The 576,716-nt window shown below is 41.6% G+C and overlaps 9 protein-coding genes across 12 annotated transcripts; 7 read left to right on the forward strand and 2 right to left on the reverse strand.

Moving 5' to 3' along the window:
- The first annotated feature begins 116,850 nt into the window (after positions 1 to 116,850).
- On the forward strand, positions 116,851 to 119,255 carry LOC104350987 (uncharacterized). The gene is given in 7 exon segments (XM_086480058.1): positions 116,851 to 117,042; positions 118,175 to 118,390; positions 118,392 to 118,525; positions 118,527 to 118,650; positions 118,652 to 118,862; positions 118,865 to 118,971; positions 119,022 to 119,255. Coding segments are annotated over 7 exon segments (1,218 nt in total).
- Positions 119,256 to 189,267: 70,012 nt separating this feature from the next.
- Positions 189,268 to 223,264, reverse strand: YTHDC2 (YTH N6-methyladenosine RNA binding protein C2). Its single transcript, XM_086480061.1, has 30 exons — positions 223,012 to 223,264; positions 222,508 to 222,598; positions 218,040 to 218,236; positions 216,174 to 216,373; positions 215,402 to 215,568; positions 212,577 to 212,679; positions 211,149 to 211,305; positions 209,105 to 209,212; positions 207,909 to 208,057; positions 207,395 to 207,530; positions 206,909 to 207,035; positions 205,775 to 205,840; positions 204,648 to 204,826; positions 204,417 to 204,513; positions 204,250 to 204,337; positions 204,065 to 204,145; positions 203,039 to 203,121; positions 201,857 to 201,962; positions 201,598 to 201,717; positions 200,954 to 201,226; positions 200,301 to 200,427; positions 199,589 to 199,794; positions 198,833 to 199,028; positions 198,251 to 198,360; positions 196,431 to 196,720; positions 195,812 to 195,989; positions 194,577 to 194,780; positions 192,321 to 192,503; positions 191,047 to 191,150; positions 189,268 to 190,890 (listed from the first exon to the last, which is right to left on the reverse strand). Exons 1-29 carry the CDS (start codon positions 223,262 to 223,264, stop codon positions 191,070 to 191,072), a joined length of 4,356 nt encoding a protein of 1,451 aa, XP_086336187.1. The 3' UTR covers positions 189,268 to 190,890; positions 191,047 to 191,069.
- A 10,918-nt stretch (positions 223,265 to 234,182) lies between these two features.
- Positions 234,183 to 445,927, forward strand: MCC (MCC regulator of Wnt signaling pathway). 2 transcript variants are annotated; one of them, XM_086479759.1, is made up of 19 exons: positions 234,183 to 234,319; positions 256,633 to 256,880; positions 270,857 to 271,068; positions 378,180 to 378,293; positions 384,992 to 385,134; positions 392,540 to 392,676; positions 395,946 to 396,109; positions 401,293 to 401,499; positions 412,086 to 412,232; positions 412,559 to 412,648; positions 413,316 to 413,464; positions 415,224 to 415,364; positions 416,053 to 416,153; positions 418,747 to 418,930; positions 425,970 to 426,204; positions 432,159 to 432,365; positions 433,338 to 433,435; positions 444,552 to 444,674; positions 445,716 to 445,927. In XM_086479759.1, exons 1-19 carry the CDS (start codon positions 234,183 to 234,185, stop codon positions 445,894 to 445,896), a joined length of 3,018 nt encoding a protein of 1,005 aa, XP_086335885.1. In that variant the 3' UTR covers positions 445,897 to 445,927. The 2 variants fall into 2 exon arrangements, with proteins under 2 accessions (XP_086335885.1, XP_086335886.1); XM_086479760.1 differs by lacking the exons at positions 234,183 to 234,319; positions 256,633 to 256,880; positions 270,857 to 271,068 and adding an exon at positions 290,544 to 290,600.
- Positions 445,928 to 455,423: 9,496 nt separating this feature from the next.
- On the reverse strand, positions 455,424 to 474,318 carry DCP2 (decapping mRNA 2). 3 transcript variants are annotated; one of them, XM_086479805.1, is made up of 11 exons: positions 474,266 to 474,318; positions 467,202 to 467,353; positions 464,465 to 464,592; positions 463,969 to 464,067; positions 461,232 to 461,384; positions 459,580 to 459,692; positions 459,365 to 459,472; positions 458,587 to 458,710; positions 457,948 to 458,055; positions 456,220 to 456,271; positions 455,424 to 455,587 (listed from the first exon to the last, which is right to left on the reverse strand). In XM_086479805.1, exons 1-11 carry the CDS (start codon positions 474,316 to 474,318, stop codon positions 455,424 to 455,426), a joined length of 1,254 nt encoding a protein of 417 aa, XP_086335931.1. The 3 variants fall into 3 exon arrangements, with proteins under 3 accessions (XP_086335931.1, XP_086335930.1, XP_086335932.1); XM_086479804.1 differs by having other exon boundaries at positions 455,424 to 455,590; XM_086479806.1 differs by lacking the exon at positions 457,948 to 458,055.
- A 17,319-nt stretch (positions 474,319 to 491,637) lies between these two features.
- Positions 491,638 to 513,375, forward strand: REEP5 (receptor accessory protein 5). Its single transcript, XM_086479841.1, has 5 exons — positions 491,638 to 491,755; positions 491,989 to 492,082; positions 506,949 to 507,087; positions 511,526 to 511,694; positions 513,250 to 513,375. The coding sequence occupies exons 1-5, from the start codon at positions 491,638 to 491,640 to the stop codon at positions 513,297 to 513,299; spliced, it is 570 nt and encodes a 189-aa protein (XP_086335967.1). The 3' UTR covers positions 513,300 to 513,375.
- Positions 513,376 to 541,504: 28,129 nt separating this feature from the next.
- LOC147413248 (uncharacterized) lies at positions 541,505 to 548,062 on the forward strand. Its single transcript, XM_086480062.1, has 16 exons — positions 541,505 to 541,519; positions 542,067 to 542,129; positions 542,375 to 542,446; positions 542,531 to 542,741; positions 543,355 to 543,579; positions 544,043 to 544,104; positions 544,262 to 544,415; positions 544,804 to 545,060; positions 545,368 to 545,453; positions 545,926 to 546,020; positions 546,127 to 546,232; positions 546,492 to 546,594; positions 546,746 to 546,883; positions 547,248 to 547,423; positions 547,673 to 547,769; positions 547,829 to 548,062. Exons 1-16 carry the CDS (start codon positions 541,505 to 541,507, stop codon positions 548,060 to 548,062), a joined length of 2,094 nt encoding a protein of 697 aa, XP_086336188.1.
- A 745-nt stretch (positions 548,063 to 548,807) lies between these two features.
- On the forward strand, positions 548,808 to 555,116 carry LOC147413249 (uncharacterized). Its single transcript, XM_086480063.1, has 14 exons — positions 548,808 to 548,877; positions 549,341 to 549,402; positions 549,560 to 549,713; positions 550,102 to 550,358; positions 550,666 to 550,751; positions 551,224 to 551,318; positions 551,425 to 551,530; positions 551,790 to 551,901; positions 552,053 to 552,190; positions 552,555 to 552,730; positions 552,984 to 553,051; positions 553,421 to 553,493; positions 554,760 to 554,892; positions 554,967 to 555,116. The coding sequence occupies exons 1-14, from the start codon at positions 548,808 to 548,810 to the stop codon at positions 555,114 to 555,116; spliced, it is 1,680 nt and encodes a 559-aa protein (XP_086336189.1).
- Positions 555,117 to 563,402: 8,286 nt separating this feature from the next.
- LOC147413250 (uncharacterized) lies at positions 563,403 to 567,961 on the forward strand. The gene is made up of 12 exons (XM_086480064.1): positions 563,403 to 563,472; positions 563,936 to 563,997; positions 564,152 to 564,305; positions 564,694 to 564,950; positions 565,258 to 565,343; positions 565,816 to 565,915; positions 566,021 to 566,121; positions 566,384 to 566,495; positions 566,647 to 566,784; positions 567,147 to 567,322; positions 567,572 to 567,668; positions 567,728 to 567,961. The coding sequence occupies exons 1-12, from the start codon at positions 563,403 to 563,405 to the stop codon at positions 567,959 to 567,961; spliced, it is 1,587 nt and encodes a 528-aa protein (XP_086336190.1).
- A 745-nt stretch (positions 567,962 to 568,706) lies between these two features.
- On the forward strand, positions 568,707 to 573,268 carry LOC147413251 (uncharacterized). The gene is made up of 12 exons (XM_086480065.1): positions 568,707 to 568,776; positions 569,240 to 569,301; positions 569,456 to 569,609; positions 569,998 to 570,254; positions 570,562 to 570,647; positions 571,120 to 571,214; positions 571,321 to 571,426; positions 571,689 to 571,800; positions 571,952 to 572,089; positions 572,454 to 572,629; positions 572,879 to 572,975; positions 573,035 to 573,268. The coding sequence occupies exons 1-12, from the start codon at positions 568,707 to 568,709 to the stop codon at positions 573,266 to 573,268; spliced, it is 1,587 nt and encodes a 528-aa protein (XP_086336191.1).
- Positions 573,269 to 576,716: the final 3,448 nt, after the last annotated feature.

The following is a 576,716-nucleotide window of genomic DNA, read 5'->3' on the forward strand; positions in this document are numbered from 1 at the left end:
CTGAACATTATTGGGCAGACTTGTGCCCATGTTCCCTACCCCACAATACACTAGCTAGAATATAAATCAGCTTTATAAAAACAAAGCATTTGAGAGCATGCAGAAGTATGGTTCATTCACAGCGTCATTTCTCATATTTTATAGCTAAAACAAAATGCAGCATTACTTATTTTCCGTAAGACTCAGCTTATATATTTGCATATTACAGGTGCGTAAGTTATTAATTCATTTCTGAAAATCATAAAATCTTTTAACTGGATGACAGAATAAGACAGCAATCAGTATCCCTAGACCAGATACATGTATTTGAAAAAGACAAATTTAAAAAATCAAGTTTCTGGTGTGCAATAACAACTTACTTGATGGCAGACTGCAATTGTGGGTTAACAATAAGCTGTGTTTTAGCTTAGCCACAAATTCAACCATTCTGCAAGAGGGACACTGGCAAGCCCACTCCACTGCTGGTAGTCTTCCAATACATTTCCCATAGTTCATATCAAGAGAAAGAGAAAGTTCAACCAATCACTTGGGAAAAAGTATATGGACCTCTTCTTTCAGAAGCCAAAGGGTATGCTGCCATGGACAAATACAGAAGCAAGACAGCAGCAACATGGTGGGATGTGTTTGAATGCACTCCAGCTTTGGCTAACCTGAAGAACCATACTCAGCATCTGCTCCAGGGCTAGTGGTGCAGTTTAAACCTGCTCTAGTACCTGAGCTGGTTCTCAAGCTACTGAGAACCAAAGCAGTACTACTTATTCCAAGCGGATGCAGTTACCCCACACTATGTGCTCCCTCACTCCCTAGCAAGCACAAGTGAGTTCAAGGCAGCAAAGGCCCCTTAGCTCTGCTCCCTTCATAAATCCATGCCTAAGCATTATACAGAATCATATATACACAAGTTTTTTTGAGAATTGAGTTAAAATAATTCAAAACACTAAATTAACTTCTTCACCAAGTTAGGGCCAGAGCACCCAGAAATTTGCTGAATATAACCTTCACTTAAGTTTGCAAGTTCATGGAGAATAACATCTTAAAATATTCAAGGAATGGCAAAGCTGTAAAATTCGTACATAAATACCATCCAGGAGCCTCTAAAACTGGGACAAGATCCCAGGCTAGGGCAGCAAGCCAGCATCACCAACATGAAACAGCAGTAACTTATTCAGCAACAGTTAAATTTGTAAGTCACAGTGACATACAAGCACAGATGGAAAAGAAAAATACATGCTACCTTCCCTTCCAATCTTGGTAGGTGCAATAGATTTAACGCATAGCTCCTAAAAAGCTCATAAGCAGGAGGTGGTCTCAACCTATCAATGAGCAGAGTAATTAATCACACTGCCTAGTACTTTAGCACAGACTTGTTAACTTGTATACAGTGCATAACATGATCAATCAATCAAATGGGATCGTACATACAACATGCCTTCACATATATATACAATGAAGTAACAGTAACAAGAAAGAGATTTATGACTCCAAACAGATGTAAAATCCCTTCTGTAAATGTGGCAGAAATAATCCCCACAAGTCTATTAATGTCGATATGTAATTAAATTATCAAGTTTTCATAATATGCAGAATTAAGACTTAAAAGGGAATGTCAGTACAATCTGGTGCCAGCAATGAGATTGTTGGCTCTTTGGGAAAAAAATTATGATCTTATAAAAGAAAGACTTTGTGGAAAGAGTATCACTTGAAGAATATCATGGCCTGTGTTGAATCATGTTACATTCGATGATGTTCTCTTCATATTTACTGCATGGATTTAGTGTCTTATTTATGTGAATGTCCTTTAATATGCTAATTAAATTTTAAATTCTCTGTGATACATAGGGTTTTCTACCTTCCAGAGCAAAGAAGAGATGAAGAGAGAAAACTGTAAAACAGATGAGTAGATATAAGAGATCCCCACCCGGCTAAAGAAAAAAGTGAGGGAAGAAAATGAGGAAAATGATTGACTGAAGGTAGAAGCTTCACTCTCTGAATAATTGTTACAAATGTTTTCCTGACATGTTTTTTCTAAACCTCCTACATCTAAAGTAGATGAAAGTGCCCTTCCCAATTCTGATAATGCCCAAATTATCAAACATTAATATGTTACTTGACTACTAATGACTATCATTGGAAGAAAGTTTCTTCTGATGTTCTTGCTTCATCTTAATTGTTCTTACTAGCATTTGCAGATATACGGTTTACCTGCCAGCAGAGTAGGATGAATTTTGTATTGAGACAACAATCTTGGGTATTTCCAAATGAACATCCAAAAGCAGCAAGAAAGAATAGTAAGGTTACAAAGGTACTGAATAAAAATCAAACGGGAAAAAAATTAATGATAAAAAAAATCGATGAGCTTCAGACCAGGGAGCCAATCATTGACAGAAATGCACTGAACATTACACAGATGTATTAAGAGAGAAACTGGAAAGTTATACATGAAGCACAAAGGAAACATCTGTTGAGAAGTGAATAAATGTAAACAAAAACATATTGACATAACACTAAGAACAGACTCAACTACTTTTATAAATTAAACACTCACAGACCTTTAAGAATGAAAAACACCGAAATACCTTCATCCTGCTCTTTCTTATATTTCTCTCCTATATCAAAGAGGAGCTCACTTTCTCCTGAGCTAAGGCATAAAATCCTGTACCTCCTCTATTTCTTAAAAGCCTCAAAATTTCACAGTAGTCACGCTTTCTACACCCTTTAAATATTCCCTTTTTGTGTGTACCTGGTATATTTAACTGTTCTTAGCAACAAAACACTGCTTTCAGAGCCAGCCACACTGTTTTTCCCAGCTAGGTGCATCCCACTATGGCAAGAAAGCCTCTACACAGCTGTAACCATTAGCAGAAATTTAATATTCTCCCATTAAACAAACCATGAGGCCGAGGCCATAAAAAGTTTGTGAGTCCAAATATGAGTCCTTTTGATTCATTGTATTTCTTGTTTCCCTAAACAATTTTGCTAGCAAAAGGCTTTTTGAAATACCATCTGCCTCTAATCTTTGATTCTTCATGCAAACCTGGCTAAAGGACTGTAGCCATAACACTCACTTTCCAAATTCTAGACTCCTCTGCAAAAGTATCTTCAGAGGTCTCATGAAGAATAGGCCTTGAAGAAGAGTATCTATCTGTCTACCTACACCTTACACTGCTTTGCTCTGTACTGCTGATAAATTAATGGTAAAATAAGGAGGTTAGAGGCTTCACAGAGAAAGTAAATTGTCTAACTGTAAAACATGCACAACACAAATTTTCTCCCACTTGTTTGCTTTAAAACAAGTACATTTAAAACAGTGACAATAAGATTTGGGCTATAATCAAGGAGTAATCATATGTATATAGACCCAGTTCTGGTTAAATCTGTACTACAGTAATTTGAAATAGAAACTCAAAGGAGAAACAAACATTGCAAATGGTTACACACATGTTAAACTTACAAACTATGAGTGGTCTCATTAAATTCACAGACAATAAAACACATGAGTATTCGCAGAGTACGAATCTGGAGTTGGGACTCACTGACTGAAGTGAAATCTTACAAAAAAGTGTATAAAAAAATACTTCCACGTTTTTTGAATTCTAACTCATCTGTCAAGATCTGAATTCAAAAGTATTTATTTCTTCCATATCCCTGAAGATCTCAATTAGTACAAGAAATACGGCCCTCTTCCTGAAGTCAGGCAGTGGTATCCATATTATGAACTTCTATATTTAATAAACCATATTGAGTGAATTTGCTGATACAGAAATTTTGCATTACAAATATCTTATATCATCTTTACCTAAAGCTTATATAAGGAAACAAAAGTCTTAGACAAATAAATCCCTGGTTCCTGTTGTATTATCCAGAAGAAAACAAACTTCATAAAGCTGTTTACTCTAAAGAAGAGGAACGTGGAAAGATTCCGCTCTATCAAAGCACCGCTGCTTCAAAGTCTCCTTTTGATCAATAGAAAACTCCAAGCAAGAAAATTCACTTTTAAAGGGATTTACTAGCAATGCTTATGAAATTATAGAACAGAAGACTGAGAAAAGAGCATTAGGTCACTTTAGTTTTGGCTACCACATATTTTTTCTAACTATCTAAGGCTGTTTTCAAAATCAGTTCCAGTCTTCCCAACTGTGTAGATCAAAGTGAGTTTTTCTACCCAATGGGTCATGAAACAAAGAGGTGGCCTGTAAAACAAAGTTTGCCAAAAACCGGGAGAAGAGGGACAAGGATGCCTTTAGGGAGGGACCCTCCCAGCAGCTACTGTCAGTTGCCAGAAGCAATCCTGCAGGAGCTGCCACCTGAGATTTTCCAGCTCCACCGCAGGCAATCTAGGCTATGGAAGATGAATATCTCGTTGTCCCCAGCAGTTTGTTTAGTTTGGCAACAGTCTATTCTGCTTGTATCTAGAATCAGCTCTGCTTGTGGCGAAATAACTCTGCAAGGAGAGCAGTGACTGAAAACCTGCATGCACATACCAAGCTACCCACCCAAAAACCACTCACAGTGTCACTGCAGCGCAGCTCACCTCAGCTGTCCTGCCAGGGAGACATGCCCCAAATGGCATCAGAAACAAGCTAAAGCCAGGTTCCAGATGTTGACACCCACTGCTAGCAAACTGCCCTTGTACAGCCTCCCTGCTCCCCCTGAAAAGCTTATCCCACACTTCTGTTATGTGATTCTCAATGCTGCATGCACGCTGGGTTTCCAGAGCTCTGTATTAACCATGGAAAGAGAGCAACCAACGTCACCCACTGCACTTACAAATTCAGACCCTGGCCATCTGGACCCTGTGGAATAACCTTTGCTTTAGCAACTGATAAAATACTTCCAGAAATGAAAAGGCTGGATGCCTTGTACCCTAGGGTAATTAGTGTCAAATGGGGAACCATGCAGAAGACCATCTGAAATGGGTTTTTGAAAGTGCTAGATGAGAATCTGGCCACTTGTGGGTAAGACAAGAAGGAGCTGCTTCATCTGCACTTGTGGCGCTGTTGAGCAAACGTGTCCAGAAAAAAAAAGACAATGAGAAAGCTGAAGATTATTTCTGATGTATACTCTGCAATATATTAAAGTTGGGTACAATTTAAGGCTTATAAATCTTCAGCATTTGAAAAAGTTCTCTCATGTGTAAGTTCTAAACATTGTGTTCAACTGCTAACATGCTGAAACTAACCTTCCTGTGAATCAGATAGGAAAGCAAAGCAGTGAGTAATATAATTTCTTATCGCAAGAAGGAAAGCTAAGACCCACTCAGTGCAACAAGGAAAGCTAAGGCCCACGTGGAGTTAAATCTATCCAAGGACGTCAAAAATGACAAGGGCTTCTTCAAATACATTGGTAGTAAAAGAAAGACCAGGGAAACTGTGGGCCCATTGCTGAATGAGGCAGGTACCCAGGTGGCAGAGGATATGAAGAAGGCGGAGTTGTTGAATCCCACCTTTGCCTCAGTCTTTACTACTAAACCTGGCCCTCAGGAATCCCTGATTCTGGCAGTAGGGAAAGCAGTCAGAAGAAAGGAAGACTGCCACTTGGTCAAGGAGGACTGGATTAGAGATCTCTTAGCTGGAATGGACACACACAAATCCATGGGCCCTGATGGGATGCACCCACGAATGTTGAGGGAGCTGGCGGATGCCATTGCAAAGCTGCTCTCCATCATCTTCGAAAGGTTGTGGAGGACAGGAGAGGTGCCCGAGAATTGGAGGATAGCCAATGTAGCTCCAATCTTCAAGAAGGGCAAGAGGGAAGACCCGGCAAACTACTGACCGCTCAGCCTCACCTCCATTCCTGGGAAGGTGACGGAACAGCTCATTCTGGCTGTTATCTCCAAGCACATGGAGGAAAAGAAGATTATCAGGAGTAGTCATCATGGAGTTCACTAAGGGGAAATCATGCTTGACCAATCTGTTAGCATTCTGTGATAAAATGGCTGCCTGCGTGGATGAAGGTAGGGCAGTGGATGTTGTCTACCCTGTCCTTAGTAAGGATTTTTACACTGTCTCCCATCACATCCTCATAGGTAAGTGTGGGTTGGGTGAGCAGACAGTGAGGTGGGTTGAGAACTGGCTGAAAGACAGAGCTCAGAGAGTTGTGATCAGGGGTACTGAGTCCAGCTGGAGGCCTGTAACTAGCGGTGTTCTCCAGGGGTCAGTATTATGTCCTGTCTTATTCAATATATTCATCAACAATCTAGATGAAGGGATGGAGTGTATCCTCAGCAAATTTGCTGACGATACAAAGCTGGGAGGAGTGGCAGATACAGTGGAAGGCTGGGCTGCCATTCAGTGAGATCTGGACAGGCTGGAGAGCTGGGCAGAGACAAACCCAATGAAGTTCAACAGGGTCAAGTGTAGGGTCCTGCAGCTGTGGAGGAATAACCCCACACACCAGTACAGCTTGGGGGTCGACCTGCTTGACAGTAGCTCTGCAGGGAGGGACCTGGGAGTTTTGGTGGATAACAGGATGACCATGAGCCAGCAACCTGCCCTTGTGTCCAAGAAGGCCAATGGCATCCTGGGTTGCATTAAGAAGAGTGTGGCCAGCAGGCTGAGGGAGGTCATCCTCCCACTCTAATCTGTGAGGCCACCTCTGGAGTACTGTATCCAGTTCCAGGCCCCCCAGTTCAAGAGAGACAGGGAGTTACTGGACAGAGTCCAGCGGAGGACTACTAAGACAATTAGGTGGCTGGAGCATATCTCCTATGAGGAAAGGCTAAGAGATGGGGGACATTTTAGCCTGGAGAAGACTGAGAGGGGACCTTATTAACACTTACAAACATCTAAAGGGCGGGTGCCAAGAGGATGGGGCCAGGCTCTTCTCAGTGGTGCCCAGTGACAGGACAAGGGGCAATGGGCACAAATTGGAGCACAGGAAGTTCTGCCTCAATATGAGGAGGAACTTCTTTACTCTGAGGATGGCAGAGCACTGGAACAGGCTGCCCAGGGAGGTTATGGTGTCTCCTTCTCTGGAGATATTTAAAACCCGCCTGGACACGTTCTTGTGTGACCTGCTCTAGGCTAATCTGCTTTGGCAGGGGAATTGGACTAGATGATCTCCAGAGGTCCCTTCCAACTACTACCATTCTGTGATTCTGTGATTCTTCCACTGTTTCCCAAGTCCTAGCAGATCCAGAAGCAGTGTGAGTGATTTACTGAGACTGCGTTTATTCAGGGCAGCACCTTTTTTATTGGAAGACACTTTCTGATACATGTTTATGAGACCAATACAGCTGTAAGATGCTGTACATATATACTATGAGAAATGATCCCCTCAGAGGCCAGAGAGCTAGTCAGAAAATGAAAACAAGTTTTGGAATTATACTTTGAGTAAATGAATAGAGCTGACTCTTTCCCTTTATTATTAAAATAAATCCAAAGTGCCACATTCTCCCAGTGTCACCATAATGGAGAACATTTTGGCATTCCTAAGAGTAATTCCTTACAGATGAGATACATTTCTGAATTTATTGCCTGTGAGTACCCAACCAACACGGGACCATCAAGACATTTGTTTCAGGATGATCTCCAAATGTTTTCAGGAGCTACTCGAGGTTCTTAGAGTATCATTAGCATAACTGTAAATTAATACAGCTAGAGCCAACTCACAAACAGTGGGGGAAGATGTAAGTAAATTTTGCCTCAGCAAGCCTCTACACTGCCTTGTGATGCACATGGGTATATATTAAATATAACCAGATGAGGTTTTGGATTTGTGGTGAGTGCTTGAAAAAGAGAGATTGTACCTGCTTTGTCGATGAATCAATGACAGCCTAGTTTATGTTTGTGAGTTTCTCTGAGGATTCCTTTCTTCCTCTCTCATCACAGGTTTCAGCATCCCTCTTCTACTGCAGGCAGCAACCTCCTGACTTGTCCTGGAACTATGCCATGTCTTTCCATCCGTAGAGGAAGGAAGACCCTCTAAAGGAAGTAGTCCTCTAAGGCCTGCTCTCTGCTGTCTGGAATGCTTTTCCTTAACAGGAATGGAAAAAAAAAGTCACTGAAATGAATGAGCTGGTGTAGACCTATTACTTGTCATACATCAACACAAAAGTGTGCTGCCTGCTTCTGCCAAAAGAAGAAACCTGTTTCATGTGAATTCTCATCCACTTGTTTCCATTAATTTCCATTTCATTTCCACCATTTCCAGGTGCCTCGTGTCTGCATGTTTCATCCACCTCCAGTGAAATAAAGTTTAATTTATGAATTTCAGAGCTTTACAGGAATTCAGACATTTAGTTTTGCAAATGAGGGTTCTGTGGGGATGAGGAAAGGGAAGGAACACGAACAGTCACTTCAAGCTGTTCTCAAACCAAGGGAGTGAAGCCTTGTTTTTATGTAAGACTTTAGAAAAGCATAGTCTTGAAGTGCCATGATTATAAAGTATGCTTCGTGTCAAGGTCTGACACCTCTTTGGTGGGCGCTGTGAATTTTCCTAACCATTCCAAGGAAAATAAAAGCTGTCATTTGACTAGTTTTTCTTTCTCATGGTTGCAAAAGGATAATGGCATTGCTCTGCCTGAATTCTCAAAATACCTAATCACTATTCAGAATATAAATGTGCTGCTTCTAGGTTTCACTCGTTATGTTAATTCACTTGAACCACAATTCATAGCCTCCCCAAGTTTTTATTCACAGAACTGAGCATTTCTTTCTGCTTGCCTTCTGCTATATAAAGCCATCTGTTTGTCTTTGAAGCAACACAGATTCATTACTTGTGAATGACTCTTACTAAGAACTAACAGAGACAGAATTAAGAATAACAGGAGAAAACTGGAGTAACATGGATGCTAAATGTGCTCAGATGTTTAGGGGAGAAACCAGCAATATCTGTCAGACACTCCATCTGATAGAATAATTTAGGCATAAAGAAATATTTCTGGTTTGCATATCTTTCACTAGACAGGCAGTAACATTATCACTTATCATCTCTGGTTCCTCTCCATGTAAAATTAACCACCCAAGGCCACGTGAATTCAGATAAGGCAAGCCTTTCAAGTCAAAACTATGGCTCATCTCCATTGCTGTAGGTATTCAAACACAAATTATACAAGTCAGCAGGACAAATAAAGTTGTCAGGAATCTGATAGAGCATAGAGGTTGTACCAGGTCGCACTGCAGCTAAACTTCAACCTCGACACTTCTTCAACAATGGTCAGCTCCATTTAGTTCAAGAATATTACTGTTGCTGAAACTGAGGAATCAGGCACTGTAATATCTCACATATTTATGTCAGAAAGAGTAAAGGAGTCGCATAGTAAGAACACAAAAGGCTTCTAAACTGATGTAGGTAAGGACAGTTTTAAGTTCACTCTTTTGAGTTAAAAGACTGAAGTCTTTCTATTCCTTGAGAAATGACAGAGGAAGTCAAGAATGAACTCACTCAGCTAAGCAGTTTTGCAAACATCATGTTAACTCATGACAAAATTCAACTTTACAGACTTAAACCTTTTTGCAGCTTCAAATTTGGCATGTAAGAATTTCAGCTGGAAATTTCCCATACTACATTTTGCAACCAGTTTTACACCACTGACATGAAGGCCAGCTAGCAACTGGAAACCACTGTTCACTTTTAGCTTCACACTAAAAGAACTATGTGGTTTTGTGTATACTGGCCAACCCTGCTGAGAACACCAGTGAAGCAAACATTTTACTCTACTACATCAGTAGTAACATGCTGTGTTTAGGATAACTTACTGGCAACATTTCTCTTTGCTTGTATATTTTTTAACATTTTTAAGCAGAAATTTCCATCTGCCTGTGTCAAAAGCTTGTCTGTGCTTTAAAGTAATGCCTGTTGTACAAGTGAGGTCACTTGTCATGGAAAAATCAGTTAATTTTATAAATTCATTAATTCACAGTTCACACATCTTATTAAAAAGAGAAAGTGCAAAATTGTTTTAAAACACTATTCTGTTTTTATTATAATTTTATGCTTGTGGCAAAAAAAGATTCCAGTTTTTCTGCTGGTGCTGTAGCCAATGTCTCATTTTTTGAATCAATAAATGACGTGATATTAATGCAACCCTGGGCATTTTTTTCCAGGATGATGATCAACAGTTTTCTCAAGAATCAGTAAAAACCTTGACTTGGAAGAATTAATCACACATGTGTTGTTGGATTGGACAATACCTGGTCTGGAGGGCTTTTCAAAATCCAGTTGCCAAAGATCTAGGATCTGATTTTTCTCCACTAACAACAAACAGATATTGCTGATTCTGGGATATTCTAATTTATATTCTGGGGTATTTCTTTCTCACTGATGTATTTCTTTCATTTCAATAGCATAATTCATTTGACTATGATTACTGCAAAAAATACTATAAAATAATCTGAAGTATTTTTTCAAGTGGTTAGTTTTTATTTCCACTATTTAAGCTTCTTGACCTTTTGTCCACTATGTAGTCTAAATATTCTGTCTTTTTTTACATTTTGTGAAACTTTTTCTTCCGCAGTGACTTGAGATCCATTTCTAGGACCATTCTTTACTATCAAAAGAACATATTTGGCTTGATAAATATGGATTTACTTTCTGCAATTATCAGCCGAAGCTATTTGGGAAGAGCAACTGACCCCATCTACCTGGGCTTGTGCAAAGCATTTGAAACTGTCTCACATGCCATTCTTGTCTCTAAATTGGAGAGACACGGATTTGACAGATGGACCACTTGGTGGATCAGGAATCGGCTGGACAGTCATACTCACAGAGTCACAGTCAGCTCAATGTTTGAGTGGAGACCAGTGATGAGTGGCACTCCTCAAAGATCGGTATTGGGACCAGTGCTATTTAACATCTTTGCTGGTGACATGGACAGTGAGATTGAGCGCACCCTCATCAAGTTTATCAACACCAAGCTGCGTGGTGCGGTCGACACGCTGAAGAGAAGTGATGCCATCCAGAGGGACATAGACAGGCCGGAAGGGTGGGCCTGTGCAGGTCTCCTGAAGTTCAACAAGGCCAAGTGCAAGGTCCTGCACCTGGGTCGGGGCAATCCCAAGCACAGATACAGGCTGGGCAATGAGTGGATTGAGAGCAGCCCTGGGGAGAAGGACTTGGGGATGCTGGTGGAAAGACTGAATATGAGCCAGCAACGTGCACTCGCAGCCCAGAAAGCCAATTGCATCCTGGGCTGCACCACAAGAAGCATGGCCAGCAGGCTGAAGGAGGTGATTCTCCCTCTCTGCTCTGCTCTGGTGAGACCCCACCTGCAGTGCTGTGTTCAGCTCTGGGGCCAAGTCTTCTGAAAGACGTGGACCTACTTGAGCAGGACAAGAAGAGGACCACAAAGATGATCAAGGGGCTGCAGCACCTCCGCTGTGAAGACGGGCTGAGAGAGTTGGGGTTGTTCAGACTGAAGAAGAGAAGGCTCTGGGGAGACCTTATAGAGGCCTTCCAATACTTAAAGGGGGCCTACAGGACTCTTTACCAAGGAGTGTAGTGATAGGACGAGGGGTAACTGTTTCAAACTGAAAGAGGGTAGATTTAGATTAGATGTAAGGAAAAAGTTCTTTGCTGTGAGAATGGTGAGACCCTGGCACAGGTTGCCCAGAGAAGCTGTGGCTCCCCCTTCCCTGGAATTGTTCAAGGCCAGGTTGGACGGGGCTTTGAGCAACCTGGTCTAGTGGGAGGTGTCACTGCCTATGGCAGGGGGTTGGAACTGGATGGTCCTTAAGGTCCCTTCCAACCGAAACCAGTCTGTGATTCTATGATCTCTGGCAATACCTAGTAAATTTATGACTCTGTGTAGTTCATATTTTCTCAGGAACAGTGGCATTATTCGTTATGCCAGAAATGTCAAGAAGTTATTTGTATAAGAATATTTACTGGATTTTTTTTAATAGAATAATTATATTGCTAGAGGAATACCAGTACAATTACCGATGTTGTGCGCTTTCATTCAAAACTGAAATGTCTATATTAGGTGTTACAGTGCCAAAGTTATACTAGTATAATTACACTATTATGAGTATACTAGTGACTGGTCTTAAGGAACTTGCTTAGGATGGCTGTTATTAATAAAATAATTGACTTTATTAACCTCAGCAGAAAGGCTAAAATTAGTTTCATATGTATGTACCAATACTATTATTCTCTAGTATTAAAAATATCACACTAATAAATTAATTTTCACATAAACATGCGACAGATGCCAATAAACTGCTGACACGCCAAATTCAACAAGATTGAGAAAACTCCTTTCTATCATTGTTCTACCAGTGTCACTCCCAAACTAGTAACCAGCCACTTGCTTACGAGTGATGAGATACCTCCAACCTGGGACTGGATAAGCGAATTCCTGCCATGAAGGGCAGATTCATTCCCAGTACTCTCTAAGAATAAATAGTCATTAAAAATTGAATGCCAAAAATTGTGTTTGTGATGCTATCCAGCATTTAAGGGTGCCAGAGCTGGCCTATAACAACTGATGGAACCGGCAGATTGTTGGCTGTGCCTTTCTCATATTTTGAAGGATACAGTCAGCATACACTACCTAGAGCTGCCACTTTGTGGGAGAAGGATGTTGGGAGGAGTCTAACCCCATGTTCAGCACAAAGCCAGCTCAGGACCTGCGCACAAAGACTTAGGCAGTGGTCTGTTTCTAAATGCTATCCTCAAGGAGAAACTCAGCCAGCACACTGTAAAACACTTTGAGGCCTTTTGCAGTACCGATGTGCTGATTTTTCCTCAATTGCATCCTGTCTGTAAATCAGAAAATAGTGTAACATGCAGATCATTGAGAATTATGGGTTGGTTTACATGACACCAGGACTGCAGACAGGGCACACCTGTCCAAAAAGGGGAAAGGCTTTAGGAGGGCTCGTTGACAGGGCTTTAAACTAGATTTGAAGGGGGAAGGAGATAAAACTAGGCTTGCTAGAGATAAGCCTGGGAGTGGCACACTAATGTTTGGGTGACAGCACGTTAGCGAGGTCCTTCAGTCTGATGTCTCGGTAGAGGTAAGGGATGGAGACACATGGGTTATTCATGTGTTAGAAACCGCACAAGTGCCTGAGAATGTTCACATAGGTGTTAGGGCTTCTCCGTCCCAAAAGGCATTGGGATCAACAGCTCAGCAGAAGTGTATCTGTTGTCCTAAAAGCGGATTCTTTACCCAGTGTGCGATAAGCCAGTTCCACAAACTCAGGAGAGATATTGCTTTTATTCAAGCCTGGGTGCTTGGTAGAATCAATCAACAAATTAAGCACATCTGGGCATACCTGCTGGTCACATTTGTGTTCCAAAACATACATTATTCATTAAAACATACATTATTCATCATCTAGCTAATACATATTCAAAAGTAATTTACATTAAGCTGAGTTATGGTCAGGGCTTCATGTGAGCATGCTTGGGCATCTCATACAGTCTGTGGTGGTCATTTGGGGTCCTGACCACTCCTCAAACTGACGACGTATAGCCAAGAGTCTTTTAAGGACACTGTGGGTATGGCCCAGCCTATCGTGTTCCCAACAATTTCCCCTTATCTTAGGATATCTTCCAGAACTTCATCAACTCCTTTCTTTCTTTTCTTTGTTTCTTGCTTTGGTCCTTGAACAGGGGGTTGTGGTTTAATGGACATAATAAACTGTACTTATTTTTAGGTATAGTCAGCCAAGCCTCTGTCACCTGTGTACTAACAATACATGATTTAAATATTCGAGCTAAATCCCTTTAACTAAGCTAAATCTCTTTAACCATATCTCTGCCTGCAAACTAAATTTCCAACACAACACATCTAAATGAATGCACACAGCATGGGCAACAAACAGGAGGAGCTGGAAGCCATTGTGCAGCAGGAAAAACATGGCCTATTGCCATCACAGAAACGTGGTGGGATGACTCACAGAACTGATGTGCTGCAATGGATGGCTATAAGCTCTTCAGAAAGGAAAGGCAAGGAAGGAGAGGCTATGGGGTAGCCCTGTATATTAGGGAGTGTTTTGACTGTCTAGAGCAGTGACAACCGGTTTGAGTGTTTATGGGTAAGAATCAGGGGGAAGGCCAACAAGGCAGATATTATGCTGGGAGGCTGTTATAGACTGCCCAACCAGGATGAAGAGGCAGGTGAAATATTCTATAAGTAGCTGGGAGAAGTCTCACAAACGCTAGCCATTGTTCTTGGGGAGGAATTCAACTTACCAGATGTATGCTGGAAATACCAGAGGAGAGAAAATGCAGAGGAGAGGAAACAGTCAGGAAGTTCCTGGAGTATGTGGAAGATAACTTCATGACACAGTTGGTAAGGGAGCCAAGTAGGGAAGGCACCCTGCTGGACCTGTTGTTTGTGAAGAAAGACTTGTGGGTGATGTGATAGTTGGAGGCTGTCTTGGGCATAGAGATCACGAAATTATAGAGTATTTGATTCTCAGAGAAGTAAGGAGAGGGGGTAAACAGGACTGTTAACCGGACTTCTGGGGGGCAGCATGCCTAGGGGCCTGGTTGACAGAGCCCCTTGGGAGGCAGTCCTGAAGGGTAAAGGACAGGAAAGGAAGGCTGGACATTCTTCAGGAAGGGAATCTTGAAGGTACAGGAGCAGACCATCCCCGTGTGCTGAAAGACAAGCTGATGGGGAAGAAGGCTGGCCTGGCTGAACAGAGACCTTTGGCTGGAACTCAGAACAAAAGAGGAGAGTTTATGACCTTTGGAAGAAGGGGCAGGCCACGCAGAGGGGCTACAAAGATGTCATGAGGTTATGCAGGGAGAAAATTAGAAGGGCCAAAGACCAACTAGAACATAATCTGGCTACCGCCAAAAAAAAAAACCAACAAAACCCAAACCCAACAACCAAAATGTTTCTATAAATACATCAGTAACAAAAGGAGGGCTAAGGAGAATCTCCATCCACTATTGGAGGCAGAGAAAAACATAATGACATAATGACAAAACATAAGAAAAAGGCTGAGGCGCTTAATGCCTTCTTTGCCTCAGTATTTAACAGTAAGACCAGTTGTACCCAGGTACCCAGCCCCCTAAACTGGAACACAGGGATAGGGAGCAGAATGAAGCCCCCATGATCCAAGAGGAAATAATTAGTGATCTTTTACAACACTTAGACATACAAAAGTCTATAGGGCCAGATAGGATTCATCCAAGTGTACTGAGGGAGCTGGCGGAAGTGCTCACTAAGCCACTTTCTGTCGTTTACCAGCAGTCCTGGCTAACCGGGAAGGTCCCAATTGACTGAAAGTTAGCAAATGTGTCAACCAAACATGACTACAAGAAGCGCCAGAAGGAGGATTCGGGGAACTACAGGCCTGTCAGTCTGACCTTGGTGCCGGGGAAGGTTATGGAGCAGATTGTCTTGAGCGCCATCATGCAGCACATACAAGACAACCAGGTGATCAGGCCCAGACAGCATGGGTTTATTAAAGGCAGGTCCTGGTTGACTAACCTGATTTCCCTCTATGACAAGATGACCTGCTTAGTGGACAAGGGAAATGCTGTGGATGTTGTCTACCTAGACTTTAGTAAAGCCTTTGATACGATTTCCCACAGCATTCTCCTGGAGATATTGGCTGCTCGTGGCTTGAATGGGCATACACTTTGCTGGGTGAAAATCTGGCTGGATGGCCGAGCCCAAAGAGTTGGTGGAATGGATCAAAATCCAGTTGGTGGCCGGTCACAAGTGGTGTTCCCCAGGGCTCAGTATTGGGGTCAGTACTGTTTAATATCTTTATCAATGATCTGGATGAGAGGATCAGGTGCTCCCTCAGTAAGTTTGCAGATGACACTAAATTGGATGGGAATGTTCATCTGCTCAAGGGTAGAAAGGCTCTACAGAGGGATCTGGACAGGCTGGATCAATGGGCTGAGGCCAGTGCTATGAGGTTTAAGAAGGCCAAATGTTGGGTCCTGCGCTTGGGTCACAACAATCCCATGGGGTTTGGGGACGAGTGGCTGGAAAGCTGCCCAGCAGAAAAGGACCTGAGAGTGCTGGTTGACAGCCGGCTGAACGTGAGCCAGCAGTGTGCCCAGATGGCCAAGAAGGCCAACAGCATCCAGGCCTGTATCAACAGTAGTGTGGCCAGCAGAAGCAGGGAAGTGATTGTCCCCCTGTACTCGGCACTAGTGAGGCTGCACCTCGAATCCTGTGTGTACTTTTGGGCCCCCCACTATAAGAAAGACATTGAGGTGCTGGAGCCTGTCCAGAGAAGGGCAACAAAGCTGGTGAAGGGTCTGGAGAACAGGTCTTATGAGAAGCGGCTGAGGGAACTGGGGTTGTTTAGTCTGGAGTAGAGGAGGCTGAGGGGAGACCTTACTGCTCTCTACAACTACCTGAAAGGAGGTTGTAGCAAGGCGGGTGTTGGATTTTCTCCCAAATAATAAGCAATAGGACAAGAGGAAATGTTGCACCAGGGCAAGTTTAAATTGGATGTTAGGAAAATATTCTTCACCAAAAATGTTGTCAAGCATTGGAACAGGCTGCCCAGGGAAGTGGTTGAGCACCATCCCTGGAGGTATCTAAAACACGGCACTTATTGACATGGTTTAGTGGTGGACTTGACAGTGCTACATTAACAGTTGGACTCAATGATGTTAAAGGTCTTTTCCAACCTAAACAACTCTATGATTTTATGATTCTATGCTAGGCAGAAATGGACAGTTTCAGAAAAAAAATGCATTCTGAACAGAATTTCCATTTCTGATCTATTTGCATCTTCCTAGGGCATGTTTGCTGAAGAAAAATGAACTTATATAGAACACAGCAAAATCATCACATCATCTGAGCAGAGGCTATATATGCTTTTAAAAAAAACTGTTTAGGAGAAGCCAATTTATTTCCATAGAGATTCAGAAATTCTTGAACCTCTCAGAACCTAATGGAAAAGAGCAAGCGATGAACTGCTGTGACAATTTCCCTCCTCCTTGCACTGTCCAGTTTTTGTTCATTACCTGAGGATTTACGTTTGTGCTACAGTAGAAGCCTGCTAAATATATAACCTTGTCACTTGAATAAATTCACTCATTTAGAATGTCTCTGTCTACCGCAGAGGATTGCTTATTGGGCTTTATTACATGAAATAGTTATGCTTTGGTGCATATCAAAGTTTGTAGCCAACCAACGCACTGGTTTATAATGGAGGTTAATTTTTCCATGTGTTTATTTTACTTGGAAAACAGGAATCAGTCAGTCTTATGCAGTGAAACTTTGGTGAAGATTTACACTGGAGCCAAACGAAGCACCTACACCCCTTGCAAAGAGAATGGTATGTGATTCTCTCTTAATAGGAGGCCCTTTTGAGAAATCAAGGTCTTCACAGCAGAAGCTATTACAGCAGCTTTCCACAATGGAATATCAGACAAATTCAGATGCCTGAGTCACATAGATTACACTGCTTACACAGCAGTGGACATTTTTCCTTGCAGAAGCCTATGCACCTGCTCTGACATTACTGCCAGAAACAATATTATGCTGTTCTTCCCTACGTGTCTGGTTTTGAAGTTTTAGATTAGGCAGAAAAGACTGCCAAGATACTGGGGAAACATGGCAACATGGCAATATAAAGAAGATTGTATTAATTCTCAAACTCAAAGTAAGAAGGCACAGCTTTACTTTTGAATAACTTCGTAAAAGCTGACTAAGTAACTCAAAACCTTCACAGTGGTCTTCTTTTAATTTCCCATCGTTATAATTAAGAGACCCTTTACATGTTCAGTCTTTTGTAAACCTTAGAAATCTATCTAGAGATTACCTTAGAAATTCTCCTAGATATTTTAGGCTAATGGGTAGAATGTTAAACAGCTACAACAGTTACTACTGCCCCTTTAACAATGAGCCAAAACCCATACATCAGACTCTTTCCTTTTACACTGTCACAGTTATCTATTTTGATTGGCAATTGACTTTTCCACAGTTCAGGGCTTTATTTTTTTCTTTCCAGACTTTGATTAAACATTTCCAAGCAACTCTTTGGGAGTGCAATGAGGAATATACAAAGGCAGCAGGAACAGAAATCCTATCATTAAAGGCAATGAGAGTCAATGAGCCCCAAAACCAGCTGTTCATACATGTTGTACTCTATGTTGTCAAGTATGTCTAATATGCAGCTATCTGAGAGAATAGTGAGCTACCAGTTAAACTTTAAAAAGAAGAATTTGAAAGACCACTGAGCTGGTAGCCTCTTAGGTAGGATACTCAAGAAAGTGTGAAGTAAAATTGAATATGGAAAGATGGCTGAATAAGAAAAAATGGGGAAAATGGTGTGTTATGAAGAAACTGAATTAACAAGGGAGGCTTAAATGTCTTATAAAGGATGATAATTTGTGCTAATCTTCAAAGTTTTTTAACACAAACCTTCAGAATTGTAATTTTACAAGGTGAACTGGACTGTTGATCTTTCTACCTCTTGTTTATATTTGATACTCTTTCAGTATCAGGGCTTGTTTCATTGTGATGTCCAGGTAATGCATTTGAGATCTGAGTAGCAATGTTTGTATCTGGCATTAACAGATGGAAACACTTACTAAATACACTTTGTAATCTCTGTCCTTCAACTTAGGCTTTCCAAGCCGTGTGCTGTCATCATTAATTATGCTAACAAATAAATGTGTATGTTTTGACACAATAAAATACTGTACATATCAAATAACTGCCTGATTATAATCACCTTATTACTCATCAATCATTATTTTTACCTCTCTTCTAAAGAGGATAAACTCTGCCTGACAAATGGCTACTGTCAAAATCAGCAGAAAATAACTTGCTTTCAGGCTTCTAAGAGGAAGAGTACTTTAGATGTAACTTTGTTAAAAGTACAATCTGTTGAAAAGATCTGGCATTGTCCTTTAGCATTTACTTCCCTCTTTATCAAATCACTGAATTAATGCAAACAGGAAGCACATTTTCAGTTAATGCCCTGAAGAATTTTAACCTTAAAAGATTCAGAAAACATAATGGCATAGAGATGCTGACAGACAGCCCAATCTCTTTCCACAGGAGGACAGGATAAACAAGAAGAATAGGAAGCTCTCTAAATACTGGAGTACTTCTGCAAGTGATAGGTGCACAGTTTTGGTATCAAACATGAAAATTGGTAGCTTTCCCAATTTCTTTATTCCATGCTCTGAAAAATGTTTGGAAAAGGTGAGTTTGCCAGCAGGAAGCAAAAGTGCCATAAAAGATATTTGTGTTGTTGAGTGTGTCAGGAATATCTTTGCACTCCACTTGAACACTCTTCTGGCAGTTGCACTGCACTCTCTCTGCTAAGGGCTGAACTCTTAGAAGTTTCCCCAAACAACTTCTGTGCCATGCACCTAAATATCTCTAAATATATGCAAGCCACATATAGCCTAGATAACTTACTGTAATACAAAATAGCAGTTAGCTAGTAGAACTGATTTTCAAATTCCTGTTAAAATTTCACATGAATGAATTTTGTTTCCTGATCAGATTAATTCCAAATAATAGTTTAGGGCAAATATTTACTCTAATTTAGAATACTACAGCAAGGTCTAGATACTTTATTGTTTAAGACTTTCCCTCTACAATTCTCCTTCCCTTCTTCCTGTTTCTGTCCTAATGCTAAAAGTAAAAAATTCCACCTAATTCTTTACACTGACCTGTTTCAGGCCTTCAGCAGCAGCCTGAGAAAGAGTTTTCTGTGGGTCTACTGTACCCAGTACACGTGCCTTTGATGATATTATCCACATAAATAAATAAATACATTATTGCCATCATAAGAGGGAGTTAAACATCACTTAGATCTTGTTGTAGCGCTTTGCAAAAGAGGAAGTCTCAAATAGCAAAAATCGAATACAACCCATAAGTAGAGAGGTGTTTTCACTAACATTTCAAGGAGCGAACACCCTACTAAAGTCAAAGTAAGCTCAATGATATTGTGTGAACAAAGAATGGAGTTTACCTTCATCACAGAACTTGTTGTGAAGAGCTAATACATGAGCATTTAAAACTTCAGTTTCAATTCTCTGAGGCTTGGAAGCTTTCTATTGATTTCAGCTTGCACTGTTCCTGCTTTTAATATGGTTGTGCTTAAATGGAGAGGGACAGGGAAGTAACAAAGGTTATCTAGAGACCAGACAAAATGTCTTTAGGGAAAGAAGCAGACACGATGTCATGAATCCATCGAGTTTGCATTTATCAGCTAGAGACTGGAAGAGGGAACCTTGTGGTTCCTGGGGAAGTGAAGGGTTTCCCAGCTGCCTAGTGTTATAGTCTGAACGAGTAGATAGCAGACTGAAGAGAAATAATGTCTCTGACATTCAGCAGTTCCTGAGCTGATCACTAGGCTGGGAAATAAACACTGTAATACAGCAGCTAACTGTGGGTAAAGATAATGGCGAGGAAGAACAAAAGCCACTGGAGTAAAACTCATATTTTTGATAAACAAGTGGACACAAAGACCTGCAGAAGACTATGGACACATATAGTGTGATTCCTAGTGAGACCTGAGTGCTTTAAATGTGTGGGCAAGGGACACAACACAATGCAGAAACATCAGTTCCTGAAGGACAAGTTGTCCCTCTGTGGAGCCGAGTTTCCCTTCCCTGGAGCTCTCAGGTTAACTTAGCTGTCTTACATCTTTCAAGCCTACCACCTTCTGGGACATTTCCCAGAAATAAATTTCATGGGAAACTTAAGGGTTCATTGTCACTTCCCTTGTTGTGCTATGGGTTCCACAATAGGAAAGCATGGCCCAGCTCATTGTATTTTCGTACATATTGTGTGCTGTTCTGCTTTATTAGTAGAAGCTGGTGCGTTAAAACAGTCTTTTTGCTGTTCACATTTGCAATCCCTAGATACGAGGTAGTACTTAAATAACAAAGGCTGATCTATATGCTGGTCATGGTTAGATTTTGCACAGACATTACCAAACGTGACACCTCTCACATCCTTACAAGGCATCCCACAGTTGTTATCATTCTCCTAGTCTCTCAGGACCAGATGCTGCATGTAACTGCACTTCTCAGCCTCTAAGCAGCTGATCTTGGCTGCTCCAACAGATCTTTTCAGAAATTAACAGGTTTCGGTAAAAATGTTCAGTAAACATTGGTCCAACTACTTAGATGACCTTGGTAAAACATGGATCCTCTTTAAACAATGGAAATAACTGTTTCATCTCCTGTTTCTCATGAACTGGCATGATGATTCAACCACTATGTAACAGTTGAAACCAAGTTACTCAAACAAATGAAATAAAATGTCTTAACTTTTTCTCCACTAAACTTAAGGGTCATAACAATAATGCTGCTTAGATATGCTGCTTTATAGAGCTCAAACAAAAATATTAAAAACTGTGCCAAAGCCAATGACATCTGTCTGAGATCACAGATATCAGCCTGCTCAGACTTAAATGTCAGAGACTTTTGATCTGGAAATTACTTGTCCATCCAAAAATCTTCGAACGTTTCAACACAGACAGAATAAGAAAATTAAACCAAAAAAAACCACAGCACCTGCAAGAGTTAAGAGAGAGTGGCCTAAGCACTGCAAAGAAATGAAGGCAGTGGAGAATAACTTTTTGATAACTCATTTGTTTGCAGAATTGCGCTTACAAAAATAGTCTAATAATATTGTACATCTTCAGAGACAGACAAACTAATGGCGTTGATTTTAACATATTCTCATTGGAGTGTATTAGCACTGTCTCAATCACCAGAGAAAGATTTAACAGAATGTGATGTTTCTATTTGTATTATCCCTTTTTACTTCCTTTGCATTATGGACTTTGAATATGCAGCTTACAAGCCATTTGTGGCAGACAGTCCTACAATTCAAGAAATGAAGAGAAGATCTACCAAGTCAAATAGAATTCAAATAGTGGCCCTAGACCCACTTGCTTACTCTGTACTGGAAAGGTAGCTGGTGTCAAGGGGCAGCTGGGATCTTCACCTAACAGAGACTGAAATCTCCCTAACTGCAAAGCTGTCACAGCTGATTAAAATATCCAGCTCAGCATGAGATGAAGAGGCAAGTGGAGTGAATGGACAGAAATCTTTGGCCAGCACAGTCTTTAGCCTATTTAAGTTTATGCAGTAAACCACACAGTCAGTTTAGAGGTGAATAAACACTATCTTCCCTTCTTGACCTTTCCACCCAAGCTCCAAACCATTTGCAACTTAGGCCAGACCAGGGATCTAGCTCATGACATCTTGCTGTCCTTCACAGCATTTTGGAGACTGAGGTCAAAAGAGACAACCTGATCATTTAGCCTGAAGTTCTATGACACATATTGATTATAAAACCTTATATCAGGCCCAAAGGTTGCAGAGCAAATAATTTATTGTTAAAACACAGAGAGAAAACAAGGTAAGATGAAGAGGGTACCAGTGTCAGAGTCTCCAAGAAACAGACAGTCAGAAAGGCAGAGGAAGCTAAAACCTTTGGAAGAAAAAAAATTATTAACTCTAACTAGAACATGGAAGTATTAATGTTTAACTTTGCTGTACTCTCATAGGATGCATTTTGTGATATTTGGAATTTTCTGCGAGAAAGGCAGCACTTTTTAGAGGTCTGATACGATGTTTGGGCATACACATTAAATTAAATATTGTTCTCTCTTGAGGAATTATGGCTTTTATCTCTAAGAAAAACAAACTAAGATAATAAATATGCTACTTTTGATTACAAGTTATCAAAACTTCTCTGTTGCAAATGTTCTCTGTGCTCCAGCCTGTGGAACAGTGAATGCTCTCAACTGCAGGTTCAGCCCCTGACCCTCACAGGATCGAGACTGAAGCCAGATAAAATCCTAGCTTTTTTCAGCTAAGCCCGTCTTAAAAGCAGTGGGAGAAGTGCTGTATTGGATAGCATGATGTGCTACGTGGCAAGAATGACAAAAAAATGGTCTTATATTTCTGTCACATAAGGAGTCATTCTGCCCAAACAATCAAAAAAAAAAAAAGTCCTTAGTCAGCTCTCAATCTGTAAACTAGGTGCTCAAAGATACATTTTGAAGATGTTTTCCAGTCTAACTTTCAAAGTGACATGAGGATTTTCACTGTGTTACACATTTAATTCAGATAACACATGCTGCTTTAGTAGCAATACTAATCTGATTAGAAAGCTCTTCCAGTACGTAAATGTCTGCCTTGAGATCTAAGTGTTGGCAGGTCTTCTTCTAGCTCTTGTCAGTGAAATAAGAGCTCTGACAATAAACAACCATCTGCTACAGGATGATATAACAAATACTAAGCGAGTTACACTGACCTATCTCCAGCACAAATTCTTTTCTATCCCTTGCACTATCCTGCAGATCATAGAATCACAGAATCGTAGAATGGGTTGGGTTGGAAGGGACCTTAAAGACCAGCTAGTTCCAATCCCCCTGCCATGGGCAGGGACACCTGCCACTGGACCAGATTGCTCAAAGCCCCATCCAACCTGGCCTTGAACATTGTCAGGGAAGGGACAGCCACAGCTTCTCTGGGCAGCCTGTGCCAGTGTCTCATCACTCTCACAGCAAGGAATTTCCTCCTTACATCTAATCTAAATCTATGCTCTTTCAGTCTAAAACTGCTACCCCTTGTCCTGTCACTACACTTCCTGATGAAGAGTCCCTCCTCACCTTTCCTGTAGGCCCCCTTGAAGTACTGGAAGGCCACTATAAGGTCTCCCCGAAGTCATCTCTTCTGCAGGCTGAAAAACCCCAACGTTCTCAGCTTGTCCTCATAGGAGAGGTGCTCCAGCCCCCTGAGCATCTTTGTGGCCTTATAGCCTGGGCTGTAAGTGCACGTTGCTGGTTTGTATTCAGTTTTTAATTTACCAGCACCCCTAAGTCCTTTCCTGCAGGGCTGCTCTCAATCCACTCATCACCCAGCCTGTATCTGTGCTTGGGATTGTCCCAATCCAGGTGCAGGACCTTGCACTTCGCCTTGTTAAACTTCATGAGTTTTGCATGGGCCCACCTCTCCAGCCTGTCAACGTCCCTCTGGATGGCATCCCATTCCTCTGGCATATGGACTGCACCACACAGCTTGGTGTCATTGGCAAACTTGCTGAGGGTGCACTCAATCCCACTGTCCATGTCACCGACAAAGATGTTAAATAGCACCGGTCTCAATACTGACGCCTGGGGAACACCACTCATCACTAGTCTTCACTTGGACATCTAGGTGTTGACTGTGACTCTTGGAGAGCAACCATCCAGCCAATTCCTGATCCACCGAGTGGTCCATCTGTCAAATCCATGTCTCTCCAGTTTAGAGACAAACTAGAGTGCCAAACACCTTACACAAATCCAGGTAGATTATGTCAGTTCCCTTTCCCTTATCCTCCGTTGTTGTAAACCCATCATAGAAGGCTATCAAATTTGTCAGGCACAATTTGCCCTTGGTGAAGCCATGCTGGCTGTCACCAATCACTTCCTTATTTTCCATGTGCTCCAGCATAATTTCCAGGAGGATCCGCTCCATGATCTAGCCAGGCACAGAGGTGAGACTGACTGGCTGTAATTCCCCGGGTCTTCCTTTTCTCCCTTTTTAAACTTCCAGTCATTGGGAACTTCATCCGACAGTCACAACCTCATCTCCTCGTACACACAGGAAATGTTTTAAGAATAAGTATTTAGTTAAAAACCATTAGTTTTACCTGCCATACTGTTACCAACAGTACCACACAAATGAAACTGTTTGTACCTCAAAATCCTCTTATTATGATATTCACGAGAAGTTTCAAGAAATGGTGAACCAGATTCCCTGCTCTTGCCAGTGGAAGGGCTCTGACTCATTCTTGCCAGCCAGGGTCTCCTCCCTGGTTGCAGAACCACAGCAGGGGGGACCAGAATAAAGAAGGCTCCAATTAAACCTTCCTCAGACATAGGTGGTGAGAAATTCAGCTGCTATTGCTGCAACTGACTATTTGTTGACATACAGAAGGCATATTAAATGGATACAACTAAACACCTCCAGTGGCTTAAACAATCTCTTTGAAAGCATTCAACTTGTGGTGTTGCAATTCAGACTGAATAACTTAATTTGGAAATTATCATTTTATTATTTAGCTATCTGTGCATGGAAATAGGTATATTGTTCTGAGGAGAGCAGAAAACATTAGTTCTCCTTACATTTATTATGCAGTAAAATGTTGAGATTACAGAAATTATTGTCTTACTCAGAAGGGAATTCCCTTAAAGTGTACATGCAAAATAGGAAATGAGAAAGATAATTTATAATTCTTGTGGCAGACTTGAGATGAAAAAGTGATTCATAGAAAACTGCTTGAAAGTACGTATCATTGAAAATGAACTGTGATATCTGCAGAGATTTTTCTGAGTTGTCACTGGCATGTCTTTAAGGTAGTACAGAAAAGGGTCATTATGTCATTTTACATGACCTAGGAGCTTTTTGGTATGTATGTTCACATGTTCCTTGTGCCACAACAGAACACCGTCATTCTGATACTCACGTTTAAGCATTTTAAAGGATTTGACTTGAACATAGTTCTAGGAGAGACCATCTGGTCTGCTGATTTAATCTTCTGCTACCCACATACATTCGTATCACATATCACTTTTCTATAATTTGATTAAAGTTTGACATGCCCACCTCATTACATGCCCTGTTAATGCAGATATTTCAAACTATCTTGCATTTATTTGTAGGAAAGGAACATGCATGGAAGCAGGATTGTTCACAGCTCTACTGCTGCACTCTACCTTTAAATATTCCCATACCACCACTACAGCCTGAGGTAAGTGAACTAGATCATTCCTATTCCACCCTGTGTGTCAACAGTTAAGGTTGCTCAGACACAGAGATAAGCAGAAGCTGTCCCATGCAATATCTGCACTGGTGAGAAAGGTGCAGAAAGCAGGTGGATCTCAGCAGGACCTCAGTGTTCAGGCTGTGGTTGAGAAGCCAGCCATTAAGGCATGAAAAACATTATCATAAATTCAGCAAGTGCTATAGAACTAATAAATCACTGAATCCCAGAATGTCATGCGTTTAGTGACCTTTCAGAAGGTATCAGTGCTATGATAGCTGCAAAGTGTTTCAACACACACAGAAAAAATTCAGTATGTACAGCTTAAGATATCAGCAGAAGGACTATGCTCTCAACAAGTTCCCAGAGTGTGGGACTGATTCCTAATCCTCACACTGAAACAGTCCCCAAAGTATCCAGTGAATTTAGGTCATGCCAGCTATTCCACTGCATATTCTGCAGTCACTGGACAAGGTCCAGAACACATGTCCCTAGGGTCACATTTCCATTTGGGGCATGTGCAACCTGCCCTGCTTTTCCTACACAGCTCAGTAAGAGGCTTTCCCCACCACTCCTATAATCCCCTCCTATCTGTAATTCCTCCCTGACTTTTTTCAAACCATAATTATTTTCCTAATTTTGAATCAGTAACAAGACAGTCACCTCCACAATGAGTGCATTGTTCCCTGTTTTAATTTTGCTGTGGAAGGGAAAAAATGCACATGTACTTTCTATGGTTTTTAGTAGTCTTTAAAGCAAACAATACAATACTGCCTGTTCTGTAGGGCCCAAATTCAGTTTACAGCCTACATCTTGAGTCAAACTGGGACAGTAGCAACTTTTATTCACCTTGACCTTTGGTGTTGCGCAAGTGGCCCAGATGAGAAGGAGATGAGGGACTCTGTGTAGAAATAGGGTCCACAGTTTTCCCCATTCCTTGTTTACAGAAAACTGAGAAAAATCAGTAAACACATCAATGTAATAAATGTAGACCACTCTTTTTGGAAGGAGATGAGGGGGCAGGCATAGGAGAAGGGTGTTATTTTAAAGAATCAAACAGAATCAAATAACTGATTAAAAGATCGTATGCTGTCCTTCCAGATGTCCCACCTTTGTCTCCACAGTGCTCTCTTCAATATCTATAAAGGCATTTCTAAGTTACTCATCTCAGCACTACCCAGGCATCAGCTTGAGAGCATTCATTTTCCACTATCTCTTTGTCTGTGCTATACAATTAAGCAGTAATTTTTTCTTTACCGTTGAATGCTTCCTCTCCTTGTCTGAAAAATTCAGCTAATTCCTCTTTCATTGTTAATGCTGTAGACTTCATTTCTTTTAGAGTCTGAGCATAGAAACTGAAAGAATTTATTTATTCTATTATAGATTACTACTTCCATCAGATTTTTCCAGGGCTTCACTTGTCAGGAATTATTTCACTACACAGCTGTGTTCATGCTGCCACTCCGTGGCAATGAAGAGGTAAATAAATCAGTAATGTCCGTGTTTATGTTGCCCTCAAAAATCTCTCAGAATTATTCCTAAGTTAAATGAAATATCATGCACAAATTTTTTGACTGCAGAACAGGAATTCACTCACACAGCTCAGCTGCTCGAGTTCACACTAGGCATGTACAATCAGTGGCTCCAATGAAAGTCATTGATATTACTCCAGATATCCCAAATGTTACAGATGTACTCAGGAGTAGAATTTAGTTCTTGTTAATTCTTCTGGAGCTTTTAAGATTATTGCGTACAATACACAGAATAGCTTTATAGTCTTCTTCCCAAGTCCACTGGAGGTATTTGAACTGGAGTTTTCTCTTTGCTTTGCTGGTATAAATTCTGAGTTAGGCAGATGACTCTGTATTCTGCCGCAAGTGCAACAGAACAAACTTTGTTTTTCAGACCCAGGCAGCCAGTCAAAGGACACTTAGCTTTCTACTGTCTCTGAACCCCTTTTATATCTGTCAGTGCCAAAACATCTTCAGTCCCAACAGCTGCTTTATTGCAGTAGAATGTAGAGAACTTCAAAAGATGCAACAGAAAGTGTTGATCTCAAGCAGAGAGGCAGCTGGCAGGCCTCTGTAATTAAATTCCTGGCACTCTTTGCATGTTTTTATAATTTTCCCTCAGTCAGCAGATAAAATTAAATGTGTTGACTCCCAGAACCCATTGCATATTCTTTTAAATGTCACTACACATTTGCAGGTCACTGCTCAGTTAGACTCCCACTGTTTTCCATTTACAGATCTAATTCCTTAACTGTTTCTGAAGTATGAAACCACATATGATTTCAGGTCTTCAGTGATTTCAGGTCCACCCAATCCCTTCCAGACATGGCATACTAGCTGATCCTCTATACAGCCAAGGCCCTCCTGTTTGGATCATGACTTGAGAAGATCTCATACAACTCTGTACTTTAAAAATTATACTTATCAACAAAGTTTTCAATTAAAAAGAACCAAGCAAAATCTACAGTGAAATGAAACAATTGTATTTTCCTAGCAGTTTAATTGAAGAGTCTGTTCCTGTCTTACAACATAGCTAATCTCCAACAAAGTCTCTCTGCAACTTTGAATCTCTACATGGTTACGTGAATTAAATGGCAATGTGATTCCTTACGTCTTCCCCCACAGTCCCTTGATTCCCTGTTACTTCAGGTAACTACTGAACACTTTTTGTTTTTCTGTACCATGTTATGGGACTCTCTGTGCTTGTTCCTAGCATTTTCCAATGCTTTTAGAACATACAATATTATTCTAAAATTATTTAGGATAAAAAAAATCAGTCCATATTTAATCTCCTCTGTCTTGCTGATTTTTATAAATTCATTGAAAGAACAGTTAAATTAAAATAGAGGTATAAAGTGAAGCATAAACTAAGGTAGCTGGTGTTCCTTCATTTGGCACTGTGCAACACCATTTTTTTAGAAATTAAAAAAAAAATAATCTACAAAGACACCTTCAAGAAAACAAAACTCACATCTGGTATAAGGATACCAAACTCTAAAGATAGAGGCCCTCAACCTGCACAGAGGCATGGAAAGCTGATCCCAGGCAAATGAGCAACAGCAAAGATCTCAAGTTCCCGCATTTTCTATTTCAGCTCAGCTTTGTACACCCATTTAGTGCACCAGAGTCAAAGCAGGGCAGCTGTATTTTTTTTAGCTTCATGCTGATGAAGGATCTTCAAGGCACTGAACCTCAGCTATGATCACATTACTCTATCATGCAGTTTATCATCTCATGGGATCACACGGCTAAGCCTCTTAACCTTATAGGAAAATCTGTCTCAACATCCCAACTTTTCCTCCATAGCAATGGTAATCAGGTAAGATCCTTTTGTTCCCACAAGTCTAGAGACAAGATTTTTTTACTTTTGGATGGTAGTAACCATCCCCTGCTAATTAAAAAAAAATCTGTTCTTGTGCTGTAAGATACTACTTATATTGATGCCTTCATTTGCTTTATCTAACAACCCTTCGTTCAAAGATAAAACACCTTTTGCATCCAAGCAGAAGCTGGAATTAGCCAGATTGTTGCTTTATTTAAAGCATAATTGTTTTCTTCAAATCTATCACCCATCAGACATCTCCCTTTTATACACTGGTTCCTTTCTCACATATTTGCTTACAGCTTCATAAAGAGTACAGGAGACATCTACTTATTTTCCAGTATGTACTTCAATCATAGAGAAAGGAAATAGATTGTCAGTAATTCTGTTGATACTTGAAAACACTAGGTCTGCATTTGCTCTGCTGTATGCCAGGTAGCACAGGGCTAAAAGATCAGCAGAAATTCTGGCAGAATAGCCTACCGCAGGTACAAGAGGAAAAGCACTTCTCTGCCACAGAGAATGACTGAGAACCAAGCATTACTGGTGTCAACAGTTGTGCAGGAGGCTCAGGGCAGATCATGCTCTGTAAACATTGCCAAATCACCTGCCCAACCTGCTACAACAGCAACTCTGTGCTCGCTCTCATAAAGTTTTCTGCCAATGTGTACACTAATAAGGATTTGTTGCTCAAAATACAGTTTCTGAGGCTTTTGTCTATTCTATATAATTGTGCTTCCTGTTCTTGTAGCACTAAAACTATTTAGAGATTTAAAAGCAAACACTGCCACATTTGTAAGTATAAGTCATTTGAAGCAGTCTACAGGTGTGCTTTTTGTAACAGAATGAAGTGCAAGTGATTATAAGCTAATTCTACCTAAAGGAATTACATTGTTTTCCAGCAATCTGTGTAACAGAAGAGTGACTCATGATATGTTGTAACAATAGATTTGAAAACTGAATAAAATTAACTATCTTTACATTAGAGTGACAAAGGTTCAACTTTCCCTTGGGTTTGAAAAAGTACTCATTGTGTGTGATGTATCTCAAAGCACCCTCCAACATGCAGAATTTAACCCAAACCTGTTTCCTGGCTTGTACACAGTTTGAGCTGATATTTATATTAGGTTGTGCAAAAGTGTATCAATGATGTTACTTTCAAATCAAGAGCAGACTCATTGTTAAAACAAGATGCTTTGTAACTTCAAAAAGCTTCACCTTTTTTGAAAGATTTCACTTAAAATACAAAAAAAAACCCAACCAAACAAAAAAACACAAGAGAGTAAAAACCATTGTCACACTGTTTACTGCAGGCTTAATTTCAGCCACGATATTATTCACGTATGAATCACTAAAGGGTAATGTGTGAGTTTCAGGTGACTTTTTCATCTACAGTGATGTGAACTGAAAAAGATGATGCAGAAGCCAGAAGAACTGCTCTTTAGAAGTTCACAGTTCAATGCTGGGATATTTATAATTCTAAGAACAGCATGTTATGGCTGCTTTTGCCATTTGACAGAGAGGAAGGTTAAGAAGGCTTAAGAGCAGAATGTCAAATACAAACAAGGTAAAAGCACAGAACTGGGACCTACAATCTGTACATTTTTTTCACCACTATTTTATTATGTGACTATTTAATTTTCATCTCTCAGTTTACCCAGTTAAAAATAGTAGTATCTTTCAGACATGTAATGAAGATTCACTTACTTGCTGATATTCTTGTTTTTAAAAATCATTTACGGTATCAGAAATTTTAGCAATCTCAAAGAAGTTCACGAACAAGGCTCTTTTATAACTTTTTTCTGATCATCCTAGTTTCAAAAATCAAGTAGGAATTCAGACTTTACAAACACCTAGTCAGAAATTCCATGTCCAGCAAAAAACTTCCTTCCAGTCTGCTTACGTGACAAATGCCTTTCCTGTTTCTTATTTATAAGTAATTTAACCAGCTTAGAAAACACAAGGCCAACACAGAGCACCAGTGTGACTTATTTGTTTACTTATGTCTTATTCTCCAAAGTGACCGGGAAGATGTAGTGATTCTAATTATCAGGTCAGGATACAGGCAGCCGCAACATTTATGAAAGCTTCCTAGCAGAGGGCTGGAGGCCAGGCAAATGCTGCAGTGTATTGCTGCAAATGAGCAAACCTAAAGCTGTTGCTTGATAGCCCCTTTTTCACAAGGTAATTAATGAAGACAGCAGGCAGTTTTCAATACAGCCCCTAGTTGTAAGCTAAACATAGCAGAGTGCTGTAAAAGTCTTTAAGCATGGACCATATAAATGTTAAGCGACATCATTATTTTAATTGAAAAAAAGATGTCACTTAATTTCATTTTTCTTTGCCATGGGCAGCTACAGTAGACCTGCTTTCTGTAAAACAATATGAACGGATGTGAGTTATGAGCTCAAAACTGTAACATGGTGAACAAGTGGAGCTGTAATTTTCTGTTCATAGCACATAGTTCATGTCTGGAACTCTCTGCCACAAGACATTGCAGAAACAAAAAATAGATTAAAAAAAAAATTAGATTACATACTTTTAACCTTTTTTTTTCGAAATTAACTAATATGACAGTCCTCAAAATTACACCAACTTAGAGACTCCTTAAAAGAATTGTATTCTCGGAAAAGAGAGAATCAGCATTTCTGTACTTCACAGGACCGTGTCAAGTATTTTAAAATGCCCCCCAGCAACCAAGACCTTCAAAATTACTTCCTAATATGGAAAATAAGTCTTCATAAAAATCAGGAACTGTGGTAGCTGGCTGAAGATAATAAAAATAGATAAGCCTTCACCACAGTTCTTCATAATTTAAGACCACCAGTTGCCCAGAATCAAATCAAACTTCCTTTTTAAGGGAAAACCACTGCAAAACTCTGGAGATTTTGTTTCTTCCTCGTAGCCTGACGGGGAAGAATTAATAAAAGATATTGTCAGAGTGCTGGTCTGAGCCACTACTGAAGTTAGGTACAGTATCTTTCATGTTGTAAATCTCTTAGCATTAAGACACATCAGCAAAGGAAACACTCTGCTCAACAACTTGATAGTTCAGCTCAATGGGGCTGCCAGAACTGACACAGGGAGTAGGGTGCTGCGTCAGCTTTTCCCACTAGAGTAGCAGGGCAGAAAGCCTAACTACTTTTAAGCTCAGACTTCGCAAATTTGTGGCAGGACTATGTAATGTGATCCATAATTCTTCCTATTTTACCAGCTGAGTAAAAAACTGATATATTTAATACTAAATAATACTCTAATGGAGTTACCTCCATTCGAGCAGGCATCATCTTTGTCATCGTAGCTTCCAAACAGGTGAAATCTTAATGCAAAACTGAACCCTAGTCTAGTGAACCTAAACTAGGATTTGTTACAGTACTCTGTTGACTTCTCTGTTTTAGGAATGACTAAATGTGACAGAGGTCCTCAGAGCCCTCATGAAAGAATCCCATCCAACAATCCACATACACCACAGAGAAAGCCATTTAGGACAATCATTACTATAACCAGTAGAGAAACCTATACATTTATTTCTCAGTCTAAAGTTAGCTAAAATAATTTTACTTTACTATCACATTAATTTTAGAATACAAGTTTCCAGCAACAACAGACTGTTATTGAAACGGCTTCTATCCTGTTACGTTTAAGTATCCCTCTCATTAAAGTGAATTGTTATTATAGTGCTTTTATATTCCTAACATGAGCAAGTACTTTAATATTCTCTACCTCAGCCAGGCACTTGAAATCACACTTCCTTTGCTTCACGTATGATTTTGTTAATGTCTTTAGCCATGCTTACTCCACAGATTCTGTAATCCACAGGCACAGGCTTTTTGTGAATTGGCTGTATAATAGACCTGTCTCAAAACCAAGAGAATAATGCTTCTAAGGGGCAGCACTGCTCCAGTTGCTATTGCCAGCATCAAGTTCACCTATCAACAATTACATGCCATTAACAAAAAACTTAACAGAGTCACATAGAATTTCCTGATGTCTAGAGGAAAGAATGCACAAGCAAAGGGATTTGAATAAGTACTATCAGAGAGAAGGAAGGAAGAAACCATAAGAAGATACTGTTCTATGATACAATGGGAAATACTGCAAAGAGAACACTCCTTTTTCTTACTTTATTCCCTAAAGGCATCATGATGAGCCAATGCAGTGGGAAGACCCTCAGTAGACTTCAGCTCCAGCCACAAGCTACTTGCTGGAAGACCCTGAGCAAGACAGTTTTTTCAAGAAATTGTAGTCTGGTGTTTAACTACCCCTGGTTTGTTTCCACAGCCATAGCTCCATCTTTTATAACTAAGTAATCACAATATGGGGGTTGTTCCTGTGGTCCCAGTTCCACCGCACGGGAACACATACCACAAAGAGGAATACAAAATACTTTTACAGAAGTATTGTAAAAAGCTTTCTCAGAACATACAAATTTACCCCTGGGGGCTATGCTCTGTCCAGAGGAAAGGGGTTTAATTATTTTGTTCTGACTTTAAATCAAAATCAGAGAATAAATTAGAATAAATACTAAAAGGAAAAAAAAATCACCTTGATTGAACATTTTGAAATGTAAATTCATTCATTCTAAATTTAGAAGGAATTCAGATACCATTAATTAAAGGGAAAAGGAAGACAAGAACAAGTATTATCCTTTTAGTCCCATGGATAGATCACGCTCCCACTAACAATAAATCTGAGACCAAGCCTCGTCTCTGTTTCATTCAAAGCCAGACTCTAAACTTCCAGGCAAATGTCCTAGTTGCCAGTTTATAATGATGCTGCCACCAGTTTCTCTTCCTCTCTGGTTATGTGAAAGACTCCTAAGTGCCCTCGTGTCTGAAAGCCCAGCTTCATTAAAAATAAATAAATTAGAACCCTAACTAGAAACTGAAAGGTTTTTTTGGACTGAGGAACTCATTCTTGAGAAAGTACCCACAAGTAGATTTTTTATCACTTTTAAAGACAAATTTTTTTTAAGTTTTTTTACATCAGCAGCTGACCTGAAAAAAGTCACTAGTGACATGAAATCTCTTTAAGAGTTCAGTTTGAGATATAGAAAAGTGGTGCTGATCTAGGACATAAGCTGTATAAATTCTTTTGTTCAAAGAATTTATTCTTCTGTTCAAAATATGTACCAGCATTTTTAAAAGCATTCAATTTCTAATATATTTTAAGAAGAAAAAAAATTTGGTTTATGTTTTTTAACACACATTTTCTTCAAATTAAATTTTTTTTAAGTTTGCTTCTCTAATAAAATCAAAGAATTTTTTAAATGAAAAAATAAATTTTAAATTTTAGAAGTTTCTTTTTGGAAGGCTGAGATGACCTGGAAGAACTGATAAATTTTGCACTAATTTTGGCTAACAGTTTCAGAAAATAGCAGTTAAATTCATAATTTTTTAGTGAAAGAAATTGAGCTGGAAAATATAGTCTTTTATCACACATCCCAGGTGATTTTAAAGATCGCCTCTGAGGGACAGAAGGGAAAAGAGGGAATATTTCTGTGGCAGATTGATGTTTGCCAAAATGGCAACAACTTTAAAGGGTTTTGAGAGTGGAATGAACTCAAGAAATCCAGATTAGAAAGGAGGAATACAGTAGAAGGCATGAAAGTTTTCCACATGTGTAACTCCCCCATGCATCTGGTATATACATCAACATACAGCTGGAAAACTAATCTACCTATGTAATTCTGGCCTCAGGAACTACCTTTACAGTTTGTACTGTTTCACTAAGGGGAAGTGCTCCTTTATTTTCAGTTTTTTAGAGGTTCATAACGTTTCTTTGGCCTCACCAACAAGTCACATTTCCTTCTAATTTCATATGAACACTTAGATGTTGACACTTTTGCCACAAATTGGACTTCGGTTCCATCTTTACACTTGCAAAGCTGAACAGGCAGCAGATCTGGACATGAGTCATCACTGAAGCACAAGAATCAAGTGGGTTAAAGCCAAAGGCTGTACACAGTTTCTCTGAGAAAGGAGCAAGGAAAAAATTGATGGGGTGGATTACAAACATTCAGCCTGAAATCAGAGAACCCTGAAGTATATTCACAGACTTTGGATACAAAGCTCAGCAGAATTTACAAAAAGCCATGTTTAAATTTAATTTTTAAGGTAACAAACACTTTGGCAACTTATGAGGGAAGAGAAAGGAGGGTTAATGTGCAACAGAAATTTTTAATCTTATTTTCCAACACTTTCTGAAGTCATCTCCCATACCAAGGAAAGGATTACTCACATGGAGTGCAAAAATACAGCTTCTGGTAGGAGCCAATACTCTCTGATCTCAGTTAAGCCATATTGGTGGCTTCCCTTGTACAGAGCAAAAGGTAGAGTTCAACACATAACAAAGAAATAAATGAGACTTTACTTTCTCTGCTGTCTTTAGTATAGTATTTAATGACTTATATTACACTTGCAACTGTTACAGTAACTGAAGAATAGGACCTCATTGATACGGGTGGTACAGGAGAAAGAAATGACAGCAGTGTGCATTCCAAGTTGCTGTAGGCCTGACTCTAAGTTATAAGATGGCTTGATTAATTATATTGGATCATCATAAAAAGCTAAAAATAAAACACAGGACGCAATCCAAGCTACCTCTGCTGTTAAATTAATCTTTCTGTTTCTGCCAAATGGAAGGAGCCTATTTATCAAAGTGAAACCTCAACCTCATTTACTGTAATAAAAAATCAGCTTTCAATGAAATTTAATGAGATTTCAAAATGCATCAGGTATCAGTACACTCTCCTACTTCGGAATAACAGTGTTTTTAAAAGTCATTCTTTCCCAGGCAATTTGAGCTCTGACTGAATGACAAGAATGTGACTATTAGTCTTCATAGGCACCATAATGATTGGGCTTTCCTTGTTCTCCTTTACATTCTCTGTATTGATTGAAAAATAAGGCAAAATAATCTTCTCATTTCTAACTATTAGGGAAACTTTGTTGCATGGGGGGTTTTGTCCATTTGTTTAGCTGGTGAAAGGCTGATCAGGAAGTGCAGAGTTTAAAATTCTTTTTTTTTGTGAATACCTGAGATCTTCAGCAAATATGCAACTGAGTTGACATGATCTTCTGAGAGGCTGTACACAAATTTGAACTGTAAGTTCAAACTGCCAGTGTCACCTGACACTTTGCAACTCTGACAGGGCTCCCCTATTCCTTTATTCTTCCACAAAAACAGTGGAATTCATAGTAAACATTAAAGTTGGATTACTTATCCCTCATAAATTCGTACTGGTTATTCAACACAAAGGATTCTGTCATCAAGGTTTGTCTTTCAGATTTCTCACCATGAAAATAACCACCAAAACTCCAATTTTACTCCAGTGTTTACTATCCCAGATGCACCTAAAGCCATAGGAGGAGTGAGGGAAGTAGCCTGCTAGACTTACCCCTTTTGCCTACAAAGGAGCAGCCTAGAGCAAGAAGTATGCATCCTGAGTTTACTCACACCTCCACTCTTCTGGCTTCAACTTTGGATTGCAGGAGCAGAGCATCTAACAGACATTTTGCTAGTTGCCCTCAAGCCACACAAAAACTCCAGAAATAAGCAAAGGCATTTACCTATGCGTCTGCCTGGCTACCATGGGTCAGTACCAAGTCTACCAAGACTATGGTTGCCTGAACTGGTCACTTCCTTTAAAATTATCATTTTAGATCCAGATACAAATGCACAATTACGGTGTCCTGAAGAGAAATTCAACACCCATGGTCAGCACCCATCTGAGATCTGGAGCCACTCCGTATAAAACAGGTACATTAGTTCCTTACCACAGTGTGACTATGGGGAGGAAGAGTAACAGAGGGTCTACAACACTACAGGTTCTCAACAAATCTACTTATCCCACCCACCCCCAGCAGTTGTCTAAGCCTAAGTACTTTCATAACACCAACTCTTTCCATTAACTTCAGTGGGAGAGCTTTTTATTGTTTTCACCTCATCTGCTTAATATTTCGTCCCTGGAATTTACTAAAGAAAAAGCAGCACTTACACCTCAAAGCAAAAAGGTAGGCAAACAAACTGAAGAGGAAATACACCAGAGAAGGCAGGTCATAGGCCTTTAGCACTTAATTCAGTTCCACTTCAGTGTTTCCAGATGCTTGACAAAGGCTAATAAAAGATATTGTTTTCTCAAAAGTAAGTAACCATTACTGGTCATACATACAACTCATTTCTAAGTAGGTTACTTTGAGCTACTAACATCAGTCCAGTGATTCATTGATGGAGAAATCATTATTTAACTGCTGTGTGAATGACAAACTACAATCCAGCAAACCGTGGAGTAAATCAGTTCCTGAAGTCCCACTGATTTGCTTTTACCAAGAGGAAATTTCTACTTTCAGTGCTATTTGGGATATAATTGCCCCCACAAATACATGCATCACCCTTTCCACCTGGCTGCTACCCTGGCTTGCAATGTTACAGGCAGATGCTTTCCCTGGAGAAGAGAGAAACTTGTGAAAACCTCCTTTGTGCAGCCCTGGCTGTGAGGAGACAGAAGAGCAGGGGAGGGTCTTCCTGCTCTCCAAGCACTCTCAATCAGCTCTTCCTTCTGGGGACAGGGATCCTGATGCCTGTTCACATCAGTTTTGGCACTGAAAAGTTTACACATGCATCACTACTGTGAAAATCATCACCTCTGAAAATCTTGTAAAGTTTCCAGCAGGCTCAGAATAACAATCAAGATCCTCCCTGCACTCTGCACATTTGGCACTGTGTATCTAACCTAGAGCAAAACACTTCCAAACAGGAATATTCTTTCTTCCCTTCAGGTGAACAGGAAACTGCTCCCACATCTTTCCCTTAATAAGAGACAGTGTGTAAACAGAAATGGATTTTCTCATTCTCTCTCGTCCTAAATCACATCTTCTTACAAAAGTTAGGTATTTATTGCAAGGTAACTTCTAATTCTTGACATTTTACAGCAAATAAATATTCATAAGATTTAGTACTCAAAAAATCCATTGCCTTGAAAAGTCGTGAAGTATGACTTTAGCATCACAGAGTCCCACACATCAAAATATTCTCCCTAGGAAATCAATACCTTAACGTGGCTAGATTACAGATTTATTGTCAGTAAAGCAATATTAGGAACAATACCACATGGCTTTTTTTTCATAAAACTGCAAAACAGTGCAAAGATTAAGAAACTGGAGTGAGTTTTCAATTCAGAAAAACACAGAAGACAACATATCCTGTTACTTTAATGAAAAAGAAAAAAACAAATTTCATATCTTCCATTTCCCAGTTCATGTATATTTATGTGGAGTTGGAACAAATATCATATATGTACAAGCACCAACCTTTTTGCTACTCATTCAGATTGACAGATACTTTGTCCAATAAATGAAACAGTTGTTTACTGATAGGTGTTTGCAGATATTGAATATGCTGCACAAAGACTCCTCTATTTTTTCACTAAATGAGATGTTCGGAACTAACCTAATTATACTCCTTTAGCACGACCAGTGTAAGAAACAGGTTTCAGACAAAACCCTTCACCTAATTCATAGCAGTGTCTCTATAAACACAGACTAAACAGTACATAATATATATCTGGGGTGTTCTTTATCACACCTATTACTAGCTGCGATTCTTTGCATAATTCAGACACCTATTCTCTTTTGGTTTTTTGCCTGACTTTTGTAATGACTGTTACTTTTACACAAAGACTAGTATAGCATCTTTGACATTATTAAGATCTATTTCAAATATTCCACGGAATTCTTACATTGAAGTGCAAGGCTGTTTTCCTCATACAATTTAGGTTGAACAACAGCAAACATTTTACTAGTCTATGACTCAATTCTTCGTTGCCCTGTGCAAGTCAAGGAAAATCAGGTTTTAAGAGAAATTTGTCATTGTAGTCATAATACTGTCGCATTTGTGACAGTCTAATGATATAAACAAGTCCAGGTTTGCAAGGAGAGGTATTATGTGTCTCAGACTAATCTGACAGAGCTGAAAAAAAAATACAACAAGTCCCCTCTTTGGGTCACGTTTTTCTGTTAATGTTTTCTCTGGCCTTTATTCCCTATTTGCACAGGTGCACTGACTTCTGGAAGCATTGCTAGTTTGAGATAAGCTCTAGGCAATTCATCTTAGGGAAAGCAGATTTGTGAAGAAGCTATGTTGTGGATTAATAATATGAAGAAGGAAGTGAAGAAAATAAAAGGAGTTTTATTTATATTTTATCTATAGCAGGATCAACCATAGGATACGGAAATGTGTAAGGAATCCAGAATTGGAACAATGTGTCTGAATTGCCCAATCACCACATTAAGTCAGGAATTAATCAAATCAAGTTTGAGATAGTCAGACTACTCTTGTCCAATTCTCAAACCTTTCTCTGTTCATTATCTGCACTCTCTGTCCTGAGGAAAGAGGCACAAAACACCAATCACTGCTGAGGGTGGGGAAAAGATGAGAGGTTTTTTTCTCAGTCATATTTGTGAGGGCCGTAGAAGTAACAAATAAGGATCATAGGACACAGGAAAGCCATCTTCCAGTGAGTCCTAAGCCCATTTAGTGTTACAACATTGATAAAACTCTCCTCCAAGGTTATACAGCTGACCTAGCAAATCTTTCACCACCTCATCCCTCTGAATAATCTGTTCTCTAAGACAGAGCTTAACAGTCAGACCTATTACATGAATATGCAGCTTTCAGTGAGATACAAATGGGCTTTTGCTGTATAGAAGAAAAGATTTAACTATACACAAGGATGCAATGTCTCCCTATTGAATATATAGAAAAAAATAACTAAATGAAGTTAATTATCGTTTGACTGTGCAGGACTTCTTCACACCCGCCATCTATTCTGCTCTGGCTTTAAGATCATTACTGGGAATAAAACCAGGGATCACTGCTCCCAAACACTGCTTCCTATGGCTTGGATTAAACAAAAATCTCCGTTAGCAACCCCTCTACTACTGCCTCTGAGCTCAAGAGCTGAGAAGGGTTAGGTCCTCTCTGCTGTCTTCAAAACCAAAAGGAACCCAGCTAACAAATCAAGCAAGACAGAGTACCTTTACCAAAAGAGTTGTATGCCTGCTGTCAGCACGCTGCCTTGTTGTTTGGTAGTACCTCTGCAGACAATAACCACAGCATCTCTCGTATGTGATACTTACAGTCTTTTCTGCGTTATACACTCTTAAATATCTTGGCCTTGGATTTGTAGAAAAAGGAACACAGGCACCCATACCTCTTTCACACAATGGAGAATGAGGGGATTAACACAGGGCTCTGTCACAAAGAAAGCTGATGCTTGTTTTCATTGCTTCCTCAGTATTACGTAAGGGAGGAATAGTATAAAAACATTTTGCACACTTGCCAGACAGGCAAGCACTGGAGGAGCTTGTTTAAACTCTTATTTTCTTGCTCAGGATCACTAAGCCTTGCTACAATTAATGAACAAATATGACAACTTAACACCTTCTCTCCCTCCTTCCCCCACCACCCCAAATATCATCTCCCTCCCTCAGCAGGATGGTGCACAGTTCTTCCACCTGCAAAAGCAGCTAACCATACTCCTCGGCATAACTGAGGACTGTGCACGGGATAAGTAGTTCTCACCGTGGCTGATACAGAGCAGGACATCACCTAGAACAGTCATCTTAAACCCTTTTTCTTCTCCCTCAGTCACTGTAGCATAAACAAAAGTTATTTTCCACTTATCTAGCAACTCCCACCCAAAGATCTCTAATGTTATTCCCATAAGTCTCTAAAATCCACTCCCCACCCCCACCTCCCTAGATGAAGTATTCTGCCGATACCAGTGGACACCAAAGCTGACTGAAAGCACACTAGGGTTTTAAAAACTCCTAAGTTACATGGGGAGAAAAGGTCCATGGAAACCCTTGTCATACTGGAAATTTTCTGTAGAAATCACCTGTCTTCCTTCCCACATGATACATTAACCATTGTTATCTTTTTTATTTGTTTATCTTTTCTATTTATTTCACTTTTTTTCATTATTGCCATCCAGAGGGACCTTGACAGGCTGGAGAGGTGGGCCCATGCCAACTTCATGAAGTTTAACAAGGCCAAGTGTAAGTCCCTGCACCTGGGTCAAGGTGCACAGGTACAGGCTGGGCAATGAGTAGTTTGAGCAGTCCTGGGGAGAAGGACTTGAGGGTCCTGGTGGATGAAAAGCTGAACATGAGCCAGCAGTGTGTGCTCGCAGCCCAGAAAGCCAATCGCATCCTGGGCTGCATTGAGAGAAGTGTGGCCAGCAGGTTGAGGGAGGGAATTCTCGCCCTCTATTCTGCTCTGGTGAGACCCCATCTGGAGTGCTGCATCCAGCTGTGGAGCTCCCAACACAGGAAAGACATGGAGCTGTTGGAGCTGTTGGAGCGACTACCAAGATGGTCAGAGGGTTGGAATACCTTTCCTACAAGGACAGGCTGAGAGAGTTGGGCTTGTTCAGCCTGGAGAAGAGAAGGCTCCAGGGACACCTCATAGCAGCCTACCAGTACCTGGAGGGGGCCTACAAGAAGGCTGGGGAGGGACGTTTTACAAGGGCCTGCAGTGACAGGACAAGGGGTAATGGTTGGAAGCTGGGAGAGGGCAGGTTTAGACTGGATACAAGGAAGAAGTTCTTCATCCTGAGGGTGGTGAGACACTGGAACAGGTTGCCTAAGGAAGTTGTGGATGCTCCATCCCTGGAAGTGTTCAAGGCCAAGTTGGATGGAGCCTTGAGCAACTTGGTTTAGTGGGAGGTGTGCCTGCCCATGGTGGGGGGTTTGGAGTTAAATGATCTTTGGGGTCCCTTCCAACCCAAACCATTCTGTGATTCTATGGTCTTTTCTTCATTTCCCAAGAAGTAACATTGGTCTTGTGTACCCAGCAAAGATTTAGAAGACAAGTGAAATAAATTTCCATCAATAAATCAGAAAAGAAGAACAGAAAAAGACAGTTAAGCTACTTGTTTCTATCTATTATGATCGCTTTCTTTTTATTCTCTCTTTAGTCTGTGCTCCCGCTCGGACTGGGTACACATATGCAGTGAATGACAAGTAATACACTAGCAATGCATAGGGAAAAGACTGAAAGAACACAATTGCGGCTATGAATACATGTGTCTTTGTGAAAATTTTCATTCATAAAGGACATAAGGACAAAAATAACAAACTGTAATTGACATAAAACTAAACTGGTCTCTGCATACATTCATTTAAAAATAAATATTTATGCAATATCTGTCTGAATGAGAAATTCCCAGTCAACAAAACAGTTTTGCTTTTCCAGTGGATTATTTCAGAATATATTATTGTAATGAATTACAACGCTGTCTCTCTATTTTTACCTTTATATAGGCTTGGCTATTCCCTCTGTTCATGAAGAAACTCTATTAATTTCTGTGGAGAAATAGGAACATTCTTAATCTTTAATACTTATCTTAAGCTTCAGTGAGCAGTGTAAAAAACCAGTAATTTCTGAGTATGTTAAAATTATTAAATTTTGTTTCTATTTTCATGCCACAGATCATGACTAATTAGATAAAGCAACAAATTAAATTACAAATAAAAATCTTGATTATATGAGTGTTAAATATAGTTGTTTATTAGGAGCTCAGAATAATCAGATTGCAGCTTAATGTATGACAATCAAAAATAAAATGTGACATACAATTTAACACAAAATACAAATAATCAGACAAAAACATTTTATTCTCTCAAGAACCTCCGCAAAATACATGTATCTAAATTATGCTTTAGTTTAGACATTTTTCAGTATGGACAACTGAAAGAAATGGAAGTTCATGACTGACCACTTGCAAACCTTATGTCTCCTTCCGTGGCCATTTTGTGGGACAGAAACACTTACGTATGAGTGTTGATTTATTCATGCATAGGTGCAATGATGGAAGTAGGTGTCTGAAAAGCAGAAGCATCACTATTCTGCAGATTAGTGCTTGATTTTGAGATTGGTTCTGAAATAAGGTGTACATAAATACCAGGAAAGACCAATCACTGCATCTTTTCCATGTTAATACACTTAATTTTATTTTCACCTATTAACCCGGTAGTAAACACTCTGTCATGACGCTTTGTCACTACAGTACTATTTCTTTTTGATGACTGAATAATTTATAATATAAAAAATTCAGTCAAGATTAATAACCAAAGGGCGCTTTGATCATGTGTAGCCAGCCATTTCAAATAAACATTTTGCCCAGAGGTTGTGCTGATTGTATACACTGGAACTGTATTTAAAACCTGGGGGAACATATTAAGAAGATGAGCTGCACTAGGGAGTGATGCCTCTGCTTTCTGAGCACAGAGATGTGCAGCTGGTGAGCACAGGCTCCCTCAGAAGATGTCACAGCTGTCAGTAAGAATCAGCGCTGCGGCTTCAGGCGCACAAAGGAAATAATGCAGCCTCTAAATGACCAAAGACTACTTTTTAACGTTGCAGCTGCTCCCTAACAGATAGTGCCCTGCAAGTTCCTGTTTTGAAGGGCCAAAATTCTTTACTGTTTACATTAATTTTCACTGTGTTCAAAGCTGGCTGCAAACCTTTGGTAAGGCAAAAAGGAGATCTCCTCTACTCAGCAATTTTCAGTTCATATGCATTAACATATATAAATGTTAAAGACACATGAAATAGCCTATTCTGTTTGTTTTCCCCACACATGTGAAACTCATCTTAAAAATAGGAGTGCCTCACCATCTGAGAGTCTGTTTGAGTTTAGGATGTGTAACTGCTAAAGTATTAAGATTCAGTTCCGCTTTCTGAATATCACCATCTTTTTCAAATGTATAAATTAGCAAGGTACGCAGCAAATACAGAATATAGCACCAAACCTTTAGCTTTTTTACTATCCCCCATACTTACTCTGTTAATTTGTAACATATTATTTTGCAAGCAAAATACAGCGGTGCACAAAATCAAGCAGAATAATACTTATATTTATTATATTAGAGCTTCATATAGGCATAACAGATTGGAAACTGTGTTCTCTCAAAATAGTTTCACTTCATGTTTCATGTTTTGTCATTACTATATTATTCCCTCAAGATCAGTAATACCTGTGAATAAACTCCATTCCTAACTTGTAGCCCAGGACTGCAACTGCAGCAGAAACCATGGCAAAAGCTGTGAAGTTGGGACAGGGAAGTGCTTGGTGCATGAGTGCATGTGAAAGATGACCATGTACCCTCCAAACAACAAAGACTGTCCATCAGGAGATGGCCAAGTTGGAGCTGCTCAGTGCACCCATGTCTGTTTACATCCACTGACAAAGCCCCTAAGTCCCCACATGCATGTGGATGACAGCCCACTACAGACCAGATGCTGCAGTTCTGGCTGCAATGAGGAGGTAAAGTCCATCCCTCTCTAACTGATACAGGCTCTCCCTCTGCAAATTTTGCATCTAGCTTAGTGGTGACACACCTATAGCTCATAGATGTGCAGCTTATTGTTGACATACCTATAGCTAATAAAAGTGCTGGGTTTGTATCATACTGCTGAGCGGAGGGATCAGGGTAGTGAGCTGTAACATTGATATAGTAAAGATATCCCAAAACCTAACTGTGGGCCTCACTTGACACCAACTCATCATGAAGCTGTGGGACTCTGAGTAGATATTGTCATCACCTGTCCTAATATTCCTTGAGTTTTACCTTGCTTTAACAGGTATCTGGTTAATGTTTTAACGCTGTAAGCCATATGAAGTTTGGGGTACACAGTTTGTAAATCAGGAATGCTAGTCAACCTAGTTTAATTTACCAGTGTTTATCAGAGGGCAGATGTGCTAGGCAAGCAAACAGAAATAGGAATGGGATCCAAAATATATTAAAAAAAAAAAAAAAAAAAAAAAAAACAGAACAAAATAAAACAGTAAAAATTGAAAAGCAGGAGTTTGATCGTGGAACATTGTGAGTAATACTGGACATTAAAGAGTACAAATTGGAAGATGCTCTTTGTTTTGCACACACACACATTGTTGCCTCACTTGTGCTGACTTCCAGACACAGAGCTGGATTTTGCTGCCTACATAAGAACGTGATGTAACATAAGAAGCATTTCATACAGCTAGACAAATGTACAAGTGTGGAAAAGTGCACTTCATAACAAAGATTGCATGCCTGATTTTGCATTCCCTCCCTTTACACTGAGCTACGGAAATGATAAACTATACCGGGCATGCTCCCATCTATCCATTGTCAATCCTCTACAAGTATTGGTAGCTGTGATATGAGTCACGCTAGGTACCAAATGAAAAGATTTTCACTTTGACAACAGGGTAAATAATTGTCAGCAGACAGAATGGGAACAAAAGATGACAAAGGAACACTGCAGTATCACAGGCAGTAGAAACAACGAGTTATTCATAACCTCCAATACTGGAATGACAGGAAGCATCTGATTTTGCCGCAAAAGACCAAACATGCTCTTTTATAATGAAATCCCTCTTACACAGACCCTTTTCTGCTTTATACATCCCACAGGCTGCTTGCATTAGAAACAGTAGTAGGCATACTTTGGAAGGAAAATGCCACAAGTCATCCTCTTTGTCACAGAGTTACACAAATAAGTCATCTTCTAAAAAACAGTTTCTATTATTTTCCTCTTGTTCAGTGTTGGGAAAAGTGTGCCTAAATGAACTAATATGCACACAGCATCTCTGTAATCTGGTAAATGAGCAATCTGCAGCCATTTTTCTTTGTTTCTTTCCTCCTTCCCCCACCCTTTGTCCTTATTAGCATGCAAAGCAAGTGGAAGAAGGGAATTTCTTGTTCTGTGGTTCACTAGCTGGAGGGTTATTCCATTGCTGTTCTGTTTACAGATTTGCTTTCAACTGCAGTGGGGAACTCAGCATTTGCTGTTCAGCATTTTATGCTCAGCTAGCCTCCAGGGAACATATTTTCATAAATTCTATGAATGGCACCAAGACTGCCTCTAATACTTCATCTCCCTATCTATTTCACAGGTTAAATCTTATCCTACCACCATTTTCTAAGTTAAAAGGATGTTCTCATTAATTTCATAATAGAAATGCAAAGGAGGCAAAGGAGCTTGCTTCTGTGGAAAGATTTTTGTACAGGTTTTTTGGTAACACTACCTATTACAGCCTCATAGAAAAACTGAAATGTTGCAAGCGTGAGTTAAGGAATGTGATACTAAATTCATTCATGAAAAAAGATGACCCACTTGATATGATATCATCACCTGGCATAGTATCACCATACAGAAAAAGATACGTAGATCCATTTGTGTTATAAATGGCAAGCTTAGTTAGACGCAGCTGCTCATTTGATGCTGCTGCAGTAAATCCCAGGCACATTGTGCTACTACAGTGAACATATCCAGTTATTTGCCTCTCTCTTCCCTGTCCAACTACTACTCCAGCAACACAGAGGGATCTGAACTGGACACTTAGAGGCTAAGGTTGACTTTCCTCAGAGCAACCAATTCAGGCTGCCATAAACAAGATGCACAAAACCCAGCACAGCAGGGAAAATGCTAGGTATGGAAAAGACTGGGGACAATACTTCCACAGTGTCTCTATAACAATGGGGATCTGGGACTGCAGAGTAACCCGTCAACCATCAACCAGTCTGTGGAAAACGTCCCCAGGTAGAGCTGATTTCAACTTGCCTCAGCTCTTGTGGCATCGGTTTTCCCTTTGCTGTTTCTGCTCCTCCACAGGCCTTTCTGTCCACTGCATGCTGCATCACAGAAGAGGATGGTGGATGGTGCCAGCTACAAAGTGCTGGGCAACAGCACTTGCAAGGGTAACAGACATGAGACTCCACTGCTCCTGTGTGTGGCAAACAAAATGTAAAATCACACGTTCAAAGGACAGATAGAGGATCCCCACAAACTGTCTTACGTCTTCGGGGGAATTTTTATTGTACCTCTGGAGGTGAATTAAACACTTTTTTACATTTATGGGGGTTTTGTTTGTGCTTAAATACACAACAATTAGTGGACTATGTGTTGGGCAGAGTCCTATCGTCGTAAGCGGTTTTACAAGGCGCCTACATAGATGTATCACAAGATAATTTCTTACATACACTTGCACTAGCACTAATCCTCAGCCTGGTCTTGGGACCATCTCTTAGCCCAGCTCTGCTGCCCAGAAGTGGCCCCTGAGCACTCCCATTCCCGGAGGGCTACAAGACAACGCTGGGGCTGCTTTTTATCACCAAGGGAAACTTCACTCCTTTACAAGGAGTCCTTTTGTCTCTGGCACCCCTTCCTCCAGCCAGTTTAACCCCTTCTGCAGCTGTGCCTTCCTGTCGTCCATGCCAGGTCATTTCTTGGTCATAAATCACCACTGATGGGCAGTTACAATTTGAATTTCCCTTTCACATCTTTTAGGATACACATCATCCTCTCTTTTATCCTGCTGTGGGCATTAGACCTGTAGCTTGCTCTTGCTGAAGAGACCAGCAGCATTTGCAGGGTATGAGCACAAGCTCTGGGAGGCATGTGGCAGCAAACACAGCCCAGAGGAGCCAAGCAACTTGCAATCGGGGCTCCTCTGTTGAAAATAAACTCGCCGTGGGGCACCAGAGGAAGCGCTAGAGGGAAATCTTTCATGACCACACCACCTCCACCTTTTAGAGAAGAGCCACGTTCAGCCTTTCATGCTGATACACAGAATATCACTGTGGGAGGATACACTGAGGGAAGATATTTCCCACATTGAAAATCAGTGTGCCTTGAAGTGTGAAAGGTTTCCATTTAAAAGAAAAATATTGATAAAGAAGGTTTAATTTTCATGCCAGCAAAACACGTCACTTTACTGCATGCTAATAAGCACACAGAGCATTTGCTTGTTTCCTGGCATAGCTGAAGTAAAAATTACACAGTAGTTACCTGGCCCTTCCATTTGTCTTTCTACTTGTCTAATCTACAGGGGAAAAAGCAAGGCATGCTTAAAATCTGAGCAATTTTTTTCACCATAATGACAAGGAGCAATATTTAAAATTATGTTTCTGCCCCGCTCACTTCTATCTGTAAGCAACACAGGTGTTACCAATGCTTGCATCTCTGAATTACCAGAGAGAAAAGAATTGTAATTCTAGCCCAATATACACTCTGCATTCCTGTTTTCCAATTTCAGTCCAGTCCAGCATTTGGACCACTGGGTCAAGAATCCAGCTGTGTTTCCACTGGGAGCAGAAGCTTTTTCCTCGAAATCCAATCTCATTTTTTCAACACAAGCTACCATCCACAAGCACTAAAAAGTAAATCAAACCCTCATTATCAAAACCAAAACAACAACAACCACAACAAACTCCAAAGCCAAAACAAAAATATGTATTTAGAAATAAGAAATTAAAAAAATATTGCTACAATTTTATAAGATCTATAAATTGTGTATGTTACCATTGCTTCTTTTTTGCTTTCTGGAACAGAACATAAAAATGTTTCAGTTTTGAAACAAGTGATACATCCCAAGGAAGGAACAGTAATGAAACCACAAGTGTACCATTGTCTAATGCAAAGAATCATTACCCCAGTGTCTTTGATGAACTCATTTACAGGGAAATGAAATTTAACTATTGTTTCTAGTTATTGGTACCAGTGGAAAATTTAGCCTTTGTATCTGACATGATATCATTACAGTTACCACAAAAAAGGGGTAAATCAAGTGAGGGTGGGTGTGCCAGAACAACTCCAAAATGTATCCAAATATTAACAATATGAACAACATAGACCACAAAAAAAAACCAGTAAGTGATGATGTCATCACATCCCAGCATTGTGTCATGTTTAATTCATGATATTTCATACACCAAGAGTTTTATGTCCATAAGCATCCAATAAGCGGCAGAGTAGCTTTCAATTTCATGTGCTCTTTTTCTTCTATTTGAATTTGAAAGATAAAGCCAAGACGTAAGTGGTAATTTATGGGGTTTAACTAGGATTTCAAGTAGTAAAAAAATATCCCCTTATACGTTCACCAGTGTCATCCTTCTCTTTGTCACTCCATGCTGAAGTTTGCATTTGGCTTCAGCAAACAATCATGCCATGCTGGAAAATGGAAGAAAGCACAGTACAACAACTATAGGGTCAGCAAAAGACTTGGGGACCATGTCCTCACACTATACATAATTCCAGTATGTCCCTGGCCTTTAGCTTTTCTGATAATATTGTCATGTAGTCTCAGCTTTGTAAACAAACTCACAGGTTACCTATAGCACCTATTGCATGGGTCTCCCTCTGCCTGCAGTACAGAACACGCTGCCATATCCAGATTATCTGATGACCTGCTCAGACAAAGCCTGCAGGAGGTAACCTGGAGCCCTCTGATAATGCTGTGAACTTGTATCTCCATTCACAGAAGGGTCAGCCTTAGCCCCAGGTGAGCAGTACCAGATCTACAACTGCTGAGGCTGTGGATGCTCGTTCCTGGCCAAGGTCCTTGCTCTGCTAACTACTAACAACACATAGATGAAGGGGAGAGTGAAAGTCTGAGCCTGACAGGCTCAAGGTGGGCTCTCCATTTCTAGGCAAATGCTTCTAGCATGGGGTATCAAAGATAGAAACTGCTCTGCCTTGTCAGAGTGACTCAGGAGGAAGGCACCAAGGATCATCAGCAGATGAAATGGAAAGCAAGACAAAATACTATATTCCTGTGCTGAAAGGGATGAGTAACACCAAAAAGATGGAGGAAGAGTGAAAATTCAAATACCCTGTCTCCTACCCCAATCATTTCCACATTTAAAGACAATTGTAATGCATGGTTAGTGAAAGCATTCATGCTGGCACTGACTCAGGAATCCAGATGATTTACCGTCCTACAGTGTTCCATTTAATAGTGTGAGGAAAAGGGCAGGTGTCTTCAGTGAGTAATGGCTCTGCATTTTCTTACCCTTTCAATTTCACCATTGCAAATATTTTGGCTCCTAGATCTATTTAAAAGTGTAATTGGATGCATTCTCTCACTGCCGCTATTTGATTTAAATATTTTCTTCTTTGTCCACCCACAGGAAAATACTAAGAGAGGGGGCAGCGGTGAATTGTCCATGCAGTATTAGAGAAGAAATTGAACAATATTTTTTTGGAAGCTTAGGATTTTAAGAAATCTGTTCAGACTTTCCATATCACTAATAGCAGCTAGGAACTGGAAGCACACCACTTAATTTGTAAAAATAATTATGAACTAATTAACACAGCTTGAGTTAACAAATACAAACCTGAAATACTATCTACAGTACTTAAGTCATGGTTAAGGACTGGAAAAGTTTGCCCAGAGATGTACTGGCATATCCATCCTCGGAGATTTTCAAAACTCAGCTGGGCCAGACATTGTGCAAGCTGAGACGGCTTTAAAGTTAGGTCTCTTCTGAACAGAGGGTCAGACTATGCAACTAGCATCTAACCCAATTTTCCTATGATTGCATTTTAATAATATTTAAATTATAATGTATTTATGCATAGAACCAAGACAGAAAGCCAAAGCAACAGATTATTTTCTCCCAGAAGAAGTCTTTGTTCACATCATAAAAGTAGAAAAAAGAAATTAATTCATGTGAAGTATACAGCGGTGTCAACTATTTATGTTGCAAAATGAATGATGATTGATAAACACAGGAAAACTGATCGAGAATTTTGTATTAATTTGTACAGAGCATTACTTACATTGACATGTAAATATGTATCAGCAGCATGTACACAAATGGTACAGAATCATGTACTGACAGCATTTCTTTTGTACTATTTCACATTATGCTAGTGTGAAAATTTTAGTAAAACAAAACAAGTTTGGAAGTAAACTCATTCCTTTCCACACTGTCCCTCCCTACTTTTGACAGCAGTGCAGTTCCACTGACACTTAAAAAACTGATTTCTGGTTTATACTTGAGTAAAAAGATTGAAAATCCAAATTATCATGGACAACTGGAAGAAATAGGCTTCAAGAGTATGATATAATACAAAAGGATGAATGCAAAATTTTGAATGCAGGCATGAATAAATTACTATGTAGTTACACGAAATACAGGTTCAGCACTGCAGGGGAAAAAAAAAAAAAGCCACCAAAGTTGCACAGGCATCAAAAAAACATTCTGGGAGGTGGGAGGTATAAAGAGAGTCAAATCTGCATGACATATGTTGAAATCCTTTTGCTTGGTGTTGGTAAGGCCTCTTTTGATAGGTTTTGCATTAACAGAGAAACTCTGGAAAACAATGAAACTAGTATAAAAATCTAGCAAATACGATCCCTGAGAAAGATCAAGTTAATTGGAGTTGCTCAGTTGGACAGAAATAGATAAAGAACATGTTGTTAACTGATAATTGTTGTCCTTTTATCAGTTGTCCTTTTATCAGTGTAATTATGGTAATTAGTTTACAATAGCGAAAGAAATTGTTGAACGTTTCTACAAGCGAGGAATATTCTCAAGCACAAAGAGGCTCACAAGGCACATGGGGTTTTTTTGAGACAGGTGGTAACAAAAGTAATGTGAGATATATTGTTTCAAATGTTACAGAAATGTTAATTGTTATTTATGTTATTGGTGGTCCAAAATTGGAATGATAGCAGTAAAAATCTGCAGATGTGCATTTATTATATACCTAATGCCGGAAATGAACTTAAAAGTTAGAACGAAAATATGTGGGTGCCAAAAGGAGAGGTAAAGATCTGTGGTAGGTTCTTTCTTCACATTCTTAAGGGCTGCACAGTTAATTTTGCATAGCCTAAGGTGACCTTAACATTGAACTGAAGGCATTTTTTGTAGTCCTTCAAAGCAAATGTGAATAAAAATTAAGTTCTCACAAAGAAAAAATTCTATAAACATGTCTTTTTCTAATGAAGCCTTTTTTAAGAGCATAAAGAACAGAACTGTAGCAAGGAGTGTTTTCAGACTTACGGTTTAATAAGAGGTGGTGCAAGAGTGCAAAGAAAATTAGCTTTGGTACAGAAAACACATGCATCCTGATTTATACATAGTAGAGCAACACTAATAGTCTTATAAAGTCTGGCTTTATGGCTTATGTATTCATAAGTTTAGTTTGCTCTTTCAATCTGCATTGTGTAAGAAAGGAAAAACACCCTTAAATAATCTTCTCCTCTGTATAGGACAAATAATTTAGAAACTAGTATATTAAGCTGTCAGATTGTCTGGTGACCACAAATGTATCAGGAGGAGAAATAATTGAAGTAATATTTTCTTGATGGTGTAATTTCTGCGGTTATTCTTTGACACTAAACTAAGCACTTATCAAATAAACCGAAATCAAAAAACTTAGGGGAATCAGCCAGACTCTGAGTACATTCATCTTTAAGCTTATTTCCTCTCTACTTCTCAAATTTCAGTGCTATACAGCAAAAATGTTGTGGCATATTTTAATTACAGATCATAACTAGAATTCTAAACTTTTCCATACAAAAAGAGGATTGTTTGGATTGGGTCCTTGGTTCCTTAACAACTTGTTCAGTATTAGCACAAATATTGGTGGTTTTCAAATGGCAGACAGCACTTGTAACTACTGTATCTAGTGATTTCTTATGCAGCGGTCTCTAATCGTAACACTGTCTTTAATTAATATATACACTTCAACTGAGATTTGTGGGAATTACTTCACACAGGCTTAAGAAAAAAGTATTTTCTCATTTGAAATGTGATATCAATGAAATATAGCTCAGGTTAAAATTAAAACCAAGTATTTCAGCCCTTTGAAACAGAATGGATATAGTAAAATGAGCAAAGGTCATGACTAAACCACTATAGTTAATCTCCACATTTTACACAATATGCTGCATGGAGCTTTGTTAGAAATTCAGTGTTAGGTCAACAGTAAAGTTCTCCTGACTTACATGGAGTCGGGATTTAACCCTGACTTTTACAACGGATCCAGAGAACTATTTTATTCTCAAACATTCAACTTCTATTTGACCTTCAAAAGTTACTTGATTTTCTTCATGAACCAAAGGAAAGAGCACAAAAACAGATCATAGAGAACAGCTGCTTCTTAACCAGTTCTTTCCTAAAGGTTTGCAGGGAACTAACTGTAGCAAAAGATCATCCAAAATAAAGGAACGGATAGAAGGAATAAAAGTGACTCAAAGCTCCCAAAAGCAGTGACCTACCTTTAAAGAAGATTAAGTGTGAGAAGTTTTTCAGAGACTAAATACATATCACAGAAATTGAAATTGTTCTCACACATCCTACATTGGCTCTTTCAGTTCTTTCCCTCTAATGGAAACAGATTAACAGGTTGATACTACAAACCATGAGAGTTTGCTGAATGCCTATGGAGGACTGCCTTCTATGAAAGTTTTGAACAAACACTACATTTAGAGAATTCTGATACTTTACTTCAAGCCTAACTCTAGAAGCGATAGGGAAGAGGACAAAGGCCAATTTGATCCGAACTCACGCTTCCAATTTATTTCCACTGGGCTCTAAAAGCCAGAACAGATTCAATCCCAGCACTCCACTCTCAACCACAGTACTTGCACAAAGACACGGACCCAACCTGTTTGGTTCTGCCTTTACACAAGCAAATGAAAAGTGAGTCTGCACACCTAATTGTTTCGTCTGAAGTGTGGAAGGTACCATTACAGACATTGTACACACAGGCTTACTTTTTTCCGAAATGTCCTTACAGCAGTATTACAGAAATATTTGCGTTAAAGATTCCCATAAAGGTGTTGAAATCAATACTGTTAAAACCACTCCATCATGGCCTTCACTACCTGAAAACATCAAAATTCTACCAAAAGCTCAGAGCAGAAAACCAGCACCAAACAGAACAACACAGAAAGCTCTCACTGTTGTTATACAGGAAAAAAAAATCCTGTTTTTTCTGAGACAATAAGAAGGGGAATGTTGTTAAATGAAAATGGCATTTGTTACACGTATCCTGCTGTGGAAAATTTTAAATTTCAGTGAAGCTGAACAGCAAGTATGTATGAAAGTCATACATGCTTTTTTTCCAAGCCAAATTCAGTGGGTACTAAGGATGCTACTGTTTGGAGTTCAACACATTTCAAAAGTCACAATGCAGTTTCAGATCCATATTTTAGTTCATTATGCACGTGACTGTCAGACAGGACAGATCCGAGATGACATCAGAGCACATGAATGGCTAAAAAGTCACAAACTCTGGACTCTGAAGATGCACAGGACCAGAAATAGATTGTTTTGCTCAAGTCTCTCTCAGTCTGTTCTTGCAAAAAACCAGCAGAACCACCCTGGATATCACTACCATTTGCCTTGAAACATAACTTGAGAAGTCTCATTTTTCACTTTCACACAGAAAAGCCTCTGGGCTTCACAATGCTGGGTTGCAGACGGAGGTATTTGGAAAACTACATGCAGAGGAAATTGTAAGGCATGAAACCTTACACTTGGAGGAAATTTACTCTTGGAAAGTATCACTAAACTGCACAAACAATACACTAGTCTCTAGCACACAAGCCCACCAGAGAAGCCCATGAATGTGTTGTGTACTTAAGGACACTGGAGTGTTGACCCAATTCTCCTTCTCTAGGAACACCATTTTGCCTAGGGATCACAGTCCAGCAAACATCTGCCAAGAACTTTAGCAAGTCCCAGCCACCCGAATATATTTTGCATTCCCAAGTGTTCAGGACAGCCCCAGTTTAAATAGACTTTTTCAGGCAAGCATCTCAAATGCTTTGCAGCTATCTGTTCGGCCTCATGCTACTCTTAAAGCATACTATGTACTTAAGAGAGTGAATTGCAGTCAGAGAAACACAACAGCACAGAAGTCCTCATCTGCCTGCAGAGCTGCGCATGCTGTCCTCTGTGAGTGCGACATGGAAGTGAGGCATTAAGAACCAGGACAGGCTACCCTTGATGCTACTCTAAATCCTGAACAGAACTGAACTTGTCCTAGAGCAGCTCTGGAAGGAACAAAGAAAGCACACAAAGACACTGGTTTCATATCTGCTGGATACTCTGCTTTCTGTTAACACAAGTAGCTGCTTGTGTTAAGTGTTTTTCTGTAAATTTAATCTCGAGCTTGTCAACTAAAGGCATCCATGTTAATAAACTGAAAGCAGCAATTTTTTTGTCAAAAGGGAACAAAAAGGTATTTCAACCTTCCAGAGCCTTTGGTCTTATCAGTAGATTCACCTTCTTCCTGTCAGATACCTAAGGCCAGAATTTCATTATGTCAATACTGTGATTTCAGTCTGTTTCTTGTGGAAATGTGGAATAAACTCAAATATCTTGATACTCAACAGTGGCAAGAAGTCAAATATGCAAATTACAACTTCAGTGAAAAGTGAAGTAACATTTATTTGGTTCTGTAAGCTTTATAATCACTTAAATAGAAGCAGAATGTAAATAATCAGAGATGATTGATAGAGTATGCAGGAGCTTTTTGTTCCACGCAGTTGTTTTATGGCCAAAAAAAATACAGATCCTGTCACTGATGGCTTTTGTCTTCAGCAACACTGGGAATTGTGATTAACTTGTTGGTAGTGCAACTCAGTAGTATTTTTATTTGTTCTGCAAGATTATGAACAGAATAAACCTTCAAAGGAAATACCTTTTCTAATCATTTACAAAGACAAGTTGTGCAAACAGATGCTTTGCACTTCATACAGTGCTCTAGTCGCTGGAGCTTTCTTCTTTGCCACTATCCTCTGTTAATACAGTCTTGGCTTCGTGCTTTCTAAGGCACAAAAATTGTATCCCTGGCAGAAGCTTCAGTCTTTAGAGAATCGTAGAATCATAGAATGGTTTGGGTTGGAAAGGACCTTCAAAGATCACCTACCATGGGCAGGGACATACATATACATACAGAGAGAAACACAACTGTGTATGAGTTCATGGTTATGATAGAAGTATGAAAAGACAGGTGATACAGTGATGTCATATAAATATTAACATAAATATACCAGAATTCATTCTAGAGTAAAACTGTATAACATTTATGAAAGATATTTTAAGTTCTGATTTCTGCATTCCTACAATATCAAGAATGGATTTTTGATACTTGCTTTTGGCTAATCGTGATGGATATTATTTGTTACTCTGTTGTCTTCACAACCTTTTGGCCAAGAACAGTGAATGATAATGGCTTATATTTTATTTCCACAGTGAAAAGAGAATTAGAAGCTTCCTGTAGCTGGAGGTTATGCTAATGATCTCCTAGACACGCCGTAGTTCACAAGCCACAGGCTTATTCATCATACAGAAACCTTTTCATAGCAGAGCCTCTTTTGACGGAGGTGCAATTAGTTAACACAAGACTACGCAGGAAAGACTTCCTTGTGAAAAAAAAATTTGAGTTCTTGGAACCAGAAAGTGAAAGACATTTTCTTGCTATAAATACTATTCAAACTCATTGTAGCACATACCTGTTGCCACTTACCAACAAGAATGGAAACATAACAGTAACAATGAAGAAGTGATGCTAATATTCCTACCACTGCAAGAGAAAGGTCCCAAAGAAGCTCTAATGTTTGCCAACTCTCTTTACTTTCCTCACAACAAAACATAGTGAAAGGGCCTTCCTTCAAACTACTCTCAGATGACCTTTCTGGACCCCTGCAAAACCACAGTTTGGGTTATTTGCTGCTGTATAGTGTACTGTGTGTGTGCGCATACGTACATATACACACATTCAGTAAATCCAGACACAGACCTAGTTGTGATGTCACTTTTAAGTATTCCTATTTCACAGTTAAAAGACCAATACAGGATTTTTTTCCTAAACTCCCAGACTTGTGAAGAGATTTTGTATATTTAACCACTGTTGTCATAATTAACATTTAATTACGTCAGCATGTAAGATAACTCACTTAAGAATGAGATTGCATTGTTTAAGGTATATATCAAATAAGTAATATCAGGAACTTGCAATAGATTTCAGAAAAAGTGACTGATGAATGATGTAAAAAAAAAAAAAGCTCATTCAACAGGGATCATAAACAAGAAAGCTATGAAAGATTAAAAAAAAAAAAAAACGGAAGTCTTGGCCTTCTTTTCACCTGACCAGTATCACATGGAATAACAGCTAGACATAAGAGAAAGGTCATGTTTAAGGAGAGATTTTAAAGATTTTTTTTTACAAGATTTTTATAATTGTCATAAGCATTCCAAATTCTTCAGTGAAAGTTAGACAAAAATGCAATACAATAATTTCTAATAATATACAGAAGGGAATAGTGAATGAATGGTAACTGATATTAAGTGAAAACATTATTGTATCTGGTGTGACATGAATAAGAAAAACTCACCATGCAGCACTGGAAGGATTTTGAGAAAACTTAGGAACAGACACAAATACTGCTAATCTGTCCTACTGTGGTAGATTGCACTGCCTTGTCACCACTGTTTAGAAGGGTTTAAGCTCTTTTGGTCAGTAGTGACCAAGTGATAAGTCTTAGTCACTACTTGTATTTCAGTTTCAGCAGTGTAAAAAAAAGGTGACTTGTAACCTTCCCTTATAATCCATTCAGACAAACCACTGGTCTGTGCTGCTGGCACATGCAGGCATTTTGGAAGCAATCATTAAAGAATTCACTTTACAAGGTGACTAGTGGTGCACAGCACAAACAGAAAGTGACCTGAGAAACTAACTTTTTTTTTTCCCCTCCAAATGATAACGCATACTGGTTTTCACAATTAGCACTTCATTGCTTGAGGCATGCACTGCCCAGCACCAAGGAAACAGCATGCTGGCTACAAGTCAGACCAATGGTACTCTGACAAAGTGTATGTCTCAATAGTGTGCTTGTTCATTAGGCACAAGAAGGTCACAATGTCAAATCACATACCGAAAAATCATTGTGTAAACAGCTATAAAGCAAGAAAACATTTGCTTTTCTATAAAAACCCAAGAGCACATGCAGGTCTTCTTTCAGGTCTCTGATGTTACTGTGAGCAGAGCCAGATTTAAGTGTGTGTGAAGTAAACAGCCACCTACCCTTAACAGTAAAGCAAACTTGGAAATAGTAGGAGTTCAAAATATAATAATAAATATTAGTTTCCTGTTAAAACTGGGAAATTGACAGATTGCACAATGAAATTCACTTTGTGCTTTATTATTATGTAGGGAAGTCAATTGCAAAAAAAAACCAACAACAACAGTAAAAAAAAACCCAACTTTTGCCTGGTAAAGTTGAAGCAAATGGGTGTGCAGATTTGATTCCAATGTTAAAATGGTTTAAGAGTACAGAAAAGTTCTCTGAAAGACACTTGAATTTAAACAAGTGTATAAAATTGCTAGATTAAATGTCTGCCAATGCTGAACGGAATTATACTAGCTTTATGATCACATATGCAATGATGAGAAATAAATCAGCTGGGAAGAAAACTTGTCACCTAGATCTCATGCTGGGCATCTGCACAGAGATGAATTTCATCTTCTTGAAAGTATCCCTAGAGGTGAGCCCACTGTCATAAGCAGTACTGGAAACAATATTTTTTAAGAAAATGTTGGGTATGATTAACAGAATGTAGGTTTTGATTTTATACAGTACAATCCAGGCAGAGAAAATAAAATTACTTGCCAAAATACTAACAGATGGTTCAAAAGAATTTGGAGTCAGCAGATCAAAATCCTTCAATAATTCCTGCCCATCCTGGTTCTTTATTGGCAATCAGATGTCCACCTCCACTTTTCAGAAAGCAGCAACATTACATCCAGCTACCACATTCAATTTCTTCCTCTTGCTATCTTTTGGAAGCAAGGGACAAGCATTAAAAGCGTAATAGAAGAAAGCAGGATGGCGTACAATACTGTGAAAAAAAAAAAAAAAGTAAGCTTAAAAATCACAAATGGGCAGACAAAGCAGAAGGTACAAAAGCTTTTTGACAGGTCAGCAAGAGAAAGGAGTGTTCTGGGGCACCCATCTCTTAAGTGCTTCAATTAGTAATCATTGCATGCTTCAGGAACCAAAAGTATTTTGAGTCCAACTGTGAATCCAAATGCAAAAGGGAAATTGCTGTTGTACTGACCAGAGGACCATCTGTCCTACAGGACTCTGTTTGGATAGTCTTAAGAAAGCTTAAACCCAGCTTCCCTTCACTGGGACAGTAACTGATTAACAATTCTGGCAGACTTCTAAGCAGTTTGATTATGAACTAAAAGAAGGCAATTTAAACTAGCTGTGTTTTGTTCGAGTCCATCAGTAATTCAATGCCAGCACAGTTCTACTTAAGAGATTTTAAGCAATCCAATTGCTGCGCTTAGAAAGCACTCAATCCAAAGCTGTGTCAGATAAAATCAGTACAAAGAAATTCCACACATGGATAAGTTCATGTATCAGTTTACATGTTAATTTTGTTTGCAAAATGGATAATTTTTCAAAGAATTTCACAGATAATGTATCTCACTTTATTTCTGTCATCTGGAGTAATATGTAATATTTTATTTAAGAGTATGTCGTGTCTCTGGCCTTTTAAATAATAGCAATAAGAGGCAATTATAAGCAAAGCCTGGAAAATCACTTCCATATAATGCATTGGCTGTCTCTGCATCCTGGGAAAAAAAGCTTCTTTGGCATGGTCCTTCACCACTTGCATTAGAGAGGTTAAATTGAGGAAATCAGAGTGTGCCTATATTGGAAGTTTTGTAAGTATTTTTCTACCCCAGTGTAGTTCTGAGGAATCTGCAATACAGAAGAGGCACGACACAAATAAAGCCACCACCTGGTGGCTTCAAGCCACATGTGACTTTACCCTCCAAGCTTTATAGCACTGCTGGAACTAAACTGGTTTACCAGTGTCTCAGGACATCTGTAGTCTAAGACACTTTTCTTAGCGTTAGATCTGGCTCTGCTCATGGTAACATTAGAAACCTGAAGGAAGACCTGCATGTGCTCTTGGGTTTTTATATAAGACACTTATCTTAATGTTTAAGATAGAAAACAGCCAGCAGAAGGGGAGCATGTTAACAGTCCTTCAGCATTTGGAAAGACAGAGGAACAAACCATTTTAAGTCTCAGAACAAGTAAACACTTCTCTTGAGCACATTAAAGCCTGGAGTAATTTTCAAGTGGTAGAGAAGATCCAGGAGAACAGAAGACAGGCAAGGAACATACAATTGCAAATGCAGGTTAGAAAAGTAAAGGTGATACAAAATCAATACTTTTTACCATCATCTCCTGAAGAACACACAGAATTCAGGTAATAACATAGCTCTTTTGCTCTGCAGAAGCCCCAGTTGAAACGTTAGCTCCCTGAGCAACATCTTCCCTGCTAGTACCTCTGGACATAGTCAAAGAAGTCCTGCTTATTTACTCTGGCTAATGATTGGATCCAGTCTTCCTTAAAGTATGAATAATAAAAGGCTTTCTGTTATTTAATCCTGCCTGCACCTACTTTGCAACTGCTTAAAATACCAGAAAATAGAGATTTCCTGATAAATAACCAGTGCTGCTTGTCAACTGCTGATGTCTCCATGTGTATGAAGACACGTCAGTCAGACCAGAGCAAAGTCAGTACTGAGTTGTATCAATCACACCCCAAACATCTGGAGGTAAATAGTGAGACAAATGTGTCAGAGTTCAAGCACCTTCTCACTTTCTGGACCCTGCCTGTCCTATTTCTGAATGAAAATCTTTGCCTGACAAGATGCTGGAGGAAATCATCCCCTAAAGGATATAGATGAGGATAGGAAGTGAAGACAAGACTACAAAGAAGTCCTCTTAAACAGGGCCGTCTATGGCACATCTGAGCGTTCAGTCCCTGTTCTCACAGCCCATGGAGAAATTCTCACATTTGCTCTCTTGATTCCGTATTTTAGTGGAATAACAAAGCTGTAAAAGAAACACTTTCTCAAGCAATGCTGGATTGCTGGTGTACTCTGTGGAACTACATACACCAAATGGGACATGACTAAAATTTCTACATATCCCACAATCAGGGACATCCAGGAAAACCAAATAAATGTTCCATATTCTCAAATGCCACAAAGAAATATTTTTCAGGTGGAAAAGAAGATATGTTTACAGAAAACCAAAGATGTGTCCTTGTATTTGAAAGTAATAAAACTCTAATATTTGAAAGACAACTTCTTTTTCTTCAACAAAATTTCTGAATTCAATTTTATTAATTTGGGTTGGAGTTTATTTCTCCCCCAAGAAAACATTAAAGACCATTAATCTGACAGGGTTTTTTTAGTGAACATTATATTTTTGGAATCTAGGTTTTGCCTGCAACCCTCTGTAAAACAAAACTCTTTAATATTTGGAAAGTATTTTCCAATTGTTTTATTTTTTGCATGCCTAGATACTCATGTGCAAGAATATTTATTTATATGAGTTAAAATCACTCTCTTACAACTGCAAATTCAAATTAGAAAATGACTGGCATTAAAAGTTTATAATACCTTAATTAAGCAAACTTCAACATTTGCAAGAAATTGACTTTGGTTAATTCCTTAGTGCAATTTAGGCACTATTTTTGCATGTGTAAAAGATTACAATACATATACTTTTGTACATGGAGAGAGATCATTACCAAGAAAAGTATTAGACAAGGCATCGCCCTTTGTAGAGAGACACAGACCAACTTCATCCAACCCCAAACCACTAGGCTATGAATGTGCTCTGTGGTGGTGTTAGCTCCAGCTAATAAAATCCTGCTCCTTAGTTGGAGAAAAAAAAGAGATCTTCCAAAAAAAGAAGTACTGGGAGGCTGGTGTTGGGCTTGCTGTGGCATGTTCTGGTTATTCCTTTAGCACCCATCACAAAATGCACAAAGTAATAGCATGTATTTTCTCAACAAGCCCTAGATTTTGAGATCCAAAGACAGTACCTCAGTTCCTAAACGCAAGCCTACAGGGTTTAACTGAGTGTGCCCAAAGTTTGTAGCTTTGACCCCTAACATATTAGCACAGTAGTTTAAATGCAGTGAAAGAAACACATTTCCCAAGAAGAAATTCTTCTCCATTTCAGGAAGCTACCTTTGCTTACATAGCACTGCCGAACAAAAACTTCTAAAAAAACTTAACAACTTTAGCTTTTGTTCTTTCCAACGGTAAGTCAAATCAATAGTCCTTCTGAGGAATTATCTTAGTTTGTATTCAGGTAGACAAAATTGAAAATTTAATCAATACAAAAAAAAACCTTGTTTGACACATCCTGAGTGATATTGACCAATGGTTTTGCTTTCCTGCCTTTTTTTTTTTTTCCTGCAGAATTGTTATTTTGTGCTTGAGGAGTTGTAACAATAATATTAATAATATATATAAAACTGTCCTATCTGTACTAGAGTCACACGTGCAGGCACAGTTCAGTGGCAGAGCAGGATTCTAAAACAAAAGGAAAGAGAAAATAAAGGATTGAAAGATCTCAGACTACAGCTTGCCTGTGAGCACTCTTCAGATAAAATGTTATTTGATTACATTCCAATAATAAAGAGACACTTGTTTAGGAGCTAATGGCACCCTATCGTTTACTGGAAGGTACCCATAATGGTTCTGCAAGCATTAAAAGAAAAAAAAAAAGCAAATATTTGGACAAAGACAATCCAAATTTGCCATGCTCACTCAGCCAGTCAATTTCAGATCTACTTTAAGATGAACATCTCTTCAAATTTAAGTTCTTCTTCATTCCAGGAATCTGCACTCAACCCTATCTTAAAAGCCCTAACAATGAAAAAGCTTCTGTGTCGTGGGCAATCATCATATTTGGGTTACTATATGCCAACAAACTGGTCCATAATCCTCTGGTGCTCATGAAGAATGCCCTGTTAGCAACATCTTTTCCACACAAAAGTGAGGATTTAGTTAAAAGACTGTGGGGCAATTGCTATGGTACTATGTCACAAGGAAGAAGGCAATCTCACAGGCAAGTTTATGATTCAGCAGGAAGACAGAACAAGAGGTTACATATCTATAAGATTGGCATCTATTAACATCTTCATCACCGAAGAAGGAAAAGTATAATGAGAAAATAAACATTTAAGTATTTTGCAGGCAATATAACTTTTCTTGAAAGGCGTGACAGCTGCAGTTGAAAATGACACCTCATTTTAATCAGACATCTTTAATAGCATAGGACTTATTCATCATATAAATGTACATGTATATCCTATGTATAAGTAATCATTACTAATTACTCAACTTGTATTCTCTCTATGTAATAAACATATAGAACATATACACATTGAATGTATATAATATACGTGTATCATGTATAAGTACACATAATATATGTGTGTATCATGTAAACGTATGTAGCACTGTCAGATTTTAGGATGTATGGACCTACCCCGTCTAATCTCAGATATCTATGAAATAGACATCCACAACTGAGCTATATTGTTGTCCCCCTGTATAGTCAACACAGCAAAAGAACAACTGTTAGCACACAAGTCACCTGCATCTAATTCCACTTCACACAGGTGTGTACCTGGAGTAACGGCACTTCCACAATTAGAGTGGAGGAATATGAAGTCACACCACTAACCATCGCTCCTCCATGACTTCCCACACCAGCCCTTGGTTTCCAACATATTCCAGCTGCCACAAGGCATTTAAGGCAGAATTAAATGCAGCATAATAGGAAATTCATGAGTGTGACATCAGCCCTATTTTGTCTATGCAGCTCTAGCAAACAGCAAGGTCTCTCTTCCATTTGGGAAGTGTGAAAATAGTTAAGCACAAAACCATTGACTGGATTCAGTACCTTAACTGACAAATAGTACCACTGGAAGTGACAACACGAATTATTTTCGCTTATTTCTTTGCTGCACTGTATTTTTATGACCTGAGCAGAATTCATATGCTTCTTGACCTTAACTTTAAAAAGTGTGTGGTCATTTTACCACTATTTTCTTTTGAATAAAATTTTCCAGTTACTGCAGTCAGAAAGTCTCAAAGAGACTTCTAATTCGTCTTCACAAACCTCTCACAAGCCATTATATCTTTCTCAGAGTAATTTGTAGAAGGACAGCAAGCCCCTGTGAAACTACTGTTTTGAAGATCATAGTAACTAGTGCATCATTATGGAGGATTTTACTTCCCAGAATGTTGATTCTCTAAGATGATCAATAGCTTGTTCCTCCTACACCTTATGATTATTTTCTTCAATAAACAATCCGCCTGGTTTTAGCATTTTATCATTTCTTCTTTCCTTTTTTTTTTTTTTTTTTGCATCTGTAAAGCTCTCAGAATATTCCTTAATCCAGCCAAAAGTCTAAAAAATGTTAGATAGGAGAGGCACTTGCTCCAGTGACTTGAAATTTACTCTGTCATCAGAAAGTCTGGAGTATTTAAACTCTGTGTGATTACCCTGCTGAAGCACACTCCCACAACCCCAGACCCAGAGATACCCAGGCTCACTACCTCATGCCAACTGGGAATCTCCTCAGTGCACTAAATACTCTCCTCTTCCTGGTACGGACTATACACTCTGAAAGACCTGGGAAGTACATGCTGGGAAGTGGCACTATCCTTGTGATCTCTTGGCAAGGTCCTAGTTCCTGTGAAGTCCTGCACTGGAGTAGGAAACTTCCTGTCCTTAGGGAGAATTCAGTTTTCAGTGCGAAAAACAATGCTTTAAGAGATTTGTATTTGAATAAAACTCATACATTCACATAGTGGGAGGACTATTACTCAGAGGAGCTCAGCTTGCCGCAAAGTAGCCTGCAAATTAAAATATAAGTAAAGATTTTCTGTCATATGCCTATGCTCTGTGGAGCTGGATGCCCAGAAAGGAAACTACTTAATGTATAAGCAGAACCTCTTATAGAATTGTTGAATGGCCATCTGGAATAGCCACTGAGTGATTACACACCAATGGAGATCTGGAATTATTATGTAAAAAAATCAATCAGAGCCATGATGATGGAGGATGAACAGCACTTCTTTGATTAACAGACACAGCAGGGGACAAAATGGAAAATCAGTGCCGCTAATATAAAAAAAAATATATGAACAGCCAACACAAAGGAGCCTACATGAGTCTATCGTTAAAAAATCTATAGTGGTTTTGTAGTGCTTCCATTAATTTCATGGAGGAGAGTTGCTCCATAAGAGCAGCCTCTCCTTGCTTCTTCAAGAAGCATCAAGGTATACCTGTGGGAAGAAGCTCTCATCATTGAGATTGCTACATCAGAGAGAGATCAGGAAACATATCCTCACACAGAGGTACTGGCATAATCCTTTCAAGTCCCCTAATTTGAGATCCTTCAAAAAAAGTAAAGTTACAGTAATACCAGCAGCTTTCTCTCACCATCTTATAAAAATTTCCCAAAAGACAACTCTAAAGAAGCATTCATCCTATTTTGGTAACACCCAGGAACCCTCATCTCATCCCCTGATGGAGAGCATGCAAATCACTGTATGCTCTTTATTCTTACTCTTTACTCCAACGTAACACTTTTATTCCAGTATTTTATTCTAGGTAGCATGAGTGTTCAAGAAAAATGAGATTTTGCTCAAATATTCACTCAATATTATGGAAAGCAAACCATTTTAAAAATGTGTGAGTTCCCATGGAAAAGAACTTGGAACCCCCAAAATCGTTAGAGAAGTCATTCTACAATACTACTGTTCCCGAAAAAATGTAAGAAAGGTTTCTAACTCTGCAGACTGATTCTGAAGGCTCTAAGACTCTAAGGTACAAAATAAAGATATATAAGATAACAAAATAAAAAGTACAGGAAAATTGATTTACCTTGTTTTATTTACATAATCACTCATAAATCTAGCTCACAGCAAACAAAAAATTGCGGAAAGTTTCTAATGAGTGAAGAGCTACTCTATTATACGGAGGAACACATGGTTCAGAAAAAACGGAACAGAAAAATTCTGACTACCCGAACAGCAGGGTTATTAACACAATTGTCATTGAAACTCCCTGGCACTTCCCTTTCTTCAATTTCTTAAGACCTTGCCAAGTGTTAACCATTTTCACTGCAACACAGATAGAGACCTCCAGAGGACCACTGATCTGTGGTAACTACCAGATCATCCTTTCTCTTCCTGCTATTTCCTGACTTGTCAGTTACACATCTTCCAGATTGTGTAATAAATGAGACAGCAGTTTGACACGCAACAGCCTTTTTTGGGAAAGAATCCTCATCAAGCCCCAGAGCAGCCTTTTTTCTGCACAGAAAGAAACAACTGTTCTGTGGAAAAATAGCAATCAACCATATAATCAAGGACTTAACAACATCTCCTAAAAAGTAGTGCATGCTTTCCAACATCACTTTTAAGTATAATTACTCACATCTTACTGAGAGTACCATTTTGCAGACAAAATGGGCATCACTACTTTGAAAAAGGAAGATGAAAAATGCTTTCAATATGCAGCTGCAGAAAACAAATGTATCTTAAGTACACAGTGATCAATAACCTTTGTTTAGCTCTACTCCTATCCATCACCTCACCAAAGCCTCACTAAAACTCATTTGCTTGGGAGACTTTGTCTGTTCCCATTGGTACTCTGAGGATTTTCCAACATTCCCCTCTTTGCTTTCTCAGGGACAAAAGGTTTATAAGAAATTACAGCTTTGCAGCAGATTTTTCCCTATACCCTAATTATTCTGGTGCTACAGCACCAGCAGCCTAGGATGATATTAGGTGCACATTCTATGCTCAGAGATTCTAGCATGTGGTTCAGAGTCAGGGAAGTTGGCCACCTTCTCGTTAAACTATGATTAAATGATTTCTAAACTGCCAGGGTGTTATTACATGTCCATGTCCAAATTACATCCCATCCAGGAGGCCATTTATATTTCCAATGTCTGTGCTATACATTTTGATATTTCTGGTGCTCACAGTCACCTGGAGCACCTCCTGCCCCACCTTCTTCATTGACCTTGGTGCCTGCAGAAATATTTCTCTCACATATTCTCGTTCCTCCCTCTGGCAGTAATTGCTGCTGCACAATAACTTTTTCCCTTTCTTAAATACATTAGTCCAGAGGCGCTACTACCATCACTGATGGGCTCGGCCTTGGCCAGCAGTGGGTCCATCTTGGACCTGGCTGGCATTGGCTGTGTCAGACATAGGTGAAACTTCCAGTAGCTTCTCACAGAAGCCACCCCTGTAACACCCCTGGTACCAAAACTTTGCCATGCAAACCCACAACATTGAGTTACATCTATCAGTAAGTAGTCACGGAATCACAGAATCACAGAATAGTTTGGATTGGAAGGGACCTTTAAAGTTCCTCTTAGTCCAACCTTCTTGCTATGGGCAGGGACATTACAAATAGTCATTCCTATTGCTCAGTATAGGCTTTTTTTTTTTTTCCCTTTCTTTGAACCGAGTATTTTCCAATATGAATAACCAATAACAAAATACGTTGTTCTATTTCATCTCACAAGTAGCAAACTGAAGAATTTAACCCACGTTACAGCTTCACTTAGGCTCTTACATGCTCCCCAGGCAAATTGTCATCATGGTCAAAACAGAGTAAAATATACCTGCTGACCACTGTATCAGAGTAGCTGAATGGGGGCTATGCATCAATAATGCTCTGCTACAATGTCCATTCCCGTGGAAAGTGTTTACTGAAATAACAGTGCCTACTGTAGCAAAAGATTTTTAATATCACAACACAGAATACATTTTAAGTCTGGGTTCAGCAAAGCAACCAAAAATATGGGGAGAGGAGGAAGTAAGTAAAACTTGACTTCAGACATTATTATCTTACAAAAATATAGCTAAGCTGTATGGTCACATCCTTGTTATGTTCTGGGGACTGATTTTCATCTGCAATTTTTTTTCACCATTGTCAACAGCAATTGCATTTCTCCTCTAAAAAGTTTGACGTATAGCCTCAACATAAATTACGAGCTTTACTGTTAAATTCATTGGCAAACGCTTTTATTATATAGAGAAAAGAAGGAAGTTATGTATGATACGAAATTGAATTGCAAATTCTTCATCACCTTTGCAACTTCTGGAAATTGTCTGTGGGTATAGGAATTATGCCCAGCTGCACCCTGACATACTTTCCCATTTAATGTCTTAGGTTTCAGAACACACTTAGGTTTAAGAACAGATTGCTACTCAGCATTTCTTACAAATTTATTAATCTAAAGGTGGATTTTTAGCTCCTGCTTCCAGAAATGATGGAACAGTTCATAGCTCCAAAGAGGGGAGATCAGTGTCCCTGTGCTCTATCTCTGCCAGGAAGGCAGTTAGGGGAGACAGCAGGTTTTTGAGGAGTGGCAGATGTGACAGACCAAACAATGTCACAGTTCAGTCTCTGTCTTTGTGAACTGTACAGTTTTTCCACTGTCGTGTCAGAACAAACGGCCTGGCATGTCATTTCTGGTGACAGGCATTGGTTTGGAAAAAACTAAGAGAGAAATAAACAACACATATCTCCCAGGCCAAGCCTACACACACATCAGTGTCGACTAATTGCATTTCACTTTCTATGGACTGACATGCATTCAGGAACTCTTGCCATACCCCTGACTCAACAAGGTGCTCTGCAAAGTGTATCTATGCCAGGGACCTCCACAGACCTCCTCAAAGCACTTGTGACATATGTAGATCACACCATGGACATGATATGCAATGAAGAACACCTTCGCTAACAACAGAGCATCCCCTGAGGAAGAGTTTGCTGCAAGGCATTCCCACCTTTTGCCAGGGGAATCAAAGAAAAAGGCCTTGTGCCTCTGCTCCTCCCTGGATTTGAGCCTCACATGATCTTCTGTCGTGGCTGCCTTGCCCCATGAGCTCTCAGTAGCCCCAGTGGGGTGCACCTGCACCCCAGCTTTTGAGTCTTGCAACCCAGGAACACGGCACTGCCATTGCTAGCAGGACACAGGCTCTGTACTGTGTTTGTGGGACTGACTAAAAACACAAGAGATTTTTGGCTGATGGTGTCTTTTCACACCTGGCAAGGGAAACGGAGACTCAGTGGAAGGAAAGCTTTGGCATGGTCAGCAAAAATGCACTAACATCAACACTCCATACTCCACCTTTGCAACTCCTGCTGGATGTTTACATCTAATATTATGTTAGAGAAAGGACTTCATTTTCACCCACAGTTCTCTTTACGCACTCTTATACAGCACTCTGGACTTGTAGAGGAATAAAACCCACTCGCAACTAAGGAAATACTCATCTTCTTAGAACTACATTTTTGAACAGGAGGCAGAATATGATTGTTGAGGAACTTGCTCTGCTTGCTCAGCAGGGTCTGCTGCATTTTAAAAGAAGAAACTACTTGCCTGTACTGGAGTAAGACAGTCAGATGCCCAAATATTGCTCACTTGTTACAGTGGTATTTGGCTCAGAAATGCTTATGAAAACAATGTCAGTATGTAAGCAGCACAGCATTTTCTGATTCCTAAAGAAACTGGAGAAAGGGTTTCAAGAAATTTCAAGGAAGCAACATGAAAGAAAGAAAAAGAAACATCAAAGGAAAGGAAACATACCTAGGAAATGGGAATGGAAAAGGATTCCACACAGAAAAGAGAAATGGAAAAGAGGAACCCTACAGAAGTGAAATTAATCTCACTTCGTTTCATGAGTTTACCATGTACATGTCAACACCTGGGTTGTCCATCTTCCTGTAGAGTCAAGGGGCAGGTGGTGATAAACTCAGCAATGCAGCCTAGGGTGTGGTTTACCTGGCCAATGTGGGAGTCCACTAGGATGAGATGAACCACACAAAAATTTCACTCCCAGCGCTGGCCACCTCTCCACTGTTGAGAAAGTACTGCCTGTTCAGATGTCAACACAGCATCTTATTGCTCATTCTAATGCAAAGGTTAATTCTGAAATTCTTTTTGTCTCCTTCAAGAACATAGAAATAGAAATTAGACCATGCCCACTGAATTAATCACTGACTAAAATCACACTACGTAATCAATTTTCCTTTAAATATTCTCTGAAAAAAAAATTCAAAATATATCTACTATTTTTGATAATTTCTCAGATGATTCAAGCATCATTTTTTTTTGTCGTGTCAGAGTGGACTGAACTGAAAAGAATGAAAAAATATAATTAATTACAATCCTAATCTCATTTAAATAAGATGCTCTAAATGACCTTGACAATTTTCTTTCATATCTAAGAATGTGTCTATGTTGTGCAATGCAGCATTGTGCAAAAATATTTGGATTAGGTATAAATCTGTATGCCCATGCAGCATAGAGCAGCACAATGGCAAGATTCTGGAAGCAGGAAATGTGCGCTCCTGCTGCACTCTGCCTGGGATAATTTCTCAGTAAGATTTATCAGTCATGTCAAACAGAGCATTGTCTTGAGCAGCTAAATTGCTTCAGGCTCCAGATGAAGTGGTTTGGAGTCAACTTGTGTGCATCTACATATGATGCATTGGGTACAGAACCTCACTTTCAACAAAGAAAGACGGATTGATCAATCTTATTCTAACCAATGTTGCTTCTTAATATTGTCATCTTGAAGTCTTTCCATATTTGACTTGATGCTGCTCTTGCTGTAGTGTTTGAAGGATAACTGTGTGACTATTCTCCAGACTGGAGAAACACATAACCTTGCATTGTTACTCTACTAAAAAAACCTTGCATTGTTACTCTACTAAAAGAGCTCTCCTTCACCCAAGGAGTTCTCCATCATCCATTTACTGCCAGATTATTATCACCAAGAGGGCCCTGGAGGGCAGTATCTTAGTTAATAACCTGCTTAGTGCAACATGGCAGTCTCTACACAGAATTTTCAATGTGAAAAGCTAGGTGAAATTTAAGACTTCAAGACTTTCCTCTCTGGAAAATCACATTGTCTAAAACAATATTTTTTGTTGACCATGTCAATGAAATTATTGATTTTTCTTTCCAGCTCCAGAGAACCAAACCAAAAAAGTAATATTTTTTTTTAAATGAAACTTCCCATTTCGAACAACTGTTTCTAAACGCATTGTTCTGAAATAGCCTGCTTTGCTTGAAATAAAGTCTGAATTATGGATTTAGACATTCTTTATTCAAAACAGTTTTTTATTCCCTGAAGCATTCTGATACTCTGAGTTTTCCATTACAATTCAAGAGGGAGATGAAATGTCAGCATTTCCCAAATGGTGAAAACATTGTTTTCCTAATCCACTGAGTTTAGCACAGTTAACCAAATTGACTTCTCTCCATACCAAGATCAGGTCTTTTAAACAATAAGAATGATGATCTCCCCGCTTTTAGTTCCAAAGAAACCGGGACAGGAAAATTACTGTAAGCAGTTTTTGATAATGTACAGACAGCAGGCAATTCAGCCAAAACCAGAATGCCAAACGGCTTACTCTCATTTTATCTGTGTTAGCCAAGACCAAGAAATGTCTCCCTGCAAGCTGCTGGGACAAATGTAAACCTGCACCTGTACTGGTACTTGTACCACTGAATCACACAGTAGATGGTGTCATTATTCACGTATAGAATGAACAAAAAAAGCAGGAGAGGAAAGCTACAGTTATTTCTGTTCCATCTGTGCCAAAAGCCGAATACCAATGTTGCAGTCTGATGGATCCAACTGAGTATTTTATTAGCAAAAATAAAATTTGCTGTTATATATATACCCAGAAGGGACTGCTAGGGTCTTTGAGTTGAGTCCACCATGGTCACAGACAAGCATGCCACAGATAAGGTTCAGAAGAATCAGAACATTCTACACATTATACACATTTTTCTTTTTTGGAAAAAAAAAAAAAAAAAAAAAAAAAAAAAAAAAAAAAAAAAGAAGCCCAAAGCCAAATAAGAGATGTTTCACCAATACCTTTGGTTACACACTTACTCAGAAGAAATCGTGCATTTCTCATACAGACAATTACTTTCTGAAAGAGAAACGAAAATTCCACTGGAATTCAAATTGTTTCTGGGCTGGTATATTTTGCATTTATTTTTACATCTTTGTGTCATGTTCCATTAAGCCTGAAAAATTACCTGAGTTAATTTTTAATTACAGAAGAATCTCAGACACTTATCTTGGTAAAACTCAAAATGTTCAGCTGCTTCAGGATAATCCTGTAGCCTACAAACTTCTTCTGAAAGCCCGTATTATTTCCAGGAGGTCCTAAATGTACCCTAAGAACTTTTCTTGGGAAAACATAAAACTTCCCTTTCTGAGTCCCACAAGCCAAGAGAAACACTCAGCCCTCAATAAAAGGAGATTAAAAGGATTTGATAATTATTTTTCTTCATCTACATTAAATCAGATTGCCTTAGAGACTGTTGTGCACCACAAAGCTATTTCTGGAGCATCACATACAGCTTGTGCTGCCCTCCCACTGCTAGACAGCTTGTAGAAAATGTTTGCTGACCAAGATCCTAAACAACAATCTATAAAACAACTGCTGTCCTTAAGAGCTGGTCTCTCCCTTTTGGACTTTTCAGACAGCACTGGCAATAGCATACAGAGTAAGATCACTTATGTTCTGCACTGCTGATGCACATTATGAAGGGAGAAGAAGGAAAAGAAAGAACACAGTTACAAATTCACCAGCCACTGCTGTTCCTTGCTGTTCTCCATCTGCCCTGGGCTGTGAAAGTTGTGCTGAAGTGCCAGCCTCATGCACAAGGTACAAAACACAGGTTGCTCCTACAAGCTAGGCAGTCTTCAAATCTTAGGAACCCCACTGTAAGATGGAAAGTGGACCTCATCAGCTTTAAAAATTTTTAAAAAAAAAAAGATATCTTCATAGGAAGATGTTCTATGAATATGTGTTTTAAAATGTCACTGCGAAGAAGCGCTACACAGTGCATTTCAACTGCACATGCAGCAACAGTGAAAAAAAACCTAGCATCAAATTGGAAATGCAGTAAAGCAAATTGATCCGTGTGACAATAGTTTCAGAACGTCACACCAGACTATGAATCATTCAATGCATCTTTGCAGTCAGAATCATTCAATGCATCTTTGAAATTACATATTTTTGCAGCAATTTGCTATTAACCTACTTTAATTTGTGGTTACTCAATTAACTTTCACTTCATCAGAAGTACACACTGCAGCATCTTCCTTTCCAATCGAAAATACTGGTAGGAATAAAAATCTTTTCATTCACCGAGTTCCTGTCATTTAACACTGGTATTTTAAAATAAAAAGTGACAACAACACCTGCTAAACAGTGGGAATGAATGATGTTTTCAGCAATGCTAACTGGCAGTCACAAAGAAGAGCAACACAGATTACGTGTATAAATCCCTTAATCAAGAACTGGCTTCCGAATGCCAGTGGGGCTCTTCAAAAGTAATGAGAATCCAGCAAACCTGGGGACTTTAACAGTTCATTTACTGTACTTGTTAGAAGACCAGCTCTACTGACGAGGAGTCAGCTCCAACTGCAAACAATGCAGGCTTCCTTACCACATTTGCATGATTTTTCACGCAGGTTAGCCAGCTACACCCTCCAACAACAACAGGTACATAGCCTCCACTAAAACAATAAATCAAATTGAAGATAATAAAACATTCAGTGATACAGGCAGGAACATAGTGTAGATGTTTTAAAAGCATTCAGGAGCAGCATATTTCTCCTGCTGCTAAAACCAAAAGTGACATCATTGGCAGGTAAGACAGTAAAGTTAATTTCCTCTTGGCTCCTTAGAAAAAACACACTATTATCCCAGCACTTAAGAGGTTAATATAGCAAAATAAAGCCTTTACTAAATTCTAAGTCACAAAAAAATGTTTTCCTAGACAATTTATGTAAAACTTCACTTTGTACAGTTACTTTCTTCACAAGGAAAGACTTTTCTCCATGCTAAATTATTTTTGCACATGAGCATTTTCAGAACTGAATTCTCAAGCCTAGGGCAGGAAGAATTATGCAGCCAGACAATTTTATATTAATTACTTGACTTTAATATGCAGAGACAGTACTAACCAAGTATCAACATCCATATTTAATGATTCTCCTTAAACTATGGAATCAAGGTCATTGTGTCAATCTAAAATTGCCAATTAGTATTTCAGAGTTCATAAAATACCCCTGGCATGCCATTAAAAGTGGCATGAAAACACAAACTTTCCTCATGGAAATAATTTTCAAAAGCCAACATTTTCTTACTTCTATTCAAAAAGGTTCATAAATCTGTCCTTGATTTGTCGAGCATTCAAAGATCAATTATGTTTCATGCTTCGGTAAATTTTCACATTTCTACAGGGAAAAAAAAACTCTTCACGAAGATATATTCTCATTTTTGTATACATGGCAAACAACACTATTTTGTTTGTAATGTGAGGTCTCAATCCACAACAATTTATCTTTACCATCCAGAAATACTTGACAATATGGGATATCATTAATCCTGATTTCAAACTGACAGACAATTTCACACAGAGAGTGAGCTTCAGCAAATAAAGGCTATCTCATTACTACCAATTTTATGTGGATGTTAACGCTTCTTTTAGTTACCTTAATTTCGTTAACAGCTAAAGTTAACAGTTTGTTTAGAACTCTGCTTTTGAGTTTTTAAAAAAATATTTTTAAATGGTAGATTTAAATATACTAATCAGTTAGTAAATACTTGACTTTCTGTAAGTGACTGGCTGGCTTACTCTTTGCCTACATTAAAATTTATATATACATACATCCACAAATATCTCCTCGGTTTTCCCACTTTAAAGAATAATTCCTATTTCACACACTTCATATAACTGCCATATATTCTTGCTTTCCAATATATCACATACTAGGTTAAGCGGCTCAGAATTTGGGGGAAGCTGGAAACAGGAACTGAACTTTGCAGCTGGAGTCTGTATTTAATGCTGTATCCGAATACTCTGTAAATAGTACAAAAAACTTCTAATGAGGAAATGATGTTTAGTCCATTACTATCAATTTGTCCCTATAATTTGTCCCTATAAGCAAACAAATTTACTTCTGTCTTGCCTGGGCTGTACTTCAGCCAGCTTGCTACCACTCAAATGATAATTTTAAGTGACACATAGTCGATCAATCAGCAGCACAAGAAATGAAACAGCCTCGCAGAGTTGGCTATCTTCCATGACAAAACTACTACCAAAAAAAAAAAAAAAAACCCAAAACAAAAAAAAAAAAACCACAACAACAACAAAAAAAAAACACGGCATAATCTAATGGGAAAATCCTCCCATCCTCCCAGAGCCTTCAGAAAAATATGAGCAGGAGGCTGGGCAGAATGGGTTTCTGTGCTGCCTGTTTGATCTCCTCCATCGTAAGCAAACCCTCAGATCATTACAGCCATCACACAACACACTGCCCTCCACATCACCTCCACAACTGTCAAGAGCAATGACACCTACTGCCATTCTGACCTACAGTTTAACCTTGTGGCCAGTTCACAAAGGCAGGCGATGTACCTAAAATTACCACCACCGGTACACAAATTGGTAGAAATACGAGGCAATCTCAGTATCATACCATGAACTGAAATACAGCCACGAAATCAAGGATTTTTGAAAACCTGAAGGATCTCTAACCACTTTGTAATCATTGTTACATAACTTTTCCCGAAAATCAGGGATCTGCCACAAGAGTCATCACCAAGCCACGTGTCCCATCCAGCAAGCACCAAGCAACACAGATTCTTTAAAACAACCCAGCACACTGCTTTGTCAAACGAAGGTGATACAGCAATACACCACCATTGCCTCTGCTGCTGAGGCAGCAGATAGCCTGCTATACTTCATACATATCAGAACTCTCATAAATAAAACTGGCTTAAATTCAACAGGAAATATGTTTTCTCTACCCTGCTACCCAAGTTAACTGCTTTATGATTAATCTTGAAAAATACTTTTCATTTTAACCCCAATACCTATGAAAGCTGACCAGCAAATGAGGTTGTATTTCATAACCATAAAGATACTTAAGAAATCACATTCTGAAAGTATTTGAAAAATAGGTACATGACTGCACCATAATCCTCCTAAAAGCTCGAATAATTTGAAAGCTGTATATATTTGTATGGAGTTTCAAGGTCACGTAGCAGTGGTAACATTTAGGAAATAAATTGAAAATGTTCACAAGAAACTGGTTTTTTTTTTCAGTTGTTAACTGAAACAATGTTATCGCATTTTGAACTGTGGCTAATGATGCAGAGTCCAAGCAAGCAGCTGTATTCCAGTTCGTGAACAGGACGTTCCCAGGAACAAAAAAGCCAAGCTGTTTCTTTGTCTGTCCCCAGCTGCTGATCAGAACATGTAATTCTCAACTTTGCTGCCTGCTTAAAGGGTATATCTCAGTGACAAAAGAATTTTTTTGTTTGCTTTCTCTATTTCATTGCTTCAACATTGATTTACAAGTGCAGTAAAGCATAGGGTCTTGTTCACAGGAATACCTGTGTGTCAAACCATAGAGGCATCGTCTAAAATAATACTAGACAATATTAGTTTTCCATAAGCAGAAATCTGCAAATAACAGCTGTGTTTCTTTTTCATTGTAAACCCTTTAAGTATATAATTACATTATTTATCAGGATTGATTTTGCTTCTCCCAGTTATATATTACATGTTAATGGAAAGAGCAAATTAGAAATGCAAAGAATCCATATATTAGTGTTACCATTTGCTTTATCTATAGTGTTGCAGATTCCCTTCTGGCTCCTAATTGGTTTCATAATTTGCTTGGATGTGCAAGAAACTGACTCCATAATGAGCTCCTGTGAGTCTATATTTCCATACAGTCTGAGGCGTGAAGAACTAAGCTAAAGATATTTCAGAAAACTCCTGCAATGTAATGTTCAACGTACTGTTTAAAATGAGTTAGCACAGTAACAGTAGAAATTCTGTGCATTTTCGTATATGATCCAATAGCCTACAATGGTTTAAAGGTAAAGCCACCTGAAGCTTTTAGCTTGCTTGAGCAGGATCACATTTCACTCTCTTCTGTTGTGGCTCAGTCAGTAAATCTCGATGGCAACTCAAATATATTTCTAGACTCTTAGGGCCAACAGTGAAACTGTTCTTTTAGCAGCTTTCCCATCATTTCCTTTCCTCTCAGGAAAGGAAACAGAACTGGTGAATGGTTGGCAGTGGAGGCCGGATCTCTGGCAGCCTTGTAATAACAAGCAGTCTGCTGCACTCCTCCAGCATAAAGGACAGCACTGTAAAAGATGTCTTGGGAGATGCAAAGACAGCAACCTAAAAGAAAGCACGGCCTGAGATTTTAAGGAAAGACCATACAATGTCATTTCAGATTATCATCGCCTTGAAGTCATAACACAGTCCATTATTCTTTCCTCTAAATTACCTCATCAACACCCTTGCCTCTGTGGTCATTACAAAAGCTTAGCGTTTTCTGCATGAAAAACTGTTTCCTCCCATCTGTTCCAAATTTGTTTCTCATTAATTTCCATTTGTGCTTACTTGTCATATTTAAATTGGGCCATTATTATAGATTAAGATGGCAAGCCTTCAGCAAATAGCAGGGCACAAAGAACCTGCCCTCTCCGTATTAGTTTCAAAGGTCTCCTTGTCCACAATCTCCCATGAATGCTCACCATGCTGTTTTGATCTGGTTTTATTAGACACAAACTTGGATTTCCTTAGTATCAAAACCCAGACGTTCATCATATCTGAATTTCAGCAATGCTTTCCTTTGGTAATGGACAAATTTGAGAATACAGATCTGCATTTCAGATTTAGTCTGTAAATCTAAAGCTACTTGTGCCAGCTGTCCTGCTTGGCCCTAAAATCTGTGATCCTCTCACAGTAATACTGGTGGACCTAGGCATTTTTTCACATATATCTTATATATCAAATCATTCCGTACAAAAATTAACTGACCAAACACAAACCTGAATTTCCTCAGGGGACAGTAAAATTTTACTCATTTTCATGATTTAATTTACAGCAGATACAGTAAGTCTACTTTGCTGTTCCTGACCAGAGCTGCCTTTTTTAACTTTCAATTTGCCCCTGTTTGATTCAGCACTTTAAATCTTAACTTTTTTTTTCATTCAAAACCAAAAGATTTCTCTATCATCCTGTCACTGTATCTCTTGTACTGACCCAGGAAAGAAGGTATCAATAACTATCATTAAAAATACTCTTAATTATAATCTAGGCTAACTAGCATTTATTGATCATTTTATTGCAACAGCATTTTAGCAGGATGTCTCAAATTTATCAACATTATAAATTGAGCTATCTAACTGCAGCGCTTGTCAGAGGTAAGTCATCAGCACTAGTCCAGTGTTAAGGCTCAGGAAATTTGATCCAAAAAGATCAAGTTTTTTGAGTATACAATTCCATTTTGTAAACTGAAAAGAATATGATTACCTTTCTAACGCCTTACTATATACAGTCTAATTCTCAAAATTCTTTTGCTACCATTATTAAACCAAAAATAGAGAAGTTTTATATGTTCTTCAACACACACTACTAGACAATGGGCTCTTAATAAAAAAATTAAACAATTTTATTTTCATGTCGTAGAAAGAGAATGGGGGCATTATTAATCTGGTAGAAATAGAATAGATTCATCATGCTGATAAGATGTAGGAACATTATTGAATTTTTAATTCATATAAATACATAGAATTCTTAGTCATTAAACTATGAAGTCAATGAATTGCTATGCTGAGTAGTAATTGCCAAATGGAAATGCTAATAGCAATAAAAACTCCACAAATGTCAAATTGTACCATTGATTTCACACTATTAGGTTGATGCATAAGTGTACTCATTTTTACAGACAGGACAAAGATGGCACTCAGAATCACATAGATTTATTTCATGGCCTTGTCTCTGGTCATTTAGGAATGAATCTAAAATACATCAAGTACAGGCAAGGTCTTTCTCTTAGCAGCATTTTCTTTTTGAACTAGAAAAATGAAAACTTAGGGGCTTGCAAATTAGGGGAGAGGGGGCCAGTAAATACACAAAGATATTAAAGGTCAGAAGAAAGAGCATTGCCTGACATCAGGCTCATTATGAACTCCAGCAAAACATAATACATCTTTCAATGAAATAAGTAAAACCAAAAAAAAAGTGGAGCAGCTATGCAGATGGCAGAGTTTAAGATAACTACACATTTTGATCTGGCTTTCAGATGTGCTGAGCTACCTTATGTTAGGCAAAAGCAAAACTGGAGAAGTTTTACACGATGAAGGAAAACAAGCGAATCAATTAATTCCCATCCATGCATCAAACTGCAAATGAAGTTGCAAAGATTTTTCACATATTTGTCAGTAAGATTGCTTGTCTAGAGCATCAAACATGATGCTAAAACAAAGAAAAGAAAATACAACACAGAAAATTAACTAGACCTGTACTAGACCTGAATCTCATAAAAGCAATAGGCTATGAAATACCACAAAGAAAAATATTTACCTAGAGAAGCCAGCTTATGAAAAGAATTGTGAGAAGGTAAGTTACTAACCAAAGGATAAAACACGCTGTGGTGCGGTGCGGTTCAGTGCGGTCCGGTGCGGTGCGGTGCGGTGTGGTGTGAGAGGAGCTTTACAGTGCAAAAGAAATCAAGTTGCAAGGAGATAGATGACAAAAGAACTGCGTGAAAAAAAAAAGTTAAAGAAAGCAACAGCATCCTAATGAAACTTGCTGAAGTCACAGAGTGTTTCCAACACAGAGGAGGACTGTAATGTCATACAAAAAGCACTGGACAGTAGAACATTAAGCACCATTGTCCCACTGTGCAAACCAGAAGAGAAACTTCTGTTACAGATACGGCTTTATCAGTGGGCAGCTGCAGAGGCAGAAGGAAGAGCTGTATAACCACAGAATGATTATGAACCACAATATGATGCAGCAGTGAAAAAATGTATGCAATCCTAAGACAAATCATTCATGGATTTCCTTCAGGAAGAATAAAAATTTATATGCATAAATATTAAAATCTCTTTCCTTCAGGAAATAGTACCTCTGCACAGACCTACAGTGAGATTGCACTAAGTTAGACCACTCATATCCAGTTTGTTCATAGTTCATGAAAGGTCTTTGACCACCAGAGGAGTAAAAAAGTCCCTCTCATCACCTGAAGAGAGAAACAGAGCTAGGTCAGTTAATCTAACAAAATCGAAGCTGAATGAGATCACAGTTTTTAGTTTAAGATACCAATGTAGAGCAAATCAAAGGAGGTAATAAAATGTTTATGGGTAATACTCAGGAAAAACGGATGTAAATTAGCCATCTAAGTAAAAGCAATCTTGCCCAGACTGCCACTAATGAGTCCAATCAAACTAGCCTTGGACCAAATTCGGCAAATTTATGAGCAAGATGATGTGACCCTGCTGTCACCAAAAGTAGGGACACCATCCAGAATTGGTGTTTTCCTATATTCTGATCCATAATCAGGTGGAACATTTAAGTTCAATTTTTTATTACATAAAATGTGGATGAAGTCTTGCAAAATCTTATTTGTATAATTAATATAACTTGATCTGGGACAGTTCAAAGGAGCAATAGCAGGGATTCAGAGAGGGGGCATTGACCCACATTACAGTTTGCAGATACATTTCTTTAGGACTGACTCAAGAATTTTAGCTGTCTGAAGTGGGAGATAGGAGAGAAGGCAAAAGGGGAGAAAGTGTAGCGTTATATAATGTGAATGGCGTTTGTATGGAAGAAGTGAAAACGGAACAGAGGAGAACCGAGAAGGAAAAGAAAGGAGATTCAAAATACAGAGGCCTAGGAAGGGGGCTTTAGTTTGTTGAGGGGCTGAAGGACCTCTGCTGTTATGACAAAGGAAAGATCTTTGCTGTAATCATGGGAACAAACTTCTGCATTCTCCGAAAACATACAGGCTGCATAAAAAAACAAGGATGCAAATATGTATAAAATAAATATTTTGCCACCAGTTTCTCCTGTCAAGAATGACCTATAATTCAGATTCTGCAGTCACACAGGTGTAAAGAGCAACAATATCTCTGTTCTCCTTAAGCATACATGACTTCTCTAAGAATATTTATGCTGACTGATCATTATGTACAGCAAGTAAGACCAGTCACTCATGTGCTACCTTGAGATGCAGTTTGTTTATTGCAGATCAACAGCATATTAAATAGTTTTATATTGCTTTGTATGTAATTCCTCAGCATGAAGCAAAATTTGCCTGCAAAATGCCTAAAGACTTGGCTTCAAAAAGTAATCTCACATATTCATAGCAAGCTGCAGAACAATGAAGTCACAGAGAACCCATGTAGACTTTATCTATTCTTCTGACAGAGGACTATTTTGAATGTCTTCTCATTTATCATTTTCCAAGAAGCTAACTCTTTTTCACAACATACTCATGTAAAACTTCTCAGGCAGATAACTCATGTCTGTGCTCATGGATATATCCTAACTGATTCAAATTTATTGGAACAGATTCAAGAGCATTAGCCTTTTGTCCAGCCCCATGGACACTGCAATAGCCTGCCTGAGATGTACAAAAGACACATTGATACCGACACAGGCAAAACAGAAACAAGGGGCAAGTTTTTTAGCCATTAATTAAATTAAAAAACATTCCAGTCACAGCTCTGTCAGATGATTTAAGACAGCTGGGAATGTAGCCAAGTTCCGTATTTCAGTTACATGTGATAACCGAACAGCTTCAGCGGACCAAAAATTTCACTCTCTAAAGTTCACCATGCAGCCAGCTCGCCTTATCCAGACACTTGTAAAGGCAAAATGACTGCCATCTGTGGATGGAGCTGAAAATATCTTAGTCAGAATCAGGATTATGTGCAAAATCATCAGAGCCACATTACAATCACTTTCACAGTTTTGTTTGTTAATTTTGACTTGGAAACAGTTCTTGTATGTAGAAGAAGTATCCATAATACTTTAAAGAGCTACAAAAGGCTTGCAATGCCTGATACTCAAGCTGGAAGGAAATGTAGCTCACACACACAAAAGGTGTCAGATCCTGAGTTGTCTTCTCAAATACAGAGGGGAAATATTCACATAACACAAGGATGATGCAACAGAAGAGCACTAGTCCAGCACAGGACAGAGTCAGAGACTGTTCTGGGTACAACAGTACCCCTACTCGTGTGGTTTAAGGCTCTGGCCACTTTTCTCAGCATGAACAGGACGAGTCTTACAGCTCCCTCAAGAGCACTCTGGCAGTCAGGGTTCATCCAAGCATAAAGCTGCCCTTGTCCAGAACTCACCGACCCCTCTTCACTTATACATACCTAACTACAAACATACATCAGCTGTGTGATCAGATATATATATGAGCAAACAGCTAGATTATCAGAACAGCGATGCAACTGTATTCAAAATGTTCAACTGCTTTAACAGTGTCCCATGAATGTTTACCATTTGATCACTTTAATAGGTACCACTTTAATAGGTACCCTGTAGTCATAACCAGAAAATTAACCATGGGAAAACATTGCATGAAACACAGTAGTTTTCTATTACGGTTTTAAAACTGTAGAACTGTTTCAGATCTAAAATTCAGGAAGACATAGGAGAGTCCAGTTTCAGTCCTGCCCAAAGAAATTAAGAGTGAATTGACATTGACTATAACAAATACCTTTAACCTTCATTTATTCCCTTTGTATCAGCTAATAATTTTGCCATCACGGCAAACACAAATTCTTCGAATTAACTCTTTTGAAGAAAGATGATTCTCGCGTTACTAGTTTTCTGGAAATGGCACATTGATTTTCCAGTTATTTAGTATAACAAAGATCCAGCTTATTCAGTTTTCTGCCTTAAAAAGCACAGTTGTCCAACAGTTACCCTCACACATATTATGCTTACACCTGTTCAGAAATCAATTTCTCTGAGTGGAGTGCTGTAGCCTGAAGGGACAAAAGCCTTCATCCTAAGCCAGAAAAAGAAAAGGAAAGTCACTTTCATGAGGCTATCTGCATCTATCTTTGCTGGCATGAGAAATACACTAGAATGGAATTTAACCACATTTGTGCACAAGGAAACAGATAACCTGAGACATAGAGAGCTGCCTGACAACTGGAAATATAGTTTCATGGCTGTAGCAAATAGTGACTGTAAAGGTACATGAAACAAAATCACTTTGTCTAAACTACTTTGCTGACGGCTGCAATTGCGATTAGCAAGCACAGCTCAGAATGCGTTAGACCAGTGCAAGGTCGCTGCAATCACCAAATTCTTCATTATTTAAATCTACGGGTAAATAGCACATAGCCCAGAAGAATTAAAGCCACTTTAAGGAATCTTGTTGTGGTCACCTTAATTTCATGCATAGACTCTGATAGTTTTCAATAAAAACTGTCACTGAAGAAATCTGAAGGATGTTTTTTACCTTCTCCTAAAAAGTTCCCGTGCACTATGGCTTCTCATCACCAGTAGCTCTGACTGCAAAGGAAAAGTGCAAAAAAGAAATAACAGAAAAATAAAAAAACCAGTTAATTTTTAAAACAATGTGGTGTTTTCATACATCTCATTGGATAAATTTTCAAAGCAAGGTACAAGTTAGAAGATTCCAATGGGTTTTGGAAATATTTTTTATCTCCAGGCCCTAAAGAATGCTGCAGAACTAAATTCTCAGCACAAAAATATTTCACCAACTAGAGCTAACAAGGCTACATCATGTCTAGCAACATTCAAGACTATAGCTCTCCTAATTAATGGTGACTGTTCGATATAAAGCTAACGGCACTCAGACACATTTTAATACCATCCACGAGGTTAAACACGTCTATGTTCTGATATCACAATATGTGCTCTTTCCTGAGGGAAGAAACAGAGACAATTAGATTCTGACTGTTCCACATGAAAAAAAAATGTAAGTCACAAGGGAGTTTATGGAGCTATCCTGCACAGAGACCAGCATGATCAGCTGGTATCTGTCCGTAAGCTCCAAGCCGGATTTAGCTACTAAGCTCTAAACTTTTCAAAATCTCACTGTCAGGAGAGCACACCATGGCTTGTCTACTGCGCCAAATCTTTCTGCCATAACTCTCATCTCCTACCATGTTCCTCACAACCACTACCTAGAACCCCTTCCTACTGAATGTCTCTTCCCAAGAGGATCCTGCGGTTACCTCACTATTTCTTACTATGAAACAGGAAAAAAAAGCCAGTTGGTTCCTGGTTCATTTCTTAACCAGGAAAAAAAATACATCTTTTTGAACGAAATGAACAAATAAGAATGCTTTACTTGTGCACCCTTACATTGCAAACAACAGCTGGGAGGAAGAGGGGAAACATACTCTTTTCTTTTTGAACTTTACTGGAAACCTCTATCACTGACACTGAATATTGCTATCATTCAGTGGTAAATGGTAGGAGAACCCAGCAGTCTAAGTCTTTTGACTAGAAATTAAATAATATGCTCCAGTGATTCCTCTCAGAAATAGTGACCTAGTTCTGCTACCTACACTATGGCAGATCTTTTTCCTTTCAAGACAGAAATTACCTTTGCACAAAGATTACTGTGACAGCCAAATGATTGTTTGTCAGCTTTAGAAAGCCTGAATAAAAAAATAGCTCTATTAAATCAAAGAGAATCATAAGCAACTATTTATAGGAATCATTTGCTGCTGACACACAACCCAAAAATTAACTATTCCCCTGGACTTCACAATGGGTGTTCAACCTGCTCATAGGTGATCACAACGAAGTACAAAAGAAATTAAAACAGAGGGACCCAAGAGAGCTGTCATGTCAGCTCTCATTTGCTATTTGCCAGTAAGGAGTGCTTTGATTTCACTTGCACACGGATTTAATTGGTGAAACTACATAAAAGCTATAGAAAACTATAGAAACCATTGTCTACAGAAAAAGAAGCAATTTGGTTTTTTCTATTTTGTACAGTTCTTTTAAATTTTAGCATGTCATTTTACCCCAGGTTTGCAGTGTGTTAGTTTCTTCCTTCCCCTCTGATTGTTACTGTCCACATTACAGTACCCTTCAGGAGTTCTGCCCAGAACTAAAGTGGTATTGCTGCTTTGCAGTCTGGTACTGAAGAGCAAGTACAAGACAATAAAAGGTACAGCACATTTGCTGCTCCAGAGATTTTATTTTGCTCCAAGTAATTGCTCCATGTTATAAATGTGATGTATTAAAAATATAGCACAGCAGTTGTATTATCTCCTTTTCACCTATGGTGATCTAAGGCAGAGCAGGACACAGGCTCTTCCTCCCTTCCTGTTCCTCCCTGTGGCCCACCTCATCCATCTCCTAGGTCCACATCGAGACATGCAGGAATCAGCATTTTACCCTCTGCAAGAACTGGCAGGAACCGGAGGGCAATCATTTGCCAAGTCAAAAAAGAAGTTTGCAGCATAGCTAAGAATTGTACACATCACCTAAGCCACAGTTCTGTGCCATTAGCAACCAACAATTTTCCTGTTCACAAATAAAGAGCCAGAAGAATTCTGAATTACAACCATTAATTCAGGAATAAGCACTTATATCAGAGGTTTTAGGATGTAATACTTCAAACGAGTATTTTAAAGAAATGAGCTAAAAAAAAATCAGATGGTGTTCCATCTCATTCTACTATTCAAATTTCTACATTGTTCTGTTACATCTGCAGAAAAGGAATGAGGAAGAGTATACATCTGCAATGTGTGAAACTGTCCCAACCACCTCCCCATGCTCCACGAAGAAAAAGATACTTTTCTTTGTCATTTACACTGAAAAAAAAAACTGTAAGAGGACCTTGTTGTCATGACAGGGAGGTAATTAGATGAAGAAAAATTTGCATTTTCGTAGGGTACCATATATTCTTTGGAAGGCTTTGGCCTATTATCATATCAACCTCTTAGACCTCTTCAGAAGACAAACTGGAATGAGCTGGTTTTCTAAGTGCAGAAGCTGTACTGTAATGAAACTGCACTGTGGTTAATTGGCTGCCCATAAGTGCACTTTCATTTAGCCCCGGGGATAATACTTGATGCTTAAAATGGGGATACAATTATCATTATTACTTTGATTCCAAAGGTTTTATAATTGTTGACCCTCAGACAAAGAGATCTTCTTCTCTGGTGGATAATATATTTCCCTTACAATTTCCTGATAGTGCTAAGTGACAAGTAGCTTCACTTCCTGACCCAGGTTTTCTTTTAATAAGCAACTTCTTTTTATCAAAAACTTAACTGGCCATTTTGAGATTGTCCAAGCTCTGGAGACATTCCACAAATCCAGCATTTCCTGCTAGGAAAGTCTGTATCATTCGTTACAAAACTGGATATGCAGAAGTTTCAAATACCCTCAGCCCCTCAGCTGCACATGGCTGACATCCACTTACATGATAAGTGCAAATATCCAATCATGCATGCAGGAATGACTGATAAATAACTGAGAGCACTTACCTATCCAGTCCTTCTTTCTTCTACATGCTCCAAGTTAATATTTGCAAAGCAGCTTGAGAAAACATCTGAAGTATGGAAGGGGCAAAAAGCCAAATAATGAAGCAAAAAAATTGTTTTATTTACTGTCATATATTGGTATTCCAGAGCAGTAATATATTTTGCTGAGAATGAGAAATCTGAAGTTTGCTCTGTAAATAAGCACAGACAGACAATTTATTTAGAAGTAAAATTCTCCTTCTGCATTCTCTGTCTTCCAAATTCATCAATACCAATAAATGATATATTCTTAACAAGAAATTGCTTGTGACAAAAAAGAGAGAATGATAAACTGCATAGCCATTCCAACAGCAACAGTGTGAGTGCTTCTGTCATGAACACTGGCATCAACAGCAACAAAGCAGAAGCTATCTGCTCTGCGCAATTAAAAAAAATAATAGTAAAGCAAGTGTGTTGTAGCAAGGTGCCACCAAAGACAGTCCCAAGAAGTATTTATGAACATAAATATCTGAGGAGCACCAGGTCTATTTGGTGTTCCTATCCTTTCATTCTGCAAAGTGGAAAAATAAAACTGAAAGTAATCAAGTTCCTCCACTCTAACATCTTTTAGACTGACCATCCACGCAGGGGCAAAACTACAGAATTAATTTATTTTTAAATTGCTGTGGTCAGAGTTCCAAATACAGCAATGAACACTGCAGAAGTAGATCTTTGCCTCTTTATTAAGTTCCTGCAGTGCTAGGAAGTATGAAGTTTCCGCATGAAACCCTTAATTTCATAGTCAAGATCCCCACACCAGGGCATCTTTTTCAACCGATGTCTTATTAATATACATGTAAAAGAGAACTAAATGCCTCTTCAGCCCAGTGTATTCAGGTCTGTGTTGAGCACATTAAAATAAAAGAAACCTAGCAGTTCAAATGAGCTACTTCAAAAGTTAGAGATTTAAATTACGCAAAACTGATGGGAGGAGGGCACCCAAATCCAGGCTGGTACTGCTGGTTCTGTTCCCAGCTAGATAGAAGAGGTGAAAGCTTCAAAAACAAGCATTTTGCCAGAAAATTTAGCCAAGTACAGCTCACTGAACCTTTTCCAGCCTCAGAGTGCTATGATAAGTTGAAAGGACCATGATGTTCTGTTTAGTCTTATTAGATCAACTAATTTGCTGTACTCCCAGATGGTGTGCCAAGTCTCATGCAAAGCTTAAATACCTGTGAACAGGAAGCTCTCGTACAGCTCGTGTTTTGGCTTGGTACTCAAACTGTTCCTTCTTCCAAATTGAGAGAAATTACAGAAAAGTGAGTTAGTTCAGATTGCAAGGAAACATCTTTATTTAAGCATGATCTTATGAAGCAGGTAGAATTTAGCTGCTCCACTCTTAAAAACCTCTTGTGATGATAATTCCACAATGTCTTAATGTAACTGCATCTAGAACTGATATCCAACCTTGAACTCTATTAGAGCAAATCAACCAGTTATTTCCTGCCCAGCCCTTTAACTGATACTCACAGTAGTTGATTGCTGTTATCTTTATCAGCAATCTGCTGCATACTTGAAACCTTTTTTCTTGCTCTTAGTTTGCTCTTCTCTAGTTTAAACAGTTTCTCTTGCATCATCTTTCATAAAATTATCATTTTTGGTTCTTGACTCTTCTCCTAGGCATTCTGTAATCTCTCTGTAAAGTTTTTAAGAGTGATGCCAAAAATCACACAACTTCAACTGAGGCTTAACAAACACCATGCCCAAGAATTCTCCTCCAGTTTTTAAACACCACATTTGTTAGTATTACCCAAATCAGCAGTTTTCTTTCACAACTACATGATATCAGTTTGTCTTTATCTAGAGTCTACTATAAAAGCCCAATCCTTTCTTCCACTCTAACATTACCCAGTCTGTATACATACGCACACATCATGAGCAGCAGTTGCAGAAATACCAATATAAATTATCCACTGAGTGATTGTCACTGCTTTGCCAGTCAGTCCATGGAGTTTTTTCTTTTTGTTTTTCATCACTGCTACAATACAGTTCCCAAGTCAAAAGAAATAACTAACGATTCACTTATCAATAGCAATCAACAAACATAGCTAAGGCAGTTCAATACAACAAGGCAATGCAAGAGTCTCAAGGCAAAGCCATAGCTCATTTCATGTCGTGCTGGCAATAGTCCTGCTTGGAGCAGAAGGTAGGATTGGTGACATCTTACAAGTCCCTTTCAACCTGTGTTTTTATGGGTCCTTTATACAATGATTAAAGACAATTAACAGTTCGGAGAACGGGATCTAAGCATAGGTAATTCTTAACTACAAATTCACCAATACTTGTGAAGAGTAGAGCTATCTGCCATTTTAGCTAGCACCTCTGATCTGCACTGAGAAATATTGTTTACAAATTCCTTATATTTATTGTAATGACTTTATTTTATAAATAAAATAACACTAGCTTTTTTTTAGTTCTTCTTATCTGGATTTTCTTCTTACACATTTCTGTCAAGCCCCAGTTTGATTAGAATCCGGACTCAGTAAGAATAGATAAACCAACATCTTAGATATTTCTTTAAATAATTTTTGACATGCTAGGTATACAAAAGAGAAGATAGTTTACCAAAATATACTTTTAAATCAGTAAGTCAAATACTGAATACCTGTACACATTGATTGGACTCTTTTTAGTTGCTGAGTGGGAACTCAGCCTAACCTCTGAGGCCTGTAGCATGGATTTCAACTTCTGAGCTATAGTTCTAAGGCCTTGTCTTAGTGCAGTGGAGAAGACTATCTGCAGTCAGAACAAGACTTGTCTGACCCCTGTGTTTTGCACCAGGATGTGCTGGTCCATTACGATTCCAGTGAGAAAGACGTTCAGCCTCTGTAAATCTTCACTTAAAACGCCATTTATTAGAGCTAACACTATAAAGAAAGACAGAACAGAGTAATTATAATCTTCCCTTTAAATGCCGAGAACCCTGAGCGGCAGCATCTCTGACCCAGACACCAAGGTCAGTGAATAAGGAGGGGTAGGAGGAGCAGCAATTCCTCTGCAATCAGAGCGGAGTGAGAATATTTGAGAGAAGACACCAAGGTCAGCGAAGAATGAGGAGCAAGAGGTGCTCCTGGCACTGAAGCAGCGATTCCCCTGCAGCCTGTGGTGAAGAGCTGTCCCACTGCAGCCCATGGAGGTCCACAGTGGAGCAGGTGACTGCCTACACCCTGTGGAGGACATCACGTCAGAGCAAGTGGATGCCCAAAGGAGGCTGTGACCCTGTGGGAAGCCCATGCTGGAGCAGGCTCCTGGCAGGACCTGTGACCCCATGGGGGACCCACACTGGAGCAGTCTGTTCCTGAAGGACTGTACCCATGGAAGGGACACACGCTGGAGCAGTTCATGAAGAACTGCGGCCCTGCAGGAAAGACTCAACTTGGAGAAGTTTGTGGAGGACTCTCTGCCATGAGAGGGATCCCACGCTGGAGGAGGGGAGGAGCCTGAGGAGTCCTCACCGTGAGGAGGATAGAGCAGCAGAAACAACACATGATGAATTGACTGCAACCCCAGTTCCCTGTCCCTGTGCCAGTCAGGAGGAGGAGGTAGAGAAGTCTGGAATAAAGTTAAGCCCAAGAAGAAGGGAGGGGTGGGGCGAAGGAATTTTAAGATTTGATTTTATTTCTCATTAACCTTCTCTGATTTGGCTAGTAATAAATTAAGCTAATTTCCCCAAGCTGAGTCTGTTTTGCCTATGATGGTAACTGCTGAGTGATCTCCTTGTCCTTATCTCAACCCAAGAGCCTGTACTTATATTTTCTCTACTCTGTCCAGCTGAGGAGGGGAGTGATAGAGCAGCTTTCATGGGCATCTGGTGTCCAGCCAGGGTCGACCCACCACAACATGAGAACTTCTCACTGCATTGTTAGACACAGGCAAGACCAGGCAGTTGATGCAATCGCTGGTACCCAATGGGAGCTGGCTGCAGGCTCCTCCATTCCAGTGAGCTTGCTGCATCCATCCTGCAGCCAGTGAGTTTGTGCAGCATAGCGCAGCCCTGAAGGCCAGGCCCTGAGTGTATCTCGGCACAGCGCACCTACTCAGGTCAACTGTTAGGTGGATCAACACCTCCTCAAGTCACAGTGGTCTTCTGATCAGGTTCTCCACAACACGTTAGATCTTTGTCTTAACATTAGATGAGTCAGACCCTTGAAATACACTTTTTCCTCTCCAGTGAAGATCAAGGCAAATTAGACAAATAAACAAGTAGGTCAGGTGGAAATCTACAGTTTTGCAGATAACACCTGAGCCCTTGCCTTCTCATTGTTCCATCAGTCCTTAACTTTGAACAAGTGATTGGGCTGAACTAGCTGGAAAAGAAAAGCTGAACTGAGTATCACTTGTTTAATTTAAACAGTGTAAACAGGATACAACGATTGTATACATTAAGTTCTGATGGTTGCAAGTCTAATACCAGATATTAAAATTATCACTGAAGTTCCAAAATACATCGCAATTAAACAAAAACTCTAAACAAAAAAAAAGAAACCCAAACCCCCTAACTTTTATTACCCACTAAAACTAAGACATCAGTTGAAATTAGTTGTTAATATTACTTGTGGGCCAAGGCTGTTAAGGCTGTTACAGGTAACCATCAGGATCTTGATGTCCTGCTGTGACTTCAAAAGTTCCTAGAAAGACAAGCAGGTGCCTGAAATAAAGAATAAAACAACCAAGGAAACTTACTCAATTTCACCATTTGGTGGCTTTTACAACATAGCCAAAAAATGTATCTGCAAAAAATGTGTATTCTTATAATGACAGCAATATATTATATTTTTCAGCACAGATCAGATGTGATAGCTGAAATGATAGTTTTCTTCACTAGCCCCTGTTGTTTTTAATGCACTTATAGTTAAGGTTTTTTTCCTTTGGCAGACCATTCGGAGCCTGACAACAGCTGGAACTCTAAGGTCTTTTTATATCCTAGCACTAACCTAGACCCACCTTGAATCCAGCCCCCTATCCCTAGATGTGAGCTAAGCCTTGACACAAGGTCTCCATCCAGGGCTGTGACAGAAAAGTTCTCAGGGGACAAGTACTTTTGCAGCCCACTTCCTTTGGCAGACTCTTTGCAGCCTCATTCCAAATCAAACTCTAAGCAGCCTTTCTCCTAACACTTACATAAACTTTTCTCAAAACTGCTTATTGTGAGCAGTCACTATTCAAAGAAAACATGGAAATGTTGGTGGGAAAGGGCCTCTAGATCTCACCTAGCCCTAAATCTAAATCTTTCCAATTTGTAGCTTTTGCCTGCATTTTATGTGTAAAAAGTCACTGTAATTTGGTGCTTGACAGATTATTAACAATATTTACGATTTTTTCCCCAGAGAAACGATAAGTGTTTTGGACTCTCCTACAGTGTGCCACACAGTCTAAATCTTTTAATCCCAAATTAAACACTTTTGCTTTGACCTCTGTAACAGTGTAGACCAAAACTAATTATCTTTTCTTCAATCAATATTTCTTTCTTTCCCTGCTGTGAATTGAATGCAGAACAAAGACTGATCAGTACACATTCCGTGCAGGTCATAGAGCAAGAAGTATTGATCAAAAGAAACACAGTTGTTTCTGCTTTGCATACATTGTACAATGAAAGCAAAAGCGGCCTGATTCACTTGAGGTAAGCAAACCCACTGATTTCACGACAGTGTTTTCACTATGTCACGGTTTGAGGCTGGGCCAGCCACTAACAAATGACAGGCGCTCTCTACTAACCCCTCTCCTCTCCCAAAAGGGAAAAGGAAAGAGAACAAGGGAGAGAGACTTTATGGTTTGGAAAAGAAAACTAAAACAGCTTTAATGAAACAATAACAATAAAAGAAAAGATAATAATAAGAATGAGGAAATAATGAAATATATACAATGTGTACAAATACATACAAAACCAATACCGAAGCCAACTCCTCCCACCCTGATGACAATATGTCACCACCGACACTGCAGGGCTGGCACTGGGGCAGTCCCAGGCTGGACTCCGCAGCAGACAGGGACAGGAAGCAGGAGCTGGACTCAGGCACTGGATTCAGGGATGCACGGATCGGAATCAACAGCAGAAGGACAGACAGAGTCCTCGTCAGATGTCAGCCATCGAAGAAGAGAGAGAGACCCTCGTGATCTCTCAGCTTTATACTGAATATGATGTATATGGGATGGAATACTCTGTTGGTCAGGTTTGGGTCACCTGTCCGGTTCGCTCCTCCCTGCAGATGCGACCCTTTTCACTCCCAGCACCCCAACACGGAGTACAAGATTTAGCAGTGACCTTGGTCACTGTAAGAACAAGTATAAGCAAGGGCCTCTCTGCACACCATTCCTTGGTACTCACTATAAACACCAGGCCTTATCACTGCTAGGAGCAGTCACTGTCTGGAAAAACATGCTGCTGTTTCAGAAAGTGCCGTTCGAGGAGACTTAACTGAAAAGTTAAAGCACTAAAACAGAATTAGTTCTGGTTTAGCCCAAACCAGGACACACTAGAAGTTTACGAAACCTCATCCTTCTACCTGTGATTGTAGCATGGTGCATTTGCTTCCACACAAAAAAAAAAAAAAAAAAAAAAAAAGGAGCCTGTCATAATACAATCAAGCATTTTTATTATTTAATCAAGATCAAGATTGTCTCCCTGCTTTTTGGAAGTGTATCCAAAGAGAAAAGCAATACCACAATAAATAGCTCTGAGTAGAATCATTCATAAATGTGATCCTGACAAATGTCATCTGCACATTACTGCATGGGCAGAGTTTGAAATGGGAGAGGAAGAACTCTTACACAGAAATGTATATCCAGGATGACTACGCATTTTTCTAGAAGGAAGTGAAATCTTCTAGGAGAGAACTGACCCCTATTTCACATTCACATTATTGCTGACTTGCAGTCAGAACTACCTCAATGCCTTCAACCAAAGTAGCACATGATTAATACAACGGTCACACAGGTCAACAACCCTCCCTAATGATATCTTAACAGCCTAGGCCTCCCAAATCCACCACTCCATTTACAATTTATAATTCCTTAGTATGAACACACCTCCCTGGCCTCATCAGGTGAGTGAATATTCCACCCTACATGAAAGACCTATATTCCAAACTCTTGAAATATGATGAAAGCTCCTCTTATTAGTATAGGTCTAGTCATTTTGGCTATCGTCTGGTTTTGCAAACATACATTCTTACAAAACCTGCGTACAACTTTGATATATGCGTGCAAAAATTTTAGTTTTTAAACTAATTATCTTGGAGATCATATCATTCTTCAGTTACTAAGGGGCAAAGAAATTATACATTTACAACCTCAGGCAGCTCTTTAGCATTCTCACAGGGTCGTCCTTTCTCAAACAATTTTCTAGTTAAACTCAATCAAATTTGTAATATTTCTGAAAATAACATGCATGTGTGTATTATGCCTCAGTTAACTTAGTTTTAGAGAAACAAGAAAATGCTCAATAATGTATACCCAAACTTATTTAAAGTAGGTGGAATAAATCCAATTAAAAAAATATATTTATCACCAAATATAATAAGTAAATGCAAGCAGAAAAAAGATTAGGTGTTGGCTTACATTTAGATTCATTAACATTTTAAAACTATGATTAAAGTTTCTTGAAAAACTACGGGGAAGAGGCATACAGTTCCCTTTTTTTGGAGCAAAAGGAAATACTCTCAGATGTGTGGTGCTCTAGTGAGTTCCCCAAGTTTACACTATCACCCATTATGCCTCACAGCAGTAAAATCACAGTGGTAGAACCACAGAGAAAAAGAAGGCTGAAAAAGACATTGTGGGTCTGCTCCTCACCATGCATCAAGGCAGGATCATCTATCTGTGTCCATTTCAGAGACATCTTCTTCAAGCAGTTCTTAAAAAGACCTCTGATGATTACAGTAATATCAGCTCCCACAGCAATCTTCTGTAGCGCTCCATTATCTGCCAGAAAGTGTTTCCTAATGGCTAAATTTACTTTTTTTTTTGCATCACTTCTAAGCTCATTAGGTTTTGTTCTACCCATCACAGTAATGTAGAACAGATTACTCCACTCCTCTCTACAGCAAACCTTTATATCTGAAAACTGCAATCTAATGTCGTTCTTATAGTGTCCCTATGTACCAAAATACATTTTTTCGAATACTCTTCTTCTTTGTAGGTATATAAAGTCTAACCAGAAATAAAGGACTGTTTCCATCACCTTGCTGGCTACATGCTGAAGTTGTCTCCCAACTAGCATCAACCTAGGTAACTATAAACTTTTTGTATTAGAAAACCTTACAACTTCATACACATATTTCAGAACTACAGACTTACCAAAATAAGGGTGGAAGGAGATCCAAGAGGTCATCTAATTCCTCCTTCCCCTAGGATGTCCTACTCAGTCAAAATTTATTCAGTGTTACTTATTATTTCTCTGTATAATTAGGAAGCAATTAGTCCAACATACTTTCCATATATCTTTATCTATGTTGTCTACTATCAGAATCTGTACTGTTATCATTATCCAAAGTGCCGCACAGGTGGGAGCCTTCACAATTAAGAAGTTCAACTAGTTCAGCAAAATCCAAGTGCTAGGTGGCATATTCTTGAGTGCCATCTACTGGTACCTTAGCTATTCAGACACTATCTTAGAGCTGAGCTGGTCCAAGGCCAACTGCACTGAACAAATAAGATAGGTTTCTTTCCTTGTTGACCCCAGTGATAGTGTTTAATTTCCTGTAATCACAGGCAGTATCAGAGGGTCTTCTGAGCAATAAGTGCATGAGTTGCCACAAATTGAAGACAAAAAAATTGCATTTGTAATGTGTTCCTGTGTCAATTCTGATGAAATCAACAGAGAAAGATTCTTAGTTTCACCACACAACAATGTTTTCAGTTAATTTTAACACAGGTTTATTACTATAATATAAAATTTGAACTACTTTTTACCTTGTCAAATTTTACAGAATCTCAGAGGCCCTGAACAACAGGGTTTCATAGACATGTCTGCTTATAGCTCTCCACACAGGGTATAACAAACACAGTTTAATATTACCTTAGAACGATATTTTTTGACATATGAAAAGGAAGTAGTCTAATTTTTAACAGGACATCTAATCAACATATAGCTCATCAGCCCCTAGTCATCTACTCCTTAGCACTCCTCTGTTCACTAGGAACAACTGTAGTTAAGAGACTACCTTGCTTCTTTGGACTTCAGCCCAAGCAGCCCAGTATTCATTTACAGTTGGCTTAAGTGAAGGCAACATTTGGTGCAAGATCGAAGAAAAGTGTAAACTCATCTTGGACCCACATCGAGGTGCTTAGTTAGCCACTTTGTTTCTGCACCCAGAGTCAACAGGACTCTAAAAACACATAAGCTGAAAAGAAGAATGTTAGTCTGTTGTAGGACACAACGATGGCAAAAAAAAAATTGTTAGGTAGTCTCTGGGTTTCAAAACAGAAGTGTTTTAACTTTGACCATATAAGCCTGTAAAATTGTCCTCATTTCTTCTTCTCAGTGACATCAAAGAAAATGCTGACTCCTTTCCTAATCATTCTGCTACACTTAGCAGAGAGAAGAATCACCTGGGGTTTTATGCTGCAGATCACAAACACTACTCTATGACAAACAAGGAACAAGAAACACTATTTGACCAACCTGCAATTAAATCTGAATCTAAACTATCAATAGGTAATTTTCCTAACAGCAATTAAGACATGATGAAACTCATTCACAACATGGCTTTGACAGATAAAGCACCCCGCCTGCCTCTCCCAGTACGCACCTCTGGCCCAACAACACAGAGCCCGAAGCACTACGACTGAATCTGCATGTGTGTTTTGGCTTGGGGCAGGGGTGCGGTTTCAAAGCAAATCCCCCACTGTCTCCAAATGCCAGGCCAAACCACAAAGCAGTCTGGGTGCATACAATGTACCTTCTTCTCGGAGGATGCAAAACCAGAATTTCTGCTCGATGTGCACACCAAATGTACTCCAGTCACTTGTTAGGCACTTGAAGGTTTCCGGTGCGTCACATTTCTCCTAAGCAGTGCCAGTCACTGCATGCTGTATTTCCCCTAGGAAACCACTCAGGTATAGGCCTATAAGGTTTTCTGTGAAGACATCAGGTGCACACCAACAATCAGGAAGGGTCAAAGACATAGAAGACGTGGGATGACGTGGCCAAAAAAACCTTGTCTGCACGAAGCTGATGGTGGACGAGTGTGGCCAAGGAGGTAAAAGATGAAGAAGGGAAGTCTCACTGGCTATGAAGATATCTATGGTTGGTAGAGAAAAGGAGTAGGATGGCTCAGAGGAAAACTGGGAATCCGTCCTTTTTCCATTACACTTACTACACTGGCAAATGGCATTCACAGGTAACCACATTTTCTGCAGTCCATTTGACATGTTCCTAGATGCTCAGCGCACCCCTCCAACGGCATCCACAAAGAGACAGATGACATCCTATGAAAGTGTTGCTCAGGAGCACAAACAATTGGCAGAGGGTTGAGCATGCACATGTCAAAGGCATTTGCTCCTTTCTGTTTCAATATGATGGAAAAGCAAGCTCAGCTGCACCCTCACAGAAGTTGCACAGAGAACAGCAGGCATTCCTAGGGCAGAGGACTTGGGGAATCTGGTCCGTGATGCAGTGCCTGTCTTCTCACAGTCAGAGAGCCACAGGCACTTCCAGGAGCAATGTGGTAAAGATAGTCAAATGATACATGGGCTTCTTTGCAGTGTCAACAGTGCGGGCATAGCATAACCCACAATGCAGGGAGGCACATGAACACTGCAAATATTGACTGTGCCTGCTTCTGTGTGCAAGGTTTTATAGGGATAACGGTAGCAAGGGCTATGACATGGCACCGTCTGTGTGAGACAGGACAGTTTGGCATTCCTTGAAGCAGCCCACTTAACAGGACACCAGGCAATCAATCAAAAATATATGGGGTAAGTTTCATTTGGACAAACTCAAACCACACATGAAATGGTAATAGATGATCAAGGGAAACAGAATAAATCTGATTCAAAGTAAAATGCCCAAATCACATTCAGAGTGGATATAAGGTCTCCAGCATCACCAGTTTCAACCTACCAACTCATTCCTATTGCTTGCTAAGGTCAACAGAGCTAATAAAATCAGAGTAACCTCTCTGACTGCCCAGGGAAGCAAGACAGACAAACCACCTGTGGAGAGACCTGTAGTATGTGCTTGGCACTGACTTGTCTGGGCAGGTTTCATCTTTGAGGCAAACATGGATTGATTAAAACAATGAAAAGCCTACTCTGCATGCCCTAGCTGACAAAGCCCTTGCAGGAAGACAGTTGCATCAGACGTAGACACTACTTCAGCTTTGGTGTCACAGGAGCATCCTCCAAACAGCTGATTTTAAGTAGATCAGTTCTGTCTGCCTATGCAGTAGTCTTATGCAAGGCACACTATGAAAAGGATGAAGGAGAAAGTAGTTGCCTTATGCTGCTGCCATAAAACAGCTCCCTAATAAGCTGTCTTATAACATCTGCAATGTAAGGTAATTTAACACCCAATCAGCCCAATGGAAGGAAAAGGCTGTCAACTGACATAACTGTAAATGAATTAAATTAAGAGTTCTTAAAAGATGGACAACTAATTTATACACCATTTGCAAGACATACCTTAAAACTTTACAGTATAAATAACCTTAAAACCTGTCACAAAAGCTAAACTTAACTCAAATAATAATATCGTCACATCTTTGCTTCCCTACCTGATATCTTCCTCCATGATTAGAAGTCACATCAAGTGACAGCTGTGCAGACAGAAAAACATCTAGATCCCCCTTGCTACAGCTCCAACAATGGTACCTCACTTTTGCAGTGTACATAAGGCCCTGAGTAATTGCTTTTATTTGATTCTGGGATCAAGAAAAACTACTAAGAGACACCTACATCTAAGGTGAACTTAGTTTTCTTTTTCTTTTGAGACGGGTAGTTAAAAGTTTTCCAATCTCATTCAGGCTTTCCCTCCCACTAATACTCTGCCAAGAACTCCAGCTGTAGGCCTTAAAAAATTAAAGGACTTGCTATTATTGTACCTGCGAGATAAATGAATCATTTAATCTGTGACACAATTTAACACTCAGTGCATTCTTCATTTAGCACTTTCAAGTTGCAGCTTTTAGTATGAGCTTCCTCATTTTGTTATGTGCTGTTCAGTACACAAAAATTAAATGCTTAACTGAGTGCCTTGTCTTAAAATTTTCCATTCAGTTTCTGCTTTCCACTTTCACAGCTATACACCTGATTCAAAGCTTCGCACTAACACACTCAAAAAAGTCCTGAGCCAGCATTATGATTCCAGTTTATTTTGCAAATAAGCCTGGTTTAATTACAGGTTAAGTTATGATCTAAAGCGACCTTTATGACCTTTAAATGCCAGGCTATTAAAAAAGATCTACATTTTGCAGCATTGGTTCACCTGCAACAGAATGTAAAGCTCAAAATCAAGACAAGTACTTAAAGTTCTTGACTTCAAACAAGTCAGAGAATGATTAAATAGCACTCCTCAAACCAACCACTTGAACTCAAAATTGCTTTAACTCCAGCAGGAGTTTTGTGAGCATAGTAGTTGCAGTACAGAGACTTCACTGCATGTTAGTATTCAGTGTACTCTTCATGTCTGAAACAAAACAAAGCCTCTTATTAGCCACAGCCAGGTCCAGAGCCTCTGGTAAGTTCAATGTCTCATATGCAAAAAAGAATACATAACTCAGCAGCACAACTGTACACATTTCTACATTACTGTATTAACAACTACATAAAAAAAAAATTAATATTTACACACTAAAAGGTTTATTTTCCTAAATAATTGAGTAACCCAAGCATAAATAGTTAATAAGATAGAAGTGCACATTTGCCACACAGTGTGAGTAATTTCTAAATAGATAAATGCTGAGATTGTTCTCCAATGCCTGATACCCTTGTCCCAGGTATCGTGTACACAGAAGAACTTACCAAATCACAGCAGTAACAAGTGAGCTTCATCATATGCAGAAACACATCTTTACAAAAAGGAGCCTTATCATATTATGGTGGAGTAGTCAAGTGACATTCACAAAAGCTTTTAAAGATTCAAATACATTAACTCTAATGCAACAAGCACTCCATATAAGAAAAAGACGCAGAGCCTGATTCTCCCCTCAGACAACTTTTAAACACATTAATGCTTCTAGGGCAGTGGAGCTATTCCCTGTTTACATTAGATGAGATTAGAGCCCATCAGAGTGTAATACAAAAATACACTTGTGCCAGACTTTTGTGACTCAGGGACAAAATTCTTGCTTTGGTATTTGCTTTAGTTCTGACTAACAAAAGTTAGGGTTTTAGACATGATTTATTAGTTTCCAACTGAAGAAATACAGAAAAAGAGAAGTGGTTAACTGTCAAAGATAGACTCTAAAAAGAAGCACACTTTCAGTTGGCTAGTCACCTACCTGCTTTTCATTGCTTTGGAAATCTATCTTCTCTTTTGGAAGTTTGATTATGGAAGTAACACTCACAATTTAAAAAAAAATAAACTGAGTAAAAATACAGTAATAGCTGAGCCCGAATTCTAAGATGTAGTGAGAAACCAACCTTTACTTGACCCAAATGTAAATGGATTGTTTAGTGTTTATGAGCAAAGCTAAGCCTTCATTAAGGAAAAGCAGAGCATTAAAAACAATAAAGGAAGAGACAAAGATTTTGTGTCTGAGAAAATCCAGGAAAATCCATATGCACATTGAGCTCTGCTGACTGAAGTCTGCAAGATTCAGTGTATGGATTCAGGAATTCATTCACCTACATTTCCTTATGGTACTAGCTCTCATCCTTCTCTTATACAAGAGTGTAGATTGCATGCAGCTCTGCTATGCAAGCAGCATATGAAAGACAGGATTCATCATGTGGTTAAATGTTCAGTTTACAAAGGGTTAAAAAAATAACAGCAAGAAAAACAACTTTTTTGTTTTCAAAACTGTGACAGTAAAAGAAAAAGCTTTAAAAACGATTTTGAATTGTTGCAATTAACATCTTTCCTCGAGGGCAGTTTGGTCTGGGTCAGAATCCGTAGTCCAGGGGTTGGAAACCTGGTGGTCAGCCTCAGCACCCCTCACTGATTCCCACTGGAAGAACTCATGATTCCTAAGCTTATGTGACCTGAGCTGGTACTGCAGTAGGCAGATGTATAAGCTTTTTGGGTCCTGAAAGCAGAACAGCTATGAAAGCATGATGCTGCACCTGTGTAAATTTGCTTGGCTGTGATTTAGACTTTATTAACTTAGACACAGCTTTAGGCTAATATGACTGGTCTACTTCTGATTCCACAAATGTGGTCAAGGCAGCTCTGCCTCTCATCCTACATGGGTATGTTACTAGATTATTCATCTCTAAAAGTAAAGGTCTTATTGTGTGGCTATCATCCTAAAAATTCTGTGAGGACTGATCTGTGCAATGCCCAAAATAATTCCATCTGTTATTCACAAAGACACTTGTTGGTTCTGGATGTTTGAAAATGGAGCCAAATTCTGGATTTAATCCTACTACTTTGTCGGTACTATGCTCCAATGAGGCAATAGCAGTTTCAGAAATGAGGCTTTGATAAATCTTAGAGCAACCTCAGAATAAAACAGGAAGTCCACATAGCAGATATTAGTTCAGAAAGCTTTCCACAGTTCTGAAATTCAACCAAACTGATTATGCAAGCAGCTTGGGCTAAGAACATTCAAATAGAGAGGAGATGTTCAAAGCATATATCTGGAGCACATTGAACTGTCTATGTAAAGGAACATGCTATTGATTTGAAAGATCAGGGAGAAAAATTAGGAAACGAGCAAGATGAACATTTGGAGAACAAGCATTTGGTGGAGGAAAAAAAAAAAAAAAAAAAAGAAAAGATACATTTAACCTCCACATCCCCTGAGGTAAGTTTGACACTTTCAAAACTGAGCAAATTTGCATTTTGAGAACAACATCCTGCATTTTAAACTTGGAACAGCCCAATCGTGTATGCATTCGCAGTCCTGGTAAAGAGTGCAAAGTAGATTACTCACTAGTGCAAGGCTATTAGACTTCTTAACATTACGAAAAGTTTTTTTCAGTCAGTAATGCGTCAAAGATATCCAGCTCTTCATAGATGATGCTTTAGACATTCACGTGTAATTCCACACAAACTACAAAAAAAACATAACGTGGAGTTTTCTGGTCCACTCGGCACACATGCATTATCATTCAGACAACTCTATTATTCGATCACTCATTGGTGCCTGGGTAACCAGGTAACCCTGCCTTATGCCCACAGACCAGTCTGTGGCACACTGTCAGCATCAGGGATATATGTAGAGCACATAGTTCTCAGATCACCCCCACTTCACCTTCTGCTCTTCCAAGCTGTCCCTGCTGTCTCCAGGCTACAGTTTACAACTTTGCTAAACTTACAAACGTACTACATATGCTCTTACGGCTTAATTTGCACGCGTGTTATATAATATATATTTTCACTTCACCTGGCTTGTCTCAACCCTTTCAATAGTTGCATGACTGTATTTTACTTTTGCACTAAATCTCTCCCTGATTCAGTACATGTGTGAACGAACCAGTGTCGTGCTGTAAAGATATTCCCATCTATAACACATTTTGTCCCTTACTCTCACTGGAAATTGCACAGAAAGGTGTGAGAGACAAGAGCTTGCAGATGTCCCTACAAGGACACTCAATCATGCCTGAAAAGTGACAGCAGTTGTGAGAAGTTCCCAGTGACTTGAAAAAGGCAAATATTCCACCCATTTTCAGAAAAAGGGAAGAAGAGACATCTGGGGAGCTACTGGCCAGCCAACCTAAAGTCAGTCCTTGGAAGAATAGAAAGCATTACCTTCCCTGCTAGGATAATGAAGCCGTTTCCAGGTAGATGAAAGGCACAAAAGTGACAGGGAATAGCCAGCCTGTATCAACCAAGAACATATCATGCTTGACCATCCTGACTGTCTTCCGTGTTGAGAAGACCTGCTCTGTTGACAAAAGAACAGTGGATATAAATGACAACCTGAGGTTTTGTCATGGTCTCCTATTTGCTTAAAAGGTTACGAGGATGGGTCGATTGTAACATAACTAAGTAAAAGACTGTCTGGATGTTGGCATCAAAAGGCAGTGGTGAAGGATTTGAAGCTTATCTCTTTACCAGTTAATCTAATTTAGTGTTACTCTAGCATGAAGTCCAACAGCTACAAGAAGTGTTTCTCAGGCATTAATACTAGAGACAATTCCACTTAATGTCTTCATTGGTGACCTGGGCAATGGGAGGAGGTGAACCTGAAGTGACTCAACCTGGGACTCAATAGTTAATAAGTTGAAGAGCAGGACTGACACTAAGAGAGACTTCAACAATTTGGAGAAATGAGCTGACAGGGATCCCACAAAGTCTAACAAGATAAATACAACGCCCTTCACCTAGGATAGAAGAGCTGCATGCTTCACTACAGGCTGAGCACAGCTTGGTGGAAGCTTTGCAGAGAAAAACCTTAGGGGTCCTGGCAAACAAGAAGTTAAACATGTATTAGCATTATGCCCTTGCAGCAGTGAAGGGCCACTTCATACTGCACTGCATTAACAAGAGTGTAGCCAGCAAAGAGGTTACTCCTTGCTCTGTGGCGCTCAGGAGGCCAGATCTGGAGTTCTGTGCCCAGTTAAGAGGCCCTCAGTGCAAGAGAGAGGGGAAAAAGCTTGAAAGAGTCCAGCAGAAGGTCACTACTGTAAGTCAGGGGCTGGAGCACATCATGCATGAGGAGAAGCTGAAAAAAATGTGTTTCTCTAGCCTGGAAGATAGAAAGATAAAAGAGGATCTAGTTGGTCTCTCCTACTACCTACACTGGGGTGACAGGGAAAGAGAGATAGACTCTTCTCAGAGGGTCACACTACAGGAAAACTGGGAATGGCCACAAGTTGCAAGAAAGGATATTTCAGATGGAAATCAGGAAAAACTCGCTTTTGTAACAGTGGTTAGGCAATGGAACAGGTGGTCCAGAGATGTTTTGGGGTCTTCATCCTTGGAAATGTTCCAAATTCAGCTGAGTAGTGCTTAAAGTATCCTAGACTAAGTTTGGTGCGGACCTGGCTCTCAACAGAAGGTTGGGCTGCATGATTTCCATAAGTCTCCTCCTACCTAAATTTTTTCTATGATTCTGTGAACAAGATAGACCATCTCAGTAAGAGAAACACAAAAACAACTGTACAGTGCCTTTGAAAGTTAGATCCAAAATTACAAAATGAGATTCTAATTAGAAAATTAGAATATTAGAATGTTAGACAATTAGAAGATTAGAAAATTTCTCCCTGTTCTCTTGTGGAGTTCCTACAAGGTAGTTGCAAGTACTCAAGCCATTTATTGACTAGTTGATCACTTCTTGTATACTTTTCTAGAGGTGTCTTTCTTTGAGGTTTGATCTAAAGAAGAACCAAGTACTCCAGCCTGCAACTGAAGGCAGTATTTAATTACAGCTTATATACAGTAAGTGCTACATAATGCTAAGTACTCTAAAAAATATATTGGGTGTCTCAGTTACTGAAGACTACCAACTCTCAGCTGCTTCTGTGCCTTAGTTTTATAAAATGGGGATGACAATATCCCCTCTACGTTCGCAAATTTTGAGAAGATTTACTGATGTTTAGGATGCCCTCAAGTACTATTAAGATGTGCATCATCTGTCTACAAACCAGCATTTGAGTATTACTAATCACAGCATAGACCCTGCCATTAAAAAAGAAAAAAAAAAATTTTAAAAAAAAAAAAAAAGAGAGAGAAAAATACTCAATAGTTGCCTGGGAAGTATGTGCACTGTCCATCCTGTTCACCTGATAAAGGGGTGAGGACAGAAAGGAAAACAGGACAGTAGGTTAGCCTGTAGTTCGATATTCCCGCTTAACACAAGACCAAGGAAAAAATGGAGAAGCAATAATATACACAAATGTAACCTTGATCCAGCTAAGTTTTGAGCACCTGATTTTGCGACACCAAAAATGTTCTTTTGGTATAGTAAGAAAAAAAATTTAGACTCAACAGGCAAGAAACAGTTAATTAGACCATGGTAGTCTCGTCAGTGGGATCATATTTCTCAATAAGATTCATTTCTCATGCAGTAGATGTCAACACACTTCTCAAGACTCATATATGAGAATTAGTATTTTTGATAAAAAGTTAGACTATCTCATCTAAGTTCATGTTTATCATGCCTAACCTTCATATCACATCTTACAATGCCTTTCTAGTTCACATTTTTGATTGGAATGCAGCTAGCAAATGCAGGTCGTACTCACCTTGAGGAAAGATAGGGCCAAATGCCAACACTATGGAACAGATAAGGAAAGATAAAAAGTGAATTTCATTTCCTGTCAACATGTTTTTCTCTGGGCCCTTTGATCTTACCCTGTGCTGAATACTGATAACATTCTGCACTCTATGATGTAATTATACCTGCGTTGTCCTCATTGATTGAGCATGACAATTACAGACCACTGTGCAACACTGAACCACTCTATCTCTGCCTCAGTTCTGCACTGAATCTGTTGGTCAGAGTTAGCTGACACAGAAACTTCTTCTTTAGGTAAGTTACAGGTGCTTTAAAATTGTTACACAAAAGGCTAACTTCGCCTGACCTTAAAATCAGAAACAAAGACCAGAAACCTCATAGAAGAGTCCAAATTTGGACAGTCTGAAGAAAATTTTTTCTCTCCATCAATGTTCTTTCTGCACAATGTTTGTTCTCTGTGTCAAAGAAAAAGGAAAAAATAAGAAAGCAGATGTCCTTAAAACTTAAGGTAGAAGGTTTGACATCACATAAAGACACTCTACAATTCATTGCACTGGCTACTGTGTGACAACAAAATTTATGTAGTGCGCATTTCAAAGACAAAAGGTCCCTAACTAAGCCCATTTGAGATTCAGAAATAGCGACGTATTAACAAGCATCTTGTAAAAATATGAATTGATCCAAGCTTCTTGAGCCCTTAAAATACACGATAACAAAATATAATACAAAAAATTCCAGATAAGCACTTCCAGTCTTAAGCTGATTATTTTGCCTGCCTCTAAGAAGTAACTGTAACTTCAATGTCCAGTAGGCCCTCTGTGGGGATGGATAACGTACTCTAAGGAAGGCAGCGCTCTAAAAAAAAGTGTGAGAAAAAAGATACACAAGCATGTTCAAATACACAAGAGGTGTAAATGAGCTCCTGTTTATACATCACTTACTTTCCAGTGCTTTCTCATCCTGCCATCCTGAATAAATTAGAGCAAACTTTTCCTGCCAATTCATGGCCCCACACTTAAGCAAGCTCCGGAACCAGCAGAGATTTTCCTTAGAGCTAGAAGGAAGCAAAGAACATATTCAGTAATATAATCTTGCCAGCAAAAATGGAGTTTAAGCACATATTAGACTGAATTGTGTCTTGTAAGGACAGCTCTGCTTGAGGGCTGGTCCAGCAATGTGTGGTCCTGGCCACAGCATTCAGGGCCACATGCCCTAGAGAAGCACATTACCAAAAAAACATACAGTATCACATACCCACTCCCTGTGCAAACTATGCAAAGGAAAGCCTTTTCCACCCACACCTCCTCCTCTGTCTGCCCCCTAAATTATAAGATATGTCTCTCTTTCAACCAAATCTTCATATCACCGAGTTTGGTGACTTGGTAGGAACAGACATCACTCCAGAATCTCAGAAAGAGCGTTTCCCTCAGGACTGCAGAATGTTCATTCTCCGCAGGTGATGTCCAGCCACCAAGAGAGTGTTTGCTTTCCTATTTGTAACCATTACCACCTTTTCTACACTGTATTTCACTAGTTGTCCATGAAGAAGTTAAAAAGGACTCCCACATACTATCCTGAAACATAAGAACTGATTATAAACCTAATAAAAACCTTTCAGTGTCAGGAATGACAGATGGAATCCTGCTCTCTTCACAATCCTCTATGTAAGGGAACAAATATGTAATTCAATGGATTTAAGAGTACAAGATAAAAAACAACCATGAACCAACATATTCTTCAATCTGCTGGTTTCCTTCTCAGCCTCATATGCACAAATCAGAGTATCTCTGATTAAAGATGATTAAGAACATCTCTGATTAAGAAGCCTTGAAGCTGCAATGAGCCCTTCATACACTCTTTCAGCTGCCCCTTTCCTCAGTATATCTTATCTGAATGTTGAACCTGATTCCTAACAAAATTTCCCATCTCAGGACTTGTTAAACCTTTCTAAGCAAGGCTGTAAAACCTGTCATCATAGCCTTGGATATTTCCAAGCCTCTGCTGACCCAGACCCTAAGCAACCTGATCCAGTTTTGAGATGAGTCCCACCTTAAGAAGGAGGCTGGACTGCATAACCTTCCAAGATCTCTTCCACTCTAAATTAAGCATATGATTTTATACTTCTATCTTTAGCAGATGCATCTTCTCATCTTTCCTTTGTTACAGATGGCAAAAGTTCCATTTTATTCAAGATCACCAGCTAGGAAGGAAACATCCCCTTTTTTCATTCCAAAGACAAATTGGAAATATCAACTGAGTCTGGTTGCTCCATTTAAAAAAAGGAAATTTTTTTATAAATTTACCATCTGCATCTAACAATGACCTGTATCTGACCTGGAATCTGGCTGGAATAGTTTTAAGGAAATAAAACAACCCTATCATTTTTAGGGACTCTGGAGAAATTCCTGGCTATTTGAGATGTCACCATGTTGAAATCAACAATAATAACAGTCATTCTTCCTATCTATTACAAACAGATGTGTAAGGAGTAATTTGTTGTTCTCGGGTGAATGTGATGATACATAAGAGCTACCCATGCATACTTCATTCTTAATTACATGTAATAGTACCTTTGACACAGGCAGCAATGCCCTCTTTTTTATTTATTCATCCAAATTCAACATAGTTTAACTAATGCTTTTGAATGTCCTGTCAATAAGAGCCAACTAACAGCCTTTCAGTAGAATCAACCATAATGTATTTCCTTAAAAAGCAGCGTCACTAGCTTTACAGCATCTGCAGATTTTTTCCTCTATATTTCTTACATAAATACCGCCCAAAAATTATTTTAAATATTATGATGTGTCACCACAACTGCCTGGTTATCCCCATTGACTTTCAGGGTTTCTTCAAAGCCCACTTTAATCATGCAGGAACTGGATTCCTTACTGCTGTGATAGAGGCTATAACAGCACACAAGCTGTCATTCATATGTCACAGAGGTCCTCACTCCTACAAAACAAGATATCTTGCTGCAAAAAGACATAAACCACTATTTGCCTGCAGTGGTTTCTAGATCTTCCCTCTTCTTTCTCCGTTGGCCAGGCCAAATTTTCAAGATCATCTGGTTGTATCTCCCTTTTAGTCCCACCCCGTGCAATCTTCCAGAACCCCTGGAATACTACTTAATGAGGTCTCACACAAACTGCATCTAAAGCAATCCTTCCTGTCAACATCAGAAGGTTATCTCTTTTTTTTGCAGAGATTCTCTTCTTTTTTTTTTTTTTTTATTCCTGGAAGGCAACAGTTTTCCCTGGTTGGCAATATATCCTGTCTTCTCTTCTTAATGTGGAGTTCCTTGGGAGAACTGTCTTTGATCAATTCTGGAAACTCTTTCTGTTTCAGATCTGTCAAGTTTAATATTCTTAGTAGCTTTTAGTTAATTACTGAGACGACACTTTATACTCCTACCATCTTATTGACTTCAGTGATGCAATTACATCATTTTTAAAAGGACAATCAGTGGAGCTGTGCAGAGTGGACAGAGGCACTCAGGATAAAATTTCAGCAAGAGGAGTGCTTCACAGAATAGAAAGACATTAACTGGAAGAAAAAATTTTGCCCCTTCTTCAGAAGCCAACTGGTAGGATGTGACTTTAATATTAAACTGCAATAGACTCTCATATGCTCTGTAAATTTCAAATTGAATAGTACAATAACATTTTTACTTCAACAACTTCAGAATATGTTTCAGTTTATTGAACTAAATTCTAATGATCAAACAGCTCTGCTTCAAATACTTTAACAACAAGAGTTTAAATATGACAAATAAAATGAAGTCATTTTTAAAATCTAAAGATAGACTCGGTTATTAAAACCAAGCAAACAGCCTGTAAGTTAACATAGCTTGAAATAAGGATTCAAAATATTGCAGTGAATATTCCTATCTTCTGAAACACTATAGTCAAAGTAAAAAGAAAGGAAGGAGTTACTGTTTTACCTTTTAAATGTAGAAGGATCTAAAAGATTATGTATTCACTTGTTTTAAGCAGACTAGTAAAAGACCAGCTTTTCTACTTCAGCAATACAAGCAATGTCAGTTTATATTAAATGCTGTTCATGATGTTATACAAAGAAAAATTTCATGACTGTGGACTTTCTCAGACATTAACTGAGAAAGAAAATGTGATGAATTAAGAGTAATTTTCCAACATTTCAAGTCAATTTTTTTAGACAAATGATATTTTCATGAAGACTAACACAATCTCCTTTCCTTTCAATGTCTTGGGTCTCTGTGATGTTACAGTAAGCTTAAGCTTAATGCTGCTTTTCTCTTGGACTAGCAGAGCCACACCTAACAGTATTGCAGGGAAGAGAAAAGCATAAGCAAAGGCGTGTGCACCTATTCAGTACCTCCGCAGTCTTTCTTCAAAAGTTTCATCTTCCCACATTGGCTACATTCTCATTCCCTGGACAAAACTACCCAATCCCTGCATCCCCAGCCTGATGGCACATCACTGAGGATGCGGAGAACTTGGTCCAGAGTTGGGGTCCTCCTGCCATGGGCAGGAAAGAAGAGACCAGGTCAGGCAGTCTGGGAACAGGCCCTGAATTAAATGCTACCAGCTTCTGCTGCCAGCAATGGGATAGAAAGAGGAATTGTGGTGTCTTGGGTTGCGCAGGTATTCACCAGCATATTTCTTGACATCCAGAGTACAAAATTGGCAGCAGACATCAACTGTTAAGGTAGCACAGGCTGATCTTCCTCTTCTCTTCCGGCACAGATCAAGGAGACATCAGGACCATGCCTGGTCCACACAATCTACAGCCATAGGCAACTGCCTATCTTAACTGTAGCTAAAGCCAGCTCTGTATAATCTCCAAATTTAGGTGCTTTCTCTCCACTTCCAAAATAAAATAAAAGGAACTACAATAGAAATGTGAAAAAATCAGACACAAGACCTTGAGTTCACATATAAAAACTAAATAGAAGACAAACTCAGAAAAAAATGGTTCAAGTGACCTTCATATACCATACTGTTGGTTTTTTTCTTCTCAATGGGTACTCTTTACAACAGACTATGTAAGACTGTTTAGCACATTAATGGACTGCTGCTTTATAAATCAGGAAGCAAGTCAGTTTTAATAGGCTAAACAATTAACCTTGAAGAACATTTCATGCTTCCAAGCCTAGACAAATTAATGTATGCTCTTGCTTTTGATGAAAATATATATATACAGTGTCATTCTCCTGACATAAAGCTTACCCCCAAATCAAGGATTCAAACTCTTGCTATTGTACTTTATTGTGTCTGAAAGCAGAAGTTAAATATATACAAAGCCAGGAAATTATATACATATGGAACCTAATAGATATGAGAAATGTAGTCAGAATGAAGTTCCAGTCCTGAAGGACAGAAAACTGCTACAGCTGACCCCAGTTGGCACTTTGTAATTTTTAAGGTGTTATTCTATTCATAACTGAATTCTGGCCTCTGTTTTGAAAACTTCTTTTAGAGAAACCTGAGCTTCTCATTCTGCATGGAAATGAACTGTACAGAGGTATTTTTGTTATGGTGGAGAGGTTTGGACCTGAATTAGGGACTTTCCTAATTACCAGTAATGGGTCTGTATAGTGATGTTTGGATAGCGTTGCATCCAAACTTCAAACTTCCTAAAATTTTTTATTATTATTATGGTTACAAGAAGTCCACATCATACTTCCACAACTTTGCTATGTGGAACAGAAGACAGGATATCGTACAGACTCTTTATAAGAAGCACAACTCCATATGCACTAAAATGTCTTATTCCTAAATTTACCTTCCAGCTTCCAGAAGTTAAAATTTGCAGACTATTTTGTCCTCTTTTGACCTGTTAAAAATTGCTCTCTGTCATCCTGAGATTATCAATCTTACAGACATCATGACTGTTTCATGACAACAGCTTTTAGTACATATTACATTATTCTCACTGTAATAAATTTTGTATAAATAATTAATTCATTTCATTTAGGTTGTCTTCTATTATACATAGGCCCCAGTTTTCTGAGAGCTATTTAAGGTAAGAGTTAAACCCAATTTCGTGGCATCTATATTATGAACTCAGAATGCAAGACCATCTAAAAATAAATATTCCAGAAGTGTTTTACATGTGGGACCATGGCCATAAAAGCTTGACAAAACAAACTAGGGAACAAGTTCTCTCTCCTGCAATTACTTATTATTCTTTACTCAGTTCTTTCTCTATCTTCATGAGTCTCTTGTTCCATCACACAACAGTGTCACATTAAGAGTGTGGATTTGGTGTTTGCTTGTCAGAGTCCTCCCAGGATTTTCAGAGATCAGGGCACAGCCTTCAGCATGGGAAGGAATACAGGGAAAATTGGCAAATTCCTCTTGAGCTAGGAAATAGAATCTGTTACACAGTGGGAAGCCAGCATTAGTGAACAAAAGCCCACCTGCCTCTTTGAACCTGTACTCGCTGTCCATGTTGTCTTCCAAGAATCATCAGACCACTGCCTAAGTATGGATTTGATCAGGATTCAGATGGAGATAGACTGAGGATACTGAGGGTGTTTATAATCCAGGTGAACATGTTTCACAGATCCTTTCCTTTCCTGCAGCTCAGAGAACAAAAATCTGTTACAGCCCTATCAAAATGATCTTTGCTCAAGCAAAAGCAGCTCATTTTAGCTTTGAATATTTTCCAGCTCACTCCCCGGTGTATTAATCAAGATGGTGGCCATTGCAGCCGCAGCATCTCCAATTTCAACCCACAGTACCAACAACACGGATCCTTTAGCCAAGGGAGCCCTCTTGATGTGATCTCTCCTAGACTCCTCCAGCCCCCCAAATTTTCACTGAGGGAAGTGCAAATGGCCATTGCTTTTATTCTATCACAGCTAGCCTTCAGTTAGTTTCCTAGAAGCTGCATTGCAGCAATGCCCTCTCATCGGCTTGCAAAACACATGGATGAGTGTGATGAGCAAGGATTATGATTTTGCATTGACATGCCGACCTCGCAGTGCTGAGGAACCTGAAAAGGCATTTCCCCGCCCACTACTGCTCTCACACTCCATATTTCTTCTGACCTAAAATTCCCACTTTCCATTCCCTGCAGCTTGCTTTACTCAAATACAACACCCACCCACCAGCCTCTTCCAGATCTTGTGCTCTGGAGACATGAGGCCACTTTCAGTGTAGCAAGGCATAGAGAAAATCTGTTTGGAATTCTTACCATCATGCTGGATCTACCATGACAAAGGTCAATATGTCACTGAGAGTTATCACCACCAATTAGCAGTAAATAACCAAATTAAAAAAAAATAAAAATCATATCAGAAGGAGAAAGCCACTAAGTTTAAAAATCCATTTTTCATTGCACTGATAAAGAATTAATAGGAATGAATTAAAATTAAAAAAAAACCCAAACCTATGGGGCAGAAATTAGAGTCCCTTACCCAGGAAATCTTTACAGTCCCTTGTCATGTGGGACAAGCAGATGTTTGTAGAGGTACTGACTGATGTAACCTTTCAAGTTCAGCAGTCAATAACACCAAGTCTCCTTAACTGGTCTCAAAACTCAAAAACACTGACTTAGGTGGAATCTATTCCAGAAAGCACAAGATATGTTAAACTGCACAAAACACCGTGTTCAACAGCAACATCTTTAGCCACTGCTATAACAAAAGAATCTGTGACTAAGCTGCCCTGCAGAAATTCATATTTTACCACTAGACTTTAACAAATTCAATTATCTTTTCTTGTGGGATCATTCTTTTTGGGGAAAGAGGGTCTTGGGAAATGTTTAATAAGAAGCTTGTGTGCTAAAAGAAATTTTCATTTTGCCCTTGGAGACCTGAAAGTAGAGCTATTTCATGTCAGAATACACGGCAAGAATGTGAAAACCAAAGTACATTTAGCTGTTAAAGGTGAAAGCTCACAGTCTTGCACAGATATTTCAAATTCCTTTGCAGGATTGTAACTTGAAAATGTATTTTTCAAATCAAAACAAATTGTATAAGTAGAACATTACTAGCTAAACAACCTTCACTTTGAAGAAAAGGGAGAAAATGCATTACAGCAAGTGAAATCACCTAGATGCAGGGGAGGGGGGAGCAGTAGGATGTAGGGATATTTCCTGAAGACAGCAAGTTTGAAAACGACACATTTTCTGTCAATCAAATTCCAGCTGCTGACTGGATCAGAGCATGGAGAAGGTGCATGCTCCAACCACAGCCACTCAGACCAGCTGGGAGTATATCACAGAAGAATAAAATACTGAATCCTCAGTGTTTGTTTCAGTTTTGAGGAAAATGTTCACCTGTTACTGAAGTATTGCCTTGTTAATATGCAACAAAGTCATTCTTACAGCAGCTCCATATTTTTATTCTAATTTAAAGGAAGATGAAATAGACATAGATCAGAATAAATGATTTACCAAAGTGACATGAGGCCAGCGACAAAGCCAGCGATAGAATTCATATTAGCTCTAGGTTGAACACATTTGACATATCAGACAGAAACTTCTTAAAGCATTTGCCTCTTTCCTTAGTTCACCTAGGTATGATTTAAACACCTTACCTTGAAATCAAACCTTATGTTCTATACAGTCTTTGAAAAAAACAGCCATAAACATGTGTTTCCAACAAGTTGCAATCACAGTGGAATTTGAAGCAGTAAGAACAGTTTGCCCTTGGTTTTGGGCTCTTTTTGGTATAAAAAATATTTGGGTCAGTATATTTTTCAGATGACCAAGGAGCAATTATAAGATAAAATTTTCATACCAAAATTTTGCTGCCGCCAAAGGACTCGTAAATTAACCAGAACTTTCCACAAAGAAATTCCTCTACTCTAATCAGGGGGCATCCAAGTTTACTGCAAGCAACATGTAACAGTAATGCTGGGGTGTGGAGGGTTAAAAGTAAATCAAGAAAGTACAGCTCACCCAGCCATCTCCGCATCAGGACTTCTGCATGTACAGGTCCTGTAGGTCAAATAAATGCCACACAGACGTGACACTCCTGAGGGACAAGTATAATCTTGGAAGTTCAGAAATTGCCTATGGCATCATTATTTTGCACAGTATTTTACACAGAAACAAGGGGAAAGGTCCCTAATCAAAAAATTTGCAATCTGCAAAGCTGTCAGGGCAAAGAAAATTTGCAGGTGTGAACAAAGTAGTGCAATCAACCCATGCACATTGAGTAACAGCATAGGAATATGACCAGTCCGGGTTCCAAGCCTCATCAGTACACCTGCAGACTTTCACCGTTCTAGTTAATCTAGACAACAGAGAGGGGAAAGAAAAAGAAGCATAGAGACAGGGTAGCTTTCCTGGGTGGATTCCCATAGCTAGCCTGCACTTAAGCAGCCTTCATGGCTGCTAAAGGTGTCGAGCTGTTTTGGGGGACACTCCTGGTGTCAAAAGGAGCTCCCCTTGTAACCTGGCAGACAGTTGGGCAAAGGCACGAGGGAGGAGAACAGCCACATGCACCTCATCAGTGACTGGAACACCCTGGGCCTTCCCAGTAGCAAGGGCACTGGAAGAGAGCCTCCTCTGGAGCTGCAATGGCATGTGTTGGGGTGCACTCTCTAATGCTCCTAATGCACACATAAGCCATATGTTCTGTGGCTATTTTTGGAGCCTGGTGCTCAGAGTCGGTGATTGCTCATGCCACATTTGTTAATGGCTATACTTGTGGTTTTGATAGTTGTCTCTCTCCAAATCAAGACTGCCTTCTCCATCTGTTGTGCACAAGTGCTGCGAAGCAGAAGGGTTTTGTTTTCCCCTGCATATTTTTAATGGAAAAATTGCAAGTAACCATCATGTGTGGATATGCTGAGACTTAATCCTTCATATTCATTTCTATAGCAACACACTGATTTTTGCATTCAGCTGGGTAACACAAAATAGAATAGCAACGGCTATTAATCATAAGCAAACCAGAGCTAATGAGAAGAGTTTTTTTCTTCCCGAATTGGATCTACTGAGGGTATATTTCATGGTATATTCTGTGAAACTCAGCCCTCCCACACTTTGAGCTAATCTGCCCAAACCATCCAAAAGCTACATGACTACAGCAACGAGCCTGACTTGTGAGCCCTGCCTGAAAGGCGGGATGTATTTGTTCAGGCTCAACACACTGCAGTTTTCGGTCACCTCAGCATGCTGGCTGAGCAGTTTGGTGTCTGCTCAGGATGAGTTATACAGGAACTTTCTGCAAGAGGCTTCCTTTATCAGCTGCCAGAACTAGTGAACTGGAGAGCTGTTCACTAAAAAATAAAAAGTAGGGATGTTGTTTTCACATGTAAAGGTTGATACTTCCTGCAAAATAGACTGAAAGATCCCAAAATTACTATAAATGCAATGGTCTGCTGCCATAGTAAGTTTTATCTTATTCTGAACAAATCTTTAAAAATTTAACAAAACTATGCCACAGAACCAGAGCACTCTTCAATAGCAATTATATGGTCCTGAAACATGTGACCCCACTTCCCTTTGGAACTAAATGCTTTTATAATATAGCCCTTGAACTACGCAACTATACAGGATAATTTAAAATAAATAAACAGAGAGGGGAGGTCCATTTCCACTATATTCATGAGGATCGCACTGTGGTTTCTCTTCTATTTTAACGAAATCCTAGGAATTTTTTCAAAACATATTTCCCAAATTTTAAGGGGCAACAGCAGGAAACACGTTCTTTCAAGTTTCTGTGTATAATCACATGTACTGCCCTGGAGTCTGCGGCCATTCAGAATGTTGAGGACTCTGGGCTGCATTCACTAGAGGGGCATTGGCTCAGCCTTACATCATTTCATTGCTCGGCACAGTGCTATCTAAACATCCACCTGGTCAGTTCTTTGGTAGAGGTGGTGGAGAAAATAAACCTTTTCATTTCTATATTGAGACCAAATTTTAAAAACCACAGACCTTGAATATTCACTTGGGCTTAACCTGTCTCCTCACAATTTACAGCAGAAAACTGGAAAAAATACTCAGTCTGCAGCTGCAGAGTTACGGGTGAAGGGCAGTGTTTTCTGTTTGCCAAAACATGAATGTAATTCAAAGTCAATGATTGTATGACATAGCCTACCTTTTCATCTCTAGAAACAATTGAAATCTCCTTTTGCTTCTAGAGATAATAATGTATTTCATATGTGGAAAACAAATCTTTTTCCCTTATTTTTGTTCCCACATCGTGTAATACATTTTAAACATCCAGTGGCACTTTTGCAGCGTGTTAGTTCTTGCTTTCATATTAGATGATTGTTTCATTTTACTGAATAGTTAAAATTAATGAATGTTGGATCAGCAGAAGAAGCTACTTGATGTTCTAGGGTTTCCAGAAATATTTGTCAAGCCTGTTATACAAACACTCCTCATAGCATCTGAGTGACCAAAACAAGCATTGCGCTCAACTGGAGCAAACATGGCCATGTGTTGCACTGTTTACCACCAGCAGAATCTTGACAGAAAAGCCACAAAGTCACACTGGGTCATATTGACACGGCTGCTGCTCAGCATCCAGTTGCATGTTGAGTGGGGACACAACACTTCAAGAATAGTATGGCTCAACTGAGAAGAGGCCAGACGAGTCCAAAAAAAGGCAATTAGAGATTTGAACACACAAAGAAGACAAGATCAAAATATGTAATGAATTGGGTTGCTGTGGTCGAGAAACAACTGGAAAAAGTTGAAAATGGTTTGCAGCTATGGAGATAATTTCAGTAGAAAAGGAAGGAATCTTTTTCAGATCTTCTGTAAGTAGGACACAAAATGAAGGATTCTTCTTAGAGGTTATAGAGTTTTCTACATCCTATTCTTAGCTACCGAGCTCACTTCTTTTACCTCATAGGGACCCTGGGCACCTAACTTTCATCTCGTTCCTTCTAGTAGGTAGATGGACATGTAAAAGTTACAGCCTACAAAGGCAGCTTTAAGGCACTTAGCACTAATTCCTCAGAGAGAACCTAAATTGATTCTCAACTTTTAAAATATCGTTATAAAATAATAAATATGATGAAATAATACAAATGTAAATATTAGCTAGTTTATTTCAGGGAGAAACAGTAAAACACATTTTGAAAATGACTAACATATTGTAAGAGTCAGTCCAGAAAACAGCATTGTCTCAACCTTGCCATCTGGGATATGGACAGTAAAGTACCCTGAAAGTTAGGCTAACATCTTGACTTGTGTCTGCAGTGGCTTGCCTGAGACGCAGTTGCTGAACCCGAGGATGGAGGGCCAGACTTGTAAGGTCATTGTGCCCTCAACAGAGCAAGGACGAGAGCTGAGCAACTGGTTCATCTGGCAGAAAACAGCAGAAGAATAAGAATGCTTGTATCTGCTTCTCCCTTCTAGAAACGTTGTGGGGGGAGATAACAGCCAAAGGAGGGAGCCTTGTGGAGGCAAGATGGCTCTGTTTTGGCTAAGGAGTGCTGTGCTGTTCTCCGCTACCAGGGACAAGCCTGAGAACTGTCATCAAGAAAGATCAATCAGCACCGATGGAGCCAAGAAGAGGCGGAGATACAGAGGAGGAGCAAGGTGTGCTGCTTGGCATAAAAGATGGCTCCTCAGCATCCAAACTTTGGAAGCTTTCCCCACCAAGGATCACAACGATCATTAGGACCGGAGGGCCGCTGCCTGGACCTGGGACCATAAGGATGCCTTGGACCCGTGGTGGTAGCTATCAATCTGTTTCCACTTTTCACTTTACTTTTCCCTTTCCTTTCACCCTCTTTACCTAGGGCATGCTGCTTTACGGGCAAACAATAACATTTCACTGTTTGATTGTAGCAAACCCCTTTGGCGCGGTCACCTTAATTTTGCACTTCGAGATCACAGCAAATGAACCATCATGAGTCCACCAAGTGGACCGTGACATTTTAACTGGCATCACAGACAGGATCCTGAGAGACAGGGGGATGCAGGTTGTATGTGGTCTGTAACAGGGGAGGGACGGTTCGTTCTAACCACATCTGGCCCTACACTCCAAAAGGATGAGAGGTGTCCAGAAAGCAAGGGGGACGATTCAAATTTCCCAAACACCACACACGCTTAGGTGTAGTGCACTCCAAACTCAAGTTGAGGGCTCTGTCTATCGGGATCAAGTAAAAGATCTCTTAGTTCAAAAAGGGGGAACTGTTCTCATATAAATGAGGGTTGCCTGCTCTGGGAAGTAAAGGGACAACCTTGTAGAAACTATAAGTTGCCTCCCTGTGGTAGATCTTAGTCCCTTCAACCACTTGGGTAAGAGAAGGGCGAAGCAGCAGAAGCTCTGTGTGTGTGTGTAACTAAGTTTAGCCTCCCCAAAGTGGGTTTAGTCCCTTCGTAATAAGAGTGGCTGAAAAGGTTGATAATCATGACACTCTGTTAGTGAAAAATCGACACTCGTTCTATGCACTCTTATCAAAGCATGAGGCTTGACCCTCCCCACCCTGGGAAGACTGGGCTTAAGACAATTGGACAAACTTACAGAGTGTAACAGACTGAGTGATTTCTTTACAGAATGGGGCTAAGGTAAGATCAGGTAAAGGCAAAATGATAATCTGTGCTGTTCTGGGAGCCAGCCTGGTCACAGCAGTCTAAGATCACCTTAAGCGGTGTAGTCATGAAAAACAAGTCATAAAATCTCCAGAAAATTTGGTGCAAACTTTGCAAACAACCTCTAACCTAGAACAGCAACTAGACTTAGAAAGGGAAGAAAACTGCTCACTGAAAGCTGCCCTAAGGGAGGAATATTCAAAAAATACCCAATAACTGAATGAGATAGAGCTGAAGTTAGAGGAAAAAGGTATTTGACAATTAAATCCGATATTACCCCAGAAGGACTCAGAGGAAGAGAGAAATCACTTCAGGGAAAACCCTCAGGTGAGACCCTTGATTAAAACAGAATATTTTTATCTAAATGATGAGGATAATGACCCTCAAATTACAACTAAAGAGACACCATATACTGCCACTGAGCTAGCCAAACTGAAGAAAGAGTATGGCCGCCTTCCTAAAGAATCCAAAACAGAGTATATGTGGCGCGTATCCTTAACTGGGGGGGGAGGAAATTCGATTAAATGAAAAAGAAGCGAGCAGTTACTGGAGCCCTGGAGTCTTCCCAACAACAGGAGATAACTGTGCCCTGTGGTCCCTGACTCAGTGGGCTGCCTATCAGGCTGAACGATTGAACTCTGGACAGAGAAGATCCCATGGCAATCACCAGCACGGTTGATCAACTGCTATCAAGTGTACACAAAGCAGCCTGCTTGCATACAATACATGAAAGAAAACTAATTCCCAGATGTGAATCCCCAAATGATGCTGCTGGTGAATCCTGAAATCATGACTCCCTTCATAAGGGGACTTCCAGAGTCACTTAAATCTACGGGGATTAATTTACAAAGGACCATTGTGTTAACAGGCCCTGTAGAAAGGTTAGAAAGCTTTATAAAAAGCCAGAAGAATTAAAACAATGCTTCCACGGATTCACTTTTTAACCATAGTTCAGCTCGCTCCCAGTCAGGTAATAAAAGGTGTGGATGCAGGGGGAGGTAGCACAGGAACTGACAGATTATAGCAGAAAATATGGCCCTGTAAGAACCACAGAGAAAAAAGGAGGGATACATCAAGTAGGAATTAAGGATCGCCCCTCCCCACCAGTAGAACTGCAGCCACCGCCACTGACCTTCCCTGTTTTAAAACAGCGGGGGCAGGGGGGCAGCCCGTTACCTGTCAACAATGGTTGATTTTGGAAATTAAAAAGGGAGTCCCCAGGGATATAATGGATGGTTTACCCCTTGATAAACTGAGTAAACTGGTGTCCAAATGGCATAATCAGAACAGCACTCGCAGCACAGGAAAGAAATCTCACCTGTCACGACCACACCCCTCCCCGCCAAGGACACAGGCAATGGAATAAGCAAGTTTTTTTTTCCAGGAGCAGGGCAGAGGGATGGAGGGTGGATTTATATCCAACAGCTCACGAAAACTAACAGAGGAGATTTATTGCTTACAGCTATTGTGGGTCCAAAGCGTGCACTAATGACTTTTTTAGTTGATACCAGTGCACAGATCTCTGCCCTGACCGAAAAAGATGCACAGAGGACTGGAGTCCCTCCCTCTAGGCAACGTTTTTGTGTTCTGAATGCTTTAGGGTCAACAGAAGTTATGAATGTTGCTCCGGTAAAGCTGATGTTACCGGGAGATTCAGAAAGCACAGTCAGTACTGTAATGGTGGTCAGGGACATTCCAGCTAACTTGCTAGGAATGGATGCCCTTAAGGGAAGGGGGTGGGAGGATTCAGAATTGTTGTGGACCTTTGGAACACCTCAGTTGGATGTCAGACTATTTCAAACTGCACCCTTTTTGCCGTTTAGCAAAGTAACTAATGTCAAACAATATCCCCTCCCCTTAGGAGCAAAGGAAGGTATCAAACCAGTTATGCAGGACATGTGGGAGCAAGGAGTGGTGATAAATACCTATTCCCCTTTTAATTCTCTGGTGTGGCCAGTGAGAAAAATGAACTGGAAGTGGTGACTCACAATAGATTTTCGGAGACTGAATGCCAGCACCAACCCTTTAACTGCCACAGTCCCTACTTTGGCTGAACTGATAACAATGCTTCAGGGGAAAGCTCATCCAATTATGGCAACCATAGATGTTAAAGATATGTTTTTCTTATGCCTTTGCAGCCAGAAGACAGAGATCTTTTTGTGTTTATGTGGGAGGGGCAACAATCTACTTTCACATGGCTACCCCAGAGGTATAAACATTCCACCACATTAGCTTACCATGCTTTAGCCCAGGAGCTGGAAAAAATACCAAAAGCCGAAGGTGTAGCTCTTTATCAGTATATTGATGATGTCTTCATGGGGGGAGATGAAATAGAGGAGGTGGGGGCAACCCAACAGCATATAATCTCTCATTTGCAGAAATTGAGTTTGCAAATTCCCCCTGAAAAGGTCCAAAAGCCCTCACAAGAAGTGAAGTTCTTGGGAATTTGGTGGAAAGGGGGGATGACGTATCCCACCAGACACCCTCACTTCCCTGTATCAGATTGAAATGCCTGAGTCAAAAAAGGATCTGCAGCATGCTTTAGGATTATTGGTGTTCTGGAGAAAACACATCCGGACTTTTCTATCATTGGGGGGTTTTTTATTTGCTAGGAAAAGGGGTCAAATGGGAATGAACCGCTTCTCAGGAAGAAGCTATGCAACTGTTACTTTTTAAAGCAACAACTTACTGAGCCCTCAGCCCTATCCACCCTACAGATCCTTTTCAGGTGGAATGGGTGTATGTAATATCAGGATTGGCAATATGCATATGGCAACAGAGCCCTGAGGGTCCAACCCGACCCGTGGGATTTTACACCCGTGGCTTTAAGGATGACAAGAGGAGATATACTGCTTGGGAGAAAGGTTTGTTTGTGGTTAGCCTGGCTCTCATAGAAGTAGGGAAAATTGCACAAAAACAACCAATCGTATTAAGAGGCCCATTTAAAGTTATAAAAGCAATTACTACTGGGACCGCCCCCCCCTGACTGGGTGGCCCAGAGAGCCTCGGCACGAAAATGGTATCCCTAGATTGAACACTACTGTAACATTTTCTCAGTGACCGAAGGAGCTTTAAAAAACCTAACTATACAAGAAAGCGAGAGCCAGGGCGGCAGCCAAGATAATCCTGTCTCAGTCATTCGGTTGGCCCCTCCTTTTTCCCATGGTCAGTCAGTAAATGTTTGGTTTACCTATGCTTATGTCAAGAGAGAAGGAAAAGTGTGGAGACATCGGGCAGTGGCTCTCCATACCTCCTCTGAGGAACATATTGTAACAGAGGGAGAGGGTAGTGACCAAGTAGATGAATTAATTGCAGTATGGAGTGTTTTCCAACACAAAGCAGAAGCTACTTCTCCTGTCCACATTTATACTCATTCCTGTGCTGTGTTTAAGGGACGTACTGAATGGCTTCCTTTCTGGGAGCAAAATGAATGGGAGGTTAACAGAGTTCCAGTGTGGCAAAAGGAAAAATGGCAAGAAATCTTAAGCATTGCAAGCCAAGGAAACTGTGGGATGGGTAGCTTCTCTTCAGGTAGAAGGGGGTTCAGCGGGTGAATGGAATAACAGAGCTGATGAGTAAACAAGGTGAGTCCCAGTGCAAACAGACCAAATTACAGAACATTGAGAACACTTGTTAGAGTGGTTGCATGTAAAGTGCAAACACAGAGGAGCTAAAGATTTGTATTGTGAAGCCCTTGCCCAAGGCTGGCCTGTCACCAGAGAAATGTGTAAAACCTGCATATCAGCCTGTGAACGATGTTGTAGACGGCTAGAAAGGCATCCTTTAGAGGATGACCCTCTGCATTTACAGGAGGGTAAATCCTTGTGCAATACTGGCCGGTGAATTATATTGGCCCTTTAAGAAATCAGGAGGAAAACATTTTGTGCTGGTGGGAATAGAAATAACATCAGGACTAGTTCAAGTGGAAGACTTTAATGGGGCTACAGGAGAAAACACTGTGGAAGCATTGCGAGAATGGTTTGGAACTCTTCCAAAACCACAAGAAATACAGTCTGATAATGGTTCCTATTTCACCGCCAGAGTTGGACGAGATTGGGCAAAAAACAAATGGATTAAATGTATCTTTCACACCCCATATTACCCGGAAGCTAATGGGATTGTAGAAAGAACCAATGGTCTCTTAAAACAGCTTTTGAAACCACAAGAAGGAAATCAGGATGTCCGTCTGTGGGAAGAGGTTAAAGGAGTAAATGCCAGATGGGGGGCTAAATGGATGACCCGAAATCACCACTTTTTGCCCAAAGACTCCTTCTTTGGTTCCCTTATTAAAGGCACCAAATGACTCTAAGAATCCAGCTCACCTCCCAGAACAGCCTATTCTGGTGGAACTTCCCACCGTGGGAAGCATAGCACTAGTGCTAAAAGCCCCACTAAATGCATGTACATGGGTAGCCTTTGATGCCCTGCTAAAGGAGCATCAGATAAATACTCTCTGGATAATTGCATCATTTTAATTTTCTGCCTTTGAAAGGCAAGCTCTATTGTTTCATTGTTGCAGGAGAACTCCGAGGGACACCAAGAACAGGATGAACTACTCATGGATGATAATTTGGAGATATAAATTTTAGAATGACCAATCATTTAATTGGACTGATGACTGGATTGGTTATAATTTTCTGCATTACTGAAAGAACACAGAATGGCCACGGTCCCAAGCTATTGCCATGTACACTAGCACTCTAGGGCACAACCCCAAGACCGCATCCCAAACTTAGCTACTGTAGTAATGCATGACACTGAAGTGTACCACCTACTTAAATGGGAGTGGGACAGAAAAGATTGGGTTCATGCCCTGACTGGAACAATTTGATAAAAGATACAGGTAGGATGCGGAAAAGTGGAAGGATTTCTCTATGAAAAGGCCTCCTCAATTACAATTTCTGGAAATGTTTTGGATCCAAATTCAACAGCCCAAATTCACTCCAGCATCACAGCAAAATTCTGTCCTATTACAGAATGGGAATGCAACAAGCAAGATTTCCTCATTGTGTGTTGCTGCCAAAAGTATGTCGGTAACTTCACCTTTGTCCCAAGTACCAACAATGTTGAAATCACCAAATCCTGTATTAATGAGCAAGGGGATTGTTGGTACAACCTCACTTTGACCAAGCCTGTCTATGTGGTGTGTAACTGGCAAAGTAATCCGGCAAACCCATCAGGCCTATCAGGCCTAACACTCAAATTCAAAATAAATCCTGTAGCTAAGCATCCAGTGATGCTTGTTGCAGTAGTCACACACCATGGCATAGATACCCTCTTCACACTGACTGCCAAAAGTGAAGTTATATCCTCTTTTGCGGTGGTACAGGGTGACAACATTATAGTACAATGCAGATTGATTACTGAATCCCGCGTCGAACACACAAACAGTTATGGAACTGGACCACGTGGCCCTATTTTGTCATGTAAAAATCAAAACCAGGATTGCTGGCTAGACTTGACTGCTGTACAGCACACATAAGATAATGTGTAGGAAAAACAATACAAGATATTGGGGGGAACTCGAAATAGATGTTGTAATACCTACCACCCAACCAATTGTTGTGCTTAGTCCAAAAATCTTTGGAACTGGACCATATGTAATCAGAAATACGGGCCAACAACAAAAGTTGTTCGATCTGGCACGGTCTTTTAAATGAGTTGAGCTGCTAATGCAAAATAACATCTCAGAAATTCAGCCAGCTTGCTCACTTTTCCTAAAAACTTCTTTCGAGGGATGGACAACCTGGCTGCAAAAGTGGACTCCTTCCAGGAGACGAATACAGAGAGACCTAACCAGTGTTTTGGGAACAGAATTGGACGTTCTAAATAGTATCAATTCAGAGGTATTAGTGCACAAATTGGCTACCACAACCAGTGATCTGACCAAATTGCAACAGCCTTTGCGATCTTCCCTATTGGCTTTGGGAACTAACCAAAGGCTGTTATCAAATATATTACTAAAATGGGAAAAGGTGAATACAAAGGACCAGAATTGATTGTAGATGCACTCAGTGTGATCCAATATAACCTCTCTTTGGCTCTCAGTTGTATTCAGGCTCAATTGTGGATGCAATCAGTGGCCGCCTCAAACATAAGAGAAGGTGAAGAAGGCATTCTCCACGCTGAAGTTCCAAAAACAATTTGGGACAGTGCCACTGACTTCGAGAAGGAACTCCAATCCTGATGGAATCTGGTAAACTTCACTTATGACTCTTACACCCCGTCACAAACACAGCTGCAATTTTTGTGTTAACCATATACAATACTTTAATATACTCGATTTATCCCATCTTTACATTAGGATTGAACCACGACAGAGCTATACTTTATCCTATTGAGCATAAAGTATGAGCCCGAAAAGTGGATGAGAAACGGCAAATGGTTGATTTACAATCTTGTCTTGTACTAGAACAACAAGGGTTCATCTGTGAAAGTAATGCAATCAGAGCTTAGGACATCTGTTTGGACACCGAACAAAATATTTGTCATTTCAAGATTTATCCAGATGAACCTCCTGAAACTATACTTGTGTATACTGGCAAAGGCTGTGTATGCTTGAGGACTGCTTGTGATTCTGTATCTGTAGATGGTGTAGTTGTAGATACTAGGAATCATTCAAATGTTTGTGTTTGTAATTTCACTGAAATCACTGGATGTGACTTTTCTTATTTAGCCCCAGTCACATCCCACCAACTCTTGCAATCCAATTACACATTGATTCTCAAACTGCTGCCTACATCCATTTGGACGAATCTCATTTTGATAAGGCAACTACTACAAAACAAGGATTTGATCAAGATTTTGGAAAAGGTCAGGGAAAACGGACAGAAAATGTCGATAACTGTCCATCACAATGTGGAAGAAATACACTGTGTTTTGGAAAGCGTGAAAAAAGATGCAGAGCACAAATGGTGGGATACACTTTTCAGATGGTCATCTACTGCTGCAGGCGTCCTGAACAAGTTGTGTCACCCCATTATTGTCCTTTTGATATCAGTTTCAATCAGTTTTGTATTGTCAGCAATACTCTATGTCATAATTGGAAAATGATAAATCGGTTGACATGTTTGACATCCGTACTTAACGCACATAAGCTGTTTAATGTACCATCCAACATGGACATCCCTAAGTCTGTCAACAAGGTGGATCATGTGGGAAAATGACATAAAATTATTGCATGCTTAAACCCATTAATTACTTCTATAAACTGTTTGATAAAATAATAATCTACTGGTAAACCGATCTTTTTGAAACAATTTGATTTTTTTTGTAAATTGATTACTCTTGTTGTTATTCTTCCTTTCTCTCACTCTTTCTCCCTCTCTCTCTCTCTCTCTCTCTCTCTCTCTCTGCCTCACTGAGAATTATGCTACGATCATGTGGTCCTGACAACAATGTTGAGCCACAGGGTGGTGTAAGAGTTGGTCTGGAAAACAGCATTGTCTCAACCTTGTCATCAGTTAACATTTCTGATGATAAGCAAAAATGAACCCACAACAGCCCATAAAAATGCAGAAATAATAAATAAATATATCTAAATCATTTTAGAAAACTGTTTATGTGGAAGGGTTTTGTTGTAAAAATACACTCAATCACTATTTATGTAAATCACTCAATCCTTTTTCATTTTGTCAGATATTGTAAATACATTGCTGAGAAGGATTTCTAAATAAATGACATTTAAAGAAAAAAGTAAAGAGGCAAGATGCATCTTCTGTCTTTGAACAACACATCACAGCAGAAGAAAGTCCTCCCAACATACTTTTCAGCTCTGTCAGTTCAGGATTGTGACGAGGTAGGAGCATTTAGGAGTGTAATTAAGTGTAGAGTCAGAATATATCTTTCAAAAAAACCCCTGAAGTTCCATGCAAGAGGAGATTTTCAACATTTCCACAAACTCAGAATTTTACCTAAAAACTGCTTAGGATATTCTGAAATAGGAGCTATCTCGTTTCAGAAACACCTTGACCTTGCTGCTTCTGTGATAAATTGTCATGCAAATTTCCCTGGAAACTGTATCTGTGTCTCCAAGGTGGCATGCCAGGTTTCTCTGACTTGGGTGCCCTGTATCCAGCATCAACAACTTGAGGCCCACAGTTTCAGTTCTGCAGTGGAGCACCCAGAAGCTCATAGTTCTCAGAGTCGCTGTGTCCCCACAGGAATGCCAGCAGCCAAACAGTGGCAGGGATTCAGCTCTTGAAGCCTCAGATCCTCATCTGTGTAGAGAGTCAGGAAAGCTTGGCTTCGCTGGCTGTCCTAAAGACACAGTGCCTGCCTCTTCAGCTCTAGAGTAAAGCTACAAGATGGTTTTTCTCAGGGCTGAGAAAAGAAAAATCTGCCAGGTATTAAGAGAGGTTCTTTCGGAAATTCCTTTTGGATTTGGGGCAAAATTGCTCATCAGATGGTATTTCAAAAGGGACATTTTTTGTATAAAATAATTTGTATTTTCCAATTAAGTGAATCAGAGATTAGTACAAGTGTGTGAGAACATACAGGAAGAAATAAATCTGATGGTGAAACGAGTGCCCAGCATGTGTCTTACCCTTCTATTTGAAATATAACTAAAAATAAAGCAAATCTCTAGTACAACCCACAGTAAAGGGCAGCAGCAGAACCAATTTTAGAAGTAATTTGTTTTCAAATTAAACTCACACAATCAGGGTATGGATTTTCCTTCCACAGGTAGAAGATATGAAGTTTGAAAAGAGTCTGTCAAATACAGCTGTGCATTAAGCTGAAACTCACGTGCTGTATGTATTTTCACCTTGAAGGTCTTTTAATGGGTAGAAATGGTACAAGTCAAAACTTTGATGTGCTGGCAGGCAGTTACCTTAGAGCTAGCTGTGAATGTTTCACACGTGAGTTTTAGCTATGCATCATTTTATTTCAAAAGAACTTCAGTGTGGAATAAAGTTTATGAAGTTTTGTGTTAGCTTCCATGTTTTGTAGGCTTTAGTTATTTGAGTTTTAGACTGTAGACTGGAAATCACTTCTGGAACCTTCTAAGAGCCACACCTCATTTCTCAGACCAAATTAATAGAAAAATATGTCCCAAAAAAAGATGGTAAATATAAGGCTGGGTCTTGAACGCCTTATTTACTTTTGAAGCCCTTATTTAAACCTAAGTCCTTTTCAAGCTTCTCTCAGGGAATAGTAGGACTTTTACATAACTAAGAAATCTGAGAATTTGCCCAAATACAGGGAAGCTGGGGAGACAGGAGGAAAAGTAGCAATAACATTAAATTACACTAAATGAGGATTTCTTAATAAAGAAGGGAGAAAATGCATTTGAAGGGAAAGGTTGGAACTATTCAGACCAAGCATTCCCACACCTGATGAGAGTTTTTCTAAACTTTTTTTGTATTTCCACACATCCAGAAAAGTTACATCACAAAGACACAATAGTAAGGAAAGGAAGGATTTTATTTATTCACTCATCCCTCTTTCTAGAAAGTCTTCCTGCACAGCCATCCCAAGTGAACTGCCAGAGGTCTCACTAAGCTTTGTGTGTGTGAATTGCTGCAAAATTAACGAAGGTCTGTAAAAGGCTAAAAAATCTAGTGTCTTTAATGGATAAAATAATCGGTGACAGGCAGAGTGTACTTTGGTGAGAATATGAAGATGTGACTTGTGGCACATGTGAAAGAGAACAAGGACTGAGGAGTAAAAACACTGTGTGGAGGGCAGTAGCCCCCAGGGCTGGGCAGAGAGGGAGTTGGTGGTGGGAGCTTCCACCTTCTTCAAATGCTGAGGTCAGCACATCTTCACTGGAACGTTGTCTATGCGGAAGCAAGACATAGAAAATTCAGGGAAAGTTGTCACAGGACCTCAGAAGAAGCAAGAAGTGGGAGAGAGGTTTAAGACTTAAATTTACACCAGTTTGTATTTCTGTGACTGTCATGCTTCTCCTCTTCCGCAGGAACTAATTGAGGCTACGTTAAGACCCAGCACTGGAACTAGCTTTGTTTGCTCAATACTGAGGAAAGACTCATGATGCTTAACCTGATGTACACTTACTGAAAGCTCAGGGGCCATCCCCTCTTCCCAGTGCTGTCCACAGGTTTGCTACCAATCTTTGTAAAACAAAATGAGTTACTACAGCCACTGCATAGCTTTGGAGACTGAATGGTTAAACTATGAAAATGTTTGTTCTCTCAACACTGTAAGGGTGACTCTGTAATATAAATATCTCCCTCAAAAAGGTGTTTCCTAGCAGACATTAACAGACCTTTTGCACCACCGAAGGCCCAGCTAGTGGAGATGTTTCCAGTACAAATATCATAAATATCCATCCAGGGGAGAACCCCATCCCTGGTCTGAATATGTCACAGACAGAGTGCGTTTCTCTGTCCAGGAGTGGGTGTAAGCTGATTTGGAAAGTATAGCTACAGAGGAGACAGGTTAGCAAATACAACCAAAACAAACAACAAAACCAACAAACAAACCAACAACACCAAAAAACAAGGTCCCAGAAAGAGCAAAGAAGCAAACCTGCCAAAAAGCATACGAGCTGACCAGGTCAGTCAGTCTTTGGTCATTTTGTACTCCAGCTTCTTGATATCTCACCATACATGCTGATGTCTATCACACATTGTCTATAGCTTTCATTTTCACTGTTCTTCACATGTCATAAGTCGCTTTTCTCCCTGTCCCTCACCACAGCAATAGTATCTTCCCTCACCTCTGCTGCTGTCACATACTGTCAGACTTAGGCTGTCAGACCATGGTTTTGTCAGAGAGCACTTCTCCCAACGTGTTTATTCTGCACTTGCTTTGCAAAGTGACACTGTTTATGTCCCCGGTCAGCCAGCTCCACTACCCCGGAGCTTTTTTCTAGATTTCTCTAAGGTATTTGTGTTGAGAAATACGTTAACAAGCCCTTGTGCATTTCCCATATGAATTTGGAGGCATCACTAGGTTACACCATAGTTGCTCTGGGCCTGTAGATACAGTGTTTGACTTGAGTTGGTCTTATTCAGACTTCATTAGGATGATGTGAAACAAGAGCTCAAAATCTTCTTTGAATCTTAAAGAAGTTTCTCTCTCCCTCTCTCTCTCTGCCAATTTTATTTTTCTTCTTTACTTAGTTAGTATATAAAATACCTATTAGCATTACAGTATTAATAAAGCTACAAAGAGTTACTAAGCTGTGGCCAGGAAAAGATCATTGTAGAGATCCTGTGTTCAGAAAAAGAATTGACAGGAGCATCAACTCTGATACTGATTCCTTATGCCCAGCACCTTGCACATGATTTACCTCACTGTCAAACCAATACAAAATTCTCCAATAGCATTTCATTTGCACTCATGTAAGTCACAACACATTTGACACTGAAGGAGAGGCTTGTACATTTCATATGAATTTTGCAATGTACCGAATTTTTTTTAAATCTTCGTGTTGACACCTTTGACCCTGTTTGCTATAATGTCTGAAATTCCATATAGTGTCAGCGAAGCTTGAAACTATATTAAGAAAATGCCAGTAGTGAAATGCATATTTGTAAATTATAAGAAAGCACTGTAATTCAAAAACTATTAGATGTGATATTTTTACCTTGTTACATTCCAGAAAAATATAATGCAACATTTAGATTAGTTGTTTATCAGTCTTTTTAAAATATATTTATAGTACTTCTGCACAAAATCTCTATGCCTCCTTAAGTCAAAGGTACACACTCCAGCCAGTGTGGGTATTGCAGCTTTTCTAGTCCGAATACAAAGGAAGGCTGGCCAGCATAGTCTGTAATTTTACAGACTACTATTATTGCAATTTATTTTTTTCTATACCACTGCATGCAATGCCATGCAAGCTATAACACACAAAGACAAAGGAAAAATCACTGTCCCTGCACCAGAAAGTTAACACAGTAAAGAGAAGGGTTTCATGTGGAAATTGCTGGCTTCTTTTAAAATTCAGTATTGCAGTCAATTTCCATGTTCCTACCATAAACTCACTAACCATATTTTCCCTAAAAATCACATATGGTGTCCTCTTCCATCTCATATAAAATTAATTATTCATCCTTGTGAAACTGGACAGTAAGGTACTAGAGATTGTTACTAAACTTACCAAAAGTATATTCCTAACCTTCCGCGAAAACAGCCTTGTCTGGATGTGAGAATATTTAAAGGTCTATTTCCCAGAACATCAAATCTCTGTTTGTAATGTATTTCATCCTATGAAGTCAGAACACTATTACAGTATTGCAGAGGTATCATAACAGACTGTTTCAGAAGTGCTGAGAATCTTAAGATGAAGAAGGTTCCCAGGTAAGAGTTCCAAAAAAACCCAAAGCTATATATCAACATCCTTGATGTTGGCGGAAGAGAGACTCCAAAGCAGTTGTCAAAGACTCACTAAGTATCCGTCTATAAATTTAAGCACCAGATTTTTTTAAAAAGTCTGCCCCTAGAGTTCATGCCACTTGACATTTAAATCTGAATAAGCTTACTTAGAAAAAATAGGCAGAAATGTCCAACAAGGCACTATTTTTAGGTAGGCTTCATTTTGCCAGATTTGAGCTTCAGTACATAGTCACCGTTTTCCTGAAACAATATGTCAGAGGTGACACACTTGCAGATTTCAGGATTTGCTTTCCTTCCCACTTATGACAGTATAACTCACAAATACCTCCACTGATCTCATTGGAATTCCAAGAGTAACTGGAGAAGTGAGCTCTTGGCATCTGCTCACAACAGCTTTTATTAGATTCTCTCTCTGTGTAAAAGACACAAAATTGTTCACGAGGATAGCAGAACAAGTAGAATTGCAGAAGTGCAGAAGGGTTCCAGGTGAGACACACACGCATATACACACAGTCATTCCTCATTTTGCAAGTTTGTAGATGACATCAAGAGGTGTGCTTAACACACCTGAGGGACAGGATGCCATTCAGAGGGACTTGGACAAGTTTAAGAAGGGGGCCCCTGTTAACCTCCCAAGGTTCCACAATGCCAAGTGCAAAGTCCTACATCTGGGTTGGGCAACCCCCAGTATCAGTACGGGCTGGGGGATGAAGGGATTGAGAGCAGCCCTGCCGAGAAGGACTTGGGGGTGTTGGAGGATGAAAAGCTGGATATGAGCCAGCAGTGTGCACCCACAGCCCAGAAAGAAAATCGCATCTTGGGCTGCACCAAAAGAAGTGTGGCCAGAAGTTTGAAGGAGGTGATTCTCCCCCTCTACTCCATTCTGGTGAGATCCCACCTGTAGTACTATGTCCAGCTCTGGGGCCTCCAGCACAAGAAAGACATCAACCTGCTGGAGTGAATCCAGAGAAGGGCCAGGAAGATGCTCAGGGGGCTAGAGTACCTGCCTTATGAGGACAGGCTGAGAGAGCTGGGGTTGTTCAGCCTGGAGAAAAGAAGGCTCCAGGGACACCTTATAGCGGCCTTTCAGGACTTCAAGAGGGCCTATGGGAAAGATGGGGACAGGCTTGTTTGTACAGCTTGTAGCAATAGGACAAGGGGCAATGGTTTTAAACTAAGAGAGGGTAGATTCAGACTAGATGTAAGGAAGACTTTTTTTTTTCAATGAGGGTGGTGAAACACTGGAACAGGCTGCCCAGAGAGGTGGTAGAAGGCCCCTCCCCAGAAATACTCAAGACCAGGTTGGACAGGGCTCTGAGCAACATGATTTAGTGGAAGATGTCCCTGCTCACTGAAGGGGGATTGGACTAGATGACCTCTAAAGGTCACTTCCAGCACAAACTACCAAACTCTTCTATGATTCTATGACAAGGGCAAAGGGATGATGATGATGATGATGATAATGATGACAATGATGATGATGAGTACTGTTACTATTATCATTAATGACAGTGAAAGTTCTAAAAAAGTAGTAATGTCACTCTGTAAATGACAGTAAAAACAATACAGTGGTTCCACAGCTACTGCCTAACAGTATCTTCTTCAGTCCTGTTTAGTTTTAAAATAAACCCATATTTTCAATTGCTCTCTTGTATCACTCCAATCTAGATGCTGAGATCAAAGGAGGGCCCATTCTCTGCTTGTAATAAAGATTTTTTTCAGGATAATTTGTACTTTCTGCAAACATGTTTTCCAGTGTAATTGTGACACCTTTGTTCCTGTCATGAAAACACATTTATTTCTGTCTTTACAGAGATGATTTGTAGAGCTACCATTGACTGAAATTCTGTTGGTAATTCTCTTAGTGATACATGTGAAGATATGACACTCAGCTCTCTCTCTATTTCTGTTGCTAATAAGAATAAAGTAGCAACAAAATAAATGTTCTAAAATCACACACACACAAAGAAAAATGATTGAATAGCTTCAGAAAAGTAATTTTTTGAGCAGAAGTACCAGATTTACACGCACTTTTCAAAGAAGAGAAAGAGCATTCTTTCAAACACTGGACTGGTCTACCTTTTAAACCCAGCATGTCAGAAGCTGCAGTCTCCAGATCTGCCTGATTCAAGATTCAGGTTTCTGTGCTTCTTCTACAAGAGGTAAAATTTCCATGTGTTCTGCTGCAAACTACATTCTCCACACACATGTCCATCACTTGTTGAATTTTAAAAGTGCACATTAATCTTCATAACACGCTAGTATCACTGAAAGCCATATTTGGAAATTATGAAAAGAAAAAAAAAAAACACCTTTAAAACTATACTTTCAAACTATAATCTCTTAAACATTACTTTAAAAAAAATTTGACTCTGCCATCAAGAGTTCAGTTAGGATATTTCACAGGTAATGACTTTTTATTTTCCAGTTCAGTCATCCATAAAATGAAATACTCTATGTGATTACTGGAGCATTTTTAATTGGACTTTTCCTTACAACCAAGCAGAAGGTCCATAGAGTAACAAATTAATTTAAAAGTTTGTTGTACCCTTCAGCTATAGAGGGAAAACATTGTCATGAGAAGAGCATGGAATTGCCCCTCATTTCCAGAAAAAGACTGTTTAGACCATGCAGTTTGTGACTCATGAATAGGGAAACATCACTTCTATTAAGCAAGCTTTTCCTATGCCACAGGATGGCTCACAACCGTGTGTGATGGGCATGTCCACTGCATGTTAGCCAAAGTAGGGTAGATAGTGCTTCAAGCTAGTGCTGCTTGCCTTGAATGAGAGAGAAAGCTGAGAAGAGAAGCTCCAACAGAAACAGCAGCTCCCTGAAGGCCAGTTTACCCCAAGATCTATCAGAAACTCCTCATATGTGACAGCATTATTGATAGGTGAAAGTGAATGGTTTAAGCTGTTGAGATTTCTGGGTTAACTGATACCTATTCGTGGTCTGATGGGGAATACAGTTTGAAACAGTATTCTCTCTCAAAGCATCACTTGTCCTCAGAAAGTTCCTACTGGTTCCTCTCATTTAAGAGGTCATACCATGATTTGTCAAAGATTCCTGTAATGACAGTGATAGACTTCATCCATAGACACTAAAAGAAACAAAGACCAAGAGCAAGCCATATACCAAAGTTTGCCAGCAACAGTACATACCTATCTGAAACAGAAACATCAAAATCCATGAGTCTACATCCAGAATAGAGTGTACACTGGGCTGTGTCTGACCCTGATCACTGCCTCTGGCACTGACCCCGACCTAGACTTGAAGCTCCTCATCCAACCTCCTTTTCAGTGAGATCCCTGCTCCTGTCTGCCTTGTTACTGTGCTTGGTTCCCAGATCACCTTCCCTTCCAGAGCAGTTGACCTTTGCTGCACCCTGACAGACATAAGGTGGGTGAAACTGAGGAGATGATAACTAAAATGACTTTGCACAGATTAAAAAGGACAGACACAGATAGCAACCAATGGGGAGGCAGTCTCATGTCTTAGTCCGCACTTATAAACATCCACAAAAGACAGGTCTGGGAACCTTCATCCGCCTAGTAGATGAAGGAGAGGCAGTGGATGTAGTTTTTCTGGATTTTAGTTAGGCTTTTGATATTGTCCCTTACAGGATCCTTCTGGACAAGCTGTGCAGCTCTGGGATGAGTGGGTTCACAGCACACTGGGTGAAGACCCGGCTTAATGGCAGGGATCAACAGGCTGTAGTAAATGGGGCTACATCTGGCTCAATCCCAGGGCCGGTTCTGTTCCATATATTCGTCAATCATCTGGATGTAGGAGTTGAATGCACCATTGGCAAATTTGTTAATGATACCAAGCTGGGAGGTGCTAGTGACTTTCTTGAGGGACAGGAGGCCTTGCAGAGGGATCTAGATAGGCTGGAGCATTGGACAATAATCAATGGCATGAAATTTAACAAGAACAAATGCTGGATTCTGCACCTGAGATTGAGTAACACCAGGCACAAGTAAAACTGGGAGAGGAGTGGCTGGAGAGCAGCCCTGCAGAAAGGGATCTTGGGGTGCTGGTTGACAGCAGGCTCAACAGGAGTCAGCAGGGTGCCCTGGCAGCCAAGAGGGCAAACCACATCCTGGGGTACATCAAACCCAGCACAGCCAGCTGGTCAAAAGAGGAGATTGTCCTGCTGTATTCAGCATTGGTGTGGCCTCACCTTGAGCACTCTGTGTGGTTCTGGGCCCCACCGTTTAAGAAGGATGTGAAGGTCCTCGAATGCGTCCAGAGGAGGGCACCAAAGCTGGTGGAAGAGCTGGAAGGCATGTCCTGTGAGGAGTGGCTCAGGACTTTGGGTGGGTCTAGTTTGGAGAAAAGGAGGCTGAGGGGCCACCTCATCGCTCTCACAGCTTCCTGAGGAGGGGAAGGATGAGAGGGAGGTGTTGAGCTCTTCTCCCTGGGACCAGCAACAGGACACATAGGAATGGTTCAAAGCTGTGTCAGACATTAGGAAACATTTCTTTACCAAGAGAGTGGTCAAACACTGGAACAGGCTTCCTAGAAAGCTGGTCAATACCCCAAGCCTGTCAGTGTTTAAGACGCATTTGGACAATGCCGTTCATAACAGGCTTTAACTTTTGTTCAGCCCTGAAGTGGTCAGGTGGTTGGACTACCTGATTGTTGTAGGTCCATTCCAACTGTAACTATTCTATTTCTATTTCTAAAATTTGTAAACTGACTACACCCTAAAAATCACAGATTCAACATCGGTTTTATGGGTCATCATAATCTTCCTCAGATGCTATACATGGTTAACTTCTTTGTGTCCAAAAAGCAACAGTTACTCATCCATCTTTCTGCCCTAGGAGTTAAATTAACTCCTTTGCTGTCCCTATGATAACACCTCCCATATGCCACTTCTACAAGACATATTTCTCTCCAAATTGTCTAGTTTTTTAATTCAAGTTTAACTCAATGCATGTTCTAAACATATAGCCAGCTAGGCAGATAGCTATTTCTGTAACTTTTTTAATGTATGTGTGTGTGTGTGTACGTATGTATTCTCTGTCTTTTATTTCTATATGTATGTGTGTATGTTTCTAGGGTTGTATGCTTAAAAGATTACCTTTTTTTTCTAACTACATAGCTTGGTGTAAGAGCTACTGCCTCTTGCCCTACAGACACTGGCTTGCCTGGTGTTTAACTGCCTTTATTGTTTCTAACAAATTTCTGTTATAAGATCAGGAAGGAGGATTTCACACATAATTTCCGAACAGGGAAGACAAAGTGCAGACTAATTAAGGGATTAGCTCTTGATTCAGAAAATAAATTGAGATCTAACCAGTTATAATATTGGTTAGAAGTTATACGCATGGGAGAGTTTCCTCAGTGCAGTCTCTCTTCTTGACCTCCAGTTGAAACACCCCATACAGATTATGGCATCACCTTAGGTGTTATTAAATTCCGCATAGGTATGAAAGTCTTTCTTCATCATAAGGATATAAATTAAACTCTTAAATTGCTAAAGCAAACTGCAATATACACACAAAATTTATGCCATGATTATGTAGAAAGCCCTGAAAATGCTGTCTTAAATTGTTTTTTAAAGACCTAATGTTATTCTAAGATAGTTTAATCTTCACTCCTTAAATATTCAGGACCTGCAGAAACTGTAAGTGAAGGATTAGGAGGCTGTCCTCTCCTATAGTTCATGCTAAGGTGTCCAACTGTCATTGCAACAGGTTCACGGTAGTCTTAAAATCAGTCATTTGATTTTAAAAAGTGGGAAAATCCGGTGTCAAAAAAACAGTACCATGTCAAAACTGAAACTGAGCTTACTTGTTTTGATCTTCCTTCTAGAGACATGTGATAACATGACACAGAGTCGTATTAAGTATAACTTGCTTCCATCTTCATCACTAACAGCCAGGCAGGTTATAAACTTGTCAGATGATTATGGTGACCCAGTAATACAGGTAAATCTGTAGGGACACCCAGTGAAAAACTTTGCAGTGTGTGGATGTTTTCACAAAATTAGTTGTTCCAGGACACATGAAGACATGCTTCGTGACCTCCTGTCTTTCTCCAAGCAGGTGATGTTCTTCATTACAAACATTCCCCAAGTCATATTAAGCAAATCACAGATAATTGATCACACAACCATTTACGGGATAATAAGATAATGAGAATTGCAAAAGAGCAATTAGAAGAGATTGTTACCCTACTCACTGTCGAGATAAACGTAACAGAATGAGATAGCATATATTGTATTTGACAAGCTCCCTATAGTGAAATCACCAGAAAAGTGGCCTTTAGGGGAAATGCAGGGCAGCAGAGCAGTTACTGCTTGCCTTTAGAATGATGGTAATGGCACCCTGAAAAGACTTTAGAACAGGTAGATACCAAATCCAAAATAATTCCCTCAAGTTGTTGTAGTTCCAGAAAGAAATATGAGCTACAGAGGGTTTAACTTCGGGGCTTATTTTGTTATACTGTGCCATTATGTCATCTTAAATGGCTCCTGCCCCTTTGACCTGCCAAACAGGAAGGCACAGGCACAAGCCCTGTTTGTTAGTCAAGTTCCCCAGCTGCACCTCTTCATCTACTTCTGAGCATCTCTTTAGTGCTCTGGAATTTCCTACTGCTAATAAAGGATTTCCCTGTCTATAAGAGCATGATGGGGACTGACATACTGATGAAGTGACACTTTTAAGGTCCGGTATAAGAATGATAATAAGCAGAACTAAAACAATCCTTTTATAGTTCTGTTGGTTTTACTGATACCTCATACTTCCCAATGGGGAGGAAATCAATCAAAGAAGGCAGAAGGCCTGCTTGGATGAGCAAGGAGCTCCTGGAAACACTCAAATGGAAGAAGGAAGCTTACAACATGTGGAAAAAGGGACTGGCCACTTCGGAGGAACATAGGAATATACTGATGAGAACTGGGTTAGGGATCAATTAAGTAATCTAGACATACATAAATCCATGGGCCCTGATGGGATGCACCTGTGTATGCTGAGGGAGCTGGCAGAAGTCATTGCTAGACCACTCTCCATCATCTTTGGTAAGTTAAGGGGAACAGGAGAGGTGCCTGAGGACTGGAGGAAAGCCAATGTCACTCCAATCTCCAAAAAGGGCAAGAAGGAGGACCCTGGGAACTATAGACCGGTCAGCCCTACCTCCATCCCTGGAAAGGTGATGGAACTACTTATCCTTGGCACTGTCTCTAGGCATATCAAGGATAAGAGGTTCATAAGGAGCAGTCAACATGGTTTTACCAAGGGGAAGTCATGTTTGACCAACCTGATAGCCTTTTATGAAGACATAACCAGGTGGATAGATGATGGTAGCGCAGTGGATGTGGTTTATCTTGATTTCAGTAAAGCATTTGACACCGTCTCCCACAGCATCCTCTCAGCTGAACTGAGGAAGCGTGGTCTGGATGATCGGGTAGTGAGGTGGATTGTGAATTGATCGAAGGAAAGAAGTCAGAGAATTGTGGTCGATGGGACAGAGTCTTGTTGGAGGCCTGTATCTAGTGGAGTCACTCAGGTGTTGGTACTGAGACCAGTACTACTCAATATATTCATCAATGACCTGGACGAGGGAACGGAGTGCACTGTCAGCAAGTTTGCTGATGATGCAGAACTGGGAGGACTGTCTGACACACCAGAAGGCTGTGCTGCCATTCAGCCAGACTTGGACAGGCTGGAGAGCTGGGCAGGGAGAAATGTGATGAAATACAACAAGGGCCAGTGTAGAGTCTTGCCTCTGGGAAAGAACAACCCCATGTACCAGCCTAGGTTGGGGACTGAGCTCTTGGAGAGTAACATAGAGGAAAGGGACCTGGGGGTCCTGGTGGACAGCAGGATGACCATGAGCCAGCAAGGTGCCCTCCTGCCCAAGAAGGCCAATGGCATCCTGGGGTGTATTAGAAGGAGGGCGGTCAGTAGATCAAGAGAGGTTCTCCTCCCACTCTGCTCTGCCCTGGTGAGACCACATCTGGAATAGTGTGTCCAGTTCTGGGCCCCTCAGTTCAAGAAAGCGAGGCAATTGCTTGAAAGAGTCCAGTGCAGAGCCACAAAGATGATTAAGGGGGTGGAACATCTCCCTTATGATGAAAGGCTGAGGGAGCTGGATCTCAGCTTGGAGAAGAGGAGACTGAGGGGTGACCTCATTAATGTTTATAAATACGTAAGGAGCATGAAGCCAGGCTCTTCTCAGTGATGTCCAATGATAGGACAAGGTGCAACGGGTGCAAGCTGGACCATAGGAAGTTCCACATAAACACAAGGAAAAACTTTTTCATTGTGAGGGTGACAGAGGACTGGAACAGGCTGCCCAGAGAGGTTGTGGAGTCTCCTTCTCTGGAGACATTCAAAACCCACCTGGACACATTCCTGTGTGACCACTCTAGGTGGTCCTGCTCTGGCAGAGGGGTTGGACTAGATGATCTTTTGAGGTCCCTTCCAACCCCCAACATTCTGTGATTCTGTGATTCTGTGAATATCATCATAGTATGCAGGGTTGCAACGAGGAAGGCAAAGCCAGTTTGGAATTAGGTCTGGCTAGGTATGTCAAAGACAGGGATGCTATTGCTAAGCCACTCTCCATCATTTTTGACAGGTCATGGAGGACAGGAGAGGTGCCTGAGGACTGGAGGAAAGCCATTGTCACTCCAGTCTTCAAAAAGGGCAAGAAGGAGGACCCAGGAAACTACAGACCAGCCAGCCTCCTCTCCATCCCTGGAAAGGTGATGGAATAAGCTCATTCTGGCTGTTATCTCTAAACAGGTGGAAGAAAAGAAGATTATCAGGAGTAGTCAGCATGAATTCACCAAAGGGAAATCATGCCTGACCAATCTGATAGCCTTCTATGATAGCATGACTGGCTGGGTAGATGAGGGGAAAGCAGTGGACGTTGTCTACCTCAAACTTTAGCAAAGCTTTTGACACCGTCTACCACCACATCCTCATAGGTAAGCTTACGAAGTCTGGGATAGACATATGGACAGTGAGGTGGATCAATAACTGGCTGAAGGACAGAGTTCAGAGAGTTGTGATCAGTGGTGCCGAGTCTAGTTACAGGCCTGTGACTAACAAGGTTCCCCAGAGGTCAATACTGTGTCCAGTTCTATTCAACATATTCACCCATGACCTGGATGGAGGGACAGAGTGCACCCTCAGCAAGTTTGCTGATGATACAAAACTGGGAGGAGTGGCTGACATGCCAGAAGGCTATGCTACCATTCAGTGAGACCTGGACAGGCTGGAGAGCTGGGCAGAGAGGAACCTAATGAGGTTCAACGGGCAAGTGTAGGATCCTGCACCTGGGGAGGAATAACCCCATGCACCAGTGGCATCCTGGGGTGCATTAAGAAGAGTGTGGCCAGCAGGTCAAGGGAGGTCATCCCTACTCTGCCCTGGTGAGGCTACATCTGGAGTACTGTGTCCAGTTCTGGTCCCCCCAGTTCAAGAAGGACAGGGAGCTACTGGACAGAGTCCAGTGGAGGGCTACGAAGACGATTAGGGGGCTGAAACATCTCTCCTATGAGGAAAGGCTGAGAGGCCTGGGGCTCTTTAGCCTGGAGAAGGGAAGACTGAGAGGGGACTTTATCAACACTTACAAATATCTAAAGGGCAGGTGTCAAGAGGATGGGGCCAGGCTCTTTTCAGTGGTGTCTACTGACAGGACAAGGAGCAATGGGCACAAACTGGAGCACAGAAAGTTCTGTCTCAATATGAGGAAAACTTCTTTCCTTTGGGGGTGACAGAGCACTGAAACAGACTGCCCAGGGAAGTTGTGGAGTCTCCTTCCCTGGAGATATTCAAAACTCATCAGATGCATTCCTGTATAACCTGCTCTAGATGAACCTGTTTAGTGGGGGGGTTGGACTAGACGATCTCCAGAGGTCTCTTCTAACTCCTGCCATTCTGTGTGATTCTGTGTGTGATACACACCAAGGCAGAATCTCACTCAACATGTGTAGGCTGTCACTGAGTAAATATGATTTAGGCTTGATACAATCTAAGTTCCAAACACAGTCCACACTACTGTACAAGTCAGTCATTTGGATTCCCAGGAGTTGGACAGCTGACCTTTTTATGGAGTCAAAAGTCCATACTGGTTTCCACTTCTAATGTGCTCTAACTTTAAATTGTTAGATAAAAACATAATTCTCAGCAATGCACAGTGTTTAACAAAAGCTGCTTGCAATGGGCAGTGGTCAGTCCTTCTGAACTCTTTAAGAGTTCATATTGTAGAATTATTTGTCTCTTGTATTAAGAACCTGCAGGAAAAATTTCTGTTAAAGGCTTCACATGTCCTAGGATTCACATGTCTTGTATGGATGATTCTCCTGGGTTTTTTAGTTCCCAAAAGTATCTAAGTTAATGACTGTCGGGACTAGTGCACTGATAGTGTCAGTAGCTGTGGTGGTTTGGCCCTGGTCAGATGCCAGGTGCCCACCAAAGCCACTCTATCACTCTCACCTCCTCAGCTGGACGGGGGAGAGAAAATATAACAACAGGCACGTGGGTCAGATAAAGACAGTTTAATGAAGCAAAAGCCACATGCAGAAGCAAAAGTAAAACAAAAGATCTTATTCTCTACTTCCCATCAGCAGGCGATGTCCAGCCACTTTCTGGGAAGTAGGGCTCCAGTACGCGTAGCAGTTGCTCCAGATGACAAACGTGAAACCAATGTTCCCCCCTTCTTCCTCTTTTCCCCAGCTTATATTGCTGAGTAGACATCATGTGGTGTGGAATATCCCTTTGGTCAGTTTGGGTCAGCTGTCCTGGCTATATCCCCTCCCAAGTTTTTACTTACCCCCAGCCTACTCGGGAAATGTTGGGGAAACAGCCTTGATGCTGTGTGAGCCCTACTCAGCAGGAGTCAAAACACTGGTGTGTTATCTAGCTACCACTGCACAGCACAATGAGGGCTGCATCTCAGGCAGACCCGTTATAGTAGCCATGAGAATTTCAGTATCTTATGTGAATATATAAATTACATCCGCCCTCCCTCAAATAAAACTAAAAACCCAAACAAACCAACCACCACTTCACATATTTTCATTGTCACAGGTTGTATTAATTACTGTGATCTGTATAATTGCTTGTTATTTTGTTAAACTGTATTTACATTTTATTTATTGTTTTTATACACGATTGCATTTTGCAGGTTCCTTTACCCAATTAGCCTGTTCTTCAACATACACGCTCTTAGTTTACTGATAATTAAAGCTTCTCATTGCTGAAAATAAATTGCACACTTACCTACCACTTCCCAGGAAATTAAAACAAGTCAGATAATGAACTTGATAGATCCCTGAAAGGGATTTCCCTGGCTGTGTAGATTTTTTGTCATAGGGAAATTAAGAATCCTCTTTGCTTTAATGCCATTTGTGCTTAAAGACACTGAACTAAAACATGATCGTCCTTTCCCTCAAGGTGGTTAACCTGTCAGCAATCCACAAGCTGATGGTCTTAACCTTTGTAACAAATACCCCTATCAGAAGGGGATGGGCAAATGCTCATTCTCTCACAATTACAGAAGACAATCCATAGAGTACCTTAGCCTGATGCAAGGAAACCGTTATATAGAATGCCTGTATTCCCACATCTTACAGCTATGTAAGTAAATGTGGTTTCAGTAGAAGATTAATGTTTATTTCATCTCCATCTGCTTCTAAATAAGGATGATCAAAAGTATGTAACCACCTCCTTAAAGTACTTACTTGCTATGCTTCCAGGTGCTTGGGGAGCTTTCCTGTCACTGGAAGATGCAATAATATGTTTGGGTATTTCCAGTAGTGGATGGGTACTCATCAGAAGTCTTGTGCATCCTTGCATCCTGTATAGGTGACTCAAGTCTTTCTTTCAGTCTGACACATGGTCTCAAGTAACAGTAACCGCTCATTGCCTTTGCTGATTTTCAAGTGCAAAAATTTTTCACTGATAGACAGGGACAAATAGTTGAGAGAACTCAATACTTCATTGGAAAACTTATTTTTCTTCCACCTGAAATACAGAAGAACTTCACCCACGACCATGCACAATAAATACTGTCACTGTATTACTTACAATAGAAAGGTTAAAGTACTTGGCAAAACTGTCTTATTGGTATTTTATTTCCACACTAGAAAGGAAAGGAAGTAGAATCTTAGACTGTCTGGGCTGAACCTTCCTTAAATTAGTGCTGCACTGCAAGAAAAGGCATTAACTCTACAGTACAAAAATGACTGCATCATTCATCATAGATCACTAAGGACTGTATTTTTCAAGGTTTCCATACTAAAAATACAACAATTTAATTAGGATTATAAACTCTGTAATGCTTTACTGCCATCTATTTAATATAAAAATGTCCAGATTTTGGTATGATAAATATCCATTCCTCATGTAATATCCAAAGGTATTCATTGCTGATCATCTGTCTTTGTGCAAACTGTGACAGAATTTATAATGTAAACCATTATTATTGGGATGATTAAGTACAAGGAGTCAAATCCTGCTCTCTGTGCAGTGATGTAAACGCAGAGTAACACCATTCGTTTGCACAGCATTACCCAAGAATTACATTGGGAGGCAAGATGTTTTCAGTTGTAGACATGCTAGTAACAGACATGAAGAATGTTCCATATGCCAATAGTCTGATGTTTTACAGACAGGGTTGCCCTAGGTCCTGTTCTTCTCCCTCACCCCACTCCTAAATGGCATATATGTTAAGTATAGAATCACAGAATCATAGAATAGTTTGGGTTGGAAGGGACCTTTAAAGGTCATCTAGTCCAACTTCCCCTGCAGTGAGCAGGGACATCTTTCACTAGACCAGGTTGCTCAAAAGCCCCATCCAACTTAACCTTGAACACTTCCAGTGGTAGGCTATCCACCGCTTCTCTGGGCAACCTGTTCCAGTGTCTCACCACCCTCATTGTGAAAGATTTCTTCCTTGCGTCCAATCTAAACCTACAATACTACCCACTTTTGTTTAAAATTGTTGCCCCTTGTCCTGTCACTACAGGCCTTGGTAAAATGTCTCTCTCCATCTTTCTTATAAGTCCCCTGTAAGTATTGAAGGCTCAGTAAGGTCTCCCCGAAGCCTTCTCCTGGCTGAACAACTGCAACTCTCTCAGCCTGTCCTCATAGGGGAGGTGATCCAGCCCCCTGATTGTCTTTGTTGCCCTCCTCTGGACCTGCTCCAACACATCCATGTCTTTCTTGTGCTGGGGGTCCCAGAGCTTAACACAGTACTGCAGGTGAGGTCTCACCAGAGCAGAGCAGCAGTGGAGAATCCCCTCCCTTGACCTGGTGGCCACATAACTGGCTTTCTGGGCTGCAAGCACATGTTGCTGGCTCATGTCCAATTTTTCATCTGCCAGGATCCCCAAGTCCTTCTCAGCGGGGCTGCTTTCAATCCATTCATCCACTAGTCTGCATTGGTACTGGGAGTTGCCCCAACCCAGGTGCAGGACCTTGCACTTGGCCTTGTTGGACTTCAGGAGGTTCACATGAGCCAATTCCTCAAGCCTATCAAGGACCCTCTAGATGGTGTTGTGGTTTAACCCTGGCTGGCAACTAAGCTCCACACACATGCTCACCCACTCCCCCTCGGTGGGATGAGGGAGGCAATCAGAAGGGTAAAGGTGAGAAAACTCATGGGTTGAGATAAAGACAGTTTAATATGTAAAGCAAAAGCCACATATGCAAGCAAAGCAAAACAAGGGATTTGTTCACCACTTCCCACCGCAAGCAGGTGTTCAGACATCTCCAGGAAAGCAGAGCTCTGTCACACAGAATGGCTACTTGGGAAGGCAAACACCATCACTCCAAACATACTCCCCTTCCTTCTTCCCTCAGCTTTACGTATTGCTGAGCATGACATCATACGGTATGGAATATCCCTTTGGTCAGTTGGGTCAGCTGTCCCGGCTGTGTCCCCTCCCAACATCTTGTGGACCCCCAGCCTCCTCACTGGTGGGGTGGGGTGAGAAGCAGAAAAGGCCTTGATTCTCTGTAAGCACTGCTCAGTAATAGCTGAAACATCCCTGTGTTACCAACACTGTTTTCAGCACAAATCCAAAACACAGCCCCCTACTGTCTGCTAGCAAATCATCTACACCACTCAATTACATGTCACCTGCAAACTTGCTGAGAGTACACTCAATCCCATTGCTTATGTCATTGATGAAGATATTAAATAGTACTGGTCCCAGTAAGTACCCTTGATGGACACCATTCATTACTGGTTTCCACTTGGACATAGAGCCATTGCCTGTAACTCTTCAGATACAGCCATCAGCCAATTTGTTCTCCATCAAACGTGTAATCTCTTCAATTTAGAGGTAAGAATGTTATAGGGAACTATACCCAAGACCTTACAGAAGTCTAGGTAGATGACATCCATAGCTCTTCCCTTGTCTACTGATGCAGTCAATCAGCATTTGCTGCCCACAGCAGCACGAGAGCACAGGTCAGTGTGACTGTCTGGCCGTTATTATGAGTACTGCTGTATAGACCAGGCATTTCCAGGACATCACTGCAGAGCACATACTATCCCAAAGACAATCTTAATGTAGGTGCCTCCAACAGTAACAACTATCCCACTGAGGCTTTCATTAATCTCCTGTCCTTAATGAAAACCCAAACAAATCAGAATGTATAGACTATAAAGCAGTCTGGGGAATGTTTGCATGAAGGGGAGGCTGAGAGACTAGCAGCAGATGCCACTTCACCAATATCTGTCTGTCAATCCTGATCCCAGGGGATTCTGCCAGTCCAATAGAAAATCAGTCCTGTAGAAAAATCACTACATTTACTCTACCACCCCAGCCTAAACATTCAGTAAATCTTCATTCCTTGACCCCAATCCCAAAACCTGGTATGGTTCCTTCCATTGTTGCCGCTATCACAGCTGCTATGGCTGCAGAAGGTGGTCACAGAGGGTCCACTTCTGCTCAACAGTTTGGGAAGGGAAAGAGTGAGAATGGGAAAGCAAGGAAGAAACCAAAGGTCTAGGCAACCACAAGTGGCTGGGCTTTTCATAACAGAAGAATGGAGCACACAGCCTACCAGAGGCAGTGGAGTACCAAGATTGCGTACAAATGACGCAGTCAGCTGCTTGGAAAATTTTATTTCCAGGGTGCATAAGCCAACTCAGCCTTTCATACAGAAATCTTTACCTTTTATACTTATTATGAAACCATGATCAGGATGAAACCTAAAGGATTCTTTATAAATTTGTTTTAGAAGATCTGCAGAATTACTAAGGTAGATCATGCTTTGTGGTAGATAAATCTGCAATAAAATTCTATTAAATTCTATGGGATTTATTGTTCAGCAGAGAGGAATTTGTAGACACAATAACCATTCTAAACCTCTATGCTGGTTCGCTAGCAGGTTTAAGAGAGTCTCACTGCCTGTTTTCTTGGAAACAGTAAGAATGTTCTGTGTGCTCTTAAGGAATATGACCTACATACAGAATGGGTTGGGAAATCACAGGATAGACTATGAAAACTTAGGCTTCATAAAATACAACATATAGTCTGAGTGAGCAATTAATTTTTAAGAAGCAATCCATTGTTGTCAACATGTTCGTGTGCTTAAATCAAACAATAAGCAAAGCAGAACTTCTGCACAATAGCTACTGGAATTCTACCAAATCTTAACAGAAAAATCTCCCAAAAAACATAGCTTCAAAAAGATACATTTAAAGCTAAAATTATACAAACAGGTTTTTCCATTTATAAATCTGTGTTCTGCCGTCTGTAGATATGGAAACAACACACATTCTTATGCTGGATTGTTTATCTTTGTAAGTCGGGCTTCAGATCCACACCAAGTAACATTCTAATCTTTAATACATATGCTCTATAAGTCTGCTGTGTGCAGAGATAAAAACATTATTAATAATGTCTCAGCAGCTCACAAAACATCACTTATTATTCATGTAGGTAGGAAGTGCAAAGAAATCTGTAACCTTTGGGCTTTTGAGAAAAATAAAAAATATAGCACAGGTGAGTAATTGGATATAATTTCTCTTAAATAATATTGACAGTCACACAATTTGTTTCATACACTTTACAAATTATGGGCTGACTTAAAGGAAAATTCTTTGGTGTCGAACATATTTTACTTATTCACTTATGATTAAAAATGTAATCACTGTACAGATGAACAGAAAATCTGGAAGGTTTTTGTGACAATCCATGCAAAAGAGAAGAAACAGGCAACACACCAGGGACTCTATTGCTGCAACAAAGCTTTAAAGTCCCCATCATTTCTTGTCACTTGAGGAACATTGTGCCGAAGAGCTAGGATGCTATCTCTGTCTCAGTTGCAACACAGGTTAACCAATCACAGCTCAGACCTCAGACTGCACCTCTATATTCAGTCGACACCTGATACAGAAAAGAGTGTCACTAAGTGAGGAGAAAATATTGCTTGTTGTAATGAACAAGACTTTAGGAATAATTGTCTGAAAATAACAGGGAGAACTTGTTTTGCTGAAAATAATGGCCAGACAAAAAAGCAAGCGGGGAAATGATTGCCAGCAAAATAACAAGTTTGGATAAGAAAGGCAAGCTTCTTCTCATAACTGCTGCGGCAATGCAAAGAGCATTGTAATTGACTTCACAACCAGCAAAGGCTTTGGACTGATACCTTGACTGTCTTCCCTTGACAAGAGCAGGTGTCCTGGCTTTGGCATTGCTGTTTTTAAACAAGCTGGGCTCTGCAACTGGCAATGATGCAAGCCAGTATTTTTGCAAGAGCACTGAGGTGATAATAGAAGAAATACATTACTTGTTACACAGTATTTCATATCCTAACTACAAATAAGGCTGTAGAACAAGGTAAAGAGTACTTGTTAACAGCACGATTAATGCAAGGTACAGAGACTGTAAGTGGCCCTCCCCCAGCACAGTCCCGATGTTATTTCTATGAAAACATTTTCAGGAAAGCAAAGGAAGGAAGGAAGGCAGGAAGGAAGGCAGGAAGGCAGGCAGGAAGGCAGGAAGGAAGGCAGGAAGGCAGGAAGGAAGGCAGGAAGGCAGGAAGGAAGGAAGGAAGGCAGGAAGGAAGGAAGGAAGGAAAGCAGGAAGTAAGGAAGGCAGGAAGGAAGGAAGGAAGGCAGGAAGGCAGGAAGGCAGGAAGGAAGGAAGGCAGGCAGGAAGGAAGGAAGGAAGGAAGGAAGGCAGGCAGGCAGGCAGGCAGGAAGGAAGGAAGGGCAGTAGCCAAACAATTTTATTTAAACAGTGTGCACTGCGGATGTCCTTTCACACCTAAGCCTTTCTCCTGCTTTAAAGTCCAGCCCTGTATTTATTTTATTTAAAGTTTAGGAGTGCTATATGTTTCAAGACTTCAACCTGTGATGTGTCTTGGAAGCTTCTTTAACCTGCAGAATCTGAAAAATACACAGCACAGTCAGAGGTTTTATTTTTTTTCCTGTATAGTCAAACCAATTGTGCAGATACAGGAAGCTGGCCCTGGACATTTGGATGGATGGAAGAGTTCTTGTCCCTCCTGGGTGTGGACTAATATAATGGTGTGGTGGGTTGACCCTGGCCAAAACGACAGGTGCCCACCAAAGCCACTCTATCACTCCCCCTCCTTAACTGGACAGGAGAGAGGAAAAAAAATCACAACAGGCTTGTGGGGTTGAGATAAGGACAGGGAGATCACTTAACATTTACCATCACGGGCAAAACAGACTCGATTAAAGGAAAAGTGTAATTTATTGCCAATTAACTCAGAGACGAGTAATGAGAAATAAAACCAAATCTTAAAACACCTTCCCCCACACCTCCCTTCTTTCTCAGGCTTAACTTTAATCCCGTTTTCTCTCCCTCCTTCCCCCCAGCCGTGCAGGGGGAAAACAGGGAATGGGGTTTGGGGTCAGTTCATCACACTGTTTTTTTCTGCCGCTTATTCCTCCTCAGGGGGAGAACTCCTCACACGTTTCCCCTGCTCCAATGTGGGGTCCCTCTCACAGGAGAAAGTCCTCCCGTGACTTCTCCAGTGTGAGTCTTCCCACGGGCTCAGTTCTTCATGAACTGCTCCAACGAGGGTCTCCTTCATGGGGGGCAGTCCTTCAGGAACCAACTGCTCCAGCATGAGCCCCCCTCATGGGGTCTCTAGCAGCAAACCTGCTCCAGCGTGGGCTTCTCTCTCTCCACGGGCCACAGGACCTGACAGGAGCCTGCTCTGGTGCAGGCTTCCCACGAGGTCACAGCTTCCTTCAGGCATCCACCTACTCCGGCGTGGGGGCCCTCCATGGGGTGTAGGCAGTCATCTGCTCCACCGCCCATGGGGGACAGCCTACCTCACCATGGTCTTCACCACAGGCCGCAGGGGAATTGCTGCTCCGGCACCTGGAGCATCTCCTCCCCCTCCTTCTTCACTGACCTTGGTGTCTGCAGGATGTTTCTCTCACATATTCTCACTCCTCTCACTCGCTGCAATTACTGCTGCTCAATAACTTTTTTCACTCTCTTAAATACGTTTTCACAGAGGCGAAAAACACTGTTGCTGATTGGCTCAGCCTTGGCCAGCAGTGGGTCTGTCTTAAAGCCAGATGTCTTGGCTATATCTGACATAGGGGAAAATTCTAGCAACTTCATACAGAAGCCACCCCTGTAACCCCCCCACTACCAAAACCTTGCCACGCAAACCCATTACAAATGGCTGTTTGTTGATGAATACCTCATAGATGACTTCTCCTGCAGCTTACATTCACTACCTATAGTGTAAAGCTCAATCTTTTTCATCCTTCTGCAGTACTGGGAAATTATTGCTATCTGTAAACTTGTCTGAGATTCTTGAATAGAAGATGCTATAGAAGAGTGACATAGATGCTAGCGAAGGGAAGTTCTCTGTACAAAAGTTTTCCTTCACTTGACAGTGCTACATTTTTGATGAAACTCTCTGCCTCACAGAAAAACATTTTAATCTTTTCCATAGGAGAACACATTGATGTGTGTGAATACTCAATGAATTCCCTTGCAACTACATACAGCTGTTTATTAGTTAGCACTCCTTTAATGATAGTACTAAAAGCTTTGAAGAACAAGTGCCTACAGACAGACTGCATAGTTTGAAAAGCAGTGGCAAGAGACTCAGTGATTTCTGAAGACAAGTGAACACAGACAAGAGAAGAAACAAGCAAGGGAAGGATTTGATTAAGTACACGTGCATCATACATGGCAGTTCGTCATTGTAATTATGTTAGTAGGACTAATGTGGTTCAGCCTGCCAGTTGTATTTAAAGATAGCAAAACACAATGCTTGTTCTCAAGATATGCACACCCTTTGCCTCTAAGCTGCAGAATGTTAGAGCTCACAAAGCAGTGGTCACAAAAACAGCAGCAGGCAACAGCAACAGGGAAATGAAGACCATCTGGCTAAGACATAATTGCAAACTTAAGTAGTTTCCAGTCTATTATGCTTACGCACCGATCAGAGGTAGTGCTGTGTTGGGGGTAGAAGGCCAGTCTGCTGTCCCTTTGACCACTAAACAGAAAGTCTGCACACAGCCAGAGCAGCAAGCAGCTCAGCAGAGAGGTCATCCTCCCACGTGTAACTAACAAAAAGTACCATGCAGGGCTAGGCGAAGTGAAGACTGGCAGGGACCACTGCCTGAGGCACACAGTCTTAGACCTCCCTCACCTTCCCAGTTGCTCCTGCAGAACAGATACAGGGCTCTAGATCTTGAGGGCCAGGCAAATGAGGGTGTATACGAAAGCCCATCCAGAGAGGTGCCTAGGGAGGGTCAGTCAGCTCCATGCATTCTGACTGCCTCTGTTAAGAAAAAAAGGAAAGTAATTGTCGTAGGTGATTCCCCCCTGAGGGGAACGGAGGGCCCAATATGCCAACCAGACCCATCCCACAGGGAAGCCTGCTGCCTTTGGCCTATTCAGGACAGTGGTTGGGAGAGTCCCTTGGGAGGCAGTCCTAAAGGGCAAGGGAATCCAGAAAGGCTGGACACTCTTCAAGGAGGAAGGCTTAAAGACACAGGAGCAGGCTGTCCCCATGTGCCGGAAGAGGGTGTCCAGAGAAGGGCAATGAAGCTAGTGAGGGGTGCAGAGAACAGGTCTTATGAGGAGTGGCTGAGGGAACTGGGGCTCTTTAGTCTTAAGAAAAGGAGGCTGAGGGGAGACCTTATCACTCTCTACAACTGCCCACCTATAGTGAGGTGGGGGTCCTAAGTAATTGCAATCACTCCCAAGTAACTGGTGATAGGACAAGAGGAAATGGCCTCGTTGCACCAGGGGAGTTTTAGACTGGATATTAGGAAAAATTTCTATACTGAAAGAGTGGTCAAACATTGGAAGAGGCTGCCCAGGGAAGTGGTGGAGTCACTGTCCTTGGAGGTGTTTAAAAAACAGGTGGATGTGACACTCTGGGACATGGTTAGTGGGCATGGTGGTGTTGGGTTGATGGTTAGACCTGATGACCTTAGAGGTCTTTTCCAGCCTAATGATTCTGTGATTCCCTCTTTACATGTCAGATTTAGAGTTAAAATCAGGTCGTGTGTGAAGTGGTTTTGGTATGCTAGTCAGGCCTTACTCACCAGCTGAAGAAGAACACAACTACAGCAATGTATTCTCCCACTCTTGAGCCCTCAGTCTTCCCTGGCCTCGTAGACCAAATCAACACAAGTGATGCTGACTTGTTTTGGCACTGTCACACTAGCTTAAACAAGCCAGCACTGCAAACAGGATGGCTTGAGGGAAGACACATGGGTTGCTGGCTCTTGGTGGCATTGCATCTCTGGCACTTTGTACCAGACAGACCAGCACTTCACAGATACAAATGATATTCCTAGGTTCACTCTTCAGCCTTTTCCTGTGCTGATTGCTTCTGAGCAGAAAAGCAAGAGTGCCACAAAGGAGTAAGTGTTTAATCATGAGTAGTCCTACATTTCCTCTGGTCCTTTCACTGGTAAGATCTCCAACTAATGGAGATGTTTGCAAATAAATTTTAGATTATATTTTTCCTGAAGTGAAGGAAGGAAGATAACAGTATTTCCCTAATACTGACTCACTGGAGCCTATGTGGAGTGGTAGGCGTGGATGGTAATCTGTAGGGTTCATCAGGCTTGGCAGCCTCTCAGTGACTTCATGAAGGTGAGCTCCTGGTAGGCAGACAGCTCTCTAGAGAAGCTGTCTGAAGAGCAAATGGGTGCTTGGTGCCTCCATCTCCAATTACTGATACTTCACATGCTTGTCTGGTGGCACTAGTGCTAGTGTGGGTGAGTAGTTGGATGAACTTTGTATTGTGGGCTTCTCCTGGATCCTGTCCTTTACTCATCGGTTGTATTGTATTGTATGGTTTGAAATGTACTTGGTATTATAATGTATTTTGTATTATACTGTATGTGCTGGGTTTTATTTTATTTTATGTATTGTAATGTATTTGCATTGTGTTGTGTGTGTTGTATCATATGTATTGTAGTGTATTTTGTATTGTAATGTTTTCTATATTGGAATGTATTTTCCCTTGTAATGTATTTTCTTTTGTAATGCAGTATGTATTGTATGTATGTTGTACTGTATCTTATGTATCGTATGGATTGTATTGTATGGTTTGCACTGTATGGTTCCGTATTATTGTGTCATATGTATTGCTTTGCATATATTGTATTTTCTCTTGTGTTTCCCTGTACGTATTGTATATGCTGTGTTTTATTTTATGGTATGTGTTGTATGTGTTGTATGATAACGTATGTAATGTATGGTATTGTATGTATGGTATTGTTTGTATCATATGTATTGTAGTGTATTAGACCTATTTTACTGTACTGTGTCAACCATATGTAATGTACATGAATCTGAGAAAACTCAATAACAACTCAGTGTTATTAGGCAGGTATTCTTTATTGTGGCACCGGGCAGCACAGGGGATAGCTCGTTCTGTACGTGTGCGCCCAAGCGTTAGGATCTTGCCTTATATATATATAGCTCTCATGTTTATTCGTTATTCATTTCTAAGAAAATGTTGGGTTATTCTAACTATTTCCAGGAATTCATTAACATGAGTTCCTCCCATAGTCCCACCTCAGTCCACCCACGTTATGCCCCTGTTGGGGGTCCTTGGTGGTCATTGGGGATGAAGGTCCGAGTCTTCCTCAGGGTTGAACTTTTGAACTTGTCCTGTGGTGCATGCCCTGTACCATCCTGGGTCTTTTCCAACCTACAGAACCAGCTCTTCCCTATCTCTCCTGCTTAGTCTTTTGTGTTCCTTGAGCCCCACAGTCTGATTGGAGGATCCCACCTGGTGTCCTTCGCTTGGCGGATTCTGCTTCATTCTTATCTTTAAAGTGTTTGTTAGTTAGTCTGCAATGGATATATGCATAATGGTTAGTACAAATCGGCCTTCCTCCCTATCTCTAAAGGCTGGTCAGCAGTTCTTTTCTAAAAGCTAGTTTTCTAAAGGCTAGTTAGTCATTCTTTGTTACATATGTAGAGTATTTTTTTGATGTATGTAGTGTGTGGTACTTACTGTATCATTTTGCATAGTACACGTTGTATGGTATGTGTTTTATCATATTGTGGTTTTTGTTGTGCCTTGTTTTGTACTGTATAGTATGTAGTGAATGGTACTTATTGTAGGTATGGTATTGTATGGTATTGCATTGTATTGTATGTATGTATTGTGTGTGTTGTATTGTATGGTATGGTATTTATTGTAACCGCTGTATTTTACTGTAGGGTTTTTTTATTGTGTATTTTATTTTGTATTGTATTGTGTATTGTATGTATATTATTGTATATGTAGTGCATGCATCGTGTGGTACCCTATGTATTGTACTATATTTTATGGCATGGATTGTTGGTATTGCATTTTGTATTCTTTTTTATTGCATGTGTTCTACTGTATTTTGTATTGTATTTTGTACTGCAGTTTCTTTTTCATTGTGCTGTCCTTTGTTTCATCTTTTGTATTCTATTTTGTCTTATACTGCGTACTGTATTTATTGTATCGTATGGTATTTTTTGTATCGTATTGATGGTATTTATTGTATTGTATGTAATGCATTGGATCTATTGTACTATATAATTTGTATCGTATTGTTTGTATAACACTGTATTTTGCATTGTATTTTGTATTGTTTTTCTATTTTGTATTATATGTTTTGTATTGTATTTTATACCTCACTATATGTATTGGGTTTTATACTGTGTATTTTGTATTGTGTTTCATGATTGTACTGTATGGTATTTATTGCATTGTATGTATTGCGTTATTGTATCTTGTATCATTTAGTATGTATTGTGCTGCATTATATGTATTGTAGTGTAGTTTGTATTGTAACATATATGGTTTGTGCTGTATGGTTTGTGTTGTACGGTTTTGTATGTATTGTATTGTATGCACTGTTTTGTATATATGGTATTTTCATTGTCTTGTATGATATGTGTTGTGTTTTATTGAATGGTATGGTATTTATTGTATTGTATGTATTGAATTCCAGGTATTGTATTGTACTGTAGGGTTCTTTTGTACAGTAGTTTTTTTGGTTTTGTGCTGTATTTTATACTGCATTTCGTATCACATTTTATCTATTGTATGTGTTGTATGTATTGCATATGGTTTATGGTATGGTATTTATTGTAATGTATTTTGTATTGTATTTTGTAATGTGTTTTATAATGTATGTTATATTGTGATATATTTGTATTATAATGTATTTTTGTATTTTATTGTAATTTGCATTGTATTGTATTTCTTACTCTATTTTAGGTACTGTATTTTATGTATTGTATGGCTTGTACTGTACTGTAGTTTGCTTTGTATTGTACTGTAGTGTTGTACAACAACTTGCCCCCGCAGCGCAGCTCCAGTGCCCTCCAACACCACCTCCCAGCACACAGCACTTCCATCTCAGGAGCCAACATTGCTGAGCGCAGGTGAGTGCCTGGCTGGCACTGCTGCTGCTGCTCCAGACACGCGCAAAGGCATGGTTAGCTGCGGCCCCTCAGCATCCACCTCTGTCACCTCCAATAAACACCTTGATGCTTTCCAGGGCATATATGTATGGGAAAAGTTCAGATTGTGCAGTTTGTAATGTATTGTGTCTTATAATGTATCATGTTTTGTAATGTGTTGTGCTTTGTATCATATGCTATGGTATGATGTGTATGGTATGGTATCATATCTATTGAGTGGTATGGTATTTGTTGTAGGTATTGTTTGCACTGTCAGCATTGTTTGTATTGTGGTGTATGTATTGTATTTTGTATTGTATTATACTTCAAATTGTATTGTGCACTTTATTGTGCATTTTATGTATGGTAAGTTATAGTATTTATTGTATTGTATCTACTGTGTGTATTCTTTTGTATGGTATGGTATAGTACTTATTCTATGACATTGTATTTATTGTATTGTATATATTATATGGCATAGTATGTATTCTATAGTATAGTATTTATTGTATTGTATGTATCATACTGTACCTATTGTATCTTACTGTATTTTCTATTGTATTGTAATATATGTACTTTACTTTGTTTGCATTGTATATATTGTAATTTTTTTTGTAATTTTTTCTGTTGTATGTGTTGTATATATTGTACGGTATTTATTGTATTGTATGTATTTCCATTTTCACCACACATGGCATGGTTGACCTGTGCTCTGTCTGAGACCCACTGCAGTTCATGTTTTTTTTCCTCTAAAGAGCTGTTGACTAGAATTGCCCTGTCCTTTACCAGAGTGGTTTCATCTTGCCTAAGTTTGATGCTGTGAATTTGTTCCTAAACTGTGCCTTAAATTGCACAGACTATTTTAGTTTTTGAGATGACTAAATTCTAATCCCATTCTACACATCTACCATGTCTCACAGCTTGACGTCATCTACAAATTTAATACTCTTTAATGGAGTGTTTCATCCTTCATTAAGGAAAACATTAAATAACACTAAGAAAGAACTAACAGGGCTTTCGTGAAAGAAGCTCATGTCCCGCAGTTTTACCAGAGTTCCCAGAGGAAATCCACAAATATGTAAATGTAGGGGGAGGTTGATTTCAGATAATAAGTTTACAAAAACCTTGTCAGAATGCCTCATGAAATATTAAGGAAAAGATGGCTAGGAAGATCTTCTCATGCATGATAACATCATAGAAGCTAGGAAATCAAAGGTAGGAAATAATGAGGTTTTGCAGAAGGAAAGGAGGTCATCCCAGGAATCAAACAAAGATCTGTGCCAAGTTTTTGGCATTTAACATGTTCTTATGATCTCAAAGACGAAATGTAAAAGCAAACTTGAATAGTGAAGTCTACAGATAACAGAATTTCTTCAGAGGAATCAGAGCAGAAAGTAACTGAGTTGAAGACAGATGTCGCTATCTCAAGTGGATTTACTAGTAAAATGATAGGTGAAATTCTGCAACAATAAATGCAAAGTACAACACATGGGAAGAGGGGAGACTCTTAACAATATACATATGCAATTATAGGCTATAACTCAGCCATTATCTCTCAGGATAAAGCTTAGATCCATTGGGGGCAGTTCTATGTAAACGTAAGATCAATACATAGCAGTCAAAAAGGCAGAGAGAATATTAAGGCATATTAGGGGAGAAATCAAGAACAGAGAAAAAAATACCATTCTGCCACTATATATATATTTTGTGTAGCTTCATCTAATCACAAAATACATAATGTAATCTCAAAAATACTGGAAAAGAGATTCTTCGTTTCAGAGGGCTATTGTAGAGCTTGAAGAGGTACAGCAAAGGGTGGCACGGCTGGTCAGTGTGGCAGAATAGCTTCTGGAGGAGGGAAGATAAATAGATTAGGATTCCTTGAGCCTAGAAGACAAATGGCAAAGTGAATAAATGATACATGAATGACAACAAAAAACATGAACAGGTAATTAACTGTTTTGATGAGCATACAATTTGGGAGGCAGTGAAATTTACAAGTAATAGCTGTAGAAAAAGAAAATTAAGTCCTTTTCCCCCAGAGAGTAATTAAAGTGCAGGCTATTAATGTCACAGACTGTCATGACTGTAAAACCAGTGAAATATCAAAACAACAAAAAAAACCCCACGTTTTTTCCACACAAAGAAACTTCTGATCATATGTCAATATGAATTATTTATATCAAAGCTGACCATTACCCAACATTAACGTAACTCAAATCCTGAAGAAGCACTGCTCAAAACGAAAGAAAAAGAAGTTGTATTTTTTTATATCAATCTCGTAACTTAGTTGTTGTTCCAGAGAGCAACTCTTGTTTCTGCAGGGCTCCAGAAAATTCTCTTTATTTTACTTGGTTAAGTGTAAACACAGCTAATAAGCCAAGACACGTTAACTGACACTAACGGCTGTCCCCGAGCACCAGATTATTTTCCCTTCATGCGGTCAGTTGTTCTTCCATAATTTGTCTTGCAGCAAGCTGTTCAGACAACATGGGGGATGCACCACCTCTCATTTGGGTTTCTGGTCTTCGTTGCAAATGGGTTTGTGTTGCCTCCATCAGCACAGGAACATTATCAATCATGTTGTCTCTTCCTCTGGATGACTGGAATCAGTGGCTTTCCTTCTACAATTCAGCTATCCCTTTGTTTTTGCTACTACTGAAGTTCACATGAGGGGAAAGAGGAAAAAAAAGGTTATGATTGTGATCATAAGAGAAGCACCTGTGATAACCAGACTGACTGGTGCTTTGCATTTGGGGCAAGCATTTTTTATTTTACAGTCCTCTCCTAACTTTAGTATGATGTTGCAGCAGTTGCAAGACAAGATGTATATGATTAATACTATTATCTGATTTTTATACCAGTAACAGATGCGGTCTCTTTGAAGTTCCGGCTCAGATGAAGGAACACGTTAAAGCAAATACTATTTCTTTCATCTATCCTTATGAGAAAGATACCAATGGAGAAAAGATGTCTTCCTTTTAGTTGTCACTATCAGGACAGAGGACAGGAGGTTCCTCAACTGATGAAAGAAATAATCATTATGTCGGTTGGCCTACTTATACAAGAGAAAGACATGAAAAATTCCAACCAGCTACACCTCCTACCTTCCAATTATTTGTCACATTAAAAGGAAAACTCCCAGGAGCAGGAATGGAAAGTAGTGTGGAACTAGTTGCAAGAGCTGTACATAGCCATGCTTGGAGTGATTTCTTTCTTGGCTGAGTCACAAAGCACTGAGTAATACCGGGCTAATGCTTCTGGGCTGTTTGTGTCATGTGCAATAAGAAAGGCACAGGCCACAACAAATAGCTACACCGTTCAGGTGTGAAGCCAGTGACAGTAGCCATTTCATTCTAACACGTAGTCAGGGTGAGCCTGTGGTTTGTAGTGCATGTTGGAGTACTGCTCTCAACCCTGAAGCACTGGTCTCAGTTGGGGTAGTTCACTACACACATTAACAGAAAGTTGTCGATGTAAGGTTTAAATTCACCAAGCACAAATGCAGCTGAGATTTTTTTTATTACTGTAAGTTGCATAGAGATGCTCAGGTCTACATCAAGATGCTGCCAACAAACGCTTACGTTGACTTAATTTTGCTGCACACATCCATTCTAGTCTCTCAGCCCGCTGCTTTTCTCATCCTGATTTGCTGTTACAAATTTCATCGTTAATTACCTTTAAAACTGTGCTGCTTCTGCCAAAAGACACCAGACACTAGGTAAATCTCCAGTAACTCAATTGCACTTGAGGAGAAGTCAAACAGTAGGTTTTGGATCCAGTGTGTACCCAAAGTGAGAGGGTGTTCTGGGCTTCAGAGTGCCCAAATGTCAGTAACTGTCTTACACTCTGACCCAAGAGAAACAGCAAATTTTGAGATAAACTGAATTACCATGTGGATTTTAAAGATCTTAAAATAGTTGACCTTTTAAACAGACAGCTATTCACCATCTCATCTGTAGCTGAGCTGGTACACTGCTATAATTCTTTTAAAAATAGTGTAGCTAAAGAGAACTGAGGCTTGACTGGCTTCACAGTCAGCTAACAGCAAAAGTTACTGGATCATTAATCTTCTGGGTTTCACAAAGTCTGTTGTTGCAGGCTAGCTTGTTGCTTAAGGGCTTTAGGCCTAACAGTCCTCTGGTGAGAAAATTCACTTAGCTTCCTGGGAGAATGGATGAACCCCATTGAGGGCTGTGGATGAATGACAGGACTGCAAGAACTCGAAGAGCATAAAGAGGTAAAGATGAGGACCAGGTGAAGAGATGGAAACTCGTCTCAACAGGGGAAAACTGGACTGAAGAAGGACAGGGGTTTCTCAGCAGCAGTGTGAAAGCTCTGATGGGAATACCTACAGTAGAGGCATGCAAAAGCAGAGACGTAAGGGAGGCACACTGGCAGGACCAGCCTTTGCAAGTTGGACCTTGAGGAAGCTCCAGCATTAGCTACTCGGAGTGGGCGATTACCCAGGACAATGGGACCCACGATAAGACAAAGACACCTCCATTACACTTCAGACAGCTGTTTGCCCATTTTCACTAGTGTTCAGCTGTGCTTCAGAGTGATGGAGGGGAGACAAAATAAAGGGGTAGGGGTGAGGAGCAGGAGAGAGAGAAAATGGCAGTAGGGAACTTGTACAAACATTTGCTGTCTGTTTTTATTAGGTGTATAATATTTCCATCAATCCATAAGCCCCAAATACTAGCACAAAATACATTTGCAGACAGTTTGCAGGCAGAGAGGGATACTAGATACAACCGCTTTCTATGTGGGGCTGGTTTCCTGGTGTCCCAATGACTTATTTTCAAAGCTGTTAAGGACTTCACTTGAATTTCTGGTCCAGCTTCAGCAGTAGCAGCCAAGACCCTCATCTACATTTCAGACACACAAAAGTATCTCCAAATTACACTACGATGGCCCAGCTCAGGGTATATATATATATATATAGGCACTGGATTCTTCCATATGCAAGGAAAATGTAGGGTTACTGGTCCCTAAATCCAATACAGAGTATCAGTGTAGGGAAAAATAGCTGATGTGCTGAAGTGTCTAAGCCACTATCTATCTCAGGAACAGTGAAAGTGGTTCAGCTTTTATTATACTGAGGGAAAACTACTGAGCACTGAAGAAATAACTTCCCTTATGTTTTTATCCTGATTATTTGTTGTGTCCCCATATCTCTCATCTCGTACTGTCTTTCATGTGTCTCTTAAAAGCTCAATAAAGTCTCCTACTTTTCTCTACCATTTGGGTGCTTGGCTAATATTTTTTACCCATAGCAATGTATTGTCACTTCTGATAAGAGATATGAAAGTGAAGGTGACATTTCACACTTCAGGAACAAGACCACAAAAGTACTAAATAAAACAAAACCTAAACACACTGACACACTTTAGTAAGAGAAATCTGAAAACTCCAAAGTCCGAATAAAAACAGATTGCCATAATCTAATTACATTTTAACTAGTAATATACTAGGCAGCAATATACTCAACTGTAAATACAATTTGAAAACTTATGTATCTGTGTGTGTGTGTGTGTATATATATATATATATATATATATATATATGGTTAGCTGTACCGACTCTCACCCCTATGCAGGAAAAGGAAATTTTGCTGATGTGAGGTGCTGCCATGCCCTTCTCCCCTGTTCTTCAAGTGATGTTGCCTAAGCTGTGGAACAGAGTTTAAGGGCGACATTTTGTGGTGCACAACGCCAAACAGTTAAACTCGCCTCTGCATCACAGTCACCAATCTTAGTGACTGGCCGGGAAAACAGCATCACAGGCAGAGGTGAAATGACCATGTAACAGATTTTGAATTATTATAATTCACATCTTTAGTGTCTCATAGAGACTGGAAGAGCTGGATTCAGGCTAAACCTGTAAATACCCTTAGCAGAGGATAATTAGGAAAAGCTCCTTATTAAAAAGGATCCTACAGCTTCTGTCTCTTTGATGAAAAACAGCACATAAAATGACAGGTATGACACTTAACAAGAGAGTGTCATCACTGTAGCAGAGTACAGGCATGGGAGTTAAGAGATTTCTTTCTTGTCTGGTCACGGATTTGCTCTATGATAACAGTTAGCACAACTGTTCTGTTGTGTTTCATTTAAACTCTCCATACAAGAGGAAATTGCAGGCACAGCTCGCTGCATGGTCAAGCTAATCTGCTTAATATTTGTGAAGCTGAGAGTACAGAAGGCAGTATCAAACTGTAGGGTATATATTACGTGAACTAATTCCGTAGTTCTGCAATAAATCTGTCTTGCTAAGTGAATTTCTGTGCTTAAGCAATGTTGCTAGCAATTTGCAATTCCCCCAGAATATGTAGTATATTTATATTGAAACCAAATCTTTGCACTACATCATTGCCAAGAAGAAACTAAACATACATTTATTGCAGAAAATGCATGTTTAAAAAAAGGAGTAAATTAAAATAATAGCTGTGTGCAAACAAGGACTTTAAACAACTTGAAGTATCACTTTTTCCATGAAGCATTTGGAGCTGCATAACCTTGAATCTAAATTTGTGCAAAGCAACAGGAGTGAATTTGACAGTCAGCTGTATTTACATTCTGTGCTATTATCTTTTTGAAAAATAAAGGTCTCGCTTTTACCACTCATCTGGTATAAAAGTAACTTTTGTAAGAGAAAATCTGGGGTCTGATTCTCGTCACCCTTGGACAGCATGGAAAGGGAGTGCTTGAGCATAAATACAGTCTCAGGGACAGAAATTAGGTTTTACAGAAAAAGAGAAGTGGAGGAGAAAGAGACACTCCCTGTTCTCCTTTTGACTTACTGCACTTACTGGTGTACCGTTTGACCCCGTTGGTAGGTTGTCTCTGCAAAAAGGACGAAGACAGCTGTCCTCATTTCTGAATTGGACCCCCTGTTACACTGCGGTGCAGCAGCTTTCAACCACCGCACTGGGCCATGGTCACCTGGAGGTCTGAGTACCACTCCTGTTATGTACGTGAAAAGCAGCTAAGAAAAGCAAGTCATTGCTCTGAATTCGCTTGACTGCTGTCCTCACTTCAGATGGAAAATTTTCAAGGGCGTGCAGTCAGGAGGATGCTGTATCACAGCCCCAACCGGCACGAGAGAGCATTGCAGTTGCAGGTCAGAGCATAGAGGCATGGGGATCTGCAAAAAAAAAAAAACCTGCTGCTCAAATGCCCACTTCCCCCATTTCCCTGCCCCACAGCCCAAGGCTGCTTTGCAGGCTGGGCTGCTCTGCTGCTGCTCCATGAGTGAGAGGGCAAACAAAATTGGTGCATTTAGCACAGAGTGCATCATTCCCTACTGCCCCACACATTCAAGCCCCACTGGTGATGCCCAGGGGCTGTGCATGGATTCAGCCCCCTCAACACACACAACCCCCACAAAGCAGCCCCCACAAAGCGTGCATGGACTGCAACAGGAGGCAGCTCACAAAAACTGTGCTCAAGCCCTGGGAAAACTTCTTCCCTCTGTGGCTGTCCCATCAATGTAGTGACCTACCAAAATCAGTTAGGCTGAATGGAGGGCTTCACCACCACCACCACTTTTTTCCCTACTTTGATCTTATTTGTGTTACAGACTTAATTCTCGTCCAGATGGAAGGATGCTGTGGCTATGATTAATGCTCCCTTCTCACGGACACATCAACTGACCCTCTCCATTTCAGCCAGGCTGGTTTTGGATCAGGCACATACTGGGGAGCACAGGAAGGACAAAGGCTACTGATAGACTTGCTGGGGCTCCAGTTGTACTTGGCTTGTAAGAGCTGAATCCCTGTAGCAAGAAACTCAGCAAAATATTCCCACTGACACCACACAGACACACACAAAACTCAGCAAATTGCACAGATGATATGCAGAACATGGAGACAAGTTTTCATTTATTTCTTTTTAAACACTCCAGCATTAAATCTTATAACAAGAAAATACTTTGGGTACAGAATGGGTATAAGTAGGCTCAGAATACCAAGTCAGGTGAAAAAGACAAATCATGATTTTGACTAATTGTTAGCACAAGTTGAATAGTCACACCTAAATTTTTTCTCTTACTTGGAGAAAAAATCCCAAGTAACTATATAGTGAAAGTCCACATAAATCTTTTAGATCCCATAAGGATTTTCTTGTTAAAAAGAAAGGGATAATTTTTTTTTTTTTTTTTTCCCTTGATAAGTGTCAGGAACAAACCTACTATTAAAAATACGAGCAGCAGACTGGGGATCTCCCCAGTCAGCATCATGTGTCTTCCAGGCAAGAGGAAAACTCCTGTAAGGCAGACAGGGAGTTTGAATTATTAAAGCTGAAGGAATAATCTACTCAGACTGATCAGAGCAGGGCTCTCTTGAGAGCTGGTGGGGTTTTTCCACTGACAGGCAGACTACGTCATGCGTGAGCTGCATTTAAAGCAGTCACCAGCATATTTCCATATTCCCTTCTCAAGCAGAATTTCTATTGCTGCAAGTATTTTCCAAAAAAACCCTCCACCACTCAACCCCCCCTACCCCCCTACTGTTAGAGATGATCATAAATCAAATAAGAAAGTAGGATCAGATTCTCCAGAGAATAATGTAATTACCCCATGACTTCACTGATTCCACAGGAATTTTTTTCTATTGTAAATAATTGCACCTACAAGGGCATAATGCAGCAAAATGAAAATCTATGGGCATGGGGTTTCCCAGGCAACCTCTTACCAATTGTCTGTTTCTTGGTGATACTGTTTGCTGCACTATAAAACCTTAAACAGCCTCATCTGTCGCAGACTGAAAGAAGGTGGGGGAGGCAGAAGGAATCACCCCAACAAGGGGTTCATTCACTGAATATACGAATGCCATATGATTATTTTTGAGCTATCCGCATGCAAATTCTGGTTGTAAAGCAGTGCATTTAAGCATGAAATAAATTTATTAATATTAAATATTTAAAAAGTATTTTCCTTCTCCTACAGAAAATGTATCTTGTATCAAAAAAGAAGTTTCCTAGCATTCCTGAGGAATATTTCTGGCCTCTTCCATAATTCAGTTGTGTCACTCACATCTAGTATGACTTCCACATTTAGTATCTCCTTCAGAAGGAGAAATGCCAATCACACTGCAGACTCATATATAAATAAATCACCTGGATTGGAAACTGCCTCGAAGAGCCAGGCATCAGGGAAAGCAATGCTGAAGTACCACCAGGGTCTTCTCTCCATGTCAGTTGCTTTCGGTCTAAATTCTCCAAGATGAGGGGCACAGGAAGATGCTGGGGCCTCTGCTCTCACCTGCCAGCTTTTCTTGGTGTTATCAGAGGGGGCTAGAAGACCCAAATGAGCTAAAAGCTTATGTTTTGGGGAAGTATTTACATGTCACAGAGGCACCTACCTGTGTCAAGGAAACAAATTAAAAGCCTCCAATTACTAAACCCAAAGGCTTTTCAGGTAATGAGAACACCACCAGCCATAAGCTTTCCCTCCTCACTGCCAAACAACTTGCAATAAAAATTCGCACTAATTCCTGCAGCAGCCACATCTACCCCCCAACTTGCACTCCAGCTCAGTTCCCTTTTCCCTGACCTTTCCTTTCTCTGCCCTTTTCTGACTAGTCATCTACATGAAAAACTGCCACTCGAGTCAGTCCTGACAAGGTGAGAAAAGGAGATGAGCCAGTAACCTAATATCTATGCAGCCACTAAGAGATCATGAGCATATCTTTCACCTCCCATCCTGCTGCCCTAGCCAATCTTGTTCCTCAGCTACACAGAGGAGGAAAACTGCATTGTTGTTTTTTCCCTTCATGTTCCCTTCAGACAGCAATGAAAACTGCCCCACATCTCAGCGTTTACACACAGAAGGAAACAAATCCTTGGTTTTTCTTTATCGTCACCTCATATGGCAAAACCACCACAGCTTGCTGTTTCTGGATTCATCCCTAATGTGATTTAGATTGGAGTTACAGGGAAGCACACAGTCAGGAACCTGCAAATCACTAATAATTAGCAAGGTGGTATGGGAAAATATTGATGCCAATAAAATGAAAAGGTCAGAAGCTGACTCCGTACTTTGCATACTAAACAGACAAGCACCACCTGGACATGGCCAATTACACTTCCATATTTTTGCTGCAGCTTGATTCCAAATTTTACAGTTAAGTCAAGAGATTAAAACACTGGACAGAAAGGAAACATGACACAGCTTTGGTACCAGCAAGTAGAGTGGAACATTCACTGGTGACAGCTTACAGCAACTGAGTGAGACAGAGCTTTTGAGAGTACCAAAGTAAAACCTGGTAAATTATTAAAAAATTACAAAAGGAGATTATTTCCTTTTTTACCCATACCAAACAGTATGATGCAATTTAGTACAATTGTTTATTTTTGTTGGCTATAAGTAAACATCAGAACACACAGAGAAAATGAATGTTTTGCAAAGAAATTGAAGCAGAAGACAATCTGCTAGATCCCCTCTACAAGAGCTGGGGCAGGGATTACCCAGAATGCCTATTTCATAAAAATTATTCTGGAATATTTAATCCACTTCACAAGACAGTTAATGAATCCAGACCCTGATGAGTTTTTATTGCAGAGCAGTGCCTCCAAGATGGGAGAGCATCCTGAAAGAACTGCTTCACAATTGTTTAGTCTGCGACAGGCTGGCCAACCAGCACCTCATGGAGGTAAAACGCTAGATGGAAAAGAGAGGTTGTACAGGCGGTATGAATTCGATCACTTTAATATGACAGGCATTACCTCTAATTGCAAAACATCGCCTTCATGGGAGTACTTCAGGGCAGAAAGAAGCCTCACCAGCGTCAATGCCATGCCACTGTTATAAAGTAAAAGCTCTACAGGACTCTCTTACATGACATGTCTACAGAGGGCAGCACAATGCAGTCATTTTTCAATTTTGTAACAACATATACAAAACATGTTAGTGCTTCTCTCCATTCCAGACCTCATACAAAACTTATTCTACAGTAAGAAGAGATTTTGGAAGTTTTAGGGGAAAAAAAAACCCAAACAACTCTTTACTCCAGTTTTATTTACATTTTTCTCTACAATACTTGTCACTGTGCAGACAGGCCATAGCTCTCCTGGATTAAAGCCCTTCATTGTCACCTACCTTCACTGTTACCCATTGGCTGACGGGTAATACAGAGCTTAGACTGAACTAGACTCACAACTGAAGAAATCAAAACTAGCAGTCTTTTTCCTAAAGAAAATGAAGAAAAAAAATGTTGAGATGCAGCCCATGACCTTGTCAATGTCATTTTCCCCTTGTACAATATTTTATTAGTTTATCAAGAAAAAACTTACAAAAATTTATCTAATTACAGCTGAGTAATCTTAAATCTTCAAGTAGTTTTTCTGTGTATACAGATGGCCATAATCCTTAAAAGTTCTCTATTAATTACCTTGATTAGATGTGCAAAATATAATAGATGACTGAGAAGTTCAGGAAAAGAGTGAGTCATGGGCACAGCAACAGTTTCTGATGTGCAGAACCCTGTACCTTTGTATCACCAGTTCAAAGCTTACCAGTATCAAAGGACAGTAAGGTACCACCATCTGACAACAATTACACAAAATGGCATGAAATTAACAGGTGTTTCAGTCCCAGACCCAAAGAGAGTGCCCTCCTCAAATCCAAAATCCAGCAGCTGTAAGGTAGAGTACAAACGAGGTTTCTGTTCCCAGTCAGCAAGGAGCCTATGCTACCCTCTGATAGTATTTGTGATTTTTGCCAAGTTAAAGGGCTTGCTGCCGGTTTCAACGTTCTGCTGTAGGCAGCGAGCTCTGCTGTAGGCACAGGTCTACCTCCTGCAACCAAGCATCCCGGGACCACCCCGCTGCCACAGGCTCTTGCGATGGCTTTGCTGCGATCGGCACCACCAAAACAGCTTGGCTTCACAGACATCTCCAGGGGGTTTTATGAATGAAAAACTTCCAAATTAGAAAAAGTAATAAAACAGCTATTACGACAACCCCATCATTCCAGCAGCAGCAGAAAAAAAGAGCTTTATGAGAACAAAAAAAAGAGCTTTTCAGAAGCAGTTTTATCAGATATAGCCTGAAGAGATCAAACCAAAAGCAGTTACCTGTGCACAACCCTGCCATTAGAGTGCTGTTAACGGCCATTTCCAGTTCTGAAGTTAACTGAATGACCAAACTCTCCTTTCCGTCTAAAATAGGATCTGTTAAATTGAGAGCTTGGATGCCATCCTGAATACATCACCAACACAGTTAACAGGCTTCAGCATTTTACTTTGCAATAAAACCCAAGCAATATCGGCATTTCTGAGATCTGCCCTGCTAGGGCACGAGAGAAGCAGAGCTGCTTTACTGAGGGTACAAGCGGGACCCTTAAAGCTCAAATTGTGTTTTTTTCTTAATGCTTCACAATAAAAGGAAAAGTGTGGCATTATTAAATACAATAAAAATGATCTTTCTATCAAGGGTAAACAAAATGAACCTACATTATTGTCATAATTACAGCTGATCTGCATAAATTTCAGATGTGGAATCTGCAGGGCTACTAAGTGGCAGCATTAAAAAGCTGTAAAACTAAAAAGTTACTACAGAATTCAGTCACTTACAGAGGCAGCAAAATATTCATATATAAATATGAATCATGTTCTCTCAACCAAAGCTTACTTCTTAATACAGAAAGCACAGTTGAAAGATTTTTCAGAAAATATAACAGATTTTACTTACGAATGAGGACATTTTAAAGGTTATTAAAGCTTTCAAAAGGGCTTCATGCCTGTGGATTTAAATGTTTACTTGCAATGTGCTAGAAAGTGCTGTTTCACTTTTTGATTAAATATGATTTCTCGTTAAATAAAAAAAATAAGCTGGATAGGCACAGACTCCTGCTAAACGCTCCTCCCGACAGCAATGCCAGGGCCTCATCCACTGAACGTGATAAATCCAGCTAAGATGAGACAAGCTTCCTCCTCTCCTGTTTGATAGGAGTCTGTACTTAGCTGTAAAATAAGAGCATGAAATTAGAAATAAGTGTAGTAAACACAGAGATCTTATAGGAGTGCCATAGTCAGGTTCCACACAGTATTCTGCCAGTTCTCCAGCAGTTTCGTAAGATGTTGGCATTACAGTGATTGGATGTTTTTGCCTTTCTTACAGACCTTTTGTCTTTCAGGTATGGTCAGTAATAGCATCTCGGTATTTTCCACTCTTGAAAAATATTCCATTTGCAGCCTGATTTGACATGGCATATGCAAGAGATGAAAACTTTCAGCTGGGGCAGTAAAATGCCGCAGAGCTACTGACAGGGTGCACACTTCCTGGTGTGAAAAAGCAAACTAACATCGTGTGGTTTGATTTTTACGTAGAAGCCACCTCTGTATCAGGGGACATCATCAGTGGCCACAGTGATGCTGACATAGTGATGCTGGAGTAGCCATGACATTTAAGGGACAAATGTAGAATTTAAAAGTTCATCAGATGAAAATTTTAAGTGACTAATGCCTCTCAATTTCTTGATCGCTGCCAATATGTAAGCAAGAAGCTCCTCTAAAAGGCCTGGTCTACAACAGAGAAGGTTAACAAACCCTCACAGGACAGATACAACTTACACAGCAAGACTGCATGTGCTGACACAGCTTATTAGTACTGCCACGAAAGAAATAACCTATATTGACTTGTTTGTCGAAGTGAGTTGAATTTGCACTGGGTATTTGGTTTGCTGGTATAAAAATGCTGATCACTTTATTTTTTACCCCACAACCCTCAGACATCACTAGACTTCAAAAAGCTCTTTGCACTGACCTGTCCCAGTGCCTTTCCCTTTCACTTCTCTATTGTCTGCATTTCAAAAAACTGACTCTTATTGTTCATCAAGTTGGTGGCAGCCATATTTCTGTGTAAGTCCTTGTAACAGTCCACTCAGTGGACTCGTGATGGTTCATTTGCTGTGATCTCGAAGTGCAAAATTAAGGCGACCACTCCAAGTGGTTTGCTACAATCAAACAGTGAAACTTCATTGTTTGCCCATAAAGCAGTGTGCCATAGTAAAGAGGGTGAAAGGAAAGGGAAAAGTAAAGTGAAATGTGGAAAGAGATCGATAGCTACCACCATGAGTCCAAGGCGTCCTTATGGTCCCAGGTCCAGGCAGCATCCATCCAGTCCTAAAGATTGTTGTGATCCTTAGTGGGGAAAGCTTCCAAAGTTTGGATGCTGAGGAGCCATCTTTTATGCCAAGCAGCACACCTTGCTCCTCTTCGGTATCTCCACCTCTTCTTGGCTTCATCGATGCTGATTGATCTTTCTTGATGACAGTTCTCAGGCTTGTCCCTGGTAGCAGAGAACAGCACAGCACTCCTTAGCCAAAACAGAGCCATCTTGCCTCCACAAGGCTCCCTCCTTCAGCTGTTATCTCCCCCGCAAGGTTTCTAGAAGGGAGAAGCAGAGAGCAGCATCTCTATCCTTTTGCTCTTTCCTGCCAGATGCAGCTCTCGTCCTTGCTCTGTCCAGGGCATGATGACCTTCCAAGCCTGGCATTCCATTCCCAGTATCAGCAACTGCGTCTCAGGCAGGCCGCTGCAGACTCAAGATGTTAGCCCAAATTTTGGGGTACTTTACTGTCCATATCCCTGATGACAAAGTTGAGACAATGCTGTTTTCAGACTGACTCTTACAGTCCTTAAGCATTTGCTGTTTACTGCACTTAACAATGCTTTCTTAGGAAGCATTTTTAGGGGCAGATGTGAGGGAGAAAAGTTATTTTTTATTTTTATACGAGACCCCAGAAATCAATTTTGGGGTGCAATTCTCAGGAACAGACTCTGGATGGGAAATTCTGGTGGTATCATTTGGGACATGCACAATTCCCAAAAGACATGTAGGAACTCCTAGACAGGTTGCTGTGGACTCAGGAGATTATTTCTTTCCCCTTTGCCTGTCTAGTCTAAAATCTGGTGCTCATAGATTAAAATTTCTGATAACCCACAAGATCAAGGATGACTATCCAGAAGCCTTTTATATTGTTTCATTGCTTCCAGTATTTTTCTGCTCCCTTTTAATCTGTATTAAGGACATTGCAAAGACAAATAACTTTCCAGATGTAGGAATGGTAACGAGTCTAAGGAAAATTGTATTTGCTGGAAAAGGAGAAGCAGGCCACAGAGAAGCATGTGTCAAAGGGCAGACAAGACTGAAATCACTTATTCTAGCACATCGGTGTTTGGCATTCCCTTGCAAGTTTCATAACATAAGCTTCAAGTAGCAACTGCCAGAGAAAAAAAGAATTGTGTTATTTTCAGCTTCTTTTTAACACATAGGCAAAACTCAAGGCTTCTGTTATACTTTGGAAGTGCAGATTCTACTCATCTGATCAAAATTTTGGGAGACAACTGGAAATGCAGTAATCATAATAAAATTGAAGGGGTTTTAACCACTGTTTGAAAATTATGAAGACATGGTTCTTCTAAAGTCCATGTCCCCTGCACACTATTCCCTGGGATATAAACAACAACTACCCTGTTATTTAAGGGAGACCAACATCCTGGTTTTGAAGAACACTTTTGTAATCTCCTTATAGATCAGGGAAGCATAAGAAGCAAATGCATTTATCAAAACAGAAACTTGGCATAACCATATGTCAAGCTCAGCACTTTCTTGACTCCTTTCTATAAACTAGCTCCAAGCATATTTTTAAACACTAGCTTTGAAAATGCAGTATCAGATGTCACCAACCTTCCCAAGGTCTTCACAGCAATACTGCTAAATGCCTGATGATGGAAGATGTAACAATTAACACACACCCTCTCCTCACCCCCACTTAAATTAAGGTCCATAACAAATCATTCATCAGATTGAATTAAATCGACCAGCAAGAGGGTTTTTTCCTACACTTGCAGGTTTTTGTGTCAACATAAAGAAGCAGCTACAATAATTAAATAATAGTAATATCTATCATGGTCCTTTTTGTCCTTTATTCATTAATCTGTACTTCCCACATTTTAAGCTTTTCTTGAAAGAATATCACCACCTAGTGACTGTGAGTCCTTATGGGATCTTCCAGAAACAAGATTAGTAGACCTTAAAAAGAGAAGGCTGATAGGAAGAAAAAAGAAAATGAGAGCGGGGAACAATCCTTTCTGTTATTTACATTGGAAAAATTTACTAAGCAAACTGAAAGTCGACATTCTAATGAAATGCAAGAAGGTTTTTACAGGTTGATTAAATGATTAACAATTAAGTAACAACATTTATCATCTTAGATACGAAAAGCTAGGCTTTTAGCTCAGACCAGTTTAGTTCAGCAAAGCAGATATAATTAGAATTAAATTAAAATATAAAATATTAAGAAGGAGGATATTCAGACAATGTCAGGAAAACATTCCCAGTAGTGAGACCTATTCACTGGAGATACAGTGCCTTGGTTCTGTGTCATGTTTTAGAACTAGGCTGTACATACCATGGAATTCAAGTCCATATTTACCACCACTGCATATAGGCCAACAGATACTTTCTTTCTCAGATTTTTTTTGGCTCTGAGATATCTAAGAATCAAGATAGCAATCTCAGTTGTGGGAAAGTTCGCCCAAATAAATCACATGTTATTGCAACCAAAATTAAAGCGTTTCTTTCTGTGAGACCACACCACCACAGTTATATTTTGCTCACTTTCAGAGTAATTTTATAAGACAGAAGTACAAAATACAGACTAAGTCAATTCATATTTTACTTTTTTCAAACATTAAAGAACAAAAGAAACAAACCAGATTTTTGAATATGTCTACAAAGACCTGCAAAATTAAACGTCATTATTATCATGCACCGAATGCAAGCAGAAGACAACACACATTTAAAAGCTGGTCAAATGATGTTCCCAACATCATTTCTCCAAAGTAGACATATCTGGAGTTTTCAGCTTGATCAGAGACTGAGCACAGGTATAACTAATGCTGATCAGCTTCACAAGTCTCTGCCAAAAGTAAGGGAGTAGTCAGACAATTAAATTACTTTGTAGTCAGTTTAACCTGGGAATAATGACCTCAACAGCAAGGGATCTTGTAGAGGAGTTCACTCCAGCATATTGGTAAGGTGCTTTGCCTCTTAAAATGCTTGCTAAAGCCTTTCCTCCCCAATTCTTTCACTGCTTAGAAGTACATTGAAAGGATCATATTTGTGCCTTTCCTGCCAATAAAGTTCAGTTCCTGGCCCTGTTCCGAAGCTTTGTGAATGATTTTTCCTGCAGCTGCCAGAGGGAATCCTTTCAGCAGGAACTGCACATATATCACTGTGATTAAAAACAATGGCAGCAGAAGTTAACAAGAAACAAAGCAAGGTAAGAAATAAAGGTGCCATTTGGTGTCACTTCCATGAAGAAAGTTGCATTCAAAAACCTGAGTGCAGGCCCATTGAACCAACACTTGTTCTGCTATAGATGTCAGTTAAAACAGGGTCAAATCTAAGTTACAATACCCAGCTTTATCCTTATCTTTGTTAACTTCTCGAAGATGAGAGCCATTCAAATGAATCTTTTTTCATAATGTTTGCAAAAGTACAATCTTTTCCCTGTGAATTTAACTCAGACCAGTAACTCAATTTTGTATATTTAAGAGGCATCACTAATAACAATTAAGTCACTGGCAACAAATACTAGCTACACTCAACAAAAGTAAAATGTACACATCTCACACCACATTTTTTAAAGAAAGCAGGTAAGATAACTCAGCATGAATCATTGGTAGGGTCCATCAAAAATATTCTCGAAGCTATTGAGGAGCACTTGGCTCTAAGCCTACAAATAATTACACTCCTACTAAAAATTATTTTCCCCAAAAAGCAGCTGTTGGAAATTGCAAAACAAACTACAGACTAGTTTTATTTTAACACTAAGATAAAGTGCCACAGTCTTATCCTGTGATGGTACTGTATTTTTCAGTGGTTAAGCAAAATATGGACCTTATTCACTAGAACAAAATTGCCCAGTGAGGTTCTAATTCATTTAGTACAGTGAATGATTTCTTTTGTCTTCCCCTGCCCTGAGCATTAGCTTTAAAGTCAGACTTCTGGAGTTAATGATTATAAATTAATCTAAAAGTAATTCAAACTGCCTTTTCCAGAACAAACCCTATTCACTACCCTTATTAATTTGAAGGTATCCTCCAATGTTTATTATTTTTGTTTACTTTCACAATTTTTACAGTTTCTCTTGTGGAACAGAAATGTGTCTCTACTTCTCACACCTCCAAAGCAGAGACTGTTACTCTTCTAAGCTCTACAGGAAATTGTTTAAGGCTGAATTAAGCAGTAAGAGGGAACTTTTTCCCATCCAAAAAAAAAACCCAAACTTCCTAAATTATCTACTATTTTTAGAAATTGGTTCATGTTACAGAAGTTGACAGAAAACTTTTGCTTATCTATCTTCCAAACAGGGCTACTGTATCAGATTGTCCTCTCCCCAACTGAGGCAGGCTACAGTCTTCCTCCAGCCCACAGACTGCCCACTAAGGAAGCATTTTCCAATCAGCCCAAATACTTCAAAACCCAATAATATGTTATCTTGAAAGCTATGGTATTTTGTGCCTGGTGTAGCATATATATGGATATTCTGTGCACTAAAAAAAAAAAAAAAAAAAAAAATCACTAATTAACCTTCCATTTTATCAGTATCCTGGGTCTCTAAATGTATCACAAACGTCATTATGTTGCTAGAGGTCACATCATCCTGAACATCTAGTAGTATCTGGGAACGTACAAAAAAAAGCACCGAGGTGTCATTTCATTTGATTTCAGACTATCAGATTGACATCAAGGTTAGAAACTTCAGGGACTGTGGCAACATTCGTTGCTCCTCTTTACAAACAGCAGTGGTTTCCTAGAACAAAATAACCATAATCAAGCTTTAAAAAGAAACGCAACCAGTTGTGCACTTTGGAGTGAACATACACCCAAAAAAGAGAGTGACAAATCCTGCTTCTGGACAGAAGCAGAAGGTGTCATTCCCTTTGAAGTTTAAAAAGTTTTCATGTGATACCAAACTGCCAGGAATTTCTTCAGAAGGGCGGGTCTTCATGCTGGTATTCTTAAAGCAGGCCTTGAGAAACACAGTATCAAGCTGTCCTGGAGACACATGACAACAGAAAGGCTTCTAATTTAAACCTTATTGTGTTCCTGGTTGTTTCCCAGAGTATTTGCTGAGTTCTTGCTCTATGTCATGGCACATAGAAGCAGAAGTCCAGTTGCAAGTGACTCAAGCTGCAGCCAAAAACATTACTGCTGTATCATGCTGCAGGCCAAAACATTGATAACATTTTTGTGCTAGGCATTGTATTTTAATATATATGTACTACCAGGAGTTTGTGATTTAAAGGAAAACAAGCCGCAGTAAGTAAGAAGAGCAAGATAGCTATAGGAAATTCGACAGGAAGCACACTGATTAAGAACAGAACATGGTTACATAGGCCAGGTTTATCAGTTTCAGTTTAGATATTTCCAGAACAAACTAATCCAAGATAAAGATGGTCCATTTTGGCTTCCTGATCACAATACCATCAGCAACATTCACTATTATACTTCTTTACAATAGACCATTACAGCTCTGCTGTGTCTTCATATCACTTCTGTAATGCAAAATTAATTCTAGTCCAATATCTATAACCACAATGAATTCTGAAGTGATCTACTATTACATTATTTTATAGGTATTAAAATTGTGTTCTGGTCAGGGCATATTTGGTGTTGTATGCTGATAGATAAACTTGGAAGTGTGAGTACAGGAAAATACGGTAAACTAGAAACTAGACTTGGACTAAACAAGTCAGATTTGGCAGGTAAAGAGATAGGAAGAAGAAAAGTTTTATTCAGAATCAACCCAAAACACAATGATTTCTCTAGGGTCTCCTTAACTTTATTAATTGTTCCTTAGGATCAACTTCCAAATAAAGCCACCATTTTCAACTAAAAGAGTAAAGCTTTATTTTTCAAAAATTTCTGACCCAAAACTTCTGTTGGCTAAATACAAACACTTTGCTATACTACTTCTTGCTCCAAAAACTAGTAAGTTTACTCTGAGACATTGGCATTTTGCTTACCTACAATCAAAATAAATTCTTAAAATAAATGTAGCTATTTTCTTAATAATGATACAGTAGTTTTATACATAGTTAGAAAGTTCAGCAGCAACCCCTTTGTGAGTGTCCTTAAATATCTGTAAACCATCAATAGGAGGACAGCAAAGTGGCAGAGGCAAGGAATTGCTTATCTGCCACGAGACACACCGGGCAGTAACCAGCCCCGCTTTTGCTCCTGCAAGCCTGGTTCAGAGCTTTCTAAGCAATTACTGCATCTACAAAAAGGCAGGCTTGCCTCCCACGGTGCCAGTGCTGCCCGCTGCATACCACAGGCTGAAGGGGCTGGGAGAAAGGGCTTTTTATCCTTGTGTCATCTTCTGCCTGGAACTAAAAAAAAACCTGAAAATTGACTCCAACTTCCAAATCACAGTCCTTATGGAAAAGAGCCTATTACTGGAGTCTGGAGGAAACACGACAACTATCTCTAACAGCATGATAAGCCTTTGGGTACAAGGTAGTTTTATGCACATCTTCTGTGCTAGGTCAGATTTAATGGTCTATGTGGTACAGGAGGTCAAGCTACAAAATTTAATGGCCATTTCTGTCTTTATAGATCACAAAGTCTGGAACCATCCTGAGCAGAATAGAACCAGGAGTTACCTGAGCCTCAGCTGAAATCCAGCAAAAAGAGGAGGGTCAGGTAGAGGCAGTAATGCATGACTTCCTCTCCTATCCCTACCTCAACATTTTTTTTTCACTAAGCTTAAAAATTCTGCCTACTCAACTTGCTCAAGATGTGCACAATCAGATATTACTTAATTGGCTTTTGAAGTCTTTAGATTATTGTAAGAGCACATGATATCTACCACAGGCAGAACAAACAAAACAGAAGCTAGAAGCTGAGAAAAAAAAAATTTATTTGCAAATGGCAAAAGCAATGCACAAGATTTATAACCAAACACTCAAATAAAACATGTGGAAAACACAAAATAATCCTGGCAAGCAACAACCATGACGTAATTGTTTGGACTAACTTCTCAACATCACTCCCCCCTGTATCTTGGCCTATGCACCCTTTTCTTCCCCTGGCACAAGCCCAAGGAACTTCTCTAAGCTTTCACCACACTTCTCTAGGAAGGTCTATTTCTTTTTCCTACCACAATAGGCTTCTTCCCACATTACACTTCAATTAGGTCTAGGATCAGCACCAAAGGAGCCAGGTTAGACAGCTGATTTTTTTTCCTCCGATTTTGGCACCTCCAGAAGTAGTGCATCAGCCAGATTCACCCCTGCCTGTATTTGGTACTAATGACTTGAAATCCAGCCAAACAGGATTCCCCTGCAGAGCACTGAAAGAAGCCCAGCTGCAGCAGGATTCACAGACTATGCATCAGTAAAGGAAAGACAGAAGCACCTATTTTAATGAACACAAGAAAGCAGAAAGCACTATGAAACTCCCCACCTCTCCAGTATGGACTTGCAGCTTAGCTCCATGCTGTACTTGTCTTCACCTGACCTTAAAGCAAGGGTAGGTGATGGGGATTCTTCAGGTGGTGCTTCCAAATTCAGAGACACTATTTTGTTCTACCTCAGCACCTTCTCTCCACCAGTAAATGCAAACAAAATCCAAACTTTTATGGTTCCCTTAAACAGTAAATAGGTACTTCTTAGATGTCCCACAGACCACTGAGACAATGCTCCAGGACACTGCAGAACAATTTGCTGCAGAGCCATCTCAGTCCAGATCAATACAAAAGCTGTTTTGTTTCACTACACAATGCTACATACAGCTTCCACTTTCACAGCACAAAGACAAAAAACAACAAAAAAAATTAAAAAAAGGATGGAGATTAGAGGAAGAATCCAGTCCACAAAATCCGCAGTTCATGCCAAGCACAGAGTACATTGTGCAATGGGAATACTCAGAGGCGGAAAACTTAGTACCTAAGTTTTCTTTCTCCCTTCAATACATCAGCAACTTTCAGACCTAGGAAGAGAAGGCACATTCCACCTTCTACTCTTCCAAAGAAAGAAATCTATTTCTTAGGGCGCAGGGGTCCCTGTAAGCAGGCTTCCTCCAAATGCCATGTTAACGAACAGGAATGACCACTTTGATCACATGGAGGGAAAGGGTTGCAGTCAGAAGGAACACAACTAGAACCTTAATTTTTCACAATAGAACTACATGACCAGCATAAGCTCAGTCTCTTGGCTTACAGTGTATAAAACAGATGTTTGTAAGAAGGCTATTTCCATATTACAGTTGATGCGTTATAGTAAAATCAGAGTGAAAGTTACCACCGTCAGTCTCCACTTCAGGGGAAGATCCTCCTCACCATACTTCTGCAGTCAGATCCGGATAAAATGGCAAGTTACCAAAGATAAAGAAGTGATGGAGACAAATCACATATTAGCACAGCCTTTTTCAAAATAAACGCCAAAAAAACATGCTCCATATAATGACCTGCCATTTCTCTCCCATCCCAATTCAGGGAATGAGAAGGCTTCTGAAATGCCAGTCAGAAACAGCCCCAGTGTCTCCTCCCCATCCCAATACCCAGCATGGTTTTTCCTAACTACAGTTCTGCAGATGTCACTTCATGTTTTTCCCTGATGATAGGGACCATTATTCAACTTTCCTTTAAAAAAAAAAAAAAAAAAAAAAAAAGACAGAAATCTTTGGAGAGTCAGACTGCTTCTGCCCTCAGAGATGACAGGGTGACACATGGTGTCATTTTGAATATTCATCAAAAACCAAAAGTGATTGCATTTCCAGTGAAGTGGCAAAACAAGTGACGCAGGTCAAGGCTTCTGAGTCTACAGAAGCAGTGGGGGAAGAGGGCAAACCAGGAGCCCTCAACAGAGATATTCAGTTGTCATTTCCCTTCATCGTGTAGTAGCTGTTTTCTTCACCTGCAGAGAAAGGCTTGAATCCTAGAAACTGTCTGCTTTGTGAACACATCCGCACACAAAGTCTGGCAACAGAGAAAAGCTAAACCTTTCTGAGCTTTCACAATTCATGGGAACATTCTACAACTGGAAAACAAAACTTCCAGTAATTCCATAAAATGCACAACGTCAAGTGTCCTCTGTGGCTCACACCAAACATAGTTCAAGTGTGAGTCAAAATAATGAAGAGGTTATGAGCAGTCCTGGCAAGACTACAGCAGTGGAGAAACCATGTATCTTCATTTGTGTACAAAGCTCAGAAATACTTCATATGATAAGTGTCAAAAAACAGGTTCAGTTGACTTCCTGTATATTTTTTTGTTAAACAAATTAAAGTCTCTTTTGCACTCTCAATTAAGCTAAAAACTAATTAAAAAAAAAATCTGTATTTACTGCAAAATTCGGGGGCAGATTAGCAGGTCAGGTACCTAACTTGGTTAATTTGGTTTTATTTTTCCTATAGCTATCTTGTACACATTCAAGTAAAACTTTCTCTTTTTTTAGCCTGCTATGTTGGAGTTTTATACTAAGCAAATACATTCTTTTTCCCTTCTTGATCTGGGGGCTCTTTTGACCATTTCTCATTGACATTAGATACTCCCCATTTTTTACTTCGAGCATTCTCAACAACTAACTCCCATAAAACCCTCTGTTAAAGAAAGCTGACAGGAGATATTCCCACCAAGAGAGACAGTTTTCCTACAGCTGATTTTGAGAGAACAGTTGCAGTGCAGACAAAAACAGTGTTTGACTTTCCAGCTGTCTGCTGCCTCAACCAGACGGTGGATTTAAGTAGAAACTGCAGGGCACAGCTTCTTGGGAAGACCTGTTTCTGAAAGGATTGCACCTTGATTGGCCAAGAGCAGTAGTAGCATGCCAAGAATTTGATTGTTGTCCAAGCACAGGGTTCTTACAGGCTATCTTCACCACTTTTAGATAAATTGAGTGGTAAAGTAGCAACAAATCTATCCCAAGGGAAAAAAAAAAATAGAAAAAGTTCGATTTTAAACAGCACTACTTGGTGCAAATGAGTATTCAGCTCTGGATTCAAGATTAAGACATGTATAAATTTTTGTAAAACTTTTTTTTTTTTTTTTAATGCTTAAAGTTTCCTTTTCTTTTAAAACTTAAGATATCTTTTTCCTCTCCTTCTTTCTGATCTAGTGAGCCATTCACATCCCTGGTAGCCTTTTTAGTGACTGCACCAGGTCCTGCAGTAGCCTGGTTTAGGTCTAACCTAGCTTTGTAATGATGCTGTGCCAGAATTAAGGCCCAAAAAGAAACATCCATTAGCATTGGTCTGGAGCATTTAGAGTTGTGCACTTTCTATTGTTCTTGTTTTAACATTACTGCAAGTAATACCAGAGCATACTATTGCAAAGTCTCAAGCAAGTACAAGTCTACTGAACTTTCTTTCTCGTTACAGCAGTCACTGACAGCAGAAATGCAGATACCTTTCCAGTGCACGTAGAATCGATCTTACCTCTTCTTGAAAACCTAGTTACTAAATCTTTCCGGAAGCAGCACAAAAAGGGTAAGAGAGAAAATCATAGAATCACTGAACATCTCAAGTTGGAAGGGACCCATAAGGATCATCAAGTCCAACTCCTTGCCCCCCACAGAACTACCTAAAACTAAACTGTAGGACTAAAAGCATCCTCCAGATGCTCCTTGAACTCTGGCAGGCTTCGTGCTGTGACCACTTCCCTGGGAAGCCTGTTCCAGTGACTGACCACCCTCTCACTGAAGAACCTTTACCTAACGTCCAATTGGAACTTCCCCTGACACAGCTTCATTCCATTTCCCCATGTCCTATCACTGGTCACCAGAGAGAGGAGACCAGCACCTCCCCTTCCTTCCCTTGCCCACCTTGAGGAAGCTGCAGACTGCAACGAGGTCACCCCCCAGCTTTCTCTTCTCCAAGCTGAACAAGCCAAGTGACCTCATCTGCTCCTCCTAAGTCTTGCCCTTGAGGCTTTTCACCATCTTGGTTGCCCTCCTCTGGACACACTCCAATAGTTTGATGTCCTTCTCATATTGAGGCACCCAAACATGGTACTTGAGGTGGGGCTGCACCAGTGCAGTGTAGAGTAGAACAATCACCTCCCTCCAGCAGGGCTTCCAGGGCACACTGTTGACTCATATTCAATTTGCCAACAACCCAAACCCCCAGATATCATTCCATGAGGCTGCTCTCCAGCCTCACATGCCCCAGTTTGTACATATAACCAGGATTACTCCATCCCAGATAGAGAATCCAGCACTTGCTCTTGTTACATTTCGTATGGTCAGTGATTTGCCCAGCTCTCTAGTCTATCCAGATCTCTCTGAAGGCTTCTCTATCCTCGAGTGAGTCCACAGCTCCTCCTAGGTTAGTATCGTCAGCAAACTTAATGTACATTTGATTCTTGCATCCAGATCATTTTAAAAAAAAAAAAAAAAAACAAACATACATTAAAAAGCACTAGCTTACAATTGAGCCTGTGGAACACCACTGGTGACCGGCCACCAGCCTGATGTCTCCCCATTTATTATAATCCTTTGAGCCCAACCTGTCAGCCAATTGCTCGCCCATCGTATAATCAACTTGTCTAGCTGTATGCTGGACATTTTGTCCAGAAGGACACTGTGAGAGACAGCATCAAAAGCTTTGCTGAAATAAAAAAAAAACACATTTACTGGCTTCTTAGTCAACTAGATGGGTGACCTTGTCATAAAAGGAAATCAAGTTGGTTAAGCAGGACTTTCTGTTCGTAAACCCATGCTGGCTATGACCTATGGCCGTGTTGTCTCTCAAGCGTTTTTCACTATCTCCCAGAATAACCTTCTTCATAATATTATCAGGCACTAAAGTGAAACTAACAGGCCTGTAATTACCAGGCTCTTCCTTCTCACTCTTCTTGAAAATTGGGACATTTGCCAGCTTCCAGTTGTCTGGGACCTCTCCAGACTCCCAAGACCTTGAAAAACAATGGAAAGAGGTCCCACGACAGCATCGGGCAGCTCTTTCTGTACCTTGGGATGAATCCCAGCAGGCTCCATAGATTTACGCACATCCAGCTGGAGCAGCAAGTCTCAAACAAGTTCAGAGTTGGCTGGCAGTTGTATCATCCACCTCATCACCCCAGACACAGTCTTCCAACACAGAGCTCCAGGAGTCCCAGGGCCCATCATTGGTGTTAAAGACGGAGGCAAAGAAGGCACTAAATGTCTCTGCTTTGTCTATGTCCCCACTCGTGAGGCGATCAACTTTGTCAAGCAACAGATGAATGTTATCCCTGATCCTTCTTTTGCAGCTAACATTTTTAAAACTCCCTTTTTCTTGTCATTCACAGTGCTGGCCCGCTTGAACTCTAATCAAGCTTTGGCTGCACAAATTTCCTCCCTACAGTGGCAAACAGCATCTCTGTAGTCCTCCCATGTTGCCTGGTCTTGCTTCCACCTTCCATACACTTCCTTTTCTGTCTAAGTTCTAGAAGAAGATTCCCTGCTCAGCACACCCAGCCTTCTGCCCTGCTTGCTTGACATCCAACACTTTGGAATTGCAAGCTCCTGAGCTCTTAAGAAATGGCTCTTAAGTTTGTAGCTCAAGCAGAGCAAAACAAAATTGCTGTAGAAAAAAATCTGTTGCTGGCAATCTAGCACAACAGAAATAGCAAGAAGCAGAGCTCAGAGTGTTACAGAGAAGCCTACTGATGCCTGCACTTCAGCCGGGCAAGGAGTCACATTTTTCATGTGCTGAGGGACCAAGAGATAATAAATAGATGTTAAACCATTTTTATACATAGTATTTTAGTAAGAGGCACTTCACAAGCTCTCTAGAAAGCTCCTGACAAGCAATGCAGATAAACACCTCATTAAGAGGCTGGGAAGTTATAGGCAAGTTAATCACTTTATCAAGTTATACAAAAGAAGCCACACCAGGGCTGGTAGCTGGATGCTCAACCCTGTCCTGAACTGAACCCTTTTACTTGGAAAAAACGCCCTTATGTCCATCATTTCTTGCAGTAGGTAAGTAGTGTTCCACAGAAGTAATGTTTACACAGGAAAAGTATTCTTTAAAGCCTCTAATAACTAACATATTGTTATTGCCCTGGTCTCATACTGTCAGCTTTCCACAAGAGGAAAAAAAAAAGTACTTAAAAGACAACTTTTAAGATGTATCTTTTAATATCCATCTGCAGCCAAGTACCTCTTGCCCTCCTCCTCTTTAGAGAAGTGAAAGCTCATGGATGAGTACATCAGCTATAAAGCAATGGGCTACTATACAAATTCCTTACCTTAATACACTGCTTTTCGTGGGGAGAGGCCATTTCATTTGCACCTCCTAATAAATCTTGGTTTTATTTTAAAAGAGGACCCAGCAGACAAGAGCTCACACACTAGCCAACTGCACCACCTAGCTTCGCTGTGAAGGATCTTTAGAGTCTCATTTTTCAGGACAGCAGTGTTTATACTCCTTCAAGGTGAATGCTTCTTTCAGTATCACCCCTTCTCATCTGGTGTCTCACCACTGATATTACAAACAATTCAACAGCATTTATATGTTCAGATTCAATGAATCTCTCACCTAAAAAAATATGTAGTATTGGTGTTCATAGGAATGTAACAAAGCTGCTTTATTCACCCTTCCATTCTTCTACCTTATGCAGACTGGTGTGACCTTTCAGCCCACAAATACTTCCTATAACTCTTGTGTCCTCATTTACCAAAGCCTGACAGTATCTGTGGTTGACTTGATTCATCACTGAGCACCATCAATTAAAAAAAAACCTCAGTACATACGAGCTCCACCTCTTACTGATTCTGTGTCTGGAAAGTTAAAGACTCCCTTGGGCAATCCCAAGCACAGATACAGGCTGAGCAATGAGTGGATGGAGAGCAGCCCTGACAATAAGGACTTGGGGGTGCCGATGAATGAAAAACTGAATATGAGCCAGCAGTGTGCGCTCAGAGCCCAGAAAGCCAATCACATCCTGGGCTGCATCAAGAGAAGTGTGGCCAACAGGTTGAGGGAGGTGATTCTTCCCCTCTACTCTGCTCTGGTGAGACCCCACCTGCAGTGCTGTGCTCAGCTCTGGGGTCCCCAGCACAAGAAAGACATGGACCTACTTGAGTAGGTCCAGAGGAGGGACATGAAGATAATCAAGGGGCTGGAGCACCTCCCCTATGAGGACAGGCTGAGAGAGTCGGAGTTGTTCAGCCTGGAGAAGGATCCAGGAGACCATATAGTGGCCTTCCAGTACTTAAAGGGGGCCTACAGCAAAGGTGGGGAGGGACTCTTGAATGTGGTGGTAGGACAAGGGGTAATGGTTTCAAACTGAAAGAGGGTGCATTTAGATTAGACGTAAGGAAGAAATCCTTCACTGGAACAGGTTGCCCAGAGAAGCTGTAGCTGCCTCCTCCCTGGCAGTGTTCAAGGCCAGGTTGGATGTGGCTTTGAGCAACCTGGTCTAGTGGGAGGTGTCCCTGCCATGGCAGGGGGCTTGGAACTAGATGATCTTTAAGGTCCCTTGCGACCTAAACCATTCTGTGATTCTATGATTCTTCCTGTTTCCAGCAATATTTCCTTTTCTAAGAGTGTTAAAACACGCTACCTGTGACTTCTGACTTCAATGAAAACTGTCCTTCTAAATGAAAGCTGGTACTAAGTTTCAATTCTGACAAAAGCACGTTTTCTGCAGTTCTTGAACTTGAGTACTAGGAAACAAAACAGCAGACTCTGTGTACCTCCCTCAGGTAAATGCACGATAGCACAGTTTTTAATAACTTTCTGACCTCCTCCAGCTTCAACGCTTTAAAGAGGAATAAAAGCAGAACGAAGTAGCTAAGCTACACCTCAATGTCACACTAAAAAGCAATGGCTACTGCAGTCCTCGAACATCCAAGCCGGGCCATGGTCCTTTCTAACATGTTTGCACAGTGCCTCTGAAGACAGAACACCTGGAGAAATTCACACATGAAATCTGTGCCACAAAGACATTATTTTAATCAGTTCAATTCAACCAATGCAGGTAACCAGGAAAATAAGCTAAAGCGTCAGTTCACATGTCTCTTGGAACCTCCACAGCCTGTTTGTAAGGTGTCCTGTGGACCTTCTTTTCTCTTCTCTCTCCCTCCTAGATTGGTACCTCTTATCAAGTCCCTAGGCCTGTCCAAGAATAAAAGGTATATCCCTCTTTCATATAAAAGCTGTGGACAGAGCACAGTAATTCTCTTACAGTGATGACACCTCATTTAATATGGTTTTAGGGCATATCAAAACTCAGCAGCGGCTGAGCTGCTGAAAGCAACAGACACTGAAATGCCACCCTCGCCAAGTTGCGAGACAGATTTCTTCACTACTAACTGCACTTAAACTAATACATAAAGTACGAGTCTGGAAAAGGTTCCTTAACCCAAATAGAGCCATGAAAACAATCAAAAAAGGAACGTTTATGCTCTTATTTTGACAGGACACACTATAAGCTAAAAGTCGCAGCAAGTTTGTCAGCCCACAGAGAGTTGGTACCCTTTTCACCACAGCGTGCTTTTAAAAAGACTATTAAGATGTTTTACAAGTGCAGAAGATACTAAATATATTTTACATGTGTCACACAATTTCACTCTCAGTTTCTGCCAGCATCCAGAACATCCTCACATAGGAGCAATTTTGGCAGTCATGTTTTGTTCCTTAATCTTATTTGATTGCTGCTAGGCTTCACTGGATATTCCCCATAGGCAGAGAGAAGTGGTACATTATTGAAGAGCCTTGGGCTACAACCTTTGCTTATACATCAACAGCACCAAATGCAATATGCTCACTCATATAAGCAAAATTGTAAGATTAGGCTGTGACTCTCAGAGCTGTGCATTATACAACACAAGGCAAAAAATAATAATTTCATACCCACACGATACGGAATTAGCTTTAAAGCTCCTTCTGGGCTTGACATGAATAAAAACACAGCTTCCTTTTTCAATTATGTGCTGTGCTTTTTAGTACTTTCAGGACTCTAACTTTATTCTCCAGCGTGACGTGAGGTATTCCATAAGTCTGTTCTCCTGATAATTGATTTTCTTTAGACACAGACTTACACCTTTTGTTTTAGTCAACACCCTTTCAACATCTACCAAAAGAATCATAACAACAACAAACCTTTTAATCCAGAGCAGCATAACCTACTTTCTGCACTGTAGAATATGTTAGAAGACGCAACAAAGACAGCAGCAAGATAGCAGCAATGATGGCTGAAAGCAACATAGCATAACGCACAGGGAAGGAAACAGTGTAGCTGAGTGTGGGTAGAAAGATGCAGAGCAACAGGAGTCCAATTGCTAGTATTACTCAGATAATAAAATATGTAACTGAATAAATCTAGGAAGTGGTTGCTCTGGAAAAACCACTTTGGCTCCACGTGACGAAAAAAAAATTAGCAGCTGCAGAAACCACTCATTCACTTTAAGGACAAAGCACCTAGGGGTAACCACAAACTGATCCAACTGCAATCCAGAGAAATTGGCCTGCCCGGTGTGAGCTGTGATTTCATTTTGACAACAGCCAGTATCAGGCACTTAAAATCGAAGCTGCAAAAAATTCCACAATAGAACTTTAACGCACAAGCACTTGAGGAAATGTGTTTGTAGATGTTGTGATGATGGAACAGAAATTACACCAGTTCAACAGTGGCAAGAAAAATGAAAAAAAGCAAATATTAAAAGAACTAGTTGCAACAAATAAGCAATCTTAGGCTACAAAATACTTAACAAACATTTAACAAAAAAAACCCCACGCCACAACACTTTACAAAATTTCTTTAGTTTCTAGAAAAAGGAACTAAATTCTTTCTGTGGCGAAACTACTTGCTACCTTTACTTTCAGAAACATGTTCCTGAGGAGGCAGCACAACTTAGTATTTTCTCACATGAGCCCCTGGCAAAGCTCTTATCTAGTGCCTCGAAGAACATGACCGGAGTTGTCCTGAATCAGTGCTGCTCAGATAAGCTTTGCTCATGTATCAACAAAACTTTGCAAACCTGTGGCTGTTGTCCATAACTCTATTTCTGCTCCCTCCCTCCTCACTCTACTGGTTATGAGCAACTGACTAGCTTACAAGAACTTCATTTACTCTAAAGATCATTAAATCAACTCCTGGCTGACAGCCTCCAAGCTGGGATTTTTACTGCTACACAGAAGATGGTGGTGGGCCATTTGTCATCATAGATACAAGGATTCTGCGAATTGCATGCTGCTGCTGCCCTGGTATTTTTCAGATAGATTCACCTCCTTGCCCTTCATGATGCTTTAGTTCCTACTTCAGGTAGAACCACATCCAGTCATTATCAGGCAGATTGGGTGACTCCTAGTACAGAGCCACAGCACTGCAGTGCTTCCGCAGACTGATGATACTGCTGGTACCATCACACGCATGGCTACCAAGACAATTCTTCCTTTGGAGACCAGGGTGATAAAAAGAGTAGAGTGAAAACAAAGAATGTCTATACACAGAGTCAGGAAACTGCAATGTGCTTCATGGCTTAAAAGACTGCTCTTCCAAAACATTTGAAGTGGTGGTTTTACAGACATAATGTGAAACCAGAGCAGAGTATTCCGCAGAAAAAACTATCAGAAAATTCATTGCTGCACAGTGAAATAACCATACAGACTTTTTATATGGATTTAACTGAAGTCATGTCTGGCCTTAAAGACACCATTATTTCCACTGGATGAAACCTAGCAAAATTGGTATGGATGACAAGGCAGAAAATAAAAGGAGTTTACCTAAGAAAACAAGCTAACAGTTAAAAATTGGAGACTGAGGCAAAGGGAACCTTGTGGTTGGTGTGTACTACAGGCTGCACAATCAAGGGGAGCCTATGGACGAAGCCAGGCCCGGTCCCTGCTCCTCCGGCCCAGGGTCCTCCGCGGGCTGGAGGGCGACCTCTGGGCCACCGCTGATCTCCACGGGCTGCAGGGGCTCAGCCGCCACCCCTCCATGGGCCGCAGCTCCAGCACACCTTCCCCTCTCCTTCCTCACTGACCTGGGTGTCCGCAGGGCTGTTTCTCTCAATCCTCCTCCTCTCCTCTGCTCACCAGCAAAGAAACATGAACAAAGAACTCGCTCAACAGGTTCCTTCAGTCTTAGTTATTTGCAGAGGCATCAATTGGCCTGGTCTTGGCCAGAAGCGGATCCAAAACGGGAGCCAGGGGGCTTCTAGAAGCCTCTTACAGGAGCCACCTCTCTAGCCCCCTCCCCTGCTACCAAAACCCCACCAGACACCAAACCACCACAACACAGAAATAAAGTATTTCTGCAAATGACTGCACAGCAAAACAAGATTACTATGCATGACATTGTTCAGTGTTCCTTCATTCAAAATAACATCTTCTAGTAACTTAGTTCATTATGAAAACACTTAAATCTTCAATAGATAAAAAAATACACTAAATGATGGTCCTTGCAGACTGTGGCATGGACAAGTTGCAGCATTGCTGTTCTGGTTTGGGCTAAACCAGAACTAATTCTGTTTTAGTGCTTTAACTTTTCAGTTAAGTCTCCTCTAACTAACAGCACTTTCTGAAACAGCAGCACATTTTTCCAGACAGTGACTGCTTCTAGCAGTGATAAGGCCTGGTGTTTATAGTTCGTACCAAGGTACGGTGTGCAGAGAGGCCCTTGCTTATACTTGTTCTTGTACAATCAAGGTCACTGCTAAATCTTGTACTCCGTGTTGGGGTGCCGGGAGTGAAAAGGGTCACAAGCATGAAAAAGGTCTCACCTGCAGGGAGGAGCGAACCGGACAGGTGACCCAAACCTGACCAACAGAGTATTCCATCCCATACACATCATATTCAGTATAAAGCTGAGAGATCACGAGGGTCTCGCTCTCTTCTTTGACGGCCAACATCTGAGGAGGACTCTGTCTGTTCTTCTGTCATCAATCCCGATCCGTGCATCCCTGAACCCAGTGCCTGAGTCCAGCTCCTGCATCCCGTCCCCGTCTGCTGCCATGTCCAGCCTGGGACTGCCCCAGTGCCAGCCTTGCAGCGTGGTGGTGACGTGTCATCATCAAGGGGGGGGGGAGTTGGGTTCGGTATTGGTTTTGTATATATTTGTACATATTGTATATATTTCATTATTTCCTTATTATATTATTATCTTTTCTTTTATTGTTACTGTTTCATTAAAGCTGTTTTAGTTTTCTTTTCCAAACTGTAAAGTCTCTCTCCCTTGTTCTCTCCCTTTTCCCTTTTAGGAGGGGAGAGGGGTTAATAGAGACCATCTGTCACTTGTTAGCGGCCGGCCCAGCCTCAACCCATGACAGCTGTTTACAGAAAAAGCATTTACTTTCAGTTTTACGCATCATCTGTTATTGTTGCTTAATGAAAGAAGTCTAAAGGATGAGCAGCAGCAACTACTGGTTGACTGTCTTGTAAAGGCGGTCTCAGAAGTCAGTAGCTGATATACTGTGGCACTGAGCATACAGTTAGAGAGATCAGGGGTAAGCTTCTTTAAAAAAAAAAAAAAAAATCATCATTTAAAACCCAGCATAATTATCTCCTTCCAGATGAACTTTTGATAATTCAGGAGCTTCAGGTCCTCTAGATCTGTTCTCTAGTTCACTTCTCATCTCTGGTATGGTCTTTCCTGAGTTCAGATGCTAACAGCAATCTTGAAGGCATATCCATGAACTTACATTCTTCATGGGAAAAGGATAGAAAGCAGAAAATACAAACAAGAAAGGAAGACAGAGTACAACTGAACAATACATTTGCTGAACCAAGAAGATCACATTAAGTAACTGTCCACACTGTCAGCATGGATCTAACCTAGTTTTGTCAGCATTAAAATCATTAAAACAAAGACAAGTGAAACAAGCAAAATCACATGAACCTGGTTTTAAAATACTTGCTAAAATACCTCCTAAAATGAAAACAACTGTATGAAGTCTGATTGCCTCAAAAACACTGACAAACCACAGAACAAGAGGAACATAGTTTCAAGTGTACTTAAAAGCATCTCCATACATAATTAGCTCCTGCATAGTCTTCTTCTCCGCGCATGCTTAGGGGCATTTTTAACTACCAGGACATGAGGTGTGAATAACCACAGCAGAAACTACTTTTTTGTAAGAGCTAAGCCCACATGGGGCTGGGTGTTGTGCCTGTAAGGCCAGTGCCTATGGACTTTAAATGGGCTCTGAGTGAACCAGGACCCTTTTTGATTAGTGGGCAGCAGTGGGCCACAGGGGACAACACCGACGTAGATCTTTCTCTGACACAGGGGCTACTTCTAAAGCATGACTGATAACCAGCCTAGCAATACTCAATTCAAAATCTGTAGGACTGGCCGAGTGAATAGCCAGGGGTCCTCAGTCATCTCGGGATACTTCTCACAAATATATGTTAGTGCTGCCCAGAAGACAGTGTCCACACTTCCTGCTGGAAGCTGTAGTTGGATGCCAGACCCCAAAGTGAGTCTCCAGGCTTTCTAGTCCAAAACTCAGAAAGTGTCCCCCCTGTCACATAACACATCTGCAAGCCACATTAAATAATCCACAGTAATAGATCTGTGACAGCACCCGCTTAGTTTGGCTAGGTATGCGCTCACGAAAGAGCATGTAGAGGCACCTGTCATGCCTCCAGTAGCATCATACTCTGTTTTAACAACTGGTCTGACTAGTAAGTGTTCAGGAAGGGCGGAATTCGACACAGCATTGTCTGAAGCTGAATCAGATACAGTATCATCCCTGTCTTCTGGGTCTCTATGCAAAGAAATTTCCCTTTCTGCAGAGTCCAGCCAATGGTCATTTCCTCCAAGACGTGGGGGCCCAAGCATTGCTCTAGTTTCTCCACATTAGCCTGAGAGCTTTTAACACAGGCAGGGGCTAGTCTTCTCTATTGCAGCCCCAGTGTCCCACTGGGTGTGGGTCAGCTCTTTTCATAGGTAGTCAGTTTGGGCTTGAGCTGCTTTCAAATACTGTTCAGTATCTCTAAGGCAATGAGCTAAGAGATATAAGCATGGTAACTCTCCCTTCATGTTTCTGACTTCCTCTAATCAAAGTAGAATCTGACGTCAGTGGGCAGGGCAAGGTCCCAAAATAATCAACTAAAGCACCCACTACAGGGTCAGGGCTGCTCATGATGCAGTGTATCATATCCCACTAAAGCCAGCCCTGTCAAGTTATAGGTACAGGATATAGTAACAGACACAGACCAACAGCTTCAGGGATAAACAGTTTATCTCTAAATAACAGAACAGGAAAAAAATACAGATCAGCAGTACAGTTAACTTGGTCATAACAGCAGCAAGTCAGGTAATTCACCAAGACTGGGCTAGACCTAACATCTGGGAATGCAAACACTTACATGACCACGGCTGTCAGGCAGGCAGACCTCCAGACAAGTGATCTGGACCAGCCAGCGACCTTGGAGAGTGTCAATTCCTTGGCTGGACTGTCCTTTATATCATCAAGCCACAGAAGCACTAACCGGGTTTGTTAAACAAACATTACACCCCACCTCTGGACGCCCTCTGTGCCAGCTCTGTCCTTGGCATGCATGGGACCCGGGAATCCTGTACAAGGCAATACCACCCCACACTCCCTTGTGGGCACAGGCCTGCAAGTATCATATAAGGCAATATAAGCCTCACAGCTCTGCTGTATGCACCAACTCCAAAAATACCATATTAGGCAATACTAGACTTACAAGGACTCAGTCTAGCAAAGGCAAAACCAACTGTTTATGTATGGAGTCACTACACAGAATGCAAGAATGAATACACAGGGTACTCTGAACTGTGCAAATATTCTTAGCAGACATGAAAAATGTAAGTACAGGCTCAGAAGCAGAAAAAAACTCCCAGTTTAATCTAAGAATGAGCACAAACAGTCTTGACAGTGAGCAGACTCAATTTACACTAGCCTTATAGGACAGTATATTAACAACTTGGGAGAAGCCCAGTAAAACAATAGTAGTATAGAAGAAGAAAATAATTGAAAGAAGAGGTATAGAAAGAAAGCATGAAGACTACATTGAAAGATGAAGAAAGTTGTAGTGGTAATTTTTTTTTTTTTGAAAGAAAAAAAAAATCTTCTCATAATGCCCAAGTTAGTGAACTATTAGAGTACCACCTGGCAGCAGGCCTCAAAGACTGTTTCAGCTTGTCAAAGTGTGAATACTTTTTAAAGGTGAAAAATAACTGAAACTGGAAACATAGCTGGACCAATGCACTCTCAAAAGTCTCATGCTCCTTTCACTTATGTATTTCAATTAAAATTTTACATTACATAAAATTCTCCAGCTGCCCAGTTGTTTGTATGAATACAGCCTGCTCTTTCGCACTGTGCATATAGAAGTTCAACAAATACTTCTGGAATATTCCAATAAATTTGGAGACATCAACTCTCAAATTTGTTTCACACAAACCGCAAGACTGATTAACATTACGCTGGTTTGTCTCATACATTTTACTGTGTTGAGAAAGCTTTAAATGTAAACTGTATACTTAAAACTGTCTGCTGTACTATTTTAAACCCACAAACAACTTATATGTGGTCCGTTGTTTCAAACTTAGTTATGAACTTAACCATGTTTTTAAATGTCAACTGCATACTACTGTAAAAAAAAAAATAATTCAGTCAAAACCAGGTTGGTGAATAACGTTATAACATTTAAGACAAAGAAATACTGAAATCAACATAACTCCCTCTTATTTTTCCACTGCTAGCTGCACAGCATGACTAACAACTTCAGGAGCTTGTTGCGCCGCCTTCTTCCTCATCTTTTTATTGTAGGCACACTGCTGGTTCTAGTGATTATAGCTGATGTTTCCACAACCACAGCTAAAAAAAACAAAATCAAAAGGAAGAGAATATTTAGTAGTAAGTGTACCTGTTCTTCCACAAACTACGAAGGAAAGACAGTACTGTAATGACACATTGTATACAGATAGCTTTTTCTCCATCATAAAAACAGCAAATAATGCAAAAATTAAATACCTCTATCATGTTACTTGACATGCTCAGTCAGTTGGGTTTTTGCCTGTCAAAGGAATGCCATCCCAAAGCTGTACCAACTGTTCTCCAACTTGTGGTTCCAGCTCCTAGAAATCAGCAGGAAATTAGAGAAGTTATTTGCACTGCTACTACTGAACATATAGAAACTATTTATAATAAAACTGCCAGATGAAGTCATTGGTGATTGTTTTCACTCTTTCTGAAAGAGCTCATTCCTTTTGCTATTGAGACATACATTAGAACTCTCCACACAGGAAGGCTTTTTGCTAGGGCTCAAGAGGAGATAAAAACATTCAAAAGCAACCCTGGCCTACAAGTGGTTTGCGTTTTGGTTTTTTTTTTCCATTCACAGTAAGACGCCAGTTCTTAAAAAGAGAATCCTGAGTGAACGCACCACTGCCATATACAAGAATATATGCACCACATAACTAAATGACCTGTGGAAGGTATGAGGTATCAACTAAAGATCCTTATTCTCCACACCTTTCAAGCTTAATTTCATCAAGTGTCGTGGAGAATGTGGAAAGGCAGGTCATAGGTAATACAGTGGGCTCTTGGCAGAATCATAGACAATATAAACCAGTTGTTTTTAAGATCATTAAGACTCTTTAGGTCTAAGAGCCACTTAAAGCTGAAGCACTGTTAACTCCACCACATGCTATGTTCCTTCCCTTATTCTTACAGCTGGAGAGATTTTGGGGAAATATTGAGAAGAGGATACAAAAATAATCTTGTATCAAAGATATATTTTGGGAGGGGACTGGAGAGAACACAGAAACTGCCACAAGTAACTCTTGTGACAATTCTCTTCCAGCTTTTTGTAGCTGTATTTAGCTTTAACAGATTTGAGATCTGTCCTAAGCTTTGTTCTACCGCAAATCTCAAGATTATCTTCTGTCTTGACAGGAAACTCAAAGCTATAATTATGAACAATTCTTTGGGTAAGACAGACTACCTCAGGGAACAAATCTCTGGAACTAAAATTACAAATTCCAAAAGGTTTTTATTTTTGAACGCATATAGCTTTAAATCTTCTTTTTTAAACACATATTAAGCAAGAAACAGCTTTGATTTTATGAAAAAGCCTCCATTATTTCAACAGTAATGCATTAGCAGAATGTACAACGTACACAAATGAACTGTGATTTAAATTAACAGATACAAAAGGATAGTCGAGAAATATCAAGGCTATACAAGCTAATAAACAATACACAGTTCTACCAAGTAAAGACGACTTTAGAAGACAGTAACATTACCTGGCCATCTCTGCTTATTTGTACTTTCTTATTGTCATTCCAAGGGTTGAGCAAATGCTCTGCAAATTGAAAAGGAATGCTTTCTTTTCGTATCCACTCCACCTTAAACACACCTCCAAAACCAGTAGATCCCCAGTCTTGACTTTTCTCACACCCTATCTCTGAAGCCATTCTAGCAAAACCCTGCAGAAAAAATTGAAATAAGAAAGGAAAGACATAATTAAGGTGTAACTGCCAACTTTGGAATTAAATAAATGATTAGACTTCATACAAAAATTTCAAATTAGCTTCAAAGTGATTCACACACTCTCCCCCATGAAGCTGGATTTTAAAATGTTGACATCTAGAAAGTTAAAAGAACTGTCATTTGTTTTTCCATTTCAAATATGCCTTCTAGAGTTTGATCAGAGAGAACATCTCTCAATCTCTCACAATCACCATTAAAAGAAATCAAAGTGAATGTTCCACTACTTAACAGTCCATTCGCTATTCCTTATTAGTTGTAGGTATTTTTTGCAGAAATCCATTCCTTCCTTCCCATGTTCCCTCTATGTTAACAAACTTCCACATAGAATTAAGAGAGTGTAGCTGTTCTTCAAAGAAAGAAGTCAAAGTTGCTTTTATTTCCTTCTTCAAAGAAGACGGAAGAAGTTCCAACAAGACAAGGATTCAGAGAGAAAATCATAGAATCATTTTGTTTGGAAAAGACCTTTAAGATCATCAGTTCCAACCATTATCCTAACACTGCCAAGCCCACCACTAAACCATGTCCCTAAGCACCACATCTATACATCTTTTGAACACCTCCGGGGATGGTGACTCCACCACCTCCCTGGGCAGCCTGTTCCAACGCCTAACCACTCTAAGCATAGAAATTTTTTTCCTAATACCCAAACTAAATCTCCCTTGGTGCAACTTCAGGCCATTACTTCTTTTCTTGGTCATTAGTTACTTGGGAGAAGAGACCAACATCGGCCTTCCTATAATTTCCCCAAATCCAAGATTGCTTCTGACTTATTTAAGGACACTCCTACTTGCCCACACACCAATCAAAACAAAACAAAACCCACCACACAAACAACTTACCAAATATTCAGGCAAATTTATCCCAGTTACGAGTCCAAGAGATACAGCACACTACATAAGTTACCAGCACACACCACTGTTAAGACATGCAGTCCTAGGATAGCTCAATTCAGACTTAATGGAAACTAATAAAATTAACAGAGGAAAAATAAAGGCTGTTCAAGAGACACTTGGAACAAGATAATATTAACAGGAATGTTAATCTCTCATTCCTATGAATGTCCAGTACATTGTCAAAACGGGAAGGGCAAGGCAACACCAACCACCTGCACACCTGACTTCAGCATGTCTTCCCCTCCCAACTTCCTTATCTAAAAGCACCAATACAACAGCCCATTTTCTGTATAAACTGGCAAGCTGAAAATTACTTTCCAACATTACATCTGCATTTGCCAAATCATCATATGTACCTCTCACTGAAATCCTTTCGTGGTATCACCAAGACAGCTGTACTTGGGCTAGTTCACTAGATTTTTATGAACTGTTTATATATAAAGAGGTGAGTTAACTTTTTTTTACCTGGAACAACTGAGTTGCACTCACTCTCCCATACAGCTAACCTGCGAATTTGCACTACCAGGTCAAGTCTTTAACTTCAAATTGGCTATAAATTTTTCAAAAAATTGTCGACAAATACCTTGCTAAGCTTGGAAGCCAAGACACAGCTCTGGAAGAACTGTGACTATGACTTTCCAGCTTCCTAACTTTTAGAAACTACAGTTCAGGCAAAACAGATTTTATTAAAATTTGTAATAAAGACATCTATGCATTTCCTGGCTTTACAAAGCTGTGACTTGATTATAACTGCTTTCTTACTTATAATATTTATTTTGGCGTGCAGAGAAAAGAGTAGCAATCACATGATTTGTTTGGATTTTGTTTGTTTGTTTTGTTGTTGTTATTTTCAAGGATTAACATAGCATATAAATGTTATTCTGACTCAAGGTGTTTGGAGGCAATTCAGTCTTACCCTTGGAGTCACACAAACCGAGTTAGCTAAAAGGGCATATTTCAAAGAAGAATGATGTACTCTTTCCTCAGCAACTAGATACATTTGCTTGCTACTCAAAGGTCAGAAGCCATAAGCAAAAACCTCCATACTACACATAATCATTTGCTATGCTCTCCTAAACCACCAAAGTTAGTATTCAGTATTAACGAAGGCCTCACCTGAAAGCATCCAGACCCTTGAACAGAAAATACCAAGTAAACCATGCTGCTCTCCCAAAAGGCTCTATTTAGTTTTCGTTCATTACTTGGCATAGTAGACCATACACCCTTCTGCTGAGAAGTACCTATGTTTTGCAGGTTGCTACTTTTCATTATGAAGTACCGAACTGGCATATTTGGTCTTGGTGAAGGAGATTTGAAACCCTGGAAAAATTAAATTAAACTACAATAAAACAAACCAGGCTTCAGTTCTGAAATTTTACACGTATGAAGACAGAAATCCCTTGACTGCACTTCTCCCCTCCTCTCCCGTATTCTGTAAGAAACACAGAATCTATCAGCTGGCACTGTCTGAATTGGTTTTAAAATGTATTTCACATCTATTTAACAATTTTAAGCACTTTCCAAAATAATTGTTTATTCATGAGGGGCAGCAAATGAGTATAGGAAACAGGCCTAAATAGTCTAGTGACTAATTACAATTCTTTCAAGTCTGATACACCTTCAGATAACACAAAATTAATCATTCTAGACTGAAGCACACTACTCGCATCTCCACCTTCAGGAAACCTAAGTTTTCTCCTTGTTACACTGGCTGAATTTAAAAACTGAGAGACTTACGAGGAATTATTAAATCCTCCAATGAGTCTGTGTCTGGAGGATCAGTGGGTTTCCCTCTCAGTGATCTGTTTAGTATCATTGCAGTTTAGTATTCAAGTACATAGGAAGAATTATGCTAATAACCTTTTTAAAAATATGTGCTTTGTTAAAACAACCATCATAAAAACATAAGCAGTCATAGGGCAGATAACAGAAAACTTAAAGAGAATTAGTATCAATTTACGCTATTACAGAAACAGAGGAAGGAAGAAACCAAAGAATTCAGAAATACATGTATTGTATACATTTAGGAAAAAAAAAAAATAATACACCTTCACTGATTATTATACCAAGTTTAAAAAAAAACACAAACAATTTTTTTCTGCTTTGGATATCTTTATCTGCAAAGAATAGTATTTTTACTGTATTAAATTAGCATAGCAAGGATATTTAGCCTAGATTTTAAGTTCCAGAAAGAAATAAGCATTATACAGCTGTTAAAAATTAAAATCTAAGTTAGATCATAATTTATCAATATAATACCTGATAGGTATTTGCTGAAAGGTATCAGCACATTTATTTCTTAGATTCTATTGATTTTGAAGAGTGGGGTAATTTGTTTACAAGAACTTTACCTTTCCCGATACTGGAGAAACAGGACTAGTGCAGGGGCTTGGATAGCTACTGCTGTCTGTAGACTTCACTGATGACTGATCCAACCTGTCATCTGAAGTTCGTTTCGACTGTGAAATGGTTTTTCCTTTGTACTTTTTTGGCTGGTGAAGTGTGGGAGGTGTAGATTTCATTAAAACTCTAAAAAGTAAAAGTAGATAGAGAACACACCAGGCTTTTCTAAGTGGTTACAGAACAATTTATATCTACGTATCAGCCTACTGCATGACACTATATATATATATATATATATATATATATATATATAAAAAACAGTAATTCCAAATTGAACATCAACTAAAAAAATACTTATCATGCATTGGTTTTGAATGCTAGGGTTAAACCTCTCCTGCTATTTCTCCCCAGAGATCACAATTCATGGACAATATTCCTGACTGCTCTCTCAAACAGCAGGCACACTCATGAAATACTTCTCGACAAAATCACACAGCATAGGACAATATCAATCCTTTCAACTGTATTTCTGTTCTTTCTTCCTTTTAATTACTAGCAGAAATTCAAGTGATGCTTTTACAACTAAATAACTCAACGTACAGTGTCTAGAAGAGCTCAAAAGCTTACTTTTCAGCATTAGTGGAGTCAGAGAATTCAGTTTCTGCTGAGCTTTTTCTACTGTTGGTTTGGTTCCATTGAGATGCTAAAGGAGGTTCTTCAGGAGTCATAGGTCTTGGTCTCTGACCAATTCCTGAAGGCTGCTGCAAACCTGCAGACTGTTCTTCAGTACTTAAAACAGCTACAATTGCTCTTACAATTGCTTCATCAACTTGAGACCATGGTTTAGAAGGAGCTCGCATACGACGCAGAAATAAGCCATGCCACTTCTGTCTGAGTTGCAACAGCAAACCAGCAGCCTGTAATGAATTTCAATTCTGTTAAAGACTAATAAAAATTAGATCAGACAGGTAAGGGTACCCTATGCCTTTCCTATCAGGCAGCATCTGGCATTCTAAAATGAACAGGGTCCAAACTGAAAGGCAAGACTAAACTGCCAGGGAGGGGAGAAAACCCCACATTTAAACTAAGCTCTTAAGTCATCTTTTCCTTACTCGAGTGCAAGACCATTTTTAAAACATTCTGTTTCATGTAGCTCTGTACCAAACTCAAAATTGTACAGTAAACCTGCAGAATTTTGTATTTTTCACTTTAAAATTTTATCCTTTAAAAGAACAAAATTCTTTTCATGCTTTATGTCCTTCCTCTTAATTCAAGCTGTATTCATGCGCTCTTCATTCATAACTGAGGGAAAAGAGCTCTAAGTGACACATTTTTCTTATGCATACTTCTGCTCAAGTGAGATGACCAAATTTAGAAGACTATACCTTAATTCCCATGTTTTCATAAATGCTTCTATTTAAAAAAAAATCAAACAAACAACAGACTTTTGAACATCTCTAGAAGAGACAGGATGATTATTAGATCTGGTAAGTCCAAGTGTTTCATAACCCGTAAACTACTCTACCTCCTACCACAGACAGAGCTTCTCAATGACCTAAAGATTTCTATCTCTAAAAGGGTTTTTTTTAATCTTACTGAAGTCTGACAGCAACTTTCTTTCAGCAACTCCAACTTCAAGCGCTTTTGATCCAACTTTAGTCATCCTCTCAGAAAAGAAAACACACAATATGCCATTGTGACTGTTCACTCAGCCTCTGCTCAGATTTTGGCTAACCCTGCTCATGCTAAGGCCTAATGTGTGCTGGCAGCAGTGCCATTAGGTCAAAGCAGAAGCATCATGTAGGCAGGACAGTGGCCAGAAAGAGCTGAAGGGCCATTATGCAGCTACTATCATCTGCAGCTTGCTGTCTCCTGCAGCCATTATCTTTTATCTGGCAGTTTTGTCAGAATCTGCTAACTTATAGAAATGGACCAAACCTCCGAGCTGGAAGGTATAAAAAAGTAGCTTACGCAAAAAGCAGATCCAACAGCAGCTGGACTGCTTAGGCTTTCCTGCTTCCTGGTGTGATAACAGGGGATGCCCACACCATGACAGAGGAAGAAGGACAAGCACTCCCATTGTCAGCTAGGTAACTAATTCTTTTTTTTTTTTTCCCCATTTTGCTCATAGGTGCACAAATCGAGAGTTACAGGTTATAAGTTATGAAACTTCATGACTTCAAGGGTGAATAAGTGAACTCACACAATAGACTAGTCTGGGCAAAAGGGGACTGAGCCCCTGTTTGTTTATTGTATTTAATGAGCTTATGAAATTAAGGTTAAATCACAGAGTACGTTGCCCTATAAATTTGAGACCCAAAAAGACCATGACAGTCATTCTTACAGAACATTCTTGGTTACTCAATTGTTTCAGAAATCTTTTTTAGGAAGATATGACATAAACATCCTTCTACAAAAAACAAGCATTCAAGTGATACGCTACTTACTTCAGGGTCCAGTCTGAGATGGAGCCATTCGTCTAGCTTCAGTAGTGCCAAATTAGCAGTTGTTTTGTCCTCCATGTCACTATCACTGTTATCATTAGATACCCCATCCCCTGAATGAAATATAAAAGGTGCATTAACATTTCTTTGAAATGTATGTTTCAGCTGGAAGCAATATTTTTTGCCATCTTGACAGCTTCTAAATTCTTATTCAGTTTGAATAATCTGGTTCAAAGCTTGAAATGAACTACACTGTAGAACAAACATACATACTACGCTTTTCATCATTAGTACTGTCATTAGACATTTTGTTTGCATTTTTTATTTCATTACAAACTATACTGTAATTTCTAAGACTTCAGAACTATGTACATGTAATCTATGGATATGAATCTGTAAGGACTCACAAAACTGAGAAATTTATTACACAGCCTATAAACTATTCTCAAACAGCTACAAGAACTATAGCTCTGCCATTTTAAGAATTAGCCAATATGTGTATTAACTACTCTTGAAAAATAAGCCTTCCATATCACATACTAGTATATATCAATGGAAACACACCAAATTCAAACTCCACTATACCTGGAAAGGATGAATGTTCCTGCAAAGAATTATTTGGTAATCTAGCTGGTCCACAGAAGAGTGACACAGTGACAGGTGTCACAACAGAACAGCATCTGATATTTGCTATCCTGTGAGCTCTCGTCATTTCATCATATATAAGCCAGTCTGTAGGGAGTGCCTGAATGGCTGCAGCTTGCCCATTTGCTGGGGGAATCTGTGCAAGAGCAAATAAGACTAGGCTATTTACCCTTTATTTGTAATTAAAATAAATTTTAACATATTTCTTATTTTATATATGTAGAAATAAATACATGAATATTTATATACACAAACTTATACACAAATAAATAAAAGAGAATTCAAGCAGACTCACAAATTATCCTACCACCTTGACACAAAATATTTTGCTTTAAAACAGGGTCTAAAAAAAAAAAAATCAGTTTCAGAGCACAACTTCTTCCTGATATTATGAGCAGCAATTGTCACATCTTTAAAACAGTTTCATTACTAGCTGTTGGGTGTTTTTTTACTATTTTGTGTCATTCTATCTAGAAGAAGAACTAACTGAAATAAGTTTTGATGACATAATATTAGAAAAATAAACCAACTCAAATTCTTTATTTTATCAACTGCCAGGAAAAAATACTTTCTAAAAATATAGTGGTTAATGCACATGCCGCTTTTAAAGTATCGACAACTATGAAGAGACATTTTAAAACATTTGATAGAGAATTGTGCTCTTTTTTGTGAACTATAAATTCAAAGTGATTTTACCTTTTTATACTGAGGTTGGCTAAGAACAGAGGTAGGATGAAATCGCACTTTCTTCTCCTTTGGTCCAGTCAAAACCAGACTTTCTCTGTCTACATGCACCAGATTGGGATACATTCCAGCCACTAAGGCAGCTTTAACTACAGCCCAGTTTTCAGAGTTAGTATTAACATCTCTAATATCAGCTCCTCCTCTGGCTCTAACAAAACCTGAAGAAAGCAAAAGGTATTTAAGATCTACTTTTTTTTTTTCTTCTCAAAAGGAATTTGAAAAAAAAAAGTGAAATAAACTACAGATTTGTTGCATTTTTCACCACTGCCACCCTTAACAGCACCAAGAAGAAACTATTATACTGAAATCCTTCATGATAAGGGGTTTTACATTAACATAGAACAGAATTACTTTTTACAACACAAAGACATTTCCTATAGAAATAATGTATTAGACCGTAAAAACCCAAGAAAACATCTCTCACACTGAAAGCCAGTGGCATGTGTAACAATCAGGGTGCTTTCGGTTAGATCAGCTGCTCCCCAGTCACACTTCCTCACTCTAGCACCTGCAACATGTCCAGCATGAATGCGTACTGGTCTTTTTCAAATTAAAGAAGGAAAAGAACACCAGTGAACACCATTCTTATTACAGTTTACATATACTTGTACTAGGTACACACTTGACTCCAAAACTATGTTACATTTTTTTCCAAGCTATTTACCTGAAGCTCTAAGCTGGCCAAGCAACTGTGTTCTCATTCCTACGATGATTTCCATTGTGGCTTGAGACAGGAAGTTTTTTTCACAGAAGCCCCTCTCCCAGCCATCACTGCGTGCCTTCTGCCATGCCTGTAAAGAATTGTTTGGTTGGTTGGTTGGTTTTTTACATTTGCCTATTAATTTGATTAGCTAACGCAGGTTATTTTAAAAAATTACATTTACAGCAATAAAATGAAGGCAAAAACTATTCTGAAAGAAAGTAAATGTATCAAATACCAGATTCTTTTTAACCATTTGTTAAAGTAATATAATGATCATTATGTTAAGTCATTATAAGACCATTGTATGTTGTTATTGTAAAGATTATTATATTAAGATCATTATTTTAAGTTATGAGTGCAGCAGGATACAAAGTGGCACCTTGCTGGAACATTCAGAATTTAAACAGGTTTGAAACTACAAACAAAAAATCTGACAAAAAGCATTCCCTCACAAATTTACAAGTCCAGTATACAGAAAAGCCACTAGACAAACGTAAAGTATCTTCTCTAAGGACTTAATCATAGTCTATCATTCTACATCCAACTTGACTGGTACATCTTTTACTTTGATATGTGATCTGTTGTGATTAGTACTCTTTCTGAAGATGAAATACCTGGAAAGCCCTGAGAAGCGCCATATGGTCACTAAATGTTCCTGCAGTAAAACGTTTTCTACACAGCATGGCTGCACGCTTTTGAGAGGCCAGCGTAGGTAGGACAAAAGGGTCTCGATATGCAAGAGTGCAAGCAATGGTAAGAACAGGATCCAGGCACTTCAAAACAACAGCACACAACACCATTTTACCAAGGTGTGGCTCTACTGGTAATTCAGTGAGATGATAACCAAGTTCAGTGAGATCTTCCCAAGGGTCCATGGCATCTATCGTCTGGTTAAAAAAAAAAAAAAAAAAAGGGGGGGGGGGGGCGGGAGGGAGAGTGGACAAAATTAATTTACAACAAAAGCAGAAAAGATGTGAATACGGGACACTAACTATCAACTAGACTTGTTCCCAAACACTAAGGAAGCAAGTCAAACTCTTAACAGTTTGAGACGAGATCTTTAAGCACCCTGCCTTTAACAGGGAAAAATACATACACACACACACACAAAATGAAAACAGGTAACACACAAAAACTCTAAGCATCCTTAAATAACTAAAAACCAGTCTCAGTACAAACAAAATTCAGTAAGATACATTGCCACAGCACAAATACAGAATCAAACGCAATTCCCATCTAAATCTGTTTCTCTGCTGACCTTAAGCATTTGCACAGCATTTTTCACAATTAAAGGTGGTGGAGGATCAGGAGCTTTCATAAGAAATTCAACAACTGGACAATCAATTGGAGCCAGAAGTTTTGTGTGTAAACAAAGCTCCTGCAAGTTAAAAAGCAGAAAATGGCTGTTAAGACTGGGGGAAAAAAAAAACACACACACCCCACTATTTTTTCAGTTAATAGTATAGATTGATGATAATACATTTTTTAAAAGTTATAATTTCTAATCAAATGTGCACCTGAAGTGGCATTCTTAGAAGTTCTGGAGTCTGAAATTCCAACATATTCTGAAATCGGAGCCTGCTGAAGAGATGAAAACAGACTCCAGGCTGACAGCGCCCAGCCCTTGAAAATAAAATACGGGAAGTTGTTGAAAATTGTAATTTCTTTTAAAACAAACAAACAAACCAACCAACCACACACAAAAAAAACCAAACAAACAAAAAAGCAAAAACAAAACCAACACATAGAAGCTTCGAATGGAAATGTAGAAGTAGATCTAAGAAAAATAATTTTGTCCTTAAGTGTAAGCCCCACACATCAGGTGAGAGTTTTACAGTACATGGATTATTTTTGATAGTATAGAAATGTGTTATTATAATTCTACCCTGGCATTGAAAGATCTGGAGAAACAAAAATAAGGCCTACCTAAAAACAGAGTGATGTGAGTTTTTTCTAAATTAAGATCAAGGCCAAATCTCATATTCCTTATAGCAAAGGATAGTTAAGTCATAAACTTCATCTCTTCCTCTTCACATCCCCCAAACAGTTGGAAATTACTCTGGGAGTAAAATTTAGAATGAAGACCAAACAAATTGTGAGCGAGGGGACAGAGAGAGCAAATGCTCATATTCGTGCTCAAATTCCTGCAGGTTAATGCCAATATTGTATCACCAAATATAGGCATTTGTTGCTACATGTCCTCTTAGCCCTCACTCAGTGTTGGGAAGAATATGATAAAGGCCTGTTAAGTCAGGAATAGCTTGGAGAAGATGAATAAGGAATCACTGATCAATATCTCTTCTAATATAGAGATAAAGGCGCATCAACTAAAAACTAGCCATAGGCAGGCCTTTGCCCACAGATAAGCTGTGAAACACCTTATTGGACACTGTGGATGCCGGTGCTAAACGGGAGAAAGACGAAGGAGAACAAGTTCTTGGGGGAAACAATCTAGACCTAATGTAAGCTTTGAGGAATTCCTGAGTGTCACTTTTCTACAACTTGGGAAATTACTCCAACGAAATACATGCTGACCCTTACTTTTCTGCAGAGAATTAGCATTGGCCATTCTCCAACATAATACTGGACTGTGCTAATAAAATTACCCAGTGTGGTTGCTATTACATTGTGTACCTTATCCTTAACATACAGGACAGTGGATATCTGCAAAATAAGATTCAGTATGAAGCATTTCTTACCTGCCTTTTCTCTGGATAGCACTGGCTTTGGAAATCCACACCATTTTTAGCATTGTAACACAACTCAGTGCATCAAAAGACTTCTACAAAAGCAACGTAAGGAACATAATCACAAGATTGCATTGGGCACATGAAATAAAAATTACTAATAATTTATATCATCAACAGAAGGTCTCTAAAAAAATGATAATAATAAGCACCAGCAGCTTCTGGCACAAAGGTATGTTCTAAAGTATCCAGTTTTAAGTGAATTTATGCTACCTCTTTCGCAGTATCTTTGTACTACACAGTTTTCTAAACTAAACTTTTCTAGTCAATAGCTAACTGCAAGTCAGTAAGAGGCATGGATTGTGTTTCACAGTACCACAAACCAAGTAAAAATATGTTATTACTACATGAAAAAAAGTTTTCCTCTTTGTCTCACTTGGAAATTACATCTTTATTTTCCTACATTTGATGTAAAATTACGAAAATATTTTATTACCATAAAAACTTCAGAGGTTCATAAAGGTGCACACCTCCTCTGAAATCCAACTTTATTTTCTAATCCATATTCTACATCTTAAACTGCCTCATTACGTTGTCTCACTTTCCTTGAGCCAGTAATTAGGGAACGGGCATACAACATAGCAAAAGCAAGGCTTAAAAACTTAATGGATTAGACTTGGGCTAGATACAATGGCAGGACAAAGGGAACTCTCAGTGTTCTCGAAGTCTCAGGAAGATAGCAGTCTAAACTGATGGACTTATTTTAAAAATCAAACAGAAATACTAAATCAAAAAAAATACATAGACATATCAATATATCAACCTGCAATAGCTTTTACAGGGTTTTCAAACAGTTAGCTATTTACAGTATTTGTCATAAAACAAACAGAAGTCAAAACTTCTCAGTGAGTTTTGTTGCTTGACATGCACTAGCTCTCAGCCTACCATAAAAAAAAGGTTCTCCAAAATCTATGTATCACATATTTCAAAATAACACTAGGAAGTTTACTTCCCAAAGAAAGCTTAAGCCAATCATACCTCTTTCATCTTGCCTGAGTCAATAACAAAGACAACATCATTGACTGTTATGCTGGTTTCTGCAATATTAGTAGAAAGAATCTGCAATTAAAAAAAAACAAAACAAAACAAAACTCCTATAGTAACTGTAAATGCAAAGACAAAATAGATCAATATAATATCTGATTAGGTCCTCTGATACTTGCTATTTTGCGGACGCCAGAAGGCGGTCTTTTAAGCACCTTCTTCTGATCCAAAGTCTGCATATTTGAATGAAGCATGAAAACTTGGTATCTAATGCAAGGCAAAGAGCACATTTTAAGGATCTTAAACAATAAAAACTCAAGACAACCATAAAAACTAGAGGTTTTACCTGTGAGCATTATCAGCAAATCTCTTGTCATCAAAAAGAATACGGTCCCTCAAGCTAACTATCTCATCATATCCAGGAAGAAATATTAAAACCGCTCCTAAAATAGAAGTTGGTTTGCAGAGTTAAACAGAAAATTCACTTCAAATATGTCAGTACCATGTATACTAGCACCCAGAAGAGCCCAGAAGCTGAATCCACAGCAGTTTATTGGAAGAGTGTGGATATACCCACCAGCATCGTAACTCTGGCAGATGTTATAAAGTACATGCATAATGAGGTCCAGATCCACTTTTTCATCATCAAAACTGTGATGATAAGCTTTCAGCAGTTCTCTGTCCTCTGCACTAAGGTCACTACCGCTTGTTTGGACCAGGGAACTTTCATCCAGATTTCCAAATTCCATGGAAGCACTACAATATACAAATACACAGGTCATTGTTTGCTTTGGGTTTGCATTCAGCCAACGATTCAAATTTAGTCAAGACCAAATTGACTATCATCTTGAATTTTAACGTTAAAGTGCAGCAGAACAGCATCTCCACAATACTATTACTGTTCACTGATTTAAGTGTTAACCCAGCAAAGCATGCAACTTCAATTTTTAGCATTAACTTCAATTTTATTATACTTCATTGAAACACAACCATAAGCAAATGTGACAAAATTCGAAGTATAAAGACACCATTTGTTTATCTATTAAAGGAAAAATATTTAAAAGACATGTTATTTTCCAAAAAATTCCCTACCATAGCAGTTAAGCAGGTACTACACTAACGGAAACTACACTAAGAGAAATTATAATAATAATAATATATAATATAACTTTACAAAACTGTAAGTTAATACAAAAACAATTCTTGAATGACCTAGTGTACATGTTAGTCACATAAAGTTTCTTTAATATCGCTATCATGCATCAACAATATACAGATAAAAACACGTAATAGATTTGTTTCCAAAATAAGCATCTGAAATTAAAATGGTACACAGTATAGAAGTGGCATCTTTTCTGCACATTTGTTTAAGTTACTACAATCATATCAAGCCTAGACATATAACTATGATACGAATGTCATACCAAGATGATAAACACTAATAATATAAAAGAAGTCCTACACCACTAGAACGGTATTTATTCTAGGAGTTGTGCAAAGATAACCACTATGATACTGAACACAAATTAATTTTTTTTTAAATAACTATGCTTTTGAAATAATACTACTCTGAAATAAATCTTGCTATTTAGGCCAGATTTTAAAGCACAAAAAGCTAAAACCTGTTCTGATTTAAAGACTACAAAACATACATTTCCCTTCACCACTTATACATCTGGTTTCTGCAAAGTAGTTATAGCTTACCTGTATGACTCTAACAGGTCAACAACCTCTGTCTGCCCAAAGCGTTTAGCCCAGTCCAAAGCCATCCTGAAACAGTTGCATAAAAATCTTTATTAATTTCTCACTTCAAAAAGATACGTATGAATCTCACATTACATGAGGAGACAACTATCACTGCACTTTTCTGTCAACTTCTGCATTATCCTTTAACAAGTGCTGTCATTGCTGGATCTGCAACTTCTCATTTTAAAGTGCGTAAACAGGAGTAATAGCTGTATGACTCTTAGAAAACTGCAATTCTTTACCAAGAAAGAATCCCAGTTTTACACAGAAGCACATGCAAACATGCAGAAGGAAATGAGGAAGAATGTGCTATTCCTTCAAAAACTACACACCAATGTGCAGAGATAAGCCATGCCTGTTTGCAGTATCTTTCACTAGCTCCTTTAAAGCACCCTGAGAAGTCACACCCCAGGCATTTTTCTCCAAAATGTGTGAAAACCTTGGCCTTTTTGGTATCTTACAGAAGTTGTCCTCCTCACAATGCAGTTCACTCTCTTTTCCTTTTAAACCGCTTTCCTTCACAAGTTTTTCAAGTGGTAGTACCAAACATCAGACCCCTGGGATCCTAGTTCTTATCCTTCCATATGACAATTATTTACTACAGTTCCCTGTTTATACGAAGACACAATTCACGGCCACAAAAATCTGAATTTTTACAGATTCAGAAATATTTTTTACACAGTACAACATATTTACAGATATAACACAGTAAAGACCTTTGCACCTGTAATACACTATTTTCAAATACGATATAGCTTAATCTCTTAAAGTAAAAAATCACCAAACATTTTGGGTCTAGTTCAATCAACTTAGTGACAAAGATTCCAATTTCTCTTTTAACCATTGTGTTAAATCAGACTGACCAAAATTAAGAGTGTATATCCCATATTTAACACTGTTTAATTAAAAAATTCAATTTAGAATTTACAGAAAACATGATAAAAAAGTTAGAAATCGTTTAGACTGTCAAAACCTATTGGTGCTTACAGTAGTCTGTGAAGTTAGCAGATTAGATTAGATGTTATAGAAATTTCTTTCTCATTTGTATATCATCAAATAAATCTATCTTTCAATATATCTGTTTGGTTTTACCAGCCGTTGGATGATTTGCAGTGGATACTTGCTCCCATACTGATCAGTTGTTCTACTTGACTCAGAAAGCCTCTCCCTGCAGCAATCATTAGCGCAGTCACACTGGTTTCACTGTGCCTATAATCAACTGAGAAGTACAAAAAAAAAGCCACCAGCTAAACCTATACAAATGTCACTATTTTTTCATCTAAGTGTAGTATGAATATGACTTTCAAAATCCAACCCAAAGAGAATTTTTCCTTACTTCATCCCACCAGTCAGTTCATGTGAATTTAACACTTACTTTAGAAACATAACAGCTGTCGATGCTTCAAAATAAGAACAACAAATAACTGCAGAACTCATTAATTCTGCTAACCCAATTCATTTTTTCAATAGGCATCAGAATTCAAAGGTAACAACATCTGAAACTAGAGATGAAGTAGACACAGAAATTCAAGACACTTTGTGGTTGTTTTTTCTTACGTAATAGGATGAGAAACTTACCACTGACGTTTTCAGTTAAAATAAGATGGAACACCTGAGCAAAGGAATCAATATCTTTATGCAACCAGATGTCAGAAAGACAAGAATTCATTTCTTTTATTACCCACGGTTCAAGGCAATGTGCATCTTTTTCAGCCTGAAGAGAAAAATAATATTGAAAGATGAAGCCCTTCAAAGACTTGTCTTTTTCTCATATATTAGACACGAAGAATTTGAACAGTTAGTTTTCCAAGTAACAACCAGAATTACACCATTCAGATACCAATTAAAGCATTTATTGTATCATATGCAAATACAATGGCACAGTCTAACCATCTGATCTAAACAAAAGTTTGCATACAACCATTATAATTGAAAAGCACACTTTAGCTAGAGTAGTTCATGCTAATAAAAAAAAATCATATTTTAAAACAGAAACTTCACAGGAGTAGTATCTTTAGAAAACAGCTTTTAAATGCGTAGTAATAATATATTGTACATTTAAACATCTCTCTCAACAAAAGGAAAAACTTACCAGTTGATTAAATACTGTGTCGCCACCATCATCCAACAGATTATACTCTTCAGTTGCACTTGGGACAGATCTTTGTCTCCGAGATTCCAGTTTGCTGCTATTTTCTTGAGCAGAACACCACGCAGTAAGAGTGCTTTGCTGTTTTTCTTCTAGAATGCATAAAGTATTTCCCAGAAAAGTTTTACAGTTGTCTTAATTATCCATTGTTTTCAGTTACAAAAAATAGTCATAAAGCTTTACCTATCCAACCTCTTTTATTTAATCTAGAACACTGTTACCAGTCCAATACAAATTCCATGATGAAGAGTGCGCAAAGTGCACCATTGCAAACACCTGCTATAAGAACAAGGTAAAAAAATACCATTTGGGTGCTCTACCTCTTAAGTCTCCAGTATTCCAACTTAGAGTATTCAAACAAGTTTCCTAAGTAAACATTTTCTACACAATTCTCAGTCTAGATATTTCTCCAGAAGTGAAATACCAAGGAGAACTGATATAGCTCCCGCATGCAACAACTAATTTTTGGGTACACATAGAAGATGTCTGAAATGACCTTTTCTATCCACAGTGATCAGAGCTGAGTACCACGATAAAGGTACAAGTTAAGACTGCATGTTATAGCTTTGAGGTTTGTCCCTTTTTTTTTAATACACACTAGGATCATTACTTCCAGTTGTCAGGAAAACTTCTCAAATAATGTATCTATTTTATAAACTGAAAAACAACTGTATTAACTTCAAGTGTGTTAATGTTTCTGGGCTATATACATATATTAAATACATCCACATCTGAAAAATGCAGTGAAAAATGTTACCAACAGGAACCACTTCTGTGCGAGATCTACAGAATCTTGCTCTCTTTTAAAGGCTGCACGTTAATTTGCACCCAAAAGTCAGCGCACGAAGCCCCCAGTTATATGCAATTCTACTCCCCAGCAATGAGGGAAAATATAACAATTATTAACTGAAAGCAGAAAGAACGCAAGCATTGAAAGAAAGAGAAAATACTTTCTTAAAGTTAAATAATTACTTCAGTAAAGTAAACACTGAGAGCTTAAAGATACTTGCTGTCACCTAACCATGTCTCATTGAATATTCTAACTTTGGAAATTTAACAGAGAATCATCCTATTTAGTTGTTCAATCAATCAATCAGTGAGACTCATTTCCAACCCTAACATTTAAGAAGTCCACCAACCTCGCTGCTTCTCTGTTTTGTACTTGACCATCTCTTCATTTGTGTACCTAGTGCTTCGTAAAATGTCCTCCAAAAACATCTCTTTAACCTCAAAAGGTCTTCCTTGTACTGAAAGTATAAATAATTCACAAAATATTAGAGATTCCCTTGCTTCATTTATAATTTTAACCTTAAAAAAGCATTTTTGCAGACACGAAAAGTGAATTAAACATTATTAGGGCCTGATTTAAGGCATTATTACTCTCCTTGAAAAGTCTTGTAAGAGTATCTTCACTGGAGTTTATTTTCTTAAGTCTACTGGGCCACAAAATAAAACATTTCAAAAGGGAAATGCCAGCTAGGTACCTTGTTTCCCATTAACATCTTTAACTCTATTAAGTGTTATAGCAAGAGATGCTTATAAGATTGAACTGCAATTTTACCAAAATGAGAAAAAGAAAATAGCCATTTTTGTTTAGGGTTACAAAAAAAGAATTCACTGTGTAAAACTGCCACCTAGATTACAAAATATAACAGCAATTAGTCCAGCTTTAGTGCAAGATCCCACAAGCAGATTACCACCTTTGTATTAAATTACGTTTTTCATGAGAAGTATATGATGAGATGGACTTCCTCAACTTCCTCAATCACGGCAGCCAAATTTGGCTATCTTTACTGAATACTTCTTGAAAAATGAGATATTCCAATGGTCTTCATCTCCTAATAAGTTTAATAATGTTTTCTAGACCATAGTTATGGACATTGAAGGATTATTTTTCACAGGAAGAACTAAAATCTCTAGATTTTAATTTCTGGTCCCATAGCAGACACTTGCATAGCTGAGTTTAAATCACCTAGGACCTTTCTTCAGAAATAACAAGCTACAATTCACATACTTTTTAAAGCTCTCATAGAGGAAATCTTCCAACTCTGTGTACTACAGGAACCCACAACTACAAAATGTTGGTTTCGGTGATGAGGAATTTGTCAGCTATATTGTTGAAGGAGGATCAAATCTTTTTCAGGACATTAACAGACAAAATATCTGAACCATCTTCTTTTAATTCTTAAATTTGAAAAAAAAATGGAAAAAGGAAAAATGTCTTTTCAATTGTGATTAGGCTGTAAAGACTAGTATGTGATAACAGTATAACCGCTGAGGTAAACTGGAAAAAGAGACTGTCATCAGAACTTCCTCAATAAACATACTGATCTTTATGAACAGGAAGCTACAAGAGGAGTAAACTGGAAAGCCACACAACAATTATAACTGAGGCTTCCCTCTCTCCAAAATAAATCTGAAATCATTTGAACACTGAATTAAATATAAAAAAACCCCACACTTAACACTGAAAAAGTGTAATTTCCAGAGTTCTGCCTCCAAAAATTTGCACGCCTTATTTTACCAGGCAGAAATTCAGAACTGGGAAACAGAAATTAATTGAAATTACATTAAATTAAAACAGCAATAACTTTTCTTTGCATTTGAATGTAATCTAACTGCAGATTACTAAAACTGAACATAAATTAACATAAATGGCCATGTCTTTCTCAATGTTTACCTAGATGAACAGTTTATAATTTCCTTTAAAATAAAGAATCACGTGATTAAAACATGAAAATCAATTACCCTAGGACTTAATTTCTGAAGCGACCAGGTGCAGTTATCTGTGTTTTATCCAGTAACCAGCAGCAATCCCTGTGAGGCCTGAAGAACTAGAATCTACTGGAATGAATTAATATATATCACAACCTTGCAGATCCTAGGGTCTGTATTACCATGGAGATCAGCCCTTTAAGAACATTTTCCTGCTTCCTGAATTGAATGCAGAGAGGGCGAGGACAACCCTGCACTTAGAGAACTCCCTTTGATAAAACCAATTCACTCAAATAGGTGCAAATAGTTAAGAAACAAGAAAAACGAACAAACAAAGAACAAGAACTGCTGTAACTCTCACTGTATTTATCTTGTTCCCTTACTCTGAATGGTTTTGCTATAGTTTAATAAGACCTCTAAGTCCTAGGGCATGTATAATAAGATTTAAGAGTTTACATAAATACTTACTGTGTATTACTGGGCAACTTCCAAAATACCTAACAAAGAGATTTGCATCTAGAGCAGCACTGGAAATAATTAGCTTTAAATTAGTCTGGGTTTGCAACAAGTCTCTCAGTTTTATTAACAAGAAGTCACTGAACCTATCCCTCTCATGTACTTCATCCTATAACAAAAAGGGAGGGAAAAAAACAACAATAAATAAACATCACAGATACAAGATCATAACTTTTCATAAATATGACCTTTTTTAAAAACTAAAATATATCATTTGCTGGTACATTACAGACACATTAAAATGTGTAAATCTAGTTTAAGTAAGAATTTTTTCAAAAACTACCCAAAAGTCAAAAAATATGTCAGAAAGTTTAATAAAGATATCAGAGCAGGCTGTACTGGTAATGCACAAGCCACATACACCCTGACTTCAGAGGTTAAAATGAACTTCTGAAACCTTTCCAACTCTTATATTTGAATCTCATTTTCAAGATAAAGACACAAACCACAAAACCCACAAATCTTATTTTAATAAATTCTCACTTCACATTGATGAACATTTAAAGAAATGTATGATACCACATAATCAGAAAAAAGTCAGACTGCTTAGACCCATTAAGTCATGTCCGAAGCTTATTGCCAACTTAAGCACATGACTGATTAATCATCTTTGTTGGTGTGTTCTTCTATTTTGTTTTATAGTATGGATTTCTGAAGCAGGAACCCAAATACAGTATTTTTAGGCTGAAGTCAAGAACGTATAAATCTTCTTACATCCTTTTCCATTTTGATAAACAGACAGGTGTCTAAAATTATCACAAATTTTACTGTCTTCAGCAGTGGAGAACTTAATCTTGTGGTAAACATTCTGGTTCCACCAACTTATCAAACTCTACAATAGGAATACTCACATAATCATAAACAAACACACTGAAACTATTGGCTGAAAATTAGACTACCCATTATCTTGAAAACTTTTGGGCAAACAAATGGACTGCAAACCTGGTATTGCAAAAACAAGTACATGATATAAGATATTCTAACACCTTCACATTACATCGTGTCTACACAAGCCTCCCTAGTTTTTTTCTGCTTTCTGAGAGGAAGTTACGAAAAATTTAGAGGTCTGTCCTCCAAAACTGCATCATGATTCCAAAATCAATTTTTGGCATGAACTTAAAATTTAAGATCCTTTTAACAAAAACAAACAACCCACCCACCAAAACAAACAAACGAACAAACAAAACAAAACAAAAAACCAAAACAAAACCCAAACACACGCTACAATAAAGACACACTAAGTTTTAATGTTAATTCAGATTCTAACCAAACAAAAGCACCTCGAATGTTCAGCAAATGAATAAAAACCAGGATTTCATCTTCCAATTAACAAGTAATACATGCTGCTCCACCTCATGTGGAATGCAATAGGATTCTTACCACAATAATATGTGTCACAGTTGATAGAGAGCTGTCTCCTGCCATTAGTGTGCGAAGTAGTACACCATTAGTGCAAAATGTTAACAGTGTCTTTGGAGAAACCCTGTTGAACAGTTCATAAAGATCCTTCAGGTTTTTGCACCATTTAAATGCTGCTAACTTTCCACTAACTGTGAATTAAAGAATTGAACAGCTGCTTACCAGAAGTGGAATCAGATTATAGTTCTCTCAACAAATAATTCATGCATACCACTTGTTTTTAATGGATTAATTAACAAAGTGAGATGAAAATTTGTGTAAAACAGTAAGTGAAACAGAACTATAAGAACTTCTCCTTGTTGTTTAATCTACTGCAAAATTCAGTACAGACTGCTTTGGAAAAACAGGTTCCAATTCTTCAGCATATGCTTGGATATGGTCTTTGTATTTGTCTACATATGGTGGGTTGACCCTGGCTGGAAACCAGGTGCCCAACAAAGCCACTCTGTCACTGCTCTCCTCAGCTGCACAAAGGAGAGAAAGTACAATGACAGACTCGTGATAATGACAGGGAGATCACTCACCAATCACCATCACAGGCAAAACAGACTCAACTTGGGGAAATTAGCTTAATTTATTACCAATCATTTCAGAGAAGGGTAATGAGAAACAAAACCAAATCTTAAAATACCTTCCTGCCACCCCTCCCTTCTTCCTGGGCTCAACTTCACTCCCAATTTCTCTACCTCCTCCCCTAAAGAGGTGCAGGGGGACAGGGAATGCGGATTGCAGTCACTTCATCACACATTGTCTCTGCTGCTCCTTCCTCCTCGGGGGCGGGGGTCCTCGCAGTCCTCCCCAGCTCCAGCATAGGGTCCCTGCCATAGGAAACAGTCCTCCACAAACTTCTCCAACATGAGTCCTTCCCACAGGCTACAGTTCTTCATGAACTGCTCCGGTGTAGGTCCCTTCATGGGCTGCAGCCCTTCAGGAACAGACTGCTCCAGTGTGGATCCCCCACAGGGTCACAGGTCCTGCCAGCAAACCTGCTCCAGCCTGGCGTCCTCTGTATCCACAGAGCCACAGGTCCTGCCAGAAGCCTGCTCCAGCGTGGGCTTCCCACAGAGTCACAGCCACCTTTGAGCATTAACCTCCCCTGACATGAGGTCCTCCAAGGGGTGTAGGCAGGTATCCACTCCACTGTGGACCTCCTTGGGTGGCAGCAGGACAGCCTGCCTCACCACGGGCTTCACCACAGGCTGCAGGGGAATTGCTGCTCTGGCTCCTGGAGTACTTCCTGCCCCTCCAGACACCTTGGTGTCTGCAGAGTTGTTTCTCTCTCGTATTCTCACTCCTGTCTCCTGTAGTTGCTGTTGCATAGTTTTCTTATCCCTTTCTTAAATATGTAATCTCAGAGGTGCTACCACAGTTACTGATGGGCTTGGCCTTGGCCATCAGCACATCTGTCTTCAAGCTGGCTGGCATTGGCTCTGTCCAACTTAAAGGAAGCTTCTAGCAGCTTCTCAGAAGCCATCTGCGTAGCCCCCCCGCTACCAAAACCCTGCCACACAAACCCAATACACCATAGTTAACTGAATCACAAAGAAATCAGCTGATCTTTTTCAAGTGCCTTAATTTTTCTTTTCAAGAATTTAAAAGTCTTTAAAAGTTACTATTGTAGTACCTATGGCAGAGTTAGCTGTGCAAGTAAAAAACAGTGATTGCTACTACTTTCTCCAGCACTGCCATCTTAACTACCGATAAGATCCTTTGTATCGTACTCTGCAGTTATTTTCTGGAAGACATGAGCTCACTAGTTATCATATGTGTATTTCTTCCCAAGTTTGGAATTTATCCTTCCTTTCAAAAACTTTTCTACACTGTTTACAGTAATTCTTCCATTTTGGTCTGACCTATATTTTTTTCTTCTTCAGCCAGTATAATACTTCCACACATTAATCATCCACCTTAGTTGCTACTCATCTTTACCAGCTCTTTTAATCCCTTAGTAGCCTTGCGCAACTCTGCACATGTATTCAAACTCTCCTTTAACTTGGCTTTGTTGTTCAAGCACATTCTTTTTCATTAGCTATGTGATATCTTCATCCATACAAGCAACATAGCCAGCTATACCTTTTGCCACCTTCTGCTTACTCATATCCCAACTGCTCCCCATTCCTGGAAATCCAACTATCTACACATTTCAAAGAATCTAGAAACCACACACGATCTTCACACTTACATCCATTCCTGCTCTACTTTAGGAACAAATTCCTTAGGTGACTTAGAAATAACTACGTTCGTATCACATCATGCTTTAAACATAAAAGATGAAACAGAGTAAATTTAACCCAAACTACATTGTCAAATAATGCTCAACAGCATCAGCCACTTCCAAATTTTGCTTTCTTCCTTTTATGTCCCCTATTAACTCTTTACTATATAGCATCTGTTTCAGCACGCTGGTCTTCCTACCTGTCTTCAAAGCTTGCAGAACTTTTGGATCTATACAAGTACGGAGGGGAAAAAAAAAAAAAGGAGACAAAAGGGTAGACTTGATCTGAAAATAAGACAAGGAATTCCATACACATACCCAAGAAGAAATCAACAGAAATCCCCTGCAATTCACTTATATGAGATAACTTACTACATGAAACCACAAAATACAAAAGGAAAACTGTCCTTTTCACTCTTAAATATTCCATTATCTGAAATTACATATCCTACCCATACTTTACATACTGAGCTTTTACTAGGCTGTATCCCAAATATACTGTAGTTTAAACGTACAGAAGACTAAAGATATCAACACAAGATCAATTGACTTTAAGAAATATCACTAGTACCTGCTTTCTAATCGGATCTGGTAACCAATTGTCTGGCCAATCTTTTCTCTTCTTTCTGCTGCCACTCTTTCGGCCACAGCAATAGCTGCCAAACGTCTTGGCTGAGTGCAAAATACACGACAGGGAGTTCCATTTTTGTAACAGTCATCAAGAAGAAACTGAGGGATCTGTAAAGTAGTTTAAATTTACTTTTTAGTTTGGGAAAGTCATAGCTTTTTTACCAAAGTGAAACAATTTAACTGCATCTCAGTATTACACAGACTGCACAAGGATTCATAATAGGATCATTGCAAACACACCTGAAGGGGCAGAACGGCAGCAAAAATAAATTTCTGATTCTAAGTTTAATCTGTTTAAAAAAGAAAAAAGTTGAAGCTGCTGTCTCCTGCTTCAGAGAAATCTATAAAAACATACATGTAGGTAATCTTTCATTTTAATACAGTAACATCCCACTCTAGATACTAAGAACAGAACTAGCTTTAGAAGGAAAAGAGCTATACAAAATCATAGCTACTTTCCCTTCAATACATTATTTTAATGAAAAACTAGTATCTACCAGAATATAGTGCAGAACCATTTATGCTTTTACTAAGTATCTGCTGGCTTAGTATTTCAAAAGCAAGAAAGTGAACTAGAACACAAGACTTTTGACTATAGGGAAAAAAAAGCCTTGAAACCAGCATAAAGAAATTCGTTATTATATAAATATTACAAAACTGGCATTAGTTTTGGACAATACTGTTATTTTTTTTATTTAATTAAAGAAACCTACTTGAGTAGTTTTTCCTGATCCAGTCTCTCCTACAATCAAAACAACTTTATTGTCCTTTATTATTTTGACAATTTCTTCCCGTTTTTCAAAAACTGGTAGTGATCGCCTGAAGGAATCAAACTCCGATTCCCCTCTTTTCACTGGAACCTGGGGAATACCATTGTTAAGCCGTCCACTTAGCTTGTTCACTTCTTTGTTTTCTGTGAAAAGAAGTTAAGATTTTACTTGGACAGATACAAAAGGTCACTAAAACATTGCTTCAAAATCATACACAATAACAAAGGTTTCTGACTTTATCTATAAGGATGCATATAAAGTCACAAACCCATCACACATTTAAAAACCGTATTCATAGTAACGCACTCTGTTAACCTCGCTTGAAATAAGTATTGTTCAACAGAGTTACTTCTTTCACAGGTATTTTGAACAAAACCAGACTACCCCAGTGCGTTCCTCAAAGTCAAAAAAGGTCATGAAGAGCTAAAAGGGAAACAGAAACTAAACCTGAGAAATGCAGCCTGACATTTTCTTGGCCTTTGTATCATGTTTACACAGTCACACCTCCCCAGTTTGCCTAGAAATATTCACTGTATAGTTAAACCTTTAAATTATTCCAAACTGACAAGCATGTCTTCTGAGAAAAAGACAACTCTGCTGTGATTCGCATGGCTTCTTTCACACCGTCTCTGGTCTTTTACGACCTCCTTTCAGTCATAACATAATGCTCTAGTCCATAAGATTTCTCTCAAATCATAAAAACTGAACCATGCTGTATCTAGACCCCTAGACCCACACAGCACAGTGTGATGTATTAGAAAGAAATGCACAAATGGCAAAAGAGCCTGTAAGTCTTCAGAGAGGACTACTTCAAACTCAGTACTGTAAATGCTATTCTATAATTCCTTAATAATTATTCTCCAGAAGAATGAAAAACTTGCTGTAAATTTAACTATACATATTTGATTAACAGATGTAATTTAATATATTAAATTACAAGCACTGTCTTAGCAAGACAGACAGAGGCCAACAGATTAAAACCATTCTGTAAAAGTAAAGAAAGATAAATTTTACACTATCCATTAGTTTACACCTTACATTCCTAAGGAACTGCTTTTCAGTACTTGTATTACAGTTTCCCTCTGTCCATTAAACAATCCTATTAAACAACTGAAAAAGAAAACTAGCAAAGGAAGCACTTAATGCATGAACCATCATAAATCAGAAATATCCAATGAAACAAGGCATACTGGTACAAACATCTTCTGTGCACTACACCCAGCTTTGCACATAGAAACACAACATAACTCTTACACTCATAACTATTAAAGCAATAATCTTGTTAAAAGCATTGTTTAAAAAAACCGCAAAATATATCAGAAGTTAGTCTTCCAGTGAACTCTCTAATATTCTAGAAATCAAGGAAATAGTCTCTTAAGGACCAAATCTACTTTAGAAGACAATGAAAATAAAACTTCTTATTTTATCAAGAACATGAATTTCTATAAGCAGAAAAGCCAGTCTCATTTTCTCATAAGGGTGTTCTTGTACAGCAGTCATGGTAACACTTCTCTCTTCAATCTCACCTCACGGAACTTGAAGGACCCACATTTCAGAAAGGTACTTCCAAATAAATTTGGTTGCAACTGGCTCAAAGATTCAAGGGAAACATTGCAGTATGGGTGACATGACTGCCTAAGTTCCTTATGACACCAGTTTTAAAGGAACCTATATTAACAATTAAAAGTCAAGAAAATTAATGGGTTGGTTTTGGGGGAAGAGGGTGTCAGCTGGGACAGGAAAGGAGACAGAAAAAGATTTTTGTTTTGTGTTGATTCACAAGTCCATATCAGAAGACACTGAACATACCACATTCAACAGCACACGCATTTCCTCGCTCCGTCTTTGGCAGAAGTTCTGTTCGTTCTTTATTTCTGACAGGAAACCTCTGAATTAAACTGCGAATAGTGTGTTTTGTACTGGGAGCCAAGCAACAAATCATTACTGCATGTGTTAGCTCTGATCCATCCTTTTTCCTTACAGTCAGATATCGATTTGCTCCTTTTCTGGGGGGGGGAAAAAAGGATTTTCAGAATAAATTAACCTATTTACCTCTATGTAATGATCTTTGACCATAATTCTTTCAAGATGGCTGTCAGATTATTTTTAAATATGTCATAACTAGAAACTTCCAAATAACGTCCTATGTAGCATAACACACACCAAAATAACAGAAGCATCCACAATATTCACCATCAAAACCACACTCTGTTCAAATAAGGCAGTGCAGCACAGACACTGCAGACTTGAGATGATTACACCCAGCACAACCTTACAATTAGGCCGCCATAATGTAACACTGCCCTGCTACCTTTCTGTTGAAGGTCCATCACTCCACTTGCTTCCCAAAAGACAGACCACTTATTACATAAAACTCATTTCTAGACTAATTTCAGAGATTTAGAGGTTAAATATCAACAGACAGACATAACAGACAAACAAATAGCCTTCTAGTGATATTCCAAGCCTTAATGAAATCCAGTAAAATAAATTAGATTCCCAGGATGTTCATTATCAAAGATTTACAATGGGGAATTAGAGCCAAAACACTTAATCATAATAGCATTTGTTCTCAGACTGAACTCTGATACTGAAATGCAAACAGCTGTTGTAAATATGTTTGAAACTGAACTATTTTGTGCCTGGGCTACAGAGACATAGCAACACTTTGAAAATGACTTCTTGGGATAAGAACAGAACGTCACACTAAGAGCCCAGTGCCCTGTCCCTGGCAGGGGTGGTACAGTGGTGCATGTGTATGGGGTGCAGGTACCCAGGTGCTGGCAGGGACAGACTCTGTGAGGAGAGGCCAGGGCTGCCCCATGCACATCCGGCTCCAAAAGACCCACCACAAGGCACAGCTGAGCCCCTCAGTCACATTGGTGGTGATGCTGTAATAACATATTTAAGAGGAGGAAAAAACACTGCACAGCAGCTGTGAGAGAAAAGGGTAAGAAAAATGTGCGACAAACAGCCCAGCGGACACCAAGGTCAGTGGAGGAGCGGTCCAGGTGCTGGAGGAGAGATTCCCCTGAAGCCCACAGAAGAGACCTCAGTGGAGTAGGTTTATCCTGGAGGAACTTCAGGCCATGGGAGAGGCTCCATGCTACCCGCATCCTGTTGAGGAGGAGTGGCAGACCAGGCTGACGGCACACAGCAGTGGGACAAGGTTAACCCGCCACAACATGGCTGCTTTCTAAGTTGTTTGCTTGGGTTCAGCTCTGGGTCAATGCCAGATAACATTTCAAAACAGCAACTAACTGAAGCTGGAACAATACTTGAATGTGCATGTCCAGGGAAAGGTTGGCAGAACTGGAATGCTTCCCTCGACTATGCCGCCAATCTTCACTGGTTCTCAGAAACTTGGAACCACAGAATCACAGAAACATTGAGATTGGAAGGGACCTCTGGAGGTCACCTGGTCCAAGCCCCCTGCTTAAGCAAGTTCACATAAAGCCAGGTGCCCAGGACCACGTCCAGACAGCCTTTTGAGTATCTCCAAGCTTGAAGACTACACCACCTCCCCAGGCGACCTGCACCAGTGCTCGATCACCTCGACAGCAAAAAAGTGTTTCCTGATGTTCAGAGGGAACCTCCTGTGTTTCAGTGTGTGCCCCTTGCCTCTGGTCCTGGCACTGGGCACCACTGGAAAGAGCCTGGCTCCGTCCTCTTTGCACCCACCCTTCAGATATTTATGTATGCAGATGAGATCCGCTGGAGCCTTCTCTTCTCCAGACTGAACAGTCCCAGCTCTCTCAGTCTTTTCTTATAGGAGAGACGTTCCAGTTCCTTCACCACCTTATCGGCCCTTCACTGAACTCTCTCCAGTATGTCCATGACTCTGTCCTACTGATGATTCCAGCACTGGACACAACACTCCAGGTGTAGCCTCACTAGGGCTAAGTAAAGGGGAAGGATCACCTCCCTCGACCTGCTGGCAATGCTCCTCCTAATTGGGGGGATAGTGGGGAGCTGGAGAGGCAGCCCTGATGCCATGTGAACACTGGTGTGTTATCAACACTGTTCTAGCTACAGATAGAAAGCACAGTACTACAAGGGCTCCTATGGAGAATTTTAACTCCATCCCAGCCAGACCAATGTCTAGAGGAAAACATATAAGCTATAAAGAGTTTATAGTAAGTTTTCTATAAGCATTCAACATACACTTGCTTAACCCCAAGGAAAAAGCTAAGGATACAAAGTACTGTCCTACAGTTCCCAAGCAATACCTTCCCTTATTTATCCACCCTATGCAACAAGTACAGATACACTAATGAACATTAACAATAAAATTCTACCCTATCTAGAAAGTCAATGATGAAAGCCAACCATGATAAAGCTTTTAAAAACTGATCATTTCACAATTTATTGCAAGCATTAACACTGAGACTAAGCACAAGTAGAACATTTGAATTTATTTTAAAAGAAAATGTATGTTTCTTAAATGTGCAATGCATTATTATAGTTAAAAAAAATATATATGTAGTTTACGTCTTCCCAGGTAAGTATTTCCTTTTTCTTAGCTGTTTAAATTTCAGTTCAACCATTCTCCAAGCTTCACGTCACCCTGCACACTCCACATTTAAAAAAGAAACAAAAAACCACAAAACAAAAACAGAGGATGATTGTCCCACTACACTGCACTGGTGCAGCCCCACCTCAAATACCATGTTTGGGTGCCTCAGTATGAGAAGGACATCAAACTATTGGAGTGTGTCCAGAGGAGGGCGACCAAGATGGTGAAAGGCCTCAAGGGCAAGACTTAGGAGGAGCAGATGAGGTCACTTGGTTTGTTCAGCCTGGAGAAGAGAAAGCTAGGGGGTGACCTCGTTGCAGTCTGCAGCTTCCTCAAGGTGGGCAAGGGAAGGAAGGGGAGGTGCTGGTCTCCTCTCTCTGGTGACCAGTGATAGGACATGGGGAAATGGAATGAAGCTGTGTCAGGCGAAGTTCCAATTGGACGTTAGGAAAAGGTTCTTCAGTGAGAGGGTGGTCAGTCACTGGAACAGGCTTCCCAGGGAAGTGGTCACAGCACTAAGCCTGCCAGAGTTCAAGGAGCATCTGGAGGATGCTTTTAGTCCTACAATTTAGTTTCAGGTAGTCCTGTGAGGAGCAAGAAGTTGGGCCCAGTGATCCTCATCAGTCCCTTCCAACTTGAGACGTTCTGTGATTCTATGAAAACAACTACCAAAAATACCATAGAATATACTAGGGAGCTGCTCAGAGACACCTACAAAGCTCTACAGATAAAAAAAGAATTCAGGCAGTGTTTACCAGCTACAGTTAAGCACAGGCACTGTACAACCCAAGCATATTCATCCTAACCATCTGCGCACCTCTGATAAGGCTTTCTAACATTCCTTGTTCCCAAAATATGATGCAAAGATACACAAGTTCAGCCAAATTTACTGTCTCAGGCATCTGCGGCAAAAATCAGCTATAGCACTCCCAACATTGGAATCACATTGGAAGCATAAACTTCACTTGGAACAGCACTATGCTTGAGTAAGATCTTCTGACACCAAGGTACATGTTCAATGCAATCAGTGCTGAATAGCACTTACTCCCTAATTATGTATAGACTAGAGAACTATCATTTTATTCTGCTTTTACAAGAATCATAAACTATCACCAAAAATGAGGAAGAGCAAACGCTGATATTGTCTTACAACAGTTCACACACACACGTTATACACAACGCTCCATATATGTGGGTTTTCCCTGTAACTTTCCTGCCACCTGAACTTCCAAAGGAATCAGGCTCTCACCTTTCACACAAGGTCATCAGGTCAACGAACATGGGTTTTCTCCTCAAAAGATCAGAACAGGGTAAAAGAAACATCATCCTACCTACATATGAAGCCTCTTCTCCTGCACTTCTCAACAGCAGCACTCTTTTGGATGTGCTACTCCAGGTTACATTTTATATGTCTACAAGATTCTACGCAAAACCACTGGGTACACAATAGGGCAGGAAACACAAACAGATTTTTGTGAGAAGTCTTTTTTATGGACCCATGAAATCCAACAGTACAAGGGCAAGCTGTCTCAAACTAAGCACATCATAAATTATTTAAGTAGGCATAAAGTAATGTCTACTTTTAAGTAGACATAAAGCAAAGCACAAAGATACTTATTTTCATCTTACTTTCTAAACTTTTTTCTCTAGTACTATTCCCTGCAACAGTGCAGGATACACTAGAAACACGTCATTTTAACACTAATCATGAAATTCCATACATGTGCACCAAAAAAAAATCAAAATCAGGGTCCAACTTACCCTTTACTTTTAGATATCAGCCCAAGAGACTGACAAAGCCGGTGAACAAATGCTCTTTCAGTACTAGTGAAAGAAGAAGGAAACTCCATTTCTAGAAAGGCAATGAAAAAAGCAAACATTAACAACGCAACACACATTATTTGTGATGTATTATCTCAATGTTACGAGTTTTTCAAACCCCAAACCCGTCACGTTCTCCTGTGAACAACGGGACGAATGGCAGCACTGTGTCTTCACACCTGTAGCAATGCACAGTTCACGAGCAAGCCATCCCATCCGGGCGGACAGGAGCTCAGGAAAGGCTTCAGCCGGTGAGGCGGCGAAGAGCCCAAGGGCCCAGATGTCTGTCACCCCGCTCCAGGCCTCGTACCGCCGCGCCGGCCCAGGCCAGGCGCTCACGGCCGTTCCGGCTGCCCGCAGGCCCAGCGCCCGCCTCGCCACCGGCCCGCCGCGACAGGCCCGGCCCCTACCTGTCTCCTCCGCGGCCGGACCGCCGCTACGCACCTTTTTCCTCCCCGTACCGGAACCGCTCCAGGGCGAGGTTCACCGCGATCTCCACCTCCTCGTCCACGCGGATATCCTTCAGGCCCTTGCTTCGGCCGCGGCCCGCCGCGGGGCCTGCTGCGGCGGGGTTACCCGACCCCCCGCCGGGCTGCGCCGGGGGGCCGCCACCGCGCTGCGCCGGGGAGCCGCCACCGCGCTGCGCCGGGGAGCCGCCACCGCGCTGCGCCGGGGGGCTGCCACCGAGCTGCGACATGCCTCCGCCACCGGGGCTATCGAGGGGACGGCGGAGGGCAACGTCGACGCGGTGAGCCTTGGTAGCGCGGGGGATTCAGCGGAAGCCAAAGGCGGCGGGAGCAGCACCCTTGCGGAGGGGCGGGGCCGCGCCAGCGCAGCGTCGCGACGTGCCGCGCGGGGCGGGGCGGCCAGGAAGAGGCCCCTCCCCCCCGCCTCCCGTCGGGCAGAGGCTCCGCCCCCAGGGCGTTGGGGCCGATGGGAGAGCAGTCTCGCGCGGCCGTGGTTTATCTCTTTTCGTTAGGGTGTTAATGTATGTGTCATTGGAATCGTGTACAATTGGCAGTGACTAAACAATAGCGCTAATATCTGTATGGCCATAAATGACACAATTTAATTGAGTGACATTAAATATAGCTGGGTAAGATCATCACAGCCCTCAGCCTCGTCACTGCAAAGTATTACTTGTCTGCGATTCTCTAGAATGCAAGTAATTTTTCAAGATGACCCTCCAAGGAGAAGTTGTTTAGCCATTTAGCATTATGGGGGATTTGCTGGTGTCTTGAGTATCTACTGATCTTTAGATCAGTAAATGACCGTTGGGATGAAACAATCATCTTTTCCCACTGTCCTTTGACTCCATGATGAGGATGTGAAAAAAAAAACCTCTTGGACATGACATGGGATTAATTATTGAAGGTTGCTGCTTTGGAAGCATTCATTCAGCCAGAAGGAGAGTACTTTGAAGAAGAGTAAACTATTCCTCAAGTGTGAAATTAAGTGGAGAACTAAATAAACAGCAAACAATGACTGTCTGATGTAGCTACCTGAAAAATACCTCTTAAGAGACCTCTACTAAAGCTGTGTACCAAAGTTGTATACAAAGCTTACTTCAGCATAATTCTCTGCTGAGAAGCAGTACTGGAACTGATGGTTTGCTCTATTGTAAGTTTGATTTTAAAATTTTCTCAGTTTTTTCATCCAGGTACCTTCCTATACATAACCAACCAAAGTGCTTAATGCTATTTCCGTATAGCTGTTTCTATGGCATTCAGTAGTGTCATGTTAGAGCACATCACATTTATCAGGAAAAATCAAACTCTTTGTCTTAACAAGATAAGGATTCCTCTTACCTTCCTTAGCGTCAACAGTAATAAATGAGAGATCATAACTTTGTTTGAAAGAGTCACATAAGAGATTTTTAATTACAAACCCAGATCTGTCACCGATTCCTGTGTCTTAATAGCATCATCTTGCCTTTCTACAAAAAAACCTCATATAATTCTGCAAAATGATTCCTCAGGCCCTATTCTGATCTCAGTTTGCAATCTTGTGTATACAACAGCTCACAGAGATGATAACTAGCTGTTACGTCAGGTCTCATCTATACAGTTAAGAGTGACGCTTATAATGAAGCTTGAGTGCATCCTGCATAACAAATTTCTTACACATAGCTTGCTTCTTTCATTGCTGTGTTGACTCCACAGTGCTATTCAGTGTGAAAAAGAAAAATGTAGTTGGTCAAATAAAAGACGTGACTTAAAGCACACAGGATACACATGGAAAAAGAAAGCATCATTTTTTATACACTCCTGCTGGAAAATAAAGCTGCAGCCTGAATTCACAGCTAAGGTAACTCCATCAGTAGCGTTACACTAGAGGTTAATCTGTCTCCAGGAGTTTAAGACAGGAACTCATAAAATATTAGTGAAATAAAGGGAAGCCCGACTCAGTAAACTAATAATGTTTGAATTTAACACATTGTAAAGATGAATGGAGTGCTGCCACACTGATCATGATTTAAACTACCTGCTTGCTATATATTTTTGCTATAAATATACATTAAAAAACCCTCAAACAGCTAATAAATCATTCTTCTCAAACTGCTGATACAAATTAGAGGAGTCAGCATTTCAGTAACAACATCTACTGAACACAGAGTAGTTCCATGCTACAGTGAAGCAGGAAGAAGATTTTCTTGGTAAGTTGTCACCCATATACTGCATCCCGCAACGAGTGCCATGCCCTGCTAACAAGTCGATTACAATCTGCACTGACTGTACGAAAAAAAATGAATGAAGACAGAATTGTGCCTTAAGCCCACGTCTTGGGGCAGCTGTGCAAACTGGTCTCCTTCTTGGTGAATTTAGTTCCAAAAACAGTAAGGGTGATTCTGGACCACCTTTGAGGTTGCCCTCCAGCTCCGACTGGCCTCTGTGCAGGCAGCAGCCCTGGGAAGGGCAGCAGCAACATAGTCTCTGGAGCACATGGGATCCAAACGTGCCCTTACTAGCATGGTGTAGGGGCATGCCTCATGATGGTGTAACAGGTCCAGCTTCCTGTTAGTTATGTCTCCTCTCAGACTTTTGAGAAAAGACCTTTACAGACAGGTCCCGTGTCTATGAGCAAAGGAAGTGCTTTTCTGCATTCAGCTAGACCTTCACCCAGCGAAGCATTCTAGCTCCAGCTCAGGTCCATATTAGATGTAGAAGTACAGTAGGAACATGTAACAGATCATTCTGAAAAAAGTATATACAAACCAGTTTTCATCTTTGTTTCTCTCCATGTTCTTAGACATGGTGGTTTTTATATATCCTTTATACCTTTTCTGTAATAAAAATTACTAGCTGTGGATTTTCTTAGTAGAATTAACAACTTTTAAGACTTCTTAAAATCCTTTTTCATGGTTGGCCTCATAAATACCTTCTGGCTGAGGCTTTCAGTAAACAAATAACTCCTGGAGTAAGAATTATTTCCTTCTATCACCATATGTCCAAATGCCTTATATTTTTTAATATGAAGCATTAAGAGGCAAGAGAGTTTCATGCTAAAATACATCTGCTTGTTCAAATACAATTCTGCATTCTTATTTTACCCTCCTCAGAGGCACTTGTATTATGTAGCAGCTTTTGCTAGCTTCTTTTTACTTTGCAGAATATTTTCTTTCTCATGTATACTGTAAAATTCCACAAACAATGCCAGTACTGAGAGAAAAAGAACTGTAAAGTTTTTGAAACAAAATTATCCGTTATGTGCTAACTGTGTAAGGGTATTGTGTCAGATTTGACTGCAAAATAGTTAGTGTTTTGTGAATTTTTCTTTAAGATTTTAGTGTTGTAAGACTTGTTGTCTCTTGAAATATGATGCAAGAATCACTGATGAGCTAATATTATTCTGCAAGATTAGGTTAGTGAAGAAGCACAGGATTAATATTTTTTTTCAGTTCTTTGATTACCAAAAAGACACTATGATAAGTTTTTATTTTAGGCATCACGGTAAATTTGTAACCAGATAGGTATTGGCTGTAATGGTCATTAACAATCCCATAAAATAAGATATGTACTCACACATATTTAGGGAAGTATGGCTAATGTGAAATTATAATGGGACATGTTTGTTTAATAACTTATCTGTGGTGAAAATGGGCGTCTGTTGCTTTACTGCACACAACTGTATACACTGATAGTTCCCTAATCCAGTTTTGCTGCTGATGTGGGCCCTATCTGGATGATTGCCTCCTTCCCGTTCATGTTACTTCTTGTACCACATACTGAGACACAATTTCTTGTTCATCTGTCTCTTCTACTGCTCTTATTCACTTTAATTTCTATTTGGTTTTGAGACATAAGGGAAAAAGTCTATTGATCAGTTTAATCAATGGTGTATCAGTGTGCGTGTAGATAAATATTTACATGTGTGCTTCTATCTGTGTGCTCTCGGTCCTTCCTTAAATAATGTTTAAACCTTCTGAACAGTTTAAACGAAAACCAAAGGAGGGGGTGAAACTCTCAGATGCCATATTCCTCAAAGTTTAATGAAAATAGGCAGCAGAGTAGAAGATAGAAATCCTACTTCTATTCAACTGAATAGAAAGGCTGAAGCATGAGCTCACAGTCCTTATTACATAACAGAAAGACTTAAAAAAAATCTGTCAAGTCCAGGATAAATTTTAATCAAAAGTTTGTGTACGATCAACTCTAGAAAATCCAACTAACCACACACCTCTGTAATTTACACTGAATTGTCATTTCCTGACAGAATACTGTTTCAGCGAAATATTTTGACCAAAATTATAGCTGCGTTGCAGAAATTTTCTAGAACATAGAACATGTTGAACTATTGCAGCCATCAGTAGTCTGCAGAAATAAGTTATCAAGGTTACCTCAGTTACACTACAAAAAGACCATTTATGTTTACAAGTGTCCTAATTTTTTTCAATCAGAGTAGTATTTTGTTAACAGAGACATAAATTTATTCAAAAATAATACACTTTGATTAAAAACAGGGGAAATATTAAATTCTTTATTTATATGTATATGAAAGAAATGCATAGGAAATAAACATTCTGTCATGTATGCAGATCCAAATTGTGGATCCATATGCAAGATCCAGGACCAGCAAATACTGTTAAGTAGGAGAGTGGTTTAGGACATTTTTGGAAAAAGGGGCAAACCTGTTCTCATTTATATTCATTATCATGAAGCAAAAGTACACTCCTTAAAACAAAACAGTTTTACAAGGTTGAGCATTATAAAGGTGAAGAATTAATAGGGAGCTTCTCAAAAAAGTTATTCATATTCTATCTAAATGAAACTATTTTCTATCCTAGATGAAATACCTCAGTTTTGCATATCACATTTTGGAGCAGGAGAAAAAATCACAAAAAATTATTTCACAAAAAAGGTTTATTTTCTTCTGAAAATACTGTTTTAAGAGTTTTCAACCAGCTCAGTTAAGAACTCCACAGTAAAGGCTGCATAAGACTTACATTTGTAGCTGGGGCTCGAAATCCTAGATCTGTGATGTGAGGTGGATCTAAGTGAAGCAATGTGAGAAGAATAATAGAGCGACTCCAGATATCAGGATTTTGATGAGAATTTAACTAGCCATTTCCTAGCTAAACCGTGGCTCTGCTGGAAGCAAATGTACTTTGCAGCATATGAAGATGTTTTAAATAATATTTACTTAAACTCACATAATATGTCTGTTACTTTACATTTTGTTGCAGTGAAGACCAATAAACAAAGACGGTCTTTATCTGAAGCTTACTGAAATAAAGGATAATCTCTCCTTTGACACCACCAAGCATTGCTTTCAATTCTTTGTGTACATCAAAATCTTCAGTCTGAATACCTAAGCAGTTATGGCAATTTGAATGGCTAATCCCCCTGATCTACATTACAGTAACATCAGAAGTATGCATTTGGTAAGCAATGTGATAGAAAATAAAACATTTGTATTAATTTCACTTCCCTAATTAAAAAAATGTTTACGTAGGAAATAATTTTTGCTTGGCTATTATATAGGTTGGGCACAGATTACATAGGCTAGACACAGGGTTAGCTAAGGTGTACGTATGTGGGCATAACATCTACATCTTGTTAGTGCGGTACACATGTGGCTTTGCACCCAGCCAGGCCCACCCACCAGCCCATGTCCCAGCCTGGCCTTGGCTGTCCCCAAGGAGGTGCCCAATGCCCAGGGTTGACCCCTGCCCTCCTCCCTGGCTGGGGTGGGGGGAAAGGTCCTGTCTGCCAGGCTCTTCCGTGCCTCCCCAGGCAGCCCCCTGTGATCCCCAGCCCCCAGCGAGCAGCTGCCCCTGCTGCGCCCTGGCAGCATAAGCCACAAGAGTCCCAGCTGTACCTCAGCTGGCGTGCAGAAATGTGTTGGGCTCCAAAGGCATTAATGATCAAGTCTGGGAAAAACAGCCTGAGGTGTAGGACAGATCAGCCAGCCAAGTAGTTTCCAACTTATGCTTTTAAGTTGGAAACTGCTTGGCTGGCTGATCTGTCAATCATGATTGACGGCAGTGCATTTTCATTTCTTTTTGCCAAAAAAATCACGTGCCTACAAAATAGGTATGCAAAACTTTCACAGAAAGTAATGTTTCCACAAAAGAAAAAAAAATGCTTTGGACATTAAATGGTTGCACTTTATTAATTGCTTTAAAAAGCAAACTGTTTTCTGTAATATTTGTAACATGTTCCTAATGCCTGACATTTACTGCTGTCTTGGAATACAGTCTTTTCTTCATTTGGCAGAAGTAACAGTGCATCAAACACAAAAAATTCAAGGATTTTGAAAGATCGGGTCCAAGTGTGCCAGACTTGGCACCACTTCCCAGCTGTTCATGCTATATTCTCATTTTTCTGTCATTGCTCTATCCAGCGTGTGCTGTGTTTATAAAAGTGGCCTAAGATGCTGGCACGTATAAAAATAAAAAAAGGAAATGACAAAGCTACTTGTTCCTCTTGTCCCATTTCTATTTATTGGCTGAGGCAAGGCCTGAACATTGCTGTCCCATCACTGAAGTGTAGTCTGATGCCTAACTAGCCAGTACAGCTAAAAAAAAGTGGGTAGCAAATTGGCTTAAATCAGCTAAATAGCCCGCCAGATTGCACCATCTTTATAGGCATGTGTGACCAGTACCCCCTGCTCCCAACCCCTGGTAATGTGGTTAGCACAACTAACACCACTTTGTAAGCCAAGCAGCCATGCTCTGTGACCGAGCGGGTCATGTATGCGCCCCCTTTCCCTCGTTATCAGGCCCTGAAGGTCCTGTGCACTGAGAAGACAAACCAAACAGATTTCTTCCCCTCCCTGCCAGCCTCAAGATTCCTGGGTGCCAGACCGATTATTCCTTCCTTGCCAGCCTTGAGGGTCCCAGGCACCGGGCCAACACAGTGGCAGTGATGACCCCATCACAGAACAGAGAAGCGTAACAGCACCCAGAACATTGTCCACAGAATCGTGCATTTATGAGTCTGAAGTGGGGAACTTGGAGCGGGGCTGCTGCCGCACGGTGAGACCCAGGGGCCTCCAGTGGCCAGGGACACCTCCACCGTCCTCTGCTTCCTCCGCGGACTGAGTGACTCATATTTTTTTATATGATTTTTGAATCTAGATTAAGATTGTTATATTGATACAGCAAACCATGTATTAAGATCTGACCCAATCTGCAGGAGGTCCAGGTGGTCAGAAATGATAAGTTAAGTTGTATTATAAATTCTGTGTTATGCTACTTATAGATTGAACTATATTGATTCTGCTTGTAGAAATCCCATGCCATTCTAATCATAAATTCTGTGCTGTACTAATCATAATATCCTGTTAAGAAAATAAAGCTGTAATTGTAACTACAATTCAGTGCCATCATCATTCTGCCAAGGATCCCTAAAAGAACCAGGCTGTCCCCTTAGTGTCGGGTGACAGTATATCAGCCAGTTTACAGGGAAATGCCTGTTATCCGAGAACCTCATAGAGAAACCGGGAACTCTAGAAGGTGCGTTTGGCACAACTGGAAAAGGGTTGGAGGCGGTATTTAGGAAGCGGGAAGGGATGGTATTCTGGGGAAGTGGACTCCTGATGCTGACAAAGGTCAGTGTTGCACACCCTGGCTACCTTGCTTAAATTAATATTACTAAATTAAAATTAATGCTTGAAATCTTAAGTTACTGGTTGTTTTGTTTGTTGGGTTGGAAGGAGGTTAATCTTAAAGTGCTATGGCTGAAAGCTATGTAGCAGGAAATTTTTCTCTTTTTTGGTTGATTGATTTTGGTCATTTGGCAGCTTTCTACGTAGAGTCACTTTAGCTGTTTTCTTCTGCAAAACCACCTGTAGTCAAATTTTAAGAGGTGTACAATGGTTTTCTTTATCTATTGTTCAACACCTACCTTGAGATAGTCTTCACTTCCAGAGATCATGCAAACTTAAAACTCCTGTTGATTTGGTGGGGAGCCTTAGGAGTCTCATGCCTATCTTTCAGAGATCTCAGATTTTGTGTATACAAATATTGGAGAACAAACGGAGCTAGTACTACTACAGCATTGTTATTAATTTTTGCAATGGCTGTCCCATATTTTTATATTTGCATTTGGAAATCAAGGCATTACAGAAAGCTGATTGTAGAAAATAATGTAATATTGAAAAATTATGGGTTCATTTAGCTTAGATGAAAAGATAAACAAAAAACAGATTGACAGTTAAGATCCTCAGTTTCAAAAAGAAAAGCTACAAACTCTCTTCTTTTGTGAAATATCAAGCCTATTTTCCAAGAGGGGTAGTAGCAGTATCGAGGTCTCACTCCTTGCCCTCCTTCCTTGTTCTCTCTAACTGCCTGGACACCATGCCCTGTTCCCACCAGGGGCAGTGAGAATGCATTTCAGGAAGGACTGTACGTTCTATCGCACAGCATGTTCTCCGTTTAAACACATCTTTTGCCACTCGCATTTTTGGCTGCAGGAGTGAACTGCCACATAATTTATATCAGGCACCAGAATGTGGGGAACTACAGCTTAGAGTGCTGCTTCCCAGCCAATGTGATACATCTTTTTAAAAGTTAGATGTGGATCACAATACAAACCAACAGGCTCAGCTGGTTTTACTGTCTTGCATGCCGTACCACAGCTAGGATATCAGCTGTTCCCACCAGCTAGGAGGAACTGGTGCAAGCGATTTTTTTTTAGTATGAAAATTCAGAAACTACTGCACTAGGTTTTCTTGGGACTTACCTTGAAGATGCAAAAATTAATTGCAACTGATCCCTCAGAAGGGGAAAAACTAGCAGGAAAAACTCAATGTATAAATAACCAACTCAGAAAGGTCATTAACAAGGAGCAGATAGCATATAAGGATAATTCCTGATCTGCAAAGAAAGCTACTGTGTGAAGCATGCAGGTAAGATAAGAACAAAAGATAAAAGTGCCAACTGAGAAATTTAGCTAGATTAGAGAATATGTGGGGGATTAGTTTAAAAAAAGAAATCAGAGAAAAAGGTAAGAACTGGCTAACCGTAAGCATCAGGGTGGAGGGAGGTCATTCTTGGGAGATTCTCATTGCTGTGTTTTGGATCCCATCTTGCTACACTGGTATTGGTGGCTTTGTCAGGAAACACTGTTTTAGAACTCTGTAGGGTTAAGAATTTTGATTCTTAAGAAGAAGAAGAGTGTGCTATATTTGCAGAATGTGTGCAAGAATTCTTGTGTGTGGTGTCAAACAGCTAGTCTATGGGATCTGGCTGAAGAAAATGGTCCTATGACTGCGCAGCTCATCCAGTCATCAGTGTAAAACAAACAGCTGCAGTGAACAACTTATCTCACACAGGAGCAACATCCTGCATAGGACTGAGAAAAAGCAGTGCTAAAAGTAAGAGACCATTGTAGGTGAAAAGATGGAACATGACGTAAATCTTCAAAGATTACACACTACAATCTGAAAGAAAGATACTTGCAGTATTCTCTGCTTTCATTGTCTTGAAAGAGTACGGAAGCGTGTTGGCTTCATACCCCAGTGTGCTGGTCATCCAGCAAGAACCAGCGTGAGCAACTTAATTTGGAAAACTGCAGAGACTGAGAGAATATGAAAGTCAGTGTATATGCATGCTTGCACTTGCAAATAGTTCTAGTAATAAACCAGCATAGAGATTCTTTGCCTTGACTTACTTAATCAAGGAACAACAAATACTAACAGTTAGAACTACTGCCATCAGTTATTATACTTGAAAGGGACTGTGCAATAAGAGAGGTGTGATAACTTTGCTGACTTTACATATTCATGAGCCATTGTCAACAGTAAGGAAGATCAAGTTGTTGTGAGGGAAGAACTGGATGTCTTCAAAGACTGAAATAATAGAAAAAGGATAATATCTGATAGTACGAGAGAAATGCGTGTCCTTAATAACAAGATTTTTTTTTCCATATACAGAAATAGGCTAGGAAAAAACTTAGCTGACCTAGTTAATCACAGGATGGTGGAGTAAGAAACGTAATGCTACTGAGAAACTGGCAAATGCAGTTTTAGGCTGCTTCAAAATACGTATTTCCAGTAGAGATAAAAGATACTGCCATTGGTGCTGCGGGTCTATCAGTTCTTCTCACATGAATAAGAAAAAGCAGACTGATTAAAACTTAATTAGGTGTTGAAAAGGGTGCCAAGGATACGAAAGGAAACAAAGAAGCCCTCCTATACGCGTGAGATTAAAATGTTTTTTTCATCTGGCAACATGAAGAGTACAAAGAAAATTACTTTTCTCCAAATGCAAAGAAGAGAAAAAGACAGAGAGGTGTAAGCCATGAACAAGTTCAGAGCACTATCTGATGATGAACTATTGGAGAAGAAAAACAAATTACTTAGTTTAGAAGTAAAATTTGATCAGTGGAAAGGAACTAGATGCATCCAGAGGGCCTGGTGGTCTGTGCCCCAGAGTGCTTCCACCTGTTCAATACCCCATCGAACAGCCTGATGCGCAAACACAGGGCTACTGAAAATGTTGGGGTTTGTTGCAGTTTGTGTTGGCTTGGCTTCCACAGGCCAGCCAAAGTCAAATGAGGCCACACCACCCCCGAAGCAGGGAGCTGGGCCTGCCCAGTGCAAGGAAAACAAGCGGCCCCCAGACCACCACACTGAGCAAAGTTTGCCCAGCACTCAGTGGCTGGACTCTAGTGGGGCGCGTAACCACAATTACGAGTGCAGCTAGCCCCGATTTGGCTAGCCCACTCACTCACGGTGCCACCGCAGTTTCTGGCACCGGGAGAGAGGCCCGCGGAAAGAAGGACCAAGGTCGAGGCAGGACGGCAGCGTGCGCCCGGGGGGAGCGGGCACCTTTCGCCGCCGCCTCCTTCCCCCGCCGAGCCTAGGCGCCCAGCGGTGGCAGGGCGGCTCCCGGGGGGTCCCCGCCGAGGCGGGAGGAGGGACTCCAGCGCGCCCAGCCAGGCCAGGCCACTCCGGCCTCGGGGCGCGCCCACCCACCCGCCCCCGCGGGGCCGCGCCTGGAGTCGGCGGGGCCGCGCCGGCGGAGGGTGGATGCGGGGCCGGGTGGTGCGGGGGGGCTCCCCGCCCCCGCCCCGGCATTGTGCTGCCGCTCGCACTGTGCGGGCGCGGCGGGACTGGGAATCCCAGGCGCCTGAGGCAGTCTCGCCGCCGCCTCCTCAGCAGCTGGGCGCATGATGGCGGCAGCCGCCGTAGCGGAGGTGAGCAGCGCCGGGAGCAGCGGCAGCGATACCTCCAGCACGGGTGAGGAGGAGAGGATGAGGCGCCTCTTCCAGACCTGCGACGGCGATGGGGATGGCTTCATCAGCAGGTAGCGACAGCGGGAGGAGGTTCTTTGCGCCGCTGGTACGGAGCCATCCCGTCCTTCTCCCCCCCGTCCTTCCTCCCCCCGACCCGCTGCCCCGGCTGTCCGCGAAGCGGCGTCTCAACTTTTCGGCGAGTTTGAGTAGTTCGCGGAGCACAGCCCCCGCCCGGCCGGTCCCTCCGCGTCGCCAGTGGGGCAGCCTCTCGGCGGCTTCAGCCGCTGGCCGCTCCAGGGCGGACCTTCGCACCGCCCGCTGCCCCCCCGCCCCGGCACGGCGCGACCAGCCCCCGCCGGTCCTTCAGCGAGCGCAGCGGCCGGCAGCCAGCCAGCCCGCCCGCCCCCGGCGCCCCGGCCCCGCCTTCCGGGCGGCCGCGGGCTTCTGGAGCGGGGGGTTCGGGAGCAGGGCTGTGGGTGTACTTCGGCACGGGGGGCTTTTAGGAAGCGGAGGGGAGGGCGGAGGAACACCGGCGGGAGGACTTGCGCTTCCACCAGCTCTAGACGGTCACGGCGTCTAACCTGGTTGGGTTTTACCGCCTGGTGCACTAGGCAGGTGATTTTTGCAAGGACACTAACAAAGCTGGTCACAGGTAATGGTAAAAGAAAATCTCCCAGATCGTCTGATTTTATTTTTTTAATATGTTTTTTATGAATATGCTTGCTACACGATCTCGTTTACATTCCTCTAATGGTCCCCAGGTAGTTTTGGGATTGTGACCCAGACTGATGGATTTTGAGGGGTAAGTGGTGAGCTCGTACACTTGGAGTAGATAGTTGGAAATGAGCCATAATGAAATGTTCACATATCTGGAAGTACTGTTAGGGTGTTTTGGTCAGGACTGGGTTTTATTGGAAGGGTGTTTGTGGAGCTAGTCCTCTGCTCTCACACCGTAATTCAAAAAATACTGAACTAAAGATGAGATTTGCCAGAGGTGGTACATTTTCAAAATGAAACCTATGCTAGGTGCAGTTAGTAAGTACCTCTAGAGAGCTGAGTCAGAGTGAGGGAATTTCTGAGTCTGTCATCTAATCTGAACCTAAGAATATGACCCTGCGCAGAGGCTAAGTAAACTTCAATCTCCGCTGTCAATTCTTTGGAGCTGTAAAGTTGTTGAAAATCTGTAACAGCTGGCAGTCACTTTAAAAATAAAATTTAAGGGTCATGGTATTTCTTATCTAAACAGCTTCCCGAACACTCTTTTTTCCCCCAGTCTAATGATTATTTTGACAGTTGTGGTTCTGAAATGTAAACTTTGAAAATGTATGCTTTCTAACCGGTGTGCTAAGATCACTTTTCTTTCCATTTGTTGACTGTCTTCATGGAAGTTGTTCTGCTGTCTGAAAACTCAGTATGTTCACTGCCTCCTCAAAGCACACTCGCTGATCTGTACTGTGATGCTTTTCTGCAATGTAAACTCAATGACTTCTGTATATTTATAATTTAAAGGCCTTACTGAGGGAATGTTAATGTTTTAGTGCTTCGTATGGACAGTTGAGAGATGCTACCATGACACATTTCTGATTGACTTTTCTACATGGCCTAAGTTTTGTTCCAAATTGGTATTCTGTGTATTTCAAAATGGGTGTTTCTGAATGTCACTTCAACCACACTGTTGAAAACTTTGAAGACTCCAGGACATGTCTGAGGAGGGACTTTGGATTTCAGCAGGAAATGGAAATAAAGCCCAGAGAATAGCAGTTGAAAGTCCTTCACAAGATGGTAGGTCTGTTGTTGAAGGTTGCTAATACCTTGCTTCAGAAGGGTGTTGTGCCTTCAAGACACAATTGGTATGACCTTGATCGGAGAACAGAGTGTTATAAATTACTGTCTTCCCTTATATTTCCGTATTTGTGAGAAAGTAGTGAATGACTGTTTAACAAATGATCTTTGACATGAGAGGGAGTCATTTACTTTTCTTGACTTCATTAGCTAGCCTGGGTAATCAGTCTTGTAAATGGAATGCGCTCCTTGCTTTGTGTAGTGTCTCAGTTTCCCTCATGATGTATTTTATGGCAATGGCTTACGCAGGAGCAGACTCAGCCAGTGTTTTTTGGATATATTTGTGGTATGCACCACTATAGTCTTGCAGACAGCTCTTTCTGATTCATGGATACACAGCGTCCTTGTGAAAAGTCGAACAACTAGGGTTCTGTTGTTGTTTACAGTCTTAGTGTTTAGGCAGTTGCCTCTTTTTTAATGTAATGAATTAAAGACAAAAAAGTTACATCTGCTTTTACAGAAAACTTAATCTTGCCATTCTGTGCATACTGTTTGTCTTGATTCTGCTTGGTTTTCCTGTTCCCTCTTGCCTTGCTTCCTTGGACTTGCGTTTACTCATCCTTGAGGACAACAGGTTTTTTGGTGCCTTCCTTGTAGCCCCAGTGGAGGTGGTAAGCTGACTTATGCATGTTACTGTGCCTTTTACAGCAGCTAAACACTGCAATAAATGCCTGGGCATTTGTATAAGTAGCTGAAGACAGAGAAGCCAGCACTGTAAAGTTGGCTGCTTCCTTATGGACGAGAACTGATCTATAGCCTTTTGCTAGTTTGACCCCTTTTTCAGAACTTGTTTTCAATGCAACGGGGTTGAAATTTGCAGTTTTGCAGCTGTTACTCAGCATAAGTTGTCATACCTTTAAAAATGGGTATCCCTTTTCTTTGCGGGGCTGAAGCTTGGTCAGTCAGTTGTTTACGTAGCACATGCAGCAATTTGTTTATAAGATTTATTTCTTTCTAATTCCAGAGCTGTTACGGAAGAGAAGATCTTTGTTCTTGCAGCAGAGCTAGACATCTCATATGCATGTTTGTTTAGTTCATATTGCATGGGGAAAAGAGCTATTTGCATTCCTAATGAAATAGTGGCTCAGCTGTGGAAATGCTTTGTTGTGCATCAAACTGCAAACCTCTTCAAATAATAGCAGGGAAGTAAAGGCACAGATGGAGGGGAGGAGGATGTCCTGAAGTACTGATTAATTTTCAGGCTTTCACCTGAGATACTGGTAAATTTTCAGGCTCTAAATAGTTAGGATGATATCAGAATGATAAGGCATAATTAAAGGTATACCATTGGTGGTTATAATCTAGAAGAAGCTGAATGATGGGGTATGAAATGCTAAACCTGTGTCTCTGGGCATTGCATTCGACATGTGCATGTTGAAATTTTGCAACATGTGGCTAGACAAAAGTACTAAGAAAATGCAAGATTTAACTTGTTGGTTTTTGCTGAAATGGCTTTTGCTTCTTTTAGGAGTAATAGTTACTTAATTATTTTAACATCTTGTGAATGCTTGGCATTCTTCTGATATTTCAACAATGAGAGGTAACTTTACCAAAAAAATCCCAACTGCGAAGCAGTTTACGGTTAAGAGTGGATTCTGAACACTTAAGATGAGCTGGATCAGCCTTGCTGGGAGCAAAAGGCAGCCTGTTTACAGCAGAACTTTATTTTTGCAGCTGTAGCTGGATTGTGTTGTCATTAACAAAAAGCTGTTAACTGAAAAAAACACTAATTGCGTTAGTTTGTTTTGCTTTTTATTCTGTTTCCTTTGAAAAACTTCAGAATCTGATGTTACAGTTAAAAATATATTCAGCTTCAGAGAGTCGGTGCATGGGGGAGGATACCTGCAGCTTTTTTTTTTTTTTTTTTTTTTTTAGGGCCAGCATATGTGGCCCTGGTTGATGTCAGTGAGGAAAGTGAGAGCATGTTGGGTTTTTACAGGTGGCAGGATAGATTAATGTCTTCTTTAGAAATTTAATTACCTTGTAGCTTTATTGTATGTGGATTGTACTGGAGTCCCATTTGGCACATAATGAATTTCATCTTTGCTGCAGAAGTCACTAAATGGGTTTCCAGATTATTCTGTTCTAACACTGAGAGGTCTAAGTTAGGTAACTTTGAATCTTCAGGAAATACTTTTGCTTAAAAAAATGAAGCTATGAGCTATGCAGATAATTGGTGAAGAAAAAAATTATTTCATTATTAAGTTACAAGTGTGCTAGTTTTCTGATTTTAACTTCTAAGCATGGCTAAGTAATTTCTAGGGTTATGAAGCAGAAAGGTAAAGTTAGTATTTAATTCTAGGGGGAGAATTGTCATCATGCTAGCAATAATGGAATGAAGTTCTGTTTTTAGAGTTTGTTTGAAAATATTTTCTTCTGTGTGCACAGATTTTGTTGGTTTTTTTGTTTTTTTTTTTTTTTTTTTTTTACATGGGGACAATGTCTTACAGAAAATCTCTGGTAAAAGTAGAGTAAGATGTTTAAAAACCCACAGAGCTACTGATTTTGTTTTGAGCTTACACAGCCTGTTAAAGGGACGTGCTGAGACTGCCTCCGCTGGCAGTTCGCAGAAGCGGTTTAAAGGAACCTGCTGGATTTGATTTGTTATCTGAGTGGGTTTAGTGATACATAGCTTTGGGAACTCAAAACCTTTGCAAGGACAAGCTGATACTTCCCTTTTTAATGGGCTGCAGTAGTAGGCCATTCGCAGCTTTCTTGCCGAGTGTATTTTGGCACCCCTCCTCAGTGTTCTGCATCACATGGCCTCATGCTATTAGAGAGGGGAAAAAAAGGAAAATGAAGTATGTATCTACTCTGTGTTTTAAAGGGAAGAGATTGATGCTTCTGTGCTCTCTGTTACTCTCCGCTACAGCCATGACCATTAAACTTTTTTTAGATGGTTGGTTTTGCTAATGTGCTTGTACTTTGGTGCTTAACATTTCAAGAGATACCTTTTGAAGCACAAAAGGACCGATTAAATCAAAGGAACAAAACCAATGTGAGTTGTCTTGACTAGCCAAGTTACTGCCTTGGCTGTTGTGCTCTTGTTATATAGGGTATATAAGACGCAAAATAGGTATGCTGTGTCATAGTGGGTTAGTAATGCAAGCCGACATCCAGTTACGCTTTGATGTCTATAATTAAATAAGATGGGGTTTTGTAGCCATGAAAGAAAGTGTGAAAGTATTTGTTGCAAACTAGTGATCATGTAAATCGGTTTATTAACTTGGTTGAACTAGATCCATTAACAGATTTCTTGTGGGGTTGTTTGGGTTTTTTTAATTTTCTGTAAGTAAAATAAGTACTTCTGACAAAAGTAAGTGCCCAGACTTACAAAGTGACTGCTTTGGAGTCTTCTGAAGTAAACGGGTAGAGAGTGGCCTTATCACTGGAGAATTTTGGAATAAAAGTAATCCATTAGTTATTTAAAACATGGTCCTTATATAAAATATCTCATATTTTACACCTCTTTATTGCCTGAATGTGGGCCAGACTTATAATCAATTGTAGTATAGGAGCACAGACTTTGTCCTTTTCAGTTTGACTTGATTGGTCTTCAGGAGAGAGCATATATGAAACAGAATTATGAAATGACAAAAGTGTCCATGATTTCTATGTTTAAGAAGTAGTATAAGACTTACTATTTCCCTGGAACAATTTTCTGTTATTCCTTTTTTTTGCTCTCCCCTTTAAAAATAGGTAATTATTGCAAAGTGTTTGGAGTGAATCCTAAGACTGTAATCTGACTTCTCCTTGCAGCTGTTTGGTAGGGCTACAGTATACTTTAGGCAATGGCTCCATATGAAATCATGAATCAGATTCATACAAAGCATTGTGAGAGATCTTGTCCAAGCATCACATGTTTTAAAATTCATTAATAAATTGGAGGTAGTGATCTGAATGTCATGGAAGATGAATGATCATCTCGGAACTGCACTGTACACTGTTATAAGAGGGGAAGAAAACACAAAGAAGCTACTGATGTGGGATAAATTGTGGTGAATTTGTGAAAGGTCCTGTAAATAAAGTAAGTAAATGAAACAAGTGCATAGTATTTAACATAAATATTTATTGAGAACTAAATGGATAGATACAGAGTTCCAAATTCATCAATAGGGTATCTGTTACACTTCTGCTAGAATTAAAAAAAAACAGGTTCGGGCTTGTGTGATTGCTAGCCTGTATCTTCACCTACTCTCCAGTGTGCAGAGGTGCTCTGTGTCAATATTGAGGCGAAACATTCATTGTTCCCAAGGGAACTGACTGTTCTGTATCAAGGTCTTCAACCATGTAAAGAATATATCCACTGCATGGCCATGAGCTTCTCAGACTCCTCATTTCTGTTGTGTATTTCTGTGTTTAGCCATTATTAATTTCCCAGTATTTGTGAGAATTGTCAGGCAGAGTGCAAATAACTCTGTTGACAAGAGAAGCAGTCCTTTTTTCTCAAAGGCTGTACTTACCAAAGCAATTTTGACAGTGGTAGCCACAAGAAAACAGGAAAAAAACATGAGCAGGCTCTTCCTGTCACTGTGTTTTCTTTCTTTAACTTCTGGTTATGCTCTGCTGTGATTAAATTGTTTTCCTTTCATAAATAGTATCAGGACAACTGTGGGAACGGTAAGCAGAGGCACTTATATGGGTGTAATAATGTGGACTTAGGAGTGTGGTGTTAAAATGATACCTTTTCTGAAATAAGCCAAATATATATTCTTTGCAAATATACAAGAAGCTTTTCTGTCCTTTGGTTCATATATACACTAGTAGCTTCCTGGAGACTGTTCTAACTTGGTAGTTGCCTCTAAAATTATGCTAAACTCTGTAAATGTACAAACATATGCAGGCAGGTTTGTCGAAGATTTTACCAACCTCTTTTGTTGTTGAGAGCATAAAGTTTTACATACTGTACATACAGTTCTGCAGCCTCATGGTGGTAAAACGTGGGGTTTACTAATAAGATGATTATTTATGACCCCAAGCAAATATGTTCAGCCAGGATCTCTGAAAATTTAACTTGGGCATGAGTTAATATTCTGCATGTAGATGCTTTCTAGTCCCTGCAGACTATTCTGTGCTGGTTGGAAGCAGCGTCAAGAACAAAATGTGTAAGTAAAAGCTGCTGTGACTGCTCAGATGTCAGCAGACTAAGAAATGGTAATGCCATATATACTACAAGAAAGAGGTTTAAAAAAGATCAGCTCTGTAACAGGACAGGTGGAAATAAAAAACTGCTTTTGAAAACTTGTGAAAGAAGTAATATTATTCTGCTAGTTTTGCAGGTACTGGGGTTTCAAATTTCAAAAGCAGTTTGGTCCCAGTAACGTACAGTCCTAAGTCTGCCCTCAATCCAGCTGCCTAACAAGGGATCATCATTTAGAAGCAGTCTGCAAAATGTCACCAAGACAGGGACGAGGCTTTGCTTGGTCCTTGCATTCAGTCTGGCTCTTCATATTGCTGGGCTGTTCTTATCGTTTAGTTGGAAAAGTTGTTAGACCCTGGTACAAGATTTTATTCTCACTTGAGATCTGGACTATTCGCTCTGTGCTTTCTTTAACTGTCTGAAAGCTTCCTGCAACTCAGTTTTATGAATTCCAGCAAAAAATACCTGAACCTTGGTAAAATGGACTTTGTCCTTGCACTAGTTTTTGAGTGTCTTGAAAACAATTTCAGGTCCCAGATTCTGTTCCTAGAATTAATTTTATTTTTCATCCATCTCCATTAGGAAGCTGTCACAGAGTCTGTGATCCATGTAACTGAAGGAGTGCTTTTATATGGATACAGCACAATACTTACTGCATGCCAAATAAGATGGTGACTGGAAGCACTGTGCTGTTTTTTACATGATTGTAGTCTGGTTTCTCTGTTTCTCTTGCAACTTGCCTTAGTCAATGGTTCCACAATTGTATAGAATAGTATGGGGTTTTAGGCTGACTTTGGCCTCCACTGGTCCTCTCAGAGCATCATAACCAAAAAAGGAGTAAGTTCTGGGGGAATACAGATGGACAGATACAGACAAAAAGCCAGACACTCTGCATACTTAGTTTAAGATGAAGAAAAAAGTATGCCTTTGTTAAATGTTGTGTCTAGAAAGCGTACCAAGGATCCACATTAATTAAAGGGTCACATATGTCAAAGTCTATATTTGTTACAATTAATACACAGTCAGAGGAGTATATTCAAACTTGAATTTTCTAAACCTTTCATATTTTTTAAGTAGTTAGCTGTCCAGTTCTTATGTAAATATCAGACACGTGAAGTGGTATAATACAGCATTTTAGCTGGAGCTATTAATGTTTTAAAGTTACTAAAGTTAGTTGATATGTTTTATAGAGGTTATTGCATTTTTCTTTCTTTATTGGCATTAGTAATCTGGGAAAAGTGACTTAAGTATATATCTCGGGTTTGTTGTTACATGGTGTTACTGTATTCTTTTTCTCAGGAGCTTGATGTCTGGGTAGATTGTAATGTGGAAAAACTGAGCAGTGATCACTTGGGAATACAATTATCAAACTTTTTGATCCCTTTGAAAGCTACTATCTAGTTAACTTGTAAGTGCTGAAGTTGTTTCTTATCCTTATTAACTTTTATTGAATCTTATTAATTTTTAATTATGTTGTTGTCAATACAGTGTTATTTGGGTTATTATTGTAAGGTAATTGAATGTGCCTTTAAAGTCAATCATTTCCTTTTTGTGGCCCTGGAGGGGAAAAAAAAAAAATTGTTAAACTGGGATTTTTTTTGCCTTGTGTTTTCTTGGGTTTCTTGGTGGCAATTTTGAAAGATTATAACTTCACTGATCTATTCTATTACTCTCCTTCAAGGGTCATGGGAAGCAGGGGACCTCACAGGATGCTTTGGTACCTGGCCTTTCCAGCAAATCCATAGCTCTAGGTTTAGAACACAGAAACTTCTGGTGGCTGTTCTAGTAGTATGACTGGGACTACAGTAAATATTTGAATTTGTCTCATTCATGTGTGATTGCATCTTCTCCTGCTTATGGCAGCCAAGAATGCTATCATCCTCCTTAATCACTGTTAGTTAGCTCATGTTTCGAAGGAGAAACTTTCTAGACGTTTTCAGAATTAATTTGCCAAAACCTATAGTTTGAAATTAATGGATGGGTTGACTGTTTTGGGAGGCACTTGGCTGAAAGAAGAGTTCTGCCAGTAGATGTTTAACTCCTTGTATTTCTCTGTCTCCCATTGTTTGTCCAGTTTGGGGATGCCACATGCAAGTATTTTGCTGGCCATTGCGGATGGATTCTAAAACAATTTAAAAATTCTTTGTCTTAGGTTGCTGGGGTAGGGTAGTTAGCATCTGAAATTGATTGGAGCAACAGGTCATGCATGTTTTGATGGGAAGCAGGGAGCCTCACAAGATGCTTGGTTTCCTGGCCTTTCTTGCAGATATACAGCCGTAAGCTTAGTGCCAGTGCTCCTTACAAAATGAACTGGGAGAAGTAACTGGAAGTTTTGTGTTTTTTCAAAATCATCCTATGCTGCAAATGAGTTGTTCCACTGCGCGCAATCCTGAAGTTTCGCTGTCTAGAGCGAGCAGTAGAATTTGTTCCATCAAAGAACTGCCCTGGCTGAAAACTGGCTCAGTAAGAAGTATTTCTTTCCAGCATGGTCAGTTCACGGTTCTGGCTCGTTATATGACTGTGTGACTTTTAGCATTGGCGCAAAACAAGGGTAAGAAACTTGAGCTTGGTGTTCAGTTGTGATCCCTCTGGTTATGCCTGCCTGATTTTTAAACATGGTTCACTCCAAATGCTTTGAACTAAGAAACATCTCTAAAAGTTAGTTCGTGACCATAAAAATGGCATTGTTTTAAGAGGTACAAAACTGCAGCAGAGGTTTTATTTAGACTTTTGGTATCTCAGCTGGTAAATGAAAGAGATTAACAAGGCTAGTTTTGTGCCTGATTGTGCGTTGTCCAAAGGATGGTCTTCAGATTGCATCTGGAGAAAAATAGTTATTCTGTGGATATATGGCTTTTCAAATCCACCTTATTTTTACTGTGAATGTTCACATGCATGTTTTAGAATAAATAGTACATATGTGGAATTCATCCTAGCGTGGTGACTGTTCACGTGCATGACCTTGTTTGTTAATTAACATAGCTGTAATGAGCTGTAATGATTGTTATCAGCACATTGAATGTCTCCTTTCTTCTGAGAGATTTTCTGCAACAGTGCTTTCTTATATTTAATAGAACAAAACAGTATTTATGTAGCATTAGCAGTTATTCAATGAAATCCCTTATGTAATTTTTTAAGGGTAAGTTAGGTGACAAAGACCAGACTACTTCTGGTAGAAGTAGTGGTAGAGTCTGTAGATTGAATTGATACTGTGTGTTGCAAAATTTGAAACTACTAAGCAGCACAAAGGAAAGCATAGGATGGCAGAGATTCTATTGACAAGCTCTGCTTCTCTGTTGATAAATGGACCTTTGTTTGCCCGCAGCAGTTCTGTCTCCAGAGATGACAGGCTTAGCCAAAAATGGACACATTGTTCTCACAGGTCGTGAGATGCAGTTTGGGTTAGCAGTTCGAAGTAGATGTTCAGAGTACACCATTTAAGTTATTTCTAATGAGCAGAATGTGCGTTTGTTGTGCCATCTATAGAACACACATTTCTATTCTGAAAGTTCCTGTGACAGACTGGCAGTCTTGTCCGTATCTAGTGCGAAATGGGGGAGAGAGATGCATACGGTGGTGGGAAGTATTGACTGTTGAAGGAAACTTCCCCTTGCTTTCCCAGAAGAAGGAGTGGTGGTGTAGGCTGCGTGCCTGGAATAGTAGTGCTAGAAGTAGCCAAGCCAGGATAGAGCTGTGAATTAAAAGCTTAGCTGGTAGAATTATGAATAGAACATACAGGGTTTTGTGGCTGATTGAATGTTAACCCTGTCTTTTTCCTGCTGCTGCTCAGCATAGTGGAACCGAATCAGGTTTCAGGTTAATTGTGAACTGACAAAGGAGGCACTGGAACATACAAAGCAGAAAATTAAACTAGCAAGGAGTTTTAAGTGTAACAAAAAATTATCCCAGGGTGTGGAAACACTAACAGGAAGACCAGAGGAAGGGGACCCAAAAGAGGGAGCCAGTGAGCTGTTGATGGCTGATGCTGAGAGGCATGAGATCTTTTCACTTTTTTTGCTTCCGACACTGAAAATATAAAATACAATGACATGGATCCTGCAAATAGGACTGGTAACAAATACCTTGGAAGCAAGGGGGAAGAAAGAAGTCAGAGAGTACTTGGATTTGCTTCAATTAGTTGTACTTGAAAATCTTGATATAAGATTCTTAAAGACAGCCTCAGAACTATTTTGCAGGTTTTTTTTTCCTGAGATCTTCCAAAAGATAGAAGTAACAGGTAATGGGGAAAGATAAAATATGCTGCTTTTCTTTAAAATTGTGATGAGATGGGGATCAGTCTCCAGACAGCCTATAGCTGGCTGAATATGGATTTGTTAAGAAAAAGTTGTGTCAAACCCATTTGATCTTTCTCAAGTCCAGCAAGAGCAGCTAGTGGTGGAAGTGAAACACAGATGCCTTCTGTCTTGTCTTTATTAAGGCTTTTGATGTTTTATGATGCTTGCAGGCAAGCCAGAGAACCAGAGTGAGGGAAAGAGTTTGGTTTGGTTTTTTTTTAAGCTACACTTAATAGTTTGTTTTGCAAATCAAAGACTTTATCAGATTGAAATTGGAAGGATGGCCTGGGCCAAATCAGTGCTATTAGGGATTAATGATCTGGATACATTATACTGAGTAAGCTTTCTTAAATTTGAGATGACACCAAGCTAAAGAAGATTGGAGACATGCTGGGGGTTAAGACCGGAGTCAAAATTGGTGTTAATAAATTGAAGATAAGGCTTGCAAAAAGGACAGAATCCCAGAATGGCAGGGGTTGGAAGGGACCTCTGAAGGTCATCTAGTCCAGCCACCTTGCTAAAGCAGGTTCACCTAGAGCAGGTCGCATAGGATCGTGTACAGGTGGGTTTTGAATATCTCCAGGTAAGCAGACTCCACAACCTCTCTGGGCAGCCTGTCCCAGTGCTCTGTCGCCCTCAGGGTAAAGAAGTTTTTCCTCATGTTGAGGCAGAACTTCCTGTGCTCCAGTTTGTGCCCATTGCCCCTTGTCCTGTCACTGGGCACCATCCTCTTGACACCCACCCTTTAGATATTTATAAGTGTTGGTAAGGTCCTCTCTCAGTCTTCTCTTCTCCAGGCTAAAGTGTCCCAGGTCTCTCAGCCTTTCCTTGCAGGAGAGATGCTCCAGTCCCCTAACCATCATAGTAGCCCTCTGCTCGACTCTCTCCAGTAGTTCCTTGTACCTTTTGAACTGATGAGCCCAGAACTGGACACAGCACTCCAGATGTGGCCTCACCAGGGCAGAATAGAGGGGGAGAATAACCTCCCTTGACCTGCTGGCCACAGTCTTCTTCGTGCATCCCAGGATACGATTGGCCTTTTTGGCCACAAGGGCACGTCACTGGCTCATGGTCCTTTCTGTCCACCAGGACTCTCAGGTCCTTCTCTGCAGAGCTGCTCTCCAGCAGGTTGACCCCCAACCTGTACTAGTGCATGGGGTTATTCCTCCCCAGGTGCAGGACCCTACACTCACCCTTGTTGAACCTCATTAGGTTCCTCTCTGCCCAGCTCTCCAGCCTGTCCAGGTCTCACTGAATGGCAGCATAGCCTTCTGGTGTGTCAGCCACTCCTTCCAGTTTTGTATCCTCAGCAAACTTGCTGAGGGTGCACTTTGTCAAGTCTGTATCTCAATCAAATGAGATAAAGTAGGGATAACTACATGATAACATGTTTGATGGTAAAAATACAGGACATGTGATTGAAGAAAATCCTCTGAGATTTATAGTAGGTCTCAACTTAAACTCACATTAACAGTATCATGCTACTATAAGACAGGACTTCTGCTTTCCACTTTCCTACTCTTTTCAGTGTATGCATTAAGCTGATGTCTAGGTTCTCATGCCATTGACCATCAGGTTGGTGGGTCAGTTGGAGAGAGACAAGAGCAGCTTACTGAAGCTAATCAGAGATGCAGAAATTGGACTTCTTTACTCAAAAGAAGGTGGGACATCTGATGATGGGCTTTAAATATGTAATAACTATTTTTCTTATCAACTGTGGTTGCAGAAAACAAACTGTTAACTTCTTTTCTGAAGTAATGTTCTGAATTGCAGCTGCAGATTTAAATTAGGAAACTTGCAGCAGAGAACAGTGAAGCACTATGACAGATCACCAGCAGAGGTTGTGGCAGCCTTAAAAACAGCTTAGACAGTGATAAGACGGGTTTATTTTTTCCTGTGTTTCGGTACAATGTTGGATAATTTTCCTTGTAGTCATTTCCATGGTCTTATTATGTGCTGTATTTCTGTGGGGTGACATTTTAGTAGTGTAAGGCTCATTTGGTTGACCGATACAATTCTGAGAATAGAGTTCTGCACTACTCCTCTTTGGGTTTAAAACATCACTAAAGTCTCCTTGCTTTTCCTTCACCTTTTCATTCGGTTTCCCAAAACAGGCTCCTACCAGCTTCCTTCACTCCAAGCTGTTATGTCTCCTCTTGAAGCTCCTCTGATTCTTACTTGCCCTTGAACTCATAACAGCAGCTGTGTGCCCTGGTTCTTTTTACTATGCCATGCTGCGAGAATAGATCATGTTTGAGAACGTAGAAGTAGGGGTTTTTTAGAACAGTTTGAAGCAATATTGTGCTCCTAGTGCAGAGGTTCATAATTTCTGTACTTTAAAAGTGCTGGCATGATGTGATCAGTGCTACGCTCCTCTGTTCTCTCTCCTTCCTTATACAGGCTAATTTCTCCCTGTGAACATGGCCACCTTGTTTACTTTTGCAGCACTTGTCTTGTTTTTTTTTGTTTTTGTTTTTTTCTTTTGAGTCAGATGTGTTTTATCCACTGCTAGACTTCATTGCTTGTCTTCCACTGTTCAAGAGGTTATTTGCTGAGTTTTGCAATTTGTCTCTTGTGCATGTAGGATAATTAAGCAAATGTGCAAGACCCTATATAGTGCAGTATGGACTGCGAATATGCAGAACTCAGTGGTTTTGGAATAAATACCTCCTTGTGGGACTGTGGTCTGTTTTAGTGATTTTTTTAATTTTTTTTTCTCCCCATTTACTTTCAACTTTGTGTTTACCTTTTACTTTCATTCCTTCATATTTGAAGGAAAAAATAGGAAAAAAAAATCCTATAACTAGCAAATGTCAACCAATGCTCTCATGTCTTCCAAAGTTTTCATGTAGCGTGAAAAAACATCTGCATGAACTCCCTGATTGCAATGAGATGTTAGAGCTGAAGTCTCAGTATGAATTTCCAAATCCTAATATCAACAATATTGCTGCTCAGCATTTTAGCAAGTGTGTCTAGCTAATGTGCCTATTCTTCATCCCATCCTGCCTCAAATTATTCATGACTTGCGATCAGCTCAGTTGCAAATGTCTCCTTTACAACTTTTGCCTTGTCCTGACAATGTATTTGGTACACAGAAAAGAGAGACTGTTGTGACAGTAAAAAGGAAATGGAACTTTACATAAAAACTGAACAATATGGGTGTTACTGCATAACTTTACATTCATTTAAAAAGTGGTTTTTAAGTGTAGATTAATACTACTAGGCATTCTAATACTAGGGAGTAAAACCAAAAAGAATACTTTCAAAACAAAATTCATTTTGTTAAACAATGTATTGACTATTCCAAATGTACATGTAAGAAATTAGTTGCTTACACATCAATTTATCAGTCTTTTTAGGTATGAATAGTAGTGATGAGAATGAATGTGCTTCATTAAACTGAGAGTAGAACTGAGGGTCTTCTTCCCTAACAGCAGCTGACAGGCAGATGTATTGTTGCAGTAAGTTTGTATTTCTTCATTCTTTGTCCTTTTTTTGGGGTGGAAGTTAGGTGGAAAATTCCAGCAGGTCTGAAGTGTCCTGATTATTACTTTAGAAGCTGTAACTTTAGTCTTGCTTTACCTCTTCCTTTAAAGATAACATGAAAATGCTGAATGAGTGTTTTCAGGGTGATCTGCACCTGAGATAGTAATAGCTTCTGTGTTGTTAAACCATCAAAATTAGTAATAATTGAGGGAATTGGAGAATCAAAAAATACCTGTTAAAGTATTTGTACATGAAATGGTCTGTGGAAACTGATAGCTGTTGAGATTGTGATAAAGGTAATGAAATCTTATATTTCTGAGTGTAAAGGGATTAGAGGAACAGATGTTTCTTTCTTGTGGCCATTGCTAGTTCTGGAAATTAGTTCTTCAGAAAAGCGTGCTAAGTTAAGAGCTAATGTGGCTACCTATCTCCTTTTCTAGTCTACCAAACTGCTATATCTGCTAGCGAACTTTCCTGAATTGTTTTTCTGTTTGTAAAGTCAAAACATCTATCAGGCCTTAGGTGGAAAGCAAAACTATGTAAATTCTCCCTCCAGCACCACATGTAGGTGAGGACATTGTTTTAATCGTGTTTTACAGATGGGACAATAGACAAGTCTTCTAGTCTGGTAACCTGCAAAAGTGATCTCTATATTTGGGTGCTTACCTCAAGATGCTTTGTTTGCCACAGATCATAGTATAATACAGAGAGCTTCTGTAATATACGTTCTGCATTGCTTATGCATTCAGTGTATATCAGATGGCTTTGGAATTGTAGTGAGTTACTCCTGTTGGTACAGATTGAGAAACAAGCATTTTGTACAACCTGCTTCATGTGATGCTTACGACATGTTATCTAACCATTTCTTTCCCCATGTAAAATTCTGATAGAAGTTATCCTCTACTCTGAGCAAAAGGTGGCACTCTGTGAGCCTTCTGGAAGTTCTGACTGGAGACTGAGTTCAGTGGAAGCCTACCTTTTGTTTTGCAGTTGTTGCTGGCTGTTTTCTCAACTTTCCTCCCAAAATTACAGGCAGTATTGGTCCATGTGGTCTTTCTGTGATGCTATAGTTTGTCAGCTGTACCTTTGTACTTACTTCAGGTTGTAAGAATGAGATGATGAGCTTTTATCTGAAGGTTTTTTCATTGATGGACGATTGAACAACTAAGCCAGAGTACAACTTTTTTAATAAGGTTTGTTGATGGGTGAATTTGTGTCAAGTTTGAGTATTGGTCAATGTGATGGAATTGTTCTGTCGGTTGAAGGTCTTGACATGTAAGAGAATTGCCATCATTCCTGTGTCATAAAGGTGAAGATGTGATTGCCTGTCCTGGTAGGACAGTGGATTGTGGAAAGCAAAGATAATTAGGAGGCTGTCTAATGATACAGGTAAACCGAAGGCTAGTTTGCGTCTGGAGCTAATGGTGCTGTTATAGGCCTAGTGCTGGCTTATCTTCCTCTCTAGTGAACTGGTGTGCAGAGCTAAGTAAACAAAAACTATTCCCTTTATTATGGTCAGCTTTGTGCTGGTTTAACTGCCTGCTGAGATAGCCCTAGTGGAGAAAAATGTGGGGAGAGAGGTGGGAGACTGGGATCATCACTTTTGACAGCAGCAAGCTGACGTACTGTACCACAGATTCTTGCTTGTTTTTATGGAGAAGTAGAAAACAGAGCAGAGGAAGCTGGAGACAGACTGCTTTGGGAAGGCAGAATGATGGGCAGGAAAGAGGACTAGAAAGATAGAATTTTAGAGTAGAAAGTTACTTCTCATCTGGAGGGAAGCTGACTGGCAGGGCGGAAAAGAATTGGTGATTTACAGGAAATGTTTGGTTGGCAGAAAGAAGTTCTTGGAGGATTTTATTTGACCTAGGTCTAAATCAAGGACTGGTGAAGAAATAGAGGCAAACACAATGTTTTTGTTTTGGTTGCATCCAGCTTTTGTGTGGTGTCTCAACTAAGAGCAGCTTTAGAATTGTGCTTGCAGCACGTGTCTTACGAATTTAGACTGTTGTTGCCTTTGCTAGATCAACTCCCATATAGTGAAATTCCTGGGGGAGGGTGTGCTTAACGTTTGTGACAATCTTGGTCTTCCAGCTTCATGAAGGCAGTGACACCAGGTGAAACCTGCAGAAGGCACGTAGTTGAAGGCCAGACACAGAAGTCTGGACAATGCTCAGCTGGAGGGAGGAACTTTTAGCATTTTCTGTGACATGGCAGCCTTCATTCAGACCAGATTTCTCTTTTTCTCTTTTGCAAGGGCCCACAGCTTCTTAACAAGAAAGCAAAGTCAGGTGTTTTAGGAAAGTACTCTTAGTGTGAGTAGTAAATGTGAGTTGTTTGAAAAAAAACCCAATAGTTCTGAAATCGTTGCCAGGATTGTTTGCCTGCAGTTGCTCATAGAAAAGTCAAAGCTAGGGAACTGGTGTAATTCCATGATTTAAGCAGTCAGGGGCTTGACTTGCTGTGAGAGTCAGAGCAGATCAGGCACTTCATGAGGCCCAGAAACACAGCAGTTAGGTAAGGGTTTTGCCGTGGGTGCTCTGGAGATTGGTGGCTACACCAGGGAACTGAATTAAACACGCTCCTACCAAGGATAAAAGTAATCTAACTCCAGTGATCCCAGTATATATTTTATATCAGCAACATCTTATTGCTTCATTTCCTGGGGATGCTATGAAGTGCTCCATTAGACAAGCATTTCCAGGTTAGTCCTTTCTAAATTAATGTCCCAAATAGATCACTCTATAGCTACAGTATTGGTCTAGAAGTGACTCACAACACAACTGCTTGGACCAGGTTTTCTTACCTTGTTTATTTATTTACTCTACTTGCCTTTAGGGAGCTTAGGTTCATCTTTAGTTTTGACTTTTCTTCTTCAAAGGTATTTGTGCACCTAGACTCTAAGTTGCGTAAGCAAAGATTAATGTTTCGAGGCAAAATGACTTTAGATTTTCAGCTACTAAAATGTACATAGTTTTAAGTAAATATATAAGTGCTCTTGGTGTTACATAGTGGCTGTAGAACCATCCTTACCAGACTTCCTTTATAAATTTGGTAGGCCATAAGGTGGGAAAAGAACAGGAAAATTACTGCAGTGGTACTGTTCAGTCGCAGAGCCAATCCCTTGCAGGTGTTGTGCAGGTGCATGTATGCATACCTAGATATTTCTTCATGCTTACCGAAGCGATAATCAGAATAAGGTAAAAGTGAGTACAGCAGGCAGTATGGCAGTTCTAGGAAAGAAAAAGACTGTGTTACGGATCCTGTTTTGGTGTCTAACAGAAGTTTCACTGAAGTTTGATCTTCCATTTATAAAAACAAAACCAACAAACCAAAAAACCCAAATAAAAAATAACAATGCCTGTTATGTTGTTATGTTGTAATTTTTAGAGTATGCATGTGTATGCTTAATTTATATGTTTAACTGCCCAATATTGTTATAGTATGCAGTACATGCATGCTTCAATAGGTTGCTTCAGGCAATGTCCTCAGGCTGTAGTTGGTGCTGTATTGGGTTTGCATGGCAAGGTTTTGGTGCGAGGGGCTTCAGGCATGTCCTCTGTGAAAGCTGCTGGAAGTTTCCCTTATGTCCAATGCAGCCAGTGCCAGCCAGCTCAAGGATAGACCCACTGCTGGCCAAGGCTGAGCCTGTCAGTGATGGTGGTAGCATCTCTGGGATGATGTATTTAAGAAGGGGGAAAAAAGTTATTACACAGGAGCAATTGCAGCCAGGGGGAGGAATGAGAATATCTGAGAAGCAACTCTGCAGACACCAAGGTCAGTGAAGAAGGAGGGGCAGAAGGTGCTCCAGGTGCCAGAGCAGCAATTCCCCTGCAGCCTGTGGTGAAGCCCATGGTGAGGCAGGCTGTCCTGCTGCCACCCAAGGAGGTCCACAGTGGAGTGGATACCTGCCTACACCCCTTGGAGGACCCCATGTCAGGGCAGGTTAATGCCCAAAGGCGGCTGTGACTCTGTGGGAAGCCCACGCTGGAGCAGGCTTCTGGCAGGACCTGTGGCCCTGGGGAGACAGGAGCCCACGCTGGAGCAGGTTTGTTGCTAGTGACCCCATGGAGGGGACCCATGCTGGAGCAGTCTGTTCCTGAAGGACTGCACCCTGTGGAAGAGACCCATGCTGGAGCAGTTTGTGAAGAGCTGTAGCCTGTGGGAAGGACTCGTGTAGGAGGAATTCATGGAGGACTGTCTCCTATGGGAGGGACCCCATGCTGGAACTGGGGAGGACTGCGAGGACCCCGCCCCCTGAGGAGGAAGGAGCAGCAGAGACAATGTGTGATGAAGTGACTGCAATCCGCATTCCCTGTCCCCCTGCACCGCTTTAGGGGAGGAGGTAGAGAATTGGGAGTGAAGTTGAGCCCAGGAAGAAGGGAGGTATGGGGGGAAGGTGTTTTAAAATTTGTTTTATTTCTCGTTACCCTTCCCTGATTTGACTGGTAATAAATTAAGCTAATTTCCATAAGACAGTGACAGTAATTGAGAAGTGATCTCCCTGTTCTTATCTCGACCCACAAGCCTTTCATTGTATTTTTTTTTCCCTTGTCCAGTTGAGGAGAGGAGTGATAGAGAGGCTTTGGTGGGCACCTGGTTTCCAGCGAGGGTCAACCCACCGCAGGTACAAGTGATGTTCAGTTCATACCTGCATAGCAGGATTGAAAGCTTAACACCTACTGACTGTTGGGAACTGGGTACTGATTTGGAGCTGTCCTTTGTGGGCTGTATTGAGGTAGGGGAATACAGTTGTCACAGACAGGGCTGTGTAAGGTGTGCCGCCAGTGCTACAGCCTGCTCCCATCCCAGTGTGGCTCTTTTTGAGGCTAGGGCAACAGACCTTTGTCCTGGAAGCCTCTGGGAGGATTGTTCTACACTGCTTCTCTTGATACTTACCTCAAAATTAGCGCTCCTTTAGGAAGTCCTTCAATCTGTGGTGGTATATCTAATCTATTGTAAGAGAACATATGTAGACACAGCTTAATTGTGTCTGTCATTGCCCTCATAAAATTTGAATGCTTTGTCATCCTTATTTTTCTTCGCAACACCCTTTTGAGATTGGTTTGTATTGTTTTTAAAAACAGGGAACTGAGTCATGCTAAGATTATTTATTTATTTATTCATTGGCCAGATTCAAAGCTGAGAGCAAACTCTGACCAAAATTTTAACTGCAAGTATCAATCACTTATATTTGGCTTATGTAATGTAATTTAATTCTCTTGTAATAAAGTTATTTCTTGTCATAAGTGCGGATTTTATGTTATTTATATAAATAAATAACATAAATACATAGTCATAATGTAATTATTATTATTATTATTACACTCCAGTTTTGCTGTAAATATCTCTGCCAAGAATTCTGTTGGGGCAGCTCTGGAATTCCTGCATGGAAGAGACTTACAAAGCTCCATCCAGTGCACAACTTATTTCTGTAAAATAGGTGGACCTTGGTTGTGATAATAAATTACTTTAGGGAAACTGTTCATGTAGGAACTTTGGATATTTCACTGTATCATGTTTTCATACCTTCTGAATTATGCTCAGATATTAATAATGAAATACTAATACTACTAAATTTGCTAATAATTCACATAATACTAATATTGTTACGCATTCCCTTTACCTTCATCCTACAGAAAGGTTTTGTACAGCATAAAACTAAGCAACACTTAAAAGAACCCATGACATATTCATAGCATTTGTGGTATGAATCAGTGTGGTAGTATCATGCAATCCAATTCAAAAAGTATTTAAGAAAAGGGTGGCAGGAAAGGAATAGTGAAGTAAGGCAAAGTAGCAGCATTTTTTTTAACTTTTGAAATTGGAGAGAATGAGGCACCAAGAAGATTTTGATAGTGTAGAGCAGCTGTTTTTTCAGATCTGACTGAACTGGGTTACCCACGTTCTATTTTGAATGTGCTAAGTTGTCATTTGACAAATATGTATCTGTCATCCTTCAGTTGCCAGAGAAGTTGTTTCAAGATTTGGTTTCCTTCTCTGTCCCCATGCCTCTTCTCTAAAGTGAGATAGGGCTAAATGGGAGAGGAACAGGAAGAAAAGAGGATGAAAGAGGGTCTTTTGGCTCTCTTTTTTTTTTTTTTTTTTTTTTTTTTTTTTTTTTTTTTTGGTGGCTGAGCGTAGCAGCAGTTGAGGCAGGCCTGAGTCTATCAACTTTGTCTCCTGCTGTTTATGAAAACTATGAGCATCTGCAAAGGAGCAGAGGTGCTTTCTCTGTGTGCTTAGGGAGGTTATTTGGTCTGGGTTTACACTTGCAGGGTTGTGTTTGCCTAAGAACAGCAGTCAGTTTTTTAGTGGTTTACATTTTGCAAACAGACAGTATGGCAATGTCTTTGGAAAAAAAACTTCCCTTTTCTGAGGGGTTGATTTAGTCTCTGGTGAAGCAAATGACTGAGGAATTTCACTGAGCTGCACATCTGGCCCTGTTGGAGAGTATCAGGTGTTTGTCCAATAGTCCACTTACATTCATATCCAATTCACATCCAGTACCTTAGTAGACTTAATTAATAACATAATTAATGCTTATTCACCTTTATTTAGGTGGTTATCAACTTCTGATTAATGATTTTTTTTTTTTTTTTACCAACTGCTACTGTTGAGAATTCTTTGAAAATGCTTAAGCTTACCTCAGTTTTGAAAAAGAAAAAAAGGGGGGGGGGGGGGGGGAACAAAGCTTGCAGAATATGTTCTCCTGAGACTAGTGTTATACCCCAAATTAAGCCTAAGGTATGTTCTTGAGTTCTTGTCTTCATATAGAATAGAAAAATAGCATTGGTCACAGTGTTGCTGACTTTTTTTTTTTTGCCTGGGTTATTTGCATGCATGTCTCCTAAGAGCATGTTGTATAAATTTGTAAATTTATCATATGGTATAAGTATCTTCCATGTTGATTTGGTTGCAGATGTCTTTTGGCCACTCACAGTCCACACCAGAGTGTTTTTCATGGTATTGCTCTCCTCCCCCTTTTGAGAGTTTCATTTAACAATTGGACGAAGCAAGCTTTTTAAGAGGGTTTTGTAGTCAGAATGTTTGGAGACAGGCTTGAAGTCAGTTAATCAAAACAATATTTCTCTTTTCTGCTGTTTGTCCATTACATGTTTTTCATCTTTAGGTTACTGCTTTTCAGTGGCAAAAGAAATTTCCTTGGCCTGTCCTGAGTAAAATGGAAATCTAAGTAGCCATTGATCTAGTCAGAAGATAATTATTTAAATTCTTATTATGTCACCTTTTCGGAAGGTGCTGTGAAGATCAACAGCAGGATTCAGCTTTCCCTTGTGCCAGCCTCTGCTAGTAGAAGTGTTAATAATGGCATGAAAATAGAGGTTAACACTTAAAGAAAAGTGTTCACTTCTTTTCCATAATCTTTCTGTGTTCTGGTTTCTTGCCAACCTCATAGTTCCTGTGTTAGATTAACAAAAGCAGTAGTTGGCTTATTGATTTTAAATGTCCACACATTAATGCATTTCCAGATTAGACAGTTAGTATTCCTTTTCTTCTAAACTAAATTGTTGGTTTTTTTCTTCTCTGTTCCCACTTCTCAAATCTTTCTTCCACTTCCATCCTTCCCCTGCCCTCATTTTCCCTCTAAAAATATTCTTAGGAATGACTTGCTGATGGTATGCCGCCAGCTGAATATGGAGGAGTCTGTCACAGAGATCATGCACCAGCTGGGAGCAGATGAAAATGGAAAAATTTCCTTCCAGGATTTTAGTCAGTGCCGCATGGAACTGGTACGAGAAATCAGGAAGGAGGAAGTGGAGCTTTCTGTGAAATCGGATGACTCTTATAAAAAGAAAAAGTTAAGGGATAGGATAGCTTCCTGGCCAACTAGCAGCAATAACAGTTTAGGTAGGTATGACTTTTAAATGTCTTGTTGGTGTAATTTAACAAAAGATAAACTTAAGCGATTTTGTTACCAATTTTACTGGCATCAGGATTTCCCCTAAGGGGCTTTGTGAATAAGCTTTAGCATAATTTTATCATGTATTAGAGTGCTGTTGTAACTGATGCAGTTTGGTCATTGGTGTGTAGACTAGAATGTGTGCAGAACATCCTCTTCTAAAAATCCTACTTGCACAAGACAATCGTATTTCTTGAAAGGACAGGAGCTGCAGAACTTAGCTGGTTGCTGAAGATCCAGTGAGGTCTTTGTCTGTAAAGCCCAGACTTACAAAGACTAGGTCAGTAGGTAGAAATACAAAAAATGAGGAGAGAAATAATCTTAGTCTTTTGTCTTTCAGATGTAGTATACTGTAGGAGTGTGGAGGATTCTTTAGAAATCATTCCACTTAGTTCAGGATCTGAGTGCTGGAAGTGCCTTATGATTTAGAGAGTACAAAAGTTCTCTCATTTTGTGTTCCCTCCACTGAGCGGGGTGGGGAGGAACAGGAACATGGGATGTGGGAAGGGATTGTCTGTGACATTGAGTCCATTTTCCTTGATAGCACTAATAAATCAGTATTAGATCAGAAATGGTAACAGCTATGATATTCTTCCTTTCACCTTGTAACAGATACAAGAGACCAGAGGTCACAGCTTCTGTAGTCGAAAATCCCCAAGTGCAAGGTACTGTGGAAAAAGCTAGGCATGTTGTTAGTGCTGTAGCCCTGTACAGCAGCTGCATGCTAGCTAAACGTAACTGCTGGCCCATAATGTGGAACTGATCTACAACTGTGCTTCAGAAAGCCATCAGCCTCTGATTGTGTTTAGAGCTGTGTCCTCAAAACCTTTTGTTTAGACTACGTGAGCCTAGATTTTTTTAAAATACTTTTTTAATGAGAGATCCAGCATTAGTCATTACAATAGTCTTTCTTTGCATGTGTCCTAAAACAAGTTAGGAATATTTTTTACAGTCAGGTAGACTTCGTGCGTCTTCCTGGAGAGTTTGCTTATCTGTGGTCTGGCTCCTCATGTAACTGACCTGTTGTGAAAGTCCAGTTCTCTCTGAGCAGGTTCTTGTAGATGTTCCACATATGGAGGGTGTCATGTTTCAAATCAGATTTACTTATTTGAAGATAGTTGGTGTTACTGGTTTGGCGGAGTGATACTGAACATACTGAAACCACAATACACATGTAAGTTACACAGAGCAGAATATAGCAGTGGCAATACACAGTTCAATCACAATACCAATGTGATTCCCAGCGTGTCTCTAATATGCTCACCATCATGACACTGGGCGTCCCCAGTCTTGCCAGGAAGGTACATGTGGGTCAAAGCCAGCTCAAGCCCATTCCTGTCTTTTAAATTCTTTTGTTAGTTGTTTACATTTTTATAATCTTTATGTTGGGCTGAGCCGTATATACCCCTCACCTTTGTTGGCCTGGCTAACTCAGGGAGACAGTCACACTCTTTTAATGAACTTGAGGGGAAACCTTTACACCACCAGCTGATGCACTCAGCTGTTGACAGCTGTTTTCTAAAGCAAAGACCACCCTTGGGTCCGCTCAGTGTTGAGATCAAGTCAGCTTCTTTGTAACAGCTGTGATCAGTAAAACCCTGCATTATTCCCTGAGCTTCACAGGCACAGAGCCCTGGCCCATCTCCTCTGAGCCTTCTTCCATGGCAGGGGTTTACTGGTCAGTCACACCTGTCTCTACTTTTACAGTAGTCAGTCTCCTAGAATGTGGAACTGGGTGTGTGTTGGTTTTGGGGTTTTTATTTTTGGGGTGTTTTTTATTTGTTTGTTTTGGGGAGTGGGTTGGGTTTAGCATGTTGTTCTGTCTTCTAATAACTGTGTACGTTTATGGCTGGTCATCTCAGGCACTCAAATTTTCCTTATTTCTTTGTACCTTTGGTTAGTTCCTTATCTTCTTGCTTTTTAGATTGACTGTGTTTCTCCCTCACCATCCCATCATTTCATGCTCATTGGCTTTGTTTTTTTGGCTTCTCATCAGAGCAAATCTGTTTCACAGCTCTGTTTATTCTCCATCTTACCTCTTTTACTGCTTCATAGTCATATTTTGTCATAGAGGTATTTTGTTGATAACTTTTCCTCTGTTTATTCTTCTTCCATATGTATTCTTGTGATGAACTGTGTAGTTTCCCTGCCCATTTATCCATCACTGTCTGTACTGAGTCTTCATAATACTTGGGCTTAGTTGCATTTTCACCCCTTGAATCTCTTTCAGGAGCTGAATCAGACTATGGTTCAAAACCAAGATCATGCTTCATATCTTTTTTTATTGGATTAAGAATGGTGTGTGTTCCCTAGCTCATATAATTATCTTCTGCCTCTGTTGGCTGTTTTTCCAATGCTGCCACTGTTGTGTTTTCCTGCAAAATAGAAAACTACTTCTGCCCTCAGACTTCCATACAAACTTTCTCTGTTTGCCGACCAGATTTCTGGCAACTTGGGTTTAAAAATCTTCTTTCTTAGACAAACCAGCCTAATAATTACGGTTTGTAGTAATCAAGGGTGAAAGATAGGTTCTCAACTTTACATGAGAAGGCTCTGCATTACAGTCTCGAAATGTATCCTACAAAGAAATCTTACTAATTGCTGCCAAAAGATAGTCATACGTGAACAATCAAATTTGTTAATGTATACAATTCAATCCCTACTCTTTTTTCCTATTATCCAGTTTCTGTTAGTTGTACAAGAGTAATTTAATGCATTTTAAAGTTGGTGAGTGAATTCATATTTCTTTTAATAATTTATATATATATATATTTTAAAGTTCAGTTAAGTCTAGAAGACCTTTGAATTTCCTGTCTTCGTACGTTTCACTCTGTGCTGCTGAAGCCTGACTATTTTACTCTACTGTGTTTTTAAACCTATAGGAATTCATGGGTTTTGTACTTGTCCTGCCTTGACTCTTGCAGATTCTGTAAGGCTTTTTAATAATTAGAGAAGATATGGAGATGCTCCCCCATGTAAACAAAAAACAAAATAGGAGGGAATAATAATAATGAGAGTTTAGAGTGCAACTGATTTTTATTTGGCTGTAAACCAAAACCATTGTGGCAGCACTTTTAAAGATGTTCTACAGATTATTTTTTTTAAAAGAGGCAAGGAAACACCACTGTAATGTATTTCTGTGATATAAACACTGCACAGAGGATGAACATAATGGGAGTTGAGGAATTATACTTGCAGTCAAGCCTGAATTATGATCTGCATATGCTTCCATGCCTTTCATGTCTTTGAGGGCTCATGTATGTACTCACTAGTGATGAAAGCATTGATTGTGTTACATTGGCTGTTTGCTGTTGCTTTCTAAATATTGTTTAAGATGGGAGACATCATGTGCAAATTCAAACACATGAATTTGGTCAATGTTCTTCTTTTTGTGGGGTTTTTTTTTTTTTGGACAAAGAACACTGTTTTGAATAAACATTATTTTCAAAGCATTTATAGGGCTTTTTTTCAAGACCAATTTCTACATAATGTGTCAGCTGCTGATAATCTTTGAAAGCTGTTATCATGTATCCATGTGAGGTGCATAAATGATAAAATTTCAAAATTCTTTTGACTCTCACTGAGTAGCAGCTGTCCTGGTGATCTGAAGCAAAGGAATCCAGCCTCTGTCATGGGCGTTTTCACACTGTGAGTTTGTGTGTAATTGTGCAGAGATTACCAGTCAGACAGCATTTTGTGCAGGCATTTCTAGTAGCTGTTCACAATTTCTTAACAAAGAGTGCAAAATCGTATGCATGTATCTAAATAAAATATTATCTTTGCTACCTACAACTTTTGCATTTCATTATAACGAAAATAACTGGGGAAAAAAAGATCCTAAGAAATAATTACATCTATGCCACTATTGAACTTGATCTTACCCATCATTTTTTATCACTGATATGGTTATTCTAATAATTTTGCCCAACAAATGTTTCTACTCCTGTGTTTCCAGGTGAGATGCAGAAGTAAGGAAACCAGTGACTGTTTTAGTCAAGGTACATGACTCAGATTTGTTAATACCCAGTCGTGTCTTTGCTCAGTAAGACAATCCATATGTACCGTCTTGACAGTCAAATGACTGTATAGATTTAAAAGTTTAATCTTTTATTCAAATGCGTGAAAAAGGACATCTTTCAAGTTATTAGAATCATGGTTTTTGCTGCTGGATGTCAGCAACTCAAAGCTACTATAATGTATTGTAGTTCTTACCTGACACTATTAATGTCAATGGGAGCTTTAACAATAATTTGCAAGTAGTGACTGCTAGTTTTTCTGTGAGCAAATGGAAGGTGAACTTTGTTAATGTTCTTCTGACATTGTTTAAAATATAATGGAAATTAATAAAAGAACTTTTGAAAGTATTGCTGGGGTCTTGCAGTGACTGTATGCTACCTGACTCTTTAATACAGCATTTCAGTAGGAAATGCAGGAAGAATCTGTTACTGATCAGATTAAATTTCCAGTTATGGAGACTGAAAGCCACAATGGGCACAAGAAATCCGTGTGAATCATCTAGTGAGTGGCGGAAGTGGATTGCTTGGTGAATTGAGAGCCTATAATGATTTCCTGTGTATGATTTCCTCATGAGAGAATGATAACCTCTCATGATTTCAGGCAGGAAGTTACCTGAACAGTTGTAGCTTCTGTCAGGTTTTTCAGTGTTATATAGTTTTAGATGTCTTGTATAAAAGCTAGAATTAAAATTATTTATATAATATGTTTTATAGATTTGTCTAACCTTTTACAGGAACTCAGCAAATTAGCATTTTTTTCCATTATAAAGAATGGACGATTTCTAGTACCTGTTGTTTTTGAGGAGGAACAAGAAATGTTAGTTAATTAGTAAATTCTTTCTTTGGACAGCTGAATGGTTTCCTGTCCCATTGAAAGCCGCATGTACTTACTGATCTGATTTCATATTCTAGATAAATAATTATGAATACCAGAGTTCATAAGCAATCTTTGACTTTAGGTTAGTAGTTAGTAATTAATTCATAGCCAACTCCCCTATTCTCTTCACTGAAAATAAGTCCCTTAAAAATTTCATAATGATAATGTATTTACCTTGTGGATCAAGCATGAAAATTAATCAAAGAAATGGTAGAAATTCAGCCTCAAATTAAGCTTATAGGTAAACATAAGAGGCAGTCCAGTTGGGGCTGAAAAATCATTGCTTTTGCTTTGCATTAATTCCATGTTTTATCTTACTGCAAATAAATTGCTTTCAAGAAACTGATGCAGTGATTACATTTATTTATGCTATATTTGATTAAAAACTGCAGAGCTCATACAGGCTTAAAGGTGTGCTGCAGATTTTCTTGAGATTTATGAGCAAAGTTTCACCTTAGATTTGTTTGACTGGAAAAGCTGTGAATATGTGCTAGGCCAAATCTAACTACGTATGAACTTCGATTAGCTGTAAGTTGTTCAGCTTATTACTTTAAAATATTGTTTTGATACTGCTATCCTTCTGCAAAGCAGCAGAATATAGGTAATTGTTACTTTATTTTTTTTTTTTAGTAACGTAGAGTGCAAAGTTCTATGAGCAGCAGAACAAATGAACCTGGATTTCCAAGGGATTTGTAATTAACAGCTGACTATACATTGCAGTTTTAGTAAGATTACTATATGTTAAACAGTAGTGAATCTACAAAGGGTGGAAGTTATCCCTGCAGAATGGGTTCTCTGGTGTCTGATAGGGCAACAAACGTTGTTGAAGCTTTCTTACAGTTTGAGTATTTGTAAAATGTAAGAACAGCTAATCTGCATTAGACCAGAGGCTTTTCTGAAACAGTATCCTGTCTCTTAGAGTGGTGAAAAGGAAATGGTTAGACAAGATAATAGAAACTGGGTGAGCATGTAATGATGCTTCACAATTAAATTTCAGTTCAGGGACATTGAACTAGAGATAGTTACACTTGTTCTTTTACATGCATTGCCTCCCTCCCTCTGTAATATTGTCTTACAGAACTAACTCTCTGAATCCATGCTGATCTTTAGCATTTGCCATGTCCTGCAGCCAGGAGCAGCACAACTTTCCCTTTTTTATGTAAGGATCAAACTCCTTTTGCTTTGCTTCAATTTGCTGACCTCTTTTTTCTGTGGGTGTGGGCTGTTTTTTTTTCCTTTTTTTTTTTTTTTTTCCTAGTGTGTCTAATTGAAGTTGAGCATTGCATCACACCTATTATTTTTTTCGGCAGGAGCACTAACTGAGTCTGTCATCTCTGTGACTTCCATAGAACTTAGAGGAATTCAGTGTATTTGAGACTTTGACGGCACTGTCAAATGTCTTTGAAATTACCAAGTAGCTTAAAAAACTGGAGGTAAGGGGGAAGGCAGACAGACCAGTGGGCAGAGCATGCCTGCAGGGGAAGTGCAGGAAGCTGCCCTTCTTGATAGCTGCTGCTACCAAGAGTCAATAGAACAGTTGGCCCAGACACAAGCATGTAGCTAGAGCTGGAGTCTGGTCCTTGGCCTTCTTAGCACCACCCAGCTCTACAGAGCACCACAGATCTGGCTAGTTCCAGAGTGATGCTACTGCTGTCCGTGCTTCTTGGTCAACTCCAGTGGCAAGACATGGAGCTGTGGCTTGGCATATGAAGCATGAAACTGGATTACAGCATCACTTCTTCACTTTTGTCCCTGTTTATGCTTTCTACACGAACTGTGACAAGCTTGAGAAACCAAAAGGCTTATGTGGTGGTTGCTCTTCAGCTGCCCACTTCTAATATCGCCAGTGTCGTTTATAAAACAACAAGCAACAAAATTGCAATGACAGATATTGAGGGACACAGGGAAGACAAAGTGTGAGCTGACTGCACTTGGTGTACATACTACACTTAGGATATGCACCTAAAACTGTGCATGAGCCTTCAGTGGGCTTTGAGAAATGTAGCTGGATATTTATTTCACTAACTTTAGATCTACAAGAGAATTCTTTATTGTAAATTCTTACATATTGTTTTATATGTTCTCAAAGGCACATAATTTTACTGTTTCATTCAAATCTTGACTTCACTTTCCATTTGTACTTTGTCATATTTTCGTGCCAGAAGCATTATGGTCTATTAGGTCATTTGTTTGATACTGTTGAGTATTTTTGTGATCTCTGTAATGCTATCAAGCATGTGCATTGTATTGTATGTTCCTAGTACTAGTAAATGCATGTAAAATGCTGCTCATATTCTTTCAAAGTACGTTTGCTTGTCTTGGCATAGTATCAGAGTGTTCTGGAGCTTTTTGTTCTTTGAGGGGTTTAGAAAACACTAAATCTAAACAAAAATTATGGAAGGTGTCAGATGCATTTTTTCTAAGAAGTCCAAGGCTTTTCCTTTTTAGAGCAAAAATTATTAATTTGGTTCAATTTTCCTCTTAGATCTAATTTCATTAAACCGATTTCTCGAGTGAGTTACCTTAGTTAGTCAGGGTGGGGTATAGCTCTGGCTTCCTTCCCTTAGAGCTTCTTATCCTCACTTCCAATCCTAATGAGCAAAGGACTAAAATAACATAGCCTAACACAGTATCTCCTATGCAGTGTTCATCAAACCAGATAAAGGTATGATGGGAGGAACAAGACCTAGATAGTGATCCCACAGACCCTTGTTTTGGAGATTCCTCATTTCCCATAACTGCCTCTCCCATAGCAAATTACTTCCTTCTAAGTCACTGGAGAAGAGTTGCAGAAAGTTCTGATGAGAACTTTCTCTAGGACTGAATGCTGAGTTGAGAATGCATTTAAAAATTATCTCTGTGCAGACTTTTTTTTCGGAAAAAAAAAGGAAATCTCTTGTATTCTGAATTCTTCTAGAACTTCTAATGGGCGTTTTATATCCAGATATAGTAACAGCTTTATGTATTTGTAAACAAACATTCTCACTCACCTCTGCATGCAAGGACCAATTATTATCACTCTGTTGCCATGCTATTATTTATATTGTTTTGTCATCTGATGCAAACTAATAAATAGGTTTTAAACTCTGTTTCCTGTTAAATAGGACAGAGTTACTCTAGCTGACAGGCTTTGGGCATGTACCAGTGGTAATCACGGACAGCGAAGCTGGAGCCGTTGGTCTTTGATTCCTGTATGGGAGTGGTTCTCTGACTTGCACAGAGCCTTTTGTGGTTATCTTGTGGTTTTAAGTAGATTTTCAGTAGGTTCCATTCCAGACATAAAGAGTTCTACAAGAAGGGTTTTGTGAACAAAAAAGCTATCCTCATTTCCTCTTTAGTTTCCTATAACTCTTCCAGGAAAAATATCACAGACAGCAGGATGTGAGAGGAAACACTTCTTTTCTAATGTGTTACGGAGACACATCCTCTTATGTAGAAAACAATGGAAATTCAGTAAGCTCCAAATAAGACTATAATTTTCACTTCTCTGGTTAGGTTGGCTTAGTATAAAGTTAATCCCTCTTTGGAACATAGCTTCTTTTCAGTTGTTTTGACTTACTATACTTCATATGTTGCTTGAGCAATCAGAGCTCTCCTCAACTTCTAAATTTTGTTTAAAATGCATTTGGCCCTTGCAATTTTTGTGTCACCTCATGAGAGTTGAATGTCTGAATGTCCAAAGACTTATTCTCTTTTCCTCTTGGTTTCCTGTCCTAGCCCAAATTTTTTATAGCTAGGCCTGCTCCTTGACATCTTACTCAGCTGACTACTAAGTGCAAAATGACCATTCTATGTTAAATTTGTACATTTTCCCCTTCATTCTTTTGCCTCCAAAACTGTTATTACTGAGTTTAGTATGGAGTTTTGAAATGACTAGTACTTTTCACAAATCTCCTTGTTGTCATTGTTGATAATAGTACGTGTTAAAAATTCCTACTCCTTTTGATAAGTTGTCACATTTTAACTGTTGAATAAAAGATTAGCCAAAAAAATGCTGAAAAATAGCCATTCTTCTGGTAAGATAATGCTTTTGGAATACGGAAGGATTCTGTCTTCAGTCAGTCAGAATCTGAATTGTGAATATTGAACAAAATGGAAGTGGAAAAGAGGGGAACTGTCTGGCTCGCCTTAGAAAACTGCGAGGTCACTGCATAAATCTGTAACCTGTTTATTGCCTGGTGAGTGATCTGATGTGTGAAATGAGATGGTAGAACTGGGTGGACTGTATCTCGTATCTCCAGGAATTGTTGTATACATGTAGTAAGGCATGAAGAAAATGTTTTAAAATAATTGTGCAATTTCTGATTACAAAATCATGGCTGAATGAAATAGGTTTTGGACCAGAGGCTAACGCTGAACTGCGAGGGCTTAACTCTGCCCACTCAGCAGTAAAGTCATCATATTCTAGAATGACATCTCTCCCAGAAGCTGTGCCCAGTGCACATATAAATTATATTCTGTGTAGATGTCGGAGTTCCTCAATAAGTTTAAGTAACTAAATGCCACTGATACCTGATGGAAAACAGTGGTCAGACTTTGAATCTCTGCTGTTAAGGCTTTCCGCGTTGAGTGAGGTGTAACTATGTAACCTAGAGGCTTGTTGTGCTCGTAGCGTCTTACATTGTCAACTGTCTTCATGTTTGCATTCATAAGCCAGACTCATTTGAGAAGCTGATGCGGGGCTAATTGTATAGTACCTCACTTTTCATGATATCCCAGATTCTTTCAGCAACTTATACATCCAGTGCCCTACCATCTTGATGGGTTATCTTTCCTACTCTGTGAGCAAAGATGAAATCACATAATGCTTAGTCCATCAGCATAGCCTGGTAAAGTTAACCTTTACCAAACCAAAAAGCCTGGCTGTATGGGTAGACTGGTAATTATGGTAGGCACCTGCTTCTCTGTTGCAGAGTACAAGCCTTCTAGACAGAAGGTTCACTGTTAGTAGAGAAGATGAAATGCCATTTTCTTTCTGATCAGCGTGATGGGATGACACCAATACCAGAACACAGACCTCTGTGCTGTTACTGAGAGCTTTGCAGGTGATAAAGGAAGATTAAGCTAGCAAGAAGTCTCAGTGCAGATCGGCAAGGTATCCTGTCACTGAGATAGTTGTCGAGGGAAATGATTAAAGTTACTTTAAACAGCTTTGGTACAATTCACCAACGGCAATTTTATCTGATTATAGAATTTTGTATGTCTATGTGTCATCAAACTAAACTGTCCATTGTTTTCTTAAATGTGATACCATATGCCAAAGTTTTTAAATAATTGTAAATTGTAAGGAAATAAGTAAGAGCTGAGGCTGACTAAATGAACAGGAAAACATGCAAAGGACAAAATCTTTAAATACAAGTTTCGCCATGATTTTGGTTGCCCTGCTGTGATTGCCCTGACTGCTGCTAATGGATCCACATATGTCAGTTGCTCTACTCATCTGCTCTACAAAAGGCTGGAAACAAAAAGTTCCTGTTAGGTACTGAGTGTTTGCTATAACATGAATTTCACGCAGAATTAATTATAGGTCAAAATAGGCAAGTGCTAGTAGTACTAGGAAGGCAATTAAAGGAATGCTTGTGTAGAATCAGAAGCTTTTATACTGCACTTCTAGAGAAGTCTGATGCAGTCCAAAAAGGATTGCTTTAACTGTCTTACTCTGGAATTGGAATATTGCTTATATAATTTGAAAACAATTATATGCTCTTGTATTACTTGGCTGATACAAATATTGAGCATTAATTTTTTTTTCTTCTTAGTAGTTGTAATAACATCAATTTTAAGGCATGCTTATTACCTGGGAATTTTAATGATAATAATTTTGTTCCATTTAATACAGAAATTTCATGTTTTATATGGTTCTAAGTGTAGACCACCAGGGAAAACTACTGTGGGATGTGTGTAGTTCTGTAAAGACTAGTTCTTAAAAACAGAATTAGGAACTATAGATTCCTAATTATCAGGTTGGGTGTCACCTTTTGGTGTGCCATCATACCTAATGGTCTCTTCTTTCTGCTAACTACTCTAAGAGCAAGAGTTGTATGTTAATTACAGCAACATATGAGAATTGTATGTTAATTCCTGACTGAATTTTCACTTACAACTGAAATCTCAGTTTTGACAACACCAGAATTTTCCTGAAGAGCTGAGACTTGAAAGGTGCGTGACCCAGGAGGACAGCATTTTAACAGCCAGAGTTTCGGAATCTGTTGGGAAAATAGTGGGCAAATACAGAGATTAAGGTTAAGCCCAATATAAAATACTGGAAATGTCTTCCTTTGTGATAGTCATTTCTCCTTGTGTTTTTAGTATGTATGTTTTTAATTAGCAGTACAGAATTGAACTTGTAAGAAAACTTGGGTTAAAAATACAGTCACAATGCAGTCATAAAAACCCTATCTTTCCTGGATCCATCTGTGACTGACAGGTGACTTCTGAGTCAGCTGAGTGTTGTTAAGTGCTTCCAATCTGATAGCAGATGGTGCAGTCTATGAAGGCCTCTTGGGTCTCCAACAAAGCGACTGTTGTTAATTGAATGAATGTGAAAGCTTTTTTGCAGAACAGCATCATTTGAGTAATAAGAGATTTAGTGCATGTACTCTGTTGAAATATGTGCCATGTTTAGCTCAGTAGAAAGAGGATTATCTATCTGATATAATCAGCACTCTCAATTCTGTGGCTGACGACAGAACTGATCCCCTGTCTGCCTTAGGCTCCCGAGACGTTTCTGCTGCTCCAGCTCTGTGGGCTGATTTTTTTTGCTGTACCGTGAACTGTAGCCACAAGAGGGCAGAGATACCTAACATTGTGCATAGTCACTGGTCAGTACACTATGCACGACGTTAAATGTTGCTGGGAGCAGTACCTTAGTTGAGCTCTGTTGGAGAGCTTGCAGTATGAAGGTAGATTAAGTACGGTGGTGCATGCTCTTGGTGTAAAAGTAATTGAATTAATCTTTAATTGTTACCTGTACCTGTGGTAATGAATCGTGGTAATTATATTAGTATAAAATGTAATCCTTTTTTGTTTTGTGTTATTTTGTACATGTTTAATGACTGGCATAGTCTCATTACAGTAAGGCAGAGGAACTGCCTCTGGGTTTCCTAAGTCGGTTTGTCATGCATAACTGCTTGACAGGGTGTTAGGGTGTTGACCTAAAGCTACAGATCAGTTGCTGTCTTGCTTCCTTTCTGGCTGATTTTCTATTTGCACTTTTGCAGCTTCAACTGTATTGGCAAGGGGGAGGCATTCTCCTAGTAGTTCATTGTATAGTTTATTGTTTCTCCCTGGCATTGTATTGAATAAGTGATAACCACTGATTAGTAAATGCTTACTTAGAATGCTAATGAATGTTGAGAAAGAGAACTAGCTCACAAAAAGGAAAAGCTTTCAAAATAATAGGATGGCATTACACACAATTACTTATAGTTTGATGATTGCATGGTGGATTTTGAGTTTTGCTCTAGTCTGTGGCTCTGGATTCTGTTCTGATTTTTCTGTTAACTTAGAATGTGTGATTGGACAAGGCACTTAAGTGTTTTTAATCTTCATTATGTTACATATGAAATTTTACAGTGCTGCCCAAGGTTATTAAATAATCTGATGTCTACCGTGGAATATAGGAAATTGTTGTCCCTAAAACATAACAACATTTGTATAGGAAGCAGAAGCACCCAGGAATTAAATAGTAATAAAATAAGAAAATTTTGTTAAATTTGTTTTAGGGTTTAAGCCCATCTCTGGCTGTAGGGAATTGGAAGGATTGTACATGGAGAAACAGCAACACTGCAGCTTCATTATACAGAAACTTTCTCTGAAGCATTCATTGTTTTTCACTGGCTACATGATCATATTATGGCATTGATTTGTAAAGAAACACCTTGTGACTGATGTGTCTCTGAAACTTGAACAGAAACAAGGAATCCTGAGACAGTAAGAAATGCAGTGCTAACATAAAAGGTGATGAACTATACAGCTAAACTATACAGATTCACTTTTTATGTTGGTATTCAGTAAACAAAAAGGTGAATTATGGTTTTTGTCTTTTGTTCTTTGATCACTGCTGCTTTTCAGTCTGACATGGTAACTGACACTCATTCAGTGGTCCTTAGCTGTTGTAAATTACACTGGTTTTACTCTGTACTAAATAATGTATGTAAATGCTTTCATTTTTCCTTCTGGATCTTACAATTTAGTAAATGATCTTTGAACTGAAAATGTTATTACTTTTTTTTTTTTTTTTTCTGGCACTGTCAGCATGTGCAAGACTGGGAGTAATGGTGGTGGAGGCATTTGCCTTTTTTCTGTCTGGAAAGACAAGCAGGCTTATTCATGTTTCAATAGTGTGCCCTGGTAACCACAAGGGCCAAGCAAGTGCTGGACGACATCAAGCACACCATAGCCAGCTGGTGGAGGGAGGTGATTGTCCCACTCTACACTGCACTGGTGCAGCCCCACCTCGAGTACTGTGTGCAGTTTTGGGTGCCTCAGTATGAGAAGGACATCAAACTATTGGAGTGTGTCCAGAGGAGGGCGACCAAGATGGTGAAAGGCCTCAAAGGCAAGACTTAGGAGGAGCAGATGAGGTCACTTGGCTTGTTCAGCCTGGAGAAGAGAAAGCTGGGGGGTGACCTCGTTGCAGTCTGCAGCTTCCTCAAGGTGGGCAAGGGAAGGAAGGGGAGGTGCTGGTCTCCTCTCTCTGGTGACCAGTGATAGGACATGGGGAAATGGAATGAAGCTGTGTCAGGGGAAGTTCCAATTGGACGTTAGGAAAAGGTTCTTCAGTGAGAGGGTGGTCAGTCACTGGAACAGGCTTCCCAGAGAAGTGGTCACAGCACAAAGCCTGCCAGAGTTCAAGGAGCATCTGGAGGATGCTTTTAGTCCTACAATTTAGTTTCAAGTAGTCCTGTGAGGAGCAAGGAATTGGACTCGATGGTCCTTATGGGTCCCTTCCAACTTGAGATATTCTGTGATTCTGTGTGTTCTTTATACACCATCCATACTAGAATGTTCTTCTATTTCTGCATTTTAGGTACCTTCTCAGGAGCCAGAGAAAGCTGGGAGTATGATTCAGGAGCAAGAGATCTTCAGAGTCCAGACCTCCAGAGTCATTTTATACTACAAAAGGTTTTGGAGTATGGTGGAAGCAATGTGACTCAACAGGCTGCTCTGCAGAGACTTCTAGCTCAGGCTTCAGATTTTAGCAACACTGTTAGAGGAAGCTACTTAGAACTTGCCAACACTGTAAGTGCATTTTGCATCTGCTTTTAAGTTTTGTAGAAATTTTTTTCTTGGGTTTTTTTTTTTTCCAAAGAGGCGTATTAATTCCAGCCTTAGAGCCTTCATGGAAACACTGCCATGCTGCTGTTTCCTTTCTTTTACCAGAAAACCAATGTGATTTTAGCAGCTGGTAGGTGTACAGTATTTCCAAAGCTTGTATAACTGAGTTTCATCAAAAAGGTTAAAAGTCTGTGAGGAGCCAAACTGAATTTATACAATTGAACAGAAGAAGAGTTGTGTCTGAAAACTTCTTACCAATTAATTTTTTAAAGTATGGTGTCAGACTGTTCAGAAATGTTGTGCAGAAAATTCTTCCCATGTTATTTCATTACTGCCCACTAAATTGTTTGGTAATTGCTTTAAACCCTTGGTGTGCTAGCACTGTGGGTTTTTATATCTACACACAAGAACTATTCTCCTTTATAAAAAAGCAGATAACTGTTGAAGGAGTAGGGCATTATTTTTTGCTTCCCCATCAGTGTATTGGGATCAAGTTTTTAATTTTAAGCCAGGCGTGTTATAAAAGGCCACCCATTTTGTAGCACTTTTCTGATTTATGTTGCATGGGAGTTTAAGTGGACATGACAGTGAAAAGTTTCTCGTATTTAAAATTAGAATCACAGAATCACAGCATTTAAGGAGTTGGGAAATGACTGTTTATTGGCACGCTTGACTTTGATGAAATAAACTCCTAGTTCATAGTATCATAGGATAATTCAAGCTGTAAGAGAACTTCAGGAGGTCATCTAGTCTAACATCTTGCTCAAGGCTTAATGTTTAATGGAAGCGATTGCTGGCAGCAGAGGAAAATCAACTTCTTTAAGCTGCGTTATTTGAAAAAAAAAAAAGGTGAAAAATATTCTGAAAGTGTCTTCAAAAGGCTTCTAAGTTTTATTTAAGTTCCTGAATATGAGCTAATACATGATCTAAAGTTTCCACATGTAGACTGAAAATATGTGGATATTAAAACTTACCTAGGGAGAAAAGAGTTCAAGGAAGTTGACAGTTCCTTAAAGGAATTGTAACTTCATTTTCCCTAGGAAGGGTAGTAAGGGATGAACTGCAATAAATCATGAACTCCTTGATCTTCAAAACTAGACAGAAGCATATGGAAACTGGAAAGTCTAGAATACGAGCAGACACACACGTATTATAAAGAGGGTAAGATGGAGAACCTGGGAAATCGTAGGCCAGTTAGCAGTTTTATGTATACATTCTAGTAGCTTTCTGGAAATGTGAGCAATTTTAAGAGAGTGAGAGAGAACATGTAGATTTGTAAAAGAACAATCATGTATGGTTGGACTTGATGATCTTAAAGGTCTTTTCCAACCAAAATGATTCTATGATTCTATGTCCTTCCAATCTAATATCTCCTTTAACAGAACAGTAGACCTTGGAGATAAAAGAGAAATGTAGTAGATGTTGCGTTGCTCCAGTAAGACATCTGACCCTACCATGGATAACGTTGTCATCATCAAGGCAAGAAGCATCATCTAAATGTAACTACTAATACATAGATATTAAACCAGTTTGAAAATTGTGAGGCACTTTTTTTCTTTTAACGTTTCCTGAGCTGCATTCTGTCCTGTGTTCTCTGACTTGTGTGAAAACACTGGCAAAGTCAAATCGATTCTCCGACTTGTGTGGAAACACTGGCAAAGTCAAATCAAACTATACTGGTGAAACAAGTACTTTCTCACACTGAAAACTGCTCTTACAATAACTCATTAAAAAGGTTCAAGTCTAGGTCTAAGGAAGATAGGAGTGAATCAACATACAACTTTGTGTTCAGTTATACATGTTCCATAGCCTTGATTGACTTGCTTAAAAATTACATTTTGGAAAGACATGAGCTATTTCATACTTGATTATTTTAAGGGATGTAGAATGCACTTTAACAGAAGTTTAGGTAGAGCTGCTTAAGACCGATATAGCTGTGCAAAAAGAGTGCCTTGCATACTTTTGTTTCTGGATTAGGAACTGTGATTTCCAGTGACCTTTTTTGGATCTGGAGTTCATTCAGGTTTCAAAATGGGTAATATGTCCTCTATCTATGCTCCTGGCTGATGATGGTTCAGAAATTATGGGCTTTGGTAACCTGTTGTACATTTGCAAATAGGAAGACACAAGTGTGCAGTGTTATTCAAGAATGCACAGTGTGAAGGCTACTGCATTGCTATGACATGTAGAAATCTTAAAAATAAAAATGCTGAAGGCTCATAAGAAATAAAAATCCCCAGGTATTATTTCTTTTTATTCCCGTCTCTAAGTTCTTTCTGTGCTTATATCATGAAAGATGCATGATCTTTGTTTTAACAAGCGTCTGTTATGCTTCTGCTTTTAAATATTCTCTGTGTGTTCTTTCAAACTGTAGTAGAATCAGCAGTCTTTCTTTCATTTATATGTAGATGAATACAATAACATCTCCATTTGAATCCTGCTGAGCATTGGTGTCATGGGTCATATGCAAATTTTTGCTTTGGCTTTACTAAAATGGAGAGAGAAGGGAATGGTAGAAAATGGAGAGAATGGTTTACTTTGTTTTTCACTATTTATATTTATTCCCTTTACATAGTTTTTAATACCATGGGGTATGCTTACTGCAGTCTAAATTTAGACTCTTTAGAGAGATAAACATAGCCTTCTTAGAGCTGTGATTTAATACCGGTACTTCCTTCTCTGTCTCTTTCTCAGATTGTTTTACCTAACTGCATTTTTCACAATGACAAGCCAAGCTGCTCCCTTGCATTCATTTTCAGAAATGACAGATCTCAGCTTTCACATTTTTATGGGTTGAATCCAGTGAACTTTTCCAGTTGCACACAAGGAGCTCGGCAGACTCCTTTGTACTGTAACCAGGATTACTTCAAAAAAACTGATGGAGGTTTAGTAACTGCATATCTTCCCTTTGGGAATTGATTGTGTTTCTTTTTGTAAAGCCATGTAATAGAAAGACAAAGATTTAAAAACAGGCTGTGTTTGAGCATTTCTTTCTGGAACTCTAAATGCTTCTAAAGTTAACCAGATAGGTTTATTGTGTGCAGAACGCTTATGAAATACCAGAGCAGAGCCTTTCTGTGGCATCCTGCTCCTGGTTGATGAGTTCCTGGAAGCTTCTCCCAAATGCATCTAAATAGGCCATATGGACACACTCTTGAAAGCAATGGTTTTTATATTTCTTTGCAGATGTTTAGACTTTAGACTCAGAGGTCTAACAAAGTAACTATTGCGTGGGTGAACATAAATCAGTTAGGTGTTTTTTTATTAGAAGTCATGTGATGGTTTTTCTCTCAGCACCTTGAACTGCTTTTTCCACTCCCTGGAGTGTCAATTCTTGTTACTTAATTTCCTGGGTTTTTTTTCTGACAGCCTTCTTTTGATTTTAAACTGTGCAGTCAGGCTAAAGACATCCCTGTGGTGATTATGTACTTATACAGAATAGATTATGCTCCTCAGTCAGTACAGAAGATGTCCACTCCGCCCTTAACATTTAAGTTTTCCATTTGCAAAAGCTAAAGGAACATCAGTCCACTATCACTTTACATATCTTTTTAAAGTGATTTTTTTACTGCATTTTGAAATCATACAGTCTGCAGAGCTTTTTAAAAACATAATGCCTGCTCTGAAGCATTATTTCTATTCCTTTCCAGGAGAGATGCAATTTTTAAGAGTGCTGTTTGAAATTTAACCATTCATACTCATTGCATATGTTTTTATGTTCATGTCACATCATTTTGCTATGTTTTGATTAACACATGCTCAGATTCAGCTTTTGTTTTACGTGAATAATTTATTTGCTAGTCTTTATAGGGTGTGTAACCCTTTCAGCATTTTTAAGATTCACATTTTTACACCTAAATACTAAGAACACATTTCTCTTTAAGCTCTTCACCTACCTTGGCACCAATATTTATGACTAACATATTAACCTTCAACGTGACCTGTCACCACTTCATGATGATGTAACTGTTTGTGCCAGTAGGTTAAATACTACAGCAAATGTCTTTGATGTGGACTCTTGTATGTGTTCCAAATGTAATAATTTATGAGCTTGGTTTGCATTGCATTGGGATGTAAATAATATAAATATTCTTCATGGATAGAAAAGAATTCAAGCATTTCAAAGGATTTCTTTGTGTGTGTGCATGTTTGGGAGTTGTTTTTTATTTGTACTTGAATCTTCAAAGTTGGACAAGGATCACTAATGTGAATAGTCATACAACTGTAGTGAAATAGCTGATTCGTGTGGTGTCACATCTGTTTACTTCCCAGGCAGCCATGCAATCTTGATATGTTCCCTGCAGTGCTATCAGGAGGGATAGCACTCTGTCGTAGGAGCTGAAGTATTGCTGTTCTATGAAAATATCACACGGGGCAGCATCTCAGCGTGACAGGCATATTTCACATTAGAATTCCAGTGAGGTTTAATAAGCTGAAGCAATAAGGTTTGGATATGTTTATTTCCCTTTTCATATTCTTCCTGCACGTGATTAAAATAGACTAGATTGATTTTATTTTTTTTTTTTAGTAGACTGTGTGCGCATAAATACTAATACTTGTCAGTGTGCTTACTGTTAGTTTCTGTTGCCTTAATTCAGTGTCATTTTAAGATTAATGTATTTGTTGTCACTAGTAGCAGCATTTACAGAAGTAAAACTAGTTGGGATTGTTTCATTTGCCGTGGTGATACGATCTCATACCTCTGTTCTTTTAGCTGTAAATAACTGGTTTGCTGAGAAAGTCTCTGCATAAAGTTGCATTTAACGTTTTTAAAATGTGACCCCAAGTGTGTTGATATATGATTTTTTTAAACTATCAGGTCCTTGGGCTTGTGTGATCCAGGATACTTTAATCTCTGATTTTTCTTTCCAAAGACACTCCAGCTGTATTGGAAGCTCTTTGACTGTACCTTCCTTGCCAGAGCTCTTTTTGTTGAAAACATTTAGAAAGATTTGATGAGGGAGTGGTTGGCTTGCAGAGGGGAAGAGTACAGCTATATTTTTGAGAATAGAGTGTGGAGGATTTCTTCGTGACCACTTGCTTTTAGACGCCTGTGTTGCAATTTCTTCTCAAAGCAGACGTAGAAGTGCCACAGATGTGGTTGTTCTTACTAACTGAGAGTTGCCAACATCTCTTCCTGCAGCATCTCGTAGTTCTGACCAACAACTAAGCAGGCATAATGCTGCTTTATCTTGTGCAAGGCTGTCAATGCAAGATGGATGTGTCTAGGTAGAAGGACATTGGCGCAGATTGCTCCACCTGCCAAATCTGCACTTCTCATCTTAAAGGAAGCTGGGTTTGGAATATCTCCAACAAGAACAAAACAGAAAAATAATGCAACAAGATTCTTAATGCATCTTCTTATAACTATTCTGTATATGCTCTTCCTCAGCTGTTCCTGTCTGGTTTGCATATGTGTGTACCTCATTTGGAGGTACTAAAGACTTTGTTGAGCTTGGGAATGGACCATTTTGATTGTGCATCTGTGTAACAGGGTATGCTTTCTGTACAGCAGAATTAAGGTGACTAAACTGAACTTTGTTCTGACTGTGGACTCTCTGTGCCAAAGGCAGATATGTTCCCTGTTGGTTACACTACCCAAAAGTTTATAAAGTACGAATGCATACTGGAAGTATTCATGGCAAAGCAATATGTAGTTGTATTAGCATTAGTTTCTCAACATGATCACTAGCAGATGAGAACTTACTGTCTTTGTCTTAGGAAGAGTCATGTTCTCTGAAAATAGATACTCTTACTGTGATATCTCTTCATTAGTCAGACTCAATGAATGTTTGCATTGCTAATTTTTCCTTCTTAAGAGCGTTGAGCTGCAAGTTATGACAGATAGAACTATTGTTTTCAGAAAGCTATTCTTTTTAGTTGCCATAGTTTATACTGGGTGATAATATTCCAAAAGTCATTATTATATCTTTCAGGGGCAGGTGGCTTTTCCTTTCCCACCTAGATGATCTGCTCCATAATCAGGCAAACTTAACTTGCTGTGGCCTGTTTATACGAATAGCTTTTGGGTATAAAACAGCACACTTAATATTATCATTGTGTTTGCATTTATGCCAGACTGTAATGCAGCTGCTTCTGGATAACTGCTTAAAACAGCATTAATGGACTGTTTCATCCTGAGTTACAATAACCATTTGTGTGCACTGAGATGCATGTAAATGTAAATTAAGTTATCCGCATGTAAATTCTGTACTGCTGTTGTGTTGTTGAGCATATAATGATTTCTTGCAATGCCTTAGTGTTATAAAATGTACTTAGTACTTTAGCAAGAGAGTATTACAGAGATGCTTGGTATTTGACATATGTTCACATATGACATTCTGGGATGAAATTCAAAATGCTGAATTTAATCCCCTTGTCCGACCCCTTCTCCAGCCCTTCAGACCATTTGACCATACAAGCCAGCTGATATTTCTGGTGTCCTTTGCTGTGTGACTAGCAGGGGATGTGCCTATGTGACCAACAGTCTTTCCTTACAAAGACTGATATGATCAGATTATCTGCTAATAACAGATGTCTGCTTGTCCATCTTTTGTGTATTTATTTGGCACAAGTCACTGTAATGTTAGCATGTTTAGAGAGTAAAAATTATACTGCTTAAAAACCCCATACCACTCTTCTTCCCAAAAAGCTATAAATGTGGTATGTGTACTGTAATTGTTTTAAGCTACATTTCTGGCTCATTTTAACTAGGCTAGTAAATGTAGATTTTAAAACTGACTCCTTAAAACCAGGAAGGATTATCTGGTTGCCAAAGAAAGCAAAAATACTTTTGTAGGGGATGGTGGGAAAGGGGCTTCATAGAGATTTGTGGCAGTCTAGGTATACTCTTGCAGCTATCTTAGATATGAGGCATTTTCTCTGTTGTTTAATTTATAGCCATTAGCTGTAAATTAAATGTGAGTTTTAGTGAAATCACACAGGTGTTTCTTTTGGGAAATGATCTTTTAAGGGAAAGTATCAGGGAAGTCTGAAGACAGAACTGTACTGTGAAAGGTAATTCCATGATTGGTTTGTAGGCTACTTTTGTTTGATGTCTCTTAATGAAAACCAACTGTAAAGTCAAAGAATCACAGAATGGTTTGGGTTGGAAGGGACCTTAAAGATCACCTAGTTCCAACCCCCCTGCCGTGGCCAGAGACACCCTCCACCAGACCAGGTTGCTCAAAGCAACACTGCCAGGGAGGGGGCAGCCACAGCTTCTCTGGGCAACCTGTTCCAGTGTCTCACCACCCTCACAGTGAAGAAGTGCTTCCTCATATCTAACCTAAATCCCTCCTCTTTCGGTTACTCACTACGCTTCCTGGCAAAGATTCCCTCCCCACCTTTCCTGTAGGCCCCCTTCAAGTACTGAAAGGCCACTGTAAGGTCTCCCCAGATCCTTCTCTTCTCCAGGCTGAACAGCCCCAACTCTCTCAGCCTGTCCTCATAGGAGAGGTGCTTCAGCCCCCTGATCATCTTTGTTACCCTCCTCTAGATCCACTGGAGCAGGTCCATGCCTTTCTTGTGCTGGGGGCCCCAGAGCTGAATGCAGCACTGCAGGTGGGGTCACAGCAGAGTGGAGTAGAGGGGGAGAATCACCTCCCTTGACCTGCTGGCCACACTTCTCTTAATGCAGCCCAAGATACAGTTGACCTGGGCTGTGGGGGCACATTGCTGGCTCTAACTCAGTTTTTCACCCACCAGCACCCCAAGTCCTTTCCTGCAGGGCTGCTCTCAATCCACTCATTGCCCAGCCTGTATCTGTGCTTGGGATTGCCCCAACCCATGTGCAGGACCTTGCACTTGGCCTTGTTGAACTTTATGAGTGTTGCACGGGCCCACCTCTCCAGCCTGTCAGGCTCCCTCTGGATGGCCTCCCTTCTTTCCTGCGTCTTTGGCCACACCTCACAGCTTGGTGTCATTGGCAATCTTGGTGAGGGTGCACTCAGGCCCTCAGCCGACGGATGTCAAATAGCACCAGTCCCAATACTTACCCTTGAGGAACACCCACTCATCACTGGTCTCTGCTCGGACATTGAGCTGTTGAGTGTGACTCTTTGAATGCAGCCAATTCCTGATCCACCAAGTGGTCCATCCTTCAAATCCATGTCTCTCCAGTTTAGAGACAAGGATGTTGTGTGGGACAGTGTCTAATGCTTTGCACAAGGTCAGGTAGATGATGTCAGTTGCTCTTCACTTATCCAACAATGCTGGAACTCCATTGTAGAAGGCCACCAAATTTGTCAGGCAGGATTTGCCCTTAGTGAAGCTATATTGGCTGTCACCAGTCACCTCCTTTTTTTTCCACATGCATCATTTCCAGGAGGATCTGCTCCATGATCTTGCTGGGCACAGAGGTGAGACTGACTGGCCTGTAGTTGCCCGGGTCTTCTTTTTTTCCCTTTTTGAGTATGGGTGTTATGTTTGCCCTTTTCCTGTCAGTGGGAACTTCACCAGACTGCCACAACTTCTCAAATATGATAGTGGAAAGTGTCTCATTCAATTTCTGAAGTTTCTATAACTCAGTAATAGTGGTATGTCCTTTTCTGGCAAAACCTTCCCCGTTTTTTTTTCTCCCCACTCTCTTCAGAACTTCTCTGTTTTTAAATTAAGGTTGTTTGTTCCTTGTCTCGAGAAGCTCTGCTTCTTCAGCTTCCCAACTGCTTCCCTTATAGATGGGGAAATTTGGCCCCAAAGCATCAGAGGTCCCATGCTCTCAAGAAACATCTTTTTTGGATGGGAGAGAGTAATTATTTTTTTAGTCCTTCTGCGTGAGGCTAGTTGGATAAGAAACATATAGATTCTGTGTATGCAAAGAATTTATTCAGTGCTATAGCCACTTTGTAGAATATGTCAGAATACAGTTACTTGTGCACAGATTATTTTTTCCCAAGTTATTTTCTTGGGGAATCTGTTCTATGTTTGGGAACCCATGCATGCTGTTACAGTGAACCGAGGGAGACAGATATCTTCCTCTCCTCCCCTTGCAGCTATTTGTTTTCAAAGTCCTGCATACAACTTGTATTACAATTTCTTTTTCATGCAAATAAAAGCTATTACTGTAAAAATGTAGCCTCATGATTCCTTCAGCTGGAACCCTAGTAGGTAGGAAGGCCAGAAGTTGAAGAAGATTCTAGTGGTGTACACAGTAGAGCCTACTTTTTATAAAAGATTTGTGCCCAGGTTAACCTTGCCTTTTGTGCCTTTGCTTCCAAACTAGGCATTGTTTCCATTCTGCCAGGCTGAAAATAGAATCAGAGAACTCCATTAAAGCAGGAACTGATTATTGGAATATAGATTCAGGAGGCTTGGCTTGTCAGAAAGTGGGCACAAAGGTAGTTTTGTCTGACAGGCATTTTTTATGTTTAGGGATGTGGGAAGCTGTTTGCTGTTTGTCTTTGATTTCAAGCCAGCGTTCTAATGGAGTTTATTTGTCTGAAGGAGACATCAGGTGTAATAGGATTATGCATTGTGTTTGTTCAGTCCTGGCTTCCATAGCCCTCTAATAGTGCTCAGTTATTCATTTTTCTCTTACAAGTTAAAATGGACAACATGGATTAGGTCTGCTAGGACTGATCTATTTTACATGAAATGTAGTTTTTCTGTATTTTGAACTTACTGGATTGTAATAGACATAGAGGTGAGCAAACACCAAATTATAAACTTTCTTGAAAATTGCCATCAGTAACATATATTCTGAGATTCGGGTTTCTGGTTTTTTTGATTGGGTTTTTTTGGGGGGATTCTGTTACTGTTTCCATCTGCAGACAGCGGCACCACACATGATGGGTGTCAGCACAGGGCACATTTGTTCAGGCAGCCTTTTAATAGATCCTTTTGACTGAGGCTTTTAATCAGATCTTTTATGTGACAGTTGAACAATATCTCTTACAAGTATATGATGAAGGTGAAGTGCACAGAATGATAGGTTTTGACGCAGCTCTGTGGTTGTAATTGGATGATGGGAACTGGCATGTGGGTGCTATAGAAAAGGGGGTCTTAACAAGTGTCTGTAAGTAGATGTTTTGAAGGTCTACAAAGTTTCTAATTTAGCTTAGTTGCAAAGACTTTGTATCTTTCCCCCTCTTATTGCTTAGAAACTGTCTTTATGCATCCCATTTTGTTTGCTGTCATTAAGGAAGCTCTGGCTCCAGTGCAAGTATTCAGATCTTTTTACTTTTTCAAACTTTTTTTTTTTTCCTGGTTGTCTGAAATGAAGAGCAATTCACCTGGTACATCGGGTCAGCATCACTGCACACAGCTATACAGAATATAGTATTAATATTATTACCTTGCTTGGCAGTGGTAAGCTGGATCTGAGGCCCAAGATTAGTTTGTTGAAGCAACATTAACCTCCTGGATTCCGGTATGCCAGAAAGATTACCATGTAGCTGTTGTCACAGGGTCTTACCAGCTTTTCTGCCTGTTCTCTGCGTGTGACTGTTGACCTGAGATAGTTCCAGTTGACAGTCCTGAGCTTCTGTGAATCTCATTTATTAAAAAGATGAGAAGATTTATTCCTCCTCTGCTTCTACAAACATACCTTATGTTTTGGTTACATGATATATAGGAATTTTAATAATAAAGTGAAAATTTCAGCCGCAGTGCACAGTTGAAAATGGACTCAAGTGCTTTCGCAGTTGAGTGCTAGTTTCATTACAGTGGAGTAAGCAACTGTTATTCTGCCAACCAAGCGAGACAAGGCAGTCTTTCTGTAGAAGCCTGTCAGTGCCATGGTGAAATCCATCAAGATGCTCTGCTCCCTGGAATTCTTTCTCTGTCACTGTGGGGTCTGGGACATTGACCTGAAACAGTGCAGGATGCTGCTGCTGTTCAAACTCCCTGCTTCTCCTAATGGTCTGGGGTTATTTTAAATGAATTTATGGTTGTCAGCACAGCTGTTTCGGGGAACTGTTTCGGTGCCAGGGCAGAGAAAATGGGAGGCGAGTACTTCTGCACAGGTGCTCTCTGGTGCTTACTGTTTCTACTTTTTGTGAAGAACTGTTTCGGCATTATTGCTTCACTTTAGGCTAGAAAACCTCATTATCACTTCTCAGCTGGGAGACAGATTGTGATAATAGCTATATTGCAATATATTGGTAAACTCTACTTCATGGCAGGAAGCAATCAAAGTAAACTTTGAGTTTCAGGAAGGGCAGTGTGTGTTCAGTGAAGAGTCTGTGATGAAATAAGAACCCCACTGATGTACCCAGCTGAAGTTTGTGCCTTTAAGCTAAATAGCCATCTCTAATTTCCTACTCTGAATTTTGAATTACTTTACCTACCTGAAACTGTGATTTCAGAGAAGTGACTGGAGAAAAAGACCTTGAATATTTCTACTCTATGAATTTTAAAAGATATTTTAAAATATTTAAAAGTGTGTATTGTTGGTACAATCTAATTTGTACATTAATATTGGTTGTATGGTATGCATTATAGAAAAGGAGGGAAAAATCTTTGTAGCACCTGCAGGAGTGCCAGGTGTTTCTTCATGATGATGAAATGTGCCAGGATTCTAAATTGTGAAGACAGAACAAACAAACAGGATTATCTTTTTTTTTTTTTTTTTTAGAGATGGGTTTGTTTATGAGCTTTGGTTTAGTTGATTGATAGACCCTTACCTGGGAGTAAACCCTAGAAATATTTAGCAAGTAATTTCTAATCTTAATGAAGTAACGGACTTATACAGATAAGACCTGAAAGTAAAGATTTTAGTTTTGTAATCATGTTTCATGAACCTGAAGTAAGTGTTAAGTGTCTTGAGAAAAGTGTAAACGGGTCTTGGATTGTAGAACCAAACTGACTGTACAACAAATTCAGAGGTACCATGAATGCTGAAGCAGGTTTTTTTGCTGTCCTTCCCAATCTAAAATGAAACTGGCAGATGTGAAGGCTGAAGTGGAAATGAGTAAGGCAGGGGTAAGGCAGTCTTGAAGATTGTGATGAGAAGCTTGAATGTAGGAAGTTGTATAGGAAAAAAGTCACTGGAGAAATTTAAAAGGTTCATGGCAAAGCAGTTAGAAGGGCAAAAACCTGAATTTTATTGACCAGACGGGGTTAGAACAGAGACCTTGGATTTTATGTTTACCTATCCAGGGAGAAGAAAAAAAAGAAACACTAGGCTTTAGGAAAATAAAGAAATAGTCGTATTACTGGATAGGAAATAGGGAGTTGAGAAGTGATCTGTAGACTAACTTGCTGATTTTCATGAGCAGCCACTAAACTATGCAGCCAAGGAAGACAGCAAGTAAAATAAACTTCAGATGAGGGCCGTAGGAATTCAATTACCATAATTTTAAATTTGATAATAAAATAGATCATATCTGTTATCATTTTATTCATATCATCATATAATTTCAGCTCACATCATTGTTGAACTAATTTTTGTTATAATTTCTGCCAAAGTGAAAGTTCCCCAAACCCCGTAAGTGCTCAGTGAAGTTGATGGTTTTTTTATTTAAATGCTCATGCCAGCCAAAAAGTCTTGCAGAGCTTCAAGTAGGGACCTGTCAGACACTTGCCTTGCTTGCAATTGCCAGAATTCATCTGATTGAAAATGTTTCAAATGGAACATTTCAGTGAATGCAAACTTTCAAATACTTATATATACAAACATATATATGTACCTTTATATAGATAAGTGTGTGTACACAATGTATATCATATAAGTGTATATATAGTGTGTACTTCTTTGTGTCAGTATGTATAGATGAACACCACACACGCTGCATATATACAAATACGTCTGTATATATGTATATATACCTATGTCTATATATCTACATATCTATATCTATGTCTATATATATACATGTAGTCAGAAAGTATCCATCAGTTCATCTGTTAAATGTTCATAGAGTTGTAGAATCATAGAACAGTTTGGGCTGGAAGAGACCTTTAAAGTCCCTGCAGTGACAGGGACATCTTTAGCTAGATCAGGTTGCTCAGAGCCCCATCCAACCTGATCTTGAATGTTTCCGGGGGTGGGGTATCTACAGCCTCTCTGGGCAGCCTGTGCCAGTGTTTCACCACCCTCATTATAAAAAATTTCTTCCTTATATCAAGTCTGAATCTACCCTTCTTTAGTTTAAAACCATTACATCTTGTCCTGTCACAGCAGGTCCTGATAAAAAGATTGGCCCCATCTTTCTTATTGGCCCCGTTTAAGTACTGAAAGGCTGCTATAAGGTCTCTTCAGAAGAGATCTTGACCACAGTTTGTGAAGTGGGATGCTTGGCTAGGGTGAAGTGTCCAAGTACAGCTCTGATGTAAACCAGGGGCCAGGATCCCTCCCCCTTCTTTGTGTCACTATGGGCACTTGCATGGTCACTGATCCAGGTCAGGGAGTTGTATGTTCAATATGGCAGTCGTAATGGAAGTTGGAGTGTAGAGAAGTCTTATAATTAGGGAAAACAGTTACAGACTGACCAGACATAGATGTCTTGGAAGAGTTCAAAAGTAAAAGAGAAGGGGGCAGCTGATGAATTGGGTTGCTGAATGTTTGCAGAGATGAGATCATGACTATGGAGTGGGGACTGGAACTGGAAATAAGAGTGTATGAAGGACAAGATAGAAAAAACCCAAGAGAGTTTAGGAGTAAGGAGAGACTGTAAATGAGGAAATCCGACTATCAGGGATTAGGAAAAATAGGAGAGACTTAGCAGGGGAGTCCTGGCAAATTTTTATGCAAGTAAGAATTTTTGAAACAGATTCAGCTCACAACAAATAGACATGAGGGAATACAAGCTCCAATAATGTAGGAGAGTAGATATCTTGAAGGTAGGATTAGTCCACAGGCATTTTACTAAGAGTGGTCGTATTTTTAGTGCAGTGAGTATGCAAAACCACAGGCTGTATCTAGAGAAGTTAAATCAGAATGGCTACCCAGACTGCAGGATCTGGAGGTGAAATGAGTGAATTTACCTTGTGGTTAATAACTGGAGGAGTGCATGACTGAACTGAGGGAATGATGGACAATGAAGGGAAGCTAAGCAGAAGTGTGATGGCGTGAATTGTAGTTTGCAGAATGGCCTTATTTGTGCTTTTAAGCAAGGAACAAATGAACAATGATGATAATTAGGTGGCTGCAATATGAAAGGAGCATAGAAATTGCTACTGTCTCTCCCTGTTGTCCTCACAGACAAGTCTGTAACGTGAATAACAGGCACACAATGACTGCCTGGTCCTTTTCGTGTCCTGACCTGATGATAAGGCTCTGTGAGGTCAGAAGGAATCAAAATGAATGAGATGTCTTTGGATGAAATAACAGAAAATGAGCGTGGCCATTTGACAGGTTGGTGAGGGGCTTCATGGCGTGAAATACTGTAGGATGGAAAACGGGATCAAATTTGAACCCCAAGGAAACTGCTCAGGTCAAGGACGTGACTTTTTAAGTGGATTAAGTATTTGAGGAAGGGTGAACAGGTGAGAGTAGCTGATTGAAGTGCTGTTTGGAAATTACATTATTCTAGACATGTTATCTGTTTTGGTCTAATCGAGATGGTACGATTGAAGGAAAGAAGAGAAGTTTGCTTGTGCTTTTTTCAGAGAGAGTGCCTCATTCTTAAGTATAAGGTTACTTGCAATTGTTTCAAATGAGTTGGAGTTTTTTCTCTCAACTGAGGTGCATAACCTTCGCTAGCATTAATGAGAACAGTTTGCATCAAGAAGAATTTACCATCCCTTTCAGGCTCTCGCTTTTAAATCATAGTGCATTAGTGCTATTGAATAAAGATTTTTCTGGAAACATTATCCAACTGCTGTATTGAATTTCTGCTTCCAAGTTTAGCCCTCATGCTGACCTTCTTAGTGCTACTATTTTGTCCATGGAAATTTAGACTTTGGTGCTATGCCTCTGTGTTTTGTGCCAGAGTGAGAACAAAACCACATTGTGCTCAAATTGTGTGTAGTAGATTTTTAATATTTAAGGGTGTAATTTATTTGTGGGGGGGATTATGCAGGGTGCTGCTCTAACTGCAGAGATGATACTGAAACAACACGAACTAAATGCTCAGTGGACTTCAATTAGTTGCCTTTCAATTACAGAGCTAATTAAACAGAACCAACCAAGAAGGACTTAATTTCATACATCCTGGAATTGTGATTTGCTAATTGTGCGTATTGTATGCAGAGTGAAACTGTTTCTCAGAAAGTGGTACACACTATGCTGAAGAATACGTGAAATGTACATATTTAATAGATAATTGCTTTTATGCTGTAGTTTTCACTCTGCAGCTGTCAAAACAAGGAAGGAACATTCATGTTTGGCAATTGTCACACCTGCTCCAATAACTGTTAAGAAATAAGAGTATTGTAATTACTGAGAGATATTATGACCTTGTAAAATAGCTACGGTGCTGATTTTTTCCATGGTCTCTGGCAGTTTCAAAAGTATAGGTGAGAAGGGCAAGAGACTTTTATCTCATCCGAAAATAATCCTTTTACACCAGGTGATAGAGTAAATCTTATTAAATGATTATGTGTATACAATCAAAAGGTAGACTCCTCAGTGACTCTCGGATACATGTTGATGATTCTTTTACTACTGTTTAATAAGAATAAACAAATGGAATAGAGTAGCCGTAGGATTATTAGATCAACAATCAGCAAACTGACCACACTAATGGTTGTTACTGGATAATTCTGAAATTATCTTGGGAAGAATCTGTCAGTGCAAATGCACTTACCTACAAGCAGTATGCACCATGCTTGCTTTAGAGGTACAGAAAGCAGTAATTGATCAGAATGCACTGAAATTGAGTGGAAGCCCAGGCCAGTGTCTCTGTTTTACAGAACACTTTTGGTAGATGTTATTTCTGAAAGTCTCAGTGACAGTCAGGTTCATCCAGCTTCTGTTTTCCCCCTTCTCGTTTGTATCATAGTACACACTAAGGCATCCACTGAGACCATATCCTCTTGGGCTCAGAAATGTACACCTGTAGGTTAAGAGATTCCTCTTCCCATTCCCATCCTGACCCTGTCTATGGCTGTAGAGACTAAAAAAGAAGATGGGTACAAGGGTGAGGGCAAGGGAGCATCGCTATCCTAGGCCAGGAACTGAGTCAGGGAGAAAGAGAATAGTCAGCCGCCAAACAGAAACAAGAGAGGGAATGAGTCCAACAAGCACCTTTCTCTCACTGGATCACAGGGTGCTCTGTTCTTTTCCTGGCAACACAAAATTGGCACACTTAAGATTTTCCTTTGTTTTCTTTGAAGCCTGCCTTTGGCACAAGCCAATGGGAAAATATACTTTGGCTTCAACAAAGTTCTTAGTACCATGTTAATGTATTAGATCACTTACGTGTACTTGAAAATGGTGAAACTGCCTGGAGACAGTTGGTCAGGTCTATCTGGGAGCTTAATTTTGTGATGTAATGTTTTCATACAGTTAGTAAATGGACTCAGAGAAATGCTAGATAATACGACATTCTACAGAGGTGCAAGTTCATCTTCAAGTATTCAGAATATGTTCTTGATGCTACTGAGTATTTGAAAAACGTGATATAATAGTAACTGTTTTAGGAGACTGATTACGTTTAGTCTTGGCTAGCCCTCCGCAATAAAGAAATGCATACAAAGTTTATAAGGACATGGAAACAAGCTGTGCCAGTACTTATGGGCTAGTTAAAAGTTAGTTAAACAGTTGATGCTTTCTGACTGAGAAATGTGTAATCCCATACCACTCAGTGCAAGCATGCAGAGATTGCAATGGGAGTCAGCTGGGGTTAAAGTAAAATAATTTTGGATCAAATTTTGGTTTAACTGTTTCATTAATTTGCACGTGAGTTACAATGAATTTTAAAATTTTAAATAAACTTTGTTCTGAAAATATCTGCATGTATCTCATGTGTTCTTGTGCACATCTGGAACTGTGAATTCTGCTGCAGTTTTTCATTCAGTATCTCTGTCTCTTTCCACCATGTTACTGTATGAAGTACAAAAGAGACAGAAAAAAAATCCTGTGCAGCATATGGATACAGTATGGAGTGGATCTAGTTCAGATCCTCAAGTGTCCTGCACCATTATGCTTGGGATGCATCTGTAGTGCCATGTGCTCTGGTCTGTCTGATTGCTAGCTGGTCAGGAACGGACAGCAATGGTGAGTGAGGAAAGCAAGTAACTTTTGATTTCTGAATGCGTGTTTGTAGTCAGCTGGAACGTATTTGGTATTATAGGGAAATGCAGTATATTGAAGCTATGATTAATATGGCTTCCTTTAGAAAAGAAAAACCTTAGAACTTTATTATTAAATAATTCTGAGACTCATCCCTGTGTTGGTGAAACTGATACATGTGGAGAATTGGACAAAGATCAGATCAGAGCACATTCTAAGCAGATCATAAGAGGGAATATAAAAGTTGATGGGGTAGTGATGCAAAACACAAAAACTTCATCACTCTCCCATATGTGAAGGCATAACTTGGAAAAGATAAACCATTTAAAAATGTACCATGTGAGCTGCAGGAATTTTTAAACTGAAGTTGTTTTTTTCTCAAGTATGAGAAATAAGGTAAGTCGTTTTACAATATCTTTGTTGCTGAGTATAAAACACTGTTAATTGCATTTTAATGTACAAAACTGCTGTAGGATGCTGTTCCATGCTGTAGTCTGGAGGACTCCGCATCCTTCTGGCATCCTACCCACTGGAGGGAGAAAGTGCAGTTTGCCCAGCGTGGCACTGTGCTGTTTGCTGTGGCTGAGACAGCAGCCATCTGCCAGCAGAGAGCAGTGCAGCCCCTTGCCGGTATTTGAGGAGAGAGAAATGAAAACATATGTCGGGAACAAAGCAGATGAGTAAGAAGGAATATGCAGAGAAGCGCTAAACATAGAGACAGAACTGAATGTCAGGGAGGATGCTCTCAAGGAGGAAAATAATGAAGAATGGAGGCAGTGCAAGGTCAGCATGGAAAGAGGAAGGGCAACCCAAAAATACGGACTGTTATTAGTATCGTAGAGTGATATGTATATGTTTATCTTGGTTCTTGTTCTTAATGCATTTTCTGTATTTTCATTTGGATGAATTATCCGTATGTCTGTGTACTGATATTAATCTGTGACTGACAGAGGAGAAAAAAAAAATCACAAGATAATTTTCAAAATGTTGCTTTTGGAAAGCATTGATTCCCATGCAAATGTTTTTGCCAGGGCACAAGAATTATGCCACAGCTTGTAGAGGATTTTTTCCTGTTTCTCATGAGTTTTTTTCCTGAACTCATTTGACACATTAATTCTACATTGTACTGAGATGAATCAGGTAAATTTCAGCTGCAGAGTATGGTATGTCCTACTTATAACTCAAAAAGTACATCATAATCCAGCATCACGAAGTGTGTGGGGCTGTTACTATATTTTGGGGGATTGAGGGAAGGGGAAAGGAGTTTGGCTGTTCTTGCAATGGGTGCAGCATGTCCACAAATCCAGCTTGTTAAGGATTTTGCTAGATTATTAGTCGAATGGTGAAAGCAAATGCTTTTTTCTCTCCTTCTTCCAGTAGCATCTCCCCAAAGTCTTTGTAAAATGTCAGTATGTTACATAAAATCTGCAGCTTTCTAATGGTGCTTTTGGGCTTACTGTGACCTTTCAAAATCATTACAACCCCAACCCCCTAAAGCCCCCCAACTTTCCTTACTGAATTGCACATGGGAACAGGGAAATAGGAATTCAATTTATTGTTATCCAGGTGGCATTTCCTGTTACTTAGCTTTATAGTTTTGTGTATAGTAATTAGTATGCAGAAGGCTGGAAAGATGCCTGTAATTCCAAAATGAACTCTCTGTAGCTCTCTCCCTCCCACTTGCACTCTCCTTCTAGTACCGCCCCTTCCATGCACCCTTTAGCCAGCAGCAAGACAGCTGTGTTTGATCATAAACCACTTAAACTCCAGGCTCACTGGCAGGGGAAACTTTAGCGTGAAGTGCAGCATTGGTTTGTCTCGGGGAGGGGAGCTTTCTTCTCTTTTCCGTTCTCCCTCCCTGAACACTGAAGACTGTAGCAGCACTCTCCTTTCAATTTCTCTGTGAACTTGTGTGAATCTCATCAAATTTTTCTGACTACTTTAAGCGGCATTGGGAGATGTCCTTAAACAGAGTTGTGGAAAAAAGCAGCATAAAACAGACAGCAGAGATGAAGCATGCCTTGCAGATGGACTAAGACAGCCCTGGGATCCTGGCAAACAGTTCCTTCACTGCATTCTCTGAGCACTTCACAGAATTAGCAAGTCTCTCGCAGCAATGGATTGTCTGTGAAGTCAAAACCAGTTTGGCTCTTTTAGGAGATCTTGCATCATTAATTTAAGCTATCGATGTGGAGTAAAAATGGCTGTCTAGAGCAAAATGTGTAGGACGGAAAAATTTTGGAGAAGAAAGTATTGAATCAGTTGAACAAAGCTTCGAAGCATTAAAATCTGCAGAAATCGTCAAGCCCTGAGAAGTCTAATCATGAATTCTGGAGTTGCTATGAAATATGGAAATGACTCCCCTGCAGAGCTGAGTGAGGTAAGCAGTTTCAGTGCCCTTCTTTATGCTTTAAAAAGAAATACTCCCCTTTTGGGCTTTCTTTCTGCAAGCAATGCAATTAAAAATTAATAGAATGTGTATCTTGCTATAACTTGCTATGCCAGCCAGGAAATGACCTGAACTTTTTTGCTGCTTTACTCTGAATAAGTGGTGAAAAGCTAATGATTGTAACCATGTCGAGACATTTTTCCTGTTATCCTGCAGCAGAGATTGCCTTGCTTCCCAAGAGCTGTGTTTATACCCAACATTCATCTTTGCAGTAGGTGAAGTATGGAGATCTCATTTGAGATTAAGCAGATGGTGACTAATTTAAGAGGGAAGGGGGGTGAGTGGAAGGTGACAAATATTTATTGATAAGACAACAACATTGGCACAAGTTGTGTTTGCTTGTATTTAGCCAAGGTGATGCTGTTTCTTTAGGTTAGATTAATTAGGTTACTTTTCTTCCTTGCCTGAAAGAAAACAAGCCATGGGAAACTTTCTGCTTTTCCACTGGAAACCATAGTAAGCTGTTATTTCTTACAGTTGTGGGTATGTCTGTTTTTGTATAACATGTTTGTGTGTGTGTTTTTAATAAACTTGAAATTAAAGCCATATCAGATGTTATGCAAATGCTTAATAAATATTTTATAAGTGTTTTGTCAGTTACTGAAATGTCTTGGATATGTTATCCTTATGGGCTTTACTGAGAAATGCTAATTTAGTTATGCTATGAAATCCCGAGCGTTTGATTAAGGTAATTTTGTAGAAGATTGAATCTGCAGTCTGTATTGTCCCAGTTTAACTGAAATGGTTCTCTTTCCCTTTTGCCCATTTCTTTGATAGACCTTTTACTGTAACATATCCTTTGTTTACTTTATAAGTTTGGGTTTTTAGGAATACAGGATAGGATATGCTTGGGAGAATGAGAGAGTTAACAATTTCTGGAGTTAGTTATACAGAGAAAGGGGACACTGAGGAATAGAATGGAAAATAAATCAGTAGGCTAGTGAGGGGGCAACAGGGAGGGGGAAGCAAAGTAAATGTGTGAGACCTAAGCAAGTGCAGTACCCTGCCGTGCAAGAGGAATGACAGGTTCATGACTGAGCAGTTCTTTTAAAAGACATTTCATACGTGTTCCTCCTTTAAGTATGAACAAGTTAAATTTCATTAACTCTGTGTTACTTTTTCAAATGCTTACTTAGAAATGGTGTATTGTCAGTGCAGCATAAATGGAGTTCGTAAACTCAGCATAAAAGCCCGAATTACTTTAGGTAGGGTTCTGCCATGGGTTTCTAGCTATGGTTGTATTGATGGCCTGCTGATCACTGCTTTCCATCCCGTTGACATTTAATTTTCAAGACTGTGCAGGATCACATAAAACATGGAGTGTCGCGAAGATGTGATACTTGGGTTGTTCTTTGGTGCAGGCAGTATTTACTGGTAGCACTGGTACCTTGAAATATTGCCTATTCAAGTTTACTTCATGCATCCATAAAGTGCAACTTTTGCTTTAAGAAATACCTTTTTCTTCTGGTGTTTTAACAAGGAAATATTGAAAGAAATCTGTGACTGTGCATCGTGCAACATTTTTGTTGTGTTTTTTTGTTTGTTTGTTCTTTCCAATAAGCTTACTTTAATACTTAATTTGCATTTGTACTCTGGTGCTACAGGTGAGTTAGAAATGGGCCCCTTTCTGACTGCAGACATAGCAGGGAAGATCTTACACTCTTAACTTTCCCCAGCTGCTAATCATAATTTCTATGCTGCTAGTCTTCGTCTTGCAATTTGAGCTGCTTGCATGAGCATGCTTTAGCCTGAGTCACTCAAAGGGCCGGGTCAGCTTCTTGGGTAAAACAGTGTGTTTTGAATGAAACATGGAGACCTTACAGAAGCATTGTATTCTACCTCCCATAGGGGAGAAGATGCGTAAGTACTTTGAGATGTAATTAGTTTCTCACCTCTAACCTTTAATTACTTAACCAACTCCCTGTAAATCGTACACTCATATTAGGCCTTTTCCTTTTGGTAACTGGTTCTGTTTTGCTTGCTGTAACTGAAGAAGGCAAGCCCTGGGTAAAGGCTTTGCCTATGGTTTGTATATCTGTTTCTCACCTCTTCATTGTGCTCTCCCCCTTTTCTTTCCTTTCTGGCTATATCTTCTGTATGCTGTATTTATTTTTGATCAATGGAAGACAGTAACATTGTGTTCATTTAAACAATGGGAAAATTTGGAACTGGCTACAATAGGAATTTGATTAAATGACTGCTGGTTTAGTGTTTTTTCACCTGCACCTCTATTTCTACAGTCAGCTCAAATTTTCACATTACAGTGGGCTGCTACCACTGTGTATGTCTGAATGATAACAGACCAAGACAGACTATGATTCACATGATGCACAGTGTGTTTTGGTGTTGGTGAGTTGACCTCTGTCTGAGTACATGGAGCTCTGGTCATGAAACTTCTGTTATTGAAAGAAACAGGAAAACTACAAAGCCCTGAAGATATAGTAAATGCATTCTTGAATGGATGCAGTAGAGAAAATAGAAAATTAAATTATTGCAGCTCATTCTATTTGTATTGAACTTTCTACTTGAGGTTTACATCTTTCTTTGAGGAATGGGCAAAAATTAAGGCATATATATTTTTCAAGACATGGTGTGATCATAAAAATTTGTGTGTGGTTGATGTTTGCTATTCCTAAACTCTTGTCCAGGTAAACAGAAATCTTGATAATCTTTATTTACTCCTCCTGGCCCTGTCCAAAGGTCACACAGAAAGCAAAAAAAAAAAAAAATCTGACTTCTGTCATAGGTCAGTCATACTTCTACAAAATTCATGCTCTGTCGTTCCCTAGCTCCAGCATTCAAGCTGTTGTTTGTTGATGCATGCATCAGTGCATGTTGCCCCATTCCTTCTGCTTTTCTCTCCCATCAACTTTCTCTTCATCCTGTCCGAAGAAAGAAAGATTAGCCAATGTGCTGTTTCCATGGTAGATTCAGTGTACTGTAACTACATGGGGAGCTAGAAGAAGCATTGTTCTTACATAGCAAGGTTTGCATGGTGGTGGGGTTAGGTTTGGCGTTTTTTTAATGCGTAATACATTGAGAGGCAAATCTAAAAAAACCTAGAATTTGCAGATGACTGTTGCTGTACTCCATGAGAAGGTACCGCAGCCTTTGGTACCTTTGTAAATAAGTAAGTGTCCAACCAAGCTCAGTTCTACTGATGTGAAATGGGCCTTCACCTATCAATATTGTGGCTTAATATGGTTTGCAGAGTTTGCTTTCTAAGGCTTGATCAGGGAAGGATGTGATTTGTGCGCAATACATGACACCCAAATTAGGTAAGTGCTGTTTGGATCCCTTCAGTTTTTTAGTCGTGCAATACTGTAAACCTTTAATGAATCGCAAGGCGTATTTTTAAACACAACATTGTGCATATTACTGAAAACATGTACAGGTGAACAGTTTGGTGTACAGAAAGTACAATCACAGACTTTTTTACACAGTTAAAAATGAAACTTTATATCAGAATTTATATGCCTTGAACATATTCATTGAGTTTTTCTGCAGAAAGGGGTGTTCATCTAGAAGGCGCTGGATTGTCTAATCTATATTTTCTTCTTCCAAATTCGAAGAAACTACCTGGCTTTGAGGCCCAGTATTCTGGGGAGGTATCACTACATACTAGCTTTGTTCTTATATGCTGCCCTGGCCATCCACTGTTGATTTGATGTGCTGAGGTAGGGACATCTGTGGTCTGACCTAGTACACCTGTTGGGCTACATGTGGTCAGCAGTTATGCCTATGCCTAATTCTGGAACAGTTTAAATTAGTAGCGTAGGAACGTGAAGGAAATATAAGTACTCAGCTTAATGATATTTTTTTCAGTTGTATACTTAAGAGCTAAATTATATCCTTTGGATTAAGAGCCAAATTATGTTCTTTGATACGATTTTCATTAAAGTGAGCCTTGTGAATTTGCTGATGGTAACACTGTGCCTAAGAGATTTTGTTGTGGGATAAGGCCTGGTATTATAGTATTGCAATACATCCAGCACTTTAGACGCAGATGTGTTGTATAATGTGGTTGTTGCTTGTGTTCTTTTAGCACTTGCTGTATAAGTTGGTAGTATGTAACTTCTAAAAAGGATATATTATTTTCTGCAGAGCAAAATTAGAAGATACCATACTGCTTCAGGTGTGTACTTTATACCTTCTGCTTCTTTCTTTGTGCTTGGAAATCAGGTGTTTAGGATGTGAATATTGTGGCTTGCAGCATTAGATAGAGCTTTTTATTCTTTAACCCTTTACATTGACTGGAATAAACAGATGGGCTATTTGTCTTGTAAAAATTAGTAACGTGTTTGTTTATTTTAACAATGGGGTGTTTAAATTTTGGGGAGGGGAATGGAAGATAGGATTCGAAGTTCGTATTTGTGTAGGAAGCAGAATAGTGAGTTCATAAATTTTACCAAAATTTTATATGTAATACCAAATCTGAAGAAGTAAAGAGAGCATGAAGTTTGAAAGACTTAAATTGTGACTTCTTTTATTATTTTACAGTAGGACAATATTGCACTTTCTTTTAAGATTTGTGTACCACTGCTGCTGTACTTAGAAATCACTCTTTGAGGAAAAAAAGATGTAGAAGAAGAGTTACAGAAAGGGCCTGCATGGCTTGAAGTTGTGTACATGAGGCCAGTGAGCAAGTGTGAGGGAAGCTGTGGGGTAAGGCAGGTAACCAGCAGAAGAGCAGGATATTGGGCCAAGCCTCACTGCCAATGGAAAAGTTCAACAGTGGCAATCCCCACCCTGAGGTACTTTCCCATGTGTGGCTCTTCTTTTAGAACAAGCATGAGCTTGTGCTCGTGCTGTACATACATGTGAAGAAATAGCACTGAAGGAACAGAGAACAGGTTTTGTATTTATTCAAGGCTAGGATTAAATCTCAAACACTTGTTTTATCTTCCTGGGTTTGGTAGGCTTCTCATTAAGACAGTCAGCGCGTAAATGTCACCCTAATATTGCATCTGCTTCCTGAATGGTCTCTGGCCACACAACAAGCATGCCGGTATACATACAGTACTTCTCGTGAGCAGGTAAACACCTTTTCCTACTGCAATTCTGTCTCTGCTACTGGACACAGCCTTGGCCATCAGTGTCAAAGGTATATGCACCTTGTAACATAGAAGAGTGTACTGCATCTAACCGCCAGAGAAGGCATATATTTTCCCTGGTCAGAAGATACTTTGGGAAGTGTGAAAATCCTTATTGTTAATCCTTTAAAATATTGCACCCTTGCAATAGAACAGAGTGGAATGTGCTTGTCAAATGCTAAACGTGGCATATTTTAAAATAATTTTCTCTATGAAAAAGTTGTGTAACTGATTGCTTTGGTAACAGTAGACAAACCAAAAAGGTGAACAGTGTTTGTGAACTGCTGAAGTCTTACAAAAGGAATCACAGCAACCCAGCATGCTTAGATCAATGTATCTTAAGCAGAAACTTTCTTAAATGGGTTCTAGTGGAGATCTGGATAAAACTTTCATTTGGTGGTAGCAGGAATACCTGTAGCCTTACAAGAGTGTATTGCTTCAGCAATGCTGAGGCAGAGTTTGCAGATCATCTTTGGGTGAACTCTCTCCCCTTTCCTGGTTCAAGTGGGTATTGGAAAGGACTAGTCAGCCTTGCAAACCTGACATTTTCCCATCCTGTTGTGAAATATAATTGCAGAATTTAGAGAGTTACTTTGTGTCTCAGTTACACTGATGTATATATCCTAATTTGAAGAAAAGATTTCAGTGCAAAACTTTGGTGGATGTGCTCCTGGATAGTAACCATGAAGTCTGAATGCAAGTTTTAGGTGGATCTATTTCATAGATCTACTACAGATTATTTGCCTCTCTGAAAAATCTGATTTCTTTTAATAGCTTGTTTTGAAATCTTGTCTTAAATTATATAGGTGAAATCATCCTTTGAAAGGGGAAGGTCAGCTTTTCTGGAGTCATTTGGACATCTACATTTTTTTAAATAGATAGGTTTGCTGGTATATTGTCAGTGAGCTGTAATGCTGATTTGAGGAACAAGGATTAGAACATGAACGTGAATCCATAGTTGAGCTGAGGGGGCTTTGGCATGATCAACGCATGTAATTTACAGTTTGACTGATACATGGTATTTCCAGTGTAAAAAACATAGTGACTTCAAAGAAATTTTTTTTTTTTTTCTGAATTTGTGCGAGCTGTTTGTCAGGCACAGAGTGGTTCCAGGCTTGGATATTATTAAATTGAAGCACTATAAAAAGATTAGTCAAAATGCCCAGACAGTGTCAGAACAGATAATGCTCTTCTGCAGCCTCCTAATGAAAAAACCACAAAGATTATGTAACTTATCTGCCTGATAGTTTAATATTTCTTGTTCCTAAAAAATCATGTTTGAAAAATGCCTTATGAGCTGAAAAATTGGTTAGAACAAATGTATGCTGTGAAAGAAATGTTAACAATATATTGGATCCTCTAAATGCTTTTAGGAACTTGATGTTTTTATTCTCAGATAAAAAAGTCGGAGTTCATTCCTTGGAGATTTTTTGGAGGTAAAGGTTGTCATCCTTTCCCACCTCCCCTTCCGACCTCCATTGGAAAAGAAAAATGTATTTTTGCCCTTGATCAGGTTTGGACATACCGGGATGTGGCTCTGTGCAGGGACAGTTGCAACATTCTCTTTTGAGAAGGTATTTTTCTATGTTCCTCTGCAATCTATGGATTTATAGTCTGTAAAGGAACACACAAACAAAAGCTTCTGAAAGAAGAATCCATAGATTGCAGAGTTAGTATTTGCAAAGGCAGAAGTGTCTATGCTGTATGTATGTGTGAAGATGGGATACAGAGAGAGGCTTTCTAACGGGATTGGATAGCTACGGTTGGGTGTAATGAGGTGTTTTTGTTCTGGAACTCTGAGTAGTTTGATATACAATTGGAAAGGAAATACGTTCTTGTCAATTCTGTGGTTTTTCCTTATATTTAAGTTTTATTGTCTTTATGATATTGTATAGTATTTCTAGTTGCAGGTTTTACTTGTGTTGGGAATTTCTGCTTCCTAAATAACATGGAAAAGCCTCTCTGAGCTTTTCTGTTACAAATAGTAATAATATACCAACTTAGGTACTCTGTAGGGAAATGTGATAATCTCTGAATTCAGATTCTCTGTGATGGAAGAATGGAGGTTTGGTGTGGGGATTTGGTGCTGGTAAAGATAGTGTTTTGACACTGGTGGCAGTCTGCATTAGTTGGTCATATCAGGCATGTCATATGTCATCCATGTCAGGATTTGCCATATAAGTGTATAAACCTTCCGCATGAATAATTTTTTTATCTGAAGATTTAGATTTCTACTCTCTAATAAATGCAAATATTAATTAAGACTCTGGAAATTGGCTTACATATTCCAACTCTGTTGTTGTAATTATACACGCAAAACTGTCATTGAAATTAAAATGTTAACTGACTGAAATCTTTTCAGTCTTGCCAAATTTAAAGAAATACAGAAAGAAGTATTTTTTCAGTATGCTTAGATAATACCCCACCTATGTATAAATTTTTGTCCTGGATTATAAAGTCGACTAGAGAGTAGTGTCTTTTTTTGCTAAGTGAAAGCTTCTGAAAGCATGTAGTTGGTATCTAAAATTCTAGAGAAAAAATATAAATCAGTTTTATTTTCCCTCAGTTTTTCAGTGTTGCTATTTGTGATGACTTTTTTTTTTCAGGTAGGACATTAAACCAGCACCTTGGTTGAAGGAGGCCCTTGGTGGTAGAATAGAAATGGCACCAGCGTTTTTTTGGGACTTGGGCTGTGTTTCAATGTGTTGACTCAGAGTAAATCCCCCTGCTTCTCTGTGCGTATCTTTTCTTTGTCTTGCCTGCCTTGACTGTAAACTCTCCTAAACTAAGGATTGTTTTTTATTGTTAGTGTGGTAAAGCTGTGGTGGGACTGCTGGTCATTATTTGATGGTGCGTAATTAATAATGGAGTCATTCAAAGATCCCAAGATACTTACAATGAAAAGTCAGGTGTCAGCAAAGGGTTGTGGTAGAATGCAGAACCTGGAAATACAGATACGTTATGTGAGCCAGAAGCAATCATGGTAATAGGTAACGGTTTCCACGGTGGCATTAAGTCATCCACAGTGCACTTCTCCATTTCATGATCTGAAGTTCTGTTTGGAGTGCTGCTCTATGCTGCTGCCTTGATATGTGCATTGAAAAAGCTACTTCTCTCAGTGCAAGCCTATATTATACAAAGTATTTTAAAAAAATATGTATGTAAATATTTAGCTTCAGGAGGTGAACCTGAAATTGAAGGAAGCAGAAAAGCTTGTGGTGTTTAAATTTGTGTTTTTAAACATGACTTAACTTTGTTCAGATGTTTCTTTCTGTGATATCCAGATGTCTCTGTTTTAAAGGTAAACGTTTTTAAATGCAGATAAAAATGTGATCAGTGTGCAATGACTGAAGAATTACTGGTATTACTGTCTTAAGAGCTTTTTACTTTGAGTGTGTCATTGCTTGTTCATGCTTGTGTTGTTCCACTGTTTTCAGCTAAATGAGAAGGTATAAAGCACAGTTTGTTATTAACAGCTGCTACTGAAATAATAAGTACATTTTTTTTGTTAAAGTATAGAACATTGAACAAAATAAGGTGGAAATAGTTTACCCCTGTTAAAATACTAGGTTTGTCTTTGTCTGTTAAATATGTATAGTCATTAAGGAAACTCCTAAATTTTGGTTGGCATTGTCTTTATAATAAAACTTTTTTAAAAAAAATTGTATAGTAGGGCAATGACAGAGTTAATATTTTTAGGTGGAACTCATACTGACATCTATTAATGTTGCTTCCTAATGTAAACTCCTGTTGCATTCCGCCTTTGCAAGACTTTGACCATTGAAAATGCAGTCTTTCATTAGCTGATTTTATTGGGAAAATTATCAGATGAAATGTTATTTTTGTTTCCACAAGTGAAGCTACTGAAACAGACAAAGCTTCCTCATGTTGAAAATACAAGAACATCTGGTGATTCTTTCTGCTGCCACGCAGGTTTGCAATAGAAATTGGAATTTGCCAGGGTATTAGCATTTTTGTGATTTTTTTTTTTTTTTTTTTTTTTCTTTTAATTGATATTGTGAAAGTATTCAGGGAAGGAGGCAAAAATGTTTGCAAGTGCTCAGTACAAGTTTTGTCTAGATCACTGCAGCTAAAGCTTCCACAGTGAAGATTTCACTAAGTTTGCTTTATCTCACCCATTAGTGGAAGTCTTCCACAGTTGTTCCCTGGGGTTTTGTGTTAAGCTACAGTCACTGTGACAAAGTGCAAGGGTGTCTGCTCTTTTCTGGTTCCAGCCAGTTCCCACTCTTGCCCATCCAGTCCAGCATGAAGATCATGCTTTCTGATTAAAAGCTGGTGGAGCTGGACAAGGAAATCAGGGAAAGGAACAAGGGAGAGTAGGCTCTGGGTGACAGGTACAAAGGAGGCTGGAAAGTGGCCTGGAAGGAGAAACCAGGACTTGACATGAGGAGGTGGCATAGAAGGACAGGGTAGCAGAGGTCACTGGGACTACTCCTTGGACAGGGAGCTGGGTGTGTTACAAGGTGACTATGCTGGGAGATGAGAATGGGGACCTGTGAGTTTGGGGAGAGAGTGTGGCTGAGAAGGGTATGGGTGAGACATGGCTGTTGGCCATGGAACAGAGTTGAGGATAGAGGAGAATGGAAAAGACGGCCTGGGAGGAGAGACTAGACCTGAATATTCCAGGGTATAGGAAATATATGCAAGCTTCCCATCTGTGCAGAAGAAAAACATTATGCAGTTGTAGTATCCATTTTAATACATTAGTGTAAAGACTTTGAATTATATTTGTGTTAACATTGTAAATCCAGCACTTTTGAGTTTCAGCTGTTGGGTTTTGAACCATGATAATGATTCTTTTTTAAAAAAACTGTTTGTTTGTATTATCATTGATTGCATGCTGAATTTTGTAAATTACCATCACTAACCTTTGTAGAGTTTTGGAAATGCTTCAGCAGGTGCTTGCTGGATTTTATTGCAGATTACTGGGATATCACTAGAATGTAATACATCACAAAGTAGAAATTTGCATCAGCCTTATGGGAAGTGGCCATCTGCTGATAACTGAAGTGAGATACTGTTTTAAAAATAGGCCATTTATACATTTTAGAATGTGAGGATATTTCAGTGTTTGCTAGAATCATAACAGCACCTCTAGTGTCTGATCTGCCAGAGCAACTTTTTGAAATGTTTCCAAAAGACAGAATTATTTAGTTGCAGTGGTGGAATTATAATTTTCAACACAGAAATATACATGTTTGTGATGACAGAGAAATGTAAGATCATTACCATGCTATGTGGTAAGTCAAAATGATTTCATTGATGACTCAGTGCCTTTCTGAACCATGTTTACAGAGGTTTTGATGAAGCTGCCATTCCCACAAAACAGCACAGGTGCCTATCTTGCAAAGTCTGTTCTTTGCAGACTGTAAGCCTAAATGTATCACCTGCTTGCAAAGACATTGTGTTATCTGACCTTAATCTACAAAAGGCTGAGATAACCCTACCCCAAACTCATTTGCTATTAATGAGTTATCCTTCAGAGGTCTCAATTTATCTAGTTTGATAACGTTTTGCACTTCACATTCTTTCTAAGTTGCACAGGTTGCTTGCTCTTAAATCGTTGCCAGATATTAAATAGTAGAATCTAGCTTGCTGTTAACTCTAGTTGGGGTTGATAGTACCATTCTTCAAGTAGCATGTCAGCTCTATCTGTCCTTTCTTGGACTGCCCGGGCTAGTGTGCTTGAGATGGATTTTGCAGCCACATACAGAAACCAAAGTGGTTATTGTCATCTGGAGGAAAGACCAGGTACTTCCTAAAGAATGGTGTGCTGAGGACTGTCCTTTGCTGTTTCTAAATCTGCATGAAATAAGTTCATTTTTCTGCCCCTTCATCTCTTTTTTCCCTTTCACATGCATAGCATAGTACAACATAATTTTTGCAAGTTACTGATGGTGCTGTTCTCTGATTTACTGACTTAGGTGTTCTTTTTATTTAAACTGATTTGCAGGTGTACTTGGTTCTTTTTATTTAAACTCATGGTGGTCTACCTGTTCATCAGCTGATTCTTTTTACATATGGTAATCTAGTTCCTGTAGGAGCAAGTGATTCTGTCATGATGCTTGGTATACTAGAAGTCAATTTTCTGCCGGGTATAACTAACCTGGTGTAAGGTCTGGCCCATGCTAAGTAAGCATGCAGTTTCTTTCAAAGAAATCATTAAATAAATTAAACCTTTGAGGGAAAATTTATCTCTGCCTGTAGCATGATGTGTCAGTTAACTGCTGTGAATGAGACCAGTGTGACAGCAATATTGAGGAGACTGCTATGTGTGAAGGGAAAAATTCTTTTCAGTATTTTCAGTGAAGCTTTTCTTCTGTCTTAAGAGATGCTAGTTTTAAGAATGGATAGAATCTTTTTATTTCACCTCCTCTACCGATGGATATCTTCCCTGTAGTGCAAAGTAGAAAAAAGTGTATTGATTCGTAACAGTCAAGCCGTGATGGTCAAAACACAGAAATTTTATCATGGTTTTTAAAACATACAGATTGTGTTTCACGTCCTACAGTGCTGAATACCTGTGAACACCCATTCAGTTTAAGTTCAAAACCTACCCTTTCTGCAAGAGAAATAAATATGCTAATTGCTTTTCGTGAAAGTAGGTGTTCTTCTTTCCTGTGAGAAATTCTTTAACTTCATATATTTCTGTACTGTATATTATGCTTAATCTCTTCTTATGTCTCATTTAAACAATTTTAAACCTAATAATTGTTGCCTGTGAGGAATAGGTAAGTGTCATCTCTTATTCAGAATGTAACACGATCATATTCTTCAGTAATAAGATTTTGATTTCCATTACAGAATCACAGAATGGTTTAGGCAGGCAGGGACTTCTGGAGGTCATCTGGTCCAGCCCCCTGTCAAGTGGCATCACCTAGAGCTGGTTGCACAGGACCATGTCCAGATGGCTTTTAAATATCTCCAAGGATGGAGACTCCACCTCCTTCCTGGGCAACCTGTGCCAGTGCTTGGTCACCCTCACAGTGAAAAAGTGTTTCCTGATGTTTAGAGGGAACCTCCTGTGTTTCAGCGTGTGCCCATTGCCTCTGGTCCTGGCACTGGGCACCACTGGAAAGGGCCTCGCTCCATCCTCTTTGCACCCACCCTTCAGGTATTTATATATGTTGATGAGATGTAACCCCCTGAGCCTTCTCTTCTCCAGGCTGAACAGTCCCAGCTCTCTCAGCCTTTCCTTATAGGAGAGGTGCTCCAGTCCCTTCATCATCTAGATGGCTCTTTGCTGGACTCTCTCCAGTATGACCATGCCTGTCTTGTACTGGAGAGCCCAGAACTGGACACAGCACTCCATGTGTGGCCTCACCAGTGCAGACTAGAACAGAAAGATCACCTCTCTGTACCTGCTGGCCATACTTTGTCTAATGCAGCCCAGAATACCGTTTGCCACCTTTGCTGCAAGAACACCCTGCTGGCCCATGTTCAACTTACTGTCCACCAGGACCCCCAGGGCCTTTTCTGCAAAGCCGCTTTCCAGCTGGACAGCCCCCAGCATGTGCTGGTGCCGGGTTTTTCCTCCCCAGGTGCAGGACTTTGCACTTACGCTTGCTGAATTTCTCCTGCCTGTCCAGCTCCCTCTGGATGGCAGCATGAGCCTCTGGTGTATCTGCCCCTCCTTCCAGTTTGGTGTCATCTGCAAACTTGCTGAGGGTGCACTCTGCCCCATCATCCAAATTGTTAATGAAGGTATTGGACCCAGTAATGATCCCTGGGGTAACTGCTACTTACTGTACTCCAATCAGACTGGCTGTTCAGCTGGTTTTCAGTCCACCTCACTGTTTGCTCATCTAGCCCACGCATCTGCACCTTCTCTAGATGGATCTCATGAGAGACACTGTCAGAGGCATTTCTGACATCTAGGTAGACAATATCCACTTGTCTTGTCATCTACCATGCCACTGTAGAAGCTGATCATGTTGTCCAAGCATGACTTGCTCTTGATGAAGCCATGCTGACAACTCCTGATGATTTTCTTGTCCTTAATGTGCCTGGAAATTATTTCAAAGGTTAGGTGCTTCATCACCTTCCCAGGGATCAAGGTGAGTGAGGCTCACCAGCCTGTAGTTCCCCAGGTGCTTCTTCTTGCCTTTCTTGAAGATAGGAGTGACATTTGCTTTCCTCCCTCTTTGGGCACTTCTCCCAGTCACCATGATCAATCAAAGATTATAAAGAGTAGCCTTGCCATGACATCTGCCATCTCCCTCAGCACTCGTGGGTGCATCCCATCAGGGTATGCTCTTATTTGTGTCTGGGATTCCTGAAGGCAGGTCTTGTTAGTAAAGACTGAGGTAAAGAAGGCCTCAGCCCTTTCTATGTCCTGTGTTACCAGGTCTCCTGCCTCATTCAGCAGTAGGCCCACATTTTCCCTAGCCTTCATCACCTGTCTACTTTCAGAAGCTCTTTGTTGTCTTTGTCATCCCTGGCCAGAGTCAATTCCATTTGGGCTATGGCTTTCTTAACCTCATCCCTACATGCTCGGACTATGTCTCTGTATTCCTACTACATTATGTGTCCCTGCTTCCCTTTTTGTGTTTGAGTTTTGCCAGGAGCTCCTTATTCATCCATGCAGGCCTCATGGCATTTTTGCCTCACTTTCTCCTTGTGGGGATGGACTGCTCTTGAGCTTGTATGCCCTCTTGAAGTCTAGGGTTGTGATCTTGACTTTTATCCTCCTCTCAGGATCCTGAACTCCACCATCTTGTGATTGTCAGAATGATCAAATAATATTTCTGTAAGTGCATGAACTATTATGCCTTTGAAGGTGATTGGGGCATGGTATATATAGATATCAAAAAGAAAAAAAAAAATTTAAAAGGCACTAGGAAATTTTCTGTGAATAAACAAAATATCCACTTGCAAGAATGTGTAGCAGGTTAATTCTGTCAGAAACTTCTCTGTCTTGGAGCGGCAAGAGAGAGTAGTATCTTACCATGGTTAATTCCTTACAAGACGTACACATCAGAAATTGTCAGTTTATTTAAATGTTTCATTTCATTGTGCAGAATGGTATGATTAGTATCTAGTAGATTTTGCATGGTTCTGCTTTCAAGAAACAACAAAAAATAAATGGCAAACTACTACAAAGGGTGACCTATACTGCTTAAAAAAAAAAAAAGAAGAAGAAAAAGAGAGGAGGACAACCTTTCCACTGTTCCTCTTTGTGCCATTGCTGGTAAATTTTACAGTACATTATAGTGGCTTTTCATGGAACAAGTTTTACCTCCAAGAGAACAAAGGAAGAATTTGGCAGCTTTAGTTCTTTCCAGATGTTGACATTATGTATGTTCTATCCTATGTAATGCTGCCTTCATAAGGATCTGAAAAAGCAGTGCTACAGAAATTACAGTAGGAAGGTTTAAATTTAGATTTTGTTTTTGAAATGCTGTAATGTGGGAGTTTCTAGTGATAATGATTTTGCTGTTAATCCAGAGTCTAGCTCAGTTTGTTCACCTAAATCAGCTTTGAAATTAAACTTCCATTTCAAAGATATATTCATAGTAAATTAAATCTAAGAAGAATCGGAATAATTCCTGACATGGGTATATGTGTCCTGGTTGTTTAGTACTGCATAATACCAAGTTCCCTGGAGATGACATACCTATCTGGCATATCTATGTGTTAGTGTCAACAATTAATAGGACACCATTTCTGAGACGCAGGAAATTCTACAATGATCAAAACCCATACATACTCTGGTTAATTCACAGTTTATAAGCACAGCTCCTAATGGATTAAAAGAAAGTTAAAAATCAGTAATTGCCTTCTCCTTTCCCATGGAAGGGACTGTCTCACAACAGCACTGTTCTGTCATGGCTACGTGAACACTCAGTTTGGCACAATCAGGATGGGAGTACTCTACAATGTGGGAAAAGCAGAGAACAGGCGTTAGCATCCATTGAGAGAGGGGGAGGAAGAAGTAGGAAAATGGCTAGAGGAAATGAACCTCAAACTTACCTTAAGAAGTTAAATGAGTTGTCTCATTTGTGAACACTTGCCACTATTGCTGAATCACGATTTCAGAGCGGTTTCAGGGCATCATTCTGACAACTGAGTTAGTGCTCATTTTATAAATCTAACAGTAGAGACTTTTTTTCCCTAGCTCTTGAGTGTTCCCCTTCCCCTTCCCCTTCCCCTTCCCCTTCCCCTTCCCCTTCCCCTTCCCCTTCCCCTTCCCCTTCCCCTTCCCCTTCCCCTTCCCCTTCCCCTTCCCCTTCCCCTTCCCCTTCCCCTTCCCCTTCCCCTTCCCCTTCCCCTTCCCCTTCCCCTTCCCCTTCCCCTTCCCCTTCCCCTTCCCCTTCCCCTTCCCCTTCCCCTTCCCCTTCCCCTTCCCCTTCCCCTTCCCCTTCCCCTTCCCCTTCCCCTTCCCCTTCCCCTTCCCCTTCCCCTTCCCCTTCCCCTTCCCCTTCCCTCTTCTATAACTGAAAATACATGATCAAAACCATGTTTGCCATTGGGTTATTGAGAAATTAAAATGATGAATTTATGTGATCTTTTGGAGTTGGTGAAGTAATTCACAGTCCCGTTATAGTTCTGTTGTTTAGTATTTTCTAGATTATTTTTTTCCCGTCAAACTGGGCTATGTCTAAAGCTGCACTTTTTATTTGGCTGAATGGGAATTGTGAACAGTTGGTAACCTTAAATTATCTATCTCATTTATCCTGGAATGGTTAAAGGACCAAGTTGCCAAGATTTAGTGGGTATTATTTAGGCTGTGTTTTGTACAGGAAAGATAAATAGAACTGACAGAGTAAGCTTTGTGTTAAATTTGAAATGCCAGTAATATGTAGTACCATTGCAATGACAGTGACGCTTTGTATTTCATTTGAGGAGCTGAAATAAGCTGCACACCATTATTGATGCAATTCTGTTGTTTTGGTGTATGAGAACTTACATTTCAGGTTGTTAATTACATTATGTTACATGCTTTATCAGAAATCTTGTTAGTCAAACTGATAACTTGATTCCAGTTGCCTGGCTTGGTCTTGCAGAGGGGAATGTGTCTTATTGGGGCATGGTTATGAAGTTACACTTAAAAAAAATACTTTATAGGAAAGGTTTTTAGAGGATTTTAATGGTAGGCTGAGTTGGGACAGTTTTAATTTTTAGGAATGCAGGGTTGCAGCTTTTAAGCAGATTTGATGGCAATGCTTGAAAAGGCCTTGTGATTTAGCAATTTTGATAGAATAGATTAAAAAAAGGGTGACCATGACACATGGGATTTTTAGACCACAGTGTCTGCTATTTATATATTTAAAGACAAATTCTTAACAAAACTGTTGGCCGTCCTTTTTCTCCTACCTCACAATAGTTGTATTTAGAGCCTGGAGGCCCAATCAGCAGATGTTTGTTGAATTTTATAGTTTGCTGCTGGGTAGGCTTTTCTGCTTCTCAGTTTTCTGTGCCCTGCAGCTCATTTCTGTCTGTCTAAGAGCTTTACTGAACACCATGTGTGTTCTCAGCTTTCATTAGCCCTTTCTTTCAGCCCTCTTGCAGTTGCTAATTTATTGTTGCTGCCCTTGATCCCTTTGCTTTTTACATGTGTCCATCTCCCTCTTCCCCATCTCTGTCTTTTTATTCATGTTACACTCCAACATTGCACGTGGTCCTCCGGAGTTCTCACTGACAGTCTTCAGTAAAGGAAGAAGGAATCCTGCCTCTTGCAGGATTGACTGTATGAGGCTGCAACTGCTTGGAGAAAGGGGCCAATTCTGTTAGGACAATGGCATGTTTTTGCCCTGTCATTAATTAGTGTGATGTTGTAGCAAATGAATAGTCACGATTAAACCAGTGTCATAACTAAATACAGTGAGCAATAGTGCTGAGGCTAGCACAGACACGGGCAGGGTCATCCCAAGTGGTGTTGTTCCAGCCATAATGCAGTGCTGTGCTTTGACTTGAAACCACTCCCGGTTGTATACCCATAGATTTAGAGTTCCTGAAGATCACACAGTACTTAAAATCCTAATGATAAAAGCAAGATTTCTGGAGAACTTATGGTTAAGTGTTTTGCCTTAGGAGTTGCTTTTTTTGCTGCAGAGTACTCTGAAAAGTCAAGCTTCCTTGGTAGATTTTGACATTATGAAGTGTAGTTTTCCTGGAGAACTCAGAAGTGCTGCTGGCCAAGTTGACTTTTGCTGAAATTTCAGTGTGTCAGGCTACTATTTTGCAAATAGCTGTTTCTTCAGATTTTGTGTTGGATTACTACTCTACTGGCTCTAAGTGATAATAGATCATATGAGGATACCTTTACCTTTTCCTTGTGAGCCCTCCTGCAATCTGAAATATCCTTCTCTTTAATAACTTCTTCCTGCTATAGCATTTGAGAGCTGTCTGAATGTAGGTAGTTCTGGTCATTCTGAGCTAGATGCCCAACAGTAATTTGCAAATGTCCTATGTGTCATAGTTGCCCAGCCCTAGTGCTACTACTGTTTCTCCTTCTTGCCTACAGACAGAGTTTTAGGGCAGCTTAAAAGAGAAAACAAAATATTTTTGCCTAAAAATATTTTAGGCAGAGAAGAAAACATAAGTGAATGTTTTGATGTTATTCTATGAAATACTCTTGTTTCCTTATGAGAATAAATGGCTTTGAAGTTTAACTTAGTTCTGTTCAGTCCAGTGGTCTACTAACTTCTTTTTGGCATTTTAATAGAAATTATGAAAAACAATTGCTCTACTGACCAGTCATGGACATTTTAGCATTGCTACACCACATTACTAACACAAGTGTTTTGCTCTCAGTGCTGCTGCATTTCATGCATAAAACTTTATATGCAGAAAGATAAAGACCTTGCAGCCTCCTAATTAGCAAATCTAATAAGTGGTACACAATTTATGGTTATGTGCCAAATACATTGATTATGAAGTCATTGCAATATAGTAATGTAATTTGTCAATATAAATCAAAATCTTCCTCATTTAGTGAAAATTTTCACTAAGTCACATGAAAACATTGCTTCTCATTGGGCTGGAATAAAATGAACACTGAAGCAAAAAGAGAATGCAAAGGACAGAGAGTACAGTTCTTTGGTAGGTCATGTTCCAAGAAACTTTTTGCAAGCCTGGCAGTATCTTAAATTTGAAATTTTAATTGAAACATATCCATTTATAATTTGGCAAACATAAAAACAATACTTTTATTTGTGTTAACTTTTTTTGGTGATTGTTTTTATTGGTATTTAAAAAACATAAAGTGCAGTCCTAAAGTGTCTGACAGCCACAGTTTCTATAGTACTGCTGAGAAGGTTCTGTTCGTTTTTAGTAGTAGAATACTTCTGTCTAAGACTGGGTGACATGGAAAAAGTAATTAATTGATGTTGTTGCTTGATCAATAGTTGCTGGCAAAAAATATTGATTGGCTTAGTAGTAGACTAATTAGGATCACATGATTTTATGTTAGTTGATTAGATTAGGATTTATAATAATGTTTCCTTGGAACAATTTTATCTTTATTCCTTTATTTCTCACTTTAATTTGGGTTCTTAAGCTTTTCCTGGATTCATCTTGCTATGTTTGAAAGGGAAGTGTACCTTACTCTTAAACCTGTTTTGTTTGGGTTTTTTTTTTTGGCCAAACAAGGCAATGTTGATACTAGCATTTTTTAAGCTCTCTGTCATACTAATATAACATACAAATCAGAGCCACCAGAACAATAGGGCTCACAAGGTTCTATTTGGTTTGCTGATAAATACCATGCTCTTACAAAGCTGTGATTGCAATTAGGAACCCGAATAGGCAATGGCTGAATTTTAGTATTTTTATTTAGTATTTATTTTATTTAGTATTTTAGTAGTGCACATTCAGTTGGGTCCTAGATTGCAGTTCAGTGACACAGTAAATTTAACTTCAGAAGCCCTGTAGAGTGTAGAGGGGAGAGAAAGGGAGAGGGAGGGACAGAAAGAGGGAGAGGCAGAGGAGGGAAACAGAAGGAAAAAATTGTACATGTTGTTTGGTGTTGTTCAAAATATTTTGACATATTCATTTTTTACCAGCATGCTTCGTACTAGATCAGGTAATGCCTGAACTACCTTACTTTTATTCTTGATTATCTGTTGTCTGTACTGCAGTAGTCAGTATAAAGGCACAAGCTGGTATAAATGCTATTATCATTCCTTCTGGATTATTTGTTGGAAATACAAATGTGACATTGCCCAATCCAGATGTAAATTGTTCTCCTAAGGGCTGGTGGTTTTGAGATACGGTTTTAATAATTGTGGTACCACAGTCCAAACAGTAGCTTTCAGACATCTATGAAGTACAGAGATAGGGAGGGCATAGAGGTGCCTGAGCTCAGTACTCTGCTTCCAATGTTGCTCTGCTGTAAGGACAAAGTGTAGAAGGAGATGAAAATCAGAGTAGAAGGAGCTCTTCCTGCAGATAATCTGAAAAATTTGTTCACAGAAGACTGGAGGATAGAGCTAGATGCAGAAGGCACACTTCAAAGAGAAGTAATAATAAAAGACAGGGGTTTTGTTGTTGTTTTTTTGTTACATATTGGGACTCACATGTTAGCACAGCAAAACATTAAACTAACATTTGAAGATGTAACTAATCTTGCAAATGGTTGATACTTACTGAGTTAGGCCTACGCATCTTCTTAATGAGTTTTTATATGAAAGCTGAAGTTACCAGTATGCAATTAATTCCTCTCTTTATTAAAAAGCTCTGTGCAGATTTTAGTACAGCTTTTTGCAATTGTTCTGTGGCTGAATGAGAACTGGACTAGTGTTGTGTGATTCTGTTGAAAAGTTTTTATGGGTGTTGGGAAACGTTGTACAGGGTTTTTTAAACTGTTCCAGCAAATAGATGTTGTTTGTAATTTGGGAAAAAAATAGTTAAAGTGGTTCCATTTTCCACTTCATTAAAGCTTGTGAACCAATTGTCGATAGGTGGATTCCGTACACAGAGAAAAAATGTATTTTAAATTCCTTTAGAAAAGGGCAAATCAGTATATTGAAGTTGAAAGCAAGTAAAAGATAAAGTGCTTTCCTTTTGGGTCCCAAATGACAATGTGTCTATTACAGAGCTTTATGCTGGGGTAGCTGAAGGACCTGAGCAAAAACACATGGGAATTTAATATGCTTGAGGCTTCTAAAGCTGTAATCCAGTCAACTGTTGTTTGTGGCACATAACTTTCAAGAATTACAGCAGGATTATTTGGGCCTGTTTTCTGTGTAAGATTCTTGGCATGAATTCCAGTCAAGGTGGAGCAGAAAGCCATTAGAGACAGCAGAGATTCTAAATGGCTAATTGTTTTAAAAGGAAGAGCAGTAAGTGCATGTAGTGTATTTGTCCCAGGACAAGGGGAAACTTGGTGATCCCTCCCTTCCCATACTTAATGTAATCAGAAAAGAAATTACTCTTATTTGTGTTTATTTATTTACCTTTACACCGTTGTTCTGAGCATTAGTTAGTGTTTGTACAGTGTTTTGAAAACACAAAATACTGTGTATCTACTATATATTACTTACCCCTTTAAAACATCTCTTGTATTGGAAAAAAGACAGCTGTTTTTTATTTAATTTAGAAGAAGGTCTTCTGAAGGAAAAGTATTTGCTGATGGAAAGAACCAGTCATTGTTTGGATATTTTTTTAAAATATTTTTTAAAGCTAAATTATTTGCAGAATCATGTTTTGGGAAATGAGGCTGACACATTCTGTTCTGTAACTATCTGGATTTCATTTTTTCCTTCTTTGCACAATTGATTTGAACCTCCAGAGTCTGACTATTTTTTTTTCTGTTGGTCAGTAATATTCTGGCTTTGTCCTCACATTGTTGCAGTCTAAATGGACTGCTGTACTATCTTTTTTGGCTCTTGGAATATTTTATTTTAGGGCTTTATCACCCTCTCCAAAATGTTTCTTCTGCCCCCCTTTCCCTGCCTCCAGTTTTGAATATATGAGAAATGCTGATTTTTTTAAGCAATACCATTCACTTCTTCTGTTGCTGGTGTACTGATATGATTTGCTTTAACAGTGTGATATTAACTGTGGTTTTCACCATGTTTTTCTGCGTATTTTCCTACTCTTTAAAGCCCTGGTTTCTCTGGCAGCGTTCCAGAAAAAAGGATGTTATTTCCCCAAGGGATTACTTGAATTATATATGTAATTTAAAACCTGACAATCTCAAGGACTGTTTCTTTATATCAAAATACTGGTCTTTGTTAGACTGAGTGCACTAGAGAACATTTCTGAGAGGCATGTCTGAAGTCTTAAAGACACTGTGAAAATAGGTAGGATTAAATTTTTTAAATTTTAAAAAGGCCCTTCTTTGCTTTCTACCAGTTCTCATCCCGGTTAGGTTTTGGTAGTTTTTGAAGACTGATCATTTGACCTTTAAATGAATATGCTGGTTTACTGTGGTAGTAATAATAATCTAAAAGCAATTACTTGGGCAGCTGTCTGAAGGGCTTTGGTATTTTGAAAACCTTATCTGCTATGAATCATGGAGCAGACTTGGCTGCTATTGAAAGTCCAGACTGCCCAGTGTTCCGAAGTAATGTTCTATCTGGCATCCTCTGAACAGGGCATAGCTATCAACAAAGCAAGAGAGATCGCAGTAATTAGACCAAGTCCTTATCTCTGCTCTGATACGTAGCTACCAATAAAGGATGTGGGAAATAAGTGTACTCATGTTAATGCATCCATTTATGTGGCATGTCTTTAAAGTGAGTGGTGGTACAGGAGAGTTTTCACTCTCGTAGTAGATTTTAAAAGATTTTAGATTTTCTTTTTAAATAATTACCTCTTTCATAAGCTCAGTGTTTCCACATTTCTCTCTGATGTAAATTATATTGTTTGATAATAATGTACTTCTGTGGCTTTGGCTGAGGTTCTTGGGGTGAGTCCTTAACTCTAGGGCACAGGATCTAACATCTCTCCTTGGCACTTGGTTCTTTTGAAAAGTGTGTTATATTAATGTCTGCTTTAATCTCAAATCAATTAAGAATGTATTTTGCATTGAATTTTGTCCAGGTTTTATCTGTGCCTCATGGTTACATCATGCTTTCTTGGCTACAGCAAGTTGACTATCTTGATAAAGCAAAGATTTAAAAGAGTAACTCTCCCTTGATGACTCATGTCCTAAAGAATAACAAAATGGCTTGACACAGGAATAAATTATTCTTTAACAGACAGTGATTGGTCTTGATGGAGATGAAAACTGGATGAAATAAAACAAGAATGTCAAGCTCATTTCATAAAAACTATCCTGGTGTAATCAGCATGGCTTTCAGGGGTCAGGGGTCTATGGAAGTCATGAGGAATGATAATTTGACCAAACCATGTCTTTTTGGTCTTATTGACTGTGTCCTTTAAGAGCCACAATTATGCAATGCAATTAATCCTCAAGGGAGTTTGGGTTAATGGTCTGTATTAGAAGTAAACTTTTTTTTAACTGCTGGAGCTTTGTCTTTTATGCTTTGAGTAAGTGCAGTAATAAATGCTTAATTTAAAGGGATGCTGTGAACCTGAAGCATACTCTGTTTTTTTTTTTTTTTTTTTTTTTTAGTGGAGAGGAGCCTCAGAGACTGTGGATTCCCTTGCCAGCGTTGTGATTTCATGACCACTGTGCTTTTTGCTTTTCTCAAGGTGTTTTTCTTTCCAGCAGACAATAAGAAAATTGATTAGTGTATAATAAGCTTTATAAAATAGGCAAAATGTAAACCACATAACTGTTTTCCCCAAGTAACAATTAATGTTGATAGATCTGGTGTTGTGCCGTTGTTGTTGTTATTTTTTATTATTATTATTATTATTATTATTATTGGAATTTGTGAATCTTCTCAGCATTCAGATTCTTTTGCTATAACATACTACATTCACTAGTTAGCTGAAACTTCAGTTTCAAATGTGCTATATTAAGGAGCTGACAGACAAGCTCCTGCACATCTTACTGCAGCAGTGTGGGAGGCTGCCATTCACCAGCTGTCTGCACCACCTCTGTTGGAAGCTGCTGTTCCAACAGATGCCTCTGCTTTAACTCTGCTCAGTGTAAAGCCCAGATCCTTTTATTTTAAATGTCTCTTCATTAGAAGTATTGCCCTCCCTTTAGTAGCCAATGAGGAATCCAGGTAGGACATCTAGAACTGTTGAGGCTCATTGCTGGTGAGAATGCTTGTTCTGCCGTTGATGTCTGAGAAGTTAAATTCCTGTGGTGCCCCATAGATAATAACGATTTCTGTTCTTGTTTAAATGCAGCCTGCTGAGTCTTAGACCCTTGTTCTTTCTGAAATGATTTTCGGGTTCTATTTTGTCTGTGCTCTCCCTTCTTACAGCCTGGCAGATAGTTTACAGCATGCTTCTGCTCTCCCTTGCTTTCCTTCTTTCCAGAACAGTATGCGTCCTCCAATATCTGTGTTCAACTCATTGTTTTCCTATAGTGTCTGTTAGCTGTATATGCCATGGATGCATGAATGCATAGACTCCAATTGTTCCCATTGATGTCTTCCAAGTCCTAGCTGTGTTCTGCAGATGAAGCTTAGCTGTTGTGAGCTCTTGCTACACTGCACAATGCTCTTTTGCGATTGAAAAGTGTGGTCGTTGACATGTAAGTGGCTGCCTGAGGTCAGAGGCTGATTCTTGTGTTCTTTGTTTTAAAGAGCAGTATCCTGCCACTGACTGCATTGAAACTGGGAGCAAACTTTACCTGCAGGATCGAACAAACTTTCAGTTGTGTTTTCTGAGTGTCACTACAGCAGCACATACCGGTGCCATCACAAATTTATTGAAAAAAAAAAAAAAAAGTAACCTTTAGAAATGTATCTGTTATGTTACTCAATACCTGAAAACACTTTAAATATATCTTTTAGAAACAGTCTGGATTTTTTTTCAAGAAATGAATTTTGAATATTTATATGGGTTTTTGTGCATGTAAGTATATTAGTAAATACTTTCAGGTAAGACATTAAACAGTACTTTCTTGTATTGTTTAATTCTTGTACTGATGATTGGATCTTGCAGTATTTCTTGTAACGTGTATTATGTTGGTATTGCTTGCTATGAACTTGGGTCTTGAGAAGTGTCTCTTTCATTTTCTAAGTACCTATTTGATCAGCTATTTTAACAATGATTTTCAACAAGTCAGTGGTATAATGTTGATTTAGTCTGACAGGGATATGGCAATTAAACCCTTTCTCCGAATTCGGAGGAATCATACCATCCATTTCTCTTTGTGGTCAAAGTTTGTGTGTTGCTTCTAGGCTCCACAAGCTGCTGTTCCACAGAATTTTATAACCACACACAAATAAAATATTTTGTCCTCTGAGATTTCGGAAGTCTTGGTGAGACAAAATGCTATAAATTTATTTTTATGTATTTAAGGTTGTAATAGATAAAGCGAAACTGTCATAGTTATGCATCCCATTTATTTCACTAGAAGATTAATCTGAGACTTTAAGGACGTGGTATTGTGCCAAGTATTGCCAGCATTTGCTGAAGTAAAATTTTGTTCAACCCACCATTTCCTACCTACTGTACTGAAATGAGTATATGCTAATAAGACTTTAGTGTAAAACCTACCAATGGGGTTTGAGCAGAGATAAACATGAGATCATATAAGACACAGTGGTTTGTAAGGAAGACACCGAGGTTCTGGCAGTCTCTTCCACTGACTCTCCGCTAAGAACGGCAGCCTTTGGCAGAAGGGGCAGCTGGAGAGTGGTAGCTTTGTAAGTGGCTTCCACGAGGTCTTGTCTTGAGTGCTGTGAAACCAAGTTCACTGCTAACATCTCTGGTCGTGTTGCTCAGAGCTGTGTAAATGCCATACCAAGGGACTGCATGCTCTGTTGCGCACGCTTCCAGGGGTACTGTGGTTATTGACACAAGTGAAGTTCTCTCAGGTAAAGTTTTCTAGCTGTTACTTTCATTCCGAAAGGCTTCATCCTGGTAGGCATGCATCCTTGTCTTGGGTCTTGTCTATGTTAGTGGGTTTGCTGACTTTTGGAGTGGATGTATCAGTCATACTATGTATCCAGAATATTTTTTTTCTCTTGCCAGTTTAACTGCAACTATGGTAAAGTTTTTGTCAGCTCAGTTAGGATAGCTAGAAACATGCTTTCTCTTTGCTGTTGATTAAGGTAGATGTGCTATCAAAACTCCTGAAGCGTAGATCTGATGTGGAATTACCATTTATTTTCTCTATCTGAATGAAGAATGCAAAGTTATGCTCTAATTATACCTTGACAATGCAGAAAAGTACATTGATACCACAGGAAGAACCCCCTCAAAGAAGCATCAGTTTCTGCAACAAAATAACTTTTTGTTTGTTTGTTTTTGTCTTTTTCCCTTCCATGTAAATTGTTCCAGATTTTCTGGAAATGCTTTCATGGAGATTGGATATTCTGTGAAAGCTTAGTCTGTGCCAAATGCAGATCTCTCTTGCTCTTTGAAGTTTTGTATTTACAGTACTTCTCAGCACCTAGAAAAGTATGTGAAGGAAGTTTGATATGTTTGAGGAGACTGATTACAAACAGACTGCTAAAGTAGCAAAGGTCTAGATGCTTTTTACCCCTCTTTTTGTACATATTGACATGCCCAGCACTTTAACATGAGGACAGAAAACTTTCTTCAAATGAAGAATGGAGTAGACACCTTAGGGAGTGTTATGCAAAATGCCTTACAAACACAAACTGAGTGTGCTTAAAGTAAAAGCTGTTTAAAAAAGTATGAATTGATACCATACATGCTGGCATGGCTGATGAAACTCATAGCATCCCCAAACTATTGGTTACTTTTTGTACGTAACTTTTTGTCACTTGTTTTAGAATTCGTCTGGTATCACCTGGCATGTATTTTTTTATCACAGTTTCCACAAATCAGAATAGAAACTTTTCTTGTTCACTTGAATTGTCATTTGTCCAGACAGCTTCTGTTGAAAGCAGTTGAAAGCAGAATAAAGAGCAGTAAAGTATTCCCAATGCTTTTATGACTTCGTGACACCCTTTGTACCACACCCCTTGCACCACAAGGATCCATGCACAGTACCAGGCAAAGAGAGTCTGTGAATGAGACTGCTCTTCAGATAGTACGAGTCATGGGGTTTGTGGCCTTACTCTGGAGAGTAAAACTCCCTTCAAATCTTTCTCTGCAGAGTTAACTGTTGACACAAAGTGTCATGATTTCAAATGTACTTAGTGCTTTGACACAAGCAAGCTCTGTTCCAGATGGAAGTCCTCAAACTCATCTCTGGAGTGTCTCAGGCAGGTGATCTTTTTTGCCTGTGTGTTAACTTATGGATCTTTTCTTATGCCATTTTACCCTTGCCACCAGAAACGCCTCAGATCTATTTAAATAAACAGAGAGGAAATCCATTCTCTAGCTTACATTATTAAATAAAATATAGGTAATAGAGCTTGCAAAATTATTGTAGAGAAATTATAAACATATAAAACAATCTGCTTTAAGTAAGCTGTTTCCTACATAGCATAACTTTATTATACCAGCATTTAATAGTGGTGTTGGGTGTTTGTTTTTTTTAAAACACAGTAATGGCTTCAGTTATTTACATTCTATTCCAACAGAAAAAGTTAAGTCTGTAGCTTTTATTTACTTACTTTTTTACAGTCCAGACATTCCCTTTGCAAGTATGCAGCATTTCTGAAAATAAGTTCTTCTAGACTCCAACGGACTTATTTCAGACTACTCTGATGTGGTTATAACATCTGCCAGTCAGAAGCAGGGTGCTTATTGCACTAAACTAAGCCCTGTTTACAGCAGATTCCTGAGGCTTAGAAGTTAATGGCATGAATAACTTAATTCTTTTCAGACTAGTGTTAATATTCTTACTTTCTGAAGGTAGCAGGAGGGTTGAGTAGCTCATTCCATTGATACATTATTTTGAGAGTGTCTTCTGACTAACAACATGCTCTATTAAGAAAAGCTTGTTCTTTTGCAAAAAAAATATATTTTGGGGGAAAAAAATACAAAAAATTCCAGGGACTGTTTTTCCCTTGCGTTTTGCCACAAACTCATGGTGAAGATCGTGAGGTGTTCTGAAGGTTTCCAGTCATTTTGGAAATACCCTTAGAGGCATTAAATACTATGCTCCTTGTACACTTTGAGTATCCAATAAAAAAAGTCCTAGGATCTCCTAGTTTTCGGCACCTCTCTGACTCATTTCTTCCTTAAATTAACTTCTCGATATTTCCATTTATTATGAAGACTTGTATGTTCATGTAGTTCTTTATTCTTGAATACCGATTTCCAGCTGTCCTATTTACTGAAATACAAATTTCAGTTAAAAGATCACTAAAAAAGTGTACACTTCAACAGTTGCTGCCCTGAGTTGATACTAAGCTCTGGGATTGTACAGTGCACTCTACCTGGGGACTGTGTCTTAGTTTTCGTCTGTCTTAAGGAGTTCATAACATAATAAGGAAACCAAAAGTGCAACAGAACCACACAATAAAAATAGTACTGTCAACTTATTTATCCATTTGGCATTTTAATTTTAAAACAAATACTAGGAGTTGTTGCCTGGCTTCAAAGGGAGTTAAAGTTGCACATTTATGTCCCTAAAATGACTTGTTTAGGCTTAGAATGGAACTGATTTATCTAAGTAAAAATAATATTGTAGATTTTATTCATCATAAAATCTATTTTTAAAACTATGAATATATATTTCATTCTCAGATAAATCCTGAGGAATTACCTGTTTTGGAAATAGTGAAACTGAGTGATAACTTGTCAATTATGAAATTGTTCCTACTCTTCTAATTTTTACTGCTCTCAAGTTAAACACTGCTGCCAGTGATGTGTCATTGCCTGCTTCTCACTGCAGCATTGACATTGATTCTGTAAATAGTTTTAGTCAAATTGCTTAATTTCTGCTTCTGAATTTCCTCTTTTTTCATGGACACAGTATCTTTTACAGCTGGTATGTTTCTCGAGATACTTGCCTTTTATGTGTATGTTTAAGTGCAAGCATCCAGATGTGTTTTAAAAAAATCCAACCAACAACAAAACAAAACACCAAAAAACCACCACCACCAATCTTTATTTAAAAAAGCAAGAGAGGACCACAGGGTAAAAGTACTGATGTAGAATGAATATTAAAACTACTCCCTCTGTTTAAGTGCAGGGTGTTCTCTGTTTTCTTTTTATTTGTTATTATTTGTAGTTTTCGTGCTATAAAATGCCGCTGAATATGCAAAGTGGATACAAGAGAAAACACCATGAACTCCCATCTGTGATTACATGAAGCTTACAAGAAAGCTTATGGATTTCTGTCACTCTTTTTTATTTTCTTTTTTTAAAAATTTTTTTTATTCTGTTGCTTAGGGAAGCAGGCATTAGATATGGCGTAATGAAAAACAAGAGGGGAAAAAAGGAAGGACAGGACAGGTGGAAGGGAAATTTCATTGTTTATATCTCACATCTAGTTCAAGGTTATGTACAGTTTGTAGAGCTGAACTTTCAAGTACTTTTTCCAGTTCAAACTACCACTCATGCAGTCAGCTATGTCTGACCTTCAACGGAAGCCTAGCAAAACAGACCAATGTGATACTAACCTGTACTTGCAGGTAACGAGGTTACTTGCCTGTTACCTGTGACTGATTTGCAGTGCATCAAGAGTAGCAGTAAGAGGTATAGCACTTTGAAGGAAAAAGGATTTGTAATTGGAGAGAGGAAAGAAAAGAGTGAGACTACATTGTAGGTGAATACATGGTCATGGTCTAAATGGGCTTAATTGTTACTAATGTGCCTGAGTCTTCAGCTGATGGAGCAGTGAAAGAATTGGGGAGAGATACAAGTATCTATCTATCCTCTTAGAGTTGAATCCATTTAGTTCATAGACAGGAGTCCAACACACAATTGTGCATGAGAATATACTTCATGTTTACAAAACAGAAGTATAGCCAAAATGGGGAAAAGGCATTCCCATTAGAAGTGTGCTCACGTAAGAACCTACGCTGACAAAGCTGTAGTGCCTTACCTACAGACTATATAGTTGCATTGACTATTCCTGTACATCACCCTCGATTACTTAGTCTTGGACAAGAGATATACTGTGTGTCAGGTTTTCTCACTTCTAATGTGTAGTTCTCCTACCCTACCCTTGTGGATTTCAGTTCTAAAATGACACACATACCCACACACCCCCTGTTACAGCTCACTCACCCATCCGCCTGCTAAAGAACTCCCAAAATTCACATCAGTGAGTGGTTTGGTGCTATGACTTTCAGGTATGTAGGCCATGAAACTAATTGTGCATCTCTTGGAGGTACCTGTACCTCATCTGTAAGTGTGCTTCATAGGCTGAGAAGCATTAGCAGGGGCCCTCCAGATAGGAGGCTCTGGATGCTGTAGAAGTCCCTATTGTAATTTGAAATAAATGCGATATTCCTTTACAGCTGAGTTTATTGAAAGAGTCTGTGGAAGCTAAATACCTAAATCCCAGGTAAATCAGTTTGTACTCTGAAATTGTTAGACTTCATGGAAAGCTCCAACTTGTATTTCTGGAGGTAGATTCCAAGATTGTGTCTCTAAATCTGTGCAAGACTGTAATGCTGTTTCAAATGAGCTTTATTCACCCCTGTCTTTTCAGTTCAGAAAAATGTTATAAGTTTCCTTGTGACATTTCAGGGAGGTACTAATACAGTCCAATATTAGCCTCCATATATAAGCAAACAGGAAAGGTATTGGCAAGTACGTGCTCTAATTTTCTCCATGTAGCAGTTTATAGCTACTAATACATAAATAGCTACTGTGCTAATTTGGTGGCTTGAAATACCTGAAGTTAGATGGCTAAATACACTTTTAATGTATGTGTCTAATAAAAACACAAAAAAACAGTAAATCAAGTCAGCTTCTCTGCTGTTCTTAATTTATTTCTTCAAAAAGCAGCCTATCCCAACACTTATCAGGAGATATGTTTATGATGGTCTTCTGTATTCTTTCAAGCATTCCTCAGTCCTCCCAAATCTGTTTTTTTTGTTTGTCCCCATGAAGGATATTTTAACTTTTGAGCCATGAAATGGTTCAAAATGATACTGTTTCACATCTGAGGTGGCCATCCTTATACTTTTATCTTTCTCCAGAAGGGGTAGTGGTAGATGTGACCAAGTGTTTGAATTTCTTTGTAATTTTAAAAAATTTCTGTAATTCCTTCAATATTGTATTCAGAGGATGATCAGAGAGGTAAAGTAATACAGTATACCTTTGCTTGGCATTGCAGAATCCTTTAACTGTATTTTTTTGAAGTCTGTGTCAAGCATTTTGACTTTAGAGCTTTTCTGACTATGGTCAGCTTTTTTGAGGAATAAAGACAGCAGTCTCGTTTTCCCGTAGTCTCTGTGTGCAGTGTGTTAGCTAGTTACTGGTTACTCATTGTGTGACAGCCTGGCTTCAGTGCGCCTGGGATGTCTGAAGCTGGGAATGTTCCAGTGGTGGCAGCAGCCGCAGCAGCAATTTCGGTTCTGGTTAGTGCCCAGTCACTTTTTTTAACGATCCTTCTAGATGCCTTAGGTGAACAGCAACTTAACAGTATTTCCACACAAGATGCATGGCCTTTAGCTAGAGGGAGAGCTATCACACTACGTGGCTACAAAAGCTGGTAATTTTTGGAAAAAAAAGCTGGAGAAAAGAGTCCCATCTGAAAAAAAAAAAAAAAAATTTGGTGAGATTTAATGTTTGTGTAAAAAAAACAAAAACAAAAACGTGTTCTATTATCTAGAATGCTGAAATTAACATCCTTGTGATGAAAGGAAGTAGAGTTGTTCCCATATTATATGTGAGAAAACAGTAAGGGCTTGTCTACACAGGCATGTTTTGCAGTTGTGCTGTTAGCCAGTGCACTGCTGTATTTAAACAGCTGTAATTGTACTGGTAGAATTCCCTGAGTGAGACTCTCCTCTGAGTAGAAACATGCCCTTTTCAGGTTTGAGGTGTACTGCTTTGGAAGCAATTTGAACTGGGCAAAAAAGAAAGGAAAAACAACCCCAACTTTATGGCTAAATACAAAATAAGACCAAATACACAGTAAGCTGTACTCAGTAACTACAGTGTTTTAAACATTTCTCTTATCCTATATAGCTTTCCTGGCTAGACAAGCCTTTATTCAAGGTTAGTAATGTGTTTGTGTCACTGTTCATTGTGCTTGTTAATACTGTGTTACTGTTTCCTTGTGTCCACTGTCTTCTCTCTGTATCATTTCTATGTATACTGTAGACTTTTTGCTTGGCCTAGAGGGTTTCTTTTCCAGAAGAGTTCATACGTAAAAAAGTAATACAAAAGCAGCTCTAAGGGCAGTATGCCACCTTTATTACAGGACAGATAATAATTATTTGTATTAATGTTAGATGTTAAATGCAATACTATTAACATTTAGCTGAAATGAAAAACATCAATGTGGCAAGCTCTGCAACTCCAGTCCAACTGTTAGATTAAATTCATTCCCAGGAAGCTGAATAGTCTACTGCAGACTAATCTGATTCTTACTGATGATGCAGATCTAGGAAAAAAGTAGGAAAAGAGAAGACATTAAATGCAGCAGGAATTGTGTCTTAATCTATTTTTTCTGTATTCCTTTGCATATTTTGATCATATGCCTAGGTTAAGTCACTTCAAATATTCTTCTTTGCAGTCTTGTATAGATGGTATTTTTGCTTTTCCTTTTTTCGGAAGATTATTTAGCAGATAATTTTTTTTATGGTTTCTTGATGACCTTGGAAATTATGTCGACCTGAAAACTATACAAGTTGCAGACGGAAAGATCCATGAAATCATCTATTCCACATTTCTGCCAGTGTAAGAGTGCTTACTAATGTATATTTTTTTGATCCTGTCTAGGTATACGCTTCCCAAGTGATGGAGTCTTTAGTATTTCCCTTGGGAGGTCATTATACGAGTCCCCTAAATTTTCTTGTCGGGAACCCCTTTTTTTAAACTGTGTCTAAGTATTCTTTGTTTTACTCCAACATTCTTATATCTGCCTTTTTTTAAAAAACCCTCTCTTTCTGCATTTGTTTTCATGTGCAGAAGAGTTCAATTTTTTTTTTTAATTGTGATGCTGATGTGAGTACACTACCCAAATTTTCAAGTTAAAAACTTGAAAGTTCATCTGCAAAGTAGTTCCTCCTGGACAATAATTCATTCCCAGTCTTTAAACTGGTTTTGCTCATTTATTTCTTTACTTCTTTCCACCCTTAGGATGGTTAAATTACATGGTTGCTTAGACAGGTTCCTGTACCTAGTAGCACCTTGTAAATTAGTGGTAAACCAAACACCATTCAGTGGAGCAACCTTTGTCTCGCAAAATCATAATTATTTTCTTGCATTTCAGTGAGATTTCCCACTGTTTATAAATGCTCGTGGTCATATTTTTCTTCATCTGCATGTTGGTTCATATTAACTACCATATCATTAATGAATTGCTGCAAGCCCCTCACTAATAGGAAAATGGGCAAAGTGGCCTCCTCTTCTCCCTGTAAAGGGAGGAAAGTTGAAGTTATTTCTTTTGACTCTACATCAGAGCTCTCTTTCACAAGACAAGTGTTCTTTTTTTTCTATATCTGTGTATGGCTGTGTACATCTTTACATCTGGATGCTGTTGGAGAGGTCTTTAATAGTCTGCAGTCACATTGTAAGATAAGAGAAAGCATTAGACCAGAAGTCTTTCTTATGAAGAGCACTTACAGCTCTTGAATTAAGCCCAGTATAATTTCACACAGGGAAAGTTGTTCCAGGATATAAGCCAGAGAGTATCTTGTCTTTCGCTATATATATTCTGTATATTTGTATATTTGAGTTTCCTTTTTTTTTTTTTTTTTTGAGATAACTTCTAATAACTGTCTTGTGCTAGAGGTAGTAATTGGTATAAACTTTTATCTATGATCATTTGAAAGTGCCAGCATTTACCTTCTGTGTTTTTGGCAAGAGAAAGGAGAGAGGATGGAAAGCTATATGCGTGGGAAGGCTACTGGTTAGCTCGGGGTTAGAAGAGCCAAGGTTTTTGATTGTTGGGGCTGGTTTGTTGTTTGGTTTTTTTTTTTAAAAATGGTGAAATAAAATCTGTGTTAGCACACAGATTTGAGTGCTGTGTGTCAGCACTTGGCTTGTTACTACTTCATCCATTTCTTGTGTTGTGTATCTGACCCATTGGTGAAGGTTTCCAACCTAAGGATGCAAAAAGTCACTGAATATTCCTGATCCTTTCAAGAAATATCCTTGGATAGCCACCAGTGCAGGCACAAGAGAAAAGGTGCCAAAAAGAATTTGTTGGAGAATTATGTAAGCAAGCAGTTCTCATTGGGAACATAGCATTTGGGAATCTTACCCCATAATCCCATCCTGACCCATATGGGACTTTCAGACTAAAGATTAGTGCAGCAGGGTTGGCTGATAGATTGTACTTTTATCAGCATTTATGTAATCTTCCAGTTATGTGAAAGTGCAAACCCTTTAATTTTTGAAACTCATTACTGGTTAGTGCTGGTTTGAAGAGTTGCTTGTTTAAAGGGTAGAACAATGGATGATAAATGATGCATTAACTTTGTGAATCAAACTACATTTTCTTCATTATTTTGTTGAGACCAGTGACTGAAAACCATTTTTGACATATTTACGTTGTTTGAAGGAGAAAATTGTCTTAGGACGCCTTGAATGAACCAATATGATTGTAGTTAGTTTTCCCATTTTAGCGTTCAGATACTTTGTGTTGTATTACAAAACATGATGTGTTGGAGAACAGGATAATGTTCAGTTTTGAGCATTTAACATGCCTAAAATTAGATTTAGCCATAATGTGATGAGCATCTGTGCATGCCGTTGATTTCATAGAATTTTAGAATCATTTAGGTCAAGTCCAGCTGTAAACCCAACACTGCCAAGTCCACCACTAAACCATGTCACTAAGTGCCTCACCTACACGTCTTTTAAATACCTCCAGGGATGGTGACTCCACCAATCCCACGGGCAGCCTGTTCCAATGCTTGACAACCCTTTCGGTGAAAGAATTTTTCCTAATGTCCGATCTAAACTTCCCCTGGCACAACTTGAGGCCATTTCCTCTTGTCCTGTCGCTTGTTACTTGGGAGAAGAGACCAACCCCACCTCACTACAACCTACTTTCAGATGGTTGTAGAGAGTGACAAGGTCTCCCCTCAGCCTCCTCTTCTCCAGACTAAACAACCCCAGTTCCCTCAGCCTCTCCTCATAAGACCTGTTCTCCAGGCCCTTCACCACCTCCATTGCCCTTCTCTGGACACACTCCAGCACCTCAGTGGTCCTTCTTGCAGTGAGAGGCCCAAAACTGCACACAGGATTCGAGGGGCGGCCTCACCAGTGCTGAGTACAGAGGCACAATCACTTCCCTACTGCTGCTGGCCACACTCTTTCTGATACAGGCCAGGGTGCTGTTGGCCTTCTTGGCCACCTGGGCTCACTGCTGGCTCATGTTCCGCCAGCTGTTGACCAGCACCCCCAGGCCCTTTTCCACTGGGCAGCTTTCCAGCCACTCACCCCCAAGCCTGTAGCACTGCGTGGGGTTGTTGTGACCCAAGTGCAGGACCTGGCAGTTGGCCTTGTTAAACCTCATACAATTGGCCTCAGCCCATCGATCCAGCCTGTCCAGATCCCTCTGCAGAGCCTTCCTACCCTCGAGTAGATCAACGCTCCCACCCAATTTGGTGTCATCTGCAAACTTACTGAGGGAGCACTCAATCCCCTCATCCAGATAATTGATAAAGATGTTAAACAAGACTGGTCCCAGTACCAGTTCCCTGGGGAACACCACTTGTGACCAGCCACGAGCTGGACTTAACTCCATTCGCCACCACTCTCTGTGCTCAGCCATCCAGCCAGTTTTTAACCCAGCGTATGCCCATCCAAGCCATGACCAAACAGTTTCTGCAGGAGAGTGCTGTGGGAAATGGTGTCAAAGGCTTTGCTGAAGTCCAGGTAAACAAAGCTCACAGCCTTTCCCTTGTCCACTAGGTGGGTCACCTTGTCATAGAAGGGGATTGGGTTAGTCAAGCAGGGCATGCTTTCCTTAAATCCATGCTTGTTTATCTTCATAGATGCTAATTCCATGTTTCAAAAGTAAGCATATTTATTTATTTTTGCTCTGTGGCCCAAGTTCTGACTTGTTATAGGAAGTTGGACCTTTCATTATCATTACTGAAAATTATCAACAGGTTAGCAAAAGCAGAGTTTAATTCTAATCTTTATTGTGCTTACTACTGCTTAAAGAAAAACACAAACAAACCAGAACTGGTGGAGAATCCTAACACTGAATATTAAGAAATTGCCCTTCTGAGGAAAGCTTTCTGAATTAAGAGAATATAAACAGCTACTACTACCACTACTAGTGGGCAAACTACTTTTGTTTGAGGAAACATAATTTATTATATTTCTTCTGTATTTTTATATCATTGTTAAAATGCAAAATTCTGGATGGATAACAGAATATGATGTTATCTATATACAGATTTATTTATTTATTTTATCTCACTCTTCAGGGTGCACACACACATGTTGCTTTGACTCATGATATTTCCATGCAATGATATGAACAGAATTTTTATTTTGTGACTTCTGATATTAATCTAGCCATAAGTAGTTTAGTGCTGATGATAGTCAACAGGAAGAACAGGAAATACTGAAAGAAATTTCTTTTTTCCTAGTTCATTTGATTTTTCTGCTGTTGTTGAAGGGTGTAATTCAGATACAGGATGCAGCACAACTGCAGTAAGATTTCCATTCTATTTAATGGTCTAAGAATTTTTCAGGTTTTTCTTTATCCCGCTTAGAACAGATGTGGCATATGCCACTTTTTTTCCTGATTGCATCTACATCTTTTCTTTAGCTTTCCTAAATCAGTATACTTCATGAGAAAGGACAGGTCGGTGAGAGAAATGGTTTTCTCAAATTACATACTGCTCATATGTGCCTGTGTTTGTATGTATATTATAATTGTTCCTTTGTCTCAGTGACAGGTCTGAATCTAGATCATTTTACTCAGCCTCTGATCTCCTATTTTGAGATCATAGTCTTCAGTAAAATAACCGTAATGCAGACACATATATAGAATTTAAAATCAGTTTATGTTCCTTTCCAGTAATCCAGGGACCTAAAGCCGTTTTTCTCTGACAGGGATTCTGCTCTTCCCTCTCCTTTTGTTCTGGCTTTCTTGAGTAGAAGCTCTCCCTTTCTGTAAGATAAAAAAATCTTACCAAAAATTTTACAGATAGTACACAGTGGAAGCAGTAAATAAAGCTTATTCTAGTAATCCGTAAATGTTGGAGGATGGTTAATAAAATCTATTTATGCAATTACAACTATCTAAAAGTGTTTCTCATGTTCAGTTCAGCTGTTCATGATGATAAAATACTTTGTTTTGCAGAAGATAATGTTTCTATTGAACAGCTGCAGAGGCAGTGACAAATACTCTTCTGGAATTTGGTGAAGATGGAACATTGGCCACCACTGATAGTGGGTCAGATCTGTAGTATGGAGAGAAGCTTCACACAAAGGGAGCTTCTGGAGACTTGATTTACTGATGTGGTTTCCCTGAGGCTTGTGTAACTCAACTGTTGCGATCTGTGCAGCTGTAGCAAATAACTGGACCAAGGATTCAACAGTGCCTCTGTATGGGAGTTGGACTACAGATACATTACAGAATACATTAGAATAATAGAGAAATATTAGATTCCTGGCCTGGTGTTCAGGCCATGTTGAGATTTGGGAGTGCTGTGTTCTCAACAGTGGCTACCACGAGGGCTTGTAGGCTGTTGTGAATCCAGCCTGAGGTGAGGCTGGAAGTAGCTTCTGCTTATCCCATACTTCCAAACAAAACAGAAGACCAAGTAAATAGCTGTCCTTATCAACTCTTCTGCACTACTCAGGGTTTTGAGTGCTTGCTTGAACAATTAAAAAATGAGAGGATATAGACACAGGCTAATTTTTAATGATGTTTTAATACTGAGCCTGTGATAGCTGCTGGCTTGTCTCTGACTAAATGGAGAAGAAGTTGTGCATCAGAATTATTCGAGCTAGGAGGGACCTCAGGATATCTCTAAACCAACTTACTGCTCACAGCAGAGTCAACAATGAATTCAGACCAGGCAGCTCAAGGCTTTATTCAGTTAGGTCTGGAAACATGTAATAGCATCTCTTGGCAACCCCTTCTGCTGCTTGGCTCTCCTCACAGCAAAAAGCTTGTTCCATATATCCATCTGGAACCTCCTCTTATTTCCGTTCCTCAGCTGATTTCCATTCTCTCTTGTCCTCCCTCCATGCACCTCAGTAGTGAACATGGCTGTATCTTCTTGATAACCTCTTCATAGATACTGGCAGGATGCATGGGGTTCCCCAAAGCTGTGTCATGTTGAATCTGAACAAGCTGAGTTCTCACAGCCTTCCCTCAAGGGCACCAGCCCCCTGGCCATCTTGTTGGCTGTTGCCTAGACTTGTTCAAGTTTGTTAATGTTTTTCAGGTACTGTGAGGCCCAGAACTGAACACAAACTTCCAGATGTGGTCTAAAGAGTGCAGAGTAAATGAGAGTATTCACCCAGCTTAATCTCCTGTTTGCATTCATGTTGCTTCAGTCTAGGATGCTGTCAGTCTTCATTGCTACCATCATGCATTGCTGGCTCCTGTTGAGCTGACTCTCCACTAGGACCCCCAGCCCCTTTTCAGCAAAGCTGTTGCCCAGTCTGTCAGTTACCTGCATGCCCCATTGCAGAGTTTAGTTCATCTCATCTGCCAGACATTACCTCTGTCCTTGTTGAATTTAATGACATTGCTGCCAGCCCACTACTCCAGCCTATTTATGCTGCTCTCAGTGGCAGCCCTGCCCTTGAGTGTATCATTGAAATGGAGGCCAGCAGAGATCATTAGTAATGATAACCAAAGTTTAATTTAAGAAGGAACAAAAGTTACCACAATCTTTGTACGATACCTTCTCCGTTAAAATATAGCCATTTTCAGGCGCAGTGCTACAATGCATCAGGCTGCTGTGAATGGTAAATTGGAGGGAAGTGAATATTTCTCTGTTTACTAAGAGAAAACACATGGTTATGTTGAGGTACATACAACATTATCCATTGTCACATACCTTCTGTGTTAGAACATACTTTGCTGTTGGCTTCTGTCAGTTACCTGTTTATTTTCAATCATCAATTCATATATACAATGTATACTGGTATGTACAAGAAATTGAGTGCGGGTTCCTACATTATTCTTAATGAAATAGGCTGGAAGATAAGCCTGTCTTTTAACTCCCAATGTGATATGTATTTGTGTGTGTATGTGTCGTTAAAGCTTTATTTAACATCTGCTTTCCCTGTCTGAAATAGGAAGTCACAAAATGTAATGAGAAATTGAGAAAAGTAGAAGGAATGAAAAAATCTTTGATGGGCTACATAAAGCTTCCATAGAAATGTCCCATGTTGGTACTAAACAATGAACTATACTGTCAGAAATACATGGCTTAGTTACAAAGTACTGCGAAGTGTATTTTCAGGATGCTTGTCTGGAGTCAAAGATTTGATAAATTTTTATAGAAAATAGGAAATATTTCTGGGAATACTTCTACTAAAGAGGATCCACTTGTGCTAATGGGAACCTGAGATTTAAAAAAAAAAAAGGCATTTAAGAAGAAGCTTTCCTTTATGCATGTAGCCTGGGTCTTTACAAAGATTTCTAAGAAACAAAGGTGTACTTAGAAGTAAATTAAAACCTTGTTATGGTGAAGTATTGAAAGTGTGGTTCAAGTATAGTTTAAAGTAATGCTGAAAAATGAGTGCCAGGAAGATTAAAGTTAGTAATTGTCCTCAGTGAGTGCCTGAGTTATATCCAAGTTACTGATATGTATTTAACTGGGGGAAAAGTGGTTAGGAGGCTTTTGTTGTTGCTGTTATTTCTTTTGGAAATATTTATTATATGAATCTTTTTGCATAAAATCTCTTTCCTCCTCTCATATGGTCTGCATTCCTTCTGCAATTTCTCCATCTCTTTCTGTGATACCTTCTGCAAAATTCACAGAACTTGGATTCTCTTGCACAGGGAATGAGTTAGTGGTGTGTGTAGGGATCAGTTTTGTGTAGGGTCCAGAGATGTGTTGTAGGATTTTCTTCGTGATCTCCTGTAATGAATCTTTTTCTTCACTGGTTAAGTTTCAGTAAAACCTTTGATTTCATTATAAGTTCTCATTTTGACATCTTAGTGTAGCGTTACTTGGTTGTTACGGCATGCCGCCTTGGTTAATTAGCTTTGAAGTGGTTTGCTTACCTCTTGGGTTTAGTTTGCCCGCTAACAGAAACAGAGCAAGTTAACATCCCAGTGTTGAGCACTGTATAAGTTGCAAATGTTTTGTAGTTGGCTGTTGTTAATAAATAATAAAGAATGTTTTATTCAAATAGGAAGGGAATTTTCTGGTTTGGGGAATTTCCAGAGTAACAGAAAACTGCTTTCACTAGAATTGCTCTCATAACTTTCTTGGTCTTCAGTGACCACTCTAGATTGTTCCTGGTAGGGACCCCATTTTCCAGATACTATTTTTACCTTTGACTGGAAGATGCTGTCTCCAGCAATTATTTTCAAAAAGCACTACATGAAATACCTTTTGCAGAATAAACTGGGTTTGGTCAACTGAACTGAAGTATCATTTCAGGTTTAATTTGGTAAAGATTTTGCCCAAATAAGTAAATAATGCCAGCTTTTCTGAGTCTATTTTATGGGGTTTTTTTGAGTAGATTAGAGGTATGAATGAACAGATAGGGAATAATTAAATTAAAAAAGTTAACTGATGGCAGAGGCTGATGCATAATCCAATTAAACCCCCTGTTTTCTAAATTCCAGGAAAAAAATACTGAAGTCAGACCTCACTGAAAAGAAAGTCTACCTGAGCATCATTTGAAATTGGTTACTTTATCACTATTGCAGTTCTAGCCATGTTAATTTTGTATCAGATTAGGGACTAATTTTGAAACTACAGTATTCACTTGGAGTTTGCCAGAGTAATTGAAGAACTGGATACAATATTTGTTGATGTGAAGGAGAATATTGCAGAATGCCGAACGAAGCCTGTCTATGGAGTTTTATGCCTGGATGCCTTTTAAAATTTTGTTGGTTTTTCAAGGCATCATAAGCTTTTTCTGTGTGATTTATGTGGTAGAAGAAGGGGAAGGGATTTTTTGTGTTCTGAAGAATGAAAGATGCTGAAAATGACATGTGGTTCCTGGTTCTACCAGTGACAATAAAATATTGAGACCACTATAGCTAATTAAGCCACTTAAAATGAATTAAGAGTTCACCTCTTTAAATTTTGAATTTGAACAGGCTTTGCAAAACAGTGTCAATCAGTCGTTCATCATAGAAGAGACCAGATATGTAGTCAGTGTCTCCTTAACATTTTGAGATACGCTGACCAGCTTAAATAGTCTCAAAGCAAATTTAGAACAGAACATATACTAAAACCTTCCTGATTACTGATTAAACTCTACTTCTAAATCACAACCTCTCAAGCCATTCCTTTCAGAGTTACTGACAAGTTGGCAAAGGTAGACTGTACTACATACACTGTTTAAAGTTTCATAGCTGTCAAGAAAATTTGCCTGAATATGAGCAGGATTTCCTTCTGGAAATCAGACTAACAAGGAAGTAGCAAAGGTGGTTAAATGATGTTTCATCATGGACTTGGCTGCACAGAAGGAATGTAACAGGTAAAAGGTCATATCCTGTAAAAGACGCTCTCATATCTCACTCGCAAGTAGTTAACTAATTGTAACCAGATACAGCATGCAATGTGGTTGAATGTGCAATTTTGAGAGAAGATTGTAGTGTATTAATTGAATTCTGTAGTGCTTACACAAAAACATTTCTAAATTTTGGACTAGAATATGGAGGCATGAAGGCTTTTCATCTCTTATGGCTATGAAAGTAGTTCCGGTCTTGATTGTGCCACATAATTTGAACATTAACACAGGCAGGTCAGTTTTTTGCTTCTTACAGAAAATAAGGCCATATACTAGCAAATATTAGGATGACCTGGAAGACATTATAGCAATCCAGGATATCTTCTGTGTTTCTGAGAATGTGTAGTGGTATTCTCTGATGCTTTGTGTGAGAGGAAGTCATGTTTTGCTGTCTTTCTCTTCTGGGTATACAAAACATGCTGGTTTTAATCAGTGTTGCTTTAAGAAAAAAAGAAGGGAAAAAAAAGAGGAAAATCTCAATGTTGCTTCAGAGAACAATATTTTGTTTGTTTTGACAAGGTAAATCCCTTCACTCCTTTTCCCCTCAAAAATAAAGAAATTTCAGAAACCTGCTCATATTTGGACAGAAAAATTCTCTTGGAAGTTGGGTTAGAAGTTAAAGTAGTTATTTTAGAATTAATTTAGAATGAAGTTCATTCAGAATTGAATTTTAAAGAGCAAATGCTATACTGACACTTTCATATACTGAATACATCAAATGGATGCATCTAATACAAATTACACAGAGTAAACAATAAACCTTTTGATTTTGTAATTCCTTATTGTTCTTAACCTGTTTATTTACTCTTGGCTACTGGAGCAAAGCCAGATTTCTTCTCTCATGACATAGACATATACTGGAACCCTGTGGCACTGCACACGAATGGCATAGGCAGTTGGGAAAAGTCAACCTGCTTAATTGTCAGTTCCCCACTATCTCTCAGAGCACAGCTGGGTTGAATGCTTAAAATCTTGCATGGGAAGAAGACCCAGCCAAGCCATTGTCTCCCAGGAAGGAAGAGATGACTTGTTGCCCTGACTTTTGTGAGTGCTAGCAGTTGAAATGGCTCATGCCTTTTCTGGATTGGGGATTTTAGGAGGCTGCTGGCTAAACTAGTTTTTTGTGTACTAAAGTCTACTTGCCTGTAAAAATAGTGGGTAAAATATAAGGGGTAATAAAACAAACATGAACTGCCTCCAAGGGAAGCATGGTTTATGAAGGCAAAATATGCCTTTGGATTAAAAACAGGTTTATGTTTTTCCAAGAATCCTTCTGTTGTCAATATTTCTGTAGTTGTTATACATCTTGTTTCTGTTACCATTGGGTTTTTTCTCCCTTTTTGGCTTTTGTGAGAAGATTGATTCACAAATTATTTAAAATTTAGTAGGAATCTGATCGGTAGAATCAAAGCAAGCTATCCAGGCCATAATCTTGAGGGCATGATCTTGAGGACACTCACTGATTGCTAATCAGTATTACGAGGAGAGACTAAAGTACAGGTGCACTCCTAAATGAAACCCTCAGAAGAGTCTTTCTAGAAGTGTATGAAAAGAGGAATATCTCAAGCAGTATGAGTGTGTGCACTCTTCTGGGTCACTTTATGCTCTCTTCATCTCAGTGAAACTTAAAATAATGTCAAGCTCTGTGGCAAAAAGCGAAATGGATTCCTTCCCCTTTCAAACAGAGAATGGAAATAAAAGTTGGTATCTGATGCTTCTTGCTTTCTGCTGCCCCGATCAATTGTCATTCGCAGTGTGCCAGGAAGACTGCTGATCATCCCTCAATCAAATAAGCAGTGCTAACTAAGGAGTTAGTGGTTCACACTCTACGATCACTACTATCGCTAGCACCTAAGCTACTTCCTGTCGGAGATCAGTTGTTCACATCTTTCAGAACTTGAACTTGTCGATCTCCAAACTTGCCTCTGCATCAATTACATTTCCATCACATTTTGCAGTTTTCACTGTGATAGTAACAGCTTAGGACCAGTTACTATTTTTTAAATTTGCAACATAGAGGAGAGAAAGCAGCTTTGCAAAGGAGCTCATGTCATGTCGGAGCTCACCATACTGGTTTCTGAGGGTTAATTCTCCTTTGTAGGAATAGCATTTTGAAGTTACATTTTATGGGTAAAGGTTGAGTGTAAGATCAAAGCCCCTAAGATAGCAGGGCTTTTTCTGAACCTCCTATTCTGTTAGAATTGTAATTTAGGCATTACTTTAGTTTATTACCTAGTGTAGAGGAAACACTAGTGAAACTGTCAGCTGCTGTGCTGGAGATCCAATAAAGGCTAAGGTGCAGTGAAGTACCAACTGACACCAGTGTGCCATGATCCTTTTTGTAACAGATTAAATGCCAGAGGATGTAGAACAGCAGAGAGATAAAGATGTAAGTCAGCTGAAGAATGGAGAACAGGGACTGGTATTCCTTTGCAGTATCTCATTATAGCATGAAATGCTTTTGCTGTTCAAAGCCCAGGAAAAGTTTCCCCAAGAAAAGAAAGGAAACATGTTTATATTTTAGAAATGGGCTAATTGCATACACAAAGCGCATCTATTAAACACTGACAGAAAAAGCTTTCCAGCTACCTCACGTGTGTAAGATACTGCTATCTGAACTCTGACAATTTTACCAATAGACCTTCTCCTTAAACTGCAGAGAATAGATGCTCTCACAGATGAAAAATTAAGTAATTTTAAAAGTTTGTCACATGTGCTGCAAAGTCCTCCTGTCTTCATAGTTTTATTTTAAACTGAGATTGGGAGCTGGGACAACAAGCTGGTTTTGTGAACAAAAAGTGCCAGGCAACACAGAAGCAGAAATCTGATCATTAATAGTTGCTACTAGGAAAGGTCTTTTTTCTTTCAAAGTGTTTACTGTGGAAAATCAGTGACAGTGTGTTTTCTCTAATTCCACTTGCATAATATCCTTCTCCTCCTGACACTTTAAACTTTGAAAGTACCTGAACAAAATTAAGGAGTAATACTGTGTCACATATTTCAGTTTACTGGTGATTTGCATGCTAGCTTGTTTTTGGAATAATCAGGTATTTTGTATTCAAAAATGGACATTATTTGCAATTGCTTATGTGTAAGGCTAAGGTGAGCCTAGTTGAAGGAGGGCTTGCTACAAGGTTTTAGAAAGGTTTTAAACATACCTAACACAATGATTCAGGATTGTTCAGCATTCAAAAGAATCCTTCTGATATTCTTATTATACCTTCTTGTGATGTTTTTTCTTCAGATGATTTCCCTGGTAGTTGCAAAATGCAAATAAGTGGGTAGATTTCACAAAGCTTGCACCATATACTGAATTGTTCCTTTTCATGTGGTTGTTATATACATGCATATGGTAGTGTGCATAGCTTCAGTCACTGAAAATGACCTTGGTAATAATCCTAATACTTTAGGAAAAAAGAAAACAAAAACCACCCTCTCTCCTAAGTTTAGCCAAATTCACATAGCTGCTATTTCCACAAAAAGTTCGAGTGATGGAATATGAATAGAAATGTTATCATTTAGTCCTCTATTTATTGATATTGAAGATTGTTCTTATATTGCTCATTATGTTTTATGGTCTGCATGTGAATGACCTTTTCCTTTTGGATGACTAAAATGCAGACATCGCAATCACTGAATAACTGTACATCTCACTGTTGATGAGAGGTTGGTATCATATGCTCAAGAGTAGCTAGAAGCAGGCTATGATGTGAATTGTTCTTACATCAGCCCAATTTCTGATGCTGGGAGGTGGTCAGGAAATCTAAGTATATGCACTGAAAACCTCTTCTGAGCTTTGTTCAATTTACTGGATATGTCCAGAGGGTCTGCGTTGGGCATGGATACACACCAGTGCTTTGGTGGTGTATGGTTAGATTATGGCTTTGTGGGAGTCAAGATTGTTCTCTGCTGTGGCAAGGCTACTCTGATAAGTATTCACAGGGAGTATCATGCTCTTGAGTACTCCGGGAAACTTCAAAATCACTTATTTGACCTTGGTAAGGGAAAGATCATGAATCTTCGTTACACTTGAATTCTATGGGTAGCAAATTGGCTTAAATCAGCTAAATAGCCCGCCAGATTGCACCATCTTTATAGGCGTGTGTGACCAGTACCCGCTGCTCCCAACCCCTGGTAATGTGGTTAGCACAACTAACACCACTTTGTAAGCCAAGCAGCCATGCTCTGTGACCGAGCGGGTCATGTATGCACCCCCTTTCCCTCGTTATCAGGCCCTGAAGGTCCTGTGCACTGAGAAGACAAACCAAACAGATTTCTTCCCCTCCCTGCCAGCCTCAAGATTCCTGGGTGCCAGACCGATTATTCCTTCCTTGCCAGCCTTGAGGGTCCCAGGCACCGGGCCAACACAGTGGCAGTGATGACCCCATCACAGAACAGAGAAGCGTAACAGCACCCAGAACATTGTCCATAGAATCGTGCATTTATGAGTCTGAAGTGGGGAACTTGGAGCGGGGCTGCTGCCGCACGGTGAGACCCAGGGGCCTCCAGTGGCCAGGGACACCTCCACCGTCCTCTGCTTCCTCCGCGGACTGACTCGTATATTTTAATATAATTTTTGAATCTAGATTATGATTGTTATATTGATACAGCAAAACATGTATTAAGACCTGACCCAGTCTGCAGAGGGTTATGATTATTAGAAATTATTATAAGTTAAATTGTACTACAAATTCTGTGTTATGCTACTTAATAGATTGTACTATACTGATTCTGTAGAAATCCCATGCCATTCTAATCACGTATTCTGTGCTGTATTAATCACAATATTTTGTTACGATTTAGTGCCATCATTTTGCCAAGGATCTGTAAAAGAACCTGTCTGTCCCCTCAGTGTTGGGTGACAACAAATGATAAAATTTCATACACAAAATGCTTTTGAATTGTTAGTTATATTAAGGCTCATGAAAAAGTATGTCTGTGATCTTGAGTTATCACCTGAGACCATCAGCAAAAGTCTGTGCCCTAGCTTTGTTTTTCCCTTGAGCTTTACGGACTGTCATTACTGACAAATAGTTCCTTCTTTTGAAACAGACTTCTTTTGGTTTCTACTTGAAAACCTTCATTGCCAACAGAGGGTTCTGCCAGCATGTCTGGTTCAGTCCTTCTCCATATTCTGAATTTTTCTGACTAAAAGTTGGTAGCACATTATCTTCTTTGGTTCATTTTGAGGCATTGTCCATTGCTTTATTTTGGGAAGAGATATGCAGAGAAATGGTAGATGAATGAAAACAAAGGTATTCACACTCCTCATGTCTCATGCTGCTGGCCATTGATTAAAGGATCCTTCTGCTTCCGTTCTTACTTGAGTGCTGTTGTTTAGTGTTAGTGGATCATTGCTGTTGTCACAGGGTGGAAACTTTTAATGACACAGCATTCATGTGTTGTTAAACTTTTGCTGATGCACTCCTACACACATGAAAATTTAATTTTTTTTTTTTTGGTAGACATAACTTGACTAGGTCTTGTTAGAGTAGAGATTTAGCTTTCAGTTAACATACTTTGGGCTGAATTTTGGGGTGTAAACTGTAGGTATCCACAGTGCTGTAATGTAGCTTACCTGTCCATGCTAATCAAGTCTCACATTTCAGCTGCAATCCTTTCTTTCAGGAGTACTAATCTCATCAGGGCATGATATAAATGGAGAACAACCAAAATGTTTCTGATAGCAGGAGTAGTAGTCCTGGAGGGCTGTTCATTAACTGGGAGTGAAGGGCATTCTACTAGTGTTCGTACCTGTGTTTGTGCTGCTAAGCTGCTCTGGAGAAAGCCCTGTGCAGAATTTGTCCTTTACCTCTGTAGATTAGATTCTCACTTGCAGCCCTCTTTTCTTTTGCGGTGGAAAGAAACAGTACCACTCTTGGCATACCAGTGAACATTTTCCTTCTGTAGGCACAGTGTCCCTCTCCTGTAATGTTCACTGAGTGGTTTTGTCTGATACCATCACCAAAGCAGTAGCTGAGACTGCAGCTGGATGGAAATACCTCTGCTGCTCATCTCTTCTCTTTGCTCCCAGAATGTTTTCTGCACTCTCTAAAATGCAGGTTGTTTAAAACCAAGCTGTGCTTTCTTTCTTCACATGCTGTGTTCTTGGCTGATTTGATGTATCAAACCTGTATGATAATGTGATCCCAGCTTCAAGGGTTTTAAACTCCTCAGAAATCCTAATCTTGTTCTCTGGGTTTTGCAGTCTCTATATTGCAATACAATACCGCTTTCAATACTGTTCTGTATTGCATTCTCCCAAAGGAAAATCCTCCTTTTAAAATTACTTTTCTTCCATTCCCTTAGTGTTTACTACTAAACTTAGGTACTGTTTAGCTACCTAAATCCCAAAGATACCTTGGTAAAACCTCAGTGAGTATGCTTCAAGTGCTCTTCTTGCTGATTGATCACTGATCTCATCACCTGCTGCTTCTGGTGTACTGTGTTGGACTTGCACTTCCAGTTCTCAACTTCAATTTCCTAAACGTCTCTCCATCTGTTTTCCTTTCCTTTTCTTCTTACTCTTTGTGCTCTTTTCAGATTCTTTTCCTTTCCAGCCAGTATCCCCCTGGAGTTTGTTGATGTTAGTGAAAAGAAGCAGCAGTGAATTTGAGGGGAGGTGAGGTAAAAGAAATTGTTCTTGCCCACTCAGGCAGCAGTCAAGCAAGCTGGCATAGAAGCCAAACAGTTTGGCATGGGTGAGGAGGTGGAATGCTTTGGCAGAAATCAGAAGCAGGGCTGGCGCTTTTCTGTCCTGAGAGGAGAGTTTCTGTTTCACTAGTGGCTTGTCTGCTTTTGGAGGCTTATGCTCTTCTGCCTGCAAGGCACCGCGTTCTACTTAGGCTGAATGAATTGGCTGCACACACTGTGAGGGTCTGGAAACAAACTTGTGGGAGTGGGACCGAACAGCTCCATGTTGAAATGGAAAATCTTTAATAAGGAAAACAAGCTTTTGGGAGTTGTAAAATTTAAATTGATAAATGGGAAGATAATTTCTTAAGCCATATGTAAGCAATAAGCCCATATGATATCAGACCAGAAGTCCAACTACCCCATGCTCTGATTTCAGATGGTGGTTGAGAATAGATGCTTGTTCAAAAGTAAGACAGTGAGGTATTGCTGTGCCCCTCCAACTGTGTTCATCAGGAGACTTTCTGAGCTAGACCTGTTTTGGGGTACGCCATTCTGCTTAAAGGTTTTTGAAGGATTTTTCTTGCATTAATGGAATAGTTAGTTTTCTGAATCCATGTAAACTGAAAATATCAACAACGTGTCAGGGCAGTGGTCCCAAAGTCTGGTGGCACATTGTGTGAAGGTACCCTTTTGTCTGTGTTGAACCTGGCATCTGATTGTTTCCAGTGTCACAACTTTATTTTTGTATTATGAGACAATAAAGAGTGATTCCTTGATTTTGTTTTCCTTAACAGTCAGGATTTCCTTAACAGGCAGCTCTGTTATAGTCTAATTACTTTTCTTGTTACGGCCTTGGATTGTCCTTGCCATCCATCTTTGTTTTATTTTTAGCTCACTAATGTCTTTGCATACCTGATTTAGTTATCATTTAATAGCCTAACCCTCAGATTACCACATTCGTTTTTGTGTTTGTTCAATCCTTTTCCCAGAAACATTTTAGAAACATATTTTCTTAAAATTTCCTCCTTATTTTATTTTACAGTTACAGGTATTTTTCTTGTCTTAGCATGTGATTTGTCCATATTTATTTCTCATTCTTGTTCTGGGCCTGGCTGGGATGCAGTTATTTTCTTCATAGCAGCTCATATGATGCTGTGGTTTAGATTATTAACCGAAACAGTACAGGTAACACAGTAATGTTTTAGCTGTTGCTGAACAGTGCTTACACAGGGTGAAGGGTTTTTCTATTTCTCACTCTGCCTACCCCCAGTGGGCTGGTGTGTAAGAGGTTGGGAGGGGACACAAGCAGGTAGGTGACCCATATTAACCAAAAACATATTCCATGCCATATAATGTCATGCTCAACCATAAGAAGGAAGGGAAGGGGATTTGAGGGGGTTATCCATCTTTTGCTGGGGAACTGCCTGGGCATCAGTCTACCTGTGGGAGGTAGGGAGCAAATGCCTTTGCATCACTTGTTATTTTAGTTTTCTTTCTCTCTTCTGTCACTTCTCCTTATTAAAAATTTTTATCTTACCCACAAGTTTTCTTGCTTTTATTCTTCCTTTCCTCTTATCCTGTCCCATGCGCAGGTGCCTGTGTGGTGCTAAGCTGTCTACCAGGGTTAACCACAACTCTACAGACACTTTCTTATTTAATAAAATGTTGGTTCCACTGTCTTGGGGAATAGCAATGTCTATGTTCTGACTCTACAGATAGAGGAATAAAAAGGGGTTATGGGTTGGACTTGCAACCATTTCACTGTCACTTTCATTAAAACAGAACAAAAATAATATTGTTTTTAACTACAAAGATTAAAAAAAGGTGAAAAAATATTTGCTGCTTCTGCTGTAACATATAGTGATGGCTGAAAGCCTCTAACCAGAAACTGAAACACCGGAGGTTCCTCCTGAACATCAGGAAACACTTTTTCCCTGTGAGGGTGTGTACTGGGTTTGCATGGCAAGGTTTTAGTAGCAGGGGTGGCTTCTGTGAGAAGATGCCAGAAGCTTCCCCCATGTCCAATAGAGCCAATGCCAGCCGGCTCCAGGATGGACCCGCTGCTGGCCAAGGTCGAGCCCACCAGCAATGGTGGTAGCACCTCTGGTAAAACGTATTTAAGAAGGGGGAAAAACCCTGTGCAACAGCAGCTGGAAGAGAGGAGTAAGAATATGTGAGAGAAACAACTCTGCAGACACCAAGGCCAGTGAAGGAGCGGGGAGGAGATGCTCCAGGTGCTGGAGCAGCGATTCCCCTGCAGCCTGTGGTGAAGACCATGGTGATGCAGGCTGTCACCCTGCAGCCCATGGAGGTCCACGATGGAGCAGATGTCCACCTACAGCCTGTGTAGGACCCCACACTGGAGCAGGTGGATGCGCCAAAGGAGTCTGTGAACCTGTGGGAAGCCTGCACTGGAGCAGGCTCCTGGCAGGACCTGTGGACCCGTGGAGAGGAGCCCACGCTGGAGCAGGTTTGCTGGCAGGACTTGTGACCCTCTGGGGGACCAATGCTGGAGCAGTCTGTTCCTGAGGGAATGGACCCCGTGGAAGGGACCCACACTGGAGCAGTTCATGAAGAACTGCAGCCTGTGGGAAGGACCCACACTGAAGGAGACTGTAAAGGACCGTCTCCTATGGGAGGGACACCTAGGAGACTGGGGATTCCCCTGGCTGGAGCAGGGGAAGAGCATGACTAGGAAGGAGTGGCAGAGACTTGTGATGAACTGACTGTAACCCCCATTCCCTGTCCCCCTGCGCCATTTGGCAGGGGAAAGAGACAGAGAAGCCAGGAGTGAAGCTGAGCCTGGGAAATGGGAGGAAGGTGGGTTTTAAACTTAGTTTTCTTTCTCATTATCCTACTCCAACTTTTGATTTGCAATAAATTAATTTCCTGGAGTCGAGTCTGTTTTGCCCATGACGGTGATTGGTGAGTGATCTCCCTGTCCTTAGCTTGACCCACAAGTCTTTTGTTGTATTTTCTCTCGCCTGTCCAGCTGAAAAGGGGAGTGACAGAGTGTCTTTGTTGGGCACCTGGCATCTAAGACAGCATCAAACCACCACAGGGTGACCAAGCACTGGTAGTGGTTGCCCAGAGAGGTTGTGCAGTCTCCATTCTTGAAGACATTCAAAAGCCTGGGCACAGTCCTGAGCAACCAGGTCCAGGTGACCATGCCTGAGCAGGCAGTTGGACCAGATGACATCCAGGCATCCCCTCCACCCTCAACCATCCGGGCATTCTGTGATTTTTATTTTAATGGGCTAATGTTATGATGAAATATTACTTGTATGCATATTAATCTGAGAGCTGCTTTTACTGTTAAAGATTTTAACAGACACTGCTGGGAATGTTGTAAATGAGAATTGCCTAGCAATGAAAAAAAAGAGCAATAGGGGTTAATTTTGTCAAACATTTAGAAAAATCATTTACTTTCCACACGCAAGATGTGAGGTTTTTCAGATGAAGGACAGTAATAGGAGGGGGACATGATTCTGTAAATACTTGTTTATTAAAATATTCTGAAGTAAGGTTAATATGACTGCTGATTGGAGGAAATGCACCTAAGTGTTAAGTTTAGTACATGCGCAGACAAGTCTCTTTTAAATGGATGGAAATACTAAAATAATTCTGGGAAAAGTTTTGAGACAACATCAGAGGAAAACTGGTGGGGAGATCTCTCTGTAACAGTAAGTCTACTCATGCAACAGTGTAAAAGGGAATAACTGTGACACCAGTGAGAAATTGTCTCTAAAATGGGGCTATTTGTAATGGGAAAATATTTTTGCAGTAATAGTTTTAAGTGACAAATTCCCTTTGATTTAGGCTTAAATTTAGATTAGAAGCCATTACCTCTGTGGTGCTTACACAACAGGAGTATAACTGATCAGAAAAAAGGTACAGAAGCTATCAGGATCACACTTTTCAGTAACTGTAGTAAATGAGGAGTGTAACAATCACAGCTGATACTGAAAAATGCAAGTGAAAAATTTACTTAATTACTATTTTATTATCTCGCACATGACTAGACGATGTCATCTGCTCTTTACATATATATAAAGACATATAGTGGATATATATCTGTCCATAGAGTATGTGAACCTCTTGAGGGAAAGTCAAAAGCATTTTTAAAAGAGGTTATTTTGAGATCTCAGTCATGCTCTCAGGCAGAATGAGTTTTTATGGCTGAGCTTGTCCAGCTGCTGTTACCGCCTTTCTGAGGCTGCTGTTGTCTGTAAGAGGTCTGGCTCAGCTGGACATTGGGCTTCTCAGCCACATCATTTGCATTGTTACACAGTGATGCAGCCAGAAGCCGGCAATGATTCATTGGCGATGGCTGTGAGCTGCAGTGGCTCAGGAAGAGGTATGTGTTCTGGTGGTAATGGGAGAGGTCAGCTAGGGGGAAGAACTGCTTCAGCTGCACTGTCTTAACTCTTCCTGGCAGCGTGAGCCAGCGCCATTGGCCATGCCTCCTGCCCTCCTTTCGCAGTTTGGAAAGGATACAGCTGCAGTTTTTGTTACAACAAGAAATGTTTTTGTATTTCATTACAAATTCATAACGGAGAGGAGACAAGGTTGTTTTCACAACAGCTGAGCTAAACCCTCACAATCATCTGATATAATCCACCTTGCCTGGTTTATCCAGCGATAAATAAAAACTTCAGTGTGAAAGTTGTTATATGCCGAGTTTTCTGAGCACCAAAACACGTCTTTTTTGTGCTTAAGATGCTGATACTGACATGACACAACCTTCCGTTTTCAGACATGCATCTATTTAAAACTGTTTCCCCATCTGAAATGTGGAAAATATACATGGAAGGATGGAGTCAGTGCGATTAATAGGATTAAAAAAAACCAGAAGCTGGAAGAATACTGGAATAACTTTTTACAACTAAATCAGTGACCTGTGATCAGAGCATTCTGATGGAAACTTCTCCCTCAAGCCATATTGCCTGTTGGCCCATAAAACCACATCTCCGTTTGCTTACGGATTATGTGCTCTCACGCTTTCTGTCTCTGTATTTTTACCTAAAAGTTAAAAGCATGAAACTAGTATTCCTGCATAAAATGTTTTATGCTGACAGTGTTTTCCCTAAAGGATTATTGTATTTGGAAAAGAACAAACACAGAACAAACAAAAGCAGTTCTCTTTAGTTTATGCACTTGTAATTATTATATAAGTTAGTTGACCACGTCTCTGATAAATGCTGAGACCATTCTTCAAAAAGTTATGGTGGACCAAGTCTGATGTTGAACAGGGATTAGGCAGAAGTGTCTCCAGAATAGAGAAATACTGTGTCCCTCAGTATGATGATGAGTGTCAGGTTGGAATCTGCCAAAAAGCATACCTACACATCAGTAAAACAGAAAAGCCCTTGTATTTTGTCACGGTTTTTATCTTTGCATTTCTGTATCAGTATTAAACATCTAGACTATATGTGTAACTCAAAAAGAAAACCTGGAATGTAAAAGGCACATGGTGGTTTTGTTCTGTATCTTGCGGAAATACTTCTGCTTTTAGAACTTGACTGGTGGTTTTGTTAGTGATACACGAAACAGAATTGAATATAGTAGCTAACTTATTAGTTCATGTAACAACAGAAAAAAAAAAGCCCAAACCTTTTCTTTCAGAGTACAGTGAAGCTGTTGGTACCTGAGGAGGGAGGAGAAGGTGCAGAGTTGAAAGGTGCAGTTACAGCAATAGCGCTTCAGCTGTTTTGTCTCCACATTCCAAGCAATTTGTAGTGCTGCAGCTCTTCCAAACAGTTTTTATTGTGTGAAATGACTAGAAAAATAGGTACAGTACGCAAAAGCTTTCTGTCTGATGCTTGATCTGCTGATTACTACTGCACTTGAAAGGGTGGGAGAGATAGTTAACTTGAAAATAGACTTCTGAGGTAGACCACTTTGGTTATCTTCTTTTCTTTTGACTCATGATAAATACTGAAGGAGCAAAGCCTGAGCAGAGAACATGTGTAGGTTGCAGTCAGAAGGCTGTTTTCTCAGCATTTGAATGCCCATGGGTATAAGGAATGTATTACTTTTTTTTTTTTAAAAAAAAAAAAGGAAAAAATCAAGCTTTTAAAATCTTGTTGATTTGTAAAGTATAGCAGTTAAATTAATTCATTGGAAAAATTTGTGTTCTAAAGAAAGCAAGAGTTTAAAACTCAATTTTAAATTTATTTCTGTCTGTCTATGTGCTCAGGCTGTGAAACAAATTGCTTGAAATAATCATGTAAGAGATTAAGTATGTACAAAACCTAATTTAATGAAGAATGTGAAAACTTGAAATAATTTTATCTTGTTAATCTAATTGGTTTTGTCTCTGTGACACAAAAATGCCTTTGTGCTTACAAAACAGACCTGCAACATAAATCTTACTGTTTGTATTGAAAGGGTAGGTGTATACCTGAATAATTTATTTGACAATGCCAAAACCAATTCTAAGTTGAATAAATGTTTTGCTTGGGCTGTTTCAATTAGATGTTACAACTGTGGGATACCTTGCTCTCACAAGGCTTGTAAAGCCCACTGAAGTCATGCAGGAGAACTGCCTTGGGTCATCCCAAGGTGTTCATCCTAAGGCGGGGTGCAAGTCCTTGAGCTAAACTAGTGCATTTGTCTTTATCTGCTGTCCAGAGAGCTGCTGGCCTGACTATTGCATCTGTTGGTGCTAATGCCTGGGTGTTGCATCCATTGCGTGCGCTCCGTGAGGCACTAGGCAGACGATTGGTCTGCTGGAGGGTGAGCTAATTCGGCTGCTTTGTGCAAGTTAGCAAGGGACTGCTCTGTCAGCAGAACCGTGGGGTGGTAATGTAGGGCAGTAATCTCTAGATCCAGAGCAGGACATCCCTCTGTCTTCTGGGCAGCGTGTTTGGGAGGTGCAGAATCTGCCTGATGCAGCATGCTTCAAATTAGCATTGTAGGTGAATGTTTCAAAATGGATCTGGCAAAACCAGTGTTGGTGAGTTACCATATCAAACTTGTCACAGAGGCAGGTAATTGCTAGGTGGGGTTATACAGCCTGTGTTATGCAGGAGGTCAGATTAGATCATCACTGTTTCTTCTGGTTTTAAATTCTGTGACTCTAATGCAACCAGTTGTTCCATGCGATCACTGTCCGTACTTGTTTATCACCGACACACCCAAATCGGCTTGCATCCATATGTGGCTCACGCTGTAATAAAGCTTTGTATTTTCCAGGGCATGAAGAGCTTTCCCATAGGACAATGTGGTAAGCAAAATGGAACTTTAAAAATTATATACTTGTGTGACATGGAGTTAATTCAGGGGGAGAGAGGAGAACTGAAAATTACAGAATTTTGAATTAGAAATTCAGGTATTCTTGACTAACTTACATGAAATCAGTAGAAAGTGTTTTAAATTGAGGCACTTCACTGAGGTTTAGAAACAGGAATAATAAAAACACACAATGCAGAATTGTGTGTTATGCAGAATTACATTATTATTATGTATTGTGTATGTTATTATGTATATTACAAAATGTTGTTATTATATATTATTATCTTCTTAATGCAGAATTAACAACAAAGTAGATGGGTCAGCTTCCAGTAAACTGCTGTTGCTTGAAAGCCTTTTGTATGACATTGGCTGTGTTCAAATGAACATTTAGTCTGTTTCCATCATTGAGATTTCAGAGCACAGGTCAGGATTGGCCAAAATATTGGTTCAATTGACGTATTTAGTATTCTTGAAAATAACGCCCTTCTGCAGTTCAGGTATGTGTAAGCAGCCCTATACTTGTTCTGGTAAATCTTCATCTCTCCCTTTATTTTCACAAGTGCTGGTTGCAGGCATGAATTTACCTGTGTGTGCAATTTTAGGCCAAATCTGAAGGCTTGAGTAGCAAAAGTTTAACTCTGTTTGCATGAGAATTACTGCGAGTGGGAGAAAAGGCTAGGTTTTCATATGGAGTTTGTATGCATGAAATACGTAAAAGCTGTAACATAAATATACCTATACAAAAGTACAAAAGAAGAAACTAATTGTTGAAAAAGGTGTTGTTTTTTTTTTTTAGCTTACATAAATATGAGTTAGTTTTTAGTGCTGCAGATTGAAATCTGTTGGTCATACTGTACTGGTTAATGTTACTGCTATGCTGTCTGCTGTGTTTGTGAGATACAAAGCTCTCCTTTCACTGAGTTCATTGCTTCTCAGAAATAGTTGTGTGCCAGGCACATTGCTTTTTGAAGAAGGGAAGGGAAGACATGATTTTCAAAGAATGACAAGACAGAGATGCATGTCAGAGCACTGCTCCCATTTTAATAAGGTTTCAGTCAGCACCACTCTATGCACTTACTGACTTGCCCCAATTCATCTGTCTGTTAGAATACTTAGTTTTATTTGGAGCAATTCAAACGGTAGAGTTGCTATGGGTAGAGTGATTGTCATGTAATATTAATTAGTTTGCTGGTAACTGTAGATTTCCCTCCTTTCTTTGCATGGTCTGGGATAGGATGATGGATCTGTTGAGTGTTTTCCTCAGTCAAACAAATACTGCATTTGAGATGGTGTATAAATTTTACTTTACAAAGCTCATTACAAAAATTACTGAGAGGGTTTATTTTTAATGGAAAAATTAACAGATTCTACACTCACTGTTATCTTTGATATGTTCCAAACATTTTTAAAATGTCTTTCCAACAGATGGTCTGCATAGCTCTTCTCTGGAATCAGCTATGCCCATTAAAAGAGGGAACATAAATAGGTCAGATGAAGCTGCTAACTGTTCTAATGTAATTCAGGAGCACTGGGCATAACACAGGCTTTTGGTACAACAGCACATCTTTCTGATTATTGTCTGAGGAATATGTTGCAATCTATCCAAAGGAAGTGTGTGCATAGAGCTGTTGCTTTTATTGTGTTTTTCTGTGACACCCCTTGCTGGTTTTGTTTATATGGTTTGGCTGGGTATTTGGTGTGGTTTGGCTGGATATTGATTTAATTTCTCTGAAACAAAAATACAGATTTAAAAAGGAATTACTAAAAAAGTCTTTTTAAAATATAGTTTGCCTTAAGAAGAACAGGGAGAAGGTTTAAAGGCTGAAAATAAAGAAGATTTGCTACAGAGGCTATTTTTCTGAGTTTACCATTTCTGCAAGGTGCCCAGGGATTACTCTGGTATTACTACTTTATTTGTTAGCTGTAAACAGATAACATTTTGGGTAAGTGGGGAGGTGGCTGTAGCTACTTATAGCTTTCAGGGTTATCATTACTCGTTGGCAGGATGCCTGTCTGTGTCTCCTGTCAAATATTTTCCAAATGTGAGTGCTTCAGAGGCTGGTCTGCCATAACCCACACGCTTGTGTGCTCATTGGCTTTGGCTGTTTCCTTGTACTATAAGTGTGAAGTTTTTACCATGTTCCTTCTGATAGTCTGAGAATTTTTTTTTTTCCTGGTGGCATGAACCATGGTCACAAGCACCTACCTCTGGCTGGATTCTTTCAAAACAGTTTTATTAAAGTGCTTTGATGATGTCAACATGCTGGTCAGAACCTTGTGTCTTTGAGGATACATTTAAATGAGGATATCAAGAGTTTTTCACTTTAGTTACTAGGAAGCAGTTAAGCAACTTTATTCAGCTGATTTCAGTTGGTTTGTTTATTATTTGTTTATAGCACAAAACAAAACAGGGGGAAAGAAAACCCAGAAGGAAGCTTTTGAGCATGCAAGTGTCTGAAGCAAATAAATCCTGAGAAGTTGCACGTAATCAAAACCACCTTTTAAAATATCACAATTTGTTGATGAACACAGGAGAGCTCCTCAGGGTCACAGAGGCATGCTGCTATCAGTTATGAGGAAGGGAACTGGAAGTACAACTTGGCACGTATCACAAATGCCATACCTGATGGTAGTACAGCACCTGGGGCAGGGGCAGAGTCTGAAACAGCTTTGGAATAGAACAATTATAGAGAAATTATGAAGAACAGACTGGAGATACCTGTGTACTTAATACTGGCATAGTAGCACAGGACTATGTGGATAACATGGTATTCATTATAATTTTTTAGTCTTGTAATGGTAAAAGCTTGCAAGGCAGGACTGTTGTAGAATGTATACGGAGACAATGACTTGGACAGATAAACCTAGAATGACTACCAGTGCCATTCACCTGCTAGGTGAGGTCAGGAGCTCTGAAAACAGCGTGTCCAAGGAAGATCTATGTCACACAAGTCAGCTAACAGCCATTATTTTATGGAAATATTGTCAAGTAATTCAGTTTTGTTTAAAAAATTTGCTAATCTTGAAGTCATGAACATAATTTAATTTTCTTCACGGTATTCAATCAAATTTCCAAATTACTGCTTATAACAGAAACATGTATCTGTACAAAAGTATTCATGTATTCCAGTGTTTAACTCTGTATGTATTTAGGGAATTCAGTTTTCAGTAAAATAACTCAAATAACTGAAATTTGTCATTCGTATTCAAACCAAACTTGTGATGAAATTTATCATCTAGCCACATCATGCCAATTAATGCAGATATTTTTGTGATGATTTGTGCAAAAGATCGGCATTCTCTTGCAAATGATTGAGTTGCTTCCTTCCATAAGAAAGCGCTTTGTAATGTTTTTGTACTCGATCATAGGGAAAGAGGCAAAAAAATCAGTCTGACCACTAGTTAGTTGCCTTTCTAGACAAAGGCTTGCAAGCAGCAGTGACAAATAACCTGTATTTTAAAACATAAAGGATCATATGCGGATAGTAATGTAACAGTCTACATTACTACATACTGAAGTTGGCTGCGTTGTTAGGATCACAACCCAGAACTTTATTTGGAATGGATTTTAGCATAGCAACATTTGTAAGCTGAGTATAGACAATGATGTATGTTCATTTTATTGGCCTTCTGATGAGCTTTAAGGTCATCTTGTATATGTCATGTTTTCATGGTTTCATATTTTTTCATTAATGATGATGACAACTCTAGATTTAAGAACTCACATACTTCACAGAAAAGGAGAGTATCTTTCTGTGTGCTTTTACGCTTCTTTTAGTACATACGGGATGCCACTTGAATGGAAAAATCGTGGTTTAATTTGACTTCTTAAATAATGTATAGTGTTTTGTCACAGTGATATTTAGCACTGCAAAAACAGATGAACACACATGTCTTTAGATTAAAATTATAGTTTCAATTTCTCCTCTGTTTCTAAGCTGTGACTTCTAACCTTATGTTGAACTGTAGAGCATTTTGTCCTCTGTTGTTGTATATGCATGTTTACTACTGCAGGTTTGTTACTTGGAAATTTACTACAAATGTGAGCACCTGAAAATAAATCTTTTGCTAGTCTGGAAATGTGCTAGTCTGGAAATGTGATATGCAAAGGAAACACTTGCCAGCCTCCAGATAAGGTCTGCAAAGTACCATTGAGACGTAAAGTAATCTGTGGTTTGGGTCATCCTGAAAGCTCTTATTGATATGAGATGGGTCTCGATGGAGAAGTCCTGCTGTCACATGTTCCTCATATACTGATTGAGAGCAGGAGGATCGACTCAGAGAGAAGGCTGAAGCTGAGGTATTTCCTCTGCTGTGGAGACTGAGGGTGTGAAAGGAGCTAATGTTTCATTAAGCTCCACTGATTAAAAAACCTGCAGAGTTAGTTAGACTGAAGATGCTCTGTTTACTGCCAATGGGACAAGTAAGCAGTTTATTAAGGTAAGGGCATTGTTCTTCAGAAGGAGATATGAAGAGTTTTGTTTATTGTGTATGTGGAGTTTTTTGAAGTGCCGTTTGCTGCTTTGCTATCAGGAAAAAAATTGGCTGCTGTGTAGCATAGCATTGTCAGAGAAACAACTGGAATGCAGAAATGCCTTTGAACTCAGGATGAATTTGTTTTTGCTTCCCAGGCAGCCAGCATCAGTGTTTTTAACAAAAGGGAGGAGGCTGATTACCACACGGTTTCCTGTTCATGTGGCTAAGGAGCTTTCATAAAGAAACAGGAAAACATTGAAATTCTCACAAATAATTGGTGTTCTGCTGCGTTTTGCGACATTCTCTACAAATTCTAAACGAAGCAGAAAAAAGTATCTAAAGCATATGGAGGGCTGTGCAGAAGGTCCTGAGAGGGAGAGACATCTAAAAATGCAGAATTATGTGAAGTGCCTCTCCAGTATTGGATTTGTGTGCTTGGAGGCACTGGTGAGAGTTGTGTTGGTGGGTGTTCGTACTGGTCCCTACCAGGGACAGGGGATAGGCAGATGTTTGTAGATGAAGAAGGAGGGGGTAGAGTGGGAGGAGGTTTTCCTCCTGTTTGAAGAAAGCACCTTTACTTCTTTTTGGGGAGTATGGCACGTACTCAGGGTGTACTTGAAGGACTAGTTGCTGGGACTGGCCACTCCTCTCTTCCAGGGCATTTAGCTGTTGCCCCTTTCTCTCCCAAATAGGTACGCGCGTACGCGCACACGCTCATAAACAAGCAAGGCTTCCCAGAGGAAGCAGGCGGTTGCTGACACAACTCCCAGCCCTGCCCAGGGTTTTGTCTGGAGAGGGTGCAGGGGGAGAGCTGTGCCCGGCGGGCGGCGGCCTGCCCGGGCTGCGGCCCTCGCCTTCTGCTGGCGCCGGGGACAGCACAGAACCCGCAGCCAGGAGCACAGCTCGGGGTACGAAAACAGGCCGTGTGTTCCAGGTGAGTTTATGGGTTCGTTTTCCCGGGTCGGAGCAGTCGCTGTGCCCTGTTGCAGCTCTGGAGACATGCCGGCAGACTACTAAGGCATCTTTATTTCCACCAGCCTGTGTTCCCCCCGCCCTTATCCACCGCTTTATTTTTGGACAAATGTAGGGCGACGCGGGGCGTTTTTCGCGACCCGCAGCTTCCCGGCTGTGGCCGTGGGGAGCGGGGCCGGGCTGGGCCGCGCCGGGCCGGGCTGGGGGGAGGCGGGGCAGGAGGTGGGGGCAGGGGGAGAGGGCGGCGGGGGGCAGCCTGGAGGGCGGCCGGGGGCGGGCGGCCTGTCTCTGCCAGGAGGCCTGTGCTCGGGCGGGCTGTGGCACCGGCCGTGCCGAGGATGAGAGACCAAGGTAAGGCAGAACGAGAGCAGACGGCTGGTGGCTGGGTGCGGTTTTTACACACCACACCCCCACCCCCTTCCATTTTCTGCAACTAAAGCTTTTTTTTTTTTTTTTTTCACCTGCTTTATAACGGGACAAGTAACTAGGGGGTCCTCAGGTGCCAGCCTGTGTGAGCAAAACATAACTTTTTTTAATTAATGCTTTAGCTTAAGAGTGTTGTGCTTCGGATAATGAATGTTCCCATCCTGTGTGTTTAATCTCTACGTGATCCTCACTGGGAGCAGCGGCAACTTAAAACATGATTCTGTTTTTTTTTCGGTGCTGTAAATAGCTTTATGTTTATATGAAGGTGGGAGTAAGTAACTAGCTGACTTGAGTATCTTGGAAAGGACTGCGAGCAGTCTTATAGACGCTCTGTCTCAATTGTGCGCTGAGATTGCTACCCTGTACTTCAGAGGTAGATGTAGGTGTTATGGAGAGGAAGTGCTGGTGGCACTGGGTGGTGATGAAGTGGTCTGGATGTAAAGATTTCAGACGTGAGATTCTGGGAATGGGAGGTCCAGCAAAAGAATGGAAGGAGATCACATATTGGACATACAGGTGAGATAAATTACGTGCCTGAGCTGACCATTGAAACTAAAAATGAGAAGAAATTTTGACTTACTAAGAAGGTTCTATCAGTGAAAGATCCAGAGAGTTACAAGGAAACTTTGTACTCTTAAAACCAAACAACACCTCATGTCATTGTAAATCTATTCCTTCCTTTTATCTGAAAGCTTCTCCATTTAATTGCCTCTATTCCCACAACTAATGCAAGAGAAACAATTAACAAGCTTGTTTTATAGAAAATGTTCAGAAATTTTTTGCAGCAATTATGCAGTGGAGATAAATACAACATCTTGAACTCCTTAACTAAAAATGTTTTCTTTTTTTTTTTAAGTGATTATTTAACAAAGTCTGCCTGCATTTGTGTTAAAGTAACGATTGCAGGGAATGTGGTGTTGACATTTTAAAAAGTTTTTTTACCAAATTTTACCTGAGTGTAAAGAATTTATACCACTATATATTAGCATTATACTTGCATTGCCAACTGGAAACATGATAGAGGTCAGCTGCAAGAATAGACCTGTTTTCAGTTACCAGTCCTTTTAATCCACATTTATTGTAATGCCAAATACAGATTGGTTGTGAATGATGTTTTGATGTGAACCTACCTGGCAGTACAGAAAAGCTAGAGACAAATAAAAAATATGAGATAATACATAATGACAGTAATCATTAGCATTTAGACCACACATCTGAATACACTGTGTTTGAGGGAAACTTAATTTCTGTGCATTCGTATTTGGAGCATAAATTCTTTTGGAACAGACTACATAGGTGTTTTCCATTTGTGGCAGGGCCTACACAGAATGGTCTGTTGCAACAGATAACGGAAATAAAGTTTTCTGATTAAAAAAATGTAATTTATTTTTCAAGAAGCATTTCCTCTTTAATCTCAATAATTTTGTAGCAGCTATTGTTTCAGCTTTAACTTACTTCCATATCTTTGCATATGTTAGATTCTTGTACTAGAAAACAAAGCAAACCTCACCAGTCAGTTCTTGTGCATGCTAGTACAGGTAACCTCCAACAGCCTATAATGCATTTGCTTCATTTCCATCCTGGGAAAAAGGGCACGAAGGGCAATGGTAGAGACTCCTGGAAGCCTCTCTTAATTTAGTGTTGCTGCAACAGCCACAGAGCTCATGAGGATTGGAGCAGGTGTAGGAGGGGGAAGAATTTTACATGAACAGGAAAGATTCTTGCTACCAAGTCCACAATAAAAAGGGTAGAAAAGGGCAGTCCATTTGACTCATTCCTTCCATCTCTGTTAGGAGTAATGACCGTGCCTGTGCTGCCTCCAGGATTGCTTCTAAACCTCGGTTTTCACTTTGAGTTGGCCAGTGCTTCTGAAGAATGCTGCAAACACTACCTCTGCTTTGTTAAATAGTTGTTAACTTGCTTTGGGAGGCTAAGACAAGGCAGAAACGATTTATAGCACAGGATCCTTTTCATGGTTTACTTCCCTGTGGCTTAGTTACTTTCCTGTTGTTGAGGAAGTTGAGAGGAAGCTGTGTTCCAAAACATGCACTTGGGGAATCTTAAGAATCTTTTAATTTACAAAGATATCTATGCTTTAAATTTTTACGTTGTTGGTTTTTTTTTTTTTCCGCAGACTGATTCTCAAGTTTGAAGGCTTTTTAGCAGTTAGAGAAAGAAGTACAACAGCCTTTCCTTGCACTGTACATTTCTTTGGCATTGTCTAAGTAACATTGCAAAAAGCTTCTTGCTTTATTTTATGCATGGCTTACTGTTTTGTTGGTGCAGGCCTTTCAAAGAGTCTGACCTTGTTTGTTTGTTTGTTCCCGTTTTTCTACTTCCTTTTGGAGGTGCTTGGGCTGGTTTACAATAGCACTGTATCCATCCTGTATGAATCAGTATTCCCCAAAACTTCACACCTAGAGAAGAAGCCACCACCTGTCTTTTTGCTATGTTCCTTTTGCTCCTGTTAAAGGAGGGTCTTTCCAAACTTTGAGTTAGAATGGGAGGTATGATGGATACAGTGCCCTTTGCTGTTCTAGACTTAGAGAAGTCACATCACCATTTACCACGCTATTAGTAAGTCAGTTCTCTACCTTGCATCAGCAGCAACAGGAGTTCAAACACATTATTCACTTCCTTCATTGCTATCGCAAGGGCAGCTGTTGCATGGACAGGACTCAGGTGTTTTTATTTTTACCAGTACATTGTTTAATCCTGCTCAGTATTAGAAGATGATGTGGTACATATTACCTCAGCCCTAGTACAGTAGGGAATAAGGAATAATTTTAATCTTCCATGTATTTCATTAATTATGTACATTTTATTGTCCTTGGTTCCTCTGAAATGCAGGGGTTTAATCAATACTAAAGACAACACCTTAGACGGGTTGCTTTTCTGATCTGTTGTGGTAAATCCTCTGTTTCCAGCCAAAATATACATGTTACTGTTGCTATTTAGAGACCTCCCTTCCCATCCCTTTGTCATTGTGTAACACTGAGGCAAAGTGAACAATGAGAGCTAGTATGTGGGGTCTAAATGTTGAGCTATGTCCACAGGCGTTCCTTTTGTGCATTCTTCCTCTTCCTTGTTTGAACTGATCGCGTGCTTTACAGCTGTGAATGGGTCACTGGTCCATGCCTGGAGAGGCATGTGTGCACGTCTTGGGCGCTCTTGCTTGCTCACATTCTCTCTCTGACTGTCTTTTATTACACCCCACAACCCAGTTGTTCCCACAGTCTGGCACTCAGAGAGGGGGTAAATTTTGCCTCCCTATGGCCAGGATGCTCTGGGGAGCATAAGCAAGCATCTAGAGGCTGAGAGTGAGAGCTCACAGCCCAGTAGCAGACTTGCTCGTTTCTCACTACGGTCGCCATTCTGCTTTTCAGAATTTGGGTGCGCCATATTTATATTTTACACCATTGATTTTCAGATTTAAATTTGGGTAGATCTGTCACACTCCTGCTTACCTGACAGCTTTTTTCCATCATCTAAGGGACGGGTTCAGTAATTAAAAAAACCAGGCAAAAGTGAACCTTTTTCCATGGAACTGTGTAAACATCTGAATTTTTCTATGCCATTTTTCTATGCCATTTTAGGTATCCTGGGGGAATTATGGGAACAGTTGAAATGGCCAAAGCACAAAGCAGGTCTTTAATGATAGAGAGAGGCACTGGAGAGGAAGAAATTACAAGCTTCACGAAGAATATCACTGTGAATCAAGCAGAGTTAGCCCTTCTGTCTTGCTGATGAGTGTTACCAAAAGGGTGGTGCTAGCTTTCACACTCCAAGGGAGATGAAGATCAGGCAAAGAGAGAGATTATTGATACATTCCTTGTTAGTGATGTGGACAGAAGGCACAAGTAGGCAGTACAGTGTGTGAGTGTCTCCAAAGACAATGCAGGTAGGAGGTAGCAGCATAGACCTGTGGGAGCACATGAAAGTGCAGGTACACATTGAAGAGATGCTGATAACAAGGAACTCTGCTTAACCTGTGACCCATTGAGTTTCCTAGTGACTCATGAAGGATCATCATGAGGACTAAGAAAATAGGTGTTTCCTTGAAGTATCCCAGCAGACAAGAGACTTGTTCTGTTCTGGAGAAGCCTTTCAGAAGGAGGAAGAGATGCCATTCTCTGGCAAGGGAGACAGCATTTGCCCCCTTGATCTTTACGCTGGCAGTTCTTTCAGTGTTGCAGGCTGGTTCCATGCTCTTGACTAAGAACCCAGGTTGGTGGTCACAGAATCTCCTGTGCTTGCTTCCTGAGCAGAGTTTGCTTGGCTTCCTCTGTGATTTGCTTTGCTATAGTTTTTGTCCAGTTTTTTCTTTCCATTAAAGCTCCCATAAAAGCCAGAGATTTAATTGTAAAGAATCTGTAAGAAGTTTTGTGGTCATGGTCTTTTGTCAGCTTTCATTCCAATAAAAGGAACCTTTTGGATGTGGTAAAAGTAATTTCAGAGGAGTTCTGAAAAGCTACGGTTCATGTGACCACTATATGCTATACCTGTAAGTCATTTTGTGTTCTGACATTATAGAATAAGGAACAGATTGGTATTTGATGGTTTTCCAAGTTGCTTCTCTCTGAAATCAGTTATGCGTTAGTCAGACCTGCACAGGCGAACCTCTTTCTTGTTTAGTTGGACTACAGCCATGATGAAAGCGGCAAAGTTGGAATCACTCGTTTGGAAGTGAACTACCTCATTTTTTAAAAGCTATTTTTAGGCAATTGTTGAAGTCTCCTCCTCTGGCACAGAGTATTTCTTCTGTGTTTCGCTGAGTTATATAACATGTCATTTAAGTTTTGGAAAGTTCATTTTAACAGGCTGGATTAGCACGTCTTTTCAGTTCTTAAATTTAGGTAGATTTAAAAAACCCATTGCTAGACTTATTTACTTCCTGCTTCTGCTTACTCATTTGCTCTCTCTGTCATTGTTGTTGTAATCACGTACTGAAATGAAATTAGTCATTGGAGTGTATTTGGAAGAAGGGAGAGAATCAAGGTGCTGTAAGTGATATGGATTCTCTCACCAGGAAGCACGCTGGGTCGCCCCGTGCTGTAGAACACTGTGGTGGGTCAAGCCCCTCTGACAGCCAAGTGCCTGGCTGGTCACTCTCTCACTGCTCTGCAGAGGGATGGGGGAGCGAATCAGAAGGGCAGGCATTCTGAGGTTGTCTTCTGTGGCAAGCCAGAAATAATGCCAACCTAAAGCAAGATTAGAAGAATGCCAATCAAAAAATATACTAGGCTATCCAGTTTATGGATTTACATGCTTTCCTTCAGGATTGCTCATTTATGACAAGTATGACTCTTCCAAAGAATTCAGGTACAATTCTTTTATTCTTACCAGAGATATATTTTAAGAAAAGCTATTAGGTTATGCACAAGAGGTAGTAATACAGTAATAAAGATCTGTTGTTGTAAATCTAGCTGTGCTGCCAAGTTTTCTTTGTTCTAAATGCAAGTTATATTTTTTTAAGGCTTTTAGGGAAAAATAATTGTAGACTTCCATTTTTTCTTGGGCCTCTTTTTTTTGTTGTTGTTTTCATATGTATTCTTATGTTCTAAAGAGATTTAAGAGGGCTAAATGCAAGGACTGTTTTCAAAGGTATCGTAGAACACTAGCTGTGGCAAAGGCCTCAGAGATTGTTTACTTGGCTGTTGCAGTTAGTGCAGTATCTCTCTCTTTGGTGTTCCTGACACTAATGCTCAGAATACCTTGTGTATGTCTTTTGTCTACTACTACTGTGTAGTATTTTAGAACCTTTTCCAACTCTTCAGCATGTCTTAAATACTGGAAACTCAAAAATGTCTCTTGGGAGATTGTTTGAATTGAATGAAATCATATAGTCAGGAAAAAATTAATGATCTACATCCCTTTCTTATTCTTCTTTACCTAAATTCTTGTGAGCCAAAATGCATTGCCTCATTGGATCCATACCCTGGAATTCGCTGCTCATGCTTTTTGTCATTTGCCCAGATTATGTTTCAACTTAACATGCTTCACAGATGTACAAATCTGTTGTGATGATGGTGGTGGTTGAGAGTAGGTAGATGGACACACAAGCAAGCGGGTCAGTGGCTTTATGCTTCTCGTGGTTTTTTTTTTTTCTGAATTTCTCTCAATGCCTCAGTCTCTGCTTGGTAGTCAGTTTCTCAGGACTGAATGGATTATTCCAGATGGCTTCTTACCTGAGCTGCACAGTCAAGAGCTGTCATCTTCTTGACTCCCTAACAAGACCCCTTCCAGAAAGACACAGTTCTTTCTCCTGCTGCTTCACTTTCCCTCTGTGCCTCCCTCAGGGCCCTCCTACGTGTTAACTTGTCTTAGTGTAATATCCCCTCATATTATCTGGCCTTCTTCCAAATTTGCTTTGATTTCCAAACCATCTTTGTAAGTCTTTTGTATTGTTTCTCAGTATCCACTGATGTTTCCAGCACCACCCCGTTTACTTTCATTTGCAGATGTTGTTAGTTCATTTTTAGTTCACTTTTACAGGTGTTGAAGAAGTTAGATAAGATGGGACTTGCCATTTAGTACCTCTACACAGCTTAATACCTTGTTTGTTTACTGTATTGTGGCATTGTTTATGTCCAAGTATAAGTTCATTAAATTTGAAATCAAGTGTTCTTGAGTCACTTGAAGTTTCTGCTTAAATTGAATGAATTTGGTAGTTGCAACATCGAGGGCTTTTTTGTTTGGGTGTTTGCCTGGGGTTTTTTTGTATTGCTGGTAGTGGAGGCAGAGTGTAGTAGTGGAGGTAGAGTGGAAGTGAAGCCACTTCTTGCTGTAGCCTTAGTACATTTCTGTAAGGGTGCTTGGGAAGACTTACTCATTATTACTTCCCATTTATTTTATTTTTACCTCTGAACATCTGAGCTTTATTAGTGAAGCTGTTTAGCTAACAAATAAAAGACATTGTGTTTTTAAATCCAAAGTGCCTTGTATTCTAGATTCATTATTTTCCATGCGCATTATGGCTGTCCATCCAGTTTGGGGCCTGCCAGTACCATAATGATGAGTGAGTCAAGTGGAGGGCTACCAGTATGATCAGGGGCCAGAGCACTTGCTGTGGGAGGAAAGGCTGAGGGATCTAGGCTTGTTCAGTCTGAAGGAAGGATGGCTTCAGGTGGATGTAACAGAAGCCCCCTGTGCCTGCAGGATGGTTATCATGGAGAGGGAGTCAGCCTCTTGCTGAGGTGCGCAGCAGGAGGGTACATAGGCAATATGCCTGAACTGAAATGAGAATTAACTGAATATACGGGAAAAATTTTTCACTGTAAGGCAGTCAAGCAAAAGAACTGGTTACTGAGAGAGGCTGTGCAGTCTCCATCCATGGAGGTTTTCAAGACCCAGCTGTACAAAAAGTCCTGAGTGACCTTGATTCTGCTGTGAACAGGAGATTGGCTAGAGACCTGCCATCCAACGTGAATCATTCTACAGTTCAGTACCATTCATCAGCCATCATACTACTGCTGGTCTTTCAGACTGTTGATGTCTCGGGGTTTGCTTCTCTGTTTAAATAACAGTAAGTACATTGGATTAGCTCTAGTTTCATAGGTCTTTTAAAATGCAGGCTGCATTTCCAAACATACTTCCAATGTACACTGACAGAGGTGTTTTTATCTATTGATAGGTGCTTTGTGAAGAATTAATTTGGTCATCTTTTAAAATGAGAGTAAGAAGTCTGTTTGTCAGTTGGTCGTATATTTCCACGATGTCTAACAACAGAGCACATTTCTATGATTAATTTATAAAAGAAAATGACGTTCTGAAGCAACCGCGGGGCTTCCATGGAATGTGAACAAGTTGGAACTAATATAAGCTGTATCTGTTATTTCAATGCCCGTCCGAGGTACTGCCTTTCTTAACTATAAATATTGTACAGTCCCGTTTACGTACTCTGTTCTAGACACTAGTGCTCAGTGTAGCTTCTGTATATGTTTGTTCCCTTTTAGTTTACTTTCTCCTCTGTGTTATAGCTGCTGCATTAGAATATTTTAAGGTGTAGGATGATGATGTAGGAAGTCTTTTGTGTGTGTTTGTTGTACAGGGGGGCTGTGTAAGCTTGTCTTGTTTCTTTGTTCAGCAAAGACAGATTAAAATATCTTGACTTTAATATCTAGTACACAATTTCCAAAAAAGCGTTAACAAATTTTAGTGTCTACAATAGAAAAAAAACTAATTTCCATATTCATTGTAGTACAATAATAAAAGCTTTTCTTTCATTCCCTCCATGTTTTTGCTTCAGACAGATAAAATCACTGATGCATTTGTGGTTTTATGAGAATGAAATATCTGTTCTCAATTACTATTTCAAAACAAGCTTGCTAATTCCCATTGTCCTAATCTAAAAAATCCATTATTTTTCACCAAAACCCTGGCAATGTCACCTCACTTCTTATTTTTTTTTTTAAAAAAGAGTATTGACTTTAGAGTTTTATTAGTTTCTAAAAGCTAACCATTTTCATATCAATACTGTAGTGTATAATTCATGCACAGTAGAATAGGATAGTAAGCAGTGTTAACACTATGTTGTGTCTGCCAAAATACATTCATAAAATTCTTTGCGGGCGAAGATGGTTGAATGATTAGAGCACTGGTCTGGGAAATTAAACACCTGGCTTCCAGTGTCAGATCTGCAATTCCCAGTTTGAAGTTTGCCTTTCTTTTGCATTCTCATGTGTTCTTGTCTATGGAGAGAAATATCGTTACTTACTTCTTTAAAGTGTTTATATGGTACTTCTTATCACTCAAAGATTTTTGCATATTATTAATTTCACTTTCTGAGTCTGTTTAGGAAATCCCAAGGATCCTTAACCAGTAGCATGTTGTGTTTGCAGGCTTTAATTCAGAAGGGCTGACCATGATGAGACTCCTAACTCTATCTTTAAATGATCCAGGAGTTTCTGGATGTAATGCTATTGTCAGTGTTGGATGGTCAGACTAAATTATTTGGATTCCAAGAATATGAAGTTATTCAGGGGTTTTTGTTGTTGTTACTGGTTTTGGGAGATGGGGGCCTGTTGTTTGGTTTGTTGTTGAGATTTTTTTAGCGTGACATGTGAACTGTATCATTTAAATGTCACAATGCTATTTTGGTTTTACCGAGCTGAGAGATTTAAGTGAAGGCCTCTTCAGGACTTTTTCTTAAATCTCTGCCCATGTAATAATTTTTTTTAAATTGTTTTAAAGATCATAGTATAATTCTGTCACACTGGGCATGGAAAAGTCTCCAGTCTTCCAATGCTCTGTGGGGAGTGTGAAGGAGGTGGATGTAATAGTTTCAAAGTGGATGATTCAGACTGGTGGGAGAAACAGCTCCATCCCATGTGTAAGGATTAGAAACCCAAAATCAGCTCAGTTAGAAATTAAGCTACAATGTGTAAGGCCTGCGGGGATTTCAGAGGGCTGGGACATTCCCATCTGCGTACATTCTGCCTGTGGATGAGGAGTGGGTTGAGCAGACGGAGTGGTTGATTCTCGCAGTTTCCATAATTTTTGTTGGCAGTTCAAATCTGTCCATTAATAGTCGCATAGCTGAGGATGTAAAACAAAACCTAGTTTTCTCTTGGCTGATTGTCCTGCATTTGTATCTCCTGCAGTGTATAGTTCTGGGATATGGGATAATGCTGGAACTGTTAAGTTGGTAAGACTGCAAAAATGTGCATGAGTTGTGCAGAAAGATGTTTATGATTAAATGTAATGTTCTTGCTTAGAGCCATCTGGTTTATACTGTCCTTGAATTCTTTTCCAGATCTCTGTCTTATTTTCTGATTTTGTAATGTGATGGAGCATTCGCTATTAATTAGAAAAGAAAAGCCCTTAATGTCCTTACTCAAGAAAAGCAGCTAACTTAAATCTCAGGGAACTCAAGTATATTAATTCAGAGCAGGGTGGTCTAATTCACAGCAACATTTACAGATCAAGTCCACACAGTCTGTCATCACAACCTTTGGGAAGAGGGGTGGTGACTACAGGGGAAGCATATGTAAGCCTTAGAACTGAATGTCTCCCTAGGTGCTTGTACACAACCTGATAAGGAAGCTCTGAGCTGCTGTTGCTGCATCGTCCTATGAAAAGGAAGAGAAGGCAGAACCGACGATTCCAGATATGGCTGGTGGGCAGCACTGAATTACAGTCAGATGCTTCTGCCTGCAAGGGGGGTCATAAAATAGGTGTTATGAACCTTGTGTCACCACTGGAGAGTTTGGACCACTGTGACTCAGAAAAAGCGCAGCTAGTCACTATACATAAGCATTCCTGCTCTGTTTTCTAACAGCATCCCAAACTGGCATTTATTCTTATCTAAATGTGGAAAAGAGGGAAATACTGGGGAGATCAGGGCTCCAGTAGTATTCCACCATGTTGCACTCTTGTAGACTTACTCTTGAATCTCATGCTTTTGCCAGGCAGTGGAACTGACCTCAGCAGAAAGTTTTAACCAGGTTAATAGGAATCCAGTTTTGACCCACAGCACCTTGAGGAGACTGTGTAATATTCTGCTGGTGCAGGGGGGACTGTTTCAGTCTCATGGAGCTTCAGTGGAGGTTTTGAGTGTGCATGAACTGTGCATGATAAGAGCTCAGAGAAGCAGATTATAAATTTCTCTGGTTCTCTGCTGTTTAGACTGGACAAATGGGAAATCTAAGTAATGGGATTAGAGCACTACAAATTGCATTTACAGAAATACTCTACTGGAGGTATTTGAGAAGATAAATTTGAGAATCTTTTATGATTGGTGGACACAATCTGAGGAAACACTTCTTCCCTTCCAGCCCCTTGCCTCCCTTCCTTCAAGAACTATCTGTGCTTAAATTTGACTGGATGTAGATATATGGTATGTTAGGAACATGAAAAGTTGCACTAAAATTTACATATCCTTGGCAGCTAAACCACACTGTACATGCAATTACGCTTTTTGATTACAATTTCTTTGAAGTGGGAAGGGAGCAGTAGTACTGGGGCTTGTTTTATCTCCACTATGGAAGTTTGATGGAATATGTTTTTTATAAACTTTCTGTCTCAGTCCAGGCCTTAGAAATAGCACTTTCAAGGTGTGTCCTAACAGAGGTTGACACCTTTTTACTCTAGCAGTGTGCATCAGTAAGTTTTTATTTAAAGTGGCACAGACTTTCAAATACAGTGGTTCTGAAACCGAAGAAGAAGAGAAGTACTTACTTTCCCCTTTTTTCTGGGTCAAATCCAATTTTTTTTTTTTTCCTCTTTGTGATAGTGGACGTTGGGTTCCTGCTGATTAGATTGTCTTATAGTGATGTTAGAGCAACAAAGTGGGCAGGAACGTATGCCTTTGTGTGGCTCAGGTAAGAGCAAATTCACCGTGGTATCTGTAGCTCTTTTACCCTTCCAATTGTTGAGACTGCAAGAGTGCTTTGCAGAGTGCCTTGAGATATGCTCCGTGACTGAAATTGAACTGTGTCTGGAGCATTACGTTGAGATCATGAGGTAAGGATTCTTCCTTCAGAAGGAAACTGTTGGCTTGCTTTTAGTTTGTTCCGCAGTCTTAACCCCCTCAGAAATTTCAACATCTGCATGGCTAGAAGAAAGAGTCCCAAATAGAGTCTTAGGTTCACTTAGGGAAATTGAGTAAACAGTTAAGTATATGTTTCAGAATCAGTTGTGTGATGCCAAGAGTTTGCTCCGTGAGGCCCGAGTTCTGCCATGAGATTTCCTCCAATGTGGAAGAAAAAGTGGGGCCTCTGGTGGGCTTAGAGGAGGAGGAAAAGAAACAGTGATGGTGACACTGTTTCTAAGACAGCGAGCCTTGTGCCAAGCACAGAATGCTATCCGGTGGTTGTTCCCAGGAGTGCGGGGAGAGTGGGAGGAGGGGTGCCTGCATTTGGCTGGTCAGGGTTCGGTTTGCAGGCACTGAATGGTTGCTGCTTCTACCTGGGTAGGCACTTCAGCTTTGCTGCTTGTACTTCAGTGGCAGCTGTGCAACTTGTTTCAAGCTTGTCTGTTTTTTAGTAATAGTTTTGTGTAAAATTCAGTCTGGGTCCATCTAATGACAAATTCAACGCCTGAGAATTGGATGAGATGCCTGAGGCATAGCTGTGTATGCAGGGTAGCCAGCAGTACCTTCTTGTGTAGTTCTTCAAACAGACAAAATGCTTTTTTGTTGCTTGAAAATGGATTGAGAAAGATGGGAGATGGGGTGGGAGGAGGAGGAACAAGCACTTTTTTACTGCAGAGTAAGAATATCCTTGTGAAAAATTAATGACAGCTTGATTAATGTTAGTTTTCTATGACTGTCACTTTTTAGAAGTGATTTATCTCAGCAGAGTTTTAAAAGTTTGTTTTTAAATATATATTACAAAATATTCTGGCATGTGATTTAGCAGTTAGGTGCATTTCAGCTAAGTTAAATCATGAAGGATTGCACAATTTTGAGCAGGTTAAAAAAAAAAAAAATAAATGAGAGGTTACTTTTTAATGTTGCTGCTCTTTTCCAGCAATAACACATTTTAGACTTGGCCCTTGCTGTTGTAAATCTGATCCTTGTCACAAAGTCTTTTTTAAAATATCTGTTTATTGACTTCAGTTTCTAGAGAGAGGCTTTGGGGTTTTATTCTCTCTGGGGCTTAGATATCTGTGGCAGCTGAAAGTGCCGCTTCTGATGCACACTCAGCATTCAACTGAAATAGGCAAAAATGGTGCCTGCAAATAGAGACAATATTAATCGCTCCCTGCAATTAGGTAAGTAGCTGCATCGGTGCTTAACAGCAGGAGGGAGGGAGTTAATGAGGGGCTAATTCAGTCCTCAGGACCACCACAGGGCTGATTAGAAACAGCTGCTGTACTGCAGGCTCTAGGCTGCACAAGGCGATGCTGTGGTGAGCCTGGCGGCTTTGGTGAAGAAAGGGAACTGGAGAAGAATGGTATGTAGGGAAGATAATAAACAATCCAGAAGAGAAAGGACATAGAAAAGCATCCTAGGCCTGGATCCCTGAGAGAGGAGAAATCATAGTGGGCAGGAGGGAAGGAAGAGAAAGTTCAGGCTGGAATTGCAAACTGGAGGAGGGGTGCAGCCATCTGCGTGCCCTTGACCTCTCTGTGTGAAGTCAAGGCTTACAATTAAGTCAGCATCTTACAGTGTAGGTGTAGCTTCGATATTAGAACAGCTGTGTTGATGGCATGCTTAGCTGAGCTAGCTGGCTCTCTTAGAAAGTCGGGGAATGTTGCTCAGGATGGATGCTGGGTTTATGTGGCAGTGGGTCACCAGAACGGCATACTTCTGATGGCATTTGTCAAAACATGAATGAAAATAGGAATTTGGTTCATTGATGTCAGCGACACAAGAATCAAATTGTCCATGGCTTTGTAGGATATGAGTAATTCAGGTAATGGTCATCTCTGGTACATACCATGATGTTGTCACCTGTAAGTTGGCTTCTTTCTCTTTCTACACCTGTCCTGTGTTCCTGCTTTCATACAAGTGGTTGTTACCAGTGTTCATACGAAAAACCTTTCAGCACATGCCTCTGCCTACATTTTGAACTGATGCTTGCTTCTGTGGCTGAGGATACTCGTTAAAGCCCCAGAAATGCTTTTGCTTAAGCTGGAGCCTACCTACTTCATAGAGAGGAGACTGCTAATTCCTTTCCCACTGCTTTCTTTTAAAGACAAACATTTTTTCCTGCAAGTGATACAACTAGTTGAGGGGTGAGGGGACCAGCTTCAAACTTCTCAGCACAGAGAGCTGTGGAATATACCCCAGATACATACTTGGGAACACAAGGATTGTTTATATTGACCCAAATGTTAATACAGCAGAGGCCAGGGATGTAATATATGCATAGGTTGCTGACAGCGAAAAATGGTTAGCCTTGTCAGCTGTGTGGCCAAGCACTGTCCCACAGGGCTGTAATGTATCAAGCACCAGAACTGTAACACCAGAGTGCTCCAAATCAAGGCAAAAGGGAGGATCAAAAGTGAAAAAGCACCTTCTGTTAAATAGATTAGGTCATGGAGCCTCAGATGAAGAGGGAGAAAAAGGGGTATGTGTTTTGAGAGAGCATTATAAATTCATGAGTGATATGGAGAAGATCAAAAGGAACAAAAGTTATCCTTGAGGTGCAGAACATGCGAAGCTATACCGGGGAAGCATTACAGATATGTACCCAGTTCTTACGCTTTTTCTTCAGCTTCTGTGATTCACCACTCTCAGAGGTAGGATGCTGGACTGTCAGCCTGTGGTCTGGCCTGATACAGCACTTCTTAAGTATGCTCTTTGAACCAGGAAACTTGCTTTAAGGTGGGAAAAATAGTATCCTGGTGGTTTTTTTCACTGATGTTTCTTCAGTTAGATTGGCATGGTTACTGTCTCGTTATTAAAATCATATTAAAGATGAAACTTTTTAATATGTCAAGATTTTAGAGCCCACAGAAACTATTTTTGAGAATATAAATTAAAAATAAAGTAATGCAGCGATGTAACCCTTTACCTGATTTGTGAAGTATCGTGTTACACAGATTGTGAGGCCATGGAATATGAAAAAAGTAAATTCTACTTTAATTCTACCAAATTATGCGAGTAATATGCCACAAGCTGTATAAAGGTACAAAGGAGAATGCTGTGTGAGTGAGGAACATGCTCTATGAAGAATTAACACAGAATAGCTTTAACTTTGGTATCAGCAAGTGTTTGGGCCTATGTAATGTCCAGGGGTGAAAAATAAGCCATGTGTTAAATGGATTAATGCAGTGTTGATCCTTTTCTGTCAGGACAATTAACATGAGTAAAATACTTACCCTACTTTAGACAGATAAGGAGGTACTGTATTGTGTGCCTTGTAAGATTAATGTTCCTATACGGGCAGCAAAGAGCACAAGGTTTATTTCCTGAACCTTATGTAGATTTATAGCTGTGCCAGTTACTGCTTGAAAGCTCTTTATGAGCCCTGTTCGCAGTGAGTCTTTTTTTGTGTATGTTAGTGAAAGTGTTCATAAGAAGGATGCAGACATCTCGAAGTGTTAAATGGGATGTGTGACACGTGCAATAGCTTTAAATTATACATTTTGTCTTGTCATGACCCCTGATTTTCTTTTATATATGTGCATGTGTGGGCATGCATTTGTGTGATATAAACATAAAAAATGTATTTTACTAAATGCTTTAGGAGTAACTTCCTGTGCTGTCCTGACTTCCTTAGAGAATTAGTAATGTTTTTTGTGTTATTATTTGATGATTTAAAGCAAAGAAAATTACACTCAAGGAGAGAATTACAGTCTCGTGGGATGTGCGGTTTCCATGGAACTGTGCTTTGGACTCATAAATATCTATGCAACTCCTGTTTATTTAATAGGATTGCATGGGTGAAATAAGGGGTCAAATTTGTCATTTAGAGTCCAAGCCCAAGGCAGGTAGAGACAGGCACATAATAATGGAAAGACTTTGTAAATTAATCTCCAAATGTTAGAGCAATTGCTATCTTTAATTTTTGTTTGAAAAGCTTTTGACTTCGCTAATTATAAGCATCTGTAATTTGATTAAGTACAATAAATTTTGAGTGTGTCTATATACCACTGAAGATTAATTGTCCAGTAGATCCTCTAAAACATTTAAATCTTAACTTCTATTCTTTTCCAGAGAAATTGCAGGGGAAAGGTCATATAAAATGAGTAGTCTTAACCAAAATACATAGTAGTCTGGTTAGTTAATGGCTCTTTCTTTTGCAGAAACTTTTGACATTTAAGAGAATGGTTATGCACTTTTTCATGACAAACAAGGCATTTCTTTTAATGTCAACTGAAAAAGAAAATAGAGGCATACTCATTTGAAGAAGGACTAAAAGCTCATTTGTCAAGTCCCTGCATCTGAACTTATGATGAAAAAGAACAAAAATGAGCTCATTGTGGGAGGGGAGGTTATGAGAAACAGATTTAATCTTGTACTAGGATTTACCAGACACCTTTTCCCATCCATGGGTTGTTCAGAGTTGTAAGCTGGGCTGAAATTCTAACCATTACATTTGTGAATGATGCTTAGTTTCACTAGCTTCAGGTTTGTAATTGCGGGCTGCTTGTACCTTTGAATTACTCTTGATGCTGTCTTTACAAATTACTATCACCAGTTGACTCAAATCTTCTAGTGTGATTTTGTCATGCTACAGACACTTGATTCTCTGCAAATTTTACAGCTACTTGCTTTTATATTTGGAGAGACCTCTTAAATAAATGGTTGAAGAAGTAGGAAGCTACTTGGACAAAATGCTATGCCTGATGCTACAGACAAAGATACCATGTTGGATTACTACTCCAGTGCACAACAAAAGAAAGTGTTTCTCCTGAATGGGGTAATGGTGTTACTGAAATACTAAAAAACCTGTCTACATAAAATTCTGTTCAGTAAACAGATAGAAGTGTGCCAGCTGTGCAGAGTTGTCTGTGCTAGTGCAATTGATAATAAATATTTATCGATGTTTGTGCACTGGAGGTTCCATTGCTTAAAATATGAGCCATGTAGTGACTCGAAGAGAAAAATAACATTAATGCAATTGAATTTCTTTTAAAAAAATCTGGTTTAAAAATGGTGTATCTCTGTGTATCTACCTTCTAAAGGTAGTTGACATCAGGAGGGAGTTTGAGGCATCGTGCAGAAATCTTGCATAAGGTTTTCTGAAGGTTGGCACCAGATATGAACATGCAAATAACTGGTACCATTTGGAAATCAACAAGGTGGTGGAGGGCATTTTCAGTTTCTCAGTCCTCCTGACTCACTGCTTTGGTCTCGCAGAAAAAAAAAAAAACCTAGTGGTTTTCACTAATGCAGGTTTGTTGTTTTTTTTTTTTCTAGGAAGAGGTTTTAAGTGGAATATTTCAATAAGATTCATAAATGAGTTATGCTGTAGAGAGCAAGAATCATTTGGATAGACCTGTGGACTGTTTTCAGAAGGAAGAGTGTTTGTTAAGATAGAACATGCTCGAGGTTTTTCTTTATTTAACGTACTTTCATCAAGAATTTAGGTTAGCTGTTTATCTAAATATATAAAAAAAACCAAATACTAGTTACTGAGGTACTAAACCCAGCTAAGTAGATGCTTTTTTAGCTATTTTTCTTGCAAAGAAAACCTCTTAACAGTGTTGTAGTAACTCTTTTTTTAAACCTTTTCTTTGTAACATACTCATTTTTAAAGCTGATTCATCACAGAGCCTTGGCAGGGCTGTATTTTGCAACAGTGAATATTTTCTGTTCAATTTGTTAAAATTACAGTTTTAGTAGTAACATCCAGTCCAGTGGGAAAACTCAACACCCAGTAATGCAATTTGCCATCCATTTTCAAAGTTTTCAGGAAAATCAGTCAGCTTTTCCCTGGTGTATCGACCAGGTAGTGAGAAAGAGGAGGCAGTGAAAGATGCAGGACTTGAGAAGTCTAGAAATGCCAGAATGTATTGGATGTTCCTTATGAGTGAAGTCCTCAAAGGTAGCTTTAGCAAACGTTTATGGCATGTAGCTAAGAGTGAAATTGAGGAAGCTTCTTGTAGAAACTGAAGTTATACTACTATAGGTAAATTTTCTGCCTAGGGATTTGTATTAAGCTTGAGGAAGTTAATTCCCCTTGGAGAAACTGTGCATCTAGTTTTGAACTGGCTGGCTCGTGAAATTTGCTAGGCAAAGGAGCTGAGATCTGCCTAAAATGGCAAATCTGACCTAGGGGACAGTTGCTTGTGCTGAGGATTGACCTGCAGTAGTGAAACACTGTCCTGGGAATGTAGCACGGATGAGTCTGAGATTTACAGCCAGGAGTGTAAAGGTGGGTGATACTTGGTAAACCGTATACAATTTGAATGTTGTTAGATAGTGCATTATCCGTCTAAAAACATTTTTAAAACCACTGCTTTCTTGTAAGCCAGGAGGTCACTGGAGACCTCAACTTGTTTTCTTCTTGTTCTCCACTCACCCTGAAGAACATGTAACTGGTGGGTGCAGGTACAGGGCAGAGAGTTCTGGGAGGAGCAGCCATCAGAAGTGTTATAAAGAGGGGATGGCTGGTGGCCTGGGGTTAAAGAAGCAAGGAAGGAATCATGGAATCTTGGAAATGCAGCTAACCTTGGAATGATGAAGTAATTAAGAACTAAAGTGAATGTATTTTGTTAGGTAAGCACATGCTTATCCAGGGAATTTTGCTGCCACAACCAGGGGCTCTAAAGTTTTTTAGCTGCTTTAAAAAATCGTTTTAGAGCTGCAGTTTTGGAAGCTACATAATGAATGTTCTAATAAAGCACTTCAGGGCATGAGCTGACTAAGAAAATCTGGGAAGATGTTTTCTTTTTATGAATTTCAAACAATAGGATAAGTATTTTCTAGGGAGTTTGGGGGAGAAGAGTGTTTCCCCTTGCTGAAGCATCGGTTTTTGGCTTATGGTTGAAACAGGGTGCTGGATCACTGATTTGACCTGGCAATACAAATCTTGTTTCTCTAAATTTATGGTGACAGCAGATCATGTGGATCATGCTGGAGATGAAGATCCTTATATCACTGTAAGTACAGCTTTGTTGCTAGTCCACAGTGTTATCTTTGGAAATCAGAAATAATTTTCTGGTTAAGAAGTTCTGCAAAGAGCACAAGAACTATAGGATGCTTTTTGAAATTACTATTAGATTGGTGTAATAAGTAGTATCTAATTTTTGAGCGGCTTTGGATGGCTCTGTTTTGAAAGATCTGGATTATTCTCAGTCAGGAGGGTGAAACTGAAGGAGAAAGTTAAGGTGATAGAAAAAATGGTGAGGCTGTTCAAAAACAAGTTGATGTGGATGAGCTTACACCTTCTCTGTGACATTGTTGTATCCAGCACTAGAATGTGGGTCTCCTTAATGCTAAGTGCAGAGGGTTGAGTGAGGTGCATTCTTGGGATTAGTTTCCCACTCCTTTCTTTGCTGAGGGAAGAATGGTACGCCTGTCACCTCAGCAGTGATCCCTGCAGACTGGAAAAGCACAGAGAAAAGGGGTTTGGCATCCTGAGATTTAGAAGGGATAAGGAGCTGCACTGAACCTCACTGGTTTTCTCCCTTCTCAGATCAGTTTCTCCTGTTATGTTGGGACATAGGAAAAATAAGTCTGTTTCCTCTTTCCATCAATTCAGTGACCAAAACCAAAGAGATAATTTGCTTTACCTAAATTACATTGAGAGTAATCATAAGGAGGTTAGGAATGCTAAATAAGTTCACTGAAGTGGGATGAAATCCTGCTTAGTATGGACATATCAAGCCCTCCCTCATAATGGTGTATTGATATTAATTTTTTATTTTTACTTAAAGAAAGGCTGTGGTTGCAGACAATGTCTTGAGACTGAGTTGAAATGAAGACTATTTTGTCCTGAGCATGGTCTCCCAATCACCCGTTTCAATCCCCTGCATTCCTGTTACTTTGTTCCCTTACTGGGAATGGAAGTGGCAACAGATTCCTCCTTTGGAGGGCAAAAGCAAGGCTGAGACTTCAGAGATGGTGCAAAGCCGGATAAGAGGCTATTAGTGTGAATATGTGGGCTGCCCTGCAATGGGACAGGTAAGGTTCTTAAGAATCCCAAAAAAGTAAACTTGGCGAAGTGTAGTTATTTTGTGCCATCTCCAGATTCAGGTATTTGTCTCCTTTGGTTACTTTCAGGTCTTGTTTTAGGCTTTTCTTCCCATGTCACCTAAAACTTTCTTTTGCGTGAAGGTGTAAACATCTGTTGTAATAAAAGTACAGCCGTTAGTCTAGCCCTCAGGCATGCTCAGAAGTACAAATCAGCACCATGCTCCATTCATCAAGTGTGAATTGTCAGATTAATTTTTCAAAGGAAGGTGTTTTCCATTATTACATCCTCTTTTTTTTTTTTTTTTTAATACATTCTTAAACTGATGCAGCTCACTGGAACAGCATTAGATTACCTGTTCCATGACATTTTTTGAACAATCTTGTGGTGTATTTTCTTTGTCAAATACTTTTTACTGATTAAGGTGGGAGTTTTTCTGTTTAAGAAAAGGTTTGAAATACTCAGAATATTGCCTGCAAATGTTAATTTCTAGTTTAAAAAAAAAAAATCTCAGTTCAAATTGTTTCTAAATAATGCAAACAGATTGAACAAATTTTCTGGAGATTTTTTCAAATTAAAGCAAAGTTACGTTTTACAAACGCTTGGTCTTTGTTTTTCTAGAATTTGAATGGCTCCATCCTGGCTTGTGTTGGCCCACTATTTGTTTAGTATTGCACAAGCATATAAAGTAACTATCTGATATGACAGTAATGACTTCAGCAGCAGAATCACAAAATGTCCATTTTGTATGTAACTGTAAAAATTTGTAGGTTTTTTATTAGCAGATAACAGTCATTTCAAACATAAGTGCAGGGCATGTTTGTAGGTACATCCAGCAGTTCAGTGGTACCACATTTTTAGTCATTGCCTTAGGTAATTACTTAAAGGTCTTTTGACTGTGGTGTTTCAGGGCTATGCTGCAGAGATCATACAACGGAAATTGTCTAGGGAGTATCAAACTGTCCTGTCTTTGCTTCTGGGAGATGGTTGTTCTTTTCAGTTTTTCCACTCTGTCTTGTTAGTACATTCAGAGAAATAGACTTTCATTACATTTATTTCATCACTTGGACTATAAAAAAGCACCTTTTCGTGGAGTGTGGCCAGGAAAAGGTGACATGAAAATTGTGTAGGACTGGGAAGAAAAATGATTGAGAGTAGCTACACGTTTGTATAATGATCGCTTTAAATAAGTGAGTTATTTGCAAGTCGTGCTGATCTGTGCTCCTGATAAAATGTAAACTTGACAACGCCTTTGAGTTTTTATGTACAGCAAATGTCTGCCACACAAGTTTCTTTAACTTCTCTCTTAGGAAGTGTTTTAAGCTTTGTCCAGGTTTTCCTTTGTTATGAAAGTTTTTTAAGATGTTTCCTGGTTGTGTGAAACTGCGCTATAATTTCTTTTATATTTTTCATTCTGTGGACATTTTTCCTCTTACACCTTTACTACATGTCTTAAGGGTATCTGCCATGTGTTAGCATTACAGGTTCTCATTAACCTCTGCAGATGAGTGCCAGCCTTCTCTAAGCCTTTCCTGGTGTTACCCTGATACTGTTTTCTACTGTCATTAATGAAAGTTAGCAATGCGCAACACAGTCACGGCCCTAAGATTCCAGAAGTCAAAATCCAGGCAAGGTTTTAGTGTTTTGTGTCTTAAAATGTAGTTTTCATTATGAACTTATATTACCAACCTTTTTATTTCCTTGACAGCAATTGTAGGTTTTAGTTATATTTCCTCTTTCCCTTGAAGAAGGATGTCAGAAAATACTATGTGTAGGCATTTGGTGTTGTTTTGCCCTTCCTGCAGTTTTAGCTGAAATTCTGACTACATTTTCCATGCTATCCTCTACACCTCCCATTTTTCATCTTAGAGAGCAGCTTGGGTTTTCAAATCCATTGTAGTCTCCACTGTCATTTGGTAACAAAAAAACTGGGGAGATTTTCAGAGATGAGGCAGCATTCCGAATATTTGATCAGATGTTTCTCTATGTGCTGCCTATCATTAAAATAAGTAGTAGCAATACACAGAAAACCTCTGTGTTGTGGGCTGTTTGCACGAAACCATGGAAAATGCAAATGGAAACAAAAGAAAGGAGAGGTTGTCAGAGCCAAAGACTCTGACTAGGTTCTTCTAGATATTCCACATGTAGAGGGTGTCATGGTTAACATCAGATTTACTTGTTCGAAGACAGTTGATATTTTTGTGAAATTTCTGATTTAGCAGAGTCATACAAAAGATACTGAAAACATAATAGAAGTATAAGTTGCACTATAGCAGAATATAGTAATTGCAATACACAGTTTAATCATGGTACCAGTGTGATTCCCATTACTGGTCTCTGTAATGACTGTCACAATGCTGGTTGTCCCTGGTCTTGCTAGGAGGGCATCTGTGGGTTGAAGCCAGCTCAAGCCCATTGTTTTCTTTGAAATTTTTTTTGCTAGTTTCCTGGGTGTTATATGCTGTGTTGTGCAGAGCCCCATATGCACCTCACCTTTGTTGGCCTGGCTAACTCAGGGAGACAGTCACACTCTTTTAATGAACTTGAGGGGAAACCTTTACACCACCAGCTGATGCACTCAGCTGTTGACAGCTGTTTTCTAAAGCAAAGACCACCCTTGGGTCCGCTCAGTGTTGAGGTCAAGTCAGCTTCTTTGTAACAGCTGTGATCAGTAAAACCCTGCATTATTCCCTGAGCTTCACAGGCACAGAGCCCTGGCCCATCTCCTCTGAGCCTTCTTCCATGGTGTAGGGGTTTATCAGTCGTTCGCAGAGGACACACATAGAACAAGTAAGTTGGTCGTTTGGTGTTTGGCTGCTCTGTATTGGTATATGGGTTGGTATCCCCTTACCATGATCTCAGTGCTTTTATGGCTCCCTTGTTGTGTCAGAGGTTACACTTCTGAACATCTGTTCCCAAGCTGATGTGCAGCAGTACTGTAGCTGAGGAAGGCAGGAAACAAGATGAAAAAGATAACATTAGCTCTTTAATTTTCACAGAGAAGGGTGTGCTCAAGTCCTTTTTGTGATTTCTGTCTTGAAAATAGCAAACACATGCAGTGGGTACAACTGCTTTTAGCAATGTGGTTTAATTAGTCTGGTTCCAGGCTGAGGGAAAGAAAAACGTGGATCAAATTTAGTGATGAGGATCACAGTTCACAATGGCAGGGAACAATGCTAAGTATAAGAGTAATTGTACTGCTTTGCAGCGCTTTAACCTTGACCTGTCATCTTTTAAGCACCCTCCTTCATTGCCCTTTGCATCTTTCTCTTGTTCTGTTCTTGGCCTCAGAGCACTTCCAGCCATATATACTACAGACATGTGAGTAGTCCTTTGCTTCCTTGGCATTCAGTTCATACTACTGTCCCATCCACTTTTATATTCTTTTCCCCACAAAATTGTTGAGAAGCCTGACTGCCAGCAAATACTGTTTTTAATTGTACCTGCGTAGAATATTTCATAAAACCCAGCAGCAAAAGCAGTGTGCAAAATATATGTCATTAAATCATGTCTACAGTATTGTATGAGATGTTTGTAGAAGCAGGTATAATGGGGAAGAGACTGCAGTCATAAAGGAGACTGGAAGAGAGGTCAGGAGATTGCTTATCCTAAGCTTGTGCTTTTTTTTTTATTATTGTATCTTTCAAAACTTAGCTGTACAGTGGCTTGCATTTTAAAGACAGCATGCTATGCACAGTTTGTTATATTAATAATAATAAATAATAATTGTTACTATATATTTAATATATAAACACCTGGCAGGATAGTATTTGGTTTAAAATGTGATGTATATATGTTTCAGTAAACAACCTGCTGTTGTCATTGCAGAAAATTTCATAGAAATTGTACCTTCTAAGTTAAGAGAGGTCATGCATTTTTTGTTAAGAGTAGGCATCTAATTTCTTCTTTGAAAGAAATGTTTCCTTGGATGGTTGTAGAGAAGCAAGTTGGTTGGCTTGTCTGATTGCTTTTCTATCTATTGTTCTCACATGTGTTTACTTTGCCTGTCCTGCTGGACAATTTGGGTGCATCAACATCTCACATAGTGGGGTTTTTCTTGGCGGAATTCAGTAGTAGCTGTGTTGGATTGGTATAAAGTTTATGAACAATACAAGCTTTGTCAATGAGCTGTTTTCTCTGTATGAAGTAGTTCTCCAAGGGAGCTGTTGCCTAAAGGTTCAGACCAATATGTTGTACAGACAGACATCTTTGTGGTATCTGTGTCAATTTTTACACAGTACTGAGGTTTTGATCTTTCATAATGTGTGTCATTAAGAGGTAGCCTGCCTTGAACTATAAATGTCTGTTATGAATGTTAGTGATAGTAACTCTGCCTTTTCTATCACTGTGTGCTGAGGGGAGAAAAAAAGCAGTGTGCCATATGGCTATCTCCATTCTCCTCTCTCTTTCTCAGTTGTCATACCCCGTAGTGATTCAATACTGCAGTTACAGTCATGACTGACCTACTGCCTTCCAGTTGAAATTTTTAAATTTAATCTCTCCAACTTTAATAGTTTGGATTATTAAATTTGAATTCTCAATGTGAGCTTTTTTTTTCCGGAATTACTTTTTTGTTGACTGTATCTCTTTGCTCAGATGTTTCCTTGTTTGTTACAGCGACATGCAAAGATCTGTGTTCCCATTCCCACCCTACTGTGTGCTATACAAACACACAGGGAAGCCTACTCTGTGGGAACACTCACGCCTTAGGGGAAGATGCAGCAATACTTCGTAGCATCTTTTCTTAAGGAGTTGGGGAGGAGAGTTTGGCTCTGCCAAGAATACACAGCTACGCTAGCTTTGTTAACCTTATTATGTATTGCAGTAATAGCAGGAGGCACCACTTGCATTTGACTTGTTGCTGTGTGTACTGGGTATGTACATGAAACCAAAGAGTATCCCAAGCAGCCCTCCTCCGTGTGTGATAACTTCCTATTGTCTAGTCTGCCCTTTCAGTAACTTTCTCTTTCTTTAATTGTTTTATTAGTACTTGGAAACTGGACTCGTCCAATTTACCAAAGGAAAGGATAATTTTGGATAGTGAAAGATGCAACAAACTTTCCTTGTAATTAGTAAAGAAATCCTGTGGTTACTTGGAGAAGTGAGACCCTATATTGAATGGAGAGGCTAATGTAACTCATGTAGTGGATACCCTTGTTTGGCAGGAGCTGCCAGGGCAGGCAACAGCATTGATATAAAACTAGACACATTCACGCTGTTTCTTACCCAATTTGGGTGTGCTAGGGGGATGTGAAGAAGAGCTGAGCAGACTGCAGTGTGGGAAGAGGACAAAGACAAATCCACAAGAAGTCCACCTCATTAGTTCCACTGTTCAGAGAACAAGTTGGTTGTCATTGAGATTTTTAAATTAGCAGTGTCCTTTTATATTACAGCCCCATGTCTGTGGACATTATTGGTCTGGTATTTAATTAAAACCACAGCTGGTGCTCATTTAATTATAATGGATGAATGGGAATGATACTTACTTGAGTATGTAGCATGGTTTTATTCAGTTTAGAGAATTGTAGCCATTTTTTCATGTATTATTTGAAAGCTGTGATGAAGGATGCAAGATCTGATGAACAAACTGGTGAGCTTCATTGCAACACTTCCCTTCTGTTAAGGGAATAAGGTGAAACATTTACTTACAAATTTACCAGCTTTCCTGAAAACTGGAAGTCAATTTTGAACAGATTGGTACAATTAGGCTGATTCTTGTTTCTCCACGCTGTAAAACCAGTGCATAGTTTCCTGTGGTAGGAAGGAAGGCCTTCTGCTGAACGCCGAGAATACTAAAGATATACAGGGTGTTTCTGGGTTTAAGAGAATTCAGTGTACAGTACATATCTGAAAGAAGCTATGTAGCATATGCCTGTAGCAGGCCGGAATTACTGTTTTTTTCACTTGAAAAATGAGTCTGTCTCGAGAATCTTAGACCTACTGCAACATAAAATTATGTACATGTGTATTTGTACTGAAGTGAGTAACTGCAATTGTAAGATGTTTTCGTATTGACATAATAAAAGTGCTTTCAACTGAACTCCCAAATGGGGGTGTCCAGAGCTTTTAGCATTACTAGTTACACTGTACTTAAAACTCCAGAAGTCGCATCTAAAAATCTTTATAAATTTTTTTTCTGTCTTGAAGCCAGAGGTGACCTTTTCTATAACAATAGGAATACTGTATGTGAAGGAGCTGCTGCCAAATGATTTAGTCTCTCAGCTGTCATACAGCTGCTTTCACGTGTCAGTACATGAAAACACCTATGGTTTTGCTGGCTTCCAGTATTGTAAAGGTAAAAACTGATATGAAAATAGGACTCCTTAACAGATTGACTGGAAATGGAACAAGAAAAATAACTTAAAAGTGACCCACCCAATAAAATGTCAGAGTTGAAGGACTGAAACTGGCTGGAGGACTAGAAATAGTGTATGTGTTTTGGTCTGAATCTTGGCAGCAGAGTGGTGTTTGCTATTGCTTGGTCCAGTGTGAAAATTAACTTCTGTTTTCTCACCCAGAATAACTTGGAGTTGTTTCTTTGCTACTACAAAGAAAGACTTAGTATTAGTGGCTAGTTTTCCTCCAGGACTTTTTAGTTGTAGTTCTCAGTACTGAGTGTTGAATTCTAGCTGACGCCTTTGGTGTAGTGGTGATATTTAAGGACAGGAAGAGAGTGTGGATGAGTTACATACATATCGGATTCTTTCAAGAATTGTTCTTGATTTGTAAGTTATGTAGCTAATGTAATTTAGATTATGTTAGTTAGTCTGCTGTGTATTTCCACATGCTATCAGTTAAATGTAGAACATATCTTTCGTCAAAAGGATCTACTGCAGAAGAAAACCAGTTCAGGTTCTTCATGTGTGGCGTCAGTAGATTAGAATCATTGAGGCTCACTGACGTGGGACCAAGGAGAACAACAACTACAGAGCAGTAGCTCAAAGTGGAGTAAGCTTCAGTCGCAAAACGAAACCGAATGCTTGGAGTTATTCCTTCACCAAACTGATAACCTCTGTATGACTGAAGGAATCAAACATGATGCACATTCTTCTGTAATACAAACCTGAGTCAACATTTAATGTAAGGTTTTATAACACAGGACTCAAGCTACATCCTGTTAAACTAACGTTAGAACTAACCTACACATTTCCAGCTGAATTACACTTCATTGTATTTATCCTTATAATGTGTTTTCTGATGAAGGAATGTGTGTGCTGGGTGGAGAGGAGAATTCTGTGTAAAAAGTATTTTGTTGCATGTGGATTTCTTGTAGACTTTTTACTAAAGTTCTTACTGCTGCCGAAATCCACAGGTATTGCAGCTGGTGTATAATACTGCATCTTCTTTCAGATGCTACTGCTACATGGCTTGTAACGTGGTTAATTCATTTCTTTTGTTTTGTATTCTAGCTTCATTTAGCAGCCCTGGCTTCATTGAAGGGAGACATAGTGGAGCTTAATAAACGTCTACAACAAACAGAAAGGGAGCGTGACCTGTTGGAAAAGAAATTGGCAAAAGCACAGGTGAGCAATAGTTCAAGATTCTGAAGATGTCTTTGATTTTGTGTTGTCCTTGTTCTTCAGAGAGGAGTATGGTATGTGGGGAGAGGATAAAATAGCTGAACAATGTTACATGTGAAAAGAATTTTAGGACTTCAAGAAACATAGTTGCTGTAGGTTTTATGTTCTGATGATATTCTTATAAAAAATACCAAGAAAGAATTACATTTTTTTTGTTCTGAAGCCGATATAAACAGCGACTGCTTTGAAATATTTTAGAATATAAAAATTGCAGCATTCTCTCAGTGGATTAGGTAACTGATTTCAGAGCCTTCCACTCCTGGGTCAGATTCAAACATGGCACAAATTAATGTTGATCAAAAGCTGTTGCCAGTTGGAAGTGCTTTGGTGGTATGTGGGAAATGATTTGTGATCTCAGTCTAGCTTCTAGTAAGCCAGTTTGTATGTATCTGTTGTGGAAAATACAGTCAGTGAAAGCCAAGGGATTAAATAAGAATAAGGTCTGAATTCTAATGCTTTCACAGCTCTTTAAAAAAAAAAATCTTTTTGCATCAAGATAAATGTAGAGAGGCAAATGCAAACATGGAAAACTGAAATATTGTTCTTCTATAAACGAAACTTTTGTTTTCAGTACTGTCATTCTGGCAAATACCTTTTATAAGTACTTTACGTTTCAAAACTAATTCAGAATATATACTCACTTATACCTACATGGAGACAGTCAAAGCATTTTGTCTTGTAAAGTATAGTGTCTTATTTGTTCCCCAGAGAGGTTGTGGAATCTCCAGCCTTGGAAAGCCTCGAGCCACCTGGACCTGGTCTTGGGTCACCTGCTGTAGGTGACCCTCCGTCAGTTGGTTAAGGGGTTGGATGAATGACCTCCAGAGGTCCCTGTCAACCACGACCATTCTTAGAGTATATTCATTGGATTTTGGTAGAGGCTTGTATCTATGTATTAATTAAACTCAAGCTAAATGTAGAAATGTTTAAGCAGTCTAGATTTTAAGGCTCTTACTTAAGTCCTCCAACCATATTTTGGCCCTTGTCCTCATTCCCTGATGTTTTTTTCAACTACCTTTAAGGTGTTGGGGCATGTAAGTGATATTTTTTGATGCAGACTGTGATACTGTTAATGCAGACCATCAATGCAACATCCAGAAATAAAAAACACTTTCACGTTTTTATTCCTCTCAATATGTGAGCCAGAGCCATGCCGGGAGTTAACATTGTTTATCAGCTGATCCTGAAAGCCTTTTCTAGTTTCTTCTGCACTCTGACATAGAGTTCTCTTTCTCCCGTACAGTTTGATATGAGGCTGCATTTGACAGTCATTAAGCAGTTGGGTGGATCCACTGTATCCAAATGATCCACATTGTTCTGCATGACTTCACTGACTTTTTTGTGATTTATAACTCTGCAGGGTCTTGTACTAGCCACAGGGTTTTGTTAGTGGTTTAGTTTTGTTTTCAGATCTTTGTTTAAAAATACACTCTCTCAGACAATGAAGAGTGACTTGTAGGGGCTCCCATACAGTAATGAATCCCCATTGATGGTGACTGGGATTAAAGATCAGTCTTTAATCCCGATTAGCATGTGCTGTGTTAGTGCGAGATTGTTTGCTATTTTCTTTGATGTGTTACGCGTGGTGCATGTGTATGTAGTGCTCGATTTGTAATGCTGAGGGCTTTTACATGATCTTGGGCTGTGTGCTTGTGAACACAAACATAGTGATGACTGCTACCTGAACTGTGAATGACACCAAATCAGAATATCTGAAAGCTAGCAAGCTTTCAGATAGAAAAATTACTTTTTAGTGAATAATTTCTATAAAAAATGTTTTAGCTCTTTTAAATTTATTTTTTTTAAAAGCCTTCAAGTGGATACAAATTTTAACGACAAAAGCACAGCTCATACAACATGTTGGCTCTTTTTAAGTACTGAGACAGACTCTGGTGAAACCACTTTTTCTTCTTTTTCTAGTTACACCACTTCCAAGTAGATGCTCCAATTAACGTAAATTTTTGAACTTTTCCTCCCAGTCCACAGAGATTCATTCAAATTTGTGTCATGTATCATCATATAATTTTCCTCTACAACCTCTGTCTAGTGCATTTCTTCCTCACTAATGCTAATCAGAGGTTCAGAAGGCATAAATTAATAAGGTGTTTGAGGTTCTGCATAACCATATTCAGATGCTAGTGGGTCAGTATTAAATCTCTATTCTGCATCAAGTGCATGTTTCTTTTCAGCTGGCATGGTTAATGCTGTCTGGAACAAATAGCTCTGAAAAGACATTTTTGGTAATACCTCTGCCATCGTTTCATGAGGCATGTGGGACACTTTGGAAGAAAGGATTAGTGATTTACAGAGCGGAGGTGATTTGGGGAACCACAATTTGAATAGATGACAAATGGTGAAGAAAAGTAGTTGGATAGCCTATGCTTAAAATTTTGTAAAAGGACGCAATTGATTGCTGGTTGTTGTATCGTGCACATTTTGGAAACTGCAGTCTGTGGGGATCTGCTATGGCATTTTTGTACACCCTTCTATTATTTTAGTAAGACAGCAGATCTCCTTGTTTCTGTGTTTGTATCAGTGTACAATTTGGCAACAGAGTGATCTCTTGAATGAAATTTGCTGTAGAGTACTGGTCAACCACAACTAAAGTCTTCTTCCAAGAATCTTTCTGTGGTTATGAGAAATAGTGCCTTCTACTAGCTCTGTCTGACACGGTATCCTAGCTTTGATAACAATAAATAGTGGGTGTCTGAAGGGAGAGCATAAGAAACGCATATAGAGTTGTCCTCCTTTATACTCCCCCACCTTTCTGCCAACATCTGTGAGCAGGAGGCTGCATCACGTTTAACAGTTCTCAGTGGTCCTACCCTCCATGGATTTATCTCATCGTCTTTCTAATCCATGTACATTCTTGGCATTTGCTACATCCTGTGACATTGAGTTCTGCAGTTTTATGATAGAGCATGGGATTTAGTAACATGCTGAATGTTTCAGCAAATACAAGAATAGACGATTCACTTACTACATCTTTCTTATCATTTCAACTCCTTTGACAAGGTAGTCCTGCTCTCTCATTCTTTGTGCTTAGTCCTTGTAATTTTGGATCTAGATACAGGGTACCAAAGACTGCTGCATCATTCTGGATCTTGTGTTTCACAGCAGTAAGTCCGATTACTGCAGTAATAATTCTTTACCATCCTTTCAATTATTTGGAATATAGGGAGTGACAGCAAAATTTCAGTATAAGAACAAAACCAATGCTTATAGGTATATAAGAACATTTGAACTTCGCAGGAAGACTTCAGTTTTTCATTTAACAAAGTAACTTGAAATGGAAATGCACAGTGTTCAGAGGAATATTGAAATTACTTGTTCTGTGGTGTGATGTCCTTATCTCACATGGATTAGTCCTGTGTACTCATATTCTTCTTTCACATCAAGTATACACAGAATATACCACCGAACAATTAATTCTGACCATGCATGTTTTCACGATAGAGGATTTGGCATGGTGGACTTGTGTTTATACTTAAAATAAGATTAATAGATTGCCACTTTAAAATCTGCCACTCCTCTTATACTGTATTATTTGAGCAAAGATTTTTAGCTCCTGTGAGCCTGTTAGACAGGTTTATCATTGTGTCTCATTCAGGTGATGACTTGTATTCTTGGTGAACAGCGCCGTAGCCAGTGTTTGTCTCTCCAGGGCCTGAGGCACTGGGGCATGTCTTACTGAGCGCTGCTGCTGGTGGTTCTGCCTTTTGTCCTCTTGACTGAACACTGCAAATTTAACATAAACGTTTGCACTGGTAGTGTTTCTTGCGCTAGGAATTTATGTACATTAACAGGCAGTAGAATCATGTGTTGAGACAATATCCTTGGGTTAAAATATTTTCTCTTTTCATCTTTCTCCCTCATGCTGTTCTTGTTCTGGTGGTTGTTTCCCAGCATCAAGAGGTCAGACAAAGGTGTTTCCAGGCATTGTTAATTTATACTGTAATTGAAATAATCTTTTTAGTCTGTACCAACAACCAGCCAAAGGTTACTTACACTGAGAGCTGTGCCGAAAACTTCTCTCCTGACCTCAGCAATTGCACATATTTTGCAGCCTCTCAGTGGATTATCCCTGTGTTTACTTTCTCAGAGAATTAGAGCTCTTAATGGTTTTGATCAGAACTTAAGTATGAGGCTGGAAGAAGGATAAGGAAGAGGGTGTAAGGTATTTATCTTTGAAAGTTTGTGTGACTGACATGCAAATAAATTGCAAGAGCTGAATGCGTACATTTTGGAAAGAAATAGGAACTGGTGGCAGACCATTGCTCTGAGTCTCAAAGGACACAAACTAAAGAGGATAATGAACAGGTTCAATATCCCAAAAAAAAAAAGTTAGCAACAGGTACGAAAACATGCATTTGGGTTGTTGGGGTTTTTTTGCATTTAAGCTTTAAGATGAGTGTGCCATAGTAAGGAACAATCCTGTCTAAGTGAAAGAATTTTCTGTTGCTGCATTTTGGGATTCATGCTGAACCATTTCTATTGTTTGGATGCTTTTGCCTTTTTACGCTGGGACTTGTCATGGCTGACCAGAACTTATGAGATGTAACTCTGTACCCATCTCCAAGACACAGGAGTCCTTCTTTCACAGAGGTTTACTTTCTGCCTTTTTCAGTTACTTTTGCCCAAGATAATCCAAGAGCCCTTTTAAAAAATCGAATGTGAAGCTGTTGTCTTATTTTGCCATACTGCTGGTTGTTCACAAAATGTGTCTGTCACTAAATGATGGTTATCCTGAAAAATGGTGACTGAGAAGTGGCTGGAGAAAACAGAAAGCAAGTCTGGTAATGTGACTGAGGTCCATTAGCAAGAGTCCATACATCTTCAGTTAAGATAAACAAATTCTGCTTTTCAGTGCACAGCTTTGAAAAACAAGAATTATTGTGATAGGGGGTTTATTTATTGTCTGAAAATAATTGTTACATACTCCATCTGAAACATCCTTTTGGTTTAAAAGAAAAAAAACAGTGCTCATAATTGATTGATCTAGATAATGCTTAGGTAGTGTTTATTGGTATCAATGTGTGTCAGAGAAAATTTAGGTTTAGAAAAGTAGAATAAGCAACTCTTCATTGCACTTAAATTTGTTCTAAAGCTTTTGTTAAACATTTTCTCTGTGTTATTTCTGCTTTGAAAGCCGTGGTAGTTCTTCAGGCAGGTATGATGTTAAGATATGGAGACATGAGAAATAAGCTGTGGAATGATCCTAAAACGGAGAGTCATTATAATATACATGTATAACCATGTCAGTTGCCAGCATGAAGTCTTAAAAGCAAGGTGAACATTATCATTGTTCTAAAATGTGACTTTTTACTCTCCTGTTCAGCGTGAAGATACAGTCTGTTTGTCTTGGTGTAGGTGAAAGTGCTTTTGATGCCAGCTGGAGTAAGAAACTGTTTTGTTGTAGTCTGTGGAAGGATGCTCTAGTGTCTGGGCTACCTTTCAGTGTGCATATTCCTGGAACTTAAAAATATTGAAATAATTTTTTTTTTTTCTTAAATTAATTTAAAAGAAAAATCTAACTGAAGCTCAAGGTAAATTTTAGTTTTCAAGCAGCCTTTTATGTAGATGATGTTCTCAAGCCATGAATGTGAGTGGCCAAAAAGTATGAGGGCAAACTTAATGAAAATTCTGGCATACCTGCTAGTTTGAGTATAATTTTCATATTTATGATACCAAGGGTTGAGGGAGTTACCTCTGCATAGAGTGTTTACTTGATTTGAAAAAGTAAGTTTTGATGCAGCAACGTTGGAGAACCTTATACATTACTATAAATTGTAGCCTTTAGAAATGCTGTGAGGATCTTACATAGCAGGTCCTCAGGTAATGAGTGTGGGTTTTATACTTTCAGTTGGCTTGTGACTTTTATTGACAGCATAGTACATACCATTCTGTGATTGCAAGGAGGCTTGTTTCTTTCCTGCAGGGAGTCAGAAGCAAAAAGTTAAAAGTCTTGTTCTTTCTAGCCGCTACCAAGCATAATTTCAATCAGCATGCCCTGTTGGATTGTCATTGCAGTAGATTGTAATTGTTTGCTGTATTTGGTATGTTTGCTGGAATGAAGAGTAAGCCAGAGAGGCTGGATTTAAATTCTATTGGAAAGGAAAAGGAGGATTTTGTGATACATATAAAAAACGAGCAGCCATGTAGCTGTGTTATCTTTAAAGGCTAATAAAAACAAATACTCATACTAGAGAAGTCATAACCTCAGTGTGGTTACTTTTCTTTATAATAATGCGGTTTCTGCCTTAGGACTTGTTCTAATTCAGACCACATTGGGAAGATAGTTGAAGATTCATGATGCATCATGAATCTCAGGATTCAAAGATGAGACATTTATAGCTATTCTGAGTTACAAATAGCACTTTTTGTTCAAGCAGGAAGGGCAACTTCTGCCCTTTAGAAAAAAGTAATAATAAAAGTACACTGCATAGTCTTTCAGTTCCTAAAATCTTGTAATTATGTGTCTTTGTGTACCTGGCAATATTTTGAATCTGTCCTTTTCTATTGCTAAGGCATTGTTGGTTTGATGGGTAAGAAAACCGTTAATGATGTGCACTTTTGCCTTGTGTCTGCTCTCTATGCAGTTATTCATAACAGCCTTTCTATTCTTTACTTCTCTGCTTTAGTGTGAGCAATCCCACCTAATGAGAGAACATGAAGATGTGCAGGAGCGAACAACACTACGATACGAGGAACGAATCACAGAGCTGCACAGTATCATTGCTGAATTAAATAAGAAAATTGATCGACTACAGGGAACAACAATAAGGTACAGCAGCTTCCTGGAAATTCTGGGCCAATGCAAGAATGGTGCAAAACATGGTGTGAATTATACTATAAATACAATTTGAAGGTGACTTTAAGGTGGTTAGGCTTGTTACGACTGGTACTGTGTAGCTGCCCGTAATTAAGGTATGTGTTCTGCAGGGTATTGTCCTCAGGCTCAGAAGTGCTACAATCTCTCTGGCAAAATCACACTTTGCAAAGCCTAGCAAGCCCTCCCAAGAACTGCGCTGTGCCATCTAAATATTCCTTTAGCATAACATGTATGCTAGGGTACCAGATAAAGTAGCAAAGGTGGATAAAGGAAGATGTAGCCACCCAGCCTGCACCTCTGCTTTTAACTTTATTTTATGGCATCCTATAGATCACCTAAGCCAAATCACTTGTGGTGAGAAATATGGCTCAAATGGATTTGCGTCTACCTGTACTGGTGTTTATGCCAAAACGCAGTGGCACAAATCACGTTGCTGCCTGTCTTTGGAGCAGCAAAGCTTGAGGTGTTACGCTAGGTCACTACTTGTTACTGTGTTAAAATAAACTTTACATTTGACTGCAGGAAAACACCTCTTTTTCCTCACTGGCTTTTACCAATTATCCTTAACCTAGAGTATGTTGGACTAGAATGAGGAAGGAGCTTCATAAAGTTTTAACTTGTGAGGATGCAACTAAACTGCTAGAATCTATGGATTTTCTAGAGAATGTCAAATTAGATTTGACACTTTTCATAGGTAATATTGACGCTGTGCTCTACCCATGTAGCAAATTTTCAGTTTTCCTTTCCTATGCAACTGCTTCATTCGTTCTCATTGTAAACATTTCTCCTATCACAAGGCAATGTTTTTACTACTCATTTAACCTTTAATGAAAATTTTTATATGCAAAAAGAAAAAGGGTTGGTGTACCATGAATAAGAGAAAGTATCATCACGCATGTATACTGCTGTAAAAGCAGTGATAGAGTCATGTTATGTTAATGTCATTTAAGAAGATAAATACTGCCAGCTTCAAGATGGTCATAACTAGTGATAATCATGGTGAGATTTTTCAGGTTAGTATTTTCTAAACTGGTAGTACTTCTGTGAAAAAAACCTTGTGACTCCCTTGTTCATTTATGCTTAGTACCCCTGCAGACAGACTTCCTGTTCGTCTTGTTTCAAGTCATCTTTCTTTTTAGTATGACACTAGCTGCCCATCCAGCCCTCCTCTCTGGTAGAAGTCTACCAATTGAGAAGACTCACTGAAAAGCAAAATCTGAGAAGTTTGAGAGCTGCATTGATATTTTTATTTTAAATGGCAGAAGAACTCTATGAGATTTAAGAAAATTAGTACATAGAATGCATAAAAATTGTTTGTTAGGAGTCCCTGTGGCAAGCTAAATGCCAAGTGGTGGGCAATTACAAAATGTTAGAATCAGGTAGGTACTGTGAAGGTTTAACCATGTCCATAAACAAGTCAGCTGTGGCATGCACAGGAAAGTGAAGCATAAGAACTGAGTTTGATGGGTGGCGCATGCTGCTTCTCCTGAAAGGTGCAGTTTTGCTGCCGCTTTGGGAGGTGTAGGCTTTTGACTGCATCAGAACAATACTGCTGCAATAGGTGCCACACCACTGTCATGCCTCACCTGTTTGGTCTTATCATACGAGAACTCATTTTGCTTAGGCAGCTAGGGTACCTCCTTTGTTTTTAATTGTTCTGGTTTTATTAGTAAGAACAAAAAGGTTCATTAAGTTGGTGGATTTTTTAATTTCCTTTAATGATTGGAATAGCTTGTTTTCTTTGGCAGCCAATAATTTGGTGTCTGGGGAACAGAGGAGTAGTATTCCTCCTAAAAATGGCAAGCAGAGATAGAATTGGAGGGATTTCATAAGGTTTGTAAAGACGTGAAAGAAGGAAAAATGATACTTCCTGCTGTGACTTTCTGTAAATCTGCTCTGGGATCTACTTGCGTCACTCTTGAGAAGCTGTCCCACAAAGCACGGGTGGTGTAACTGCTGTCCTTGCTGGGACAGGTGTGACTCACAGCGCTCCACCCTTGGCTATGGGGACTGTGAACCCGGAGCTAGAACAAAACAGTCCTGAGAGAAGGGGTTCTGGGAAGCACGGCCCTGCTAGGGCCTCGGCATTTATATTTTCCTCTAAACCAGGACACAGGAGGGATTTTACTCTGATTTGACTCCTGGGATGCCCGATGCCCGCTATCGCAAAATTCAGGGAACAGTTTTCTGGGAACAGTTTTCTTGCATTTATATTAATTGCATAACAGATAAATGTTTCCCCAGTGCTGACACAGAGATTGTTCAGTATTTTCATGTATCGTTTTTAGGCTGTAAAAGTACACTAACATGCAGCTCAATGTACTGCTGCTTTATGACATTCTTCACGGTTCCATCCAAAACCCCAAAATACTCTGGAAACAATTAGAAGAAACTGGAGTTTCATGGAGGGTGTTTTGACTATCCTTCTTAACCTGTATTATCTTTAAATTTGTAAATCTTTGTTTGAATGTGAGTAGTGCCCCCAGAAAGTAAGCACAAAGAGCATTTAAATCTGAAGGTATTTGCAACAGTTTGAGGAGTGCTGGCAGACTATAATAAGCTAGTTAATGCTCTCCATTCCCAGAATTTTTCCCTCTTTGTTTTTTGGTGGGTTTTCTTTTTTTTGCCCTTGCAGTGTCATGGGTTTAACAGATTGAAGTGTAATGACTTTTTTGCTCGTGCAGTTTAGCAATGCCAGCTCTAGAACAGAGCTTAAGTCATGTGTTAATATACCTGTGTGTTTCCCAGGTATATCTGATATGCTGATCTTAGTTACCTAACAGGAGTATTTTTAGAATTTTCCAGGATTGTTCTAGGTTTGCTAGCCATTTCTTGGGTAAAACAGTTCCATGTGTATGACTACATGAAGTTAGCTCTTGTGCTACGTTCTTCCAGTATTCCCTAAGGAAAATGAGGTCACCATGGTGGTGGGAGCAAGCCAACATTCATCTGCAATTGTCTCATCTCCCTGCTGCTGCTCTGGACAGCCCAGCTGGTTTGGAAGCCCAACCTCACAAAAAAAAAAAAAAAAAAAAAAAAAAAAAAGCTGAAATACAGCTGTAACTGATTTGATGTTAAGGCTGAAATGAGAGTTGCCTATATACTCATAATGTGCAAGTAGACAAGCCTCTTGCTTGCCTAGTTCTTCATGTGTGACAGTGCACAATTTAGCCACTACCAGCTCAAGAAGGTAGCAATTTGTGAGCAAAAAGACACTAAAGAAGTGGTCCACTAGGATGAGGATGGGTTTTTTATTTGCAGGCAGGCGACATAAACATTGAGTCTGTTTTTTCTTGGAAAATTATAATTATGTGACAGTGTCTCTGATCTTGTCTACACTATTAGGGGGAGAGTGTGGGAGGAGGCGGCTAGTGTTTTGCTCAAGTTTGTTGTAAAGCTCAAGTCACAGGCTTTCATGAAACTTTGCAAGACTGTTGGGCAAAAGAGCCTATGATGGTTGTGCAGAGCACATTTTGTCAGCATCTTTTAGAGTGGACAGTTTTCACTGAGCGGTGCTAGCTTGGGGTTCCTATTAGCATGTCAAATGGATGCCAGTGGCAGTCTTACCCTACTTCTGCTGTTTCAATTTGTAGAAGACAGATTTTTTGCATTGCAAAGGTTCTCTGTCCTTTGACAAGGTGTATGCTTACTCCCTTTTTCTCTCCCAAGTGTGTACAACTTAGAAGACAGCAAAGCCAGGATCTTCCTGTCTGTAGGGTCATATTGCAAATACTTGGACATAAAGGGTACACCCAGTAACTCTGAAGCACAGAAAGGATTTACAGATTACACAGTAGTGTGCTGAAAAGGAATTAGGTCTGCGTTAAAGTAGACTTAGACAAGTTAAATCCTGACTTTAGAATTTTTTAGTATTGCTTTAGATTCATAATTCAAAATCAACACTTTTTTTCTTAATCGTGTCTTTGGCTGGTAAAATCACCTGTAACTTGGTTGTGCGGAAACAACTTCAGCCTATAACCGACAATCTTTCTTAGATGTCAGATTGAGTTTCAGCAAATGGAAAAAGGAAGACATCAAATCGCTTTTGGTTCTAAACCAGTGGCTGTTTGGGTACGTCTATGCAACTTCAAAAATAATAAGCAACTTTAACAGTACCAAACAGAAATATACTCCATTGAATATTGGTCCTGCTAAGGATTTTTTGAAACAGTTGTCAAGAAGCTCATAACCCTTTACTGTAAAACTATTTTTTTGAGACTTACAGCTTTTAATCTGAAATATATTCAGAAAGTAGGTTGTGTTGGAGTTAATGATGAAGAAGGAGAGCAAATAGACTACAGCACCACAAGAAGTAACACATGGTGCTTATGGTCATATTCACACAATGACCTGGAGGTCTGTTTCTTGCTTCTAAATATGTGCTAGGTGGAAGCTACTTGGATTAAATTCAAATGGCAATATGGGTGTGATAGTGTTGGCTTCAGCATACAATGCCCAGCCACACCTGCCTTCGGTGATCAATTCCTGTGTTGTCTCTGGTGCGTCGCTATCTCTTCACATGTGAACTATTACAGAGGGACCTCAAGTGCATGCACATAGGGAGCAGTCAATCTCTGGGTTGCAGTGCACATACACCTGTAGTGTTTTCTATCTGAAGGTCCCAGCGTGCTTTAAAAATACCTGTTCAAGTAAAAAGATTGTTACAAAACTGCTAGCATCTAAAGTGCGAAACTATGCAGTTTGCAGCTCTGAAGAGACTGTGCACCTTGCCAGCGTCCTGGCAGAACTTGTCAGTGATATGAAAGGATGCTGAAAGCGTGCTATTTTGCTCACTAGTTAATCAAGTTTTTTGCAGTGTCTGTGCAGCAGTTGTGATCCTTGGTTGCACCCTGAACATGAGGAAAATAAGTGCAGACATACCTGTAAACCACACTTTTTTGCTCCAACGTTGATCCCAGGCCTCTCTGTATTTAGAACAGCTTGATCTGGTCTTAATTGCCTCCAACTCACCATGACATTCCAGCAACTGGGAAACATCAGGACCTACAGGAGAACAAATATTTGCTTTCTCCAGCCAGGCCTTAGATGATGGCAGTGACAAGGAAGTTGTTATGCCTCCGCTTTCCTGGTGTGGCAGGAGTTGCGTGGCTAGTCATCATCAGTTGTTGAGCACCTTGTATTTGGATGACTCCTGTTTTGGGGAAAGAGGAGTATCAAACATTATCTTCTGTCACTGCCAACTTCAGTTTTAAAGGCAGAATTTGTGTTTGTGGTGCATCGCTCCCCCTGAATTCCCCCTTGTGTTTTTAGCCCTCAGTCTGCCCCCTAATGAGATGAGTGTGGAGAGACCAGTTGACCTTTGCTGTCGCTTTACCAGAAGTGGATTTCTGATCTTTCTGGTCAAGTCTTAGGACCATTAGTTCATTCAGAAACTGACTTCTGGTTTGAGCTGTTGGAAGGGTGTGAGTCCTGCTGCATGACATACTTTTCAACTGCCCCAAGATACTGAGGGTGCTCAAACTGAAAAAACAGCACTAGTGCTAGCTAGATGAAGCTGTGTTGGATTTTAAACAAAAAAAATCTATGCAACAAGAGCCAAAAGAAGAGTGCTGAGAAATTATTGTGAGTGGCATTGTTTTATGATTAATACAGCCTCTTGTCCATTTGCAGAGGTAATTCAGGTTTTAAAAAATGTAGGACTAATTGGTTCGTAAATGAAAAAATTAATTACCTTCAGATCAAAAAAATGCAACTGTTTGAGTGCTTGGTAATTGTTTTTGTCTAAAGCTAATTACTACTGGCTTGTGCTGTGGCTAATAATAAATGAGTTCATGGAACATTAACTCACACTTATGTGTCTTCATTACACTGCTTTAATTCCTGCTATTCATGATTTAGTTCTCACACTTCTTAAACATGTATTGCATACCTCAAAGACCTTCCTTTGATCGAAATACCCATTTTTAAGCAGCGGACCTGCATTTTTGTTGTCAAAATAGTCACTGAGTGCTTCTTATAAAGTTAGACTTTCTTTGCACCAAAGCACATGTTAAGGGGTAGAAGAGCATAATAGTTCTTGTAGAAATTGCGCCTCAGTACCTTGGGAAACCCTGCTTGGCAAGCAAGCTGAACTTCCTTTTTTGAGTTGGTCTTGTTCACAAGTTGTCACCTCTGCTACTTTGAGAGCAGACTTTACTTCTGTCATTGTTCCCTTTATGTGTGGACCATCTTCTCTGCCATTTTGTCCAGCAAATCCAGACACACCTCCAGGCTAAATCCTGCGATATTTCTGCAAGAAACACTCATCACCATGTAGCATACACACAGCAGACTTAACATTACAGGTGCCCCTCCCAGATGGAGATCCCCAGATAGGTCTTTGCTATTTCTTACTGTTTCCAAATCCAGACAGTTACATTCTTACACTTTTCTGCTGAATCTGCAGCAAAATGAATCTCTGCGTTTGATTTAGTGTGTAACTAAATGATAGCCGTTTGCTTACTTATCAGAGGGGCTCTGCACCTGGATAAGCTGGTGTTTTTCTCACGTTTAAAATACATACTTTAATGTCAAAACAGTCACTATGGAAGTAAAAAAAAAAAAATTCTGAGCTGAATCAGCAAATGGATCAAAAGAAAAAATGTTTACAAATGTTCTCGGGCAAAGCTATTATTCATTTACTTATCTTCTTTCCCAGTGCTTTGAACTCTTCATGTGGAGACAGGAGGGAAAAGCCCTAGTTTTTTAAGCTCATTAGCTTTAGCTAAAGTATTCTGTGACCTCAATTATTTTAGTAGAACCAGCTTGACAAATAAGTCAAAACCTAGGTAATTGGGGCTTTTTATTTTCCACTAACTCCAGCAGTTCAGCACTGTACTCACTTATCTGTTCTCTTCCTTTTGGGAAGAGAAAATGAAAAACCTACCTGTCTGCAGGAGCACTTTGATACCTATATGCAGGGAAGTGTTTTGCACACAAGCCGATGGCATCCTCAGACTGAGAAAGAGACCAAAATCGGTTATTGCTAATCCACTTTGGGATCAAAAGCCACTTGTGCTGATTAAGAATTGACGGCTGGGGAGTTATTGCAGAGGACTGTATGTCCTTCTTGCACACATCCTTGCTTGCACTCAGTTCCACCCCTTGTTTCCTTGTACAGTGGTCTGGAGTAGTAATGAACTTGGGAACAAAGAAATGGAAACCAGGCACTGGCTGCTGCAAGTGGGTGTTATGGGCATAGAACAGTTGCTTTGCGATGAAGGATATAAACCCTGGACAAAACACTTATGTTTGTGTGGACTGTATCTTGTGGCTCAGCTTACAGGTCTGAAGTAAGTGTCATGGAGATATGTATTTCCTCAGAGGATTTTATTTCTGCCTTTGCTTTCTCTCCCAGGGAGGAAGATGAATACTCAGAGCTGCGGTCAGAGCTCAGCCAAAGCCAGCATGAGGTTAACGAAGACTCGCGCAGCATGGACCAGAATTCTGTTTCAGTACCAGAGAATCAGTCCACCATGGTCACCGCAGACGTGGGTAAGTTACACTTCTTAGTAGACATGATGCCTTCTCTTTGAAATGCAAATCCAGACTCCTGGTGAGGAAATAAATGAATCTAGGCTGTGTTAATCACAACAAATGTTGACCTTCTCCACAACTATGAACTTAATGTCTGAAGTAGCCTCTATGCCTTTGATGTAGAGTAGCTGTGGACTCTAGAATGGAATGATTCTTCAGGAGAGCTCATGACTTTTGGAAAGAAGGAGGAAAAAGCTACTCACATACCTTACGTGTGCCTGTAAAGTAGTCTAACTCTAGAACAGAATTGCAGACAGAGTAAAAGTTGGGGGAAAAAGCATGGGGAATGGAACTGTGTGTCCAGTTCTTTTACAGACTACTTATAAAGGATCTGCCCTTTTCAAAAACTGAGAGCCTTTTTCAAGTATGGAATAGGGATAGCTTACTGAAATGGATTTAGACAAGGACAAATCTGACACAAGCCATTCAAATGCAGCGCAAGGAGGGAGCTCCTCTAGAGAGTCTGTAACTCATTTTTTTTCTGGTTAAGAACTGAGAGGGCAACCATCTTTCCTTCAGAATTTAGTCTATTTTGTCATCCAGGCACAATTACTGATCATTTGAAGAACCTCCAAATATGGAATAATTATTCCATAAAGTTTGCAATATAAGCATGAGCAGATACTAGGCCTTCAGTATGATAATGATTAAAGTGTTTGGGCACAATTGCTGAGTACTGTAGCTGTAGATAAGCAAAGTCTCGTGTAATCCTCAGTACAACTGATTTGTAGAATTCTCTTCAGAATACTGTTTCTCTTAATTTATATTTAAAACCAAATCATTGGTCTTCATTTTCTTCTCTAGGTTAACTAGCTGGGTGCCTGGGAGCTTCTGTGGGTGATACTGTACACAAGCAGTGTTTTAGGAAGTCATTGAAGTAGCAGTCTTAAGCCCTGTTGAACTTGTGATTCTTAAATATTAAGCTATTAACTCTACATGAGGCTTTAATGGTTATAGTGTAACATGCAATGTTTGCTTCCATACATAAGAAACTGTATTAAAAGAGTTTCCACTTGTTTAGAGTGGTGCACTTAATTATTGAGAATTTTTTGCTGGTTTTTCCGGTACAGTGCCTTTTAGAGGAATGGACCTGAGAGTAGGCTGAATTTTGGGCATAGTATTCATTGCCCTGAAGCAGAGTTTAATAATGTAGGAAATATATTGATATTGTAAGCAACCGTATAAAAGACATTTTCTCTGTGATTTCTTAAATTGAAATTAATACAACAGCTCTGGAGCTGTGTTTTTTAATAAATGCAAGACCTGCCACAGCACGTTTGTATTTCAGTGTCTTTAATTTCTAGAAACATTGATAGAACAATATTAATAATAATGTGATCATGAAGTGTCTGACATATGGAATTCGAAGTATACTTAACAAAATATTGTATGGAGTCAAGGTATTTTAGTAAATGTTTTTATATTCTTCAAAAATGAATGTTTTTACTTTCAGAAGTTAATGCTTATTATTAAGTTGCTACTTGAACAGATTCTGGCATGAGGATTTTTTTCCTTTAAATTTCTTTCTTAATTTTTCCTTTCTTTTGACAATTTGAAAATTCAGACTAATTTACTTTTCAGCATTCATTTTGGGGTTAGGGATTTAATTTTCTTCTTCATGGGGTGGAGCTGAAGCAGGGTTTGTGTACATTAACAGCAAGTTATCCAGTTAAGTTTCTGCTAAGTGGGAAACGTGGCCATAAAATGAAATATAGCATGGGCAAAACAAGAATGTTAACTCTAGAGATTCTTGTATTTTTTCCATGTTTTCCTTCTACACATAGCTTCTGTCCTTCTTGGGTTTTGTTTCTGTATTCTGTCTAAATAAGTCCTTTTGTGTGTGTGTTGCCTATTCACATTTCTCCTACAATACTGTGACATCATTCTGAACTCTTCTTTTTGGTCAATAATAGGTTCATGTTTATGTGCTTTAGGCCATGGAGTTAGATTTGTGGTAACGAGTTTATAGTTTTTTACTTTCTGATCATCTTATCCCTTCATCCAAGAGAAGCTTTTGGTCTTCTCTTGCACAGACAGATTTCAAGGCAGTCTGCAATAATCTGTTTTCTCATGTCTGTTAGATTGCAGACACAGTTCAATGCCACACAACTTTAATCCCCTATAAGAACCACAGCTAGGAGACTACTCAGGGTTTCTGAGCCTGGTGAAACACTTGCAGCAGTAGTACAGAAATAACACGGTGCAGCAAGAATGCCTGCCATTGTTTTTAGTAGGGTATAGGAACTGCTGGTACACTTCTGTCTCATTGTGCACCACTTCTGTGCTGTAGTTCGTAGTTACTGCAGACTCTTAACTAGTAAGCCAGAAATACTAATGAGGACATCTGAGAGACAGCACAAGGATGAATTCTACCACCTGTCTGCCTGAGGAACTGCCACTGTCTGTCGCCAAATGTGAGCCTAAGAAAAATGAAAACTTATGAAGTGAGCTAGCAAGGTACTGAGACCTACCTGTTTTCATAAAAGTGGAGGATGCTGTGGCAGTGCCCAAGGCACTAGAAGAGCTTTGCCTAAAGACAGAAAAGGAAGTGATTCTCTGCCACATTTTATAATTAAAATACTGTTGCTGTATATTTTGCTGATGTGGTTGTAGTATGGAACCTAGCAAAGACAAGGTGTGCTGTTATGATCCCTGAATATTCCGCAATTGCATTTGAAGAAGAAATAGCTATAAAAAATGAAACATGGGCTCTAAGGTAGTTGGTAGAGATTGTTTCTGTAAACACCAGGATTTTTTAAATCAGGCAGTGCCTAAGTACAACCACAAAAGTTGCTCTGCAAAGTCAGGTCATAATGTCATGAATATACCAGGCAGAAAAAATGTTGAATTCATAGAGAAAAACCTTTGAGGGTAATAAAATCAAGATAACAGGCCCTGAATGGCAAAAAGAATAACAAAAAAGAAATGTCATAGTATGTGAGCATATGGTGACTTAAAATGTTGTCCTTCAGAAAAGAGAGGTTTTCGAACACTTCAGATAAGTAGGGAGAATGTTACTTCTCAGGTGGGAGGTAACTCATTACTTCAGTTGATGTGGTTATGGTATTTAAGCCTGTCGGTGAGGAAAAAGCAGCAGATTGCAAGGACATTCCTTGAACGGTATCAGTCCTGTCTGTTCTGCAACAGGCACTTCCTGTGTTAGTTTGTTTTTTCACTGAGTCACTAATCATGCAATATTTGTTTTATTTTGTTTTGCTTTTTTTTAGATAACTGTAGTGACTTGAATTCAGAACTGCAAAGAGTGCTGACAGGTCTGGAAAATGTTGTCTGCGGGAGGAAGAAAAGCAGCTGCAGTTTATCAGTAGCAGAAGTGGATAGACATATTGAACAACTCACTACCGCCAGTGAACACTGTGATTTAGCCATTAAGGTAATGGCAACATTAGGCTTTAAATGCAGCATGTACATTGCCTGAGACACCTGATCACATTCTGTAGTAACAGCACTTTACTTCCAAAGGTGTCAAAGTACTTCACAGAAATCAGCTCCAGCTCACAGTATGTGTTGGGTAAACAGTAGTACACCTGTTTTAAACTGAATTCTCCAAGGCACAGGAGGAGCTACTTGTAGACTTTCGATCTCGAATCAGAAATGTATGTCTTATGCTCATCTCAGAGATAAGAGAAATGGGGACACTCAGCAGTTAGTCTACTTTCTGAAGGTTATCCAGCAAACAAGTTGTCACTGGTAGAAGGTCACGCAGCTAGTCATTGACCGGAAACTGAAAACACAGTATGTAGTACTCACTGAAATTTGGAGATCAACTGCCATACACTGTGTGTAAGTTACTTTGCTGTCTTAAAATGTGAAGCTAGTATTTAACAGAAACCATGTCTGGCGTATTAACTCTAATGAGACAAGCCAGACACAGGAACAGGTAATTCAACTTATATATGTGTTGGTTTTATTGTGCATGTAACAGAACAAGAAGAGGGATGCCTGATAGTACATCTAATGAGGGACTGCAATTCAGAACCTGAAAGTGAGGGAACTGTAGAGTACCTTAACTATATGCAGGACAGGAGCTGATCAAAATTTTTGTGTCAGATGGGAAGGCATAAGTGACTTCTACATAACAAATGTATTGACAGTTTGCTCTTGAAGTGGGAAGATCTGTGACCATTCTAGACAGCTTAGACAGCCCTTTAGCATACTACTGGGAAAGGTCCCCTCTGTCCCTGGTGGTGCCTGAGGAATATAATGACCTATAAAGAAATTAATGTTGACTAGTAGTTTGAAGAACGTGGGTATATTTGAGAGAGAGAGAGAGAATGACTTCTGGGCCTCTTGGGAGTGGTCTTAAAGGAGTTTATTTCAGTGTCGTGGAGGATTAGGATCAATGCTTTGAATGTTACCCAGCGTTATCAGGAGTTTTAGTGTTGAGTGTTCTCAGAAGTCAGTATTCACAAAGAGAGGGATTGTGGATCATGGAAAACAGGTAGAGATTGGTCTGTGTGAGGTCCACAGGGGTCATCTGAAGTGGGATGAGGTGAAAACTTCTGCAGGAGGTGGATTCAACAGAATGTCAGAATAGCTGCCATAAGCTTAATTCTCAAGCTTTTTGTTTTAACCCAATTATTTACTGATGATACAAATTAACTACAATCAAGCTTTTGTAATGATAAGTAACTGTAGGCAGCTTCTTCGTGGTCCAAAATGCAGGCCTTTTGTTTTCATGTGATCTCTACATGCATAGCTGTTTTTGGGGAAGGCTTTTCCCCACTGCCTGGGCTGCAGAGCCTGGGGTTGTTTGTGTTCGACAAGTGATAGCATGTAAAGGTTATTAACCTTTCAGGAAGACAGGAATCTCTCTGACATGCTCCAGTTATGTGCTGGGGAAGTGTGTCACCAATGTCTTTAATATAGCTAAACTTACATGTGGAGCCCCTCTCCACAATGCTACCCATGGCTGCAGGTCATTTCTTCTTTCCTGCTTCCTCAGGCATAGAACTAAGAGGTTTTTGAAACAGGTGGAATCATGAAATGAAACATTCTGACTGTCTTTTGCTTTGACTTTTGGTTTTTTTCTTCACAGGTGGACTAATGTATTTAAATGTTTTGAATCCTTCTGCTTTGATGGTTAATTTTCAGTGAATTTCTTCTAGTGCTATTGTTGGTATTTCTTTTTTTTTGCTTCTTTTATGCAAAAATCATGTGACCCTAACTAGCTCAACTGTTTCTGTCCCACAAAGAATGAAAAGAACTTGCAATGAGATTTATCAGGTTGTCTGATAAACTGAACAGTTACAAAACTATCCTTTGTTTAAGAAAATTTCCACAGAGTAGGCTGGTTAATGCTTCATATATTTTGAAGAGTAAATAACTACATAAATAAAGTAACAGATACCTACCACTAAAACTCTGCTGATTAAAAAAAAAAAGATGTAAATATTTCCAAACATGAACCATTTAGAACATGAGAACAGCTGCACAGGCATGGACCAAAAGTCCGTCTGTCTAGGGGCAGATGCCCATGGAAAGACTGCATCAAAAAGGACACGCATGGTGTGTCCTTCTTCTCCTTCTTTCAAATATGCTTCCAGCAAGGTGGGTTTAGGAACTTCTTGAGCCAGAGATATCTTTGTGTTTAATAGTCGTGGGTGGAATTTTCTTCCGTGTTTGTATCTAATGTGTGTTTTAACCCAGCTACATTTTTGTAACCCATAACTTCTGGTAGGGATGAATTTTACCATTGAGTTATGCCTTATGAAAAATTGATGCTTTTTGCTTCTTTTAAACCTGATAATTCCTGATTTCATCTGGTGTCATGTCTGTAACACAACACCTCTTGTAAGGAAACTAAGGCAGAGAGTACTTACGGCAGTGCCAGAGACAAGACTGGAATTACCATGATATGACATCCTGACCTATGCTCAGAATGTTGTAATTTAATCCTATAATCTGTGAAATTATACCTGAATTTATCTGCTGAGCAGCAGTGTGCCAGATAAAGCTGCTCTGTAATACTGCTTTGAAGAAAAATAAACAACCCTTTAGTTTATGTAAGTTTGATATTTATATTTAATTTACCATGAAGGATGGTAGCAAGTTGATTGTCAAACTGCAGAGTTGTGCTAACGGTTTAGTCAGGAAAAGGGTATTGATCACCTCAAAATGAAGGAGCGTAGAAGCAAGCAGAAAGGTCTCTCAGCTTTGTTAAGGACTGTAGGGCAGCCCTGAGTATGACTGTCAGACCCATGCTGATGCTGTCACTGCCTGAACTTTGTACTTGTGTGGGCCAATGGTAGCAATGGAGTCTGGAGAAACAGCAGCAGCCTCTCTGAAGATACCTCTGTGGTGCTGAGCCATTGCTGCTGCTTCCTCGTGACAGTCCTTCCTCTTTCAGCATTGCTCCAGGCTTACCCCCAGTAGTTCTCTGAGGAGGAGAAGAGGCTTGGGAAAGGGAGGGGTTGCAAAAATAGCAACACTGGAGCTATGAGGAGTGAGGGAAGGAGGCAGCAGCAGAACTTGGCATTAAAAGGGCGAGGAAACAGCAGGGGAAGCATGTGAAAGAGGAGAGGAGTTTTTGGGGAGGAGGGGAGAGGTGGAGAAGACAGCAATGAGGGCACACTTTAAAATTAAGCTGATGTCATCAAGAGGGAATGTTTCTGTCATTACAGAGCTTTTTTTCACATTGTGAGATTAACTGCCCTAAGCTTATTCAGAACTTTAACTCATCCTTACGTTGTGTTGAAATAACTTTCCTTGTCATAGTTTGAGACCTGTACGACCTAGTGAAGCTAATGTGAGAGCTGCAGCTTCTTTCATCTTACAGAGCTGTTGCAAGGCATTGCTCTTCTAGAAAAGTAATTTAAGCTCACTACCTTAGTACATAAGCAGAATTATAGTGTAGATACTATGTCAAGGAGTTTTATGTTTATGATTCTAAACATATTGCAGTTTTATGCGAGAGAGACATAAAATATGATTTAAAAGTATAAACTGAACTTGATCACAAAACTTTTGTCCCTTCTTCTTCCATAGAGCCATGTTGAACTAGTTGTTAAAAATAGGTGTTTTCCTTTTGTGTGAATGTCTTTTTCTCCCCACTAAGGAGTCATGCTGTAGCCGTTTCATTCTTTAATATTAATGTATTGATAACAATAAATAACCAACTTTTCAGTAAAATGGACAAGTAATAGAATTTCACTGGTACCTCCATGTCAGACGGTGCTGAAAACACTGGGAAGATTTCTTGCAGGAAAAAAGCAGAATTGTGTTTTCAACTTGGTTTGTCATTTTCAGCTGTACTCCAGTTGGTTCTTGTAGTCCCTCCCAAATTAAGAACATAAACTTCAGTTAGCAATTTTTGTTATATATAAAAATTAAGTCATTTTGAATAAAACAACTAAGTAGACTATTTTTAAGCTTTGTACGTGAGTTATTTATCTTCCATATTAAACTTCAAAATACAGGCTTCAGCTATAACTTGTTCTTGGATTATCCAATGAAATGAAATGAAACTTTCGAGGTTGCTAGTTACATCATGTATTCATTTATTTTCCATGCTTCTTCTGACCATTTTAATGCAGACTGCTTTCAGAGGGATTCAAAAGCTTATAAGCAACATTTGGAGCATTTTTGCTTGTTGCAAAGGTCTTCCATAAGTGAAAAAATTTAGCAGAGGCACAGCATACACTGTATAATAGAATCAGAACTGCACATAGGTACGTGACACATTAAGCATTATGCTGTGTTTCAACATGTTGAATGACCAGTCTGACGGTAAGTTTAGGCATGGCAGTATTCCCTTGCTGGTGGTGTGTGCATGTAGTTTAGTTTTAGCCAGTGGAAGTTGCTGAATATCCTTTGTGCTGACTGGTGCCTATAAGGCACAGTTCTGAGCAAGGGGATGGGGCGGAAAATGCTGAATTACGTTGTATATCCCAGTGAAACACAGCCTTTTTTAGACACTAGAAGGGCTGTAATGTAAGACTAGTGTAATGGTGAAAGGGCTGTAATGTAAGCCTGGTGTAATGTCAGCCTAGCCAAGGCAAATTTTCTTTTATTTCTCTGTCACCTCTGTGAGAGAACACGCTCAGGGACATGGGAAAGAGGAGTCCTCTTTTTTCACTGTCTCACTCTCCCCCTTGCCCTTTTGTGGAGTTGGTCTAGAACTAAAAAAGGCCTCATGCCATGCACATTCATAGATTGCTTCTTTCTGCCTGTTACTCAGGCAGGGAAACAACAAACGCAGTGCTCACCAGTTACAAGGAGTCATTAATTTGTTTTAAAGTGTTCTGAGGTGAAACTACTGGGATTGCTGTTGCTCATGGGTGACATCTGTTTTATTTGCCTATAAAACTTCCTTCTGTTTTGGTGTTGGTCAGTATGAAGTATTTTAATAAAATGGTCAAAATATCAAACAACAAGCAATAATTTTGTTTGGTGTTACTTGTCAAGCAAGAAGCAAACTAATGGTGTTGTGGGGCCGGGTGTATACATGTAAGTATATATAGTTGCCCGTTACAAGTTTCTGTCCTGTGTACCATTAGTCTTGTTCAATCATCTTTCTCTGCTTCTTTCTGGTTTTTGATGACTGTATTTTTGCAGACCGTAGAAGAGATTGAAGGTGTACTGGGACGTGACCTTTATCCAAATATATCTGAAGAAAGATCTCGATGGGAAAAGGAGCTAGCAGGCTTGCGGGAAGAGAATGAGAGCCTCACAGCCATGCTGTGTAGCAAAGAGGAGGAACTCAACAGGACCAAGGCCACCATGAACGCTATTCGTGAAGAAAGGGACAGACTGCGTAGAAGGGTAAGTCTGCTGCATAGACAATGGCTTCTTCCTCCTCCTAGCCTGTGTAATTTTGTCACCAGAACAAGCTTCTCTTTAATCTCTCTTCCTTTACTGCCTGTAGGCCTTTTTGTTTTTAAAGCTGAGCTATACAAATTACAGAAATAGGGCAAAAGGAACATAATTGAAGAAGAGTGTGTGATAAACAGTCAAGGTGTACAACAACCTGGTGTCAGAAATCATGTATTAACAGAAAACCTGATATTCATCTACAAGGAAGCATATGTAGCTTGCCTATAGAGAAAGCAGATGTTCATTTAGGGAATTTTCCTGTGAGGCATTTTTTTTTCCTGTAAACAGCAAATATTTCTTTGTTTTTGATGGGAATTCAGTTTGTGATTAGGGGAAAGAAAAAGAGCAGGACTCCTGTCAGTGGGTAATAATTCTCAGAACTGCACAATGAATAGTCCCAGCCATGTCCTGCTTCCTTGTCTGCATTTTATGGTGCTGCAAGGTCAGATAAAGGCCTTGTGCTTTATGTGGAGTCCAAAGTAAAAAAAAGTAGAAATTTGTTCACAAAGATCCAAGAGAATGATACCTCAGTCTCTGTTACTTTCAAAATTTGTTAATTTTGTTGCTGTTAAATCTGCAGAGTTTTGGCTAGGTAGGAAATAATTTTGGTTTTAAAACAGGCAGTTTCAAGTTTGTGTTGAATTTGAGTGACAATTTAGACCACTGTATCTCAGAAAAGTTATTGAAAGTGTTGCTCTTCACTTACTGGCAGCAGATAGACTGCTTTAATGCAAATACTGTGTTTCTAAAACAACATTGTTCTATAGTGACTGTATCATTTTAGCATGAAGCTGCATTGTGTGAGACTTGGAATTTTCAGGTTCGCTAGCCTGTCTTAACACTAAAAAGGGGTGTATGTGATGAAGCAAGAATAGTAATCTGCTATCGTATAAAACAAGACCACTTCAACTTTGCTTTGTAAAGTCTAGTTTTCTTATATACCGTAAGTGTAAGTAGTTTTCAATCCTGAACTTTTTGGACTGGTTTTATAGTGAGATGACTTTTTAAACAGAGGCAGTAGTACTGCTTGAACTACGGAAGTAGCATTTATGCACTCGAATTATTGCAGGATTGGGGGAGCAAGCAGGCAGAAAATAGAAGGGTGTAATTGTGAAATTTACCTACACAAATGTAGTTATTGACACTACAGATGATACAGATCAATATTGGGATACCAAACAAGAAAAAAATTGATGGCCTTGAGGATATAATTAGTAGGAAAAATTTAAATTTTGAGAAGTATGGAATGCAAGTTAAAGTGTTTAAAAGATTAGTAACAAGAATTTATGCTGACAGTCAAGAGCTACTCAATTGAAAAACAGAAAAGGGGAAAGAATTGGTGTTTGTACTCTCAGGGATCAGCATGATTGAGCCATTGATGCATGGTGGCAAGGCAAATTCAATCCTGTGATAGACCAAGTAAGTTATTTCCATTGGGGCTTGGAAAGACTGTATAAAGAGTAGTGAGATCTGATCTGAAATGTTATACATAGTTCTTAGATTTGAAAAGGTTGAAATGGTTCTTACACTTGAAAGGATTCAGTTTAAATTGGCAAAAAAAGATGTAGAAGATGGTCAGAGAAATGGGCAGCTTACTTAGAGAAGTGACTTAAAGAGATTGTCTGAACCTGAATTCAAATTCAAAGCAAAATCTGAATTAAATTTCTCTTTGCAAGTGCTGGAGAAAGGAAATTACAATGGGAGCTAATGGCTCTTCAAACTCAGGGACAAAACTAGAGCAAGAACAGATTAGTATAAACCACTCGTGGCTATATTAGGACAGAAATCAGACAATGAGTTGTCTAACAGACAAGAGGATTGTGGTCTGAAGAAACAGTAAGGAGAAAGGCTACTGATGAACTACTTTGAAAATGAAACTTTAAAATATTAAAATTATGTTTGTATAATGAAATGTGTGACTATGCAGTAATACCTATTAAGGATCATTACATTAGGATTGTATCCAAAGGAAGGCAAAAAAGCATACTTTTAATTTTTCCGGTTAATACAGCTGTATTAAGTCTAGAGCTAGCTGTAGTGTCTGCACAGAACTGTTACATTTTGTCTGGCTGACAGCAGTAGCAAAGGGTTGGATTAGGTGAAAAGGAAAATGCTGTGTAGTTCGGTGTATGTGGATACTGCTTGACTTGATCAGTCTATATTGGAATCCCCAGTGAACCAAGGATTTGTGGAACCACACAAGTACTGGCTATGTTATTTAATATTTCACAATTTCCTTAATATAGCTGGGGCCTAGTACTGAAAGGACAGTGTGTTAATCACGCTGACCTAGTAGTTGCTGGCCTGTCTGTTGGAACTGTTAGCAGGGATGCTGCATGGGTTACTGATGTCTCTTCCCCAGTACTACTGATGATTTCTTTCTCAGTAGACGAAGGGTTAATGTTGGATTGGCACAAAGCATAACAAAATCAAGCAGCCTCTATTTTCAGGCACAGCTGGCAGGGCTTTTTTTTTTTTTTTTTTCCAAATTGTTTTCATTATTTTGCACCTATAGAGGACTTTATTGAAATACGGTTTTTAATATCATCCTGAACTTGCAGAACAACTGGTTTATTGCCTGCACCAGAGAAGTTTGTTCATGGCTTATGATCCTGTCAGCAATACTATGTAATTGTTGCACTGGAAACCGTATTTGCATTTTTAATGTAGCTTTGTGTCCATAGTGCAATAAAATAAATGTTTTCTTTGACCTATTAAATATTTTCTGTATGCCACCTGAACTCAAAGTCACTTCAGATTATTTCCCTGGAGAGTGAGAAAGGAGACTCAACTAAAATTTAGTTATTATTCTTCTCAAATTGAATTGTGTGAAGCGAATAAGCTTGAAGTTGACCAGATCAATAGGTCTGTTACTTTAGACCAATGTCTGTAATCAAACAGAGTGCTTTCAATACATTTTTCTCAGGCTTGTTGGAGATTTAATTTAATTAGGTATTTAGTGTGCTCAGTTAACAGATTGAGCTGCTTTCTAGAACAGTAGCTAAGAAACAACATACATATGGAGTTTGTTTCTCATGGGTCATTAGTAAATTAGGTAATAGCTTATTTCTGCAGTGTAGCAGCTAATTTCATAATGCAGAGGTTTATTTTACTGCTGTATGATATTGCCGTATTGAAAATAAAATCTATTTGTCTGGACCAGTCAATGCCCTAGAAACAGCTTACACATAGTTGACCATAATCCTGAAACCAGTAACACAAATAAGATGCTGGGCAACTTCTGTACCAGTTCATGGGATTAATATTACTATTACATGAGATTAAGGTTTTAATCAGGTCGTCACTATTTACAACTGCTATATGTAGTAACAGGCTTAAATAGAAGTAGAGAAAGTAATATTTGTGTTCTTGCACAAAATCTCTTGTATCCGACAGGGGAGTCAGATGAGCAGCACTGATACAGGATATGAACTCCATTATGACTGCAAAGTAAAAATTGTAGGTTTTTTAATTACTGCCCATGAAAGCTGACAGATGAATAGTGCCTCAGCATTGTCCCAAGCAAGCCCGTTGGTGTAAGAGGTGGTGGGTGTGGGTGGTGTTCAGGCTTCCCTGAGGCTGTTATAAAGAACTAAGTCTAAAGTGAAAAGGCGGTTCCAGCTCCCGAAATCTGTTAAGTCTGTTCTCCGCGCAAGCTGTATGTCAACTTGTTCAGTTGATCAAGTGCTTGTAGTTGTGAGGATTATTCTGTATCTGCTCCAAACTCAGCTGAATTCACCAAATCAACCAGAACAAAACCAGACATAGTATTTTAGCTATCTTTGACTTAAGACTTTAATGAAAACATAATCTGCAGAGAAGTAGAAAGGTGCCATTTTAATGTGTGATCCCTCCAGCTGCCCAGATTGCTCCCGCTCCAGGAAACTTCATTTTAGCAGGAGGGCTTTCCCAAAATACCTTGTTCTTGCGAGGAGCTGAAACCTACCCAAACCACAGCAGGAGTCAGATCCTTGGCCTCGCAGGCGTTATTGAGCCCACGCTGTTCTCAGATGACACAAATCTGGCATGAGCTGCTCAACTGTCCTTGTTTTGGTGTCACTCATATTGGAATCAGAAGGTATTGTTCCATATTGCTAGAGAACACTGGTATGTTATGGGCCTTTAGAGGTTATTATCAGCCTGCACAGCTTAAAGTGATTCTTGAACTGTTCTGCCTCCTTGTTTCTTGGTCTGCACCAGAAACCTGAGGCAGCAGCCAAAAGCTATTTCCATTCTCCACCTCCTTCAGTTGCATGGTATTTGCTTATGCAGCAGTATCCCTGCTTAGCTGTTAACGAACTAGAGCTTTGCTTCTGTTTCCAAGCTTGTATGCAAATGCTCAGTGATTAATCTGAAATTAAATGAGAAAAAGCCTGAGATAGGCTTACTGCCCATAGTCGTATTTGTTTCTGCTGTGTGCTAGCCTGGATCAGAGCACTTCAGTTGTGCTCTGAGCTTTTAGGGAATCCACCCTTCACCTCCCATGTCGTGTCCTGCCACATCCTTGGTTTTCATTGCCTTACATCCTTTGTAGAGGTGCAGCACCCAGATCTTTCCACATGGAGCACTGCATGAGAGACTTATGTCTGAAAGGTGTCAAAAGCCGAGGGGCACTTGCTTGGTAACACATGTGTATCACCCAGTGCACTGTAGCCTCGCCTGCTGCTTGTAAAAGCCATCTGTATAAACCCTAGTAGCGTATGTGTTCTCCCATAGCTTGTTGAGTCTGTGTTGTTCCCTTTCTCCGTTCCTCAAAATAATTCTTCAGACTGCAGATTGATGTTCAGATCTGCCAGAGGAGTAGCGCTTCTAGTGACTGTTAAGTTCTTAGCTATTTCTTTAAAGTAGACATCTTTGCAGAGGAGAGAGATTTGTATGTGCCTCCATTGAACTGATGAGTTGAGGTATAAGCTCATTCAGCTCCAGAGAATTCATTGAGGAGATGGCCCTTATAAATGCCAGGAGAGATCTTTACCATACTCAGTCAACCACCACAGACAACCTGTAGGAAATCAGAATGGTAGTGGTTAGAAGGGACCTCTGGAGATCATCTAGTCCACCCCCCTGATAAAGCAGGTTCACCTACAGCAGGTTACACACGACTGCATCCAGGCGAGTTTTGAATATCTCCAGGGAAGGAGACTCCACAACCTCCCTGGGCTATGTGCCAGTGCTCTGTCACCCTCAAAGGAAAGAAGTTCATCCTCATGTTGAGGCAGAACTTCCTGTGCTCCAATTTGTGCCCATTGCCCGTTGTCATGTCACTGGGCATCACTGAACAGCCTGGCCCCATCCTCTTGGCACCCGCCTTTTAGATATTTGTAAGTGTTGAGAGGTCCCCTTTCACTCTTCTCCAGGCTAAAGTGTCCCAGGTCTCTCAGCCTTTCCTCATAAGAGAGATACTCCAGTCCCGTCACCATCTTAGTAGCCCTCCGCTGGACTCTGTCAAGTAACTCCCTGTCTCTCTTGAATTGGAGGGCCCAGAACTGGACACAGTACTCTAGATGTGGCCTCACCAGGGTAGAGTAGGGTGGGAGGATGACCTCCCTCGACCTGCTGGCCACACTCTTCTTCATGCTACCCAGGATACCATTGGCCTTCTTCGCCACAAGGCCACATGGCTGGCTCATGGTCTGCTTGCTGTCCACCAGGAGACTCCCAGGTCCTTCTCCGCAAAGGTGCTTTCCAGCAGGTTTACCCCCAACCTGTACTGGTGCATGGAGTCATTCCTTCCCAGGTGCAGGACCCTGCACTTGTCCTTGTTGAACCTCATCAGGTTCCTCTCTGCCCAGCTCTCCAGCCTGTCCAGGTCTCACTGAATGGCAGCACAGCCTTCTGGTGTGTCACCCACTCCTCCCAGTTTAGTATCGTCAGCAGACCAGGCCTGATTGAAAGGTTAGGGGTGCTTTAGGCTGGGAAGAGTCCTCACCACTCTGAGCAGCTTGAATTGTCACACTGGTATTTCCTTTTCCACCTTCCCCTCCACAGTTTTGCAGGGTGCATGAATAAATTAGAAAGGGAGAGGTGTATCCACTTCCTGTGGTTTGCTGTACTTCATCTTCTTCCTCTGTATAACGGGGGAAAAAATCGATACAGTAATATACTAGGGAAAAAACATTACTGCTTGAAGGGTTCAAAGATACTGCATGGTGAAACGGTTCACAAGTCCACCCACAAGGGTAGAAAGAAAAAATCACAGGCATGCCACTCACTTGAAACTGGTTTAGGAACAAAAGCAGCAGGTGTCCTTTGAATATGGAAATCAGTGACAAAACCAGGCAGTTTGTAGCTGTGGGGTTTTTATGTTAACAAGTCATGTAGTTGTGAATATACATATGTAAAATACAAAGAGTAAAAACATGTTTCTTGGATTTATGACTATAGATAATGAGCATATTCCACCAAAGTGTTTTCTGTAACCCACCATGCATTTCTGTAAACATGTCCATGATGCCTGTTAATCACTGATGAAGTCTTTCATAAATCCAACATTACTGTAGTGTGTCATCCCCTTTTCTCTTCTACCTGTACTTTTTATTTTGTTCTTAAGGTACCCATGAGAAGTTGTGCTTTATTTTTCCCTATTTCCTACTCCAATTCTCAGCATTCAAAGGAAAAAAAAATAGAAATGCAGCTAAACAATTGGTTCATATTGCTAAACATGAAATATTAATAAATAAAATTTCCAGTTATTTAATTTTATATTAATAAATTTAGAACATCTGTTTGCACCTGACTTATTTTGGTATCTAGGGCATCCATTGCTCTGAAGTCTAATAGCTCTGTTGCCTTGTGTCTCACTTAGTGCCCCTGCTCCTGCTTTCTCCAAGGTTCCAGAACTTCTTTGCTTCTGTCATTCTTTGAACTTCCTTCAGCTGTTTAGATCTTTGCTCTTTCCTTTTTTTTAATTGTGGATTTCACAGATGTTTCGCTGGATTTCTTCTTTTTTCCTCTGTTCTCACCTCCTTTTTGTTTGGATCATGTTAGGTCTGCCCGTGGCCACTTTCTGTCTCAATTTAGAGTTTTAGGACTTTATGGCAGTTTTTATATCCTTCTGGATGTTTCTGGCTTAACTGGTGTGATGCAAGGGATGAAGAAAGCTTTCTTTAAATCCTTCCTTGTTATTCCTCCCCAACTCACAAATCTGCACTTTCCTGTCTTTCAGTGGAACATCTTTGATTTTGTTTCTTCACTTGTCTTCACTCATTGGATTTTGCCAGTTTTGTCGTGCATTTCCCATAAGACCTGCCCGTCCTCTCTCTCCCGTTTACAAGTGTTTGTGTGTCTCATGTAGTATTGCAGTTAGCTTCATTCTACCAATAAATGTAACCTTCAGAATAATTTATATTAATTGGTAACAACACTTGAGACTGGTAGAAGTATTGAGCAGGGGTGGTCAGACAATTTTTAATCATACTTTTTAAACTAGTCTTTTCATAACTCATGCGTTCACCAATGCACAGAAGAAACTGGCTCTTCTCAACTCTTTTTTTTTTTCTTCATTCGTGTTCTTTGTTCTTCCTTTATTTTTCCTGTAGAATTACTACTAGGGTGGAAAAGTACTTCCTGAGAAGATGGTGCATACTGCTCTATTTACGGTGGAGGTTTTGGTGACCAGGAATAGTTACTTAAACTGTCTCTGGGCAGTCTGGTGGGTTGGCAATGAAGTCAGGAGTTTCTGGCTTGGTGAATGTGTGAGTAGTGAGATCGATGATTTTACAGGTCAGACAAACTTGCTTTGTTATCCTGCTTAGAATTACCATCCAGTATTCAGCGTTGCTAAAGTTAGTGCAGTTATTTATAGCTATTAATTCAGCATGTAACTTCTCAAATGGGGGCCTGAATCAGTAAATACATCAAGAATAAGCAGACAGTTTCTTTAAGTTCTAGATTCTATGATACAGTATTAAAGCAGTGACTTGCATAGATCAATAACTGTGCTGTGCTCTTGAGTTTTCTTTTATAAATGCTTCCCTGAGCAAAGCTTTGCCTGGCTACAGTCTTAGCTATGTTGACTTTTCTTTCTGTTGCTAATATTGCTTTACAGATCCTTAAGAATAATTGGCTTTGTAATCATGACCAGTAGTCACTGCTCAGTAATAAAACATGGGCTAAGAGAAACCTGTCTGCATTACAGTTTTGTATAATGTTGTCCTTACATAAGGTGGTTTTAAACTTTGGAGTCAGTGAATGCTTAGCATTTAACACAACTTTAAAACTGTGTTTCCTAGTTGCCCTTAAATTTAGATTGTTACTTGCTTTTGGACTGAAATCTTACAGGACTATCTGCTGGGCATAGGTGAATATTTTAACAACTCTTAAGCCAGACATTGAGGCAAGGATTTGATTTTATGAATAATACATCCCTAGTGGTTTTCCTGTTTGTTTGCTTTTAAACAATGCTGTAACTTAAGCACTTGGGGAATTTAGCTTGGAACAGCCTGGGTTAAAAGAAATAGTAATAAATGTGATTTTGATTTAATGAAGTTTTGGGGTTGCTTTTTTTTTTTTCTTATCCAATATTAGTGCCACAGTACAAATCCTATCTGGACTGTCATTCCACATCTGCAAGCAGAAACATGCATACATGGTTTATTTCAGTTTTATGCATATCAGCAGGCTGAAATGATTGGTTTGCATCAGTAAAGCACTTCTATCCTTAAGGTTTCCATTAGTGCAGCTGTACCCATGTTGAAATTATATATGTCTGTATGAACAAAGGAGGCCTCAGCTGCAAATATGTAGAAGATACATGCTATGAATGTGCACTGCATACACACTGCTCAGTTAGCTTCGTGATGTAGTTACGGTTAAGGTATATAATCATGGGGCAGCACCCATCTCCATTTTCCAGCAAGTGACTTTAAACATTGGGGATTTGATTTGAGGTTTTGTGTACTTTATCTTGTTTTTTTTTTTGACAAAGAAACCAATGGAGTTGTTTGGATTAATTTCTTTAAGGTGCAGCAGTCCTTGACTGAACAGGGAAGTTGTGTGCACAGTCAGCCTGTATGTACTCATTGGCCACCTACAGCTTTTTATTAGTAACATGCAGTTGTTCTGATCTGTTATGTAAAACACACAGGAGTTTTTTCTTTTTTGTGATTTTTCTCATACCTAGAAATTCTGTAAGTCCTCAGGCAACCTGACCTTCCGTTTGCATACAACAGAGAGAGGCAGGTGTACTCAGGGATGTAGAAGCAGACTGTAGGGCATCATAGGAGGCATAAGATACTGCTTTGGTGACTGGAGAGATATCCAGCTTGAACTCTTTTCTCAGTGGAGTAGGTTGGAGGGATCTGCAGGTGTTGTTCAGAGAATATGCTGACTGCTGCTTCTTCAAACAGATTGCTAAAGCGCTTGCCATGTATTTGGTGAGCCTGTATGTGAAGAAAGCCTAAGCTTTATTGCAACTTTAGTTTTGATATTTTTTGACTAAGGGATTTCAGCTTGCTCAGTCAGTTCTTTGTGTAAATGTACTGTTTTTAGTATAAAATCCCACCTTGTTTAGAGACTAAGAATTTGGGTTACATTTCATGCTACAGGAGGATATCAAATGGACTGAACTTTTGTTCCACTGGACTTCTGGTAAAATTTCACCCTTTCTGTTTTGCAGATACAAATGAGCATAGAAACTCCTGTATTAAAGTAGACGCTCTATAGTCGGGGAAATTTGCTCTTCAGGTGATTTGCTCCCCCTTCTCTCATCTCACACTCTTTGTGGGAAAAATGAGCTCTGTCATTTTACCTTGTAGCATAATTGTTGTGTTAAGCAGACTGTTTATTCTTTGTCTGTTAAGAAATATTCCAAGGTAAACACTATAATCTTTAGTTCAGCTATACTTTGGCTCCTGCAGCCTTTTTTTTTTCTACTTTTTAGTCCTGAAAAGCTTTTGACGTCACTTCTACAAGTATCTGATGTGTTATGAGGACTGTGCATGTTTGCAGTGTATGTTTACAGAGAGCTTCAGTAGATTGGGTGCTTTGCTGGTATTTTCTTATCTGTACATTACTCGCTATATAGTAGCTTTACTTAACTGTAGTTTTGAAAGCATAATTAACATTTGAAATTCTTTGACTTTTAAATATGACAAAGTCATCCTGTGGTATATTTATGTCAAGAGTTTTTTTCAACACTGGAGCTTTCCATTAACAGCAGGATCTTCATTTGATTTCTCTAGGCATCATAATTTTAGGTTGAATCATTAGCTTAACCCCAGAGAGAATGATTTCTATACATATAGTACAGCTGCACTGAAGGGTTTATATAAAACAAGCCGAAACCTCGAGTAATTACTCTACAGTATTATATTTGCATATTTCCACATTGCAAATAGTTTAAAAAAACTGACAAAAGTGAAATTTTAGAACAACCTCCATTCATCTGCTCCTCACATGAAAACTGCGTGGCCACCACAGGACAAAATACAGTTTACGTGCTCAAGCCAGAAGCTATTAGGCTTCGCTAGACAATAAGAAATCAGACTATTTAAACCATAGAATTGGAAAAACCAGAACGTTATGTTTTATTGTAGGTTCGGGAACTGCAAACCCGTTTGCAAAGCGTACAGGCGACAGGCCCATCCAGCCCAAGTCGTCTCACTTCTGCCAATCGACCCATTAACCCCAGCACGGGAGAGCTGAGCACAAGCAGCAGTAGCAATGACATTCCCATAGCCAAGGTGAGCTACTCTGTGTTGCAGTAATGCTACTCATTCTCTGGGAGACGTGGGCTTCATTTTGCACAGCTGCTGTGCAAGCATGTGAGTAACTGGGAGGTACCTAGAATTCCCAGAGAGTTTTCTGGGGTCCTAAGCAGGCCCATGAACTTGAGCTGCAGAAAGGAATTAACAGCTAATGTGTGTAATACTCTCAGTTATGACACTGGTGTCAGTTTTACAGTAGTTTAGTTCAGGTTTGCAAGTGTAGCTAGCAAAAAAAACGCATTTTCTGTAATCTTTATGGAGTATGGGTTCCTGTGTAACCTGTGCAGCATTCTGACTTACAGATTGCTGAAAGAGTGAAGTTGTCAAAGACAAGATCAGAGTCTTCATCATCTGATAGACCTGTCTTAGGATCAGAAATCAGCAGCATAGGGGTAAGGACTAATATTATGTGCATGTGTGATACTTTCCAAAGACGACCCATGTTCCATTAAAAGCAATATTGTTTTCTTACTTAAATTAATATATGAGCTAACTGAAAGTACTTTAAAAGTTACTTTGAGAAAAATATTTTGGCAGAATATTTCACCCAGTATTAAGATCTCATTTTATTATAACTGGTGGCTAGAGATTATTCTCTGAGTGACTTCAAGAGGATAATTTTGGAGTCAGTTCCTCCAAAATACTCTTCTTCAAGAAAAGACTGTTCAGTTGCATTTTACAACTTCCAGTCAACAGAGAGCTGAGTTCTACTTTGTAATGCAGATGTTGTTACTGTGTGTTAGCATTTGTTTCACTGAAGAACTTAACTCTGCCCTTTTGCTAAGCTTTCAAGAAAGTAAGTAATTTGCATATTAGGCTTTTTAAATGTATGGTGAAATAGTGGGCTTCACCCTTTGGTTAGTAGAATTTTAAATCAAAATAGCTTCTTGAAGTGGAAACTTGTAAAAATTCTAGTCGATGTAAAATTCATAGTAAAAACTGAATAATGAATGCTTTGAAGTGAGTGCATGCAAGCAAATGCAGCTGTCAATGCAGACTGCCTGTGAGAGAAATCCAGTGGTTATCCATTCACAATAGTCTGTTAACTGCCCTGTGCAGGTGTCTAGTACTGTGGCTGAACATTTGGCACATTCCCTCCAAGACTGCTCAAACATCCAGGAAATCTTCCAGACTCTGTATTCACATGGATCTGCTATCTCTGAAAGTAAAATCCGCGAGTTTGAAGTGGAGACAGAGAGATTGAATAGGTAACGTGAAAAGTTAGATATGCTCGAATGTGTTGTCTGCTATTAGCTCTGTTAAAGTTACTACTTTCTTGTCGTTTTTGAACATTTCTTAGTTCAATCCCAGCTCAGCTCTGGCAGCTGCAGATAGACATAGAATGTAGAGAAGAGAAAATTGAATTATATGCTAAGGACTTTCTCCATTAGCATGACAGTTTGGTCGTACATTATTAGATCAGCATGGCACCTTCACCTGTGAGAATTTGCACAGTAGAGTGTCCTTCTTTGTGGTGACCAAGTAGACATGGCGTCTTTTTTCGTAAGATGCATCGCTGCTAGAGTTAAGAATTCCCATAACTCATACTCCATCATTCTGGAATTAATTTGCTTTGTTTTGTCCTGAAGAAATAGAATTACATTATTAACAGTGTCAATGAATGTACTGATGTATGGTGGTGTAGCATTATATACCAGTAAATAGACTTTTTGTCTGCTGAAGAAAGTTTGCAGCTTTCTGGTTGCAGTTAAAATACTGCTGGTGTTACCCTTCAGTAAGCTCTACCAAAACCGATGCTTCATGTCCTCATTGGCACGTAAAATCAAAACTGTGGATCAGGAATGTGAGAGTCGTGTCTCAGCATGTTTCCTTCCAAGTTCTCTCTTCCCCACAGATATCTCAGATTTAGTCTGATCAGTACAGTATGTCTTCTGTTCGTAGCTCGTGTTTTTGTAGTGCTGCAAAATGTGATCCTTTTTTTCTTTTTAATTTTTTCTTCTTTTTTTTTATTTTTCCTCTTTTTATTTTTTCTTTTTTTGTTTTTAATTTCTTTTTTCTGTGCACTGCACGGTTGTGCTTTGACAACATGTACCCTTGTAGGAGGTGTCAAAGAAGATATAAGAGGTGAAGCATCAGAGAGTTCTAGCAGCTAGCAGAGTCAGGGCTTTATTCTGCTTGCTGAATAAATGATATACTAGGCCTTCTCTTTCTTTTTGTGTTTGTTAAGAAGTCAGTGATTTTAGAGTTCTGAATGGCACTGATTTCTTCATTAGCTAGCTGTCCAAATTTTGAAATCATTTGCCTGTCTGTTTTTGGTGTATGTCCCAACTTTTATGATTAGGCATAGTACATTGATGTGTAGTGCAGTTATCAGCAGTGAGAATATGCTGATATTCTGAAGCCTGATTTTCAGATTCAGAGTTAACCTCCTTGAGAAGAATATTACAATTAAGTTCTGGTATGAGCTTCTGTTTGATTATTGCCAGAACTTTTGGAGATTTCATTGCCTCATTGAAACATCGTATTTTGGAAGTTACCTCTCTAATCACAAACAAAGTATTACTTCAAGTGAAACGGTTATTCTGGATATTCCAAAGAAAGTGGGGCATTTATGCAGTTGCACACACAAACATTACGCTAATGAATATGCCACATAAAACAAGAAGCAAATGTGGCAACAGGAAGTGAGGAATGGAGGCAGAAAGATTAAGGTTAATAAGGAACTGTCCCACACAGTCTTGTGGCTGCAAAATAAGGGTACAGCTTTCTGCTTGCTGCTGCTGCACAAGGTTGTAATTGCTTTTTATGGCAAGGAGAGAAGAGGCTGACCTAAGAGAAATTACTATCCTCTTGGCTCTTGATAGCAGGACACAGAACTGATGTATTTTGCCATCTTCATTAAAAACCAAATGGTATTTATTGTTTTAAATTATGATTGTTCTAGAGTTTTCAAGACAGTGTCTGCAAGCTAAGCTTGAAGGTTGCAAATTACTTCCTTTTCTACAGCCGTATCGAGCACTTGAAATCCCAGAATGACTTGTTGACCATAACACTGGAAGAGTGCAAGAGCAATGCTGAGAGGATGAGCATGCTTGTTGGGAAGTACGAGTCCAATGCCACAGCCCTCAGGCTTGCGCTGCAGTACAGGTATGTACCTACACAGCCAGTTCTGGTCTTAAAACAAATTGTGTGTCTTTAAAGAATGTATTCTCTTACTGTCAGTCTCAAGCAAATTACAAGGAAATGTGAACTGCAAATAGGTGTATTAATGTATATATTTTCAAAAAACATTAGAATGCAACAGGAGTGAATGACTCCCAATTGTATTTAGAAACTATTATGATGTAAGGAGGAAAATCTTACAGACAGGACGGAGCAACAAGTATTTTTCTTGTCTTTTTTTCTTACTATACTTTGTAGAGCATAGTTATATAGTAGAGTATAGAATACTGTATTTTATGTAGTTAAAAGGCCTGAAAAAAGTTTCTCAAAGGAGGGATCATGTCTATCACCATGTCTATTGATCATATTGTTGACTGTTTCAAACGTGCTTTTGGGGCTTACTTCACATCAGGTCATTCTGTTTTAACTTGCTACATTACTTGGGGCCAACCAGGGACCATCAAAAGGAAGGAGAGACTTTTGAATGCTTGTGGTAAAAGCTATGTGTGTTATGTCATTTAATATCCCAGCTGCTAGATAAGTAGTAGGGAATCATGCGGTTCATCAGCTACCTCTTTTTTTTTTTTGTTGCTGTTTCAGGTATTCTTCCCCTCTAAATTCCTCTCTATATTTTGTGTGATTTTTGTTTTCTGTGGCTTGTTTTTTCTTTCAGTGAACAGTGCATAGAAGCATATGAGCTGCTGTTGGCATTGGCAGAAAGTGAGCAGAGTCTTATTCTTGGGCAATTCAGAGCTGCAGGTGTTGGTTCTGTCGGTAAGATGTCAATGAGTCACTTTATTTAATTTTTTTGGATGTCGTTTAGCACTAGAGTTAGTTGTAACAGTGAATCATCTCATGACCTATCACTTAAAAATGCTCTCCAGTCTTTTCTCGTTTTTAACTAATTAAATCCTTTCACACGCCCAAAAAATAGGGAAAAAGAAGAAGAGCAACTGGAATTAAATCATAAATTCACCAGCAATTCAAATCAGCCTGCATATACTATCACAAAGGTATAACTATTCTGGCAGTGGTGAGGCTGTTCAGATATGCAACTGTACAGAGTGGAATTATTAAACAATACTGATGAGTATATGTGACTTAGGGCCATACAGCTGTGGTAACTGCAAGGACAGATTTTTTTTTGAACCAGCAACACTGGGCCCCTAGAAGTTGAGTATAGTTTATGTAAAGCTGGGATTAAGACAATACAAAGGTAGTACTGAGTAGTTACCAAAATACCAAAAAAAGTGGCTCTAGTTTTTCACCCCACATTTTACCTTTGCTCTGAAGTTTTAAAACTTTGTCTTATGTTTTACTGTGTTATCTGGAATATTAGCCTATATGTTCTGGGTTTTTTGTATTTTGTAGATAGTTAGTCTTGTGTCTAGGTGGTGGTGTTTTTTAGTATGCTGCTTGCTAAGTAACGGAATGAGCCACTGTCATAAGTGCAGTTCAGAAGTGTTTGGAGCTTCATGTTGCTGCTGGCTCCGCTTTTCTGATGGAAAGCGTTGTTTACACAATAAACATTCATCTGGGGTTTATATTCCCATTCCTTTTACTGATACGAGAAGGAAGTAATCTTCAAGTAGAAAGAGGGGCAACCTTCAGAGAGAGAAGAGTAACTCTTCATCCTGTGCTAAGGCATAGTAACTGCCTGATTGAGATAGTATTATAGCACTAGCTACTCAGGAATCACTGAAATGCGAACAGAAGGCTTTTAAACAGAGAGTGACCATCGTGACCATCTGGCTTTAGACCCACAGGACTGACGTGGTCAGCCTCTTGTTTCAGATGACTAGATGCACTCAGCCCACAGTCACTGTGCTGCTAACCATGACCCTTATTTTGTGTCTCTTCCAGTGCTAGAAGCAGTGTACTTGTTTACCTGTTGTGGCCTGTGGAGTGTGTACCATACACTAAACATTAGAGTGGATGTCTGAGGTTTTCATCCACCTTTTTTCCAGACTCTGGTCATTCCTTTCCACGAAGTGCTAAGGAGCTTTTCCTTCTGGCAGAGACCAGTGGCCAGCAAAAGTGAATTTAGTCTTGGATTTTCTGTTCACAAGGGTGGCAGAAAGAAATCTTAGAAGGGACAAATATTTTAGATTCAAGTAGGGTTTCATCTCACATGCGTCTCAATGAAAGAGAATGTAGGTTTTTATATAGGTGTCTGTCTACAGGTCTTAATTATGGTAGCATCAGTTACAGCCCTGTGGTAGAAATAGTGCCAAATTCCCATTACATAACCCAGCTTGGAGGAAGTTGTGTTTGGTTTATATACCTTTACTTCACCGTGAAATTTGATTAAAACACCTAGATAAAATAGCAGATTTTTGGTTTGAAGATCAGTCAAGTTCTATATCAACATATGTGAGTCGAAAATTAATGGGAGTTGCTTCTGCATCACTTGGAACTGAGCATATGCAGCTGCTCTTAACAGAACTTTCTCCCTTCCTTTCTTCCGCATTGATGTTACTTCTCATGCATGCGCTTCACTTAGCAAGTCTGAAGTATGGGTAATTGGTCTTTGACTCAAATAAGGATGAAATTAAAATCTGACATAGAGCAAACTGGGGGTTTTTTATACTCTCAGGCAACTTCGCATTTTATTTGGTAAAGTATGAATATATTGTAGCTTTGTTAAGACTTTCATTGTAGCCACTAATATGTCTTACTTTAATGCCTTGACTCCAGCTGGAGTTAGGACTATAAGAGTAGCAACAGTGGTAGTGGTTTCTGTCCAGCCTCTGCTGAAGGAATGGCTTACCAGCTGCGTAGATGCTGCATAACCATTAGAAATTATAGGAAATTAATAAAGACCAGCACCAGTTTTCTTTTGATTAGTACACATGACTGTAAAGGCTGCTTCTAAGCAGTAACGCAATTCTTCCAGCTGGAAAGGTAACCTGTAAGAAGGTGTTCTGGCAAACCGTTAGGCTGTAGATAAAGGTGCTTGTGAGGAAAAGCACTGGTAACGACTGCACTGTGAAACAGCACTGGACTGACTGGAGTAAGAGTTGTAGTTTAGGCTGAGGCTTTTTCAGTCTATTATTAATTTGAGCATCCTAACCTAATCCTTATGAACAGTGCACACCCTTAAAAACAGACAAGCCAGCTAAGATAAAACATCACTTGTACCTGGAGCAACATGTACCTGGAGCCTGTGGCTGGGAGGGAGATGCGTTCAGTCCAGCAGCTCACACTGATGCTCACAAAGAAATGAAGTTGCTTTTACATCACAGATTGGTTATTTATTGTCATCATCGTGGTATAAACTGAGAGCGTGTAGAAGCATCTCTACTCTTGCTTTAATTTCTATCACCCTCCTCAAAGCTCTGAAACAGATTGTTTGCTTGAAAACTAGGGGACCAGACAGGTGATGAAAACATCACACAGATGCTTAAGAGAGCTCATGACTGCAGGAAGACAGCTGAGAACGCAGCAAAGGCCTTGCTGATGAAACTAGATGGGAGCTGTGGGGGAGCCTATGCAATCGCTGGCTGTAGCGTGCAGCCCTGGGAAAGCCTGTCATCCAACAGCCACACAAGGTAACTGCGACTTGTCGGCTCTCCTAATCCCCAAGTGTTTGATTTCAGACCAAAAGTTACGTTGTATTGTGTTCGCTGAACTACCTCACTCACCTCAGTACACTGGCCTCTTTGCTTTGATTTATAAGTCACCACGCCTCAGTGGTCTAATTGTCTTTAGACTTTGAGCAAATCCAGCCAAGAAGGGTTTTGTATAAATTTGTTGCAAATGGGTGACTCTGAGCTTTGATCTTCCTCATAAAGGGCAAAACCATTACGTTTTTTTTTACTTCAGTGACTTTCTTGCTGTTTTGTTGGAACTCACATCATGTACTTCTTATTCATATCTATTCTATGCAGACAGCACAGATGTATGGAGAAACAGAGATCAGAAGTATGTTTCGGTTGGTGTTTTGGAGTGCTCAAGAATTGTTTTCTAAACGTTGCAAATCCAGCCATTTTGTTTTAAACCATTTCTTCTCCCTTCTCATTCTCCTTTGCTCCCCTCCAAATTCTTCCTTCCCATGCTATTTAACACGTGGGGTGGCAAATGAACATCATGACAAAGTGGATTATTCCAGGAAAGGCTGGATATTGCAGTTTTTCTGGAGACCTATAAAACAGTGAAACTTAAATGAGCTATTAGTGCAGAAGTGTTCCAGTTCAAGTACATCTGCTGGCAGCTTCATTTTGAGCCATTGCCTGCCTGCAGTGTAATTGTTCTCTGTGCAGCGAATGTGTGTGCTTGTGTATGGATACGAATTTGGCAAGCATCTTGGATAAATATAGATGAACATTTTTCTTTTTAGAAGTTATTTTTGTTTCTCAGATTCGCTCTAAAACTTCATTTTAATTCTGGTTTTGTGCCAGTTCTTTATTCAAATGCTGTCATTTTTTGACACTTTTAGAAGTTTATTTTAGTACCATATCATTTCCTCTTCTTGCTGATGCCTCCTCCTTCCTGCCGTGTGACTAGCATGGAATATCTAAAAAGTAGGCAAAAAAGTAACCTGAGGGAACAGGGTCCAAATGTGAGGTAAATTTTAATGTTTTATTCAAAGTTTTATGGTGCACTTTCAGTCCAAGTAAGCTGTATCTTTATTCAGAAATTAACAAAGCAGCATCTGTGCTAGTAACACATTTATCACTCGGTGTACCAAAAGTATTTACTGGCCTTGGAAAAAAGTTATACAAAGCCGTTTTAAGTAATTTACTTGCCTCACTCCGAGTGCACTTATGCCATGTCTGCAACTGCATGTGAACATGTTTGTAAGTGGCTACACGTAGCAGCACCTCCACTTGGCTGAGCTCGTTTACCATTCTGTTATTTGAAAGGGTCGGTTTTGATTGTTCACAACTACCTCCATGTTTTTCTTCCTTGTGAGATACCTGATAGGTAGTCAAGGCGTGATTTTTGTTTGTTGAAAATAATTTAGATAATTTCCAGTACTGACGGGGGGAAATTGGCGGGGGGGGGGGGGGCGGGCGCGGGCAGGCAGGTGGGCAGTGTGTTTCCTGCTTTAGTGTTTGTTCTCCTAGCCTTTCACTGAAAATATTTGGTAGGAATATAGTCTCTACGGTCCTTCCTTTGTTGAATATCATTTGTGGTTTTTTGAGGGGAAGGATAAGGGGTGGAGGTGTGTGTGTTTGGGGACAAAATTATCCCTCATGCTCATTGTTTGCCATGAACTTTTGATGGTCAGCTGCCAATAAGTACATGTGTGCATGTAACGTGTTGGCTGAGTAGATAAAGTTTCAGCAGAGTATGATTAAAATGGCATAGGATTTCTAATTTCGTCAGTATAAAGTGTGTCATGAGATGTAAAAATGCAAATGTAAATGCCTCTGCATGCGAGAGAGATGTTTTAGCTCAAGTTGTTACCATTGTAGGATAATTTTTTCTAGCGTGGAGCAAGATATTTTGCTGAACACGGTAACTACTGTTACTGCTTTGATATATGTGGAACATGAGAGAGAAAAACTTCTCTGTCACCTGAAGGGCACACAGCAATTCAGGAACTTGTCATATGGGCATTCTGGTCTGATCATCACTTATACTTTGTTGTCCCTCTCCATGCACACCCAATGTAATTTGTCTTTGTCTAAACATGCGTATCAGTGAAAATATTTCTGAAACTTTAGCTTCTCCATGAAATAAGAATCTTCTCTTCTTTCCTTCTGTTGTGTTCAAGTGATGTGTGGTAGAGATGTTTTCAGATTTCTTCTTCCTGCGGACCCTGTCTCAAAACAGAGGCATCCCCTCTTCAGCCTGCAGACACACGACACTGAGCCAGCCCACACATGGAAAATCTGTATTGGTTCGAAAGGCACACACTTTTCTGTATTTATATCGATAAATGTTCTGTCTCAGGTTTAAAAACTTGGAAGATTTTATCTTTAACTTTCTCCCTACCATTCTAGGTCCTTTTTGTTTCTCTCCAGGACCCTACTTGTGCTTTTTGGAGTTATCTTGCCTATGTTGCCAGCTCTCTCAACCCATTTGTGCAATGCTTCCTTGTCACTTGGCTTCCTGCTGCTCTAGACAGACGTCCCATTGCCGCAGACCACCAGCCCTGTATGATTTTTTGATGTTGATGGTTTCCATTTCCTTTCCTTTTCCATTACAATAGCAATCCAAGCAGAGATAGGAAAGCAGTCTGTGGATTTATAGCTGTTCCTGCAGGCTTAATGTTTTTTATTTGTCTTAAAGATCTTGGCAGTCTATAAAACTGGGGAGCAGAACAAGTCCACATCACTAGTGAGTGCTGCGTGAACCACTATTTGGGGTCCACTGCACTGAATTGAAAACGTTTTTACATTAGGTCATTCAAACATACTCCGAATCTGCAGGACTGATCTTTTGCTGTACCAGTTTTAGTGTTGCAGGCTTTGAGCTGCAGATATGTATTGCTTCGTTTTCTCTTTGAAACCAATGGAGTAAAGAGGTAGTGGATGATCAAAACCCTCCTTTGCTGAGACTTGTGACAAGTGAGTAATTCTCCCTGCTGTTCAAAATCGTGTAGAATAAGGACTTATAATGGAATTGTTGACCCATCTTTAGCTTTGGCATTTCAAATGAAATTCTGAATGTCAAATCACTGAATACATTACTGAGAATAAATGCTTGCCGAGCCGCTAGTGACAAGTGGTTAAAGGCTGTAAAAGGGAGCAACAGAAATTAAAAGAAATGAAATGCAATGAAAAAGCATCACAGAGGTTGTTACTGGTGAAGTGAATAAAAATAATAGCGAGCATCTCCACTCATTTGGCTGGCAGCAGCACAATAATGTTGCCAGTTCGTTTTTTGAAAATAGAAATAGGTCCGCAGTGTAGCTGGAAGTCATAATTATTTTAATGGACAGAAGGTAACTACAGAACATATGTTGCCAACAAGGTTTGACTGATTCCACCTTAAAAAGAAGGAAACAAAAGAGAAGGACTCCAGTTGTAACACTGACTGAAAATGGCAGATTTTATTCTCTGCAGTGCTAGTAAGCCCAACCTTATGTCTGGATTCATGGGGGAAAAGATCTGGTCTCTTATATACAAAGGGAGTTCTTTTCAGTGTTATGCAGTGTCACAAAATACCTAACCTCAGCCAAATGTAGGACTGTATCTTTCATCAGAATCACCTCAGATTTCAGGTAAGTAGTAGACAGACAAGATTATCTTGGCGAAAGTGTGCAAATAAGTTATTTAGAAATATCCCAACAGACATTTTAATGTTATCTATGTAACGCTTCATTGCTGGACTGAGATAGTCTCAGAAGGAAGCAGGGTGGTTTTGCCAAAGGTTCTGATTTTAGCCAAATACATTGTTGTTTGTCTTTTGGCTGGTTGGAGTATTTTTTGGTTTCTCAGGAAGCTACTATCTTTTGGCATTGTGCTGTTTCAGGTCTCAGGCCACAACGTTCACCTAGAAGATGGTTGGCCCATATATACTGTGTATCAACTGCATTCTTTAAAGCATGTGCAGACATTCAAGCAAATTTTGTGGAGTCGGTTCTGACAGCTTTTGTATCATCTGCACTGTTGCTGAAGGGAAGATTTATTTATTGACTTGATTTTTAACAGATGAACTGAAGCTTATACAGGGTTGTATGGACCAAAATTTTGTATTATATGGAAGTTACTCACACAGAGGCACTGTTGGAAGACTCATTTATATCCATCCACTGCATTTTATACACATACATGTGTACGCGTACACACACATGCATGCCAGCAAATAAAACTGCGTGTTATACTATACCAACCTGAGTATTTTCTCCAGGCTGTATATGAAAATTAATTTTACACCATCCAGGCATGACATCATTGTAAAAGACTTGAGGGATGAACCAAGTGGGAAGAACATTTCTCTTTGCTTGTTCTGAGTACAACAGCAGTGAGAATGAGCAGATTGATGTTGTATTCCCTCCACGTGTGATGAAATTGTGATCCCTTCACTATCCTTACCTACATGCACATCTTTTGCAACACTTTCGTGCGTTTTTTGGATGGATGTGTTCTGCTGGTCTGTTTTCCTTCATCCTGATTGCTGTTAGAAGGGAAAGCAATGTCTGAAATTCAGGATCATATGCCCACCAGCTGTGGGCCCTTAAATAGAACAGCAGTGGACTAGCATTATGGCTGTGGAGAGCTATATGGTGGGGCTTTTGTGGGAACACAACCTGGCAGAGCTGTGCTGTGGGAGTTCAGAAACACTGCAGCATTTTTTTTGTCCCTTATCATGTGGCCTCATTTTACAACAGCCCAAAGTGGGCTTTGTACCTCAGCTTTCTGCAACCCGTACTGCTTCCAGTTGTCTAGGTGGGGGCTTGCTGCTAAATGTGTCGGGGAGAGGGAATGTTGTTGTCTTCTTGTCCCTTTGTGTGCTGGCTGAGACATCTTCCTTGCTAAGCTACCCCTCACCTTCTTAAAAAAAAAAAAAAAAAAAAAAGGAAGAAGAGCAGCTTGCTAGCAGTTCACCAGAGGAGCCAGCTCAGCTGCAGTCAGGCAGGCAGTCAGCCAGAACTGAAGTAAAAGCAGCCTGAATATCACTGGCAACAACCCAGACTGCCTTCCTCAGTGTGGACTGCTCTCCCCTGAAATGTACATGCATGGCTCTGGATCTTTAAGGGCCAAAATCTGTGAATGTCCAGCGAGTACGAGGTCCAGCACAACATAACAATAGACTTGCAACATTTTTGCTCAGGTTTCATTCCCAGCAGGAGAGCTAGGGTTTCTTACCTTTGCAAGCGAAAACTGAGATGAGCTTTGTGTCCCAAGATTTGAAGCCTGTGTAGCCTTTAAAAGCTGTCCTTCCTCCAACAACAGCTGTTTTACATTTAATCCAGAAAAGCTGTGCAGTTGCTGTCTTCGGGTGTTCAGGAAACTTGCAACATGACTTCAGTACAGAATTAAGTATTTCTCAATTTGTCTATCCCCATGATTTTTATATCAATGTGTACTTCAGAGAGGTATCTTTAGACTTGGTGTAAAGCAAGATTTATTGTTTCGAGATTCTCTAATGAAGAGCTAAGTATGAACAAACATTTGTTTCAACCTAAAAGGGTTTCTACGTAGTGTAGGTACAGGGTGTTTTTAACTTCACTGCAGATGGAAATGGATGAAAACAAAAACAAAAACCTTGTGGTAAATATGGCACCTATTATCTCTTAAGTAAAGCAAGGAATAATGGGAAATTGACAGAGAACTGTAGTAAAGAACTGTAATGCAATATTTCATGAGAGGGAGAGATTTTTGAGATATCTTTGTAGACCTGCCAATTCTCCATCTCCTCCAAGACTGTGCTTGGAATTTGTGGGAAGATTGGCAATTATTTGAGGCACTTAAAAATCAATATAGCTTTAACTGAAGTAGAACCAAAAGAAAAGAGAAAAAAAACAAGCCTATCTTGATAGGCTTCCCATTTTTCACATGCATAATATATTTTAGGACATCATCATGACTCTCACAGCTTGTAGCGGGTGAAGCTTTTTTTTTCTTCCTGCAAAAATGTTGAACAGCGGTGCAATTTGATACAGAAAGTGATTTATTCCCCTGCTGATAACTGAGATCATCTAGCATTCCAGACAAGCACAGTTAATGGATGACTTATCCCTCGCCCAGCAGCTGATTACAGGACCTCAGGAGACGGCAGGCAGCTTTGAGTGAGGTTATAGAAACAACACAGCATTTTATTTTCCTTTTTAGTGTTATTGCAACTATATTCATCCCTGGAATGCTATGGCTGTATCAGTCTCAGCCCCCTGCAGCCCTGGCATGCATGTAGGCAGCACGGAGCCACGCTTGCTCTGAGACTTCAGTTCTCACTTTCTGCGATCTCTGTGTAAACATTTGTGGGGCAGACTAATGGGCAGTCATTTGTTTGATGCCTGTAGATAGGAGAAGTTCTGCCAAGTCTGATGATGGCTTGTTATTAAAAGACGTGCTAACTTACATGTTGGTTTTAAACCCCTCCAGCCCTGGAGGAATGTCGGTGCACTGAGGAATACACCTTAACATGAATTGAAAGATGCTACCTCCTGGCATCAGCCAGTGGAATTTTGCTCAGGTTGAATCCTACAAGTATCTGTTAAAAATATCTAAGACAATAACAGGTATTGCCATCAGCAGAGATAAATGAGGTCTGTACTTATTCTTTTTTCTTAGCAGATGTTTCTTCCCAAAGATGAAGACTCAGTGGCTGAGCAGCAAAGAGCAGCTTGCCCTGCTAGGGTATTGTAAAGAAGTAGCAGGGATTTTTTTAATAATTTAAAAAAAGACTTGTTTCAGAAGACACCGTTCCAGAAACAGTAATTCGGTTCATGTCGCTAGATATCTGGTTTTGTAGAGAAGCTGTCACATGATTCAATTTTCTTGTGTAACTTAGAGAATTAATTTATTTTCTGCATCTTCTGAACATTGCAATGTCCAGACCACGCTACGCATGTCCTTTCTATGAACTTTTAACTAAGACTCAGATGTGTTGATGAAGTATTGGGACAGTGTTTGATGTAAAAAAATACAGATTTTGTTCCAAATGTCTTTTTAATACTGCTCTTTCTCTTTCCAGTACTACCAGCTCAACTGCAAGCAGTTGTGATACGGAATTTACAAAGGAGGATGAGCAGCGGCTGAAGGATTACATCCAGCAGTTGAAAAATGACAGGGCAGCAGTGAAACTGACAATGCTGGAGCTGGAAAGCATCCACATTGATCCCCTTAGTTATGACGTTAAACCTCGTGGAGACAGCCAGAGGCTAGACCTGGAAAATGCAGTCTTGATGCAGGAGCTTATGGCAATGAAGGTATTTTGTTTATATCCAACAAGCTAACTGCACTGCTGACAACGCCCTGTGGTAGAAAACATGCTTGGTCACACACACGGGAGGCTTTGGTAGTGATCACTGGGTAATAAAGGGTGACTTTGTTGAAACAAATTATCAAATCCAGTAGTCAAAAAGTGACAGAAGGCAGTGCATTAACAGCGACGAGCTATGTGTGTTTTGAATTAGGCAAGGACTTCATCCGTGTCTCTAAACTTGGAATGCTCTCCTTGACAAACCAGATGCTCTTTCTGAGAGATACGGCAGCTGAGTTGCTTGAGGGTGACCAAAAGCATGGTACAGCACTTCCCAAGAGACAGTTCCTTACTTTACTTACAAGCTTGCAAATGTGCATCTTGAATATTTGTGAACTGAAGCAGAACAAATTCACCTCCTTTTAATATTGCCATGGGAGAAGGAATGGTCTGTCAGAAACTATCATCCGTAATGCTCTCCAGCAGTCAGTCACAAGTCCAGAGCTGTGCTAGGCACTGTGCTGCAGGGTGTAGCTCACTTTAGAGCCCAAGCAAAGGGTGCAAAGGGTGCAGTGTGTAATGACTTGTAGTAACAAAGGTTTTCAGAGAAAACTCTGGTCCCTCAGGCCTGGTTTATATGTTGAGGTCTGAAGATGTGATCTAGAAAAACTGACCTTTATTGACCAGGTATGGAGTTTATGTAATTTTAAATCTGGCTTTTGTGTTGACTTGAGGCAATACAAGTGTGTGTCTGCATTTAGAAATTGTCTGGGTTTGGGTCATTTTAAATAAGTTTAATTTCTGCACATTAGCAAGTCCTGTTTTAGTCAACTAATGGCAGATATGTCAGATGGTGGTATCATGTGGGACATCGCTCTGTAAACTTCTAAAGCTGTAGGTTGTTGTTCAGATGTGCTGCTGCTGGCTAACTAGTAGCTTGGTAATGATAATTACATTCTTAGGGGTGCAGCCTTTCCATGACGCCATTTGCAATAATGCATTCAGTATTTGCAGTTCAGAAAAAAAGATTACCTGCTACCAGTCAGAAGATTTAAAGTTTTGTTCGTTGGAATATAAAGTAGCCAACAGCAGTATATTCCCCATAATTAAAGCATGCAAGATGTACTGGAAGACATTTGTAGAAAATTAGATGTATATTTCAGATATCACACTTCCTTCTTCTCTTTTGCATCGAAGTCTTCCCTGAAATCTCTTGTACACCAGTCTTACTTCTATCTTTAAATTGCTTGGTAAAGGCAAACTGCAGAACTATTCCTTGTGATTAGTGCCCTTGCATTCCCTGACCTGGCAGGAGCGCCAATCAGCATGTCGTAATTTCTGTCGCAGTTTTGAATGCTGGATATCCTTTTGTTCACTAAACGATCTTCTAACTTGTTTTTGACATAGGGTGTCCACTCATAACTTTTGGCTGGACCTAGCACATTGGGGTTTTGCTGCAGGAATTGTCACTAGAAGAAGAGGAAGGAATCTTTCTCATTGGTTGGTTTGTGTGCAGTGCGTGCTGGAATAGACACACAGAGAAACTGAAAGTACTGTTATTTATTATGGTTTGTTGTACTTTGCTGGAATTCACAACTGCAGGAAATCCCTAGGTTTCTGAAAGGGATGTGGTGTTTGTCGAAGCTTGGAATGGATTTGTTGGTAAGTGTTCTTCTGCCACAGAAATTGAAAAGTCCTGCCTTTCTTCCATGCGTAAAACCTGACAAAGGCACATGTGTGCTTTGATGCCAAGAGAATGTGCTACCTTATTAGCATCTATGATTGTTGCTCTGGTCTGCATTACTCTTTGCTGATCTGTTCAGCAAGCTATAACATAGCTGAACGTAAGGGCAGGACTCATGGATGTCTTGGCTTTCTGAGTGTATTGTACGTATTTGTTATTTGGAACATGTACCTCATACAGAGCAGCGTATGCATCTGCCTTCTTCTGAGACAACTGGAGAATTTAAATTTCTTTATGGTGTTTTGTTTAACTTGAAACAGATGTGCTGCAGAGGACTTCATCTTGTAGCAGGTCTTAATTTGTTCCTTCCCTTCCTCATTCTTAGCAAGGATGATACAGCTTGATTGAGCTACTCGAGGATTTCCTGCATTGCTGTGTCTTACAACGTGCTGCTATCTTCCTTCAACTTCCATCTTATGTTGGAATCTCTGCTGCATCTTCTGGCACCTTTCATTTATGACTCCTAGTAAAAACTAATCAGCACATCAGTCATACTGCTTCTTGCATCTATGTTACGCTGATAATGTTCTGAAAATGCCTTTACACCATTAGTTCTACATTATTGATGAAAACGATCCATAAAAAGATGGTTTGGGGGTGGTTTCTTTTTTTGCCCTGTTCATTTTTTTATTACCGATCCAGAGTGTAAGACATAATATCTGCCAGTATTTCTGTAAAATCCAATTCTTTGCTTCAAGCAATAATTAACCATGTTTCCAAATATAGTCTCGTCTGCGGTTTGTCATCATTCAGTGGTCTTGCTTTGAGGTCAGTTGTCATGCCCCAGTTAGCAAGGAGATTACTTCTCATGGGTGTAAATAATTCTTGATTTACAGACCTTCTGCATTTCAAAGGACTTAATCAAGATAAGAAGTCTCAGCTTTCTACACTGGTAATTTTTCTTCTTTTGTGTATAGGTGGTAATATTTTCACAATGTGCTTTGAGACTATAGTCCCTTTGCAGAAGATGTTAAGAAACCCATTGTTCACCTTTGTTACAACATTTCTTGCTCTTATAGACGTAGAGCATGGCATTTATCTGCTCTGGTACTTGTTTTATTTCTGAAAGTTGGTGTATTCCACCTTGTGTACTGTGATCCTCCTGGAGTCCCTTTTCATGACTATTAGAATTTTTTGTCACATAGGAGTCCTTGCTGTTTTGTTTTTCTAACATGACCACATCCAACACAAATTTTAATTTTGAGGGTGCTGTAGTGTTTCTGATTATATTGAGTCAGGAGTGTTTGATTTTCATTCCAATTTTCACCAAATTCAGAATTACAGTATGACTGCAAGTACAAAATATTCCTCGATATTCAGTTAAATTAGTCCTGAAATGACTGCTAGATGTGGTGCTTAAAGCTTGTGAATTTGCATGGGTTGTGTAAGTCTTCTGCAATCAGATGGAAGAATGACCACTTGCTACATCCTCCTTCAGGGTTTTGTTTTGTAAATGCCACTTGTGCTTTAGGCCTACCTGTGAAGAAGCAGATAAATTAAACTGCAAAATGTTTCACCAGCATCCCGTAATTAACAAAAAAGGGGATAGTAAATATGCAAAGGTGATGTTGTCATTGAAATTAAATTTAGACAATATCTTTCAAAAACATATTTTCATGGAGAAAATTACTGCATATGTGAAGACTAATTAACTCTCTAAGTAAACCTGAGCTACTTAAATTTTCCCACATAAAACGTTACTATTGCAACCCTGCCTCTCAGATCTTATGTGTCCGTACCAGAATACTCAACTGTAGTTTTAATTTTCAACTTCCATCTTTCCATTCCTTCCTATCCTTTCCCTGGGAGCCTCTGTAAGACACTGGCTGACAGTTCTTACACTTTCTTCCTGCTTTGTCTTGGCTTCTCTACTTCAAAGTCATATCATCTTGACATGAGAAAACTAACACATGGGAGGCACTTTTGGAGTCCATGGGAATGTCTTCTCGGACAGGATGCAAACTTGTGAATTCATATACGGTGATCTAAGCTTATGGTCTTTGTAAACAAAGGCGTTAACCATCTATGCTCAAACCGATTTTGAGCTAGGGTGTGTAGTACAAACAAACTTACAGTCTTTAAATTAAAACTTCTAAGTGATGGGAAAAATCAGTTCCACAGATTTGTTGTTGTAATGGTTAAACTCACCTTTTTCTTTTAGGAAATAAATTTTTCCCTTATTTCTAGGCTGAATTTGCCTAGCTTCAACTTCCAGCCTGCAAGGATCTTGTCATGACCCTCCCACATAGATAGCCCTCTGTCAAGAGTATCTTCTCTTCACATAAGTGCCAAAATACTCTGCTCAAATTACTTCTCAGCCTTCACTAAGCGGGCTAAGTAGATTAATGGCTTTAGAAATTGAGGCTTCGGGAGCTAAATGCATACACTTAAGTATATCAGACCATCCAGTTCAACTCCTATAACTAAATTTCGCCATCATTATTTATCAGTATTATTTACATTTTTACTCTTGGCAAAGGAAATTAATGCTAAGTTTGCCTAACAACTAAATTTATGTAAACCACATTGAATGAAAATGGTGGTGCTTCTAACCTTCAGTTCACAAACAAGTAGATGAATAAATGAATTATTTTAAAGCTCATACAAACCTTTCCAAGCCTGAGGGTTTTTAGGATATGGATTTTATTTTTGCATGGTTGGTGGTTCTGAATAAGCCAGTGATTACCTGTGATTACTATATGCTGGTTGTAACGGTGCTACACCTGTGTGCACTTCTTACACCTAATCCAGACGGCAAATTTTTGGTAGGAATGTAGACTCTCTTCTACAGAAAAAGTCAGTCTAAGTGTGTGCCAAGACTCGTGTTTATATAATATTTGTTAATAATGGATATAATACAAAGAGCATTATTTTTGAAGGATAAGGTGAGATACCTCTGATATTTTTGCGACTAGAATATGGGGTTTTTTTGTTTTAAAAAGTAGTTTTAAAATAGTGATTTGTTCCTAGGCTGGCCACATAAGAAGAAACTTCTGTCTTTCAGAGAAGTTTACACAGTGAACAAGTCTATAACTGAACTGTAATACAGAAAATGGCTGCCAGAACTCAGTATTCACCTGTGAGGTGACCTAGGGCATGGCAAGCTCAACAGTGAGAATGTGATTCTGGGTTGGGTTTCTTTTTGGTTTGGTGGTATTTTATTTGTTTGGTGATGTTTTTGCACACGTAATTTATCTTTTAGGTCTATCTCTTTAAATGTTTTGTGGATGTTGGGTTTTCCTGCGTTCAGAAAATCACTAGACATTTTGTGGAAGAAACTTTTCTGAAGTGTTGTTAAACACAAAGAGCCTTCTGGTTCAGGATACCCATCAGCTGCTTTTCATGGGAGGCTGGGAGCAAGTGCTGAAAGAAGGGTCACTGCATTCATGCCTTGTTCTTACTCTTCTGCCCAACCACTGTCAGAGCAGATGTTAAAGCAGAGGTCTGTCCCCAAATAGTAGTTACTGTGTTAAAATAATTGACAGCTGTGTCATAAAACCGGAGTGGTAGACGAATTATACACCAGAACTAGCTCTCGCAATTGAGCTTCTTTCTATGAAGTGTCCATCTTCTGTGGATCACATTTATGGAAGAATATCAGTGAGTGCAATTTCATGAACCTCCAGTTGTGTGTAGTTGGGATTCTGGCCAACTGGAGGAGGGAAATTAAAAATGGATATCTGATGGTGCCATACCCAGTTGCCCTTTTTGGCTAACTCGTTCTACTACATTGGCTGATATTATGAGGCAGGAATATGTGATCTGTGTTTGCTGTCCTAGTCCCTCAAACCTATTCCACTGTGATGAGATAAACCAACTCTAATGTTTATCTATCAATAAGAAACTGGAATCTGGCATTTAGAGAGCTGTTTGACAAGAAAGTCAAACACTCCTGTTTTTAGGGTAATTGTCTCTGAAGGGCAAGGTAGAATCAAAGAAGTTTCAGCAGCTGTGGCAGCCCTCTTGGATCCCTGATACTCTAGTTTCAGTGCCTCATTAGCTGCTCTGTTGTCTCTGAGATGGCACAGCTAATCATACTCACTTAGTCTCTGGTCTTTTGGCAAATATACGATGTGATTATAAAAAACCTTCTGGATGCTGATAGCTTCCATGGAAAGAACACTTAACTAATAGGAATGAATGAAAACCTTCTTTAACCTCCTTTCTTTAGGTATGTAATCCCATGAAGCAGCATGCTGATAATGTTTCTTCAACAGGAGGAGATGGCAGAACTCAAGGCACAGCTTTACCTGCTAGAGAAGGAGAAGAAGGCATTGGAGTTGAAACTGAGCACTCGAGAGGCCCAGGAGCAGGCCTACCTCGTCCACATTGAGCACTTGAAGTCTGAAGTGGAAGAGCAAAAAGAGCAGAGAATGAGGTCTCTCAGCTCAACCAGCAGCGGAAGCAAAGACAAATTGGGCAAGGTCAGGAGCCAAACAAGTTTCCAAAATCAGCATAAACACCATTTATTGTACACCTCCCTTCCCTATAGCGGTCTCTAGCATGTTAATCGTTCTCCTCTTTTGTCTATATGTACATCTTTTCTCTCTTTGTCAGTTGTTAGGTGGCTTTTCCCATGCTGTGACTTAGGTGGACTTTGCAGAATTACTGTTAAGCCTTGGCTAAAATAAGGTTGTGATTTTGGGAAGGAGTACAACAAAGCCATTCTTGCCAAACACACAGGCCACTGTGGTTGAACATGTTATGTCTTGCCTGTTGCCGCTCACTGGAAACAGTGGAAGAGAGTCTAAGCAAAATGCCACCCTCCCCCTACTCCAAACACAAAATCTGAGAAAATAGAACTTATTTCTGTGAAGCAGTTAGAGCATTGTAATGACAGTCTCTTTTTCCAAGTCAGTTTCTAATGGTTTGAGAGTGAAGATTTTTTTTTTCCCCCCTTAGTATAAATCAAAACCAGATTTCTGTATTTACATTTATAATTTGCATGAAGAAATAGTGATACCTAGAAAAAATTTAATCCTGTTGTTTTAGTACTGTGTCCCCAGAAAACCTCAGTAATATGTTTAAAAATCCAGAGCTAGTGTATTACTGTGTCATTCTTTCTTGTTTCTGGCAAAGCATCATCAGAATTGCTTGATTCGGTACTTTTTTGTTTCAAGTGTGGTGTCAAAAGTAATATAAGGCACCAGCAGTTATGCACACTATAGCAGAATTCTGCAAATTAGTGAGCTGTGGTGGTTTAAGAAGCATTTGGATTTGTGAAGTGTTAATCCGCTAGTACATTCTTTGGTATGATATGTTACACTGCCATGTTGTGATATTGTGATGTTTATTTCACCTCCTTTTAAAAGTGGCTGTGAATTAAGAGGTTTTCAGAGTTTTTCCATTAAGATGGGAAGTAACTTCAGATTAGATGGCCTTTCCTCTTTTCTCAGGAATGCAGTGATGGCACTGCCACACCGTTAACACTAGCTGAGCTGAGACCGTACAACGAGAGTGAGCTGACTGCTGAACTGACAAACGCACTCAGGCGGTAAGCAACTTCCTTTACCAGACACATGGCGTGTTCTGTAGGTCCAGGGCAAGGTTTAGTTCTGAGCCTTCGCTCTTACCCTCAAGTGATTTTAAGAATGATCACAGATTTTTCCTGTGAGAAGGAAAAGGATCGAAGTTCTTCTAACCTTCCCCTCTCTTGTGCTGCTGTTCTTCAACTGATGAAAGTCCTCATGTGGTGCTCAGCTCCATTCTCCTCGAGGTTCTCTAAAATTCAGGTTAACTGTGTCCCTAAGAAATCCTCAAAATGTCAGGAACTTTCATATTCAGACAAGAATATGAGACACAAAACAGTGACATGACTTGCTTGAGGGCATGCAGAAAACTTCAGTGAAGACAGGATTTGAACTGTGATATTTGGTTAAGAAGGTTGGTCACAGATTAGAACTTGGGTAGGAGTTACAGGAGTGATTTTGATGACTCAGATGCTGCATTTGCCTCCTGAGTATGTAAGTAGAGCCACAGTTCAATTACGAATGACATTGTGCAAAGCATTAGCTTTCCAACGAGAGAGAAAATTGATGTCTTGACAAACTGCTTTTATCAACAGCCAGGTTTTAAGCCAAAGCTTTCAGTACGGTTATAGATTAACTAGATACGTGTTTGTGCAGCAGTTTTTACTGCACCAGCGATGTGGTAAACTTCATGGCAAAGATATTCACTGTTTTGATTGTTGTTTCAGTACTTGTTCGCCTTTTCTAAGACATTGCTGTCTTATGTCTAATCTGGTTATTGTATTCAGAACCTGCCCAAAATGCTGCTAAGAATTTTGCCTGGGAAGACTGTATTTTGCTTTTCTGTTGTTTGCACCCTATTTAATGGTGGAGTGTCCTCTCAAGCAGCTGCAGTGTTTCATTCCTGAAGTGCTTTTTTTATAGGTGCAAGTTGTGGTGTGCCTAGGGACACTTAAGCCTGAAAGGCATTATGTAAAAACGCAAGATTGTTAGCTCTGCAGAATCAATACATCTCATACCATTTGCTTAATAGTCTGGCAGTTGCTGAGTATTTAGTTTGCTTGATGCAGGAAACAAAATTCTGTGGTTAAAATAATCAAAACTGTAATTTGTGTGTGGGTGCATAAAATCCATCAACAAAGTCATTTGCATAAACATTGCATAGAGCCATTGGCCTCCCCCATACCCCCCCCCCCTCCAATCATGGTGTGAGCAGCTCCACTGGCATTTTCTGTCTTTTCTCAAGCTGCAGCTTCTTCCTGTTCTTATTTGCTTCTGGATTTTGAGATGATGCCAGCGACCTTAGTTAGCAGAGGCTTGAGTATAGTCGTGAAATGTGGTTTGCTGACAATACAGAGAAAAAAACTTTATCTACTGGTCCTTAAGTTGATTAGCATGGATTTCCAGCCAGGGGCCTAGCAAGTACAGTTTTTCAGGCAGAAATGGGGAAGAAAAATAATCGGATTAAACTGTACATAAATTTTGGAGTGAAGACTCTCTATGTAATGGAAATATGACTGTACCAAATGTGATTGCTACTGCCAGTGGGGCTGAAGGATGGTTCCTGCGAGTTGTGTGGACAGGGTATTTTTCTCCCTCATCAGTGTGCCAGCCAAATCAGGCTGAATGCTTAGTCTGCTTATCCTGAAGTCTTCTCTCTGAAAGTCTGTAGAAGGTCTGTCTAGCACATGGAGAAAGCTTACTGCAACCTGTTTAGCCACAGCTAATGCTAAAAAATACCATCAATTCCCAACTGCCACCCTGGATAAATGAAGCTTCAGATACCACAATGAAATTTTTACCATCTTGGATCTGCAAAGGAGTTTTAAAAACAATCAGAGTGCATTTTCCTGTCATGCAGAATGGTCTGAATAGACTGTGATACCTTTAGCGACAAAGTGGATTTAACTTTGTACTTAGCATGCGCAGATCCCTCAGTCCTCTTTCCATTTGTGTGGGAAAACAAGTACTGGCACTGTGTGTGAACCAGGAGAGAACCCCCTAGCACCCTCCTCATCCACCAAAGAAGTAAGACCAGAATTCAAAATAAAAAATATTTTGCCTGGTAACTGCATTTGCAGAGGGGCAGGAGAGAGATGTGAAACGAGTGAATGTCACACACTGAATCTGTGGCCTAGAGGCAATATTTAAATGTCAGTGTTCAGGAGTATTTCACTGCTGGTTGCAATTAGTGCACACATCCAGCAACTGGACCTGTCTGTAGTTACTCCAGGCAGTAGGCACTGGGGCAGGGGACAGCAGCTGCAAGGATAGGCACAAAAATCCATTTCCTTTTGCATCTTTCTGTTTGTCAGAGAATGTGATATCAGTCAACAGCTCTACTTGGTGCCCCCTCTCCTGTCTTCACAGAGATGAAAGCCCTGGCAGCTGCCACCTCTGCTGCTTTCCCATTCTGTCCTTCTGTTGCTGCAGAACTGTCAGGTTCTTCTCAAGTTAATTGAAATAGAGTGAAACCCAAATAAAACAGCAAGATGCAGTTGCAGTTTGGATTTTCATGTGGTTTGGAAGTATTTATTTGTTCATAGTCTACAAATGGCTTTGTGGAAGAACAGTCTCATCCACAGAGGTAGCCTGTCTTCTCCTTGCAGATGCAGATTTTCTCATAAATCTGGAGTCCAGCAGTGTGTTGTGAAGCTCCCCAAGTTGTCATTGGTAGTGCCCGTCAGCAGAAGTTCAAGGCAGGAGCAATTCTTCATTTATTGTTTCATAATGTATTTGTTCTAGTAGGACTTGGGGTTTTCCGTAGCAGTGTGCAGCATTAAGACCCATCTTATGGGCTTCCTACAGAAATTACTTTTATTTTCCATGACCGCTATGCTAACTAGTGGAAATGTAAATTATTTGCAAGTTCCTTATTGTAAAAGTGACATCTAGGTTACCAAATTTCTGGTATTGGAGGCTAAGACTGCTAATTTAGAGATATAGCCTGTTCCAGCCAGTCTTTAGCAGTCTTATTTTCCCCTCTCTCCTTTCTTGAAGGATGATGGAATGTTTCAATGGACATGAAGCCGCTTGAGTTTTTTCTTGAGTTTGACACATCCATAAATGAGCTTGCTGGCAGGAGATACTTTATTCTTGGGAAGGCAAAAATGTATTCCCAGCAGCCTCATGGCCTGGCACTGACGCCTCAGTGATTGTGCCAGTGTTATGAGAGAGGATCTGGTGGAATACCCCAAAATCAGGCATGTTGCACAGTCTAAGGAGATCTTCCTTGCTGGTGTGGTCTGCTTTGCTGGGGCAAGGGAAGGGAGCGCTGTAGGTGACTTGTATGAGTCTGTAACTTAGTAGGCACATACCAGCTTATAAATGTACTAGAGATGGCAGAAAGGAGGCAGTAAGAAGAACTCCAGATAGCAAATGTGCTTCATTTAGCAGGATGATAATAATGGTGATACAACTAATCTTTCCTTTTTTTTTTCTGCTAAGTTCTTTTATTCTGTGAAAAATGGGCAAGCTGGCATGACGGAAACTTCTCCCTCTCCCCAGGCTTTATGAGAAATGCTTTGATTGTTGAGAACCTCTGCAGTCTCTCCTTGTGTTTCTGGTTGCTGATAGCTTTTCTGTCTCCATAGGGTTGTATTTTGTGTATGTATTTAGAGAATCGATTATAAGCATTAAAGTATTTGGGCATGAAGGATCTGACAATACTAGGTAAGGGCCATGGCAGACAAAACACTTTATAACTAGACTGACTGTTCAGACCTCAGCTGGGTCATCAGTTGGCACAAAATTGTGATCCCTGATAGTTGTGCAGGGTTACATGAATTGTGTCAATATAGACATGTTTCAGTATCTCCCTCACAAAAGGGTGACTTTCGATCTGGCAGCACAACAAAGAAGCTATGTATTTACCATGTCTGATGGCTTTGGAACTGCGAGATAACCTAGTAAGTGGTGCTACTAATTGGGAAGTCGCCATGGAGAGGGAAAAGGCTGGTAATCAATATGGCTAGCAAACAGTTCTTTTCCTCTTAACAAAAATATGTCTTGCACAGAGCTACGGTCCTGCCTCTCCGGAAGTTGGAAACTGCAGGTATTTCTACTTGGACATAGAAAATTCATCCTATTGCAGTAGCTTCCATGGCTCTGTTGAAACACAGTAATGTTCTTTGCAGTCTTAGGCCCTTATGCCTGGCCAAAAACCGCAACCCTATGTTGTGCCAAACTTCTTCTGGGAGAGCAACTGTTTCAACAGAAATCTGTGCCAAGGCATGGCAGTGACTATTTCTTGGCACAATGTCAGCTGGAGATAAATCAGGCCACCTTCCTTTATTTTAAACTTCCACAAACTTAATGTGACGACATCTTAGTTTGGCATGTTTTCAAGGGCCACCCTTGTTTTCACAATAGCAGGATCCAGGAGTACGTAGAAGCATCTCTGAAACTCAGCCCTGTCTTGACCATCGGTAAAGCTAAGTCTTGGAAATGAGAAGAGAAATGCCTAAAACACATCATATTTTAATAGTTCAGATTTAAAATGTCTCTTAAGAATTCAATCAGTGAAATCCTCTTTGGCCAAAGTACAGGATGAACATACAGTGGATAAAAATGGGACGAAGGAGGTGGGGGTTGGTATCAGGAGCTACTGACGAGTCTTTTCAGTGCATCCTTGGCTGCTTTTTGTCAGTTACTTCCACTTATTGCTATTCTCTCATTACCACGTCCATTAAATGGGGAGATACGCAACTCTGAGACATTTGAAAACCAGACTGGTGTGGATTGCAGTCGTCACAAATTTCAGGGATCTCTGACTTTTTTATGACTGTGCAGTCCCCTGCTGTGGTTTCCCTTGGTTGCCTGGGGGGTTCAGGAGGCACGGCTTGTCTCTGAAAACCCCCCTGGAGAGCCCCACTGAGAGAGACCTTCTCGAAAGAAGAGAAATGACTCATGGTGATATAAGGGACAGATTCCTCAGGAGCACCTTGGGTAGCTGTTTTTTCTACATGTGTCACAGATAACCGTCGTTTTTCTTTTTCTCTATTTTTTGACATGGAATAAGTATCTCTCCTTACCACTGCATGGTTATCTGAACTGCTGAGCTGCTGTGCACTTGAATATAATCATCACAGGGAGCTCCAAATAGCTCCAGGTCTGGAGAGCTTCCAGGCTGGGCTGGCAAAGCTGGCTGGGAGGTTTGAGCAATGAGTGCAGCAGGCACACTGCTGCCTCTCTCCAGGCTTGTTCCCCCTTTTTGCTTCCAGTCTGTTGTTTCCAGGACCACACCTGGCCTGTCTCCCCACTGCCAGTGGTGTAGCACATGCCTGTGATACCATCTGGCTTTTGCGATCTGCTCTAAGCATCTGACAACCAGAAAAAAAGCTGTACAGTATCTTACACACACAAAGCGTTTTTTAAAGCACTCTCCATCGTCTCTGTGATCAGAAAAGGTACATTTGCAGGATAGCAGGCAGCACAAGTGTTCACAAGCCACTGATGCCTGAGGAGGTGAGACAGGAAAACGTGGCATTTCAGGAGGGCGATTTTAACTCTTTTGGCATTTTAACTCATTTACGTAGTGTTGTTTTGTTGCTTCTTTAAAAAGTTCTATTATATGTTAACTGTTTTCCTTAGCAGGCCAACCCAGTCCCATGAGGCAGGCATGCATTCGGATTGGCTTGTGGATTCTGCATGCCAGTCTGATGTAAGGTGTTAGTTTAAACTGCTGATGAAAAGAGAATTTATCTGCATTCCTTTTAAATGTCCAGCTGCTATCTCTGGAGAGGAGTCAAATGCCTAGAAGAAACAATCATGTGACACCCTGTTCAGCTGGAGCTGGAAAAGGCAGAGAGGAGAGTGAGGGAACATGACAGGCTTAAAACAACAGGAGGATACTAGGAAAGGGACTAGGAGCCAAGTGTGAGATGGAAGGTGTGTGCCTCCGCTTTAAAGCAGGGACCATGCAGAAAGCTAGGAGCCATGCAGGAGGTGCTTATCCTCCCTCCCCTCCCCAAACCCCACATGCCTGGGGACTGGCCAGCCTGCATGGGTACCTATGCCCAGGAAACCTTGGGCCTCTGTCCCTCCTGGGGCTGCCCGGCTGCTGCATCAGGGCTTTGTGTATGCAAAGCTCGGGGATAGATGCTGAGCTGAAGCTAATGGTGCCACCCCAACAGGGGAGCCAGAATTTGAAGGGGTCTGCTTGTAGCAGGCAATGCTCCCTGGTGGGTGAAAGGATGTTCCTAGGGACGGCAAGACGCAGGATCATCAGGCCCCCAAGGCCCCTGACTCCTCTGCGTGGCTGTGGTAAACTTTCTTATTTCCTGAGGTGGAGAGAGGTATTACTCCTCTTCTGTTCTGGATTTGGCAAAAGCTTGGGTGCTCTTGACCCCAGGGTAGAGGGGCGATAGCTTGTGCTTTCACAAGAAGGGAAGTTAGCAGGGTGTGCTCCAAGCCAGGGGCATTAAAATCAACTTTGTGTGCCAGGGAAGAGCAGCTTCCTGTTTGCAGCACTGGGGAATTCTCGATGAAATGAGCAAGAGCAGGAAAATCCACCTGGGAAGACTTCTGGCACATGAAACCTGAACATGTCTGGAAAAGCCCAGACAGGAGGGAAAATATAAGGTGCACAAGCCCTTGCTTACATTATTCTGGGCCAAGCATGGTGTCATTGTGTGGAGGCCAAATTGACAGAAACTGCAGAAATATGCCCTATGTTACATATGTTCCTTTATGACTCTGGCAGAATTCCCCGCTTTTTGTGGCAGTAGCCTTGAAACTAGACAAAAAATTAGGCCCTGTCCACTTGCCTTCCTATTCAAACCATCCTGTAAGTCTGAAACAAAAAGCCCTTGAAAACTGTTTAGCAACTGCCCACTGAGTGTTTTGATTGTGAAAATACAGAAGAAAAGTCTTTGTTACCAGCATATTAGGAATTTCACTTAAATTAGTGTTTTTAGCGGATGTTGGAGTAGCTTGTAGGCATCTGAATACACTTATTCTGAGCTTTTCCTTGGAAAGGGAGCAGTCAGGGATCTCCCCAGCTGACTTCTCGAGTGCCCCGCAGCAGAGAGCCCCTGGGTTGGAATGCCATGCCCTCAGATCATAAGCTCGTTCTCTCTTCTGGGAATATGTGCTCATTTTCTCTGTGCGCACAAAATGCTGCGGCTGTGTTTTCCGCAGCTCCAGCAGCAGTAGCCAGTTGGAAAAGGAAGGGTTGGGAGCAAAAGCTGTGCTGACTTCTGCGGTCCAATTGACTTGTGACTTGGGGGCTCACGGAAATTGTATTCTAAAAATACTTGCTTCTTGTTCCCTCTTCCCATCAAAATACACACATAAATGCTTTCTAAGAATCGATACTGGTCCATATTACAGCCCTGGGGCATGATTGTGGTGTGAATTTGGCTTGTAAGCTTCTGTGCAAGTTTGCTCTTCAGACTCTGGAAGACTGTGTGTCAGCAGAAGGCTGAACCACAGCCATACGGTGATCCCTGTCGAGAGGGTGTTCGTATGGTTGTCGCATCAAATGCATTTCCATCCCTGGTTTGCAGCTTTGACACATTCTTCTGGAAAGATGCTGCATATGACTTGGACTATTGTTCTAAAATATTCTGTGTTATTAAGCCTGTGGCGGCTGATTCTTCATATCCTGCTGGTTTGTAACAGCAATCAGGAAAGTGGTGCTAGAAATCCCATAAAGACAGCTAATGCTGTAATGCGTTAAAGGAATGCAAATAGCACCTCAGGATTCATTATTGCTCCTGCTCACTGCCCAACTAAGTTTTGGAGAGACACAAGGACAATTCTTCCTGTCCAAACTGAGGTAATTGGTGATAGAAATGGAGAGAAGTGGGAAGAGTTAGCATTACGAGGCATGGGATTTTTGCAGAGGGATGGATGGCCAGCCAGTAAGGTACAGCCCTGAATTCTCTTATCTGCTACTAAAACAGAAGGTGCAGCACTCTGGGGAAAACCTTACATGTTTTTTGCATTAACCAAGTGTATATGCGTCTCCACTTCCCAGAGTAAAGGTATTTATTGTGCCTTTACTGTTGCTGCTATGTCTGTCTGCTCAGGTGTTACTTGTTCTGTGAAATGCCTCTTGGAGTAATGATGCTTAGATAGGGGTGTTTTAAATCGGGGAAAGTAAGTGTAAAAGTAGATCCTTATGTGGTGTTCTTGCAAGATTTTGGGTCATTTCAGCACATGCAGTCAAACTGCCCATTGCTTTCCTGGAGATTGAGGTGGGAGTAGGCACTAGCTAGTGCTGTTTTCACTGACTTTAAGATATCAAGAAAAGCTGCAAGAATTGTGTGGATCTTTTCAGCTCAGAGAATACATGGGGCTTACTGGTATAAATGTAAATTTGAGGATAAATTTGAAAGATTACCCACTGTTAACCTATTTAGCTAGATGGTTCAGAACTAGCATCTGAAAGTTGTTTAATTAGCCTGTGGGGACCCAGGGTGCTTGCTGCTCCACTGGCTCTGTATCGTTGGCGAGCAGCAAGACAAGGATGTTATAGGCCAAATGTAAAGTACCACCTCTTGATGTTACTGAATGTGACTGATTGAAAGGAGTGAGTGCAGGAACAGACAAAAGATGATGTAATAGTTTTATCAGGTAACAGTCACCATAGAAACCAAACTTTACCATGCATGGCAAGTTCCTCCAAGCGTTTCTGCTGTGTTTCTTTTCCATGCAGCTTTTGTTACAGCAGGTGTGTTAGGGACTTCAGCTGCAGTAAACCATGGCTCTAAGGGTTCTTTCCCGTGGGTCTGTGTGCAGTGATTTCACAGCCATACCTTTTCTTGCACGTAATGTTAAATCAACCTGACATGATTTTTTGGTTTTCTCTCCCCAGCCGAATACTGCGAATGTTTATTCCATTGGACGTGCTATTCATGCTAGGTTGCAGTGCTGCTGAGCCTCCCTCAGAGCCTCTGGCTCCAGAGCCTCTGGCTGTGGTGTCCTTTGGAGCCGACAAGCACCAAATTTACCCTACTTGTTCTCTCATATCAATAGTGCCACACATATGGGTCTGGCCTCTGCCAAGTCTGATCTTTCCTTATTTATCTTCTGCAGATAAAACCTGGATTTTTGGTTGTTCCTGTGTCCGTTGCAGAACACAGATTTTGACTGTAGACTGTGCTGAGTCTTTCTGACTGCTCAGATAGGATGTAAAAAATAAAATTATATTTGGGGTAGATGGCAGTGAGCTTTTAACCACTAGCAAAAAAGATTGCATAATTTGAAAATTGAGAGTATGTTACTTCAGTGAAAAGACACATAAAGAATACTGAGGATTCTTCATCAACAAGGCTCCTCTTATGTCCTTTTTACTTTGGCCAGTAAACCAGCATCTGCAGTGTGTCGGGATAAACTGCTAACTTGGAATATTTCCCTGGCTGACTTTGTGAAAGCCCTTCTGTTGCTGCAGCCGGGCAGAACGTGCCACATGTGCTGTCCTGGTCTCTGCTTAGAAGAGGCTGCCGTTGGCAGGCCGGCCGCGGAACTGCAGCCTTTCAGGAGCACCCGTGTGGTCTGTGCAGAGCTGGGGAACCTTGCACAGGCTTTAGGGTATTCATTCCCGCGGAGCTCGGTGACCTTATCTGGGAGCTAGTGGTAGCCTTGTTATTGAGGCGAAATCCAGTTTACTCACTTAGCAGCGCTGCAACAAAAGCGGGAGGGAAGGGCAAATCAGTGCCGAGCAGTTCTAGGCGGCGAAGCACAGACAAATGTCTCCGTACATACAAAGTTCCCAAGTGTAAGGTTCAGCACTGCAAAACCACAGTTTAGCCCAGCTCCATGTCATTCTTATCCCACCCCCCTTTTTTTTTTTTCATTTCGAATCTGGTGCTTTTCTCTCTGGGCTGCCTATGCTACGAGGGCAGGTCACAGAGAAAGGCTTCTGAGTCTCCAGATCAGCACCCGTGCACAAGAAGTGAGACAGTCCCATGTCTGTAGAGGAGTGGGCTGTGGGCAGCCATTGGCCCTGCACAGGAGCTCCCGGGAAAAAGCACCTGCCTCCTGCTGCATGCTTGCCTGCCCTGGGCAATGCTTTCAAAGCCAGCTTAAACCCCAAGCTGTAATGCTCACTCCTCCCCAGAACTTCTGCCTTGCTCACTTTTTCTTTCCCTCACAGAGATAGTCATAATGTAAAATATTGTAAGGTACCTTACTTCCATTTTGACATGCTTCATGGAATTAGGTTTTGATTCATAATTGGTAAGTATTGGTTAGCATTTTAAACCTTACTACTGTGGCTTAGCTGAAAGAAAAAGAGTACCTCATAGAGGAAAATGCCTGTGCTCTCTGTTCTGTATTTCTTGTGCTTGCCCTTTTCTATCTGTACTCCCCTCTCTTGTTCTTTTGCTGTTTCCCACTGCCGCATGAACTGGACTTGCTGGCTCCTGAAAAAAAAAATAGTAATCTACTGTAATACAGCCTGTAGTATAAGTTACTCAGGTAAATTTGAGACAGTAACTGAAATGATTGGAAGTGCTCTGAGTGTGGTGAAACACTGGCATGGGCTGCCCAGAGAGGTGGTAGATGTCCCACCCCTGGAAACATTCAAGGTTGGACAGGGCTCTGAGCAACCTGATCCAGCTAAAGATGACCCTCTTCACTGCAGGGGGGTTGGACTAGATGACCTCTAAAGGTGCCTTCCAGCTCAAACTGTTCTATGATTCTATAGTAATTTCTAAGTAAAAAGAAATTTGTTTAGTAAATTATCTTTAATAGCAATCCTGGTATGCTATTTTTAATTAAAATGTCTATATAAATTACCATGACGTTTGATTTCCTTTGGTAGTTTTCTTTGCTGTCTCATTAAAGACACAGTAGGTAGCATGTGCCAAGTATTCTTAATTTTTTATTTCTATATCTTTGTGATGATATCTTAGTGTGATTTGATACATACAGGACCATGATCCACCAGAGAAGCTCGTTTACTCTTTTTGTCTGCTGCATCTCTGATCCTATATTCTAAAATGGTGAATGTCATAGAAATCAATCTGTGGAAAACTTTAACGTAAGAACTACCTCCTGTGTTATCCAGGTAATAGTAAGGAAAGTATTTTCAGCCTGTCAGCCCAGCACAGGACACCCATTCATGCACTTGCAAGCTGAAGTGTTCTTTCTGTTTTGAAAACAAGTTTTCTCCCGCCTTTTCTCCTGATCCAGGGAGAAGAAACTGAAAGCTAGAGTGCAAGAGTTAGTGAGTGCTTTGGAGAGACTCACGAAGAGCAGTGAAATCAGACATCAGCAATCTGCAGAATTTGTTAATGACCTTAAAAGGGCAAACAGGTAAAGGATCACCAGCAATGGATGCACCATTGATACTTTTTTTTTTTTTGGTCATGTTCTGGAAATGCACTGTAATCCTCCCCCGACCTTAGTGACCAGTTCCTGGATCCTTGCATTCACACACATTGACTCTTTAAGGTTATAGTTAGAGATAAGGGAGGTATAAACCTCCCATGTAGGACACTGAAAACTACATAGCCAAGAACAGAGTGCGGGAAATAGGTTAATCTTAACTGAGTTACTAGTAAATGCATTATTATTAAAACAAACAAAATCCTCTGTTTAGTCAGATTTATGAATCTGTTATTTTGTTTAGAATTGCTCCCTTTTCTTTGGCTCCGGCCTCTTTATTAATAAACTGGCTTCAATAGTCACATTTAAATTTTATTGATCACTCAGTAGGCTTTACTGACACTGGGTTTGGATGGACTGAGAATATGGTGGACTGTAGCTGTCCTACCTGCAAGGACCCTATCGCTTATTATATGGTTTTCAATAATAAATTATACTCAAAAGCCCTTGTGGTGAGGAGTAGTACCCATCTCAAGCTTTCCTACCGAGGCAAGGTGGAGGCACAGAAGATACTTAGCAGATGACAAGTGAGCACAAGATGCCATCCTCTGAATAGAACTGTTATTTTTTTAAATGGAAAATGCAAAATCAGTGCTGGATTTTGTAAGAAGTCTGGCCCTGCAGTGTTTTTGTAAGTCATTACACATTTAATTTTGCGGCATCGTGACTCTGAAACAGTGCTTTGTGAGGTCAGCAGCAGCACCTTGAAGCTGTCGCTTTGAAACATGTTTTAAAATGTTTTTGGTAACCAGTTTACTCGTAGAGGTGTGTACTTGCCCCAGGAAAGATAGAGAGATTATAAGGTTTGGATATAATGCATTTTAAAGCACTAGTAAATTTTAGGAAGATGATCAGTAGCCAAACTTTGGAGTTCCCTGAAGGCGGGGGTTTGGGGTGGATTTTTGTAGCACTTGCTATGAAGCAGCCTTTATAAATGACCTTGTATTTGACCTTGTACATTTCTAACAGCAACTTGGTAGCAGCTTATGAAAAAGCAAAGAAAAAGCATCAAAACAAGCTGAAGAAACTGGAATCACAAATGATGGCCATGGTGGAGAGACATGAAACACAAGTAAGGATGCTCAAACAAAGAATAGCTTTACTAGAAGAAGAGAACTCTAGACCACACACCAATGAAACTTCACTGTAAATGCATCTTTTTGAAAGATGCTTAGTGCCATTACAAATTTCTTTCTTGTGGAGGCTGACTTTTAGGTAGCTTCAAACACTAAAAGCTCTGACTGTCAATGCTGACACACTTAAGCACCTTCTCTGGGATCCCAGAGAGGTGCATGGGGATAATATAAGTGTTAACCTTAAGGACTGTTTCATAATGTAAAATGGCAGTGCCTGAATTATCACGTTATAGTTATGTATGTTGTCTGCGTCATTATGTCTATATTCATACAGCTTCTCTTCCATTTTATGTATGTCCCATGGGTGACAGTGTCACATTGCAAACTAATTCATGTTAAGAGGTTTTAATTTGGGCAGTTTGGAGATAATTTGATAAGATTTTTCCCAGTCCCTGAGCTCCCTCTGCACACAACTCTGTGTTGTACCCTCAAGACTTGCTGCTGTGGTTAAATCAACTAAATAGGCAGCTGCAGAGTGGAGAGATGATAGGCTGGCTTGCTTTTTTGCACCATAGTTGCAGTACTGTCACTCACAGTGCAGATCAGGTAGGAAACTCCAGTTGATTTGCAAAAAGAACAAGGAACCCTAGTTGTATCGCTGAAAACTACAGTAATCGTCTATTTCTTAATAGACTTACTATCTTTCTTATCTATCTTAAAAGACACTAAGTGCTGTGAGTTTCACCATGCCAGATAGATAGTCTGTGCCAAGGTTGGGTAAGAAATTAAAGACATCCTTCTGGTATTTAAATTGCATGGTGTTTGCAATGATTTTGTGAAACAGTTGGGTTTTCTTGTTAATACATTATAGGTTTTCTTTAAGAAGCTGGGCCGTCTTTGTCACATGTATAGTGCTTATTACAGCTTTCTGTGATCAAGAGGTAGAATGTCTTCTTTTTATACTTGTTTTGACCAAAAAAGGTACTTATTAGGAATGTACCTGTTTAATACTGAATACATAGGCACAAAACTATAAATGTGTAGGTGTATGGATATACAGCCACAAACAGAATGTGAATGGTGAAGTCTTCATACAGCTTCTTAGCTTAAGTTTTTTGTTACTGCTAACGTTCTCTTCTCTTAGTTTAAGTCGATCACGTTACTGTATTATCAAACTGAATCAAGAATGTTGGCTGTGATGGCAATGAACATTAAGCAAAGGACGGTGATCTGGTTGATTTCTCTAGGGAGCAAAATGCACCATAGCACCTGGTTCATCCAGAATTTGCTTCGTTTTGACCGAGTACATAAAACAGCTTCCATGTTCGTTTTAACATGCCAAACTAGGGTCCGTGAACTTCGTTAGCCCGTTACTGTGTTACACCTCTACTTTGTATTTTTCAGGCTCTGTTTGTGAGTGAATCAGATTTCAGGAGTTGTTTATCGTTTTTGCTTTACATGTTGAGTTGCACCTCAAGTTCTGTTATTGTATTGAGAATTATGATAACGTCTCTCATTTATTCCTCCAATTTCTAGTACTAAGGAAATATTTTTAGAGGACCTGACCTGTTTTTGTCTACTTTTTGGTTGGGCCAGGCAGCCAAGTTAGTTGTGGGAATTTGTGTTCAGAATATGGCATTATTGTTAAGCCTTGGTTACATCTGAAACTGTAGCAGTTGGTGTTTGTGACATCTCTTACTACTGTAGCTGCTGTTTTCTTCTTTTCTTAGGGTAGTGATTCCTACTTCTCCAGAGTATGATAAATCAGCCACAAAGCCAATATTGTATGTGATTGCTTGCAATAGCAAGTTAAAACAATGCCAATTTCAAAACTAAGTTGTAGGTAGCGATGCCCTGGGACTGGTTTTGACCAGTGCTCTTTCTCAAGATAATTGCGCTTCTTAATTTGTAATGCAAATGGGAAATTTTTGCAAACCAGTCTGTTGAGGGAGCCAGAGTAGTGATTTCTCACTGTCTTTCTTTATGGTTTTGCTAAGTATGTGTCTATGGCGTTTCCCTTCTTTGGCCAACAAGTTTCTCACCAACAGGAATGTGGGGTTTTGCCAGAGGCTTCAGTGGTAGCGGATCATGCTTGCCTTTGACGAAACACAAAGAAAACTATCCACTGTGTACTGTGGCAAAAATGCAGTTAGTTTTGTCTTGCATCTGAAACACACATGTAACTTGAGTTCATCTCAAACTGTCCATGCAAAATACATTTCACTTAAGGTGACGAGAAACCACTGCTACACTGGATTTCCTCTTCTGCTCAATTTTTTCTATTTCTTGGTAGCTAGAGAACCTGTTAAACATAATACAGTGAAACTTAAAGCATTTGAATGGAAACCTGTCTTGAAAGGAAAGATACAAATTAAGAAAGCATAAAACAGACCTGGGTTTAAAGGCATAAAAAGCTGCAGTGTTTCTCAGTGCCTTTTTCAGGCATAACAATTTGCTGATCCTGCATAAACTGAACGTTGTTTTACTACATTTACTGCACATCTTCCCTGCCAACTGTGCTCTGGAAGTGTTTTAGAATAAATTAGAACTCATCAGTAAATGTAAGCCACTCCCCCTTTCTTCCCACAGGGCTTATAGATGAAAAAGCAAGACTGGTGTCATAGAGCCTCTGCAGTAGCTAGAGTTTGCCAGACCACCAGTTATGTTGCCTAACCAAGCAGCTACTCCTTCATTTGGTGGCATACGGGGAAAGGCGAATGGGGAAGTGGTGAAAGGTTCACTGCTGTTGTGAAAACTGTTTAATATTAACAATTAGCTGCTGCGTGCCTGTTAAAATGGCACCAACTCTAAGAACAAATGCCAAAAAAACGGTTTTATGCAACTGTTTGAAATACCAGTACACCATGGTATAGATGAGTGTGCAAATCACCTTGAGTCACAGCAACCTCACTCACTCAACACTTGTTGCAGAAATAATACATTTGCAAAGCAAGAAAAATAGGTGGTTCTTGCCAACAGAACCTAAGTTATTCACTCATTAATCTGTCTTAGGGTGTTTTTTTGATTTTTCTAAGTCACCAGAGTGCATGCAACTTTGTATTTCAGTGTGTTCAGAGAAAAAGTACTTTTTTCATAATTAAATGTATAAACCTTCACCAGCTTGAATGTACTGTTAGCTATTGCAAAGCACATGTGACTAAGTTTGCATTAATGTCAGTATTGTTCTACTGGTTTTACTAGGATTTTCTCCTCCTTTAATACCATACCACACATCATTGTAATTTTAGAAACTTTTCACGTTACTGAATTAGCGTTAAATGTGCTGTTGCTTTTTAGTTTCCTAGCTGCTGTAAAATAGCTACTTTGTGTTTATTTGATATAGAATTGTAAAAACGGCATTTATTTATACAGAGACATTTATAATACTTATTTTACAAATGTTCTTATATTCTGAATAAATTTCTAATGCTGTTTCTTTGCCTTGGGGGTTGCTTTACCATCCCTTGTCACCGGACTGTTGAATGGGTCTGCTTAAAGGTATCACAAAGACTTTCTCTGAGATAAGTTATTAAGGGCGATAGTGTGACACTGTCAGGCAAGTTCCATAATGGGGACGTGAAAAGTTGGTAAGAACTCCCCAGAGATCTCATCAGGTGTTTTAGGTGAGCTCAAGAACATTAGTACTTGCCACAAACCCTCTACAGCTTCAGTGACACTTTATAGAAATGGAAGGGCACAAAACTGTTTCCACACATCCAGTTCTTTTAATAACAAGTTATATGGACAAAAAAAAAAAAATAAAAATCATCACTATTCCATAAATCTTGAAAAGCACTGATTGAAGTTCACATAATTCCTTTCTCCATCATATCTAACACTTTTTAAAAAAAATGGTTTTTTTTCTTTCCATTGTGTTCAGTTGGCCCCTTATTGTCCTTTACAATTGACTTTAAAAAATAATACTTCTTTTCCTGGCAGTATATGTATCATCAGTACTGCTGATTGGCTTAAGGCAACATTTAAACATTCTACAGTGAAAGAACAAACTGTACCAGCAGCACAGGCTTCACATTTCACACTGGTCAGCAATGCTTATATTCATACTTCAGTTACTTTATGTATAAAGTCATTTAATTTTACACAGAAAAATTACAGTATAGAAGAAAATGTCAATTTATTCATAGCCTCTTAAATGGAGTGCTTCAGTTTCTGAATCAGTGAGTAACAAATAAAATCACAAGCACCAGATGTTACAGGTAGTTACAGATTTTATTTACTAAAATGAATAGTTGACTAATGCAAACTTTCTTCAAGATAACAATGAAAATTGAATAAAATCTGTAACTTTACATGGTTTTAACCGTATTAGCTGTACATACTTTCTACCTAATTACCACCGATATGCCACCTACATACCAGTGAGGAAAACAGATTTAAGTTCTTGAGCTTTGAACAGGAGGAAGACATAACCCTTCATGCATGAGCCATATATTAAAAAATTGGCTCCCTGTTTTCTGCAAGGCATGCAGTGCTGCACAGAAAGGTGTTATCTTTGGGCAGCAATACCCAAGTCAGCCTGGGTCCTAGAATACATACAGCAATCTAGCATTATGCCAAAAATTAATGAACAAGACCCCACCTTCTTCTGTGGAGTCTGTTTTGCTTTTTAATGACAAGAGTGCCTTGCAAACGCAGCTGAACTGTTCCTCAGGGCTGAAGTACAGCTTACGCATACTGCAGTGCCATGCAGACATAGTACAGTTACTTAAGGCTCCTGTTTTAGAGTCCAGGCTTGGGGAGTATTTGCTGAGAGCTCTTAAAGTATGCAGCTCTGCATACTTCTCCTGCATAGCAAAAATACGTACCCAACCAGTAAGATATAAATGGTTCATCTCCCTACTTCAGTAATTTTGCTAAAACATGCTTAAAAAAAATTTGCAAAGTAAGCTTTTCTCACAGTGGGAACTGTGTTGTAGAGAACCAGGTTTGCAGGACCTATACTCTTAAAAAGCTGTAAATGCCTTATTTTAACATGATTAAAGCTCCATGAGCTGTAATAGTTTTCTTAATGGCACTGAACTGTAACCCACAATGCAAACGAGAAGCTGGTTCTTCTGATCAACAGTATAAATGCTTAAAAAACCGACAGAATACTCAGTGTTTGCAGTAAATTTCATAGTGGACCTACTGAAATTTAAACATTCTGTACCCTGTGAAATTTTGATAATTTCAGAAAGCAAGTTCCTTTTTTCCTGCAAGTATTGAAAGAGGAATTGAAGACACTTTTACTTCCTTCCCAGAAGTATCCCAGAGCTGAGAACAATTTAAAGATAAGGGTTTCTATAAAGCTGAATCTATAAGCTAAGTCTAGCTTAACCTAATATTTTCAATGAAAAGACAAGTTAAAACCCAAGCATTTAATTTTAATGTACTGCTACTAATCCAGAGTAGTTCCTCTTGTATGGTCTTGAATACGGCCAATGTAATTCCTACATATATTGTCTCCCTTGTAAGTTCACAATCTACTTGAAATAGGGGAATGCAGAGACAGCACAAATCCTACTGCATCCATCAGTGCTTAGGTACAGGATTAAGAACGGCGCAAATACTAGCACTTAGCCTACTTTCATTCTTGAACTAACTATTGCTATAAATGCATGAGAACAAAAACCAATTATGCAAGAGCAGTGACATTTCCAAGCCTAATTAACTGTAAAAGCACCTTCGGTTAGTTTGTAGAAATTTACCATATCTTAAATAATTTTGGTTGCTTCAAAAGCTGAAATATTGTAATAACAAAAACAATATGAAATTATGAAGACATGTATAAGCACCAGATTATTTAACATTTACAGTGCAAGACAATTTCTGTAAATAAACTGATTGTAAATCAACAAGAGAGGCTATTATTCTACCAGTTCTCAATAATTTTGCACTTCCTATCACATTTAGAGTATAAACTGAGGGCACCTGACTTTACCTATGAAAAAAAAAATACCCTCTGTTGCTCAGAATTTATAAAAACCAGGCAGCTGAGGATTAAACAGCCCACTGACCCAACAACCAGCCAGCCAGTCACCCATGGAGCAGCAGTGCCATCTTGCGCCACAGGATGTTAGAGCTTGGATTCTTAATGTAGACTCTGGTTCTTCACGTCAAAATAACATGAGTGCTGCTATAAACTGCAGATCAACAAAAGCAACTCTACTACAGTTAAGTAAAAGTTGGGAAAAGTAATTTCCTATCTAAAATTACAATCTGAGAGCAAGTCTGTTAGGAATAGCCAGACTCGAAGCCTGCCTTGTTTTGAAAAGGAACTGTTGCATTTATAACAGCCACAGGTAGGTGAAGGAAAAACACAGCAAGTAGTGTTCTCAAATCACCAGATTAAATCAGGAAGGTTGGAGCACAGCATAGAAGCCTGAAACAGTGACTAGGCTCAAAATTTTATTAAAAACTATTTATGCAAGTTTGGTCTAAAGAATTTACATTGTGTTAAAAAAATACTTTGATTGTGCAATAAAGCTATTTCCCCTCTTCCTCCCAGTACCACTGTTTCCAGACTTCAAACTATATGAGACACAGCTATTTCAGAAGCATGCATGTACACCAAGAAGTTGAAGTTAACAACATTTCAGCATAGAGCATTGCATTCGATTAGGCAGATCAGTCCAAGTTCAAAGTTTAGCATCTGTCCTTCACAGAATACTCTAAAAATCTGACACTGAAGCAGGGACTCTATGTAGTACTAAAAACTGCAAACTACACTAGATTCCCAGCACCCACACAATTGGGTTTTTTTGTTAAAATACTTGTTTGTTCCACAACCTCTTTAATTTCAAGAACATTGAACAAGCATTCATAATCTGAATAACCCCTTACAGGCAAGCATTCCCAAACTGAGCAATGTTTGTGAATTTCAAGTATCTCGACATCAGCTCTCGAGTCTTGACAGGCAGAGTTAACTTGTTTCTCTCTGTCTAGTTCCTATAAAATAAAAAGTCACAGAACTGAATTCTGTATCTCACTTGTTATTTCTTCACTGTTTTACAGAAGATAATGTAAACTGTCCTTCTAAAATTAGAAATGTGCTTAATTATAAGTGGATGGTGAAATAAGAGTAAACAAATCAGAATGTTAACAGTGCAGGGCATGATGGAACCCATAAGGTAGATCCCATGCCAGCACAATTACATTGTTTAAGAAACCTTACTGAGAAAGCAGAAAGCAATGCTACTACAAGAAACAGTATCCTTATATAAAGAAGTTATTGCATATTTATCACATTTCTTTGCAACTCACATTAAGGCTAGATATACTAAATTCATGACATATGTATAAGCCCCACTTTGGGTTGCTTAACAAAGCAACCAATTTCTCTTACACTGAACCAGTAAGAAAAAAAATGACCCAGTGAATGCAGAGGGCAGCCAGTATCTCCTATCCATAGGCCACACTTGCTTCATTCTAAAGACTTCCTCTGTCTGGGACATGATTTCCCAGATAGTTGACAGAAGCTCCAAGCTCACTGTCTTGTCAACATCCCCTTATTCCACAGAGCACTAAATGAAATATAACTGTAATTTATCTGAAAAGTCAACTTACTTATTAAAGGTTTCCACAGCCCAATATTTCATCATGCCTTAGGAGAGTCTTGTTAACTCCACAGGCAGTAGCAGCCTCAGGATACGAATACAAACTTCTGCCTCACCATGAGTAAAGGCACTTTTGCTGGGAAATCAACTACTTGCACTAAGGAAGTAACTAAATTCACCTGAAGTTGAATAACATAACCTCCTCCAGCATTATCCCACCTTCTCAATTACTGTTCTTTGCCATTTAATGTTTCGAACAGCCTTTGGACGCCTTTAAAAAAAAAAAAAAAAAAAACCAAACAAAAACCCAAAGTGAGACAAAGCTAGATTGAGCTATTTTCACAATTTGTTCTTGAAAGACAAAGCCCTCTGGACTCTTGTCCTCCAGAAGGAGGAAACGCTGCAGACTGTTTATCCTATTGACTGACACAGAAGTCCAGCATTCCTATCAGTAAGATTATTACAGCATTAGAGTCCCAAATCAGCTGTTTCCAGATAGGTAAATAAACCAGGAGATAGTTCTAAAGCTATTTCTGAGGAAAAGCACTAGGTAACAGATCAGGTAGGGCAGTAGGGTAGATGAAGTAGGGTGGTTGAAGGAAGACCAGGATTTTGGTTTTGGATGACACAAGTTGCATAACAACTCAGTCCATGAGCATACACCGTAATGAGACAAGGCCATAGTTCATTCAACCTATGAAGTCACCAATTACTCACCTTTATTTTAGAGAAAAGTCCATTTTTAAGTCTGGGACAACACGCTGGCTACCACAAGCTGCTGTGACAAATCATTTCAGTGTATTTCTGTCAACAAGCACGTGTTCAGAATCCCTTAACTTGAATCATGAAGGTGATTTAACAGTTAGTCACCTCAACTCTTGGTATTTTTTTTTTTGTCATCACGCCCTCCCTTTGATATTTTTACTAAGAAAGCGTAGCTAAAGACGACTGAGGCTACATCATTTAAATGCTAACTGCCAGTGCAATTCAATACTACTGGATATATACAGAGCATACACTACACAAGAGATCTGAGGACACAGCACAGAATACAATACTGGACAACCTTAGAATAGTTATTGCAAGCCTGTAAGCCATTTAGTGTCACACAATGACTCTATTATCCATGCACCTGCCTTCCTCCTCAGCGAGATCTACAGAGGCTTATTTACATTCAGTATAAATTCTACACAAGTAACTCTCACAGACAGAGTTTAAGCTTTTCTTTTTTGAAAGCAGCTGCAACTGGGATAACACAAAACTTTGCAACTTCTCACCCAGCTGGGGACAGCGTTACCAGCGTTACCCAGCGTTAGAGTTGAAGCTAGATACTTTGAATGGCCAAGTTCTACCCAGTTTGCATATCCTCACTGAAGGCAGAGGCTGAATAGGTACAAGAAGTCAACATGCTATAGATTTGACTCCAAGTACTACTGATCGCCAGCCAACAGAAACTACCAGTGAAGGAGGGAAGGTATTTTGGGCAAGCAATCAGGACAGAGAAAGGATGACAGGCTGAGGCTAGGTTTGAAATGTGCAACTTAGTTTCAAAATCACTAGGAGGAAGACACAGAGGAGTCCTCCAAGAATTAGTTTCATTGCCACTGCCAAAATATTGCAATGTACTACACAATAACGACTAACAAGTCCAATAATTTACATCAGAGCAATCAAAAGTTTAGCAAGCTGGTATACTCCAACAGTTAAAAAACGCCAATGACATTCTTAAAAAACACACAGCAGGTTTAAAAAAAAAAAAAAAGAAAAAAGAATGCCCTCTAATGCACAGCTAGGAACAAGTGACGTGAACACTGGAAAGGTACTTTTGTGGACAAAGGCTATACTGCATTTAAAGTGCAACACTTGACTATGCCACTCCTATACTGCAAAGAGAACAAACCCTTCCAAACCACCAGTCAGTCCCTGCAATGCATTTAAAAACAAACAAATAAAACAAAAAAACTCCTGAGAAAGAGTAAGGCTGGATAAGAAACCCCCTCAACTGCAACAGGCAAGTCTGATTTTTGTTCCTAGTATGTTTCCTGTCAGAGGTCAAAACTTTTCATTATGGCATCATGGTCAAACTTGAAACTCAAGAAAGCTCTTGATGAGAAAGCAAATTTGTAATGGCCGTTGCATGCCACAGAATGTCCCTCTACATGTTCTGGCAGTGGGTCTTCACTGGAGCAACACATCTCATATGCTGCATCTGCTTAAAGAGAAAAACACATGAAGCAAATTTTAAACAGATAGTTATCAATAAGAGTGTCAAGAACAATACAAAGCCATCCCTCAAATGTATATTCAATTAATACTTATGACTAAATCTGTACATCTGGTCACAAACGGAAGAAGGTAACTCAAACAGCCATATTTACAAGTCATCTAGTGACTAGAACAAATCTTAAAAGTCATGGCAATCTGGGGACACTTTCAATAGCCAGTTTTACCCACACATGCTGTTTTGCAAATTGTTTCTTAATAAGGAGGAAAGAAATATGGCCCTATTTTCTAAGCAATAAGTAACTGTGTGCACTCTCCAGAGTAGTCCAATATCAGCTGCAGCTTATTACTAGCAGGACAGAAAGCCTTGAACCAACACTCAATTACCAGCATTGTGTTGACTCAGATGCTATTTTCCTAAATCAGCCTTTAGTTACTTTTTACTCAGCCACCTGACAGTCTTAATAATTAAGGAGAAGGATTGCAAAACCAGCATGAAGCAGCACATGAAGTTAAATTAAAAAAAAAAAAAAAAAACAACCTCAGACTATCTCATTATTCAGACAGGCCTTCAGCCTGTAATGCATGACAATGGATGAAAATTCAGACAGCACTTGCCTGTTTCAAAGTTATCTTGAAGTCTTCTTGGATTAAGCCTTTTTTCACATTTCTGGTTAAGACAATGACCATACATTACACTCTTCATACAGAAACAACATTCTATTTCCTAGTGATATGGCTTAAGCATCAGCTAAAAGGCATGCTGGTTCTACTTGCTTTGACACACCTCCTGATGTGTGAATGATTTTACTTATAACTCAGCATGAATCCTGTCATGTTACTTTATCTAGTAAGCATGCTTCAAAGCCTTTCAGAAACATGCAACCTTTTAACATTCAACAAACCATTTTCTAAATGCAGGCTTTTAGGGAAAAAGTTTGAGTGCTTTCTAAATGTTTCAAGCTGGAAAGGTCTCGCATATGATGGTGTGGAATCGAAGCTGCACATGCACATGCATAAGACAATCAGCTTGTCACAAAAAGCAAGGAGAACGTATTTGCAAACACACTGCTACCACCAGTTAAATTTAACATGAGTTAGAGACGTAAACTTCGAACTCTCCAGGGAAGAGTTAAGTTTTAGCCCCAGGTATGCTGCTGTAAGTTTACAAATACAGAGAAAAGTATGGTTCTTTGTGTGAATTAAGAGTTCCCTGCCTTCCAAATTGTATTAGAAAATTATCACTGGGACATGGAATATTTAAACTGCAAATGACTGACAATCATGAAAACGCAAATGAAATGCCACGAAAGTATTTATCAGAGTCTGTAGAGAGCCTACAAAGTAAATGTGGAGTATTAACAGTTCCACTTGTTTCCATCAAGATCCTACAGATTCCCATTACAGTTTTTTCTATACAGCCAAATTTCTGGGCAGTCAAGTCTTTCACTTTTTATTTGTCTACACAACTAACCATTTCTTCCTACAGTGAAGATTTTACAGGGCAAGAGTTTATGGTTTCTACACTTCTACATGAAAAACAAAGAGAAGGTAATAACCACAAGCCAGAATGTGAAGAATCCAGCTTGCAGCCAAGTAAATAAGAAAAATTAAAGCCTGGACAAGCCAGCAGAGCTGCATGGAGAACTGGGGCTCACTGCTGCACAAGAGCCAAAATAGGATCAGAGAGCTATAAAGGGGAGGTGGGAATCAAAAAGACATTATATTAAAAAAAGAGAGATATCTCAGTGAGCCTTCCCCCAGCCAGCAGAACTGTGGGGCAAAGACAATTGTTAAGGCAAAGAAAAGATAACAAACTGAGAATGTCGTAGTGGAATTTACAAACTGCTGTAGTTCTACTGTATGATTAAAAAAATTATATGATATTCTGGAGTTCATGTCAAGTCTGCATCTCAAAATTTTCACTAGAGAGAAGAGAAATACTAAGCATATGCGTTACCACTTTTATCTAATTGCTGCATAACAAAACTCCATGCTTACAATAATATATCATACGTGAATATGTAAGACATACTACACTCACTTATTATGAAACCCATTACCTGAAGGAAAGCTGGAAAGCTGCAGGATTGTCTACAGAAACAGCTGACAAATTTTCAACTGCTAAAGTAAGACTTAATTCCAAAATGCAAACTTTGAAGCTGAGTATGCTTGTCTATGTATACGTATACAAGGTAAGAAATATCGTATTTCTACAAATACATACCAAATATCCTAGTCAAATATACTTTTGATAGATACGCACTCTACTTTCTTTCAGCAGGACATTGGCCTGGACATTTGTTAAGCATTACTGGAACCTGTTAATCACTGTGTGTTTCTTACCAAGGTATGGTTTTGCTTAACTGGTTGACTGTGGACTCCATTTGTTCGCTTCTTTTGGATGGAAGTGTCTTGATACTGTTTTCTGCCATTGCTCCTCAAGCTCTGACTCTGCCATTAAGTCCAAAATGCAGTAAAGAGAAGAGTTTAAATGGAAGCATTGAACATCACTGCACCGATACTTCCTACTTATCAGTTAAAACTCTCCTCCAGATGACCTCAAAACATATGAATGGTATCTTTTGTAAACAAACTAAGCACACCGAAATTAACCGAACACACACTCAAGTTACAACACTCATCAGCTGTTACTCAGTCTCTCTTGCACTATTACAAACACTGTATTACACAATAAATTCAGGTCAGTGAGTTCCCATACACCGATGCCTATATACTAGTGGCACCCAAAATATTTCAGAATGGTACATGGAGAACACCAAAACGGTAATTACCACCTATACCTGAAACAACACAACCAACGTCAGACAAATCTGAGAATCCCCAAGATTTTTTTTTTCATGTTTATATTTTCGCATGCTGTGGTGCAAATTCAGTATTTTCATTCTAGAGAGGAACCCTTATGAACAAGGACATCTGTTTTAAACAGCCCAGATGCATGGGTTTGCCTAAGAAACACCCTACCTTTATCTTCAAAGCTTCAGATATCTCAGGATGATTATATGGCTTCTGTGGCTGTTTTGGCTTCACCCACTGCTCTCCTGAAAAGCCGTCTGTAAACACCTGCTGACTACAGCGAAGTTTGGATCTGGTACAGGAAAACAAACAGAGTTTACAGCACAACTTCAAACTTATTGATAGCAGAAGAGAAATATGAAAGAATTTTCTGCTTTTTGCAAGCAACCTGGAAGACAAGCTTAAGTAACCTACTGTGGAAACTAATGCTCCTCACTGCATTGTTGGTGCTGACCTGACTTGAATTACTGGAGCACAGCCGTCTTTTGGGGACTAGAGGTTGTAAAGTTTGATCTACCGCTTTTAGCTTAGCTGAATCAAAAGCCAGCAGCACACTCGTTCTTCCACTGACCCCCACCGGTTTTAGCTAGCTAGCTACTTCTAATAGTAGATTACAGTCCTGCTTTAAAGAGTCCTATTTTTCGTCTGTGGAAGTGCCAAAAGCATTGAAAGTTATTTATTTGTTTTAGCTTCTGTTTTTTTTGATTCCCATAGACAGGACTCAAGAAACTACCTCAGTTCTAACACATGACAATTTACAAAAAAAAGCATATAATGACATTAAGTTCTAATCCTATCCTATGAGATACACCCGCAATTTTTTTTTTTAATTAACCTGTTCTATTATTGGAACATGAATACTCAGAGAAAGAGAAAGGAGAAGCAGCTTTGTATGACCATTATTTTATAAAATGATATAGAGGTGTTAAACTGACCTGGTTCTTACCTAGCTTTTTCCAAGTTGGGCTTAGAGGGTGTGCTCCCTGTCGATGAAAATCCATTGTCACTATCTGAGGAATCTCCATTCCTTCGGGAAATCCATTCCCTCAATGGCCTGTGAGCAAGGAGAAGTACAACAAGATGTACTTACTAAAAGAAATCTGAAGAAACTAAAGTTGTCTGAAAGGCACTGGCCTAAAATTTGCCTCATCCCAAACATACCTGATGAAGGGAATTGCCATAAAAAATTTGTTAGGTGCCAAACCCAGCTTGGACTTCGGGGTCATGTCATTTCTGTGGCATGGTAATTTGTCGATGGAAAACCACTCAATATTCTAGAAAAAAATAAATAAAATCAAAACACCCACTACTGAGGCCTTACAGAATGTTACAAATGTGTATCAACCACAGTTATTTCCCTTAATTAAAAAAATTACAATGGAAGACATTAATTAATGGACCACAACAGGGTTTTTCACAAAAGGTTAGTTAACAATGGGGTCATTCTTCTGACTGCAACTACAAAGTAACAGATGGTACAGCACATACTCATTGCAAGATATGGCACCTAAAACGTGAAAGGTATTATTCAGCAACTAAATTCTGAATAAGGGTTTCAAAAACCAACCAAACCACTGCACACCAAATGCCACAAATAAAGAGGTAGACACTTTCAAATAACTTTGACTAATAACTAATAAACTAAGTTTTAGTAGACTAATAAAGACTAATAAACTAAATAACTTTCAAAGCCACTTCTATTCTTGCTGTTTTTATTTATAATGCCACCAAAATTAGACCACCAGTACTAATTCAAAAATTATCAGAAAAAAGGGGATTTAGTCTGCAGAGCAAGTTCCAGTTTGTTATGAAAGGAAAAAACACGGGTAAAGGATAGGATTTGTGTTATAATTTATACATTATCGTTTTAACTATTAAAACTGTGTTAAAACTGAATGGAGAACAAAATCAGGAATTCTGAATATACACTGTGTAGAACCCCACATGCAAGCTTTTCTATTGCAGAACCTAGCACCAGAAGCCCAGGTCCAGAAAAGATGCATATTATGAAGTTACCAACTGAACAGGTTTTCAACATAGTTCTACAGGGAATTTAAAAAAAAAAAAAAATGGCATGCCCAGTCATACTGGATCAGATGAAGACAGTGCTTCAGCAGGGAAGCAAAAATCTGTCACTGAACTCTTCATCACACACACACAGATGGTCACTGGGGGGTATTTACTGTACATTAAAAAAAAATAAAAATCAAAGTTCATCAGCCTTACTTCAGATTTTGAAAAAACAGGTCTCTAATGCAAGAAATTAAAAGTCTCCTATCTAGTCAACTACAAGTACCTTTTCCCATTTAGAAAGCCAGATACCCTGTTCAGTGGCTCCCTGTGCATGAGAATACAGGGATAACTGTTTTAAACTGAATTGCAATACAAGAAAGATACTCCTGCACTACCCGAGTCTTTGCTTCTCCCTTTCACAATACTTTTTAAAAGCCTAATGGTACACATACCATCCAAAATGATTCCCTTTTTGTGTCCCCTTCCCAATCTCCTCCTTAAAATCAATATTCTCTAACTCCGGATGGTATTAGCCATGAAAGAGAACACAATCCTTAGTTTCTCCTTCTGATATGTAGGCTTTTGTATATCACCAATTAATAGTTACATCTTCAGAAGAATATATAGTTATACATGCAGCTATAACTAGTATTAACATGAAATGATTAACATACACACTACCTAAGGGAAACCACCACAAACTAACACACCATTAGCTTTCAAGAAAAAAAAAAATAAAAAAAAATAAAAATCAAGCTCCACAACAAGGTACGTATAGATTCCAACAAGATATCACATACCCGAATTTCCCGTCTAGTTTTGGGGTTGAATTTTGTGTTCTTGGGAACTCCTGGAATGATGTACAGCCGTGCTAATTGATCATTAATTCGCAGCTCAATGTATTCTTCTTTACAGATATAATCTTTTATGTCAAACCCAGTTTCTTCAAACACCTGAGAAGCATATAGATGAAATCAGCATATGTATTCAGATTTAACCTTTCAGAACCTACCATCGGAAGAGAAGGAATGACTTTTTCAGATCTATCCATGACAGCAAGCCACTGCTGGGAAAAACAAGCCTTTACACAAAGATACAAGCTCAGTAACAGAAAAGGTTTCTTGAGATCCTATGCACTTTACATTTCTCGAAGACAGACAGACCTGTAATAAAAGTTGAAACAACTCCATCACACCTTCATGTAGCAATTTGTTGATATGGATGAGGAGTCTCTAGCTGCTCCTCCATGCTGCTGGATGCATGGAAATCTTATCCACAGCAAAACCTACTATTTGCGGCATAAGCACATCTTCAAATTCTAGCAAGGCTTACTTGCACCTCAATTTGTCTTCTCTTTCAACAATACTTCTACTTCATGAACCTTCTACCCCAATACATATAATCACTTTCATTTTAGTAACAAAATCCAGAAACAGGGTAAGCAAAACTTATACTGCAAAATTCAAACTGCACATTCACACTGACAAACAAATTTAAAAACTGCATTGTCAGCTGCTCTAAATAAAAAAACTAGGAGCGTTATACCTGCTGGAGATTAGTAGAAAGACAACAATAATTGAAAAGAACATTTTCATCGTGTATTTTATGGTCTTGCAGTGAAGGATCATAGATTCACAGAATGGCTTGTGTTGCAAGGGACCTTCAAAGATCATCTAGTCCAACCCCCCTGCCACGGGCAGTGATACCTTTCACAGGATCAGGCTGCCCAAAGCCTTACTTCGAAATACTTGCTTTTGACAACATTCTCAAATATACAAGGTTTATAATATAAAAAGATTCATATCAAAAATACCTAATAGCTTAAATCAGATCACGCCTCTAAGCTTGCTAAGTAAATAATACTTCTTTAGAAACTTCCTAGTCCTCAAAAACTCCATAGGAAATACAAGTACTCAGAAAACATGCAGGATTGATACCACTGTCCAAAATATTTCTGCCCAGGCAGTGGAATATGCATGTGAACAATCACTCATAGAACTGGATATTAACCTCAGGGCTATTAAACCCCACTGCCAGTAATCCAAAGGCAGAAGTCCTCATTTAAATTGTTTAAAGACCAGATTTAGAATTAAAAAGAGAGACAGGATCTTCAGTAAAACCTCTTCTCAACCCCCATCTCCTGTGGGTACTATAATGAAAAATGGAACCATGTAACTCCATATAAAATAATAATAACAGGAAATTACTAAAATATGTTATGCAAAATACCAGCGTATATATTGGTATCAGCAAAATGGTTGTAAGTTCCATTTTTGCAAATGCAGAGGAAATTAAGCACAAATATGAAAAAAACCAGAAGTGTTTAATACAAAGCAAATAATTGACCAGTTAGTCTTCAAATTAGCACATACAACCTCTTTTATATCAAAATAAAAAGCAAGCCATCTTGCCATCTACCTACATTAACAGCAGAGATTATGGGGTAAAAAAATACCCAAACAAACAAAAAAAATCCCACTTGAAAAACCCCTACCACACACGGTCTCAATTAAGAGAAGGTATGCTTTTCTTCTATACTTACTCTTACTACTAACACCAATGTTTTCCCTCCCTGAAAGATCTTTCGAGATGATTTAAGTGAATTCATTGTAGAAACTTGTTTTACCAAGAGTATCATCCACATAGTATGGTTTTGCCCTCATCAACTTCTGAAACGCTACTGAACCGTGTAGACACTGCCCAGTGAACACCTCTTCAATTAGACCTTATACAGATGCAATTTATGGTTTTAGACCTGTGTTGACTCCAGTAAAAGCAGTTAAGAGATTTATGCATAGACATTCCTGGCCACATATAAGCCTTGAGGAATTTGCCATTTTATCCACAACGACAATCTGCTTTGATGGAAAAAGATCATAGCAACAGCAGTGTTTACTAGTGTAATCTAAATCAATCCTCCAAGTTAAAAACACCATCAAAAGACCTTTTTCACCCCAGTTTAACTGTGCCCCTTTTAATGCTTTTGCTAGCATAACTTGGAGTAAAGAGGAAGGCATACTTCATGTTATTTCTGCATCACTGAAAAAAAAAAAAAAGTTCTTCACAATTTTTACATAATCATCCTCAATCCCCAACTCAACTCTTTAGCCTCTATACATAGCCCAGTGCACATACGCTAAATTCCCTTTTACAGTTACAGTGGCCCTCAAAATTAATATTCTAAAAGCCACAAAGTGCATGAGATTCCCCAAGCCCCAAAAATAACACTTAAAAGGAAATGGATAGTTCAGCAGAGAACTTTAAAAATATTACTCCCTTAACTTAGGAAGTTAGTGCAAAACAAGTAAAAACATCAAAGAGTGATTTTTCAATTATATAACCACACCCCTGATTATCACTCCGGAACTCAGAAAAGCACTAAAAGCTACAGAAGAAGACTTTGCAAGAACAGACTATTTACCTAATTTCAATAAAGAGACACCTAAGCAAAGTGTCTTTTCATCTAATGTATATATCCTGCTCTCCAAAAAATTTCATGTCTTTAGCTTAAATTTAAGGGAATCAAATATAACTTACCTCTCTAGCAGCACAGTCATGAGGCGCCTCTTCTTTATTTACTTTCCCTTTTGGAAATCCCCAACCAGACTTTGCTAAATAGCCCTGAACCAAAAGAACCTGCAAAATACAAGGGAATGCAACTGTCAGACACCCACTATTCTAGCCAATTTCTATTAAATGTCTTCCCTTCACCACCCCCTGCTTCTCCAAAAAGATACTTAGGTCTGGGGGAAGGAACTCATTAGGTTTTCTGTGTTCTAACAAGAACTGTAAAATTTTTTATGGTATGATGCAACTTAGATTAAAAAAAAATAAAATTGAGAAGGCAAGCAAGCAGAAGTGTGTTTACTATATTCCTGTACACACTCAACAGTGTCAAGTAACTGTCAGGTCTTTGCGAATCTGAAAAGCTTTTTTTCTCCCTCCAGATGAAACAAGTAAACAACAAAAAGATTACTTCTGCCAGTATATGCCAACCTTTCCTCTAGCTCTTCACTACTAATTCCATACTTACATTTTCAAGTGTCTCATCGAGAATAATTGCACCATAAGTTGGCACTCCCATTTTGTATTCTTTCCACTCATCTAAAACCTTTTGTACATCTTCACCATGAGGCAGTAAAAAAGGGCAGTGATTGAAGAGTACAGCACCATGTTAAGGAAGATAAACTTAGACACTTCAGTTTCAAATCACACAGACATGCAAAAGATACCTGCTCAACATATACAGTAACCACACTCCCTCCCATAAGTGCTTTCAAGATGCATTTTCTTGGAAGTAAAAAATATTGTTAATAATCTATTAACAAACTCTAAAGGTTGGAAAGCATAAAGTAATTTGGAAATTCTAATACAAGCCAATTTCAAAAACAGACAAGAAAAAAAATGGTGCAAGACTGCTTGTTTGAAGGAAGGTCTCCCCCAGTTCTAAAGAAAAAGTATCCCCATAACAGTTATTCTGAATATGTATTATTCTTAAATACATTTTTTTCATTTTGAAGTAAGACAGACCAAAATGCAGTTTCATTTCCTGCTTGAAGTGAAGCGGAGATAATTTTTTCCCTAGAGTACAGTACAGAATCTATACTTAAGTATTTTCTATGCAAAAAAAAAAAATTTTAATACAGAGACCTAAATTCTAATATGCTTACCAAAACTGACCACACAGAGAAAATGTAAACAAACTTTATAACACTAAAACTTTGAAAGCAAGTTTTCACATTCTTAATAAAAGTATTAGTATTATGTATTACATACAAAACTATACTATCAATAGAAAATATTCCATAGCAGAGTACTTAAAAATACAACATTGCAGCAGAACTAATATTTCTGGCAAATGTGAGCTGGAGAAGAACACATCTAATGAACAAATGACATCTACTACATTGTATTGTTCCTGCACTGCCTACAATTACTGAAGATTTCTGTTAGTCTAGAGATACATTTGTAATTAAAAACATACCTAAAATAAATAAAAAATAACCGCATAGTTGTGAATGAGAGTCAGATTTTTTTTGCCTTAAACAACCTGTTTTACAGATTTTATGTATGTGTCTTGAACAAACCTGATTGACAGTGCAAGTTCTATGTATGAGCCCTAAAACCGGCCTGCTTTGCAGTACGGCCTGCTTTGCAGTACGGGAGGGAACAAGCCCTGCAAAGGTGGAGCGGTGCTCTCTTCTCTGAGATAAGAGGGTGAAGCGGTGCTCCCTCCCCAGAGATAGGAGGGTGGAGCGGTGTTCTCCTTCAGAAACTCTAGTTGGGTTGATCAATAAAGGGGGGCTTCAGTTGGAGCAGCTACCCAACGTCCCCTATCCAAATGGACAAACCCTGCAGAAGAGGAGTGTTTCTGGACTTGCAGAGGCCCACTCCCTTATACAGCTGTACCTTGGACTTGAGGAGGTCCACTTCCTTTTCTACAGTGGACAGAACCCCCTTGGAGCCCCCAAAATGTTGCATACTGTGCCTGCGTCCTAATTAGCATGGAAAGCGAGAAGAGGAGCGGATAACATGAACAGAATTCATGATTATTAATGAAAGGGACAATAACAATACCAATGATCAAGACACAGATGTGCACCCACCACCACAGAACCAAAGATCAGACTGGACCTGCGAGATGTTGCTGGACCTCAGGAGTGGTGATATTTCTTTCTCTCTTTCTTTCTTTCTCTCTCTTTCTTTCTTTCTTTCTCTCTTTCTTTTTTTTTTCTCTCCATATTATTAGATAAAATTAGGGAAAGCCATACTATTATCCAATCTGTGAAATATTATTACTATATTGAAGTGTGTTATTGCTGCCAAGCTACTGACCAAAGAGGGTTATTAACTCGCTACCTTTGCCGAGCAAAGGGTCTCTGCCATGCAGAAGAAAACCCCTTTAAAAGGGAGGATACAAAAGATTCGTCTACCCCAAAACCCTCCGAGTAGGATGGGACAATAGTATCAAGCAAGAGGAAATTATCATATATTTACAGTTCATTGTTAAAATAAAATCTGTAGTGTTTCAAAATCCCTGTTATCAAGCTAACAGAGGAGTATGTTGTGTAGTGAAACCACAGATAGTATTATTACAAAGTATTTTGACTAGCGAAACCACAGACAATATTATCACGAAAGTTCGAAGCAACATTCCAATCCCACAAAGGAAAACAAGGGAAAAGGTTAAAACTAGAGTACTTGCTGGCTGAAAGTCACAAATTCTTCTCCAGCAAGGACTACATAGTGTACCTTGTAAGCAATGAAAAAAGCAGAAACCAACCATATGAATTCAGTAAAAACGCATCCTCTTCCCTACCAACAGAACTGTTTCCAGGAGCAACTGCCGGTACTTCCAACAAATACAGCCCACTGCCCATGCAGAAGCACACACCACCTTCAGCTATGTTAACATTTATGTCACTATTTACGTGGAAAGGGATTAAATTAAGATGACAAAACACTATGAATAGCTCCAACAGCTCATCTTTGAAACCCACCTATTCTGCCGAAGTGCAACCATGAGGAAAAATCCTCAAAGATCAGAAGTTACTTCTTTTCCTTAGCAGTCTGAGAAACATCTCTTTTGTGGATGCCACAAAACTATGGAAGCAACGAACTCATAAAATCACATACCTAGCAATACTAACTTCTAATCACTAGCACATGAACTGACATTTTCCTGCTGTAAGCACAAAATGTCATTAACAATATTCAGTTTGCACTTCATCCACTGAGACAGAAAACAATAAGAGTAATAAAAAGGATATCAGCTTTAGCAAAGTCTCTTATCCCACACTGAGGTAATCCTGGTGTGTTTTGCATGTAGAAATCCAAGTAAAACCAATGGGCAAGTTCGATCTGAAAACACACTCTGATTGCATTGTCTCTCTCTTCCCTTGGAATGTGCAAAATAAATCGGCTGCCAGGAAAGAAAGAAGAGTAAGATTAGCCAAATCTATCAATTTCAGTAAATCTAAGAACAAAAATGCATAGCAACAGTGGAACTCCTGATAAATTAGCACAGAGCAACAGACCACCCAATCTTCGTGGTGGTCTGGACAGCAAAACATTTTCACATCAAAGTAAAATATAACTTTTAAAGTCAAGAAGGAGAATGGATCATTATGTTCTTTCACAAAAGTCAATTACAATAAACTAAGTAAACTAACTGTTGTGAAAACAGGGAGGGCAGGATATCCAATGTAAATGGCTACATTACAAGAACGAAGGCATTTTTACATGTCCAGTAAAGAACATCTGCAAACTCTGATAACATATGTCAACCCATTTTTTTTCTGGACACAAGTTAAACACGGCTATGTATTTTCACTTAAAACCACAGTAAACTATTAATTTATGTAGACTTTAAAATACAGTACGACCCTATTAATTTTCTCAATCTGAAATATAACATGGACAACTAGTTTATTTTTTAAGTCTACTTTATGGTTCAGCTCAGATACCGGCACAGAAATAGAGGGTCCCAGAGATGTAAGTGTGAGTAACACTGTGTGACAGCTTACTTAAGCAGAAGCAGCTTTACTTTTTATTTATTTGTAAGATCAAGAACAACAGAATTTTACTTTTCAGAAATGTAAGGTCAGCTGCCCCACTGAACTTAAATAATTTCACAGAGATCTTTTACAGTCAACTCCTGAGTACCACCAGGTAAATTCCAAAGGCACATAATACCATGGCAAGAATGAGAAATACTTAAGACATCTATACTTACAATTTGACAAGTATAAATTGTTAAGAGATATCAAAAGTGGTTGCCTCTCCCAGCCACTCTGCCCAAGGACTGTCTCCTGCCTGGCCGTTGGACCACAGCCCCAGGGTCTCTGCCTAGGATGAGGGACATGGCTGCCACTTTCCCTTCGGCAGGTTCAACCAGCAGCAAAGCACAGCTTGTAGAGGACACTAACACAGATGGTCACACAAGGCTGCTAGAGACAAGGCGCTGCCTTCAGCAGCACCTACGTACAGCGCTCTCGTGAAACACAAGCACAGAGAGCCAAGTCCCCTGCTCTTCTTTGGCTGGCAGCGGCAGAAGGTGGCTAGTGCAGGCACACACTTGACACTCTCCAGGTTCACAAGTACATGCACATTCATGGGTCTTCCAGGCACCAGCACAGCTCCCTCTGCCCACCCAAAACCCCTGCCCAGACCCCAGGCCCTCAGCCCCATCACACAGCTCCCTGCCTCACCGGCTGGTCCAGTCTAAGCTTTCCTAGTGAGTACACGTGCACAACAGGTTTGGGGAAGTTAAGACGCTCGCCCCAGCACCAGCCCAGCAGCTGGCATCAGGTGCATGGGCTGTAACCCACGGTTGCCAACGTTCTGCCCCTCACTCAACTCACTCCCACAGTAGCTCGCTGTTTCAGGACGCTCACTGTTCCCACCCCAGAGGCTGGAAGCAGAGACCCCCACCCATACAAGCAGCTGCCACTGAGACATCCCCCCCCACTCAGTAGCTGACACCCTGTCCACTCACACATGCAGCTCTCAGCAGCAGCTGGCACTTCATCCTTGCAGCGCACATGTACATGGCATAGAGGGTGATTATGTAGAGAGAAAATTAAGCTTTAATAAGCAGATGTAAGAAGACAGGACAGACTGTGGCAATCAGCAAAAGACTCAGACAGACAAGCGTACTGACCAGTACAATACATAGAAGTAGTACCAAAGACGACTAAGTACATGCCAGCGTTACGCTTAGAGTAACAAGAGCAAAGCCACTTAGAACACTACTTATTAATCAAAAAGCGAGCTCGTAAGTTACTTAGAGTGACGGAAGTGCTAACGCTAGCTTGTACTAGGTGCAGGTCCCCAGGTGCTGGCTGCAGGGTGGCCTCCGAAGGAGGGAAAGGAGGTGCTCCATGGCAGAGCAGATGTCCACACTGCAGCCTGCGGAGGATCCCATGCTGGAGCAGATGGGTATTTCCTGAAGGAACTTCAGCCCGCAGGACTGACCCCACACTGGAGCAGGGGCACACCATGGGCAGGAAGGAGAGGCAGAGATGAAGTGTTATGGACTGACCGCAACCCCTATTCCCTATCGCCCTGCACTGCTTGGGGCGGGAGGAGGTAGAGAAGAGCTGGGAACGAAGGGGAGAGGTTGAACCTGGGAAAAAAGAGGATGTAAGGGAAGGCATTGTTTAAATTTTATCTTTGTTTCTCTCTATCTGAATCTATTTTAGTTAGCAACAAACTACACTAATTTTCCCTAAGTGGAGCTTGTTTTGCCCATGATGGTAACTGGTAAGCAACCTTCCTGTCTTATCCACAAGCTTTTCCATCGTATTTTCTCCCCCATCCTGTTGAAGAGGGGAAGTGAGTGCCTGGGTGGTCGTCTAGCTGCTGGCCAAGGTTAACCCACCACAGTCCTGATGTCAAAAGATGGGCTAACAGCACTCGCTTTCAGGAGAAAGAGAGCACCAAGAAGCCCCAGACCCTACATCAAGGCTCTGTACATCCGCCTATTTATTCAGTAAAGAACAACTCAGAGGCACAAGACGGCATGACAAAAAAATTGAGGTGGATACCTGTGACTTGTTATTTAACAGAGTGGGTCAGACGCGTGGCCCTACTACTGATGCTTAAACACACAATAACTTACCAGGACTAGAATAAATTGTATCCTGGCATTGTGTGATTTTAAAACAGCCTAGGCACTTGTTTTCAGATGCTAGCAAGTAACATTTTTTCTCACTGAATACAAACTCTAGGTGTAGAAGTCTCTTAACTTAGTTTATCAGCAGGCAAAAACTGACCGCTTTGGGAAAAAAAAAAAAAGTCAAATGAAAGTGCATTGGATTAGTGTTTTTAATCTTATTTTTGTTCTCCTTCAGAGAATGGTTTTGCAATTAAAGCATTTGACAATAATCACCACCACCATTATCACATATACTCAGTTCTCACACAGATCTCTACAGGTGAGTATAAAACCCTACTTGTTATTTTATACTGTTGGGAAAAGTTGTGGCTTTGGGTTTTTGGGGGGTTTTTTTGTTTGTTTGTTTTTGATAAGACCTAGCTTATACTAATTCTCTAGTACAGGTTTCAGTGCTGTGTAATTTCAGTATTAGAATCTGTGAAGTCAGTTATAAACACCTGACTCTGAACACACCCATTACAGCAGGTAACTTTATATGTTGAGCTGCACAGGACAAACAAAGCCCAGGGCCTGAGAGCCCCTTGACCAATGTACTTGATTTAATAATGCTAATATGCAAGGGAATTTTTAGTAACATGCATTTAAAATTCCACATTTAAGCTTAGCTATAACCTATATGAAATTAATATATATTCCACTGCTCACAGTGTGGAAAAACACTAAGGTTATATCAGAGACAACATCCACAAGTACACACTGAGCCTCCAGGGTCTGGGTTGGTTTTTTTTCTCCTACCGAGGACATAAATACACAAAGTTTCCCTTGTCCAATTAAAAACTTAATTTGACGATGAATGCTACAGTTCTTACTAATTAGCCAAACTTTACCTTCAGCAAGATACACAATCACACAAATACTGCAAGCAAAACTTTGTAAAAGTAAAATTAAGCCACAAACCCAGCCTAAGAACATAATACACACATTCCTAGAAGTTCACATATCTCAAAACTGAGTTGCTTTGAGTAATTACAGACAACAAAAATTTTGAATCTTAGCCCAATTAACTACACAAGTCAGCGGACTTTGTCAACCTAAGACCAAAATTGATTACTACAGAAATCCAGTCATCCTGCACAGTGCCTAAAAACTTGGAAGCTTTACTCACAGTTGCAAAAATAAAACAATTAAAGTGGCAAAGGTTACACAGCAGTACTTCACGGTTTTTTAACCCACCCAGCTCAACAAAAACAAAAAAGAACCGCCACACCCTCCCTTCAAGACACACAAAATTAAGATAGCAGCTAAGGCACCTTTGTATGCCTCTGGAGCTAGGAACAGCCATGAGAATTACCTGCAGGCGTTAAAACAGCTGTAGCTGCCCTGAACAGTGGAATTATTATTAAGACTAATTGGCTGAATCAGTTGGAGCAGCTGCAAGTGATCTGAGGACCTACACACAAGCCTCTGTGAGCAGCCTCTGCGTGGAACCTCCCTGAGCCTCTGCCTAGACTGCAGCCCCCATGAGGAATCTAAAGAAAATGGTTCAGCTCCAAACACAGTTTAATTCAGCAATTAAAATTGTGGAATTAAAAAATGGAATTAGCACCAGCTCACAGTGGTCTTTCTGTTATATGGAAACGTATCAAGCAGATAAAACAGCAAATACAATCAGAAGTACTGATGATTGCATCTCCTGTGAACACAAACTTTTAACAATTAAGAGTTTTCTGCACAGAACCTAGGCTTGTTGCTTCAGGACAAAGGAAAATATTCCTGTCTAAAGACAAAGTGTAGAAGTCTGACAGATATACTAGCACTCTCAAGATACAAATAAAACCAATAGTAGTGTTTTGTGGACATCTAAGCTTTAACTTAGACTTTTGGTTTTCAAATACACCAAAAAAAAACAACACTAAAAAAATAAAAATCTCAAACTACTGGGCAAGCTTTACTTCAAAGCAGATTTACTTCACTGTTTAGCTTAGTAAGAGTAATGTGAATGCTTGCCATCTCATAAAAATTCACTAACAGTTATTTAGATTTGCAGCTTACACTCTACAGTTCATATAAAAAGATACAAGAGAATTCATATGGGTCCTGTAACTTTCCAAACCTGTTATACTGAAAATGTAATTATTTTAGTACTGAAGTTTTATTTGCTGATAGAATTTAAAAAAAAAATAACAACAAACAAACAAAAAACAAAGTATAGGTTGCACTAGAAAATATTTTGAGTCTTCTCAATAACCGAGCATGAACAATTGCTTGTCTCTTTCTACCAAAGCTTCCACTAATACTATATATAGATTGAAGAATGTGGGAAGCAACAGGTATTTAAATAACCCATTTGTAGCCAAACACCTGAAGCACAGCACCACTGATCTTCCACTTATTTGTTTATCTTCTGCCTTGAGCCAGTGCCTGTCAGGCACCAGAATCATTTCTCTCTTTCCTACAGGAAAGCCTGACCCCTCTGCTCCTTTCAGTTGTTCTGCACATGTCCAAGCAAGGCAACGTTTTTGAAGGAGGGCTGATCTGTTAGCACTAATGAAAGTCAACAAGATGAATTAGGAAAAGATGAAGAGCAAGACAGATGGTAACTACAAGGCCCTGATCTACCATTCTACAGCTTTTTTTTCTTTAAATTAAAGCAAATCGACTACACTCACACAATTATAAGACAAACACAGTTTCAAAGGTAGAAGACAACAGCAGCTCAGAGGAAAACAGTAAGCCAGTGGGACTGACCCTATAGCAATGTAAGATCTGATTACTCTTTCAGTCACCCCACAGGAGTGACACTAATTGGCTACTTCAGTTTTGTTAACATTGTGATTCCCTTCTGGATTTTCTGAAGAAGTCTTAAACTCTACTTCATATGTGAGTGGGGATCTATAAAGTAAGTCCCATTTCTCTGCAGGGAGCCCAAAGGAGACACAATGGAAACACAAAGATGCTTCAGAAGCCAGGCTGGGAAAATTTAAGATTTACTTGTGTATTGCAAACTGACTCTTGCATTAGATACAAAACAAAATGCCACTAAGCGGAGCAATTCTAGCTTCCTGGGGTGTTCTCACTTCTAAGCATTTTCACTCATTTGAAAACAGTAATTCCTGTAATTGGACTATCCTTCATCTCTAGCAACCTTTCCCTCTTGTACTTAAATAGTTCAGAAGGGGTCCTTTCGAAGTGGTAAGACAGAAAGTTTATTTTATGTCAAATATCACATCCAGTTTGGGGCATCAAATTTTGGGGATGATAGATGAATTAAAAAGTCCAAAGGGCTGCGTGACAAATGATCAGAGGTTGAGATCATAAGGGAGGAAGAGCACCTCCCCACAAAAACAGAATCCATGTTCTATCAGAATTCAAACGTGGAGCCTTTAGGATCAGAAAAGCTAACCATTTCACCCTGAAAGAACCAACAAGTGGGACAGGACTGTTTCGGATGGAAGGGTCATCTTTTGGCTCCGCCTTTTCTGTCTCACTGGGACATTCCCTTCCAGCAGAGGTCAATCAGCAGAGGGACCGATTCCTGCCACCCCTTCTAAGTGAAACCAGGCTTCTGAACGGTAGGTATCACATCAGTTCATCACTACACACGCCATACCAACCTTACGCTTCTCTCTCTCCCTTCACTCGCCGACGCAGTTTTACCTTCCTCGCCCAAACCCGCTGAACACCGTACTAAAGACCCACGAGCCATGTTCTGCCTTTTCCTTCCACGCGGCTTCTACCCCGCCACCGGTTCAGCTCTACGTCAGGCTCTGACAACGGGCAACCCCTCCCGCTCCGCCAGCACAGCTCCTATCGGGGGGGCGCCTTGGGCCGCGAAGCCGCGACGGGGGCGGGGGCAGCCCCACGCAGACACGGGGGTAGCGGCACCCGGCCCCTTCCGTCCGCTTCCCGGCCGCTGCGAGAGCACCGACACCGTCCTTTTCCCCGGGCCGCCCCGCTCACCCCTCGGGGTCCCGCTGGCCCACGGAGGGCTCCAAGGAGCTCCGAGCCGCCTGGGCCCCACGCTACGCCGGTCCCACCTGGGGGGGGGGGGGCAGGTCAGGGCGGGAAGACGGCGCCCACCCGGCCCCCGCAAGGGACGACGCGCGGCACCGCAGGACGGGGGCGCCGCCGCTGGGTGGGGGAAAGGGGAGGGGCCGGCCGGCCGGGGCTGGTGGGCGTGAGGTGGGCCCGGGAAGGCCCCCGCCCCGTGGCTACCTGCACAGGTCGTCCAAAACGCCGCTGGGGATCTCGGCCCGTTTGGTCTCCATGGGGAAACGCGGCTCATCCCGACGCGGCGAAGCCCGAGCCACGGTACAGCGGCGGGGGGCGGGACTTCTCGGTGCCCGCCCGGCGAGGAGCGGGTCGGGAAGGCGGGGGGAGCGGCAGCTTCCTCCCCCAATCGCCTGGCGCCGGTGGCTCCGGGGTCCCCCCGCGTGGCGACGCGGCTTGACGCGGCGAGCCTATGAGCTGAAGTGCTACGGGGGAAACGGGACCCTCAGGTGATGACGGGAGGCAGCCAATGGGCGCTGCGGCCAGCCTGGGGCGTCATCGTCACGTACGAGCGGGGGAGGCTGCCCGCCCCGTCACAGCACATAACGTCAGCCGTAGCGCCGCCATCTCGGCCGGTGGCGGTGGCGTGTTACTGCCGGCCCGCGCAGGCTACGGCTTCCCGCGGCGGCAGCGCGGGAGAGCGGCCGCTGTCAGCACCGGGACTTGCGCCCGCCCTCCAGCTCCTCGCCGCGCCCAGCGCTGCGCCCCTCCCGGCGGGCCCCGCGGTTGCGGGTGGGGTGGTCGGCTTCCTCCAGACCGGGCTGTGCCTCACCCCCCTCATCCACCCCCGGGCGGGGGCGTATTTTAAAATCTACAGGCTTTGGGGAGAAGTACGAAGCCCCCAGCACTGCGCTGCCGGTAACTCGCCTTCGTTACCGTCACGAAGCGCGGTGCTTGGGCGTGTTTAAACCTCGCGCACTGCATAACCGAGGACAGAAAACATTTTTCATTGCGGTGAGGGCGAGGAAGACGTGCCTGACAAAGAGCTGCGGGCTGGCACTCGTAGAGGGCCCTCCCCGCGGCAGCCGGCAGAAGGAGCCGCCGCCTTTGATTTCAATTAGAAGTGAATAGTTAAAGCATTTCTCGCCGGGCCCAGTCCCTGCCCCTTCCTCGCCGAAGCGCCTGAGCTCCTCTAGGCAGCGCTTCCGCGGCAATTTCGCTGCGATTGCAACGGCTGCAGTCCCGTCCTGCTCTGCACTGGAACACACCGAGCTACGGGCGGCAGAACCGGAGGAAAAACTAACGTAGAGAGCACTGAATATTTTCCTACTTTAGCTACCAAAACCAGCAAAAAGGGCTAGGTCAGTATCAGCAGAGGAGAGAGGATAAGAACGGGTGATGGAGACGATGATGGGATGGTAGCCGCACCGGCCTGGAGCGGCTTAATCGTTTGTACTGAATTTACACAGTATAACCTGCTGAAAGCTCCAAAAGGAGGATGTCGGATTTTATGCTTCCCTCTGCCGCTCTGCCTCTACCTCCACCAGGCCTCGTACTGAGCCAATTCAATTCCCCAGGTCACGTTTCAATCCTTTTAGAAGAAAAAGATGAGTAGCAAAGAAAAATAATCTAGAGAAATACAACAAAGAAATTTTGGCTCTGGCTACATTACGAAATTAAGCACTTTAACATTAACTCAGTGTGCTTACAGGATCGTTTGAATAAAGAAAGAAGCTAACAAAGACACCAGCCCAGTGTAACCCTGAAGACCCAAAAAGTAGGTATATTCACAACTCATTTCTTAGCTGTTAGGGACAGAAAGTGAGAAATGTATCCTTTCCCTCCTTTCCAAAGTTAAAACAAAGAACCAGATAGCTCCAGAAGCACAAGGGAAGGGCATGCAACCACATATAGAAAGAGCAGTATCATAAGAACACTTCAGAGCACTATCTCAGTAGAAGCATCACATTTACATATATGGGTGCCTCTCTTCTGCAAACTCAATGCCATGGTATTTGACAATGCCTTTTGCTCCACCACCTTCAGTGCTGTGATATTCAAGATGACGTGTGGCTCACATTGGTGTTGCCTTACAGAAGTACATTGGCAGAGGAAGCAAAGTCAAACACTAACGGTACTATTGATATGGCCAGACAGAGGGACAGATGGGAGGGTCTGAGTGCAAATTGGTAAACCCCATTACTCAGGCTTCCAGCAAGTTCAGTTTCTATCAGAAAGTGTACATGTAGATGGTTCTGTAAAAGTTACATGATCTGCATTCCTCATTCCTTTCAGGTATCATGGCACTCTTGCTGCTACTGTTTTTCCCTGCTCTGCTACATCTTCTTTTCTTCTCCCCACCCCCCCACCCCACCCCCCCCTCCCCCACAGATGTGATACCAGGAGCTCTGCCAACTGATAAGGAGGAAAAAAAGTGTTTTAGAAAATGCACTTTGACACCTTATGTCATTTATGCTGCTATTAGCCCAGTCATCGTTTCGGGGGGGGGGGGGGGGGGGGGGGAAGGCAAGCTGATACAGTGAAAAAATAAATGTATAAAATGTTACCTAAGTTATGAAACACTCTTGGATAGTAAGCTGCTTAACATCGGAGAAATGTACGTACTGAGGAACATAACGAAACTTTGTAGACAGTGCTCCCAAGCCCCCAGGACAGTTTCTGCTTGATTGATTTTTGAAAAAAATTGCTGGAAGACTCTGTATTAGCCAGAAGAGAAATGTAAGAGAAAATGTGTTCATAAGCGGGATTTGGAACTGTGTATGATCATGGTTTCTTTTTTTTTTTTTCACTTAGAACCTTCTACGTTTTCTAATTTCTTTGCTAAAATAACATGCACTTCTTTCACCTATTAGCTCATACAAAGCAAGTTTAGTTAAAGCTGGCACATTCGGGTTATAATATTCCCATACAGAGAAATCTACACGTAGGCCCCTCCAGGGAACTTGCATGCACAGATGTGTTGAGGGCAAAGTTGGCAATGTCTTGTGTCAAGCTGCAAGGGCAATTAGGGTAGCAGGAAGGCCAGGTGTAGCATAGAGAAGTTTACCTAGTACCCACAACACCTCTCAGCTCCAAGCACCCCGCAGAATTATTCAGTGATGTAGTCAAACAGGTTTTTAATCTTTGCTTATCAGTCAACATTGGCAGTCAGTCAAAAAGGCAACAATAAGATATTTGGAAAATAGTATTTGTTGTCTCTTTGCCCTGGGACAAGGAGAGAAGGTAGCAGAAAGTAAAAAACCAAAAAGGGTCAGCTGTTCACTCAGTCAGAAAGAAGTCTCAGAAGAGGAGCTTGATTGCACAGGAAAAGCACCAGCTGAGGGCAGAGAAAATTTTGCTTGGAGAAGCTCACCAAAGTGGAGGATAGAATTGTGTTGAATAGGACACCCTCAGAATGCAAGAACCAGCCAAAACCAGGGCTCGATAAATACATATTTGCAGCTTATGTTAATTAGAATAAAGACTGAGGCACAGCCTGGGGAGTCTGCAACCAAGTGAGCTGGTATGAGGCTTGCTTAGGTCATCGGAAAAAACCCCACATTAATTCTGCTCAACCCTTCAATACATGGTTTCTATACCAAAATCTTCAACAGAGGGTAGCTAATGGAGGTAGTGGTGAAGGGGGCTGAAAAGCACTTACTTAACTTTCTTAAGCAATATGAGCTCAGCACCCCCAGTTGCTACAAGCTGGTGTTTTGGGTCAAACTTCCATAAAATCTACAAGGAGGCAATGCAAGCACTATTCTCCTGCTCTGCTTAGTTAGTGTGTTACATGGGAAACAAGGTAAGTGGGAGAGCTCACACAGACCTGAATCTCGAGTGGATGTACTGTACAACCAAAACCGTATAACCCATGCTGGGAAACATAAATAGTTAAAACAGTTAAATCAGCTCTGCAGAAAAGGACTTGGGGGTGCTGGAGGATGAAAAGCTGAGTATGAGCCAGCAGTGTGCACTCAGAGCCCAGAAAGCCAATCACATCCTGGGCTGCATCAGGAGAAATGTGACCAGCAGGTCGAGGGAGGTGATTATCCCCCTCTGCTCTGCTCTGGTGAGATGCCTCCTGCAGTGCTGTGCTCAGCTCTGGAGTCCCCAGCACAAGAAAGACCTGCTTGAGCGGGTCCAGAGGAGGCCACAAAGATGATCAGGGGTCTGGAGCACCTCTGCTGTGAAGACAGGCTGAGAAAGTTTGGGTTGTTCAGCCTGGAGAAGAGAAGGATCTGAGGAGACATTCTAGCAGCCTGCCAGGACTTAAAGCGGGTCTGCAGGAAAGGTGGGGAGGGACTTTTGATCGGGGAGTGTAGAGATAGGATGAGGGGTAACGGTTTCAAACTGAAAGAAGGGAGATTTAGATTAGCTATTATGAAGAAGTTCTTCACTGTGAGGGTGGTGAGGCACTGGCACAGGTTGCCCAGAGAAGCTGTGGCTGCCCCTTCCCTGGCAGCGTTCCAAGGCCAGGCTGGATGGGGCTTTGCGCAACCTGGTCTAGTGGAAGGTGTCCCTGCCCATGGCAGGGGGAGTTAGATGATCTTCAAGCTCCCTTCCAACCCAAACCATTCTGTGATTCTGTGATTTTGAAGCAAGGTTTGGGTATAGCAAATCACCCCCACGAAGTTAATGAAAATTTAGGCTTAAATCCCGATTGTTAAAGGAAAGATAACCACAAAGATCTTCTGAAAATAATCTGGCAGGGTTTGTGATTTTTTTTTTTTAATAAATAAGAAGCACCACAGAAAGGGCTATATGTGTACTGATGCACAAGGAAGGAAACCTGTGGAAAAACAGAGGTCAGTGATCATGTGGCTACTTTATGTATAGAGAGGTGTGGTGAGACTGCACAGAAAAATCTGCATTAGGCTTTTTCTAACATTAGAGTACTTTACTAAAAAAACCTTCTGATTTAAGATGTGGCAGGTAATCTTTAATTTAATGGCAATAACATGTACATTGTTAGACATACAGGACAATGTGCAGTAAAGCACAGTGCATGCTATACGGTGTGAGAGAACGTTGAACTCAAACAGGCTTAACCAGCTGATCCAGGTAATGCATTTACACATCCTTTGGGCATGATCATCCACTCAAACACCAAATTAAGCAGATTGTTGGAGGAAGTATGCACCTGTGCTAAAGCCAGAGGCTAACGTTTAACTCTGGATGGATGATAGGAACAGACCACAGCTCAGGGTGAAGAGACACACAGTGTGGAAGACATAAAGAAGTCAGTGAGCACATCTAGTTTTCTAGGCCATTCTGATCCTAAAATCACACTAAATAGCTTAAAACATCTAAGTGGAGAAGCAAAGATACTAATTTGCATTAACTGGAAAATAAAGGTGTACAAAAAGTTAGGGTACAAAAAAGGAAGATGAAGAATGGAGAAAGAATAGAAGGAAATAACCCTGTTACATGCTGCTTTCTTTTAGTTCCTTTCAGAATGCAATCTGCAGCAGGGCAGAATATGCAGCCTGCCAGTCTGCATGTGGCCTAAGGGTGCAATTCCTCTCCCAGTCCAGGTGTGTCCTGTAGCCTGTGACTTCAGATGTCAGCTCAGGTATTCACGATCATCTACAGCTAGAGGCAGAGTAGCCAGGACAAACTGTCTACTACCGTATGTACTTTGGTTCTGACATTTAAGACACCACTACTTTCAGAACCGGCAAGGTGGGAAGGAAGGCACTCATCTCTTGGTCCTCCACGGGAGGTAAGCCTGCTGCATTTTTCTGCTTTTCCTCATCTCCAGCAGAAGCTCCTTGAGCAGGTCACATGATCCTCCTTTAATCTTCCTCTCTAGGCTAGCTTCTTCAGGTTACGGTATTCCTTCCTTGTTCTTAGTTTCAGGCATTTCTGGGAACAAGGAGCACTACCCAATATTGTGTATTCTCCGTATTCTGTTGGAGAAGTGTTGTTATCTTCTAGCACAGTTCCTTACCTTTGTTTCTATTTGCCTTTCCAGTTTGTTTCTTCTAACAACCTGTCTTTCTCTTGCTCCTTAAGAATTAAAGCATCATAAACAAAAGCTATACATGTTATTGCTAAAAGGAACTTACCCAGCATATTGTAGTATAGTGAAAACATTTGTCTAGCACAGATCTACTGGGGAAGATATTAATGCCACATTTGCAAGTATGTTTTTGAATAAAGGAACAAAAATGCAAATAGAGTTATTATGAAAACTTAGCTGAATTCAGTTGTTTTAAATATTTTTATTAGATTCCCTTTTGTATAATAGTTTTGCGTCTTATCTGCTCTCCTCCTCAGTCCTTCAGTATTACAAGTATGACACAAAACCCCAGAATTTTTAGAGGGCCTTAGTAAGTGAGAAGAGAGATAGCACGGGAGAGAAAATAACCCCCAAAAAAAGACCAGAGTAAGTTTCCGTGGGGCTTCTTGCACTCCTGCAAAACACAACCCGAGCCCACAGATCTCTTTTCAGCCTGAGAATTGATCATTTACAACTTAGCGGGTCCTGTAATTTCTCCACATCCTAGCATACCCACAAGCAAAATAAGAGGCACATTGCTTTCTGCATCCTGTGGGGATGCTTACCGTATGTCACTTTTAACCCTTATGTAATAAGTAACATGTTGTGCTTTGTTCATTAAACCTGTATGGGAGGGTATAGATGAAAGATTTATGTGCTCACAAGAAGGCTTGATAGCTCAACTGAAGGACATTCGGCAAAGTAAACAAGACCCGTGGCTGAAGGGGTTGAATAATCACATTCTTGCATAAGTTCACCCACAGGGCAACGAGGAAGACCCTCAGCCTTCATCCTTACGACCACCAGGAGGTAGAAAAAGACCCCCTAGCAACAGAAGGAGTATGCGCAGAGTATCGCCCTGATTGCGACATCACCCTGATTGTGACGTTGCGAATACAGAAAATGAGACTGTATATAATGTGCTTACACGAGGCGGGAAGTTGCGAGCCGTTGGCGGAGTGCAGACTCCCCGGCCGCCCAGCGCTGCCTTTGCTCTTGTTCGCTTGCTAATATAATAAAATTCACATTGGATTTTGACACTTTAAATTGTCTGTGTCTCTACCTATCACAATTTGGTGCCGTGACTCGGATCGCGACTAGATTGTGGCCTGCAGCTGCACTGGGGAGGCGCCCCGCCATCTGGCGGCCCCTGCAGCCCTCAGGTCGCTTCTGTCTCGACCGACGAACCTAAATTGAACACTGAGCAAAGGAGAACCGGTAACCCTGTAATCTTTGTGCACGAAGCCCCGAACGAAGACGCAGGACGCGTGAGTATAGGCCGGGAATCCGTTCGGTTTGGGTTGGGTATCCTGGGGCACGGTGTATGAGACGTCCTGCCAGGGCGAAGTGAGTGCGGACCCTCTAGTAGTGCGTTTCTCGTAGCCCGCGAGGGAGCGAGCCACAAACGAGGGGAGCAGTTGGTGTGTGTGTGTGAGTGCCTCAGAAGATGGGACAAAGGAAAAGCAAGCCCTTTGAGCCCATGGGAGAGGGGCCCCATGTGAAATTGCCCCAAATACCGCCCGATAGTCCCCTAGGGCTGATGTTGAAACACTGGGATAACTTTCCCTCTAGGCAGGGAAAAGATAAGGTGAAAATGATCCATTATTGCATGGAAGTCTGGGGCGGACAACAGATTCGAGGAGACCATCTGTATTGGCCTGTTTTTGGATCATTTGAGGACTGGATATGTCAGGCGCTAAACATTTATGTTAACTCAAAGGAACCATTTAATTTGGAGGAAAGTGAATATGCCAGTCTGTGGATGGTAGCTGACACTAGGGTAAATTTATACCCTTTAAAAGAAAAGGGGGGTGGCTACCGAGGGAGGAAGAATAGAGAGGAAGACGCGGTCCCTGTAATACCACCACCATACATTCCCCCTCCACCGCCTCCCCCTCCCATTTCACCACCACCCGCACCGCTTCAACCCTTGCCCTCGGCCCTTCACCGCTCGAACCCTGATTCGCCCCCCTGTTCCCCTGAAACTTACAGACGTAGAACCAGGAGCCAAACACGACGTACACATGAGGGTGGCGGTTTGTACCCCTTGAGGGAAGTGCCAATGGGGGGTCCACAGCCAGGAATAGGGTTCGTATCCGTCCCTATTAACTCAGGGGACGTAAGACACTTTAAAGATAAAATGGGGGATCTCCTGGAAGATCCGCTGGGGGTAGCGGAAAGAGTGGATCAATTTTTAGGACCCAATACTTATACATGGGATGAGATTCAGGCTATTTTAGGGATTTTATTCACCACAGAGGAGAAAAACATGATCAGGAGGGCAGGGATGCGAATTTGGGACGCACAGCATGCCCAGGGGCCAGCGGCAGATGTGAAATGGCCCCTACAGAGGCCCAATTGGGATCACCAGGACCTGGTACATAGGGGCCACATGCAAGATCTTAGAAATATCATCATCCAGGGTATCAGGGAGGCAGTCCCTAGAGGACAGAACATTAATAAAGCTTTCAAAGAACATCAAGAAGCAGATGAGTCGCCCACTAAATGGTTAGAGAGACTACGAAAGAGTCTCCAAATGTATTCCAGTCTGAATGTAGACACTCAGGAGGGGCAGGCTCTGCTGAAAATGCAATTTGTAGCAAATGCATGGGAAGATATTAGAAGAAAAATTGAGAAGATAGATGACTGGCAAAACAGAGGCTTGGATGAGTTATTGAGGGAGGCACAGAAGGTGTTTGTCAGAAGGGAGGACGAGAGGTTTAAGAAGCAGGCAAGATTGATGGTGGCAGTGGCTCGGGAAGGACAGCGTGGGGGTGGGATTAGATCGACTCACAAGACAGACCCAAGGCCTGGGGTGGAAGGAACAAGGAGAAAGGACGTGGAGTGTTATTATTGTGGGAGGAAGGGTCATATGAGAAGGGAATGCAGAAAACGGCTGCAGGATGAGAAAATATTCAAGGAGGATTAGGGGTGTCAGGGGCTCTATTTGCTGGGGGCTAGACATAAAACCGAGCCCTTGATAAAAATTAAAATAGGTCCCCAGCAACAGGAAATCGAGTTCCTTGTGGACTCCGGGGCCGAGAGGTCCACAGTACAAGAGTTACCCCGGGGATGTCACTTGTCCCCGGAGACAATGCAAGTAATTGGAGCAAAAGGAGAGCCTTTCGGGGTTCCAGTAATAAAAGACGTTCTTTTTGAAACGGAATCTAAGTTTGGGGTGGGATCCCTATTGTTGGTCCCAGAAGCAGATTATAACCTACTGGGACGAGATATGATCATCACACTAGGCATTAATTTGGAAGTTAAAAATAATGAGTTACAAGTAAAATTATGTCCCCTTAGGAGTGAGGATGAAGTAAAAATTAACCCCGAGGTTTGGTACACTCCGGAGACAGTGGGCAAACTGAATATCCCACCCTTCACTGTAACTATCAGGGATCCGGAAATTCCAGTAAAAATAAAACAATACCAAATCTCACGAGAAGGCAGGATGGGGTTGAAACCAGAGATTGAAAGATTAATTAAACAAGGGCTACTGGAACCATGCATGTCTCCCTTCAATACACCCATCTTACCCGTAAAGAAAACTGATGGGTCTTATAGATTGGTCCATGACCTACGGGAAATTAATAAAAGAACACTTGCAAGATTCCCAGTTGTGGCAAATCCGTATACTTTACTGAGCCAGCTGGGACCTGAAAGTCGATGGTACAGTGTGATTGATCTCAAAGACGCATTTTGGGCTTGCCCACTAGATAAGGACAATAGGGATTATTTTGCCTTTGAATGGGAGGATCCTGAAACCCACAGAAAACAGCAGTTAAGATGGACAGTGTTGCCCCAAGGGTTCACGGAATCTCCCAATCTATTCGGACAGGCCCTGGAGCACATTCTCCAAGAGTACGAGCAGGGAGAAGGAGTACAGCTGATTCAGTATGTAGATGACCTCCTGATAGCTGGACAAGAAGAGGAAAAAGTCCGCGTGGAGAGTATCAAATTGTTAAATTTCCTAAGCCTAAAGGGATTGAAGGTTTCCCGATCAAAATTACAGTTTGTAGAACCAGAGGTCAAATATTTGGGACATTGGCTGAGCGAAGGGAAAAAAAAGGTAGATCCCGAGCGAGTAAATGGGATACTATCAATGCCCCCTCCGGCAAACAAAAGACAGGTTCGTCAGCTGTTGGGATTAATGGGGTACTGCAGACAATGGATTGAAGATTATAGTAACAAAGTCAAGTTTCTATATGCCAAATTAAGCCAAGAGGGACTGTTAAAGTGGTCTAAGGAGGATGAAAAGCAATTAGAAAGCTTAAAAGAGGATTTAATTAATGCACCAGTATTAAGCTTACCAGACTTAAAAAGACCATTTTACTTGTTTGTGAATATCGATGGGGGTACGGCATTCGGAGTATTGGCACAGGAGTGGGCTGGGAAAAAGAAACCTATAGGATACCTGTCCAAACTTTTGGATCCAGTGAGCCGTGGGTGGCCAACCTGCCTGCAAGCGATAGTGGCAGCAGCTCTGCTTGTGGAAGAGGCACACAAAATAACATTCGGGAGCGAATTGAAAGTTCTATCACCTCACAACATCCGGGGAATTTTACAACAAAAAGCCGAAAAATGGATCACCGATTCTAGGTTGTTAAAATACGAAGGGATTTTAATCTCCTCACCAAAACTAACTTTAGAAAGCACTACTTTACAAAATCCGGCCCAGTTTTTGTACGGGGAACCTGAAGGGGAAAGGTTGACACATAATTGTCTACATACCATTGAGGAACAAACAAAGATAAGGCCAGACTTGGAGGAGGAGGAACTGGAAGGTGGAGAAAAGCTGTTTGTGGACGGGTCCTCTCGAGTGGTAGGAGGGAAGAGAAGATCAGGGTATGCAGTAATCGGGGGAAGAAATCTTAATGTAATAGAATCAGGACCCTTGAACGCAGCATGGTCAGCTCAAGCATGCGAACTTTATGCAGTACTCCGAGCATTATGTTTACTAAAGGGAAAGGCAGGAACAATATATACAGATTCAAAGTATGCATATGGGGTAGTCCATACCTTTGGAAAAATTTGGGAAGAGCGGGGCCTCATAAATTCCCAGGGAAGGGATTTAATACACCAGGGCCTAATAACCCAAGTCCTTCACGCCCTAAGAGGTCCTAACCGAATTGCAGTGGTACACGTGAGAGGCCACCAGAAAGGCCTAGATTTCCGACAGCGGGGTAATAATGCTGCGGATCAGGAGGCTAGAAAAGCTGCTCTAATGGTTCTAAGGGCTCAGGATCCCTTCAAACAGAGAGAAGAATGTATCAACTGTGGAGGTAATCTCTATAAGGAACCTTGTTATGCTTGCTGGGAGGATTGGGGCATGGATGGGATAGCATGTGCCTGTGAGAATCCGAGAGCAAAGCATTGTTTGCATCATGGAAAGGTGGTCCACCTCCTCAGTTTCACCACTCAAGAAGAGGAGAAATTACATAAAATAGGGGTAAAAAAGGATGAAATGGGAAAATGGGTGTTACCTGATGGGAGACAGGTACTTCCAAAATCCTTGGCTATGGGGGTATTACAAAGAATCCACGATACCACACATTGGGGAACCCAAGCTTTGATAGACCAATTCGCTAATAAATACATGTGTATGGGTATTTATAGTCTGGCCAAGCAAATAACAAACAGTTGCTTAGTGTGTCAAAAGGTCAACAGGAGTCAAGTAAGAGAAAGACCTTTAGGGGGAAGAGAGCTGGCACATAGGCCTTTTGCGAGGGTTCAAATAGATTTTACTGAACTCCCAAAGGTGGGTAGGTACAAATATTTACTGGTAATCGTGGATCACCTTACGCACTTTGTGGAAGCATACCCGACTGCACGAACAACGGCCCAAACTGTAGTAAAGGTGCTGTTAGAAGAAGTTATCCCAAGATATGGGGTAATAGAAGCCATTGATTCCGACAGGGGACCTCATTTTGTGTCTAAAATAGTTAAGGATACCTTGGGGGCCTTGGGAATAAATTGGGAATATCATACCCCTTGGCATCCCCAAAGTTCAGGAAGAGTAGAAAGAATGAACGGGGAGATAAAGAAACAGCTCACCAAATTGATGATTGAGACCAAACTATCATGGGTCAAGTGTCTGCCCCTCGCACTTTTAAATATAAGGACCCAACCCCGTACAGATGTAGGGATTTCCCCATTCGAGATGTTATATGGGATGCCCTATGACCTAGAAGTTCCACATAATCACCCTCAATTAAAAGAATCACATGTACTGTGGTACATCACTCAAATAATGAGTCGTAGGGAACAGTTGAAGAAAAAAGGATTGCTTGTCCAACGACCCCCATTAAACATGGCAATCCATAAAGTGAAACCCGGGGACTGGGTGTTGGTTAAATCATGGAAAGAGACCTCATTAACTCCACAGTGGGAAGGGCCTTATCTTGTTTTACTTACTACAGAAACCTCCATACGAACAGCTGAAAGAGGGTGGACTCACGCCAGCCGAATCAAAGGACCCATAAAGAATCAACAGTGGCAAGTGACCAGTGTACCTGGGGACCTAAAAATAAAATTTCAAAAGACCTGAATGAATACTTTTGAAATTGAATATATTGAAAATCCAATTCTGACTAAAGATGGGCATGTAAGATTGCAGATATTAAGTTGTAACTGTTACTCATTCATGTGCTTTGTGTGTAAGGTGTGTCGGGAACGGTGGTGGGCCCATTGCCGAGACTGAAGATCCCAAGGGGCGTCTGCTGAATCTGCTGGGAGTGGGAAAGAGAACTTACAAAATTGGCACTAAAAATTAAAAGAATCACAGGGAGAGACTATTCCCGAATCAAGGGAATGGTGGGGGATATTTGCTAAGGGAATCCGGCCCGAAAATTATTGTTACCATTCGAAAGAACCGATTCCTTTTGTCGCTGAAATAGTAAGAGGGCAGTGCCGGAAGTTCCTGAAAGGGGTGAAGTGCAACACACCTCAAGTTAAAGATACCAACTGGAATTCGTACATCCTGAGGCAAGCTGCTAAAGTAAGCACTAGCCCTCCTGAAGAATACCCCTGCTGCCGAGAAGATGGTACCCCTCGTGGCTCGAAGCAACCGAGTCGACGAGCGAGGCAGAGGAGTAAAAAACTGTGGAGGAACGAACCCAATGATTGGGACTGCAAAGCAGTGCTTGAGATCCTGCCTCAAGGATGGTAGCAAAAAGGCGAAGCCCTGGAGTGCAAATGACAAAAATCGGGTACGGGTATCAAATTGGGGTAGGAATAAGCAATTGGTATATTACAAAACCCACCATTTTTCCCGATACATATTTATAGGGGCAATCTGGGTAGTCTTCTGCGTCCCTATCTGTGAGCCATACGCACACCAACCTTTTAATTGGACCCTATCTAGATGGGAAGACCAAGCATTAATTAAGAATATCACTAAGTCAGGAGCACCCACCTTCCAGTTGACGGTGGGATCCCTCAGTCCCTATTGGCACCCAGACCGGGTAGCACCATTCTATATGTGCCCAGCCTCAAACCCAGGCAAAGGATACTGTAACTCACCGGGGCACTATTATTGTGCATATTGGGGGTGCGAAACCATAGCATTGGATTGGACCCCTGGAGGAGGAGTTGACAAGTTCATTACAGTAAAGTGGAGGCCCTCAGGCTGCACGAAACCAACACGGCATAATTATATAGACACTGGAAACGGGCCACCATCGGGAAACGTATGTCAGGGAATAAACATAACCGTCCTAAACCCAGAGGACTCAGCATGGATAATCGGAAAAACCTGGGGTGTCCGGCTTTATGTGGCCGGTGCCGACCCTGGTAGCCTATTCTTTATAAAAAAGGAGGCCATTCCAAATGATCCTGAACCAATTGGACCAAATCCTGTGCTCACACATGAACAAATTCTGGGACCCGCAAATGATACTGAAATTAGCGATAATATCCAGCTTACTAGTAAAAACCCTCACTCTGGTATAACTATCCCGGAAGAAGATTTAGGAGGGAATACCTTATGGAAAGTGATGCAAGCGAGCTACCAAATATTGAATAAAACTAACCCACAAATGACCAGCTCCTGTTGGCTGTGTTACGGCATTAGACCACCCTTTTACGAGGCTGTGGGAATTACATCTAAGGCCAAGCGTGTAAATGGGACGAACCCTGCACAATGTTTATGGAGAAAAGGAAAAGATCAGGTCCAAGGTCTCACCTTGGAACAAGTAACAGGAAAAGGACGGTGCGTTGGGACAATTCCACCCATAAAACAGCATCTGTGTAATGTAAGTATTTCACTCACCAAGGAAGCCCCCGCGGATTGGTTAATACCAGCGCCAAACACAAAATGGGTGTGCTCAAGTATCGGAGTAACACCCTGCTTGAGCCTACAAAATTTTAATAAAAACAAAGATTATTGCATACAAGTAGCAATAATTCCAAAAATTGTATATCACTCAAATGAGTTTGTCTACAATTATCAAACCACCCCCGAGCACCATCTTGCTAGGAGAGAACCGTTTACAGCTCTGACCATAGCCGCCCTCCTTACAATTGGAGGAACCGGAGCGGCCACAGGGATAACCTCTCTGATTAATCAACAAGCTGAATTTAAGTCACTTAGAGTAGCAGTGGATGAGGATTTGAGCAGAATAGAAAAATCAATAGACGCATTGGAAAAATCACTAAGATCACTATCAGAAGTGGTGCTTCAGAATAGACGTGGCTTGGATTTATTATTCTTGCAGCAAGGGGGATTGTGTGCAGCTTTAAAGGAAGAGTGCTGTGTGTATGCAGATCATACCGGAATAGTACGGGACACAATGGCAGAGCTAAGAAAGGGGTTGGAACAACGAAGGAAAGAACGAGAATCCCAACAAAGTTGGTACGAATCATGGTTTAATCATTCTCCTTGGCTTACTACTTTATTGTCAACATTGGCGGGACCATTAATACTGCTCACTTTAACGCTTGCGTTCGGACCTTGTATTTTTAATAAAGTTATTGCGATAGTTAAGAACCGTTTAGAAGCCGCTCACCTGATGCTTGTTCGAGCGAAATACGAATTGGTACCCGATGAGCCTGATTTAGCAGAAACCCTTGTCTTGAGTGCTCAAGAGCTACAAAGGTTCAATGAACAAAATAATGGACAAAAGAAAAAGGGGGGATTGTAATAAGTAACATGTTGTGCTTTGTTCATTAAACCTGTATGGGAGGGTATAGATGAAAGATTTATGTGCTCACAAGAAGGCTTGATAGCTCAACTGAAGGACATTCGGCAAAGTAAACAAGACCCGTGGCTGAAGGGGTTGAATAATCACATTCTTGCATAAGTTCACCCACAGGGCAACGAGGAAGACCCTCAGCCTTCATCCTTACGACCACCAGGAGGTAGAAAAAGACCCCCTAGCAACAGAAGGAGTATGCGCAGAGTATCGCCCTGATTGCGACATCACCCTGATTGTGACGTTGCGAATACAGAAAATGAGACTGTATATAATGTGCTTACACGAGGCGGGAAGTTGCGAGCCGTTGGCGGAGTGCAGACTCCCCGGCCGCCCAGCGCTGCCTTTGCTCTTGTTCGCTTGCTAATATAATAAAATTCACATTGGATTTTGACACTTTAAATTGTCTGTGTCTCTACCTATCACACTTAGGCACACCAGAATAGCAAAGTATTCTTGTAAAAGTGGTGAATTGCTACACAAAAATGTATTTATACTTGACAAAAAAGGGAATATCAGTAAGGTTGCTAACATTTTCAATATTGCTGTATTTTAAATTAAAGTACAGAATTTTGTTCTATTGGCAGCCGAGAATTATCTCTCTCACCCCTGTTAAGGACAATTTCTTAAGGATACATGGCACTAATCATTATTAATGTAAAAGCAGCAGCACCCTTCATGCTACGTAACACCTGTCCCAACAGTCCTCCACCTTCTCTGTAAAAGCCAAGACATGTAAGATGGATACGGCAAAGAAAGAAAAGGAAGGGAAGGGGGCTGGAATACATGGCATAGAAGGTTCAGGGATCTGGGATTGTTATGCTTGCTCTCAGAAGCAGAGGCTAAGTGGGGACATTGGGTTGCTACGTTTAGCTATGTGTCTGGAGGTTAAAGAGAACTAGATCCTCCTCAGAGGTACAGAGGACCAGGGCAAAGGACAAGATGAAGTGGTCACATGTGACATTAAGGGATATTTTCATTTCAAACACAAGGAAAAAAATCTCAGTGACTGCAGTTAAGCGCAGCAATGGGCTGTCCAAGGAGGCTAGAGGATTTCCATACGTGAAGATTTTCAGACTCCAGTGGTCCAAACCCTGAACACTGTGGTCTAGCTTTGGCATTAGCCTTGCTCTGAGCAGAAGACTTGACTACATAACCTTCAGAGATCCCTTTTAACTGTATTTTACAATTCCATTAAACAAGATGAAACCTTTTATCACAAAAGAAGTTGCAATTACAGGGCAAACTTTTTAACTGGGGTTATGGACTAGGTATTATTCTCCTTCTCCTCACCTCTGCCTTCAATAAGACAGCTACCTGAAAGAAGAAATGGTATTTCCGCAGTTAAACAAATTTTTTAAAAATTCTTTGCAACATGCCTTCCCCCAAAATGATGACAGCTCAAAAGCACAATCTACTACTTATATTTAAATTTTTCTTAGGAGAAGATAAGATGCACCAAAAAAATTCTGTAGAAGACCGATTCGTATTTTCTGGCATGGTTGTGAGTGACACAGATTTGAAGAACGCATAGAGTCTACGTCACTAGTTGTAATGCTGAGTCAGATGCAGAGGAGTTGCTGGGAAGGGTCAGCCCAGCCAAGGAAATTTCCAGGACTACATCATAGCCAATAAATTATATTTAGTTGGGAAGAACATTGTGCTAGGGTACGGTTACAGCTAAGAGCCGCTGCCTGTGGTCTAGTCACACACTTTTTGGGTAGCCATGTTGTCACAACCTTTCTTCTACGTATGAGTTCCTACAATCCATATCTGTCTTTTGCTCATCAAATCTGGAATTAGTGATAACATGTACAGGTTTTGGGGTTTACTTTCAAACCTTTTGATCGATTTCAGGGGAGTGGAGCTGGCTGTGTGTGGGTCCTCCTTCTCCTTAGCTTCGTTACACAGGGGATTCACCACCTACTTAGTTAAACAAGGACCACCTTCCCGCAGGCATGTCCCAGGCCGTCCCGCTAAGCTTAAAAATCAGTCCCGGTCCCTCGGCAGAGACATGGCCGCAGCGGGACCGTGCCGCCCGCTCGCGGGGCGAGGTGGGCAGGAGGCCGGTTCACCCCCTCCCCCTGTGCCGCAGCACCGCCCGTGCCCGGGGCTCCGCAAAAACAAGGCGGGGGCCTTGCACGGCCCGGGCGGCGGCCCCCCGCCCTCCATTTCGCGGGGAGGGCACGGCTCCAAGGGCCGGCGGAAGATGGCTCCCCGCTGCTTGCCACCGCCTCCCGGCGGCGCAGCGACGCCCCCCGCCCTCTCTTCGCTTGCTGCCGGGCGCGGCGCCGCCTTCTGCCGCGGCTGTGGGCGGGCGGGGAGGCGCCGCAGGCGGAGAGCGTGGCTCTTGGCAGCCGTGTGCCCGGGGCTGCGCAGGCTGAGGAGCGAGCGGCCTCGCCATGTCGGCGGCGATGAGGCAGAGGTTTGACCGGTTCCTTCACGAGAAGAACTGCATGACCGCTGTGCTCGAGCGGATCGAGAGCAAGACCGGCGTCAACCGCACCTACATCGCCACCGGTGAGCTCCAGCTGCTGCACCCCCCCGCCGGGTCCCCGAGGGGCGCCTCGCACGAGGGCTGGAGGGTGGGGGCGGGACGGCCCGTGGCGGCGGCCGCGGCTCCGGCCGCAGTGCCGCGCCCTTCCCGCTCCTCCTGGTCCTCCCCCAGCGGCGGGCGGGGACGCGCGCCCGCTCCAGCGCCGCGGGGCGAGGGGCTGCCCGCGCTAACGGCTCTCCGCTCTCTCCCCGCGCAGCCATCGTCGGGGCGCTGGCCGTGTACCTGGTGGTGGGCTACGGCGCGTCCCTCCTCTGCAACATCATCGGCTTCGGCTACCCCGCCTACGTCTCGTGAGTGTCGCGACTTTTGCCCCTCTTACCGCGCTGGTGGCATGCGTTACCGCGGGGGACGGAACGCGGCTGCAGAATCACGGCCCTGCGCTGGTGCACGGTCTGTCGAGGGGGCATTCCACGACCGCGCTCCAAAAGGTTGTTTTTCCCGCCCGCCCCTTTCCCTTAGCGTGTATAGGCGCAAGGTGCCGAGTAAAGAACGAGGTTTCTGCCATCCGGCAAGTGCTACGTAATAGATTACGGATGGGAGACGCTGGGTAATTTCCATGCTTGAAAACCGGTTCCTGTAGGGCGTTAGGTTTCGGGTTTGGGTTCCCAGCTTTGTCATCTTCAGTGAGAAGCTGGATCGCTGTGTCTCACCTGCTGCTGGTAACAGGAGGCGGAATTGCAGTTGTGACTGTATTTGGTAAACCTTACCTGATGTTTATAGTTGAGGGTGCTCCCAGGTCCGCAGGAAGGCACTGGTGCGGTGTCAGCATGTGTTTGACACGGAGTACTAGGTAACGCAATGGGCCAGAGACAGCGGTGCACGAAGGAGTGGTATTACTCCAAAACCACCTAGCTGATGAGAAGGTAGGAAGGAAGACACTGTAGCTCCTCTTGGGTGTAAAACACTTAACAATACTTCATTTTTCAAAGGAAGGCCTCTGTAAATGTTTTGTTTTCAAGACTATGGTGTCGTTCATGGGCATTATGTTCTTGTTAGACCAAAATGGATTTCCTGTTAGTAAGAACACAGTGGAGAGTGTTCTGTAAGACTGCAGAAACATCTAAATAAAACCTTCAATAAAGTCCAGTATGTTCATAAAATGGAAGACCTTCCCAGCTAAACTGCTGTATTGTTGAGACAATGTTTCCCACTCATGTAACTCTTTAAATACAGTCAGCAGCTTTCAAAAATGTTTTCTATAATTAGTTCCTGGGCAATACAAAATAAGTTTCTTCTCTTTTGTTTTTTTTTTTTTTCAGAGATGTGGGAGGTTGACTTAGTTCTAGAGAAATATCTTATGGGTTTGATGCCACATTAAAACTAAGCCGCACTTTTCTAAATGCTGTTTCTGGCAAGCACTCATTTAGGAGATTTTTGGCCAAGAACTCCGGAGAAACTTAGGTTTTATTTTCTGTAAGGCAATTTTTAGTGAGAAGATGAGTTAAAAGATACTTTTTTCATTAAAATCTGAAAGTGAAAATATCAGCCAACAAGGCTTCAAAACCTTAAAATAGTTGTGTAGGAATTACGTTTATGTAATATTTTGTTTCAGACTTAGGTCACTTTTGAACTTACATAATTACTTTCTAAAATCCTGTTTAAATTTTTAAATTTGTTTTAAAACTGGTTTGGGATTATGTTTTAAATCTGCTGTTATGCAACTGTGGTGAATAAATTGATAATAAAAGCTCTTAGAGCTATGGAAGTAAGACGGTAGCAAATCAAATATCAATAATGGATTTTTCTCCTCCAATTTTTTTCCCTCCAAATTTCAAAAATGATTTTGTTTTTAATCTTCTTGTAGGGTATCTACAGTTTTTCATGTTGGAAGGTGGTTTTAAATGTATTTTAATGTGAAAAGTTACCTCCCAGATACTAGTACCATGGGGTGTTTTTGTGTTTGTTATTTTGGGGGGTGGGGGGTGGTTTAGTAATAAGTGCATATGCCATTGCCCTTGGCTACAGACTTTACTTGAAAAAAGTGATGTATAACATGCAGATAGATACAATACTCATTCTATTTTTTCCAGTTCATGCTCAGTTAATGCTTTCCCTTTAGCTGTCTTTTTAATGCTGAAACATTTTTAGGAGAAAATTACAATCTTCCATGAAATTCTAGCTTAAAATGCATGCGATGTGCAGCATGCCAGTGTCTTTCATTGGCAGCCTGCAGATGGGTTCCAGCTCATGAAGCAACCTGCTGAGAGCAGAGATGGGGTTGATCCCCGCCCCTTCCCTTCCTTCCCAGAGAGCTGGTGTGTAGCGTTTTCCCACATGAATTGCTCTGCCTGCAAGCCTGTGGAGCCAGCAGTGTGGTTGCAGGGGTGACATGGGAGGGCATGTGCTAGTGCACACGTTTTCATGGTCTGGTTCATTTTCCCCTTTGGGGGGACTGAGGTGTGTGAACCCAAGGTAGGCAGTATTGCCCTTGCTAGCCTGTACAGTGTTATGGGATCAGTCTGACAGCAGCACACCAGGACATCTGTGCTGTCTCCTGAGATAACTTTCAGTCTGGAGTCAGGCGTGGGCTGCCTGGCCATGAAAAAGAGCAAGGATCCATTTTGGTGATTACCCTTCTTCCACCATACAGATTTCTTTTTGTCTTGGTGCTACTGTGCCACTTTCCGTATCTACTGTGAGATCTCTATCCTAATGCAGGTCTAGGCTGTGAGAAGAAAAAGCTGAATGACGGGAGTGATTCCTGCTTTCATTTTTGCTGCTCTCGATCCTGTACTGCAGTAGGGTGTACTGTATTGTATGTTTACTGTGCTCATCAGGGTGCTGCTGAGTGCTGTCCCCCATGCTTATAAAGCACACTAGCCAGGGTGTTTTGTTTATTCCTTTCTTCTATTTGGTCTGTCCCACTTGAAGAGCCTGCTAGGTGAACTAACAATAGTGAGATTTGCTTCTTAACATTGGACAGAAAACAGTTTTCAGCTAGTTTCATCAGCTGCAAACACCCTCAAATAGCTTTTGCTGTGGCTTCTGGAAGAGCACAAGAGCCTTGAACCAACATATTGTGCAGGGTGTTAATTTGATGTTTACGCAGGTGTTTTGACAGTGGATCCAAGCCTGAAATGTCTCAAAGGTACTGAAAGAGAAAAAGCAGATTGCATTTCCCCAGATAACTTTCTTCTGTTGTGAAGTAGATCAGTGTTATCATTTCTGTGCTGTCAGTGACTGAATTGTTTAAAGTGAAAAATAACGAAGTACTGTGTCAGGCTTCTGTTCAGCAGAAAAGACACACATGAAGGAGCGGGACAGATGTATGTGTTCTGCAAAGGAGATCACCTCCTGTCATTAAGTGTTGTTTAAAATGGCAAACAGGCTACTGTGTCAGTGACCCATTAGGCATGTTCCAAATCTGTTTTATTAGGATTTTAGTTATGGGTTACCTTGGTCACAGTAGTTACTGTTCATCTCTGTGCTGAAAGAAAATGTACTGGGGGGGAAAAACCCCAAAACCCAGAGAAGGATGCTGAGCTTAGACTTCCGTTTGTTCACACATGAAACCAGGATAGTTTTCACGGATGTACAGGTTTCTGCTTGCCAGGCCTTGTATAATTCTGTAGTTTATTTTCTTTCGTTTACATCATTCTCTGTATCTTTTGTCACTGTGTGCCATGCAGCGGGTGTGAATTTCAGTGAGAAGCGCTGGAGGCTGTAGCTGCTGTGCCAGACCTAGCAGATGGGGTATGCCCGGCCCGTGGGCGTAGAGTGGTACAGCTGGAGTGCTGCCTGCTTTCACATCCTTGCGGTGCTGGCCTCGGCCAGGGCTCAGGCCAATGTGAGGGGAGGGGGCAACTCGCTAGTTGCAGTTACAGTTTCAGGCAGGCACAGCTCTCTCCCTTCTTCTTCCCCCTTGTTCATGTTCACGTTCATCTTTGTTTTGTGTAAGTCTTCAGTGGTTTTATATGTGGAGGAGTTTCTTCTCTAGTGATACAAAATCTTCCCAAAAATCCAAGTCTTCTATGCCATATCACTGGTAAGGACCCACCTGAGATTGTTAATGTAGGCAAAATTAAGCAGTAATTTTCCAAGTAAACATTATCTGACTTTCACAGTAAGTCAAACGGTCTGGATTAAAGCTTGTCGTAAAAACCCTAGTCTTATTCCTTAAAATTCTGTTATGTGCTATGTGATGAAGTAGAGTAATTAATTTTAAGTTTGTCACGGTTTGAGGCTGGGCCGGCCACTAACAAATGACAGATGCTCTCTATTAACCCCTCTCCCCTCCCAAAAGGGAAAAGGAGAGAGAACAAGGGAGAGAGACTTTACGGTTTGGAAAAGAAAACTAAAACAGCTTTAATGAAACAATAACAATAAAAGAAAAGATAATAATAAGAATAAGGAAATAATGAAATATATACAATAGGTACAAATAGATACAAAACCAATACTGAACCCAACTCCCCCCACCTTGATGACGATACGTCGCCACCACGCTGCAAGGCTGGCACTGGGGCAGTCCCAGGCTGGACTCAGCAGCAGACAGGGACGGGATGCAGGAGCTGGACTCAGGCACTGGATTCAGGGATGCACAGGTCGGGATTGATGACAGAAGAACAGACAGAGTCCTCCTCAGATGTTGGCCATCGAAGAAGAGAGACAGACCCTCGTGATCTCTCAGCATTGTACTGAATATGACGTATATGGGATGGAATACTCTGTTGGTCAGGTTTGGGTCACCTGTCCAGTTCGCTTCTCCCTGCAGGTGAGACCTTTTATGTCCTTGTGACCCTTTTCACTCCTGGCACCCCAACACGGAGTACAAGGTTTAGCAGTGACCTTGGTCGCTACAAGAACAAGTATAAGCAAAGGCCTCTCTGCACACTGTTCCTTGGTACTCACTATAAACACCAGGCCTTATCACTGCTAGAAGCAGTCACTGTCTGGAAAAATGTGCTGCTGTTTCAGAAAGTGCTGTTAGTTAGAGGAGACTTAACCAAAAAGTTAAAGCACTAAAACAGAATTAGTTCTGGTTTAGCCCAAACCAGGACATTCCACCCCTTATTCCATACCATTTACATCATACTCATTACTAGATTATGATTTGTCTTTTTACATGAAAGTTCATTAGGTTTATTTAGTTCATCATTATGGGTTTCCATCTTCCATAGCAGTCTCTCAGGGCAGGAAAGATGTCATGAGGTTCGTGGCAGTTCATGCCCACAGTCTGCAAGTCCATCTTGAAGAAGTTGTTGGACGTCACTCGATGAGGCTAGCTCTGGTTATCCTTTACGATTTGGTAGCACTAGGGTGCATTGTGCACCAGTATCTACAAGGGCTTTATACTTCTGTGGTTCTAATGTGCCAGGCCATTGGATCCAACACAGTCCAATAAATTCGGTTGTCCCTCTCCTCCACCTGGCTGGAGGCTGGGCCCCTCTAATTTTTAGCACAGTACCCATCAACAAATGGGTTTGTATTCACTGGAGCAATCGCTCTGGTAGAAGAGCTTTCTCTTTTGTTTGTTCTACCTTGTAACCTACGTACTTGAGCCTACAAGGCAAAAGTAGGTTTACCATCCCATTTACTCATGTTCTCTCCATGCTCATGCAGGAAAGACCACATGGTACCTCGGGACATGTACTGTTGCTTTCAGACTGGCCTTGTAGGATAGCATCTCCTCCTGATGGCTTCAACACGAGTCCATTCAGGGGAAGAACAGGATTTATCCTCTTTCTTAGACAGTTTCTCATACACACTTTCAATTTTCTTAGATATTTCCTCATCCACTTCCTTAGCTACAGCTGAGACACAGGCCTTCATGGGACCAGAGAGACTGTCCTCATACTGTTGTACTTTGTTAGCCACCTCATTCACAGTTGGTGTCTCGGCATCTCCTCCCCAGACCATTGTTGACAACGTATGGGAATGCACTGATGCTGCACTCTGTACAAACTTCCTCAGTATGGGTCACTGACATGGCATTTCATCGGGATCTATAATGGCTTGTCAGTCACTATAGATCACCTCTCGCGTAGCTAATTCTCTCAGGTACTTAATACCTTTTCCACAGTGTTCCATTTGCTTGGGCAGCATTCAATATCCTCCTTAAAGGGATACCTGTACTCTACAGCTGCTAAGAGTCACTTCCAGAGGCTGACATTGCTTTTCTTTCTCGCAAGTGCCTTGTCAATGCCTCCATTCTTAGCCAGGGATCCCAACTGCCTAGCTTCTCTACCATCCAGCTCTATGGTGTCAGCCTCGTTATCCCAGCATCGGAGCAACCAGCTGGTAATAGGCTCTCCTTCATAACGACTGAAGTCCTTTCTCACATTACGCAGCTCTTTCCTAGAGAAGGGTGTACTTTCCTCTCTCTCTGACTCCTCCCCCTCTGATTATTTTGTTTTAGAAGGACCCTCGTCTGAATATTCATCATCTGTCACTGGGTAATCTGACTTTTTAAGGTGTTTTTTCCCAGTCACAGGGGCCTTATCCTCCTCTTCCGATTCTGACTCCTCTAAGTCTGCTGGTGGGGCTTTAGAAGGACCCTCTTCTGGATCTTCCTCATGCTTCCCTGGGCAATCTGATTTCTTTGTATGTTTCCTTCTGGACACAGGGGCAACTTGTGCTGCTAGAGACTGAGTCGGAGCCTTAGTACTTATTGGTGTAGCTGCAGTGCTCACCAGAGTTGGAGTAGTGTCAGTGCTCACTGTCGGAATTTGAACAGCAGCAGTGCTTGTGGGAGCTGGAGCAGCAGCAGCGATTGCTGTGGGAGCTGGGGAAGCAACAGCAGCGCTCAGCCGGCGGGGCCGGCTGGGTCTGAGTGGCTGTGGTGCATGTTTATTTGCAGGCTTTTGTGTTTGCAGTAGACCAGCATTGAAAAGTTTACCACAGATAACAGAAGAAACTTTTTATGCTTCAGTCAGCTTTAGCTGCGCGAGGCAATATTCGGACTAGTAGATGGACAACGTGAGTGTTGGCAGTGTATAAATAACATTGCCAGTATTTTCACTGCTTCTCTAAACTTTCTAGAGCTAGCCTGTTTAAATGTAGCTCCACCCATAGCAGTGGTGGTTAAGGGCCTGAAAAAAAAAAAATCAGAGCGCAAGCAGGAAGGGAGCCTTTGACTAAGAAATGCATGTAAAGCATTGGAAATTTCAGAAGCGCTGTCATGTTTGGTTTAAAAATTGCAAAGATGAAAATAGCTTTGGGCAGTAAAATGTCTGAACTTATTACTGGTCTTCAAGAGAGAAAAGCAATATAGTACAATCGTGCCTCTCTGCTTTGGCTAATTTTCAGCTGTTACTTCAGTTTAGCTGTTTTTATTATGTAGTGCTGCATGTGGCATTTTACAAACAGGAAAAAGTCTAGCTTGATTGTAGAGAAGTATGAACACGCAATTCAGGTCTTAATTTGTATACTGCCATGGTGTTTTGAGCCTGTTTCCTAGTTCCTTTGCCCCTTCCTTACCTCTAAAACAGGAACACTGCTTTTCTTTGGTCGCAGTTCTTTAGGAAATGTAGAATTGTTCCTGTGTTTGTTCAGAGCTGGGGCAGCAAATTTGCTTTCTCTTAACATGTTTTGAGGAGAACGCTTACTTTTTTCCTTTGTGGAAAACACTGCATGGTATGCTAGTATTCACAAGTTATGCTCTGCTGCTGAGTTGTAACAGTGATTTGAGAAAGCGGATGTATCTAACCAGATTCACAATGCTCAGTATAAATACAAGCAGAAACTTTCCAAATCTGTCTGCACTTATGCTATTTCCTCTCACAGGTGATACTCTTTTCGTGGGGCTTCAGACACTAAAAAGTGTATTTTGACTTTTTTGCCTATGTTCTGCCAAGTCATTTCCTCCAAACATACTTGCTTTTTGTCTTTTAGGTTTTAGAGTGCCATGTTTAAAATAAAAGCCACCTTATCTGTTGGTTGGGCAAATGATGTGCTTTCCTTTCTCAAGAGAGCAAGTGATTAGGTGCACGAGAAAGTCTAATATTATGGTAAATGTAGGAAAATTTTAATTTCTCTTCCATACCTTAAATTTAAGTTAAAAAGATAAAGGTCTTTGTTATACAGATGAGTCCACAATCTGTTTTAAACTCATTGAAAGATTTCCAGTTTATAATTGATGTAGATACTATTTTTAGGGACTGCGGGTATGTTTCAGGCACAAATGAAGGCATTTTACCAGCCCTTGGTCAAGACGCACTGCAGTACTGCACCTTGCATGCACTCTACTCTCTTACTGTATAGAGCTCTAGTGACTTGGTTGATGTAGGCCTACAGATGTTATTAAGGAACAGTTAGACTTGCATCAGTGGGATTTGCTGGAATATGTTTCTAAGCTACCTTTCCTCCTGGTGAGTCACAGTGCTTCTGACGTTTAAAGTGCAGTATTGCCGATCCTAAATGCTGAAAAACTGATCTGGAGTCAAAAAGTGAGATTAAAAAAATGTGGATTATTATTAGCTGCTTTTCTTGGTTTCCTGTTTGTTTTGTTGTGATGATGCACTCTAGTTATATCTTAAAAGTCTTTCTTTGCAGCTGTGAGACTATCTGACACAGGAGAGCTGGCAACACCTTGCTATCCCAAAAGGAAGGAAGCCTGCTTGTCACTATACATACAATGAACAAGGTACACCGTTTTTAGATGAGATAAATGAGGCTGTCTTTGGCTGTTAGGAAAAGAAATGCAAACTTTCATCTGAGGGTCTGTGAACACTGGACAAAACTTAAATAATTTAAAAAGGAATGAATCACAGAATTCTGTTACTACACAGCTTAGAAACTAGCACTGTACTCAGAGGAAATTCTTCAGGTCTCTACAACCAGTCTCAACCCAGAAATTAGTCCTCAGCCTAAAACTTGAACCTCTTTCCCACTCCCTGATGAGTCAATTTTTAAAATTACATTTGATAATTAAAAATGTAGGATTTTTGTTTCTAGTTTTAAAAACCCCTTACACAAGGATTACCTCAAAACAGCAGCACTTTACTAAGACAAGTCTGAACATGTTGCACCATGATTTCGTGCTTTACTGTACATTTGTATAAATTAAGGCCATGCTGTAATTCTTTTGGCAATACTGCAGTAAACAGAACCAAAAAACAGTAGAAGAGCTGTGACAAAATTACGCTTGAAATATAGTCTCCGCAGTGCAGCATAGGTTTACAGGAAAATTTACCTTTTATTGTTTCTGTGTTGTTTTAAGCCTGGAGCAGGAGGTCAGTTCTTCTCCATTTGGTTACACAGCACTGTTTGATCTCTGTGCTTGCACCCTGAACAGTGACAACAGCGGAGAGGCAAACAAAGCATGTGAAAGGGTTTTCTTCCCTCTAAAAAATTGCCTGTCGCAAGTAGAGAAGTGTTACGTTGTGGATCCTTAGCAAGTGGCTTCCTCTGGCAGGATGCAGCATGTCTGCACTCTGCAGGTAAAATGTGGCTTTTCCCAAAGCTGCCTCGCCGCATGCCACTTCTCTTTCTTGTCAATACCTTCAGGAAAGACAACCTGAAAGAATTCTGTAATATAAGCTGCAATTAGACATTTTCAAAACAGGGCTTTCAGACTCCAGCAGGCAGTGTAGCACGACTGGCTGACTGCCATTGTGGACAGTGCAGCTAACAGTGAAGCTGGTAAAGCTTAGCCTGAGGCTGCACACACAGGTGAGCCCCTCCGAAGGCTGCAGTGACTTTCCTTGCCTGTGTTCAGTGTGAAAGTGGAGGAAATCTCCCTTCCAGAGAGAGTGCATGGACGGTGTCTCTGGGAGCAGAGACCTGAAGCCTGTCAGAGCTCCTGCTGTACAGCACCAGCCACATCACTTGGCCTGTGTGGCAGAACAAGCAGTAACTGGATGGTTTGCCAGGCTGGACCGAGGCACCAGTGCATGTTGTTGTCAGTAAAAAAAGCCTGTGTGCGTGTGGGTGTGTGTTTGGGGGAAGCTGGTTTTAACCTGAGTCAGAGCTGACTCATTGTGTGGTCGTACAAATTCTGAGCAAGAATGAGCAGGGAGCAATGAAATGAGAGGACTGGTGCTTTTTTGTTTGTTTCTTTTTTGTTTGTTTGTTTGCAGAAGTCTAGCTTTGTGCTGAGTTAACATGTAGTGCGTAGGACTCAGCTCACTGATGAGCAAAATGGCATGTGCTCCTTTTGTTGCTTCAGTCTCCATTTCTTTTGAAGAAATGAAGGTAGAAACTTTTGTGCTACTGTCATGGTTTTTTGTTGTTTTCTTCTAATAACAGCTGTCCCTGCACGAACAGTGAGCACTGTACTCCCTTCTGTCCTTCATGAATATGTCTGCTGCCATCTTCTGGATACACAAAATTTTGAGGGAGGGGAGATGGTAGACTTATGCTGCAGCTGTTGTGTAAGTGCATTTGGCAGGAAGATGTTTTCGGTATCTGCAAATACACAGCTCTGCTATTAGAGTCAGTAAGGAGGAAGAAAGATGAAGACAGAAGGCTTTTAGCTGATGCATGAAAATGTAGGAGACAAAACAATAATGCAGATACACAGGTACTTGTTTCATTGAGATGATGTGAGATGTCGCGGAGGCAGCTTGCCAAGATTTGTCTGAAGTAAAGATGACAGAGAGGCACCAAACTGAGGAAGTCTAGTGCAGTGGAGTGTTGATCCCACAGGGTGTCTGAATAGATAGCTAGAAGTAAATTGTTTTTCAGTCGCCACAACCTGCTGTAAAGTGTTCGGGCAGACCAGTAAGTATAAGCTCTGGAAGTATAGGTAATTTCAGGGTTTTGTTAAGTTAAACAGGGAAAAAAAGTTATGCTTGGCTAAGAGGGTCACAAATATGCCTGCCTACTCATTTAGTATAGCACTGATTAGAAAACTGAAGGAAGGATACACAAAATGGTCCAGTCTTCCCTAACTACAAGATGAGCACTGGGCTTAATGGAGGCTAATCTTTTGTCTGAAACTTGTGGCTTTATTTTTACAAGAGTCGTCAGGTACACCTTTTAAATTGCAGGGATTCGGGTGATCACTTCACATGAGACTGGAGCAATAAAATTTGGCATTTCTTTATTTGTTTCTGGCTTACACCTCTGGACTCTGCTCAAAAAAAAAAAACCCTAACACCTTGAACTCAAAAATGGTGTATTTATAATATACTTATTTTGTGAGTACTGTATATGTGAATTAGTTCAACAATGATTTGTTATGCCAGAGCTAATTCAGGAGTGTGTAATAGTCTATTCTTGGAAAAGAGCGGATTTTTTTTTTTTTTTGGTCAAAATGAGTAGAATGCTTTAAGTGAAAGAACTCAACTTGGGAACTTATTAAAATTAGACCGGTGTCTCTTACTATCAGGTAAAAGGATAAAGTAACCACACTTGAGCTAGAGTTCAATTTGATGAATTCTGGGATGCACTCGGTCAGAATGGAGCCGGTACTCTGATACTGTAGCTACATAGCTGATGTGAGCCCTGGGCTACTGGGGAGCATGGCAGCCTTCACTCTTCCCCATTTGCATCACCAGCTAGCAGGATTGTCAGGGAACAGGTCTGAGTAAAAATGCAGTTTTTATGGCTCCCCGTTTGTCTGCACAAGCCTCAATGCTGCACAAGTTGGCTGTCCCCACGGCAGTCCATTTTCACTGCTGGACAGGCATCTGTTTCTGAAATAACTGAGCTGTGATGTTTACCCTCCAGTCTACTGGAAGCTGTTCCTAGTAACTGCTCTTACCTCTGACATGCAGAACTAATGTAAATATTGTTTGAGGCTTAAAATAATAAGTCAAGTTAGGGTGGGATTCTCCTGTTAAAAGAGGAGTTATAAATGGATAAAAAATATCTACCTGTTCAGATACTTCATGTAACTTGCTGTACTTACTTGTTCTTGGATAAGGACTATTTTCTGTGACTTACTATTGAAATAGTGTGTAGGTAGCAAAGGATGGAGGTAACTTTTGCCCTTTTATTTAACAGGGACATGCTAGACTGGATTTCCAGGGGCGGTGTCAGCTGAGGGAGATGTTTCCCATTCAGAAGCAGAATATTTATAAAATACTTGCCTTTCCTTGACTTCAGTTAACTCTCATTCACTGACAGCCTTGCTATATCGTGCTTTTTCTTCCCTTCCTCCCCCTAAATGGGATTTGGACTGGAGTCATTGCTAACAGATGCAGTTTGTGCCCTTCCTTCAGGGCTGACATGGCTGTTAACCTTAGTGGGTGTGATAGGGGTCTGCCACCTGAGCTTGTCCCATGGTGCCTGTCTAGATCAGATCATTATAGAAGGAGGGAAAATGTGCTGTTTGCTAGAGTGGGCAAGGAAACACCATGTGTGGATTTAATGCTGCATCTCAGCTGGCTAAATCAGATGGAGTTTTGACCTCTTGTAGTACTGCTGCTTGTGACTGTCTGATCATGAAAGTGTCTTGTTCATGTATTCCCTTCCAGACATCAAGGATCTACAGCAGCACATGGTGAACGTTCAAAGGGAGCACACCCATGGCACTGCATTTAGGAACTCTCAAAGGCCATCCGCTTTTACAGGAGAGAAGACAGTAGAGCATGCCTCATTAGCACAGTGTTATACTATTTGCCCTCCACAGAACTGGAGATACTAAGCGTTTTTACGAAAACTGATTTTCTTGATTATGAAGATGACTTTAATAATGTTAAAAAAAATAAAATTAAACAATGTTTCCTTAAATTTATGGATGGCTTCAGATGGTGACAGAAAAGCAGCAAGACTGTTAGTAGTTTCACTGCAAAGCGTTCTCTCACAAATAACAAGCTAGCATGCTTATTGTGGTAAAATAAGCCTTCCCCTGTATGCCTCTAATGGAGAAGTTGTCAGCAGAACCACAGAAATTCACATGATGAACCTTTACAGCAAGTTTTCCTTAACACTCAGAAACTTTGCAGTTAGTTCCTTTCTCTCCTCTGTTTCTCAACCACTCTTAACTTCCCTACTAGTCAGTTGTACTTTTTCCTTCCCTCCAGAAGTAGTTTCACACCTTGAAAATAGATCAGCAGCCCTCTCACTTCCCTACCATGTTGTTTGGGTTTTTCTAACCCAGCAGTATTAGAGTACCTGAGAGGTGGGGGCATAGAAAAAACTTGGCTTCTAGTGGGAGGGCAGGAGCAGCCAAAGTTGGCACTGCCTTGACCAGGCTGCCTAGACTACCGCTTCCTAACGCTGTGGTGCTGGGAACAGCAGTAAGCAGACCTGCCGCTGTCCGCTTGTGGAAAACCTGTTCTTCCAGTTGTGCCGATGCAGTACTTCGATAACAGCGCCTTACTGTGCATGATGGGGTGTGGCAAAGGCTGTTGCTCTTCCCATTGCAGGACCCTGCCAGCCACCCACAAATGCTAATGGAAATAATGTGTAAATTAAGTATCAGATCCTTGTATTGCATTTCAAAGTAATTCAATACAATAGCTAGGCCAATTCTCTCTGCGTGTAGTGGACCTGCCAGTGCTTTTGCTAAAACATAAGGTACGGCACGTGAATTTTTTTTTTTTTTTTTTTCTTGATTTACAGAACTAAGATGTGACAGAGTCCAAAGGATTTCTCAATTCGCAAACCAGGAAATGCACTCAGAGCCAGCCATCTGTCTGGTTTCTATTTTGTAAACCTCCCTAGCTCTCAATCTTTTTTATGGACTAAAAGAAAACTTTTCACCTTTGATATATCCCACAGATGCTGCTGCAACAACAATATAGCTGGTATTAAAGGAATAAGTTATAAAAGAATTAAAACTAAATTAATTAAACTGTACCTGCAGATTTTAATTTTATGGCAAGAGTGGAGAGGACAAATGTTTTTTAATACTCTAAAGCTTCACATCAGGCTTACAGTTCCTAGCATTTCCTTCTAGAACTTCTTACAGTGCTAATCTGGACCTTAGCGAGTCCAGAGTCTCCACTATTTTTACTGAAGGAAGCACATGTGTCTGTTTCTTTTAACTTCCTATTTTTAGAACTGTATAAACCTGAACTGCGTTCTCTTAGCATTGGCGAACAAAACCCAAAATAGTCATTATTCAGGAAGCCCAAGACTCTACTAGAGGTTGCTCCACTTTGTTCTTAATACCATAGTCTACATCAGAATTTGCAAGTCCTGTAGGAATGGATTTATAGAGCGAAACAATTGGTGATTCAAATATGTAGTCCTCACTGTGTGGGGCAGAGGTACTGGATCTCCTCTGCTTCTGTAGACTAGGTGCTTGTTAGCAGTTAGAGCAAATCATATGGTTTACCTTTTCAAAGAGGAATGTACATTATGAGTAAAAATATTTGAGATTCACTTCAAAATCCTGAACTAGATTTAAAATTTTTATCTAGATGCTGTTTTCACCAGGAGGTGCTGCTCTGTTATCATCCCAGTAAGAAAGGCATTCACATTCTCTAAAGCTTCGTTTAAAATGCTATTTGTTGGAGGTAACACTATAAAGAAACAGTGGATAGTGATAGTATAGACAGTCTTATATCCGTATAGATGCTGGGAACCCCAAGTTATGTAGTACTGAATGGGCCTCCGATCCACACACAGCACACTGTGCAGACCTCACCTGTAGGCAGGGTTACCCCATTTTGGTAATTTAAGTTCTTGTAGGATTTTTCTTTCGAGACAACTACTCTGTTCATCATGCCTACTGTCAAAGAGGGAGGATGTTCACTGTTAGATGCAGGCAAAGTCACACAGGTGGTGTAATCACTGGTACCCAGTGGGAGCTGCCTGTGGGATCCTCTGTTCAGTGAGCTTGCTGAGTTTATCCCGTCACCAGCGAATTTGTGCACTGGCCTGGGCTCGCTCAGGCTAACTGTTATATGGATCGTTAATGCTTCGATGTACAATAGCCTTCTGGTCAGGATTACCACAATGCATCCACAACTGGAACCGGCCAAAAATTGTCCCCTCTCTTCCCTGACCCATGAACTGTCTCATGAACAAGATCAGGATACTCAAGGGTTTTGTTTGCTTTTTTTGTGGTCATAGAGCTAGAAATAGCTTGAGTATCTTTTCTTTTTGATCTCTGACGTATAGGGAAAAGCTTTGCTGTTCAAAGATCTTGGGCACATTGCCTGTGCGATAGATACTACTTAGTTTTTTTTTCTGTAGAGCATATAGAGTAATTAAATTACGAGAATTCACATGTAACAACAAATCTGAGTCATTAAATCTTTGCCATTGTAGATGAGACTGATGCTACTGATCTGTTCACGTGTTTTGTTCTCCTTGCAGAATCAAGGCCATTGAAAGTCCCAACAAAGATGATGACACACAGTGGCTGACTTACTGGGTAGTGTACGGTGTTTTCAGCATAGTGGAATTCTTCTCTGATATCTTTCTGTCCTGGTTCCCTTTCTACTACATGCTAAAGGTATGTTAATTCATGTGACATCTCTCTTAAAATGAGACCTTTGATATAACTGATTTAATGTGTTCAAGAATGAATAGATGACAGCAGATTTCCTTGGAATCATTCCTGAGTCACAACTTATTTTTAGATGCTGGTTACATGCAATTTAGCACTATGAAAGTGATCTGTTTACAGCTGATGGTTTTGTGAGGCAAGAGGGGAAGTTGGGATGTGTGGCAAGGAAAGATCTGCCATGTTTTAGGAAAAATAGAGGCAGCGTAGCTCTCCGTGGAAAGACAGTTCTTTGTCTTGGTGTTCAGGTAAATTTGACAGCATGTGGTAAAACCCTACAGAGTGGCTCTGTTTTTGCTTTAAGTGTATTAGTGAAAGTGGAGATTAAAATCACAAAGGCAGCAAGAGGAAGTATTAACAACTGTGCTATTGGGAGCAAAGAAGGAAATTGCCGCATAAGAATAGTTTGGATCATACAGACTTAATTATTAATTAAGCCAAATTTCCTGAAAGGAAGTGGTAGGTACCAGAGAAGCTTGTTGCTAATGTGCATTTGTTACTGTGGTTTGACTACCAACAAGGATTTGCTTGATGTGTTCTGAGCTTTGTTTGTCAACTAAGGTTCGAGTGTATTGTCAGTCAACTTCAACAAGTTAAATGATTCTAGGAGATAGCCAATTGCCATGTATGCTGTTGGGTAGAAGCCGTTCTAGCTTTCTGGAGGGTCAGTTGTGTAGCTGAAAGAACTGTTACCTATTTTCTGTTTCTATGTGCCTTCTCCTTTGCTTTCTTAGCCTGGTTTAGCCCCACCAAAGTTTTTGAAAGGATTTGCTTGCCAGCTAATGTGGTGGGGTCACTTAAAATTTTAACAGTAAGGTCTGATATTGCCATATTTTAAAGACAAAAATTGACTTGGACAGCTTGGTTACACTTCTGCATTGTTCCTTTTGCATCTTTAACAGTCATCAACTGTGCAGTCCTTTGGACACTTACTTCCCTAGCTCCCCAAGAAAAAGCCTGTTCTTAGACTACTGCTTAAAACTAAAAACATTCTGGGCTGTCTCACAAAATTAATTATCTTGCTGTGTCTTTACTGTTTTCCCATAGTCAAAAAAAAAAAAAGTTTTCCATTTTAAGCTTAATGGGTTTGCAGAGTTTTTAAAAAAATTTGCTAATTTTCACATTTAGCATGGGTAACTCATATGTGAAAGTTTTAACCTTCTAATATATTAAGAAAAAGCCAAATTATGATCAAAGTGCAAGTTCATCTGATGTGAACAGGATCCAAAAGCAACGGGAACAATCTGTTCTTGACCACTTACACAGTGATTTCACAGCCCCAATTTCACCTTGTGGTTTAGCAGGATTATGACTTTGTCTGTTGTCTGCAGTGATGTTTACACACAGTTCTGAATTCCTACAGTGTGTTTTCAGAGCTTCTTTTCTAACTTCTTGGTGGTAAAATACATGTTCAATGATTTCTTTATGCTAGCACAGCACTTTCTGAATCAAAATTCAGGTTGACCTAGCAAATAAAGACCAACCACAGATGTGTCTGATAATACTGTATCAGAAGTGCCACATTTACAGGTAGTGGTGAGACCAACAGAAAAGTACTTTTCTCAGTTCAGCAAAAGCAAATTCAAGAAGCAATTATGGTAAGTGCACAGCTTTCTACAATAGCTGCTGAAAGCACATAGAAGTCAAGTATTTACTCTCAGTAGTGAGTAGTAGGAGAGCTCTACTTCTGTTGATACAAAGGTGGACAGAAGGTGTTGGCATTGCTGACCGGGTGGAAGGCTGGAAGTTACTCCACGTGGGGAAAAGGAGGAAGCAGACAGCTTCCAACTTTCTGTCCATCTATGACTAAAACCTCTTGTAGTGTAGCTTGTGATGTCTCCATGTCTCTTTTATGATGTTATGAAATTGAAGCCCAGATATGTCATTCATGCAAATTTCGAGCTCATTTTCAGTTTCCAAATATGCTAAAATAAAATCAGTATACTTCTCAGCTTTAATGGAAGATGACAACATAAGATAGTACCATTTATTCTTTCTGTTCTATTAAGTTCCAAATAATAGAAGCTTTTGAAAACTGATATTCCGACACTTTTTGCCTTTATTTTCTCTGACCATGCGTAAGGATACTGCATCAGTTGCTACTCACTGGTGCCAAATTTTATTGCATGTTGAATTACTTCACTTAATTTATTGAAATGTTCCTGGTAGGCATTCTCACTGGTGGACACATTACTTTGAAAAACCTTTCTTTGTCTTCTGGGCAAACACTCCTTTAAGTCATTGTGTTCTGACATCACGATCAAACAGTTTGAAGAAGAAAGGCTTACCTAAAAGGATGGTAAATTGGTTTGGCAAAATCTTCTGTAGAAGGCAGTTGTTAACCCCAGGAATCAGTGATCCTTTTTAAAGAGACAGCCTGCCAAGATACCTCTCCAGCTCCAAATACATCATAATTTATTTTCTCTAGGGCAAGAGGAATGAGAAGTGGCCTTAAAGAATAAAAAAAAAAGGAGTAGCAATCTCCTCCAAAAACAATTGGTGTTTTCTTCAACTGATGTGCATCAGGTGGATCAGTTTTACTGTGGTGTGTGCTGCAGTGAAGATAAAGCCACAATTTTAAAGATATGAGTAGCAGAACCTGCAGAACATGCAATCTCAATATCCCTTATCTGAGGAAGAATACAGGGGAGATACTCCAAAATATTTGGAAGGCTTGCCTGAAGAAGACTATGTGGTTTTCATAATTGAAAAGGGATTGTATTATCTTTTTTTCCCCTTCTTTTCTGTTAAACTCAAATCAGAACCTATATTTTAAAATAACCTCTCTTGACTTAAATCACCTTGTAATGGTCAAATTGTTATTTAGGAATTTCTTATGTAATACCAGAATAAGTATTTGGATTTGCAGTTCTACAGTTGGAAGTCAAAAGAATGAGGGGAAGGAGAGGAGACAGAAATGTCTGGCTAGGCACAGTGGAATTCTGAAAGGATACTGTGATTGCACTAGTTTCTAGGAAATGCTTTTGTGCTATGCAGTGTACTGGAAACCTCATAAATAAATAAGACTGTGCTTATATTTTTAAAATTACTTTCAGAAGCTCTAGCACATGCATTGTAGCATCTCTTTGGCTGCTCTTGATGCTGCTGTGAGAAATGGAAAACTTCTGAAGTCTAATCTATTTAAATGAGTGCTACAGTATTTAAATGCAGACTTTAAATTGCTTATAGTTTTATTGTACTTTAAATTGCTAGTTTGATTTCTGGTGCCTAACTTAGTTAATTGTATGGTGGAATGTTTTTTTAGGAGGAGGAGCTGATTTTTTTGTTGTTGTGTTTTCTCCCTTTCTCCCTCTCCTCCCAAAAATCTGTGGAAATCCTCAAACATTTAATCATGTCTAGCATCAAAACAAAGTGTTTTGGCTGAGGCTGGGGTTGTTTTGTGTTTTAAGAAAAGGTGGTCTGTGGAAAGCTGTTCTGCCTTTATTTTCTGGAGAGGCTTTTGACACAGAATAATATTGTACTATTTGTAGTAAATTGAGAAAATTTGCTTAATTTTGTTGCAGTTTTATCCTGTAAAATCTTCTCCTATATACTTTCAGAGCTTAAGCAAACTGAAGTTATGGCACTTCCTATTCCTTAAATGTCTTGATTTTGTGTTGCATAGCTGTCTTTGTATTGTGTATCACAGTGAAACTGAAGCCAAGTAAAGATGCTTCAGTAGTAAAGACAGATATTTGTGTAATAGCTGTCTTCCCAATCCCCTTTGTAAGATGCAGAAATATTGCCCCACACACTGTGGTGTTCATTGTTTTGTTGGTTGGTTGGTTTGTTTTCCTGGAGAGCAGGTTGTGTGATAAAAGCTATACCTAAACTGTGCAATCCAAAAGCATTACCCTTGTCTGTGTGCTCTGTGTAGCTTAAATACACCTTTCCTCCTTGTCACTTCAGCTCTGGGATGCACACAAACCCATTCTTTCCCCCACTGCATTTTCAAAGCAGGGAGGCAGAGAGGGCAAGGATGTGTTTTGGCTGGATTTAAGGGATTTATGAACTTAGACCTTCAGTCAGGGCTGTGCCACATAGTTTAGAAGTAGCCAGAAAAACGTAATGTTTCGTTGAATCAGGTTTTATACTTCTACTTTTTAAAAAAAAAAAAAATTACATGCAATCTTAAACACCTGTTACCAGATTAGCTTTACTGCTACAGCCCTCCTCTTTTATCCTATCCATGAAATTATTCCAATACAAAGATTCACTGTATGCAACTATACTGATGTGCGTACTTGGTGGGCTGTGACCATACAAAATGAAGGAGGTGATGTACTGTTTTAAATATGCTCAAGTCTGTTGCAGATTTAGGAAGGTACGCTACACCTTGTCTCCTGCTTGTTGCTTCTACTTATGCAGATGTTCTTGTTCCTTGTAGTGTGGCTTCCTGTTGTGGTGCATGGCTCCGAGTCCTTCTAATGGGGCAGAGTTTCTCTATCATCGAATTATCCGGCCTTTCTTCCTGAAGCATGAAGCTCAGCTTGACAGTGTTGTTAAAGACCTGAAAGACAAGGCTGCAGAGACTGCAGATACTATCACTAAAGAAGGTGAGGAAGAGACCATTTGCTAACCACATGAAGTAGGAGGAATTTCCCATGGCATCTCCAATATTACAGTTAATATTCCTCATGTGGGGGGAAAAAAAACAACGTAAGAAGACTGTAAATTATAATGGAGAAGTTAAATTCAGGTGAAGATGCCAGGGAAAGAGGATTGCAGTGGATCGTACTTTCTAGGGGCGCGGTTATGCTAGAATGAGCACAAGCTGTATGAGTGACCAGGCTGGATGGAGTTTTGAGCGACCTGGTCTAGTGGGTGGTGTCCCTGCCATGGCAGGGGGGTTGGAACTAGGTGATCTTTGAGGTCCCTTCCAACCCAAACCGTTCTGTGATTCTATGAGTGGAAGAAATGGCTAATTAGTTGTGTATCTTCCCACCATACATACCACTATAAACATTCTCTCTAAAGTCAGGTCCAAACATCCTCACAAGATAGCATCCATAAATAGTTGTTGTTTCAGTGGATTCTTGTATCTCCTAAAAAATACCGTCTCAAATAAACTGGTAGTACAGCAGGGCTGCAAATTGTGTGGTAAGGCAAATCATTTAACTCCAACAAACAGCAGCATGTGAAATTAAGTTTCCCTGTCTATAAGTTTTTATAGTTTTCCTTTGTCTGGAGATCAAAGGATTCTGAGACCACTCTTAAAGAAATTACTTAGGTTTTTATTTGGTTAGAATAAATGTTATCACAGCCTGTAGATTGCTTAATTTTTGCTCTTATTTCCTTGCATTCTATAGTGGACCCTCATACTTTAGAATGTACGATGATAGTTTTATGAATAAGAGAAGTAAATGTATTAAGTAGCTAAAATAAAGGTTTATTTAAATTTCATTTGATAGGCCATTTATTTATAAGATATTTCAAAGCACCTTCAGTCTCCTTTCCCCCAGACAATGCATGCAGTCTCATTTGCTCTTACCAACTTAATCAGTTTTCCTGTCAGTGTTTAAATGATCTGCTTTTCTCAACTACGCTTGGAAATTTCACTGCATGACCCTTCCTGAATCATTATTGTGAGACAGGTATCTTAAATAATGTTCTTCCATGTTGCACATGGGATTTTTCTGTCCTTATTCCATCACTTATTCTTTGGTTTCCTATTTTTACATATAACCATTTCCACATATGTATATTTTTGAAGAAATCATACACACACATATGCATGTGGTCACACACACATCAGCGTTATTCCAGCCCTACTTCTCAGCTTGGTAGTCTATTTCTTGCTGTCTAAGCAAGACTGTTTAGGACCTGTCTGTCCTAAACACTGTGAGCAGCTCTGTTTTGTTGATCTAATAGTTGTGAGTCAGTCTGTGCTGTTTATTATGCTGATCCTTGCTTATGGTTTGTCTTTTAAAATCTTTATATGATTGGTTTTATCACTATGACTGTGTCAATGTGTATACAAAAGCTATGATTTTCGTTGTGATGTTTCTTTCGTGATCTAAAAGGAATTTTATTTTTATGCAGCTCAGGAACATTGTATAAGCCATAAGTCTGTAGGCCTATCAGATTAAACTTGCTTTTATTTTCCTGCAGCCAAGAAAGCAACAGTGAACTTACTGGGTGAAGAAAAGAAGAGCACTTAAAGTATTAACTGGATGAAATTTCCCTACCACCTCCTTTAAGAAGCTTGATGTTACTGGGAACTGTGGTCTGATTTTATTAATATTGCCTTGGAAACATTTTGATATATTAAAGGAATGTGTTTTAAGCTTGCTTACTACTTTGCTGTGTCTGTATAGAAAGTTAAGCATTTTTATTTAAAAGCAATGCAGTGGGCAGCATCTGAAGCTTAATGAAAATATTTTATTCATCTTCACGCAGAAGAAATCTTTCAGTAAACTCTCTGCAATAACATGAATAAAAAGTATATAAATCCCACAGGCTCTGCACTTTAGATGTCTCTTTGTGTATGTAATTCCTCTTAACCCTTTGACTGTGGCGCGTCTGGTAACATGAAGCTATTGTAAAAGGAAAACACTAGTCTGACCAGACCTTCTTGAATATACAGGAATTACTGAGAGAGATGGCAATAACGAATATATTTCCCACCAATGAAGTTGTAAATGATGAAATTACATGTTCTAGGCACCTGATGATACAGATTGTTGTTGCATGTTTTGTTGTAACACAGTATGTGGTACAGTGTGTGTATTCTTAAATATGTAGATACTAAATACAGGAAAGACTAACTTCATTGAAGTGATCAAGCTTATATTGGTGTGAAGTAATTTGTCAGAAATGGATGCGTTAAATTGCACTAAGATTAGCACAAGATGACAAAGGTACAACTCCTTGCCTCTTCTTGCTAAATAAAGTTGTCATCTAAAATTGTTAACAGAGTGCCTTTTAAGACCACACTCAAAAGCACAAACCAACTTTTGCTAAGGAGTAGTACCATTGCAAATACTTTTTCCTAAATTCCTGTTGAAATATTAACTGCCTTGGATGTCAGTCCCCAGAACTACATCATTAATGGGGTGAACTACAACCTCCAAGAGCTTTTTCTGCTCGTAAAAATCTGCAATCACTTCTGACTGTACTAAGAACAAATTTGCGTGCGCGTGGAAGCTTCCTGCATGGAGATGCTGCTGTTGTTACTGGATATGTTCCTCACCAATCAGTAAGAATGCAAACAAAGTTGTTAAGAGAATAAAAGCTTTTTTGCAATCGATGGAAAATAATACTTTTTTTTTTTTAGATCTGAATCTGTATTTACTCTTTCTCACCACAGTATTTTCAAAAAAATCAGCATGAATTATGAATTACTGAAATCTCCATATTCTAATCTCCATGCTGATGTTTCTTTAGAGCCTACAGTAATGCTATGACAGTTCTTAACTCACAGAACACGCAGACAGTAAACTTAAGCTTTTGGTATGTTAAAAAGTGACTTCTGGTCCACAATCCTAAATTAAAAAGATTTAATCTTAAAATGACTTTTGAAGACTTTTGGCTTTCTGCAATAAGTTTGTATATGAACATTCACTGTAAATTGTAACTGCAAGAACTGCAAAAGCATGAAGCGCACAGTGCAGCTCAGCAGGTCAGTTTTAGATTTGAGAAAGCACTTCAAGCTGGAAGACGCAGCCTTATGGCTGTCAACTTGGATGGGGAAGTATGAGACCCACTGGCCATCTTTTTCTGTGGGACAGCATGCAGTTTGTCATTTCAAGGAAAAAATGTGAACTATCACAGCTAATCATTCCATGACAACTTTTTGTTATGAGTGGATGTGCTGAAGAGGGTAAAGTTTACAGCAAAGTTGTAGATGTAAGAAGTTTGAAGTGACTCACCAAGTGGTTTAATTTCTTGTCTTACCTTCATCTGTCTTAAACTCACTGAACTTTTCTGTAAGCCTTCCTATATCCTAGTGCTGTGTTTTAGAGGCTATCAACTGTGTATGCAGCAGTCATGTGGCCATGTAATTTAGTTTCACCTCTTGAAATAAAAGTAATAAATAAAGATACTTAATAGTCTATTTGATTTAGGTACAAAGTATTGTGTAACTTACTTCTTTAAAAGCTGCTGATAAATCTTAGACTTTCCAAGCCTAATGATGTCTGTAGTAGATAACTTATTTTTAATTTCTCATACTACTCAACAGTTCTTCCACTGTTATTAATGGGGTCAAAACATTTCTGGGTAAGTGTTAAAACATTCCCTTACATCTCTCTTAGAACTTAACAGTTAGGCTTTAAATCAACTTGTCTTTTCAGCTTGGTATTTCTTGACCAGCAGCTAAATTCAGTGTTCCTTTGTCAGATTTCTACTTGAAGTAGAATCACCGTCTGTTGTTAACAGAACTTGATCTTGTTGTTTGTCTTGATGCCAGTAGAAATTACTGTGCAGCAAGTTAGCCCTTCCTGTAGATAAGTCCACTGGGGTGGCCCAGGTCAGTGCTGTTCTCAGTGTCCTCTTCACAACATCTGTATGAAAATCTTGACACACACATCTACTCTGTGCTGAAGCTGTAATGTGCTAAATAAAAATGGACACAAATAAGGGGATTCTTACAGGACTGGTATGGTGCCTCAGTATTTCTTAAGAACCTATACCTCAATACTGAAAATCCAATTACTTTAAGAAGGCAGAAGGTCTTTACAGGGTACTCTCCTTTTTTTGCCCAAACTTCATTACTGTGAAACTGGTAGAAACCTCTCAAAGCCTGAAGTACTTCTGCTTCACGACTGGATCTCAGATTTCAACTGAGCATCAGCCTTAACAGAAGAGTTTGGAATACAGATCTGTTCTCAGCAGTGAGCATCGCAAGCAGCTGCCTACACAGCGCAGCTTTCCAGACTTCATAGCCTTGCTTACCTAAGGAATCATCAAGGATTGGTGTTCTTTGGGAATGTAGAGAGGAAAACTGGTAAACTACAGGGATTTCAAAGTTTTTTCTTTGCCTGTTGATTTTCTAGTGTTCCATAAATCATTAAACAAATAATGCTGCATAGTTATTGGCAGATGGGGGTCTTACAATTGTTTCCCCTACCACTGTACGTAGGACATTTCTTCTGCTTTATCCTACACATTTCCAAACTCAGCAAAAAGAAAAAAAAAGTTCAGAAAAAATTTTTAAAAAGCTACAATGATAAGATACACCAGTGATACTAAAATGAAACAATTCTTCAAGCCAAAGCAAGATTGTTAACAAATAATAGAAATTCTTGTAAGGAGTGGAAGATGTGACTAGTATTTGTCAGGTCAAACCCTCACAACTTTTTTTAATTTGACAAAAACTCATTTTATCTTGAGTTTGCATTCTGGTCTTGTCAACTGAGAATCAAAATGTTATGATTAATTCCTTAGTCACCTCCTATGCCCATTTCAAACTCAACCAATAATACGAAAAGGCGGAAGAACAGTTATAAAAAACAAAATCACAAATGCTTGTAGGTCGTGAGAGAGTGTCAGTATTTCCTGTAAACTTCATGTCTGGCAACCATGCAAATACAGTGAACATCAGTCTTGTCTTTTTAGAGAACTTCTACATCCAGTCATGGAATGAAACGATACTTGAGAAATAACAACCCAAGACACAATCACAGAATGGTTTGGGTTGGAAGGGACCTCAAAGATCCTTTCGTTCCACCCCCCCCGCCATGGGCAGGGACGCCTCCCACTAGACCAGGTCACTCAAAGCCCCATCCAGCCTGGCCTTGAACACTGCCAGGGAGGGGGCAGCCACAGCTTCTCTGGGCAGCCTATGCCGGTGTCTCACCACCCTCACAGTAAAGAATTTCTTCATAAAAGCTAATCTAAATCTCCCCTCTTTCATTTCAAACCGTTACCCCTCATCCTATCACTACACTCCCTGACTGTTAAGGGAGTCCTCGGTTGTACAACCACGTTGACATAACTTTCTGAAGAATAGATTTCCTACTGGTAGATAAAAACTTTAAGATATTCTGGAGAAAAAAAATCCTCAGCTGACCACATGAACTAGTCAAGTAAAAATAATTGAGGACAAACTTATTTGAATTTAACATCTTTTGGAAGGACATGTAGTTGGTGCCTTCGCTGAGGCTATGGAATTCCATGAAACAAATCACACTTTATACACCTACTATTTTGTATTATTGCATCCTTACAGGAGGAGACTTCTTAAAGCCTTCAATTTGATGTGTCTAAGTTCTGCTAACTGGAAAACAAAACAAAACAAAACAAAAACCAAAACACCCACACCCAAAAAAATCCCAAACCTTAATAGAGAAAATAAAGACACACATACGGTTCCATAAGAAATAGCACTACAGTCTAGGCTACTCAGTTCCTACCTGGCGCAGCCCCTGTTCTCTCCCAGGTCCCATACCACCAGTGACTGTCAGTTTCCTCCCATGTCCCTTACATCAGCCACTACAGTGTATTCAGTTCTCCCATCTTTTCAGGGCCTTTTGCAAAAGGTAGCTATTTTACCAGCTCTAATCTCTACCTGATCTGCAGCTGCATGTGTGCTGACTGAACACCCAACATACTAAATGTAGTTTGATCAGAGCAAACTGCCAGCCACAAAGGATAAACACTCATTCTCCTTGCCTTTCTTTCCTTGTCCCATCTGGGACACGGAATGTTTCTTCACTGGATGATGCATTAACGTAGTCTCACCTCCTAATTTGACTGCTTAAATTCATGACTTATGGGAACTTAGTATCTTTGAGACTTCTACTCTTTTTGTCATGTCAACCAAATGACTCAATGAGCTCAAAAGCTACAAAGCAATAGATGAAAAGAGTATTTGTATTGAGTCTTTTTTTTCTTTAGGGGAAAAAAAACCTCTTTGAAAAGTGAGGTTGTTCTATGCTAAGAGGCAAAATAACACCATAAAAGCCAGTCTGTAACAGCAAGAAGCTAAATAACTGGTATCTAGCATCAGGACATGTGGAAATGGTTCAAAGCTCCACCAGGGGAGGGTTTGACTTGACATTAGGAATCATTTCCTTACTGAGAGAGTGGTCAAACACTGGAACAGGCTTCCTAGGGAGGTGTTCAATGCCCCAAGCCTGTCAGTGTTAGAGAGGCATTTGGACAATGTGCTTTATAACATACTAACTTTTGGTCAGTCCTGAAGCGATCAGGCAGTTGGACTAGATGATCTTTGTACGTCCCTTCCAACTGAAATACCCTATTCTATTCTGTTCGATTCCATGCCATTCCTTTCCATTCCAACACAGCTACCTCTGCAGCTACAGAGAAAGAAACAAGGGAGCCACACCAGCTTTCATGCTCTCAGTACAGCACCTATGAATATCCCAGATCTATATGCTGCCCCAAAAGGGAGTTCTGGCTAAAAGGCTCTAATGATTAAGTGCACAAAAGGAACAAGCTATACATACAGGCAGTTTTTTTAATAACAGCTGTTTTCTGCCCAGCTGGTCTTTGAGAGATTTATTTCATGGCTGAGGGTGGAGAACTACATATAGTCATACATTATTGTCACTTCCCAAGTTAAAACACATTTAAAACAACCTTTTGAAACTCACTTTCTTTGCGTTGAGTAATGATGGTTGTGCTTCTGCTACAGCAGTTATGTGTCCTCTTCCATACCTCCAAAAGAATAAAACCTCTCTCACAACAGTGCTGAGTTTTCATTTTTAGTCATTCCTTTGTTGATTGCCTGTGTCTTCAGAACTGCTTAATGCCCCACTGTCAATGTGCCAACCCATTCCCGGCACAGAAATTGTTATAAGGATTGTTACAGGGATTCTGAGCTCACGTGTCCATTTCAAATGTTTAACCTTTTTCTAGGTACCCAAAAAACAGTATAGGAAAATAACAAGTATGTACTTTTAAATAGCTAGTCTAGTATCTTCTGGCAGGACATTGCTGGGTAGGAAGGCTCTACAAAGGGACCTGGACAGGCTGGATTGATGGGCTGAGGCCAATGCTATGGGGTTTAATGAGGCCAAGTGCCGGGTCCTGCACATGGGTCACAACAACCCCACACAGCGCTACAGGCTTGGGGGTGAGTGGCTGGAAAGCTGCCTGGCAGAAAAGGACCTGGGTCACTGATTCACCTGGTCAACAGCCGGGTGAACATGAACCGGCATTATGCCCAGGTGGCCAAGAAGGCCAACAGCACCCTGGCCTGTATCAGCAATAGTGTGGCCAGCAGGAGTAGGGAAGTGATTGTGCCCATGTACTCGGCACTGGTGAGGCTGCACCTCGAATCCTGTGTGCGGTTTTGGGCACCACAGTATAGGAAAGACATCGAGGTTCTGGAGCATGTCAAGAAAAGGGCAATGGAGCTGGTGAGGGGTCTGGAGAAAACATCTATGAGGAGCAGCTGAGGGAACTGAGTTTGTTCAGTCTGGAGGAAGGTGAGGCGAGACCTTGTCACTTTCTACAACTGCTTGAGAGGAGGTTGTAGTGATGTGGGGGTTGGTCCCTTCACCCAAGTAACAGGTGACAGTACAAGAGGAAATGACCTCGAGTTGTGCCAGGGGAGGTTTAGATTGGACATTAGGAAAAACGTCTTTACTGAGAGAGTGGTCAAACATTGGAAGAGGCTGCCCCGGGAAATGGTGGAGTCACCATCCCTGGAGGCGTTAAATAAAACGTGTTGATGTGGCACTTCAGGACATGGTTTAGTGGGCATGGTGGTGTTAGGTGGATGGTTGGACTTGAAGATCTCAGAGGTCTCTTCCAACCTAATGATTCTATGATTCTATCATTCTAGCTCTTAGCTCTATATCCATATTCCTGGGTCTTAGATGCAAAGTAAGTTCCCACTGTGCGATGCATGTCTTTGTCAATATTGCCACCTACAGGAAAACACAGACCACAGTGCCTTTTCAGTAACTACACTGCTTAAGCAAATTTTCACAGAAAACTGTAAAAGCAAGACAGGTGAAATGAAGACATCCATTATCACCCAGTTTTTCCCTCAAAAAATATTTGTTTTATGGATAGCACTGAGACAAACAGTTGCAGTATTTCTGTATTTTGACAGCAGCCTTGTCTCCACTCCCAGGCCCACAATGGCCTCTAACCATCTTCCCTGTTCCCAGGAACTGAAGGGGAGAAGAGGAGAAGGGAAGTGTGCTGAAGAAAGGGCAAAGACCTGCAGAAGAACCTGACTTACTATATTGACCCACTTGTTTTTAATCCTCTAAGGAACCTAGTATATAAAAACCCAGGAAATACAGAAATGAAAGTTTGGTTTATAAACTTAACCCTAGCAGGAAAGAGGGAGTTGTGTTTAACTTTGTGATGCTGCGCACTTTAACTTGGTCATCCCCACCACGAGCATTAGTGTGGGCCACTGGCTGGGCCACCCAAGCAAGGGCAGGTCTATCTGTTCTTCTTCTCACTGTACTCCCAAAGCTGCTCTGCCCACATCTATCAGGGCCCTGTCAATCGCTCCAGCCAGGCTCATGGCAGAGATCCCTGAGCACATCACAGGAGTTTGAACAAACTTCTTCATCCTTAAATACCTGATCTCAATCAGTGCTGGCTGAGAAGGTAGTTTAGTTTGTATTCAGTACAAACTGACACTTGTAAAGCAAAGTTCCTACTGCTTTGGTGAATGAGCCCCATATGTTTAGTTGTCTGTCAACGGGAGGGTATGTCTGAACATTCTCAGCTCTTTCCCTGACCCACTTCAATGCTGAGGACAGCATTGAAACTGTCACCTGCTCAGTCCCTGTGCCCGTATTGTTGTCACTGTGAAGAGTAGGACCTTTTAAGGATCCTTAGAAGGGTTCCAGCTCCTTAGGGGAGGAAAAGGTTAAAACAACCCCAGTCATGTGTCTCCTTGGATCAGGGACTTATCTGAACACCCTTGGAGATGAGGATCCCTTGTGGCACTGCCAGTCTGACTGGTTGACCCTGGGTTGTCCTGTCCAGCCACCTCTTGTTTACAAGCAGGATGGGGTGTGTTTGTCATAGGAGACTTGCATTTCCACTTCGTACATTATTTACAGACCCCTGTAAATTCTATCAAGTTTCTACTACTTGGTTCTACTGTCTATGTGAGGTTTAAATCTCTGTAAGACAAGCCTACTCCTTTGATACTATGCATTTCCCTTTCCTACCTGATTCATCACAAAATTGGAAATTCAATTTGGAGAGAGCTTAGAACCACAGAACCATAGAATCATTGAGGTTGGAAAAGACCTTTAAGGCTATGGAGTCCAACTGTAAACCTAATACTGCCAAGTCCACCACTAAACCATGTCCCTAAGTGCCTTCATGTCTTTTAAATATCTCCAGGGATGGTGACAACCACTTCCCTGGGCAGTCTGTTCCAGTGCTTAATGACCCTTTCGGTGAAGAAATATTTCCTGCCTTTGCCTTTTGTTCTGAGAACACAATACCACTGGGTGTCAAGGAAGTGTCTCAACAGTGACAGAAAGAAGGGGGAAAGAGAGGCAAAGAGGAGGAAGAGAAGGACAAGAAGCGAGGGAGGAAGAAAGGAAAGGAAGGAAGGACCAAAGGAAGGAAGGAAGGAAGGGAGGGAGGACAGAAGGGACAGAGCAGGGAGAGGAACCTGTGTGCTGGGTTTGGGAGGCCTGAAGAGTGCCCAGCTTGCTCCTGATGGACAAGAGCTGCTCCCTCTCCGGGGGTGCGGGTGGCCTTTAGTGGCTGTGCAACTGCAAATAGCAGCTGTAATTCACACCAGAATTCACTCTCTCTAACGCACATTGGCATACCCATCATGAGGAATTCAATGAAAATTGCCCCAAGGGAAGTTAGAAGAAACACTCGTCAAAGGCTGGATGGAGGTTGGAAGAACAGTAGCCTGTCATGGAAAGGGAATGGGAAGAACAGAGTATGATAACAACCAGGAGGTGCTGTGACCTGTGAAATACTCTGCCTAGCATCAAAGCCGCCTTTAATCCTACCGATACAAACCTATAATGACTTCGGAGCTCCCAGTGTCATTGCTTGTCTTGAACTGACGTAAGATGGTCAGCTGCCCACTGATTCTGCATGTCCCTTTCACTCACAGTCAAAGATGTATACGGCAAAGGCCTCACTTCATACCACACCATGCTTGCTCTTCTCTAGAACAAAAGCCCCAAAAATCTGAAAATTCACAGGGCAGAAAATGAGGCTGTGTCTCCTCACTTGCACAAATCCCCGGGCCAAGCCCATTGTGCATTACACCTGATGAGGTGGAGTTGTGCAGCAAGGGGAACTTCCACCCTCTTGCAAATTCCACCTTAAAAAGAAATCTGCCTGTATTTCAAAATACAATCACTGTATTTAAAACCACTGAGACAGTGAACATTTTTAGTGCAAGTATGTGACGTGTCAGTCAAAACTTTGCAGTTTAGTTTCCATTACAATACACTGGAACAGAACACATACACAACATCTGAATCAATATATTGAAATGAAGGTTTATCTTGCCAGAATTTCCTTTGTTAACATGCCTTCCTACAGATTACCGTACTTGCACATAAGAATGATCAAAAATCGAAAGCTCCCCTTTGTTGTACTGTAAAATCCCTAGAATTGAACGTTGAGCCTGTAGGAGGCCAGAAAAGTCCATAGCACTCTGTAGGGTTGGGCCTAGGATATCTGTTTCCTTTCCATAACACTTTCTCATGAACTTATGTTCATGCAGGACTGCTACAAAATAGGATTGCTTCTGAGCACTTGGCTAGAAGCAGTGAGTTTACTGAGGCACTTGCTCAGACAAAAGTGTGAAGGATGAACTGCATTGAATACACAGCGATAAAGAAATAGGATGAACGGCAGATATCTGCAAGTGCAAATCAATACACTTTGTGAATGCCAGGATAGAGATGCTGTTGCCTGCCTTCCGTTCATCTCTGTAGGACTGAACTTTCATAGCATCATAGAAACACAGAATGGTTTGGGTTGGAAGGGACCTTGAAGATCATCTAGTTCCAAACAAACACACCCCCACACCCCACACCCCACACCCCCCCGCCATGGGCAGGGACACCTTCCACTAGAGCAGGTTGCTCAAAGCCCCATCCAACCTGGCCTTGAATGCTGCCAGGGAGGGGGCAGCCACAGCTTCTCTGGGCAACCCGCTCCTGTGTCTCACCACCCTCACAGTGAAGAACTTCCTAACAGCTAACGTAAATCTCCCCTCTTTCAGTTCGAAACCATTACCCCTCATCCTATCACTACACTCCCTGACCAAGAGTCCCTCCCCATCTTTCCTGCAGGCCCCCTTTAAGTACTGACAGGCCACTAGAATGTCTCACTGGATCCTTCTCTTCCCCAGGCTTAACAACCCAACTCTCTCAGCCTGTCTTCACAGGGGAGATGCTCCAGACCCCTGATCATCTTTGTGGCCTCCTCTGGACCCGCTCAAGCAGGTCCATGTCTTTCTTGTGCTGGAGGTCTCAAAGCTGAATGCAGTACTCCAGGTGGGATCTCATGAGAGTGGAGTAGAGGGGGAGAATCACCTCCCTTGACCTGCTGGTCACAGGAGGTGCAATAAAACCTGGCACTAGTGCATGACAAAAGAATCCAATTAATTACAGAAATTAAACATAAATATTGAAGTTGTGAAAGTCATACAGACAATGTTTCATACACATGAGGATAATGGGTTTAGAGCAGGGAGTGCTAACAAACACATTGGTAACATACCTTGTTTACTAATGCATAAAGAAATCCAGTTCCCGTGGATGGCAGGAGCCAGGTTCCGCGCTGCACATTCAAAAATGCTGATATCAGGGTGTCTTGCTGCAACACGAGAATTTCAATAGCCTGAAATCATTGCAGGAATTGTATTTCTTCCTGACATCTCAATTTACTGACAAAATGAATGCTGCAATGTAGTGAGGAGATACATGCTTAGTGAATAGAAACTGTCACTTGGCACTCTCACTGACTTGGGATATTTAGATAGAGAGAGCCCAAAAGAGCTTTTGCCGTACTAAAAGAGTAATAATGATAATGATAAACCACAGAATCACAGAATCACAGAATGGTGGGAGTTGGAAGGGACCTCTGGACATCACCTAGTCCAACCTCCCTGCCAGAGCAGGATCACCTAGAGCAGGTTACACAGGACTGCATCCAGGCAGGTTTTGAGTATCTCCAGGGAAGGAGACTCCACAGCCTCCCTGGGCAGCCTGTTCCAGTGGTCTGTCACCCTCAAAGGAAACAAGTTCATCTTCATGTTTAGATGGAACCTCCTATGTTCAAGTTCGTGTCCATTACCTCTTGTCCTGTCACTGGGCACCACTGAAAAGAAACTGGCCCCATCCTCCTGACACCCATCCTTTAAGTATTTACAAGCATTGACAAGATCCCCCCTCAGTCTTCTCTTCTCCAGGCTAAAGAGCCCCAAGTCCCTCAGCCTCTCTTCGTAAGAGAGATGTTCTAGCCCCCTAATCATCTTTGTAGCCCTTTGCCATACCGTCTCCAGTAGGTCCCTGTCCTTCTTGAACCAGGGAGCCCAGAACTGGACACAGTACTCCAGGTATGGCCTCACCACGGCAGAGCAGAGAGGGAGGAGAACCTCCCTGAACCTGCTGGCCACACTCTTCTTAATGCACTCCAGGATGCCATTTACCTTCTTGGCCACAAGGGGACATTGCGGTCTCATGATCTGCTTGCTGTCCACCAGGACTGCCAGTATTTTTCCACAGACCTGCTCTCCAGCAGGTCGACCCCCATCCTGTACTGGTGTGTGGGGTTATTCCTCCCCAGGTGCAGGACCCTGCACTTGCCCTTGTTGAACCTCATTATATTCCTCTCTGCCCAGCTCGCCAGCCTGTCCAGATCTTGCTGAATGGCAGCACAGCCTTCTGGTGTGTCAGCCACTCGTCCCAGTTTTGTATCACCAGCAAACTTGCTGAGGGTGCACTCTGGCCCTTCATCTAGGACATTGATGAATATATTGAACTGGACTGGACCTAGTACTGACCCCTGGAGAACACCACTTGTTATGAACCTCCAACTAGACTCTGTGCCACTGACCACAACCCTCTGAGCTCTATCTTTCACCAATTTCCAATCCACACCACTGTCCGTTCATCTATCCCACATTTCCTAAGCTTGCCTGTGAGGATGCTGTGGGAGACGGTGTCCAAAGCCTTGTTGAAGTCAGGGTAGACAACGTCCACTGCTCTCCCTTCATCTATCCATCCAGTCACGCCCTCACAGAAGGCTATCACATTAGTCAGATATGACTTCCCCTTGATGAATGCATGTTGACTACTTCCGATAACCTTCTTTTCCTCCACATGTTTTGAGATGACCCCCAGAATGATCTGCTCCAACCTTTTCCCAGGGATGGAGGTGAGGCTGACTGGCCTACAGTTTTCTGGGTCCTCCTTCTTGCCCTTTTTGAAGACTGGAGTGACATGGGCTTTCCTCCAGTCCTCAGGCACCTCACCTCTTCTCCAGGACCTTTCAAAGGTGATGGAGAGAGGCTTAGCAATAACATCTGCCAGATCTCTCAGCACTTGAGGGTGCATCCCATCAGAACCCATGGACTTATGGATATGTAGTTTATTTAATTGATCTCTAACTTGATCTTCCTCAAGCAAGGGAAAGTCTGCCTTCCTCCAGACTTCCCCTATTACCTCCAAAGTCTGGAACTCCTGAGGGCTGGCCTGAGTAGTAAAGACTGAACCAAAGAAGGCATTCAATAACTCCTCCTCCTCTGCATCCTCCATCACCATGACACCTGCATCATTCAACAGCAGACCCACATTTTCCCTAGTTTTCCTTTTGCCACCGATATACTTGAAGAAACCCTTCCTGTTGACCTTGACATCCCTTACCAGGTTTAACTCTAAGGAGGCTTTGGCTTTCCTCGTTTCACCCCTGCATACTCTAATAGCATTCTTGTAATCTTCCCAAGTGGTCAGTCCCTTCTTCCACATGCTGTAAACTTTCTTCTTCCACTTGAGCTTTTTCAGAAGCTCCCTGCTCAACCAAGCAGGTCACCTGCTTCTCTTATCTGATTTCTTGCTCTGAGGGATATACTGATCCTGAGCTTGGAAAAAATGGTACTTGAATATCAACGAGCTCTCTTGAGCTCCACTACCTCCCAGAGCCCTGGCCCATGGATTTCTCTAAGTAGTTTCTTGAAGAGGTCAAAGTTAGCCCTCCTGAAGTGCAAGGTTGCAGTCCTACTTGTTGTTTTGTGCCTAGCTAGTACTCATGATCTTAAACTCTTTCTTCTCATGATCAAGGCTGCCCCCAGCCTTAATGTCCTCCACCAGTCCCTCTTTGTTTGTCAGTACTAGGTCCAGTAGTACACTTTTCCTTGTTGGCTCCTCCACCACCTGGATCACCAGTACACTGGAGGAACCTCCTGGATTGTGTGTGCTTGGCTGTATGGCCTTCTCAGCATGTATCAGGGTGATTTAAGTCCCCTATGAGAACCAAGGCCTGTGACTGTGAGGCTACTTTCTGCTGTCTCTAGAAGGCCTCATCAACTTGCCCAACCTGATCAGGTGGCCTGTAATAAACACCCACAACAGTGTCTGTCACAGTAGCCTGCCCCTTAATCTTTACCCACAAGGTCTCCACTTGCTCTTCATCTCTCCCCAGGGAGAGCTCCATACATGCCAGTTGCTCTCTCACATAAAGAGAAACTCCACCACCTCACCTTGCTGGCCTGTCTTTCCTGAAAAGAACATAGCATACCAGCCATGTGAGCTATGCCACTGTGTCTCAGTAATCATAATGAGATCATGGCTCTGTGACTGCACACAGCTCTCCAGTTCTCCCTGTTTATTCCCCATGTGTGCATTGGTGTATAACCATTTCAGGAAGGGAGTTGAGCATACAGATTTCACCCTCGAGGGGTGGTAGTCCTTTTGATTCTCAAAAATACTAGCATGCTGCTCCACGAGTACTAAAGTACTATCCCCAGGTGCCTCTCTGGCAGGCCCCGATACATCCCCATCCCCCTTTGAATCTAGTTTAAACCCCTCCAGTTACCTATACCTGGAAGCATGAAATTCAGCATTGGGCAAAGTGGCAAGCACTGGCCAGGGGGCAACCATCACTAGATCGGTATCTGATGTTCTCTGGATGCCTGGAGGAGTGTGAAACGGGGCGGAGGCCTCGTGGTCCCGGTCCCCCATTCTCTTTGCCCTAAACAAAAGGAGCCACTCCCTCCACCCATGCAGGTGTGAATTAACGGACTTTGTGGCATTAACATAAGCGATTAAGATTGTCTATAGTCATCCCCACCAGCACATATACTCTGGTGATGTAATGTAAAAATTGGAGTATAAATATCACCCCAATTTTGGCCCCAAAATTGGGATGGGATCAACTCAGAACCATACTGGCGACTGGACAGATTGACAAATTCTCTCCTTTGCCATCCCCACCACTTGGGACACCATGTGGGTAATATTATTTACCTCAGCTAACGCTGAGACATATATACTTTTTCCTCCACTGATGTATTTCACATTTTCTCCTCAGGTGCATTTCTATGCTTCCCTGAGTGTATCCTTGGTTCTTGTTTGTCACAACTTTCCTGTCTTTTGTTCCACCGTATCTCTGTTCGAAGGGCTTATCTGCTTGCCAGGCGGCCGGGCCTACAGCAGGCATGTTGTTATTGTTATTGTTGTTAGTGTGTGCGTGTGTGTGTATAGTGTGAGGTGGTGTTGTTGTATTAGTGATAAACCTTCAGTTATACCTGTAGCTTTTTAATTTATCACCGACAATCCAAAAGAACCTGTAAATGTTGCTGTAAATAAACGATTACTATTTGTCTCCCGATCTGCATCTGTCACATATTCGGTGCTGGCCGCACAAGACTGGATTGACTTCCCCATTTTCGCAACATTTATTAATTGGCATAGTCGGCAGGATTGCCACGGATAAATTTCTGCAGGAGCATAGTTGTGCGCCATCCCCTGAGGGGATGGAGTGGGCCCAGAAATTCTGGAAAGCCGAGGATAAGGTAGTAGAGCGGCTAAAACAGTGTAAGAGCCAGAGAAGGCTCAAAATCGACAAAGGTAAAGGAGTTGTTTGTGCGGTTTTAGGAGCTTGTTTGTCGAGTGCGTAGAAGGAAGCTCTGCAATGGGAGAATGAGGTGCTTAAGGCTTCGTTGGCATTTGAAAAGGAGACACGTGGCAAAGCGGAGTGTCGGGTCAGAGAGCTTTTAAGTGCAAATAAGCTGTTAGAGAGACAATCGGAGGAGCGTGTCAGAGAGTGAGAGAGACAATTGGAGGTCCGCGAGAACATGCTTTCGAGTAAAACCGACCTGTTAGAGAGCCTGTTGCTTGCAGCGGCAAAAAGGGAGAGGAAGGTGCAGGAGGCGTTGGGAAAGTTGCTTGACCGAACGGGAAACATGCGGTATCCCGACTCAGTCCAGCATGTCCGGACAATGGCGCGCCCCGAATGTCCCGGGACATGGTGGGGGGCACAGCTGGTGTGATGGTAGTGACACCGAGGAGAAAAGGAACCCTATCCCAGAACCGGTTCAAGTCAGACCATTAATTAAAACTGAAACTACTGGTGACGGAGACGGTAACGGCAATACTGTTGTACGAATGATCCCCTGGTCACCAGTGGTGCTGGATAAATTACAAGACAAGTTTGCCAGATGTATGGGGGAATCAGTGATGGAATGTGTTCAGCGAGTCTCCCTTACGGGCAGAGATAGGGCTGTATTAAGTGAAGAGGAGGCTGAAGGGTATTGAGGCCCCAGTGTATTTTTAACCACCGCTCCGGGTGACCATAATTACTCATTAATGATGAGGGCTGCTTATTGGGCCGGTGGCATAGCCCAAAAGACAGAGGTGAATGGGTTGTCATTAAAACTGTGGGAGTTTCGGACTTGACAGCTTCTGTGCAAAAGGCGGCGTGCATACAGTCAATGTATGATGGGGATTTAACCAGATGTTCCCCAATGGCGGCTCCCACAGACCCTGAACGACTGACTCCTCTTATTCGTGGCCTCCCTGATAGCCTGAAAACCTATGTAGCAAGTGCCCAGGACTGTATACAGCTCGACCGCACTGTGAATGCCGCCACGGCGGCAGCACACCCCTCTGAGCACAAATTCATATACCTACTTGGACTGAGTTTTTCCCAGAAAGAGTAAATTACGGGCGCTGCATGGGATGGGTTGAGGTTACCTCCAGCAAGCTACCGGACCCCCACTGGTGGATTCGTCAAATTCGTGCCAGCACAAATAAACCGGAATCTAAAGCCCGACTTAATCCTGAGTGAAATGCCTCATGGTGCAAGGCTTTAGCTTTGGGGGTGAGGCACCATCTTATACAGAACATGAGCACCTCTGATCTCTGGTCCTTGTTACAGTTAGCCGGACGGCGCTTGGAACCAGATAAACCAAACAAACCAGTTGGGCATAAAACAGAGCCGGGGGGAGGGTGGGGGTGGGGTGGGGTGGGGTGGGGTGGGGTGTGGGGATGGGGATGGAGGGGGAGAGCAGTACCCTCTGCCCCATTGCAGGACTTAATCACCCTAAACGACTTGCTGGAAAAAATCTCCCACCACCGGGGAGAGCTGTGAGCCGCTCACCCAGGGGATCCCGACTATACAAATATCTACTCTACATTAGGTGAAGAAGGGCTACTCAGAAGGGATGTTAAGCGTCTAGGCTGAGAAATAAGGTAGACGTTATTTCTGCACTTCAGTAGCAGCAGAGATTCTAGTGCTGCAGTTTTTAAGTTAGCTGTGAAACCTGGAGCTTCTTGCAGACTAATAGCATATTGGTACGTTTGTTCGTCAGGAGACAGAAAAGAAAGTCACCGTTTGCGCTTTGCATCCTACAACCCCCGTAAGGTCCATCCCGGATGTTTCTCATTGGTTGAAAGCCTGCTGAAATGACGGGCAACTGGGGTGGGTTGTGCTGAGAACTGCATTTCCCCATGCTGAAAACACTGGGTGGGGCGGGGGAAGAACAAAAATGATGGTTCACTTTACTTCCCATTGAAAAGCCAATGGACTGTGGGGTAAGGAACTCCATCTTTTGCTGTATCTTTCATAAACCGCTCTTCTGATGTTCAAAGGGGGCTGGATTAGGGAGAGCTTTGGGGGACTCATTTAACTCAGCAGTAACCCATGACACTCTGCTTCTAGCAATTCTCACCTACGCTTTTGGGTATGGGAGTGAGCTTGCACCTCACTGATGGTGAACCTTGTGAAACCACTGTACCTTCACAGGCTGGAGGGCAGTGGTGCAAGCCCATCTGAGCAGCAGGTTTGGCAAAGCAGGCAAGTTCCTGTAGCCTCCCAGTGGAGCGGTACCGTGTACTCTGAGAAGCTGACTCTTGCTCTTTGAATGAAAAGGTTGTTTTTAAAAAGTAGGTATGTGGAATTTAGCAGCAAAATACCTGGATTTATCACCAGGATTCTGGCCCTGATTTTCAGCGCCGCATGCCTTCCATGTTCTTGCAGGCTGCAGCTGGACTCCTTATGGATTTTAACTTGCTCTGGGTGGATATGAGCTTTTAAAAGCCAGTAACCCACTAAAACTCGAAGTGTAAGGGAGTCACATTAGAAAATTTTGCATCCTCATTTTTCACTTAGTATTTGTTACCCAAAATTGATACGTTATCTAGACATAGCCAGTAAGGGTTAAAACCCTAAAAGAAAGGGGACATGTTTAAACTCTCTTTTTTGCCTTCTGTTGAGATTGTGTGACTATTTGATACTGCTGAGCAGCAGGACCATGGTTCAGACAGACACTTGACAGCATGCCTCATTTGAAGCTATGGCTTCATCAAATAAAGAGCCAGCAACGACTTGCAGGATCCTTGTTCAGTTTTTGACCTGACGCAGTCACTTGAGGCAACAGGTTAGAAAGTTGGTATTAGTAGCACTTCCCAAACGTTTTCCAAATGTTCAGAACATTTTGCACATCGTGACAGTGTCTTCCAGGAGTGCTGTGTTTCACAGCTTTGTGTCTGTCTAGCTTTCTGTGCAAGTACCTTTGCCACCTCTGGTACTATGAAACTCTGTCCACAGAAGTCAACAGTGAGGGGTATGAAAAAGAAAAACAATCCTGACAGAGAATTTGGGTTTTGTTCTCCAGCTCTTGTTTGAATCACTGGGGTTGATCAACTGCACAGGTATGTGACATAGCCCTGGTGCTACAGCTGCATCTTCTTTGGGAGTACTTCTGTATCTATAGTCCAGCGGTCTCCAAAGTGGGGGGCTGGAATAAGGTACTAGAACTTCAGTAGTACACGTATGTAATGTATATATAAATAAATAGGTATGTATTGGGGAGCAGGGCTCAGAAATTTTTTACTGAGTAGGGTGCATGATCAAAAAGGTTTGGAGACCACAGCTGTAGTCATCCCTCTAGGAGTCTCTTTACCCACAGACCTCCATGGAAGCAGCCCTTGAGTGGTGGGACTTGGGGAAAACGGGCTAACCCACTTCTGAGTCCCAGTGGTGATTCCAGTTAAGCAAGTATGTGGGTGTTTCAAGGATTGTTTCTATTTACCCCTTTTCTTTTTCATGTCATTTATGCTGTGATTAGAATAAGCGTGTAACGGTCATGAAATGTGTCCAGACTCTTTCTACCTTCTGGAGCATTTCACCCCAGCTCGCCTGCATTGGTGGATGTGCTTACTGGCGTCTTCTCTTCCCCTGGGCCATATGGTCTCTTGCACAATTCCACGCCGGCACCTGAGCTAAGCCCTGCATCTAATTATAAGCAGTGTTAGTAAACAGTTGGTTATCACAAATAGTCATCCTATCTTAGACCTATCTGAGATCTTTCTCTGAATTTAAGGCAAACTGCAGCTTTGCCTGTCACACCACTGCAGCCAGTTATCCCTCGGTCAGTGTGGAGCTGATCGCAATAGCAAATATGGCGGGAGAGAAGAGTATCTCAGTAGTAGAGAGGAAAGGAAAAGGCAGGAGAAACGAATCCGCCCAAGGTATTTGCACTTACTGACATGTGAGACAAATTTCAATTTCAGAATGAGCGGGATGTGAAAAGTCACCTTTTATGCATGATGAATAAATGCCATCCTGCTGGTGCAGATTTTTGCCTTCATCGAATCAAAAAGAGATACAAGTCATAAGAGAACGCCAGGAGCTTTGTCCTTCTGCAAGTCCTGATCCACTTTAGAAGATGGTATTGCTGCATTTCACTACTGCTTCTCCTTCAGCTCTCAGCTTTCACAGGTCTAGAATTTTGTGAACAAACTAACCCTTCCCTGCTGCAGGAGGAGCCAGCTGTCTGAGTGGGAGCTGGGTTACACAGCCGGCAGCTCGACTCCCAGTTCAGTGCCAGCGTTGGCAGAAGCCGCTCCCTGAGGATTAACCTGAACGAAGCGTGAATGGTGACATAAGCAACCCAGCTGTCTCAATGGCCATTTTTGTATTATGAACCATACAGAACGTACCTGTACAACAATGTGTAATTCTGAACAAAAGTGAAATTCAGCAAAGCATTCAGAAAAGCAGCAAACGTGCTGACTATCTACCTAGCTTTGTGGGCATGACCGTACATGGACCTAACACAAGTAGAGTTGTCTAATTTCATTACGTACATCTTAATGAAAAGCTCATTTACCTAACAGATACAGACAGCTGCAACCGTAGTTACCACAAACTTTTAATAACACCATAAAAGCAGGAATAATGACCAAACATGCAAATCAGAGGTCACCCTAAGCCTTACTTGAGCAAATCTAGCTATTAGCAGCTGCCACGCTTTGCCCATTGAAAGGAAGGATGACTTTGTTTCCTTACTTTTGCAGCAAATGATTTTCCCCAGAGCATGGAACAGAAAGACGGAAGCATCTTTGCCACCAATAGCTTGTATTTCCTGCTCTTCTGAAGTACCAGATTTGATTTTCCTTCTCACTCGAGAGACTGCTGCCGCGTCACATCTTAGCACGGTGCTCCCCTTCTTTCTTGACCAAAACTCCTACTCCAAGGAGCAGTCTATCAATAAAAGCAAAAATACAATCAGGATAAAGTACATGAATACAAAACAAGTCTTCTATTTTATTGCTGCTGCTAATGTTCTGAACAAACAAAAAGAAAGAAAGAAAGAAAGGACAACGAATAGCAAAGGCTACATAAATAGGGGCACTAAGAGACAACTCATTTCTTAGGAAGACAACCCAGTCACCTGAACTAATACACTTCGTTCCACTTCTGTCCCGTAAACCACAGCTAAGGTGCCGAGTACTTTTTTGAATAGTAAGTGTCTGGTTTTTTAAAAAAAGCTAGGATCCTCCCCATTCATTCAAGTTCTGACGCATCCCCACTTGCCTCTCCTAACAATTTCTTCTTTGTAAAGAACAAGTGCAAATACAGGTAGATTACATTTCAAACTTCTGTTCACTTCCCAATTTATCTGTATAACATCCTCACTGAAATACACGGTGGCAAAACCACCCTTTCATCTAGGTCATTCTTCCAACAGCCTGCTCATTTACACAATGCTTTGAGCTCCAAGGAATAAAACCCTTCTGATTTAAAACACAAAAATTTTCACCTCCAAGTTGATTTAGTGGGAGGTGCACGTTCCTTATCAAGCTGTGAGAACTTACCCTTTAAGCATGTCTTTTTCTTTCCTCCCACTATGACCATGGATCCATTTTACCCACTAATACTACTACAAGTGGGTCTATTGCCTGGGTTTATGACCATACACAAGTGTCCTAGGTTACAGTGTAAAATGTGCCAAAAGAAAAAAAAAAAAAGTATTCTATTACCATCTTCAGGAGCTGTTCAGACCAAGTGGGGCGGTGCTCCCTGCCTCCCCCCTCTGGACTGTCTCCTGTCAATGGGCACAACAATGCCTTATCGCCTGACCCATCGATAACTCGCTCCTGGACTATCTCCTGTTAATGGCCCATCAAGGAACTGCCTCACAACTCCCCATCCCATTGTGAGATGCTCCGCCCCGGGGGAAGGAGCCAAGCAGTCCACGCCAAATAAAAACTGAGATCTCAAACACCCTAGCAGCCTTCTTCCACTGGATTCCCAGAGGAGTTTTTCCCCCCACTGGAGTTCCAGAGGACAAGAGCTACCTACCTACCACTGGACCTTCGGAGAAAGACCAGACTCTTTTACCTGATCGCTGCTTCAACAGAACTACATCCATCACTTCAGGAGGACTGCAGCCATCATCTTATCGGACTGCTACTGCCACCCTAACAGAGTGTCAGGTTGTATTTCTGACTCTGTCAGTGTAAACCAGTGGGTTGTTTGTTTTTCCCTGTCTTGTGTTATATATATATATATATTAGTAAAGAACTGTTATTCCTATTCCCCATATCTTTGCCTGAAGGCCCGTTAATTTCAAAATTATAATAATTTGGAGGGAAGGTGTGGAGACGGGAGTTTGGAGAATCCACAAAAAGACTCGATATGAGTTATATCAGGAAACTCATTTTATTGTGCAGATGCACTTTCTTATATAGCATAATTTTCCAAAGTCATCATGACTTGCAGTTTTTCATAAACTCCAATTGTGCTATACATACATCAGTCATCTGCTTCTACCTATCACTTTACTATTAATACTAATGCGTTCTGCCTCATACGGATGTTAGCTTCTAATTCTTCTATTCTGACCCTCAAGGTCGAAGCGTCCTTGAGGCCTGCTATGTTAGCTTAGACAAACTGTTCAACAGAGTTTTCCATGTGCAGGCCCTCTAGCATTCCATGCCTGTTTTCAGTGAGCTACGCTCCCACAGGAAGGGGGTTGCACTTTCCATTTCAAGGGAGGCTCCTGCCTTCCTCCGCAGACACCTGTCTTTCAAACCAAGACAAGTGAGGAAATAAATGGTTTTTTTTGTAAAAACTTATACTGCTATCTCAGGAGATCTACAAGGAGGGGAGGTGTCTCCAAAATCTACACACTATTCCTGGCTGCCAACCATTTACCTAACAGAAATGCCCGAACAACTTACAAATTTCTAGTCAAAACCAAGGCAGCTCTTCTCACTCTTTTAGAGAAAATGCGAGAAGAGAATGTTCAGTGTGGTATGACTTGAATACCCAATTCTGAGAGGTCAGGGACAGCAGAAGCTGTCCAGCCATACGCCTTCCTTTTCTCCCAAGTTCTCTTTATAATTCTTATGGTTGTATATTCCCAAGGCGCTTTCTTAAAAATTACACCAGCTGGTTATTTTAAGACTCTTTAGATTTCCTGGAGTAGGTAGCAGCTACCTGGCATCCAGCAGTGAGCTCTGGCAAACTCTTCTCCGGTATCACCAACGTACTCTATATTAACTTAATGGCATTGTCATCAAAATGGATTTGCCGAGAGGAATTTTGTCTATTTCTGATTAACACAGAACAACATAAAACTTAGGATACTAGAAGACAACACCAGAAGAATTTAGCTTCTAGGTCTGCAAGTTAAACCCAGAAACTTTATTCTCTCCCTCCGCTAATTTAACTAACACAGCTCCATCAATTTTGACATACTCTAAAACTCAAACTACAACACTCCCTCTTTGAACAAGGACTTGAAACGACACTTAACGCTGTATTGCAGGAGCATATTTTCTGTTTGCAAGGTGGACGGGAGAGAAAATGAGCAAAAGCAACACGATCATTGCGAGCTTTAGGACACACAGCAGAAGATGACTCTGGAATTCACAGCCTTATTTCTCGGTTGAATAGAAATGCTGGCACCATCTGACGGCTCTTAGAATGAACTGGGCGTGCCAGAGGAGGGCTTTTAAAAAGAACAGATTAGGTACCTCGCATACAGCGGTTTCTTCACTGTTGTTGACTTCCAATGCTTCCAAGAGACAGGACAGTAAGGCTTCTGTTTTCTTTTGAAGTCGGAACATTTAAAATAATCCCAAACTAAGTCTGATTTTAGCCTTGTCCAGCCGAGCACGTTGAAGACCACTAAAACACCAACCTTCAGTTATTCTACAATGCACTCAATAGCTTCATAGTAGGTCATGCCACCTCACAGCATTTCAATTCACCAACAGCGGTAGCAACTCCAAAGCAAAATTAATCATTACAGAAATGCTGTACACAAAGTCAACGGGCTATTTCAGAACGGCTTTAAGGGTACAGACAAGGACCCAGACAAGTGCAAGAATCAAGCAAGGAAAACATCCCTTTCACTTCATAAAAGCTTTGAAAAGTAAACACACACCAACAGCAAAGCCGCCAAGAAGAAAAGAGGGCATCTCATTCAATTACATCAACACGTACCAGGCTGATGTCACTCAGTTTCAAAACTACATGTAACAGCCATGAAATGGAACGTTTTCCGCTTAGGGGAAAACAGACAGGCAACTGAGAAAATGCAAAACTTTGTGCATTTTGTTCCTGCTCCAGAGCAGCATGTCAAATATTTGCATAGCTCACCTAGCTGTGCTGCAACAGTGAACAGAATACCTTTACAGCAGAAGTGGTCAAAATGTCATTCACTTAACAAAATCATAGGTATTTACCTTTCGCAGAAGAAAACTGAAGACTGTTTACTGCACTTCTTATATCACCTGAACAACCTCTGCAAAGCAACTCCAGAGAAGTTCTATCAAGACTGCAATTCTTGTCTCTGTTCTGCAAGGCTCAAAGGAATGAGAAAAAGTAGGAAAAGGACTATTTGAGTATTATGCTGGCCGTGGGGACCCACCTCTGATACACACCATAAACAGACTACATGAGCGCGCACCATGCGCTTAAATCATGGGATACTGCTAACTTTAAAACATTTACTCCATTTAAGCACATTGCCACATTTTACATAGCGGTGTTAAAGAGAACAATGCACATAACTCTTTGCAAGGTTAGACTTGGTTGTAATCAAAACAGTTTGGGAGTAAGACAGGGTTTAGGTTTGTGACCTCTTCTGGCCTTGCTGGATACAATGAAAATAATTTCTATCCCTATGATGTGTTTCACATCTATAGTTCCTCCAACAGGTGGAAGAATTTTCACAAGTAACTTTGAAGACTTAGACCAAGGAGCAAGTGGAACTAATCTTAAAACCAAGACAGCCACCCTTCCAGTTTGTTTGGTGTTTTGTTGTGTTTTTTTTTTTTTGGGGGGGGTGGAGGGGTTTTGGGGTTGTGGACCTCTGCTAAGAAAGCTCAAACAATGCTGTACCAAATACAAATAAGCTATTTCAGATAGAAAAATCTGAAATCTTTTGGCCCTAGCACTGTGCAGAAGTTATCCGTTTTGACAGCTTACCATACTAGCTTCTGTTGCAGCTATTCGATTAAGAACTTTCATCGTATTTGTCCGTGCAACAGGCTTGAAACTGTTGGATTTCATTTACAAAAAAATGAAACAGTTTCCGATTTCTTGCTTACTTCAATGGTGGTTTAATGAGATAAAAGGTCTTACCTAATATTGGGTATACACAGCTCCTCTACAATTTCTGTTGGGAATAGTGACCTCTGGTTGCTGTCTCCACTGAAGTTATCAGAGATTATAAATACAAGGGGACATCTACTTGCACCAACAAATCTCCTGCACTTAAAAATAAGCAGGTGCAGCAAGAATCAAACCCCAGTCTACTGCAAGTGGCTAAAGGTAATCATTAAAAACTTGTTTGCAGCTGACCTGAGAATTTCATGGCAGAATTTCACCTTCCACCACAAGCCCGTCAGTGAGGTGAGAGAACCTCTGTCCTTTACTCAAAACTCGACCCGAGATCCAGAGCCTGGGAACCTAATCCACCTCCAAAGCTAGCTTCCAGAGGTCTTTTCCAGATTAATTATTCTATAACTTAGACAGACCGAATGTGCCCATCTTAAGAGCAGTGACAAAACCACTGTGCTGGAGAATTTTTGCATCAATCACTTATGTGTCCGCTCTGGGTTTTTTTCAAACCAAACCTGGAATCCCGCAGTTATTGCAAATGTACCTCAGGCTGAAGAAGCAAGGTGTCTCAACGGTATTCTGATAAGTGAGCAGGCAGCTGAGGGAATTCTGACTCCAACACCAGTTCTCCTACAAAGGATTTTACAATCTTTAGAGGACTCGGGCGAGGACCTGTAGCCGCTCGAGGCCCTGCACCACTGGGTAGCAGACTGACCCACCGCCTCCCAGTGCTGTGGAAACAGGTGGGTCCTTCAGGCACCCTGGGCACAGCGCTGACACCACGAAGCTCTTCCTACCCCCAAAGCTGCGCTTTTCACTGGACCCTCTGCAGAGCGGGGCTATTAGCTCCTAAGCCGCACCCCGAGCTCACGGCGCGCACACAAAGCTCCCGCAGACCTTGGCGCAGGCAGCCAGCACCCCAGGCCTGCGGGGCCGGAGGGGCCAGCGGGGCCAGAGGGGCCCCAGGACAGGCCGACGTGGCCAGTGGTGTGCGGGAGCGATGCCCAGTTTGGTCCCCATCGCAGCAGCAGCAAAACCAACTTCCCCTCCTGCCCACCCTGCCCTCCGCAGCTGCCGCCCTGTGGATGTGCAGCTGCAGCAGGATCTCCTGCGGGAGGAGGTGCTGCTGACATGGTCCTGGAGCTCCAGGGGCCCTGGGCCAGGTCCCCCAGTGTAATAGGTAACATATTATGCTTTGTTCATTAAAACTGTAGGGGAGGGTATGGATGAAAGACTTATGTGCTCGCAAGGCTTGATAGCTCAACCGAGGGACATCTGGCAAAGTGAACAAGACCCGCAGCTGAGGGGGTTAAGCAATCACATTCTTGCATGAGTTCACCCACAGGGCAACGAGAAAGACCTTCGGCCTTCATCCTTACGACCACCAGCAGGCAGAAGAAGACCCCCAGCAACAAAAGAAGCATGCGCAGAGTATCGCCCTGATTACAACATCACACTGATTGTGACGTTGCGAATACAGGAAATGAGATTGTATATAATGTGCTTATATGAGGCAGAAAGTTGCGAGCCGTTGGCGGAGTGCAGACTCCCCGGCCGCCCAGCGCTGCCTTTGCTCTTGTTCACTTGCTAAAATAATAAAATTCACATTGGATTTTGACACTTTAAATTGTCCGTGTCTTTACCTATCACACCAGCAGGCTGGTGCCACCCCCGGTGGGGCACAGGGCTCAGGGAAAGGCACCAGGAGAAGGGGGAGAAAGCAGCACCCAGAGACTTTGTCAGGCAAATCGGAATTTATCTCCTTTTCTCCAACAAAGAGTCGATGGAGCCCCACTAGCGCCACCGGCGGGGCGGCCTCTTGCGGGACGGGGGAGAGTCTTGGGGGCTGCGGGCCCTCCTCTTTGGGGGGCGCCGGGGCCTTGCGGGCGAGCGGTCCCTGCACCGGCCAGGAGCGGAGGGGCTGCAGCTGCAGGCCTGGGCAGAGGGACCTGCTGCCACTGGCTCCTCCTGGGGCTGCTCCTGCTCTGCAGGGTCAGGTGCAGATGGGGAGCAGCTGGGACCCCCATGGAGGGTGGCCTCCGATGTGCTGTTTTGGTCCTCCGCATCGGATCCTGCACGGCTGCTGGAGGAGGCCAGGTGGGAGGTGGGAGTCCCCCGGCGGGAGCTGGTGGAGCTGGAGGAGCTGGTGGAGCTGGAGTGGGAGGAGCTGGAGCTGGAGGAGGTGGAGCTGGCTGCAGGGCTGCCGTCCTCCTCCTCAGCAGCATGGGAGCGCAGCAGCCTCTGGGCCTCCTCGCTGCACTGGGACACAATGACATTGATGGTGCCATGAACCAGCCATTCTGTGTGTTCCTCGAGGTAATGCTCCAGCATCCTGAACATGACATACCCATCTGGGCCGTAGAGGCACAGGGCTTTCAGGACTAAGCTCTCTGCAGTCCGTACGTTCCACCACCACGCCCCATATATTGCCTCCAGCTCCTGGCGTAGCCACGGCAGCACGGGATTGAGGAGATGCTGTTGTCCTCGGAAAAGTTCTGCCCAGACCTCGGGCAGGATGCCACCCACGGCCTCTGGTCCCGCAACCCCCTGCTCAGCTGGGGACAGTATCTCCTGTGGAGAAGATGGAGGGGACACCCCCACAGGGCGAGGGGGGCTGCTTTCGGCTGGGGGGCTGGGAGCTCTTCCTGCCCTGCTGCTGGCATCTGCCGGCTCTTCGGGGGATGTCATGGCACCATACTGCAGATGGTAGTTTCGTCCCCGCACAGAAAACCCGACAGTCTCCATCAGTCCTCTGCAGACTGGGCACTCTGGTTGCACCAGTGCCCAGCGCATGATGCAGCCCAGGCAGAACTGATGGCGACAGGGCATCACGCAAGCGACGTCGTCTCGCGCGTCGAAGCAGATGGGGCAGCTCCACTCCGTCTCTGTGTCCATGTTGCTGCTCTGTGGCGGGTTGCAGCGAGCTGAGGCTGAGGAACTGCTCCCCTCACCGGCACCGGTGCTGCCTAAGGGTGTTGTGTGCTGCGAAACGGAGAGGCCTCGGTCACTCGCTGTCCCGGGGAGGGGAGGAAGAAATTCCCAGGCCCCTCAGAAGGACGCCCTCCCGGCTCCCCGAGCTCAGCGTCCTCCCCACAGCCACCCCAGAGCAATGTTTCCCCACACAGCTCAGCTCACCTCTGCTGCTGTAGGCACGCCTTGCGGTGCCCGGCTGCCTGCACCAGGCAGGGCTGGGAAGACTCACACAGCAGATGGCTCTGGGACGGGCACCGAGAGCTGCTGATGGTAGCCCCCAAAGCACCACCCAGCACCGTGACAAGCCCTGGCTTGACTCTCCAGATCTGCCTCGCAGGCACACTCGGCAGCAGTCCAGGCACGAGCCAGACTGGGCCAGGCTCTGCCAGCCCCCCCAAGATAAGCAGCGAGGGACGTGAGGTCACAGTCCATTGTTCAATGATGTCACAGTCCACCGCCAGGTGATGGCACCGTCTGCCACACTGCGACATCACAATGGCCCGTCAGACCCCGTGGCACTTGCACCTTCCTTGCACATTCTTCCTCTGTGGAATCTACTGCCTGTGCTTTTTGAGTATTCCACCTATACTGGCTCTTAAAGGAGAGCAAAGAGGACGTATTTCTACAGAGAGGACCTCCCCAGTTTCCATGGTGTCACCCTGCATCTACAAACAAAGCTAACGGCAAACCTCAAGCAATAATTTTAACGACGTGTGCCGGTACCCTTATTTCTCTGTATAGATGGTTAATTAAAGTTTTGCCACAGGACCTTCAGAAAACGAAAACAGGGTAATGGAAGGTGAAGGGAGCACACAAGCGAAGGAGCACAATGCAGTGCTACAGTGGTTTGGGAAGGAGGAAGAAAGGACTGTGGTGTGACCCCCTCCGTGCCCAGTGAAGGTGTCCAGCTCCTAAACTGATTATCAATGTTTACAGGTATGCTGCAGACTAAACTAACGGCATAAGGAAGCATACAATTAATTTGTAAAGTTACAAACATTTTGGCTTAGATGAGGGAGACTGCAGAGAAACACACCGCTAGGGACGTTTTCTTCCTTCACTAGCAATCAAAATGGCTTTTCATACAACTGTTGAGGAAATGGGTGGTTCTTGGGTAACAAAGCCTTGACCTTACAGGACACCATTTCACAGTCAAACTTGGAAGCAATACCACAGCGATAAGTACGAGAAGCTTTGTCGCATGCCCTGTCGCAGATTGTCAAGGGAAGATCTCACGTCATGATGTACCTTGAAGGTGCTTCTCTAGGAAAGGGTTCTTTTCCTCAATGCGTTGAGAGAGAAACTCTTACTTTCTTTGAGAAAAGAGAGAAGTCAAGTTTACCTCTCAAAATGTCTTTTCAGCGGTAGCCTCCCAATGTCTTGGATAAAAGCAATCTGAGCAGAGAACAAAGAGTCACCAGTTTCACATGGGTAGATCATAAGGCACATACAATTAAACATACAGGGAAACAAATAATTCCTAAGTTAGGTCAAGTATTCTCGTACACAAAGGATTTTACAATCTTTAGAGGACTCGGGTGAGGACCTGTAGCTGCGCGCGGCTTTCTGAGAGGCAGCCTTTGCGTCTTTGAGCAGCAAGAGGGTTTACCACCTTTCTACATGTCCTGGGCATCTGCTGATGTGTCCCTGTCCCCTTGCAGGACCGCAAGATGATGAGTATTGTGGCGTTCGTGGGCAAAAGCAATTTTAGCCGGATCAGTCAAGTGTGTGCTGGCTCCTGCAGAGGCCGGGCAAAGCCTTGGGCGGCTCCCACCACTGGAGGTGTCTGGGCTGAAGACGGAAGGCTGGCTCAGCCGGCTGGGTTCTGCCTTCGCAAAGCAGGCAGGCGGTGCTTGCCCTCCCCACGCCGTGACTCCCGGGTGCCCGGCCCTCAGCTCTGATGCCTGATGTGTCGGAGGCTCAGCCCGGCCCGGCTTCACGCCCGGCTGATCTGCACTCTTCACTGCAGACAGGCTGGGGCGCAACGGCCCACGAGACACGGCCCAGAGCAGCGGCCTGGGCTCAGCAGCACCTGCGAGAAGTACTGGCCCGAGCCAGGCTTTGGGGTGCCGTGGGCCCTTCTCCTTGGCCACGGAGCTGAGGCCCTTTCTTCTGTGTCCTTTAGCAAGGGGGAGAAGATGAGGCTGTTGGAGCGCCCTGGGAAGGCCCAGCGACCGCCAGCCGCACGAGGAAGCTGCAAGCAGCCCCGGAGAGCCCAGCGGCAGGGGCCTTAGGCATCACAGCAGACGCCCTTCTCAACGGGAGAGCCGTCAGCAGCGGGTGGCAGGGCCGAGGAGTGCCTCTGCAGACGGGAACCCGCCAAATAAAGGCTGCTGGTGCCTGTGCCCAGCCAGAGTGACCACGCTGCTCCCCGCTTTGATTCAAGCCATCCATTCCTGTGCACGTGCAGGTTTGTATGTGCCGTCTTTGCTGAGTGAAATAAATCACAAACGACTCGGCAGCTCCAGCGCACCGACAGCAACGTGAGCCGGATCCTGGTCTTGCTCACGCGTCACTCACGGATTCGGCAGCAAAGTGCCAGCTGCAGATTCTTTGTGACTGCCTGTGATGTGTGATGTCACAACGGGCTGTCCACCCCCGTGGCGCTCACACCTCCGCACACACGTCTGGGGCTAGCGCAGCACCACTTTCAACTTCCAGTGTTTCATACCAGTCACCAAGTCTTGGCCGTGTCTTCCCTTCAACATCTATGTGAGGACATTTCCTTGCACTTCACTTTCTCCAGCCTCCCACCAAACTAAACAGCCCTAATTACTTTCTTCCCCCCTGGGGACAAAGGTGGGTGGGGCCGCGAGGTGGCCTGTGACGTCACAGTGGGACACCCGCACCACAGCAACAACTCTCTCTCCCCACCGTGCCCCCGGCCACACTCCCGGCAACGCCCGGGCAACACCGGGGGGCTGCTCTCGCCAGCGCTCTGCTCCGCAGGAGCTGCCCTGCTGCCAGGAGGCGAGGGGAGGCCGCGGGAGAGCGCTGGAGGCCGGCACGCTTGCGGAAGTGGCAAGGAGGAGGAGGAGAGGAGCAGAGGGGTTTTAGGACAAGCACTTCTTTCCCAGCGGCTGCAGTGCAGGGAGAGGAAGAGGATGACGTACCTGCTCTTTAACCCCTTGGGGCCCAACGACCTCCCAACCCTCAAGGAGCTCACCACCAGCGGTAAGGCCCTGGAGGGAGGGCCCTTGCAGGAGCTCTGTCGGAGCCAAGATGAAGTGGAGATGAGCTGTGGAAAACCTGAGGCTGGGGCTGTGGTGGTGGTCTTCTGGAGGGGACTGGCGGCTGCAAGAAGAGCCCTGCCTGATGGTGCCCTGGGGCTCGAGGGCGGCTTTGGTAGCCCAGGCCTCTTAACCGCTGCCCGTGTCAAAGGGCGGGATCCCCTTCCCCAAAACACTCCTGATGCCTGCCTTTCCTTCCCAGGCTTGTCCTGGGCACAGGATGGGCTTTGTGGAGGCTGGGGGCGGTCCAGAACGCAGCTGGGCAGCCCCGGCGGTGCGAGTGTTTGCTCAGGGCAAGGGGGCGCTTGAGTGCACTCCACTGTCGCCTCTGTGGGGAGGGGAGGGGGGTGCCGGGCGGCTGGCCATTGCCGACTCAGAGCACGGCATGCCTTTCCTTTGCTTTCCAGAAATCTGCAGAGTCTGGGCTACCACGTCTCTGTACATCTGGAGACAGCTCTTGCAGAAGAGGGTGAGCAAACGAACCTCCTGCCCGTGCTCCATCCTGCCCCCTGGGGCATCCGGAGCGGGTCACAAAGCGCCATCCCCGGGGCCATGCCAGTCATCTGGCAGCCTTCCCGCCTCTGCGCAGCCCTGACAACGCTCCCTCCTCCTGCTTGCATTTTCAGGCGGTGGACATCGGAATTGGGACATTTGCCCTTGTGCCAGCCTGCGCCACGGTGGGAGAGGACCAGGTTTTGCCTGTTGAGAGACCCGTGTTCCAGCCGTGCAGGTTTCTGAAGAACTTTTACAAGCTCAAGTGTACCAAGACCGAAATTCCTGGTAAGACGACAGGTGCATCCCCTGCACAGCCCTTGCATTTGCCTTGGTGCCGACATCTCTGTGACATGGCCGAGCAAAGGCTCTTGCGACCTGGAGAGCGATGAGCGGGGGAGCGGGGGCACATGGTCGTCCACCCAGCACCTTGACCCTCCCTGGGGAGCCAGCCTCATCTCCCCAGCTCACCCTATGCTCCAGCTGGTTGCTGGCAGCAGGAGGCAAAGCTTCTCTTTGCCTCCTCCTGACCATCAGGTCCTTTCTGGACACGCGGCTGAAGCCAAAATGGCCTCTGGCAGAGCGTTGCCTGAGTGCTGGCCACTGACGGCACCTAGTCTGGGAGTCGGCTGAACTGCGGTGGCAGTGACTTGGTTGCTTTGCGCTTGTTTCCTAGACGTGACACCACTTGTTCAGCTCGACTTTGAGGAGATTGCTGCAGACATCCACTTCCAACAAAAAATCGTGGAGCGGTGCATACATGAGACCCTGCTTTTCTTCGCTGGGGCCCTCCGAGACAACAAGGAGGTGGAATTTTCCTTCAAGGGCATTGGCATCCTTGCTGTGCGAAGAAAAGTGGTCAGCATGACCTTCTTTGATGACTGCCTCCTGGAGCTGGATACGACAGGGAACATGCTGGCAGCTCTTCTCGGGGTGAGCTTGTCATTTCTCCGGGGCTGCTCCTCTTGGCTCCATGGCAATGCTGTCAAAGCTCTCCCCAGCCCCTTTCTCTTGCCTGCCGTCGTCACCTGCCGCGGCCCCTGGCCTAGACACCTGCTCCATGAGCTAGGCCAAGGCTCGGTAGCACCTCAGCCCCTTTGAGGCAGGGGCTAATGACGTCAAGGGAGAAGGCGGCGTGCGGCTTTCTGAGAGGCAGCCTTTGCGTCTTTGAGCAGCAAGAGGGTTTACCGCCTTTCTACGTGCCCTGGGCATCTGCTGATGTGTCCCTGTCCCCTTGCAGGACCGCAAGATGATGAGTATTGTGGCCTTCGCGGGCAAAGACAATTTTAGCCGGATCAGTCAAGACGGGGTCATCACGCTGCCAAGGTGAGCAGGGTGGCTTCTGCAGCCCCTGGCTGGTCGAGGCAGCAGCAGCTGCTCAGCCCCTGCTGTGGAGGTACCCTCTTGCCAAGGCCCCTCTCCTGCTGGGCTTAGGCAAGCGCATCTCCTTCCCCGGAGAGCTTCCCTGTCTGCCCGCTGCTCGTTCCTGCCCAGCTTGGAGAGTGCAGGTGAAGCAGCCAGTCTGCTCCTGATGGGCCCTGAGAGAGTGAGAGAGGCAGGAGGGTTTGCAGGGGCAGCAAGGAGGGCGTGTGCTGCCATCATCAGCTTTCTGGCAGGAAGGCCAGGCAAGCACCGTCAGAAGCTGAGGGAGGCCGTGGGGCCCCTCCGGTCCCACAGAGAGCTGTGTCCTCCAAGAACTTGGCAGTGGCTCCCAAAGATGCCTGCCAGAAGCTTATGAGCATCACCTGCCAGGGAAGCGCGGTGCCCTTTTGCCTAGCTGGTGCCTTCTTGTTTCCAGGTTTGCACTTGAGACCCCCAACTCAGCATCGGGCCCTGGCATTTCTGTGAAGCCCAGGACAGAGTTGGCGCCTGGGGGCAGGGGTGCCCACAGAGGTAATGTCCCAGCTGAGGAGTGCTGGCAGGGGGCTGTGGGCGCTCCTCTCTGGCCCACAGGCTCCCAAAGACACTGTTGTGCCCTCCTCTTGTCTCCTGCTTGCAGTGAGTGTGCTGGATCCGGTGTCCCTGGCTCAGAGGAGGGTTTCTGCATTCAGACAGCTGGCAAAGGAAGGCGAGCGGGCTAAAGCCAAGGAAGCTGGCCGAGCCAGGTGAGCCTGCTGGCGGAGCAGTGTGGTGGGGGGGCGCAGGGGCACCCGGTGCCCTTGTTGTAGTATGCGCGAGCGGCGTCCATTGGCCGGGGTTTCTGTGCTGATGCCGAAAGGCCCCGGAGACCTTGTGCTGCCGGACATGTGCTCCTCCTGCCGAACCGGCTGGTGGTGCCGGAGCCGGGGGGAAGGCTGCATGCCCGTCCTGGAGCAACAGGCTCAGACTGGGCTCCCACAAGCTCAGCCTGTGTTGCCTCTTTAGATTCCTGCCAGTAATCCAGCAGAAGTCCCAGGAGAAGCTCAGCAAACCTCCAGCTCGGCCGCACTTGCGGCTCCCTGCGTCTGTTCTGCAGCCCTCAGGAACGGTACGCCCTAGGGATTTGCCAGCCCCGTGTCACATTTTGGGCTCTGGGCCGGGGCACAAGGGGCAGCAGGACCTGCCCATCGTCCCAGCCCCCCTGCCCTGCCCAAGCCCAAGGAGACTAACGCTGCGTGTGGTGTGTGTGTGGCCTCCAGAGAACGAGCTCCCTCCACACTGAGAGGGAAGAAAACCAGCTCCGGCTGCACATGGCATTCAAGCGCCAAGAGGTGGAAGCAGAAGTGTGGCGCCAGTACCATGCCAGCAGAACTGGGCAGAAGGTGGAGCTAGGCCAGGTACGGCATGCACTTCACAGCCCCCTGGAAAAGGGTGTTTCTCCTTCCCCATCCCCTGGGAGGGCTGCAGGGAAGGTCTCCCGGCAGCGCTGTGGCCAACTGGCCAGGCAGGGGTCTTCCGTCTGCCTGCTGCCCTGCACATTGCCCTGCAGGAGGAGCTGTTCCTAGGGCCCCAGGCCAAAGCGTGCAGTTGGCGGTGGCATGAGCGGTCTGTTTCGTGCCCAGACCTCTCTCTGGGGGGGTCAGCACCGCTGCCTTGAAGACTAAGCCAAGCCTGCGCAAGCCGCTCGCCTCGGCTGAAGCCTTGCGAGCAGCCCCAGCCACTGGTGGCACTGCTTTAGGAGAGGCTCTTCTGCCTTTGCAGAGCCGTTGCCGCTACCTGTTTGAGGACCCCGATCGCCCTCCCCACCTCCTGAGAAAGGCCTATGCCGAGCAGCTGAGGGAGAGGCTAAAGGAGAAGGAGACATGCCAAAGCACTGCAAGGCAGAGAGACACAGAGGGGTGGGCAGAGCTGCACCACCTGGGGAACGCACTGGAAGTGTAAGTGTGTGCTGGCTCCTGCAGAGGCCGGGCAAAGCCTTGGGCGGCTCCCACCACTGGAGGTGTCTGGGCTGAAGACGGAAGGCTGGCTCAGCCGGCTGGGTTCTGCCTTCGCAAAGCAGGCAGGCGGTGCTTGCCCTCCCCACGCCGTGACTCCCGGGTGCCCGGCCCTCAGCTCTGATGCCTGATGTGTCGGAGGCTCAGCCCGGCCCGGCTTCACGCCCGGCTGATCTGCACTCTTCACTGCAGACAGGCTGGGGCGCAACGGCCCACGAGACACGGCCCAGAGCAGCGGCCTGGGCTCAGCAGCACCTGCGAGAAGTACTGGCCCGAGCCAGGCTTTGGGGTGCCGTGGGCCCTTCTCCTTGGCCACGGAGCTGAGGCCCTTTCTTCTGTGTCCTTTAGCAAGGGGGAGAAGATGAGGCTGTTGGAGCGCCCTGGGAAGGCCCAGCGACCGCCAGCCGCACGAGGAAGCTGCAAGCAGCCCCGGAGAGCCCAGCGGCAGGGGCCTTAGGCATCACAGCAGACGCCCTTCTCAACGGGAGAGCCGTCAGCAGCGGGTGGCAGGGCCGAGGAGTGCCTCTGCAGACGGGAACCTGCCAAATAAAGGCTGCTGGTGCCTGTGCCCAGCCAGAGTGACCACGCTGCTCCCCGCTTTGATTCAAGCCATCCATTCCTGTGCACGTGCAGGTTTGTATGTGCCGTCTTTGCTGAGTGAAATAAATCACAAACGACTCGGCAGCTCCAGCGCACCGACAGCAACGTGAGCCGGATCCTGGTCTTGCTCACGCGTCACTCACGGATTCGGCAGCAAAGTGCCAGCTGCAGATTCTTTGTGACTGCCTGTGATGTGTGATGTCACAACGGGCTGTCCACCCCCGTGGCGCTCACACCTCCGCACACACGTCTGGGGCTAGCGCAGCACCACTTTCAACTTCCAGTGTTTCATACCAGTCACCAAGTCTTGGCCGTGTCTTCCCTTCAACATCTATGTGAGGACATTTCCTTGCACTTCACTTTCTCCAGCCTCCCACCAAACTAAACAGCCCTAATTACTTTCTTCCCCCCTGGGGACAAAGGTGGGTGGGGCCGCGAGGTGGCCTGTGACGTCACAGTGGGACACCCGCACCACAGCAACAACTCTCTCTCCCCACCGTGCCCCCGGCCACACTCCCGGCAACGCCCGGGCAACACCGGGGGGCTGCTCTCGCCAGCGCTCTGCTCCGCAGGAGCTGCCCTGCTGCCAGGAGGCGAGGGGAGGCCGCGGGAGAGCGCTGGAGGCCGGCACGCTTGCGGAAGTGGCAAGGAGGAGGAGGAGAGGAGCAGAGGGGTTTTAGGACAAGCACTTCTTTCCCAGCGGCTGCAGTGCAGGGAGAGGAAGAGGATGACGTACCTGCTCTTTAACCCCCTGGGGCCCAACGACCTCCCAACCCTCAAGGAGCTCACCACCAGCGGTAAGGCCCTGGAGGGAGGGCCCTTGCAGGAGCTCTGTCGGAGCCAAGATGAAGTGGAGACGAGCTGTGGAAAACCTGAGGCTGGGGCTGTGGTGGTGGTCTTCTGGAGGGGACTGGCGGCTGCAAGAAGAGCCCTGCCTGATGGTGCCCTGGGGCTCGAGGGCGGCTTTGGTAGCCCAGGCCTCTTAACCGCTGCCCGTGTCAAAGGGCGGGATCCCCTTCCCCAAAACACTCCTGATGCCTGCCTTTCCTTCCCAGGCTTGTCCTGGGCACAGGATGGGCTTTGTGGAGGCTGGGGGCGGTCCAGAACGCAGCTGGGCAGCCCCGGCGGTGCGAGTGTTTGCTCAGGGCAAGGGGGCGCTTGAGTGCACTCCACTGTCGCCTCTGTGGGGAGGGGAGGGGGGTGCCGGGCGGCTGGCCATTGCCGACTCAGAGCACGGCATGCCTTTCCTTTGCTTTCCAGAAATCTGCAGAGTCTGGGCTACCACGTCTCTGTACATCTGGAGACAGCTCTTGCAGAAGAGGGTGAGCAAACGAACCTCCTGCCCGTGCTCCATCCTGCCCCCTGGGGCATCCGGAGCGGGTCACAAAGCGCCATCCCCGGGGCCATGCCAGTCATCTGGCAGCCTTCCCGCCTCTGCGCAGCCCTGACAACGCTCCCTCCTCCTGCTTGCATTTTCAGGCGGTGGACATCGGAATTGGGACATTTGCCCTTGTGCCAGCCTGCGCCACGGTGGGAGAGGACCAGGTTTTGCCTGTTGAGAGACCCGTGTTCCAGCCGTGCAGGTTTCTGAAGAACTTTTACAAGCTCAAGTGTACCAAGACCGAAATTCCTGGTAAGACGACAGGTGCATCCCCTGCACAGCCCTTGCATTTGCCTTGGTGCCGACATCTCTGTGACATGGCCGAGCAAAGGCTCTTGCGACCTGGAGAGCGATGAGCGGGGGAGCGGGGGCACATGGTCGTCCACCCAGCACCTTGACCCTCCCTGGGGAGCCAGCCTCCTCTCCCCAGCTCACCCTATGCTCCAGCTGGTTGCTGGCAGCAGGAGGCAAAGCTTCTCTTTGCCTCCTCCTGACCATCAGGTCCTTTCTGGACACGCGGCTGAAGCCAAAATGGCCTCTGGCAGAGCGTTGCCTGAGTGCTGGCCACTGACGGCACCTAGTCTGGGAGTCGGCTGAACTGCGGTGGCAGTGACTTGGTTGCTTTGCGCTTGTTTCCTAGACGTGACACCACTTGTTCAGCTCGACTTTGAGGAGATTGCTGCAGACATCCACTTCCAACAAAAAATCGTGGAGCGGTGCATACATGAGACCCTGCTTTTCTTCGCTGGGGCCCTCCGAGACAACAAGGAGGTGGAATTTTCCTTCAAGGGCATTGGCATCCTTGCTGTGCGAAGAAAAGTGGTCAGCATGACCTTCTTTGATGACTGCCTCCTGGAGCTGGATACGACAGGGAACATGCTGGCAGCTCTTCTCGGGGTGAGCTTGTCATTTCTCCGGGGCTGCTCCTCTTGGCTCCATGGCAATGCTGTCAAAGCTCTCCCCAGCCCCTTTCTCTTGCCTGCCGTCGTCACCTGCCGCGGCCCCTGGCCTAGACACCTGCTCCATGAGCTAGGCCAAGGCTCGGTAGCACCTCAGCCCCTTTGAGGCAGGGGCTAATGACGTCAAGGGAGAAGGCGGCGTGCGGTTTTCTGAGAGGCAGCCTTTGCGTCTTTGAGCAGCAAGAGGGTTTACCGCCTTTCTACGTGCCCTGGGCATCTGCTGATGTGTCCCTGTCCCCTTGCAGGACCGCAAGATGATGAGTATTGTGGCCTTCGCGGGCAAAGACAATTTTAGCCGGATCAGTCAAGACGGGGTCATCACGCTGCCAAGGTGAGCAGGGTGGCTTCTGCAGCCCCTGGCTGGTCGAGGCAGCAGCAGCTGCTCAGCCCCTGCTGTGGAGGTACCCTCTTGCCAAGGCCCCTCTCCTGCTGGGCTTAGGCAAGCGCATCTCCTTCCCCGGAGAGCTTCCCTGTCTGCCCGCTGCTCGTTCCTGCCCAGCTTGGAGAGTGCAGGTGAAGCAGCCAGTCTGCTCCTGATGGGCCCTGAGAGAGTGAGAGAGGCAGGAGGGTTTGCAGGGGCAGCAAGGAGGGCGTGTGCTGCCATCATCAGCTTTCTGGCAGGAAGGCCAGGCAAGCACCGTCAGAAGCTGAGGGAGGCCGTGGGGCCCCTCCGGTCCCACAGAGAGCTGTGTCCTCCAAGAACTTGGCAGTGGCTCCCAAAGATGCCTGCCAGAAGCTTATGAGCATCACCTGCCAGGGAAGCGCGGTGCCCTTTTGCCTAGCTGGTGCCTTCTTGTTTCCAGGTTTGCACTTGAGACCCCCAACTCAGCATCGGGCCCTGGCATTTCTGTGAAGCCCAGGACAGAGTTGGCGCCTGGGGGCAGGGGTGCCCACAGAGGTAATGTCCCAGCTGAGGAGTGCTGGCAGGGGGCTGTGGGCGCTCCTCTCTGGCCCACAGGCTCCCAAAGACACTGTTGTGCCCTCCTCTTGTCTCCTGCTTGCAGTGAGTGTGCTGGATCCGGTGTCCCTGGCTCAGAGGAGGGTTTCTGCATTCAGACAGCTGGCAAAGGAAGGCGAGCGGGCTAAAGCCAAGGAAGCTGGCCGAGCCAGGTGAGCCTGCTGGCGGAGCAGTGTGGTGGGGGGGCGCAGGGGCACCCGGTGCCCTTGTTGTAGTATGCGCGAGCGGCGTCCATTGGCCGGGGTTTCTGTGCTGATGCCGAAAGGCCCCGGAGACCTTGTGCTGCCGGACATGTGCTCCTCCTGCCGAACCGGCTGGTGGTGCCGGAGCCGGGGGGAAGGCTGCATGCCCGTCCTGGAGCAACAGGCTCAGACTGGGCTCCCACAAGCTCAGCCTGTGTTGCCTCTTTAGATTCCTGCCAGTAATCCAGCAGAAGTCCCAGGAGAAGCCGACAGAGCTCAGCAAACCTCCAGCTCGGCCGCACTTGCGGCTCCCTGCGTCTGTTCCGCAGCCCTCAGGAACGGTACGCCCTAGGGATTTGCCAGCCCCGTGTCACATTTTGGGCTCTGGGCCGGGGCACAAGGGGCAGCAGGACCTGCCCATCGTCCCAGCCCCCCTGCCCTGCCCAAGCCCAAGGAGACTAACGCTGCGTGTGGTGTGTGTGTGGCCTCCAGAGAACGAGCTCCCTCCACACTGAGAGGGAAGAAAACCAGCTCCGGCTGCACATGGCATTCAAGCGCCAAGAGGTGGAAGCAGAAGTGTGGCGCCAGTACCAGGCCAGCAGAACTGGGCAGAAGGTGGAGCTAGGCCAGGTACGGCATGCACTTCACAGCCCCCTGGAAAAGGGTGTTTCTCCTTCCCCATCCCCTGGGAGGGCTGCAGGGAAGGTCTCCCGGCAGCGCTGTGGCCAACTGGCCAGGCAGGGGTCTTCCGTCTGCCTGCTGCCTTGCAGATTGCCCTGCAGGAGGAGCTGTTCCTAGGGCCCCAGGCCAAAGCGTGCAGTTGGCGGTGGCATGAGCGGTCTGTTTCGTGCCCAGACCTCTCTTTGGGGGGGTCAGCACCGCTGCCTTGAAGACTAAGCCAAGCCTGCGCAAGCCGCTCGCCTCGGCTGAAGCCTTGCGAGCAGCCCCAGCCACTGGTGGCACTGCTTTAGGAGAGGCTCTTCTGCCTTTGCAGAGCCGTTGCCGCTACCTGTTTGAGGACCCCGATCGCCCTCCCCACCTCCTGAGAAAGGCCTATGCCGAGCAGCTGAGGGAGAGGCTAAAGGAGAAGGAGACATGCCAAAGCACTGCAAGGCAGAGAGACACAGAGGGGCGGGCAGAGCTGCACCACCTGGAGACCGCACTGGAAGTGTAAGTGTGTGCTGGCTCCTGCAGAGGCCGGGCAAAGCCTTGGGCGGCTCCCACCACTGGAGGTGTCTGGGCTGAAGACGGAAGGCTGGCTCAGCCGGCTGGGTTCTGCCTTCCCAAAGCAGGCAGGCGGTGCTTGCCCTCCCCACGCCGTGACTCCCGGGTGCCCGGCCCTCAGCTCTGATGCCTGATGTGTCGGAGGCTCAGCCCGGCCCGGCTTCACGCCCGGCTGATCTGCACTCTTCACTGCAGACAGGCTGGGGCGCAACGGCCCACGAGACACGGCCCAGAGCAGCGGCCTGGGCTCAGCAGCACCTGCGAGAAGTACTGGCCCGAGCCAGGCTTTGGGGTGCCGTGGGCCCTTCTCCTTGGCCACGGAGCTGAGGCCCTTTCTTCTGTGTCCTTTAGCAAGGGGGAGAAGATGAGGCTGTTGGAGCGCCCTGGGAAGGCCCAGCGACCGCCAGCCGCACGAGGAAGCTGCAAGCAGCCCCGGAGAGCCCAGCGGCAGGGGCCTTAGGCATCACAGCAGATGCCCTTCTCAACGGGAGAGCCGTCAGCAGCGGGTGGCAGGGCCGAGGAGTGCCTCTGCAGACGGGAACCCGCCAAATAAAGGCTGCTGGTGCCTGTGCCCAGCCAGAGTGACCACGCTGCTCCCCGCTTTGATTCAAGCCATCCATTCCTGTGCACGTGCAGGTTCGTATGTGCCGTCTTTGCTGAGTGAAATATATCACAAGCGACTCCGCAGCGCCAGCGCACCGACAGCAACGTGAGCCGGATCCTGGCCTTGCTCACGCGTCCCTCACGGATTCGGCAGCAAAGTGCCAGCTGCAGATTCTTTGTGACTGCCTTTGCGAGAGGCAAAATGAGAGACATGCAAGAGCAATGGAAAACTGAGTTTGTGGCTTTGCAGTTTTAGGAGTTAAAATGCACTTTAAAGAGCAAGCCAAGTCATCTTTTTTCACCTGCTACTGAGGAGACCTATGTAGAAGTTGAAAAGAATATGATGAACCAGGACTCAGTCATCCCTGCTTTATAATCTGCTTTAGAACTAGACCGGGTCAGGGCTGAGGTGACAGACGAAAGAAAGCGTGAAAGCGCTAGCCACCTGCATGGTTTTCACTTTAATTGGGACCCAGAGGCCGTACCACATTGCCAGGTAGAGATGGATTATCTTGAAGGACGGGTTTAGGTATTGCAGCTACTCCCATTTCACTTCAGGTGATGTACCGGTTTAAGTGCATTGCTGGTTTTGGGCCCGTTGGTTTATTTTGTCCAGCTTCCACGTTGATATTCCTTCCACAAAATCCAAATCCTGCCTAGCAATGCTCAAAGCAGTTCTGTGCTTATAAACTGGATGCCCATTCTCAGCGCCAACTGACACTACATTTGCATAACTCCTTACTCTGATTTCACCAAAATATACCTAGGTAAGGTGTAGGGCTTCTTAAGAGTTCTGGGCACCTGGCAACCCCTTGGTTTCTGAAAAGGCTGTATTTGAAACAAATGCCTGCAACAGTTTCTTCCCCTGATTCTACTGGAGAAATTCTCCGCACCTCTTCATACCTCCTCTTACTAGAGGCCTTTGCTGGAAAAGCCGAGCCTTGACTGGCAGCTAACCTCATCATTAGCAGCACATCCCCAGAGCAAATTTCATTTTTGACTCTACTTCTCTGAAACAAGCTATTGTCTTAGGAAACAACGTTTGCTTGATCGCCGAGGCATTAGAGAAGGGGGAAAGTACTACAACTTTATTGCCGCCTCTGACTGGCTTTACTCTTTTCTTCCACCCCTTGTCAAACCCACGCAGTTAACACAGTTTTGGTAGCCTCAGTCCAACTCAGAGCTGCGGGCAGTAACAAAGTCGGTGAATTACTGCCTGGCCCACAAAACATCTGGCAGGCAAGCAGTCTAATGAATCAGAAAGCCTGCATCGTGGCCACTTGGTGTGACTGCCCAGTCTCCCTGCGCTGCCCTCAGGCTGGCGAGTCCTAGAAAGGTCTTGGTGCTGGATCTTTTCTGTTCCTGCTGGCAGCGACAAGTCTCCCTACCACTGCCCTGAAGAAGTACTGACGGGGCCTGACGGATCTGAGTGCTTTGCGGGGCCTGAGGGGCCTGACGGGCCCGATCGATCTGAGGGGCCCCGCAACCGCCCGCTGCTCCGACCGGTGCGGGGCACGCGTGCAGCTCGCGTCGGCCGTCCTGATTGGCTCCGGCGCGCCGGACACCTCTCGCGGTGAAGCGAAGCGGGAACAGCTCCTGGCGGCTAACGGCCGGCTGCCCACAAGATGGCGCTCGCGGGCTGAGGCGCAGGGCCCGGTGCTCGCACAGCGCTCAGAACACCATCATTCAGGTGGACAAGACCTTTAAAGGCGCCCAGGCCAACCGTTGACCTAAGGCTGCCGAGTCCACCGCCACACCCTGTCCCCGAGAGACACACCTGCATGTCTTTTAGAGACTTCCAGGGATGGTGACTCCCCCACTTCCCTGTGCAGCCTGTCCCAATGCTTGACAACCCTTTCGGGGAAGGAATTTTTCCGGGTGTCCAACCTAAACTTCCCCTGGCACAACTTGAGGCCATTTCCTCTTGTCCTATCACTTGTTACTTGGGAGAAAAGACGGCTCCCACCTCACTACAGCCTCCTTTCAGGAGTGGAGAGAGCGATAAGGTCTCCCCTCAGCCTCCTCTTCTCCAGGCTAAACAGCCCCGGTTCCCTCAGCCTCTCCTCATAAGACCTGTTCTCCAGGCCCCTCACCAGCTTCGTTGCCCTTCTCTGGACACGCTCCAGCCCCTCAACGTCCTTCTTGCAGTGAGGGGCCCAAAACTGCACACAGGATTCGGGGTGTGGCCTCACCAGCGCTAAGTCCAGAGGCACAATCACTTCCCTACTGCTGCTGGCCACCCTCTTTCTGATACAGGCCAGGGTGCTGTTGGACTTCTTAGCCACTTGGGCACACTGCCGGCTCATTTTTGTTCTCCTTCCATCATGTTCATTCTCTTTCTCCTGACTGGTCTTACTAGTTTCAACCTAGTCATTTTAAAGAAGAAGCCAGTAATCCAGCAGAAGTCCCAGGAGAAGCCGACAGAGCTCAGCAAACCTCCAGCTCGGCCGCACTTGCGGCTCCCTGCGAGTGTTCCGCAGCCCTCAGGAACGGTACGCCCTAGGGATTTGCCAGCCCCGTGTCACATTTTGGGCTCTGGGCCGGGGCACAAGGGGCAGCAGGACCTGCCCATCGTCCCAGCCCCCCTGCCCTGCCCAAGCCCAAGGAGACTAACGCTGCGTGTGGTGTGTGTGTGGCCTCCAGAGAACGAGCTCCCTCCACACTGAGAGGGAAGAAAGCCAGCTCCGGCTGCACATGGCATTCAAGCGCCAAGAGGTGGAAGCAGAAGTGTGGCGCCAGTACCAGGCCAGCAGAACTGGGCAGAAGGTGGAGCTAGGCCAGGTACAGCATGCACTTCACAGCCCCCTGGAAAAGGGTGTTTCTCCTTCCCCATCCCCTGGGAGGGCTGCAGGGAAGGTCTCCCGGCAGCGCTGCGGCCAACTGGCCAGGCAGGGGTCTTCCGTCTGCCTGCTGCCTTGCAGATTGCCCTGCAGGAGGAGCTGTTCCTAGGGCCCCAGGCCAAAGCGTGCAGTTGGCGGTGGCATGAGTGGTCAGTTTCGTGCCCAGACCTCTCTCTGGGGGGGTCAGCACCGCTGCCTTGAAGACTAAGCCAAGCCTGCGCAAGCCTCTCGCCTCGGCTGAAGCCTTGCGAGCAGCCCCAGCCACTGGTGGCACTGCTTTAGGAGAGGCTCTTCTGCCTTTGCAGAGCCGTTGCCGCTACCTGTTTGAGGACCCCGATCGCCCTCCCCACCTCCTGAGAAAGGCCTATGCCGAGCAGCTGAGGGAGAGGCTAAAGGAGAAGGAGACATGCCAAAGCACTGCAAGGCAGAGAGACACAGAGGGGCGGGCAGAGCTGCACCACCTGGAGACCGCACTGGAAGTGTAAGTGTGTGCTGGCTCCTGCAGAGGCCGGGCAAAGCCTTGGGCGGCTCCCACCACTGGAGGTGTCTGGGCTGAAGACGGAAGGCTGGCTCAGCCGGCTGGGTTCTGCCTTCCCAAAGCAGGCAGGTGGTGCTTGCCCTCCCCACGCCGTGACTCCCGGGTGCCCGGCCCTCAGCTCTGATGCCTGATGTGTCGGAGGCTCAGCCCGGCCCGGCTTCACGCCCGGCTGATCTGCACTCTTCACTGCAGACAGGCTGGGGCGCAACGGCCCACGAGACACGGCCCAGAGCAGCGGCCTGGGCTCAGCAGCACCTGCGAGAAGTACTGGCCCGAGCCAGGCTTTGGGGTGCCGTGGGCCCTTCACCTTGGCCACGGCGCCGAGGCCCTTTCTTCTGTGTCCTTTAGCAAGGGGGAGAAGATGAGGCTGTTGGAGCGCCCTGGGAAGGCCCAGCGACCGCCAGCCGCACGAGGAAGCTGCAAGCAGCCCCGGAGAGCCCAGCGGCAGGGGCCTTAGGCATCACAGCAGACGCCCTTCTCAACGGGAGAGCCGTCAGCAGCGGGTGGCAGGGCCGAGGAGTGCCTCTGCAGACGGGAACCTGCCAAATAAAGGCTGCTGGTGCCTGTGCCCAGCCAGAGTGACCACGCTGCTCCCCGCTTTGATTCAAGCCATCCATTCCTGTGCACGTGCAGGTTCGTATGTGCCGTCTTTGCTGAGTGAAATAAATCACAAGCGACTCCGCAGCGCCAGCGCACCGACAGCAACGTGAGCCGGATCCTGGCCTTGCTCACGCGTCACTCACGGATTCGGCAGCAAAGTGCCAATTGCAGATTCTTTGTGACTGCCTGTGATGTGTGATGTCACAACGGGCTGTCCACCCCCGTGGCGCTCGCACCTCCGCACACACGTCTGGGGCTAGCGCAGCACCACTTTCAACTTCCAGTGTTTCATACCAGTCACCAAGTCTTGGCCGTGTCCTCCCTTCAACATCTATGTGAGGACATTTCCTTGCACTTCACTTTCTCCAGCCTCCCACCAAACTAAACAGCCCTAACTACTTTCTTCCCCCCTGGGGACAAAGGTGGGTGGGGCCGCGAGGTGGCCTGTGACGTCACAGTGGGACACCCGCACCACAGCAACAACTCTCTCTCCCCACCGTGCCCCCGACCACACTCCCAGCGAGGCCCGGGCAACGCCACGGGGCTGCTCTCACCATCGCTCTGCTCCGCAGGAGCTGCCCTGCTGCCAGGAGGCGAGGGGAGGCCGCGGGAGAGCGCTGGAGGCCAGCACGCTTGCGGAAGTGGCAAGGAGGAGGAGGAGAGGAGCAGAGGGGTTTTAGGACAAGCACTTCTTTCCCAGCGGCTGCAGTGCAGGGAGAGGAAGAGGATGAAGTACCTGCTCTTTAACCCCTTGGGGCCCAACGACCTCCCAACCCTCAAGGAGCTCACCACCAGCGGTAAGGCCCTGGAGGGAGGGCCCTTGCAGGAGCTCTGTCGGAGCCAAGATGAAGTGGAGACGAGCTGTGGAAAACCTGAGGCTGGGGCTGTGGTGGTGGTCTTCTGGAGGGGACTGGCGGCTGCAAGAAGAGCCCTGCCTGATGGTGCCCTGGGGCTCGAGGGCGGCTTTGGTAGCCCAGGCCTCTTAACCGCTGCCCGTGTCAAAGGGCGGGATCCCCTTCCCCAAAACACTCCTGATGCCTGCCTTTCCTTCCCAGGCTTGTCCTGGGCACAGGATGGGCTTTGTGGAGGCTGGGGGCGGTCCAGAACGCAGCTGGGCAGCCCCGGCGGTGCGAGTGTTTGCTCAGGGCAAGGGGGCGCTTGAGTGCACTCCACTGTCGCCTCTGTGGGGAGGGGAGGGGGGTGCCGGGCGGCTGGCCATTGCCGACTCAGAGCACGGCATGCCTTTCCTTTGCTTTCCAGAAATCTGCAGAGTCTGGGCTACCGCGTCTAGGTACATCTGGAGACAGCTCTTGCAGAAGAGGGTGAGCAAACGAACCTCCTGCCCGTGCTCCATCCTGCCCCCTGGGGCATCCGGAGCGGGTCACAAAGCGCCATCCCCGGGGCCATGCCAGTCATCTGGCAGCCTTCCCGCCTCTGCGCAGCCCTGACAACGCTCCCTCCTCCTGCTTGCATTTTCAGGCGGTGGACATCGGAATTGGGACATTTGCCCTTGTGCCAGCCTGCGCCACGGTGGGAGAGGACCAGGTTTTGCCTGTTGAGAGACCCGTGTTCCAGCCGTGCAGGTTTCTGAAGAACTTTTACAAGCTCAAGTGTACCAAGACCGAAATTCCTGGTAAGACAACAGGTGCATCCCCTGCACAGCCCTTGCATTTGCCTTGGTGCCGACATCTCTGTGACATGGCCGAGCGAAGGCTCTTGCGACCTGGAGAGCGATGAGCGGGGGAGCGGGGGCACATGGTCGTCCACCCAGCACCTTGACCCTCCCTGGGGAGCCAGCCTCCTCTCCCCAGCTCACCCTATGCTCCAGCTGGTTGCTGGCAGCAGGAGGCAAAGCTTCTCTTTGCCTCCTCCTGACCATCAGGTCCTTTCTGGACACGCGGCTGAAGCCAAAATGGCCTCTGGCAGAGCGTTGCCTGAGTGCTGGCCACTGACGGCACCTAGTCTGGGAGTCAGCTGAACTGCGGTGGCAGTGACTTGGTTGCTTTGTGCTTGTTTCCTAGACGAGACACCACTTGTTCAGCTCGACTTTGAGGAGATTGCTGCAGACATCCACTTCCAACAAAAAATCGTGGAGCGGTGCATACATGAGACCCTGCTTTTCTTCGCTGGGGCCCTCCGAGACAACAAGGAGGTGGAATTCTCCTTCAATGGCTTTGGCATCCTTGCTGTGCGAAGAAAAGTGGTCAGCATGACCTTCTTTGATGACTGCCTCCTGGAGCTGGATACGACAGGGAACATGCTGGCAGCTCTTCTCGGGGTGAGCTTGTCATTTCTCCGGGGCTGCTCCTCTTGGCTCCATGGCAATGCTGTCAAAGCTCTCCCCAGTCCCTTTCTCTTGCCTGCCGTCGTCACCTGCCGCGGCCCCTGGCCTAGACACCTGCTCCATGAGCTAGGCCAAGGCTCGGTAGCACCTCAGCCCCTTTGAGGCAGGGGCTAATGACATCAAGGGAGAAGGCGGCGTGCGGCTTTCTGAGAGGCAGCCTTTGCGTCTTTGAGCAGCAAGAGGGTTTACCGCCTTTCTACGTGCCCTGGGCATCTGCTGATGTGTCCCTGTCCCCTTGCAGGACCGCAAGATGATGAGTATTGTGGCCTTCGCGGGCAAAGACAATTTTAGCCGGATCAGTCAAGACGGGGTCATCACGCTGCCAAGGTGAGCAGGGTGGCTTCTGCAGCCCCTGGCTGGTCGAGGCAGCAGCAGCTGCTCAGCCCCTGCTGTGGAAGTACCCTCCTGCCGAGGCCCCTCTCCTGCTGGGCTTAGGCAAGTGCATCTCCTTCCCCGGAGAGCTTCCCTGTCTGCCCGCTGCTTGTTCCTGCCCAGCTTGGAGAGTGCAGGTGAAGCAGCCAGTCTGCTCCTGATGGGCCCTGAGAGAGTGAGAGAGGCAGGAGGGTTTGCAGGGGCAGCAAGGAGGGCGTGTGCTGCCCTCATCAGCTTTCTGGCAGGAAGGCCAGGCAAGCACCGTCAGAAGCTGAGGGAGGCCGTGGGGCCCCTCCGGTCCCACAGAGAGCTGTGTCCTCCAAGAACTTGGCAGTGGCTCCCAAAGATGCCTGCCAGAAGCTTATGAGCATCACCTCCCAGGGAGGCGCGGTGCCCTTTTGCCTAGCTGGTGCCTTCTTGTTTCCAGGTTTGCACTTGAGATCCCCAACTCAGCATCGGGCCCTGGCATTTCTGTGAAGCCCAGGACAGAGTTGGCGCCTGGGGGCAGGGGTGCCCGCAGAGGTAATGTCCCAGCTGAGGAGTGCTGGCAGGGGGCTGTGGGCGCTCCTCTCTGGCCCACAGGCTCCCAAAGACACTGTTGTGCCCTCCTCTTGTCTCCTGCTTGCAGTGAGTGTGCTGGATCCGGTGTCCCTGGCTCAGAGGAGGGTTTCTGCATTCAGACAGCTGGCAAAGGAAGGCGAGCGGGCTAAAGCCAAGGAAGCTGGCCGAGCCAGGTGAGCCTGCTGGCGGAGCAGTGTGGTGGGGGGGCGCAGGGGCACCCGGTGCCCTTGTTGTAGTATGCGCGAGGGGCGTCCATTGGCCGGGGTGTCTGTGCTGATGCCGAAAGGCCCCGGAGACCTTGTGCTGCCGGACATGTGCTCCTCCTGCCGAACCGGCTGGTGGTGCCGGAGCTGGGGGGGGGAAGGCTGCATGCCCATCCTGGAGCAACAGGCTCAGACTGGGCTCCCACAAGCTCAGCCTGTGTTGCCTCTTTAGATTCCTGCCAGTAATCCAGCAGAAGTCCCAGGAGAAGCCGACGGAGCTCAGCAAACCTCCAGCTCGGTCGCACTTGCGGCTCCCTGCGTGTGTTCCGCAGCCCTCAGGAACGGTACGCCCTAGGGATTTGCCAGCCCCGTGTCACATTTTGGGCTCTGGGCCGGGGCACAAGGGGCAGCAGGACCTGCCCACCGTCCCAGCCCCCCTGCCCTGCCCAAGCCCAAGGAGACTAACGCTGCGTGTGGTGTGTGTGTGGCCTCTAGAGGACGAGCTCCCTCCACACTGAGAGGGAAGAAAACCAGCTCCGGCTGTACATGGCATTCAAGCGCCAAGAGGTGGAAGCAGAAGTGTGGCGCCAGTACCATGCCAGGAGAACTGGGCAGAAGGTGGAGCTAGGCCAGGTACGGCATGCACTTCACAACCCCCTGGAAAAGGGTGTTTCCCCTTCCCCATCCCCTGGGAGGGCTGCAGGGAAGGTCTCCCGGCAGCGCTGTGGCCAACTGGCCAGGCAGGGGTCTTCCGTCTGCCTGCTGCCCTGCACATTGCCCTGCAGGAGGAGCTGTTCCTAGGGCCCCAGGCCAAAGCGTGCAGTTGGCGGTGGCATGAGCGGTCTGTTTCGTGCCCAGACCTCTCTCTGGGGGGGTCAGCACCGCTGCCTTGAAGACTAAGCCAAGCCTGCGCAAGCCGCTCGCCTCGGCTGAAGCCTTGCGAGCAGCCCCAGCCACTGGTGGCACTGCTTTAGGAGAGGCTCTTCTGCCTTTGCAGAGCCGTTGCCGCTACCTGTTTGAGGACCCCGATCGCCCTCCCCACCTCCTGAGAAAGGCCTATGCCGAGCAGCTGAGGGAGAGGCTAAAGGAGAAGGAGACATGCCAAAGCACTGCAAGGCAGAGAGACACAGAGGGGCGGGCAGAGCTGCACCACCTGGAGACCGCACTGGAAGTGTAAGTGTGTGCTGGCTCCTGCAGAGGCCGGGCAAAGCCTTGGGCGGCTCCCACCACTGGAGGTGTCTGGGCTGAAGACGGAAGGCTGGCTCAGCCGGCTGGGTTCTGCCTTCGCAAAGCAGGCAGGCGGTGCTTGCCCTCCCCACGCCGTGACTCCCGGGTGCCCGGCCCTCAGCTCTGATGCCTGATGTGTCGGAGGCTCAGCCCGGCCCGGCTTCACGCCCGGCTGATCTGCACTCTTCACTGCAGACAGGCTGGGGCGCAACGGCCCACGAGACACGGCCCAGAGCAGCGGCCTGGGCTCAGCAGCACCTGCGAGAAGTACTGGCCCGAGCCAGGCTTTGGGGTGCCGTGGGCCCTTCTCCTTGGCTACGGAGCTGAGGCCCTTTCTTCTGTGTCCTTTAGCAAGGGGGAGAAGATGAGGCTGTTGGAGCGCCCTGGGAAGGCCCAGCGACCGCCAGCCGCACGAGGAAGCTGCAAGCAGCCCCGGAGAGCCCAGCGGCAGGGGCCTTAGGCATCACAGCAGACGCCCTTCTCAACGGGAGAGCCGTCAGCAGCGGGTGGCAGGGCCGAGGAGTGCCTCTGCAGACGGGAACCTGCCAAATAAAGGCTGCTGGTGCCTGTGCCCAGCCAGAGTGACCACGCTGCTCCCCGCTTTGATTCAAGCCATCCATTCCTGTGCACGTGCAGGTTCGTATGTGCCGTCTTTGCTGAGTGAAATAAATCACAAGCGACTCCACAGCGCCAGCGCACCGACAGCAACGTGAGCCGGATCCTGGCCTTGCTCACGCGTCACTCACGGATTCGGCAGCAAAGTGCCAGCTGCAGATTCTTTGTGACTGCCTGTGATGTGTGATGTCACAACGGGCTGTCCACCCCCGTGGCGCTCGCACCTCCGCACACACGTCTGGGGCTAGCGCAGCACCACTTTCAACTTCCAGTGTTTCATACCAGTCACCAAGTCTTGGCCGTGTCCTCCCTTCAACATCTATGTGAGGACATTTCCTTGCACTTCACTTTCTCCAGCCTCCCACCAAACTAAACAGCCCTAACTACTTTCTTCCCCCCTGGGGACAAAGGTGGGTGGGGCCGCGAGGTGGCCTGTGACGTCACAGTGGGACACCCGCACCACAGCAACAACTCTCTCTCCCCACCGTGCCCCCGACCACACTCCCAGCGAGGCCCGGGCAACGCCACGGGGCTGCTCTCACCATCGCTCTGCTCCGCAGGAGCTGCCCTGCTGCCAGGAGGCGAGGGGAGGCCGCGGGAGAGCGCTGGAGGCCGGCACGCTTGCGGAAGTGGCAAGGAGGAGGAGGAGAGGAGCAGAGGGGTTTTAGGACAAGCACTTCTTTCCCAGCGGCTGCAGTGCAGGGAGAGGAAGAGGATGAAGTACCTGCTCTTTAACCCCTTGGGGCCCAACGACCTCCCAACCCTCAAGGAGCTCACCACCAGCGGTAAGGCCCTGGAGGGAGGGCCCTTGCAGGAGCTCTGTCGGAGCCAAGATGAAGTGGAGACGAGCTGTGGAAAACCTGAGGCTGGGGCTGTGGTGGTGGTCTTCTGGAGGGGACTGGCGGCTGCAAGAAGAGCCCTGCCTGATGGTGCCCTGGGGCTCGAGGGCGGCTTTGGTAGCCCAGGCCTCTTAACCGCTGCCCGTGTCAAAGGGCGGGATCCCCTTCCCCAAAACACTCCTGATGCCTGCCTTTCCTTCCCAGGCTTGTCCTGGGCACAGGATGGGCTTTGTGGAGGCTGGGGGCGGTCCAGAACGCAGCTGGGCAGCCCCGGCGGTGCGAGTGTTTGCTCAGGGCAAGGGGGCGCTTGAGTGCACTCCACTGTCGCCTCTGTGGGGAGGGGAGGGGGGTGCCGGGCGGCTGGCCATTGCCAACTCAGAGCACGGCATGCCTTTCCTTTGCTTTCCAGAAATCTGCAGAGTCTGGGCTACCGCGTCTAGGTACATCTGTAGACAGCTCTTGCAGAAGAGGGTGAGCCTCGCCTCCTGCCCGTGCTCCATCCTGCCCCCTGGGGCATCCGGAGCGGGTCACAAAGCGCCATCCCCGGGGCCATGCCAGTCATCTGGCAGCCTTCCCGCCTCTGCGCAGCCCTGACAACGCTCCCTCCTCCTGCTTGCATTTTCAGGCGGTGGACATCGGAATTGGGACATTTGCCCTTGTGCCAGCCTGCGCCACGGTGGGAGAGGACCAGGTTTTGCCTGTTGAGAGACCCGTGTTCCAGCCGTGCAGGTTTCTGAAGAACTTTTACAAGCTCAAGTGTACCAAGACCGAAATTCCTGGTAAGACAACAGGTGCATCCCCTGCACAGGCCTTGCATTTGCCTTGGTGCCGACATCTCTGTGACATGGCCGAGCGAAGGCTCTTGTGACCTGGAGAGCGATGAGCGGGGGAGCGGGGGCACATGGTCGTCCACCCAGCACCTTGACCCTCCCTGGGGAGCCAGCCTCATCTCCCCAGCTCACCCTATGCTCCAGCTGGTTGCTGGCAGCAGGAGGCAAAGCTTCTCTTTGCCTCCTCCTGACCATCAGGTCCTTTCTGGACACGCGGCTGAAGCCAAAATGGCCTCTGGCAGAGCGTTGCCTGAGTGCTGGCCACTGACGGCACCTAGTCTGGGAGTCAGCTGAACTGCGGTGGCAGTGACTTGGTTGCTTTGTGCTTGTTTCCTAGACGAGACACCACTTGTTCAGCTCGACTTTGAGGAGATTGCTGCAGACATCCACTTCCAACAAAAAATCGTGGAGCGGTGCATACATGAGACCCTGCTTTTCTTCGCTGGGGCCCTCCGAGACAACAAGGAGGTGGAATTCTCCTTCAATGGCTTTGGCATCCTTGCTGTGCGAAGAAAAGTGGTCAGCATGACCTTCTTTGATGACTGCCTCCTGGAGCTGGATACGACAGGGAACATGCTGGCAGCTCTTCTCGGGGTGAGCTTGTCATTTCTCCGGGGCTGCTCCTCTTGGCTCCATGGCAATGCTGTCAAAGCTCTCCCCGGTCCCTTTCTCTTGCCTGCCGTCGTCACCTGCCGCGGCCCCTGGCCTAGACACCTGCTCCATGAGCTAGGCCAAGGCTCGGTAGCACCTCAGCCCCTTTGAGGCAGGGGCTAATGACATCAAGGGAGAAGGCGGCGTGCGGCTTTCTGAGAGTCAGCCTTTGCGTCTTTGAGCAGCAAGAGGGTTTACCGCCTTTCTACGTGCCCTGGGCATCTGCTGATGTGTCCCTGTCCCCTTGCAGGACCGCAAGATGATGAGTATTGTGGCCTTCGCGGGCAAAGACAATTTTAGCCGGATCAGTCAAGACGGGGTCATCACGCTGCCAAGGTGAGCAGGGTGGCTTCTGCAGCCCCTGGCTGGTCGAGGCAGCAGCAGCTGCTCAGCCCCTGCTGTGGAGGTACCCTCTTGCCGAGGCCCCTCTCCTGCTGGGCTTAGGCAAGTGCATCTCCTTCCCCGGAGAGCTTCCCTGTCTGCCCGCTGCTTGTTGCTGCCCAGCTTGGAGAGTGCAGGTGAAGCAGCCAGTCTGCTCCTGATGGGCCCTGAGAGAGTGAGAGAGGCAGGAGGGTTTGCAGGGGCAGCAAGGAGGGCGTGTGCTGCCGTCATCAGCTTTCTGGCAGGAAGGCCAGGCAAGCACCGTCAGAAGCTGAGGGAGGCCGTGGGGCCCCTCCGGTCCCACAGAGAGCTGTGTCCTCCAAGAACTTGGCAGTGGCTCCCAAAGATGCCTGCCAGAAGCTTATGAGCATCACCTCCCAGGGAGGCGCGGTGCCCTTTTGCCTAGCTGGTGCCTTCTTGTTTCCAGGTTTGCACTTGAGATCCCCAACTCAGCATCGGGCCCTGGCATTTCTGTGAAGCCCAGGACAGAGTTGGCGCCTGGGGGCAGGGGTGCCCGCAGAGGTAATGTCCCAGCTGAGGAGTGCTGGCAGGGGGCTGTGGGCGCTCCTCTCTGGCCCACAGGCTCCCAAAGACACTGTTGTGCCCTCCTCTTGTCTCCTGCTTGCAGTGAGTGTGCTGATCCGGTGTCCCTGGCTCAGAGGAGGGTTTCTGCATTCAGACAGCTGGCAAAGGAAGGCGAGCGGGCTAAAGCCAAGGAAGCTGGCCGAGCCAGGTGAGCCTGCTGGCGGAGCAGTGTGGTGGGGGGGCGCAGGGGCACCCGGTGCCCTTGTTGTAGTATGCGCGAGGGGCGTCCATTGGCCGGGGTGTCTGTGCTGATGCCGAAAGGCCCCGGAGACCTTGTGCTGCCGGACATGTGCTCCTCCTGCCGAACCGGCTGGTGGTGCCGGAGCTGGGGGGGGGAAGGCTGCATGCCCATCCTGGAGCAACAGGCTCAGACTGGGCTCCCACAAGCTCAGCCTGTGTTGCCTCTTTAGATTCCTGCCAGTAATCCAGCAGAAGTCCCAGGAGAAGCCGACGGAGCTCAGCAAACCTCCAGCTCGGTCGCACTTGCGGCTCCCTGCGTGTGTTCCGCAGCCCTCAGGAACGGTACGCCCTAGGGATTTGCCAGCCCCGTGTCACATTTTGGGCTCTGGGCCGGGGCACAAGGGGCAGCAGGACCTGCCCACCGTCCCAGCCCCCCTGCCCTGCCCAAGCCCAAGGAGACTAACGCTGCGTGTGGTGTGTGTGTGGCCTCTAGAGGACGAGCTCCCTCCACACTGAGAGGGAAGAAAACCAGCTCCGGCTGTACATGGCATTCAAGCGCCAAGAGGTGGAAGCAGAAGTGTGGCGCCAGTACCATGCCAGGAGAACTGGGCAGAAGGTGGAGCTAGGCCAGGTACGGCATGCACTTCACAACCCCCTGGAAAAGGGTGTTTCCCCTTCCCCATCCCTGGGAGGGCTGCAGGGAAGGTCTCCCGGCAGCGCTGTGGCCAACTGGCCAGGCAGGGGTCTTCCATCTGCCTGCTGCCCTGCACATTGCCCTGCAGGAGGAGCTGTTCCTAGGGCCCCAGGCCAAAGCGTGCAGTTGGCGGTGGCATGAGCGGTCTGTTTCGTGCCCAGACCTCTCTCTGGGGGGGTCAGCACCGCTGCTTGAAGACTAAGCCAAGCCTGCGCAAGCCGCTCGCCTCGGCTGAAGCCTTGCGAGCAGCCCCAGCCACTGGTGGCACTGCTTTAGGAGAGGCTCTTCTGCCTTTGCAGAGCCGTTGCCGCTACCTGTTTGAGGACCCCGATCGCCCTCCCCACCTCCTGAGAAAGGCCTATGCCGAGCAGCTGAGGGAGAGGCTAAAGGAGAAGGAGACATGCCAAAGCACTGCAAGGCAGAGAGACACAGAGGGGCGGGCAGAGCTGCACCACCTGGAGACCGCACTGGAAGTGTAAGTGTGTGCTGGCTCCTGCAGAGGCCGGGCAAAGCCTTGGGCGGCTCCCACCACTGGAGGTGTCTGGGCTGAAGACGGAAGGCTGGCTCAGCCGGCTGGGTTCTGCCTTCGCAAAGCAGGCAGGCGGTGCTTGCCCTCCCCACGCCGTGACTCCCGGGTGCCCGGCCCTCAGCTCTGATGCCTGATGTGTCGGAGGCTCAGCCCGGCCCGGCTTCACGCCCGGCTGATCTGCACTCTTCACTGCAGACAGGCTGGGGCGCAACGGCCCACGAGACACGGCCCAGAGCAGCGGCCTGGGCTCAGCAGCACCTGCGAGAAGTACTGGCCCGAGCCAGGCTTTGGGGTGCCGTGGGCCCTTCTCCTTGGCTACGGAGCTGAGGCCCTTTCTTCTGTGTCCTTTAGCAAGGGGGAGAAGATGAGGCTGTTGGAGCGCCCTGGGAAGGCCCAGCGACCGCCAGCCGCACGAGGAAGCTGCAAGCAGCCCCGGAGAGCCCAGCGGCAGGGGCCTTAGGCATCACAGCAGACGCCCTTCTCAACGGGAGAGCCGTCAGCAGCGGGTGGCAGGGCCGAGGAGTGCCTCTGCAGACGGGAACCTGCCAAATAAAGGCTGCTGGTGCCTGTGCCCAGCCAGAGTGACCACGCTGCTCCCCGCTTTGATTCAAGCCATCCATTCCTGTGCACGTGCAGGTTCGTATGTGCCGTCTTTGCTGAGTGAAATAAATCACAAGCGACTCCACAGCGCCAGCGCACCGACAGCAACGTGAGCCGGATCCTGGCCTTGCTCACGCGTCACTCACGGATTCGGCAGCAAAGTGCCAGCTGCAGATTCTTTGTGACTGCCTGTGATGTGTGATGTCACAACGGGCTGTCCACCCCCGTGGCGCTCGCACCTCCGCACACACGTCTGGGGCTAGCGCAGCACCACTTTCAACTTCCAGTGTTTCATACCAGTCACCAAGTCTTGGCCGTGTCCTCCCTTCAACATCTATGTGAGGACATTTCCTTGCACTTCACTTTCTCCAGCCTCCCACCAAACTAAACAGCCCTAACTACTTTCTTCCCCCCTGGGGACAAAGGTGGGTGGGGCCGCGAGGTGGCCTGTGACGTCACAGTGGGACACCCGCACCACAGCAACAACTCTCTCTCCCCACCGTGCCCCCGACCACACTCCCAGCGAGGCCCGGGCAACGCCACGGGGCTGCTCTCACCATCGCTCTGCTCCGCAGGAGCTGCCCTGCTGCCAGGAGGCGAGGGGAGGCCGCGGGAGAGCGCTGGAGGCCGGCACGCTTGCGGAAGTGGCAAGGAGGAGGAGGAGAGGAGCAGAGGGGTTTTAGGACAAGCACTTCTTTCCCAGCGGCTGCAGTGCAGGGAGAGGAAGAGGATGAAGTACCTGCTCTTTAACCCCTTGGGGCCCAACGACCTCCCAACCCTCAAGGAGCTCACCACCAGCGGTAAGGCCCTGGAGGGAGGGCCCTTGCAGGAGCTCTGTCGGAGCCAAGATGAAGTGGAGACGAGCTGTGGAAAACCTGAGGCTGGGGCTGTGGTGGTGGTCTTCTGGAGGGGACTGGCGGCTGCAAGAAGAGCCCTGCCTGATGGTGCCCTGGGGCTCGAGGGCGGCTTTGGTAGCCCAGGCCTCTTAACCGCTGCCCGTGTCAAAGGGCGGGATCCCCTTCCCCAAAACACTCCTGATGCCTGCCTTTCCTTCCCAGGCTTGTCCTGGGCACAGGATGGGCTTTGTGGAGGCTGGGGGCGGTCCAGAACGCAGCTGGGCAGCCCCGGCGGTGCGAGTGTTTGCTCAGGGCAAGGGGGCGCTTGAGTGCACTCCACTGTCGCCTCTGTGGGGAGGGGAGGGGGGTGCCGGGCGGCTGGCCATTGCCAACTCAGAGCACGGCATGCCTTTCCTTTGCTTTCCAGAAATCTGCAGAGTCTGGGCTACCGCGTCTAGGTACATCTGTAGACAGCTCTTGCAGAAGAGGGTGAGCCTCGCCTCCTGCCCGTGCTCCATCCTGCCCCCTGGGGCATCCGGAGCGGGTCACAAAGCGCCATCCCCGGGGCCATGCCAGTCATCTGGCAGCCTTCCCGCCTCTGCGCAGCCCTGACAACGCTCCCTCCTCCTGCTTGCATTTTCAGGCGGTGGACATCGGAATTGGGACATTTGCCCTTGTGCCAGCCTGCGCCACGGTGGGAGAGGACCAGGTTTTGCCTGTTGAGAGACCCGTGTTCCAGCCGTGCAGGTTTCTGAAGAACTTTTACAAGCTCAAGTGTACCAAGACCGAAATTCCTGGTAAGACAACAGGTGCATCCCCTGCACAGGCCTTGCATTTGCCTTGGTGCCGACATCTCTGTGACATGGCCGAGCGAAGGCTCTTGTGACCTGGAGAGCGATGAGCGGGGGAGCGGGGGCACATGGTCGTCCACCCAGCACCTTGACCCTCCCTGGGGAGCCAGCCTCATCTCCCCAGCTCACCCTATGCTCCAGCTGGTTGCTGGCAGCAGGAGGCAAAGCTTCTCTTTGCCTCCTCCTGACCATCAGGTCCTTTCTGGACACGCGGCTGAAGCCAAAATGGCCTCTGGCAGAGCGTTGCCTGAGTGCTGGCCACTGACGGCACCTAGTCTGGGAGTCAGCTGAACTGCGGTGGCAGTGACTTGGTTGCTTTGTGCTTGTTTCCTAGACGAGACACCACTTGTTCAGCTCGACTTTGAGGAGATTGCTGCAGACATCCACTTCCAACAAAAAATCGTGGAGCGGTGCATACATGAGACCCTGCTTTTCTTCGCTGGGGCCCTCCGAGACAACAAGGAGGTGGAATTCTCCTTCAATGGCTTTGGCATCCTTGCTGTGCGAAGAAAAGTGGTCAGCATGACCTTCTTTGATGACTGCCTCCTGGAGCTGGATACGACAGGGAACATGCTGGCAGCTCTTCTCGGGGTGAGCTTGTCATTTCTCCGGGGCTGCTCCTCTTGGCTCCATGGCAATGCTGTCAAAGCTCTCCCCGGTCCCTTTCTCTTGCCTGCCGTCGTCACCTGCCGTGGCCCCTGGCCTAGACACCTGCTCCATGAGCTAGGCCAAGGCTCGGTAGCACCTCAGCCCCTTTGAGGCAGGGGCTAATGACATCAAGGGAGAAGGCGGCGTGCGGCTTTCTGAGAGGCAGCCTTTGCGTCTTTGAGCAGCAAGAGGGTTTACCGCCTTTCTACGTGCCCTGGGCATCTGCTGATGTGTCCCTGTCCCCTTGCAGGACCGCAAGATGATGAGTATTGTGGCCTTCGCGGGCAAAGACAATTTTAGCCGGATCAGTCAAGACGGGGTCATCACGCTGCCAAGGTGAGCAGGGTGGCTTCTGCAGCCCCTGGCTGGTCGAGGCAGCAGCAGCTGCTCAGCCCCTGCTGTGGAGGTACCCTCTTGCCGAGGCCCCTCTCCTGCTGGGCTTAGGCAAGTGCATCTCCTTCCCCGGAGAGCTTCCCTGTCTGCCCGCTGCTTGTTGCTGCCCAGCTTGGAGAGTGCAGGTGAAGCAGCCAGTCTGCTCCTGATGGGCCCTGAGAGAGTGAGAGAGGCAGGAGGGTTTGCAGGGGCAGCAAGGAGGGCGTGTGCTGCCGTCATCAGCTTTCTGGCAGGAAGGCCAGGCAAGCACCGTCAGAAGCTGAGGGAGGCCGTGGGGCCCCTCCGGTCCCACAGAGAGCTGTGTCCTCCAAGAACTTGGCAGTGGCTCCCAAAGATGCCTGCCAGAAGCTTATGAGCATCACCTCCCAGGGAGGCGCGGTGCCCTTTTGCCTAGCTGGTGCCTTCTTGTTTCCAGGTTTGCACTTGAGACCCCCAACTCAGCATCGGGCCCTGGCATTTCTGTGAAGCCCAGGACAGAGTTGGCGCCTGGGGGCAGGGGTGCCCGCAGAGGTAATGTCCCAGCTGAGGAGTGCTGGCAGGGGGCTGTGGGCGCTCCTCTCTGGCCCACAGGCTCCCAAAGACACTGTTGTGCCCTCCTCTTGTCTCCTGCTTGCAGTGAGTGTGCTGGATCCGGTGTCCCTGGCTCAGAGGAGGGTTTCTGCATTCAGACAGCTGGCAAAGGAAGGCGAGCGGGCTAAAGCCAAGGAAGCTGGCCGAGCCAGGTGAGCCTGCTGGCGGAGCAGTGTGGTGGGGGGGCGCAGGGGCACCCGGTGCCCTTGTTGTAGTATGCGCGAGGGGCGTCCATTGGCCGGGGTGTCTGTGCTGATGCCGAAAGGCCCCGGAGACCTTGTGCTGCCGGACATGTGCTCCTCCTGCCGAACCGGCTGGTGGTGCCGGAGCTGGGGGGGGGAAGGCTGCATGCCCATCCTGGAGCAACAGGCTCAGACTGGGCTCCCACAAGCTCAGCCTGTGTTGCCTCTTTAGATTCCTGCCAGTAATCCAGCAGAAGTCCCAGGAGAAGCCGACGGAGCTCAGCAAACCTCCAGCTCGGTCGCACTTGCGGCTCCCTGCGTGTGTTCCGCAGCCCTCAGGAACGGTACGCCCTAGGGATTTGCCAGCCCCGTGTCACATTTTGGGCTCTGGGCCGGGGCACAAGGGGCAGCAGGACCTGCCCACCGTCCCAGCCCCCCTGCCCTGCCCAAGCCCAAGGAGACTAACGCTGCGTGTGGTGTGTGTGTGGCCTCTAGAGGACGAGCTCCCTCCACACTGAGAGGGAAGAAAACCAGCTCCGGCTGTACATGGCATTCAAGCGCCAAGAGGTGGAAGCAGAAGTGTGGCGCCAGTACCATGCCAGGAGAACTGGGCAGAAGGTGGAGCTAGGCCAGGTACGGCATGCACTTCACAACCCCCTGGAAAAGGGTGTTTCCCCTTCCCCATCCCCTGGGAGGGCTGCAGGGAAGGTCTCCCGGCAGCGCTGTGGCCAACTGGCCAGGCAGGGGTCTTCCGTCTGCCTGCTGCCCTGCACATTGCCCTGCAGGAGGAGCTGTTCCTAGGGCCCCAGGCCAAAGCGTGCAGTTGGCGGTGGCATGAGCGGTCTGTTTCGTGCCCAGACCTCTCTCTGGGGGGGTCAGCACCGCTGCCTTGAAGACTAAGCCAAGCCTGCGCAAGCCGCTCGCCTCGGCTGAAGCCTTGCGAGCAGCCCCAGCCACTGGTGGCACTGCTTTAGGAGAGGCTCTTCTGCCTTTGCAGAGCCGTTGCCGCTACCTGTTTGAGGACCCCGATCGCCCTCCCCACCTCCTGAGAAAGGCCTATGCCGAGCAGCTGAGGGAGAGGCTAAAGGAGAAGGAGACATGCCAAAGCACTGCAAGGCAGAGAGACACAGAGGGGCGGGCAGAGCTGCACCACCTGGAGACCGCACTGGAAGTGTAAGTGTGTGCTGGCTCCTGCAGAGGCCGGGCAAAGCCTTGGGCGGCTCCCACCACTGGAGGTGTCTGGGCTGAAGACGGAAGGCTGGCTCAGCCGGCTGGGTTCTGCCTTCCCAAAGCAGGCAGGCGGTGCTTGCCCTCCCCACGCCGTGACTCCCGGGTGCCCGGCCCTCAGCTCTGATGCCTGATGTGTCGGAGGCTCAGCCCGGCCCGGCTTCACGCCCGGCTGATCTGCACTCTTCACTGCAGACAGGCTGGGGCGCAACGGCCCACGAGACACGGCCCAGAGCAGCGGCCTGGGCTCAGCAGCACCTGCGAGAAGTACTGGCCCGAGCCAGGCTTTGGGGTGCCGTGGGCCCTTCTCCTTGGCTACGGAGCTGAGGCCCTTTCTTCTGTGTCCTTTAGCAAGGGGGAGAAGATGAGGCTGTTGGAGCGCCCTGGGAAGGCCCAGCGACCGCCAGCCGCACGAGGAAGCTGCAAGCAGCCCCGGAGAGCCCAGCGGCAGGGGCCTTAGGCATCACAGCAGACGCCCTTCTCAACGGGAGAGCCGTCAGCAGCGGGTGGCAGGGCCGAGGAGTGCCTCTGCAGACGGGAACCTGCCAAATAAAGGCTGCTGGTGCCTGTGCCCAGCCAGAGTGACCACGCTGCTCCCCGCTTTGATTCAAGCCATCCATTCCTGTGCACGTGCAGGTTCGTATGTGCCGTCTTTGCTGAGTGAAATAAATCACAAGCGACTCCACAGCGCCAGCGCACCGACAGCAACGTGAGCCGGATCCTGGCCTTGCTCACGCGTCACTCACGGATTCGGCAGCAAAGTGCCAGCTGCAGATTCTTTGTGACTGCCTGTGATGTGTGATGTCACAACGGGCTGTCCACCCCCGTGGCGCTCGCACCTCCGCACACACGTCTGGGGCTAGCGCAGCACCACTTTCAACTTCCAGTGTTTCATACCAGTCACCAAGTCTTGGCCGTGTCCTCCCTTCAACATCTATGTGAGGACATTTCCTTGCACTTCACTTTCTCCAGCCTCCCACCAAACTAAACAGCCCTAACTACTTTCTTCCCCCCTGGGGACAAAGGTGGGTGGGGCCGCGAGGTGGCCTGTGACGTCACAGTGGGACACCCGCACCACAGCAACAACTCTCTCTCCCCACCGTGCCCCCGACCACACTCCCAGCGAGGCCCGGGCAACGCCACGGGGCTGCTCTCACCATCGCTCTGCTCCGCAGGAGCTGCCCTGCTGCCAGGAGGCGAGGGGAGGCCGCGGGAGAGCGCTGGAGGCCGGCACGCTTGCGGAAGTGGCAAGGAGGAGGAGGAGAGGAGCAGAGGGGTTTTAGGACAAGCACTTCTTTCCCAGCGGCTGCAGTGCAGGGAGAGGAAGAGGATGAAGTACCTGCTCTTTAACCCCTTGGGGCCCAACGACCTCCCAACCCTCAAGGAGCTCACCACCAGCGGTAAGGCCCTGGAGGGAGGGCCCTTGCAGGAGCTCTGTCGGAGCCAAGATGAAGTGGAGACGAGCTGTGGAAAACCTGAGGCTGGGGCTGTGGTGGTGGTCTTCTGGAGGGGACTGGCGGCTGCAAGAAGAGCCCTGCCTGATGGTGCCCTGGGGCTCGAGGGCGGCTTTGGTAGCCCAGGCCTCTTAACCGCTGCCCGTGTCAAAGGGCGGGATCCCCTTCCCCAAAACACTCCTGATGCCTGCCTTTCCTTCCCAGGCTTGTCCTGGGCACAGGATGGGCTTTGTGGAGGCTGGGGGCGGTCCAGAACGCAGCTGGGCAGCCCCGGCGGTGCGAGTGTTTGCTCAGGGCAAGGGGGCGCTTGAGTGCACTCCACTGTCGCCTCTGTGGGGAGGGGAGGGGGGTGCCGGGCGGCTGGCCATTGCCAACTCAGAGCACGGCATGCCTTTCCTTTGCTTTCCAGAAATCTGCAGAGTCTGGGCTACCGCGTCTAGGTACATCTGTAGACAGCTCTTGCAGAAGAGGGTGAGCCTCGCCTCCTGCCCGTGCTCCATCCTGCCCCCTGGGGCATCCGGAGCGGGTCACAAAGCGCCATCCCCGGGGCCATGCCAGTCATCTGGCAGCCTTCCCGCCTCTGCGCAGCCCTGACAACGCTCCCTCCTCCTGCTTGCATTTTCAGGCGGTGGACATCGGAATTGGGACATTTGCCCTTGTGCCAGCCTGCGCCACGGTGGGAGAGGACCAGGTTTTGCCTGTTGAGAGACCCGTGTTCCAGCCGTGCAGGTTTCTGAAGAACTTTTACAAGCTCAAGTGTACCAAGACCGAAATTCCTGGTAAGACAACAGGTGCATCCCCTGCACAGGCCTTGCATTTGCCTTGGTGCCGACATCTCTGTGACATGGCCGAGCGAAGGCTCTTGTGACCTGGAGAGCGATGAGCGGGGGAGCGGGGGCACATGGTCGTCCACCCAGCACCTTGACCCTCCCTGGGGAGCCAGCCTCATCTCCCCAGCTCACCCTATGCTCCAGCTGGTTGCTGGCAGCAGGAGGCAAAGCTTCTCTTTGCCTCCTCCTGACCATCAGGTCCTTTCTGGACACGCGGCTGAAGCCAAAATGGCCTCTGGCAGAGCGTTGCCTGAGTGCTGGCCACTGACGGCACCTAGTCTGGGAGTCAGCTGAACTGCGGTGGCAGTGACTTGGTTGCTTTGTGCTTGTTTCCTAGACGAGACACCACTTGTTCAGCTCGACTTTGAGGAGATTGCTGCAGACATCCACTTCCAACAAAAAATCGTGGAGCGGTGCATACATGAGACCCTGCTTTTCTTCGCTGGGGCCCTCCGAGACAACAAGGAGGTGGAATTCTCCTTCAATGGCTTTGGCATCCTTGCTGTGCGAAGAAAAGTGGTCAGCATGACCTTCTTTGATGACTGCCTCCTGGAGCTGGATACGACAGGGAACATGCTGGCAGCTCTTCTCGGGGTGAGCTTGTCATTTCTCCGGGGCTGCTCCTCTTGGCTCCATGGCAATGCTGTCAAAGCTCTCCCCGGTCCCTTTCTCTTGCCTGCCGTCGTCACCTGCCGTGGCCCCTGGCCTAGACACCTGCTCCATGAGCTAGGCCAAGGCTCGGTAGCACCTCAGCCCCTTTGAGGCAGGGGCTAATGACATCAAGGGAGAAGGCGGCGTGCGGCTTTCTGAGAGGCAGCCTTTGCGTCTTTGAGCAGCAAGAGGGTTTACCGCCTTTCTACGTGCCCTGGGCATCTGCTGATGTGTCCCTGTCCCCTTGCAGGACCGCAAGATGATGAGTATTGTGGCCTTCGCGGGCAAAGACAATTTTAGCCGGATCAGTCAAGACGGGGTCATCACGCTGCCAAGGTGAGCAGGGTGGCTTCTGCAGCCCCTGGCTGGTCGAGGCAGCAGCAGCTGCTCAGCCCCTGCTGTGGAGGTACCCTCTTGCCGAGGCCCCTCTCCTGCTGGGCTTAGGCAAGTGCATCTCCTTCCCCGGAGAGCTTCCCTGTCTGCCCGCTGCTTGTTGCTGCCCAGCTTGGAGAGTGCAGGTGAAGCAGCCAGTCTGCTCCTGATGGGCCCTGAGAGAGTGAGAGAGGCAGGAGGGTTTGCAGGGGCAGCAAGGAGGGCGTGTGCTGCCGTCATCAGCTTTCTGGCAGGAAGGCCAGGCAAGCACCGTCAGAAGCTGAGGGAGGCCGTGGGGCCCCTCCGGTCCCACAGAGAGCTGTGTCCTCCAAGAACTTGGCAGTGGCTCCCAAAGATGCCTGCCAGAAGCTTATGAGCATCACCTCCCAGGGAGGCGCGGTGCCCTTTTGCCTAGCTGGTGCCTTCTTGTTTCCAGGTTTGCACTTGAGACCCCCAACTCAGCATCGGGCCCTGGCATTTCTGTGAAGCCCAGGACAGAGTTGGCGCCTGGGGGCAGGGGTGCCCGCAGAGGTAATGTCCCAGCTGAGGAGTGCTGGCAGGGGGCTGTGGGCGCTCCTCTCTGGCCCACAGGCTCCCAAAGACACTGTTGTGCCCTCCTCTTGTCTCCTGCTTGCAGTGAGTGTGCTGGATCCGGTGTCCCTGGCTCAGAGGAGGGTTTCTGCATTCAGACAGCTGGCAAAGGAAGGCGAGCGGGCTAAAGCCAAG

Source organism: Leptosomus discolor, chromosome Z, assembly GCF_034619465.1.
Source record: "Leptosomus discolor isolate bLepDis1 chromosome Z, bLepDis1.hap2, whole genome shotgun sequence".
NCBI classification, from domain to species: domain Eukaryota; kingdom Metazoa; phylum Chordata; class Aves; order Leptosomiformes; family Leptosomidae; genus Leptosomus; species Leptosomus discolor.

Bases quoted from the DNA above. Each gene is read 5' to 3' on its own strand.
- YTHDC2 (XM_086480061.1), bottom strand. From the start codon at position 223,264: ATGTCGCAGCTCGGTGGCAGCCCCCCGGCGCAGCGCGGTGGCGGCTCC. The intron at 212,680-215,401 runs GTACTAGTGATA...ACTGTTCAACAG, and splicing joins CAGATCCGATTAGAAAGCAG to GGTTTCTCCAAAGACACTGT. The intron at 201,963-203,038 runs GTAAGAAATGCT...TTTATTTTCAAG, and splicing joins GCTATCCAGAGAAAAGGCAG to GGCTGGGCGCTGTCAGCCTG.
- MCC (XM_086479759.1), top strand. From the start codon at position 234,183: ATGATGGCGGCAGCCGCCGTAGCGGAGGTGAGCAGCGCCGGGAGCAGC. The intron at 234,320-256,632 runs GTAGCGACAGCG...AAATATTCTTAG, and splicing joins GGGGATGGCTTCATCAGCAG to GAATGACTTGCTGATGGTAT. The intron at 415,365-416,052 runs GTATGTACCTAC...TTTTTCTTTCAG, and splicing joins AGGCTTGCGCTGCAGTACAG to TGAACAGTGCATAGAAGCAT.
- DCP2 (XM_086479804.1), bottom strand. From the start codon at position 474,318: ATGGAGACCAAACGGGCCGAGATCCCCAGCGGCGTTTTGGACGACCTG. The intron at 464,593-467,201 runs ATATCCTTTTTA...ATGGTGCTGTAC, and splicing joins AAGAGACTTTGCTAAAGCTG to TCTTCAATCACTGCCCTTTT. The intron at 458,056-458,586 runs GTAGGGTGTTTC...ACTTAATGGCAG, and splicing joins CTGAAGCTTTGAAGATAAAG to AGTCAGAGCTTGAGGAGCAA.
- REEP5 (XM_086479841.1), top strand. From the start codon at position 491,638: ATGTCGGCGGCGATGAGGCAGAGGTTTGACCGGTTCCTTCACGAGAAG. The intron at 491,756-491,988 runs GTGAGCTCCAGC...CTCCCCGCGCAG, and splicing joins CCGCACCTACATCGCCACCG to CCATCGTCGGGGCGCTGGCC. The intron at 492,083-506,948 runs GTGAGTGTCGCG...TTCTCCTTGCAG, and splicing joins GGCTACCCCGCCTACGTCTC to AATCAAGGCCATTGAAAGTC.
- LOC147413248 (XM_086480062.1), top strand. The intron at 542,742-543,354 runs GTGCCTGTGCCC...TCTGCTCCGCAG, and splicing joins CCGCCAAATAAAGGCTGCTG to GAGCTGCCCTGCTGCCAGGA. The intron at 545,061-545,367 runs GTGAGCTTGTCA...GTCCCCTTGCAG, and splicing joins TGCTGGCAGCTCTTCTCGGG to GACCGCAAGATGATGAGTAT.
- LOC147413249 (XM_086480063.1), top strand. From the start codon at position 548,808: ATGACGTACCTGCTCTTTAACCCCCTGGGGCCCAACGACCTCCCAACC. The intron at 550,752-551,223 runs GTGAGCAGGGTG...TCTTGTTTCCAG, and splicing joins GGGGTCATCACGCTGCCAAG to GTTTGCACTTGAGACCCCCA. The intron at 551,319-551,424 runs GTAATGTCCCAG...TCCTGCTTGCAG, and splicing joins GGGCAGGGGTGCCCACAGAG to TGAGTGTGCTGGATCCGGTG.
- LOC147413250 (XM_086480064.1), top strand. From the start codon at position 563,403: ATGAAGTACCTGCTCTTTAACCCCTTGGGGCCCAACGACCTCCCAACC. The intron at 564,951-565,257 runs GTGAGCTTGTCA...GTCCCCTTGCAG, and splicing joins TGCTGGCAGCTCTTCTCGGG to GACCGCAAGATGATGAGTAT. The intron at 566,122-566,383 runs GTGAGCCTGCTG...TTGCCTCTTTAG, and splicing joins AAGGAAGCTGGCCGAGCCAG to ATTCCTGCCAGTAATCCAGC.
- LOC147413251 (XM_086480065.1), top strand. From the start codon at position 568,707: ATGAAGTACCTGCTCTTTAACCCCTTGGGGCCCAACGACCTCCCAACC. The intron at 568,777-569,239 runs GTAAGGCCCTGG...TTTGCTTTCCAG, and splicing joins CAAGGAGCTCACCACCAGCG to AAATCTGCAGAGTCTGGGCT. The intron at 572,090-572,453 runs GTACGGCATGCA...CTGCCTTTGCAG, and splicing joins AGAAGGTGGAGCTAGGCCAG to AGCCGTTGCCGCTACCTGTT.